Genomic DNA, 576,716 nt, shown 5'->3' on the forward strand with positions numbered 1-576,716 from the left:
TGAGGATGTGTATTGCTCAGTCGCTCGCACACAATTCTTCACTGAGAACCAACCTCCGCAGCTGAGCCTCACAATTACACGACTCTCATCGTGGTCAGGTGGACATGATTTTCGGATTAGGCATCACTCAATGAGTTTGTAGCTGCTGGTCACAAAGAGAAACTGTGACGCTGGCGAGGGAGCAGAGGATTGTGGGATTGGAGCAATGTGGCAGTGTAGCAATTGCTGAAACAACAGTCTGGCAACAGTTATCACAAGACAGTTCACACACACACACACACACTAATACACGTTGGGAGAAATGTAAACCCCGAGTGGCACAAACTCAAAAGCCAAAAGCACAGCGAAGCATTTTTTTTTTCATTTGAAGCTCCTCTCCTTTCTGACACATCCCTCTTTCCCTCCCTCTGTCGAAGGTCATGGGTGAGTCTGAATGTGCCTGTCAGCTGACACACACACACACACACACACACACACACACACTGAAAGTTCAGCGTGGTGAAGGAACAAAATGTAGCCGTTTCCCCCTCGAGTCAGCTTGGAGTCTGACTCTGGCTTTGCGTCGGCCCACCCTGTGGCTACCAACAACTCAATAGCTCACACTTAATCCCCACTTGTGTGCACTGAATGAGCGTGTGCACAATTCTGTGTGTGCGTATTTGCACTGTTCAAGAAGGGAGGGGGGAGATTACACATGTCACCTGAGGAACTGAGAGCGAGAAACACAGAGAGAGAGGGAGAGAGAGATAGTAAGAGTGTGAGTTTATGTAGGCCATAACGGTATGTGCCCTCTTCGGCATGGCGCTCGCTACATGCGGATTATGGGATGGATGGAGTCTAGTTATAAATATGGAGATGCAGCAGCCATACAAAAGCCACACGTGACATCTCATCAGTCTCGGTCTGCTGCCTGCCAGGGTCACATCAGCACCTGGCTGCCGCAGAATGAAGAGATCAGCCAGAGAACCGGCCTCTCCAGTCAAACTTGGACAGAAATTGTATGATGCGTCCAATTTTTACAAAATGGCTCTCCTTCAGTTTATTGAGTTGCCCTTCAAACGTTTAACAGGGAATGAAATAATGGAGAGAAAGAAAAGAAGCTTGACAACACTTGATTCTTTTAAGATCTGCTTCACACCAAGGATCCCACTCCTCCCAAAAAAACTGCAGAGACGTCGCTCTTCAAAATTTTTAGGACGCCAATCATGCAATATTTTGAGAACGGCGCAGGGGTTTGCTGCTTCTCGAGAGCTGCAGACATTTTAATCTGAATTTGTAATGGTCTTGGGTATTTGAAAGCAGTGGATCTTTCTTGAGTGATTGGACTTCAAGTACTCGGTGGCAGCCTGAGCAGAGCAGAGCACAGCAAAGCTCTTGGTGCTAAATTGAGGGATAATACATTATTAAGCCAGCCACACGGATGAATATTTTACATGATTCCTCACTGTTGACAGCGTCTGCTAGCATGCAGCTCCTGGATGGCGGACTCGTCACAGCTCGTGCATCTGCAGGGTCTTATCCAATGCCGTTTGGTTGTTTTGTAATCAGAGATTTTGAAAAATAAATGACATAATTCTGTTACATGCTTTTCTTGTTCATCTTTTAAGCAATCTCACATGGGTCTCTCTTCATCCTTGTCTTCGTCTTCTTCTACATCGTTCTCTCTGTGTTTTACTCTCAGCTTTTAGGGGACCCAAGAAGCAATGAGGGGGCATCTGAAGGGGACGACCAGACCATACTGGCAAAGGTTGGGAATGGATTGTAGGGTGAGATGGAGGCATGACGCAGGAGGGCGGATGGTGAATTAGGGTAGTCGCTTGTGTCATGGTGGGGCAGAACGGTATGTGCCTGTGGCCAGTCAACCGTGGATAAGTAAAGGAGATTCTCCTCTAAATAATTCATTCCAGAGGGAGCCTTCTAAACACACACACACATACACACACACACACACACACACACACACACACACACACACACACACACACAGTCTGCTCATGCACATAAATGGCTGCTTCCTAAAGTAGAAAACTAAACACACGCATGCCCAGAAAGAGCAGGCTTCTAATTTTACTCTGATGAATATTTATAAACGGATGAAGACACATTGTCTTAGAACTAAGAAAGAGCATTTGGGTGGAACAACAAAAAAAGCCCGTGGCCCTTTTTGGGGGGTTTGAGAGCACAGAAAATGAAATCATAATATGCTCTCTAGGAGCGATATGCATTTCTCTGCTGCATAACATCATTTTTTTTTCGAGTGATCCGTACTGTCTGAAGGGAAGGGTGGTAAAGTGTTATTTTTGATATATGGGAGATTATAGAAAAATAGAATATAACTAGGAAGAGATGCAACATAGATCTTGTGTGACGTAACTTGCTCTCTGCCAAGATCTGAGAAAATTGAATGCAACCATGAAGCCAAGACTGACACACACCTTTTAACAGGTAAGACAAAAGGTTTTTTAAATGGGTAGTTTTTTAAATGGGCAGTTCAAGGAGTGGACATTGCATTCATGTGCTCTTGAATACAATTTGTCTAATATTATGTGTCCTTGGTTCTCTACCCATGCACAATCTTTTCTGTCACAAGGCTCTGACACGTCCTCGTGTCAAAACAAGAAAACGTTCGAGCAAACTATGAAATCCAATCGAACAAAAAAAGACAAAAAATCTCTTTGACATGACGCAAATCAATATCAACATTACTTCATTACCTAAACAGTTACCTCGACAGTGTCAAACCAAAAAAAAACAAATTAGCTTTTGTTGTTTTACAACAGTTTTTTTCAACCAAATTCTCACTGAGTCATAATTAGGAAAAAAAATACCCTGCATATTTGATGCGCCCTGTTCTTTTCTATAATACAGTTTTAATCTTATTTTAAAGCATGACAGCGTTTAGACAGACACGGACCCTGAGGGCGTCTATAACAATGCACAGAGTTCTCTGTGGGCAGTGGATCTGCAGCTTGGACTGCAACTGGAGTGCAGAAGCAATCAGAAACTCCGGAATCTCCCATTACCACCGAGCGCTATGACACAACTGACGGCTTATTTAAACTTGAATTCTGGATTCAAAGGAAGGAGGGCACTTTACTGCAAGGCAAGAAACTCTCCAATTCACAACCTTCCACCGTTGTTTCACAGAGAATGTTTCACGATGAGCAGCACGTCGGACAAAGTTTTGGGGCCGAAACGCTGTTTCTGTAGAATTTGCTCTTGAATGGGACGTAATATTACAACTTTGTGTAATCCAGCGTTTCCATCGCTCATGAAAAAAACAGTGAGGGTGTTCAATTGAATATAAAATCCTCAGAGGAGTCAAGACTTTTCTGATGCCACGATATGGCAGCTCCATGTGCATGTGACTCACTGCATATGTGGCTGCGTGACTGAAGGTGCCTCATTATCTGTCTTGTTTTGTCCAGAGGCTCTTGAAGGTTACACAACATTTCTCTGATTCTAGATGAGAAATGGAGACTACAAGGTCACAACTTAAAAGTTTCCTTTGATGGACCCTGTCTCGAATATTATGCCAGAGTTTTTACTTATTACACTAAGAAAAAAATAATAATTACAGTGGAGCAACATCACAGAGATAAGAATAATTTGCTTGATGTTTCAGAACAGGTTTTTCTCTTTTCTTTTTTTTTAACTCCATGCCTCAGTCAGCCCCACCCGGACCAGGACATCCCTGATTTGTCCTGGGACAGCATCCACTGTGTGCTCCTCGTGGGCACTGACACACGGAGGGACGAAACACACACCACAGGAGGACACATACACACATGTACATGCACAAATACCAAATACAGACAGGGACAGGCACACACACAAATTGATAGTATGTAAAGTGAAACACAGACACAAATATGCCGATGTAGATTTACATTCATGTTGCTAAATGGATACAACATAAATCACATCACCCAAGCGCGCGCACACACACACTCACACACACACACACACACTCACACACACACACGCACACACACAAACAAATAGAGCACAGCTGACTCAGGTCTGATGACAGCATCTTTGGTGGGCCAGTGTTTATTCCCTCTGTTCTGATCAACAGAAACACACACACACACACACACACACACACACACACACACACACACACACACCTACGTTATCTGAAGGAGACTGTATTGTGACACGGCCCTGCAGGCTTGAGTTTCAAACAAGCAGTTGCCTTTTCTTCGTGTCACGTCAGTCAGATGAAACCGAAAGGAAAGGTGTTAGTTATTTAGATGAAGTATCGTGTCACGAGTCAATAAATATTTTGTGCTTGTGTCTACTGAGTGAGAAATCTCCTTCTGCTGGTAACTTCTTCCAAATTAACATTTCGACCCTGGAAGTCCTCCATTTGTCTTTCCTTTCCTTTCCTTTATCAATTATCATCTCTCTGTTGTAAGTTTTGACAAAAAAATCAAATTACATTTTTTCCTCTCATCTGTTCAGAGTCTTTCCATCTATTTTGCTCTGAAGTTCTTTGGCATTTTAGATGATTAAAATATCACATAACTAAACTCTTGCATTATTGATGAGTGGGGATCTTTGCGTCAGATCACTTAAAAGTTTGCCTGATTTTGAGAAAGTTTTAATCTTCTGAAAGCCAATTTGGTGCCATTGATTTTGCTAAGCTTACAAGGTTATTAGGTTTCCATTCAAAGTGCTGGTGGTAGCATTAGTGGGCTAACAGTATTAGCATGAGTGAGACCACTGACTTTGTGTTCTCCTTTGAAGCTTGTGTGAGGTAAGATTTTCTTTGCAACTCCCGCCTCCTGCATTTATCACCACTTTATTTTAATCCTCACAAAATAACAAAAGGATTAAGATTAAACCCGTGGGCTTTAGGACACTGGGCTGTGTCTTGGTAAATATTTCTGCACCAAAAATCAAATCAAATTATCTAGATTTTAATTATTATTAGCTGAGAAAACAAAAACAAACACCAAACAGAGAGCACCAACACATGACACACACACACACACACACACACACACAGAGAGAGAGAGAGAGAGAGAGAGAGAGAACATGTATTCTCCCTTCACTTTCTTTCTTCTCTCTCTCACTTCTTCCCCCTCACACACATTGCCTACATTAACTAACAATGTACACACACACACACACACACACACACACACACACACACACACAGTGCAGCTGCCCACAGTCGTCTAGGAAGCGACCGGCAGGTTTCCAGCCTGCCATAATTTGTGTTTCCCAATGATCAGAGGCGAGGTGGAGGGGACGATCTCGGAGGCAGCAGCTGCCCGCCCCACGGCTCCAAGTGGAGCAGAAAATCAGGATAATTTCATTGTGATAATCAGCCTCCCGTTATCCCCGTCACTTCAACCCATGGAGGAGAAGGAGAACCAGAGAGAAAAAAAAGAAAGAAGATAAGAAAGAAGATAAGAAAGAAAGAAGAAAGTGTGGTTCATGCCTGGTTGACAGAACACACTGAACGCATGTGTGTCTGCGTGTGTGCTGGTGTCTCTGTGTTCGTGTTCATAACATCATACTTTATTCTACTACAACTACATTTTTCCTGTCTCTTTACTGGCGTTGCTCCTGAATTACAAAATCTAACAGTCACTTTAGTTTTGGTGTTTAAAACAACCTTTATCCATGTACTTTACATTACAAGATTTTGGCCTTGTAAAATTTGAATACTCCACATAGACATAGACCACTGGACAGCCGTCAGTAGTTTTGACTGGAACACTGGAACTGGAGGTAGACCTATTTCTGATTCAACCTCGTCCCAGTGAAGTCTTGGGAACTTCAGAGTAAGAGAGTTGCACTTTTGACATTTCTTTTTTTCCTCCCTTACACACCACAAACACATTTCTTCTCCCCTTCATTGTGTCAGGGCAGGGTGGCGTGGTGGTACAGTGGTTAGCACAGTCACCTCACAGTAAGAAGGTTGGAACAGTTTACCTCGCAATATAAAATCTTATATTCAACTGAGAGTAATCATTTAAAAAAAAAATCACCCTTGCTTTTCTTAAATGATAGGCATGTGAGGGGATTTCTCCTTTGTAACTTCTATTTTTTTTAAGCTATTGCATTTGTTCCTAGCTCAATAGGCTACATCTTGTGACATGATTGTTTTCATACTTCTCACATTTGTCGCACTCACATTTATCAGTTGGTCGCACAGTGCACACATTTACTCATGAAGCGTGTCGTTGTTTTCCTGCTGTGAATTAGACACCACCTCTATCGTCTCCGTCGGATGACACTGACCTGTGTCGTGCAGAACTCTTTTCTTTTTAAAGAAAAAAAGAAGACAATGCACACCTACATGAAGTTTGACTGGTAAACGAATACATGTATTACAATGATTATGGCACTTGAACACAATGCAGTCGGGTCGGTGAATTGTCCTGTTACATGTCTCTGAATGCCATTGAAGTGAGGCCTTAGTTTTTTTTGGCAATTTCACTCAAATAACACGAATGGCCTTTGCTGTGACGTAATCTCCAATGAGAAGATGTTCTGGATTTGTTCCTATTAGCACTCTCCAGTGGAAGAGCAGCGGCAGCGACATGCACAGTGAGACACACAGTTGATCTCTCTACATCTGACCTCTTACTCTGTCACTGGGGACCACAAACCTTTCTCACAGCATAGCGAACAAAAAAACAAACGGCATTTGTCCCATTACATTCAGCCTTTGTCACACGCCACCATCATTTGTTCCCGATTGATATGAAGTTGGAGGAATGATATGTTGTAAATTCATCCACATTGGTCGAAATATGCACTTTGGATATTTATAAGCACCAGGTCACAACTTGAAAGTGTCCTTTGATGGACCCTGTCTCGAATATTATGCCAGAGTTTTTACTTATTACACTAAGAAAAAAGAAAAAAAATAATTACAGGGGAGCAACATCACAGAGATAAGAATAAAATGCTTGATGTTTCAGAACAGGTTTTTCTCTTTTCTTTTTTTTAACTCCATGCCTCAGTCAGCCCCACCCGGACCGGGACACCCCCCCCCCCCCCACCCCCCCCGCCCCTCCGCCCCTGACATCCGCTCCACGCGACGCCCCGTCCGCAGTCACAGTGTCCGGACACCGGCAGCATGCGCCGTCGCGCCGGGGCCGTGTCCTCTGTCTACCCGCAGCAGGGCGCTGGTTTTACGCATTCCGCTCGGTGCCACTGATGGAGAGCAGTCCTCTCCAGCCGGACCGGGACGCCTCCATCATGAAGTTGGTGGTCCTCGTCCTCCTCCTCCTCCTCCCGTGGACGTCCTGTCCGCTGTGTCTCGCCAACGTCGCCGGTAGGAAAACTGTCTCTTCTTCTTCTGAATAAATGCTAATCGAGTACAGTTCCGTCTGTTGTTTGGAGAACACGGTGAAAGGATCACATCAGGCAGATCTCGTTGGACCGTAACGCGTGTCTGATGGAGATTTAAATCAGCCTTTAATGACCTCTTCAGAAGCAAAAAGTGCCACCTGCTCATGCAGGCTGTTGTTTTTATTTTTGTACTTTGTCACAGCATTTTGTTTTCACCTCCTTCCATGTATGTTATTCTCTTCAAAATCTAATTGGGCTATTTCCACAAATATTCTTTTCACCTGTGTTTTTTTTCTGTAAATGTGACGACAAGAATGAAATGGAAATACACAATTTGGAATTGACAAAAATAATCAGAATAGGCTTCAGTCTTGGTTATTTCACAGCAGCTCTGTTTCTGATGAAGCCGGTCAGACAAACAGGAGCATGAGTGTCGGATGTCACTGTCCAACACTGACAGAGGTGAGAGTTGGGTCAGAGGTATTAATTCAGCGGGATTAAAATAACCACTAACGCTTGCCTGTTGATACTTTATATTTATTCACCAGTGAGTCAAATCAAATGATGTGAAACCAGTTGCAGAAACCAGCAGCAGGTTGAAGGTCAACACTCTTCCTCTTTCTCCCTCACCACACACATCAGCTCTTGAACGCAACGTCCTGGACACAATTATGTTATCTCCCCCCCTCATCTTTCAACTCTCTGCAGATAAGCATCAGGCTCACCTCGATCTCTCTTAGTATATCTACAGTACCTGCCTCTATACACAGAGACTCGTTTGATTTTACGTCTCACATACAGTTTCTCTTCACATGGATTCAGATTATCTGGATGTGAAACATCAACCACTGCTATTCACTCTTGCTTGCTTTTGTTTTACACACACACACACACACACGTGAACTTGTTATGCATATTCTCTTTTGGCATTTAATGAAACAAAAGTACAGGGAATTTCACATGAAATGAAAGGAAAAATGTAGCACAGCCACAGAAAGAAGTTAATTAAATCAAGATCGCCAAGAGTTTAACGTCACTAACTCCACAGTCACAATACTCCTCAGCGGTGCCTTTCAAAAAGTAGCTGAACGCAAAATTCTTCACAGGTCAACTTTAGTGGCATTCGCATTACCTTTCTTCTCCACTGCCATGGCACAGGTAGGGTGTTATTGGTGGAAGACAGACACGCAGCATCTGAAGCAGCACGAAGCACTGTAACAACGAACGGTTATTGATCCACACTCCTCCTCATTCCAGCCACAGGTGAGTTTGTGTCCCTGGCGGAGATGGAGGACGCTCTGCTGAGGAACCTATTCCAAGGCTACCAGCGCTGGGTCAGGCCAATCCAACGTGCCAACGACACTATTAGAGTTCGCTTTGGACTCAAGATCTCCCAGCTGGTGGATGTGGTGAGGATGAATGCACTAAAGCACACAATAACAGATCTGTGTGCCTCTCATGAAGCCGTCAATTGCTTTCATTCACGTCCAACCCCTTACTGTAAGGAAACCCATACAAATAAGCCGCAACCCTTACCTTAAAAACTTGAGCGCCGCCCGGTACCATCATCATAAACATTGACTTTTCCAGAAAACCCTCAAATACAATTTTTAAGAGGAGTTGTTCTCCTCTGTTTTCAGCACTAGATGTGTAAATACCCCCAACAAATGAACAACACAGTCCTGTCTCACCTTTGCTCAACACACATGGGCCCAACAGTTTTAGGAAAGGTTTTAGAGCAGTATCTTAGCGCGTCCAAGGACTGCGCTCTTCTGGACCGGGATCTCGGATGTCATTCCTGCAATCGAATGAAGCCACTCACCCAGTTTGGGGGTTACAGCCCCCGTGTGCTCAGACGACCACTGGCTCCACTCTTGGCTTCGCTTTCCACATCTTGTCTAGCTCCTCTTTCAGCCCCTGGGGAATTTTTTATTTTTTTGTGCTTCCTCCTTCTCGATGTTCCTGTCGCGTGGGATTGCTACATCAATCACTACTACCGTCCTCTGTTGTTTGTTCTCCACGAGGATGTCTCCTTGGTTAGCTGTCACCAATGTATCAGTCTGGATCTGGAAGTCCCAGGGGATTTTACCTTGGTCACTCTCGAATAAACCCCTCGGAAATGACCATTTTGACCTTGGGACTTCCAGCCTATCCTCAGCACGGATGTTCCTGTACACTATGCCAGCCACTAAAAAGTTTAAACTATATCATTACATTTTGTTACATTACATTCGTTTAACTGACGCTTTTGTCCACAGTGATTTACAATAAGTGCGTTCGACCACGGAGATATTATAGTATATATAATATCGTAAGCCTTATCTTCATCCTAGAGGTACAGACTGAAGAGAGAGTCTTACTTACAGGAAGAGAATGTATTAACGCAGGAAAACATAACAAGAAGATGTTCCCTCTGAACCGAGAACCAAAGTTCGGTGTGGTTGTTTTCTTTGGGCAGTGTCACTGTCCGCGGTGCTGAAACCCAACAGCTGCAGTGTCACAGCGCAGAGCTTTTTTCCCGAGGTCCTGAAATAGATCCTCTCTCCATATCTGCAACAGCACAGTTACTTTCTCTCTGGAGTGTTCCTTTAATATTTCAGAGGCGTGTTGTGATGGGTTTGGTTGTCCTAGGTGTTCGAGAGGAGAAAACGGGGGAATGCTAATAGAGGATCCACTCTTCTTTGCCTTAAATATTCATTTCAACCATTTTAGACTCAACTCCCCCATTCTTCCACCTGACAAATGTGCCTGGAGAAGACAATTAGGGATGAATAAAACAAAGCCCCGCTATGGTCGTGCAGAGAGAGAAAGATTCATGTCCATGTTCCGTTGGATTTCTGGGATAGTGAGAGGGAACCAGACGGACAGCAGCTTGGCTACATCGTCCCCTGAGACTTGTTGGGCTGCTGCATGTCTCTGTATTAGATTATGGTTTACCTCTGCTTTGTGTGATCACTTAAACATCCAACTCATTCTGACAACCGAGGCCGGGTCTGGTCACATTGAACAAATACACATCTGAATATATCTCTTTAGTCCTGTTGGATTTCTCTTGCGTCTTTTCTTCTCAGTCTCAATTCTACGTCTCAACCATTGGTGACATTAAAAAACAATGGTTCAGTTGATAACCGCTCTGTATCTCTTTATTTCTACTATTCCTATCCTATTCCTATCTAACTCACGCTCTATTTATATTGCTTCAGCCGGTCCTCTGCACCCACCTCTGGTTTCATGTTTCTTGTTCTAGCATTTGACAACAGCATTGCACTGCTGACATTTAGAAATATTACTAAACCTTTTTACAGCATAAGATCACTTTTTGTTTATAGTAGTGCATTTTGGTCATTATACATTTGTACGTGCATTTTTTTTGACTTTTTGTCTGGTGTCCTTTTTTATAGGATGAGAAGAACCAGCTCATGACAACTAATGTTTGGCTTTGTCAGGTAAGCAATGGGCAAAATAATAATAATAATAAAAAAATAATAACAATGATAATAATAAGTCTTCTGTTTTACATTAAATCTCACCATTTGAATCAACAAGTCAATAAGAATATACAAGCTGATAATTGTTTAGCAGAGCCCAACATTTTTCACAATATCTAAAAAAAATATGATCCTTAATGCCAGATTAGATAGAGGCAATTTGACTAATGTGTTTTCATCCTGATAAATAAAAAATAAAATGAGTATTCTTAAGTATTTTATATAGGTCTGGTGATGCAGCGTCCTCTGCCCTGTATTTACAGGAGTGGATCGATTACAAGCTCCGATGGAATCCAGAGAAATACGGAGGAATCACTTCCATCAGAGTTCCCTCTGAAAACATCTGGCTCCCAGACATTGTCCTCTATGAGAAGTAAGACTGATCATGTTCACGTTCAAATGATTCACCAACAACATTTGATATTTTGGTCATTATAGACTATTTGAATTAAAAGAAAAATACAGCAACAACATAAAAATATATATAAACATATATTCAAAATATTCATATTTCATTTTCAAATGTTTACCATAATCTACATATTTGTAGAACACAATGATTAGATGGTCTACTCCATTAACTCTCAAGTGTTAAGTTGTTAGTTCTTGTAAGTATCAATAATAAAAATAATAAATAGATCTGTATATATATATGATCAACAAATACAGATTAAGAGATTCTGTAAAAATGATTTTGTTAGATTCTGAAGATTTAAAAAAAATTGTTCCTTCAGTGCTGATGGGCGGTTCGAGGGCTCCCTGATGACCAAAGCCATTGTCAGATTCAACGGGATGATAACCTGGACACCACCTGCAAGTTACAAGTCCGCCTGCACCATGGATGTCACCTTTTTCCCCTTTGACCGTCAAAACTGCACTATGAAGTTTGGCTCCTGGACCTACGACGGCCACATGGTGGACCTGGTTCTGATGGACTACCAGGTCGACCGGAAGGACTTCTTCGATAACGGGGAGTGGGAGATCCTCAGTGCCACCGGCGCCAGAGGAAACCGGAAGGACGACTTGTATTCATACCCCTTCATCACGTATTCTTTTATTCTGAAGAGGCTACCGCTGTTCTACACACTCTTCCTTATCTTCCCTTGTTTGGGTTTGTCCTTTCTGACTGTCTTGGTGTTTTACCTTCCCTCAGATGAGGGAGAGAAGCTGTCACTTTCCACCTCCGTCCTTGTCTCGCTCACCGTGTTCCTCCTGGTCATAGAAGAGATCATCCCTTCCTCCTCCAAGGTGATCCCGCTCATTGGCGAGTACCTGCTCTTCATCATGATCTTCGTCACACTCTCAATCATCGTCACCGTCTTTGTCATCAACGTCCACCACCGCTCCTCAGCCACCTACCACCCCATGTCGCCGTGGGTTCGCAATCTCTTCCTCCAGAAACTGCCGCAGTTGCTCTGCATGCGCGGACACATCGACCGCTACCACTACCCAGAGCTGGCTCCTGAGAGCCCCGAGCTGAAGCCCCGTTCTGGAGGTCGAAAAGGAGGGCAGAGGAGCGGAGCCCACAGACAGGCAGCGTCTGACGGGAAGGAGGATGAGGCCTGGGCGACCATGTTGGAGAAAGCCATCTATTCAGTGCGGTACATCAGCAGACACATCCGCAAGGAGCACTTTATCCGCGAGGTGTGTATAGTATTAATGAAAAAAACGTGTTATTCATCAGAATAGTTCATGAGTTGATGTCATACAACCTCTCGTTTCCTCTTTTTTTTCCAAGGTGGTACAAGACTGGAAGTTTGTGGCCCAAGTGTTGGACAGGATCTTCCTGTGGGCTTTCCTCACCGTCGCCGTGCTGGGCACCATCCTCATCTTCACTCCAGCTCTGCAGAAGTTCTTCAAAATACCTCTTCCAGCTTTAAGTGAGGAACCAGCTTCAAACTAGTGTCAATAACACACACTTTTCACAGACGACTGCTGATCCACCTTCAACATGCTGTTAAACACCCTCGAGCAAGAGGACGCCTGTACAGGGTTTTTTTAAAAGGTGAAATATGACAAGTTGGCTTTTAGTTGGCTTTCTTCTCTAGTTCCACTGTGTAACACGTGAGGATGTGTACAATTTAATTTAATTTTCACCATAATTACATATTGATTTGTTTATAGATAAATGGGACAAACTAGGTGAATATTGGTGCAACCTGGGTTGCATTTGAGCCTGTTAATTACCAAAGTCATAACATTTCAAATTTTACACACAGTGGCTTTAAGCAGCTGGTCAAAATATTTAAGCCTGGTTTAACTTTAACCACAAAATATTAAGTTAACTATAAAAAAAATGCACTACAGATCTTTTATCATTTGTTTGATTTATGTATCTGAGCTGACACCCTCATTGTCGCTTTATGTTTCTAATGGACACTTCCCTTCATTTTGTGTCATGTTTTCTTAAGTTGTGACATTTTCTCTAGTTATTTTTTCAACAATATTTTCAAATTAGACATAGCTATTCTGTAAAAATAACAAGATGATCACACACCTGTAGCACAAACTATGTTTTAGTTGAATAATATGAGAAAAATGAATTATTCAATCTCTAAACGTACCAACATTTCAACTGGGATACATTCATTAGAGCTGCCAGGACCTGACAAAGTCTTTTCTTTTAGGACAAGAAATACGTTCAGAAAATTAAGAAATAAGGTTTCTGTGTCTCACCTTATTTATTTTCTCTCATGTGCCGTTTCCTGTTTCCTTGTCTGTCTGATTCACCAAATATACCAAACTTGCAATATTTTGGTCACTGCTGATGGAAATTTTCAAGTCACATAAATTGTGATAAATGTAATGAAAAAGTGATGGGCATTTCTTCTCTAAATTACACAGTCCTCAAAATTTCAGTATTCATATCACTAGTACTTCATCACACTAATAAAGTTCTTTGTTTAAGTCAATAACCTGTTTATCCTTTTATTGTGAAATAAAAATTAAAGTTGTCTATTAAACATATATATATATATATATATAACATTCAATGAAAATGTGGATCAATCCAATCACACACATCACAGATAACATACTATAAAAAGATATCTATGTCAAGGATTTCCAGAGATGGCAGCACCGCCCAGTGGTGAACCACAGACATGACAAAAAAAAGAAAAACAGAATACAACAATAAGAATAATTTTCTAGTCAAATACCTTAATGAAATTAGTTCTTATTTCCTTCTCCATCAACCAAGTCCAATTTCCCTCTCCTCGGAGCCGAGGGTACAAAGATACATTTGTAACTATAAAAAAGCACACTTTTTATTACATAAAATGTTATGATCGCAGGCAATATTATTCTTAAAGAACACTTTAATAAAAACAATTCAAATTAACAATCAATTTAATATGAATGTATAGAAAACACGAATACAAGATAGATAGATAGATAGATAGATCAAGAACTGTTTTGAACTGTAATGTGCCCTCTGTACAGGAACAGTATAGTATTAAAAAAGCAATGGTTTTCCTCTTCTTCATCCTCTATCTGCTCCGACCTGTCTGGCTGTCCAGGTGAGCTTGTGCAGTGCGCAACATCTCCATATACAGCCTGTTGTTTTCACTGACACGCACACAGATAACAGAAAGAAAGAAACAGAAGATTATGCAATTAGCTACATCACTTAAAAGAGGGGGTAACAATGCACTGATGTCATGTTTAGAAAAACGCTAGTTAAATGTATTCAGGCAAAATAAAAACATCAGGTCACGTCACGGTGTTGATTATCTCACTCACGTCGCCACGGAGCTGTCAAACATCAGGTTGCTCATGTCCATGTAGTACTGAGCATCTGTCCGCAGGGCTGTCCAGTACTCGTTGGCCTGAAACAGAGAGATGTTTGTCATATTAAAAAGCTCAAACTGGCTCATCCTGTGAATTCACGCCGCACGGCACAGTGTCACCTGTTCTTGAACGGTGTAACCCCATTGGTTCTGAGAGTGGTGTGGGTCCCAGTGTCCTGACTGTCTCTTCAGCCGGATGAATTGCTTCGCCTCCTCCTGTTTCATGAAGGGGGCAGCAAAAATCCCTAAAGCACATTGTTAATGAATATTCCAAACGCGTGTTGATTTCAGGTATTTTTAACACATGTAATTTAAACGTCATTAGAAATCAGACGAACAAAGTGGATCACTGATGTAAACGGTGAAAGGGGAAAAACATAAACAAATTTACATTCATGAGAATGTAATTATCCATAATACTGTCAAACTTACCACTGAGAAGAGCAAACGGGATCACAAACTTCATGTCTGTTGAATACATTCAAAGGCCAAGGTTCACAGAAATATCTACATGCAATTATCTTTTCATCAGTTCTCAACTGGTTCTTTCTCAAAGAAACACAATTGCTCTTTCTATAACAGATAAGGAAATGAAGGAAAAACTAAAAAAATACATAAAAAAATTAGAGGAAAATCTGAGATTTACCTGCAGTGTGAGCACTGAGCTGTTGCTCTGTTAAATGTCTGAGTGTCTTCCGAGCTCAGCATCTCTCAGATGAATGTGAACAAGAACAAGAGCTTCTTTCACAGATTTTTCCCAGGAACCAGAGTGTAATGAATAGAGTCAGGCATCAGGTAGGCCACTCAAGGTGGTCACTGACAGACCATCCAAACACACACACTCACACACACACACACACACACTCTTTGGCTCGTTCCCACAGGAACAAGTCAGACTGTGAGACCCAACATAAAGACGGCGCTGTCTGGACTCTGCATAAACTCAATGCAGCGAACCTACAGTCATTTCCCAGTTATTCCAGTAAACATTTTTCTGTTCAGGTTTTAGTTTTATGATGCAATGGCATTTTTAATGTTGCTTTTGCTGATCGCCCTGAAATTGTCTAAAACTGTGCCATCTAAATACAATTTAATTGTCAACTGTTTTCATAAGGTTGTGTATAAAGTAGCTGTTGAGAGGCCTGACTTGTACTGAACCTATATCTACAGTGTCTTCTGTAATATTACATATTATATTATTATTTATTTGTGGATATAGAAGTATTTTAATACGTGTGTAATGTATATACAATCATTATGTGCACATCAACATTTATTCCACTGGGTGGGGACCTAACCTCAGTTTTAACTCATACACAGTTCATCGTTTCTGCACCAGGCACTTTGCAAATGTGTGACATCAACTGTTGTTGTCTGTTTGTTGTACGTGAATTTATCGGAGGCTGTGTCAATGGACAAGTAAGCAAAAAACAAACAAACAACAAAAACAACAAAACAGCGCATACAGTGCAGGAAATTGAATAGAATCAATAATGAGAGTGTGAAAAGAAGCCCTTACACATATGCACATGTAGCAATACCTAGAGAATAGGTAGGAGGTTTAAAGACAGACCAAATCTAAGACCGCAGAAATTTTAAATAAGGTCCAGAGAGAATTCATTGGGTCTCTACTTTTTAAGGTGCTGCATTAAATCAGGAGACTTCCCGTGAATGTCTGCGCGGTGTAATGTTTCCACTCTCGCTCAAACACAAATGAAGCCAACAGGAAGCAAACGAAAGAATAAAAGACATTAATAATTTACACTTTTTCTATCTTTGAACCTTGCCATGTCCAAGTATGTGTATATGTGTGACAGTATTTGTGTGCATGTAATTGTGTGGGCCTGTCGAACATGGCTCCGTCTCTCCCTCACCCTTGAAAGCACTGCTGACCTTAAGTGTGTGTGAGAGGTCTGACCTTTCTTGACTTTCACCCCCTAATAACCTGAATCACTACCTGTACAGTGTGACAAAGACAAATGGCAGAGGTAGAGTTTCTCCAGTAGGACCAAAAATGTGGACAGATATTCACACATACTGTTTTTTTGTTTTTTGTTGCTTTGATAGTTTTTCCAAACATTGTTGGTTAAATATGTCCTCAAATGCATTTCTGAAAAAAATCCCATATAACGGGTATGATATGATTTCCAAAAATATTTGCCCACGTAAACACACCTTGGCTCGCTCTGGGACCTGTGTGCTCTCTGTCACAGCTAAAGCTATTTTGTGTTTTTCACACATCAAAGGTAGCGACTCAGACAAAAACTAAAACTCCTCTGACCCCATTCTATCACACACACACACACACACACACACACACACACACACACACACGTGCTCTCAAATGCACCTTGTTGTAATTCAAATATTTCATATAAAAAGGGAAATAACATGACATGGCTCTGTCTGGTTTGTTTTAAGAAGACGAGAGTAAAAAAGACAAAGAGAGAAGAAGGCAGGAGGCATTTGTGACTCCACAACATTTGAGTCCATTAGCCGAACGCCTCTCATTTATAAAAGATAGGGAATTAACACTCTATTCAGCGCTCAGTCGTTCTTCTCTGCTACTCTTCACCTCCTTTCAGTGGATATACTGCATCATGATGCACATTCACTCTTAAATTCAGAGAAGAGTGGACTGATTTTAGAAAATCTGCCAAGCTCAACATCACATCAGGACTTCACAGTAAAGTGTGAATTAATCCCCAAGTATCTTCTCTGACCTTTGGTGTTAGGATAAATGGTGTTTTAATTACACATCTATGGTGTGTTGAGAATTGTCAACTGATTTGGGTTAATCTCTGTTTCTGTCTTTTATGTTTGTCCAAAGTCCAAGCAGCTGTGCAAGCACACACACAGGCATATTTAGATGTACAAAATTTAAAATGTTTAAAATGCAAACAAACCTGTGAATAGCATGCATCGTTCCATGATTTCAGCGCAACGGATGTCTCTTTTTATGAAAAACCTCAATAAAGTTAAACCAAACTTTTAGCTTTTAATTCACAGTTGGCCCGATGCAGGGGATTCCAAAATTGGGTCCCCAGCAAAACTGGGATTAGTTTAATGTCAACGCCTTATCACCGACTAGACGTTTGCCCAGTGAGAGCAAGTAACAAGGAGGAAGGTTGTGATCAGAGGTTTCACTGAGCCCACCTACGGCACAGACAGCTATGGGATTGCTGTAACAAATCACATCTAACAGCATAAAGCTCGTCTGAGACGTGAGATATGAAAAAGTTAAAAACTGGTCTAATGCCACTGGCACAGGCCTGCTTCTTGGGTGATACGCCCCTGTTCCAAAGAGAGAGGAGAGAGAGAGAGGGAGCGAAATGGAGCCAGGCGGTGAGATCATTTAGAGAAATGTGCAGTGTTCACCCCCCATTGCCTGTTGGATCCTATTTCCATAAAATTATTCATGGATCGGAATAAATTGGTAATTTGATTACGACCCAGTCTGGCATGAAAAGGAGACACACACACATGAATGTCTGACTCAACTCAGTGTTTGTATCTACGACTTACTATCATTGTCTTCCAGCATTTATCTTTTTTTTGGCCACTAGGGGGCAGCTCAGCAACCTATAAAGACATAACACTGACATACTATCAATTTATAAAGTTGCTTGCGCAAATGCTTGCGCAAACAATTGCTCCGCCCCCCCCCCCCCTCCCCAAATCCAGGCGACATGGAGCTACAGCTTTCATTTGGTGATGTCTTTGTACACGATGTATGATATAATATTCTCTCTCCCTCCTGCTCGGTGGTATAAAAGGTACACCAAACTTTGTTGCTGGTAGTGTACAGTAGGTTCAACAAAGCATTAGAGTTGTCTGCTTCAGCAATGATGAGAGAAGAGCGAACCAAAGTCAAACCAAAACAAAAAAATTATAAAGTTAATGGAGCTTAAAAAGACATTATCCCGAATAATAACGTTGATGGGCTCTTTAACATTATATCTCAGAAGAGTCGATAACGGGCACATGACACAAAGTTATGTCTGTAATTATATCAAAGATATGTCCTTATGAAACTTGAACGTTTCTTGTAAACAAATGATCGCAATTGTGGCCATAGAGTTTGCCCTTTATAGCGTCATCAGGAAATATGATCCTATTGTTTTGTCCGTATGACTACTATTACAACACTGTAATTGATTGATTGATTGAAATGTTTATTTAGAATATGTAAACAATTAACATTATATATGGTAATGGCTAATGCATAAAATAAAGAAATTATTGCTTTTTTTATCCTTATGACCGCATTATTTTACCTGCTCTGTCATAACCCATTACAGTTTTTCACCTGTTGAAATACCTTTACATGGGCCATGATACAACCCATAAAACACAGTGTGTTACCTGCCAAAGAAGGACGGATATCAGCTTCTGCCGGACGATCAATTTTTGGCACCGGCTCAGACGCGCGCCCCCGTGCGGCGTCGCCGCGCCTTGCGTCTGAGAGGGAACGTGTTCCTGAGGCAGCGTGAACGCGCCGATCTGAAATCCACGGTCACTCTGGTCTGTCAGTCTTCTTTTGTGTGTGTGTGTGTGTGTGTGTGTGTGTGTGTGTGTGTGTGTGTGTGTGTGCCTCCCTCCTCTCCTTCTCCAGCCTCATGTTCACGCACACCAGCGCAGAGCCGGAGCAGTTCAGCTGAGGAGCCGGCGGCCGGCGGAATCCACTGAGCGGTGACAGGATGCGGTGCCTCAAGTTCTGGGGACCATGTTCGGTTGGGTTTTATATTTGGACGGCCTTGCTTCTCAAAGGTAGGCATTGGGGAGAAAAGTCGCTCTTGAGCCCTAGCAAGTTCTGTGAGACACTTCATTTTGTCTCATCATGAGTATTAATGAGGGCTTTGAGAACATTTTGATCGAAAAACAAAACAAAAAACAAAACAAAAACACGAATATCCTTTTTGTAATTAGGCGTCGTCGTTCTTATGGCAGTATACGAACCTGACTTTGAATCTGACTTTGTTTGGGAGCATTTTTATCTGCTTTTAACGAACCAAAATAACTTTTACTGCACGTGGCAAAACAGAGATGGGACTTTTTTAACATGTAATTTTAAGTAATGAAGCCCACAGAAGAACTGAACCACTGTCATTTATCACAGAGTCAGCAAATGTTTAATGATACTGGCTTCTGAGTCTTTAAATGAAAAATTCACAAATGGATCGGGAAAAAAGAAAACTTTCTGCAACCTGGATACTTCTCAATAGTTTTGTTCCATTTAAAATTATGATTTTAATACACTTGAGTTATTTTGAACACATGTGTGATGACGTGTGGTGAGTGCAGCATTAATCTTTGCTCGTTCATGTGCAATGAGATGTGCATGCCTAATTCTCTCCTAAGCCCCATCCCATCATCAACATCAACATCAGCATCTACACAACATCTGGGTTGTTTACTTACCAGTTTGTGACGCAGCGGCTTTGCTGAAGACCTCAAACCCTCCGCGTGTGCACGTGTGTGTGTGTGTCCATCATCAGAGCTGCCTCGTTCTTCTGTCCTCACCTCTCCATATGGATCCAGTCAGTGGTCACCCCGTAGGCAAGACTGTGAGGATGAGCTTCAATGACTGAAGCAATGAGTGAAGGGCGAGATACAGGAGGCTCAGTCGTTTATGGACCATGTTGCTACCTCATGTTGGTGTTCAGTGTCTGTCTCGTCTGCTGTCAAAGTTGTAAAAGACTGCAGCCACACAAGACATGTAAGTTAGCACTGAGTCTTGAAATCAAAGTTGAGGTTGAAATTGAGTGAATATGAAACAGTGGAAATGGGATTCATATGGTCCGACCTATGGATCTCTTATGTCATGGTGTCATGGTGTGTCATGTTTGACTGTTGGAGGGAGGATAGAGGCTCCCGAGGCTTTGAGCAGTGGGGATTAAAGATCGGCTATGGCCGCTTGTTGGCCTAGCATGTGAACTTTCGCTGTTCAATTGATAAGCAGCTTTAGTCTGTCGAGGCATCCACGAGGCAATAGTCTAAACGGGACATATAGGATGATTCAGTTACCGTGAAACCTGAAAACATGAGGTTTGTTCTCCATGCTGTCAGACACAATGAGTTGACAGAGGATGGAGAAAAATGGAGACCGTCATCTGCATTTGTAGGTAAAATGTGACTGAGTGAATTCCAACCATAGGACGGAGGACAGGCTCGTGATCACTCTAGCAACAGGCAACTTCTTCTTTTTTACTATGAGAAAATTTCAAAGGTGCATGTTAAAGTTTACTGATCAAAATCTACGATGATAATAACAATACCCTGCAGATTACATTATTTTTGTGGCCCTCACTCAGAATCACATCTTCGGTTTCTCTAGTTCAGTCACGTTCTCGCCTGCAGACTTCTGACCTCAGCCTGCCTCTTTGACATTTCCATCGTCAGTAACTCTTCACATTTTCTCACAGCCCACTTTTAATGACACATTTTTATGTAGGTCGGACTTTTTATTCCCGTTGTTCAGCATTTCAGTAATGTGTTGAGGGCGTGTAAGTGCTGCTGTTCATTCACCGACAAAACTGAAATGGTCAACATGTTGCGCTGCCATTACAGTTACCTCAAAAAATGTAAAAGTGTGGGTCTGTATAAGGACAACATATACTGGCATTACAGTATGGATGTGTAGCGATGCACTCAGCGGTGAACAGCAGCAGAGGTCTTAGCTCCTGGATTAGGATTAAACATCCAGTGGTTTTAGGGCTCAGAGCCTTCAAGCATAGATTAAAAATCTTTGCTCTATGAATCTGTCCATCGAAAAAACTCCATTAACATAAAACACCATATGCTTTGATCCCTGCTCGCCACTCTGGTCTAATAGTCAGCTACCGGAAATGTCGAAGGTTGAAATCTTTTCCAGCATTAGTTCGTCCCTGTGGTCTCCTTTACTGTCCCTCCTCTGTTTCACCCTCCCCTCAGTCTCCTTGAAGGCCCCTTGTTTCCCCTCATCACTTTAGATTTTATATATTACTCCTTGTAAGTGATTTGCTGCCCCTCTCATGCCATTTTGTCGAGTTTACGCAGGTTTCAGAGGTCGTCATTTAAAATCCTTCCCACAACTTCAGTATTGCCAGCTGGAATTCTCCTAAAGACAAGGCAACGCAGCAAGAATGTAGAAAATGAAAGCTGTGATTTCTTGTATTCTATTCTATTCAAGATCATCCTAGTGTGGGCCCTTAATGCTACCTGCCTCAACGATTTTAAGTCGCTTTGGGCAAAATCGTCAGCTAAATAAATATGCTTATTTATAAATGAGCATTTTATAGTAAAATGCACACAATAATTTAATATTTAGGTCAATAACTGATATATTAGATTATATTAAATTAGTTGTATGTGACTCTTTGGGGGTCGTCCTCCCACATTTGACAGTTATTTCAGATGCTTCCCTTTTCTATTAGTGTTGCTAAAGCGTGCTGTAGAATAATAATAGTAATATGTTAAGAAAAGTGCTATATGAATAAAGTTAATAAGTTAAAATAAATTATATATGTTGGAATTGACCAACTGGAAGTGCAAAAATGGAAGTTAACGGAAATCTTATTTTTATAATTTAACAAAAATACATCCATTTAGTCCTTCTCAACTCAACTCCATTAAAATCTCACGTGAATCTTCTATCTTTAAGATACTATAAAATTGTAGTATCACCATTGATCACCACCATTGAATTGTGTTTCTTTGTCCTCCCCGCCTTACTAGAAGATTACGTCGTCTTCGTTGTGCCTCCTGTTTTCGACTCTCATCATGTCTTGTTTCTCTCGTCTCACTTAATCTGTCTGTGTCTTGAAGCGGGTTAGGTAATGAGGCTGGACACCTGGGCTAAGATGTATGTTTAAAGCTGCTGAACATCTGGATACTTCACTGCTCACCTCCCCCGACTCATCTCTTCTTCCAAATGATTGGTGGTGAAATAATGAGGTGGCAGACCATTACTAAAGTTGATGTGACTTAAATCACAATCCTCTTTATCTTATGGTATGTTATTCCCACACTGTAGTGTATGTAGGTGAATGTAAATTAACTCTACATGCATGAACGCAGACATTGACACAGTTTGATGCAGCCAGGATCCTATTATGTCTTTACCTTGAGTGCTTTTCTTACATAACAGTTGTCATGGTTGCCCTACATGGACACTCTCATGGTGGGAACCCATTCACATGTTTTTCAGCAGGGACTCACTGGCCAAGGTGTCTCTTCAGCTGTTTTCAGACATGAACTGAAAAAAATGTCTGCAAAAATTGGCTCTGGACATAGTCCAGAGTTTTGCAGTTCACATATGAAGAAGGCAGCAGGAGATTGCTGTCTAAGTATAGAGCGCCCACTTGCTTGCCAGAAATCTGTCTGTCTTCCTGCTGAAGTCTCACATGGGCCCGCCCAGACAATTTCCAGAATTTTTACTCGATGCCTGGACTTTGGTGCATGTCTGAAGTGCAGCTTTCTAGAGCATCAGTAGCATCTTGAACAAGCTCATTTTGTGATGTTTTCTAATGCAACCACTCTCTGCCTTGCGCTGTCTTTTAAAAAAGGAATACATGCAAGTTTTTATGCAAACACACTGCATATTGTCTACCATTTGCTCCAAACACTTGCTCTCGTGTGTGTACCCATGTCCAGCCTCAAGGTGGGAATAACATTCAGCAGCAAATATAACAAACCAAATTGATTCTGGGAGTTTGGCGTCATAAGGCTCCTTTCACGTCCCTTTTCCATTGTGTGTGTGTGTGCAGTGATATTCACTTTTCTCTTCCTGGTTCCCACATATACACACATACATACACACCAACACTAGAAATTTGCATCAGAAAGCTGCTAATGTGTAGCATTTGTCGTGCTGCAGACTGCCCTGGCCCTCGGGGAGGAGCAGTCTGTCAGCAGTTTCTTTGTGCAGCGCTGTTCCCCCAGGTCCATAACTGGGATCAGAGCCCTGTTATGTTCCACACTGTATAATAACTTTTTGTATCAATTGTTGGAGATTTAGCGAGCATGTTTACCACAGTGTGAAATAAGATTACGCTACGTAATGAGGGGTTGGTGTTACTTTTCTGAATCTTATCTTCGACCCCTTTGTTTTTGCAGCTCTTTATGTTCTTGCTCTTTATTTATCAGGATCTATGTTACATTCCTGGCAACCTCAGGGGCCCCAGTTACACTAGAGGCCCCCTAACCCTGTCTTCAGAGTTTGCCTATCAGGCAAGATTATTGATGCAAATAGCAGTTGAAGAAGCTAGTGACACTTGTTTCACTCTGAAGGGGACGTTTAGAAACCTGGAGTAAGCGGCAACCTCTGTAAAAAAACTGTCACTCAAGCAAACCTATCCTGAAGACCATATATATTCATGAGACAGTAATTCTGTTTTTGCGGACACTTACCTTCCTAAGTGATGGAGGGATGGAACTGCTAAAGCTTAATTTAAGCTTCGGTTGAACTTAAAAAAATGCATTTGGCACTGAATGAAGTCTGTGGATTTTGTCCTCAATCTCTTACGTTGGAGCGGCACCGGAAAGGGGTTTGTTTCACAAAGAGTATGGACAGAAGTAAAAGAAGCAATCAATAACTCGTAGTGTACATTTAGAGTTGGAAACAAAACATATTCCATGTAAAATTGCTATTAATTAATTGTCTATCATCCGATCATTTCATGTTAATTTTTACTGGGACCTGTATCTCGTAATCCCGTGCTTCATAGGTTTTGCAGAGAGACTGAGGAACAAAGCCATGATCATCCCTGTGCGTGTGTGTTTTGGACTAGATGGGTTTATTTTGGCTCATCAGGGGCACTGAAATGCCTGATGTAAGAGGTGGTCATTTAGTGCTCTACCCGAAATAGCATTGCTGTTTTTTTTTTGGTTTTGTTTGGGTGTATGTCTATTTTGTGTGTGTGTGTGTGTGTGTGTGTGTGTGTGTGTGTGTGTGTGTGTGTGTGTGTGTGTGTGTGTGTGTGTGTGTGTGTGTGTGTGTGTGTGTGTGTGTGTGTGTGTGTGTGTGTGTGTGTGTGTGTGTGTGTGTGTGTGTGTGTGTGTGTGTGTGTGTGTGTGTGTGTGTGTGTCTGTCTGTCTGTGTGTGTGTGTGTGTGTGTGTGTCTGTGTGTGTGTGTGTGTGTCTGTGTGTGTGTGAGGGAGAAGGAGAAGGAGAGAATGTGTCCCTCGGGCCGTCTGTGTTTGGATAGTCGGTGTCTGACGATTGTGTTTGGAAGCATCATCTGAATACATTGACCTAGTAAAAAATCTCTCAGTGCAAGTTAATCTGTGAGCCAGAGTGAGACTGAGGAAGAGAGAGAGAGCGAAAATTATGTCCTTGAGTGCATTTACTCAGTACAGTACTAAAACAAAAACTTATATCTTTGGCTTCACATATTTTGCCCTGTGGTGCACAGATTTTGCATCACATGCCCTCTATCTTAAGTGACTTTCACTCAAATTCCCAAAATTAATTTGCAGTTGACACTAACTAACTGGTGACAGCACTGAAATTGCAATGTTTTCAGTGTTTTCAGGCTTTTTTTTTTTACTTTTAAGAAAGTAATGCGGTTGTGTGAATGTGCTCGTTCATTTCAAATAAGAACAGAAATGCTGAAAGCAGAACAAATATGAACCAGTACATTCAGGACAAGCAGAGTAAATGAGAGGAGGACTAAAGGTGACAAGAGAAAAGCAAACAGAGACGCATCAAGATTAGAACAAGATTTGGAACGGCTTGTGAAGGGAACAAGGCATCAGTTGGGGGAGAGTAATTCAAAACAGTATAATGGCGAATATAGAGCCATAAATGAGGTATTGCAAAAAAATTGGAGTGGCTTTTAGATGAGAAATAAAAGAAAGTATAAAGGATTGAAATGAGAAGTGGAAAGCGTGAGAGGGAGTGTGGGAGGGAGGAGAGAGAAAATGTGCTTCTGATTTTCCCTTATTGGTCATATTTCCATTTGACATTTAAAAACTGCAGTGAATCCAGTGCTTTGTGGATCTGTGAATTTACAATGCTCTTTCTCCATCCATCCATCCAACCAACCTTTAAAATGATTGCACTTGTGGCTGTAAAATTCAGTCATCGAGAAACAGTTTCTATTGATAAATTAGACACAAAACTCTGTGAAACATTAGCGAGGAAGCTTCAGATCACACAAGACTGTAACTGATACAGTAGGATTTTGAATTATGAATACAGTAGCAGTCGTCAGTAGGCTTCTTCTCTTCTTCCCATCTGTCACATTTGTGCACAGCTCCCTTGTGTTTGAAATTTGATTGTCTACTTACCTTTGGCACACTATGGAAATTATACCTTTTAGCTGATGCTGTGAAAAATTATCCATTATTTTGATGTAATAGATTCATGGCAGCAGCTGCCCCATCCTGGCTCAGTTGTAGCAGTTTTTTGTCAGTTTCTCAAACCACCCGCTTGTGTTGATTTTGTCTAATACCCCCCAAAAATAATAGGTCCCATTCCTTAAACAACCATATCTAAATCCTTAAACTTTAAATCAGGGACTTGAGTCCTGTAGAAAATTAATAAAAAGCAGAGTGACGCATTATTGGACAACCCACTACATGGTATGAAGCATAATGTATTAAGATATACAGACCAAATTTACATCTTATGTTGTATCTCCAATTTTTCATTTCATATTCATATTACACCATAATCCAATATCGTCCGATATTCAATATGCTCGGTCTCTGAGGAGACCTTGTGAATATGTGAAATGTGCTGCTGAGTGGAAATAAAAAATCCACCTTGGGTGCTAATGCCCTCAAGGTCCCAGAGGAGTAAGCAAGCTCCCTCTGATTATTCTGTTTATAGATATATCAACAATCAATGTGTTCTATTTAGATTAGCAAGATTGAAAATCCTATGATGCTTTTTGATTTTAAAGTTATAAGGTTCTACTAGTTGTAAGTCTGAGTTAAACTCCCTAGATAGAAGAACTGAATGTTGAATTGAATACTGAAAGCTCTGATTTAATTTTATCTTGGAAGACACAAGAAATTGATTAAATTTACATAAAAATGATTGAATTTGAATGTTTTTAAATAATGACATTTGGAAAGGAATACACTTGTGCATTCAGTGTCTGAATCCACACAGATGACATTATTCTTTTGGACATTTCAGGTGTCCAGTGATCATATGTTTAATGAAGATTAATGATTGCTGTTGAAAGGTGAGCTTCTCAGTGACTTTTGGACAAATTGGTATCAACAAAAGCTTGCTTAATTGACGTTACCTCTGTCACCTTTAATTAATTGCAGGTAACAATTAATTTCTGATTTCTTTGATGAGCAACCAGTGGAGACAGACATCAGCTCTTTCAGTCATTCTCATTCACCAACTCTGTGACTATCACCTGACATCGAACAGCTCAACAATTAAAGCCCCACTTTTCTCACTAGTACTCTGCTAAAATGATTATACCAGTAAGTTTGAATGACTGTTCTATTCTGCAGCGACTCTTTGAATCACAGTGATTCGATTCTGCTCATTTCTTGGCTGCTGAGGACTGAGCAGCTTCACATCGGTGTGTGGTTAATGGGGTTGTGTAGAAAGAGGACACATTGGTGACATTTCTTCTGTCATGTAACTGTTTTTCCCCCCGGTTCTAAATCGATTGTTTATGACCTTCTTTGCGTGTGATGATAAAACCTTCACCATAACATTGTGATATTCATGAATAATGGACATGTTTTCCGTTGTCTTGTTTGACTGATAATTGATCATTTGGATGTCACTAATCTTTGACCTTCTCATAGACCTGTGCAGAGCACGCTGGTGACCCCTGACATTTCCTGCAATGACCCACACGTTATCACAGCAATGGTTCTACGGATCTTCTTTAGCTGACACTCATTTGTATGTCAGTGTTTAGTACGATGCATGCACGCACACACACACACACACGCACACACACGCAAACATTTTGTCCTGTATAGCGAATAGTTGTACAGGTTGTTTGTTTGGGATTGCATATGTCTAACACAAAAAGGTCAAACTGTATAGTGACATCTATCAAAGAATATCAATAGTCCATTGTGAACAAAGGTCACTAGGTCAAAGGTCAATTGCATCATTAAAAAGCTTTTATCTAAAGCTATTCCTTGGCAGTCCTTTGTCCTGAATGTTGCATTTTGTATCTCTTTCTTAATTGGTAAAAAAAAATCTAATAATTAATAATTAAAAAATAATTGTTTACATTTACATTCTGTGCATCACAACTTCTTTGCACAGTAAGAACAATGATAACAATTATGACATTGTACCATTTATTGGATAAATCTATGAAAAAAGATATATTTGATTAAAAGATAACATGATAATATACAGTTTGAGGCTTATTGCCTTCCTGCCGTCTTCACACAGAGGAACTCCTCTTCAGAGGCTTTCACATCATGTACTTCATAGAAAAAGAAAAGGGTAGAGAACAGTGAGATGAACAGAGACACAAATCTTCCTGTTCACCCTCTCCCACCTCCTCCTCTCATTCCCTCCCTCTGTTGGTGTCTGTTTGATGTCACCCCTTGCTGTGTTTGGAAAATTATGTCTCATATCAGTTTCATGAGTGAGATGATTAAGAAAAATAACAACAACAACAACAACAACAAACCCCCCTCGTTCCACATGGATCTATGTCTTAATTCCCAGTGCATTCTGCTCACGGTATGGTTGGTAAAGTGGTTTATTTCATTTCATTACTTTTATTCCTTCCAAAGATGTTTTTATTAGAGAGGAAGTAAGTAATGGAGACTGAGCATTCAATTCTTATTCACAGATTTTATTACTTTAGTTTAGCACGTTTGTTTGTACCTCGGCTCACATTTCCCTGTAATAAAACACAGGAGAGATGGGGGAGGCGGGATGGCAGCTACAGACGAAGCTTTATCTAAATGCGTATGCAGGATTTGTCATGCATCGATGGGTGTTTTAGTTGAATTATTAAGATTGTGTTTTTAGTATTTGCAGAACTCACAAACAAAAGAGCCATTAAAGCACTTGCCTGGGTGTTCGTTCAAACATGTTTACTGACAGACACAGGCAAACAAAACGGCGCAAAAAACCAAATCTATGCATGTTGGCATAACTGTGTTTGAATCTCTGTGGTAAGCCACGGATCAGCTATTACAACTTCTACCTGAGGAATTCGGGCCCGGAAAGACACATGATGCAAAGACTGAGAAGGTTTGATGTCTAAATCACAGTCTGTGTGGCAGCTCAGGAGCAGAGAAAAGGTTTCTGTAGCTCCTCTGTCTCTGACCTCGGGCTCAGTCCTGCCATAACTCTCCTCACTAGAGCCTTAATGGGCCAATCAGCACTGTGCTGGGTCAAAGGCACACTCCTCACCACTCCACAGCTTTACATGTCTGTAGAGCTCACTCCCTCCTACCATTAAATCCTCTCTTCTTGTTTCTACCTTACATTCATGTCTTTGAATATTCTTTTTTAACCCCTTTTCATTTTCTGTTTCACTTATTTGTTTTTTTTCTGGTGAATTGTCCACTGTATGCTTATACTGTATATGAGGGAGGACTTATACTGTTTCTTAATGTGGGTGTCCCGCTGAGCACTTTTTTTTTTTTAGAGTAATAGGTTGTTTATGTATTGTGTTAAAAATACTTCAAAAGGCTGTTTTTGTCTTCCATGCCCTACAGGGAGGGTATGCGCAGGTAAATATACTAAACCATAAACAGACCATATTCACGTCACAGGCCTGGAGTCTGAGCTCAGCTTCGGTTTACTGCTGAAATATTTTTGTGTTTGTCATTTTAGCCAATATCCAATACCAGTCTGAAAATTAATTAAATAGTAGGTCTGTATTGACCTCTGTGTGCACAAATGCACTGCTTGAGCTATAACACCTGCTCTTGTACTATAGTCAGATCAGTGACTTCAAGGACATTAACAGTGTGGTCTGACTATGTGTGTGTGTGTGTGTGTGTGTGTGTGTGTGTGTGTGTGTGTGTGTGTGTGTGTGTGTGTGTGTGTGTGTGTGTGTGTGTGTGTGTGTGTGTGTGTGTGTGTGTGTGTGTGTGTGTGTGTGTGTGTGTGTGTGTGTGTGTGTGTGTGTGTGTGTGTGTGTGTGTGTCTCTCTCTCTTTATTTTAGGACAATTGGATATGCGTGGAAGGTTAGAGAGGATCAATAATGGTGATGAGCCAAAAAACACATCATCCTAATCACCCTGGACCTTAAGACTATACACCCCAGTCCCACGGTCCCACTACTGTGTGTGTGTGTGTGTGTGTGAGTGTGTGAGTGTGTGTGTGTGTGTGTGTGTGGGGATGGGGGGGGGGGGGTGTCAGCATCTTAGTGCTTATTTATTCATTATTCATCAAATATTTCAGCTCAACAGCAGACCTTTCTCTTACACATCTTCCATAACAAAGACAACTTCACACTAGTGTTGGAATCAGGAAACATCTTGGTACAAACTGGCTATAGAATACTAGAGTAGACGCAGTATTTGACATTGTGTTTGAAACTCCACAACGTAAATTATAATCTGACTGCGGCCAGCCGCCAGATAAGGAAGGGTAAAAGGTTATTAAATCTAATTTCCAGATTAAAAGTCAGCCTCAGGACACAAGCATATGTTCCAAGGTACAATTTGCAGGAAAGGGAAAGATGAAGCCACAACACTGATGATGTTTCAGAACACTCTTCAATTCTTTGTTTCAGCAGAGTCAGCACTGGTTTGAAAATGCAAAAGAAACAGACAGTACAGGGTGTCTCTATAAATCAAGGTGTGACCTTCAGAGACTATCTACAGTGACTGGAGGGCTGTACCTTCAACTCTGAATTATATGGAAGCTGTTGATGGAAGATTTATCAGCTCAATCAGAGTAGTTGAAATTATTTCGTCGGAGCAAACGGCTGGCCAAGGTCAAGCATGAATACTTGAAACAATGTTTCGCACAGATGATGCTTTGCATTCAGAATGATCATCACACAAACCATCTTTTCTTTTTGCTTCTCTCGTTCCTCAAGGATCCCTGCAAGGGGAACACCAGCGGAGGCTGTACAAAGAGCTGCTGGCTAACTACAACAGACTGGAGAGACCCGTGGTAAATGACTCCGCTGCCATCTTGGTGGAGCTGGGCCTCACACTGCTACAGATCATAGACGTGGTGAGTGAGACTGGATTTTTTTGTTTGTTTATTGATCGTGCTGAGATCTGGGTCGCAGGATATGTTGGTTATGTTATGTTGGTTAAGTTATATGTTGTACAGTAGTAGTTTTATGGAAAGTTGCATTCCTGGGATCATCATGGCTTTGTTCCTCGGTCTGTCTCTGCCGAACCTATGTGACACGGGAATATGAGACACAGGTCTCAGTAAAACATTACATTTTGCAATGATCAGATAAATCAATTCAAATCTGTAGACCTTCAAATCTTCATGCCTCATTCTTTAGTGCTATTGGCTTGACTTTGTATCATTGTCTGGAACCTTTCCTGAGTAAGGTTAAACTTTGCTTCTCATGTTGTCGAGACTGTAGATTAGAGATGTAAAGGGTTGCTTTCCTGACGGTGAGTTTTGTCTACTTCAGAATGACACATTATTAATTTATGAAAATTACCATTTCTTACTCCTCTTGCTCCAGTGTTTGACCCCCCAAAATCGATCCACGTCTAATGACTTCTTTCAAATTGTAAAAATTCTTCTCACGGTAGCAGCAGGACCTTAAATGAAGCCTCGACTCATTAACAACAAGAGAGAACCTAAAACCTGCGATGTAGGTGTATGCACACTTGTCCATCGGCAGTTTAGCGTGTCAAATACTGTACATTGACTTTCACACCAGCCCACGTGTCTGCTCACATTTGTCAGAACAGACAGATGCACCAGTTTGTGTGCATTTATGTTATGTGGCCATTATACTGTAAATGCTGATTAGTCACATATAACCAATTGGTCCAAGATTCAGACTCACTAAGCAAAGGTTTTACTTCCAGTGGAAAAGTGCATTTTGTGTCAGTGTGTATATTGTGTCTCCTCACTACTCACAAAATGCTCCAGGGCCTCTGGCATTCTGACCTTGAGTGAAGGTAATATTTTGTTATAAATTTTATATGAACTACAGTTCTACTTCCATCATTTCATCAAATTTCTACCACACACCAGAGAGGAATCTCTGGTTATACCCCCATTTCCAATCATTGCCCTCAGCTGTGCCTTCTGCTCCATCATCCTGGATCATCTGCCTCCAGAAAAGACACCATAGATGAATTTTCGCCATATGTGCTGTCATTTTCAACTCAGAAAAGTAACAAAACAGAGAGAGATAAAGATAAATGGAATACTGATGCAATGCATTGAAAAGGGGAAACTTCCTTCAGCCTTCCTCTCCTCTCGTTTCTACGAAAGAATCCATGCAGGCGTTCTTGTTTTGACTTTTCAAATCTGCACAGAGAGCAGAAAAAAATCTGATGCCTGCAAAAATGCTTATTCAACCTTGCAGCGAGAAAATGAGCAGCATCATTTCCCAAATGCTTTATGCACTATTTTTTAAAGTTCATATTTGGTTAAGACATAAAGGCTTTAATGGCTGATTCCATCTATTTGTTTTCTGTAATTACGACCCGTCCAGGGTGACCCCGCCTCTCCCCCAATCTCTATCGGTATCAGAAGTCTGCTGTCGGCCTGTCCATCCTGTCCTCCAGTGTTACACTCAATGTAATCTCCTGCCGTACACCAAGGAAAAAAATCTCTTCTGTGACAACTTCTCCGATCTTTTCCCTTGATGCACAATTCAATACAAGTATGACCAAGTTTGCATAACTGAACAAACTTAAATTTTTCTGCCTAATGCACAGTGTTTGGTTTTTAACAGAAAAATTACTGGAAAAGTGTTGCTTATAGTTGTTTAGAATTTCTTGGCGGTGAACACAGAGAGGCAGTGATGAGTTTTAGAGGAAGTGGTATTTGAATTCCTTTGGTATCAAGGCAATGTAAAAGTATACGCAGTTCAGTGAAAACATATTTCAAAAAATGTAAATATGGATTGGCCTGGTTGGGTTCTCTCATGCAAAAGAAAAAAATGTTCACAGCATCTTCTCCGTTTTTTTCTGTTCCTATCCTCAGGATGAGAAAAACCAAGTGCTGATGACCAACGCCTGGCTGCAGCTGGTGAGTCAACATGGGGAAGGGGCGGGTGCATTATCACCGATGTAACTTCCTTTAGTCATATTTAAAACCTTATTACACAGTCGTCTTCTGAAGGAACTGTGACTGTGTTACTTAAAGTACTAGTGCCACTACATTCAGTACTTGTTGATGATAATGAAGTTTAACTGTGTTCCCTGGATCCATTATTTGTAATTGCTCACATACATTATTTATAATTAAAGTTATTTTTACAGTTTGATAATTATTGTATATCCACTGTGTGTGTGTGTGTGTGTGTGTGTGTGTGTGTGTGTGTGTGTGTGTGTGTGTGTGTGTGTGTGTGTGTGTGTGTGTGTGTGTGTGTGTGTGTGTGTGTGTGTGTGTGTGTGTGTGTGTGTGTGTGTGTGTGTGTGTGTGTTGTTTGTGCAATGCCTGCATCAGCATATTAAAGTAAACATCACTTCAGGCAGCTTATTTTCGGTTGGCACTGCACATCGTGGGCTTTTGTATAAATTCGGCATCATCTCACGGTCTTTAGTCAAAATCTCTCTTCTTGTCTCAGTACTGGACAGATATCTACCTGAGCTGGAATCCAGAAAACTATCCCGGAGTCCAGAACCTGCGTTTCCCTTCAGACCAGATCTGGACCCCTGACATCCTCCTCTACAACAGGTCAGAACTGCCTGCTGCCGCTCATCGTGGCCTTACATAAGTTATGAAAATGTGACCTTTTGTCTTTTCTTTTTGAAATTGTGTCCTCTTTTTTTTCTTTTCCTTTCTATCTATTCTATCCTTTACTTTTATTGTTTTTTAATCCGACACCTGCCAGAGATGGCCTGTTTGTTGATGTGTTTTATTCTATTCTAATCCCTCTGATACACCACTATTATATTAGATTCTCCACAAACCACAGCGCTATCTGGGTTACTTTAGGCCAGTGTGATAAACAACTCACCCAATAGACATCCCAGTGACACAGGATACAGGAGTAAACGTGTAATTTCAAAAACGTTAACAGTATCTTTATATCATCAAGTTACTGCTGGACATTTGCTACAGTAGAACAGTAGTTATTCAAATTCTACATTTTAAAAGTATTTTGCTTTATTGAAGTAGTTGGAAGGGATTCTTACAGCCCTTCCGTCATCTGCCAATGAAGTAGTGCAATGTCTGTTCAATATGTGTCGATTGCTTGGCCTACATTAATCCAGCCTGCATCTTTCTTGAAAGCTCACAGTGAAACTTCCTTGATCTTACTGATGGCAGTTTATGTTAAATAAGCTGTGACCCAATTCAGGGGCTGCATCCTTCGCAGGACGTGGTCTACACTCCCTGCAACGAAAGAAGTCCGGGCAGCCGGCAAAGCTGGATATAGGATCACTATTGTCACCTCTTTATTATCTTTGTTAGCCATTTGATTGAGTTAAAGCCTGATTCTCCCTGGGAAGTGTTTTTGTCTTCAGGCGTTTGCCACCATATTGTCTTTTTGAAAAGCAATTTGTCACTGGCGTGGTAATGAATCCTGGCATTGGATGGCCCAAGAGGGATCCACTCATTTGATCCCCAGTTGCTCAGGATGAAGGACACATTACTCAGCTGCATTCATGCTGCTGTGATGCAATTCCGTCTTCAAATGCTGCCTCAGAAGGTCGCGGCCCCTGAATTGGGACACAACTAAATTGTCATCCATTATGATCTCACACTGCAACTTCCATGATGTCATATTCCTCCCAATCCAGCGTTATCACACTTGTGATGTCATATGACCCTCTGTAAGTTTGACGGTTGCGACGGTTATATAGATGATATAGCTTATCAAAAAATAAAAAACTTCACAGTTGATACTTCACTTCCTTCAGAAAATCAACAGACAGACAGAGACTCCTATGTTTATGGTGAAATATCAACCATCTCAATTCCAACTTTCAATCAATCTTTATTAAATGTCATACACTGGCTGGCAAACGCTGTCAGACGCCTTGGGCGTTGGATTTGGTCTCGCTTGTCATCAAATAAAGCAGATTAAAGAGCCATTGATTTCAGAATGCTACAGGTCATTGTTCCATTATGTTAAGTTAAATGAAATGTTGTTTTTTTCATCACATTAAGGAGAGAGGAGAGTAGTGCTTAGGTCTTTTTGTAAATGAGGTTGAGCGATCTCGTTGCATTTTGTGATTCAGGTCAAACTTGTGCTGTTTTCTTCACACTTCTCTGCGCAGATTTCTCAAGTCAATTAGAAATGTAGGCCACTTGGTTCTCTGCGAAAACAACTAATTACGTTGCGTTTTGGATGCTTGAGTGAGAGACGGGTGATAGAGGATTAGGGGAAAGAAAGCCAAAATGATACTGTCGATAGATTCAGTCACAAAGAGAAAAGACAATGACTCAATTCGAGTGTGTTCACAGAAAAGTCTAAAAACACGAGATTGAATGGGTCTGAACACATCTGAGTTGAGAGAGGCAGACGGCTGGTCAGTTCTCTGACGTTACTGAGTGGATGACAGAGGAGCCCAGGTGTTTCTCCGCATGCCTGTAATTCCCCCAATACACACACACACACACACACACACACACACACACACACACACACTAACAGACACATTACAGGAAACACAAGGACAAAACCAAACGTTTGGGGGTATTAACCCAAATTTTTAAAGCTCAGCTTTCAGACCTGCCAGGATTACCAACCCTAATCTCCATGCTCTCACCCCCGTCTTTACCCATTTCTGCCTTTTACCCTCTGCCTCCAACACCCGCCCCACCTTACGTCTCTCTTCTCATCCCATTCTGTTCGTGACTCCCTCTGTCTCTCTTTCATAACTCACTGTCTCACTGTAGCTCACTCTATTCAATCAGCTCCGTCTCACCATAGTATATTGTTCCCAGCCTTCGCTGACACCTCTCTATCAATCATCCCATCCACCTGTCTCTGTCTGTCAGAGTGTCAGCGTGTTACTCTCTCCCTCTTCTCACAGTACCTACCTGTTTATGTCTTGCTAGTTTATCCAATGTCTTCTCTTGTGCTGCGCGTTAATCTGCAACCTGCTCAAAATCCGTCCATTAATGAAAGCAACGTCTCTTTCCCCTAAAAGATAGCGTTTTCCTTTATTTATTAATTTGACAAACAAACCAGTTGTTACAGATCATTGTGAGGGGAATATCCAAACAACATTTTGTGCCTGTCCATCCAGCAGATTTTTTTGATATTTTACTGAATAAGTGAAAAATTCAATCTGCTTGTGATGCTAGAGGAAAGGTGAGGTGATCACCGAAGTCATTCGAATTCATCTTCTGGAGAGCAAGACCATCTGTGCAAAAAAGTGCCTGAGATATTTCAACCACATTGCAGGTGTGGCTAAAAGTCGCTGCTTCAAGTCGCTGACTTTTTCAACATTTATCCAGGACATTTTCCTAAAAGCATTACATGTTACTGTTTATATGTAAACTTTAAGAAAAAGGGAAATTGTTGGGAACAGTCATGCATTTCTTTTTCAGTTAACTGACATTGTTGCTGGTTTTCAGTCCAAGTATTTACCATGGTGAGATTGGCAGAGAGGAACAGTAATGAAACTGAAGGGGAAAACTCACTGCAGCTGAACCAGCACGTTTAAATGCCCCCTGAGGAGAAATAAAGATTAACAGTTTGCTGCAATAAAATGGATCGCTGCTGGAAACACACACACACACACACACACACACACACACACACACCCCCACACACCCTCACCTATCTAATTACCCTACACAACTCTAAGCTCCCCATCTCACTAATTCATCACAAGTTACATTCACATTCACATAAATAAATGCTGGCTGAACAGTCTTCAGCAGCTCACCACAACACACACACACTCAATATCTCAATTACACCGCAGTAATGGCACATCACACGCCATTATACAGTGGGCCATCAGTGCACATCCAATAACATGCTAGTCTTACTGGGCTGAATATCGGATGCCTTTACTCTTATTAGCATGCTGCTCAGACAAGCTCTCACCATAAATCCATTCATTCACTCCTATAGTTTTAATAAGAAATGAATGATGTTTAGGTGCGCTGTGGTCAGACGCTATCTCAATAAGGAGTGTATTCAGGGAAACAAAAAACTGTGAGATTTAGGAGAAAAAAGAAAGAAAGAATATAAGTCTGTGATGAGTCACTCAGCTCATTTCATCCGAGCTCTTAACTCTCTCTCTTATTTTTCACATTTTCAGATCATTGTGCTCACGGTGACTAACGCCGTCTCACAATCATGTTTTACGCTTGCATTGTCTATACTCTGAGTCACAGACATAACATCAATATGCATTCTGCCTGGAGAAATTATTTTATCATTCATTGTATGTGCAACATTTTTTGTACTGTGTCTGGCATCTGACGTCATCCAATGATGATTACTGTGTCCAATGCGGAGGCCTAAACAAGTTTGATTTGTTCTTTTGTAACTAAAGTCAAGAAAATTGAACCTCCTTGTTATTAATATTGTAACGACAGTGATGTATTTATTTATTGTATTAATTGAATATCTGAGACGTTTAGAATCAAAATAAAGTTATGACAAAAGATTTGATGCACTCGGCTTCTACTGATACAGAAATACATGTTAACACCAAAGCTCTCGCACTTTACTTTACTGGGAGAAGCAGCTGTAAACTTTGTTGGCAGCCAGTGTGCACATGCATGTGCACTAGTGTGTGTATGTGTGTCATGCAAACATGACTTGTGGCACATGTGTGTGATTGTGTTTGTCTAAAGAATATCCAGATCTGTAACAGCTTTTGAAAGCCGCTGTCCTCCTCTTTCATTTGAGGGAAAAGTCAATGGTCTCACTTGACTGGGGATCGATGAGGCACATGAAGGACGCCCAACTCAGGCAAACCACAGACCCGATTCTAATTCTGCCAATAGATAAGACAGATGTACAACACAGACAAAGCATTGTGACAGGCTCTAAAGATGAAAGGGGATTTAATCGAATAAATGGATACGTGGAGGTTGGGGGGGGGGGGGGTTCTCAGATGGGTCAATTTGATTTCTGTTCTTTGATCACTTAAAGGATTAAATGCTCTGGAAATAAAATACCCAAAAATTACACTATTTTTAGGACTTGAATATGACAAACTTTATTAAGACCTTTGGCTGAAGATGTGACCGTATCAACATTTGTACATGAAGTTGAGTATGTCAGACATGATTTTTCTATAAAATCAGCGTAAGCGGTCTGAACTTATAAAAGATTAGTTAGTTGATCAATGAATTATTAGCAAAAGCTTGTCTGATACTGTTGTATGTATAAAACTCAAACAGATACAAAAAAGGATTTACACGTACAACACATTATATAATATATAATATATCAGTACCCCATAACATTCTGTTCCCTCTAACTTCATGGATGATTTGAAGATGAAGAAGTAATCCATACAGCATTGCTCATGTGCATATGCTCTGTTCTCCATGAGTATATATATATATATATTTATCCCACTATGAATTACAAAAACACTGTAAATCTCGCCTGCCGCTTCCTTGTCCAGCTAGTTAACCACCGAGCCTTAAGGCCGTCAGACAGAATGCCTAATGGTAGGATGCCTTCAGGCTGTTTAGTTGACCGCTATATCTCTGGGACGTGACATGATCTACATGGATGGATAGGTCTCTCTGCTGAGCCACAGCAGCCCTCCACTGTCTATCGCAAAAAGCTGCAGGGATGGTGTTGAAGCTTTTCTCCTTTGATTATTGTGGATTATTGCATTTGACATGTTTTTTCTGCCTCGACACGGACGACAGCTGTGACCAGAGGCATGATGCTTTCAGGTTGTCTATCCGTCCATTTGAACATCAGTCTGTGCCATCGTCATTAGTGTGATATCTCAGGAAGGTCTTGAGGGAATGTCTTCAAAATTTGGCACGAACGTTCACTTGGACTCAAGGACTAAGAATTGATTCCCTAATTTGGACATTTCACACAAATGAGGTGACATGTTATACCCAAAAGGGTCAGAAGTCAACTTCACTGTTCATTTAGTCTACAAATCATGGCTCTCTTTCTGCCTCAGTTACACTTTGCAATCTCCTGCTTTTTTCGTGTGTGTGTGTGTGTGTGTGTGTGTGTGTGTGCGCACCTGTGTGAGTGCAGCAGCAGGTGTTGAGTGACTGAGAGGAAAGCTTGGTGACTCATGTCCCATGGTGCAAGAACCTGTCACTGCCCGCATTGTCACTGTCGGTTAGTTTCTGTTGCCTCACTCCATGGTACTCTTTCTCCTGTTGGTGTGTGTGCGCTCCCGATTCTCCCAGGGCTATCACATGTCCAGTTGTAACCGTGTTTAATAATATGTACATCCAACCCCCATTGAAAATATTCAGATATTTTATTTTAATAAAATCTATTCTCCTGATTTGATGAGTCAATTATTAATCTTTTAGATAACTTTAAGTGAGTCCTGTATCATACTGTACGTCTCTTTTGCTCTGCACATTTACATAACTTGGTCAGTATCAGCTGTTGTGTGTGTAAGATTGCAAGAAACACACCTTCAGAAATAGTAATACCAAAAACTTGAATAATTATTGTGTTGCTCCACCTTGGTAAACTCGCACATCCGTCCCCGCGCAGCTGGGCTGAGAGCAACAAACGCACATTAGAGAAATAAAGTACATTCCATCGTCATTTAGGGTAAATCACTCAATCTGACCAAAGGCAGCAGGTAAATAAAATGTTCTCATCTCCAAATTCTGGTAAGATGCGGGCGAAGTTCTTTTGTCATGACCGGATGAGGCTCCAGGATGTTTCAGACACTCTGATGTTATCTCTCTCTCAGGGGAGTGCATTGTGTCTTGTGCATTGTGGTATGAAGGCTGCTGATTTGCTGCCTCCTCATTTTTTATTTCATGTGAAATTAATTAATGAACAAATTTAAAATTCATTCTCCAGGTCATACTTAAAATAAACAATATTATAATAAAACAATCTATGGCTGGTGTCCATCCTCTCTAACCAAGTTGTTACCCAAATGTGAAGTATCTTGTCTCGTTGATTATTGCAATCAGCAAACATCTTCGTGTTGGTTCATAACTTTTTGAGACAGCATTGTAATTTCTTCCATTCCTGCCTTCATTGATTCACAAGGTTATTTCATTATGGGACCTCATCTATCTGCAAAAGTTCAAATAGACAAAAATCCATTTGAAAGTAATTGCCAAATGGGGTACAGTGTCAAAAGCGATAATAAACATAGAGCAGCAACAAAATTTAGCTTTTTTCACGTTATTAAATGTTTCAATAACACACACACACATTACTCTCTGTCTCTCTCTACACAGTGCGGATGAGCGGTTCGACGCTACCTTCCACACCAACGTGCTGGTAAATGCCTCAGGTTACTGCCAGTACATCCCCCCTGGCATCTTGAAGAGCACCTGTTACATCGACGTACGTTGGTTCCCCTTCGACGTTCAGAAATGTGACTTGAAGTTTGGCTCCTGGACGCACAACGGCTGGCTGCTGGACCTCCAGATGCTGGATGTGGACACGTCCACCTACATACCCAATGGAGAGTGGGACCTCGTGGGTAAGAGAGCCTTATGTTTATCACTGTCCGTATTGCCACCAGGGTACATGGCTGCACTTCAAAAAATCTAGTGAGATTGTGTAATTGGTGCATATATTCTAACACAAATACCTTTTTTTTCCATCATCTAATGAGACTTCGCCATCGGATTCATGTAAACAACCTTTGAAAACAATTCCTTAAGGGGGTTACAACAATACTGCACAACAACTTCTGCCATATTCACTCTGTGCAGTAAAAATTGGGTACCTACATAACCGGTCTCTAAAATGAATATCTTATATGATTTCAAAACATCTATCTTAGCTAGAATATTCAGAAAAAACTACCAAAGACATTTAAGAGGTCGTAGAGTAAAATGCTTAGAAATACTGTGCATAAATCGCCCCTTTGAATCTCCCCCTCATTACGTTGCCTGCATCATTACATGCATTCATACAAATGGTTTTCTCCGAGGGAAATCGTCTGAATGTCTGTAGCGGGATGAACTGGAATGGGGAGGTTATTTTTGGAAGACCTCCCAAACTAGGTGTTGCCAGCTGAGACAGAGTTACAGCAGAGCACAGTGCCTGTGCCCCTGGGGTGAAGTTTAGCTGGACATGGGTGTCAGACAGCACCAGATGGTACGCAGGAGGAATGTTTGACACTTTGTCAGGCGTGCAGCCAGGACATATGTGGTGCAGCCATCCACATCCCTACAGGGGTTCAACAAGCAAAAACACCAATGGCTCACTGAACATACCAATAAATTCAGAAATCAGTCTGTCCCCCCGTCCGTCCGTCCTCGGTTGTTCGAGACCCCAACCCCAACCCTAACCCTAACACCCCACCCCATTTATTTTAAACTGCACTTGCTGTGCAGCACATTGTCAGTGACATGCCAGAATGCTGCCTTTATGGTGATGATTTGTGCATTCTCATTACCTCACAAAGCTATTTTTTTCTGGCACACATTTTAAATTGGCCCCAACTAATGAATCCCCAAAATTCTGTCTGTATGTCCGTAGATAGAACAGCCGCTCATTCTATCGACCCTGCTGAGTTCGGTGTCTACTGAGAAGTTTTATTTTTTTAATCAATTGTTCTTAGGAAAATCGACAGACAGTGATTCCTCCATTTATTTTGAACTACCACGCTGCACTTGCTGTTACCATGGTAACCATGTTTAAGACACCCCCTTTGAGGGTGTCACTGATGAGATCGTCAAGGTCACGCTCTAGCCTGACGGGCACACTACTAGTTTTTACTAATAATACCAAGTTGAAATGAAGGCAGCAAGTTCAAAGCCTGGTCTGACTCATATCTTCAGTGGAACAGGTTCAGGGTGGAGGAAATCAAATTTAATTGGTTTGAATTATGGACCCCAGGACCATCTTTTCTATCTTTTCAGTTCATCCATATGGATGGATACATAGATAGAATCATTACATTTTGATAATTACCATTTTCGGGCTGATGGCTTCTGGTTTACTTCCACTCTAACAGCTATTTAAATCTTTGGATTCAATTACTTTAGTCCACAAAAACACACATGTGCTCTCTTCTTCGTCAGGTGTGCCAGCAAAGAGAAATGAGCTATACTACGACTGCTGTAAAGAGCCCTACCCTGATGTGACGTTTACAGTCACCATGCGCCGCAGGACTCTTTATTATGGACTCAATCTGCTTATTCCGTGTGTGCTGATCTCTGGCTTGGCCCTGCTGGTGTTCCTGCTACCTGCGGACTCTGGGGAGAAGATTTCTCTGGGTGAGAGCTGGACGCTGAACAAACAAACACATGTTTTCTTTGTAGAGCTTGACCACTGACTGACAAGTGAATTTTACACTTTAAATTAAGTGTATATCTCGGTCACGATAAAAAAAGAAGAAAAAAAACAGATATCAAAAGGATGTCTATCAAGCTCATAAAAACACAGTCCCAACTGTACACCAATACATCAACGTGTTACAAGTGCACTCATATGTGTGCATGCATTTTTGTCTACATCACCTTTTAAATAATGGATTGGTGGCTCACCACTAAATCCAAATTTGAATTTATGCCAGATTTATGTCACTTTAGGAATAGTCGTCTGTGGATGAGCAGCCACCAGTTACAGTGTCAGAGTGTTTGAGAAATTTTTCTGAGATATACCTTGGACACGTCAGATGAGCCTGCAGCTGACATATGGTTGTAGACATGATGACATAAGTGATTACATACATTACAGTAATGTAATTACAGGAATAACTTCACATACCAGTGACCCTGATCACATCATTATGTATATACTCATGTTCTCTCTTCAATGTGTGTGTCTCTGCCTCAAGGCATCACTGTGCTGCTTTCGCTGACTGTCTTCATGCTTCTGGTCGCAGAGATCATGCCCGCCACGTCCGACTCCGTCCCTCTGATCGGTGGGTTATATTTATGTCTTCGTCTGTGACTACATGTAACATTGGGAAGTGATTGCTGTATCTTGAAAAAAGAAAGAAGCTAAAAAAAGTCAGACTAAAGTGATGTGATATTGATTTAGTCTATTAACACATAGACATTACTAACAAGTTTACAATAATAATGTGACTGTCCACCTGAGTATTTTTGCCCTTTTAGTAAACGCCAGTAATATAAAAACATGCATCAATAATTGAGTGTTTTCAATATATGCAATTTTCTCTCTCTCTGTCTATAAATACTGCATACTGCGTGGTCTCCATAAAAATAATAAAAAAACCTTATCTTTGGGTCTTTGGTTTGAGTAGCCTCAGGGCGTCAATACATCATCCTCAGCTCTCCTGGATGGAGGATGGAGTGAATTGGGTGGCTAGAACTAAAGCTGTCACCACCGTTAATAGGCTGTGAAATGTCTGGTTCTCCGGTGGGAAGGGGAGAAAGGAGAGGAGGATAGAAGAAGTATGAGACCAAGAGAAGCAGGAAAGGGACGACTAACCTTGGGGGCTAAAGTTCTCGAAAAGTTTTAAATGGTGCAAGTGAAGAGGCAGACATGTAAGGAGGGTTAACTCTCCGATTATTCAGCTGTGAATAGTGAGAGATCATCCGGCCATAAAAATATGTGAACAGTTCCAAAAAGTTAAAAGTGAAATATAGTGTAAATATGAACTGTGTATTGTGAGTGTATCATGATGTTATAGCCATATTGTGATCATGTGGGTGGGGCAGGGCTGTGCTGGAGTGGTGGGGTGGGGTGGGGTGGGGTCGGGGGACATCTGTCTGCCCTTGGATGGCGATGTGGTGTTCTGGTGGGGGCGGGGCCTGGCAGGGCCGACCTCCCTCCAACTAAGGGGGCAAAGAAGGAAGGGGACGAGTAGATAAATGAAAGTGTATCCTTCCCCAGCAGACAGACGCCCTCCATGATGGTCTGGCAGTTGTCCAAGGAAAAATAGGGCACAAAAATATTATTGCCTCCCTAAATGTAAAAACAAAAAGAATGCGTTTTCTCCTGCATGAGCTCCCAGCTGCGCCGATGGGGAGTAGGGCGCTGAGCTCTGCTTGCTGCCTCATTGTTCGGGTGCGGCCTCGCCCTGCCAGCACTGCATAATTAGGATAATAATTCATCATACTAATAATAATAATAATAGACCACAGGTTCATATCACGACATCATACCATGTACACACAAACACACTACATACAATATAACATTGTCACCACTGTTAACTGCCTATCTCCTATGTTTTATGTCACTTCAGTGTCACTCCTGTTTGTCATTTTATATCGGCAATAAATTATAATATTATAATTTATTTTTTTTAAATGAGTGTATTGATGTAGCTTGTGTTTTGTCATGCTGAACATGGTTATAGATAACTGCCCTCTGAGAAAAGCTTGATAAATGGAGTAATTAATCAGTTTTTTTCATTGGCCTCAACACAAGGCCAGTTTGGACACTTTTAATAGCCTTGTTAAAATGACTCATGTCCCTGTACAACCCAGTGGCTGGATGTGGATGTGAGTTATTGTAGCTGCCTGAACTCAACTGTAAAAATAAGTGTTGCCAGAATCGGGCCGTGTGTCTTCTGTCATCAGCCCCTAATCACCAGATAAGTGTGTTCATTTTAATTAAGTTAATTTATTTAGACCTATTCTCGTCAGGCTCAAGACCATTTGGCTCAGTTCTTTCTTATTTAGTTTTAATTCATTTTTTTATTTAGTTACCTCAGCCATGAACAACAATGTTTGTGGCTAAAGGTCTCACAGTTATATTTTGAATTATACATATGTTCAGACAGTTTCTTTCTCTTACTGCATCCATAAAAACATTAGTGACTGACCACTAAGGTCAGGACACAATTATCTCTTCTTTCTTTTCTCATCTCTGTCGTTTAATATTCTCTGTTCCACCTCTACTTTAACCTTCTTCTCTATGTTAAGCTCCCTCCCTCTCTCATCTCGCTGTTAGCCTTACTTTTTCACAGTTACTGGCAAACATGAGAAAACAAACTCACATATACGTGTGTGTGTGTGTGTGTGTGTGTGTGTGTGTGTGTGTGTGTGTGTGTGTGTGTGTGTGTGTGTGTGTGTGTGTGTGTGTGTGTGTGTGTGTGTGTGTGTGTGTGTGTGTGTGTGTGTGTGTGTGTGTGTGTGTGTGTGTGTGTGTGTGTGTGTGTGTGTACATGCTGGGAAAGAGCACAGCGTTCCTTTAATGCTCCCCTACTGTTCCCTGATGAGGGTGAAAACATCCCTCCAGATCCAGCACTAATCTCTCTCTCTCTCCGCTCTGCTGTTTTTTTGTGTTTGTTTACCCCGATTCTCTGTTTTTTCATATTTTTGCACACATTTTATTTCCCCTGTTTGAGTTCAAGTGGGCATCTTTGCCCCGTGGCAATGTAACTTTTTGCACAGATTAATCAGACTTGCTTTCTTTTCATGTTTGGCCGTGAAATCAACCTATTTTCTAATTACTTTTGGGGACTCAAGCTTAATGTACCTGTTTGTACATGTTTATTAAATGGGACTAGGGTGTAGTTCAAGTATGGCTAAAAAAGGAAAATCATTCAACAACAACTACCAAATGTTTGACCTAATTTGAAACTGTCAAATAAAACTAAAAGCATGTTGATTTTCTCACTGTGCAGCCCAGTACTTCGCCAGCACTATGATGATTGTAGGAATGTCTGTGGTGGTGACCGTTATAGTCCTGCAGTTTCACCATCATGACCCTCATGGAGGCAAGATGCCCAAGTGGGTGAGTGACTGAAATGGATTTCATCACATGGTAATGACTATTTTCACAGTAAACCTTTAGCACACATTTCAATTTTATGTGAATGAGTGGTCTCTGTGTCTGTGTGCTGACACTGTCTCTCTGCTCTCAGGTTCGGGTGGTTCTGTTGAACTGGTGTGCCTGGTTTCTGCGGATGAAACAACCTGGAGATTATCGCAAGAGGCCCAATTACAAGTACCGTCACTCCACCCAGCACCACTCCAGCACCAGCTCCATAGAGATGGGCACAGTACCGAGCCTCACTGTGCCCCTCTCACAGACGTCCTGCCCCCCATGCCCCACAGGCACCTCTAACGGTTCCATGAGCCTCTACTTTGGCAATTACCATCCCATAGATGGCCCACACTGCCCCCCCTCGAGCGACTCCGGGGTGGCGTTAGGCGGACGTGTCTATGGCTCCCCCGGCGATGAGGCTGAGCCACCTGGAGGAGTTGGCAGCGGTGTTGGAGGCCTTGGGATGGGAGTTAGCATCCCCCCACCAGAGATCCAACACATCCTGGAGGAGGTGTCGTACATAGCCCAGCGGTTCCGGGACCAGGACGAGTCTGAGGCCATCTGCAGCGAGTGGAAGTTTGCAGCGGCGGTGGTGGACAGGCTGTGTCTGGTGGCCTTCTCTCTCTTCTCTATCATTTGCACCTTCACCATTCTCATGGCAGCACCCAACTTCATAGAGGCTGTTTCCAAGGATTTTACATAGCTGGCTGCAGCAGCAAGATAGAGGGTGCAAACATAATTAGGGATAAAGAAGAGGCTACGAGAGGAAGTGGAGAGGGAAATGAAAGAGTGCAGTACTGTATGTGGTCCTCAACCTACAATCTGGAAACCCCATTGGATAGGGGCCACACAGTGTTTTATGATGAAAAATGATAGTATCTCCAGAAACTTAATGGGCCTCGCAGATCTGCCAAGCTGCTGAATCAGAAAACAAAATATTTGTGATTGATAGGCAAATAATTACAAAGACACGTCTTTATGTTTGATTGGGGAATTCCAAATTAAGAAAAGAAACAAACATTTATTGTGCCACCCTGTTTTGATGCCAGAGTCATTTTCTTCATACAGCATATAGAAGATGAAAAGAGGTTTGTCGTGTAGACTTAACAGCAAAGGCACAGGGAACGCAAGAGGCAAAAGGTTGGTAATCACTGGGGCAGAACAGAAATGCACTGCATTGATATTCTTTTTTTATATTGAGTGAGAGATCCGTTTGGGACAGATGACGGTTGTCTACAGTGTAAATATCATTGTCAATTGTGTCTCAGCACCACGCTCCACTCCACTGCCTCTTCTCTCGTTCATTTCTGTCATCTCAACCGCTGTTGTACAAATTCCTACATTCAAATGCATAAACATCACCTCAGTCCGAGCTTGTACACCGACCGTTACCTTTCTGAACTCTTGATAAAGAAGTCTCATATCTGTTTCTGAGGATGTACCATCTCTGTAATGATGTTAGTATAGCTACTAAAATGAGATGTTTCACTGTGAATTTTATTGTTTTGGGTTTTTCTTCAATCAACATCGCATTGGACACAACTCTATTGCTTTGACACTTGTGTAGAGGTATTTTCTTTATTCAACAGTGTAGGGATGCTCATTAAGGATCACTTTGTCTTGCCTAGTTAATTTAGTCAATAGTCAACCACAAGTTAGGACAGTGTGATAATGAAAACATCCGGCATATTTCATCAAAAAGCACCGTGTTGACTTGTACGTACTTGTTTTGACCAGTAACTCGAGACAGTAACTGTCTTTCTAGAAGTGCAGTCCAATACTGTATGGTAAACTGTACAATACAATATTGATCTATCTCAAGGGAACAGGTCAAGTAGGTACAATAGTTTTGAAAAAAAACAAAAAAAACATCTAATTGCTGTAAAAATTCATAGCGATATGACTTTTGATCCTTTGACACCTCAGACAATCGCTAGAGGCTGAACAGCAAGAGGTGAATGAACTACTCAACCCCATACAACGCAATATCACTGTAGATTTTAAAAGTTCCTTGTGTCAGTACGTTTTGCCTGTGTTTTGTTGAAGGGAGCTAAGTGACATATTCATACAACAATGACGTTAATGTGTTAAGTTCCACCTCCCAGACACCTTTTTTTGTAGCTACAGTTATTGATCCCCTTTTCTCTTTCTCTGTCCGTGTCATTTTTTTGATCTCTGTCAATAAAAGTCTATTTATTCTCTGTATAACTGGCTCTGGGTAGTGCTTGTTGGCCTTGTTGGAGAAAACCGCTGGTTCGTTGCTTGTCATGTGAATGTTTCGCCACAGAAACTGCATATCATCTACATCTAGTTCAAAAAGAACTAAGCCTTATAGTTCCATTGTGGTGAATTGATTTAAGTTTAACCGTGGTGAGTTGCAGCATTCAGAGCTTCATTACAAACAAAGTCAGACTTGCAATAAGTCTAACGTACTGGGATAGTTTCAATAGTTTGGAGCCTGTTAAACTCCATCCACAAGTTCAATCAGAGTGCAGATTGATTTTCTGTGAGCTGGCACCATGGAATAAAAACAGATCGGCCAGATGTCTTCAGTGCAAAATCTAAAGACTCTGTTAATTAGGATGATACAAAGGGAACCGGAATAAAGAGTTTAAATGTTGGTGACGCAGTTGTAATACTAGCAAACAAGTGGCGTATTTAAGCACAAGCTTTGATATATTCTCTATTTCACCATTTTAATAGGCCAGCGTTTGCTAACCAAGACAGAAAAAAAGAAAAAGAAGTTTGTGTCTTCCACCTATTTATTGAGTTCAATCTGTTAAAGAATATCACTAGGACCTTTATTTCAGTAAAGCTCTAGTTTTCTTCGAATCTAAGTAGCCACCACTATGTAAGACTAAGATGGTGGTTAGAACATGGTCTTTGGTCTCAGATGAGAAAAGGAAATAAAAGATTTATTGGGAGAGGAACTCAAATAGAAATTTGAGCTGAAATAGGCCAAAAAAGCAGGCAAGAAAAGCCAGACAAAAAAAAGTAGGGCATGTTGTTTCTTCTGTGGTCCAGGAAATCTGCTCTGATTTCTTTTTTGTGTGACCAACAAAGGCTTTTCTTCTCAACTTCCAATTGTTTGATGTTTTTTGGATGAACTCCAATCAAGAAGGCCGTGCCCACATTTCAGGCAGAACGGTTGGTGTGTCTTTTACATTAAAAGATAAAGTTTTATTTTAATAAGTCTGCACACTGCATATGTTCATTCATGTCCTCTGAATTTCATCAGGGTTCAGAGAACAGTGGGGAAAAGACAGTGGCTCAGTGAGCACATGTCTAAAGCACAATACGAGCTCAAATTCTAAATTCTAATGCACAACAGCATTAAAAAAAATGCCATGTTGAGCTCTTTGCTCTGCTCTGGTTGCTATTAATATTTGAATGTTGTTATACAGAGACTTCAGAAAAACCCATTTGGCTTAATTTTTACCATGAAATCAGTGGCAGCATCAGACAGGCTTTGGAAGCTTCATTTTAAAACAATGACACAAAATAGAGAGAAATTCGAGGAAGCAAATGATCTTTATTCATGCTGCTGTAAACAGATGCAAATTGTTTCTCTTTTCTTTTTTACCCTGAAAGTTTTTCCTCTGGTCCCCAGAAATGTTTTGACCTTCTTCCTTATGTTTAACATATCTCAACATTATGTCTTGCATTATGAAAATTAGATAATGGTCTTGGGGAAAAGAAATTTTTGGAACAGATGCATGTTCCCCAATCTCATCAACGCTGCCTGATATACATAGCAAACCCCCGGTGAGGAGGGGAAAAAACATCTCAGCCGCCAGACTCGGCCGCTAATCTACAAGTGCTCGAAATGTTCAGCCAGACCTTCACAGTCAAGAGGCTCCTGAGATGACAACATGTAAACAAGTGTTGTTGCTGTTGCATTCATTATTTTTGTTGCTGTTTTTATGTCAACTTGTAGATACAGAGCCGGAGTGGCAACGTGTCAGGTGGTTGGACTGGGTGGTTGGGTGGCGCGCGCACGCACACACGCTTGTGCACTTCCACAAATACACATTTGCTCACACTGTGCTCAGCGGGCGCCTGAGCGAGACCAGATTGCATGTTCACTTCAGTGTCAAACGGTCAGGTTGCTGAGCTCAGCACGGGGCTGATGTGCACTTCACAGGGAATCGAAAAGTTATGAACCAAAACACAGATGCTTTTCCCCCCCTGCTGGGAATACTGATTCAAATCTAATGTGTAATGTAAATAATAAACTTTTGCCAAATTCTTTCGAAATCCAAACCCTAAACAAGAGTATGGGGCTTTTTCGGCAAAGTGATGAGAGGGCAGGAAAATAATGAAACCCATAAAAAAACAAAAGGTGGGTGGAAGTCTTATTATCATCCAATTTGAGAATTACCACTGCCTACTGAACTGCTGGGCTGGCGTTATTAGTTCAAAGACAAATGAAGCTTTCTCTTTGTGTCTGTGTGACAGGTGGTTTGTTTGTGTGTTGACTGCTTCCTCAAAATGCATAATAAAAAAAACACGTCAGCTCCACAGCGGATCCCTTGCTCCCTCTTCACATTTTCTCACTCCAGCCCCAATATTCCCATTGCCACAATCCCAGTGTTGAAAAATAACCTTGCTGGATGCTTGTGCCACACCAGATGATCCTCTGTCCCCTCATTGCTCTGCACGTGGTCAGGCCAGCTGTCTGGTCCTCAGGTCCAAACAGTCTCTCACTTTCTATTCTTCTTCCTTTTGCTGTGTTTGTTTCTTTGTTTTCTTTATTGTTTTCAATTGCTCTGTGTCATCATCCCATTTCAGTAATCTCTCATGGCATTGTTTGATTAATCCTGCCACGACACTTTCATTACTGTAATATGGTCTGATTCATTTCAGTGGGTGGGAAAAAGAGGGGACAGCCTGAATGCTAATGTGACGCATCGCCAAATGAGAGAGTGGCGTTGGGGTTGGCCGCTCAGGGAGTCCTGTCGTCCATCAGTCTCCTCCCACTTTCCTAAAGCGTTTCCTCCTCTCTGAGCCAAAACATGAGATCTATATGTGAGGTGTGTAAATCCCTCTGAGGAGAAATGGCGGCAAATTAAACGAGTCAAATGATATTCATATTCATGACGCACACAAACAAATGAGCACAGCGTTTGGAAGTATTGTACATACGACGAGTCTGCTGAGTGATGAGCTTGCCAAGTTTCAAGGACAAATGCAGAGAAAGTAGACCTCTGAAATAGTCATTACAGCCCAGATTCAAGCACACAAGCAAAACAAATGAAAAAAAGAAAAACAAAGCAGATTGAAGCTTTTGTTCTTTAAGCTGGTGATGAAGCCAAGACCAACCACATCACAAAGATTAAACAATCTTCCAATACTGAAGCCATTAGTTTGTGTGTGCTCTGGAAAAGGAACAAAAAGCAGGGAGCATACACAGTGAACTGTTGGCTACCTGCAAGCGCACAGAAAGCCATACCTGACGAAAGAAACAGTCTGGAAACAACAAACTACAAGTACAAGCACAAATCTCTCTCACTCTCTCTTTCTCTCTCTTTCGGCAGCAAATAGGAGATGATGCACAACCTGTAATCCGCAGGCATGAAGTAATCTGAGTGAATGTGCATTTGGATTATCCGTCTGGAACAGTCTAATCTGAAACACTTCTCAAACTGGTGGACTGAGGGGTCACCAAAGACCTTCAGCCATGTAGATCAGTATTTGATTTAGTGTTGTCGGGACGATCAGTAGCAGCAAGATGTATTTCACAGAGCTTTGGTGCTGAACAAGCAGTTGCTGACATGTAGATATTATGTAGACCGCGATAGATAGATAGATAGATAGATAGATAGATAGATAGATAGATAGATAGATGGATAGATAGATAGATAGATAGATAGATAGATAGATAGATGGATAGATAGATAGATAGATAGATGGATAGATAGATAGATAGATAGATAGATAGATAGATTGATAGATAGATAGATGGATTGCTGTACACTGAGATACTTATAAGACTCGATAATCTCCACGTCTGTCCCACCGATGCGCCCTGGTCTGGAGATCCACCACAATCTCTTTTGTTTTATTAACATATGATATGCTGGAGCAGTTTTAGTTCACATGGGTTCCAGTCCTGAGTTAATCTCCTCTGTTGGCAGATATCAAATATGTGACATCCTGTTCTCACTGGCTCATTGGCAGCTTTTAGATTTCCTCTGGCTGCTGACACACCTTTATCTGAGCGTCAGTGTTGTGACTTTTATCATCACGGTGCATTAAGTGACAGCTGCTCTGACAGGTCTACTAGCTCCCTGATCAGATTTCAGGATGTGCAGACTGACTTTACCGTCGTACATATTGTTTGTCTTGCTTCCTCGTGAGATGTTAAATTTAATATTAGCTCTTATGTAACCAAAAGATTACCAATAACTAATTCGCAAAGTTACCAAAATATCAATATAGTATTAGGAGTTTGAATATTACATGGATTAATATCAGAAGCCTTGGAGGTGTTCAATATTAGGAATACAACTCAGTTTGTGATGAATTATATTATAACACGTCAATAGAAGAAAATTAATGACATTCATCGAAATTTTTTTTGTAAAGTCTCCTTGGGTGAGATATCTTTTTACTCATCACATACAGTATTGCAGAGACCAACACTAAAACCTTTTTCATTTTTTATTATTATTGATGAGTAGGAGGAAACTGCAAACAACTATTTAATTACAATGTTGCCCATATGTGCACACTCAAATTCACCACAAACCAATGGACTGTGTCGCAGCTGTGTGACTGACTGCATGTTCTATCTCTGATGTAGAGTCCGCAGGGGTTTCGATTCCCAGATAGGGGACGAGTAGCTGCTCTGTTACATGTGAAATTCAATCAAACGAAATTAAAGCAAACGACAACAGCTGCAAATGCTCACAGAGCATCCGTATTCAACACACACACACACACACACACACACACACACACACTTTACTGGAGGAGGAAAATGACTGTAAACACATCTTGCACAAATGCATGTTCTCACATTCTTTGTACAGTAAGTGACACATTCGTCGGTCCATTTGCTAATGTCCTTGTGGGCCTGCTTGGTTAGAATTTGTCTCTTCTGTATTAGCTGCATTCTCTTGAATGAGTCACAAAGTAGAGTGCATCCCTCCTCTATAAATAAAGCATTAGAATATATAGAATGTATGTTTCCATACTCTGTCAAATTCTACTATGTCAGTGATTTAATTTCCCAGAATTCTTTTTCACTTCAAATTATGATTTAAATAAATATATATGTTCTATGTATGGTACAATTACTGTATATCTGCTGCTATAAAATGCATTCTTTTGATCATCCTTTGTTTAAAACACATGTCCCGGCTTTACTGCTTTCTGAAGTACTAATGTCACAGTGGCAGGCAAGATTCAAGTGTCTGCGGGTTCGTCTAATGGAAAAGCGATAGTGTTAAACAATGGGTCATGAGCCCCGATTCCTTCCTTTAGGTGGATTTGTGTTTATTGTTAATTTTTCTATTAATTTTTTAATTTGAACTGCACTGGAAATACAAGAACAAGAAATGTGCAGCATCAAACAACAGACAGGGCTTGGGAATGCATCACTTAGTTGTGTTGATTTTTAGTTGTGTCGTAGGTTGTTTAGGGATGCAGTAGTTAGCGGAAATTCTGCTAAATTCAATAACTTTTTTCATTCACATGACACAATGTTGATTCATCTTGTAAGTCTTTCTAAATATTGTTTGTATTTGAAAGAAAACCAGCAAAAGCAAGTTAGTCATCTATTCTCTCTTTACCAGTCAAGTGCTTTTTGCACCAATAGACCTGGATTTCACACCGTGACGGTTCTGGTTTCTTATCTTGATTTCTGAAACCTTGTCTCTACATTACATCGGTAGTCAGAGTTTCCCATCTTGTGCCTTCGCATCCAAGTAATATGCATCATTGAAGATCTGTCATCGGCTCCTCTTCTCCGCAAATGTTGAAGAACGGGGGAGTTGTCTGACAACACTACAAGTTGTGTTAAATTGAATTGGACATGTTCTGCCCAAACACCCAGAGGAGGCATGAGGAATGAGAAGCACTTCTTCTAAAAACCCAATTCTTATTTATCCGAGAGCTATGTGGGTTGGCAGACTGTGGGAAGTCTGGAAGCTTAATGAAATAGCAGATTTACATTAAAAAAAACAATGAATTACAGGAATAAACTATATTTCTCTTGGATCGGTCACTTTAAGAGAATGCATATAAAAGGTTAACAGTGATTAGAAGGTTCATATATAATTTTGGAGATTTCTCCCATATTTACAGTTTTAGAGAAGAGATGTGTTCTGCAGTCAAGATTAAAACCTCTGTATACACTGCAAACCAAAATCAATATAAAGCACCTCAGACCATGGTCCCCACTTTTGAAAAGATTTATGAATCAAATTAGCATCAAATTCACTTCATATCAATATCTGGCGTTCACACTGATGTTTTAAACAGCAGCTAATGTGGAACAATGTGTCTCAAGCTCTGTGAGATGAGTTTTACAGTGTGTGTGTGTTAGTGTGTGTTTATACTTGAAGAATGCCATTCCACGGACATAAAATATCCAGTATAGACGACTTTCAGGCTCATTAGAGATTCTTTGAGCGGAAATTAGTCACTGACTAGGGCTCTGGTCACAGTCCAATATGAAATTACAGTTCTTCTTGTGTGAATATCTCTAAATAAATATTGAAATAGTGAATAACTACCAAATCTTCCAGAGGGCGAGGCAGTGTTCAAGTGCACGATAAGCAGACTGTTTGCAGGCAGCTCTCTTTGCAACCCAGTGGGAGGAACTCTAAAATCACTCATATGCACGAACCATCCTCTGGATTCACATTGGCTTGTAACACTGAGGTCCAGCAGGTGTAAATTTAAGCCTGTCCGATATGGATGCGATGCCACCTGGTGGCGTGACACTGACACAGCACTGGCTGTGGTACAGATGGTTTATTCTAAATCCCCCCCAAAAATTTAACTCATCTTTTATTTGGAATAGTCAAGTGGTAAAGTAAAACAAACAAACTAGTTTCTAAATCTATTTAAGTATCAAGAAAAATTAAGTTTATTTATAAAAAACAGATTGCGTCTTAAAGCTTTAGAAAACATGCTTTTGAGTAATGCACCGTTATACGACACATAACATGTCTTTCAATTGATTTCGTAAACAAAAAAATAGAAAGAGCTCCCTTGCAATTCTAAATTTCAGGTGATTGATATAATATATGGGACGGCTGTGGCTGAGGTGATAGAGTGGGTCGCCAACTAACAAGAAGGCCGATGGTTTGATCCACGACTCCTCCAGTCCAATGTGTCCTTGGGGACGACAGATCTTAAATTGCCACTGATGGCTGCACCAAATATCAAAAAATAATTTATATATACACAAATACACTATATTAAAGGGAGTGTGAGGTCATTCAGCTGTGGTATTTTTTCTTATTTTTCTAATTAATTTTGAATTACAGCGGCAAATTAAAATTACCTGTCCCCACCATATGTGTCAATAAAGTGTCAAATGAAAAACTTACACCAAAAATTCAAGGTAAATAAACATAATTTATAACTAGATTGAGACCCAATGTGTAACAAGTCACCAATAAAATAATTTCTGTCCTAACAGAGAGAAAATAGCACAACAAACACAGTGAGGTACACATCTCGTAAAGTGTGTCTCTCACGTCATCCATCATTTAAAGGGGCAGTAAGCGATTTCAGAGAGAGCATGTCTCTCTTTATGTTGTTGTTGTGACTTTACTGCTCTGGCAGGGCCAGAGTTGCAAGACCATCCGCTAGCACGTGTCGACGAGTGATGTTTACAAACTGCACTCAGTGTTATGTGGTGCCTTCTGCACCATTTTTTTTTTTTTCGATTTACAGAGCCAAGGTTGAGCTGAAAATCTGGATTTTTTTTTCTAGCTAGAGGACCCTGAGGAAATATCCGCTAATTTTTACAAAACGTGTATTGCTTTATAATCGCTTACTGCCCCTTTAAACCAACACCATTTTTAAAGGCCAAAGTAATTCACATTAGAGATCCTCAGAGTGGTAATAGAAACGCCTCCCCCTCTCTCTCTCTCTCTCCCTCCCTTTCACACCGACTGCCACACAAGGACCCATCTGTATAGGTAGACTAAAAACAACATGATTTGGATTTCAAAATCAGAAGTAACGTACGTTTACTAGCACATGGAGCTGGAAAGTGAGATCCGACCACAAATGGAGACCTGTAGCTGTCCACTTGTGATAAGATCACACGAGATGGATGTTAATACCAGGTTTGAACAGGGACGTTGTTAGTGTCACATGTGACCTTTCCACTCTCTTTTCACTTGTCTTTGCTCTTGTCACGAGGTAAACGGCCCATGTTGTAAAATTCTAGGTTTGGCCTCATGTCGGTGAGGTGGGCGAGCCGGTTGGACATGGCAAAGAAAGCAGCAATGGCGGCAATATCCCAGGCATCCTCGCGGTCAAAGCCCACTTCCTCTAAAGCCTGGAAGTGCTGTTCCGTGATGGTGTCGCAGCGACACACAGCCATCGCAAAGTCCAGCATGGCACGCTCCCGAGGTCCCAGCTCGGCATTCTCATAGTTAACAACAACCTGGGTGAAAGCAAGGAGAGGAGGGCAGGCAAGTCATTAGAACAAATTCACATTTACAATGTATAGCTGCAACAGTTAATCAATTAGTAATCCATTACTAAATTAACAGTCAACTATTTTGATCACCTATTAATCGGTTCAAGTAGTTTTTATGAAAAAAAAGTCCAAAACTCTGATTTCAGCTTCTTAAATGTGAATAATTTCTGGTTTCTTTGCTCCTTTATGACAGTAAACTGAATATCTTTGGTGTGTGGACAAAACAAAACATCATCTTGAGGGTTTTGGGAAACACGATCAACATTTTTCACCATTTTATGGACCAAACATCTAATGACCTAAAAAACCAAAACAACTAAAAAATGGCCTAAAATATTCTGAATCTGTTTTCAGTATGCAGAAAATTATTATCCACTCACATTAAATTCTGTATTTGATTTTGTCCATACATTACATCAAATGTCTGATTTCATCTGGGTCTCTGAACTGACCAGTAAACTTAACTGGCTACGTTATTTAACTGCGTGTTACAATAGGCAGGGAAGAGGCAGTCAGTGAAAGATGATGATACCTGATCGGACATAGTGGGCTTCTTAGAGTAGATGCGGTGCAGTGCACTGTGGGCTACCACACAGTAAAGACACTTGTTGTGGATGCTCGTTGCGACCACGATCAGCTCACGGTCGGCCTTGGTCAATCCGCCTGAAAGACATTTGATAGAGAATTATTGTGAAATTAGGGGAGTAAAAGCAACAACAACAACACATGGACAAACTAACAACATCTTATTTAGACAAGATGTAATCCAGAAACGTTTCCACCACACGCAGCGCATGTAAACCTAGATTAAATAATAATTGTTAATTCAACCGGTTCGATCACCAGCTGGCAACGCTTTTGCATCCTGGTGGTGGATTCTGAGTTGACTCACCTTTTAGGACAATCCCTAAAAATCTACAAGAAACTTACTGACACACACACACACACACACACACACACACCTGTCTCCTTGTTCATTAGTTCATTGTAGTATGCGAAGAAGGCTCTGAACTCTGCAGGCCTGTGAGAGAGCACTTTGAAGACATTTGGCAGAAAGCCTCCCTGTGAAGAAACAAGTTCAGCAGGTAAGAAGACAACTGGGTTGATGTGAAGCAGAGTCAAATAATGCCTTTGTTCGTTTATTTCTATATGTGTATATATATATATTTTTTTAACCTTTGTCTCAACTTCCTCCATAAGCTCCACAATGTCAACGGGCAGGTCTGTCCTGTAAGGAACTGGATAGCGGCTGACTTTCTCCGGAGGAGGGTCACTGGACAAATGTCTGGTCCCCGCCGCCGCCGCCGCCGCCACCTTCCCCCGCAAGCGGAGAGCCGCCTGGACCGGAGAGGAACATGTCAGTGTCGCGCGGAGGCAGATCCACAGACAGCACGACGGAGAGGAAGAGTAGAGGTCAACTCACCAGCTGAGTGAACACAGCAGGACGGAACAACTTGGAGATGACCTGAGTCGCCATGTCCGTCTGGAAAGTGCAGGGTTACGGAGCCTGCGAAGGGTCAGACCACGAGTGCGCCTCTTTTTTTTCCGCCGTTTCGTCGCAAAACTTTTGGTAGACAAGCGACTCGATTGCGTGTCAACACACACGTACGATCACAGATTCAGTTCGTATGTTGTCTGGCGGCGCCTTCATGCAGTTCTTCTCCGCACCACGGGGGTCAGGCTGTGTGAAGAGTGGACTGTGTTGCCATGTTTTTGCCTCCTTCTTGGCAGTATAATAATAATACTCCTTGGCACAAATAAATCATTATGTCTGCGTTTGAGATAATTCGAATCATGCTCACGGTCGTGGTTTGCGTGCGAGCTACGTGGTGGATGCATTCCAGATACCATATTCTTCCTGTAAGGCAGAAATCAGGGCAACAAAAGGCTCACGATCTTCCACTGTCGACCCGCTGACCCGGAAGTGACTTGGTGGCGAAGGAGCGACTGGTTTTCATTCATCTCGAATAAAAACGGTTTGAGTAGTTTATCAGGACAATAATATTATTCGAGGCCTAATTGAACATCGCATTCGAAATGTTTTACCATGTAAGTATGTGTAGTACTTCCACTGTGTGAGTGGATTAGTAGTAGCTAACGGGCGTTTTTGTTAATACAGGTTTGCAAAGCGTGATCGCTACTTGTTAGCATTGCTAATGTAGCCGAGCGAAACTTCTGCAAGTCCGTTTTTTTTTTTTTGACTGTCATACAGACACTTTGGTTTGTCCCTCTTCGATCACGGTAGCATCAGCCGCAGCTTCGCGTTCATAATAAAATACACGTTGAACATGCAATCTGTAATAATGGAAGCGTTGTTTTACCATGCACACGTTTGTTTTCGCAGATTTCTTTGGAGCATGAGATCTTACTACACCCGAGGTATTTTGGTCCGAACCTCCTCAACACCGTGAAGCAGAAGCTTTTCACGGAGGTGGAGGGAACCTGCACGGGCAAGTGAGTGGCTGCCACACTCGGTTATTTGCAGAAGATAAATTAAATTGTGTAATTTGACTGGGAAGTGTTAATCTGCCATTTTGTTGACACGCATTTGGACGTTTCTTGAGTTCACTGGACCCCAACTCAAATCAAACGCGTGTGAAACAAACATACTTGTAAACAAATAGAAGCTCCCTTCTACTCAGGTATCATGGAAACTTTATTTATCTCATATAAAATTTAACATCAGTCATTTTGAATCCTTTGGATCTATGGATTGTGTTCAAAACTCAGAGTTGACTTGGGGAATAATTTTTTTAATCGTCACTTTAAACTCAAAGGCAACATCAGCCAATATTCGTTTTGGCCTTTTAAAGTCATCATGACAACATCAATACTCTCTTTAAATATGTATGTTTTGCATTCATACGCCTGCACAGAAAAACGTTAATATAGACTTGTTATTAAATTCTCTTTTTCAGGTATGGATTTGTCATCGCGGTCACCACCATTGACAACATTGGTGCAGGCATAATCCAGCCGGGCAGAGGGTTTGTCCTGTACCCAGTCAAGTACAAGGCCATTGTGTTTCGCCCATTTAAGGGGGAAGTGGTGGACGCTGTGGTCACTCAGGTTAACAAGGTGAGGAACTGTGCGGTGCCTGTTAAGCAGCTGCTATGCAGAATGTTTACTCTTGAACTTGATTCTTATGTGATAAGGGCACAGTGTCACTGTGGCCTTTCTCCAAAGCTCATTACCACTACCAGCCTCTAGATGATACTAAAGTACATCAGCTTGGTACTGCATTGCTTGATAAGGTTTTGTGTCCCTCTGTGGTGGATGATTTTAAATATAAAGTGATTAAAAACTCCTGTTTTTTATTTATCTTATATTTTCCCCTATTTCTGGCAGGTCGGGTTGTTCACAGAAATTGGTCCGATGTCTTGCTTCATTTCTCGCCATGTGAGTCGTAAAGTGTAACACCTATAGTTGTTGACTGAATTGGTTGCCTTTGGTACATGTTCAAGATGCATATGTTGTTTCTCACAAAGAACTTTCCTTTTACAGTCCATCCCTTCAGAAATGGAGTTCGATCCTAATTCTAATCCTCCTTGTTATAAAACAGTTGATGAGGTAAGAATATTCAGTGTTATTTGATAGTACCAGCAACTAGATAGAAAAATAAAATTACCATTTGCATACTTGATAAAAACAAAAAGTAATTTCCAGCTAGACATAATTTCTTGGCTTTAACAACTTTTGAAATTAAATGATTAATGATTAAATGTAAAAAAAGAAAAAAACCTGTTATAGTTACATTTGTGTTAAAAAATGTTATTTTCAATGTCTCCTCAAGGACATTGTCATCCAGCAAGATGATGAGATCAGGCTAAAGATTGTGGGAACAAGAGTGGACAAGAATGATATTGTAAGTATATTTTCTTTATTTTTTTAAAGGACCATATATTTCACATTGACCTGGGAAAAAATAATAAGAAAACCTGTTTGCCTATGTGTCAAATTGTACCTTTCCCCCTTTTTTCGCCAGTTTGCGATTGGATCTCTCATGGATGATTATCTGGGTGAGTATTACCCCTCAGAACATTGTCATACAGGTGTTAGCTGTGCTCATTAGATGTTCATTAATTGATAAAATTGCTCCTATTAAAAAAAAAAATGTCTGGAAAAGCCAAAGGGGTTTGCCAGTCTCTGAACACCCTTTGCGTTCTAAGAGACCCTCTCATATTTGGCCCGCTGAGCTACATTGGATTTTTCCCATAATGGTGATGCAATTTTCCAAAAGATTTGGTCGGTCAGAAGCCAGTGCCTTTTTACGCTTTGATCTATTACCTTGAACATGACTGGCTCTGGAGCTGGGTATGTGTTCTGAATGAGTCACTGTAGCTTTTTAGCCCAGTAAGATGTGAACCCCCATCATAACCCCAAAAACCTTGGGGTTAAACAAGAAGTAAATATGATGATTACAAATCCTGCTTCATAGTACAGAGAGACCTCTGCTTTTTATATGCTTTGGTTTTTTTCTGAGATTGATCATTAAACTCGCCTTCATTTTTATTTCCAGGCCTTGTGAGCTGATTCGCCCCAGAAGCTGCACATTACATGGGACATTTTTATGTAGTAGTTTCTTTATTTCTTTGTCAAAATTAATATTTTTCTACACTGGTTGATGTGGTTTGCTGACAGGTGGAGAAGCGCATAGCAACCTGTTTTTTTATTTGTTTGTACAGATTATACTTGAATTTTCAAAGAAAATTAATTTACTTAATTTAGTGCTTATTTCATGTAGAGTTCATACTTTCCCATCTCGTCTATATATTCTTTGTTTTTTGTTTGCGGGTTGTAATAAAGTTTTTTTTTAAATTTGTTCTTATATTTTTGTATTCTTGTTTGTTTTAAGAACAGTATGTTAATATGATCAGTCTTCGTGTGAGAATAGATTTGATATCAAATGTTCTGAAAAGTGCCATTGCGTCACCCACTGCACAAATCAAGAGGAGAAATGTGAACGCGGAAAGCCCAAGGGCGCGCACGTCGTCCGGACGTAAATACGTCAGAGGCGCGCGCCCTCGCTCTTTCTTTGTCTCGTCCTGAAGATGGCGGCAGGGGTGAGTAAGATGGAGAGCTAGCCAGTGACGGAGCGCTTTTATACTTTCCCGACTCAATCCGCCGCCGATCGGTTACATCTGCTCTCCCAGTGAGCGTCTTTCCGTGCGGGTCGTGTCCCCGGTGTGCGACGGAGCCGTTAGAAGCTTCATTTTAGAACTTTTTCATTCAGTGTTCATTGTAACCGAGGTTAGCTCTCGCCACCCGCACTACGCATTGGGAAATGAATGACGCCCCTTTCTTGGCCCAGGCTTTTGCCACGTTACCTTTAGCCATTTTCATGCCGTGCAAAGTTCTTGTTACTCTTTTAAAAAAAAAAAAAATCTTTTCGTAGCCCCGAGTCCCAATGTCCGTACTGTCGTCGCCTCGGTTGCTTTGTGTTTCGGTTGTAGCCCCGACGGACACGGCTGGGACGGAATCTCCACGGTTGTAAGCGGCGATGGAAGCTAGTTAGCATTTAAAGCGAGCGCATGGCCACGTGAGCATATCCGTCGTTTTTTGTTCGGTCAATCCCCACACGCACGTTTATCAGCGACACTCGGCTGTTGTACGTTTCTCAAGTTCGACCCCATTTCCCTTCGTGGTCAGTGGCTTCGAAGTGGTCGACCATCTTGATTTTCGAAGGCATCATTCATTTGCGTCAGGAACATTCCAAGTCGCTCGGTGGCTTAGATCCCACAGTTCAGTGTTAAACAGAACTGGGATTGCGACCACGGCATGTCCCTTGTCAAAGCATCGAGATGTGTCCACGAGAACCCAATACTGCCCAAGACCAGTCCGACGTGTAGCTGTCCTGCTGACAAAACGGTTACATGCATGTTCACATTTTAGTTTAAGTATTTGTCTAACAATTTCACTGCTGTGTCCCCGTGTTTCAGACTCTGTACTCGTACCCAGAGAACTGGCGGGCCTTCAAGGCCCAGATTGCAGCCCAGTACAGTGGTGCTAGCCTCAAAGTGGCCAGCAACTCCCCTGCCTTCACCTTCGGGCAGACGAACCGTACTCCTGCCTTCCTCAACAACTTCCCTCTGGGCAAGGTTAGTTCAACTGGTTCAGTCCGTTTAAAGGGATAGCTCAAGTTTTACAAATGCATTGATTGATCATTGCCTATATGTAAAATGGTTTGACCACACCATTGTTGTGTGAAAGGCAAATCTTCCCTTGTTCTTCACCACTTGATTATGTTTAAAAAAAAATTGCATTTATTAAATTGTAAATTCTGGCATTTTTTTGTAGGTACCTGCCTACCAGGGAGATGACGGCTTCTGTCTGTTTGAGAGTAACGCCATTGCTCACTATCGTAAGTTCAAATTTATAAAAAGCTGATTGGTTGGTCTGTCGCATTCTCAGTTACATAGTTCGTGGAGGTCTTTTCATAGTAAGGCCATGAATGACGTAGAGCAAATGCTATTTGTTAAAATCTGACAGCATCACTGGAAAGACTAGTCACTCCAGTGAGCAAAACTTCTCATTCACAAGTTTATTTCTTAAAATAGTGGCTTGTCATCTTTCAGGAATAGCTTTAGAAGGATTATTAGTCTCACCAGTTGAATGGTCAAATGTTTGAAATCCAGTCAGACTGCACTGTATATACATTAATGTTCAAATACAGTTCACCTTGTGAAAACCCACTTATTGTATGTTCCTGGCACACGAAAGTGGAATTACATATATTTCGATTTCTAAAAACAACAACTTTTTAATCTATCAACCACAGTGAGCAGTGATGCCCTGCGTGGTGCCACTCCCCAGGCCGCAGCCCAGGTGCTGCAGTGGGTGAGCTTTGCTGACTCAGAGATCATCCCTCCAGCCAGCGCATGGGTGTTCCCCACTCTGGGAATCATGCAGTTCAACAAGCAGGTATGTAGCTCAGCATTTTCTGGCCAAGCTTAAGACTTAAAGTATTATTTGGTAGCTGCAGTTGAAGGGTGCCAGTTGTCCAGAACGCAATGCCCTGCAAATGTGTCCTGGCACTTGATTATATAGTAGATTTAAAATGTGTGTAATCCTGCGTAGTCATCTTTTTATTTGGGTCTGTCCAGGCCACAGAGCAGGCAAAGGAGGACGTGAAGAGAGCACTTACAATACTGAACCAACACCTGAACACCCGTACCTTCCTTGTGGGCGAGAGGATCAGCCTTGCCGACATCACTGTGGTCTGCTCCATGCTCTGGCTCTACAAACAGGTACACAAACAGCAACACCCACGCTGTTCATTTATTCTTTTTGACATTACATCTGTGATTTGCATCAAGATGCCTAAACACATCTGTTCCCTGTAGGTCCTTGAGCCATCTTTCCGTCAGCCATACCCCAACGTGACCCGCTGGTTTGTCACCTGTGTCAACCAGCCCCAGTTCAAGACTGTCCTTGGAGAGGTCAAGATGTGTGAAAAGATGGCCCAGTTTGATGGTAATTTACCAATAATAAGATCTCAAGCACATGACTACCATTTCTACTGTGAAATTATTCCCATGCTCCCTAAGTTCTTGATAGCAGTGTCCCCTGTCATTGGGCAAGTCAGTGTCTAATCATGGCACCAAGTCTTAATCTGACAGGGGCAGATAAACTTGAAACCACATTCATCCCAGTCATCTCTGTTTGTGAGTAATGGGCTGGTTCATGCTGTGGTCACAGTAAGACAGACTGAACTCGAGGTACTGTGTAGAAAAATTGCTCCACGGGTATTTTAATTTGAGCCTTTTTTCTTTGGCTATTTCTGAAAGATGGGCAGGAAGTTGTGTATTATCCAGATAAACTTGGGGTTAAGCGAGTGAAACCTCGATGACAAACATCACAACGTTGTTCAATGTGTCTAGCGCAATTGTTGCATCACCTTATTGTCAGGGATTGTTGTGTCTGTGTTAAGCATGTCCGAAGCTTGTAATATTTTAAAATGTATTATCAAAGTCTAAGCCAGAGAGAAGTCCTACAAGAGTGCATAACCAAAGACTTAATCATTTAACAGAAAACATGTTTGCCATTGTTTGTTCAGCCAAAAAGTTTGCTGAGATGCAGCCCAAGAAAGAGGCCGCTCCTAAGAAAGAGAAGGCAGCAAAAGAGCCAGCCAAGCCCCAGGAGAAGAAAGAGAAGAAAAAGGAAGAGAAGAAGCCCGCTCCAGAGGAGGACATGGACGACTGTGATGCTGCTTTGGCTGCTGAGCCCAAAACCAAGGACCCCTTTGCACACCTGTCAAAGAGGTAAACACCCTTAGGTTTTGTATGTAGCATATGTCTCAGTATTTATCATTACCCTTATTGTCACGTGTCCAGCAAACAGGTTTCTGAATGGGCACACTTGCAAGGTCCTAGTCCTTGTGATCACCATAGCAGATTATTTACTCAAGCTGCCTCCCCAGTTAATATAAGTATAACTTGATGGGTAGAAGCAGTTCACGCTCCATGGTGCATTTGATGACCTATTGAAGATTGAATCATGCACGACCACATTTTTGGTGTACACACCATGCATGTTAAGTGTTAACAGACCTGTACACCAATCATGAAACTCCCCTCTGTTGGGAAAGCAGATGGTCCCCTGTCTTTGGGCAAGGCAGTGTCCAGATATGGCACCAAGTCTTAATCTGACGGGGGAAGAGAAAAGGAAGACCATGTTCATCCCAGTCATCTCCGTTTCAGTGAGAAAAAGGCTGGTTCATGCTATGGGCACAAACCACGATCACTCTGAGATGTAGTTGATTGTGTAGGAATTTTCAAGTGCTTAAGTTTGGTCAGTGGCCAAAGCTGATTTATTATTATTTTTAAATGTTATGGTGGCAGGAAGCCAACACCTGTCCCCAGCCATTTTGTGGTGGGAAAATTAAGTTTACATTTTCGTAGTTTAGTCCACCTCCAACACATTATTTACTCAACTTGTCATTCTGTCCTCTATCTACAGAAAGCACAAATGTATATGACCTGATCTTTCCTCTTTCTTTTTTTTTTTTTTTTAAAAGTGCATTTGTCTTTGATGAGTTCAAGAGGAAGTACTCCAACGAGGACACCCTAACAGTAGCAATTCCCCACTTCTGGGAGCACTTTGACCGAGAGGGATACTCCATCTGGTACAGCCAGTACAAATACCCCGACGAGCTTACACTCACCTTCAAGAGCTGCAACCTTATCACAGGTGAGACACCAGCAGCAGCCACATTTTCGGGAAAGGAAGTAATCTCTTTGATGGTACATTTGATGTTTTGACATCTTATTATATGGACCATCATAGTTGCCCAGTGGTTGGAAAGCACCCAGGAATAGATTTTGTCCTACTAGGTTTTGCTTTGAGTTTAATCAATCTGTCCAACGGTCATCTCACACACTGTGCAAAGATGACAAGTGGATTTTGCTCATATGAACAACGCCTGTAGTTTTCTTGGTCAACTTTTATTTGGCCATCATATGATAGACAGTGAAGGAGTAGGGGAATGACATGCAGTAAATTGTTTGTCCGACCCAGGTTTAATCAGAGACCCATTAAATGTGTATGCACCCCTAACCATTTGGCGACTGGGTCACTCCCATACATTTTTTTGTTGTATAGTGTCTTGTGACACATTTCACTGCTTCAGAATAATTTTAAAGCCATGGCTATAACATAGATTTGGGGATTTTCTTTGTGTGAAGATCTCCCCTGTCATTGGGCAAGGCAGTGTCCAATCATGGCACCAAGTCTTAATCTGACAGGGGCAGAGAAACTTGAAACCACATTCATCCCAGTCATCTCTGTTTGTGAGTAATGGGCTGGTTCATGCTGTGGTCACAGTAAGACAGACTGAGCTCGAGGTACTGTGTTGAGACAGAATTTCTCCACGGTTATTTTAGTTTTCTTTTTCTCTTTAGCTATTTCTGAAAGATGGGCAGGAAGTTGTGCATTATCCAGATAAACTTGAGTGAAACATGGATGATAAACATGACAATGTGGTTCAATGTGTATAGGGCAATTGCTGCAACACTGTATTGTCAAGGAATTTTGTGTCGGTGCATTGATAAAATGTCTGCCATGTATCAAATACCCTCCTCGTTCTAAACAGGCATGTTCCAGCGCCTGGACAAACTGAGAAAGAACGCCTTCGCCAGTGTTATCCTGTTTGGCACCAACAATGACAGCACCATCTCTGGCATCTGGATCTTCAGAGGGCAGGAACTGGCATTCCCTGTAAGTTCTGTGAAGAGTGAACACACTTTTCCACTTGTATTCTGACTTCAGTCATGTCCGCACCCCTCAAGCATTTACTACCGGTTTGTGTCCTGAGACAAAATGTTTGATTTGGATAAAACTCATCTTTTCTGACTCGGCTGCTTCTCAGAATTTGAAGCATCATTTTTGTTTATTTGGTATCAAGATTTCCATGGTCCCTCTTAAGTTCTTAAGAGTTTTATAAAAAAAATGATTTTCTTAAATTAAATCTCTTGGAATTGTTAAAGAATATATAATGGGGCTTTGTTCAAATGCAGACAAATTGTTGGGTAGAAGTAGGCCTGCTCTGTAGGATCCATCCCTCTGTGGTGAAAGCAGCATGTCCCCTGTCTTTGGGCAAGGCAGTGTCCATTCATGACACCAAGTCTTAATCTGACGGGGGAAAAACAACTTGAGACCATATTCATCCCAGTCGTCTCCATTTCAGTGAGTTAATAGGCTGGTTCATGCTATGGGCACATTGAAAACTGAGAAATTCTGTTTTTAGATTTTTCTGCACTGTTTCTAATTTGCGGTACTTTAATCTCTGGCTACAATTGATTGCAGCACAAAATGAACATTGTGAGAAAATGAGTCTTATTGGTAAATGCTTACACGGTCTGTTTCAATACAGACTATATAATGTTCCTAGTACTACCTTTTGGATATTCTGGCATGAGTTATCTCTAATCTGATAATCGGTGGTAGTACATTATCAGCTCTTCAAGCCTGTAGGGTAAATCACTCCCATTCAAGTAAGATTTATTTTTTCCACTCCCTCAGCTGTCCCAAGACTGGCAGATCGACTATGAATCATACGACTGGCGCAAGCTGGACGCAGACAGTGAGGAGTGCAAGACCATGGTAAAGGAGTACTTTGCCTGGGAGGGAGACTTTAAGCATGTGGGTAAAGCCTTTAACCAGGGCAAGATCTTCAAGTGAGTGGACACTAGGACAGTGTGAAGAAAGCACTCTGCGCTTCTGCTCTCCAAAACGTAACCTGATGGACTTTCAGCCAACACGTGCTTACCACAAAGAATGACTTGGAACAATGGTGTTTAAAGACAAGAGAATTTTGTCTATGGCCTCAAACTGGGTTTTTGTTGTTGACCTGCGAAATAAAGAATTCTCCACAATGCCATCTGTGGAATATGATGTCTGGTGTATGACTTCAGTGTCATGTGTTGTTTTTGTATTTTGCAGTAGCAAACTTCATACAAATGCATTGTAATTGCTACATCGCTTCGGTTGAGAGAAATGGAGAACATGTTACACGTTTTATTTAGTGCACACGCGTAAAGAAATAAACTTGTAGAGTAACGCAACAGTAGTGGACGATTGAGTTTTTTGACCTCCAATCAAATATTGAAGGAAATAACTGCTGCAGCGTGATGGGAGTGTACTCCATACGCTGACATCACTGTTGTGGTGCAACAGTGTACACTTGTGACTACACCCAACATGAGCAGGGTGTGGTTGGTTTAAAATGTCATCTTTAAACTTTCAACAATGTGACAGATCTTTTCAGGACTGCAGTTACCATAGCAGGCACTTTTTGTCTGAGTGTTACTGTTGATTTCTGAAAAGGTGAATACATATAAGTTCTTGGAAACATTTAAGTTCTAACACGTCAGTATTTTGCAGCTTCCAAGCAGTGTTTCTCAACTTCCTGCAGAGGGCAGACAGATGTAAAGTTTGCTGGGCCTGTTGAATCAAGTGGAGACTGAAAACGAGTGGGCAGAGCTCTGTGGTTTGGTCCAACTCAAACAATATCATCTGCTTTAAACTATGGGCTCTTGTTTTGATGTTGCTTGTGTCCCCCAAGGAGAAGGAGCCTGGAATAAATCTTCATAAAGAACCGTGAAAATGTCAAGGCAATGTCATGAACATAAAATTATTTTTTTCTCTTACGGTTCCACTTGAGAAAGACACCAGCACATTAACTTTTTATATATTTTACCAGAAATGCTACAAAGTTTAATCCACTTGCATGGTAGATTTAGTAATACGTGAATGGTACTGATGAAACGAGAAAAGCGGGCACACTGATTCAAAACTACAGAATAATTCAACCACTGCGTTTCCATGCCAGTCAGAGCTGTTGGTAAGAATTATTTATTTTACTTGATGCGATTGTCTGAAAGAAACCCTTTGATTTTATAACACCCCACAAATGCAGAAAGACCATGCTCTGTAAGATGGTATCATTAAAGATCAAAACCTTTTCTTTTACGGGGCCTGATTTTGAATAGGCCTATATACACGTCCATAAGTTTCCTTCAGTTATCATAATGGAAGGGAACTTTAGTGGAACTTAAAATGAATTGTGTCTGCTGTGTAGGCATAAAGCTGGTCTGATGACTAAGAACTTAATCGGACACACCCAACTGAAATGATAGTTTTGATCGTTTGTCCGTTTGCACACCTGCAGTCAGGCTTAATTTTTTTGCGGATTTCTTTGTTCGGTGATGTATTGTTTGTTGTGTATTCAGTAGATACAGGCACAATAGCACACCTGGAGCAGCCCATATAGTATGATACATATTCATATCAGGAAATCCCCTCGACTAGATGTCCACCTTAGTGATGTTCAGTAACGTATTAAACAAAATCAAGGTTAGTTTAATTGTTGAAATTCTGAGGTGTAGAAAACCCTGGGCGCATATCTATGTTTCTGGCATACACGCACACACACGCGCACACGCCCACCACGCACGTGAGAGAGATGCACATCCCAGGATGAGTCAGATGTGTCATTTTTTCCAGCTTACAAAGCATGATTCAAGATCGTTTTGGCTCAACCATCTTCCACCATAGTACTGAATCAGGGAGGCCATTTTAGTTTGTTCTGTGGCCTCATGGAAATCAGAAAATGGAAATGTTCCCATAACAGCGGAGTCCTTGAACACATGACTCACCCATCCTGCGGATCATGGTGGAAGAGGGCTGTAACTTGAGCAAATAACTCTGGCTTCACCCACAGCATCGCAGCAGTTACAACACTGCTGATGGGTAACCCTTTGATTGCTGAAGGAGTGAAGTTACAAAAGGCTTTTCACTCAGATATGAAATTATTCTGAGTAAAACACAAATAGTTTTAAGGCTTTTGAGGCAACTTTCTCGCACTCGAGTAGCAATATGGAGTCCATACGATATTCAGATCCTCATTTGTGTTTAGTAACTGCGTAGTTAAAAAGCTTAACTAAAGTAAGCCACAAGAACAATGTGCAGTCTTATGCCAACGGTAACATTTTCTCCTCCAGCCCTGCCAATTCCTCCCCATGGTCTTTATTTCTCTCATGTGTGTGTGTGTTTGTTGTGCACCAGAGGGGGATTTTTTCTTAAAAGCAGTTGTAGCCGTGAAGAGTGCTGGCGAGGGAGGAACACAGAGAGAGGCTGCATTCTTTCACCACACTAGGTCCCTGTGAGGCTGTCAGCCCCCTGTAGGAGCTTTAGGCATGGTATGCACGTGTTGAGCATATGGTGGTGTAAGACGCACATCTGGAAAAGACAGAGGTGGTCGGTGGAGGGCTTGGAACAGAGGGGTGAAGTGCTAACACTGGGGAGTCCAAGGTTAAAATAGAAAAGTCTTTTTGGGGGGTTTCCCATTTTGCGACTCTTCAAAGAGATATGTGTATCTAAACAGATTGTATTTGCAGATGTTTTGTGGGGGTCATAAGTGTGGCGGCAAAGTCCTTCAATAGATATTTTCTTCCCCTTTGGGCAGCTTTAGTGGCAAATACAAAGAGGGTGTCATTGTTGCAGGGATGTCTCCCTGTGGACAGCGACGGCACTTAGCCACCACTCATAGTCCCACCCTCAAAGTTTTATGGAGTTTTCCCTCGACTCCAGTCTGGGGCTGGGCTTCCATTCCCACAAAAATACATTAAACTTGAGCAAAAGGAATGGGGGCTGGGAAAAATGAATCCTTAGTCAGCACTCAAGGGTTACTTCACCTCGTGTGCGCTCCCGTTGCATTTGAGGTGTTGCCTAGGACATGTGAATGAAAAAAAAGAAGGAATTCAAACAAATATACATGACTCATAAAACAGGAGGATTATGAAGACTATGATAACTTTTAACAGTGGTGGAAATGCATTTCGACATCCAACCTAATATATCTTCTATAAGGCAAGTAAAGTGACCCTCCGATCTTAACCTCTGTTCCGGACTGTGGGGCGTTCCTTTTCTATCTGTGCACTTGATGGGGTCTCAGCTGCACATTTCTCTGTGGCACTAAAAACGTAGCATAGTAATTTGGTCCTGGAATGGAATGAGGGAGGTCAAAGGTGGATCTACTGAGGGAAAATAGCTGAAGAAGGCAGGGAAGGCGAAGATGATAGTAACCAAGCAGGCGTGACTATATAAGAATGCCTGCAAGTAACATCCTCAGACGACTCATTGTTTGGAGAAGTGATTGTTGCAACAATGTATTTTCTTGGCGAGTTTGCGTTGCCATGCCACAGAGGCTGCCAGTGTGAGGAAAGTGTGTGACACGAGGAGAGGAGAGGAGAGGTACGGCGGAGGGAAAACAGACAGTCCCTGCACTTTTGGTCATGAAACCCCAGAGTTGCTTGTGGATCATATTACAAGAATCAGGAGGTGGGGCATGAGGAGTGTTGTTGTCAAACTACAGCAAAACTGTGATATGCACTACCATGGCTACCGAGTGCACAAAATATTGATCATTGCGCGTCAAAAAAGTTATACAGTGTTATACAGTGAAATAATGATAATAAGATATAAGTAATAATACATCCCCTTACATTATTCTTCCACTTAATGCACAACTTTGCATTCAGCTTTATATATTTGTGAACATTATATTCAGAAGTTAGTCACAGTAGTGTCAGCTACTTTGTCGTTTGGGCGTGTTCTGAACCTTCAATCTGTAAAATGGCCCCTATCCATTATCTTCTTCGTGAAACACAAGTAGAACCGTCTCTTCTTGTAAATAGGTCAAATTGCAGGTTTAAGAGCCGAAATCAGCCGTTTGCAGAAACTTACATTGTTTCACGTCTGTTTAGGACATTAGACATTAGATTTCATTTTTGCTGTTGCTCAATGCTCGGTTAAGTAAGAGGCAGGTTAGAGCTGGATGAGCTCTCAGTGAGGCTACAGTAACGGCACCCCAACCTTGCTCGGGGAGAACTGATGCTTGTTTCATGTATTGACTTGTTGGAGTTATACATCTAACCCAGTTAAAGAGTCGGAGTGTTGGAACATTTACAGATATGACTGGAATGTGCTGCTCGGGACGGTATCTTGTTGTGTTGAAGCTCGATAGATGGGACGTTGAGCCAGAGGGTGGATGAACTCTTGCAAATAGCCCTTATCGCTCAGACTGGATCAATAGTTCAAAAACGGTGAAACAGTGAGTGATTTTCGGACACTGTAAAGACACTGATCACACCCTCAGAGACACGGCTCATCTGATATCTGTGGCATTTGTGTGTGTGTGTGTGTCAAATCTGTAGCGTTGCTTCACTGTCTGTGGGCTAATTTATCAAAAATAATTGGGCAACAGTAATGCACCTGAAGGTACGTTTTCAGTAACTGTATTATTTTAACTGCACAATGACTGCTGTGGCAAGTTCGAACCTGCGAAAGGTGTTCCCAGCGTTGGTGTGTTTAGATGAGTCTTGTGTGTGCAGACATGAAAGGGTCAGTCATGCTGCATTGGGACAACAGGAAGCAGGGCGGAGGATAATCGTTGTCGCTGAAAAAAAGAAAAAGAAATAATGAACAAATGAAAACTGTGGTTAATTATGTGGAGCAGAATACCGTACCATGTTACATTCAGCTTTGTGGCATGTGATATTTATCCATACACACACACAGGGCATTGCTATGGAAACATCCCTGCACGTACCTGCCCCCCTTGCTTATTATGTTGCTATGGCAGCCATCCCAGAATAGTCTCTCTTTTTCTTCGTCGTCCCTCCCTCCCTCCCTCGTGGTCGTGACTCACAACTTGCAGTGGAAACCACAGTTCAGTCTGTCTCTTATTCCCTTTTTTTCTCCCCCTGACAATCTTTTCTTACCAAAGGCCCAACTCGCTTCTCTGAATCATCAGTGTGTTTATTTGTGTGTGTGTGTTTGTGTGTGTGTGTGTGTTTGAGTGAGGGAGCACACGCTGTGGGGAATTCCAAAAAGGTTACCAATGATGAGTTACTATGGTGATGGCGAATATCGGGGCAGCGTGACCTGTGTGTTTTAAGATAGTGTATCTTGAGTACTGCACACTGTCATTAGCCGAGTGTGATTTCTTTGTGACTGTAATCTCTCTGTTCTGAGGAGTTGCAGCTTGTTTGCTCACAGGGCTGCAGGGGCAGCAGAGCACAACATCACATGTACGGTAACACACTGCATCCAGTGTAACAAAAAATGCAATGTGGTAATCGAGTTGAGGGTGAAGTTTTTGCCAATGTGTTGAACAGGAACGGGTTTTATTTAAGTTCTAATTATTTTGCCAAGAAGATGAAAGAAAATCCAATTATCACTGCTAATTCAATTAACTTAAAATACAATCAAATCAAGACAAGAAATTGGACAGATGATGAGGCTGCTCCTGAACTTGCACATGCAGCAAAGTCGGGAGTTGAGTTTTCCCAATTATATTTAAAGCTTCACTGGTCTCAGTGTGAGAAGATACGGGATAAAAGGAAAAGTCACATGACTAAGAATCTATGTAAAAAAAAAAGAAGAGATGACAGCTTAACATTTCAAAGTTTGTTTGAATATGTTTGGAAGCAGTTCCAGTCCACTGTTCTACTTTAAGCAGCAATGGAGGGCAGTGAGTGATAACACATTGAAAATGACCCATTGCAAGTAAACGCCGTGCATTTTAAATTGGAATTGTTTCAAACAGCTATAATCAATAATTTTATAACTTTTTTTTTTCAAATGACTATTTGTTTAATTATTTGTGAAAAATAATACTGTCCCAAGGAAATCACATCAGAGTGGAATTACGCTTTTTAAAATCTTCTTCTCTATTCTGTACTGACCCTACGTGTCTCATGTCCATTTAAAAAAAAAGAAAACACTACATAAATGACATATCTGAAAACAGTGTGACATTGTGAAAGAGGCTGCTCATGACGGACCTACAGAGAACTGTCACCTGACTGTTCAGCACTCATCAGCTTTATTAAAGGGAGTTCCTGCTTATTGTTTAACTGCAACGCAAGTGTTTGCTGTGGTTCCCTGTCAACGCCCTCACAGCATCGTCTTCCCTCAAAGCAGGCAGCTATTTCCACAGGCAGTGTAATCTATATTTCATGGAGTTGTATTACTGAAAAAAACTATGACATACTATACTATTTTCGGTAGATTAGTAAGTAGGTCATATAATGAGTAAGTTACAGCAAAGCTGTAAAATAAATACAGTGCGCTAAAAGGTTCAATATTTACCCCTGGGATCTTGTGACGTAGCTACAAGAACAACGTAGCATTCATTCTCTACCTTTCCTCAAATCATGAATGGAATCCTTGTCGCAACAAATTCCACCGCTGATTATGAAGACAATATATTTATTAGTAAATGAATATATCTATATATTTATTTGAATAACAATTTCAGATGTTAATGAATAAGGTACAAGTGAGTTGTTATATTTGCATTTCTTAGATTATACTGGGAGAAATGCAGGTTAGTCTTTTTCAAACAGAAATGATATACCTCTTCTTTTGTTTTGTTTTCTTTTGTGTTGTTTTCTCAGTCATATTTTATTACAGTGCATGACATCATATGTGGGACATTGCATTTGATGACATCAAAATTCAGGTCAATGATGCCACTAAAATACAATGTAAATCTAGAGGGATATAATAACAATCAGCAGATTTTTTATTTGAGTAACATTTTTAACTCAACACTGCACATAAGAAATATCAGTCAAGGACTACAGAAATGATGATGATGATTATTATTATTATCACTATTACTATTATTGCTGGTCCCACCCCCTTTTAACAACCTCGCCCCTGCAGATCCACTACTGTTGTGGTTTGTTGTTCTTTTTTTCTTCCTGTATTTACTGAAGTCCAGTTCTTTTTAAGTAAACAGTAACAAGAACAAAAGACAATATCAAAGATGAAAAAAACAGAGGAGAATGTATTTTGTATTGATGAACTGGAAATAGTGGTGGGAACATAAGATAGGTCAGTATCAGTGCTGCTTAATGTTTCATTTTTTTTTTTAAGTCATCTTCAACAACAGTGCATATTTTATTTATGTAGAGCACAGAAGCTGATTTTGCAGCAAATTTCCTTTGAGCTTCGTCGACACTGGCAATGATTGTTTGACAATGCCTGTCTCATTGTGTCTTCAGCATTTGCTGGTGAAACACTTGTTGCAAATGCTGACAATGTTGCATTGTGTGGAGAAAAAAAAGATCTAATGAAGTTTGTATACAAAGAACTCTTCTATTTGCACAAATCTGGTTTGTGTAGTAAAGTGCTTGCCTTTAACAATGATCCTCCCAAAAGCAAACTGGACTGGACAGACATTTGAGTCTACCAACATTCTCAAGTAGCCACAAATGCAGCAAATGAGATCAGTTAAATTGAAAGCGGGGACTTTAAAAAGGTTCGCTGTTAATGTAAATAGCTATTTATTTGAGATGTCTCAATACTTATTTACTACCTCTCATTTCAAAAGAGCAGCAAACACTTACTTTATCAAGTGTGTTTTGGACTAAAATCCTTCTATTGTATTGCATGTTCTCACACACGTTCTTGATGACTAATACAGACAGGCCATTTGCCAAGAACACTGCTCCCATTGTCTGAATTGAGGAAAGAATTTTAGTTTTTAACTGTGACATTTTGCAAATATGATACAAGAACTGTGTCTGTCGTGCCCACGTCCTAATATCAACCAGCTATTTTCAAAATGATATAGCAAATTCTGTTTCGGTTAAAAACTCCCTATCTCTCCATCTCTATCTGCTCAGATAATCCTTTGTGTCTGATTAAATTGGTGTTACATAATCAAATGTTCAGCTCCCACCCATCTGGCTCTCGTGTGTATGGGCAAAGCCAAATAGTTGCTCAAGAAAATTTGAAAGAATTAAAATAATAATTAGATCCAGGTGTGAATCGTATCACAAAGTTAAGAGTTTTGCTCAGACCAGTGCCACGGGACTTATCCTGCAGGAGACAGTAATCATACACACAGGCACACACATACACACTGAGCCATCCATCCCCGTCTAAGCCCCTGATTTTCCTCTCCTGTACAGTCTGAGCTTCCCTGTTTTCATTGTAGTCATTGGCCGTGACTCATTGCACGTCTGAGCCAAACTATTTGCGTTAGTTCACACTGGCTGACACACCTAGGACCAGGAAGCACACCCATTCCCACATATCCTTGTATTCAACCCGAGCGATCTGCCACAGAGCAGCGACAGGCAGAGAGGTTCGAGTTTGTAAAAACGTGCACTGGATGTGCAAAATATTTGCGGCACCGCACTCATGTTACCTCTCATAGCCCATTGCACAATCCACATTTCGGTCGTCTCAAAGCTCATTCTCTTACTCGTCTACCTCCAACTCCTGCTGCTGATTTATTTAGGCGGAGAAAGCTCAACGGCCTGCAACTTAAGACAATATGTGCAGTTAGGCAACACAAGCAAACAAGTTTGTCTTTTCGATTCAATTCAATTTTATTTGTATAGCGCCAGATCACAACATACATTATCTCAAAGGCACTTTACACAGTGAGGTTGAGACGTGACACTATTAGAGAGAAACCCAACAGTTCCCACAATTTTCTTTTTGGTTTTGTTGTGAGTATTTGCAGCGCATTCATGTATGTGGTTGTTTTCTATGTGTATTGTTGCAGTGGATTGAGCTCTATTGGTCACAGTAGTTCATCAATTCCTCAAGGTGATGAAGGTTGTTTAATCTCGTCCGACTTCATCAGTTTAAGAATGAGTGAGAGTGACAGAGAAAGTGCAAAAAAATAGTTTTCTACTGAGCAGTAAAAAATACAAAACCCCACAGCATGGCAAGTGTTTACTGTGGGGCTGTTATGTGACCATAAAAATTAGAAACCGGCAGAAAAGTTGTTGAGCAGCACACATTCGCGACAGGAGTCCTGCTGTTTACACACGCACACTTCACAGGAGTTGTCTGCCTGGAAGCAGCAATTGCTCTGAGCTGAAACTGTTCTTCAAAGGCAACAACAGCCACACCTCAATTTCAAAAAGTCAAACATGCATGGAGCTGAGAAAACATGTGGAGTAGTAGGTTTCTTTTTGTTTGGAGGATAATAATCCTTCTTTTTTTGGCCATTTCATCAATGCATTTCCATAGATAACTCTTTAAATCCTGTGGTACAGTACTGGAGGCGAGTAATGGCAAAATAAGGACAATAAAAAGAAGAGGGGTCACTGACCTTAACATTTGTTTGCTTAAAACCCGAAAGAGTATATACCTGACTTCTTACACATTTCTTTAGGAATCCTGCTTATCTTACACATGGTTGGAATTACTCCGTCACCGTGCACACAACTACAAAAAATTGCACAAACACACACACACACACACACACACACACACACACACACACACACACACACACACACACACACTTCTCACTGTGGGAGAGTGACACCCTTTTGTGAGAGACAACTGAATCAAGGCTCTGTACCATGGTGGTGTAACGTGGTAATATTTCAATGTGCGTGTGCTCACATGTACATGCACATGGCGTGTGTGCCACTCCCTGTTCGTTCCCCACAAAGCCACACTGTGACTTCCTCTGTTTTTCTCTGCTCCTCGCATATTGTTTTCTGTTTCACCTCGCGGATCATTTGGGTGTGACTTGTGGACAGGGAGGATTGGGGAGCTTCAAGGACACTGAACTTCGAGAGGAGAGGTGAACAAGCACACACATATAGGTCATAGTAACACACAAGTACATGCACATGCCACCCATGTCCCACGTGACACTACATATGCAATTTGTATGCACACAAGGAAATCAGAGTGGCCCACATGGGAGGTGTGTGTGTGTGGGCCACACATAAATGATGGAAATAGTGGATTTAACATTTAAAGTAATAGATTGGCTGTTATAAAATGTCAGATATGATACATTGAAAATGTCATTCCTAAATGTTGAAATATATTAATTGTTTAAACATGTTAGGACATGATGAATTGGAAGATTCAGATTCAGAATGCTCGATTAAGCCCAAAGGGACAATTCATTTTTACAGTCTATCCCATCCAAGGCGGTTAATGGAACAGTAGTTGAAAGCTAGTAATTTAAAATTGGTGGATAGTTGAAATACAAAGCTAAAAGACCCGACTAAGTGATTAAAAAGATTTAAAAATGTATTAATTGGCTGAAATTTTTACTTTCTGCTTCTCCGGGTAAATGAAAACTTAGCAACCTAAACATTGAGAGTTCCACTGTGTGATAAACCTATAGGAACAATCTGCACTCTTATATTAACACTCTTAAATCAATTCAAATGAACACATTTGGAACTCAGCGGATGGTGTGGATGAGGAGGTGTTCATTGGCAGGACCGTGTGGGATCATCAGACACCTTTAATATTGTTTTACTTTCTAAACTCATGTTTTATCAGACATTTTCCTCTATAAGCCTGTAAGGTCTCATCTGCAGACCCAATATTAACTGAAATCCCAGGCTGAATAGGCCTGAGGCACCACCGAGTATAACACTGTGTCAGTGGTGTCATCACTTTTACTTCTCTAACACACTGAAACAAAAGTACAAATTCAACTTCGCCATTGATATTCAGAGTCAGATATGATATACTCTGTTTGCTTTTGCCGATCCTGCTGTAGAGCTTGTAGACTATATCTGAAACTAAAATGTGATCCACAATAATGTTGTACAAAAAAATGAAACATTATTTAGTGCACCATGTCTGTAAAGTGAAATACTTAAAAACAAAACCAGAAATAATCTATAGAAATGATAATGATAAGAGTTTTGCTCAAAAAATCTTTAAAAAAACTGTGATGGCAAAATAACATAGAATGTAAAGCATGATTATTTAATGAAATACATGCAGCTATTGTAATTCAGTAAGCTTGGTTCATGGTGGGCATTTTTAAACGGAACAAAACAAAGACAAAGACAGAATCCTGTCTTGTAAATAGACATTTTACCCTTTGTACATAAGTAAAGGATTCATTCCTGAGTCATTCTGCTAATGATAACTTTGTGTTAGTCTGTGCAGTAATTGAAATGCAGTAATAACATGTTTATGTCATTGTCTATCATATGATACCCATTTTGTGGTGTGTTACCCTGTTTACTTCATTGTTATTCTGAAATGTGAAGCAAAAACTGATAAAAAACTATTTTGAAATCTTTAATTTGGTTTAAATATATCACGGAATGACAAAGGGATCAGAAAAAAAGATACAGTGGATTGTGACGGTTTGAACGGCCTTGCATAGATGTATACGCCTTAATGCAATGAAGTTTTGCCTTGAATGATCTCAAAACACTCAAAATGTTATTTAGATTTAGTTATACTAAAATGGTGAAGCAAATATTTCCAAAGCCAATTTAAAAAATTCACATTAGGATCAATTATTTTTTGCTGAAATAATATGTGACTCATATTGTGTCAGCCACTGCTCACTTCGACGGTTTAAATACTTTTGTTAATGCAGTTTCAAAAGTACTGACTGCTGTTTAATTCTTGGTGATACACGTAGTTACTTAAACAAATTCAATGTTGGTGTTGTATTATGGATTTATTATTTCTTTCCTTTTCTGAAGCAGAAGTTTCTTTTCCTGTTACATGTCATCCGAGCCCTGGATGTGAAGCAGTGGGTAGTCCCATGGCTGCTGAGGACCACTCCCTCGCACTGGTTCCCTCCCATGCATTCCCCTCCCTCTGCAAAACAGGAGACCTACCCAGCTCCCCGTCCAACCACTCTGCTCAGCCCAGTGGATCAGCCACACAGGAAAAAAAGAAAGAAGTTAAAATCAACTCACATTTAGAGGAGGGAGGGAGAGAAGGGGGAGAAAACGCCCTGGAAACTTGGTTGGTCGAGAAATAGGAAAGGAGTCACAGAAGCCTAACATACTGCAAAGCTGTGACTGGAAGAAGTGCATTTGGGCTGGGGAGAAGGAGAGGGGACACGTTTTCCAGGATGCTCGAGCTCGTGTGAGGCTTCGTGGGCGCAAAGACTGCGCACAGGTAAAGATGCACCTTTTTTTGACCTCAGATTGAAGGGAATGTTTTCCCAAACTGCATTTCTGAACTTTGTTTCCCATTATGTTTTGGTTGAATTTCATTTTCAATAAGTTCACCAAAGTTTAAAGAACTAAGAAAGCATCAGAGTTGTGGGTTTAACACTACAGTTCTATTCTGATGAGCATTTGGGGTGAGACTGTGCATCATTGACAAGGTTACACTGTTTCTGTCCTACATTATGACTGGTTTATCTCCTCTGTCGTCATTGGTTTTCCCATAGGGAAGTTTTGGCGTGGTGTTCAATTGTATGGAGAGAAAAACGAGTATAATTGCAGAAGAGTTTTTCTTTGATGTCGTAGCGAGGCAGTATTTTTATCCTGACATCATAATAACTTTTCTAAGAGAGTGCAGCACATGAGCAGTGGGTGTGTACCCACAGCCACCACATGAATGCAGAAGACTTGACTGGAGTTGCGCACTTTCCTTTTTCTTTAACTGCACATAAAAGTTGTTAACCAAGGTCCCTACAACTGTGGAACCCTCTGTTCTGGAGAGATTATAAAGGATCTTCATATGACTTTGGTCCCTTTTAGATGAGGACAAATAACATAACTATATTTCTGTAGTAATTTGATTATTCTGGTTGGTTGATGGATTGATCAACATGGTTGTACCTTACATATACACAATTCCCGTAAAAAAGTTTGCTTTTATCCCATTCACTAGATGAAGGTCGAATAGAAGAAGCACTGATATAAGAGGTAGATTGAATGATTTGATACTAGTGAGCGGGTGTTTCTCTTTATCTGTCCAATTTCCTCTATAGACTTGGAAGTTTAAAATGTAAAGGTATACTTCCCTGTGAGAGCCTGCAGCAACAACCTTGGGTGTGGATTCCTCTCCTTCACCTCACTCCGCCCCCACCCTTTTTCTCCCTCCCTTCTTGCTTCGCTGTCTCCTCGGAGAGGCACACCCTTTACAGCAAAGGAGAAAAAAAAAACCTTACATGCAGCAGACGCTCGTCACAGTGGGTCCCTCCAAGCACATCCTAGAGGCTTCCAGCAAAATGAAAAGCATTAATCATAACTTTTTCTCTACCTGTCCACTTGGCCGTAGGGCGCTGGATAATTTTCAGTTCTCATACTTAGGTTTTTTTTAATGTTGTCTGCTTTTGTGGATTATTCAGCTCAAGGTTCTTGATAAGATATCCGTTTTCCCCTCCTTTCCAGCTTGTGATTCATGAGAGAAAGTTAAAAACTATCACTGCTGCTTTGCACTGAGGCATGTATATAGTTTTTTGACTTTTTAAATTGTTTGGCAGAGAAGAGATTTTTCTCTCTGTTGTTTTCCTTGGTTCTTTTGGTGTGCGCAAGGGAAGAGTGTGGGGAGAAGAGGAGAAAGAGGGAGGAAGACAGGGAAATAGCCAGGGAGTGAGTTAGCGAGGGGGGATGGGTGGGGTGGGGGCGAGGAGGGGAGTAATGGAATGTAGTGGTTTGGAAAGACAAGCTAATTGAAACCAGGCTTGAGGCATAGAGGGGGACCAGACTTCACACATTTATAGAAAGAAAGACACGCATTTTTATAAATCTTTAAGTTCAGAGATATATTTTTTCTTCTGCGAAACGTATATTCAAAGCATAAACTGAATCTTTCCAGGTGTGGCTCTGACTTGAATCATCACAGTCAGGTCTGCATTTCACGTGACGTATTTGCTCAAGCCCAGAACAAAAAAGCTGATGAAAATTCACACCAAGACATAATCCATTGTTGAATCTCACTTGAAAGTCAAATTCGTTTGTGTGCAGTTGCCTGTCCTCCCCTTCTCCCTACGGCCACACCCAAGAGTGATGTTAGTGGATTGTTGTCGAGAGAGCTGGTTTTTGCTCCGCTCTGCAAAGGCTTTTCTACAACGCACACTGAACTCATGTTGAGTGTCCCATAGCTGTAAATGTCTGGCATTTCTCAAATTGCCCTTGTCAAGGTGATTGATTGTGACAGACTGCTTGAATGGCAAATGGGTGACATGGGGCTAAAAGGTCTTTGGGTAGTAGGTTGTCATTTAAGTTATAATATGTTCAGTGATTCAAGCATTCATGCCTTACTTGGTAATAATATGGCAGGAAGAACTGAATAACACATGTTACCAGAGGTGGAGAGTGGATAAATGCAGAACCCGCATTTTGTGCATGAAGACTTTCAGAACTGGTTCCTGACTGCGCGCAGCTTAAATGCTTGTCTGTTATGTGGGCCTTTTCTTGGCCCGAGGTGAATACTGTTTTTTCTTCTTCTTACATGTGCACTGTCTATCACTACATGCTCTGACCTACATGAATGCAAGACAATTGGAATTAAAAAAAAACATCACCGTTTGAAGAAGATTAATTTATAAAAATCTTGCCGATATCTCTGCATGACATCCCACTCATGTTTTTGTTTTTTTTGCACTTGCCAGCCATGTGACAAAAAGCATCTTGACTTTCTCAAAGAGAAGGACATGCCTCATGACTGTTTGGCGCCTTAGTTCGACTGTGTCAAAATATTTATCACATCATTCCAACAGAGCCACTTGGTATTCTTGCCCTGTTGGCCAGCAACACAGATGAGAGGAGCAGTGTTACTCAGCCGTGCCAGTGTGAAACGGAAGAAACTGGTCTCGAGCACACTTCCTCTCCCATTTCCTCATGGGCTTGTTGAGTGGTTGGTTGGTAGGAGGGACAACATGGAGAGGCAAAGAGAGGTGGACATAGTGAATAAACTGAAAGAAGGGAGGGTGATATTTGCTCACACTTGGCATTTGTTGAGAAGCAAGTCTTTGCTCTCGGACATCCTTACGTTCCAGTGGACTCACTGAAGTCCCACCCTAGAGATTGGTTAAATAAAACAACTGCAAACTTATAGCTACACAACACTACTTGTGAGGGAAATTAAATTTTCTTCCAGCTGCAAATAAACCTCTAACTGTAGTTTGTGAGTGTTTCTCAGCAGTCCACCCAGCAGCCACTCCCTTTTCATCCCTCCACTGCTGGTTTGGAATGTTTCAGCGTGTCCTCGGTGTTGCTCTATGGAACGCCTATCATAAGCATCAGCTGCCTTGTTGTTGGAAATAGTGATTTGAGAGGTACGATGAGACAGTCACACATAGTAACCCTGTAAGTCATATCCATGCATATGCATACAGTTCTGACATTATTGTAGCTTCATGCTTGGTGGGACTTTGGCAAGCGAGGCATTTAAAAGGGGGGTGAATCACTTCTCTGATAAGCCTGTAACTTTCACCACCGCTCAGCAAAACATCTGTGCTACAAAACAATCCCAAAACAATACGTCTTACATAACAGTTGCCGTACCGAGCTGCCTTTCATCCGCCCACTAACTGTCTGACCTGCACCCCAACCCCCAGAAACACTATTATGTTGCCCCACACATGGAATGACATGCAGCATCTGTTACAACGATTCACATTGGAATGAGGCGCCCAAAATGTCAGGGCATCAGGACATGGAATGTAAATTTAGAAATACTGCTTTGTTTAGGCTTTCTCTATCTGGCACAAGATACTCAAGGACTGCAGTCCTCAGAATCAAACACTTGCTCTAAACAACTCTACACTGCTCTGGTGTGGTCTCTTGAATACATATACTAAGGCAATGCATTTACTTCAAGTTCTACAGCTAAGGTAGTATTTTGCCTATATATACATTCTTCTGCTATGGTATCCATCCAACCCTCCTCTTAACCTTCTTGCCTCCTGCTCCATGAATGGACTTGCATTTGTGTTTGTTCAAACAGCAGCTGTGGAAGACTGAAACAATTCCTCACCAAATTGCCAAACTAAATTTAGTTGAAGTTACACGGCATGGCCTATATAAGGTTGTTTTGGATGTCTAAGTACTTCAAATGATATCTTAAGTATATGGCAGAACTGTATAAAAGTCAGTCTCCTCTTTCACTTTCTCTGTTCCTCTAGTGTAGTTGTGTCATGTATGTCGTCCTCTCAGTTACTCTGTATGCCTCTGAGCAGAAGAAACATGGCTGTGCTTTTCTTACAACTTAAATTTTTTAGTTTTGGTTGCACAATGGTTTTGGCTCTGAAACTGGCCGTACGAAACCAATTCAGGATCACTCCTCAGTTCAGAACTTACAGCTAGTGTCAAAATGTAATGTTTCATTTTTGCAAAAAAAGAAGTTCAATTGTTATTACTATAGTGTCTCTGAGGGATTTCCAGGTGCACCACAGCAACAGGTTACGATTTTGCTAAAGTTCTTAGAAGATTAGTGCGGAGGAAAAAATGGAAAAAACCCTGGGAGAGGAAACACAAATTGAGATCCTCCCTCATTGGATGTCAAGGGGCGTAACAGAGAACAATAAGTAATGATATGTGCCATGAGTTATGTGACACGTACCACCTAGTACAGTATACAGACTTTCTGCTACCACCCTTTTGTGAACTTGAAACTCGAAAAATAATTTACTAGGAAATCAAGCTATAGTCAAGATGTACTCTCAACACAAATCCTGGTCTTGTTTTTGATCTCATTAAAGCAAAATAAAGTGTTTCCAGGGTTTTCATTAGTTTTTTTTCATTCGGTGCATGACTCCTGCCAAAATCACAATTGTTTAATCAGCACCAGGCCAAGTTGGCGTCAGTTGGCAGGCTTTGGTCTTCTGCAGGACTTGTGGTTTGGTTTAGGCCTATGAGGACTGTGGAGTGCAGCAAAGAGCCATTTATTTTGACGCGCATTCCTTTTATATGCGTCACACATGCATGTCCTATCTGCTCTTTGGAGAAAAGTGAACCTATCCCAGGGTCTGTTGTGTCTCTTTTTGTATTTGTTGTACTTGCTGCGTCAAACTACTGTGCAGAGCGGGGAACAGGACTGATTTGGTCAATGCCTCTCTCTCTCCCATTCCCTCCCACCTTTTTATTTGCTCATAATCAAATCTTATCACTCTTGTGCCCGATTCACTTACAACTGAGCTTTAATCATTGTCACACTGCTCCTATTTTCTCCTCACCAAACTGATTGGATTTGGCAATCAACCAGATGAGTTGACTACAACCTCTTTGATAATTTTCCAGTGTGCTATGAACTTCTTAAGTACAAGCTAAGATATGTTTGTGCCTAAAATGCAAAGACGAAATAAGTCCTGGGGTGGTCTGGAAAGAGATAGTAAAGAGGTGTCCAATTTGTTTGTTGCATCAACCAATTGCCAAGGTGGAGCGAGCCGAGTGATGAAAATGGGATCCATTCAACCAATCATCTCAGCGTTTATTTGAGAGAGTATGTTTCAGGGTGCCTGTCTGACTGAATGTGGTGTTCTTGTTTATTTGAGCAGAACCTGGAGTTGGGGGTTGTGGTGGACTGACTGCAGGGGAGGTGGGCACTCAGGCAGGGTGCGGGGTGGGCAGCATAGAATGAATCTGGAGTCAGAGAGAAAGAGGACATTTCTTTGGAGTTAGTCACTGTGGGGAGAGGCTGGGCTCCCTTCCAGCTGGCCTGACGGCTCTATCAAGGAATGTGTGTGACTGGAGGCCTGGGTGGGGCTGTGCACTGAGCTGCTCGCTCTGTAAGAGGCAAAGCGGTGTGATCTGCCTCGTGGACTGTGGCGTGGTATTCCTACTCTTCACAGTGACATGTGCTTTTATTTCCTTTACCCACTGATGGTGACCACGTTTTACCTTACTGTGCTTACCTATGTGTGTGTTTATGTATGTGGTCTCACCAAAGTATTGTGTACAAAAGGTGTGGCTACCTAGTTCTTATCTTTTCAGTATGTTAACTAAGATATGGCCATTGCAAAAAACAAACCAAAACATCTAGTTGCATCAGTCAATACTTATCTGGACGTTGTACAAATTGAAAAAAACAAGTAATATGTCTCTTTTGCAATGATGTCATAAACCCTTTATCTAATTTTGCTTGGGGCAGATATAGGCCATTTCTAACTCATGTCTAACCATTACCTTTGATAACTGTCCTTCAGTCGGCCCTGTACCTGAATGACTCCCCGACACGTTAGTCTGATGAATGTGTCTCTGTAACTAGAGTATGTGCTAGAGAGTGTACACAGCTGCTGTAGCACAAGTCTCTCTACACAAACATAATGACACCCACATATAGCTGGCATTTATCTCAACTATGTCTTAGCCATTTCGGTCGAGAACCAGTTCAAAAAGGCAGTCAACAACAATTCTTTCTCGGGCAAAACTCTGGAGCAGTTTTCAAGCTTTGCACCTATTGCTGCTTTTTAAGGGTTTACTCACTTTCTCCCTATGACATCAAGTGTTAAAGCTCAACTGTTTAGAAATGGTTTCAGTGTCGTACAAAACACAGTTATTTGGCATAAATGTCCACCGTAATGAGGACTTTAGTTTATTGAACATGGGGAGCGGGGGTAATGATGGGGTTGGAGAGCCTGTCTGAGAAGAATTTTTCTGAGGGACATGTTTCCACCAGTAGATGCCTGTCTGTACACACATCAAGTCTGGTTCTGTTTGTCCTGACTGACAAAGAGAAGGCTTTGTTTCACAATATGCTGATGGGTTGAAGCAATAATCCTCACAAGACTTGGAAGATTTGGGGCTGGTTAAAGTCGGTAAAAGTATGACTTGGCATGCTGAATGAAACTCTGATGCAGATGATGAATACAGTCACAATTGTTGTTGCAACTGTATTCATTATCTGCATTTAAAGTGTTATTGCTATATTGACTTTCATGGCTGCACATTTGTTGTTATGTATGTGTACCTCACATCTTGGCAAGGAAGTTTTGTCTCATAGCTGGGCAAGAGAAGTAGAGCAGAGGAATTCACTAACATATTTTGGAAAGAATTCCTTTAAGAATTCCTCTACACCTAGATTTGCTGAACAGGATCCTGGAATGACAGTGTGCTAGTGTTTCCACCTACCTCCTCCCCATAGAAGCACCTGAATTTATTTACCTAAAGGGAGTGTTTTGAATAATTACTTCCACACTGCTACCAATGGTTGGTTAATAATTGAAGCCTCTGAATGCTCTGATTTGTCATGGGAGGTCCATTGAGCATATACACTAAAATGTCAAGAGTACATCTGTATTGTACCAGCAACATACGTGGCTTTATTTCATGTGGAGAGACGCAACAGTCACTTGCAGCTTAAACATGTGTTATTGCGTAAGAGAGCAGCATTACTAGTTCAGGATTATTATTTCATATTGCCTGTGATCATTTGATCTATTATATGTCATATTTGATGAACCCAAAATCCTTTTGTTGTTTTTGTCAGCAGAAGTCAAGACAGGAGAACCCTAGCAGCCGACTGAAGCCCTTGGCATTGCTTGAGCAATCCAGGGTAAGTGTCATATCAATGGTATAAGGGAACATAAGGCCGTGAAGTCAGTGTTACTTCAGAAAAATGTTCTATAATTTGGCCAGACGCCAAACCTCTGTCGGAATGTTTGTTGCAAAGCCTCCTTTGAACCTGGAAGGTCATGTCACTGTCATTCGGCTGTGAAAGGCCTGCCTTATGGAAACCTGACACTTGGCTGCTTCTGCTCACTGTGTCTACTCTTGCACCCCCGTCCCCCCCCCCCCTCCCAGTGACCACCTGTTCTGCTCAAACCCCTTTTTCTTTCTTATGAAACAACCTTGCCAAGAGCCTGCCAAGCTCACTCTTGTTTTAAATGTTTTAAGTCAGCATCCATGGAAGGTGATACCAGTCATTGTTGGCCAATAACAAGCCATAAGCGAGGCTTATCCAGAAATGCTTGGGGTTGTACTTTGGTTAACAGAAGCTGTCGTCTGTCCTGCTGTCTTCATTTCAACCCCTAGCTCAACACATACGAGGGCATAATAAAATATGGTGGATAGTAAGCTCATCTATCTTCTTTTACCCCAATTTCTCCCTGCCTTTATTGTTTCCCAAAGGCTTCTTAAAATGCTCATTTTGTGTGTCCTTCAAATATGATTCACTTCAAATTGAAGGACACTATGTGACACTAGGAATGTCACAGACATGAAATTCAGTTAAAGGAAAAGGAAAGAATAAAGTGGTTAATTATCATGTTGCCTGATTGTTTGAGTAACAAACTGTCTGCCTGTCTTATGGTCCCAAGAACAGAGACTCACTTATTTAGCATCTGCTTACAACACAATTCATACCTAATCATATGATCTCTTAGGATCATCGTTTGGATAAATTTTTTTCTCCAAAATATGTTCTCCTATTTTATGGCATATTCTGAAGGGGGGGGGGGGGGCACTTTGCAGGGAAAGTTTACTGCAAATATTCAGGATGCCCCATGCACAGTATGGTGCTTTAAGTACGCCTTAGTAATAGCCGACAATTTTTAAAATATATTTGGTTTTCTTCTCTTCAAAAGTGTAGGCTAGCGTTACACAGGGCTGTTTCACAACCATACCTCCCCATTTTCTTGCTTTCTATCTTGCTCACTTTCAATTTTTAAAAAACAATTTCCTCTTCTTTCCATCGTCCCCCTCTCTGTAAGTTCTTTCCTTCCCTCCCATATTGCTGCAAGCCTCAGCTCTGCCCTGCAGTTTGCTGCCAGAAATATGTAAAAGCTGTGAGAACAAGGACGGCCTAAATAGATTACTCTCTATCATGTGGAGCTTCTGAGCAATAATAAAATGTGCTTGAAGAAATAGGTTTGAATATGAAAAGTATTAAAATAGACAGTTGGATGGGGAGGGAAAAGAAAGACAAAGACAGATGTTTTCATCAACTGAGTGAGGAGAGGAGGTGAATGTGTGAAATGAGTGCCATTGTAACAAATTAGGAAAACATCCATTCTTTTGGTTCAGGGTGGGTTCATAGACTTGCTTAATCCTCATCTTGCCTAAATGGACTTTGGGTAATGAAATTGGGTAAGGCTGGATCTTCGTTTATGCAAAATGCCTTTTGTCCCCATATTTGTACATTTCAAATCCATTGGATGCATATGCAGTAATGGGAAGGATACCGTATGACCTGAGGTCTTAATAAGATTGATGTTTCAAGCTTCAGTCAACTGACACTGACAGACAAATGAGACTGAAAGAGAGCGGCCACGGAGAAATAGGGGAAGAATATCAGGTTCTGAAAGCCTGCGATTGGCGTCATCTTTGGCATAAACATCATCCCTGTCTCTTGTATCAGTGAGTGTCCCCGGCTCTTCCTGTTCGGTCCTGAGTCTGTGAAAGCCGAATTTTGTGGGAGGACTTAATATTACCTCAAAGCATTGCAAGCATTTTCCAGTTTTCCTAATGATGTGGGACCAGTCTATTTATTGATGTGGTTTAATTGGTTTATTGTGCGCTGTGTCTTTGGACACTGTCCAGCAAACTAGCAAGACCAGTTTGCAAATGTCTCGGCATTCCACACTGTCTGTTAAATAGTGCTTTCTCACACACCCTACATTAGATGTTTCATCATTTTAAATGACATGGAAGTCCTGTTTGTGTTGTTTCGATGTAAAGTTTTACTTTAAAACTACATGCACCACCTAAATGTACAGCATATTAGCCAAATCATCATTGTGGTATTCTTCAAAATATCTAATTTGACAAAAATATTGTGTTGGCAGAGAGCGGCAGATTACTTTTGAGCAAGTGATATACAGTATGTTACCGGCCCTTTTGAAACAGCTGTTTCTTATCTCTGCCTCAGGTTCCTCTTGTTCCCAGCCGCTTGTTACCTTGCAGAACAGTGTGGCAGCCTCAATGAACAGATTCATTGCTGGTTCAGTTTCTTATACGTTTATTCTGTAAGTGTGTCAGAATTAAAATGAAAACCTGCAGTTTGTTAAGTTAAGTTTCTTAATCATCTAACAATCTGAGTGCATGCTATCACCTTTAGTAAAGGTCTTAGAGGAAACATATTTCAGGGTAGATATAAAGCCAACACAAGTGAAGTGAAGGGAACAGAGCACACAGAGGAAAACACTTGTATAACAAGTGGACGATGTTTAACTAACCTATGGACAATGAAGTGTTGTGTCATGTATTGAAGCACCAAACGGCTGGTTTGCTACAGTTCAGTTGGTAGAAAGGGTAGTGTCAAGATTGGTGGTATGGTTCCGTGTCTTTAAGGATGAAACTAAACTTAAATACCTCCTGATGTGTGTGAAATGAATGCAATGTTTAAACATGCAAACTATTTCAGGCTAGGTAGAGACACATGGCTCAGGCAGCATTGTGTAACTGACAGGATGGGTTGTGGAGCAATGAAACAGGGGGTTGTCTGTTCCAAAGATGAGAGTGGGTACTACTATGTTTGAGGAGACAGTTCTAAGAACGATGAAAACAAACCTTATTATCATTATTATTACCTTATTATGATGGTTGCAAAATGTATTATTCAGTGCACATAGACGCGTAAAGAAAAGTTTAGGACGACTGTAAAGAAATTTGGTGAATTTTTGCATCATTGTTTGCTTATAGAAAAGTTAACATCACCAGCAATATCCATACCCAATAAGTAATGTGATATGGAATTGTATTGCTGCGTGCACCTTAAAGGTGATCAACTTTATGATACAGTGAATGTCATTAAAAAACAATCATCACAAATATATGGTCAACCTAGACTGAAACTGATGGGTCAGTCATTAATTAACACATTAAGACTTTTCGTGTGTATGAGCATAAACCAGTGTGTACTTGTTGTAGTATTAGAGTACTGTTTGTGAATGTGCATGTTTGATAATGAGGTTTTGGTAAATTGTTGATGTTCAACATGTCTGATGCCTCTCTGTGTTTTCTGAAAGTAAGACAGCTTTAACCATCATTGTTCTCTGTATTGATATTGGAGCTGGGGTGTAGGAACAGGATTGGGCCGCTTTCCTCAGGGCAGGGTGTGGTCTGACTCCCAACAAAATTTCCAAAGTACACAGTACCTTAGAGTGAGAGAATGGTTTGGTGTTTTGGGGAGGTAGAGACTGTGTTGTCTGACAGGGTTTTAACACCATCTAGTGTTCACAATTGGGTCCAACAAGCTAAATCTACTTTTGGAGCAGGGTTGGTAAAGCTATAATTCAGACAAATAGGGAATTAGTTTTGAGGGAGAAAAACATTTAGTCGGGAATAGAATACTTTGTGGACATAAAGTGATGTTATTTGTTCTGTCATAATTTTGTCTTCATGATTATCACTGTTTTTCTTTATATAGGAAAACCACGGTACAGTTTCTGACACACCAGGGGTTAAATAGAGGAACGCAAACCAAAGGTATTTTATGAAATCACATAAGTCCCTTGTAACTTATATATTTCTTACTGTATACATAGAAACACATAGTTTCTTGCTACCTTATGTTTTATTCTTTTAAACCGATTATTCTAATGTTTGTGTTTAAAGATGGCTGACGAGGAAGAAACCAGGGAAGTGCTCTTTCCAGACTGGGAAGGGCCGGACAAAACTGGCCTGACCATAGAACGGACAAGTGAAGGAGAGATCTTTGTTAAGGAGGTGAAAGGAGAGTCACCTGCAGCGCGGTCTGGAAAAGTATATGAAGGTAGAAAATTCCTTCTTTCCGCCTCATATCTGTGTCTGTTATCAAGTATGAATTAACATTTAACTCATTTGACCAATGTGTCAAGTAATCTCTGTATTCTGAACAGACTTTTGTTTCTGTCTCCACTTAATTCAAAGGTGATCAAATTGTGGGAGCCACTATTTACTTTGATAACATGAGCTCAGAAGAAACATCTGATCTACTGAAGACATTGAACCGCCACAAGGTTGGACTGAAACTACAAAACAAAGGAGACAAATCCCCCTGCTGCTCTCCCTTGAGCACACCATGTCGTTCACCAATGGGCACACTGACATGGGAAGGGAAGACCCGGTTTGGAGGCTCTAGTCCAGACATCATCCTTGTAAGTTGTTTTTTTTTCCGAACATAATATCATATGTGACTTGTTTAAGGGAAACTACTGAAACAAAACATATATTACATTAATAATAATAAAATAACATTTCATGATATATGCCTTTTTGTGTTTTATCACCAGAGTGGAGATGATGAGGACTACAAGAGAATATACACAAAAAAGATAAAACCAAGGCTGAAGTCTGAAGACCTTGCAGAGGGAGTAGATGTTCGTACAGAGCGGCACAGCAGCACAAGCAGTGATGGCAGCACAATTACTACCATCACCCGACGCATCACTACCTACACCGTGGATATGCCAGGTGGCATAAGTGAGGAACTTTCAAGCCCAGAGTTCAAGGGGCTAAGGCACGAATCTGGAGATGGATCTCCTCGTTTCAGAATCTCACATGGCAGCCCTTCAGGTAAAGAGGGAACAGAGGAGGGAGATTTTGAGTCAAGCAATGTCTCTTACTCTGGACCACATCTTAGCTCCACAGAGACACACTGGGGCAGTGGGGATGTTAAGACCACAACAATAACAAGAGAGAAAGAAAAAGATAGAAATACAGGTCTCGGATTTAAAGGGCCAAACTTTGGAATAACAGGTGGTAGCCAGGGGGACTTTGAGATCTCAAGAGGAAGTGGAGAGCAAGGAGGTGGAAGCTTTCAGGTGTCAGGAACAAGCATGACACTAGGAGACAGCACAAACACTGGGAGTTGGCATGTTACAAAAGGAGAGTTGGGAGGTGCCGAGGTGATCTCTACTGATGAAGGGTCAATTAGTATGTCTTTACCAGGAAAGGGCATACAGATTTTGACTACATCGATTGATAAAACACAGGAGGGAAGCGTTGAGACCAGTTTAGGTGAGCGAAAAAAGGTGAGGGTATCTGAAATTACCATCAGTCACCCACAAGCAAAAGGATCAGGCAGTATTGATATTCCGAAGGTCAGACAAGGTGAAGATTCCATTGATATTGATACTGAATTGACAGGTGGCAGGATAGGAGGATCAGCAAAAACATTAGGCAGCGTTTCCTCCGGATATTCCACAGGGCAAGGCAAGATTTCAATGGCAGGTGTGGATGTAACAGTGCCAAAGACAGAGGGAGAACTTAAGGCACCCAAAGTAGACTTTAAAGGTCCAAATGTTAACATTGAGGGGAAAGAAGTGGATTTGCCTCAGATAAAGATACCATCATCTGGGACTCCTGGGGTTGCTGTTAAAACACCACAAGTTGTTGTTGGAAGCAGTGGTGTAAAAATAAAAGGACCAAAGATGCCAGGTGTGGATATCACACTTGAAGGTCAAAAAGTTGAGAGAGAGGTCGATATAAAAATACCAAAGATTGAAGGAGATGTTGGTTCTCCAAAAGCTGGCATTAAAATTAAAGCTCCTGAAGTGGACATTAATGCACAAGAAATTGACATTAAAACTCCTAGCGGTAATATCAAAGGATCAAAATTCGTTGTGTCACCATTTTCAGGAACGAAGGTCTCCATGCCAAATGTGGATTTAAGCAGCAAAGGTCCCAAACTCAAAAGTGATGTGGACATATCGGCTCCAACCAAGGTTGACATCCAAGGACCAGAGTTTGATATTGCAGGGCCTAAGGGTGGATTTGAAATGCCGAAAATCAAAAAACCCTCATTCAGCCTAAAAGGTCCCAAAGTTGAGGGTCCAGATGTTGATATAAAAGTCCCCGAAGCAAACATCTATGTGAAAGGACCTGACGTTGGCAATAAAGCTCCAGATATTGAAATCGAAGGCCCTGATACAAAAGTCAAAGGACCAAAATCCAGCCTTCCAAAAATTTCAGGACCAAACCTCTCAATGCCAAATGTGGACATCAAACTAAAAGGTCCAAAACTCAACAGTGATGTGGAATTGTCTACTCCAAAGATAGAGGGAGACATTAAGACACCCGAGGTTGACATCAAAGGACCAGAGTTTGATTTTGCAGGGCCTAAGGGTGGATTTGAAATGTCGAAAATCAAAATGCCCTCTTTTAACCTTAAAGGTCCCAAAGTTGAGGGTCCAGATCTTGATATGAAAGTGCCCGAAGCAAGCATCGATGTGAAAGGACCGAAAGTTGACATTAAAGCTCCAGGAATTGATATTGAAGGCCCTGATGCAAAGGTCAAAGGACCCAAATTCAATCTGCCAACAATTTCAGCACCCAAAGTCTCCATGCCAGATTTTGATTGGAAACTAAAAGGTCCAAACCTCAACAGTGATGTTGAAGTGTCTACACCAAAGATAGAGGGAGACATAAAAACACCTGAGATGGATATCAATGTACCAGATGTTGACATTGACGGCAGCAGTGGTGGATTTAAAATGCCAAAGATTAAAATTCCATCTTTTGGCATTAAAGGTCCCAAAGTTGAGGGACCAGATGTTGATATAAAAGTCCCCGAAGCAAAAATTGAAATGAAAGGACCTGACGTTGACATTAAAGGTCAAGGAATTGACATTGAAGGCCCTGATGCAAAGGTCAAAGGACCCAAATTCAATCTGCCAACAATTTCCGCACCCAAAGTCTCCATGCCAGATTTTGATTGGAAACTAAAAGGTCCAAACCGCAACAGTGATGTTGAAGTGTCTACTCCAAAGATAGAGGGAGACATAAAAACACCTGAGATGGATATCAATGTACCAGATGTTGACATTGAGGGCAGCAGTGGTGGATTCAAAATGCCAAAGTTTAAAATTCCATCATTTGGCATTAAAAGCCCTAAATTAGAAGGGTCAGAGGCTGATACAAGCCTTCCCAAAGCAAACGTTGACATAGAAGCTCCTGAATTTGACATCCAAGCACCAGAGCTTGATATTGCAGGGCCTAAGGGTGGATTTGAAATGCCAAAAATCAAAATGCGCTCTTCTAACATTAAAGGTCCCAAAGTGGAGGGTCCAGATATTGATATAAAAGTCCCTGACGCAAACATCGATGTGAAAGGACCTAAAGTTGACATTAAAGCTCCAGCAATTGACATTGAAGAACCTGACACAAAGGTCAAAGGACCGACTCTCAGCCTTCCAACAATTTCAGGACCAAACCTGTCAATGCCAAATGTGGACTTTAAACTCAAAGGTCCAAAACACAAAGGTGAAATGGATTTGTCTTCTCCAAAGATAGAGGGAGACATAAAAACACCTGAGATGGATATCAATGTACCAGATGTTGACATTGAGGGCAGCAGTGGTGGATTTAAAATGCCAAAGATTAAAATTCCATCATTTGGCATTAAAGGTCCCAAAGTTGAGGGACCAGATGTTGATATAAAAGTCCCCGAAGCAAACATTGAAATGAAAGGACCTGACGTTGACACTAAAGCTCCAGGAATTGATATTGAAGGCCCTGATGCAAAAATCAAAGGACCCAAATTCAGCATGCCAACAATTTCCGCACCCAAAGTCTCCATGCCAGAGGTGGATTGGAAACTAAAAGGTCCAAAACTCAAAAGTGATGTGGAATTGTCTACTCCAAAGATAGAGGGAGACATAAAGACACCCGAGGTTGACATCAAAGGACCAGAGTTTGATATTGCAGGGCCTAAGGGTGGATTTGAAATGCCGAAAATCAAAATACCCTCTTTGAACCTTAAAGGTCCCAAAGTTGAGGGTCCAGATGTTGATATGAAAGTGTCCAAAGCAAGCATCGATGTGAAAGGACCGAAAGTTGACATTAAAGCTCCAGGATTTGATATTGAAGGCCCTGATGCAAAAGTCAAAGGACCCAAATTCAGCATGCCAACAATTTCCGCACCCAAAGTCTCCATGCCAGAGTTGGATTGGAAACTAAAAGGTCCAAAACTCAACAGTGATGTTGAAGTGTCTACACCAAAGATAGAGGGAGACATAAAAACACCCGAGATGGATATCAATGTACCAGATGTTGACATTGAGGGCAGCAGTGGTGGATTTAAAATGCCAAAGTTTAAAATTCCATCATTTGGCATTAAAGGTCCCAAAGTTGAGGGACCAGATGTTGATATAAAAGTCCCCGAAGCAAACATTGAAATGAAAGGACCTGACGTTGACATTAAAGCTCCAGGAATTGATATTGAAGGCCCTGATGCAAAAATCAAAGGACCCAAATTCAGCATGCCAACAATTTCCGCACCCAAAGTCTCCATGCCAGAGTTGGATTGGAAACTAAAAGATCCAAAGCTCAACAGTGATGTGGAATTGTCTACTCCAAAGATAGAGGGAGACATAAAGACACCCGAGGTTGACATCAAAGGACCAGAGTTTGATATTGCAGGGCCTAAGGGTGGATTTGAAATGCCGAAAATCAAAATACCCTCTTTTAACCTTAAAGGTCGGAAAGTTGAGGGTCCAGATGTTGATATGAAAGTGCCCGAAGCAAACATCGATGTGAAAGGACCGAAAGTTGACATTAAAGCTCCAGGAATTGATATTGAAGGCCCTGATGCAAAAGTCAAAGGACCCAAATTCAGCATGCCAACAATTTCCGCACCCAAAGTCTCCATGCCAGAGTTGGATTGGAAACTAAAAGGTCCAAAACTCAACAGTGATGTTGAAGTGTCTACTCCAAAGATAGAGGGAGACATAAAAACACCTGAGATGGATATCAATGTACCAGATGTTGACATTGAGGGAAGCAGTGGTGGATTTAAAATGCCAAAGTTTAAAATTCCATCATTTGGCATCAAAGGTCCCAAAGTTGAGGGACCAGATGTTGATATAAAAGTCCCCGAAGCAAAAATTGAAATGAAAGGACCTGACGTTGACATTAAAGCTCCAGGAATTGACATTGAAGGCCCTGATGCAAAAATCAAAGGACCCAAATTCAGCATGCCAACAATTTCCCCACCCAAAGTCTCCATGCCAGAGTTGGATTGGAAACTAAAAGGTCCAAAGCTCAACAGTGATGTGGAATTGTCTACTCCAAAGATAGAGGGAGACATAAAGACACCCGAGGTTGACATCAAAGGACCAGAGTTTGATATTGCAGGGCCTAAGGGTGGATTTGAAATGCCGAAAATCAAAATACCCTCTTTTAACCTTAAAGGTCGGAAAGTTGAGGGTCCAGATGTTGATATGAAAGTGCCCGAAGCAAACATCGATGTGAAAGGACCGAAAGTTGACATTAAAGCTCCAGGAATTGATATTGAAGGCCCTGATGCAAAAGTCAAAGGACCCAAATTCAGCATGCCAACAATTTCCGCACCCAAAGTCTCCATGCCAGAGTTGGATTGGAAACTAAAAGGTCCAAAACTCAACAGTGATGTTGAAGTGTCTACTCCAAAGATAGAGGGAGACATAAAAACACCTGAGATGGATATCAATGTACCAGATGTTGACATTGAGGGAAGCAGTGGTGGATTTAAAATGCCAAAGTTTAAAATTCCATCATTTGGCATCAAAGGTCCCAAAGTTGAGGGACCAGATGTTGATATAAAAGTCCCCGAAGCAAACATTGAAATGAAAGGACCTGACGTTGACATTAAAGCTCTAGGAATTGACATTGAAGGCCCTGATGCAAAAATCAAAGGACCCAAATTCAGCATGCCAACAATTTCCGCACCCAAAGTCTCCATGCCAGAGGTGGATTGGAAACTAAAAGGTCCAAAACTCAACAGTGATGTTGAAGTGTCTACTCCAAAGATAGAGGGAGACATAAAAACACCTGAGATGGATATCAATGTACAAGATGTTGACATTGATGGCAGCAGTAGTGGATTTAAATTGCCAAAGATTAAAATTCCATCATTTGGCATTAAAGGTCCCAAAGTTGAGGGACCAGATGTTGATATAAAAGTCCCCGAAGCAAACATTGAAATGAAAGGACCTGACGTTGACATTAAAGCTCCAGGAATTGACATTGAAGGCCCTGATGCAAAAATCAAAGGACCCAAATTCAGCATGCCAACAATTTCCGCACCCAAAGTCTCCATGCCAGAGGTGGATTGGAAACTAAAAGGTCCAAAACTCAAAAGTGATGTGGAATTGTCTACTCCAAAGATAGAGGGAGACATAAAGACACCCGAGGTTGACATCAAAGGACCAGAGTTTGATATTGCAGGGCCTAAGGGTGGATTTGATATGCCGACAATCAAAATACCCTCTTTTAACCTTAAAGGTCCCAAAGTTGAGGGTCCGGATGTTGATATGAAAGTGCCCGAAGCAAACATTGATGTGAAAGGACCAAAAGTTGACATTAAAGCTCCAGGAATTGATACTGAAGGCCCTGATGCAAAAATCAAAGGACCTAAATTCAGCATGCCAACAATTTCCGCACCCAAAGTCTCCATGCCAGAGTTGGATTGGAAACTAAAAGGTCCAAAGCTCAAAAGTGATGTGGAATTGTCTACTCCAAAGATAGAGGGAGACATAAAGACACCCAAGGTTGACATCAAAGGACCAGAGGTTGATATTGCAGGCCCTAAGGGTGAATTTGAAATGCCGAAAATCAAAATACCCTCTTTTAACCTTAAAGGTCCCAAAGTTGAGGGTCCAGATGTTGATATGAAAGTGCCCGAAGCAAACATCGATGTGAAAGGACCGAAAGTTGACATTAAAGCTCCAGGAATTGATATTGAAGGCCCTGATACAAAAATCAAAGGACCCAAATTCAGCATGCCAACAATTTCCGCACCCAAAGTCTCCATGCCAGAGTTGGATTGGAAACTAAAAGGTCCAAAACTCAACAGTGGTGTGGAATTGTCTACTCCAAAGATAGAGGGAGACATAAAGACACCCGAGGTTGACATCAAAAGACCAGATGTTGACATTGTGGGGCCTAAGGGTGGATTTGAAATGCCGAAAATCAAAATACCATCTATTGGTATCAAAGTCCCTGAGTTTGACATCAAAGGAGCCGATATTGACATTGAAAGTCCAAGTGGCAAAATGAAAGGACCTAAATTAAACATGCCAGCATTTTCAGGACCAAAAGTCTCCATGCCTGTTGTTGACTTGAATTTAAAAGGTCCCAAGCTTAAAGGTGATGCGGTTTTGACAGTTCCAGAAATAGAGGGAGACTTAAAAACACCTGAAGTCAAGCTCAAAGGTCATGATATTGATTTTGAATCTCCCGCCGGAGATGTTACAGGACCAAAATTTAAGTTACCAACATTATCTGGACCTAAAATGTCATTGCCAGATGTTGATATCCACCTGAAGGGGCCAAAGTTTAAGGGTGAATTGAAAGGGGATGTTCAAGTGCCTAAAGCTGAAATTGAGGCACCAGATTTTACAGTTGATGTTCATCAAATGGAGACAAAGAAAACCAAATTTAAAATGCCTAAGTTTGGATTCAAGGGTTCAAAGATAAAGACCCCAGAGACAGATGTGAAATTTGCACAAGGGGACATCAGAATCAAGGGAAAAACCAGCAGCTCTGAAGGAATTGATGTTGACTTTGGATTAACTGGGCCAAAAACAAAAGGTTCCAAATTCAAGATGCCAAAATTTGGTTTCAAAGGCCCAAAGTCTGAAATGCCAGAAGTTGATCTTAATCTTTCCAATGCTGGCAGAGATATAAAAACTGCAGATGTTGACATCGTAGGACCCAATGTTAAAATTGAGACAACAGGACCCAAATTCAAGTTGCCAACCATGTCAGGGCCAAAAATTACAATGCCAGATGTGGATTTCAATCTGAGAGGGCCCAATCTCAAAGGTGATGTGGACATATCTGTTCCAAAGATTGAAGGAGACATAAGAGCACCTGAAGTTGACTTAAAAGGTGTAGATATTGATGTCGAAGGGACAAAGGGTGGATTTGACATGCCTAAATTCAAAATGCCCTCATTTGGTATGAAGGCTGCAACATTGGAAGGTCCAGACGTCAATGTAAAACTCCCCAAGGGTAATATTGATGTTGATACACCTAAGATTGATATTGAAGTGCCACAATTTGACGTTGAAGGTCCTAATGCAAAACTCAAAGGACCCACGATCAACCTGCCATCGCTTTCAGGACCCAACCTGCCAGGCTGGGACATTAGCCGGAAAGGACTCAGAGTAAAAGGAGACGTCGATGTGTCAGTTCCAAAGATTGAAGGTGACATCAAAGCTCCCAAGGTTGACATTGAAGGGCCCGACGTTGACATTAAGAGTCCTAGTGGCAAGATCACAGGACCAAAATTCAAAATGCCAAACATCTCAGGACCAAAAATCCATATGCCAAGTGTGGATTTCAATCTGAGAGGGCCCAATCTCAAAGGTGATGTGGATATGTCCGTTCCAAAGATAGAAGGAGACATAAGAGCACCTGAAGTAGACTTAAAAGGTGCAGATATCGATATTGAAGAGCCAAAGGGTGGATTTAACATCCCTAAATTCAAAATGCCCTCATTTGGCATGAAGGATGCAACATTGGAAGGTCCAGATGTCAATGTCAAACTCCCCAAGGCTAATATTGATGTTGATGCACCTAAGATTGATATTGAAGGGCCACAATTTGACATTGAAGGTCCTGATGCAAAACTCAAACGACCCAAGATGAACTTGCCATCACTTTCAGGACCCAACCTGCCAGGCTGGGACATTAGCCTGAAAGGACCCAAAGTAAAAGGAGACGTTGATGTGTCAGTTCCAAAGATCGAAGGTGACATCAAAGCTCCCAAGGTTGACATTGAAGGGCCAGAATTTGAAATGAAGAGTCCTAGCGGCAAGATCAAAGGACCAAAATTCAAAATGCCAACCATCTCAGGACCAAACATCAACATGCCAAGTGTGGATTTCAATCTGAAAGGGCCCAATCTCAAAGGTGATGTGGATATGTCCATTCCAAAGATAGAAGGAGACATAAGAGCACCTGAAGTAGACTTCAAAGATGCAGATATCGATATTGAAGGGCCAAAGGGTGGATTTAACATCCCTAAATTTAAAATGCCCTCATTTGGCATGAAAGGTGCAACATTGGAAGGTCCAGATGTCAATGTCAAACTCCCCAAGGCTAATATTGATGTTGATGCACCTAAGATTGATATTGAAGGGCCACAATTTGACATTGAAGGTCCTGATGCAAAACTCAAAGGACCCAAAATCAACTTGCCATCACTTTCAGGACCCAACCTGCCAGGCTGGGACGTTAGCCTGAAAGGACCCAAAGTAAAAGGAGATGTCGATGTGTCGGTTCCAAAGATCGAAGGTGACATCAAAGCTCCCAAGGTTGACATTGAAGGGCCAGACTTTGACATGAAGAGTCCTAGTGGCAAGATCAAAGGACCAAAATTCAAAATGCCGACCATTTCAGGACCAAACATCCACATGCCGAATGTGGATTTCAATTTGAAAGGGCCCAATCTCAAAGGTGATGTGGATATGTCCGTTCCAAAGATAGAAGGAGACATTGGAGGACCCGAAGTTGACTTAAAAGGTGCAGATATCGATATTGAAGGGACAAAGGGTGGATTTCACATGCCTAAATTCAAAATGCCTTCATTTGGCATGAAGGGTGCAACATTGGAAGGTCCAGATGTCAATGTAAAACTCCCCAAGGCTAATGTTGATGTTGATGCACCTAAGATTGATATTGAAGGGCCACAATTTGACATTGAAGGTCCTGATGCAAAACTCAAAGGACCCAAGATCAACTTGCCATCACTTTCAGGACCCAACCTGCCAGGCTGGGACATTAGCCTGAAAGGACCCAAAGTAAAAGGAGACGTCGATGTGTCAGTTCCAAAGATCGAAGGTGACATCAAAGCTCCCAAGGTTGACATTGAAGGGCCAGACTTTGACATGAAGAGTCCTAGTGGCAAGATCAAAGGACCAAAATTCAAAATGCCAACCATCTCAGGACCAAACATCAACATGCCAAGTGTGGATTTCAATCTGAAAGGGCCCAATCTCAAAAGTGATGTGGATATGTCCGTTCCAAAGATAGAAGGAGACATAAGAGCACCTGAAGTAGACTTCAAAGATGCAGATATCGATATTGAAGGGACAAAGGGTGGATTTCACATGCCTAAATTCAAAATGCCCTCATTTGGCATGAAGGGTGCAACATTGGAAGGTCCAGATGTCAATGTAAAACTCCCCAAGGCTAATATTGATGTTGATGCACCTAAGATTGATATTGAAGGGCCTGATGCAAAACTCAAAGGACCCAAGATCAACTTGCCATCACTTTCTGGACCCAACCTGCCAGGCTGGGACATTAGCCTGAAAGGACCCAAAGTAAAAGGAGACGTCGATGTGTCAGTTCCAAAGATCCAAGGTGACATCAAAGCTCCCAAGGTTGACATTGAAGGGCCAGACTTTGACATGAAGAGTCCTAGTGGCAAGATCAAAGGACCAAAATTCAAAATGCCAACCATCTCAGGACCAAACATCAACATGCCAAGTGTGGATTTCAATCTGAAAGGGCCCAATCTCAAAAGTGATGTGGATATGTCCGTTCCAAAGATAGAAGGAGACATAAGAGCACCTGAAGTAGACTTCAAAGATGCAGATATCGATATTGAAGGGACAAAGGGTGGATTTCACATGCCTAAATTCAAAATGCCCTCATTTGGCATGAAGGGTGCAACATTGGAAGGTCCAGATGTCAATGTAAAACTCCCCAAGGCTAATATTGATGTTGATGCACCTAAGATTGATATTGAAGGTCCTGATGCAAAACTCAAAGGACCCAAGATCAACTTGCCATCACTTTCTGGACCCAACCTGCCAGGCTGGGACATTAGCCTGAAAGGACCCAAAGTAAAAGGAGACGTCGATGTGTCAGTTCCAAAGATCGAAGGTGACATCAAAGCTCCCAAGGTTGACATTGAAGGGCCAGACTTTGACATGAAGAGTCCTAGTGGCAAGATCAAAGGACCAAAATTCAAAATGCCAACCATCTCAGGACCAAACATCAACATGCCAAGTGTGGATTTCAATCTGAAAGGGCCCAATCTCAAAAGTGATGTGGATATGTCCGTTCCAAAGATAGAAGGAGACATAAGAGCACCTGAAGTAGACTTCAAAGATGCAGATATCGATATTGAAGGGACAAAGGGTGGATTTCACATGCCTAAATTTAAAATGCCCTCATTTGGCATGAAGGGTGCAACATTGGAAGGTCCAGATGTCAATGTAAAACTCCCCAAGGCTAATATTGATGTTGATGCACCTAAGATTGATATTGAAGGGCCTGATGCAAAACTCAAAGGACCGAAGATCAACTTGCCATCACTTTCTGGACCCAACCTGCCAGGCTGGGACATTAGCCTGAAAGGACCCAAAGTTTTAAAAGGAGACGTCGATGTGTCAGTTCCAAAGATCGAAGGTGACATCAAAGCTCCCAAGGTTGACATTGAAGGGCCAGACTTTGACATGAAGAGTCCTAGTGGCAAGATCAAAGGACCAAAATTCAAAATGCCAACCATCTCAGGACCAAACATCAACATGCCAAGTGTGGATTTCAATCTGAAAGGGCCCAATCTCAAAAGTGATGTGGATATGTCCGTTCCAAAGATAGAAGGAGACATAAGAGCACCTGAAGTAGACTTCAAAGATGCAGATATCGATATTGAAGGGACAAAGGGTGGATTTCACATGCCTAAATTCAAAATGCCCTCATTTGGCATGAAGGGTGCAACATTGGAAGGTCCAGATGTCAATGTAAAACTCCCCAAGGCTAATATTGATGTTGATGCACCTAATATTGACATTGAAGGTCCTGATGCAAAACTCAAAGGACCCAAGATCAACTTGCCATCACTTTCTGGACCCAACCTGCCAGGCTGGGACATTAGCCTGAAAGGACCCAAAGTAAAAGGAGACGTTGATGTGTCAGTTCCAAAGATCGAAGGTGACATCAAAGCTCCCAAGGTTGACATTGAAGGGCCAGACTTTGACATGAAGAGTCCTAGTGGCAAGATCACAGGACCAAAATTCAAAATGCCGACCATTTCAGGACCAAACATCCACATGCCGAATGTGGATTTCAATTTGAGAGGGCCCAATCTCAAAGGTGATGTGGATATGTCCGTTCCAAAGATAGAAGGAGACATAGGAGCACCCGAAGTTGACTTAAAAGGTGCAGATATCGATATGGAAGGGACAAAGGGTGGATTTCACATGCCTAAATTCAAAATGCCTTCATTTGGCATGAAGGGTCCAAAATTGGAAGGTCCAGATGTCAATGTAAAACTCCCCAAGGCTAATTTTGATGTTGATGCACCTAAGATTGATATTGAAGGGCCACAATTTGACATTGAAGGTCCTGATGCAAAACTCAAAGGACCCAAGATCAACCTGCCATCACTTTCAGGACCCAACCTGCCAGGCTGGGACATTAGCCTGAAAGGACCCAAAGTAAAAGGAGATGTCGATGTGTCAGTTCCAAAGATCGAAGGTGACATCAAAGCTCCCAAAGTTGACATTGAAGGGCCAGACTTTGATATGAAGAGTCCTAGTGGCAAGATCACAGGACCAAAATTCAAAATGCCGACCATTTCAGGACCAAACATCCACATGCCGAATTTGGATTTCAATTTGAAAGGGCCCAATCTCAAAGGCGATGTGGATATGTCCGTTCCAAAGATAGAAGGAGACATAGGAGCACCCGAAGTTGACTTAAAAGGTGCAGATATCGATATTGAAGGGACAAAGGGTGGATTTCACATGCCTAAATTCAAAATGCCCTCATTTGGCATGAAGGGTCCAACATTGGAAGGTCCAGATGTCAATGTAAAACTCCCCAAGGCTAATATTGATGTTGATGCACCTAAGATTGACATTGAAGGTCCTGATGCAAAACTCAAAGGACCCAAGATCAACTTGCCATCACTTTCTGGTCCCAACCTGCCAGGCTGGGACATTAGCCTGAAAGGACCCAAAGTAAAAGGAGACGTTGATGTGTCAGTTCCAAAGATCGAAGGTGACATCAAAGCTCCCAAGGTTGACATTGAAGGGCCAGACTTTGACATGAAGAGTCCTAGTGGCAAGATCACAGGACCAAAATTCAAAATGCCGACCATTTCAGGACCAAACATCCACATGCCAAGTGTGGATTTCAATTTGAAAGGGCCCAATTTCAAAGGTGATGTGGATATGTCCGTTCCAAAGATAGAAGGAGACATAGGAGCACCCGAAGTTGACTTAAAAGGTGCAGATATCGATATGGAAGGGACAAAGGGTGGATTTCACATGCCTAAATTCAAAATGCCCTCATTTGGCATGAAGGGTCCAAAATTGGAAGGTCCAGATGTCAATGTAAAACTCCCCAAGGCTAATTTTGAAGTTGATGCACCTAAGATTGATATTGAAGGGCCACAATTTGACATTGAAGGTCCTGATGCAAAACTCAAAGGACCCAAGATCAACTTGCCATCACTTTCAGGACCCAACCTGCCAGGCTGGGACATTAGCCTGAAAGTACCCAAAGTAAAAGGAGACGTCGATGTGTCAGTTCCAAAGATCAAAGGTGACATCAAAGCTCCTAAGGTTGACATTGAAGGGCCAGACTTTGACATGAAGAGTCCTAGTGGCAAGATCACTGGACCAAAATTCAAAATGCCAACCATCTCAGGACCAAACATCAACATGCCAAGTCTGGATTTCAATCTGAGAGGGCCCAATCTCAAAGGTGATGTGGATATGTCCATTCCGAAGATAGAAGGAGAAATAGGAGCACCCGAAGTTGACTTACAAGGTGCAGATATCGATATTGAAGGGACAAAGGGTGGATTTCACATGCCTAAATTCAAAATGCCCTCATTTGGCATGAAGGGTCCAAAATTGGAAGGTCCAGACGTCAATGTAAAACTCCCCAAGGCTAATATTGATGTTGATGCACCTGAGATTGATATTGAAGGGCCACAATTTGACGTTGAAGGTCCTGATGCAAAACTCAAAGGACCCAAGCTCAACCTGCCATCATTTTCAGGACACAAGCTGCCAGGTTGGGACGTTAGCCTGAAAGGACCCAAAGTAAAAGGAGATGTCGATGTGTCAGTTCCAAAGATCGAAGGTGACATCAAAGTTCCCAAGGTTGACATTGAAGGGCCAGACTTTGACATGAAGAGTCCTAGTGGCAAGATCACAGGACCAAAATTCAAAATGCCAACAATCTCAGGACCAAACATTCAAATGCCAAGTGTGGATTTCAATCTGAGAGGGCCCAATCTCAAAGGTGATGTGGATATGTCCATTCCAAAGATAGAAGGAGACATAGGAGCACCCGAAGTTGACTTACAAGGTGCAGATATCGATATTGAAGGGATAAAGGGTGGATTTCACATGCCTAAATTCAAAATGCCCTCATTTGGCATGAAGGGTCCAAAATTGGAAGGTCCAGATGTCAATGTAAAACTCCCCAAGGCTAATATTGATGTTGATGCACCTGAGATTGATATTGAAGGGCCACAATTTGACGTTGAAGGCCCTGATGCAAAACTCAAAGGACCCAAGCTCAACCTGCCATCATTTTCAGGACAAAAGCTGCCAGGTTGGGACGTTAGCCTGAAAGGACCTAAAGTAAAAGGAGATGTTGATGTGTCAGTTCCAAAGATCGAAGGTGAAATCAAAGCTCCCAAGGTTGACATTGAAGGGCCAGACTTTGACATGAAGAGTCCTAGTGGCAAGATCACAGGACCAAAATTCAAAATGCCAACCATCTCAGGACCAAACATCCAATTGCCAACCATCTCAGGACCAAACATCCAAATGCCAAGTGTGGACTTCAATCTGAGAGGGCCTAATCTCAAAGGTGATGTGGATATGTCCGTTCCAAAGATAGAAGGAGACATAGGAGCACCCGAAGTTGATTTCAAAGGTGCAGATATCGATATTGAAGGGACAAAGGGTGGATTTCACATGCCTAAATTCAAAATGCCCTCATTTGGCATGAAGGGTCCAAAATTGGAAGGTCCAGATGTCAATGTAAAACTCCCCAAGGCTAATATTGATGTTGATGCACCTGAGATTGATATTGAAGGGCCACAATTTGACGTTGAAGGTCCTGATGCAAAACTCAAAGGACCCAAGATCAACTTGCCATCACTTTCAGGACACAAGCTGCCAGGTTGGGACGTTAGTCTGAAAGGACCCAAAGTAAAAGGAGACGTCGATGTGTCAGTTCCAAAGATTGAAGGTGACATCAAAGCTCCCAAGGTTGACATTGAAGGGCCAGACTTTGACATGAAGAGTCCTAGTGGCAAGATCACAGGACCAAAATTCAAAATGCCAACCATCTCAGGACCAAACATCCAAATGCCAAGTGTGGATTTCAATCTGAGAGGGCCAAATCTCAAAGGTGATGTGGATATGTCCGTTCCAAAGATAGAAGGAGACATAAGAGCACCTGAAGCAGACTTCAAAGGTGCAGATATTGATATTGAAGGACCAAAGGGTGGATTTAACATGCCTAAATTCAAAATGCCCACATTTGGCATGAAGGGTGCAACATTGGAAGGTCCAGATGGCAATGTAAAACTCCCCAAGGCTAATATTGATGTTGATGCACCCAAGATTGATATTGAAGGGCCCCAATTTGACATTGAAGGGCCAGACTTTGACATGAAGAGTCCTAGTGGCAAGATCAAAGGAGCAAAATTCAAAATGCCAACCATTTCAGGACCCAAAATTCATATGCCGAATGTGGATTTCAATTTGAAAGGGCCCAATCTCAAAGGGGATGTGGATATGTCCATTCCAAAGATAGAAGGAGATATAGGAGCACCCGAAGTTGACTTAAAAGGTGCAGATATTGATGTTGAAGGGACAAAGGGTGGATTTCACATGCCTAAATTCAAAATGCCCTCATTTGGCATGAAGGGTCCAAAATTGGAAGGTCCAGATGTCAATGTAAAACTCCCCAAGGGTAATATTGATGTTGATGCACCTAAGATTGATTTTGAAGGGCCACAATTTGACGTTGAATGTCCCGATGCAAAACTCAAAGGACCCAAGCTCAACCTGCCATCACTTTCAGGACCCAACCTGCCAGGCTGGGACATTAGCCTGAAAGGACCCAAAGTAAAAGGAGACATCGATGTGTCCGTTCCAAAGATCGAAGGTGACATCAAAGCTCCCAAGGTGGACATTGAAGGGCCAGACTTTGACATGAAGAGTCCTAGTGGCAAGATCAAAGGACCAAAATTCAAAATGCCAACCATTTCAGGACCAAACATCAACATGCCAAGTGTGGATTTCAATCTGAAAGGGCCCAATCTCAAAGGTGATGTGGATATGTCCGTTCCAAAGATAGATGGAGACATAGGAGCACCCGAAGTTGACTTAAAAGGTGCAGATATTGATATTGGAGGGACAAAGGGTGGATTTCACATGCCTAAATTCAAAATGCCCTCATTTGGCATGAAGGGTCCAAAATTGGAAGGTCCAGATGTCAATGTAAAACTCCCCAAGGGTAATATTGATGTTGATGCACCTAAGATTGATTTTGAAGGGCCACAATTTGACGTCGAATGTCCCGATGCAAAACTCAAAGGACCCAAGATCAACCTGCCATCACTTTCAGGACCCAACCTGCCAGGCTGGGACATTAGCCTGAAAGGACCCAAAGTAAAAGGAGACGTCGATGTGTCCGTTCCAAAGATCGAAGGTGACATCAAAGCTCCCAAGGTTGACATTGAAGGGCCAGACTTTGACATGAAGAGTCCTAGTGGCAAGATCACAGGACCAAAATTCAAAATGCCAACCATCTCAGGACCAAACATCCAAATGCCAAGTGTGGATTTCAATCTGAGAGGGCCCAATCTCAAAGGTGATGTGGATATGTCCGTTCCAAAGATAGAAGGAGACATAGGAGCACCCGAAGTTGACTTAAAAGGTGCAGATATTGATATTGAAGGGACAAAGGGTGGATTTCACATGCCTAAATTCAAAATGCCTTCATTTGGCATGAAGGGTGCAACATTGGAAGGTCCAGATGTCAATGTAAAACTCCCCAAGGCTAATATTGATGTTGATGCACCTAAGATTGATATTGAAGGGCCACAATTCGACATTGAAGGGCCAGACTTTGACATGAAGAGTCCTAGTGGCAAGATCAAAGGACCAAAATTGAAAATGCCAACCATTTCAGGACCAAACATCAACATGCCAAGTGTGGATTTCAATCTGAAAGGGCCCAATCTCAAAGGTGATGTGGATATGTCCGTTCCAAAGATAGAAGGAGACATAGGAGCACCCGAAGTTGACTTAAAAGGTGCAGATATTGATATTGAAGGGACAAAGGGTGGATTTCACATGCCTAAATTCAAAATGCCCTCATTTGGCATGAAGGGTCCAAAATTGGAAGGTCCAGATGTCAATGTAAAACTCCCCAAGGCTAATATTGATGTTGATGCACCTAAGATTGACATTGAAGGGCCACAATTTGACATTGAAGGTCCTGATGCAAAACTCAAAGGACCCAAGATCAACTTGCCATCACTTTCAGGACCCAACCTGCCAGGCTGGGACATTAGCCTGAAAGGACCCAAAGTAAAAGGAGACGTTGATGTGTCAGTTCCAAAGATTGAAGGTGACATCAAAGCTCCCAAGGTTGACATTGAAGGGCCAGACTTTGACATGAAGAGTCCTAGTGGCAAGATCACAGGACCAAAATTCAAAATGCCAACCATCTCAGGACCAAACATCAACATGCCAAGTGTGGATTTCAATCTGAAAGGGCCCAATCTCAAAGGTGATGTGGATATGTCCGTTCCAAAGATAGAAGGAGACATAAGAGCACCTGAAGTAGACTTCAAAGGTGCAGATATCGATATTGAAGGGCCAAAGGGTGGATTTAACATCCCTAAATTCAAAATGCCCTCATTTGGCATGAAGGGTGCAACATTGGAAGGTCCAGATGTCAATGTAAAACTCCCCAAGGCTAATATTGATGTTGATGCTCCTAAGATTGATATTGAAGGGCCACAATTTGACATGGAAGGTCCTAATGCAAAAGTCAAAGGACCCAAGATCAACTTGCCATCACTTTCAGGACCCAAACTGCCAGGCTGGGACATTAGCCTGAAAGGACCCAAAGTAAAAGGAGACGTCGATGTGTCAGTTCCAAAGATCGAAGGTGACTTAACAGCTCCCAAGGTTGACATTCAAGGACCAGATGTTGACTTTGAAAGACAAAAAGGAGGTTTCAAAATGCCTACATTTAAAATGCCTTCCTTTGGATTTCAAGGCCAAAGTGTTGAAGGGCCAGATGTAAATGTCAGCCTCCCTGAATCTGAAATTGATATTAAAGCCCCTGAATTGGATATCAAAGGACCACAAGTTGAGTTGGAGTGTCCGACTGGTCAGATCAAGGGGTCAAAGTTCAAAATGCCAAACATCTCAGGACCAAACATTTCTATGCCAGACTTCAAAGGTGATGTGGACTTGTCAGTTGCAAAGATTGAAAAAGACATAAGAGTTCCTGAAGTGGACATCAGAGTTCCACAGATTGACGTTGATGGGTCAAACCGTGGATTTGACATGCCTAAATTCAACATGCCGTCACTCAACATTAAAGGTCCAAAAATGGAGGGTCCTAATATTGATACAAAACTTCCCAATGCTAATATTGATTTGAAAGCACCTGACATTGACTTTAAAGCTCCAGAAATTAACATTGAAGGCCCAGATGCAACAATTAAAGGACCCAAAGTTAAGATACCAGCCATAAAAGGACCAACACTGCCAGACTTTGATATGAATCTTAAAGGTGATACGAGTTTTTCACCTCCACATATTGAGGCAGATATAAAACCACCTGCCATTGATATTAAAGGTCCACAGGTTGAAGGATTTAAGGGCGGAATTGAAATACCATCACTGAACATTAAAGGTCCAAAATTGGAGGGTCCAGCCATTGACCTAAATCTCCCCAAATCTAACATAGATTTTAAAGCACCGGATGTAAACCTCAAAGGGCGTAAAATAAAATGTGAGATGGATGCTTCAATGCACAAATTGGAAGGGGATATCAAAGATCCAAATGCCAACATTAAAACACCAACTATCACAATTGAAGGTGGAAAAACAGGTGTTACATTTCCCAAATTCAAGGGTCCTAAGTTCGGAATGAAATCCCTTGAAGTGGGGGGGCCTGAATCCATGGTAAAGAAACCCATGATCAGTGTAGGAGCAAAAGGTTCAAGAACAGAAGTACAACTCCCAGATAATGAAGCAAGTCTGGATGCCCCCGATTTTGACGTCAATGTAAAGGGGAAAAAGGGGAAATTTAAACTTCCAAAAGTGAAAGCAACAGCAAAGAAACATGATCTTGACATAGAAACACCAGCAGTATCTCTCGATGTAGAGACACACAATATCAATGCTAAAGGAACAAAGGTAAAGAAGCCTCTTTTTGGTAAGCTTCATTTTCCTGATGTGGAATTAGATATCAAATCACCCAAAGTAAAAGGCGATGGATCTTTTTCAGAGGGACTGAAATCACCTGATATAGAATTGCCATCTGCTAGCCTGAACACTAACATTGAGGGTTCTGGTATTGACAGACCAAACTTTAGTTTGGAGGCATCAGATGTGAAATTAAAGACTCCTAATATTAAATTGACAAATGTAAAAGGGGGTGCAGAGATTGATCCACATATTTCAGGGGGCAGTTCACATGGTAGCCATCAATACCCAGAGGGCACAGTAACATTTCCAAAAATCAAGGTACCAAAATTTGGTATTGCTCTCCCTGAGCTAGAAGGCCAAGAGCATGGAAGAAATGTTGAATCTGAACTTTTATCTAGTGGAGGAATAAATTTGCAGTCTCCATCTGTCAGCTGTCAAGCCAGTTCACAAGATGTTGAGGCTCCCAGTCCAGAGCTAAAGTACAGGGAAGGCAAAGTAAAGGTAAAGATGCCAAAGTTGTTTGGCAAATCAAAAGCAAAAGGCGGTAGTGCAGGTGACATCCGGGTACCAGAGGTAGCATTGAGTACAAGTGGAAAAGGCAGTAAAGACCTAAATGTACACACTGGGGAAGTGATGGGAGGAAAATTAGAGCTAGGTGATCCTGGACTTGGTGTGTCAACTAAAGGCAAGTCAGCCTCACTGGATCTATTCAAGAAATCAAGGCATCGGTCTTCTTTGAGTGATGAAGGGGGGCTTGCAGTCAGTTCTCCTTCAATTCACTTAGAAGCTGAGGGTGGTGACATTCCATTAGACCTAGGAGGAACGAAAGTCAAAGGAAAGAAAAGCAAGTTGAAGTTCGGCACCTTTGGAGGTTTTGGTTCAAAGTCAAAGGGCTCATATGAAGTGACACTTGGTGAGGAAAGTGAGAGAGAGGTTGAGGGTAGCACAAGTCTTCCCCAACCCTCTAAAAAGTCAAGATTGTCTTCATCTTCCAGCAGTGACAGTGGTTCAAGGGGTGGTTTTAGGTTCCCAAGACTTGAATTATCTGTCTCACCAAAAAAATGATTGTGAGGCAAATTAAACTATCTCATGTACACTTAAATTCTTTCTCCTAGTATGGTAAATTCTTCAAAATTTAAAACCTAAGGAGACTTACACAGGCATCATTAATCATTCTTTGTTTTTCACTATTAGACGGGAGTGCATGAGATTGTTTAAAATCCCTTTAAACTGTAAATAATATTAATTTGTATTGTAATAATAAATATTGTTTTTGTACATATTCCAGATTTATTGAACATATGCCATCTCACCAAATATCAACCATTTGTTTATTGCAGGGTTTTTCATTATGTCCTATTTCATTCTATAAAATGAATGTTAATGATTGGGTGTGTTATATTTCTATCCAGGTGTCTATTGCACAGAACAGTTACAATAGTTATTTTGAAGGAAAATCTTGCTTATACACCCACACAGATATAAACTGTTGCCACTTTTTTAATGTAAGAAATGATTTTATTTTCAAGCTTTGTTATCATAATCAGTGCAGAAGTATATATACGAAACATAGAGCTGGCCCTAACACGTTCACGTTTATAGAGTGATGATGTATATAACAATTGCAAAGTCAGTCACTCTTTCGAAAGCATCAAAATTCTGCTACTACTTCTCTTCATTTTTTAAAGAAAATTTATTTACCTAAATTCTATGCGATTTTCCAAAATATTAATTTGTTTCATGTCATTTTTGTTCTTACCTGTATTTTATTTCCTTTGTCAATCTCTACACTCGATGATTATGTAAAACAATGTCACGAATAAACATTTTGATGTTGTCACTTTCTGATGTTTGTAAACAAAATCTGCATTGATAGATTCCCATAGTTTTGATGAGATATGATGGAGATGGAATATACTTTGGATCTACTATTTTGTGTGCATTCTGCCAAATATACTGAATAAAACAATTTATAGAATTTATAATGTTTTTCGTTCATGACATGATATTATATGCACACCAATTATGTTTGTCTATCTAGTTCCACATTACAGTAATGCCATTGCATGATTTATTAATTTAAATATACTTCACATTGCTCAGGTGAAGCAGGCTTTTGGATGAAACTTATTTTTAACTGTCATACTCATTGACAATCATCCATCAGCTCATCTGATGTGAATTAAAGTTTTCTTTTTTAAACTTTGTCAATGGAAAAATGTTGTTCAACACAGATGCAGCTCCATAATGTCTAACACTGGATACAGTGATGTATTGAATTTAGTGCACAGGTCATGACACAAAACACCTCAAATACAGTGGACTGTATGACTCCACAAGAAAAATCAAGATACATTCTATCACAGTGTACATACAGTTCCTTAGTTCAGCATGACATACAGTAGGGCAGCAACTGTCATACAGAAAAATTTAAAATAACTTTGATACAGAAAAATTTAAAATAACTTTGATGAGTGGGATCAGATATATTTCAAGATTTTGGCTGAGGCCCCCTTTAATAGTTTTAAGAGAAGCGTGTTTTATTCTCAAATATTAACACTGAAAAACTGAAAATGAAACAACCAGGAGAATACAGCCGCCAGTATTATGCGTCTAAATTATCTGTCAAAAGTGAGGACATATAATGTTTTGTAACATACTATGGACTGTATATGGGTCAGTGAAAGCATAACTCAAAAATTGTATTTTGATAATCAAGATTACCTTGTCCAGAATATCTACTGTATATTGATAAAATTACACATTCTAAAATATACCAAACGAGTCATGATTTACAATAAAAACTACTACAAAGCATATAGATGCCAAATATAATATCTATGAATATTCCTTTAATAAAAAGTTAATTCATGCAAGCTTTATATGAGCAGACTAATCTATGTTTAATTTCATGCAGAGCTATTTGGTTAAGGTTAAATTAGCAAATTGTTCTCTAGCTAGTTGTTAGCAATATCTGTCGACTGTGTTTTTCACTTTTTCACAGAAAACAGAAAAAGATGCTATGAGAGAGATTAGAGTGAACCAAAAAGTATAAAGTTACAGCTCAGACAGCTTAACTTATAAAGATGCATAAAGCAGAGGAGAGCTGCATATTCAGATGATGATTCTCTGTATATTTATCAATTCATTGTCACATTGTTTTTGCATTGTCACTTGATATATTGTTATCTTTAGAATATTAATTATATCACGTTTATGGTATGGTTATGGCCCCTGACAAAGAAATGAAAATATCACCTTTGTGCTTGCAAGTAGGCAACATTGAATCCCTTTTAATCACAGATTTTTACTCCCATCAACTTTTATCAAATATTATATTGTTCATATAATTTTGGCTTTTATGAGAAGGTAGATAGATAGTCTGGTATTTCTGGCAAAATAAATACAGTTTATAGTCCTTTGGGAATGACTGTAACAAAAATATAATTTATTGATGGGTCTTCTTTAGAGAAAATGGAAAATACACCACCCAGTGGTTGAGTTACACTACACCACTGTTAAATGATTCTACTACCTTCACCATTGATAACTTTTTGTGATTAATTCATTCTGGACTGTCATCTATCAAATCTACATGAAGTTTAAAAACTTTTGATTATTATTGATTACTATCTATTTTTCATTATAAATATGTGTACTTACTGTAATTGCAGTGCACAAACATTGGCTTCAATAATAATGTTTTTTATCAGGCAGAAAAAAGAGTTATTCACACATTGAACACATTCATACCAGTTAAAACAAGTGTTACAGAAATATGGTTTGTTGGAAATAGGTTTTGTGAAACCAGTATTGTGCCTCACACACAGGATGTGATCCTAGTGCTCCTGGTTGCATGAATGCAATTGTTGTGGTAGTGCAGAGGAAGGAACTTTTTAGGGAGTTTCCTTTAAAAGAGGAAAGTGTCTCTTTCCTCTCTGGAGAGGCAAATGCATTTTGGGCGGAAAGAAGGACACAGAGAAAAAACTGACACAGTCCGCACAGTTGTGCTGTATAACTTATTGGATTACAAGAATATCTAAGATGTTGACCATTCATTTCAAATGTTGATTCCACTATTCAAATGCTGATTCTAAGAGAAAACTTCAAATCAGGTTATCAGGTAAGATTACTGATTTTTATTTTTCACACTGAATGAACATTTATTATAGGCTACATAAACACAATGAAAAGTATTGCCAGAAAAAAAGATTTTTTATATAACCAGTAGCAATTTTTTTTTGCTATGCAACCTGATTACTTGGTTATCTTATTATGTGACTATTGATTCAGGAGGTACAGTAACCTGGTCTACTGATTCATTCTCAAACTTGTTTCATCTTTCTGGTCACAGACAAACAAGGTCGGAGATGTTTCAGGAAAGAACTGGACATTCTTATATATTTGGGTAGTATTATTAGGTTGCTCTGGAGTCTGACTTTTCTCAATTATAATTAAACAACTCAAATACCTTTCAGTAAAATGGATACATTACTTAATCAAGACCATAGGAATTTTCACTGGGGAGTCAGATGTTGAATGATAATGTGGTTTACTACACCAGTCTGACATCTGACATCTTATGTGTCATGCAAAGTGCAGCCAGATGGTGTCCTTGACTCCTGCGAGAATAAGAAAGGTTCCCCAGTGTGATTTGTTTCTATACATTAAATCCTACCTCACTCAAATAAACCTTCATTAAACACCTTGACTTTCCAGGCAAGCAGATAGTGTCCACAAAATAACATAAGATAAAATAACAATAAAATGAGTGCCTATATTAACAATACATTTTTGTGCATTACATAACATTACATTCATTTGGCAGATGCCTTTGTCCAAAGCGACTTACAAGAAGTAGATCATGCATTCAACCTTGAAAATAAATTAGTATCTGGATATACCTGTCTTAGTTGTAGTAAGATAATTTGTGGCAATGGCACATTGTGGCAATAATTTTGTTCACACTTACAAATAGTATCCACATGTGTATGCCTGCAATTAAGCCTGTCAGTTTAGTAACTTAATTCAATTATTTACATTTAAACATTTTGTATTACATATTATTACAGCACTTAATGAGAGTGGTTATATCATCACTCACCACCATAACAGGTGTGGACAAAATATTCTGTAACTGTACATCCAAAGGTCTTTCTGCTTTAAATTTATTTAGTTATAATGTTATAGATGATCTCTGTTGTGAAATGGTTCATGCCAAAAGGTGAAGGTCTAAGTTGCGCAGCAAACCAAGATGGCTTCTTCTATAGATGACTAATACCCCTGATCAACCGAACCTGATGCTGTGGTGGATACACCTGCTTAAAGCATGTGTATAAATAAACCCTTTCAAATATATGTATCTCAGTTGAGACTAGTTGGTATATTTTGGATAAAAAAAATAAAAAACCTAACATGTTACAATGTCATATTTTTACATCACTTATCAATAATACGAGTCATAAAAGAAAGCCCTTATCAATAATTCTGCATTTTGCCTCTTGACTGTGAAATAATGTTTGAAGCTCATCCATTCCTATTGTATCATTAGCATACATACTTTTTGCTATAAGCAACAGATGAACCGCACACTTCATAAAATCTTTCAAACTGATTTGAATAATCATAGACCTAAACATTTTATAATGCATATTTCTCGATCTTACAGTGGCTGTGGGGAAATCTGTGTAGTAATAATAATCTTTATCGGTACTGTGTTTTCGCCTGGCAAGTGTGAAGAACACAAAGACAAAGACTGCTTAAATGATAAGGTATGATCATTTGTGGCAAGGAAGAGTATTCATATCATACCCTTAGCTGTAAATATGGTATTTATAGTGAGAGAATGGAGGCAATGTGCAGTTTAAACATCTTTCATTGATCAAATCAATGCCTGCGTATCTATCCCATCAAATAAGATGGGCTGTTGTCTTTTAGATACAATGGACACAGAAGCACAGTAGCAAACCTGCATGGGAGGTTGTGGAGGCGGATTAGAGCTTGTGCAATATTGAAATCCAGCAGTTAGAGGGCCATGTTCTCTCACCTTTGTAATGGGGGTGGGAATTTGGAGCGAGTACAGAAAGTCAGCAGTGCTGCATTTCCATCCATTTCATGTGCATGTCAGTGTGTGAGCTTGCAGTGATAAAACAATGAAAATAGGGTGAAAAGTATGAGTTGGGTGCTCAGGTGTAGAACATTAACTCTGACTGAGTGATTCCAATGTAAATATCCATGAATCCTGACCGGATGCTATGCTATCAAGCATGTAGGATGAGGATTGTTGGGTTTCACATTTTTTCATGGTTTCATCGAAATCCAATTACCACCTTTCCCATGGGAATATCCATTTTCCTTTGACAACTGGATCGTAATAAAGTACCTATAACCCCCAGATACAATAATGATGACGAAATATCCTACAGTATACCTGCATGCCAGTCTTTTCATAAGCTGGGAATGCATGATCAAATGTCCCCAAATTACCTTATAGGCTGTTTTCCTGCCCCCATGCCTTTGAAGTAGGAGTTTAGTTGTGGTATGTGGAGTATTAAGCTTATGCAGCAGCAGGATCTATTTTTGAAATTTAAAAGACTGTTTTCTGAAACCCTGATTGTTGAAGAGGCAGCTGACTGACCTTGGAGGTTGTTCAGTATGTTGTTTTTCACTTGTAATCACAGGGGGCTTTCAGGGCAGTGACTGAAGGAGAACATTTTTTTTTTGCATGGCTACCTACACTGAGACATTCCCTCTTGGGGTTCTGTTTGATACGAGAATAGCAGAATGCACATATGTGTTGGGATGAATTTCACCTGCCTTTAACAGTGTGACCTAATGTGTGTTGGTTATTAATGAGTTATTCATTTATGAATGAGCATGAGTGTGTATACATTAATGCGTTACAAACTCCCACTAATAGTCCAGATCATGCAGTGTTCTTAGTTGTCTTCCCCGTCTCCTCCTTCAGCAAGCAGCGATTTACTTTGTTAAGGTGTGACCTCATCATCCTGACTCCATGATACCCCACCTCCCCCTGAAAAAGCAGGCAGCCGTGATATCACACAAACATACACACAGTCACACAGGGGCACACAGAAAAGCAGCAGAGCGGACCAGGCAGGGCTAGAGAGATTTTCTCATTTTATTTCCAGGGCATATGTGTCTGTCTGAGAGAGAGAGAGAGAGAGAGAGAGAGAGAGAGAGAGAGAGAGAGAGACAGCCAAAGAGGGGAGGCGAAGGGGAGGGTGTCTGGATCATGCATGTGCATTAACTCAGCTCCAGCGGTGCAGCAGCAGCAGCAGCAAACAGAAACGGCAGCAGCACAGGAGGAAAGAGAGAGAGAAGGACAGAGAGGAAGAGTTGGAGGGAGGGTAGTAGTCTCAGGCACAGGAACAAAAGCTGCAGAGGACTGCTTTCCATCTCCAATAAAAGAACAACGGAGGAGTAATAGAAGGAGGAGGGGGCGGTCATGAGTAGTGAGACAATAACGGAAGAGAAGAGGCACATTGTAGTCAGTGTGGACTGAAATCAAGGCTCCTATCTCCTCTGCTCTCCATGTTTTTGGGGACTCAGTGTACCATTGCCTTCATCTCCAAATCCAGAAGAGGATGTCTGTGTCGGGGAAGAAGGAATTTGACGTGAAGCAGATCCTCAGGCTCCGCTGGCGCTGGTTCAGTCATTCATCCCAAGGTTCGGCTGGCAGTGGAGGTGGTGGTGTTGGCGGGGTGGGAGGCTACATCCAACAGGATGGCCTGGACCACAGAGGGACGCCCACCCAGGGTCGCCTAAAGAGTCACTCACGGGAAAGAGGTATTGGAGGACTACGGAAGACAAACAGCCCGGTCCACAGCATCTTGGCACCAACACCAGGGCCCACGCCTGTCTATGTCAGAGCAGGGCATCAATCGTGGCACCATCAACAAAACACGATTCAGGGTCTCCAGGTCAATGAGGAGACTTCAAAGAGTAGCTCCTCACCCAGTGCCACGAGGAAAGAGAACGCCAACACTGACCAGGGAGATGTGAAGAGCAGCAAAGAGGAACCTGCCGAGGTGGACGCCAGAGAGAGGTATGCTATTCAGTTAAAGATACTTAGGAGGCACAGATTGAGGCGCCACATCAGTCACTTTACATATCATATGCTCCATTAGCAGAATGGAATTTTGGAAACACATGGTTCCCTCACATTTCATGGTGAAGCAGCAAAATATAGTCTGCATCTAATAGAGAAAGTCTGACGTCTGAGGAAGAGACTGTGAACAGGAAATATAGCACATCCCTGCTTTAAGGAATACATGTTGCTAACTAACACATAACAACACATCAAATGTTTTGTCAACATTACTTAGATTAAACACAATACTTAGATTAATTACATTCAATATTTGCGGTGCCATCCTACATGTAGATCCTTTAATGAAGATAAGATTCAATGATCTGCACAATTATTCTTTTCCAATTTATTCAGGCTCGGCAGCTGCCATGGCTCACCTATGGACAGCTCACCCTCATTGTCCTCAGCATGTTAGGTAGGATACACCAATAAAGGATCCTTTTAATAATTCAGTGGACCGAAAGCCAAGGCTTTGTCTGCTCCCTTGCCTGTGTTGTGGTCCAGATTACATGCACAGTATGCTGTACCTTCGCTTGGCTCCTCAGAGTATTTAGTTTATACACAGCACACTAATGTATTCTCCATGTAGTTAAAAGTGGATATAGCGGGAACGTGGCATAACCTCATGTACCGGTCCAATGAAAAGAGGAAGTGGTGCAATCTCACAAATTATCATCATACCTAGTGGCTGGCACATGTAACTGAATTTATTTTCCACCAAATTATTTTTTGTAATTATTTCTTGTCCCTTGTAAAAGTGACAGGGTCACATATGTTTTCTTGCCAGCTATCAAACCTTAGCAGGTTGTAATTCTCCCCCCCTCTTCAATGTGATCCTCCATTTTATTCCAGGAAGTAAACAGGGTAGTGTGTGTGTGTGTGTGTTTGTGTGTGTGTGTGTGTGTGTGTGTGTGTGGTGTGGCAGAACAGTAAAATCACGTCACATCAAGGATGAAAAGACGAACTCTCCTTTTATCTTGTCTGTGACATTCTCAGGTGACTGGTCCTTGAGCTATTCGGATTGCTGTTGTGTTCTTGCTCCATGCACCAGGTGATGAAATGAACTGTGAAAATTAACCAGTTCCTTTGATTTACAAAGAGCTCACTGTGATTATTAAAAGATAATTATAAATAACAACTCTACACCTATACAGGCAAAATAATGTGTCAACATGGATTTAATAAGTGTCAGGGGCAGTGGATGGTTGGGTTTCCTGAAAGGAACATTAATTATTCTGAGTTAAGATACAGTTTTGGAATCAGCACGATGTTCTGCTCTCTGTGCTGGCATAATTGGCAGATGTTAATGTTTTTGGGGTCCCTATGTGTGAAAAGTGCTTGCATAAAAGATGTGCATTACAGTTAAAATGTGTAACTCTTCAGCTCTCAGGGGTCCTTGATTTCTTGCTTGCCATGTAAAATACAGCATGGCCATCATGTTTTGACAATGATACTAAAATATTTATATGGTTGTGCATGGTTGGATCATAAAATATATCCTTGACTCAGATAAACCGGATAGTAGTGATTTATTAATTTGAATTTCATAGTCAGAAATGGAATCTGATTTGAAAGACCATTTAATGCTTCTCATTAGGAATATTGACAGCGAGAGAAGGATCCGCTTCTTCTTTTATATGAATAAATGAATCAAATGAACTAAGTCAAACCATCTGTGTTTTCTGATCATTCAGTTGCTTCAACAGCAACAAAGGCAACAAATATTAACTTTTAGCAGTTAGAGTGGGGATACATCACTGCTTGTCTTATGCGACTTTATAGTAGAGTTTCAATGGAAATGCAGTTGTTAACAGTTCATTTCTGGAAATGACGTTTGAACATCGATTGTACATAGCCGCACAGTGAATTAGGTCAGTGAACGTGTGACACATCATGGCTTGCATGTTCATCGGCAGCTAAGCAGATGTGTGGATGTCACTGAGATATGCACATTCATATACTCCACCAGCTGGGTGGCCCTATTACGTCTCACATCATAAATCCTTGACACATAACTTGTCACAATCCCTCAGGCTGGATCTGGAACTGAGTTCTGATGGCTGAAAATATATGTCAGTCATTTTGTTGTACATGCCCCTCAGTGATTAACTTCATTCGCTTAATGTCTACAAAAAGAAAATCTATTTTTTCATTAATTTGGTTTCTCACTTCTGTTATTAATATTTAAGGTTGCTGTCAAACTGATCTAACTGGCAGCGACAATGAAAACAGCGTATGCCAATATGTGGCTCTAAGATGTGATGTTTCACAATAACATTAAGAATAAATCATAAACGTATATGCTGACATTAGTTCGCTGGTATGTGGCAGGAAGGCTGTTGGAAACTTTGAGCTGATGAAACAAATCTTAGTCTTTGTATTTAATGTAGTTAATTATGTTTTGTAGCACATTTTAAAAACCTGTGTACGTGCAATGACTAATGCTAACTCAAAAAAGGCAGTGATTCCTTTATGCCCTGGTCTTTTGCTGTTTTAATTATCTCATTGTGTTAGCCCTTCCCCTGAAAGTAATGAACCTTTCTCATTAACTGACCAGTCTGTATCTAGGATAATACCTTTTTGTTTCCCATCCTTAATCTTAATGCTGTAAACTGAGTATTTGTGCTGTCCTCACGACTCTCATCCAAAAACCTCTCCCCATTGTTCGCAGAGAATATATGACCGAAGTTAACCTGAATGGAATAGAAACCCTGACCTCTCCCACGTAAACACTAACAGAGGCTCGAGTCAGCGGGCTGTTAGTTTGAATGATATCTCAATTCTCTCTCCACCACCTTGGAAAAGATATACCACCCCCTCTCCCCCTGTCAACAGCAGTAATTCAGATATTTGTCGGATGCCTCATAACACCACAAGGCTTAGAGGGTCTTGGTCTTCATGTGACACATCCAGCGAAGGCGTCCTGAAGAGGCTATAAATAGCAAAATACAGTACATCAGTTGTAATCTGAAAAAGACATCCCCAAGGATCAGGAGATTTTGTGATCACCCATAATATATTCTTTAACCTTGCCAAATCAGCATTCCATAGGCAACAAAGCCACCTCAAATAGAAGCATTGAGTTTTCAGCACCCCCATTCTTTTTTCAGTGAGAAGAAACACAGCATGATTATCTGATGGATTTACAATCTATTTATGTTCAAATGATGATTGCTAATTGTTTTCCTCCAAATTCACAGCTTTCTAGTAATTTTACACGGGCACAATTAGTGGGGAAATGATTTAGTTCACCAGTGTCTTGGGGCTCACTGAATTTGCATTGAAAAAGAATCATGGCAACATGGACAAAATTTGATTGAGCTGAAAATGTGTTATTGTGGACGAAATAGGGAGGTATTTTGGAAAATATCCTGTGGGTTTACTATAATAGAAATAGAAATAGCACAGAAATAGCATACAATAAAATGAAGAATTTATTATTCAATTAATTTGGTAATAATACAACCGTTTATACGGTTGTTTTAGTGTTTTACTAACACTAAAACATGTCTTATGGTTTTAAGGCCACCAAGCTGGATTCTGCAAATACATGCAGGATCTATATCCACTGAAGTGTTGGGGATTAATTTTCTTTACCCACTAACAACAGATGTAAGTAAATTATTACAACCAAAGAATAACAGTCTCATAAGCGAGTTAACCTGCCATCAAGCAGCCAGGAGCTTTCTGCTAAGATCTGCATATTTTTCACTTACAGGACACCGCCAATCCCCCAACACACACACACACAAACACACACACACACACACACACACACAGCTCCGCAATTTAAATTAATCTTTGTAGAAGGACTAAAGAAATCACAATATTTAATACAAATTTACTATACCCGTAACATTTAACATCCCTTCAACTTTTCCAGGCATTGTTTCTATGTTGTAATGCTGTGCTTATCAACCCAAAGAGTGAAGCCTCCGTATTGAAATATATCAATAGCATTGTATTCCTCTGTGGCTTTAAACAGATATCTCAGTCATGAGTGCAACCTAATTTTCTATAATTTAATCATTAAAGAAACAGAGAGTTTGATTGATAATTTTTCATTTTTACACTGCAAGATTTATCTCCACTTGGTGTAGTTTCTTAATATTCAAAACAGGCTTCAGTAACTCACCGGATGTTCATTATCTGCTCTCAGACATTGTGCTGACACGAATTTATCCACCACATTTCTTCACATCATGCGCTGTCTCTGTGAAAGCTGAGGGTAAAAGCTATAAGTAGGCAATATTTCATTTTTCGTTAATAGCCGTGGCAATTTTCCATTGCGCTCTTTTAACATAAAGGGCCCGCTGGCCACATTCGGAGCAGATTTCAAAAGACATGGTTCCTGTATGCAGCTACATTTCCTCCAGTATTATCAATATTATGCAGGTATGTCCGGCACAACAATGGCTTCAGAAGAAGAATGTCTGTTGTAAGCCTTTGTGAGATAGCATGAGTGCAGAGAGGAAAATCTGTTACTGCGCAAGGTTATCATTGCAGTTTCACTGCTCAGATCAAGTTATTACAGTCAGTTTGTGTATTTCTCTCCACACAGAGCTGAATGGCAGTATACCGCCCGTCAAATTGCAGAGGCATAAAGGTCTCATGGAATATATAGACTTGGAACATGCTGCATGAGGCTTTGTAGGAGTTGTTGGATTCTCAACCCAAGATACTCAGCAGACTTCAAGGGCAAATGGATGTTATAATCCACTTTGAAAGAGACATTTCCCGTTTGGCCAGTACGGGCATGACTTTCCCTCTTGTAGAGAGGTGGAGGAGACAGTAGTTGGAATAAGACTGAGATACTCAGCAACACGTCTGACTCATAACTTTTACAGCTAGCGGCTAATCTGGGCTGACGAAAGCACATCTTGAATCATATAACCATTCATCTATGAGGGCAGTTTCAGCACAGTGAGAACTTGATTACACCAGATGGAACAGAGGGAGGGACATTAAACGTGATGTTTTTGAATAATTCTCCTCTGTATAAGTATGAATGACTGTCTTTTCTGCAGTAATAGATAGATAGGTGGATAGAACTATTCATCCCACGCCAGGGATTTGTACTCGTTACAGCAGCAGAGTATCACAAAGAGTAGGAAAAAAATATACAATACAATATACAGGAAAACAACTACAGTTATATAAAGGGGGAGAGGGACTTTGATGATCCTCTCAGGACAGGATCATCGGCGATCATCCAGGTCTCTCTCCCCAATATTCAGGACATTTTTCAGACATGCAATGTATGCAGATTCTCTTCCATCATTAACCAAAATTGCTCAGTAATATGCAATGCACAGCAATGTCCCCACAGCAGTTTCTCTGGAGTAAGGTGCTCTGGGGCCTTAGTGTTTCAATAAAATTGGGCTATACCTCTGTTGATCCAACCCACTACTGAATGCGAACTATACACCTCAGAGAAATTTACTGCTCCCTGGAATGTGATACCAAAGCAATTAGTGTCGGAGAGATTGGTAGACATGAAAAATCCTTACAGCATGCCTTGGAGCCAATACAAAGGCAATGCATCTCTGTTTTATGGCCCCATTGCTTATTCAGTCTTGTTTGGTGTTCCTCTGCAAGACTCCAGAGTCAGTGGGGAATTTTCCTGACAGGGCAATAAATTACTCTTGCATTTAGCATAAAGTCTCCCCAATAAAGATTAGACTATAGGATACTGCAGTGACCAGAGAGCAATATAAACAATTCCCAGAGGGAAGATGTTTTTGCTTTTGCTAATCAATGGGAGAAAGTCACACACTCGGCTAAAAACTTTATAATAGTGTGTTAATCAGGACGTCAATAGGAGCCACCACCCCTCCCCCTTCCTGCCTTATCATGTATGTGCCAATACACTGTGCTCCCAAGCATCACAGGCCTTTCACTTCATTTGTATTGGCATAACTGTAACAATTTTTGACTAGTTTATCCATCTCTCACATCAGCAAATGAGTGGTAATGAGTGAGGACATAAAGTGTCACTTTAAATAGCAGTGACATTTTTTTCCTTGGGCACTATCAGTCTTCAAACAGCAGAGACACCACGAGATGACAGTAAATTCCCTCGCAGAGATGGCTTGGGTCTGTTTACGTGGCATAACAAACAACCCTAAATGTCAATGAGCGGACTTGCTCTGTGAAGGACACCAAAGTGACTGGGCTGCATTATTTGCCACGAGTCTGAGGGATTACTTGGATGCCTGTAAAACAGCATGTAATCTAGCAGCCTTTTGGGACGGAGACCCAGTCTCGCCACAGTGCTGTGAGGAACAGACTGCTTAAGCCCCTGTCTTTGGAAAACACACATGCACAGACAGATATGCACACACACACACAAACAAAGGCATGGACACAGACACATGGGAAAGCTGTTGCATACATTGTTGTGCTTGCTAGTTGTCCCATTGGGTTGAGGAGCTTAGTTATCCACTTATGTACGGAGTTTAGTCTTAAGCGTTTTAATTTTAGCTTAGAGTGGCGAGAAAGATGCAGAAGCACCACAGAGAATAGAGGATTCAGGAGCCACGTGTCACAATAAGCTCCTTTGTATCTCAATAATTTGTATCTTATCTTGCAGTGTACAGCTCTTTGGGTTTTTTGGTTTTTTTTGGCCGAGGAGGGTAAACAGTGAGTGAAATTAATTCATTAGTTTTATTAATTAGTCGTTCAAACTTAAAATTTTTGTTTAACTTCACCCATTGTGTTGTTGTTGTTGTTTTGGTTGCCTCAAGTTAGGTTGCCACTCACAGCTTAAATGTACTGCATGGTGCTTTTCTAGTCTTAACGACCACTCAAAGCACTTTACACCATGAGCCACATTCACCCATAAATACATGCATTCATATGCCGCTTCTGATCTTGCTCAAGGACACTTTGACATGCAGACTGGAGGAGCTGCGGCTCAAACCAACAACCTACCAATTACTGGGCGACCTGCTGTACCTCCTGAACCGCTGCCGCCCTTGCTTACTACTTACAAATGTCTGTTTGAAATTAATACTAAAATGTGTCCTGGTGCAGTGCCAAGATGCTGCTGTTAATACACCAGTCACACAGCTGGGGTTAACGGCTTATTTTGGTCACACTATATTTCTTTTCTCTTCCTCCTTCCTCTCGCTTGTCTTTCACAGGTTGGTTTTGAGCACATTCTCCAGAATGAACACCAACTCCTCAGATGAGTTTTTCCAGGCCACAAATCATGCAGAGCAGACTTTCCGTAAGATGGAGACGTACCTCCAGCACAAGCAGCTGTGCGATGTCCTCTTGATAGCAGGGGATCACAAGATACCAGCTCACAGGTTGGTGGGAACATGTTTTGTCAGTCCTACCTATCTGAGGATTAATTGAATAAGTTTTGAAATGCAAGGCAAGCCTTTTCTGATTGTCAGGTGACACTATTTAACTCATTGCTCACTGGTTTGCATCTAAATAATGTACACTGCTTTGATCTAATTACACCACAGTCCCTCCTCATTTCCACAGTGTATTTCATACATGGAAAAACACTGTGATCCTCTAAATAGAGAAGTCAATATTTGGGCATCCAGGTCCCGGTTGAATGACTGAATGCATGACCATGCTGAGAAACATTGTGTTCACAGAGTGCATGGACTTATGCACCTATACACCAGGATATTTTGTTAGTGCATCCAGACAAACTTGTGAAACAGAAAACAAGATGATCCACAGAGCGAGAGAGGGAAGAAACAATCAGTCACTGCCCTAGTTGGGTGAAATTAACAGTCCTCTGACTGCCTGTCTCAGTGCAGTTTTACTGTATAGTAGCTCATTGGACAAGGAAAACAGGGATGATGTATGCACATAATACATTACACATTTACATTTAATTGTGTTGAGATTTCATTCTTCAAATGGATACTGTACATGGCCATTTCTACCCATCAATCTTCACTCAATAACCCATAATGACAAAGTGAAGACACACTTTTACAATCGTTTGCAGATTAATTGAAAAGGTCGAACACAAATCTCTTACTTACAAAAGTAATCAGACTGTGGTTAAGCATATCATATTTGCTTTAACTGAGAAAATATTGCATTGATTGACGTGAACAAAGGTGCACACTAAAGCCTCACAATTTGCACCACAAGTTAGGGAGAAAAAAAAAAACAAGCGAGGGAAACCAAGGAACTTTCACTAAACCTCAGGGGTCAAATTCTTATAAGGTGTACAGCAGATCAGGGCAAACCATTTTTGAAAGATTTGACTGTTGCCTGCAGCACAGTGGCCTCAGAAATTGTGAAATACACAAAGTTTGGTCCCACCAGGACTGGTTCTAGAGTTGGCTTTTCAGCCTGTTCAGCCTATTTGGCCTGTTCATGTATAGATCAAAATCACTTTGAGTAAAAGTAATATGACAACCTGCTCTGAGGTTGCAAAATGGCATTTGAAAGACCCTGGGAGAATGGAGAATAAGATTCTCTTGTCTGGTGATACAAAAATTGAACCCTTTGAACAGAACTCTAAGACGTATTCACCGTAAACTCCAGACGCCACTGATCACCTGGCTAATACCATCCCCGGGGTGAAGCAGCGTCATGCTGTAGGGATGCTTCTCAGCAGCAGGGACAGGGAAACTGGCCAGAATTGAGGGAAGGATGAATGAATGACATCTTTGAAGAAAATCTGCTCCCCCTACTTTCAAAAACCTGCTGCGAATGTATGTTTCGGTGCGATGTTGAGCCAAAACATACTGCCATGACAACACTGAAGTGGCTTCAGGACAAGTCTCTGTCTGTCCTTGAGTGGCCCAGCCAAAGCCGACACTTGAACCGCAAAAAGCATCTATGAAAGATGGCAATTCACAGACACTTCCCATCCATTCTGTGGGAGCTCGAGAGGCTCTCCTGGGGAAAATTGGTTAATATGCCCAAATCCAGGTGTGCAGATCCACTCCAAAATGTAATAGGTTCTTCCTTGCCCCACATAGTTTTAAGTAATCCTGGTAACAGAGAGACAGATAAAAAAAAAAATGAAAACATAACTTCCTTGAAGGAGGTAGTAAAGTATGAAAAAAAGTGAAGGGGTCTCAATAATTTCTGATGCTGCTGAACATTTTTGAAACCAAAAGATCATGACAATGCGGCGTAGACTGTTAGACTGTGTGACTTGATCTCATTTCCTTGTGATGCCATGTGATCTCTTTTGTCCCCCCTTCATGATTCAACCAGTGTGTTATGCGAGCCAGACAAATGAGACGATATAATTAGAAGTATGACGAGCGTAGCTATTGGCAACATGATATATGTGGGGTAATTTCATTCATCATGCTCTGACAAAGTGGAATGATACAGAATCTGCAGGGGACATTAAGTTACTCAATTTCTCACTGTGACCTAGCGTAGTGTAAAAGCACATCAGTGGTATAAATCACTGTTAGGACCGTGCTACTTGGAAAACACTAACAGTATAATGTGAAACACTATACTGTGAAGTTATACCCTCTGTTATGAAGCAAAGGTTCAGGGAACACAATTTCCCTGATCCACTAAACACTTTAAATAATCAGTATATAGATTTCCCTCACACATTCAAACTAATGTACAGTGCAAGAGCATTAATTCGTTATGTTTCCTTTATGGCAGATTGGTCCTGAGTGCTGTGTCAGATTATTTCGCTGCCATGTTCACCAGCGACGTGAGGGAGGCAAAGCAGGAGGAGATCAAGATGGAGGGAGTGGATCCAGAGGCCCTCAGATCTCTGGTTCATTTCGCCTACACTGGTGAGTGCTCATAAAGACATTCACTAGCTCTTGTAAGTAGTTATGAGAAATCCAGCATTATTACAACGGATCAATAAGACAATTCATCACTGGGCCGACTGACTGGGCAGCGCGTCAACATAAAACTACTCTATTTTACCAGACAAATTGCCCTTTGATAAATCCCCTGACATGTGTTTGGATCAAAATACCCACTTCTGGAGCATTTCTTTAATACTCCAAAGAGTATTCTACAATAAGTATGTTTACTGTTGAGCCTCTATTTAATTTTATTGCACATGTTTGCCATTTCCTTGATTAAAATGTTACTTGCAATACTTCTCTCACCACTGTGTTAGCCATTGGCAGCTACATTCAGTCATGTCAAAAACGTGTATTTTGCCTGTCCTGACCTTGCAGGTGTCCTTGAGCTGAAAGAGGAGACCATTGAGAGTTTATTGGCGGCAGCTTGCCTCCTCCAGCTTCCACAAGTCATCCAGGTTTGCTGTAACTTTCTGATGAAGCAGCTTCATCCCTCCAATTGCCTGGGAATACGCTCCTTTGCAGACGCCCAAGGCTGCGTGGACCTTCTCAATGTGGCTCATAACTACACCATGGTAGGCAAACGGAGCCAGACCACATTTACATGGCTGGGTGGGCTAAATAATTTGTTTTGTAATGTGGATTTGAACTCTTAAAGTGACTGCATTAATGCAAACGTGTATAGTTGTTAAAAATGTATATTTTTCTGCACACTCTGTAGTGGCTCAAGTAGAAGGGAATCAGCTCCATATAATTTGAAATACAGACAGGGGTTAAATCTCACCTTGGACTGGCGTTTCAATCTCTGGTAACCCTGAACCCTGCATTCATCACTAAGGGAATCAGACCTATGCCAAGTCAACTGTTAGTATTGTGAGACTGTGCTGAGCCATCAAGGGACCAGTTGAAAAAATAACAACTGTGATTATACCCTCCATTGTTTTGTCAGTTCAGTCAATGAATACAATATTTGTAGATAATGTCATGGCTGGATATACTGCACATAACACATTGTAATATTTGTGTCTATCCTCTGAGTTGAGACTATTCATTTTAAATAACCTGTCATAACCTTTCAGGAACGAACGGTTGTCTTGGTTATTTATATCATCTAATTTCAGCAGGGAAATGGATGATGTCCACATTTGAATAGAAATTGAATAGTTTCATACTTGCACGTTGTCTAATTTGGTTATGTGGCTGCCAGTATAAGATACCACCTTGCCTCACATTGATTAGTGTACTGCCGGAAATGAGAAAATGGGATTTCTGTATATCTCTGTGAGGAATATTTGCTGTGGATTAGGATTCATGAACATATTTGTCAGATAACGTCTCGCTGCCCATGCAGAAGTGACAGCACGAGGCGAGCCTTATCTCCTGAAGGACATCTGCTCAGGCTGTTTACACAGGCCCCATCCAGGACCAGGAGGTTAATCTAATCATCAAACTGCACAAGGGGGCCAACTTCCTGTTCAATCGCTTCAGTAACGAGCGGAGAAAACTGTGAGCTTCCTGGAAGTCCATCCTCTGGGTTCTGAGCGGACCGAGTTGTGTTTTGATAAGCTTGTTTTTCCTGGTTGACAGTGGCAGCAGAGATCTGTCTCTGACATTCCTTTCCTGTGTGAAAAGGTTGCCCGTTTTATGTTGCAGTAGATGAAAATGTAAAGTTTCATCATTGAGATGACAACACTGCTTTTCAGCAATGAAACTACACAGAACAGTCACAACATGGAAACCTGTAGCTGGTTTCCATGTTCTGGCACAAGAATCGCTCATTCATGTGATTTAAACTTATTTTGTAGATCTAATTATTTGCCAGGGTTTCTTGTCTGGACCAAGCCAAAAATATACTGACCTGCCACAACAATACAACTAGTTACCAGTTTTAATGTGGAAAATTTATTTTTCAGTTACATATAGCATCCTTCAGTATTTACATTTAGTGAATACATCTGTGTTTTAGAAAATAACAACATACAGAAGTCTTTGCCAGCCTCTGCAAATTACATGGTAATGGAAACATTCTTGAAAGGTAATTCTCCCAGCCTCCCTCTGATTACACATCAGTATTGCTGCTCTTCAGAAAACACTGTTATTACACAATTACTCAGTGGTTAAATCAATTAGTATCCTCTCCCGCTGATCTCGTTTTCCAAGCAGTTTACCCACCAATGAGTTTGCCAGCATCTGAACAGACATCTTTTTAAATGATTATGAAACAAACTCAGTTGAGATTAAAATATTTTTTCATCAAATGTTCTGGGCAAGTAATTACAAATAATTGGCCTAAAGCAATGTCAAAGAGTTTGATGGAATTTCACCCTCAGCATCACCAAAACAGATCAATAGATGTCACTCATTTCATTAAAGCTGTCTGTGCTAAGCTTTTAAAACCTGGTCTCATAATAGATCGGACCGAGACACTGTAATTTGTTGCAAGTTGTTGATCAATAGCGTGCTTGTTTTGCTTAATTGTCCAGCATCCACTCAAACGCGAGGGGCTTGATTTGGTATTCTGGGAGCTAAATTATTAATGCGGAGCTATCTCGTTCAGAGAGGAAACATGGTGTGATTATGGCCAAGGATTGCTCTGTATGTCTTTCATGTTTTTTAATGTTGGACGTACCATAGAGGTACAGAGAAGGGAGGGTGTTTTATATAGCATCATCTCTAATGGAACTGAAAGAGACAATGTCCTTGAAGGGGTAGCCATGCAGTGCTGTAATATTGCCCGGGCTTCTGGCCAGTTAATGGAAGATCAATCTTTAGGAAGGCAATAGAGAACAGCTTCCACAGAACTTGGTGCTGGTCACTACCTTGGCATAATGGCAATGCTGGTGTGCAGTGTTTCTCTTTAAACGGCTTATAAAGGCGTACTAGCAAAAATGTTTTTTTAAGCTTATGAAGATACTTTTTTGAAGATGTTTTATGCTGGATACATTTGTAGCCTGCTGCTGTGTGGATCATTTGATTTCATGAGATGAGTGAAAGAGACGACAGTTTCATCTCCACCTTAAAATATTGAGAACCACTGGCAGTCAGTTACGTTACAAACTGTAGATAGAGTCATTGGCATTGTCTATCTCCTTGGATTAGTTTTTCGTCACTTCTCTCTCCTCCGCACACACACACACACACACACACACACACACACACACACACACACACACACACACACACACACACACACACACACACACACACACACACACACACACACACACACACACACACACACACACACACACACACACACACACACACACACACACACACACACACACACACACACACTGCATGTTGGTTAATGACTGATGACTATCTGCCTCCTCCATGCCTCCACCTCTGTTCCAGGAAAACTTTCTGGAGGTCATTCAGAACCAGGAGTTCTTGCTGCTCCCCACAGCTGAGATTGTTAAGCTGCTCTCCAGCGATGACATCAATGTTCCTGACGAGGAAACCATCTTCCAGGCTTTGATGACGTGGGTGCGCTATGATGTCCAGCATCGACAAAAGGACCTTGGTGTGCTTCTCGCTTTCATCCGCCTGCCTCTTCTTCCTCCACAGGTGAGATTACAGAGGTGAATAAAACAAAGGACAACACAAAATGCTCAGATTTGAGTCTCTAGAACTGAGGAATGTTCAGTATTCTAAATTGAAAAATAAATAGATAACTGAAAATCAAAATTGTGGCTCATTAAAGTGTCAAATTATTAAACTAGCAAAATAATTCTCCTCTCTTAGTGATGAATGAAATGGCAGTATGATGAGAATTTATGTGTTATGCTGTCAGGCTGTAAACTCATATTGTTTTAGACAAAGCAACTCATGTTTTAAAACATCAAACACAGATAAGCATTTTTGGAAGATATTAAGCATGAAAATATGAACACAATATGAATAATGCCGCTTTATTCACTACAATTAAACAAGTAAAGAAAAACATATGGAAGATATTATCTAACTCATAACTTATCTCACCCATTGGCCTGTTTGTTGTGAACTAACTAAACACCAGCATTTAATAATTGTTTTATTGTCATAACTGGTTCTGTATTTAGCATAAAATAAAAGGGTGAGCAGAGCAGTAATGCTGACATTTACTTGCAGCCAAAACAAGATCAAAGAATACATGCTAAACTTTCAGTCACAAAAATGAAAGGAAATGTGTAAAATATTGACAAAACCACACAACTCACCTTCTGACTGATTTCTTGTAATGTAGCTCCTTGCAGATCTGGAAAACAACAAGATGTTCTCGGATGATCTGGAATGCCAGAAGCTGCTGATGGAGGCCATGAAGTACCATCTCCTGCCCGAGCGACGTCCCATGTTTCAGAGCCCCAGAACCAAACCTAGAAAGTCCACCGTGGGTGCATTTTACGCCGTTGGAGGGATGGATGCCACCAAGGGTATGGCCTGTTTGCAGTATATAGGCAGTGATACACATCGATGCAGTTGATCTTCTTTGGAATAATTTACGTGTCTGCGGTTTTAGGCTCTACCACCATAGAAAAGTACGACCTGCGGACAAACACTTGGGTCCAGGGAGGAGTCATGAACGGACGTCGGCTGCAGTTTGGTGTGGCGGTGATAGACAACAAGTTGTACGTAGTCGGAGGGAGGGATGGACTCAAGACTTCCAACATGGTGGAGTGCTACAATCCCATCAGTAAAGTGTGGTCCACTATGCCGCCCATGTCAACACACAGACATGGACTTGGTGAGTGTGTCCTGCGTGGCAACTGTACTTCACTTATTTCATTTAAAAAATAAAGTGAGAAAGTTATACATTAACTAAGAATATTTATATTTTCTCAGAAATTGCAAAGCGAGTATCTAACCTTTCTGTGCACTATACACTATAACACTATAATAATTATTATTGTTATCATTGTTATTATTATTAATAATATACAAATAGTGTTTGAGCTTTTAGCTCAGTCATGCTACCTGCTGTTCTATTTCCAGGAATTTCAGGATGCATGCTGGGAAGGGTCGCAGGTGGCATGCTGTAAAAAAAAAAAAAAAAACACATTTCTTCTTGAGATAGACCTTTGATATTTTCCCATTCCCCTATCAAAGCTCGGCAGGCTGCGCCGGCCCTGCTCTTCTTTATCCTTCCCTGCCCAATAAATCTCATATCAGAAGCGTTTTGATTCATGGTTGAAACAGGCTTGGTAACAGAGCAGGTCTTGTCAAAGCATTCAGCTTCCTCCCCCGTGCAGTTGGAGGTATCAGCGAGCCCGGGTGATGACACTGTACAGATTACCCGTGTTCTCTTTGATCTTTCCTGTAGCAAATACCTCTCACTGCTTTTGCTTGTGCCGTGCATATTTTGAGTCTGCATATAGAATTTGAGCTTAGTGTCTCCCAACATCCCTGCATGCAAAGCCACTTCCTGCCGTGTGCGTTATGGGTAAAGACTGGGGAGAAAAAGTTTTTTACATTCAAAACTCATATCCAGTAATTTAAGGGAGCTTCATGATGATAATTTTGCCTGACAATGTTAATGTCATTCGAGGTTCTCCGAAAGCGGTCTTGCCCTTGTGCTCCCCTTGAAATAATTGAACTCCCACGAAAGGAATGAAATGGTGGTGATTCAAAAAAATCCATTGTGTTAAAACATCCTTTGCTTTGTTACTGACGAAAACCACTTTCCTCTGTGGCTTGGGGATGAGGAATAACAATGTAGTTTTATAGTCTTCCTGTTTTTTGAATAGAATTGGTCAGCTGTATGACTCCCTCTGCTCAGCTCGAGTATGAAAAATATACTCCTGCAGCTCTCACCAAGAACTGTTGAAACTACAAAAAGTTTAGTTTAGAAATGTCCTTTTATTTATTTTTTACTGAATATTCACCAAAATGTTACCTTACCTTTTGTTGACATTTTGTGTCATGATGAGAATGTGAAAAGCTAAGAGGTATTGAATATATTGAGGCTTTAGCTTTGATATTTGTTTACAAGTTGCAACATTCTAAATATTAAAAAAACAGAATGAAGGTTTTAGAAGTCACAAACTGTCAATACCCAATAATGCACGCGCATAATTAAAATACATGATAAAAAATGTTTCTTCTTCATTCATTGAGTTTTTTTGATTGCAGGTAAACTTTGCTTTTGCTTTTACGTATATAGCTACACATTACGCACAAGTACATACAGAGATTATAAGTCATCTAATTGGACAACTTTCTCCCTCTTTTAACAAAATCACACATTATTTTAAAAACTGCAGGCTTTTCTGAGTTACGTGTATCATTTGTGCAGGTATTGCTGTGCTGGAGGGCCCTATGTATGCTGTAGGCGGCCACGATGGCTGGAGTTATCTCAACACGGTGGAACGCTGGGACCCGCAGGCCAGACAGTGGAACTACGTGGCCAGTATGTCGACGCCACGGAGCACCATGGGAGTCACAGCACTCAATGGAAAGTGAGTTGGACTGTCTTTCATGAATCTACAGAATATTTACTCAACATCTTCCAGGGATCGACAAAGTATTCATGATTCCGATTCTTAATACTGTCAACGTAGCATTTTAATAAAGAATGTGCCACCTCAAACTTCCGGGGCAAATCATACTGTTGTCTTTCTGCTGCTTTGAATATCATCTTGTCTGATATTGAATCACCTGGTATCTGGAGCCCCAACAGACACTATAGAGGCAGACAAGTGGAGGCAATCCATGTTAAAAAATGAATACTAGTGTTGATGCATGATTTTTAAAGGGCCCCAAAAGATTCACTTTGCCACTTAAATTCAGACAAGCAGCATATTGCTGTGGTGTAACAACCATACGGTACCAATGTTGTTTCACATTCTTGCATTTTTAAGTCAATTTTGTGACAAAATCATGTTCTGCATAGACGATTTTAAACTTTAACAATAACCATCACGTCTGCTTGTGTTTTAATATCGAGTTTTCTTTCCTTGCAACAACAATCTGACTTTGTCTGAAAAAAGAAAGGCAGATATTATATTTATCTGGAAGATTTAATCTGCAAGATAATTTGCATGTAGTATAAAATTGATTACAATGAAAAATCAAAAAATCTATGACCTTCATTTTGAGAGATATTTAGCATAAAGGTGAAATCTAATTTGGAATAGAGCAGGCAGTAAGGGAGATTTTTTTTGTGAGGTATTAGTTTGGTAATGGTTTGAGAAAATTATACTTCTCGTCTGTCTGTGAGATAAAGTGAAGCGTGGCCGTGCAGTACTCAGCAGCTCGGAGCAGAGGCTGATTAGTGTGGCAATTCATACACTGTAATCAGAGTGTATAAAAGCAAAAACACTTTGTGTATTTTTGTACATATTAAATGCCTTACAACACTGTTTGAAAGTAAATTAAGTAAAAAAAAAAAGTAAAACAGACTAGCTCTCGGCCCGATTTAAATAGGTTTGTGTGCTGAGAGAGAAAAGAGACTGCTGCTCGGCTACATCCAGTATTCAGCGCTAAAGTCGATGCTGAGTTATTTCTGCATCTAGGTCAGAAATACACAACAAGGAAACTGTTTCCCTAGCCTCTACTTTCTTGCTGTTGGGCCTGCGAGCTACGCGCACTTAAAATACTGAATTGATCTTTCTGGGAGAGAACACTCAAGGAAAGGGCCTTTGAAAAACACCATCGACTGTGCACTGCTGCATCTTATAAAACCTGTCACACTGACACTGTTCTGTCACTATACTTTTTTTTTTTAATTTTTTTTTTTTTACTAACATCTGACAGCTGATTTGAGTTTCTCTTGCTGAAGTGCTGCATATACATGTACATGTCAAATACTTCTCAACCCATTTTGTTTCAATCCTCAGACTGTTTGCAGTAGGCGGTCGAGACGGCAGCTCGTGCCTGAGGTCGATGGAGTGCTTCGATCCGCACACCAACAAGTGGAGCATGTGTGCGCCCATGGCCAAGAGGCGCGGAGGAGTGGGTGTGGCGACGTACAACAACTTCCTGTACGCTGTAGGCGGACACGATGCCCCCGCCTCCAACCACTGCTCTAGACTCTCCGATTGTGTTGAGAGGTCAGTAAACGCATCTCCCCCGGAGGAAATACACAAACACCAAAAAATGTTGCACAAGCAGTAACTGGATTGCATCTGGTGGAACTCAGATAGGCGAGGCCTTTCTCGTGAGAACAAAACACGGCTAAGCCCCCTCTGATCCCCACCCTGTTCCTGCGTTTTCAGTTTTCAGACTTGACAGTGTTGCACAACATGATACTAAACTGAACAGATCATAGTTTCCACACTGGGTTTTATTTAATGGTATCTGGCACCATCTGGTGGACGTACCAGTAGAAGGGGCACACGAGCAGAGCACCTTCATTTTAATTCCTGGCTCAGGAAAACTTGTTTTTGGAATTTGCTTCCCGTTGTTTTTAGATTTAGGGTTAGACATGTTGTTGCAATAACAAATTCCAACACCAATTGTTGCCACAAGGTAATTTTGCTACAGATAAATTTGCTAATTTTCCCACAATATGCGGTTTCATTTAATCATCAAAGAATATTTTGATAATTGATAGGATCCACATATAATGAACAAATATTATCAGTGTTAAAATTTGTGACTGAACAAAATTGGATGCATCAGAATTGTTGTTTGAATCATTTGTTTTCATAGGAATCAGTTCTACGTGATCTTGTTGACATCAATGCCTCAGTGCCAAGTTTTTGTGATTATGGCTGTTTCACATATTACACATTGCTGGAATCTGCTATTTTAATCCATGATATTTATGATTGACATGATTATTTTCTAGATGCATTATGTTGCTTCAAATGGACAAAAAAGCTTCAACAACGTCATTATTCAGAAATCATACAAAATAAATTGTTTAATGCATCTTTCCATTTTCCTCATCTAAGTGGTCAACATGGTGAAAAATATTTTTTTTTTGCTGCAGCAGCTTCTGCCCTCGCTGATGAGTTCAGCTCCCCGTGGACCCAGCTTCCACCAGCTGCTCTGCAACAGACAGTTTTGTTTTCAACTCTCAGTTTGCCTCTCAGAGCCTGTGCTGAAAAAGAGTTCTCCCTGGTGACCATTCGTACATGTGTGATTTATAGGAGAGAACATGAGGGTGTTCGAACAGACAATACATAATACGAAAAACAGCCATTCCACCAAAAATTGTAATTACAGGTATGACCCAAAGACGGACATGTGGACCACAGTGTCCCCCCTCAGCGTTCCCCGGGACGCGGTGGGCGTGTGCCTGCTGGGTGACAGGCTGTATGCTGTCGGTGGATATGACGGCCAGTCGTATCTGACCACTGTTGAGTCCTACGATGCACAGAACAACGAGTGGACAGAGGTAATTACCAATATCCACAACACCCTTTACGCCTCAAGCTACTAAGCTATTTTAGTGACTAACACGACTGAGTGGGGTAATTTATAACCCCATTATATTTAATCCCGCAATACTTTCTGTTAATGGCTCTGTTTGTGTTTATCTACGGAAGCCGAGAGCGGCCGTGCCTGCAATTATTTTTATTATTTTATTGTGTCATTATAATGAGTTATTATCTCGTTATCAAAACAAAACTAAAGCTTCGTAATACCGAGATAACAAGATAATAACTCGTTATGTCACAATAACTGCATTAAATTTTTTTCTAATATAATTGATTATGGTTTTCAATCATATGTCATGCCTAAAGGAGTAAAAAACAGAAATTACATTAAAAAAAAAATTAGTAGTCAGGGTTTTTTTTTTTCATCCTTTGTTACATCCATGCTTCTGTTTAAGACAAATTCTAAACGAACATCTTGTTTGCAGATGTGTAATATATGAAAATATTTGGGGTATTAAGCATCTGCCTCAAGGCTTCTGCAGCAGTAAATCGTTTGATTCCTTTTCTGCATATTGGTCAGTTAGCTATGGTTCACTGCAAAACATAACAATGTATCGATTAGAGGTGGAAAAGCACAATAAAATCAAAAGTCAAAAAACAAACATAAAAGACCCAACAAAACTTTCCATTATCTTTTTCATACCAATGGGCCAATTCCTGTTAATAAACTAGGAAAAGTTGTAGGAGAAACAGATGGACACATTAATGGTAGGAAACATGTGTCTGATTAAATTATCACAATGGCACATGTAACTATACGGCTGGGGTCAAAAAATGACCCCACTCGGTCACCTGAGGCATCATATCCTTTTTTGTCTAAATACAAATAAAACATCTTACCAAGCAAATTTCGTTACAAGGAACTTTTCAAATTTTAAATGGCTTCATGTTAATGGGATTGGAGGTTGTTTGTGCCAGAACTGGTTACATGTAACATCAGGGTTCCAGTTAATGCCCTTCGGGAAGATAAATCTGCTGAACGCCCTGAATCCTATCAATATTTTATAGCTTGCTTTTCTTTTCATATTTTTCTTTTTTTCCACTCTTGCCTCTGTAACCCTCTTACCCGCATGAAGTACACTGGGATTATTATTATTCTCAGATGAGAAGCTGCATGTTAACCTCTCTGTCTTCCTGTAGGAGGTCCCTCTCAACATTGGCAGGGCGGGCACCTGTGTGGTGGTGGTGAAATTGCCTTGAGCGTTTTGTCCCATGACGGCACGAGGAACAAATGAGAGGGCTGCAAAGAAGAAGTGGACAAACAAAACAACAGATCAAGGACAAATCCTTCGAGAATCATGTTTTCCATTTTTATTTTTTTCTTCAAAATCTGCCCTCTATGAGTTTTCAGAGGGAAACACAGACTGAGCCTTGCCCACAAACCATTGTTTCTTTCATTAGTGGACATGCCTGCCCACTGGGGAAGACTTGTTCAGAAACTGGAATGCTGGGTGCGAATTCTCCACATTCTCAACCGATCAAGAATTTTCATGGACTTGGCTCCGCTGCAGCAAATCAGTGCCAAGCCTTTGTTATACTGGTTTGTTCCACTAGTTTTATGAAAAGTTCTGTGTGTATGTCTGTAAAGATCAAATGTGAAAAAAAAAAGTTTCACTTTAATAAATAAGCCTAACTCCAGGTTACTTTTACATTTATACACAAACATTTCCTATCAGTGCCATCGCATACAGTATATTTTTGGGTTTATATTCCCTTTATAGCCACTAACAATTGTTATAAATGTAAATACAGTATGTACCAGTGTCTTTCCTTAGTGGGTGGTCTGATAATTACTATTTAGCGAAGAAGACCACTGTGAACACTGAGACTGAGGAGTTTGCCCAGGATGGGTTGGAGTTCGGGAATGAAACAAACTTTTTGCTGGATAATATATTTGGACTTTTTTTTTAATTTTTTTTTTATGAGCCTGTAGCTGCAGAACACCAAAGTCATTTGCTTGTCTTAGAAGATGTACTGTTGCGCATTAAATAAGAGTTTACAAAATTGTGAATTACAGAGAATGTATCATATTGATATTTCACAATGCTGTACAATTCTTTCGGTGACCTTTCTGACACTACATTTGTGTTGATGGTATCATGCCTAAACCAGAGCAATGGTGACAATTGTTTCTAATCTTTCGGCTTAATCTCTGGGCATGCTAGGCGAGCTATGTATTATTTGATTTATACAATGCTATATATGAAGATCATTGTCTCTTCTGTATTTTAAGAGCTTCATTGCCTTCCTGATCATGTCGATCATTTTCACAAACACTGTTCAGTCATTGCATTCACCCTGAAGAAACGGCAAACCGTGGCTAGATGCATCCAAACCACCGAGAGAAATGCAAGGGCTGTTTCACGATTTCAGGCACAGCTCTTGAAAACCAGATTTCATCTGCACTTCTACTCGGATCTATTTGTAATTGTAATTATAACATGTTTTGGGGCCAAATGTTACTTTTTATGTTTTTGTCATAATTTTTGTACAGCATGCAAACAGATAAATAAAATGACTCCAGTCTTCTCTGCATGATCAAATCCATGTTTAGAGCTGAATGTGGACCCTCAGCGGGCAGAGTTTGATTTCTCTTTTTCTGCTTTGGTAAACTGAACTAATTCTTTCACTAAACAGACCTGGGAGCTACTTTGATGTCAGAATTAACCTCGGTTTCGTTGTCGCTGCAGCACCCATCAAGCAAGCATATTTGTTGATACCGCTCTGGGTTTTCACTTTCTCACCAAACAGATTGAGGAGCAACTGCCAGTGCTTGCCTTTGTTTTTTCTGGTCTTTGTTTTCATTGTTTACACTGTAAATAGTTTCCCTCCGCTCTCCTCTGGCCTGTTTGGTTAGATTTTAATGGTGGTTGCATACAAAGTACTGGCTCATATGTCCACATGTACAGTTTTAATTCAGAAACCAGTGGGTGTTTTAGAGGACACAAACATATCAGGCACACATTAAAGCAAAACCCATTTTGCACATTCAAAATCTCAGATTAGTCTGCTTCTCTGACTTTCTATTTCTGTTTATCTGTATCTTCTCCTGCCACATCTTACAAGGGAAACCAATGAAGGATGATGGCGTTCGCCTAACTCCACCTCCACAGAATATAATATTACTTAAAGCCCTAATAGAAAGAATATTTATCTCAATAGATCTCTGTCCAATCAATTTAAAAGGCATAAGCATGTAATGGCTGTAGAAACATGCGAGTGCAATGATAAAAATGAGTTTATGTTTGAATTTGCCACCGCATTGATTGTATCAAAAAGTGCCAGCCTTTCTTCACCGATCTTAAATTCCACATTCCCGTTAGATTAAACTGCTTTGCCAACTCAGTCAAGGTGCCGCCCATAGGCCAGCAACCGCAGCCAGAAGATACAGTGATAAACAAAAGATAATGCACTACGTTATGAGAATATGATGTAAAACACCACTGCAAGTTTCCAAGTCTTAGTGCAGCATGAATGGCCCAAGGGGGAAAAAAAGGGATTCAATACAATAGTACACCTTCACTTACGCTAAACTTTCACAAGATACATTTGGGTGGTTGACTTCCATTTAACTGGAATCAAAGTCACAGCACTGATATAGTAATACTATTATAATTATCCTTAGAATCATTTCATTTTTTAAACCCTTCACTGTAAGTATTTAACTTAAACTAAAACCATAGAAATAAAACCTCTTAATTCAAAAGAGGAACTTCTGATCGCCCAAAATATTAAGAAATAATTCATAATTTATATTTGGGGTGGAACAACCAAATACATAAAATGCATAACATGCATTTAATGACTCTGACACAGAATTCAGGTGTTTTATATTTCAAAGGCTGAATGAATTTGAATAGAATTAATCCTTCTATTCCTTTGCATATTTTGAATCCAGGAACATTCTAAAGAAGATTTGAGACAAATTAGATGTAGATTTTATTATTGGTTTCTTTGTATTCTTGGTTTGTATTCTTTATTTTCAGCGTGGACGAAACAATTATGTAAAATAGCAATTGTATAGGGTCTTTTGTGCTGACAGCCCAAGAAGAATCTGCAATGCTAAATCTATTTCAAGTTCCTTGTAATAAAATTATGCAAACAAAGTATTTAAATATGCATCCCTCTACTCTGGTTATGTTAGTGAGTGTTCAGCTTAATTCATCTTAGCAGTTATACAGTAGTTGTATACACACACACATACATACAGACACACACACATACATACAGACACACACACACATACATACATACAGACACACACACACACACACACACACACACACACACACACACACACACACAAACACTTGCATGTATGCACGCATGCACACTGTATGCACCTTCATGGTGATGTAATCATATCATAAATTATCAAGAGAGGGTGCTGTTGCACTGCAGAAGACGTACAAAACCATGTTTACCACTGCAAATGGCAAATCAAAGATCTCCAATACCATTACTGTTCATAATAAATGTCAACCACCATTAAAAATCCCAAGGACAAATACTTGAGCTAATAAGCCCTGCATAATTATTGAGGCATGATGACGAAACTTAGGGAAATTGGTTGTTAAGGCGTCCCCTTCTCTCACTTTCAAATAAGCATCTTATTGAGTTTTAAGGGGAAGTGCAAAGCCTTCGAACAAGATGATTTCTGATTTGACAGATGATTTATCAGGTTTTAAAGGGATTTTGGCATCACAAAAATCTGAACCTCTCAAGATTGTGTGACAAATGTAGACAGATTGTTCTATTTTTGAGCTCTCTTCCTGGCCTCCTTTTGATTTTCTTTTCTTTCTTTTTTTTTTTAGAAGTGAGTGAGCAACTGTCCTTTGTATTTTATTCTTTGTGTGACAGTCAGAGATGGAAAGTGATGAGAGAAAGATGCAACAGCACAGCATGAGTAACAAACAGTGTATAAATTGCTGTTTGTGAATACATACCATATGGGTTTCCAGGTTGATTTCTCATATATATATTTTGGGATTTAGTAGGAATAAAAAAAAAATCACTGCATTACACTTATACCATGTTGCATTTCTGATTTTATGAACACATTTCTTATCTTCCAGATAAATGATAACGCTCCATAATGGTTTGCTGTCAAAATACATCTCAGAACTTCAGCATAGATTCGGTTGACTGCTCGATGTCGAATGCCTTGGAAAGATTTGGATGATCTATTTCTGAAAACACACCAGTGCTAAGAAAATCACCTTCATCACGGGGACAAAAGACCACAAACAACTGTCAACTTAGAAAATGATTTACTCGTCAAATCCTGTTTAAATTAGGCTGTTAACATGACACTTTTGATAACGTGAAATGAGGTGCCATGCCAGGCAAAAAGCTGTCTTCTCTTACCAGGCAATGGCAAATGGATTTTATACTGCAACATTTGCTGTTGTCCGAATTCAGAGAAAGACACATATAGATACATAACATCCCACAGGAAGCAGGACTGTGTCTAACCACAGAGTTGTGTGTCAGCTTAAAAATCCAGGTGAACTTGAGTGATCAAAACTACAGCCCTTTAGTGACACTGTCAGCGATGAAGTAGATATTATCTGAGCTTTCATGAGCCTAGCACCAATACAAAGAATGACAGTTGCTTTTCTTGTCTGATCAAAGGCACCAGACAAGTGCTGTAGAATGTTTCTCCCTCCATCCTCCCCCCCAAACCCTGTCTCTATCTAATGATAGTTGAATATATTGTCATCTCATTATCTTTGAAGAGAGGAAAGTTCCCTCCCATATGAGCGGGCACCGTGTCTCCTGCCATCAGACGGGCCCTGAGATTGGTGAAGCGCATTCTCGTCTCATTATGTTGAGCGAGAGATATCAGACACATCCCATCTGCCTAACGCCTTCGACACACATGCCACCATGCTCCAGCCATGCAGTCTGGTGCAGAAACACTGCAAGTAGTTCATCTGTAATTCTGTAACTCAGCTATACAGTATGAGACTGGTATTCTAGGAAGCTTCAGACTCTGCTATCAGCTAAATCACTGTACGGTTTAATATTGCTCGTACTGTTGATCGAATCAGTATAAGCAGAAAAGGTTTTCTTTGGTTACCATCAAAGAGCCCCAGACTCTAAGATGTCTGTCTAGTCTGCATCTCACGTCATCATTAATATTGCACCATATCGTGTAGTTTATTTCTTAATGGTTTTAAACTAGAACACAAAACTCATTTACCCCCAGGCAACTGGCTGCGAGGCTTTTACTGGTTCCAATTGACAAATGGAAAGAGAACAACATTTCACTTCTGCAATCCCTCCCACTTTTTCAATTTGCAAACCCTCTATGGGGTTAAAAAAATTAGCATCAATAGGGAAAAAAGAATATATACATATATGAAAAAAAAAGTCGGAACTAGTTACTGCAATTACGGCACAAACTGCAATCTGAAAAATCATGATACGGTTCACATACAGAAAATATACCCTTTCAAAATCAACTTTTTCAATTTTCATTAAAGAAAAAACTACAGTCTGGTTAATCTGTTTTGCACTGAATTACTGATTGGTGAACGTGTGAAACACAATTTCGTTTTTATGTGGATCATAAAAACGACAAATAAAGGTACAATTTTTTTCCTTGTGTGACACTTCTCGGTGAATAGCACTTTGAGCCAAAAGTCAACAATAATATGTGACAGAAATGCCAAATTGGTGCCAGTTTCTCTTGACTGGCTCTAACAGATGTCATGGGCCGATTGCCAAAACATCGTATCGTGGACACAGTACAATGAAACCCCAACACTGATCTACATGATGGATGTCAGATCAAAATGAATCCAGCCATGGTTTTACCAGCTTTGAATTCATGCATGGGGAAGCCTGTCAGGGGCGAGAGATGATGTGGACACTGGCTCTCACTGTTTGTCAAGATTTTACATCCCTCCCCCTCGCTGCTCGTTTGAAGCGAGTCATCTGCTGTCTAGCAGCTTGCTGCCAGTACGCCTGAGAATCTAGATTCAACATTTGTGGACTTTTCACAGGAATGAATGCAATTAGACTGTTTTCTGGGTGTAAAGCATCCCTTAGCATACACCATGCAATTTATCATTTTAATAGGGCCCTCAACTTTCTCAGGGAACATGCTTTAATTTGGTAACAACACTTGTCTATTCCTTATTTTATGTGTCTAATTCAGACAGTAAATCAGTGACCCACCAACGGCCCCTTATTTTTCCATTGCAGTTTTTCCTCTTTAAAAGGCTGGGGAGTATAAAGGATAGGACTAAAAGCAGACTTTTGAAAGTTAAGCATCAAATGATGTTTTGATATCAAATGGAATAATAAGGAAACATCAAGAACTACAAAAAAAGATCACATATGCAAATAGCCCAACTCTTTAAATAAGACGTGTTGTTTGTTTTCTGACTGATATGACAAAGTTGCATTTGTCCAACTCACTTTGTGCCTTTGCAGCTTCCAAAATTCAGAGAAAATTATGTCAACTTCAGTAATACAAGCCCTAGCTCCTTGAAGGACACACACAATATACATTTGACTGCTTTCCTTTTTCAGATAAATCTTTGCAATAGGAGGAGAAAAAAACATCTAGTTTTGCTTTTGTGCCACCATTGTATCAGCTATGCCTCCTACCCCATATGATCTTTCTCTCTGCACATTACTGCTGCCCCTGCAACACCCACTTACGAATTACCTCCAGAACTAAATCACTTCCTTTGTCAGACACGACTGCCTTTCTTTCCCAGACCCATTGCTTACTGCTATTGTTAGTGAAGATGAACAGCCCACGACAATTAAAGGTGTGGACCATTACTTTTCCTGTAAGGACGGTTAGGCCTCATGCTTTCCAGCCTGAGGGAGCGCACTGCCATATCTACATTTGTCATCCAGAGCCATTATGGACAGTTTTGGAATGGATGAGGAGCCAACAAATGTCCACTGCTCTGCACGCTTTGGGTCAGGTTTATGCAGCCATGTCGGACGTCTTCAGGGTGCAGGCTGAATAGTATGGAACCCAAGTGAAACAAAGTTAGAGAAATGTGGTTATACTGCAAAAACACAAAGCACAACCATGCAGAAATACTACAAGCTCAACACAAAAGGACATTTTTAAAGCTGTCTGCTGCCTGTCAATTGTGTACAAAAATGAGCTTACTCACAATGTTTGTCCGTCTGTTAAGCTTATCTAGGTATTATCTAGCTATATATATTGGCAATAGCAATAGTTTCTCATCAGTTTTAATTGTGATGATTTAATAAACGACTACACAAAGACTGGTTTAGAAATCGTAAAACATACAATTGCATACCATTGTCATGAATATGGTTTGTACAGGTAAGTGTACTACAAAGTGTACTACAAAGGGACTAAAATCACATTAAAATACAATAATTAAAAAGAGAAAATAAAAACATGAAGTAAAATAAGACAGATGATAAAAGTTTAAGTCCAGTATACAAGAAATGCATACATATGTTACTTACTAAAAGGCAGCGGCAACCAGAAAAGTCTTCAGTCTTGATTTAAAAGAACTGAGAGTCGCAGCAGACCTTCAGTTTTCTGGGAGTTTGTTCCAGATATGTGGAGCATAGAAACTGAACGCTGCCTCTCCATGTTTAGTTGTGACTCTGGGGACAGAGAGCAGACCTGTCCTAGACGATCTGAGAGGTCTGGGTTGTTAGTAGCAAAGCTGAAGATCAGAGATGTATTAGAACCATTAGTGATTTAGCATTAGCAGTTTGTGAGTGAATGTACGTGTTAGGGATTAGTACTTGTGATAAGCATTACTAGCATTGTTAAAATCTAGCATTAATGACAATTTACAGCCATTTAGGTCGGGAAAAGGTTTATGTGGACAGTCATTGCAATTTGTCAAGTGTTATCTCAAAGCTTTTAGTGTGATATATATGTTGTGTTTTATGTAATTTAGACTATTTCATCAGGTACCTGCAGGGGAACCTCCGGTATATGGCCGAAAAGACAATTCATGAATACAAAAAATAAACAGAACAAAAAACTGAAAAATAAATACTCTGAGTTTATGATACTGTAAGATTTTATCCTATCGTGATGTCAAAGGAATATTTATCGACACAATAACAAATCAAATCAATAAGTGATGGTTAAAATGGCATATACAAATGGTAAATCTAGTCTCAGGTAAAACAAAAAATTCCATCTGATTCACAGGCTACTAAAGTTTCGAAAAATATTGTCACAATTTCTATGAGAAGTCATGATCAACGAAATAGAGCAACGTTTTGTCATGTTATCTGCTTTGCTGCTTCAGCTCAGTGTGATTGTGTAAAGGGTAAAATGTCATAACTATAACACCAGGTAAGTGAACTCACCGACGGACAGAATGACCTGTTTTGTTTGGTTTCTAATGAACAGACCATGTGCTTAGTCAATTTTAAGAATGTTAAAGTTAACTGGAAAATTTACAACACTTTTTTTCCTGGCATCGTGTTGGTACCATCTTGATGTATATTAGTACTACACTGGCCCTGCTTTTGATGATGTGTTGTAATAGGTGTAAAAGCTGCTGCTACCGTCTTGTTTTGCAGCCATTTTGGCCAAAAAATGCCTTTGCGTTACCTCAACCTCATTTTTTCTGTTTAGAATAGAGAAAATATCCATAAAGGGCACCAAAGTCCTTCTTACACAAGCGATTAGATTAATGAGAGGTCAGTCAAACGTAACCTATTACTTTAATCTATAAATCACTTTAGAGCTTTCATGGAGAAAGAGGGGTTTGGACATACCTACTTTAATTAATCAATACAAACATACAGATTCACAGGGATAATGATATGATATGTTTTGAAAATCTTACAAGAAAAGGAAAGGTCTAAAGTAATAATAACAATGTGCAAATACAGTGAGGTGATATTGTAAATCCGAACACTTCTGCTTGTGTTTCAGCTGGAGGCCATTGTCTATAACTACGTAGAGATGGGATCTGAACAGAGACACACCAGGGTTGATTTAATCAATTTTTTAGAACATTTTGTTACTTGCTTAACCCCAGGCAATCAGCATCACGCAGGCAAAACCCACACAGAAGCCATATTGCCAGGAGGAATGCCCACGGTGGACAAAAGCCGAACCATTCTTATCCCCCTATAGCCTGCGTCTGAATCTGATAGTGTATCATGCAGATAACAACTTCAAAAGATTAATTCACGTCTTACTACACTTTTTTTTTTTGCAGGAAAATCTCTTGTACTCCGAGTAGCCTAAGTCTTTTGTTACATAGCCTTTAGCTTGGTAAAATACTTTTCCTTCAAATTCATCCTGCGGCTCATGCCTGATACCCCAGTTTGACGTGCAGAGGTGTTAAATTATTTAGGATGAATCTGTATTTTGTTATAGAATGGAGCTGGAAGGAATACCAAAATATAACAAGTTACCAGCTATGAAGGCTAGGTGAATCAAATACAAGATATTGACCTCATAAATAGTGGATCTGTAGACCTGATCATTAAACAATGTTCCCCTGACTGTCCCTAATCACTTTACATTTTAGCCAGTGAACAAAAGGAATATTTCTGTAACTAGTAGTGCATGTGAGCTGGCTTTTAATTACTATTCTCAATAGTCAATGCATGTGCCAAATTTCAACTAAAATGGAAAATTACGCCCACATTGATATGTCAAACCATTCAATATAGCACCACATACAGTGTTTGAAAAAAAAAAAAAAAAGAACTAAAAGCAAATCTCACAGAACAAATAAAATGCCAAGGTAAATAGTGAGTGCCACCAGTATCTCCCCCTTCCTCCTGTCTTGCACATATACTGTATGCCTCATGTCCTTCACAGCACAGGAGACCATGCATAAAGACCAGGCTTCCCAGCATGCCTCGGGCTTTCCAACACAGTTGCCAGCAGGATGCAACACTGCGAAAGGTGCTGCCTCTTTAAGTCTCCTGTGTGGCATGTTAAGCAATGGTAATCTGCCGCAGTGCAGACAATAAATTCCACTGCATAACTAAGCGTCGCCATGACATCGTACCTGGATGGAATATCATATGGGCAGATGGAGGGATAAATGGGTGGAGGCCATGCCCATTATAGGACAAATATATATCCCTTAGTGTTGACGCAAAAAGGACAACATCTGAAAACTAGTTGCTGTGTGACCACTTGTCCATTTGCTGTATAAGAGGGAGGGGAAAAAAGGACTTCATTAATTATTTCCTCTTGCTTAGTGCTGGTTTGGTCAACATGTGATTCATCTGTTCAGTGCAACAATGGGGCTCAATGCTAAGACAAATCTGAAAGCCTGGGCTGTCTTCCCAGTTACCAAAAGCTTAATAGTGTGCCATGTGGAATGATGTAATGCTAAAACACTGCAAAACTTGAGTGCTCACCAGCTTTAGGGAGGGCAGGGGAAAGAGGGAGAGACAGACGGGAGAGAAAGAGAGAAAGAGTGAGAGAAGGGGAGGTGGGGAGACAGAGAGAGAGACAGAAGGAGACTCAAAGGGCCTGATTACTGCATATCATCTAGAATACAACTTGTCCCACACAAATCTCCAGTGGGATCCCCATACTGTTGGAGTATGATAACAGAAATGAAAAGCGAGTTTGTGCTGGGGCTCTCTTAACACAGCCGCCTCGCAGTGTTGAGGAAAGTGATCTTCGAATGTTCACTGCATGACTTAGACAGCAACTCTACAGTTATTTGACAAACTGAAAGCCATTTCAGGCTGCCACCAAGCAAAATTATTTGGAACACCCTGTAGCAAGGACCTATAATCCCCAACAAAGAAATGCTATTATTCACAACAGTGTGAAAAGAGACACACCAAAGCTGCCCTGCACTAAGTGTGGGTTTTGCTATGGGTTTTGATCATTTCTTTTCTGAATTTTTTCATGAAAAATATTAGACTGGCTTTTTATTCTCTTCACTTCTTTCAAGAACAGAAGATTAAAGGGTGGTGCAAGCACAGTAGCACTTGATAAAACAGCTCTTTGCATAGACATTGCTTCTTACATAAAGGAAACCAGTCAATTCATCTTTCTTTTCTTTTTTCTTTTTTTTTTTACACTTGACAGCATGCTGTCAAAAGTAATGAGAAATGCTACATCAGATGCATTGAAATATCGGGATTAATGCTCAATTGTTATGTCTTCCATGAATGTGATTGCTGAATCTCAACATTCGGTACCTATTATTCAGATTATTTAGAGGCGACAGTAAATGAATACAGCATTGCCTAAGAGTAGGCTATTACAACATAATGAGTTACTTCTAAACATGTGACATTGATCACAACTACATGAACTACTTTAATACATAAAAATAACATTTCAATAAAACATCCACATCAGATTAATGAACGTCTATGAATATTTGTGAGGGATTACGATAATAACATTGTTTTCCAAGAAGTTCGTGCAACTCACATTTAAATCACTTGAAATTAAAAAATGATACGATATATATATATATATATATATATATATATATATATATATATATGTGGGTATCTCCAATAACTCTGTGTGCATATTTCAGTCTCATTTCACACTGAATAAAATATGCACAAGGAATACATTTGACAATTCTAGAGAATAATCATCTCAACCTGCAGTTTTTTATTACATTACCAACAAAATTGCATTATGTCATTAGGCAACATTGTAGTTTGTATTTGAAATCATGATTTAAATCATGAGAGAAAAGCACTAGAGCCAAGGTGTAATGAGGCTGGATTCTTAAAAGGTCTCATAAGAGTAGTTTCTTCATGGTAAGTCTTTATTATTGCATGGCACAGAAATCAATTACAGCTTTATAGAGAATCTTGATCCCTCAGGGAGAATTCAGCAAGGAACACTTTGCATTTTTACAGGTCTTCAGGTTTTAGACGACAATGAATTGTTGGTTACGTGTTTTGGGTGTTTCAAACCCCAATTCATGCTCCTCCTCATGAAAATAATAATAATGAAACCAACTCCAGTGTGATTCCTTCATCCATCAACTAAAACTCTATTCTTTCCTGTTGCTTTTTTGATTTATTATATGAAAAACTTGGTTTCCATCATTCATGGTCAATTTTCTATTTCTATTCAGGCCCTTTTTGGACAAAAGGCAGGGCAGAGAACCAGGAGCATTTCATTTCATGCTCTGCCTCCTCAACCCCAGATGTTCACCTCAAAAACATCTCTAGTGAAACAGGTAGGGGCTTAATGGCCTGTAAATTGCCCCGAGCTCAGGTAATGAAATGCAACCTCTGTATAATTTTAATTGAGAACTCTGGATGGAAATCAAATGATAATGTGCTGCATGCATGGAAAGTTTTCAAGTAACGGTGAAATTTGTGTCTGGTGTGTAAGTGCAGCTTGGGCTAAGGTAAATGGCTTTTTCCTTGTGAGCCTCGCTTCATTTTAATTGAGGATTGCACGGTGTAATAAATGGGTTGGTCATGACTTAGCATCTGTTAAATGAAGCAGAAGATGTACACACCTCTGAATGTACAACGGTGCTCCATATTTACAATTCAATCCGACAGGGTGCCTATTAGAAGCCATAAAGCTGCTCAACTGTTAGATAAGATACCCTCTATAACCCCTCTACACCGACATGCAGAGTTCCTGTTGTTAACATTGACCACAGTTAATGTTAACTGAGGACACATTAGTTAATGTGTCCTCATTTGTGCGACATGTTTTCTCTCTATGTTTATTGCAAGTATTTGTTGTATATCATTAAGACAAGCACAGATCAGTGGCCCTGATTTGTGTTTGATAATCACCCTTATTGTTTCAACAGTTCAGGGTTACAGCAAAACATAAAAATATAAAAAAATGTATATTAATCGTAATTATATATCCAGCGGACACATGGCAACATTTCAGATGACCTGACTCTAATAATCAATCTCTTTTTGTCTCGGTTTTGATCTGGTCTCTACTAATTCCTAGGGGATATTTTTGGCTTTTTAGCCCCTAAATGCTCAACTATGTTCACTGGCACATTACCATCTTTGTCTGTCTGCTGTTTGCTGAAGGGCAGGTTAGTGTTATGGGTTTATCAGCATTTTTACTCTGAAAATGTGCTGGTGGAATTAGGATTGATGTGAGTGTCTAGGGCTATAAAACCAAAACACTGAGCTGAAAGATGTGACTACAAGTGACACCTTTAACATTATACATTGAATACATGCAGCAATCGTTTCATTGTCAATATCCAAATAGTGATCAGTACAGTTTTAACAACAGCATCGATGTCAGCTTTTATTCACCGAACACCCTTTTCGTCTTCCTCTAAATTCTAGATTTACACCACAAGTTTTTTGACCGAAAGGAGGTCACACTCAACAGATGTCAGCACTGCAGAGCTGCTATGTGCAATGCACTGTGGGACAGGCTTGGAGGACTCAGGACAATATAGATGTTGTCAAATTGTCAAATGAAGTCCCGTCACTGCAGCAAATATAGAATTTGAACCAAAAATTGAGTGACAATGACATAAAGAAAAAAAATGAAAAAAAGGTGCAGATGTTGAGATATAGCTGAAGTGTTTGAAAACACTACAAAGAGACAGGCTTGTGAACAGTTTACCAAAAGCAATTTATAAACAGCAGATTATACGTGTTCTTGGCTGTGCCATTTGAAATGCAAAAATAACTGACGTGCTGGCATCATGTCCAGACACTACTGCTTATTTTTCGCCTGTTGCACCTCTCTATGATGTTCATGAGACTCCCAATGACATGCACTCTCCCCTTCTCTCTCCAGCTTTCTCAAGTAAGAGGCTGGAATTTGATCTGATGTCCACAAGCACACACATATGCACGCATAGATACATTATGGCATGGATGGACCATATTTGAAAGCCCTCGGACAGGCAAGCAGGTGATGGCGCCAAGGCCAGCTGCTCCTGCCCCACCTCTGCTCAGCTGTCCGAGACCAGAGCAGCCTTTGAACAGCCTATTACCCCGACACAGCACCGGGGGAAAGCAATCAGCTCCAGAGGTGCACCACTCTCACACCAGATGGTGTGGGAGATGAATCGAGCCATTATATTAGTGCTGGATAATTCCTCAGATGAAGGTAATTAGCAAAGAAAAATAAGTGCTATCCTACCTCTTCTTACCACCGTTGCAATGTGAGTGGAAACTCCACTGACACCTTTTTACTTTCAGGGTAAAAGAGAGAAAAACCAAATAACATCATTAACTTTCCTCCAAACATCAATAAATGATTCTTAATAAAATGAGATAACCAGCTACTGACAAAAACACACAAAAAACCGCCCCGATCTGAACTAAATTGATTGACAGCACAATCTGGCACTTTTTCAGACGATCAAGAATACTGTTGACAAAGACATGCCTGACAGTCAGGACCCCGTGTATTTAAATTAAACTGCATGAAATCACAATCTGATAAGATCATCAGCTCATTATTGTTTTAATCCCAATACGATTGTAATGCTGGGAAATTTACCATTCCAGCTGCATGAGCAATCAGATTATATTGAGGTACTTTTGGAAATAAGGAAACCTTCCACAACCTTTTAATAGTAAAGATTTTACATTTTTCATTCCCCCTTCGAAATAAGAAGCACTCATTACAGTGCAAAATAGAGGCAAAGCGACTTCTTACACATCTTCCTTTTTTTCTACAACTCTGGATGTAGCTCAAGTTTGCACGGAAAGCTGTGCAATGAACTCGTGTCTGCAATTGTTTGTAGTCACACCTTGAAAAATACAGCTGAAAAAGTATGTCAAAGAGCTCTGTAAATATGGCATCGACTGCATCGGCTAAAACCCAAGCAGACTGAGACAGACGACACCAGAATGTGAATCTCAGTTAGCTTTAAAGGATTTAGGTAAACTCTGAAACAGTGCTTATTGCTCTCTTATCCACTTTTGTGTTAATGAAAAGCATGTCCTGAATCTGTCAAGGGAGATTATAGGTGAATATCATTACTATTGTCCTTTTGCCAATGTAGATTCACTGTATCCTTAGGGATTACAGTCCAATCCATTCCAATACGTATTACCTTTCTCCAGCAAGGAAACTTAAGAAAGGTTGAGCTGATGATAAGGACTAGAAATTGTGTGTCACATGAAATTCAGACTGCATCAAGTTATGAGAGCTGGTTTCTATTTTTGACAACGCCAATGCAACCCAGTGTCCTTAAATCATAGTAGTTGTCTTCAGATGGAGGATATAACTCCCTGGTCATGATGTCTGCTAGTTAGTTGAGTCACAGCCAAAACAAATATTTGTGTAATCATTTTTTTCTCTCATATCAACCTAAGATGGGGTTGTTAAAGAGGCAACAGACGACCTCTGTGCTCTCGTGGTTACAGGGGGTATCATTATTCAGTCACTGTTGTAAAGACAATGCAGTAGCAAGACGAATGTATATATATACAGAACCGTACTTTTCTGGAGCTTAACTCTCGTGTGTTAACTCGGGAGCAACATTCCAAATATTCAAGCTTCATCCACATAGCTTTTAAAATCAGCGGCAAAAAGCCCATGGCCTTAATTTCAAGAAAATGGACAGGTTCACTTGGCAATGCCCGGAGATACCTTGAGGGCTTTATCATGAAATGTTGCAACAACTGAATTATATTTTCAAATTAACTAATTAAATTGACCAAGTCCTGCTTTACATGTTTAAATAATTACTTGAGATAAACCCATATCTAGCCCACACATTCAGTATATATATTTTTTTTTTTGCATTGTCCACGGATGCCTTTTTGTAACTGTTGTAACTGTAATAATGTTTAAATCCATATTGTTTGAGACATGGTGTAGAATAAAATCAAACTTAAACACTAACATATTATACAAACACTGATTGATTAACAGAAGGATTAAAGTGATACAAAATCTAATTTCTTGTTGAATTTTTCAGAACTGAGTGTACTTTCATTTACAGAAGCAGTAAATTCTGGCGAGTCAGTTCAGAGGAATGAATACTAGTTATCAAAGGTCAAATGGTTTAGTTGAGCACTTCCACTGCAGTCGGTGCAATGTTTTGTGTTGAAAGCAAGCATGTTCAGCATAAAAAATTTAAAACCCTTTACAAAAAAAGCCAGCAGGGCATGTCAGCCAGAAATAGAAAAACAGTTAAACACATCCAGAAAATGCAGAGTAGCCAATTATATATAGACTGTGTAAGTTCTTTCACCACCATGTACAGTGGTCAGCAACAGCACAGCAGTTAACCACAAATTCATATTTGAAACCCCTCCAGATTCAGATTTTCTGCAAAGCTTCAATCTGCAAATTATTACTGTCCAGTTCTCATTTAACTATAATGGAACAATGGAAAACTGATTCAAAGTCTTTGCTCCATCATTTTGCTTTCATTGTCAGAAAAAGGGCAGCATGTTTTACAGATCCATCACCAGCACTTAAGTATAAGTCTGAACACAGGATGGACCATACATTTATATTGTGTGTCCACACATATGTTTGATGTCAGGAGCAAGATGCTCGCTTTAAAACACAAACCGTATATCTTAAATGTCCTCAACAACATCAATGGCGTTCCACATTATGATTCTCATATTACTGGGAACGCCGAAGATCACCTACCTGTGCCTTGTCAAGACAAGTTTGGCACTTCAAACATAGTTCAGAGCTTTGAAGAGGACTGAGGCACAAATGAGATTGTCAGTGCCACGGGTTACAGGCTATACCGAAACCTAAGATGCGCTTAAAAATTCATAGAGTATCGATCCTTATACTGGAGCAAAGTAAAATACCACATATAAAGGCAATATTGATGTATACTGTTCCTGAAGTATGATGTTTAAGATATAAGTCAAGGGGACAACGCACTTTGGGTCCAAGAGGAGGTCTGCTCATGTCTCATTACTCATGTGATGTGCAATACTCCAAACTTTGTATAGTACAACTTTTTAAGTTGACAGAGAGAGCAAAGGATAAAGGAACAGGGAAGTTGAGGAATAAGGGTTCACTCAGAAATATTTAGGCCAATTTTTTTAAGATTAATGTATTTTATTTGCATATGGAATTTAAATCAATTTGGTTTACACGCATTTAATAAAGCTAATAAAGCTTTAATAAGCTAATAAACTTAATGTGATGATATTTGTCAGTCAAACATAAATAAAACAAGTTTGACTGAAACTAATGTAACAGTTCTAATTAACTCAAAGTGTTTTAAATACATAATGACCAGATTCATTTATTTATAATGAATGAATCCAATTTGTTTCAAATTCATAAGCCTGTTTATTTGAAATAAAATGCATTGGTTATTTTTTATGTTAAATCTATGTAATCCAAATGGATGGAAATTGTATATGTAATTAAAATAGCTATATCTTAAATTAGGTCTAAATATTTCTGTGATGTCACATTGAGCTTGTGTTACTTGTGCAACAGTAAATGCACCAAATATTGAGCAATATTGAAGTGGATCCTTTTTAAATACAAACAAAAAATATTAAACAAAAAATTACTCAGCTTTTTAAATAGACACAGATTACCGGTTTACAGGCATACAAATATTGTTAGTCTGATATTTTTCCTTAGATGGTAAACCCATCAAGCTGGTCAATTGCTTCTGTCTGTACGAATGTTTAGCAAGTTAACAATAACAGCCTATCATGCAAATGGCATCAAGAGTGCCACTTTTGTTTGTTTGTTTTTCAAAGGTGAGATGTACAACACAGGCATTTGCTCACATCTGCACAAAACCAACACAAGTACATACTAAAAATACATATTGTAGACAAACATCACAAAATTTCCATACGGTTTTCATTAACAGCCATTCCATCATGCAGAAGATGTCAGACTACATGAGCGATATACAATCAGTGGCAGAAGTAATCCATAAAATAGCCATGCACTTGTCCAAAGTGTAATTTCCATTTCAAGATGTGATTGCATGCAGTTGCTGATTGAAGTGAATTGGAATACTGTTTACATTTCTTTTCTCAATTGATTTTTTTTAATCACAAACTGGATACTTATCACACAATACGTCCAGTTAGGGACTGCTTCTAACGAGTGTTTAAGGCTTTGTTTGTTTGTTTCACACATTCAGAACTGATGTTATTGCAATTAAATGACCGAAAAATTTCCAGCCTGTTGTCTCAAGACTTTGACTTTGGTCAGAGAACGACCAACCATATAACTGTAAATTAAAAACACACAGAAATAGTGTATGCAAAACAGCTATGAACATATTGTAAATGCAACCTTGAAATGCTAATATTCTGAAAGTCTCAAGAGTTTTTCTGACATATTCTCAGAAGAATAGTTTGATGTTTATGTAAATCTTATCTTGCTGACAGATGTAATGCTGTCTTTGGAAGTGCAAACAAAGAAAAACGGGGGGAAAAAGGGGGAAAGTAAGCACTGAGGAGCATGTCTATTGTTTCGACAGCTTGTGTCCCCAGCATCTGGCATCAAGCAGGAACAGCATGTCAAGATTAATGAAATGTTACTTTTATTGATCTTCAGCACACAGTATATAAATATATAGTTCTTTAGAAACGGCAGGCTCTCATATGGTACCCAGCAGCGAGTGCAAGCTCAGTTTGTAAAGTTTCAGAAGTTTTAGGGCTGCAAACTCGAAAGACAAGGTTCAGCCATACTGTACCACAATTTAAAAAACAAATGTTCAGCGCACGGTTTAAGGCATAGATAATCTTAATGTCTTCCTTGCTATATTCTGGGGCTTTAAATTCCAATCAATGAAGTGAAATTAAAGACCATGTGAATGACTTTCAGCGCGAGTCGACTGAGCGGACTTGTTAGTGGGAGCAGGGGCATGGTGACGAGAGCGTGGCAGAGACTGCTCCCTCACTCTCCTCTCCCCATTTAATTTTCCAATCCACTTCCTCCACATAGTTAGGAGGAGTGAGTTTTGTTCTGGTTTGATACACCATCTAATGAGAGCTACTAAGAGCCTGTTGAAATCATTCTCTAATAACACATTCTGAAGGCTGCGAATGAGCAATATTTTTACCCCTCTCTCTCCACTCAGGGTTTAATATATTCTTTCACTCACCTCTGTTCCATTCCCATTCCTTCCCTGTGCTTTTCCTCTTGCATTAACTTTATTTTTGAAAAAAAAGAATAATAAGTAAAATCAACACTCATTTTACTTTGGTTTTCTATGATTGCATGATAAATTTTGGTTACACAATATTTAGTTTCTGGCAGCTGACGCACTCCCACAAAACCCCAGAAAGAAGAAAAAAAATGTCTTTGAAACAGCATTACATATTTCCAATGTAAATATTCACAGATACAAGTGTTGATGTAAGTATTCTTATCTCAATAAGACCATAGGCTTAAGGGAGTAACCTTGATTTGATACGAAATTGGCCACACCGACCATGAAAATGTGTTAAGATCCTGTTTATCAGGCGCATGCATAACTGTACAGGCTCCTGATACTTTTCAACAAATAATTAATTATTCAACACTGTGCATAGACAAATGCTCCATTGAACTGGATGGTGCATGACAGCCTAGCTTGTCCTCCCCTTATCCATTCTTCTTGCTTGACACGTTGTAGCTGTAACAGGAACAAGTGACCTGACCTGTGCTGCTCTACGCCATCTGCTTTAAACTCCTCTGTGGTTTAAATGTTATCAGTTTCAAAGATAAAGCACCCTCCCCTCCGCTTCCTTGGGCAGTGGGCATTAGTTACAGCTGAAACACTGGTTTGTATTCCGCTTTGAATTCTGGAATTGTGTCGGCACCTTGACGTTTGATTGGATCTGTGCAAATACATGTATATGCAAATTTTGCCAGATATCAGTTCTTGCTCGGGGTGAAATGGGAAACAGTGGCTGCATTCTGAGGAGCCCTTTTCCACAATTCCCTCTCTTTCTCCAGCATTTGCTAATCTATAAATTCCCAGTAAATCTCAGAGCCTGGGTGCCTTCCCTGACATTTCCACACTCCCACATAGCATATTTTTAAGCAGGTGAAATCCATAATCTGTGTCAATGGTATCACATGGTGTATTCACGGGGGGCCCTGTACGCACTAAACTGGCCAAGGATGCAGTGCAGAGGCTCAGAGGAGGTAAAAATGTTTGTTCTTACCTCTGTTGTCATACCCGTGCCTCGGGGCCACACCAGAGTTATTCATACCCCAACAAAGACTTTCCAGTATTCTGCTTACTGCACTGCAAAGCTGCTCATGCAACAAGACTAAATGTGACCTTATTTAGAAAATGATGCAATTGTTGGTGTGCTGAGTAGGAATACTACAACAATTAATTTTCTAGTTATACAAAGGGCAAAATGTGATATAAATATATTAATTCCACAAATATTTCCTATAGGGTTATACACGGAATGTACCCAATAAGAGGCCCTTCTTGTGTTGAGTGAACGGGACTTAGACCAAATCCACGTCCTAGTTTCAAAAACAGTCTCTACTGCATCTTCATCTCCATCTTGTTCTTTTCAAGAGAAGACACTGAGGGATAATGGCCTTAATCGTGACATAAATCATCAATGTAACGCAATATTTCTATAATTCATTCCTTGGAATGAAAGTATAAACAATTTAGCATGTAATTATATGTTTTTTATCCACTTGTATTACACTCATGTACTGTATATCCGTTACCATTATCTTTGCAGAAACTCTATACTGTATGAACCTAATGGTGATGCATTACATCAGGCAATACTGTGAGCTCAAAAAACAAGGTAGAGTAGTACAAATAAGACCATTTGAAATCATTTGTGGTTTTTAGATTGTGATGCATTGCTACTTTGACATTCATTCTTGCAGAGAAGAACAGATAATTATATATGATAGCCAGTGAATAGCGGTTATACTGCCATGTCTGTGCATCTATACATTGTGACAGTGGTAATCATTAGTCTTTCACCGATCTTTGCAATTAATCTATCTTGACGTGATAATTTGCGTCTGTTCTATTTGAAGTTTTTTCGTAAACCTTTGCTCAGCGCGGTGGCACGGTGGTGTTTGTCTGTAGAAGAAACAAGAGGCAGCAGATTCGCTATTTCACTACACAGGCTGTTAACAGCTGAGTTCAGAACATAATAGGTTTCCCTCATTGTGTCACCAAATTCCACTTGACAGGTGGAGGGAAAAATTGCATGATTGATGAACAGAGTAATTCTCCACATGTAATTAATACACTACTAATGGCTATCCATTTGTCTTCTGTAGTGCACCCAGACGAAGGTGGAGCTACATATCGTGATGACCGCCCTGTGATGTGAAAGATTCTGTTTCCTTTGCAAGATTTTGTTACCTAATGGCTTGTCTGGAAGCCATAGGGACAATGTAATGGACTATGTAATGGATAAAGGATTGTATTGATGGGCATGTGTTGACTTAAAAACATTGATCTGGAGAATTTATATTGATAAAAGCAAAAACATTTTGCAGGGAAACGCTAATGCAGTTTTTTGTCATTGATAGAATGAATGGATGCATTTTATTTCAACGAAAAGTAATAATCTGTGACATGTTCATTTATCACTTGTCCGTTTTGATACGTTTTTCAATAAATTATATTAGACCGCATGAAAAAGTTTTACATGTTCTGCCCTAAACACCACAAAGTTCTGCAGATCACTTTATGGTGCACAGACACTGATCCTTCGCATTTCCATCACCAGTAAGGTTTTTTTGAAAGAGACTATACAAGAGCAACTGAATTGCTATAATGAAAAGAGAAGCACCGCATACAGACACTCAAACTGTTATAATTCAGTATCAAAGGAAAAAGGAACAGAATTAGACGCACAGTTTGATTGAGAAGAAATCTCCATGGAGCGTATTTCAGCAACAAAACTAAAATACTTTTTTTTAAGTTTTCACAGGAATTGTGTGACTCCATCAATTAAAGCAGATGGATGTGAGACACAGACAGAGAGATAATAGACACCTAATCAAACTATGTGAGCACGGCATAATGGTACAGAGAAGGAGGGAAAGAAAAGAAAGAGAGGAGAGAGATTGTGATGGATGACACACGATCCAGCATAGTATCATATCTCTGTGGATTAAATGCTCTGGGAAGCTGGCCCCGGAGTGTGCTTGTGCATATCATTAAGCTCCATGAAGAGGAGGAGGAGGAGGGAACACTGGAGCTTCTGCTCGGCCAAGTGCACGGATAGGCCACATCTCACAACTGGCAGCCATTTCTTAGAAGGATTGGGTTTTAGAACTTGATCATAAATTATTTTTTTTCCCACAGAGTATTTGAGATGATAAACATTTCATCTGGACAGAGGGAGAAAAATCAAAGTAGCCCCGAAGGAGCGAGTGGTTGTTTGTGCTTGTCTGAAGAGTGTGTCTGAGACAGAGGGTGGTTTGTGTGTGAAGTTTTGCACATGTATGCATAGTGTTCGGCTTGTGTGCCGTCCAAAGTGTGTTTACCTGTACGCGTTTGGCTATAGTGTGTGCACTGTGTGTGTCATTCTTCCGGAATGCAGTTTTAAAAACACACTATGTCAGATATTGGATGGCTACTGTATAATTTGACGGGGCTGTGCACAGAGGCCGGCTGTGGTATGAGTCATTGATTACACATCAGCTTAGTATGCTGCAGTGCAGACCCTTACATTGGTGGAGAGGCAACCTGAAGCCCCCAAATCAATACCTGCAGCCCTGTGAAGCTTTCCGCTAGGTCCGCAGTGAAGGACTCCCTGCCTCTCCTCTGGGCACAGGCCTAACCTTTTCCAAAGAGAGGTTATGAAGAAGCTCATCATTTCTAATGAGGAATTAGTGATCGCGCCAGAAGAAATGAATGTCAGCACCACATTGAGGAGTCCAAAAAGGTCTTGGAGAGTGGGAAGTGCCAAACAGTATTCATTAGGGACCTGGAGATTTTCTTGATTTGCCTTGAGTGGCAGACAGCGGGGTTTTAACGGCTGGACTCGGAGGCCCAATGATTAAATATATCTGTGTTCCAGTCATTTAATTTATAAGTGATAAGTTATGAATTGGGAGGGTATATTGCTTTAAGCTTTTTTTTATTGCTTTAATCCAGTTGTCATGTTTTGCAGAGGGAAGAACAATATCAAGAATTATTAAAGATTTATTTTCAGAGAGACCTATATTCTAATGACAGAACTTTTAACCCAGACAACATGCTCTTGTTCCAAAAACAGCACTAATTCAGCCTTTCGGAAGCCACGTGATACATTTCATGTTTAAGAGATGAATCACTCGAATTGACAGAAACATATTCACAGCTAATTAAAAATGTAATTGCTTGCACTTTAGCCATTTAGAGGAAGATGAATGTGAAATCATTAGGCATCTTCTGAAAACCAGATGTTCATTAAATTATGTCTATACAAATGCCATTGTTCAACAGATTGCCAGAATATATGCTTACAGTAAAATGTCGGGTAATTCATCCCTTAAAGCGCTTTAATTGATTTAAGCCTGCAAAAATAGCCCATCACTGCAGCACAACATTAAAAACCAGAACCGGGATGATGGTTATTTTCTTTTCTTTCTATTGTTCTATAGCTCATCTATTATTAAGATCCATTTTAGGATTTGAAATGAATGAATAAGGAGTCTGATTAATCTTAAGAGAGTAATTCAGTTGCCAGGCAATGTTGCTTTTTAATAAATAATATCTGTTACCAAGTAATGCTTATGAGTGTAATCTGCTTTTTGACGCACACGGTAATCACAGCAGAGATAAGGCGACATTCCTCTTCGCCTGACCTCAGACAAAACCATCTCTGGAGAATGTAACAATCATGCCTCAGCCTCTCTCTCTCTCTCAATTAGCCCCCGCTGTGCAATTCATTGGGTCGGCTGTAACAGTCCCTTAACAATACTTACCCAGGCTAGTCATTACTCAGTTCTACAAGATAGGGACCGCCATCTGCATATTTGGGAGACATAATATACGGTCTGATTAAAAAAAATAAACTCTAAAGGCTCCAGATGATGAAAAAGAGACACACAATTGCCTAACCTCCTCAAAAATAACTGGAAATGGTTTGGTTTCTTCTTGAAGCCACCTACATATTATTTCTTTCTGTCAGTTCTTGTCTAGTTAAACTCAAATGTTGGCCACAAAACACAAAATCTGTGTTTGCACTGCAAAGTCTAAGTGACAAGCTAGAAACAAAATTCTCACATATTTGCTTTGCTTTTTGATTTTTCCGATACAAAAAAAAGTTGGGACCAACTATCCTTGCTCATACAAACTGTATATGTTGTGTTATGTTCTGAGAGAAGATCAAGAGGCTCTGCTTCAGTGGAGGGATAACAGTTGTTTGTAGACGAAAGGTCTCTGACCTTTCTGATATTATTCCTCTGTCCCGCTCCTGCACGTCAGTTTCCTTCTTTGATATACACAGTGAATCCCTCCTATTTTTGTGTTATGACAATTATTATGAGTCTCTGTCAGACACACCAGGGAGCCAACTCACCACTCACTTTATGTACCTAATAAAAGCTATGCTGAGTAATTTCAATTTCGCTGAAGGCTTAACCATAACCACTGCCTCTGCTTTTTACATTAGACAGCTCTTCCACTTGCTGTGGATTGGACTAATGGAAAGTCTGCTTTTGCCTTTTCCTTGGAAGAATAGAGAGAAGAAAAGAGTGAAAAGGGAAGAGAGGGGGTTGAGGATGACAGATGGCTTGTTCTTCGCGTTAAAACAGAATCGTTCCTGCAAGATTCTTGCAACTTTAGCTTATAGTTTGATTAGTTTAAATGACAGATTTTATGTCCAAACATTTTTTTTGTTGTTGTTTCATATAATTTGACATGTCTAACAAAACAGGCAAATTAATCTGTATTGACTCCTTGGTGATATTTACAGACTTATAATTAATTTACTGTTACCACTGACAAAAGCCTAAATATGTTGCTATCAAATAGTTCTATGCAAAACAAGCTTAGACACGCAGCTGCATCTACCTACATTGTCAATATCTTCTCATGTGGAGATCAGATGGGAACCGTTTTAAAAGCATTCACTAGGTGGCAGTATGGCAACATAAAACCTGTTGGCTGATGTAAGCCTCCATGCATCAAGATATAGAGAGATGAGCCGATGATATGGATAGACAAGATTTGGACGTTTCACAGCCTTATCAGAATACATAATTTAATGTTTGGTTGAAAAATTAACTTTAAACAAATGTTTTATACATTCAGGTGCAACTGACTTTGATAATCGCCCTTCTTTTCCTTTCTATTTTAGTGGTTCACTGCAACTGTAAGGGATGTAGTCTGGGCTGTGTTGAGTGGTGGGTAGATGGGGTGGTCTTTTTACTTTAAGGATCTGCAAATTGTCCAAGTTGTGTTCTTTACTCTGGTACCTACCCATCTGAAACTGCTGTTCCTACACTTCACTGAAGCAATTATAGAGAACGACTTAGGCAGATCAATGAAATCCCCTTTAGATGGGAGAGCCATACGGGCATTTTGATCAATTTCAGATCAATTCCACCGTTTTGCCCAAACCCTGGCCAAATAAAAGTGGAACTTCTGGTTGAAGAGTTTAGCACTCACCAATAATGACAAGGTCTCTGTCGATAAGCTGTCCGTATCTGTGTTCTGGCGTGTGTCTGGATACAGTATATTGTCTACACTGCTAGGCTTAGAACACACCTCCCGGTCTCTCTCTCTGTCTCTCTGCATGTCACCCCACTTCCTTTTTTCCGATGTGGAAACGTGACAGGTACTAGAATGCAATCTGAGTTGGCAACTCGCATCAAAGCTCTCAGTAAATTGTAAAGACGAGCTGAAAGTCGTCATTAAAGAGACTCTGCATGGCTAAATCTGACAAGACTAAGTACTGAGTGTAATTGAGAAGGCAGGAGATTGAGGGTTAGAATAGGTTAGAATTTCTCCCCAAATTCACTGTCATTGTACAGTATGTTCATTGTCAAAAATACTGCCAGTATAATTTTTATGGATTGCTTTGATGCATCCCATTGGTCTTGATTTCAGTCTACATTGTGTTTCTAAGTGGCTACTACTTGCAGCGAGATATTACTGTTGAAATCATAACTTCCTTTACAAAAGTGTGTGGCAGCTGTAAGCCGCAAACAAGATGTTTACCATTTCACTAGCTTTATTAAAAAAAGAGCTAAATAAATAAATAAATAAATGAATATCTACTGCTGGTGAGTCTATCTTTCTCTGGACAGAGACATGTTTTACTAGAAATAACTATTCATAACAGAACCACAGATTAATTTGTGCAAATATAAACAGAATCAATGTTTTCAGTTAGTGAGTTTGCTATCGTCTTCCCCAATGCAGCCTCACTTTGTTTTTATTTTAATTGAAAAAAAGGCTTTGTCAGTTGATAGTTATTCATTGAATCAGAATTTTACCACTATAATAAGAAATGTACCCATGTCCGTGCCCCTTTCCCTAAACTTTCTAATCTTCTGGTCGTATGAAGCTATGCACTCATAACAGAGTTAACGTAACAAGTGAGAATGATGATTTCATACGCTTGAAAAATAAACTATGCTCTTATCACCACACAAACACAAGCTTAGCCTCTTCTCCTGTATACACGGGGAGCACAGGCAATATTTGTAGAGTCAAGCATACTCATCCTGTACTTTGCACCAGAGCAAGTCAGAAGCTGTTAATACATTTCTGGGCAGCTACAACTCTCCACAGCTTCGTGAAAATATATTTCCATCAGCTGAAGACAAGGAAAACACATCCAAGGCCTTTAATAATGTAGACATGAGAGCCACTTTGCTCCACCCATACAATAGATCCAAAAATGAGTGTCAAATGCATGCATCTTCAGAAATAGCATGCTTGTGAAGCCAGACTGAAAAATAAATACGTCAAACATATCGGCATTTTGTATGAATAATGGATGTTTTAATACATCAGCGTGTTGTATTGTATTGCAAAAAAGCCAAATGAAATATACATCATCTAATAAGATGTCGTTCTCGGACGTGGTGCAGTCTGTTTTTGATCAATACGTAATAAGATCTAGTATCAATTAGTGATGGTTGGGGGTAGAGATTTAGCAGCAGAAAATGTCAACTCTAAAGGTAAGTAAATAGCAGTAAAATCATTGCAGCACAAGGGATAAACAAATCACACTAACGATTTAAAAGCACCGTTTTGAAAGCAAAATATCAAAATCTGTAGATTTACTGGCTCACCTATAACCACTGTATTGATTAAAGGAATTATATCTGCTTGGTTTTCTATTCACATCTACTGGACATGAAGATTTCCATCTGTAAAAAGATAACTACTGCAAAGCTGACAGAAGTGACAAAGTGATTGCTAGCATAGCAATAAATCCGGTAATTAAAATGACTGGGTTTAATCACAGTCATAGGGCAATGGTAATTTTTTAGTCAACAGTATAAAATAGAATAAGTATAGTTGTGTCCAAATACTTAATTTAAAGAGATCAGACTTTCTTTCAACAACAAACATTTTTTTTCCTGGAAAGCAACAGTGTCTTTGGATGGTAAATTAAATGGTCAACTTGTCATGTAGAATTAGTATTGCACTAAATTAACAGAGTTATTGTATGGGCTATAAACACAATCCATATCCTGAAGTCAATACTCTGCCTTGTTACACAAACTGGGAGATTAATCCTTGAGTTATGTGCACATCTATCAATTCACTCATAACTACAAGTCAGCCCAGCACAAGGATCTCAAACAGAGAAGGACAGTATAAGAAGATTGTGCTTTGACCTGTTCTGCCGCTGGTGGTGGCGGTAGGCAGCCTATCTGTAACACGGGGGCATTGTGTGTGTGTTGAGGGGAGTCAGTGAAGCAAAGACAGAGCAAGCACTTGAATGATTGAGGTTACCCGGGTGACCTCATAAACCAAAACCCGTGGCAGTCTCCCAAGGTGAACGCTGAATTATGCCGTCATTAAAGGACAGGCCCAGTTGCCAAGGTTAGTATGTAAAGTATAATCATCTTCATCCCCCTTCTTCCAGTCACTCATTAGTCCCCCTCATGGGCCAACAAAGATTATACCTTGAACTTGCTTGACTATAGCTATCTGCTCGCCGGGAATGGTTCTGCTATGGGGCATTTGTATCCCCTCCCGCCATCTCCACCATGCTAGGCCTACAATACTGCAGGTGTAGAGTCTGTATTTGCTTATGAGAGTCTTAGTGCTCGTGTGTGTGTGTGTTTGTGTGTGTCTTCTAGCCCACACTCAGAACACAGATCATCGAGTTTGTCCCATAAAAAAATGAGGGATGCTTTGACTTACCGCTGCATTATGTCCCAATTTATAAAGGAACCACTGGGAAGAAGCCCACTGGCGCTGTGACAATATGTTAGAATTAGGACCATTTGATTTGTTTCCCTGGGCACTCTGTGCTGATTCAAAGCCTTTGCTTCCAAAAAAGGTCTCGCTACCATTTTGAGTGGAAAAATACTACCAAACATCACAGACACCTGTCAAGAATAACCCCCCCCCTTAAATTAAGACAACCTATCGGAAGTAATGGCAATCAAGATACATCTTGCAATCAAGCACGGACACTTTGGGGCCCTTCATCACATTAATATGCACAGAGGGCAGTCAAGTTTAATCAAACAGTGGAGAACAACTAAAGGTTTCATTTTTAGAGGAAATCACATGTTGCTCAATTCAACCTTGACCATTCATCACAATAATTTACCTTTGTTTACCTGACATTGACCACTCAGGAACAAATGCCATTCAAAGTCACGGTAATAGGTGGAATTAACACTCTGATTTAAATTATTAAGTGTATTTTTGTCTGGTGGTGCCTTTTCTATGTTTTACCTTGAGTTGGGCTTGTAAAATTTTAAAGCAGTGATGTGAACAGACTGTTTATGTTTCCGTAAAGTGATAGATAATGTTTATCCACATTCCCATTTGTTGTAGCCAATTGCCTGCTTATGCTAGTATCGGACGTCAAGAGAGGGTATTCATTTCAAAATTGGCAGCGACACTAAGCACACTTAACTACGAGGGCTTCTGGTAGAATGTACAGCTGCTAAAAAGTAACACATTCTGACTCTATTGATGTGTTTCCTTTGAGTTAGTTGTATATTGTCATCCCATGTAGTGAGTATAATTTCCATGCTTTGTGTGAATGATTTTTTAACAATGGAGAGCTTGTGTATCAGGTAACTAACATATTGTAGGTCAGTCAGTCTCTTGACAACACATCTACTTGAGACAGTGGTTGTCAAACTTTTGCAAGTTTTAGGTAAAAGTCAGCACAACAGCGCGCTTATTTATTTTACCGACATAAATCATATTCATTGAACTTCATAACTTGATGAACTGAACATGAATGTGAACTTAACTCCATAGCTTTTCCCTTTGCCCCATCTATGCCCCACCAAGGGCGACTGCCTTCCAGTCTGAGGCTACATCCACACTAATATGTTTTAGTTATGTTTAAGTAAAATGCTTTACTTTTGCTACAACTGACATTCACTCTTGAGATTCTGAGCTCCTACAAGTGAGGCTTTGGGAAATGCTGCTGGTCCCGTTTTAGTCTGACAACTCCAGGGTTTTTAGTCTGGATGGGCAGAAAGTGAGTCTTTTGGAAATAATAATGTAGACGCCCACGTTTGCTTCCTGACTGGGTCTTATCAGTCATGACTCAACTGCCAGAGGTGAACAAATCATGGAAAACAATTTACATGTGTTTTTAAAACGTACTTTCAGTAACAGTTACTGTGTCATGGTGCAACAGGTCAGACAGTAATGATTTCTAAGACCAAGAAGCTGTCCAAGAACCAGATGGCCGAACCTATAAGTACCACTGCACTGCCTGGCATTTAGAGGTCTAAACAGTGCATTAGAAACGTGCGACTCTCACACAAGTTTCTCACGTTTTTTATGCTAAGAACGACCCTGAAGAAAACTCAGATACATCCAGCATGTTAAGCTGATGAATAGACAGGGAAATCAACCCCAGATCTCATGCACTCAACAAGGCTTGATGCCTGAACACTTCTTGCACAAACAGCTGCAGGTTGATCCCATTTTGATATGTCATCTTCCCGAGACAAATTATGCAACCTCTCTGTCACTGTCCCTGTCATCCTTTCGGGCGGTAGGATTGTGCTTACGTGTTAGAGCTAAATGCTCTTAGGCAAGAGAGATGGATTCTGTTTGAGGCACTACGGAGACCCACTCTTTCAAATATGCAGCTCAGGTTGAAAGGTATACAAATCACTCACTTTCTTTGTTGAGGTCAAAGCAAGTAGCTACACCATCTTAATTGTCAGTGACTTGAGAAATGTGCCAAATTTGCTCAAAGGGCTCTTTTGAAAGGACCTCAATAAACCCACTGAGGGACAAGAAACTCCTCATGCAAACATAGGCTCGCTAAAGCATACGTTTTCACTGAAATTAGAACGTACCAATCCATATCCTTGCAGAGGCTACATAAGTTGCCCTGATTATTTGTCATAAAACAGCAGAGAACCAGTGGAGCCAATGATGATTGGCACCAGTTTCTGCTAACTACAAAAAATTGTAATTATTTAATTTTATATTTTATTTATTGATGCTAAAATTTGGGGTGACAATTGCTATGAAGCCAAGCCAGGCCTGCTATTTTTTCCAACCACCAACACCATCTAATTCCACTAATCTCACCAATAGCTACTACTTAGCAACCCCTCTGAATGATTGTGGCCCTTGACCGTCCATACTAAATAAAGTGACACGGTGGCACAACTAATCTGCATGGGTGTAACGTTATCAGGTGAGTGTGCAGTTTCACTGTATAACTTTCTATGGATACCATAATCTCTGTTTCCCTGTGCATAGGGGGAACATTAATGAAAGTCAATGCAATTAGCATTAAAAAATGAATAAATAATAACAATTGTGCCTCCTCTCTCCCTACAGATGTGTCCTGATCTTCTTTAGCATTACGCAATTTCCCCTCTGCAGGGGTTGATAGCTGTTTGGTTCTTGGCTCTTCTTCACCGCTGTACTTGTTGCTGCAAGGTCTATTGGGTCAAGGTCCTGTGATTGACTTGGATGGTCTAAAGTCTTCCACTTTCCCCCTAATGAAGTCCTTTGTTGTGTTGGCAGTGTTTTTTGGGTTATTGTCTTGAATTTACTCCTTATTAGTTTGGCTGTGTTTCTCACTACATCAATCTTTTTTTCTCCATACTTTGGGCCTTACATTACTTAAGTAGAGAGTTAATCTTTGTTTCATCAGTCAAGAAGAGGGTTCCAGGATTTATGAATAATGTTTTCTTTGCAAAATTCTAATCTGGCATTCCGATTCTGATGAGTCGTTTGCATCATGTGATATGGACTCTTGATATGGAATTTTTGCTATTTTGGGGGTAATATTCATAGCTCCAGCAAGGTTTTTGTCATCAACTGTTGTTGTCGTTGGCCGATCTGTTTGATGTCTATTGCTCAATACAACAGTAGTTTCTTTCTTTTCTGGGACATTCCAAATTGTTGTATTGGCTATGCCCAATGTTCGTGCAATGGCTCAAATCAATTTTCCCTGCTTTTCTCCCACAGAATGCTCTCTGGTATTCTTTATCCTTTTAAACAACAAATGCAGTCTTCATGGGTGAAACCCAAGGCTAAAACCAAGAGTAGAAAGTTTTAGCTTTTTTCATCTTCAAACAGTCAGTCCAAACAACAGTGCCTTGGCAACCAGAAAAACTTGCCAGTCATATTCCAATAAAACAAGAACATACTATGTCCTACATTGTTTGCACGTCTTGATCTAAATACCAGGAAATAAAACCTGAAATTTCTTCACTATGCAAAAAAATAAGCAAATCTTCTTGTCCTTCGAAATGTTTTTGAGGGGACTGTACAACAGGCAAAAATGGCATTAAATCAGCAAATGTTAGATGGGCAATGACAAACCCTCTACTCTATCTCTTCAATGATACATGTAATAGTATTTAAAGAAGCTGGTAATTAGCTTTACAATAATGTCTGATTTGTGTTCAACAGACACACACAATAGACATTTTAATAACTATCCAGTTACTTGGAAGTAAATAACGAACAGTTCACTGGAGGAACTTCTTAGGGCTTACAGCATTCATTTTGATCATGCTACAATCGCAACATCAAAACAAAGACATCAAATTAACATAACATAACAACAAGCAATAACATTTCCTTTCTTAACAAGACGTGTGGGATTGCTGCTCACACCCCGAGGGTGCAAACACACCATTGTTTCCCCTAGGGTTACTGGTTTGGGGGGAGTTTAGGGCTCATTAGGGTTAGGTTTCACAAATCACGTTAAGTTTCATGCATAGTCTTTTATACAGGAATAGGAATAAAGTGTATAAGGGAAGTGACCTTAAATGACTTCTGCTTGGCATTATATGTAAAATACAATTATATGTTGTAAAATACAAAATTAATTAAATTAATTTGACTTTTCAGGGGGGCGCCACCCCTCCCAATTCATTGGTAGGGGAAACACTGCATACTGTACAAAACCCGCCATGGTTCAGGACAGCTGGGTGTGGATTTTATTGAGAAAAAGCACTGCTAACCAGGCTAAGCTCAGTTGCCTTCTCTTTCCTGCTCAGTAGCTTAACCATGAGAGCAAAATGAATAGGTTTATTGTGAAAGGTCACTACCATACACCAATGGAGAAAGAGAACAGAAGGGCCGTTAACCCACTGCTTATAATTCGGCAAGAAATGGGAGGATGTGTTACATTGTACCTGCCGCCTGGAACATGACTAGGTGTTTCCAGCGATGTGATTGCCTGAACATCAGCAGGCTCGAGCAGTGAGTTTGCTGCCATAGCTCAACTTGTGCTCTCTATATTTTTTTTGAGGCATAAAATGTTCCCCCCGATATTTTGGCTGTACAGTTGTTGAATATGCTGAGAGTAAAGGGCAATTTTGATACTGCCCATTTATAGGAAGCAGCCCCACCTGACTCGCTCTGTTACGGATTAGTTAAGTACAGTATAGTATAGCAATAAATAATTAAGACATTTTAGTATTGGTATTGTTTTTCATTTATGTCATTAGTTTACTGACCGGACACGTTCTTCACTCACGACACTGTGGTGTCCCAGAGTTCAAGTACTTACCATAAAGAAAAGGTATAAGAATTCAACATTTTTTACATTGACTGTTGGCTGACTGACGGTATTATTTTATTAATGATTTAGCACTGAACTTTGCATTGTGCTGACACCAGAGATGTGGTAGCTAAGCTGTGAATTAAGCCCCAAATCCCTTCGATTCCCCCTGGCTGGCAGTGTGCTCATCACTATTACTTATTCACCAGAAATAAAAAAAGGGACTTCCAGTGGGGTAGCAGCCGTCTACATACACTGTATCCTCCAAGTCCTGCCTACCTGTTATAATCCTGCATAATAGAAAAGTGGAATGTCACCTTGCGTGAGAGACAGCTGATATCTCTCAGCGAGCAGAAAAAAGCCATTTAGCACAAGTGCAGATCACATTTAATTAGACGAGAGGATTTAAATTGCCATGCATCAAACACTGCAGATGACCAAAACGGATAGAACTTGGGCCACGGGCCAGATTCCTTGAGCTCTTCCATAACCCATCAAAATCCCTTGAGCTACGAGGGTCAAGAAGTCAGAACACAGCCGCCTTAATTAACAATGACCATAGCTGGGAGGTGCCCAGAATTTTAATGCCCACCACCAGCATTTTAGCGAAATATAGAGGAATTTGCAAATTTACGTTTTTAGTTAGAAAAATTGCCATCATTGTTTTATACAGTTCAGGGTTTAATTTAGAATGTCTGTCCCGGAATGCACAATTGGTCTAAACCATGAGGGGATTATACAGCGGTAACTCATTACATGTCCATGATAGTTATCTCCATAAGGTGTCTCAGATAAAATGAGTTTGATCTTTCTAGTTTACTAATGACTGCAGTCTGGGTATGGCGGGGTAATTTTTTGATACATTTTAACCTGTCAAAGCAGCCGAGTATTTTCAACATTTAGCTGCCACCTATTGTTGAGGAGTGATTTCACTTTCATTATGCTTTGCAGATACATCAATAATAGCCGCACAACTGTCAGGGTCCATTAAGACACATCTACATAAGGATAGGGGCAAATATTCATAGGCATATCAGTTTCCTGGGAAGCGCTCGGTGAGATGGATTGGGATGACATGAAGATGAACTTCCTTTTGATCCATTGTGAGACGGGAACTGCCACATTTGCTCATGGTAAAATATCACCTGCACATGTGCACACATATTGAACAGCACACGCACTCACACGTATGCACACACGCACATCTCAAATTATTTATATATCTTTCAGTCATTATTTCACACCTCAATATCAATCATTAACACCTATATGAAACACAATTAAAACAACAAGCGACTAAATCAGCATATCGCATAAACACGAATATTGTACATATATGTGTCCACACGTGACTGTCGTGATATTCCAAGTTAACAACACAAGCTAAATATCAATTGAAAGCTCCAAGTCCACTGATTCTGATAGTGTGTTTATCATAACTCCCCAACCAACTGTCATTGAATAAGCAGCCGAAGAAGAAGAAGCAAAAAAAGAATGTTCGTATCTAAAAGTGACACATAAAAATTTGGAATCACACGTGCTACATGCTAAACATGAAGCTACGGAGCCATGCGGCATCTGCACAGAAGGGGGAGACGCTCGACTACACGCCAATGTCAACCCTCTTTACCGACACGAAACGTGATCAAAACACCAAGCAACTGAGTCAGCATATTGCATAAACATGACAACTTTTCATGATATGTCACCGATGTCAGACTTGATAGCTGCTGCTACCAACATGCTAACAACACAAGCTACATTTCATTTCAAAGCATCCTCTCTCTTACTCTCAGACAAACATTCAGCTTACCATCCGCTGACCAAAGTTCATATCAACACAGCGACACACATAAATCATAAATCATGTCTTACCATCGAAGTATTTGCAGGAGAAGTTGTGTTTTGATCCATAAATCCGATTCCGTTAGCTAGCACAAAGAGCGCTCATAGTTTCAAGATATTACTCCGCCTGGTCCGTCCTACTTAGACTACACGGGCGGAAGTCGCATGTCATATGGCGTCGAGGAAAAAACGCGTCACAGTGGGTTCGGCCCCTCACAGATAGGGAATGGTGTCCTAGGGAGGGACTTTGATGCTGTCCGTCGATTCTACTGGCTCTGGCGGTTCTATAGACGTGTCAATCACGCAGCTTGACCAATGCACTGCTGAGGTACATGCTGTTGTACTCTACAGAGTCTGTTCGTGGGACGGACGAGTTAACGTCGCACTACAAAGATCGTTTATGGAGAGACAGATGCTCACTCGTCTTCATTACAGAGACATGTAGGGGAAATGAAAGTAGTTTTGCAGTAAGAAACCTCACATGGAACAGAGTCCGTCTGACCATGTCCCTACTAAAGCCTGTAACTTTGCCCTGATTCACTTTATCAGCATGAAATTTGGCACAGATTATGTACAGATGTGTTTCTATGGATTCCAAGAGGAATGGGCTTCATCTGCATTATTACATAGGAGATATTCACTTTTTTTTCAGGCGGACATGAAATCTTTCATTTATTTTGTGTTCCATCTTCATTTACTTTGATCCAATAACATCTATACTTGATTATTCACCTCTGCTGAAATCTCACAAGTGTAACGTTTATATGGATACCAAGATTATTCATATATACCTTGTAGTTGCAGAAATATACTCTTTTCATTTTGCGCATGTCATTTTCGAGCAGGGACCTGCAAAAGGGGCCTGGAGCATAGCTAGTTGGAAATAGTTGATACTCTGGATATTTCGCAGTCTTAAACTTTGGCAATATTTGAATAAAAATAAATCTTGATGGTGATGTTCACATACATACAACTCCAAACTGATTGTGGATTGAAAAACCATATGAATAAATGCAGAAGATGATGAAATATATCAAATGTTTTCTAACTTATCAATGGGGCAGGGACTAGCAGCAACTTATTTGATGTCACTAGTCCCTGCCTCATTGCCGTAGTAGCCTTTTCTCATAACCACTTAAACACTCCAGTACAAGTGATGCCCAAAAGCGACTAAAACAGAGTCAGTCTGATCAGTGATCAAGGTGATAGCGGTGTGATACAGTGTGAGAGGCAGAGGCATCCTGGGGAGCAAGTCCAGCAACATAAAAAATAGGTTTTCAACTACTATCAACATTTTGTATAAAAAACACACCAAAGTAAAATGCATTTTAAGAAAGATAACACCCTATACGATTGGCTAGTAGAAAAACATACAGAACTAGCCAACTTGTTAGCTGTCACGAAAGGTAGCATCTCCAAACTTTGCATTTTGCTCATTGTGACCAATTTACAGCAGTGGCTAGTTGCAAACCGCATGTACAGCAGTGGCGTGTTGTTTATTTGCACCTCATTATGTACAATTGCAATTAGCTGGCATATTCAGAAAGTCGTCGGCCTTGCTGGTTTAGCAATATATGGTAGCTAAACAATTACTGACATCACCACTGTTAAGAGACTGACATAAAATAGAACTGTGAGGGGATTAATATGAATATACCATTGTGTATGAATTAAAAAAAACATACATGAATAAATAACTTAATTAATTAATTAATCAAAAACAATTCACTAAACAGACTCAGAAAATTAATAACATTAATACAAATGAGCAAACCTTTATGTGAGTGTACGCAAGCACAACGCATTACTTCTTCACATAATGCTTTGTTCAATTAATACGTACTTCACGTGCCTCATTGTCATTGATTGACATCTGTAACATACAGAGCAAAATGTCCAAACTGAGTAAGCATGCACCAACATTATTGCCTTGATACCTACGTACCATTATTATGCACGTAGCTGTCTGTGCATAATGACAACAATGTGTGCTTGATGGTCTCATAATTGCTGCATATTGCTTGGCACTGACAGGGCCCATAGGTTACAGTGGTAAGTGTATGTATAGGTTTACTTGCATTGTATTTAAATTAATTTTCAAATGATTTGTTGCCTTGATTGTCTTAGTTCAGCAAAAAAGAAGAAAGAGAGGAAGAAATGAATGCCGTGCTCATAGATTACACTGCTATCAAGTCCCCGATGCAGTAGTATCATTACAATGACCGAATATCCCTGCTCACATCCAGGTGTCCCTGGAAACACCAGTATTGACCATCATAACAGTGCTGGAGTTAGCACAAGCTTACCTGTGGGGCCCTGATGAGTAAAGAGCTGTCAAGACTGGCTCCCCTATGTGTTAATAGACCCCCTGCCTTAAACTATCTCCAGGTCCTCATCCAGCCTCCAGTTTAGTTTTCCAAAGCTCGAGCAGTAGAACCCTGTTTCTATATTCACCTAAGAATCAACTACTGTCAAATTTATCTTAAGTCAGTGTGGAGTTGTAAGAAGTTGTAAAGAGTGATTGCTGTGGACAGGAAATATTAATGTAAAAGTGCCCTGCTGCCTGTCCAGTAGGTGGAGGGGGTGATCAGGATTATGCACAATGGATAACACTTTGGTCAGTGCCCTCCTCCCCAACTCTAACTAGTTTGAATCAATATGAAGTAAGTAGGCAAACGGCAGATATTATTTTACTTGGACAAACGTTGTTCAAGAGCAGCCAGTGCAGCACCTTCATCACATGAGATGCAACCGGAAGCAATTACTGTATATAAATATCATATGGGAACTGCTTTGTGAGGTGGTGTGATTGCAATGGATGATAGTAATTGAAGCCAGATGGAGTCGACTTCTTGGGAACAGGAACCAGGCATAAGGTCTTCCTTGTGGAGGACATCTGAGGGACTGTGAACCTAGATGGAGATGGAGTTTTTGCTCAATTTACCTCTTCAGGCTGCCCACAGGCTGTCTGTGTGTCTTCTTGAATCGAGTGAGTTTCTTCATTTCGGTCCACGCGTCTCTCCTGTTGTTCTGTGACTGAGCTGTTTTGTTAAACAAAGGAACAAACTATTGAACACTGTACAATATGGTTGATGTCCAGGTGAAGATAAGCATTTTCAATATGCAAGTTAAAGTACAGAGTCTGGGTTTCTCATCCAGAGACTTAGGTTTTTATCCTTTAATTCTTGGCCTCAACTTAAGCCATATCTTCATTAAAATGTATCTTATTTTCCTTTTCTCTCACCTAAATCCAGATCCTGATTCAAACCATGGATTGTAGCTCTAATTGGTAGAAAAGTGATTGTGGGGGGCTTCAAAACTGTGGAAATCTTACAATTCCACTGAATATATTTCAGCAAACTCATTTGACTTTTAGTATGGACATAGTGGATTGTATTTTGGCAAACCAAAAACCTGTTAAAAAGATTTAGCTCCTTAACTTCTTGTATGAATCTCACTGAAGTCTTCTTTCTCACTACCTGTCCAGTATCACACCCATCGGGCTGGCAGTTATTGAGAAAAATAATATCTCTCTACTATCTACTATCTAATTTCTATTTTACATTCAATTGATAAAGGAAAAATAAAAAAGTTTAATCTACCCTATGGCATACATCAACTTTGTGCTTGTAGGCTTGAGTCGCTACCGGTTACTTTATATTAGATGAGTTGAAAGCTGCCATTTCCAGTGTTTATTCTCAGTAGAATAAGCAGCAGTTGCAACTCTTTCAAAAAAATGTCAGTCATTTGCTTCACTGACACATTTCTGTCTTAGCTTTGGAGTGACAGATGTGATTAGTGGAACCATTTGGCAAAACAAATCCAGGGCCAACAAGTGTGAAGATATTGATGAGATGTAGAAGACCTCTAAATGCCTGAATCTGCCAATTGTACATATCAGGACTCTTCTGTCTATCATTGTCATAAATCATAATATTAGCTTATTACAAAAAGCTAAATCATTTGGTCATTGTTACATCTAACTGGCTCATGTGTTATGGGGTATTCGCATATGTTCTCGTATGTGAAATTCTGTTTTTTTTTCTTGCTTAGGAAGCAAGCACTAGATACTCCCAAAATGTACAATTACTCTGATGGCCAATGTTCAACAAAAAGATGAGTCACTCAGTAATAAAAAAACCCTCTGCTAAATGGGGCCAAATGATACCTTTCACTTTTAGGAGCCTTTGTGATTGAACGTTATGTCACCACGATGTTATATGCAGAGAGGCTTTCATTTAACTACTACAGTAGAAAAACTGATAAATAGATGGTTAGACAGATATTCCCTAACAGGATTGCATCCTTTGCTCAATTTTTGGCCAAATTATTCCCAACAGCATTTAACCCTTTAGTCCAACACACTCTGCTTCTCCATCTAAATGTATATTTCTTTCCCTGTTTCTCATTAAAATTCCCTTTGAGTCGAGATTTTAATAAGCCAAGGTCCCATGATGGCTTATTTGACATATGTCTCAGAGTTCAACAGCTCTTAAAAACCCTGTTGTAAGTGTCTCATGGTGAATACCATCGGAACTCTGCCTCACTGAGATAGACAAGCACAAAAACACAAGTGAAAATAGGATATGTAGTGGGTAAAAAGTTTCCATGGCAACGAAGAGAAAGGCTTTGATACCTCTGGGCATGGAATGATGAAGATAGAGAAAGACTGAATGGATTTGCATTGCAGTCCTGCACTGTATGAATAGGGCTGCCATTAGAATACTTGTAGTCCACGTTGAAACCTTCAAACCTATTTAATCCAAACTTAAACATTACATTTTTTCATCTCCTCAGTTATGTCTATGTTTATGCCAGAGAATGGATTGACACTGAGGTATAATAACATTTCACAAAGAGTCATGTATTTACTGTAAAAATTCAATGCCGTGCCAAGGCCTTTGCCACTGGCTTTATCTGTCACCTTATCTGAAATCTATTACTGGACCCACAGTGCCTTTGTATTGAAAATAATCATGAATAACTCAAATACTTTTATATTGGGTGACTTGAATGTGTGGCAACATTTCTTTAACTTTCTGTACCTCAAACTGAACACCTATTAATATCCCTTTTCTTTGTCAAAAATTAACAATGACTAAGCTAACTGACAAAAATTGATTCAAAATATGTTTCTTTATCAGAAACTGCTATCTGGAGTTATGTCAATTGCTGGCTTGATTCTTTTTTTCTGGAAAGAATATTTTGGTATGCCATGTTAAGATGCAGAAGTGTCTGCCCTATTTTATAGCCAGCCTATCAGAGTATATTATTACAAGCCTTATTGGTTCCCTGATTTTCATTTAATCTACCTCCGAGACGCATTATTGGTCACCTTTATGATCTCATATTGTTTTATTGAACATGCATTGTGCTTCTCTGGTCATGCTTGTTTTTATGGCGATGCAGTAAATTCCACAATTTTAAGATGAAATCATGAATTACTTTAAAAAGTTGGTGCTGAACGGCACAGGGGGGCACAGGTTGAATTTGGAAGATGTGGTGTGCTGTGGTTTAATGTGGGGTTCACAATGTAACAGCCAACTTTGGTGAAGGAGAGTGTATCTCACTCATGTCTGCTGCACAGCAAACCAGAGCCTCACAACAAGATTCAGGAGCTGGCAGCTCAATAATGACACTGATAAAACTTTAGCACTCATTTGTTGTCTTGCTCGAGCCTGAAACATCCTATAGCACAGGCATATAAAATATATATGGGTGACTGTAATGTGGCTTAGAATCTAAATGTCTGACATGGGCTGATGACATTTCATCTGATGTCATTAATGGCCACATTTCAAATCTAATGATGCCAGTTTTATAAATGACAGCAGTGAACACTTGAGAGGGCATCCTTAACATTGACTATGAGTTTGTACTGGCTGCACTTCACGCCTACAGCATTATCCATTTACCCGTAATTATGAGTGTCATACATTAGACTTTCAGCAAGATCAAAACAGAAAGGTTACCACGTCTCTTGTCTCTACAAGTGTATGTAGAGAAGACTGACGTTACATAGAGCAGAGAGGAAAAAAAAATGCATTTGACCAGTTAGATAATTTGACTGAAGGTTTAAGCTCTGATCAAATGTCTGGGAAAGTTCTCTGCTATTATATTGCTCAACAAACCCTTGCCGTTTCGGATCATTATTATTCAGAGATCAGAGATTTCCAAAAGAATTCGCATGGCAACCAATAAAAAGCATGGTTAGTTTGCTTTATGGGATTTTTCGGCACAGCTAGAGCACATCTCTGACCAAATTGCTTGGCTTAAACTGCATATTATATAACAGCGTTTTAACTACAAATTATGAGTCAGCAGAATTAGAGATGCATTAATGTCGCTTTTATTATATCAGTGGTGTGTTGCTTGATTTAACTGAGTGTGCAGTGAAATGAGTAAAGGTATCTCGGTACATCAGGTGAAAAGGATTTTCACCAGATCTTGGGGAGTAAAAACTAGGATTCATGTAATGTAAACTTCCTGGAGTGTATCCACATTACACCTGAAACCCATTCACTACTAGCATTGTGTACAATTATGGTGCTATACTGGAATCCTCTGCTGACCTTGAAATAGTAACTTGTCTAAATGCAAATCTAAGCAATATGCATGTGTTTCCATTTCAGAGCATCTAAAATACCATATTTTTCCTCAGCATACAATCATAAGTATTTTAATCACTTGAACTTAAGTCTGGAAGAACTACTGAGGTGATGCTTTTTACATCTGTTTTGCAGAAAACCTCCTGTTGATATTTACTGGGTGTCAGTATAAGACATATTCATTGCAACTATTTCTCATGCTCAGGAGCTTTAGCCCCAGTGCTGCATGCGGGTGGATTCTTCGTAGTGAGAAGAATCATACGGACGTATTAATCAAAAAAGTGCATTCGCCACTGATAAAGAGAAAGATAAATAGTCTAAATCCAATAGTGCCTCTGGAAGGAGCTGTGGGCTTGAGGCATTCAAAAGCAGCCCCGACCTCTTCAATAACCCATGAGCAGATGAATGGACTGTTCTTCCATTCCAGGGTGATTGGTGCTGACACACTATAGATCACCTGTGACGGAGCAGCGCATTATTTCACCAAGACTTGTCTCACTCTATTCCTCAGCCAGTGGTTTCACTCTACCCAAGACAAAACGTCAACTCTACCTTTACGTGGGATTTACTTCCCCAGCATTACACAGCCAATTCAGTTCTGATAATTATGGAAACAGTACCCTAACCCATGTATTGCGATGATGACTTGTTACTTTTCTCGTCATGCACCGATCATTTTTTTTAAGAAACTATTTCAATATTTTTGTGTTCACTTGTAAAATTATGCAAACTTCATCTGCACTTACATTTTGATTGCTTCTTTTTTGATGCCTCTGTGTTGATAGCATTTGCTAATTGGAGAGAAGACTCGTTACAAAGTGAAATAGAAATCACCACTGATCTCAGTTGGTTTGTATCTGACATCACTTTTCGGCCGCGTGGGTGATGAAAGCCCTCAGCTAAAAGAAATCACCACATGCAGAGAATGTAGCCAAATTATACTAGTATACAGTATATCTCTGAATCCTACACGTATCACCCGGTTGAGAACATATGACAAATGATGTAATGAGCCCACGCCTACAGTGACTTTTACTTTGAAAAAACAGCTCATTAGAGACAGAGAATAGTGCATGTTCCTATCCAGAATGGAGAATAGTTGGTTTAGTAGTTATGGGAGCAGTTTTATTTATGAATGATGAAAATAGCCTGTGAACTACAGGCAATGCTGAACTTATCAATTGAATAAATTGCATGATTTTTATCCTGTTAATGTATCCTTCAAACTCATATTTAATACATCTTTCTTGCTTGGGGCAAAACTCTGTTTCTTTGATCCTCTGCAAGTCTTTGCATAAAGGATCATAAGGAATTGTGCCATTAGGATTAGGGGAACAGCTTCTTTTATCAATTACATCAAAGTTTCAGCTGGTGCCCATTAAATACATGCTCACAAAGACACAAACATAGGAGGAAACATGCACACCATTTAATTCTCCGGACATCCAAAACATTGTTGGTAAAAAATATGGAGTGCATTTTTGTACTCGACTTGACTCTGTGTCTACATCGTAATCAGCTTGCAAATTTGGGTTGAATCACAAGTCAATCCTCAAAGCATCATGCTTGTTAGACCCGTAGGCTTGAGGCTAGGAGCTTGGAACAAAGCCAGGGGCATTTAAAAACAGTCTTCTATCCAAAGAAGGGATGAAAGCTCACTTTTAACTTCTGCTATGCTGCCACTGTTGAAAGTGCACTGCTGACACTGTTGCTGTGTTCTGTGCAAACATGCTGACATGTACATCAACCGTAGATGACGCTAATGATAATAAGCAGTGGGGAATATTTTGTTATTACCCAACAGTGCTGAGACGCTCTTATTAGCAAAATAACATGCAGCTACTGTTTACTGTAAAATACATTTTAAAAAAAAAATCCTTCTGATCCAAGACAGAAAACAGTCCTTCATTTAAAGTAATTACTGGATAGAAACCAGATAAATTAACACTCTGCTGCAGGAAGTAAAAAGCACAACCTTTTACAATGCCCTTGTGAGATGGTAAATTTTATGATGGAGCCCTCTGTGTTGAGCATTCATTGAATAAAATCCCTCATGACTTGTTATATGGCAGCTAAGAGGAGATGGATCACCCGCTCAAAGCAGATGTTGCCGCCACACACGGCCTTCTGAAAACAATGTGATCCTCCAGGACCAACTAAAGCACACACAGGCAGACACAAACAAAACACAGACTCACAGTGATCTTAATATATTACATGGGCTATACCCCTTACTTGCAGGGTATTCAGACAAACACACAAGCATGACTATACTCCTTTTATATACATTTACAGCTCACAGACGCACAAAGGGATTTTTGCCGGCACACAGAATGCACATCACCCAAGCTTTATTTGTTTGCTTTTTATTCTCAGAGCCACTGTGGCAGAGAGGACATCACACTGCGTCGATAAAACCTGCTGAGCGTGCCCTGTAGTGTTTATTTTAATGTTAAAGGTAAGGTCACGCCAAGTTGCAGATAGCAAGTTCCCAGAGAACATATTCAACACTCATGTCATATGTTATCTCATATTCTGAACTTTCATTCCAGGAAGGGAATGTGCTGCATGTCAGTTTTGTCAGTGGTTCGAAACACCAGATAGAATTAGATACTCAAAATCAAACATGCTCTAAAAACTTGGTCAATCTTGGCGCTTTTTCCTATCGTTCACGAGGGACCATTTTTAATTTCATTTTTCAGATCCCTTTGACTTTAGATATTCAGATGCTTGCATCTTTGGTAAAGTCACCATTATCGTGGGAATTGAAATGGAGCACATGCGCGCACACACACACACACACACACACACACACACAGCTAAATGTCAATCTGCTTCCCCTGGGTAAATGAGTCATATGGTGCTTGGAGACCCGAGATAAAAGTTGCTGGTAGCTGGCCTATTAAAAAAAGACACACCTGCAGTTAGTATTCTTTTCATACACAAAGAAGTAAAAGTTGTCCTTTGTGTGGTAGCTGCAATATAGACTGTTGAATTGAAATCAAATGGGAAGCATTTATTCAGAGAGATAAAACATGAGCACATATTAAGTTTACAGACAATTTTAATCTTGGGTTAAAGTCCAGCTCTCCTCATCAGGAAGGACAGAGCTCTGTGTGCAAACTTCCCCCATTGTCTCTTTTGAGTGAACTGTAAATGAGAGACAATTTGCATTGCGTTGCGTTGGTAAAGGGATTAGGAGACACGATTTATGCTCAAAAGACATTTATCATTCAAAGCAAATGGGTTTCTTTTCTTAGAGGAACAATGGAGGACGGCCTGACTCCTCCCTTAATCTTTATGAACAAAAAGGGCTCACTAAACTGGAACTGAGGGCCCATGTAATTCAGACACTGATTGAGCCACTTTTACTAATTGTACGTTCGCTTGGCTTTCCGTTTCCCCAGTTATGATCATTGATCACAGTTACACAGCCAATAAGAGGCCACAACAATCTGATGGGTTGGTTTTTATTGGGTGGTGTTGAGCCAGAGAACCAAAGGTTTAAATCAAAGGCTTTCTTCATCTTTGAAAAATGTAGCAAATTTGGAGAGGCCAAAGTAAAGAGAAAAATGCTTTTGTTTCTTTTGTTCTTTCTTTTTCTTCTTGTCCAGAGAGCCATTTGTAGATGATGCGTTGAAGGTGCCTTTCGTTTGCCTGAAAAAAAAAAAAAAATACCCCAAAACCTCAACTGTTTACTTCTGTCCCTTTTGAAAATGATTTGTTGGAATTGGTCCCTGACACAGCTCCAGGATATTTTGTCGTTAACGTCCCAGATCTGAGAAAATGCTTTTGACCTCCTCCTCCTCCCCGTCCTTCCATCCCTTCTCCAGCACAGCACACCTGCACCACTGTAAGTCCTGTTTGAACCTCTGCCCAGAACCACGAAGATCACAGTGTGGAAGAGAATGTTTCCTCTACAGTGTATGTCCCTTCCGCGGTCATCACAGTTTTGTCCACGTTCACAATGAGCCCAAAGGGACATCAGAGTCAAAGGAGTCAATATGATTGGCATGACTTTCAACCTTGGTGGGGTTTGACAGTTAAGTGTTGAGGGGGCTGGGGTTGTATGCGGGTGAGGTGGGGGGGGGGGGGGGGGGGGGGGGGGGGTTCTTGGCTGTTAACACATGGCATAGTACTCAGCCAGGGAGATTAATGGTTCTGAGTGCATCAGCCCAGTGACTGGGGATCAGAGGATGTAATTGGGTCGGGCATTCTAGACAGCTGCTCATAGCAGGAGCCAATCACACACTCCCATCCCTGCCACGCTTCCAGTTGTTCACTGCCTCAGGTGAAAACATTTGAATCTTATGCACTGGAAAAGTTGCTTTGAGAATTTGCTATTGATTACTTGTCTTTTGTTTGAAGAGATTCTTTCCAAAATCTAGCATCAATTATTTCAGACTGAAGAAAAACTAAAATCACTGACGTGATTATTATCACTCTAAATAACCAACTCCCATAACAGTTTGAAAAATTACTATCATTCAAAATGATATTTGAAAAAAAGATATCAAAAAAATATGTAGTACACTTTTTAGTTGAGCGGTACAATACATACAGGTATAAATTTTTTGGTTTTTTTGTGTAGAATGCTTCTCTTTTCATGTGTGACTATAACTAAATAAAGAACAAATCTTTGCCTAAAAACTAGCCAACTTGAAATGGGCTGGTCTTGCTCCTTTGACATTGTCACACTCTCCTAATTCCAGCAAAGTCCCTGCTCTGATCCCAGCTGTAGCAGGGAAGATATCATGTAAATTTATTGGTGACATTGAGATGGTTCTTTGCTATTCAAATGAGGCCTGCCTCATCACACGCTAAATGGTACCACGTATTGGCTCGTAGCAGTAACCTCCCCGCAAACAGCTGTGACCCCATGCAGGAAGTCAGACATCCCACTTCCTGTGGCAAGCTGTGCCGCTGGCTCTGTTGGCCAACGATGGCTTTCTAATTGGTGTCCTCTCACCCCTCCACCATGAGATGCTCCTACCTGACAGGTCTTGGCAGCAGGAGGAGATGTCCTTGGGGGGAAAAAAAGTCAAATCTAAGAAAATGCCAGAGTACAACATTTTAGAAAACGTCCCTCAAAGTAAACTATAAGGGTGAGTTTTATTGGATATGAACAATAACAAAGAAAAGATTCCATGTGAACCTGTCATACCTGCAACTGATGCAAGTGACATTTTGTAGAGCAAACTGAACTTCTTCGTTGTATCAGTCAAGTTCATGCTAGTTAAATAAATGGTATTCAGCCAATCAATTCTTTTTGTACGAGAGAGGCTGAAAAGTTGAATATATAATATGAACTGCTGAATGAGAAAAGTCATCCAAGGTTTTAGCAAGGTGAACTGTATACTGTATTTCAAAGAACTGACTGCAACGGATGTAGAGGATATTTTCTTTTCTTTTACCCTAATTTTTTTTCAAAGTATAGCATTCAGAAGTATCTACGATTCTAACAAGTTTTACAGAGTCAAATGCTGAACAAAAGGTGCAAACAGAGGTTAAGGTTTTTCGATAATATTTTAAAAAGTAAAAAGGTGAAAACTATTATTAAACTTATTTACAGTAAAAGTCATTATTTAAAGTCACTTAATTAAACAAATTATGTTCCCCACAATATGATGTTTGTCAGGATTTCAATACTGATGTTATGTCAGAAGATTAAAGAAAAACTACAGTATGAGACATGGAAACATGTTTGTCCATGTAGTTGATACTTGAAGCCTGACTTGAAGATGAAGAAATTTAATAAAAGTTATAAAGTATTATTTTTCTCTTCCTTAGTTATGGCAAAAACATATGTCGTGCTTTTACCTTTGACCAACAAATTCTAATTAGTCCAAGTAAACAAATGTGAAGAAAAAAAACAACTCAAAGAATTCTGGAGATTTGGCGTTCATGAGACAAAGAAAAAGTGTTTTGTGAGGTCACAGTAAACTTGATCTATGTCCATCAACTTCTAATCAGGTCATCCTTGAGTCTAAGTGAATGTGCCAGATGTAAAGAACTTCCTGACAAATTGTGTCAATGACCTTGACCTTTGACCAACACAATCTTACCAGTTCATACTTGAGTCTGAGTGAACATACGACAAAATTTGAAGAAATCCCTTTTTTGCGTTTCTGAGATATCGCGTTCACAAAATGACGGACATACATTGTTGCAGAGGCACCAAAAAAATCACGGTGAGCTACTAATATTCAGACCTGATGTGTCGATGTATTCCCTGTTACATGTGCAGTGCAGTGTAACAAAGTAGCAACACAGTAAATATAATTTGCTCTGTAAATTGGCTCTTATCTGCTTGGATCATCAAAGAAACAAATACTACCCACTTAAATACACAAAGGTCACTTGCCGTCATGATTCCCTCACTGCACTTTTGACTTCCAGTTTAGTTCCGGATCATGCACCCTGCAGCAGTTCTTTGATGATTTTGTTATAGTGGGTGTCTGGTGGAGTACGGAGAACCATCTGCAGCTAAATGTCAGTAAGATCAAGGGGCCGATTGTGGATTTCCGACAGAGCGAGCAGCTACTGACACCTGTCATCATTCAGGGTGAAGAGGTGCAGATGGTGCAGACCTACAAGTACCTGTGCATCAACAAACCAGTCTGACAAAAGAGAGACACTGCATGAGAGAGGCCTGCGTAGACTACTCACCTAAAAGGGATTTAGGTCCATGCAACAGACTTCTTTTCATGAATAATCAAAAAGCTGAGCACAGGCATTGTGGAGTTTGGGTTTAGTAAAAGCTGAAAAAAAGAAGCAAAATTGTCAATAAGGCTGTCCGTCTAATACTGTGCCTCCCTTCCCCACTTTGTTCTGTTGCAACTACTGCTGGTGATTTGCTCTTATTGCTGTATTTTATGTATTGTATTACTGATTCAGGTAAATCATGGATATCAAACTGGAGGTCAAATTGATCTAGATCTTAAAATGTCTACTTTTGATCTTTTGTGTATGTTTATTTCATTCTGTTCTGCACTATTTCCTAACATTCCTCCCTGATGTATCCTATTGCTATTTTCTTGTGTAAGGGTTTCCCGATGGTGATTATTAAATGTATCCTCCGATTGACAGAACACAATATTTTCAACTCAACTCAAATTTTCTGCAACCTATACAGAACCCAATTGTACGGGTTGAGATACTGCAGCAAGATTTAATAGAATAGAGGAATCCAGTGTGTGGAGCATACATCATGGTTTTGATATTGAGCGCACTGGCTGTGCTTTCAGACCTTATCTGATAATGTGCAGAGGAAAGGAGCACAATCTGTATTGTTAAAGTCAAAGCCTGTGGGCATCAAACATCGAAATGTCAGGTTTGGGCTAAATTCAAAGGATAAATTATTCATATGCCCCCAGTAAAGGCTGTGCATGAGGTCACCAGGCCTCACAAGCAGAGGAGAACTTGACAGCGAGCAGCACAAGAGCCTTCTTCCAACCCCTGTTAGGAAGAGAGAGGGGGGCGTCACTGAAGCAGCTGTTCAAGCAAGCAGGGGAAGTGACCTGCTCAGTAAACCATAAACTATTGTGAATAATATGCAAAAAAGGCTTCTGCACTGTACACTGAGTCGGATTTGGCAAGATAGCGTGCTCACCTTGGGGAGGTGATGAATTGAGATGAGACACGCCAAGTCAAACACACCGATGTCGCAGCAGATTCAAGAAAGCGCTTGATCCCGCTGATGTACTGAACAACGTGACAGGAATCTTTGCCACCACCTATCAGATGACAGGAAAACAATCTAGGGTCACATATAAAACGATGCTGTTGATTAGGTCACCCTGTGAGTGTGAAAGTAAAAAGAAAACCTCAACTTTTATTCTTTTCTCTCAAGTTAATTTAGACAGCAAGGAAGCTTGGAGGATTACATGCACATCAGGACAAAAGGCTTCGACACGTAACAAACATTTGATCTCACGGTCCGCTGGGGAGTTACTCCAGATAGATATGATAGCTTGTGATAGATCATTGAAATGTAGACGCTTATCCTGAGGGGACGGACAGGGGAAAGACCCATAGTTTCCACTCGTAGTCTTATTTGCTGGGACAGTTCAGTCTATATTAGAGAGCATTTAGGTTCCTCTCACCAGAGATGAGGATGGATAAAATCCTAATCTGGGAAGCAACGGTTCATGATTTGCCATTTTGAAAAATCATTATATTGAGTTGACAAATTATTAAAATGTGATGCAAAGATGGCATTGGATAAAATCAGGGCCTGTTTCATTGCCATAGACCAAGTCTCTGCATTTCATTGATTTAATTTCTTTGATCATCCAACATTTTGTTATTGTCTTGATTGTTTTTTTCTTTATACACAACACATTGCTTTTCTCTGTGTATGTGTGGGCATACTGTATGCATTTCATATACTCCTGTGCACACATCCAGCACATACTGGAAACTGTGCTTATCTAAAGAGAAAAGTTTTATTGAGCCAATTAATCCCAAAAGACAAAAGCAACCTCTTCCGGCCTTGTAAGACCTTTGTCTTTCAAAAACACAGGTTGCTATATTTCTGCTGTGAATCTCTGTGGCTTGACAAGGAAACCAATGCTGACCTTCATTTAGACTATGGAATGACAATACTGGTGGGGAATAAGAAAGTCAGGGGGAAAAAGAAAAACGGGAAATCAATAGCTCATTTTCTGCTTTTTTGTATAGGGATTCTGATGTTTGAAGAGATAAAGGTCGACAAGCCTGAGAGATCTCTTGCACCATCGTAACTTGAATAACCCCGAAATTGCTATTTTGTCCACAGCAATTTAAAACTCAGAAATCAGATTTTGCACCATAGTCTTTAATGGGTCTCAAGGGATTCCCCTTAAATATGCTTCAAAAAATAACACATGTATATTTCTGAACTTAATTTTGTCCATATGTATGAAAATAAAGCTTTAGTCTAGAAGCCAATCAAAAGCTAAGTCTAAGATCTGCAATGTACACAGAGTATGACATAAACAATAACCCCCCCACACTTATTATATTTTTTTAGAATAGAATAGTAATTGGTATATACGATGTGTTACCATGATTCAATTTTATCTCGTTAATGAACATGGATCACAGCAAAAAAATTAATAACAAATGGATTCCCAGAAAAGAGTCCACACAGCTGTTGAGTTGTGCCTAAGCTGTATAATAAACATTACACACATGATATAAGATACTTAAGACTAAATATCAAAAACACTGTAAACAGCTTGGATGGTGGGACCGACCAGATGCTTAACTCTGATATCACACATTATAATTAATGTCAATGATGTAAAGCTATGGACTAAAGTGAAACAATTTGCTTCTTGATAATAAACGTATGATCGCATGATCGTCAGATCTCTGAATCAACAGTATGAATTGGAAGCAAATAATGTCACATTGCAAAACCAGAGACATTGGTAAGATCACCAAAAAAAATAACGGTATATTCCAAAGTTTACCTGTAAGGAAAAAAAGTTGTACCTCATTTATTTGAACCTATTCCGCAATTTACAATGGACAGAGGCTAAATGATCATCCGCCTAATGTGGAAATGTGTTCCCCCTCCCATTTCAGCAGAGCTGTCCATGCCTTGCCAGATCCTCCCCGTTGTGTGTTTGCACAATAATTTGTAGGTTTGTAGGTTTTGAGGATGGATGTTGAAGCCTCCTGTGGACATAATCACGCCATCTTCACTTCCACCACTTCACCCATTCAAAGAAGTGTCAAGTTCACAGCCTCTGGTAATGATGATGTCTTTTCTGAGCAGGGACGGGATATGTCGAGGTGGGTCAGAAACCCTCCAACTCAACTTGTGTCAGGGCTACTTCAGAGGGGAGGAATAAAGTGGACAGTATATCTCGCAGGAGCACACAGGAGCCAATAAACATTCAACAGAGAGTTGGAAAAAAAACAACTTCATTTTGACATCTTCATTTCTCGCCTGTGACCAAACTGTCCACTCCTACATAGATAACCTCACTACTCCTGAATCGGAGTGTTTTTTGCGATGAAGAATGAACAGAGGTGTATTGATAGGAGCAAGCCTGTTAGATCACCAAAATCCCATTCTGTGTAGATAGATATTAAATAAATAACACAATCGGGTTCTCTGTGAGCTACGATGTGTTTTTTCCACTTGTAGATGTTGTATGTGTTTGTTTCCTCAAGGTATTGCAATGCAAATTAAGCATTACACCATCAATCAACACAACCAACAGAGTGCACTGCATAATGCTATGTGAGGCTTTTGAAGCCATATTATGTGGTGTTCCTGTACTATTTTTTTAAAAAACAGATTGGGATATTCTTAAATGAATAATAAATAATTTGCATACTATTCACTACATAGAGTTACTATTTGGCAGATATACCGTACTAAATCGTATTCAATTACAGTGTCAAAACCATGGTTCATGTTGTACAACATGAAGAAATACAGTCACTTAACTTGGTCTTCATGCCATTTACAGAGATTGTGCCTTTAAAGGATAAGGTACGAAATGTTCTATATGCTTTTTCTTGTTAACAAAATTCTATGAAAAAATCCAAACAACAACAGTCTCCCGGCACTATTATGACTCCCAGAACTCACCTATGAATATATAAAAAATTGATTAAATGTAATGATAACTATTTTCTGCTGCAGACTAATACCAAAGGTTATTGGACAACAATATACGAAAATGAGGAATAAAATCACATTCACATGCAGTTGTTTTTAAATTATTTTTTTTATTTCTAGCATCAATTCATTTTGGGTTTATGTATTTTTTGTGTCTTTATGGCAAATGTAGACCTTGTGAAGCTCTTTGACCGAAAGCTTTGTCTGTCAATAATGGGCTGCAAGCAAAATATTCTACTTATTTAGTAAAGCTTAACACTCACAAAATAATATAAAAAGGGTGTCTCATTCTCAGTAACACTCACAAAAGACTGCATGAACTAAACTGATGATGGAGCAGGTTGGATGTTAAAGTACCTGTAGCTTCAAAAGCACCTGTTGTATGTGATTATTTGTGACATTGATGGCATAAGGACTGAAACCAAATAACAGATGCTTCCATCTAACCAGTCTGCTGGGCTACTAATGAATCACAAACGCCTTGAATGCTAAGTGGCATTTGAGAAGTCCCAGGGTGTGCTTGTTTTTTTTAGTCAGAACGGTTTTCCCAGTGCACGTTCACCATGACAGCTATAGATGCCTCATTTCCAGTGCCTTGTATGGGCGGCCTGTCGAGTGTGTGGTGAGGCATATTAATGCCCCAAATGGAAAGATGTAATTGTTAACCAGTCAGAGATTTGGATTCAGGTTATAGCAATAAGGTCATATTTGACCAAAATGTAAGCATATTTCTGCAGAGAAAACCTCCTTCCAGGTTGATTTCCAGTTGATCATGAAGCCAACCTATCAATGAAAGCGACTAATGTGATGCTAGAGATATATCAGCATGCCCCCTGCAATTGACTTGCACACATCAGCTGTTGTCTGCTTTGATCAATTATCTCAGATGAAAGCGTCACGGCCTCTGCACCTTTACTGTGTTACATTTCCTGTGTGAGCGTCAGCCCATGGAGTGATGGTATGTCTCTGTCAGCAGATATATCTCTTGAAATTCAGGCCTCTCAGCTGTGACACATGCTCAAACAGCAACAGAGATGTGACCACGGTATGGAAGAGAGGTGTCAGTTATTGAATGACCCCCCTCGTATATTGGCGGGAAAGAATGAGGTGTCAGAACAAAAAGTGGTAATAGACTAGAATACATTAAATGATGTGGAGTGTCCACTGGACTGGAAACAATTCTGCCTGTGTATTTAAAGCTCAGTTGGCCAGCAGTGGAGAGCTCGTATCCATGTGTGGTTTAGGGGATTAAAAAGGAGACTTGTGGGGGGAGGGCTCCAAAAATCGTCTTTGATTTCACTTTGTATTTATTTATTCCGTTAAAAATGCCAATTTTAAACCAAATAGTTGAGAAAAAAAAGTTTAAAAAAAATTGTAATTTGGAACAGATGATAACCTTTACACTTCAAAGGGGATATGGGATGGGGGGGGCTTTCATCAATTTCTTAAGGCTTTTAAAAGAAATAAAAATGTCTCCAGTTTATTATGTTACAAATTTGCATGCTGGCACCACATTTTAAGCTTGACATTTCAAAAGTACATCTATGCCCCTCCCCCTCTCTATTTCTCTTCCACACCTTGCTCTCTAGTAGTCTAGTAAATCTCATCGCGCTGCCTGTGAAAGCTGCTGGGATCTGCTATTTTGTTCTCTTTGGGATTGCTGCCTCTTCCCACTTGATCCAAACAGTCAGCTTAGGGAGCTTGTGGCACACAGGCGCACAAGTTGCCAAGGAGCTGTCACAGAGATGTCCGCACAAAGGATTTCTGCTGCAGACTAGTGGAGTTTGATGTACAGAACGGCGCTTTCCCTCGGCGTTAGAATGTACGGAATGGTAGGGGGTGATCCAATTGCAGCCGCAGGAAACGCTGACTTTTTTACCCAGTTTAGTAACAAAATGACGCTTTGTGGAAGAAACGGGTGTCAGTGTGGTACAAGATGCAGCTTGACAACGCTGACAACACAATTTATTTAGCAAAAAAAATGTTCGATACCTGATGCCATGCATACGGGAATCAGGCAGAACTGCGAGTAAGCAATTGGGGATGATAATGTGGTTATCAACAACTTTTCAAGCCAACACTATAGACAGGGTGTCCATAAAAATCTAGAAGTCAACGAGAGAGGGTTTAAAATACACAGAACTACCTCAACCTGAATCCTGCACTACAACCACTCCTCTTATTATAATCACAATCCAAAAATCATCTGTTTTCCCATCTGATTATAACATAGCCCAGGCGATAGTTGTTTATTTTGTTTTTTGTCACTATACCCTGATAATTACTGGCACACCAATGTCATTCACATTGGACAGGTTTGGTTCAAGTGTTAAAAACATCTCCAGAGTGAATCTTCAGGTGCTGTCCATCTAATGGCTTCGGAGAGTCGAGCGAGCCCCCGACCACAGACAGCACTCAATCAGTCTGGGCCTTCAAACTGACCTTGCTCTGCAATCATCTAGCTACGGGGGATTAGGCAATCACTCAAACCACCTGGAAAGGACTGTTTGTTCACATCCCACAGCCTCCATCATATCACAGATATACGTCAAAAGGTTTTTTTACCCCTTAAGCTCCTAGATTCATTAATAATTCTCTGATTAGGGAGCGACCCCAGTGTTGCATACAAACAAATTTACAGTGTCAATTGTTCGTTCATCACTTTCATTCCCCTTTTTTTTATCTAGAGGCATGCTCATGCACTCCTAATTGGACATTGTTGCTTGATTATATCTATTATGCAATCAGGATAATGAGAAACTTCACTAGAGATATCCAGCCTTGTCTGTTTTTTGCAAGAACACATACAGAATCTCAAATTTTCTCATTACTGTATATCTCTTTTTTTTCATATTTTAAAAAAAATAATTGTTTGTCTTTGTAATTGCAGTAACCTTAACAAGCAGTCCAGCTTGTTAACACTTACTCCCGATAGTGGAGGGGAGGGGGGTGTCATGGAAGTGTCCCCTCCACCAACACTCAACAGCATCACAAGGTCGCTTTGTGATGGACCACCCCCTCCCTTCCTTTATGGAATTAATGGGAGATGAAAACACATTTTCTCAATAGGTCCGGTGTAGCGAATGTTCAATTAACATGACTGATCAGTGGTTTCTGTTTCGAGTAGAAGAAAAAGGACAAAAACAAGAAGAAGTTCTGACTATTCATTTCTTTTGGAGATGGCCAAAGCGACTGGTTGCATGACATTCTTGTTCTTTTCCATCAAGGAGTTCAGCGGTTGGCAGAAAAACTCTATTTCTTCTTCTCTGTTTATTACAGCCATGCCTGTCGCAGCCTGTGCCCTCCAACATCACTACAAATCCTAGTTTTTTAAGGTCCAATCTAGTTGGTGCAAAAACCTAATTCACATTTCCTTTGCTTTGCTTTTTGCAACATTTAAAATTTTCGCTTTAACTTTGTATTCATCGAGATTTTACTAAATGGAACCATACCAGGGAGCAACACTGCAGCTTGACAAAAGTGAAGGAACAAATCTAGATGTTGTCTGAGGAATATTGAAAATATATTTTGTGCTTCCAGTGAACCAATTCCTTTGTTTTTTTGTGTGAATAGTTTGATTATATGTATGCTAAACATTATTTTTTTCTGATTAGCATAGCCATTACACAGGAACTCAGTGCCCTTGAGGAGATAAAGTGAACTTGCAGTTCCAGTCAAAACCCTCAATGACAAATGTCCGTGCATGATATCAGTTATGCACATTCATTAAAATCTGATGCCAAATATTTGAAAGGAGCACCTAGAGCACCTACTCAATATCTGGCCGAATACATTTGGCACTCGTGCCTTAATGTGGTATGAGTACAGTTAATTTTCAAAATGTATTGGCACGTCCGCCCCTGTCTGTGCTACAGTGTGTGGTATAAAAAAAGTCTGCAATAATTCAGTAACATTTGACCAAACAGTGACAGAAAACTGATTATTGCGAGCAGCCAGGGAATGACTTTTTCAACTCAAGACACCAGACATCAACTTTGCTATTTCTACACACACTGCTAAATGTCAGTGTGTTACTACAAATGAGAGGGATTTGCTGGCGGGCATTTCCAATAATGCTGCAGCATCTCTTTCGCCATCTCTGTGGCGTCCTCTACAATGAAGCCTTGCTTCAGTAGCGTAAAGCCACATAGCATCTCGGCTTTACGTGATACCTACTGCATCCAATTATGAGCCGCATTAGGGTAATTTCCTCACAGTGCTGCATTTGCATTCTGTCTGAGACAGGTGACGGGGATGTCAGTCATTAATCATGGCCCAATGAGGGCTGTCAGAGCATTGTCATGCTTGTCAAATGTCTGCTCTCTAAACTCCCTCCAGTTATCCAATCCAGATCTCTGACCCACCTTCAAAGCTCGACAGAGCCGGAGGTGACCTCCTTTGAGCAAGTGTGAAGGGGAGGTGTGTGTGTGTGTGTGTGTGTGTGTGTGAGTGTGTGTGTGTGCGCGTGCGCCCATGTAAGCATTTATCTGTCATTTTGCTCCTAGACTTGTCGCTTGTGTTTGTGAATGTGGGTGGGGGTGAATTTTGTTGCCTCAGATCTCAATTAGCTAATCACTGTTTGTTTCTGTTTCTGCTTTGAGAGCTTGCCCAACCGATAAAAACACACTAGAAAACTGAACTTCAACAGAGGCTGGTGATTGTTTGCAAACACAGGAAGAACCCAATGAATAGGTGGTGCAAATTAATGCTAATTATGCCGCGGCAATGCAGGGAAGCAACAAAAAGAACTGTTGGTTTTTCGAGAGACTGGTGACACTAAATCCATGCCAGAATGCCAGATGTGAGACAATGAAATGTTTACACTATTCCAATTGGCTTTATGTTACCTCTTCTTTTTCGGTCAATCCAAATAACACCTTGATGTCCATTATCTGCACACATAATTGCTATATTGATTTTCCCCTGTTGCCTCTTTCTTTTCATCCCACCATGTTTTCATTTGCCATTGTTGAATAGATGTTCTTGAAAGTAAAGGTTGATTGCCTAGAATAATACCACTTTGAAAAGAGACCATACCATAGCAGTGCTTTTGCATAATTTAGCCCGGCTCCTTAAATATATCATTGTTACTCTCCATTTTTCAAAGCACATTCAGGATTTTTCTTTTTTCCCCGGTTTAATTTCTGTCTCAACTTGATTTTCACAGGTTTTATATAAAAGGAAAGAAATGATCAAATCTGAAAGGTTGGAAAATGTGTTTTAAAAATGATAATGTCATATACATAATAAGTTAAAATGTGGCCTTATAGATAGATAGATAGAACAATACAACAGCAAATAAAAACCTCTAACCATGGAAATTGATTATATATTCATACCACAAACACAACACACCCTGCATCAATACTGTTGTTTTGTTTGATCTTCCGGATTTCAAAGAGGAGGGAGAAGCGTCCTACCATCGGAGAGGCTCTGACAATAAACTCCATGGAGGAAGAGCTTCAGGGACTTGCTGCCTTAACTGCAGGAAAGCTGTGTGTGTGTTCTGAGCGTGAACAGGCTCGTCAGGCACAGTGGCTGCCCTGTGATACTGTCTTTAGATTTGCACAAAGAACTCGCTGTAAAAGCAGTTTCTCTGATGTACTTCCTCACTGCGAAAGGGGCATGATGTGAACTTAGCTTCTCTTTATTACCTATCAGGCAAGCCGACACTATATATGTATCATCGTCTTTTCTTATTTAGGCAGGAAAGCCCTGAGAGAATAAAATTAAGTGGTAGATGTTATTAATGAATTTCTAACCACACAGAAACATTTTTATCCATTATTTTTTAGCCTTGCTAGCAGCACTTGTGGATTGGATTGATGTTAACAACCACCACCATGAGGTCAACATCTTTAGTTTTTTTCTTTTCTTCACTATTTGACATTCGCGATGTAAACTCATGGTCAGTAGGTGTTGAGTTTACGTGTCTGAGCCCGAACCTGTCGTATGAGACCGAAAAGGCGTCATGTTACAGAAGTCCTCATAATATTTGATCAGTTTATGCCAGCAACTTACAGTTTGTTTTGACGGGTAGCTAACACTCGCGCCGTTCCAGGCAGGAATAACGTGCGATCGTGGTCCTTTCTGAAGATTTGCAGAACATGTCCATAATCATAAATCCAACATTGAGTGTCTTTAATGATCATTTTTATCCCGTTTTTCGAGACGTAAAAGGCTACTGTTGTTGTTAGCGAACTTGTAGCCGTCCATTTTGAATCCAATTTGTACCAATCAGACGCTGTGTTGTCGACTGGTCAAAAAAACAAGGATTTTACACTGAAAACAGGACCTCTCACTCCTCCTGTTTACTCCTACTACTACTACTGACACTCCTCTGTGTCACTGCAGATAGGAACTGCTTTACAAGTGACTTTTGGGGTTGAAAAACCAAAGGACTCATTTGTAGAAAAACATTACTTTTGATTTGCATTTGTACAAATGTTTTGAATTGTTTTCCCTTATAGCCATGGCTTCAGAGAACAGCTTTCAAGAAGAATAAATCTCACAGACCTGATGTCTGTGAGATTCAATATCCATTTTGTTTTCTCTTTTGTCTTTATGGTCATATAACTACTTTTACATTCATGTGATATCACTGAAACAGACATATTCGGATAGCCTAGGTTGTCCTGAAAAAAAAAGATGGATATAACTTGACTGTACATTACAGGGTTGAGGTTTGACAAACATTATTAAAAAGCTGACGCGGCAGACCAAAAAAAAGTTTACTCAACAAACCCTGTTGACACCGTCACTGTTAGAATGTTAGCATAGCACAATCTTACAAAGCTGCATTCCCAATAGAAATATCCACACAGGTTAACAGGATTTGATGACTTTTTTTCTGTAAAGTAAGAATGTCTGTGAAAAGGAAACATGTAAAAGTCAAACTTTATTTAAAAAAAGCCAAGAGTCATTCAAGGAATGACGATGCAGATTTGCATTTGCTGTGATTACTGGGAACGGCCTTGCAGAGACACTATATGTGAACCCACTTAGCATCAGCTAGATTAAAAATTAAAACCCTGTAATGTCTTAGGTAAATAAGATCTATGGCCTTTTGTATATTGCAAATCTCCTCAAATCAGGATTTGACATTGTGCAGTACACATTTAAAAAAATAGAGTCACAGCTGCATGTATTTTATTTTGCTGTATGGTCTCCTGTCAGTAATTACTCTCTAATGGCAAGGGGAGATTTTCTGGCATGGCTTTGGTTCTCTAATGTCCAAGAGGACAAGGTCAATGATAATTTCGAGCAATTACCCGAAATTTTGACAAATCATTTGGTTTCTCTGGCAGTGAAGAGCATTGTCTCTGACCCTCTTTCAAAACCTTCCGATAAATACTCAAAGGAGCTCATAATGAATGTGGCTATTCAGGGGGCCTGGCCATAGGGTTAACATCACTGTCATGGTGCTCAGCCCACCGGGTGACCACTTGTGCCTAAGTAATGAAAACACTATGAACCTCGAAGAAGCCAGTGCTGGGAAGAAAAAGAATAAAAAGCATTGATTTAGCCACCTATCACCCACATTTCTCATCTGTGTTTCATAGGTTATAGTTTTGAACACTAATTTTCTCTCTGTTTATGTACTTACGTTGCACAGGGATGCGGAGAAGAGTTATGTGCAAGGTCCCAGGGGTAATTTCTGCAGTGTCCCTATATGTCAAGCAGAGATGTGAGAAACTCTACGGGACCTCTGCCCCCTCTGTGCAAAATACCCCACAGAAACATTAAAGCATAAGGGAGCAGATGCTGTGAAAGGTTTTTGAAAGCCACTGAAGGAGGTCAAGTCTGTTGAATTCACCTTTATTGTTACGTAATCAATGATGTGCTTTCTGTTTACCCAGTTAGGGTTAGGGTTTTATTTAACATCCTCTTGGATGCTATGAGGCCTGACTTGAAGTCAAATCTGATTTTTTACTTGTTAGAACCGTTATTTACTAGCCTCTTTTTTAGATAGCCAGCCAAGGTTGAGGGCGCTATTTTTTTTCCAGCTGCCCAGCAGGATAATATTGGTTCTTAGGGTACCCTGAGATAGGCTATCTTTGCTTTCAAAATCCTCAACATTAACTTTACAAGAGTCAGTCTGTTTTCTGGTTGGCAACGTTCCTCTTTGTGGAGGAAAAAAACATTCATTTTGTCTTTCAGGGCTTGTCGCAACCATCTCATTTTCTCTCGCACAAAAAGAATCTTCAGTTTCATCCATGTGCTGACCTCATTTTCATGGCCAGGCTGAAATCTTTGAGTGGAAATTTTCTTTTGTGTGTACTCTCAGCCGTCCCTTGAATGTCGTTGGCATGTCTCCGAAGCAATTTTCTCAATTATGAATAATTCACCAGATATTATTGCAAAGGTCATCTTATAGTAATTAGTACCCTGCTGTTGACAAAACAGCCTCAAGGTACCTGATGGCCAGTTTAATTACAATTTGAAATGAGTATACTGTTTGACAATCTCTATATGTTCTCCTGATGCTTAAACAGATGACACCTTGAGAACTAAGTAGGCTTACAATAAGTTGGCTTGTTAGCAGATGGGGGTAGACTGTGTGTGTCTGTGTGTGTGCTTTGGGTGGAGGTGGGAGGGCACTGCGTGCACTGTTAAATCGCAAAATCCTTACTGCTCAAATATGGAGTAATTACTGGAAACGCAGATTGGTGTAGTTGAGTATGCATGTGTTTTGACAGTGCGGACATTCCCGGCACAGACACTGTCTCATTATTAACCAATTACCATGGGAAACTAATGGGACAGGTCACAGCCGGCTCTCTTAAGGAGGCTGGGGACTGAACATATGCTGAAGATGCAGCAGGATGACACAGTCCAGCAAGCCTTTGGCACATTACGAGGTACATGACATGGCTCTTTGTGTCGCACGAGTTCGGAGTCAGTGCCAGGAGATCCTGTCATGTCCTGTTGTTGGGCACATCAACCCCTGCACTATACTGTGTGCTTTAGGTTTCCTCTCCAAGGGGCTGTATGTATTCATAAGAGGATAGTGGAAAAAGCATTTGAGTCAAAAGGGCCTCGGGTAGGATACATAGCCCAGGGGGATTGTCGAAGCTGTTGCAGAGTTTGCTGTTGAGGCATCAAAGTGCTCATGGATTGATGGATGGGTGGATGAGTAAATTTACTCAAACAGTCCAAGTGTATTACAGGCAATGGCAAAAGAAATAAATTAAGTGTACAGTTTTGTTTTCTGTATCTTTACTGTGTTTGAGGCCAAATGGCTACATGTATAGTAGACAGCCTCAGGGTATAATTGAAGAGATGTTGTGACATGGTGAAGCACAGTAAGCCTAAACTAGACCAAAGCTTGTCAGTCTGAAGAGACACAGAACGTGAAGGAGCAGATATTTTCTCTACTCCTGGCTTAAACTAAGATTTACGCCTCGGCCCTCCAAGCAAAGGGCTTTAACATTTATTTAAAGTTAATTTTGCGCCTATGGCCTGTGCTGATATTCCAATGTCTGGACAGTATAGTACAGGAGCCACCTGGTGATGGAAACGCAATAATATGTATTGTTAGAACAAATCAAAAATGTTGATCGAGGAGTGCTTCGCCATCCCTAAGCAGATATCTACCAAGTGCCCCTAGACTTACAATCTATTTTTCAAATGGCCAATCATTAAATTAATTGACCAAATAAAGTACTGATATAAATGATTTCAGAGATTTACTCAAGATGAAAATCTGCAATGTTTAAAGCATCACTTAGTTCTTTGAGTTAATACCTTCACTGAAATTCAGTGCATGGGTTTAAGATGCTATATACATCAGAGTTTTGCCATTTACACTACAAAATTCAAGCTAAATGTGGTTGGAAGCAATGGGAAAACAGTGTAGATGAACAGATTCCATCAGCTCTATAATGTCTTTCAGCTTAAGTTATTAGTTTTGGTTTAGTCTTATTCATCGTTGCACACATCACCATCCCTATCCTCTGCAGTAAGCAGCAGTTTTCCTAGGAAAGAGTTCTAACACTATCTACCCAGCATAAAAAAAACAGACTTTTTTTTTCAGGACAGAATTTCCTGTTGACTTGTGATGGTGTAACATTTAGAAACTAAAGAGCCCCAAAAAATAATGGCAGGCATTGATGGAGACCAAAATATAGAATAATACAGGGTTAATATTGGACTTGTTGCTCCATATAAGTTGGATGTGTGATTGTTAGCCAGATTTCCATATCAAATATAAATAGTCTGTGTTGTCTTTACAGCTTGGCTTGGCTGGTTGCAACATGTTTAAAAACTGTAACATTAATAAAAAGCGTCTTTAAGCCTTGTGTGCTCTTGAAGAGACATGCAGTGATATTATGTGTGAAACCTGCTCAGGTCTTGTGTCGGACATTGGAAAGTTAAACCGACCCTTCCCCTTCATGATATTTCTGTGTTTCTATTTAGTGTTTGATAAAGGTTTAATAAAGGGTTGTATTATTTTTTTTTCGCCATACATATACACGCATATGTCATAGGGGAAATTATTTCACCAGTGTCATTCATTTCCAGAAAATTCTGAAGGTGAAATGCCATGTCCAATTTGATGCGTCTTCTTTCATTAGCTTGTAATTGGAATAATTGGAAAACAGTGACAGTATGCTCTCATGTCCGGCTATTGCTGAATTGCTGTGCTCTCAAACACCAACGCAAAATGAAGGACACACAAGATCCAAACGTACATTGAGGACTCAATATTTAATGGCTCAAGTAAAATTCAATGACACGAAAAAATCATTTCACCATAAGGAAGTTAATTTTTTTTCATAGATTTAAATGGAATATCTTACAAAGGCATGACAACACAGACTGTATAGCTTTAACTGACCAATACAGATTCGCTGGCAAGCATTGAAGCCTCCTTTCAAAGCAAACATGACCTGACTCACTGATGACTAATTTACAAGCATATACTTAAGTCTTATATCATATTTTGATATAGTTTTTTTATACAAGATACATTTGTGTACATAAAATATTCTGGCAAGGTGCATGCCAGTATACCGGAATTTGCACATATGCACGCGCGCACACACACACACACACACACACACTCATACATGCAAGGAGACACACACACTCCCCTCACACACACACACACACACACACACACACACATACAAGATCACCTAAAAACACATTCAAACACACACTCACCAATATTATGCATATGTAACCATTTACATTACAACAGAGATTGTCATCTCATCACTTCTTATGATTTCCTTTTTTCCTTTTAATCATCATATTGAAATTCAATATTTAGCCTGTTGCCTTAAGTCTTTACCATAGTCTTTTCTAGTTTTTAACCATTATTTACTAGTTCTTAGGGGTACTGCTATGTACAATTTATAAATCCAGTTTACCTGACAGTATAGATATTTTTGTGTATGTGGAGGCATACGTGGTACGCACATTTCACAAAGTTTGAATGTGTACACCGTGTAACATTTGCTTTGTTCCAAAAGACAGACAAACAGGTAGAGTAGTAAACATCGATACTGACACTGAATCTAATGATGGATGCGTGGACCACATAGGCATAAGTGTCAAAATGCCTTCTGCCAGTCCAAACAGTTCATGCAAATTATGACATGGGTGGGCATGTTAATCATGACACACATTTAAATAGCAAAATTCAGAAAATGAAAAGTAGAAAAAGGAAAACAATTTTCAGTGTTAAGTATAGTGTCTTCTCTATTTCTATCACCGGGCGAGAGGGAATTACAGAACTATGGAAGTAGCAATGATAGCAGAATCATGCAAAGTGAAAACATCTGATCACGCTTAACATTTGTCCGTTTTGTGAAAGATGGAAACTGAATGATAAAACAAATGAACATTCATATGGTAAGGTCTTTGTTGAAATAAATAAATAAATAATTGAACTCCCATTACATTTTCCTCTAAAAGGGCATATGGTAATAAAGAATGTGCGCTAACTTATGTGAGTATCAAAAGCAACATCCTAGAGATGTACATCCATGCAGTTACTGTATTGTTCCCTCTATAACTTCTCTTTTGATTAATGTAGCTGCTGCAACATCAAATTACATATGGGTTATGTAGGCAGGGTGAGTTAAAACACAGTGAGAGCTACAGGTAGGTAATATTGTGCTAACTGTACACAAGTGATTGGACAAATTATTTCCAACAATCACATTTATTTATTACAGTGTGTCAGTGTATTATCTCTTACTTATTTCATGGATATTCTCTCCCTCTGTGAGACGAGGAAGGGCACAATTTACTGTGTCATATTATAAACACTCCAACAGCATATCATGTCTGTAATTGTCATTGTTAATGGATGAGAAAGTTTCTTTAAAAGCTAACTGTCAATATTTTGTTTTGATTTTTGTGGAATAGATCCAACCGAGCATTGATTTGCACCACTTATTTGCACAGTTTCTACAACAGAGACTATGAGGGAACTTCGGCATCACATTTCACAAATGTTGGATTTGCATTTGTCGGAGTGATACAATTCCAGCTTTCTGTGACACCATGATCTATGTTCACTTTGATATGTGCTCCTTTTGATTAAATATCCATTGTTTGTTCCATTTGGTGATACATTTCTATACTAAGAAATGATATGAAGTGATGCGGTGGAAAAAAAAACCCTTCTAAATTATTAGTAAATGAGAGGAAATTGGATTCCCAAACGGCGACATTTTCTTTAATCTGTTTATTAGAGGATTTATTTAAGTTGCTTGTTTTGAATTCAATCAATTTTCATAATTGACTGAGGTGAAATTGAATTGCCCCTTCCTGTTGTCCTTGACACACTGTTCTTTAGGGCGTTATTTCAGAGTCTCAGATAAATTCTCTTCATAACGATAAGATTCCTGATTCTATAGTATCAGAGAGAATAGGTAGCAGTCCCTAAGAGCATGCAAACACAATTTGCCTTGCACCTTCCCCGGAGAATGCCACGCTGCATTATAGATTTAGGCCTGTTCCCAATTTGCAAGATGGTACAAGAAAATGGATCGCATGAATCATATACCTGATGAAGTAGACACCTGGCTTGGATATTATTGCGGGGAAAAAAGGGATATCAGCAAAGTCACTTATTGCTGTAGCAATAGATTATACTGCACCCAATCTGTTACAACAGAGTTAGTCTGAAGTAGTTATCATCATCAGTACAATTTGCACACACAGGCAGTGATGCAGTGTGCGCATATGAAGCCATTGTGAGGGGCAGCCTACAGGAAGGTCCTTTCGAACGGTGCCAATGCCTATTGTTATGACGACTGAAGAATAACTTTAACGGAAAATAATACAGTTAGACTCGGGACCCTGAAGAAATTCATGCATGCACCTCAGTCAATTATTCTGGTGTCAACATGCATAGTTAAAAACCAATAAAATAAACTCTTCGGCTAAACTGAGCTGTATGAATATGCAAAATATGATTTATTGCGGAAAACATAGGCATTTGAGATGAAATGATGGGAAGAGAGGGAGGGTGTAAAGCTGCTGTGTCACCTTTTCATTACCTCTACACATGCAGAGCATGTTTCTTGGCTAGCCGAGAGAATCATTCCAGACCTCCCGACAACAATGGGGGTTGCCACTGAGATCACACATCAAAGTAATTAGACCGAGAATTTCATAATTGGCTCCATGGCTGTTATTATGTGAGAGTTTCTGAGTATTAAAATGTAAGGAATAGAAACAAAACGGAAGGAAACAAAGGGTGCGTTTCAAAAGCACATCTGTCTGTGCTTCTCAAGGCTAAGCTACTGAGATAATGCTAGGAGTGAACATTTCCTTAATGGAGTTGGCAGTGATGAAGCAACCACCATATGGAAAACATGTGTGTATGTGCAGGTTGTGTTTTTTTTGTTTTTCTTCTTCTGTTATATTTTGTGTACTGGTCCATGGTGAAAATGTAGAATACAAAAGAATACCGGTGCTGTCTAACATTGGCCTAGTTATGCTTTGTAGACTTTTTCTCTTTTTTTTTTTTTTATCATTCTGCAGTCCCCTGACCAAAATAGACTTCTGAAATATGTTCAGTGAAGACAAAAGAAACATCTTCCACCACCAAAGGAGTTTGTGCTGCATCTTAAACAGAGCAATACTTCACAAGAACTTGAACAGAAACACCGTCCACCCAGAGCTCATAATTAACATTTAGCCCAGTTTAGCAAACTCAACAAAAAGTACTATGTTTCTATTTGTTTCTGTGCAATGATCTTTTTTCTTTTTTTAGGGCACAGTTCCACTATGCTGGTCCCAAAGACTTTAAAGCACTGTCTTGTCAGCAAACACTGCCAAACTGAAAGAAATTTTTTAGAATTTTTCTTCTGGGATGGAACTACTTTGGTATAGAACTACCTTTTTATTTATTGTACATGGGTCTGCTATGTTAAAATGTACATTTCCTTTCAAATCCATAAGATTTCAAACATATCGCATACGAATTTGTCTGAACGACACCATCATTCTCAGATGTCTTCATTAGTAAAACTGAGCAAGAGCTGGTCAAAGTTAATTGAATGATGCATACCTCCACACGTACGCATACACAATGATCAAAAGTCACTGACAAAAAGCCGTCACAGGATGGAGAGTCACGTGTGACAGACCAATGAAGCGCTGTCTTTTCTGCTTACAACTGGTGCTCGTGTAAGAAAGAGCTGCTGCCATAACCGGTGGGCATCTGCTGACCGGGGGAGGAAAAGCTTGCGAGGGGTATGACCTTGACAGGGTCTTCCTTCTTACTACTGCAGTGTCTGTCCAGGGTGTTGTAGAACTGGGGTCGGTTGATCCCTTTGTCCAGTTCATCTCTTTTGGGAACAGACCTACCCAGGGTATGGCGGCCATCCATGACCCCCATGCTGCCCATGTTAGCTTTGGCTCCTCGGGCACAGCTCTGCTGGAAGCCAAACACGGGGAGGGTACCAGTGATGGTTGTGGCAGAGGTGGGACTGTTGCTGCCAGGACCCTGGAACTGGGCCAGGGCTGGAGGCATCCAGCAGCTGTCCGAGTGGCCCAGTATCAGACACTCCTGGGTACAGGTCTCAGAGGCCTCAGCCAAGGCTTTCTGCAGGTTCACCTCGATGGCTTTAAAAAAAAAAAAAATAGGAGAGTAAGAGAAAAAGAAGAAAACAACATAGTTAATCTAGTGGGTCAGAACTTACAGACCGCAGCTGAAAAATTATTTTACCGTGGTGTTGAAAAGGCACTGAGTGAACTCATGAATCATAATATAAACAGAAGACAGTTGTCGTCTTATTAGTTTTTGACCCACAAAATGTCAGGCTTTTAAAGAAATGAAAGTCAGTGATAAATGTTTCATTTCATCTTGTAATGAGAAAAACACCAGCAGAGCATTTAATTTCCATCGGTATTCCCGTGACTCTTTCTGTTTACCTACAATATGCAATGAATTCCCTGTAGCCTAATTAGAGTAAAAAAAAAAAAAATGTCTTGCCGTTTGTGTCTCGGATTGGCTTTACCGTATTAAATGTTTAATGAACATCTTAACAAAGCATTGTTTATTTTCATCACTGTCAATGTGGCACACCTTAAATCCTTTTGATCTTTCAGAATCAAATACAATGCATCTGGTCAAATAAGAAAAATCAAATAGTGAGAACTGAGAAAAAAACAAAAGAAATCACATCATGCCAAGATCCTGGGAGCATCTTTAGCATATTTAGATTCATTTACATAGTTAATTTGTGCCATGCGTTTAGGTTGCATGCATGGAACTGAAGAAAATAACTGAAACCAGAATGAGGAGGCGACTGGGCAAGGCTAAACACTCAAACTATCTTATCTCATTATCCCGGCGCTGACATCACATGTGGAATGAGTCTGAGATGGGGCCTCAGCATTGAGCTTCAGCAATAAAGCCTGTCAAGCCGGATAATTAGAATGTAAAACAGTATGCACCGAGGCAACCAGCAGCCTGCGGTGTTATGTTTCCTAGGCCATGTGAAGGAAAGACGGGTCCACATTCAAACATCACGTCGCTCCTCTAGGCCTCAGCTCCAAGCTGTCATGTTGAAATTATTTAGTATATTTGCATAAGTAAGAATGCTATAAATAATTAAGCGGTCGTGGACCCCAGTACACTGGGACAACTATCTCCTTAACGCACACAAGTTCTGTGCAATTCTAATCCACAGGCACCAGCAAATGGCATTCTACAAAATTAAAAAGAATATTACTATTACTCTATTTTAGTGATACAAGTCTGGCCTCCCAAAAGCTATATAGATTGGTGCCTGTATTTTTTTTTTGCGTGTGCAGATTGAATAGAACAGCATCAACTTTAATTACGAGACCCAGTGTCTGAAAATGAATCGCCTTGTATAAATTGCGAGGATATATTTGGAGTGCCCACGTGGAGTCAAATCTGTCCTCTCCATATTGAACTGGAGCCTTGGAGCAGGAGTGTATAAATCCCCAGGGCGGTAAATGTGTCACCTTTCAGAGGGTCACTAACTTCATTAAGGCAAAAATGGAGGCTACGTTCTCATTCTCTGAGCCGGCACAATAGGGCCGAGCCTAGTCTCAGCCGCTCCCTGACTCAATCTCTCTCAGCGTATTCTGCTATTGATGGTGCCTTTTCAGAGTACTGCCATTGATGAGGTAATGCTATTAGCATAAACGTCTGATTCACAAAGCGCACACAAACAAATGCTTCAGGCTTCCTAACACAAAGAGACACACGTTTTAAAAGTGTATCGTTCCCAGCTTTCTTCCATCCTCTCCGACTTTAAATGATCAGTACAGCCGTCTTTAATGCGGCGTATTTTACAAATGAAAGGTAGACTAAGGCTCTGTGACTTCACACAGCTTGAACTCACAGCAGCCGTCGGTGCAATATTTCACATTCAGCCTCTCCAAAAGACATGGGCCAGTACTATTTTTCTATTCCAGTGGGATAGTTTGTAAAGGTGGTGGCAGGTTCGGGAGGGCGGAAGCACGGTGTGAGTGATGTCGCAGACAGCTCTGGCTGCTTTTCGTCAGATGGAGGTATATGCCGCAGCCTGCTTGTGATGCCGCCGTCTTTTGTATTCAGGGGAATCAACTGTACCCCGCAGAGCTTTCGGGAGGAATCACACATAGCTGACGCCACAGATCCCCCCGATGCTGTGAACAATTTTTTCTACGTTCCCTTCAAGGAAATTTGAATGGCAGACAAGTGGGGATAATGGAAAACAATTGGGTGCAGTCGACAGCACGACTGAGATCAGACCCTGTGCTCTCATTTGAGATGATTCATCTTCACCGAGCAGTGGTGATGTGTGTTAAAACAAAATGATGATACCTGTTTACTTACTCTGCAGAGTTGACTGAACATCGAATACAAGTTCAGATGCAATCTCCCCAAGTGACTGACTTCTGAGAAATGAAATGATATTTAATTTGTTTTCTAATTCAATACAGCCTGCGGGCTAATTTGATTGCTCTGTCATAAGGTAATCTATTATCCATGGTCTTGCTGTGTGTTTCCAGACACCCTGCTGTGCCACACTTCTGGGTTTTCTAGTTGATCTTATGGCCACAAACAAGGTCAATGCCAGCTGTAACCTGCAGCAGTCCTGTTCCGCAACATCAACACATCCTTTGGCCATTCTCCGATCGAACACCAAGGCATCCACCTTCAGCTGACCTTCCATTCTTGCGGTCAAACATTACAGCTTGTATAAACACTAAACACATGTTCGAGAGAGGGGCATGAGAGTGCTGGACAGCATGCAAAGCAATTTCCAACAAACCTTGAAATGAAAAATACTTTGAGTGAAGAAAAGGAGGGGTTGCTGCAGTACAAATTCACTAGCATCATATACAGATTGAACATCTTTCAATCTAATACAATCTAGAACGTCACCACAGACTTGAGCCTGGACAAAATCTATCAAAAACTGCAGTTATATTATATCAGACTTATTACTGTGTATATTTAGTAAACTCATTTTCAAACACGTCATTCCATATTCACTGCTGTTGATAATGTATGTTGTGATTTTGCGCTTTAGAAATAAAATTGAAGTGAGGTAAAGTGAATCCAATCAGTGTATGTTCAAAGATTAAACCTTACAAGAGTATGATTCAGTTGAGTTAAATTCTGCAAAAACTCCCACAATGCATTCTGAATATGTTTAGATCTAGAGAGAGCCTATGAAGTCAGGGGAATAGGTATGTATGACAAATATGAAAAATAGATCTTTATCTGTTTAAGGGGATATATTTTTGAAATAAACATGATGGGGAAATAAAAAAACATGTAGCTCACTTTGCAAGTTGATGTCATTATTAGTTATTAGTTTGAAAAGAATGACAACTTTTGCTTTCATTTTGTTTCTGTTTGTGTTTTTTGACTGACTGACCAAAGCCTCAGAAGTTATAGGGTTGTCGATTAAATGCACTGTGTATGCAATAAATAAATAGTAATAATTAATAACAATGTTGTTTTCAGTTCAGCTTAGATACTAAAGCAGCACAGAAAACAACCCCCATGAATGATGTGTTTCCATTTTCTGTAACAGCAGTGAATATTGGAATTAATTACATGTATTGTGCTTGACCATTATATTTTGCCTTTATTGTACTGATATGCATTCAATCCCTATTTTTTCAGTGATGGGCATGAAATCCACTAATGTAAATACAAGGCCTGACAGGCATAAACACACACACACACACACACACGCATGCAAACACACACGCACACACGCACAGACACACACACGCAAACACAGCATGGATGCATATTGGCTGGCTGATTTGGGGCTCTTCAGTACAATAGTGAGATATTTAACATGACAGTTGATGATATTTACTGACAGAGCTAGTTACATCTTGATGAGCTTCACATTTAGATCTGCACACATATCACGATTCAACTCATTATTTCAGCATGCATAAACTCATTATTGCTAATTAAAAGTTTAATTGCATGCATCTAGGACATTAAATTCCTCAATCAGCCATCAGGAAGGTGGACTAGGCCCCTGACTCATCATACAGTGTTAATTGGTGCAGTCTTTAGATTTCTTTTTTTTTGTCGGAAACCTGTGCGCATCAAACTCACATATTGTCCAGTAAAAGATTTATGATGTTGTGCTCACCACCTCCATGTGAGCGTGGATGATTATGGCTGTACCTGAATTATACTTGTTAGAGCCCGACTAGCAGGAGGCTGGCGAAGGCTTTTTGTTTGTTTTACAATGCGTAGCTGTACTGTTAATTTGAAGGTCCACCTTTTTTTGTTTTTGTTTTGTACTTTCTCCGGTTTTCGTACATGGCCTGTCACTTTTTTTCTTTCTTTTAGTTATACAACATTCTAGAAAGTGCAAAAGTTCAAACATATTCCAGAACATTACTACACCAAGAAAATAAACCTTTCACAACCCAAAGTATTATCACATAGACCCTCTGCCCCTTTCACTGTCAGGTAATCTGGGATCAACGGTTTTCTTTTTCCGCCAGAAAATTTCAAATGAAATGCAGAGGCTTATATTCAGCGGTACGATATGTCCTTGTCTTTCATGGAGCATTATGAGGTACTACAAGTACTACGGCTGTGATGACTGCAAAAATATTATCATGATCACATTAGGTTCTTGTGTGATAGGAGATGAGATTAGGCTGAGAGTTGGAGAAAGAGTCACATACGTGAGCATGTCTCTGTGTCTGGAGGAAGACCAAAAGACCCAGACAAGGGAAGAGAGAAGATCCATTCAAACCACGAGAATCTCAGTTGAAGTAATTGGGTTTGTAATTACCAAGACTTTATCACTTGCCTCGGCCGGCACCCACACCAAACGTACAATCAGGATAAGCAAAAATGAATGGGCATTAATAATAATAGCGCTATTAAAACCCTTTGGTGTTGCGCTGAAAGGAGAGATGCCATTGCTTTCATCACAGCTCTGGCAATCATCATTCGAGGAGCCTAATGTCTCACTTCAGCAGAATTACAAATATGAGACAGCCCACTTACATGCTTGATGCATTTCACCATTCTTCCTGCTTTCTCGGGTGACATATTCCTGATGCGCACTTGGGACTGCTTCACACTTTTGACGATGTGTACTCATATGGATTCATGTTCTATTCAAGATAGCGCAAAGCTCACGAGAGGCGGAAGGAATGAAAACTATCTTACACGGCAATAAGTCATGCATACACGTTGCTTCGGCAATGAAATAAGAATGCGCAGGCCAGGAGACAAGGTCTGTGACTTCTCCGGAAAAAAGCCTTCCTCTGTGGCAATGAGTCTGGAAATTAACTTTTCCCTGCACGTCAGACTCGAATGCTACTTGGTTTTCTTTACTCTTATCAAAAGGGAGGTATAGTATAATCCCCGGCGAAGGCAATAAGAGCTGTCACTGTCCCTGCTGACAAGGGCGTGGAGGAGGAAGTAAATATTCCATTTTGGCAATAAAAACTTGACATGCTCTTTGGAGGGCAGAGACCGGCTATGCCGTGGAGGTCAGCGATGCCATGTAGGAGGCTGACATGTATTAAGATCTATAAGGAGCTCTGCCAGGGCTGACAGCTTGTCAACGCCTACGGTAGAATTTTATTAACCAGATTTTATTATTGAATCGGGAACGAAATGATAAAAATATCTCGGTACAGCCTGATATTTAGTCGTCAGTCCTCCTCATCAGTCGTCAGTCAATGAATTACGTACGTAATTGATGACGTATTGGATTTTCCCACCAGAAACATAAATTTCCGAGCGGTTCTGTGTAGCGGCGATAAAAAAAAGTGAGATGTAAGAAGTCATGAAGGAGTCATTGCTCCTTCCCTTTTTTTTTTTTTTTTTTACTTTTTACAACAAATAGTGCCAGATGTAATAAATGGCCCCTTTTTAAAAGGAGACAATGTGATGCAGATAAGAGGGGAGTGAGGTCGTCCATATATACTCCTGACTAATTACTTTTGATGCATTTACTGAGACACTGCTGACAACTGCGAGTCTCCAAGCCACATACGTATTTATCAGCACTTGTGGGACCCGTACAGTTCATCGCCTGTAATCCATCCAGCCTTGTCTACTCTCGACCCTGTTTGCTTTCCCAGTGTTTGACCCATTGTAACTGAAAGTAATTGCAGGCAGAAAACAACATCTAATGATTACTTTATCTGGGAGTCAGAGAGAGAGACTGAAAAGTCCCAGACAGGTACTTTCAACAAAAGGAGGAGGCCTTTTTTTTGTTCCCAACACACAATTTCAGACAACAAAGAATATTATTGACTTGGCTGAGATTAGAACACCAAAAGAAATAACAAAGCGCAGGGAGAGGACAAAGTGCACAAAGAGAGCGAGGATCTCCTGAACAGCCTGGCGCCAAACACTTGCCTCCGTCTTTTTGTTGCCATTGATTAAAAGTATGTTGCAGGTTGAAGCAAACCGTTTCCACACTGAGCATATACAACGGCAACATAATTTGCAGACTTAATTTAATGTAAATTCCTTTATCTCCAAGTCACCTTTGTTGTCAGGAGTAGAGGGGGGGAAAGAAATCTGTTTTTTATTATCTCCGTGGCATAAAATGTTGTTTTCCACAACTGTGTGATTTCCATCAACAGAGAGCACAGCTTGGAAGGTAGAACACAGAAACAGCTCCCTGCTCCACACTTGACTTGTGTGTGTGTGTGTGTGTGTGTGTGTGTGTGTGACAGAGAGACATTGGTTGATTACGTCTCCTTCATTATATCTGGACCACCATTGGGCCTCCCTACCCAAGGACAAGATGCTGGTGTCACCGTCAACACAATCAGGCCTGGCCAAATACCCAGCGTGGGCCAGATAGATGAGAGGTGAAAACACCATAACAATCTGCAATCAGCGCTCATCACCGCGAGGACACACAGAGGAGGAGGCGCAGGGTTGCTACGGGGGGTAGATACACAAGAAAGGCTCACGTACAGTTGGCATGCGCACGCACACACATACACACACACACACACACACACAAACACACACACAGGAACCAATACATGTCTTGTGCGAGAGTAGCCATCAATTCTCTTATTTGTGAGTCTGAGTGCTGTCATTGACAGGGAGCACACACAAATGCATTTTATAAAGTTCAATCACAATTTGTTGCACATGGGTGAATGAAAATGTCCATTTTGTGTTGATAATGTGAGTTCTGTGGGAAATGAAAATAATAAAAAAAGAGTGTGGAATGAAAGGGAAGTGGAGATATTTCCAAAGAGGGCTTATTAAGTGGGACAAGACAAAGTAGCTGCTGTGATATTTGCAAGCGGATTGGATTGTTCCAGCCGGACTACTATCTGAACAGTCATGGTTTTCAGGAACTGATTTCAGTCAAATAATGTCACTAAAAAAAAACAAAAAAACATAAATGTCCTCTCTATAATCAAATGAGAAGCTGATGAAGCACATGGACGTGCTCAAAGAACAAACCTGTTGCACTGGGAGACAGTGACAACGGGATGTTTTCCGATAATAGCCACTAACAAATGAGGGCCCTGGTTCACGTGATGGACGGCGGTCGAGAGAGACAAACCGTACGGCAGCCTACCCCCGCGCTGCATCCTGTGTCATGTAACAAAGTGAATCCATCACGCTGACCCATTGCCCCCAGTTATTATGGAAAACAAGGATGAATCACATTAACATTGAAGAAGATCCCAGATCTGGCGGCCTGTCTGTGCGGCCGATGGATTCGGCAGGAGGAGAAGAAGAGAGGGTAATAAACAAGGTGCCACAGCGTATGCTATATATCTTGCAGTCGTTGATGATTAGCTCTGTTTTCCCTTAGCCATACATTACTGTTATTGCCTGCATGGCCCGACAGATAGGGAGTGGATACAAAAGCATCGCGGAGCCCATCTTTCAACGGATAACTGGCAGGCTGAAAACCACTCAGCACCGGCGGCAGCATGATTTTAGTGTGCGAGTGACCCGGGCATGGAGGAAATTGTAATCTCTTATGTGAAAGAGCTGAGAGGAGAATCTACTGTTCACGTTTTGCTGTTTTTTCTAGGTTTTGTGTTGACTGTACACATAGGTTTTTCTAAGTGAAATCCTTTTGTGAAGTCGCTACAAAATGAGGCTTTCTTTCAAAGTGTCAACAGCTCAAGTCCGGGCTTTAAGTTCTACTTGACAACCCACAAAATGTGTAATCTATATGAGGTGTCAATGTCAGGAGCAGACACATCCCATCCTATTTCTCCTTTTCTTTCTCCACTTTCAAAAGATTTTGAGGACAGCTTAGGCATGAATGCAGACTGGATGCGGTATTAGTCACAGTCATCAGTGTAGCGCAAACTTATATTTGAAATATCAGTGTGTAGTGTAGCATGGTGGAGGTTTTAATATGAGGGGCAGCCTCTCTCCTGATCCCCCCGTGCATGTACACTTTAAAGGTTTTCCTTTTCCGAAGCGACACAGACCCTCCTCCGGGGACAACTATTAATTTTTCACTGAAACCTCCCCTGAATAATGAATTCCGTCCTATTTATACGCTGTGATAAGTCCACTGAATGTCTAAAAGGGGGTTATCATGAAAAGGGTAAGGCTTTCAGAGAAAGACCTGTCCCTGCTTAACATGTTTAATTCATCCGCATCGCCATGTTCTTGAAAGCAGCAGGAAAGTAATATTATGTATCACTGGAAAAAAAAAGCGGACACAAACGGCACATTCAATAAGAAATTGCTTTTTACTTGTTCTGTTTTGACGTTGACTGTCATGATCCCGCACCCAAACACCCGTCGTTGAAAGTTCAGATATATGTCTTTCACTCCCCCAGGCCCTGACTGACGGAATATGTTCTCGCTGAAATCACAGAGGTACTGGGCGGCTTGTGTTAATGTCTCTGTCACTATGCACTTTATTCTGGGGTGTGTTGAGTGCAAGCATTGTCAACTAACATTCGCAACAGAGAGAGAGAGAGAGAGAGAAAGAGACAGATACTTATAGACAGGCGGGGGGAGAGTGCGGCAGTTGCTGAAATGTAAAAAAAAAAAAAGGATGCAAAGTTTAACTCGAAAAAATAATGAATTAAAAACACATGCATAAACCATATCTCAAAATCTGTGAAGATAAGAGAAATCAACTGGCCTTGACAAACATTCTCAATACTTAAAATAACTGTTGCTATATTGACTTCAATTAACTCCAGGAGAGAAGAAGCTTCGTTTTTATGCAGTTTGTATAGCAGCACTCTAAGTGAATCAAACCCTTCATTACAGTTTCACTCTCAGACTGAATAACCATGAGGCTGTCTCCTAATAAAAACGGTTACTCTTACATGAGCAGGATTAATTGATGCTGCACAGCACCAACAGCATCACACAGTGCCAATGACAGATTAACAATAATACGGTGCTGATTTTAGACAATATTGTGACTTAAATGATTAAAACGTACGTGCAGATGCAGTTACAACTCAGTGTATTTAGAATTTAGTTCACGTGCAGTCTGGTTATATACTAAGAAATTATATACCTACTGTATTTGATATTGAGTCACCATTTATGATGATGACTATACTTGTCTCCTTAAAAATACTTTTTTTTTAGTGCTGTTAATTATATAATTGTCCGAGTTGAGTGTCATCGTATTTTCACTCATTTCCATCATAGTCAAACCAGGAGTTGAAAACCACTTCCTGTGTCTCCAGCACTGCTTTCATTTCTCAGGTGGCGAGTCTGACAGCTCCACTTTGGCTCTCAACAGTCAATTGGACGGGGAAAAAAAAGAATTATGATAAAATAAAAAGGCAAAAGCAGGAAGTAGGTTCGCTGATTGTGTTCTGGCTGTGATGATGAGTGAATGCTCCAGTGGCTTCAGCAGTCCGCAGAGGAGGAGATGGTGGAAATAGCCACACAACTGCTTTGCCCTAGAGACTGCCGGCAACCCATTGACCTCAATGTCTTTCATACTGTTTAGCCCAGAGCACTAACTATCAGATATTAACACCCCACATCTTTGATTTTGTGTGCCTGCCAGGCCCTCGAGGACGCTTGTATACGCTGTTTGTCCCGGGGTACCATCCTCTTTGTGTCAGTTGTTACGTTGTTCTCCTCTAACATGACAAACACCCACAAAGAGGCAAGGGTATGTCACATTTCAGCTTGCTGGCTTTCAGTATCAGCTCTAAAGTTGACATGTCTCAGTGGCGCCCGGGGAAGGCATGGAGAGACGGGAAGTTTGCAAAAACAAAAGAAAAAAAAAAAACCAACCCTGAATATTACTATGTTTGGTTTCTGTTGAAAAAATTGTGGGAGAAAATTGCCAGGGCTTTGCCTGGCTCAGCTCCACCAACACCACAGCTACAATGACATCACTGCAGTCAATTTCATCCCTGCAGTTTATTTCAAGCTCCTGTGTCTGTGTTCGCATGTACACACCTTTATGCATGTGTGTGCGAGTGAGTGTATGGGTGTGGGGCACAGAGAGAAACTGGCTCTCTAAGTAATTCAGTGTGTGAAGGCACCAATACCCATCTCTATGATAATATCCTATTCACTATGAGAAAAGACAGTAACACTGATACAATTCATTTCCCCTTTATTAACTGGTGCGGAAATGTTGAGTCTGGCAGAAGTGACTTCTCAAGTCTTTCAGGGCTGAGGGGGTTGGCAGAGTTTGTTTTATGGGTGGGAGGAGCAAACTACTGTAGCACAGGGTAGGTGATTTTAGGAGCAATGCTACCATAATAGTGCAAAGCCAGAGACAAGAGGCCTATTCCTCTTTGACAACAAAATTAGCAGGTATACACTGGTAAACCCCTTTAAAGAATGACAAGACAAGGAGTCCCCCCCCCCCCCTGGTGAGATGTTGATGGATATTTGTGGGGTTTTGACCAGTGCAAAATGGGGAATCCATAAACATTTAATGGCCCATTGTGTGTCTTATTTTGCATGGGACACTTTCAGAAATCTTTCGGTAACAAGTGTTTGAATTCCATGTGTAACATCAAGTCAAGTCCAGTCAATCACAGTGACATTCAATTCACCATAGAATTGATGACTTGCCATCAGTCTGCCATTTTTATCTCAGCATGATGTCCTTTTTCTATTTTTCTTCCTCCCCGACTCTTCCTCTCTCCACTCTGATATATTGCTAATTATTTCGACCTATCAGGTAGACAGTTTCAATTTCAATTAAATCCCGTCTTCTGCGCTGACCTTGGGGTGGACAACAGGGCTGGTCCCTCAGCCCCCAACACCTCCTTTGGCAGTTAAGGGTGCCATTTAAGAAGAAATTTGAACTCAATTTGAGCCCGACTTCGGTGGATACATGCTGAGTTAGCCCCTTGTTGAAACAGAAGTGTGCTTGCTATATGTATTCCAGTGAAACACTTAATGTGATAATTGAAAACCGTCCAGTTAAAGCTTCAAGGCATAGCTGGCCAAAGACAGATTTACAGCCATATGCAGATAATCTAGCTTGTCGCGTATGGGTTGTGAATCTTAACACACTGATTTTATGATGACATATTGGGTGATGTCAGTTTACACAAGTTTTTGCTCAGAGTTTCCCCAAGAGGGTAAATGTAGCCATGCGCCGCTGGTGCAGCAAATGTCCAGTCCTCATAGCACTTGATAAATAATCCAAAATAGCTGGATTAATAGCTTAAAATGATACGTTTTGCGAAAGAAAAATCAAAGAGCTCGCCACACAGACAAACTGAATGGTATATCCCCGCTGCAGCGAACAGAGGGCACCATGTATGTAAGAAAAACAATTACGTGATATTGACAGCGAGTGCAATCAAAGGCTCCCCTGCCAGACTCAATGAGGTGCCAATCAAGTGAGTGTCTCTGCCTCACGTTGCTGCTGCTGCTGCTGCCTTTCATTTCAGAGTCAGAGGAGATTCTGCCGTGGTGAATCATCAGTCAATAGCTCAGAGCTGATGGTTAATGCTGATTGATGACATTCACCTAGCCCCTCATGCCCCCGAAAAATACCTATCATCTGCAATAAACAGAAAGGGTGTGAGCTGAAATTGGAAGGAGGAATCAATTTTGATTATTATGATGATTATGAACGTACTTTTATTAGTAGTAGTGGTAAAGGTAGTAGTACTGGTATATGTAGAAGTTCACGTAATCTTGTTGTGATTAATACTGTTCCGAACTAGCTTTACAGCATCTGTCACTATGTTTTGATGGCTTTATTGTTTTTCTTTGCAAGAATCTGGCTCCTTATTGGATGTTGCTAAAGGTCACCCGTGATTGATTTAGGCCATAATTAAAATGATTATTAAAATAAATGATAAAGCACCGGATGCTTTCTCTTCATTGTCCCCTGAAACAATGTGAATTAGAATGTCATTCAAAGCACGGCGCTAGCCGACGCAACCTGGAGGGGTCGAAGAACAATTTAGTGCACGCGTGTAATTCAAATGATTCTATCAAATGTGACATTTTCTAACGCCACAGCACTCTGCCACGCTCTTCCTCCCTCTCACCTGTGGCGGCTCGCTCACCACAAGAAGAACCTAAAAAAATGATTTAAAAAATAAAGGCGATTGTTTGTTGACACTGAAAAAGATAATTTCTCTGGAAACATCTTAATGTGAATTTATGTGAAACGTGGCAATGGTGAGCTGTAATGGGCTCTGTCTAACCCAGAAATGTCAAGCAGGAGGAGGAACACCGCAACAAAACATAGGTATGATAGTGAATTGCCCAGAAGTGTCACCCCTAGAAAGAGAAGAAAAAGATTGCCTTTCCCTCCCGTCTTTGCCTGCACTCTCTCTGTCCCTCTTGATCTCTCGCTATTCTCCCTCTTTCTCTGTGAATCTGTTCATCTTTCGAGATTTCATTCTGATCTTGAGAGGAAATCTAAGGTGTTCTGCTCCATTATTAAAGCATGTGTTGTATCAGGCAACTTGCTCTGCAAGTTTTCTACACAACAAGGGAAAAGCATTAGGGGATACCGTCTAAAATAGAAAAGAAAAAAATAAATCAGCCATTGTGGTCCCTTATGTTGCCAAGTGATGGTTTCCTTCAGTGGGTTTTGCAGCATCCCTCTCATTATCTCTCCTCCATTCCTCACCCACACATCACTTATTATTTACAATCGCTCTCAGAGAGTCAACATGTCGAAGTCAGACTTAAGGGAAGGTGGATCTCCTCACCATCTATCTCTTTGACATAGACACAGAATAAACTAATTTACTAATTTGCAAGCATGGGACCCTCGGCATTCACGATTCATTATGGAAATATAGCCAGACATCATACCTCACCTCATAAGAAACAAAATAAAACAATATTATACGAGAGACCTTCAAACAATGTGCACCGCCTAAACAAGCTCGGCAATTTAGAGACTGAGAGAAAAGCATCTGGCTCCCGTCAGCATCATTTCAAGTGCTCTTTCAAAGTTTTTAAAATGTAATTGCCACAATTATCATTTAAAATGGTCAGAATGCCCCAGCTAGTATTTATTTTCATTTTCATCTGATATAATTAATCTTTGCTAGTAATATTAAACGTGTTGAGAGCTGTTCTCTGTGTTTGTTAATAAACAGTTTCTTAGAGACACGTCCTGTCAAAAGCAATTATCAAAAAATTGAAATACTATAAGGAACAAATCACAATGATGTTCCATGTGACACATAACTCTCCCTCTATTTCTCGTTCAGTCCACACTTTACAGAGCACACAACAAAGAATTGGAAACTCTACTGGCAGAGGAAGAAAGGGTATTAATTTTCCAACCTGGAAACTGGAAACAGAAAATACCTGTGAAGTGGATAATTCTGTCTGGGGGAGACATGTATTTTCCCCCCTTCCTTGTGTCAACACAACTTCTTTTGAGGTGTGCAGCGATGTCTGTATGGACCTGATAAGTCTCTTATTCTCAGCAAAGAGTAATTTGCAAAATGCAGACGGCTGTACACAGACTCTCCACATTGTTAATTAAATCATTCTGCCTTTGATGTTTTCTCAGGTTTTAATGGGAAAATAACAAAATTAAATAGGATGCTGTCTTCCCTCCGTGTGAAAGGAATGATCCATGGATGGTGCATCAATTATTGAAGAAGAAGTACCGTAAATAAATTAAATTAGGCTTGAATAAAACTGCATGAAAGAAAAGTATTGTTTTTTGTTTTTTTTTTCTTTTACTGCCAAGGCGATAGGAAGTAAAATAACACATATTATGCACAGTTATTTGCACCGCATACCAGTTGCCACACATTATTTCACCCTTATGGTCAGGCAACAACCAAAAGGGGTGTGTGATATAAATGAAATGTTGATGTTCCCTGTAAAATCTTTGTGTAGTTTTTATTCTCCCCGAGACTCTAATTTCCTCAACTTTTCCACATAAGAGAAACTTCTCGAGAACAGCTAATTCAGATCAAGGTAAAGGAAAAAAAAGAAAAAAAGAAAAAGAGAGGTCTCTGAGATGACATTGTGGTTTGGAGCCCAATGGTTGTGATTATATTCAGCAGCATACACCTTTTTCCTCCTCCTGCAACCTGCCTCTTAATTTGATCAATAAAGATGAGTTTCTCTCCATAATGAAATTCACACTCAATCACCAAGTTTGTCACTAGCCACAATGAAAGGTCAAGTAATAAAAGGAGATTCTTGTCTCTGGGAAAGAAAACGGCCCTTATTATAGTTTACTTTTTTTTAACACTGAATTGCTAAACATTAGTCCCGCTGAAAAGTATGACGTCATCCATTCTGTTTAGTCAATAGCTTCCTGGACCACAAATATGCTCTGAGTATTACATGATGACTTTTGCACTGATCAATCCACAAACACTTTGTGTCTAAAGCAGGGAAGTCTGGCAAATCAGGCGAGAAGAATGCACTTTCCAAGTAGGGTCAAGCTGATAACAGAATACTGGCCCAAAGGTGTTAATGGCAAGCTGATTATCTGACTGGTTAGTGTTTTTTTTACTCCGACCTCTAATTACTTCCGAGGCTGGTCTTTGAAAAAAAGCAATTATGAGTTGGGCCACACAGTACATCTCTCACTTAAATGGTTCGGTGCTTTTAGAATGCATTTGGACTAATTTGCAAAATATCAGCAACAAGAACCTTAGTTCGAGAAATTTAATAAAGAAATTCTCTCTTTCTTTAGACTGCAGATAATGTGCCTCTATCTCAACATTCATCGAAATAAAAAGGGCTATTATGGTTCAACTTATAATTGACATACACCCTTGTGAATACCATTACATATATGTGCAAAACCATCAAGACCTACTGGAAGCTGTCGGAATATGCTACAAAAAGCATGATTATCTACTCACATGCAAAATCTGTGCCAGATAAATGAGTACATTTATAACATTAAGCACGTTATGTCAAAGAATTCACACGATGAACTTAACTCTCCTGATTTCTTTTGGCCTGTATGCACCTCTAGAGGGCGTCTAGTCTCTCTTCAATGTCCTTCAATGCCAATGTCAGTTTTGAAAAAATAACTTACGACCTCACTAATGCTGCAGCTAAGCTCATTGATGTACTATTCAGTCTAAGGTACATCTACAGGGCTATGTTGCAGTGTGTTACCAGCAGTACACCCACCCGACACCATGTGTAGCACTGCACAAGGGGAGCGGCAGAAACACATAAACCCTGCCATCCTGCCAGGTGGATTTTTTCTTCTTTCCTGAACCGTCAAGTGCTCCCAAAATATGATTGTATATGTTTTGTGTTGTATGTGATTCTGGTAGATTTATAGCTGGTTTTCTTATTTAGGTATACTTGCATACCTCAGTACGACAAAGGAAGCGCTGCAGGTGAGGTCAGATTATTTCAAGCTATTTTGTAAAATTGCAAAGTTGCGAGGCACCTGCTTTGAATGATGTGTCCTGCTTACGTCTAGCCGCAGATGTTCAAAAACAACTTGACAGCGTGGGCCCACAGACAGGCTCGAGATTAATGATTTGTGACAGCTTCAACAAGCCAGGGTATGAACAGTCGTCCTGCGGCCATTACATGAGTAGAAACAGCTGTTGCTTCGGCACAGGCGTTCGTATCTTACTGTACGGACACGCCTCGCAGGAGAGTGGCAGGAGAGGGGACCTCCCATCACATGCAAACAGGATGAACAATAGCGTGGAGGCAGCAGGTTTTGCAGGGAGTGAGCATGTGGCTGCAGCACTAGTTGCAATTTAGACAGAGCTGGACGCACTGCACATCAGTGACATGAGTGAAAACAACAAACCTTATGGAGTTTATATTGATGACTTTGGAGGCTCCTGTCAATGCCTGTTCTGTTATTACGTTTGACAGCGTGAATTATGTTTAGCAGTAATTCTGCTGCACAGACGTGTGATTAGCATGGGCATAAATAGAGCTAGATTAAACCCAGTTGCAAAATATAGTGAAGGAACTGCAATTAGATAGGACATTATTCCCTTTTCTATTTGCCTCTCAGAACATCGCCTTGTTCGGTCACAATAGGATTTAGACAGTCCCATTGTAATGAAAGCTTATTTTGAAACCTGGTGAATGCACAGGACATGACAAACCACTTTGTTTCAACAGGACAAAAGACAGGCCTGGCATGTGTTTTCTGACAATTGCCTTTGCGTGCTATTTCTAAGTCTTTTCTTCCTGGATCACCCCAAAGAGCCACACAGAGCCCTGAATAGATGTACAGGGGGGAAAAAAGCAGAGAGATTACTTTGTATTGAAGTTACAAATACCACGCTGAATCCTTTTGAATGGCCATTTTATTCCTTTCTTTCTTTCAGCATCACTACTCAGGATTTTCGTTCAGTCATTGTGATTTAGAAAACAATAATATTTAAAATTGTAATTAAGCAACTGTTTATTTTAGTGCTTAGCCATAAACAACGAATAACGAAATGACTGACAATTTCTGCATAATTCTTAATGTTCCGCTGCTGTATTGGCTGTACTACGCTGCCCAAACTAAATGCATATTTTCCTGGAAACCGACACTGCATGTCCTGTAAACAATTAATATTTTCTTACCCATTCACCTTTTGTACAAATCTGCATTATGCTTCCAAGATGTTAACGCCTTGGTTCGCATGCGTCTGCATGCACTGTCCTTGTTTAGGATTCAGCAGATGGAACCATGGGATGGAGGTTATCAGCCATCCCATTCCCCTCTGGACTGTAATTCGTTGTCGACAATGTGCTATGGACCCCAAAGGCCTGCCATCTGCTTACTTTCGCTCCTCTCAAAGGTGAGAGATTTCAAACCACCTGGTTGATGTTATAGCCACGCATGCCACCCAGTCACTCTAGTGTCCGTGTATATATTTAATTGTTACATGGGGTGAAATTACTCTGAAAAAGTCAACAGATAAAAATAATGAAGGTGTGGGATTGGCGGTCGAAAAATGTGCAACTCTAAATTTATATTTTAAAGTGGTCACAGGGTAATCTTAAAGATTAGAGCTTGAAGCACTCTACATGCTGACTCAACTCTTGACAAAGATTATAAGTTTAGAGGAACTATTCATAGTTGTGGACATTTTTTAAATAAATGACCCACATTAACATTGAAATCTCAAAGTCATTTAGGGATTTTGGCACTGATCGGAGAGCTGTGACGTGGAAGTGGAATTTATTTAAAATAGAGGTCTTGAGTCGGTGTACTGTAAAATTAAGTGCTTGATAATATAAACTGTTCGTCTCTGTGGGCAATGAAACATATACACAGGAAAAACTACACCATAAACAGAAACGCTACACTTTTTCATACATCTGACATATGAATGACTATTATTTATACATACACAAAAGCAGGATTTAAATTAAACCTGTCGTAGCCATACAAAACTTGCTTACTCATACTCTGTCTGCTCATTCATGATGTGTCCAGTTATTCATGTTGAGCTCTCGGTCACTGACTTGCTCGGATAGGGAAAGGAATTTTCAGGCCTTGGACGGATGTCTTATTGCTTATGGGTCGCCACTGTGTTCAGAGATTGCATTTTGACAAGCAAGCCATCCTTAATCCCTGGTCACATCCAGTTGCCAAGTCGATGTGGGCAAAAATTTCTTCTGTTTCTCTGTGTGTGTATGTGTATGACTGAGGATGCATTTGGGCGGTGGGCAGTGGCCTTTACACACAATATATTAATCTCATCTGTTTGATGAAAACGCTGGAAAATCATGTGCGGCACATTATGTTTCCTTGCAAAAAAGTTTCAGAAGTATTAAAAAACAGCACAGTCAATTTAGTGATGAACATTATTTCCCCAATAGCTTTTGAAAATTAAGCAGCTGGGAATTTTATTGTGTAACGTTGGCATGCAAAAAGGAAATACTTAAGGTACTGTAAGGTCATGTGTTCAGCTGGTGGACTAAATGACCACATAAAATAACTGAAAGATCATTACTGGGATACTACAGGGACATTTCAGCAATCTCAGCAGAATGGACCAGACACGGACATCTCTGAATTTGCTGGCCACATTTTTTATGTTAAGCAAAAATGTACCTTTGAAGTACAAACCTCACAACCATTGTGTTCTGTCTTATTGTATATGAGGATTTCCCAGTCAAATGGCACATTTCCTTTTGCTGAATTAAGCAGATTTAAAACATGTAAAAACAGAGAGGTGACTTGACAGATACACTGTGTCCCATGTGCCTCTTTACACTTAGATATTGAGCTCTTACCCCGAGCTTCCAGTCTAACCCTCTATACATCATCAAATTGATCTAGTGAGGAAGATTTAAGCCTGAGCTTGGAGACAGAAATCTCGTTCCAAGGTCAGGTAGTGGGAGGCAAAGGTCATGGGTCACCTGTCTCCTCACACCTGCCCTTGATGTATCCCCAGCCCAACTCCCAGGGGACCCGAGTGATTCCTATTCTGCTGATGACTTAAACCTGCTTTAGCCTTAGGAATCCATAGGATTTCTATCGGCCTTGTCTGCTGCTGTGTAGGACAGCAATCGTACGTACTAAGCTACATCAATCAATACCTATGCAACATGGAAACGTCATGTAGCAGCTGATGCAGCCAATCTGTGACGTCCAAAGTTTGTCCAGAACCAAAAGTTCATCTCGCAAAAACTCAAGGTAATTCATCATCAGATGGATTAATCCCAGAAACTGTGACTCCACATGGGCACACTGATTCCCTAGGAAGCATAATCTCACCACTTTAAATCGCTCAGTGCCTTAATGCAGAGATGGAGGCAGTGGTGAGCTGTGTTGCCATACAGTAAGATTCAGGGTTGCTAAGTATAGCATACGCAGCCAATAAAAGCTGTGGACAGAAGGTATCCTCTGGGCGCTCAGAGAAATGCTACATATTAAATGGACCGGCAAACTTTCTCTTTTTTGAAATGAGGCATTATGTATGCATGTGGGGTTGTTTGTTAAAAACCCTTGTCTGCTGTCAGGCTTCACCTCCTTTCCCCTAAGCTCGGAGAAGGAAACATAAGCTGTTTACAAATACAGTATGACAGGTTGGATACTGCTAACTTAAGTTTTCATGTCAAAACCTGTCAGTGACATTTAACGAGAAGAAAGAGCATGTCAGATCTAAAAGTCTTCCGGAAAAAAAAGAAGACAGACCAGCTGACATGCGGATGAAAATAGCACTAAACATGGGAAGTACCAACGTGCTTTTGTTCGGAATAGACACAGCCTAATAACTTACATATCATAACATTTTATCAGATATGTTTATATGTATTAAATACTTTATTGTGGGAGTGTAATTTTTATAATTTCCCAATGGAAAAACAGATGAGTTCAAAGCATAAAAGACATTTTATTTTAATGAACAACATAAGAGTGTATGTGGACTGAGTATCATCCTACAAAGACTACAGTTAATTCTTGTCCATTTTTCTGGTCCACCTATAGCAGAATGTATACAGGATATATATTGAGTTTTAAAAAGGCTTTGGGCTGTTTTTAGTTCAACTGGGAACAGATTTTTTTCAAGGGCAGTGTGCAATCATGGATCTGTGTTATTCCCTATGATTGCCAGACCACTGGGAAAGTGCACACACACACACACACACACACACAAACACACGTGGCACGGGGGTGTGAAAATGTGACTTCACAACATCAACAAAATATTCAGAGGAAAGATCAGAGTGAAGAGACATCAGACACCGAAGTCCAGGTGATACTACCATATTTTTTTTTCTTTCTATGGCCCATCAGTTTTGCCTCTTGCTCTTTGGATTGGCCAAGTCTGTTGTCAAGGCAACATGACGGGCATATAAAAACAAAACAAAAAATCTGAAGCTTTTACAGGTACAAGAACTTCTCAATACGATTGTGTAAAACAATCTGAAAAAAAGTAACATAGTTGCATGCAATCAAAGAATATTTATCACTTATACTATAAACTGCAATGATTTATGTTCATAAAAGCCCAGCTTCCTTTGTTAATACCAAACAATTATGTTGACAAATATTCAAAATTTGCACCGGAAGACATGACATACGAGTCTGTTTTTCATTTGCGTTATCTTATGAACTTTCTACCACATTATGCTCCGTTGTGCTCGTCAGATTAATTCCTTTCATTAAGTTATCATTTTTCTGATTTTTAATTTTCCCAGCTTTGTGATTTGTGTGTGCGTATACTGTATTCTGCTTGTCTGCAGTGCCTTGGAGGCTTTAGTAATGAAAAAGGAAACAACTTCAAAGAGATTAAATCATCAGCTTTGGATAATAACGAAACAATGAGATAGCACATCATTTAGTCCTCCTGTTGCAGCCACTGTACTGGAAATCAGGAAAGAATATGTTGAATAATTTGTTTATATTTCGTCTCTCTCTCTTTATCAATTTATTTTTTTAGTTGTTTTTTTATTAAAATGGAGAACTCCGGGCAAGGAAAGTGTGATGGTTCACAGCATGAACTAAACACTGGTTTTAGAAATCCCACAATAACTGAGCCTGAGATTAAATACTTTTGTTCTTCCATCACATGCAGCACTGAAAAAAATCAGAGAGGCAAGATCGTGACCTCAACTGCAGGGAGAAGTATTTGTTATGCACTGCAAATTATATTCGCTGCCACGTTTTTTTTTTTTTATTCAGGATATCAGCAAGCAGCCTATCGGGGCAATGCATATTATAGAATGATACAAATGTGCAGTTTGGACTGTGGGTGTAGCATGGCTTTGAGCTTGTTAAAAGGGCCTGGTCAAGTTATGTCAGATTTTAACAGCCATTCGCACAGATTGGCCTCTCCGGCATTCTGAAGGCCCATAAAGCCTGATTCATCACCCCTCTCACTCGTAGAGGGCACGCAGAAGGCAGGGAAAGAGCAGCACTCAGGTATGCTAAAGTCATCCATGATGGAATCTGTCAACTCGGCAAATGGCTCCCTTTCACCCTGCTGCCTTGTGCGTTTTATCAGCTGAAGGAGTCGATGACAGAAAGTCTATTGAACTCTGACTGTCTCTCCATACAAATGATTTCATTCCATTGAGCAACGTTTGTGTTAGGACAGAGGTGGATTATCAGTCAAATTTGGGCCCTGGCTTGACATTAAAAGTAATAACAAAGGCGATGATACTTGTCCAACGGGCTCAGCCCTCATGTTTGCAAGGGAACATCCCTGTTTACCTCACATCAGCCTTTCTTTTTTCACCTTCCCTCTAGTGATAATAAATACATTGGGAAATTCTATTTGCTGCAAGGCCGCCGACAACCCTTGAGAATGGAAAATACAATTTAATAATTTTGCTGCGGCAGACACAGCTTCACGAACAGCAGGATTTGGGAGCAGAAAACAACGGGTGGGCTTTAGCAGCATTATGAATGCTATTGGATCAGTTTTTGAATGACAGATAACAAGCTCTGAGGCCCAATGAAGTTCTCCCCAGATGGAAACTGAATTTGTAATGCTACTTAACAGACCTGTTTATTCCTGTCATTAAAAAACCTCTCCAGACTGTAGATGTGGAAACACAATTGATTAACAAAGTGAGATTCATTTGTTGGTTTTGGTCAATCAGCAACTGAACTTTGTTTTAATTGTATTATTTTTTCTTAAATCTGTATGAAATTCTGTCATTTATTCTGTCTCTTGAAGGCATTTTGATTTTGGACCAGATTTTCCTTGAAAAATGCTCTGCCATGTATTCATGCTGCTTATATTAAGGGAAAATCGCAGAAGGTAAGGTACTGTAGCCTTTTTCTCCCTGAATGTCTACCCTTGTGTTTCTGTAGTGCAAAATGGAGTGTTAGATTTGGGCAAAGCAAGTGCTGGGCTGCCTCCTTACATTTTGTTTCCCTCCACTGGTCCAATTTCATATTGATGAGCTCTGCAGCAATCCAAATTGCATGTCATCTTTAAACATTTAACCGGCAAAGTGAGCAATCACACTCTTTGCTCAAATCCCGCCTCTGTTGAAAAATGCAAATGCCATTGCTGTGACAGGGAAATCAGGATAAGGTAGCAGTGTTCAAGTTGAGATTGTCCTGCTAATAAGAACAGGGTGTGCCTAATGAGAGCGGTGACCTGGACACAGTAGGCTGAAAAGGCAACCATTCCACATGATGGATCCTTTGTAGTTCAGCTTTCACTAAGGATCGATAGTAATACAGAATTGTAATTCCACCATCTATTTCAATATAAATTGCGACTGCATTAGACAATTGTGGGATGGAGGAGGCTTCTGTGATGTTTGCTATACAATCCAAGGGGATTGTATAGCAACCCCCGCCCCCCCCCCCCCCCCCCGCCACTCACACACAACAGAAGTTTATGAATTCTTTACAACAATGAAAACAACAGCACTGGGTGTGATGTATGTTTTTCCCTCTTCATTAATAAAAACAACCCAAGAGCAAATAATTCTTCCTGCATTATTCTGATGAAAGCTCCTCATGAAATGCATATAAAACAACAGAGTGCCCAGGCTGAATGTGAGAAAAACTGAGCAAATCAACATACAACTTACAGTTGTAGTTGGCACCTACGGAGTGGAGCTCACAATGCTTTTGCTTTTGGGACAATTGAGTCAGAACTTGCTTGAAAGAGGTGGAGCAGTAAATTTAACAAATCGTATGAAAGGAAGTAAATTGGTGAAATAACTAAATTGGCAAGGTCTATTTTTTTTCCTTCAACCCTGGCTTTTACAATGCTCATTCTGGAAGTTCCCAAGGAAGCTGCTTAAAAATGATAATCCGGGAGAGGAGGGGTGAATCTCCACAGACCTGCCGCGAGCTTGCTTTCAACCCTATTAAGAAATATTATGCAGCCTTCCAAAGAAACCGAAACTCCAGCTGTAAACTCTGCTGCCTGCACCCATTCTCCTGGCCTGATCCCCTCCGGCTGAGCAGGTATCAAAATTAAAATCTCCGACCTATCAAACCAATTGATATAGGGAGAAAAAAATTATATCTCTGACACATTTGCATATGTTACCATATCAAGCATTACAATTTAACATTCATTTTCTCTCTTAAATTTGATGTACTTGATCACTTTTAATAATGATAACACTAAAATGTGACAGTGGGGATCCCAGAGGCACCTGTATTTTCTGATGTGCTGGGGACATATTTAACCCTTAGCGCCCACTTCTTTCACTGAGTTTTCACAAGTGAAAAATAAAGATCTTCGGTTTCTCACACTTCCAGACCAAATCCCAAAACAGTGCCACATAGAAGAGTGCTCTGCCTGGCTGCAAGCTATGTACAAGAGGCCGCCTCAGGCAAACCTTGGGACTCTTCATTACATGCAGCAAACACTGCAAACAGGGACAGAATGGATTGTAGATCCCTGCGTTACTTCTTGGGATGTACGAGTTAAAAAAACCAAAAAAAAAAACCCAAAAAAACAACATCTAGCTGTTCCCTCAATGTTTCAGTAAACCTAATTCAGAATTTAACCTCGCTAAGAGTTGTGAAACACATTGAATTAGCTTTCCTCTGTTTGAGTATAACACAAGGAGTCGACTGTTAAATGCTGAAACTGAAGTGTAGCTAAGGGCTGCTACCTCATGATCATGTAGAGTTCAAGTGGAAATTAGTAGATATTATGATACAACATTCCAGCCCATCAGGTGGCCTTGTTTACCCAGCATGCGTCTCTCTGACAGGATGACCCGAAAAATTTCAAACCTGGGCATGAAAGCTTTTCTGCGACCCAAGGGCTTGCTATGTTGATGCTAAAAATGTGAATGAATGCATCAATATTTGATTTCTTTTGAGTTACACTCTACCAGCAAGGGCAGCAAGCACAGTAAGAAATTGGTTACGGCTCCATCCAGTTTTAGTTGGCCTGCGATATTTTGTGGAATCACTGGATCTGAGCGGGCCCCTTGCTTCAGTTTAAAGTCAGCGCTTTGTCAATTTCCATCATCGTTGAAATCCTTGTAGTACATGCAGTGTTCAATGACTCCTTATAAAGAGAGTCTCTCTTGTGGCACACATGTCAAATTGCCTGGTGATTTATGTGTTGGCTAACTGAGCTGGTATCACCTATCTCATTCAGGTAGACAGGGTACATGTGTATGCGTTTGTGTGAGTCACAGAGGGGAAGAGGATGAGAGAGAGACGGAGAGAGACAGAGAGAGAGACAGGCGGACCAGGCGATGCAATCATACTTGGCCTGCATCCATTCACACTGTAATGGGAAAAGCAGCGTGCAAGCATAACTCTCATGAGAAAACAGGGAAAGATGAGAAAATAAGTGGGTCAAGCACTAGGCATGAGGGGCAGGACTGGCGAAGAGGACGCCACTGAAATCAATGCCCTTTTCAAGGCTTGCTTTGGTGGGATATCGAACACCAGCAAAGTGTACTGTGGAGGTAAATGACGGGCTAAAAGCTGGAGGCGCCCTGTTTGAGTTTGATTATATAGTTCTCAGTGCATTCTCTGCTCTTACAGTAAATGCTACCCAAATTGTTGGGCCATTAAACCACTTGTTTGCCAAGACAGTAGCAAGGATACATCAATGCAGTTCTTGTACTACAGACGCTAATTGTTCTGTCTGTCCCTGATTAAATCCAACATGGCCTTTGTCAATTACCAAAGACATTCAAAATGGTGAACCAAAAGCGCCCACATAAATGATGTAAATTTTGACTTAGTAACTACTCTGACCTCCATTAATTTGCATGCTCATTGTTGTGTTTGAGAAAGTAACGACCGTTTGGCAGGAAGCCTGGATGTTTCAGACAAAAACCTGGAAAGGTTTTTCATTGGTAATAACCGGATGAATTGGAATTACATTCTTTTATATTATCGGGCCATAACCAACCATCCAACCAGGAAAAAGTTGCAGCAAAGCTGAATAATAAATGTATTTTTTTTATCAGCAGCATTATCAATTTGAAACACATCAGTGCAGCCCGTTCAGGAAATGTAACCAATCATTTGTCAACGTGAAATGAGTTGAGTAAAGTATCTCAAAATAACACCAGGCCTTCAAAAGAGCCTCTTAACCTAAACACTGATTTATTCGACCGATATGGTCCAGGATTCTACCAAAGCTTCAAGTTAAATTTAGACCAAGCAGCAGTCTCAATTTACATTTGTCATATTTTAGAAAGGTTGACAATGATACCTCATTCGACAGCTGGAGTGAGTGGTTTAAATGATGTCAAATAAAAGGAATCACAGTTCAAAACTTGTGTCTAATGTTTAATTGTACTCATGGAAGCTAAATTAAACCAACGTGTCATAAAATAAAATTAATATACATGTTCATGTTTTTCAAAATACGATGAAGGTGCGATAATTGGTTTGAAATGTCCAAAACTAAAGTCATCTGTAAATGTTTACATAACCTGCTGCCGAGGTTCTTCGTGACATGCTGAAGCCGTTTGGGCCCTTTGGCTCAATTACCGGGGTGCTGCTGAGGGGAAATTGCAAAGTGCCCTGTCACAAAACCTCCTTTAGACAGACAGCTATTTTTCTATAAAGGGAATCAACATATGGAATTCCTTACACTGACAACACAAAATTGACCATAATTTGGACCACTTTAAATACAAAATGGAGCACTTTCTGAAGGGCAACAAGCCATGAAGGAATCACGGCTGACCTCGGCTCCGTCTGTTGCATCTCTCTTTGCGTCTTTTTCTCCGTCTCTGCTTCCCCTGCACTGTACACGTTCTGCGTACATGCGTTAAAAGTCTGTCGACATTGCAATGTGGGGTTATAATATACGTGTTTTGTAGAATACTGTACCTGTAAATAAATTAACATTTAATTTGCGTTATATATATAATACATGGGCAATAAGCATAAGTGTTTTTCAATTGCTGTGAATGATTCATAGATATTTAAGTAATTTTAAATCATGGTTATTTCAAAAGGTTCTACCACAAGGCACAGAATTTAGCCATCAACATTCTGTGACATTTTCATACTTGAGCCTGCAAATGATGAAATAATCAAAATATAATAGCATTCTGGAAAGTCCTCAGGGGAGAATCCAGCATTTCAATATAATATCTTCTTTAAATACTGTATCAATATGATTTTGGTACACACTTTAATGTGATATAAATCGCCACTGGGTCTAGATCAGGTGGAGAAAATATCCCATTTACAAATTGTGTCCTCGTTTGTTAGTGGCACAGGACCTCAATTACTCAGTGAGCAGGTTTTATTTATTCATGCAGACAAAGTCACGTATTCATGAGGATTAACCCAAAACTCGCTCATAGACTGGCAGGCACAGATTGCATATTTTACCATAACAGGAATAGCTGACGCGTTTACCCTCAGAAGATTGAGAGAACGCAAGATGAGAGAAGGAGGAATGGTTGAGTGAGCTTTTGGGTCACTGCATGGTCAGTTTCACTAACTTTATTCAGATTTGTGTTTTCAAGAATATATAAGAGAATATTATGAATAAAATGTGTGCAGTGAAACGCGCACTTGCTTGCAAGAACAGAAAAAGACCATATGGCGCGACGACAGAAAATAGGAATTTGTGTAACGCTTTGCATTTGCAACATTTCTTTATATCCCCCCCCCCCCCCCCCCTTCCCCCAAGGAATATAGGTTTTGTATCTGGAACTGCAAGTTGAATGGAAAAAAAATTGCCTGAACAAACGTAGATACAAACATCCACATTCACAAACAAGCTCAGAAACAAAACAGACAATATATGCCTCGATTCCCAAAACTAAAGCCGTTATACAGTGTTACCCTGAATGCCAAAGAATGCATTCCCGTCAGATCAAATGTACTCTCTCTGGAAAATATCAAATTATCCTAATAGCCAAACTTCTCTTCAGAAATTGTTAGGGAAATCCTCTGTCCCCTGTCATATTACCCACATTTATCAGGCTGCAGCATAGCCATTACGTCTGGGGGTTTATCAAATTATCTGCTTGCAGAATGGCCGAAAAGGGACACATTACAACCAGCCGACTTGGTCTGAGCTGCTGCAAAGCAATATTCCAGGATGCTGCAGCAACCAAAAGCAAATTATGGTGAACACAACACAGAGTTCAGCAGAGCGTTAACAGAATGGATGGCCCTATCCTGATTTTCTATCTGCTGGGACAGATGTCCCCAAGTCCCTGTGACTCGTGAGGTGGACGGCCCTGTAAGCGATGGCAGATGCTCCAAAGGTAAGACAGATGGATTTTGGGTCCTGTAAAAGTGTGCCCATTTTTCACTTTGGAAAACTGTATATTAATCATGTACAATAGCAGTGAGCATAATAATTCTTGTGTCTAGCTAGAAATGGTAGAAGAAGAAGAAAGTCCTTGAAAAAATGTTAATATTACAGATCCTGGTTATGCACTACAGTATATTTTCTAGGAATTTCAAAGGAGCACAAATCTTCAGAACAACTGCAGGCTCGAACATTTTCCTGACCTTGAAAGCAAAACATGTTATTCAACACTGAGGACAGACCAGGAAAGTGCCGTACTGTAGTTTGTAGCCAGAGCCGAGCAAGTTTACACTTCACAGGCGCCAGCTCAGAGTTCAGTTCACAGAGATTAAGATGAACGAGTTCACCTTCAGAGTTCACCATTTTATAAGTTTTAAAGTTCACACTTTAAAAATGAACTCGGTCATGTTCATTTCATGAAATCTTTCGAGATTGATCTGCTCTGCTCTTTTTTTTTGGTCGAATCACCATAGTCGTTGCCACTTTCCAAACTAATTCAATTACTGCAGACTAGTATAGACATAGATTACCTTTGAAAGAAAGGGAAAACTAATTTGTTTGTATGTTGAACCAATTAAACAACACACCATAAAGCAGGACAACTCAAAACAGATTGTTTTACAAATGTAATTAAGCTCTATATACATTTTTTATGACAAAGAACAAAACACGAGCATGTTCAATGTGCACAACACTGTTTACATCCAAAGTTTCTTTAGTCTTAAAAATTAAGGCACAACACTGTGCTCTCAATGAATGTACTGCATCTTTTGAAAAAAACATCCAATTACTGCTTATGATTCTGCATGCTTTTCTGTGTCTGCATTGGTCTGCAGTGAGTGGATGTGATCCTATCTTTAAATACAGTGCAAGTTCATTGAAGTCAATGAGTGTCTGCTCGAGAGCATGCAGGCCTGTGTCTTCGTCACATATGAATATGAATGTGTGCTTGTTATATTTCGGCTGGCAGCTGCAGACAAGTAGTCCAAATCCAGTATTTCACAAACACCATGCCTTCTAATACACTGTGATATTGAGCTCTCTTTGTTGGGTAATTGCCGCTGATGGAGAAGAAAAAAACCCCGAACAATATTACATTCAACACAGTCTGTGATAAACTGAAATCAATGAGAGTGAATAGTGTGATTAAAATTTGATCGGATCACTGACGACCAACAATGACAACAAACATGGAACAGAGCCCCCTTCTTTGAGCAGACAAAGCCGCTCGGTGGTTAAAATGTTTTTCAGCGCGGCCAGGAAAATGGCAGCCTATTGATCCTTTTGGAAACTGCTCCGAAACCCTAACTTTTCTTGCAGTGCTTTACTTTAATTGTGAAGAGAAGTCGTGATACTATGCAAGAGCTGGTCATTGAGAAACACCGGGAGACATTCGCATCTGAGTTTTGCCATGTTCTTGTGTTTGGCTGCAGTGATTATGTCTGATCTCTTGCAGCAGGAGAACCACACTCCAGGAGGATCAGAGAGGGGAGGCTTTCAAAGACCCTTAGGTTGACGATGGCAGTGTTTTGTGCTCGAGATATCTGTTCTTAACTGCCGTTGTACGACATGGGACGTTTTTCTCTCAGCTTGAAGCAGATCAAGGTGAATGTGTATGCATGTGCTTGAGTGTGCGTGTTTTCTTTGTTTGCCTGGTGTGTGAAGTTCAGCAGGAACTGTGCATCTGTGAAAAATAATGGTTACTATCAATTAACCATATATTTTATACATATATATATATATATATATATATATATATATATAAAACAAAAGCAATTGTACCGAAGAGTGGAAAAAATAGGTCATGTCTAAGACTAAGGGGCGGTAAACAATTTAGCATTTGTGATTGTCGTGCTCCGGCTGCGCCGCGAGCCGGTGTCGGTGTGGGAGACCAGACGCGCAAACCACTAGGCCAAAAGAGCATGGTTGCAGTGCCACCCGCGAGTGCCAACCGTGATGAAATATCTGCTGATTTTTTAAAAAACATGTTTTGCTCTTTTTTTTAAGTGAAATGTTCCCAACACATGTTGTGGCTGTCTCTTCTATTTACTCATTATCACTACTTCTCTTCATCTGAAAAAAAGTTACTATTTGTACATTTCCTCTCTATTGTATGTTCAGAAAGGCATCATGGAAATAAAAGGCCTGACAACACTTGGGAAACAAAAGAGCTTTGAGTAATCACATTTTCAGAGTTTCTTCAGGAATGATTTCAGCCACACATTCAATATGTGGAGTGAGAGGCGGTGTTCTTCGGCGTGTTATATGGACCTGTATTCCCTCAATCATCCTTTATATCACATGAAATAGAAACCAGTGTGAGGCCTCATGGCACCTCTGTCTACATCACCATGTGTTGCATTAAGGGTGTATTATTGCACAGACCAGTGATTCCCAGATGCGACAGCAGGGCTGATCATCAATTATTATACCTCAGTGGATCGAAATGAGCATATCTGCTCATTCCAGCATCCCCAGCGGTGGCCTGTGGCAGCAGAACGACGGCTTAGTGCCCCTCAAATACCCCCCTGCGTCACCCCCCACCAAAACCACCGTACCCTCTGCACCTGTAAGCCCAGCGACACCAGCCGGAGCCCTCGCGGAGGCAGTGGGACATGCCTCGAGACAACATCTGCCTCCCCTTGGTGACCTGCCGAGTTAAGCCAACTGCAGAATCAAGGGCACGCTCACAGAGGTCCCCGATTTTATCATCACAAAGACTTTGCTCCCACTGCTGCCTGTGACTGGCTTCAGGAGAACTCCCTGTCTATTTTCTGCCAACACTGTGATCTCACGCTGTGTAATGCATTCTGTCTTCCTCTTGCTCTTTCACCCGGTGAATGAACACACAGGGATACTCAAGAATTCATAACTATACTTCAAAACATAATCTTAGGTGTCAAAAAGAACACACAAAAACTTCTATTGCAAATGTGCCATGTCATTTTCCTAATCCAATTTCTGTTGCATATTCTCAATCAGTTCCATGAAGATTTAGCTCTCGTAAGTGAGCAGAATTAGTCAGCATGAGGCAGCCTCTGCATGACAGATGTTTGACACTTGAATTCCTGCGGGACCCCTGGCTGAGTGGATTTAGGACAAATCAATGCAATCATGCAGGTGCCTGGGGGAGACGGGGACAAAGGGACACAGTCTGTCTGCCCTCGTGCCGGAGCTTCTGGCGAGGCTCGAGCACCAGGTCTGCTTCTGCATGCATGGAGTGGCAGACAGCTGACTGACCTCACGAGCACTACATTGCCTTGAGGTCCCCACACATGCCTCACAAGGAGCCCAGGCAGCGGTGGCTTGCAAACTTTACCACAGTGAATGTGATGAATGCCTCGGCTCGCTTGCTGAGGTGGGTACACAACAACTGGGTTTATGCATTTGGTGTCAAGCCCCTCAAAAAGCCCCCTGTCACTTTCCATGTGGCCAAACATGTCCTGTAGGGCCTATCCGCAAATCTACTTCCGCAGCATGTCCCATCTGAAAACCCCATCCTGTTTCTCCTCTATTTCTTCCTGCGCTCGTTCAGCACAACTCCTTCTTCCTTTCCTCGCCACACTTGCGCTCCATTTATCAGCGTTACCAGCCCGTGAGTGGTTTGTGAAGTGATCCATTTATCCGGGAATACCAATTTATCAACCAGTGCATACATTGATCGGGTGGGGATAGGGTCCCATGCAGTGCAGTGAGGAGTAATCCCGTTCATGTGTATGCATTCAACACCTGGATTAAATCACAGCGGTAACTCCAGATGCAGATTAAAAACATACTGCAGCCTGCATGCTGTATTAAATTTCAACCAATTGAATTAACTGCCTGTAACTTCATCAAAATTCAAGCGTGTGCTTGTGTGTGTGTGTGTGTGTGTGTTAGAGAGTGAACTGTTATGCATGAGATTTATTGCAATTTTATGCACGTGCTTGTGAAATTAATGATTTCAAAGGAAAATATTGCATTTCTTGTGAATGACACATTTTAGTTGAAATATGCTAATACATGAAACATAGGCAGACGGCATCATAAGTTGTGGCTGTCTGTCATTATATCCTTGATGTCACCGCAGCAATACCACAGCTATCACTGTAAATTCTCATCAAAACTGTAGTTTATCTCACAGGGATTTCTTATTGAAAAATAAACCAGAGAAGAGCAGTAATATAATTTTAATATTGGTCACAGCATGCTGTTCTCTGAGCAAAATTCTCTTGCTTTTGTTCCTTTTTCTTGTCTGTCAGCATATGCTATCACTCACTTTGCCCTGATACATCAATAACTGGGAAAGTGTGGCCTTTGCCTTTAAAATGGCTTTGCCATAAAAACGAGAAAGACAAATCACATTTAAATCACATTGCTGATGGTTCAAAGTGAGCTATTTCAAAACAGGCTATGGATATACACAGATCAGCCACAGCATTAAATCCAGTTACTTGTTTCAATGTTGTGGCTGATCGTGTATGTTTTTCTTGGCTGCCACGCCATTCTGCAGCATATCAGGACAACCCAGGTCAATAACATTAAAGGCTGAGCGAGTTGGTGAAAATGCAACCCCTGTGATGCTGTGGTCTGCTCAGCCTTCAGGAGACATATTGATGCATAGTTATTTTGGTCAATAAGTCCTTCTGAGCAGAGGCCATCCTTATCCTTGAGAACGACTGCATGTGAAAAATGAGAAAGGGATGAGACCATGCATTTTAATCTGTCTATAGAGCTATATGTTAAGGGATGGCAGAAGGGAAGGAGCCAGTGGGGAGGTAGAGAACGGGGCAAGGGGAGCGATGCACTTCCTCTAACCTCGTCTCAACCTCACTAATGCAGTTGTTAACAATAAACCATGCCATTGGTTATGCTGAAATACAACACCTCCGATCCAGAGGATAATGGCTTCATTGAAACACAAAGCGGGCTCACCTCTGACCCCAGGACAGAATTGATAAACAGAATGTAAACAACAACAAATACTACAAAAATCTCAAATGAGGAGACTTTGTAGTAACACATTAACATATACACAGAAATGACTCCTGAATTGTCTCCTGTTTAAGAAAGTCAAAGAAAGTCCATTTCGTAAATATCAATATCGCCTAGACACTGGGAATGGAGTATATTCAAGTTTGAACTGGGAAATGGTGTGCGCATTGTGTATGCAGTGTGTGTACACGTGTTAGTGTCCAAGTTGTGGGGAACAGGGTGGGGCTGGTGGGAGGGACCGGGGTCTCAAAATTGCATGCACAATTTTAAATGCTAACACTAGCCCTCAAACTATAAATGAAAAGGAGTGGGAATTCTTTAAAAAACTATCCATAACAAATGGCCTTGAATAAAACATTAGCACATTTATATTTCATAGCTTCCCATGTTTTCCTGCTGCTTCTAAAGCGAAAATTTCTGCTCTTTCAGGCAGGTGTAACCTCAGCTCATCACACTGAAAGGGCAGCGTGATTCTTGAGAAATGTTGGAGGGGGTTTGCGGTGTCCTTGCCACACTCTCAGCGGAGAGATATCTTCAAAGTTCAAAAGCTGAAGTAAGTTTATTATCTAAAGAGCTCAGACTTGGAGGTTTAAGGAAATGTTTACTGGCTGCTTGATTTCAACCACAGTGAATTAATTGAGGATTGAGAACAGACATTTGCTACGGAGCCTTTTGCCCCATACGCCAATGACACATTGGCATCCAATAAATAGTTTCACATTTTAAATTTCAGGTGTGTTGTTGCTTTTAATGATTCATGTTTGGTGTTACCGATATCATATCAGTTAGATGGAATCAAGGACCAAAGTGGCTAACCTCTCTCTTAATACCCCCACAGGTTTAATATGCAGTCTGAGCCACATTCCAGTTTAGAAATCACAGCGTCAGTGAAATGGAACAAAGTGAATTGCTGGCTTGGGCCTTTGAGCCTCTGTCCTTGTTTGAAGTATCTCTCTACCCCTGCCGAGTTCAGAATACATTGTCCAGAGACATGATCAAACTTGGCAGCTATTGATCTCCCAAACCAGACACGAGACTTACTGAACATGTTAACAACTTTGGAATGAGTATTTTAATTGTACAGGTCTTTGAGAAGCCCACTCAGTGCTGCAGAGTGAATGTGAAGAAGAAACTTTTAAGCAGTCAAAAATGGTCATGGCCTGGAAGCACTTCCACTAGTATGAAAACTGTAAATGTCATGCGCTGATTGTTCTGAAATCTTTTAGTATCCTTTCCGTCTTGTCCTGCTGCGATCTGGTTGATTGCACCGGGAAGCTGCAGTATCAACTTCACAGACGACTTTGGTGGGGCAACAAAAGGAGGGGCCCTAATACTCTGGAAAAGGAGGTTTCTAACATGACACTTTTCACTTGTTTGAAGGAGGGTGGAGAGCGATTTCTGTGAGCTGAGTTGACTCCCGCAGATCAATAGCTCGTCTTGCTCTCTGAGACAACTGGTGTGGCATTTGAGCTAGATAAAACGAGGGTTTCACCACACCTCTGAGAGCTGAGCACTACCACCAAATCCCAATCAGTTGAGAAGGATACAGATGAGTCCATATAAATCCCCCTCTGACACAGCCGTAGACCCACGGCGATCAAAAAAAGGAGAAAGGAGAAGAAAAAAAATCCTAAATCATCCTAAATGGAAAGGTCCAATCTATGTAGGTTAATACTCACTGTTGCTTCATTTAGCTCGGTTGCAGGCCCACTGGGGCAGCTGTAAAAAGTTCTGGGAGCCGGAAGGCACAAAGGCTTTTATTTATTTATATGAGGGAGAATATATCGCAGGAAGCAAACTCGTGCAAATGATGTGGAAAAAAAAGCACTTTAAAGAAGTAATCTTGTAGATTGTGGGATAACTGAAAAAAAAGGAATAGACTCCATTACCATTTTATGTGCGGAATGAAATAAATATGCACATTGCTGCCAGAATATCTCGGATACCATGGCAAAATGTAGGCTCATGTTGTGAGATGAATGAGACACTTTTCCCCCTGTCTTACAGAGACGTACCCTTAAGCAAGGCACTTCTATCTTAATTACTTTAGTGAACCTGCTAATTTGTCAGCAGTCGATGGCAGCACATGCCGGCAGAAGTAAAATGATGCACTGCCAGCTCTTAAGTATGTAAATGTGAAGAAGGCCATTATTATCAGAGAGAACGTCTACCCAGCCCACTTTACATGAATAGAAGTAGAAAAAAAAGCATGTATATATATATCAAGAATCAAGCCGAACAGCCTTACAGCAATTCATCATCTTTCTAACCTGTGGTCAACCAATTATCTGGACCTTACTACAATGTGGACTTTTAACTCTCTGAACAAGGGTCCTCTTCTCCCTTGCATGTCAGCTTAGTCTTTCCCCCCGGTCGCTGATGACATTGTAACACTAATTACAGCTAATTGTTCTATGCTGAATGGATTTAGTCACATTGCAAATGATATGCCATTGGTCAGTGTCACAATGTTTCCTCAGAAAATTTCAATGGGGAATGGGAATTTGCACAAATGAATGTAATTAAGAAGCACATTCATTACTTCTAATTGCATATGAGAACACTTAAAGTGAAACTGAGATTGGACTCATATGAATAATTAATGCAGCGAACTGTACTGAACACTATGGCGTTGTTGCCGTCACATAATAATGTGTTAAACTGCTGGTATGAATCACAAAAGCTGGTCCCGCTTAGTTGTAGTTCAAGTTCCAATAACAACCATTTAAATGTTTTTTTTCCCTCTTCATGAAATCCCTTTATTCATGGGCAGATTGTGTCTAGACAGTTGAATTCCAGTCTTAGAGCAAGCCTGCCATTGGCGGCCAGACATACTGGGTTGAGTTGGAGGATTGAGAAGTATTAAAAAAGCAAGTGGTACCAATGTGTTTGGCTCACCGGATCAAGTCAAGCGGCCTTTACAAAAGACAAGAAAAGGGGGAGTTGTGAATCTTTCGACTGGAAAACTTAGTCTGAGAGCTATTATGGAAATGTTGGAGCGACAGAAATCAAAGAGTTAAGAATGTAACACCCACAAAGTAAGAACTCAGCGAGCCTTTAATCTGATTATTTGTCTCGCGGCATCAGGAATTATATAATGTCCTGTAAAAGCTTTGGAAACAAAATTGCATGAAGTGAAATATAATTTAAATATCAAACAGAATAATTGATTAAAATCTGTTATTTGATGAAGCAATCCCCCTGCGTAAAAAAAGTCTCTAGTTTTATATACACAGCGCAGCATGTCTAAAACTATAATCTTATTATACTTGCAGTATTTAAAAGGATTGGCTTATTTTAATAGCAGATTTAGATCTTAGAAAGACAAGGTGTAAGCTGGTCATTTGAAAGCCATATGCCGCAGATTAGGATACGGCACTAAAGTCTAACACAGTTTTCATGTTTCTTCCAGGGACTAATGCACTACTTCAAAAGTGCCTTTGGAGAGCTGCTTGTAAGTGGGCAAAATCACAAGCTCCTAAATCCCTCAACTCCAACGACAGGAGAAAGATATAAGTATATTACAAATTGTCCAGAGAACAAAATTGTGTATTGTTGGAAAAAAAATGTGTAGGATTTACACTCAGGGATTTGCCCCCACTTTGCTGCACTTTGTCTGAAGGCTTAGCACCGTTCGTTGTTTGTGACATGATGATTCCCATCACTCAAGCAACAACCTTTCAGGACATCACTAAGCCAACATCAACCTACAGTAACAACATAGCCTGTCTGAAAATTTAAAAAAATACATTTACATAAAAAAAGAGAATTGAACTATTGATTTAACAAGTAGATCTGATCACAAGTGCCCTACGCATCACATCACTCAGAACAAGGCCAATGGTCATCATCATAAAAAAAAAAACAACACAATTTTTGAGCCAAGATGGGACAAAAGTGACTTTTTCATCAACTTCATGAGTAGTATTTTGTGTTAAACAGCAGTTGTCAATGATTCCATGAAAAGTCAGTCACTTGTGATGGGAGACGGTGAATCTTTTGCAACACTGTGTTGAAAACTGCCACAGCGCAGAGACTAAATATGGGAGAATATCAACTGAGAAAGCAGTGTACATCCTTCTTACTCAAGGGAAGAGATGCATCACATATCATTATGCATTCCTGTTTTTGGATGTTTTGATGAAGTGTTGCAATTTGGCCAAAAGGGACAGGTACAATTCATCACGCCTAATTGTTCCGGATGTTTAGTTCTGTAAAAGCCTGCAGTCAGATGCACGGGGGTTGGACCTAAAAACACACACATTCTAATGATATTAATTTGCAGCTTTTATCTATTTGTCGAGACAGTGGAGGAAATATCAAAATCTTTGGAACAATGTGTGACAAAAGAGGCGACGGAATAAGACTGATGGCAGGGTGGTGAAGTAAGCCTGGAGGGGGAAGCAAGAGCCCATAAAATGAACAGCCGCCTAACTCATAAATAATAGAAACATAAAATGTCATATGAACTTTATTTCAAGAGTGGGTGGTCTAATAAAGATGCAGGTTTAAAGAGGAGTCAGAGGAGTTGAGAAATTCATTGTCATAAGAAGGCCACATGGCTTGCCTTTGGCACAGAGAATTATTCAGAGCAAGTTGACATTCAGGTCCAAGCTGAAAACACCTTTACGAAACAATACTGCTTCTGACTCCTGAAATTCACTCTTTTTACCGTCGTCCGAGTCTCTCAATCTCTCGGCTCTATTTCTCCCTCTTCACTTGGAGCCATTCCATCTCCTCTCGCCTCTTCCAACTTTTTCCTTGTTCCCTTTTTTTGCTTCACAAATTGAGACGACGCGATAAGAGATTGCCACCGCCATGCCAGCCTGGTGCTCATTGATAAAACCATATCTAATCCATCTTAGGCCACCCTCTGTCACCAGCGCACTCATCTCTGAGACGGTCAACATGCTCAGGATCCATCTCTCCTTTTTGAGTATTGCAGAGTCAGAGTTTATCTGACTTAACTTCTGGAAGGAGAAAATGGAGTCCGACAGCTTTCTTCAAATGGTTTGCGTGCGTGCGTGCATGCGTCCGTGTGTGTATGTGTGTGTGTGCCTGTGTGTGTGTGTGTGTGTGCGTGTATGTGTGCAATCACAGAAGCATCTAAAGGCAAAGGAAAGGCCCTTTGTGACTTAAGTGAGAAAGTTTGCTCTTTCAAATATCCATCTAAGCTATACTGCTTTTCCTTTTAGGGTCGCAGATCGTGTGTGTGTGTGTGTGTGTGTGTGTGTGTGTGGCGGCGGGGGAGGCAGGGGAATCCTAGCTGACATTGGGCTAGGGGCGGGTTACACCCCTGGACAGGTCACCAGTCTATCACAGTGCAGATAATGGAGACACTGTGGACTGTGGGAGGAAGCTGGGGTACCCACAGAAACCAGTGAAGGTGGGAGTAAAGCATGCAAATTCCACGTAGGTTTCCGGACTCAGAATGCTCTTGCTGTGAGGTGACAGTGCAAACCACTGCACTATCATCCCACCCCTCTTTTAAAGATGTATTTATTCAAGTTGCACAAATATGAAATGTTAATTTCCTGACGCCTGCAAAACCAAAGTATATGAAAGCCCCACAGTTCTATAAAATTTCATAATATGAGTGCATTAAATGTATGGAGCGACTTCTTATATTGCGTTTACACAACCCCCTCCAACATGGTCAGGTCTTGTCCGTTTTAAACTGTTTTTTTACATTAACACCAGTGTCTACATTAATCACTCACAGTGATTCTGTTAACATTCTCACGCTGCTGTGTTTTTTTAAATGCAGCAATTTATAAAAGTACACATGCATTTACTACATTAGCATGGTCGTCTATGTAAAACAACTAATGCACTTCAACAAATATTACCCCAGGGAGAAAGTGGGTAATAAGTGCAGTATTTGAGCAAGTTCATGAAGTATGAGATGTTTGTGTCACTGACTATTAATGAGCTCATGAGAAATTGCCTCTCTGTACATGAATCACATGTATGAATCACTTTTATCACCATGGTGAATACATTAAAGAAAACAGCTGGGGAAGGAGAGGTTTGATCACTAGATGTATTTGTGTTTGTGCATGTGTTAATACACATCCCTGTATGTGAGCAGGCGTGTGTATCTGAGAAAATATGGAGGTCAGCCGGTCGAGCATTGGTTTAAAAAAATGAAATAAAAAATATTGTTGAAGCTTGCAGCATATCCTCATCCAAAAAAAGAAAAATCATAAATAAGATGGACCTTTGCATGTAAATGAACAGGAACCCATCGCCTACATGTCAGCCATCTTGTCTAACATCTAACAAATGTATTCACACTCACACTCACACTGACACCCCAGCCTCGGACCTGTCGGCGTAGCTGCTGGGGAGGCAGATGCATCAGGGACTGTTGTCTCACTTACAGCTATGACACAATGGCTGTACTGCATGTAGGTGTATGCAGAGCAATAGATTTCTCCCTGTCCTGCAGTTATTTTAAATGAATTCTTTCCTGCTAGAGTAAAGGAAGAAAAAAAAAGGGAAACAGACTTTGTTCATTGACCAGTAACTCCATGTCAGTGGCGGGCTGTCAGGGTAAGTGAGGCAAGCAACGCTTGACCAGCTAAAACTACAAATAGACATCAATTAAAAGGATTCCGAAGTAGAAGCAATCTCTTCCCCTTCAAAGAATGGTCAAATAGTTCTCAGTGAATTGAGTATTTTTGCTTGAGATTCCCGTCCCGAGTAGGATTCTTTGTGCAAGTATAAGTTTGAGAGGTTCCAGACAGCATATTGAGGCAGGAAGACCCAGGGTTGTCACTGTCATTGTCAATTAATTGTGAATACTTGCAGAGATTCTTACAATATCTTCCATACTACACATTGGATATGTCTACTAGCCAGAAAGTAGTGCAGAAAAGAATTGGTTCTTCAGCTCTGCTTGCCTATCTGTAAAAGTCACCACGTCAGTACGTACAGCATTCTCGACAATGATACAGAGAGGCCACAGCACGAGTGAAGGTCTGCTCCGACCTGAGCCTCGATCCAGTCTGCAATATTTGACGCAGGTTTACCTTCAGATAGCTAGCTCAAAGTGTGTGTGTGTGTGTGTGTGTGTGTGTGTGTGAGAGAGAGAGAGAGAGAGAGAGAGAGAGAGAGAGAGAGAGAGAGAGACAGAGAGAGAGACAGACAGAGAGAGAGAGACAGAGAAGGATCTTGATGCAGTATTCAGAATAGCCTTGTTCATGTGAAGGTGGAGCAAAATCATTTCCTCTGCATCATTGGCATGCTGGCTTTGGACCTATTCTACCACTGGTGGAAAAAAAAAAAAAAGTCCTCTGTCATGTGTCTTTAAGCACTCTTCTTTTTCCCCTCAGCCAGTTATTTGAGCAATGATTTGAAAAGAAAAAAAGAAAGAAGAGAATCTGTTGTATATGTATGAGGAAGGAGTTGTGCTCGCTTGCGTTTAATGGAGCTTTTTATAGGCAGCATCATTGGGCAGTAAGCCATGCAGTGACAGCTGTCTTGTGAATCATTTGAATAAATTCACCAACAGAGTTCCAACTTCAGAGGTATAATTCCCCCTGTGTCGCATGGCTTATCATTGGACAACATTTACAAAATTCAGGCTTACAAAATTAATTGTCAATAATAAATGCAGCGTTGTGCAAGCTACACAGTTAAAGTTATGCTGCACTCCCATGACAACAGATTCAATGTCTGTTTTGATTAAATGCAATTTATTTGCATATGACTGATGCAAGTGGTGATTGCAGTTTTCTCTCAACGTGAAAAAACCTGACACAATACAGCACACTTTTCTAATTTTCCTCACAGCAGCGCAGGTCTCGTTCCTGTTAACGTGTAACTAGCTTGTTACTAGTTATTTGACAGAACACGGGCACTTGTTAAGTGTCAGTAAGTCTGTGTTGTTACAGTACCACGGAAATCACAGGTCTAATCTCAGTAAATACATTTTACTTTCCAACAACACAGATGGCCACTTGCAAATCACACTGCGGAGTCGGCCTCAAAAATCACAAAAAAAAAAGATAAACAAGAGATTTGCCCTGCTGTCTGAACAACGCGAAACTCAATACTCACTGGATTCAGGGTCTGAGTTTCCATCTCCCTCAGTGCGGCTGTTAGGTGATGTTTGCTCATAGTACTCCTCCTGGGGGAAGCTGAGGGGAAGAGGCTGCGTGGTGCTGGCCGTGCTGCTCAGCTCTGGGTCTCCCAGCCCGCTATCGCTGCAACTCTCCTGGGAACCGTCTGGAAGATGGAACGTCACGCGACGCTGGGTCTGGAGCACAAACAACAAGGAAAGTTCTATTAGAAATTATGTTTCAAAAGCTGTTTGATATTCCTTGAAACGTGAATAAACCTATAAATCAGCAAGCACAGTACAGGATGACACTTAATGAATGTAAAAAAGAAAAGAAAAAGAAAATAATAAACTGTTCAATTTAACTTTAATATGCAATTGTGTTGTGATCACAGCATTTTTTCTGAAACAGTGTTGAGATACTCTGGGTAATCTATCTATCAAAAAGCGCTCTTTTTGTTCAGATCTGATCAGAAGTTTCGTGGAAATCCGTTTAATAGTTTTTGCGTAATCCTGCTGACAAACCAACCAACCAACCAACACACAAACAGACAGACAGTTGAGGACGGAAACATGAACTCCTTGCGGGAGGAAACAATAACTGTTTGCAGTGTAACGTAGTTCCAATGAAAACTGCTCACAGTCAGGTCTGTCCGGAAGAACAAGGACAGTGTGGAGAGTCACACTGTTGTTGAATTTTTTTAAATGTAATATTTCACAGCTTTGAGCATCACAATTGAAATTTCTTTTACCGCCGTGTTAAGGTGGGGACAGAGAGCTCACAGACGGATATTTCACAACCTAAAGCCAAATCTATTTCTCACATTTATGCCTGAATGATCAAATTGGATTTTTAATGTTTATTTATTTTTGTAATTTTATTAACCAAGAATTCACGTTTAAATAATGTTATAAATCCATCTGTCATTCATGCACCATGGTATAAAATGAAGTGTTTCTCCCTGCTGCTCTTGGCACACCACCACTGACAAACAAAGATTAATAATATCATCATGAGAAGCGACAACAATGCTTGTTTATGGGTGAGTGAATACTGTGAGACAGCATTTACAAGGGGAAATCCTTGCCTGTTTGCATCAACTGTTATTGTTGTTACCTTCAGAGCAGTGCATCCATCATCTTCACCTGCCTTCAGAGGGAAAACATGCCAAAACTGTATCTTGCCACCAAGGCGACTAATTGAAGCAGTGACCTCATAACCCCAAAAAGAAATCATTTCTTGTCTGTTGAGTCTCGCGGATTACTTTTCAGATAATGTACTGTCTATGAGACTTATAATTGAGACTTCCCATAATAGATGGGATGTGTATTACCAGGTTTAACTATGTCCCAGTTTTCCCTCTCACCCAATTCAGACACCAACGAAGTGAAAATGTGTGTAGAAACTTTGATTTGTTAAGTCTCAGGGATCACAGGCGTGAAGGTTCAGGCCTCTTTGATTTCTCCCGAGGTTTACAGAAGTTCATGTTGCGACCTTTCTTTGGAGCTAAAAAGAAAACACTTTTTTTTTTGTAGACGGTGGTGTCTGCCATCATGCCAGCAGTTCCTCACAGTACAAACCACAGAGGTACAATCATTGTGAGGGACATTGGGTAATTTGTTGAGAACTCCAGTTTTTTTGTTACTTTGATTTTTTTTTACTTTTACTTTTATATATGTCCGTAGAGTTCATCATAAAGAAAAGTGAAGAATGAGGAGATCTGACATGGCTTTTAGGCAAAACTGGTATAAAAACCAAAACAAAGAAAAGCTGAATATATACTGTGGCTTGAATTCATGTCCTCACATGATTCCCTGCATAACATCATACTGCATCAAACTGTATAGGGGGATAAAATGCATAAAATATAATTACGGCCTCAGCTTCGGTTATTGCAGGGAATTTTATTTGGTCCATTATTCAAACTGATAAGAGTTTTTTTTTTCAAGAGCGAACAGAACTGCAGCACCAATGACTATCTTGTTTTTCTTCAGCGCTATAGCAACAAAAGTAATATGCAAGTCTGAATTAAAAACATCATTAACACATGCTCTTCAAGCTCAGGAGGAGGTGATGTCTCTGTGCGGACATATTTTTCCTTGGCCACCAGTGCGTGGATAAAGCACTTATTGTTCTTTGATAAGATTAAATAAGACTGGGGATAATAGAGCAGGGAGGGAGAGTGAAATAAAGTCTGGCACTAATGAAGGAGAAACTGCCAAAAAGCAAGTGCAGAAAAAGCTTCATTTAAAAACTATCAGAAAGGGTTGACTAACCTAAATACACACAATTAGCACCCTGAAAGCACAACTGAGTGGTTTTCAATGCTATGGTGGTGAAAAAAGCCAGTTAAATATTCTATTTACTTGATTTATCTAGATCCCGAGGCCACAAATCACTGTGTGCGTGTGTGTGTGTGTGTGTGTGTTTATGCTGGCAAGAAAAAGACAGATGAGGAATAAGGAGAAAAAAGGATGGAAAAAGGGCACGCAGCCAAAGAAACAAACAGAAAAACACACACAACCTTCAACTGTTGTGCAACATCCGACCCGAAGCTTTTGTTGCTGTTGTTTCTATTAGCAAAAAGAAATGAAAATAGTTACCTGTTCAAATGCACAACAGTAATTTCTGAATCACAAAAATATATATATATATATAATGCAGGATTAAAATTAATCTTGCCTTGCCTGCATGTGACGTTCTGCCAATCATGAGGAATATTTCTAAAGCCCTTTACAGGTAGGGATGTTTTTTTTCCCTGTCATTTCCCGATTTTATTCATTTTCCTAAGCCAGAGAAGAGACGGATACCTTGTTGGCAAAATCATATACATCTATTTGCCATGTTTGCCCGAGCTTTCAAGTAGCGTAAATATCTACTTGTTCTCAAACAGTGTTGGCAGCGGTTTGTCAAATGACTGCAGGATGCGAGCGAAAGCGAAGTCCAGGTTCCAGCGAAAGAAAGAGCCCACTTACGGAGCGTTGGCAGCTCTACAACAAATCTTGCTTCCTCTCCACATGATTTTAATTATTGGAAACTTGCTCCAACAATGGCATCCAGAATCTATTAGAACAAACAGCTGTACGTGACAATTAGGACACAATCATTATTACATAAGGGAGTGTTTTAATTTTTAGGCTGCTGTTTATTCAATCCCATTCAGGTTGGTGCCAGAAGCTAAGAAAGGCCTAATTTGATTTCACGATGCACTCACTACTAAGTTGTTTACCATGTTAATTACAATTAAATACCATTAATGGGTATTCAATAAATAAAAGTTTTGCTGTCAGTGCTAATGAGTAATGTGAATGAAACATTTATGGTGAAAGACAAACATGACAACCAAAAACAAACATTCAAAGTGGCCTCAAGGTGAGTGTTTTGCTAAGCTTTATCACTTATTTAAAGAAGCTGCCAGAAATCCATAAAGCAAAGACAAGCTGCGGTAAGAGATATCAAGACCAAACAAAGCCCGTTCAGCCAGATAAAACACTGCCTTGAGAAGTATTTACACAGAGATAAAATGAACAGGACAGATGCATGCCAAGATCTAACATATAACAAGCCAGCCAACATAATAGGCTGCCCCCCCCCCCCTTTTTTTTGGGGTAACCATCCAGACAATAGGCTGGTGGGGCTGGATTCACGGTTTACCAGATTATAAATCCGTTATATTTAGATATGGGAAGAGACCAAATGGCTGCCACCTTGCCCTTGGTTAGACCAAAGCTCTTGAGATTTATAAGTGTACTTTATATACTTTTTTTTTTTTCTTCCTCCAACAGCCACTCTCTGGAAATAGCAAAGAAGTCAGTGCTGCATGGAGAAGGACTTGGCTGACAACCACCTCACTTTGAGTGATAAACAGGGACCATTTAGGATTGAATCAGGGGAGAGTGGCTCTGCCATTTCAGATAAGGATCAGGTCGCGGGCACACCTAGGCCTGCATCAATCTGTTGAGAGGAGATGTTGATGTGTCATGTCGCACATACGTGGAGATAAAAGAAAAGAAATTCATAGTAAAAAAAAATGAAGGAGGAAAAAAATCGGATTCAAAAATTTTAGCCCAGATGTTCCTATTCTTTTTGATGTTAACATCGTGCAACATCCCACCCCCCAATAAAACATTTTTATGCTGTGGGTGTTTCCTTTCTTTTTGCACATGATGTATGAGGTGACTATGCCTCTGTGTCAAAAAGAGAGTTAGCAGGAACATGCTAGAGGGAGGTGATATTAACAAGTGGGTTGAGAGATTGCTGGGTGATTTTTGACAAATCAAATGAATTTTTCCATCAAATTTGTCTGTTCTTGAGTCATCAGCTGATATTCTCTTGTGCAACATGTATTATGAGAGCATTAGTTATAGTCTTATTAAAAACTATGATAACAGTAATATATCACCAATATAATGGCTTAATTGAACAACAGCACAAAAACTTTAGACACTGCATCTACCTGTAAGATAGCAAATTCAAAAATCTGATGAAAAAAAAATGATTACAAAATAGTGTGAATGCTCAGCAAAAACTAAAGTTAGAACTTAACATATAAACCTTTTGCCGTAATTCACAGTAACAGCATTCTCTGGGAAACAAGTTACAGTAGAATATTATTGAGTTGTTGGAGAAGAGAGAAGCTTTATAATACAGGTACTTTTGTTTAAAAGCAAGAAAAAATGTTCAAATGAAGAGAAGAACCCTTCAATTTTGAAATCATTCATGTACTTAAAGGAACAAAATATTCATTCTTTGAGAATACACTGCTGCTATTGCAATGAGAGATACTACATAGTTTGAAAAAAACATATCTGACATCTTGAAAATCTTACCCACACTTTTTTAGTGATATTCAAACTGTTTAATAAGGGTTTCCTAAAACTCTAATGGCTGCAAAATTTCTCTAACATTTAACCCACACATGTCAAAACAATTAAATCAGCATGCGGTTTTTCGGGCATCAACAATGTTTATATTTTAAGCAACACGGATGCCAGTTGTTACATGCAAATTTATGGTAGGTATGATACTATAAACCAAATGTATGATACTCATGTATATGCAAAAAAAGAGCAGAGAAAACAGTGAGACTTACATTGACGGAGGTTATCTTGCTGAGCTGACAGGCATCCTGCAAAGACAGAAGAACAGTCATTTCACATCCAAGTGTAACATTTTTAAAGTCAGTCAGAGTTCACAGTTGACAACCTCGTGGATTTGGGAGTTTAAAGTCTTTTGAATTGAGATTTAAGATACATATAGATTTTTTACTCAGACACAGTTTGTACAGCGCATTTCCGTGCTCAGCTGGCACGCCATCAAACCAGGCTGCAGAGTACACACCCTCTCCCCAGAAATGTAAAGAATAGGGCAAACCTGACATCCTGACAACACAAGCCATACAACTGACACTTTGATAAAGATGTTTTCTCTGCATGTCAGGGAGGAAAGTGAACAGAATATCAAATGATGCATCAAAAATTAACAATAAACAGCGACAAGCTTCTAAATTGGGAACAAAAGACACCCGCAAGCCTGCAAAATAGCATCCTCTCTCTGGGGACCGAGATAACTCTCGGTGAGATAAGAGTATTTAATTTTTAATCACCAATTTTGTTTTCTTTGTTCTGTGTATAATAATCTGAGTACATGACTTGATTTGCAAAGAAAATGTGGCAGTGAGGAGCCACTTAGAAAGAGGAGATGCAGAGAGGACTGCCGGGGTGGAACGGTGAAACAACGAATAGGAAACAAGTTCATGTCAACAGATTATTCCACCGTGATTGTTCACCCAGGGACGCTGCTACTGACTGAGTGATGGAGCGGTACGCCCAAATCTATTCACCTGAAACAAAATGGGGCATCATGGTGGACAACTGAACAAAAAAAACCCAAATATTCTAAATCAAAGAGTTAAATCTCCCAAATTCTGACAAATAACTGCATGACAACTGTGTAGTATCTTTAATAAGATATGTTTCTGTGAAGAAATGGTAGAACCATTAAGTTATGTCATTACCAAAAAACTATAGATGCACAAACACAAGACTTTTTAGATGGATTATGTTTGTGTGGTCATTATTGCACTGCTTTTGTTATATGTCTCTTCAACATTTTCTGTGTTGAGAGTTGCTTTGGGCCTGAATGTTATTTATCGCCGCTAAATAAACAAAAAGAAAAATCTCTGATTCCTTACCCTCACTGAATGACAAATGCTTTACAACAAGCTTGTGAACATAGTGGAGCATTAAGCTGCTAAAGAGGCAGATACAGTATTTCACTGAGGAGTAGGTGGAGACCAAAACAGAGCTAAGAAAGAGTTAGTGTTAAATTAACCTGGTAGATGGAAACATGGCTCCCAACTAATAATGGTGAAAAAAAAACAACTGAATATGAATAGAATAAATAGCAAATTAAGAATTTTGTTCTCAAAACCCAATCATTACTCCGGTGATTTGCATATGCATTAGAATATGGAAAATTAAACGTGATTGCAGGAATGCACATCCTCAACTGCGTATCCCCATACCTGACGGATATTATGGTTTGAGGTGTTACACCACTAACCCCTTTCCCCCCCCCATCTTTTTGTGTGCATTTTTGAGCACAGCAACATTTGTCAGGTGTGTTTGAGGCATTTGTCAGGTGTGTTTGAGGGGCAACTCATTTGCATCCACTGACTGGTCATTTAAAGCAGGATTTTACTTGAGGCTGTCATCAGGCAGTTGTTTCTTCTCCATGTAATGTTTTATTCAACATCTTGTGACACTTCAAGTTAGAGACCTTGACAACCAATTAAATATATGAGAATGTACATGAGGGATCTGGGAAGGTGACCTAAGGTTGTCTCATACTTCGATGATATTGCAAATAGCAGTTGTACATTTGATTGTCGGAGAACACAAATTTGTGAGTTTTCTCTTTCTCTCTCTCTCTTTTTGCCCTCTGTATGGATTGGTCAGTGAACCTCTCTGAGAATGCACACCTCTCAGATTCTCAGTTTCAAAGCACCCACACGCAAGCATGGGAGAGAGTTATGCTTAAGATAAGTGCATTTGTTGGTGAACCACATCAAAGTACAGAGGGATATCTTAGTGAGCAAAGGCAGTGGAGCTCGAACCAAGCCTTTGATCACCCCAGGCACTCTGATCATTAAAATATTGGCTAAATAATTGATTAAAAACACCAGACATTATTGTGGCCTGTTCCTGAATCCAACTGTATCCCGATTTTTAGACACGGTGGCTGCACAGTGAATGAATAGAGAATTCAGTTTGGAGAGACAGGGACATATAGTACATATCGTAGGATTTAATGACATCTTTTGAAACAATCGAAGCAAATACTTGTATCTGATGTTGATGTAACATATCAACTGCAGAGCAGTCTTTTAGATCCCCAGCACTGAGCTCCAGTGTGAACGGGAGGCAGGGTGAAGTGCTGCAGTAACCTCTCTTCTCCCAGCACTGGCGTGGCAAGCTGGCACAGAGGTAGAAGGACTGGCTCAAAATCCAAAAGGCAAAGTCAGAGGGTAGGTAAGAGTTCCTTTACAGCTGTGCGTAGGTGACTGGAGGGAGGTTAATATTACATCTACAGCTAAAACTGAGCCTGCAGTATGCGGGCGGAGAGAGAAGCCCTCTGTGGACATATCAGGGATATTAAAAAAACTAAATTTTCCATCAGCTTTTGTACACAGGCAAGTTAAGCAAACTCCCTCAGTACATATACATTTACATTTAGAGTATTAAAATGAATCTAAATTATTATACCAGTTCCAACTACTGTCAAACTGGCCATTCATTCATTAGTGTAACTGCCTCACTCGACAGCCTTAACATGAAAAAAAAAAGAAATTATATATGTATACATCTTCTTTATTTCTCTTAGGCCAATACAGGTATGTGACAATGGAATTCTATCTTGTAGGTAAAGACAGAATAAACAGGACCTTTCATAAGAATCGTAATTGCGTGTCATGGGGGGTGGACATGCATGACAAACTTGATATGTTTGGTTATTGACAATATTTGTTGTGGTATCTCATCAAAGGTGGAGCTAATAATTAACAGACAAAACTTGAGTTCATAACGTCATGCCTACTTTTTTTTCAACATCTGAATGAAGGAAAGTCTGTTTAAAAATACTTTTTTTTTGAATTAGCGATATTCAAATACACAGCCATTAAAATAGCTACCTCAGGAAATCCAAGGTATTGTTATTCCAATTTCTTCATTGCCATTTTCTTCTGACCTCTGTGAACTTGATGACACTGACGTTTGTCTTCACGACATTACTAAGGAATAACAATCTATTCCAGTACATTAAATTAAATACAATTTTTAATTGTTTTTTTTTTCCAAGTAAGTTCTCGCTGAACTGGCAGGCTTAGGCATTCTTTTGGAGGACAAACTTATCACTAACTTTTTTTTATGTATATATATATATATATATATATATACTTATATACATAGCATATGTTGTGCTAACTTCAAGCTACACTGAACGCCTCAAGACCCCTCATCCCTGGGGTCTTCATGCTTCTAATAGTTTAACACTAATGAGATCTGCTGCTTTTGTCTCCACATTCTCTCACATAGCTCTTTATTTCATAATGTAAATAACTTTTGAAAGTGGAGAGAAGCTCAGAGCAAGACAAAGAGACGGACAGAATGCTAGCAGGCCACAATCTCTTGAGCTGCAAAAGGCTTACCCCTGCGTATTTCTTATTTGTTACGACCCTGACACTGGGTTCATCGTTGAGGCTCACTAAAGTGCTGCTGCTCAATTTAACTAGTCTCTCTGTAAGAACTATGGTGAAAATAATGGTCAGGATGGACTTGTCTGGGCTGCTCTGTATTCCATAAATGTCTGTGCAGCACCACAGTCTATGAATTAAGCTGTTTGGAGAGGGTGGAAGAGAAGCACGTGGCTTCCTACCAAGTGCTTACCCCCACGGATGAGATGGATGTGTCTGAATTTATCAATGGGAAGGAAATGACAGCTTTGTCAGATGGCCGTGTCACAATCACCTACAAGCAGACATATGCACATATAATACAAATATTCAAAGTGGGAAAACGTAGAGTTGAATGCCATCTGCTCGCTTGTGCAGGCACAAGAGACGTAACTGTCTCTGCCAAGAAACAGTGGGCAGAGTTCAAGTTTACATCCACTACATTTCTGGCGAACGCAGCATGTCTTAGACAGTGTGATAAAACTGTTGCAAACTAAACACCTCCTCATCAAAGGGGGCTAATAAAGTCTTCAATATACTTAAGTGTAGCCTTAGATAAATAGAATCCCCATTTCCCTCTGCATTGGTGTTCAGTTGTCCAAAGTATATTGATGTGCTTATTGACATTCAATAAAGGGAAACCCTCTCTGCGAGCCACACAGTGGTGTAAATCCTGCACTGTTCTTGAGTGTGCACAAGGAGCAACTTTCCCCTAACACAATTACTAGACAGCAATAATGTCACCGTGTGTTCGAACCAAGTTTGATTTACAAGTGGACAACATGTTGCCTTTCATCAGCTTATTATTATTAAGTGGTCTGTATATGTGTGTTTTCCCTGGACAATCCCCCCCATCTTGCTTCACTCTTAGTGAGGTATTGATCCTCCCAGTGTACGCCCCCCCCCTGATTTCAATAGGTTAGCTGCCGTTAATTACTCCACACTCTAACCTTTTGCTGTTTCATTTGGACCGACAAATTGGGTGAATTAAAAAGGGGGAGGCAGGAAGAGGAAAAGAGAGGAAAAAAAAGAAGCTCTTCAGCAGCTGTAGAGTGGACCCCCTCCCTCTCTGTGGCACTTGTGTCAGAATCCCAAGCGGCATAATAATTAAAAAAGTTCATCAATTTTCTCTTTGCTCATCAAATTATGCAGAAGGAGGCTACTACAGTAATTGTTGCAGAGGGTTCATTTCCGAGAACCATACCAGCTACAGTAGATCTACTATGGTTGTCTGGGGAATAGGAGAGTTGTTGCTTTTTATTTATTTACTTACGTATTTTAAAAAAAAATGTAAACATTTTATTAATAAATGCATATTTATAGTTAAGTATCACGTGGCAGTTATAACAGTAAAAATGTTGTTTTACACTGATTCAAAATGCGGCTCCCGTCTTCACTGACACACCAATTTGTCTTCTTAGTGAAGGTATTAAAAGACTACGATATGACACATAGCTGCAAAGTTATAATTAGACTAAATTTAATACCTAATTTCATGAGATTACATGCACAGTGCATGGCATCTCAAGCACACTTAAATCGCAGGGGATGTAATTGATTAACCATATGAGGCTGGAAACCAGATGATGAGGATGATGCTCTCAATCCATGTTTAATCAATATAGCCACTTCCTACACATGAAGGGATTATCGACAGAAATTACTACCAGCTGTAATAAGCGACTTACAAAACATCAGATAATTTCTGGCTTGGTGCATCAATGTGTTTTTGCATACAAGTGAGTCAAGAAACATATCACTAGGAATGCTCCGAATAATCACCTGCGTTAAAGTGGGACAATGCTTCAACATGGATACATTACCGGCCGAGCAAGTGACATTTATAGGATCTTCTGGATCCTTAATATGAGAGATGCCCTTTCCTCAAGGTTGAGTACATTCTAGTTGAAAAGCTTCTAGATGATGCAGAAGGAGCCATTCATAGTACTCCCCTTGGCTGAGATAATAACTTCATCATAATTAGCTTGTGGTGCTCACGAGTGCAGAATTGTCGGTTGCAGTGGGATCTGGGCTGATTTACTGCTTGATTTAATTACGTATCAAAATTCAATTAGACATGCTTTCAACCAAATTCAAAGTGAGTTTTGTCAATCTGTCCCTTGAAATCAGGCGCAGCTTGAAGGACATCCCTCATAATCCTGTGACATCTAACTAATAATTATCACTTACCACAAAGCATTCATGTGCTAAAAGATAAAGATAGAAAAGAAGAAAAACAACTCCGCCAAAAATTCCTGTTTTAGAGATGTTCTTTTTTTTTTATTACTCTACCATAACTTGATTCACGTGTCAACTGACTTCAAACAGTATCAACTACTGTGAAACAGACTTTGATTCAGTAATGATGTGAAGAAGGTTGCAGGTACTTTGCTAAGTGAAGATACATGACAAAATGCTCTTTGAGGTTGACTACGACTCAGGAAGTGTCTTGCTTTCTTTACCCACATCACTCACTGCCTGCTCACCCCCTTTCGCACCAGACTACACCAGGGAAAAGAGGCGAGCTGTTTTGAAAGTGTCACACCAGCCTCCAAGAGCTACATTAATCTTTACTACTATGCAAATTCAGGATGTCATGGTGTCTATGCTAAGTAGCCAAGGAAGGGAGGGATATTTGAGCCGGAGGTCTCTGACTGAAGTATGGTCCTTTAACAGTGTATATACACTCGTTGACAATGTATTTTGAAGGCACACCTTGGGAATACTGTGTGGGCCCTATTGGAACCCCGGTGCTGCCAGTAATTTCTTTTTCTCTTTGTGAAGCATTGATCCAGCAAGGTGCCAGAAATGTTCCAAAGGGATTTTGATCTATACTCACTGGACAGCATGATTTTTGCAGCTTTTCAGTGGTGTGAATGAACGTGTGAACATCCCTCTGTCCCCGCTGTCCCTTATCCCAAAAGTGTGTTATTAGGCTGTGATGTGTTGACTGTGCAGATCATTGGTTTAAAGTAATTTCCTGGAACCATCTTGAGACAATGATACATTATATTGCGTTAATAAAAAAATGCAAAAAAACAGCAAATTATAAACATGAAGGGTTGCACCTTGTCAGCAACAATGCTGGCTGTATTTATAGAAGCAAAAACTAAGAAAATTGCAAGTAATGGCAAACGTGAGGCATTTTTCTGAGGCCTGCTTCCTGCAATATTAAGTATTCATTTCAGTGCAGAGATGACCCCTTTGCCCTTCCTTACAACCAGTATGCAGAGTTGACCACCTCACCTTGATATTGCGACTGTTTCAGGCCGTGGCCGTGTCAAAATCAAACACGGCCAGCAGTTAGACAACCGATGGTGAGGGTGGATATACTGTATGTGAGAGACGACGCCACTCTCATGTTTTCTAGCTATACTGTGACTGGACAACAAGTCATCAAACCCGAACAACAATAAATCATTTGTCCTCTTATGTTACCCATAGGAGTGTCTCCTGCAATAGTCGACCCTATACTGCAGCAGCCAAACCACACTTTTGTCGTCATGTTTACAATGATAAACAAACGGTTAAGCTTATGATACAGCCGTGGTTTTAATCATGGTTAATGTTAAAGAAAATACTGGGGCTTCATCATTGTGATTACAATGGTAAGCATGCAATTACGTTTGTGGATCAAGTCGTGGAGAAAACAAGCAAGGATGATGGTTGGTTTCAAATGAGAAGAAAAAAACAACAATCTCCAATGTTGAACTCCTAACACAAACCTCTTTTTATTACGTCAACTGATTCCCTCCAATTCGGAGGACGCCTGACTGTAAAACTCAACTATGAGTAATAATAAGCTGCTTGCAAACTTTTTTTTTTACAATGGGGCAGTCTTGTTGGGTGATTGAACGTCAGCGGGTGCTGTCACAGTCAACGATGATAATCTCATTGATGCATAACAACATCCAGACCAATCCAACTGACTGGGTCTGAATTATAAATGCAATATGAACAAACACATTTCCTGTTTAGCAGAATCTGGACAGGGCAGAGGAATTATGATAAAAAAAAAGACCTAGCAGCAGCAGCACCTCATATTTACTTTGTATAGAATGTTATGGTTGATATAATTGCTATTTGGTTCTGTTCCTCTGCAGCTACAACGAAAGGAAACTCACCACTGTGATTAGATGTTGCCGCTGGCTCAAAAGATAAACCAAAAATGATACAGGGAGGAAACAAAGTGGTTCAAAAACAGTATGTTCACTTGGTTGTACCACATTTAAATATTGAGATATTATCCACAATGTTTCCGCCACCAGTTGCTGAACAACAAAGTTGCAGCCCAGCAGAAGAAGGGAGCATTGTTGTAGTTTTAAATGTCCATGCCACCTTACACATGATTAGACCCTACAGCTATTTTTGATTACACAATGAATTGATCATTTCTTTCACCATTGGGGTTTTAAAAAGCCCTGTTAAGTACACTTGAAGAATACAACACCCTCTGATGTTGATGACATACAGTTTAGATCCATTGAGTATCAAACTTTGATCATCTGCATCCTCATTTAACAAGAGTCAAGATTTTTCTCTTCAGAGATTCAGTTTTAATGACGATATGTCTACCAAAGGTTCTCCAATATCTTATGTCCATTTCCAACTTTTGTACAATGACTTATAAACTAAGTAACCTGTTTTTACCTATTTGGGATACCTTGGGTCAAAATAAATGAAAAAATAGTGCAAGATTTGACTTGAATGAGATTCTGCATATCGTAGTCGTTGATGACACTTGCTAAGAGCTCAGAGGTTTAGCTGGACAGTGAATGAACCACTGAACCATGTTTACATGTGCTTTCTTGCCATCATCGTGACTCATAAAGGATTGACTCACTGTCTGAAGGAGGGAGCTGCATTACCAGGGAGGTGCGGATATAATGAAGTGCCCACTAAGTGTACTGTCAGAGAGGAAACGCGGCGGACGAGAGAATGGATAGCCCCCTTGATGTGTCAAAACTTCAGTTTATCAGGATTTCCTAATAACGTGGATTGTTCAAGCGTTTGATCATTCTCCCACTGAGACGCCTGACAGTTTTCTTCATTGAGACTAGCAGAGGCATTGTCCATAGATTGTGATGTGCAATGACATACTGTATCACAGGCTTGTGTTTGCAGCAAAGACTCTGAATCATTGCCTTTCACCGACCAACACAAAGCACAACAATGATACTGCTTAATGATTCTCAGAACATTTATTATAGAAATGATGTCCTGGAAACGGGAATTGCTTCTGACTTACATTCAAACACTCAACAGTTAGCTGTGGTGTCATTCAGCTAATTTCATTTCAGTTTCAAACTGCGTTCATTGTGACTCTTCACACATCAACACAAGCATGACGACTTCACAAAGAAGCTTGTGAAACATGAATAATCCAAACAACTGTGGCATTGTTATGAATTTTAATGAGAACTCGAGAACAAGAAGTATATATCATACTAATCTTTCTAAAAATAAATTCATTTTTCGATGAAATGTTGATCTGTCTTACTTCAAAATTAGTCAATGTGTTAGTTATATGTAATCTGATTCCTATGCATAGATCAATGTATACATTAAGAGATCACATTTATTAGAGATGGCTGGAATGAGTGTACAACATTTACTGTTGGTCGTAAGACAAAGAGTTCTGTCATTGCTGCTGCGTACAAAGTGGATCAGAACTGTAACTTCTAAGGATGTTACTGTATGTCAGAATATAGAAAGCCTACCTAATCTACCTAATAAGGTCTAAGACTACAGGAATTATGGAACCTTGGTCAGCATATTTGGTCAGCCCAAATTAGTGTGTTTTCAGAGCCATTCTTAAACCTCCCAAAGTGCGCAGCAGAATCGTTGGTGGCCGCCCCGATGATTATCAAACATGTTTAGTATCGCAGTGACGTCATCGCGAGCGGAAGCAATGAGAGAGATGAGTTTAAGATATTACTAAGATTATTGCTCCTGAGGGAGCGACACACCACCTCCTCATGTCACCTCTCTGACGTGATCTCATGAGGGGGTGGTGCGTCGCTCCCTCCAGAGCAATAATCTTAGTAATATCTTGTGGTGAGTGATGTGCCATTATTTTCAAATTTTGTATTGTGTGCACATTAGAAAGAAGACTATTTGAGAACACTCTCCTCTTGTGCGTGACGAAACCCGATTTCGAAATCTATCATGATTTTACATCTCCTTTATTCTGAGCCCAGCTTTACTGTTTATCTGTAACTGTTACTTTACAAACAGCCATTATGACAGACCTACTGTACTCACATGACCAAATGAAAGGAATAGCCCAGTTAGACTGATTTTCGTTTCTTTCTCTCTTAACACATTGTCAATGTTTGGATTCGTCAAACCTAATAAGTAAATTATGAAAGTGATGGTTGACATGCTTTCTACGCATGCAGGTCATGTATATATTCCCCCAGAGAAATGGTCATAAAAGCCGAAGAACAGATAGAGATATTTTTTTAAGAAGACGACTGCATACACAAGTAAAATACATACATGTTGGTGGTTAATTACAGTAGCATTCAATGCACACAGAACAGAAGATCAACTTTGACCACTGCTGGTAACAATGAAATATTAAAAGTCAAAATCTTCAACATTCAGGAAGAGACACTACTTCTCCCACCGTCTCCAGTGAGACCAACGCCAAATTCATGAATACTTTCTCAGGTAATCCATATTAATGTGATACTGACAGGTATATCAATACTGGTCAGGACATAACTTTTATACCATGTTAAACAACTGAAACTTGTCTGTATATCATACAATACACTTTATTGGATATTTTATTCAGCTGACAACTTGTGACTGTAACTGTCAACTCTTGAGAAGGAACACAAACACTCCTTCTTGCAAAGCCAGTGGCACAGTCTTGGTAAAACATTGATAATGCACAGAGACAAGGCTCACAGTCATATCCCCATTTGCTCTATGCATATCTTCCTCAAATATGTTGATGTCAGTTTTTTGCTGGCAGTGCAGTCAGTTAAAAGTGTTTCATTGATGTAGTTCAAAAGCCAAGAAGTACAGAGCTGTCTCTCTTCCCCAGTCTGCCTCAACCAATTGGGGTCCATCACCATCACCAAACCAAACTTCTCCTCACAGCCAGGGCAATTTTTCCTCCTCTTCCACCTTCCACCACTGAGCACCAGTCATATTAATATCTTTGTAGAAGGCAAATGTGCTCCAGGAGGCCGGTCCCATGTGCTTTTTTCCCAAACCTCTTGCTGTTTCTCTGGCCACAGCCAAGTGCATTAACATATGTTCTCACCGTGCACAGTGTTACTCTGCATTGGTAAATGCCTTATTACAGCAAAAACCGCTCTGTGCTCCTCCACTGAACATCCATAAGTAGTAAAACACAGCCATATCTGCCCACTCAGAACAGTAGGGATGTGTCTCACATGACGGGGGGCTCCTTAACATTTAGTCAGAGGCCATCTTTGTGAAATTGATATTCCTCCTCCTCTCACAGTAATGGCGGGTGGTAATAATGACAAATAAAGGCAATATTGCAACTGGATGGTACACACTGAGCATAATAAGGTCATCGGCTGGTTATGTTTTTTTGTTTTTTTTACCCATATTTATGCCTTTTTAGCATGCAGAGTCAAAATCTCCCAGTATGACGTGCATCTCCAAAGACTAAACCAGTGTGAAATATGCAAAGGCAGAGAGTGAGAAAAATATCCTGAGCACTGCATCCTGTTTTATCCTGAAGAGCATACACACTTTCAATAATTTCAAAAATACAATTTTCTTTTTATTATCGCATTTGTTTTTGTTACTTTTTTATTTTCTGTCAGAGGTAGTAAAAAGGCATTTCATAGATCTTGAATTGTGTCCTTTACAATTGTAGCACAATTGGGAGATAACACTTACTATTGTCTGAACAGTCTTTTGGTAACGATGCACAAAATACAATCCACTAAATACAACTGAAAAACTAGAAGGAGAAAACATAATAGGATACATTGAGACACCTCTCATAGCATCGTGGGGTATTGTTGCCAAGACATTGCATGTTTGCAGTTAATTTAACTCATGAGTGTGTGTATGAGTTAGGTTTGAATCCCCAAATAACCCGTACTGCTCACAAAACAAGGACATGCATTACATCCAGGTGAGCCATTAACCATTTTAACATGTCTTGGAAAAGCAGCTTGATAGTGCATATGGCGAAAGTGTGATGACTATAAAGCATAAAACCAGAGAACAGACAACACATCCACTACGAAAGCAGCTTGACTGCTGCAAAAAATACTGCTCTGGGTAAAATGTGTATGCAGATATCAACTGCCCCCTGAGGTCGTTTGAGTGAGTATGCTTGCGGTCATTAGCTCCTTAGGTGTTTTTTTCATTTCTAATTTGGGCGATCTTTGTTCTGTCTGCCAGAGAAACAGTTGTGCCATGTTGATCTGACAACAGATTCTAAAATAATGTGTATCAAACACCACGGAGAAGTTGTCTCAGACTTACAAGAAGAAGTGGGGGCTGGCATGCATGTCATCCCACAGCACCGCTCTGATTTATAATAGTTGGATGAAAAAAAATAAGAGGCCAGGATACATCACTGAAACATGAAGGCATTGAATAATACTTTACTCATGAATAAAATCATTAAAAGAAGCTGTTTTATAACTTAGGCCATAGCCATGAATTTTGAGCATTTTATGATTAATGCTTTATCTATAAATTAAAGGTTTTGGATTTCAAAGGCTTTTTATTTATATATTTATTTATGTTTTAGTTATTTATGATTATATTCTGGTTTTGACAGGCCAGATCACCTGAGGACACAAGTTCTGTTTGCTTTAAGTTCGGAGATCTTTTTCTTAGACAATCTGTTTCGGGCCGCGCCATTGTGCAAACTAATGAAGCCTCAAAGGCTTTGTTTAAGTCATTAAACATGGAAATCTAACTGCACAGTTTTCTTCTAATGGCAAACAATTACATGACGACAACCTGGCCAGGAAAATCAATGTCAGTGAAAAAAAGAATTTAGACGCATTGTCCAAGTATTAGACACTTGACTTGCCATTGACAAAATGACGGGCAGACAGTATCTTACTCGCATTTATCAGGTAGCCAGGATCCTTCATTTGGACATTTCGAAGAATACATACAGTAAGTAATTTATATAAGTAAACTAAGTATAATTAAGGCAACACAAGAAGGCCACATGCAGTGTAAATAATGCAACCAATCTGGTTGTGGGTGATAGGTGACAAGGTCTGGTTCATGTTTACACGAAATCAATAATGATTAGTGGAAGAATCTTACAGCAGTATTGTGCAGGTTTTAGCCAGAGCAGCACAACCTCAGCAAAAAAAATGCTGTAGAACAGGCCACGACACATTGACCTAAAAAGTAAATGAATGGGAAGTTTATTAATTTAAGGGTGGCTAGCTGACTCACTATCAATTCAACTGAGAAATGGGACCCACTCTATGTTACATGCATCAAACAACATCACACTACAAACCTTAATGAATTTCGTAACACAGCCTATATTTCATAGATGTGTCATTTTGAGAGATGGGAGAGTTACTTCACCCAGTGGATTTCCTTTTTTTAAAATTGTTTTACATCTTTTCCTCCTCACACTGTTATTGACAATATCACCTACGTTCCTTTCATTTATGTTACATCTGTCACTCCGCTATCCTCATTTGTACTCTAATTTTCAATTAATCTGTCCCCTTGTTTGATATGATGATTTTATTATAATGAATGTCTGTTTATTCAGATCTCTGCAGTGATATTTCATTGATTATAAAGTGAATAATTTAATTCACATATAGTTAGTGTACTGTTTACCTCTTCCTCAGGTTTTACTGTCAGAAGTTTGCTTGCGATACTCAGTTCTGCATCTTATGTTCCTATTATTGTTTTCTTTCATGGTTTAATTTCCCTGTATCCTGACCTTATCTAATGCCACACTTGAGTTCAAATGTATATTTTGTAACGGGACTATTTTCTGTTGAAGGGACAAAACATTGTGCCCACCTGCATCACCAGGGAAATATGCATTTCTGGTGGGTATTATTGGGTGTTGGGGAATTTCTCTCCGCCCCTGAGAAACTGCAAAGATGAGTGTTGTCATGCACTATGCAAGGTCATCTTATCTGTGGCAGGCCGAGATAGTTGATGGGTAGCTGAAGGCTGACTTGCATGTCACATAGTAGTAAATACAGACCGTTACCATGGAGATAGCTATTCTGTTTGTGAGATGACGACATTACACCTACAGAGACCAGATTGTCTTGGGACACAATATACTGACCAGCCTGTTGATCTGTGTAGCGAACCAGAAGTCTCCTCAATATTGAGCTCCTATAATAAATACTAGGGATGGCAATATTGGCCAAAATGACTGGATCGGATATCGGAAGAAATAAGAAGTAAATCCAATCCGATATATTAAAGGAAACATACCAAATAAATGCTTAATTTACATATCTACTAAGCCTTGAACGACATTCAATATGTCATATTTTTATACATATTTTTACGTACATTTATTATTATTTAACAGTTTACAGTTCAATTTGTTTTTTGCTTGTTTGAATGGTGCTGACCATAAAAATTTTTGTCAAAAGTTCTGTGAGAAATAAAACAGCATTATTCCATAACTCAGTCATGTTCCTGGCTATGTGTGTCTTCATTTAAGGGAGTTGATTACTTGTTTCACAGTTGAGTATGAGGTTTTGGATGGCTAGGTTAAGCAAAGTGCATCCTGAACAATGTATCATTAATATATTTCTATATTTACTGGATTGGAATTACTAAAGTAAGATTTGTTGCAGCAGGTCAAATGTGATAATGATGCATTTGAAAAGTGCATTTTGAGTACACCTGCTGCAACCGTTTTTTCACAATCCATGTGAACACGTCAAGTAGGATCAGCCAGTCACATTTTGCCTGCTTTAAAAATTTTTTTAAATCAATATGGAAGAGTCCAGGACTTGCTAATATCCAGCAGTCAGGTTAAGATGCTTATACATTAGCAATCTGGGGGACCAGGCAGCTGGGCTGCAGTCCTGGAGCACACAATGACTTCCCATTAATAGGTTGGGGAGCGTGAGGAGAGCCCACCTAAGCAGAGATTTCCATGTGGATATGGCCTATGGCACAGGGGTACCTGCCCCCAGCCATCTGCACTGATTTGACAAATGATTCTATATCAAAGGCCTCTGCACTGATTTCGGTGGTAATTGATTGGAAGTGAGGCCCTCAAATCCCTGATTGGTTTAGCTGGATGTAGTGAGGAGATATGCTGTGGCAAGTGAGAGGAAAGGACAGCCAGCAAGAGAGAGGGAAAGAGGGAGGGAGTGGGGAAGGGATCTGGGAAATCTACTACAGAACTCTGCCTCAATTGCACCTTGAGAGAATTCAGAGTGAAATGTTGTCAGATTTGCAGTTTCTACACACAACAGGCAAAGTATATATATATGTATATATATATATATATATATATATATATTTTTTTTTTTCTTTCTCTCTACAGAAGATCCCCTGGCATATCTGTGTTTGTGTTTCTTTTTGTGATGCAGCTGTCAGGATATCCAATTTGTTAGTGTGTCCGTGAAGATTAGATTTCACCATTCAGAAGAGGGGGAACTTGGTTAGAAATGGAATATTATTGATTGGTTCCACATGGAGGTGTGGTCTGATGCAGATGTATGAGCAGGGCGAGTTGGCTGCCTGAGACCTTGCATGGATTATATATTCCTTCATCAATTGTCTATGAATTTTTTAAGGCCATTAACCCTTGTTGTGGAAATTGTGTGACAGGGGAGATAATATCAAACATGGAGGCTACCTGTTTAGGGATTCCCGGGAGGATTACCTCAACCTCATGAAACATTATGGGAAATGAACTGCATGAGACTGCAAACTGAAATGAATGAATTATATGCTGAATGCCTATTATCTCTAAATATATATATGTACAATCTTTTAACCTTTTATGTAACCATACATCTGAAAGTATTAAAGTATTAAAAAGTACATACTCCTCAATTTTTTCTATCAAAGTACCATTCTAATTGTGAATTCAATCACATTTATTCATACAGCAGTCCACGTATGGCCAGAAAAATGCTTGTATTTAATGTTATCCATGCTGTGACCAGCCCTTCTAGGTATGCAACCATTAATGTGTACAACACAAATGGTCATTCTGTAGATGAGCCAGGAGATGGTGGAGCCCTGTTACCGCAGCTGTGACAGTGATGCTACATATATGTAGGCCTACTGCCTTTATTACACGGCAGGCTGGCTGCGCTGCATACCTTTTGCCATTTGACACAGACATGTGGTGCTTGCTAGTGACAGATGCTGCACAGTACTGGTCCCAGAGGTCACAAATGACCTTTTGGATTGTCTTTTTTTTTTCAGTCACAAAGCATTATTTGTTTGACGAAGGCCACCGATGCACCCTAGGCACCCTGATGGAGCCGTTGGTTGTTGCTGCTTGTCTTCTGAGATCAGATTTACCTCAAATAAATTGTGTGTGTATGTTTGTGAGAGGGGTTGAGTGAGTGGATGCGTGTGCCTCCGTTTACTTGCATATGCGATGCGTTGCTTGTGGACGCACATTTCCAGGAAGATGCCCCGCTAACCACCCTTAGTCTGCTTGATGCCTTTAACTCAGCTTAAGTGCTGCATGACTAGCCTCTTGTTTGGTTGCCAGAGGGATTTTCTTTTATTATACAGAATGAATCATCATTAAGATGTGCTTATTCAGTGGCCTCTCCTTGACTTAAAAAAATGCTGCTGGTTCTCTTAAGCGTTTCATCTGTGGCAGTCATTGCGTTTACATTTGTATCAAAGTTTAACTTCACAGGATAAAATGTGCCTCAAGAAAGCACGGTGTCTGCCTCGCATTTTCATCACTCAATTTTTACATCGTTAGGTGACATTTTGCATGAGAACGTCTCATTTTGTGCAGAATATAAAACTGTGAAATGGCATCCTCGAGTTGCACGGTTTTAGTTTACCTTAGCAGTTTCAGAGCTGGCAGACACAGGGTGCAGTGCAGCCCCATACTGTCAGAGGTTCTTGATCCCCACCCCCATCTGTTGCCCTCTCCATCTGTCACCTAACTAGATTGCACCGTTCACATAGACACAAACATGTGCTTATGCATGCATGCACACACATTTTTACACACTGTCAGAACACCATCAGCTATATGAAATGGTAAAGAGCTCATCACTCATTGTGGTCATTGTTGTATACAGACAACAGATAAAATCGTGCAAAGCAAAGATACATTTTGAAGTTTCTGTTTGCAGCCTGTTACAAATTTTTACTGCTAATTCACAGAAATATGTATATATGTGTGCATCCCTGTTCACAATATTTCTATCCTGTTGTGCAATAATGAGGTGCTGTAATTCATGCTGGGGAATCAGAAGAAAACCTTGTGATAACACACAATTTTCTACCGCCTGAAGCCTGGTGTCAGAAATATGATCTTACCCTCACCTCTTACCCTGACTGCCGTACTGCAATCATGCTGTGAGGAGAGGCCACTCATTAATTATTCACAGAATGCAAGATTTTCACTCTTTATCTTCTCGCCAGCGAAAGGAGACCATTTAGAAAAAAAAATAATAGGAGAAAATAAAGGAAAAAAGAGAAAAAAAGCTGGTTGGCTGGTGAATAAGAGAGTTTCCAGTAGACGGACAATGCTCTCTATGTGAGTAATAATTGTAGTTTAACAATGTGCGGACCTTTGGGATTTTCAGTATGCAATATATGGCCTTTAGACTCGGATCACTATGGAAACCAAAGGCCCGAACGACCTGCAGTGCCCACCCACTCGGACAGCCGTTAATCATCTTCGCTCAGATCCTGGCACTGCAGAATTTGGCCAATGTGTCAAGAAGCAATTATATATACTTAGTGCTTGGGCACCCGATCTCCTCCCTCCCCTCTCTTTCCTCGCTCTCACACTCTTAATATAATCACAGAGCAGTCAGTTTAAAAGCCCTCTGTTCATTTCACTATCTGTCTGGGGGATGCACACAATGCGGATGAAGAGAAGTGTAAAAAGACAGAGGATATTCTATTCTGAGTGCCATTATAATCAGAATATTCTTTTCATATAAATAATATTCAGCCATTTACTCATTTTACCAGCCTCCTGAGCTGACTGACATACTAAATTACCCCAGCTGGCCCAATGCATTCGCTGCACATATTGGGTTGGTGCGGATCATGGAGACTAATGTGAGCTGACTAGAGGGAGATTATGTTCCGCTGCTAACAGCTAAAACGTGAATAACGTGATTTTCAAACCCACGGTGTTCCCCATTACATCAGCCCTGATCAGCTGTGTGGAAATATAAAGAGAGGAAATCAGGAATAGGGAGAATGGGACTGACAGACGTACACTCTGAATATAGTCAGACACACGGTTGGGATACTATGCTAAAGAGCTGCTCTATCCTCTCTGCTCGTCCTTGAACAATAGGAAGAGAGGCATTCCTGTATTTTAACTTCTGCAACATCCCATCTAGAGATGGTCAGATACCATTTTTCCCTCCCCAATACCAATACCTGGACCTGTATGCTACCAACCCTGTATGGAAGTGAAGATTGCTGTCATTGTTGTATGGCCTGGCTCAGGTTAAGCCCTTTGAAAAACCGACACATGCAGAGAACAACAAAACTGACACATGCAGAGAACATGCGGAGAACAGTTTGACAGTCATAACTGAAAAGGAACACAAACGCCATTTTCGCCAGCTCTGGCTAATGCTTTTCTACTGGAAATCCCTTCCTCTTTGCCGCTCTAAAAACAGTACTTGTCAGTTGCAGTACAGTGCAACTGCTATGTGTAATGGGAAAATTGCAGTTTTATCTGGGTGAAACTACTTTAAAGACGTGGTATCGGATCAGTACAAAGATTTGCATATTCGCCGGCTTTTATGGCAGTATCGGAGGCATTTCCAATACTGGTATCTTCTTCGGAACATCTCTAATCCCAATATGTTCTAGATTATGCCTAACTAAATATTGGAAAGTTAAGGTCTGTTGTGAAGGACGTGCAGTGTAGCTTTGCAGTGTCCGAAATCCAAAACAAAAGTTGGTTGCCTTGCTTGTGTTTCCTCAGTGTCCACTGTCCCACCACCATCTACAGCTTCCAATGCCACCAAAGTCATTGTAGACAACTCGCGGTGCATTAGCGATGTAGAGCGGTGTTAAGCTTTGAACAGTTGATGACAGGCTGTCAGACAGCTTCCCTCCATTGGGCTCCTTTGACCAAAGTCCATTTTGCAATGAGCCACTCTGTGTCCTACCGGCCATTCATCCAGAAAAAGGACACAGGCATTTTTGACACGTTTGGTGCTAAGTGAACTGAAATTGTATGAAATTCACTACAAAACACATTAACACATTTGCAAGAGGCGTGTGGGGGTGAAAGGGGGAAGTTCCTTCACTCAGTGTGTGGAGATCACTTGGGACTATCAAGAGGAAGTGATGATGATGATGTTTTTACTGTGCATGAACAGGACTAATTGAATAAATGTGTCCTTCTCACCCAGTGTCAAATGAATATTAAATCATAACAGAATGCAGACAAACAAATAACAAGGACAAAAAAGAGATGCATAAAAAAACTCTCCTTCTAGAAATCAATCAATGCTAAATCAATTTTAATATTTTTGGCATAGACTCTTGTAAAAGGGTGGAAAAGATATGTGAAAAGATGAGAGGGTTATTGAAATTTTAAAGAGCTAATAAATAAGTGTGTGAATGCAAATAGACACACAAACTAAGCCTACTAAGAACATGAACAGATTAAAATATCTGTAAATATTTCACATAATGTTGTTTGTCCCTTGGCTGAAAGCAAGCTTGAGTTTACCTTATGAGGACAAATGGGGGGCGGTGAGTGAAAGGACTTCTCCGGTGTCTGGCCTGGATTCTACAAGAAAAACACATTATCAGGGGCATGTTTTTCAGTAGAGGGCATCTCTCAGCAAATCTTCAGTGACATAAAGTTGCAGCTTATTTCCCGGTCTTTGCCATTAGCGTTTGTTGCAATATATTTTAAAGGGGTTAAGCGACTCTCACTCAACAAGCATGTTTTGCTGCCCACTAATCCAGGACCACAGCTTTTGTGGAAAGTCATATTTTAAATCTTTATCATGACAACATCATCTTCTCCTGCATCGTGTGAAGGGGTTACGGTGATGTGTTATTGTTTTGTTCTCACATTTCGTTTTCTTTTTAGCCCTCTACAAAGATTATAAATCCTTCTTTGTCAGAAAATTTCACTGAACATATGTTCAGACTTTTGCATACACGCCTGAATCCCTTTTTTTTTTTTAAATTTTTTTTAGGTTAAATGATTATCACATTGTTAATACACCAATACATCAGTCAGACACAAGAAAACACCATTAAAAAGGAGACACAAGGTAAGTCAACAAGCCAACAACAGATGGTCCCGCTGCTTGTGATTATGCAAAGATCCAAAGTATTTGCACAATGACAATTCCAGAAAAGAAAAAAAAAAAGGAAAATGACAGGATCAAGAAGCCATCTCATGTTGACCTCTGTGATATGTGAACAGCGCAATGGGTGAGGCGAACCCAGCGGGGGAGTAGATAGCCTCTGAAAACATCTTTGGGAATCTACTAAGGGCTTCCCTCCTGGGAAGGGCCTGTTGATTTCCAAGCAGGTGCCTTCGGTTATGTCCTCATATCCAATTATGCGCCTGTGGTATGTCTGATGCTCCCTGACACTATTAATGGCTGCCTTATGGTATCACCACGACAGATGAGACACTCAACTCTCCAGACTCTTAACATCTATATTTCATTGCAACGCAGACGGAGAACACCTCACTAGCACAAGAAAAAAAAAAAAAAAAAGCCAGGCTTTCAACATAGCATTACCACCACATCATGAAATATAAATGAATGAATGGGCCTTGCTGGGACGATGGAATTAGTAGATAAAATTTTCCCTACAGATTGAGTAGGCTGTATAATCATGATATCTTAATTGATGTGACAAATAATCATGAGTTATTTTCTTTGGGGACAGGAGCAGGAAATGCAATTTGCTGCCGTCTGTGTGTGTGTGTGTGTGCACGCGCGTCCAAAGAAGCATGCATGTTGACAGTATGATTTCCGCAGGGAACACAGCATGTCCACACTTCCAAACAATGCCTGTAAAATTGTGACTTATATATTGTTTGTATATTGTCCATTTAAGTGCAGGTGCATTAAAATATCAGAGTCCAGTAAATCATAATGCAAAACACTGCTTTTTCAATATGCAGATGATTCTGTCCAAGTTAATGACTGAAAAATGGAAAGCTTGAAAAACCTCCCACCAAACATTTCTAGTGAAAACTGAAGGTAACATTAAACCTCCAGTATCTTTGGAATAGTAAAAAAAAATAATACTGAGAGTTGTTGCTTTTCCTTAAGAGGTTAATTTAAGCTATAGTCCACAATCAACAACCACTATAATTTGAAAGTACAAACAAAGTAGGAGAAGCAATATTTACAAAAACATATCAAATGTGCAGCTGAAAATCTGCTTGGATTCAGTGCTTCATGAATAAAGGGGCCTGTTGAAGCTTGATACCCACCACAGATAATCTAAATCCCTTTCCCTCTCTTGGACACTCACACAAACTCAAACACACACACACAAGATCTCCCCTGGCTATAATTACAGTTGTTTTATATTTTTTTGCTATCGCTTCTTATTTTTGTGTTGTTTTATTTTAATTCTTTGAGCAGAACAAAACACTGCATTCCATTCATGCTTTGTCTCTTTGTCACACACCTCCAGTGTAACTCATACATGTAAAAGGCAATTATTAATCATTCATTTTTCATCAGCGCAGAAACAATGTGGCTTTGTGAGCAATAACTCACACTCCGTGCTTTTTCACAGGAGGCAAAAATGTGATGATGACCACGAAAGCAGGAGAGAAATGACAAACAGAAAAACATGTAATGTCATTTCTCAACTCACCCTTTGGTGGGGGACATTCTGCATCTGATAAGGAAACACTATTGACAAGACTTGCAACAGAGGGTCTTGGGTTTCACCACATATTGATTTTCTTTGTCTTTTGGGGAGGTTACAGTAATTTGATGAGCCCCATAGAGCACCGTGGTAAGATATATAACAAAATGTATTTTCTGATAACTGAAACATGATGTTTCTTTGTCTGATTTCTTGGAGACATGCTGATGTGGCATGGATTATTTCTGCCGTGCCTCTGGTATGCATTCCATGAGAGTAATTCTGGGTAATTCTTGCCCTCACCTCAGAACCATCATGACCTACAAATTGCCCAAGTCCTAATCAGAAGGCTTAATAAATTTTTAGGTGAAACATCCGAAGATAAAGAAACTCTGCCGAACTCATGCTCCAGATACATGTGAATATTTACTTTTATTTGTTATACTTTGGTAAATTTTCACTATTTTTCACATAATATATCATGTCACATCACGTACATAAGATTTAGTGCTGTAATACCTGAGTTTCCCCTCTGGGAATCAATAAAGGCATAATGTATGTAGATGTAGGGCTACTATTACATGTAGTGGTTATAGTAAAATATATGGACACTGGTATATGTCAAAAAATCCGGCAAGAAACCAATGAAGTACATATCACAAGGCCCTGGAGTGGATGAATCCAATTAAACATTAACAGCCAGCAAGGGATGCTGAAAAAGGTAAAACAGAGGCACCAATTAGACGCTGATGATTTCAGCTGATGAATGTAAGACTTGGCAGTCGATTGGTTGTGGAATATTCACATATTCAAAAAAAATAAAAAGCCAGAGCAAAAATCTGAGGCAGAGATTTTTCCAGACGCACAGAAGCAGCCTGAGTGTGAGGGGACGGACTCAAACTGAAGCACATTTGTTCAACAACAGTGAATCTGAGTGAAGACAAACAGTTTTGAGCAGGGGCAAAGCACATTTGCACTTTGCAGGACCTATTTGAGAGTGGGGTCAGGGATCTGAGGGAAAGCACTGCAAAATCGGAACGGGAAATGAAGAAATAATGCTCTTAAAAGGAGAGGCCGTGCTGTTGCATAAAGACAGGAAAGAAACTCCGTAGATGTGGTATATAGCAGTCTGGTCACATTCGACAAGCCAACTTCCCCAACAAGCCCCATGAAGAGAACAAGAGGACTATTCAGTGCTGAGTGGACAGGGACTTGTGGCACATTTGTGTTTCCAGCCCCCATCAGCTCAGCCTCCATTCTCCACGCACATAAGGAGGCTTTATGCTGTCGCCTTCTCCGGATCCCTCAAAACTGCCATACTACTCTTGGTAAAGTGCATTTCCAGCAGCTAGTTACTGCTTTTCTAGCCCTGTTTGCCACCCTGACATTGTTGCCCCCCCTCCTCCCCCAATAAAATATAGTTCCCTCACTAGGATTAAAGAAGCAATGTAGTTCAAGGATTATCAAATGCCTTTGATCATGTGACTGCCATGTTTTTGATCTGTAGCACATAGCCCCGAATATATTCTCTTTTTCTTCCCCTCTGTCTCTATCCCTCTCAATGGATTTCCGCTTTCTTGATGGTTCTGTGCAGTGTTAGATCAGTCCTTGACAGCCAGTGAAAAAAATAATGTAACAGTGGTAAAACACATATATTTGTAATATTGTGATGAAGGAGATCACGCCTAGACTACGAATCAGAGGTAATCCACTCATGCAAGTGCCGTGACAGATAAAACTGCCTTGTGTTTCAGTGTGATTTACACTTTAATGACATGTAAGAATAAAAAGAGTATTTATCTTAGCCCTAATTGCTTTGATAGATTTCTGTATAGGTTTTCTCAAAGCGCACTCTACAACTCATCCATTTACTGTTCTTGCCGTTTAGATGTAATGACACAGATGTTTTGCGTAAAAAGAAAGGGACCATCGATTATTTGCCTTTGAAACAGGAAGTAAGGTTTCATATCTGTCAAACCCCTTTGTACCTCCAACTGCACTCCACTGCTGTTCATTAGCAATTTCTAAGCCTTAGGCTATTTTGCAGCATTTCAATCCCCGCATCATTGTTATTTAGTGGCTTACTTGGACATGCAATCAAAGGCACACGCAATACGCGCCACGCTTGTATCGCAAAGCAATGCCTTTTCCATAATGCCCAGACTGAAACCCTGTAATTGTGAGCCAAGGGATCCGTGGCTCAAATTGAGTCAACATACCTCAAAAACTGTTTTTTATCTTCATTGTGCGATCACCCACTATTAATGTCATTGCCAAGACAAAAAACTGGACATATGAAAACAATTATTTTGATGTGGCTTCAAGCAACATAACATTTCAATTTGAATGGCACTCAAACCATGCATCATTATAAGGCGTGGTTTTGGGCAAGGAAAGCCCATCAAAAAATGATTGAATATCATTTTAATGGATGAAAACCGATGAGGCTTTCATACTGTCTACCTGCCATGTTATTAGATGGAGCGTGTCAGTCAAGCTGAGGAACACAGAAACAACATACAGAGAGGATGACAAGCCATACATAAGCATGCTGCCTTCCATCTTCCTCCCTGTTTGGCATGTTTATCTAGTCTTCCATGTGAGCTTAGTGCAGCACTGTGCATATGCATACAGAGTGATGAAGGTTCAGAAACTAGAGCCTGGAGGAAGCTGCACATATAGCATGAGCGCTTTGAAATTGTGCCAGGGTGGGCCTAATTTGCAAAGCAATTTGACAACAAAAGTAAAATACTCCACAACTTCAAACCAAATCCTAGAGATGCCGACTGGTTACTGCTGTGCACTGTGCTAAGAGAGGAAATTCAAGAGGTTACATCCAGCGTCTTGTGTGAGTGTGTGCTTCTGACATGGCTTATTCGCAGACCTAGCACCTTGCACCAGCGCAACGTCGTGATTGCCTTGGCAAGGAAAGGGGGACTAATTTACATGAGAGGGAGTCCTGGAGGCACACGGGAGCTTGCCTTTGACAAAGGTGCCAACAAGCCTCCAGAAAAAAACATTGTAATTACAACTTACAAAGGGGCTGTGTTTCGAACAAATGCGATCTTAATACAGGAGGACCACATACTAGAAAATCATTCAGTTCCTAAATGAGCATGGCAGAAAAGACGTGGTAACGTGGTAACTTCATGTAATTTAACTGTATGCTTATAATTATCTATCCACATAACTCAAATTCAAACTGTAGAGGCCATTTGTGATCATTCATTATTTTATGTCATACATCTTTTGTATATAGGTATGGATATGTTTGTTTTTTTACCCTGCAATTTTGAACAGTACTGGTACTATGGGTTGTATAGACAACTTTAATATAACTGTGGATTAACTGGAACAGGACCCCATATGGGTTTATGCTAATCTAAAATATCTCAAGGCTTAATATTGTTTTTATTCCCTGTGCAACTGCTATGGCTTTGCATCCAGAGGTTTGTTTTTAACAGAATTGATACCTACAGAGAAGGGAGACAGGAACATTTCACAGGCTGATGCGGTTTCAAATTGAGCAACAGAGCTGCTGTGTACCACAATCCATGCATGGCATATTTAGCAGTTCAGCAAAGGTTTATGTATCAGCAATGCCCATCGTGTTTAAAAAACAAAAAAATGTAACTGTTTTCCTTTAGTGTCAATGTTTTCTATTTTGACCAAGTGCTGTCAGCTACTGTCCATGACCTTCAGGTAGGAAAATAATTTGATTAATTTTCTTTTCTTCATATTTGACCCACTGTCAATAATCTCATGTCTGCTTCTATGCACTTTCACTGATGTCCAAGATCTACCTCAATACTATACAATCAGCATTTATTTTTGATATTGCTCTCCATTTCATTTGAAAATGCTCTGAATTTAGTAGTTACCCAATAGTTACAATAATTTTGCGGCACAATATTATATGGTAAATGGTAATTACATAGCGCTTTCAGTCACATTTATACATATTCATACACCGTATGAGAGGCAATTTTGGGTTAAGTGTCTTGCCCAAGGACACAAAGCCATGTGGACTGGCGGAAGCTGGGAACGAAGGTTGGTGGATGAACGACTCTTCCTCCTGAACCATAGCCGCCCGGTAACATCTATAAAAGACTGATAATTCTTTCTAATTGTGTCAAACAAGTAATGTGAATGTCCTGATCCATATAGGGAGAGAGGTCTCTTTGGATAGAGTTGGATGTAATTACATGTGTGTTTAGAAATCTGAGAATATTCCAACGCCGTCAATGTCTTAAACATGAGGTTGGAGGCAAACACTGCAATACCATTGTTGCTCACATTGTTAGGAAACGAGGGACAGTCTGATACAAATTGAGGCCACGAGATGAGACTGTGTTCTGAAAAGCTCTCTAATCCAGTAATATTTTGGGTGACTTTCTAAGATAAATACTTTGGCATTGTCTTCATGAAAGTGCCTCGCCTCATTTAAGTGTCTTTGGGATCTGGATCAATCCACATGGCGGGAGTCAGACTTGTACACTTGACCATATAATGTGGCACGCTTGTCACAACCCGGAATGCATTTCTCTCTTCAAAGTATATTTCTTGGCCTGCTCTCGTCATTCACTCCCTCTAACCAATTTGTCATTCTAAGCCTAGCTGCTTTGCTGCCAGCGCCGGCATGATAGCAGTGGGCCTCTCTGATCCAGGCAGTGGCTAGGGAGCAGGCCAAGTGTTACGCGAGCCTCCCTGGGACACCAAGCAGGCGCTTCTGCCGGCTGATGCACGCCTCCACGGCCGAGAGGAACTGGCTTTGCCGATGCTTTCAATTCGACACAGAATGGGGCTCATCTACTTTGTAAGGACATTTTCTTTTGTGTTTGCGCGCTGCATGTGCGCTTGCTTGTGTATTTTGTGTGCACACTTATCATGCGTGAGCATGCACATGCGGGTGTTAGAAAGATTTGTGTGAGAGGTTTGTGTGCGTGTGTGTGTATATTCTATGCGACTGTTTGTGCACGGCTGAATATATCTGATATCTTTGCATGTATGAATGCATGAAGTGCACGAAGCTGCTTATTTATATAAAGACAGAATTATCGTGAAATGAGGCTAAGCTATGAGGCTACAGTATAGGGTTAAAAGTCTGTCTAGTCACCATCAATTCCCTTATTTTAGTACTTGGTTGTCACTTAGCTGTAAGGTTTATCCGCAACAGTTAAATAATTTACTACTATAAGTCACTCTCTAGTCAGGTGAGCAGAGCATTACCTATATTCAAAATTAATGTATTGTATTCAAATTGGCTGCATGTTGTTACTGACTGCTTCTCATGGGCAGGCACATTATTTTGATAAATGAAAATAAATACCATAAAATTAAGTTAAATCAAAAAGTGCCTGTGATATGCATTAGCAAATCCCAAATTGCTTTGTGATTTTACTGCCTTTTTGAAGGAGCCAGAGTAGTAAATGTCAGCGTAGCTTTGATTTAGGTGATACTTTGACATTTGGGGAACAAGAGACTGTAACACAGTTTGGAAGTAAATCTGGTCAATGTGCAATCATTTTGTGTTTGTCAAATTACAGGGAAGCTTTGATGAGGAGTCTATTCTCTTTTCAGCGTAGGTGCTCAGCATTGACCTTTCGGACCCCTCTGTTTTTTATGTTGCAGCATTCTGCAACCATCTTCGGGACGGAACTATGCAGCGCTAATGCTTTTTGACAGGAATGAATGTATTTATCTTCAGCGCACATAGACTGTCACCCACGACGCTGTTCCCAACAATCATCTCCCTGAAAATAGACTCCTTCATTTGTCTTTGAATCGAGACTTGAAGTAGCCCGCTGAATGCATAGCCTGGGCTTTCTCGTTAGACATTGATAACCATCTCACAGAGCAACACCAGGCCTTTATCTGTTGGAGCGTGATTCAGTATTTGATTGGGAATGAATTTGGATGGCTCCAATCAGTTTCCCTTGTACGAGCACAGTTAACATGTGTGCGACTGCTCCTTGAGCGCTGATGGCAGGGACATGGGTGATTAAGGCCAGAGCCCAATCAAACCAGCTGTGTGCCATTCCCCCCATGGCACTGGTTGTGCCAGGCATGTGTTCCACAAAACTAGCAGGCATAGAGGCCTCAACCAAAACCCCGGTCTAGGGAGTTACGGCCACACATGAACTAGGACGTGGAGGCAGATTGGGATTTTAGCTGTACAAATATTTTTCAGAGACAGAGCTGCTATGCCAGCAGGAATAATCTCATTGGTTGCGTTAAACCTCAGTGGAGAGGGGTTCTTTTCTGGCCAAACCGGAGTAGGCTGCTGAAGCCCGATGTACAGTAAAAGGCAGGGGGTAATGAATGTTATGAATCCCAGTTATCTTTTTTGGTATATAAAAAAAAGTTTGAATCACAGACTATACGGTATGAATATGGACAAAATTACAGCTCCCCCAGAAGTGAAGTCAAACCATCTTAATTGCCCCCTGGTGGCTGAATGCAGTATAGATAAAAGAAGAAGAAAAAAACGCCTCCTCCGTGTTAGCGAATGGGACATGGGCTGAACTAAAAAGTCAAAGTACATGTGAAATGCATTTTCTAATTTTGATTTTAATTAGTTATTTGATGCTATAAAAACAAGGTGAAACGTCATGATTGAAAGCTGAGACTGAGTCCCGATTGGTCAAGCTCCTGTTTTGATGGGACCTCGGCACTGCGACTCCACACCACGATCAATACTGCGCAGACTCTGGCTCCAAATGATTTCAGGAGAGCAACATGGCGGCACCCATATACATATATACTTTGTTTTACTTTAAATCACTGTCACATCTAACAAAAATCAAATAGATTATTAAAAAATAAACATAAGAAATAATCAAATTTTTAAACTGAGTGAAAAAATGTCACAACCTCTGCATTGGCCTGCAGTCTTTTTAAATTGCATTTCACCATTTTGAATGAGCATAAATCAGTGCCAAGTGTATTCATTGGTTGGTGATGGGTGCTCATTCCAACAGGGGAATATCTGCTTTCATTAATACCACAAGACCTTTTCATTAAATAATATGCCCCTCACTTTCGCAGTTAAAAAAAACAAACAAACAAACATTGTCTATTCAAATAGTAACAATAACCCAGCTAGCCAAACATTTCAAAAGCGGAATTGTTCCAGTCATTTAAACTCAGGTATAACATGCTGCCAATCAAGACTGTGCCTCACAGTCCCAGTACCAACATCTAATTTTCCAATCAGTAGTAATTATTATGTCCTTGCAAATTATTATTGTTCACATGGAGGAACCTGCTGTCTGTTCTGTACATAAATGCATGTCGTTGAAACAATTGTATTCATTATCGATGACCGTAATACTTTAAAGGCCCTCTGAGCTCGAACCTGTCGTATACGACATGACATGCGTCATGTTATAAAAGTTTTCATAACATTTGATCAGTTTATGCAACTTACAGTTTGTTTGGACGTGAAGCTAACACTTGCGCCGTTCCACGCAGGGTGATCCGTGCAATCGTGGCCCTTTCAGAAGATTTTTAGTTAGGCCTGGAACTAGCGTCTTTTCGGAGACTTTGTACAACATGTCCATGATGATAAATCCAACATTGAATGATTCTGATGATCATTTTTATCCAGTTTTTCAAGACGTAAAAGGCTACTGTTGTTGTGAGCGGACTTCTAGCTGTCCATTTTGAATCCACTTTGAATCCACTTTGACCAATCAGATGCTGTGTTGTTGACTGGTAGAAGATTTTGAAGAAAGACAAAGATTTTAGAATGAGAATAGGACCTCTCACTCCTCCTGTTTTTCTCCTACTACTTCTACTACTGACAACGTTTTGTGTCATTGGAAACTGGCACTGGCATTTGCAGAATGGCACAAGGGACTTTTCAACGCAAAAGTCAACTTATTTTCAACTTATTTGTTGAAAAATGTATGTAAATTTGGATTTGCATTAGAAGGAATGTTTTGGATTGTTTTATATCTGTTTTATAACAAAGGCTTGGAAGAAAAGCTTTCAAAAGGGAAACATTTTCATCATTGTTGTTTGGGGTGTCATTATAATAGATTTCTGTGAGATTCAATTTCCGTTTAGTTTTTATCTTTTGTCCTTATGGTCATACAACTATTTATACATTCATGTGATATTACTGTAGTACAAATTCTGATAGCCTAGGTTGTCCTGAACAAAAAAAGATGGATATAATATATATATAGATATTTGTACATTACAGGGTTGAGGTTTGGGAAGCATAATTACACTAGGAGATGGGGTGGACCAAAATTATGAAAAAATGGCTTAGAGTTAAGGTGCTGTATGTAATTTTTCTCTGCCATTGGATTGCTGGAAGCTTGTGGTGGTCGTGATTGTTGCTTGCCAAGAACTTCAGCCATTGTTGTGTTAACAAGACAAGAGGTTAAAATACTCGCTCGGAGCAGTGCAACTTAACAGCAGTGTTGCTTTCCACTGCTGGAGTCAGCTCTTGGCAAATAAAGGAATGGAGTCAGATGTTGAACTCACAGCGTTTGTGCTAGATTGGTGAGCAAACGGCTTTTAGTGTTAATCTTGGCTAAGTAGCAACAGCAAAAACTTGTAGCCCCTTTAACAAATTAAAATATGCAAATCTCCACATATGCTACACTAACACATTTGTCAGTTTTCTTTTTTTTTCATTCAAGCATTTTTAAAAACAAGCTTTTAATGAAGAAAATCGCTTTTTTTAAACTACCACTTGGGTCTCTCCAAGTCACAATTTGACTAATTCTATACATTTATTTTTTTTTAACAAAACATATATTGGACGCAATACAGATGCAATTTCTTCATTTTGAGAGCAGCACCATGGTCTGTAACACAACTGTGGTTGGATTATAAGATTCATATCTAAACTGTAACCTTAACATGCAGGAGCTTAGTTTCAGTATAGGATTCACTTTATAAGCCTTCTCATAGACATATATACATTCTGAAAACTTCTGTGCTACAAATTCTAGAAGAGATTAGCTTTGTATAGATGCTCTCTGTTATGCATGACAGACCAGCCTCAGCAGACTGTGGTCTGGCTTCTATCTTTCTCCCTCAACACATCCTATTTTCTCAGAGTGACATGCTGAACGATCAGCAGGCCATCAAACACACCCAAGGACTTCTAAACACCTATCAGAGCTATCGATAGCACAGGCAGAAGTTATGAGTATGACCATCGGATGTTGAGGATGTTTGTGTCTTTCATTCCGCATTACCAGCATCTTTGGGGGGAAAAAAAGGCTTCATAGATTTGGACAGAGGCTAAGGAAGGCTTTATCAGCACCAGCACAGAAAAACACACTAAGGGATCAGAAACCCAAAGGTCAATTGTGGCTGTGGGCAGTGCTTTGGTGCGATGTCCTCTCAGCTTATACTGCACTGAAGTGACAAATGAAAACATGTGATGACACCACTTTTACCTCAGAAACCATAAATCGTCCTCCATTCTCAGTCTACATAGTGTTAATTATAGTCAGACGGTGCTTATGACAATGGTTACACAACTGTTCCTGGTCTCTCTCTATTCTCTTTCTCTTGCCCTTTCTCTCTTCTCCTCTCTCCCCCATTTCTCTCCTCAACCGGTCATGGCCAATAACTGAGTCTGGTTCTGCTGGAGGCTTCCTCCTGCCCTCCCCAAGTGTTTGATCATCGGGGGAACTGTTGGGTTTCTTCGTATTATTGTAAGGTTTTGACCTTACTATGTAAAGAGCCTTGACATAATGCGTGTTGTAATTTGGCGCTACACAAATAAAATTGAATTCCATTGAATATATTCTTCTCTCTGTGACATACCAGGGCCAATGCTCGCTCCTTATGTGCCCTTTATCACATGTTCATTGAAAAGGGATAACAGGTACTGATTTAATTTATAATAATAAAGGATGATAGAAGAAACTAAATGTCAGGAAGTTTTTGGTAATCAGCTCTTATCTTCTTGAATTCATGTATCTCTCAAAAATGACAGATGAACTGAGATGTGACACGAGTATATAACAACTGAGCCCAAATGCTCTTTTATAATTGTATATTTTCTGAACTATGCCAGACATCACACTAACACTCAGGTTTTTCAAAACGTCAATTCTTTGACATGCTGTCATTAAAACAGCACATTGCCCTTGTTCAGCAGATGTGGACCTTTCCTTTTCACGATTTAATATCTTTTTTTTTTTTAAATATCTGAACAATAGACTTTGTGACACTGTGTTGTGATTTTCTTGTATTTTGCAGGGCAACACTCACTGGTTGAGACAAATCCTTAATCCCTCACAAGATAATAATAATAATGTAATCCCTATTCCCAGATGGAACCATTTCCTGAAAAGACAGTTTTTTGCCCCGTAGAGGTTCTATTCATGAAGAAGGGAAATGGGAAATTATTTAAAATACACAACAATTAAAATGCGACACGCTGCCCAATCCTAACCAGCATGCTAATCCTCTCTGACGCAGATGTAGCTATTATAGTGCAAAAAGTTTCTCATTTTACTGTAGCTATTGTGTATCCGCACATGATGTTGCACTCTTATTGTATCCCCAAGTGTATTTATTCTGAATTTTTTTTTTTTTTAAAGACCAAGAGGTTCAACTATAGTGATCCGACTACACGTCACTGAAGACGATTTTGATTTCAAAATACGGAGTTTACGACATTTTGAGAGAAAAAATGGTGAAAGAAATATGGCTGCAGCAGCTGCTGCAGTGCTTGTGTAGAATAAATTGCAGCGCAGATGAAAGATGATGAGTGCCGGTTTAAACATGAACTTCACAAGAGTATAAGAACACTCACATGTGCACAGAGAAACACAGATGCAATGCAAAATGCCGGCAAACAGACGGGCTACTTAACACTTTTCCTTTTCAATGCAAACTACGACTCAAGAGACAGATGGAATCATTCTGAGCCATGCAAATTGTTCATGACTACAATTAATGACGGATAATAATCCTAATGAATGCTACACCATACCCGTGATTCCCGTCTTTCTACCGTAAATGGAAAATGTTCATTATTATTCTAATCTTGCAAACAGTGATTAATAAAAAAGAGGAAAAAGCTCATGTATGAAGGCATGTCCAGCTTGTGTGTGCTTTCTTTTTGATTTCTATTCTGAAAATCTGTTTCTTTTTGTCTTTAGCTCTCCCTCCCTTTCTCTGACCCTTTTTTTTCTTTTTGAAAGGCAGTCTTTCTAAATCCAATACAGTTTCTCTCAGCATGACGCAGCTTCAAAGCCCTGCTCTGTGGTCAGGCCCGTCGATCCTCTCACCCACCTCCTGGTTGTTTAAGAGAGCAAAAGCACAGCAGTGCAGTTTCTTAAACACACAGATCCACCCCAGCACCAACAGAGGGACCGCTGTTGGGCAAAAGAGTGTCTCTCTCTCTCTCTCTCTCCAACTATCTTTCCTCACCTTGGACTCTGACACCCCCACCCCCATTACCCATGCTCCTGCACAGACCTTGTTAGACTTATGCTGCTCTCTCTCTCTTTCTGTCAACCTCTCTCTCTCCCTCTCTCAGAGGGGCCGCTGTTTGGCACAAGAGCCTCTCTCTCTTTCTGTCAACCTCTCTCTCTCCCTCTCTCAGAGGGGCCGCTGTTTGGCACAAGAGCCTCTCTCTCTTTCTGTCAACCTTTCTCTCTCCCTCTCCCAGAGGGGCCGCTGTTTGGCACAAGAGCCTCTCTCTCTGACTGTCTCAATCTCTGACTGTCTCTCACTCTCTCTCTCTACCCCCCATCTAAGTGTGCAGCTCCCTCATTTATCTTTTGTTCCTTTTCTCACACTCACTCCATCTGTCAGTTACCTCACTCTCTCCACCCCTCCGCCATCATTTACCTTTTTTTCCCCATCTCCGGCTACTTCATCTGCCGTCGCTCTCCATCCCGTTGTCCCGTGCCTCCCCTCTATCTTTGCTGCAACTCAATCCCTATCGCCGCCTCTGCCTTTCGCCTCACTCCCCGATGAAACGTGATTGATGCCAAGCTTGGGCTTTGGGCCATCCCTCCTACCACACACACACAGGCGGGGACACCACGATGAGCCCAAAGGGGATTGCCATTACCTCAAGCAGGGGATTCAAGTGGAGGGTGGCAATGGAAGGTTTGGCCAAAAAGGCCGTGCCCACCCATGTCTGAGGGGAGACAGGCTCGGGGAACCCCTTGGTGGGGAGCATGAGTTGGTACACTAAAATGCTCATTATGTCTCTGTGGGGACTGTCCTGCAGGGCGTTCACTGTGCGGCTGTGGAGCTCATTACGCCAGGCAGCCGCGGAGCTCGAGGCACCCCGAAGGTAGCAGGGCTGGCTTCAGAGATAAGAAAGGGGAAGGCTGCTCAGATTACCCTTAATCAGAGGCACCTGTAGACAGTCAGCACCTCCCTCCTCATTGCCTTGCGTCAAACCCCCACCCCGCCCAACGCGCACGCACAGTCTTCCTTGCCGCTGTAATTATTGCAATTGCTTCACTTGACTTTCATTCCCGAGCACGGAGTTGCACAGCTTGCCTTCTAATGAGAAACCCAAGCTATGAACCGGAGGTGTTATTTATTTAATTATTTATTCAACACAGCGTGTATGATGCTAATTATTTAAATTAGTGTGATTTTAGCATGATGTGGTCCGCAGAAGCTCGTCCCACTGTGCGTTTTTTTCTGAATTCCGCTCACGTCACGATCCTCATAGTGGTGGATGGAGTGTTAATTAAGCTTTAATGTGACATGTGCACCAAACTGAAGGGAGATGATTCACATGGACTATTATTGAAACTGGAGGTGACACATAGTGAAATTATATTTTAAAAAATGAAAAGAAAAAGCCTGCGATGTCTTGTCAAATGGAAAGGTAAATGGATCGAACAATACATATATTGTGTAACTAAACAGATCTCAACAGCTAAAACTGACAGACGACAAACTATTTTTTACTTCACATCTGTTCGGTTTCGGGGTCTGTGGTTCACTCGCTCCATCACCTTTTCCTCCACCTGTAACCTGACGTGAAAGCCCGATGTCCTACCCTCTGCTGAGAACTATGCAGAACTCCCGCCTGCCTATTTGCATAATAAAGACATGTTACTGTCATTTGATTGGCCAAGTGTCTATTTCTAAATATGACACAACAAACAAGTGCCGACTTTGATGTGAGTTAGAGGGTTGCTAGCTAAAGTCTCTGTTTTAAGTGCTGCGGAGATGTACAGTAGGGATTAATAAAAACAAGGACAATGTGATATGCATGACTGAACCACTTTTGTGATTCTCTCCTTCCTTGCACACCTCCCTTCAGGTGCTGAGATGTTCTTTGAAACCAACTGTCAAGCTGTTGTCTGTGCAGTCAGCATACAAAGAGTTCATCCAAAATCTGCATGGTGTGTTGTGAAGCGCTTGAATGGATATGTGGCTCAGCTTTTCTTGTCGCACTATTTGTGACATGTTTAAGACAAGATTAACATTCTACATGCTGGAGACTAATTTTAAACATCCTTAATATGATGAACCATAATGCTTCATGGCATAGTTTCATGGAATATTGTTATTCATTATACAGTATAATTTGTACACCATGATTACACTGCATGGGAGAAATAAGACTGGATATTGGAATACTTAAATTGTTATTTCTCTGTCAAATTAGATTCCATGTCACTTAATGGGTATTAGAAATTCTATAACCAAAAAAGCATAAACATCATTAGCAGCTAAACCTCTCCACCCACATCCCTCTATCATGTCACCCAACATTTTTTGCCTCAATTAAATTAACACGCCCACTTAGAAACTGGTTTCACTTGTATTGCGCAGTACATAGACCACTATTTTGAGATTACATTTGACTTTTTAGTTTTAATCCTTTCTTTTTTCCAGCCCATAACAGCACTAAGAAGGTAGAAATTTGAAAATGTACGCTATACTTTGCACTCTAGCTGATTAAAAAAAATATCAAATACAAAGAAATGGTGATATGCTCTTTGGTGAAATAATAGCATAACAAATATTTCTTTGACAAAAGTATCAGTTTATCATCACATAAATATCTAAAGAGTTTTGTCACTAATCATGAAACCTGGCCTCATTATTTCAGCTTGATGAGCTGCCACACCTGACAGAAATATGACATGAAAAACAAAAACAAAAGATTTGTGTTGAGAGTCTGATCAGCTCGTTCCCTCGGTGCCCGTAAGAAGACTTACTTCATGGGCAACACAGCCGCTGCACCATGGGGGGAAAAATATCAAGTTCAAAGAAGTTGTCGTCTCAACAAACTGGAATAAAGTGGTAAAAGATTCACAAAACATTCAGTTTTATATGTTTCATCTCCGAGTTTAGTTGATGAAATGGAACTGCCACACATATTGTTTTGCCTGCAGTGGGAAGGCAAAAGGTGAAACAAAGAAAGAAAAAGCAGGAAACAGGGAAAAAAAAGGCTCTTTCACCATTGAGAGACAACGTATTTTCAATCTCTGTCGTGGTCACAATTCAAAATCCCCCAAAGTTTCTTGAAACATGCTGCCCCACGAGCCTTCATTCATACTTCTTTATTCTCTTTGTACTTATTCAACTGTGAAAACTAAAAGCTAACGGCTTATGACAGAGTTGCTCAAACTAAATTGTCATGAATTTCCTCTGCTTACAAGATGATGGATTGCATTCATCAGTGTGAGGCCTCTAATCTAATCTGGAGCTGTGTTCATCAAACTCCTCTCAGAGGAGGTGTGCTGATCCGCGATCACTAAATATGTCCTTGTTTTTCTTCCATTTTGAGTATGATCTAAAGCCAAAAGTGATGTTAGATCAGCATGGGCACTTTGGAAATAATAGTCCTGATCTCATTTGTGCTCTGATGAAACTGGCATAAAAGATGCAACCACTGAACATCTCAACACGATATTAAGAAAGTTTGATGCTTTAGTAACGTAAGAATTAAGATTTTATTTTTTATTTGTGACTTTTCCTCCTCTGCCAACACATAATGATCCTCTTTAGTTGTTAAGCCTGCCCCTCTGCATAAACCTGGGCCACAATCCTCATACCGCACGACATGGGAACATGAACTGCAGTGTAGTGGATTTCTTTTCTTCAGCATGCCAGTACATTTGTTTTCATTAGATGGGATTGGCCGGCAGTCTAGGCCCTTGTGTCCAGTAATGGAGCGTACATTGCAGGCCCATTATAGACTCCCAGTGAAATAAATGATATATTGACGCTAAATATTCCACACTTGTGTGTCTGTGAACAGCTGCTACTGCCACACACAAAAACCCTTATAGCACATCTTCCTTCGGGTATAGTCAACGTATTTCATGCATCTCAGTCACTGGCTGCAAGTGGCACAAAAGAAATTCTACATGTACATGATAGTGTACTTAACACATCATTTCTAGAGATATTAAGACTTTTGACAACAAGGCAAAATACTTGGTTAATGTAAAGCTGTAACGAAAACAAACTATATGCACAGGTGGAGCACGGAGCATTAGTAGTAGAGACGGTAGACACCATTGTGTAATGAATCAGACCAGGACAGGAAAGGCAAGCGATGCATGCAAGTCACAGTCACAATTACTATTTCATTAAGGGGCTGCTGCCATTGGCAGGCATTCATTGTTGTGGGGAAGCTGGCACGGCATCGGATGGGGGTGTAAGGGTTCGGAGGGGGTTCGAGGAAGAAGTGGGGGCAATGGGTGGGGAGGAAACGTGCTTTAATTTGGGTCATCTCCCAGTCTGCACAGGGTCGGGTGACAGAGCCTCCCCTGCGCCTAATCTGAAAACACATATGTTGTACTGGGTATCCAGCTGGATTAATTCCCCTAATTATTCCTGATAGAAGAAGGAGGGGGCGTAAGAGACATAATATACATGCATATAGACAATATATATATATATATATATATATATATATATATATATATATATATATATATATATATATATATATATATATAATGGCATGCATGTTACTAATGCAGTGGTACAAATGCATTTTTGGAAGATGGAGACTACCTGTCAAGATGATAGTGAAGCCCTTCATTACATTTTAAGGGGGGAGGGGGGGCACATGCTTTATGTTGAGGAGTGGAGTGTGGTTTAGGGTGGGGTGTGGGGGGGGGGGTCATCTTTGTTACCACAGACACACACACAAACACACACACAACATTGAAGCAGACAGGCGCCATGAGTGAAGGAGCTGCCTTTGAGGCCACATTGCTTTGTGCTATACAGCTCTTATGTGTCTCTCAGAGCCATTTCTCATACTTAACTAAAGGGACAAACAATTACTAATCAGGACAAACAAAAACACTTAAGGATTTGTATGTATACATAGACAATACAGTTGTTATTTTGAAGAAGGGAACTTTTACTGTTACAAATTTTGACTATTGCATCTATCAATCGCATGGTCTCAATGAGATCTGTCCGCAGATAGGAATCACAAAGGGCTTGAGGGTTTGGTATGTATATGAAAACATTTCTATTCCTTGCATGTTTGTTGTGGTAAAAAAATAAATGCCTGTAGAAAGACAACAAAATGGTAAGCAGGCAACATCTCATTGCACAAATAGCTGGAATTATAGTTCATTACTGTTTATTTCTAAATTGCCTTCAGTTAGCCTGGCCTCTTCATCCATCACAAAATCGTGGCTGATGGTAGCTAATTTTTGCAGGTGTTATACTGTACTTTATTCATCTCACTTTATGTGTTACTGGTTATGTTAATAGGATTTCAACCGAATTTATTCAAGTGCTGATCAATGACATGCAATCTCGGCACTTCATGCATTATGTATTTTAATGGAGCTCACTTGCTTTATAGCTGAATGGCTAAAGGTTAACAGTCCCAATAGGTGGGACTCCCTGAAGACTAATCTGAACTTCAAACACAGACTCTTTTTTTTTCACTCTACAAGGCAAAAGCGCACAACAACAGAAAAGTTGTTTTTATCACCACCTCTTATGGCTCATTGGGAGAAAGAAAGAGATTTATTAGCCCACATCCTTTGCTCATATTACTGTGACCATAAATGCCCATAGACATTTTACTCTCTGTTGGAGGTGAGGCAGAAAAAGAGAAGTTAGAGGTTAGGGAATTAGTAAGAAGGATGCTGGCGCAAGGGAGGAGTAAGGGCAAAGAAGGAGGGCAGAAGAGGAAGAGAGGAATGTGTCAGAGGGGTAGAAGTAAGATGAGAAGAAGGGAGGGAGTGGGACACTAATACTGGAATAAAATCTCAGACCAACAACAGAGATTGATACGTCAAATTTCCACAATTATGCCAAAGGAACTGTGATTGTGAGATTGGAAGATAAAGTAATTTCAACAGGGATATGGTACAGTATGCCTCTTTCTCTGCAGTTTACTATGGAAAACACAGAGGCGTCTCTGAGGGCCCCTGCCACTCCTTGCTCAATAAAACTGGCATGCAATTCCCAAGATGAGAGTCCCACTGGAGTACGTGGGGACTGTGAGGTGAAAACCCCCCCGGTGCTTACTAAATCTAAAAGTGGAAGACAGCGAGGTCCTCCAGACACATCCTGTGAGGGGTCACTTGGCAGTTTTCACCTCATTGTCTTCTCAGTCATCAACATTTGCCTGTGGCTTTAGGAAAATGATGTTGAGCTGCCCACGAGGTGACTTCTTATTCTTATAAACACTGTACATTTTCTCTACATTTGAAAGTGGCACTGCAGTATATATGGCAAAAGGGAGCTACATGGAGATCAGAAAGGTCTGTTAGGCAGAAAATGTTTGCACTGTGATGGATGGTCAAAGAGATTCCTAAGTGGTTATTTAGAAGCATTAAAATAATGAAAGACTAAAAATGAAATCTGGCTTTTTCAGGGCAATGGACAAGTGCTGCAGTGAGCCTAACAGTCATAGCCTGCTTGAATATGGATTTCACTGCTGGGACATTTTACACTATTGCAAGGTAAACAAGCATGGTTGCATGAATCAATTCAGAAGTTAATGGGAGCGAATCTGACTTGTGCAATCAAAATTTGGCTGCATTAGCTGCCATTATCATCCTGTCATTGTTTTAGTTTCACATGGATGAAAGTGGATTAATGGTAAGATGTACGGTTGCTTGGGGAATAGGGGTATTTGTTGAGGCAAGTGGATGCTTAAAGCTGTCAGAAAATCACTTAGTCGACAAAACTTTCCAGTCAGAAACATGACGTATAACCTGTAAAGAAGCACTTGCCTTCAACACAGTCTGAACTGGGGCCAACCGTTTTAACTGGCGCCATCAGTCTCCTCCAGGTAATGCAATTAGATGCCACTAATATCTTGGGATGCTCTTCAAACTGCAAATGCACTTCTGCTAAATAGCACACACTGTAATAACTAGTGACAGCACTCAAGGAGCCACACTGAAAAAAAGCTTTTGCATACAAATGGTTCAAGTAATTGCACGTACAGAAAGCTCGCACTGATAAAATGTATGAACTGAAACCAGATGTTATCCAAATACTGGTTTGTTTGCATTGTTGCCAATCAACACACCTCACCCTGGGTTAAATCATGAATAGTACATTTGTAAGATGGGCACGGGCAATCCTACGGGGAAATTACACTTCTGTGGTCTATTTGTTGGGGTTCTGCCCATACATCAAGTCACCAGGTTCACGACCCAGACACCAGAAAAACAAATCCATTGACAACTTGAGCCTCCAATGAAGACTGAACACGTGACTCCAGTGACTCTTTTTTTTCTCCCAATGCCAAACACAATGATGGATGTGTTTTGTTTTAGTTTAGAATAACATCAAGGAAAATTAAGCTATCTGGGATCATGTCTCCACTTTGTCATTCATGTTTAGAATACAAACCGCCTACGGTCGCTCCTGAGTAGCTTGAGGGAGGCTCTGGGGCTGTCAGACCATCGATGGCAATGCTCGCTATCTTGCAACAGTCCAAGTCACCCACACATGAGATGGAGACAACCACCTTACTTAACGCACACAAACAAACATACACATAAGGTTTAAATGTGCATACTGTAAAGTGCATCAAGAAAAATGCCTCAGGGCTACAGACATGATATTGTATCATCAAAAGTTCACTGAATCACAGTAATCTTGGGGCAAATCTCTTCAGTTGACGGATTAGCTGAATCTCAAAGAGGACAATGAAATATAACTAAACAGAGCTGTTCAGGAGCTATGATATGGACTATGCATCCTGAGAAAGATAGAGAGACAGAGAAGGAATGAGATCTGCTTCTTGTTCCCACTATTCCCCTCAAGGCAACGTCGGGATAAATCTTCCAAGGGATTATCCCAGTGACACAATGTTCTCTGTTCTGCCCATTGTATGTCTCTTTAAGCACAATTGATAAATTAGTTATTTATATTGTGAATGGATAAAAGTCGAACACAGGATTTTCCTGTGATTCATCTGGTTTGGGGAGCATTACGAAAAACGGGCTGCGCGTGCTCTACCCATGCCACATTCCACTGCGTAGACATTCATGAATCGGTATCACATTACAAATTGGAGTGAATACAATTCAGCATGCCAAAGAAGTATGGCTTTTCTTTATTTCCTAATTGTACCTTGTGGATATGGTTTTCAAGTACAGAAACCTCAGCTGCGTTTTACAAGTTAAAGAAAGGGCACAGAGCCAGGAGGAGTTAGACAATACTATGCAGTTCAGATGCTCTGCTACCCTAATTCTAGTTGGCCTGCCAGCTCAATGGGGGCCCAAATCAGTCTTAAATGAGTTACACATGGGATCAAATATCTCTGTGGGAACCCTCCTGCTTTCAATTTAAGGTAAACTAATAGGTTCATTTATTTATAATTAGAAAAAATAAATAATATAAAGCTTTAAAACTATCATGCTCTCCACTTTCTACAGGCAGCTCACTCTTCAATAATGAATTTTAATTCATTTTGGTGGTAAGCTCCATCCCCCAATTGTAAAAACGACAGAAAGTTTTAGTCCGATTGAATTACTCCACCTTTGTTTCACTAGTCTCACCCCCCACCGTCCTAATTTTTCTCCTCATTCTTCACCCCCATCCTTTTCTTTTTCCTTTCATTTACTCTTCCTCCTTTCCCTTATTTTACCCTTACAGCAGCCTTATTTTCTTCACAGACTTGCCTCTAGATAGAAATGCGTTGTATGTCTGTCGTCTAACTCTGGTTGCCCCCAGCACATGTAAATGACTTTGGCACTTGATTTGAAGAGAAAAAGATGAAGAAAGAAAAACAAAAACAAATCCCTAAGTGCAAAATCAAACAGATAAGAGGCATGCATTTTCACTTTGCTGAGGAATGTGTGTCTTGACATGCACTGCCTTTTATGTTTTCCTTTTTTAAAGTAGTCAAGGACAGTTAGTTTTGGAGCTGCATTCTAATCCTGAATGTTAAAGATACATTTATGGGTTTAGACTAAAGTATTTTTAATGAGTCATCTTATAGAAGGAAAACCGACATTGCTATGACTTCCACACTAAACCAACCCGGTGTGTACAGGTGGGCCCTTGTGTTATCACTGAGCTCCATATGCGTGGCCCTGCACTCCAGAAATAGTCTACACAGTGATCATCCATACATAAGCAACCAGCCACAGTCATATAATAAAAACCTGCCAGAGAGGATATCTCACCTGCCAGGAAGTTAGTTGCTCAGTGCATAAGAAGCCATATGGCCATATGACCCACATTACATCAAGTCATTCAAATGACCTCTGAGGTGTTATCTCCAAAAGGCAAACATGGTAGCACCACTGCCCTCTCCTTTTTGCCAAGGATGCCAGAAAAGATCTGACTTTGCAAAGATCCAGTCTCGCTGCATCTGCAAATTCACATTTTCAAGGTTAAATGTTGTATCGGGTATATGGGAGATAATGTTGTTACAATAAATTATGGGAATACAGCTCAGAGTTCCAGCTGAATAAATCAATGGTTGAACAGTCTAGTCTTCAGGGATAAAAGAGGAACAAACCTGGCATGTGCTACAGTACGGGCGAGCAGCAACTTTGACATGATTTAAAAAGAGCATCACGGACAAAAGGGATAAGATTTGGTAGGAGTTAAGGTTAAAGGTAAAGCAATAATATTATTAACATTTAAACTTAAAAAACAGAAGGTTAAAAGGTTACAGTCTGTCTTGTGATCCCTCCTAGAAACTGTTTTTAACTTCTGGTGTGGAGCACTTTGCCCTTTCGTCAGCAGTAAACCTATTAGAAAGAGAACACCAGATGACAAATACCCCAGGATCATGCTGAGTAGTCATCTGCCACATTTGTCTGAGTGATAAAGCATTCCTTGCTAGCGGGGGGGGGGGGGGGGGGGGGGGTCACCTTACAGGGTTACCATGCATGTGGCCATCGGGTACGTACGGTACATAATTCAAAACCAACTCTCTTGACCTCATTGATGATGTTCTTCATCTATTACGACCATCCATGAGCACTTCACGCCACTGAATCCCACAGAGGTTTAATTGACGTAGTCTGGAGGGAGCCACTGGCCTCCATTTCATCCCAGCATGTGCCGAAGCCCTGAGACAAGCAGTAGTACATTGACAAGTGGATAAAACTCCATAACTTAACCACAGAGACTGGACACCCCTGGCAATCTCTTTGTTGTGTCTAAAAATAGTGGGTCCCAACGGCCTCTCTTGGAAAAAAAAGCAGAGGCACACTTCATTATTTCATTATATCCATCCACTCTGATTTACATGCACACGAGAGGAAGAGTCATTTTTATCTGAGCATCACGGCTGTGGCGAGGAGATGTGTACAGATCCCCAGCAGAATAGCGAGACACAAAAGACAAGCCAGATATCCACTCGCTGCATCCCGCCCTCAAGAGGCAGACATGATCTCATGTTATCCATGTTTCCTTCCAAGCATTAAGTCATGTTTGCATCATGTCAAAGGAAACCTGGCCTAGCAAACTCAGCCTACTCCGTCACCATGTTCAATAATGTATCGAGCTATGACCCGCATGGAGTTTAATTTGAGAAGAATCCAGTTTTCACTGTTGCATCATCTTTTCTGATGCACTCAGCATCATTCACTTCGCTTCTTTTATTTTCCCTATATGTGCTGCATATACTTGAGCAATGTTTTTGCATATTCCCTTAGAAACGGTATGCATAATTTTTTCTTTATCTCATTTCACTGAGTTACTGCCATTGCACTGCATTACAGTGCACTTTCATTGATAGTGGCCAATGGACTACTGGTGACCTCGATGACTCTCCCTTTGTACAGTCAGCACCCATGCCAAGTGCATAGCAATATAGGACACATGAGTACCAGCATACTGTGCGCCATTCATCGATTATATAGTCTAAAAACAAATGAGGGTGACTGAAGTGTAAAAAATATATCTTCTAGCACATCCAGAAATTGATGAGTTGGAAATAATAGACTCTTGATTGGTTTACAGAAATCTACCAGAAACACCTCCTGTCCTGTAAAGAGAGAACAACATGTTTTCTTGCATCTCCCAGGACAATAGGTGTATTTAATCATCCTGACATTGTTCTCAAACATCTTTTCAATGGCCAATGTTTGCATTGAGGAGGAATCCCCACAAAAGACTCCCAAAGGATTTGGAGACATTGGTCGATGTGAGTCACCGGGGGTGCGGGGGGGTCACACAAATGTGGTGTGTCTGGGTGACCTTAATCACTTCCAGGTTCATCCAGGCTCGGATTTCACTTGTGTGCCTTATTTCAGGTCACTGCCTTGAAGTCAAAGTAGGGCACAGTCATTATCTGAGGAAGCATAACCCAATCATCCACACAATACCATAAGGTCGGCACAATTCACTGAAGTGTTGTCCATTACCTCTGGGCTTGAAACACGTGTGCTCCATCACAAGCAGCGCCTGTCTACATGCGTGGAGCACAGGTAATACACATAGAGAGCATGCCTGTAATACATGTGCAATTCTCATAGATGCTTTGCAATTTATTTTACTGAAAATGGAGAATGTAACCCCAAGCACCAGAAAACAGAGGTAGAAAAAAACTGATTCGGAGAGAAAATGTGGAAACTCCTTAGTATAGTCTGTTCACATGGGCTCTTATCAATAGAAGAAAAAGAAATGATTGTAAAAGAGGCAAATCATAAATGAGAAAGAGTATTAAAAGTGGCATCTCAAGAGGTGTGTGGAAAGCACCAAATATCCCTAAAAATTGATGGCGCAGCATGTCGTGAAGCCATACCACTTCATAATGACTGTCTGACCAGTCAAGCACCTGTGCCTCAAAGAAAAAAAAGAGTCAAAATGACATGTAATAATCTGCCTGACTGATCTTGGGATGGAGTTGCTGCTCTTTTTTGAAGACTGCATGGTCATAAATTCTTTATGGGCATCAGTGAACATCACACGCATTATTTAAGACTGTTCAAAATAACCCCGATTCTATTATACTTTCATGTTCTAAGTTCAAACCATCCTTCCAGTTTATTGCAAAAATACAATCTCTGACACTATACAGTCAACTATATTTTTGATGAGTACCGACTGTATATCAAAGGCAACGTGGTATTCAGGTAAAAGTGATAAAGAAAAGCGGAGCTGCTCCTGATGGAGAAAAGAGATTAGGTCAAAACCTTGTCGAAGGCTCAGAGTTGTTCGCTTTTGTTGCTGCGCAAGTTAATGCTGTGGTTTTGACTGAAAGAGCCGACAGTGTCCTAACAAGGGGTAAAGATCTGATCCATTACAATATGTTGTACAGAATGTGTTACTGCTGTCTAGCATTAGCTTTTTGTGGTTCACCATTTATCATTCACTGCTAATGGCTCTATGCGTACCTCTGGCTGATATGCAACCAGATTTCATGCACATCTCAAGCACATGACACGCAGTGCCGGTTTATTGGAAAAGCACTTGAAAAGCACAGCACGGATGACAAGAAAAAATGTAATTACAGCATTAATGACACAAAGATATCAAGCAGTGAATGTAGTTGTAATTACAACATATAACGTTCCTAGGTCTCACACAAATTGCTCTGAACGTAATCAGATATTCACGGTTCCTACAAATGCTTGTTTCAGATTATTTTCTATGTTTTCAAGAATTCACTTTGAACTCTTGTGCTTGTCACCGGATGAAGTGAAAGCGCACAAAGAAAATCAATATGTTATTGTGTATGTGTGGATTAACTTTTCACTGGGTGCATGTTTGAGCGGGAGGCATTTGGGGCCTCTTTGTGTTTGTGCCCCAGATTGAGCCCGACAGCCATGTACAATTTCTTGTAACAGAACACACAGCTGCACACAGAAAGAAGGGGACGGATCAAATGCTTCGGTTTTAGAAGCTCTTTCGAACGTGCAAACCTTTCCACAGCCATCCAACTCATGCCATGCGAAACTCTAATTAGTCAATGGGCTGATCTCATTAAGCAAAAGCTTTTGTTGCAGGTGTCCAGTCCAAGCTGAGAAGATTGCCAGAGGCCTAAGGTTAGCGAGGTGGGTTTAGGGAACAAATCTAAACGTCTTAATGGCTTATGCGCAGTCATGCTTAGACACTGCATGTTATCAGAGGTATTGCTTTGCCACGGTTACTAAAAAGACAAAACACTGCAATCCGTCGTTACCTTGAAATGATAAGAATTGAAAATATGGCAAAATAAAGTGTGTTGTAATTTATTCAATTGTAATATCCAGTAGTGACAATGCCACGTGGAAATGAACAACTGATTCTTCTCTGTGTCTCTATTTGTCACTTCACGACTAGGAGCGAAGGGTCTTGCCTCTATCTATAGTCGAAAGTGATCAGAACACTGACTGTTCACAGCCGAAGTGTTACAATTACCCTGGAGTAGATTTACGGGTTCCATTTCCGGGTTCCTTGTGGGTGTGTGTCATGACATTGAGGAACAGGGAGTTTCAAACACATGTACTTACAACATGAAGATATCACTCATGGGATGTCTCCTCACAGCTGGATTTAGTTTGTCCACTGTGCCAGAACACGGGGGCGTTAGAAATGCAGCGATTAGTGCAGTGTCCAGTTAATTTTAACAGGGTTTTTCAATGGGACTTATCTGGAATTAAGAGTCGACATCTACTTTAAATCGCTTTCTTTACGCATTCGTCTGGGGATACTGTCAGGATAGAAAAAGGCAATTGTCTGCGCTCTCCCGATTATCCCCTGCAAAAGCCCATAATCTGGCTGAAAGTACTTAAAGAGTCAAGCAGCAAAATAAACAACATTGATTATCATCCCAGTGTTCTTTTTTTTTTTCCAAAGTGGACCCTGCAGAGAGGGAGCAAGTTGGAGGCTAAGGTTGCGCCTTCCCCCGTCAGCGCCATCTGCTTGGGCAAATGTTAAGGCAGGCTAAATACCCCCTGAGTACTCTGTTCAAACCAGATTATCAGCTATTCTAAGAAGGCGAACGTACATCTTATCATCCCCAATCTCTTTTACAAAAGCAAATCAAGAATTCTGTACGAGGATTACCAGGATTAAGGAGGACACAGACATGGCTCTCCTTGGCAAATGTCTTAAATTGTTGCCTGGCTACCTTCGGCTTGCAAACATGCAACAACTGCACCCTGTCATGACATTGTCCTTAACACAAGTTAATTTGCTTCGGCTAACACAGCACTTCCAGGAATAACTGTTCTTGTGATCTCATGCAGCTATGGCTAGAAAAGCGGTTGTGTTGAAATGCATTAAATTGTGACTGTTGGAAACTCAACTTGTTTACGCCAACAGCTGCGTTATAGTTCAGAGAATGAACCTGTGCTTTACACAACGGTGACAACATCACATTGTGTTGAACAGTGACCCACAGTGGGACGTGGCTCGTCTTGAAAATTGCATTTATTAGCCGGAGCAGAATGATAGATTGCTGGTCAGGTTTTCCACTGTATGCTTGAAAGAGGTGAGGGACGCATTTCAATGCAAACAATGGCTGCACCTTAGTAGCAGATGTCCACAGAATGCAGATGCACCACCAGTGACCTGCTAGGTCAAAATAAAAAAAGAAAGAAAGAAAAAAAGAAAAATTTGATTTTGCCTTTTCTTTACTGCATTTGTCTTCAAGGGGATTAGTGTTAAATCTACATGGACAAAACTAAGGTCGGAACCTCCTGATTACTCCAGAGAGGGGCGGGGAGGGGGCTAGTGTCATCAAAAGAATAAGTGTAAAACTTGACTTATCCCTTTTGTGACAACTGGAGTAACACACATTCAACAAAACAATCATGCACTAACAAAAACCACGCCAAAGCAGCCACAGCTTCATCTGCAAGCGTTTTTGTGCGATTGAGGGCATTACTAATCCTGCATGAGCAATCACTGTGGATTTCTCTACCTGAGATATTCTAAGCAAGACAGAGGCCCACTAACTCTTGCAGGCACACCAACGAACCAAATGGCTCTTTGCACACTATCAGCAACTACTGCTTTAGATCACACTTTTAACAAGGAACAAACAATTGTACAAGCAATCGATGTTCCTCAGATCCCCGCTCCGCAGTCACACCTCGTTTAATCAACAGAATTGTTTTCAATGAAAACAATCTCCGGGCTGTAGAGCTACTCAGTGTCTCAGAAAGAACCACTCGGCGGGCTTCCACACTGATTTGATTGTTGCGCACACAAAGGTAGCTAGACCACCGCGGCTATGGAGGATGATTGAATTATTCAGTTTGGCAGAGATTTGGCAGCAATTGTGTGGAGTGTTGCCTTGAGTGGAGGGCAACAGAAAGGCAGCATCTTCTTGTTTCCTGCACCACTGCACAGCACATGCATAAATAGCCGCTGCATAAACAGTCAGTATGGCTTCAGGACAACTTCACATCATAAACTGAACACGCTGCTTGGCTAATTGACTTGCACCTCCCCATTGACACTCTTAACATTAAACGCCTTAGTTCAATCACTTGTAATATTTCTACATTTAAAAATGGAGGCATGTTTTTTTTTTTGTGAAAGTAAAATAATGTAAAATAAAAGTTCCATATCTTAGGCATATTTTAATATCATCACCACGGGCATACAGATATGGTACAAAAAATGTAATGGGAAGCTAAAAAATGCATTTTAAAAAATTTAATATTTCAATAGCTAATCTGTGATTTTATTCTTGAATAACAAACATGTTCTAGTTTTATGTTACATTTATCAGAGGGAATAAAATTATGAAAGGGGAGCAGTAGCACTGATTGCACTGATCGCATGCTCAAGGTTATGGAAAGTCACTGTCCAGCCACTTTTTTTTTCTAGAATGGTGAACTTTATGTGGTTTCTGACTCATCTTAGTACGGATTTTGGACCTGATAACGGCAGCACATCCAAAGGTTTTATATTACAGGAAACTGCATGCTCTACTGAAGAACCCTCTAGGCATTCTACGGATCATGAGATGAAGAAACTGAAAAAAAGAGAAAAAAATACAATTAATGAAGACCATATGGATAGCCTCACCACCGCAGCTAAAATGAATTGCTGCCCGTGTGTCTGCCTAAGCTCACGTGCGTGGGTCTGTACATTTCTCTATCTGCAGACGCATCATTGCATTATCAAACTTACTACATGTAACTAGCTTCCGGGCCTGTTAGTTGAAACTGATACTGCATCCTCATGAATCATGAGACAATATGTCGACAAAGAAAGAAAGGAAATGTCCCCTCAGTGACATATTGTAATACAACCATGGGACAACCTTTAAAAGTCATTTTATAGATGATAAAAATCACAGGAAATGCACTTAATGTGAGCCGACCAAAATCACAAGCGCCTGCTGGGACCCACCACAACTGCACATCTCTATGGAAACAGAGTCGCAATAATGAAGACATACTAAAGACATTTTCTGGTATAAACCAGACCAGCATCATGCTTCCACTAAATCCTTTTCCCTTCCTCCCATCCCTTCTTTGCCTTTGCACTGCTAAGCAGAGAGAAAAAAAAGGAAATCCATTTATCACCTACTCTATCTTCATGTCCAATTTTTTTATTTATTATCATTATTTATTATTGTATGGCTCATTTAAGACCATTACATTTCTTAATTATGCATAACATGAAAAATCAAACCATGATTTATCTATCTCAAAGAGATACAACTACCTTATGATCTACCCAGGCTCTCTGTTTTTAAGTAGGGACGGGGCATTTAGTTTACATTTATCTATTTATAGAAAGCTGACATTTATGCACTCACTATATAAGACTGCTCTACTTGTGAACTATTTTTTCAAATCACCAAGGACACTTTCCCCGAGGGAACTGATTAGCTCTTTCTCAGTTTTAAAATATGAAGTATCTTTGATAAACAATTAAACATTTTCTGTTGTCTCTGCTCTGGCTTTGTTTTAAGCCTTTCAAGTCTGTATTTTTGGATCAAATCCACATAAACACTGCATAACAATGTTAGAGCAGCGGTTATTGCACCTTCTCGCATCAATCTTCCCCTCAGATGTGTAACACCCTGTGTGTGTGCACTACTGTACATCATAATAGCAGGGTTATTGTTATCAAATGATCATTATCGGCTCTCATGGAGTAAGGGGGGGGGGGGGGTTGCGTTGTTCCAAAAAAAGCTTCCGTCCTGCTGTTTTATGTCGGCGCACTTCAAAGGATATGCTCCAAACAAATTTCCATAACTTTTTATCTGTAATCTGTTCCTAATGAGCAATGTAAATTCAAACCATTTCTTCATTTCCTTTGCCTAGTCAATTGGTGAATTGTTGCCAAATGTAGAAGAGAAGGAGTCCTGCTGTGACTGCAATGATGGTGTCCAACCCTACACAGCCTCACATACTACAGGCCACAGCTTGTTTGACCTATACTGTGTGCTACTAGTTATCTGTATGTAAGAAAAACAAATTGTCATTCTACAACATGTGTGTTGCCACATTTTTGTCTTGCTGTTCTCGCCAAGCAGTTACAGTATCATGTGCAGCAAACTGATTCAGACTAACATTGACAGCTCAAAATAATGAATAAGAAGAGTCATCAAAAATATTCAATACAATGCAAAAGACTTTAATAAATTTCAGAAGCGCACACATACATAAACAAAACATTTACAGTTGTCTCCACACTGGCAAATCAAAGTCAATTACAAGGATCATGTAAGGTGCATATTGTAATTCACATTGAATAAAAGTGAGGGTGTCTGTCTCTTACAAGGACAAAAGCTTTACCCATGTATCAGTATTTTTTTTTTCTTTTCCCCAAGATCAGGCAAATCTAATCATTACAGTGCTAGGATGCTATGTACTGTATATTTAATACCGTGGCCCCTACGCAGTATTTAATACATTTGATACCATAATTACATTAATATACCTTCTTCAATAATAACAACCTGTCTCACAAAGAGAGGCAACATACATAAAATTAAAAGCTTTAAAAGAGACATAGTCTGTAGAAACATGACAAATTGAGACTGGAACAGAATAAAACAAAAGAAGTCTTCTGATCTGTGCAGTAATTGTGTTTAAATACAGTTTAAATAGTCTCTCACAAGAGGGGGAACAGCCCTGGTCCAGTCCATCAAATTGACTATGTCCATTTTAATGACTCTAATTCTATGGTTATATGTATGTACTGCAGATGCCTGTTACCTATCAAAGCAACTGTTAGCTTACCAGTTAACAAGACTATAGGACAAAAACGCTGCTAACCCTTCAAGCCAGTTACTGGTGCATACTGTAGAAATGAATTTAGTAAGGAATAACTGAAACCAAAATGATTCTACTGGTGTAGAAACAGCAAGAAAAGAAATAAGAAGTAGTAATTTTTGTCAAATGTTAACTTATTGCTTTTTTTTTTTGAAGCCTGGATTACCTTTTCATTTTGGTGTTCAATGTTCTTCTCATCAGAAAGTTCCTTTTGTCAGTGTAAATAAGTGCACACAGTCGAGTCACATTTGCTTAAGCCCACCAACCCACATTAAAGACTGCCTAAGGATTATTACTACTCTTTTTCACCATCTGGAGTCATTTTAATATGGATCTTACAGGTTAAATCACTTCCGACTTAGGAATTGAAGGCGACACACAAAAGGTTAGGCTTAGTGCTCTTCAAATCTGCCCTACATAAACAGCTTTTGATTATAACCCCAGGAGTTAGTCCCATGTGATTGTGGCTTAGCTCAAAGTATTAAACTTGTCCTACCAGTGTGATAACAGCACGGCGATCAGTAGCACAGTCGTAAAGCACTAAAAATGTGGTCGTATTGTGGGGCCATGCATATTTCTGTAACATTAGCCACACTCGTCACTAACAGTGCCACAAGTGGCCCTAAAACATTGGCACAGAAAGAGGCGAAAGTTGACAGAAAAGGTACACTGTACTAATGTAAGCCTACAGGTTGAAGACCTTGCAGCATTAATACATTAAAAGTCAGCAGTTCCATGAGCAAGCCCAGAAAGAGCGACGTCAAATGATACAAAAGTCAGAAAGTAAGAAAATAAAAATGGCCACCTGGCAGTTTTGAAAAAAAGCCAAAGGAATTGAATAAATAAATATAAACACCATCAACTCTGTGATAGATATACATACATACATATAAACATACTTTACAGATCTATTGACTGTATTTGACACCTAATTTACAGAGTGGGTGCTGGAGTGGGACATTTTTCGAGGTGGGTTCAGAGCATACAGCATCATCCTCACTGACACAGGTAAGTAATAGCATAGGACTCAAAGCGGTTCAAACTTCCAACAGATTCACAGGAGGACCATTGTCAAGTTTCAGGCAGGCAACATGAAGCGTCTCTCTCTTTTTCTGAGATTTTTTTTCCTCCCTTCAAGTTCATCTTTTCTCTCGATTGTATGAAGAGGTGCGGTTTGAGGCTGCAGAGACAGTAAAGTACTTGTTTCACCTCTTCAGTTCTCGCCTTCCTTCTTTCCTCCCCTCTGCCCTCTCTCTCTTTTCTCTCTTTTTCTCTCTTTAGGTAGTGGGAGCTAGAGATTGATTTTAATCCTGTGGGAGCGAGCTGTACCTGTGCCACAGAGTGTGCCATAGTGTGGTGGTTTCAGTGCCGTGTCCTGAAATATAGAGAGACAGACAGATATAGGGAGATTGTAGTTACAATATCATCAAGCTCTGAGCAGCTTAAGCTTCAGCCTTATCAGTGCGAGGCTACCTTGAACACTGAATACAAAATATCTGAAGAGGGTGCAGAAGATTAAAATTAAAATAAAATAAATAATAAAAACATTCTTCAAGGCACTGCTGGCAATCACGTCATTATCTTGTCAGGTTTCCTTGAAGAATGCTATTGGTGTCACAAGTTTGTGCATTTTTCCTGTACTTATCAGAGCATGCAATCTTGTCCAATTATCACACCAAATTTGTATTTTTTTTGTCTCCCACCACACTAGTGCAACACTGTTTGTTTGACCTTAAAAAGGCATTTGGATCAATTTAGGCCCACTCTTTCTTTCGGGCCCATGCCAGTGGGTCCTCTGATATGTACAGAATATGATGTATTGCTGTCCCTCAGAAAGTTATCAACACATCTGCCGGTATCTGTCTCAGGAACAATCTGACCTAGCAGAGCATACATTAGCAAGGCACAGTAATATCAGATGCAATGGCTCAACGGAAAACAGCGATAATAAAATAAGGAACAATGATATTAAAATAAAGTTGCTAGGATTTAAAAATGGCATTCGATTTGATTAACAAGCTTAGTTAGCCATTGTAGCTTCTCCCCCTGGCTATGCACCAGCTATGAGTCAGCACAAGCACTTTGTCATCAGACCATGGGTGGCTAGTGTGAAAGCCCCATGCCTCTACCCACACAAATAAATGACGATATGCAAAAATTTCGCTCACTGCTGCCCTCGTTATCCCACGCATTTATATTATGATCATTTTTATAAAGATAATACCGTAAATAAGGTAAAATAACAACACTTACGGTCTAAGGGGTATTTGATCAAACTGTAACTGTATGCCTCCGTGATAATACAAAAAACACTAACAGCAGTTCCTCCAATACTGAGTCATAGGAGGTTAGCTTCGTTAAGCAGCGACCCTTTGTGCTCCATGGCTCCAGAATTATGGGCCAAACAAAATAATGTATTAGCCTTTTTAATCCTTGCATATTCATGGGGATGTCTGAGATCACTCAAGCAGGATGATACTCATTTGATCTGCCTCTGCTAAAACACATACTCTCACAAGAGCTCCTCATCACTGGAGGCAGATTGACCTCTAATATCATGGGGTAGGGGTTAAAAGAAAATGATGAGATGCGTAAAAAAAACTGAGAAGAGAAGGGCATGGAGGGAGTGAGTGGAGGGAGGAGGTTTACATTTGCAAATATGGCTCGTGCTGTATAATGAAGCCATATGGTGGCACACATCTGTAGTCTCCGAAGAATATTTACAAGCTTTACTCTTTATCAGCTACATCTGTAGAGTCACTGAAAAAAAATGTTCTGTGACCTTCAGCCATAATCATCTCCTTGTGTGCGCTCTTCCCATTATTATTCCACGGGTGGGCTTTTTGTCTTTGCTTTTTTCTCAACTGATTTACTTATGTGGGAGGGTGTGGGGCAATTACAGATCACTGTAAAGGCACTAAAGCACTGTCTGTCACTTTGAGGAACAAAAAGGAAAACACGGCACCTACCTATAATCTTTTCTTTTGGACTCCTGGTATTAGGGTTTAGGCTCAAGAGAGTCTGAATAGCTGGCAATGACAGGCTAAATGCGGCTTTCGTTTTAACAGCCACACTTGACATGATCTCTACAAACTCCAGAGTGCTCAAATATTCTCTTTTTTATGTTGTCAGATAAAAGCAACAATCAATTGTTCTGCCTTATACTTTGAAAATAGATTTTAAGGATTCTGGTGAAATCAAGCAGAGATGAGATTAGAAATGGGCCTCAACAAAGGGGCCCGTTTATAATCTGCAGATCAACTATCGTCACATCACTTTGGATCATGAGAACATGACTTACCCAAGGATAGTACGTGACATCGCTGATAATCTTAAAGGACGACTGCCTTTTTTCTACTTTCTTATCAGCCTCATTCGAAACCTAATTACAGTGATTTTAATCATACTGTATTACGAGTGATTAACCCTTTAATGCATTTAATTAACCTTTGCAGCCACCAACTCTCAGCAGGCAAAGTTTCATGCTATTTTTTCCATGACACATGCTTTAAATAAGCACACTTAAAACTAGTGGGAAATCTAATGTCTAAAGTGGGAGGCATCACTTGTCAATTGCTCAGGGAGAGAGAAGATTTCGATTTATTATCAACTGAACATCATTGAAGATATGGTTGGAGCGTAGAACCAATGAGGACAGATTTTCTTGATAATATTCAAATGCTGGAAGTGTGTGACACGAACATATGAGAAGATTAGACATGTTAAACCTGGCCTTGCTCCAAGAAATGAATAAATATACATAAAAATCAGATACAAGCCTGATAATGCAAAACATAAGATCGGGGACGATGTTTACTTATCATATATTCATTGATTTGAAAAGGTTTGCTCGAAAATACATCATTCTGACTAGCAACATAAGTGAAAATCTATTTGAATTCTTGATGCATATAATTTATGACAGATAATAATTCAGAATTGTAGAATGCTGACTGAATAAAGCTGCATATTCCAGGGCAGTCTCTACCAGCAAGAGGGGAAAATCATTCTGACAACACGTCAATGTGTCGTAGAAACACATTATGAAATAAATCTTTGGTACCAAAGACATGTAGTAGGCTTATGTATAAAGTACCGTGGAAGAACATGGCTTTTAACCATTTCAAATAAAAGGTGCATGAAGGGAATGAATATCAACTCTGTGTGGGTGTCTTCATAAATTATCCACAATCACAATACTACATGGGATTGACAGTAATTTACCAAAACTAGAGGAATATCTTACTAGATGTCATGCAGAAGTGTACCGGGAGCAAAAAGGCAGAAGTGAAGCAACGATCTGAAAACTGAGTGCAATATGAGGCTACACGCAAACAAAAGCGAGTACCTCATCATACAAAACCAATTATTGATGCAATATCATGAAATTGACCCAGAATCAGATGAATGGCAGTTGTGATAATTATGATCAAAAGAGTGACAAAAATGAAAGCCAGTGCAACCAAGCAATAACCAAACTCCCCCAAATGAAAACAAAAAAAGGGGGAAAAAAAGGGAAATTGTTGCAAAAGGCAGAAAAAGTCAACTGGATTCTTGACACTGAGTGAAAACTATGGCAGAACATATATCAGTGTGATAAATTGCTATTCTGTGTGCCGACTAGTCAGCCATGATTAAATGCATTGTGCTGGTGATATCAACATATACATACTCTGTCATGCATTAGGGATACAAAAATTACATTCCTCTATGTCTTCCCTAACACACACAAACTACAAACCTTTGTTGTGATGTCATTGCATCCGCTCCTATGTGAGCTAATTCTCAGAATGTAAAGAATGTGTATCTACATGTGTCGTTTATAACAATAATTGGAGTCATTAAAGTGGGGCATTTATCGGCTAAATGCAACGTCGCCCTGGCAGGCTTTTTTATGGACTACTGCTCCCTTGGTGTTTAAGTATATTGGTCTCAAGGCTCTGCATCACCTTGATCCCAGTGACCCCTCCCCCGCCCAAAGCAGTACTCAGTCTTCCCCATGGTGCTCTGCTCTGGCTGTCAGCACTGTGCAAGGCCACCTCTCCTTACCTCTGATTTACATTTATTTCCCTCGCCAGCTTTTTATTTATTGGGGCACTTCGCGTTTGGCACATATCTCTTAGGGAATCATAAGCCCTTTGCTGTACCTTGGCATTCACATGAGCTTCTCTCCCTCAAAGCCTCACAGGCACGTGGCGACAAGTTAATATGGTGACAGGAGCTACAAAAAGTAAAATTATTTCATTAAAGTGTTTTAAAATGTCAAATGCAGTTTTTGCTGTTGTTAGTTTGTTTGATTTGTGCTATAATCTGCACATTTTTTGCCTAAATGTACACCCACTGAAGTGAGCAGCCCATGTCAGTCTGGGCGCCATATTTGTTTTTTTCATGGCTCGTTTAATGTGTCAGTCAAATATATTAGCACACAGCTCCATTCGCTCTTGACCTCAAATACATCAGAAGAGAGTTCAAACTTTGCCATTTATCCCAGGCTCTCCTAAATCAAGGTACATGGCCACCAACCACTCATCCTGAAGTTTAGAGTAGCTAGCCATCATAAATGCACTGCAATTAAGGTTGCACGTAAAGGACGGTGAACACGTAGATGAATGAAAATCAGTACAGTGAAAGGTCTTGTCTCTTAATTGTGACAAATTTTGTTCCTTTCTGTCATTCTTTCATTTTGTTGCAAGTATTGAACACACTGACTTTTAAGTGCAAATGACATTCATGTAGACATGGTCATGGTCTGTATGGGAAAATGCCCTGGCTTCATGCTGCCACCCTCCCCCTTTCACATCACCTACCATGGGACAGCAAGGGAAGTGTGAGTGGGGACTAGTGTGGGTGGGTTTAAAAAGGAAGTCATGAATTACCTGTCGAGTGGTGATTTGCCCCGCAGTCTTGAATCCCCCCTGACAGCTGCACTCTGAGACACTGTATGGGTCGGAGCTAGTCGATGAGCACTTGGAGAGCGAGTCACAGCCCACCACGAATGTGTTGTCCAAGGGGAGTTCCTGGATCACATGGTGTTTCTTTGGGGCCACTGGAGTCTCCGGTTTGATTTGAAATGTAGGTTGAGGGGACGCTGACTTGTAATGCTTGGCTAAATCTGGGCTGTCTGGTTTGAAGGTGGTGGGCGTCGTAGCCCAATTGTACTTCCCCATGGTTTGCTCCTCTAGCTCCACAGGGAGATCCAGTGTACCATTAACATGCTCATGGGTAGGGTCATCAGGCTTGGATTCATCTATGGTCACAAAGTTCAGGAGGAGGCTCTTGGGGGATCGCTTCTTTCTCTTCTTCTTCTTCTTGATCTGACGGTTCTCTTGGTTGGGCGACACCCACTCACCACTCTGCTTGCCCTTCTGCACCACTTTGTGTCTGGGTGTCTGCCGGCAGCGCACCAACGCGGTCACAAATATCACCAAGATAACAGTCATGGTTCCTGCTATGATGGCTATGACAACAATCACATATCCATTGGCTTGAGGTGTTACCTCACTGTCTCCTATGTTACGGTCCAAGGGTGTCTCCATACTTTTTCTCAGCTGCTCTTGAATAAAGGTAGCATTTGACACAGTGTCATTGACAAACAAGTGAATAAGTGCTATGGCATTTAATGATGCAGGTTGGCCTAGATCTTTCACCTTGACTACAAGCCTATGCAGCCCCTGATCAGCTGCCACTATTTTCTCCTGTAGTGTTATGTTACCCGTTGTTTTGTCGATGGCAAAGAGACCTCTAGGAGAGACCCGAGATGTGATGATGATGCTGCTGATAATACTGTACTGCAGCTCAGCATTCATACCTGTGTCATTGTCAATGGCAAACACTCTGGTGACCACAGCACCAGGGGTGGTGGTGGTTCGCACTAGGTCATACGAGTAATTCGATGATGGGATGACAAACACAGGGCGATTGTCATTTACGTCGACAACATTGATAGTGACCTTGGCATAGGAGGAACTTGGGGGATGCCCTCCATCAACTGCCTTGACCATAAATGTGTAGGAGCTTTGCTGCTCCCTATCAAAGGTGATATTGGGTCTGATCACACCAGTTTGAGGGTCGATGATGAAATTATCTTTCCCATTCAAAATCGACAGGGTTATAACAGCATTATCTCCAGCATCTGCATCCGTCACTGTGATTAAGCCCACAGTTCCATAGAGAGGCAGGTTCTCAGGCACATAGAAGTTGTATTCAGGGTGTGTGAAAGCTGGGCTGTTGTCATTAAGGTCCTGGACAATTAGCCTGACAGTGACATTGCTCTGTAGGGATGTGGAGCCATTGTCCCTCGCTATGACAGTGAATGAGTACCTTTCCTGCTTCTCTCTGTCCAGTCGTTTGCCAACAGAAAGGATTCCTGACCGTCTGTCTACGTTAAACCCATCAGGTGCATCCGGGCCAAGAGTATAAATAATCTCAGCATTATGTCCACTGTCTGCATCAGTGGCACTTATTTTTATTAACTGTGTAGAGGGGTCATTGTTCTCCGGTATGGAAAGTTGGATTTCTGGCTGGGGGAAAATGGGTGCATTGTCATTCTCATCCTTGATTTTAATTAAAACCATAGCTGAAGTGTTCAAAGGAGGCGTCCCCCTATCCGAAGCCACTATCTTAATTGCATATTCTCGCGTCGTCTCATAATCTAGGGGGGCAGCTGTCTCTAGTAAAAACTGATCATTAAAGACAGGCTTCAACCGGAATGGAACATCATGGTCAGTGTAGCAAGCTACTTTGCCATAGAGATCTGCATCCTTGTCAGTAACCGTAATTAGGGCTATTTTGGTGTTGAGAGGAGCATTCTCAGACAATAGAACAGTCCCATTAACCAGGTTGATAATGTAGCGAGTGTCTATGGAGGGAACATTGTCATTAACGTCTGTTACATTGACAGTCACTGTGGCTCTGGAGGGGGTGGAGCTCCCATCGCTGGCCAGGACGATGAGTTTATGGACAGGAGTTACCTCCCTGTCCAGCGGCTGCTTCACAGTTATCAGTCCTGTAGAGCTGTCAATGGCAAAATGACGTTTGGTCGAGGCAGAGATCTGGTTGCTGAAGGCAAAGTGGATCTGTGCATTAGAACCCAGGTCTGCATCCGTGGCATGAAGCTGAGAAACTGATGTTCCCATTGGGGCATTCTCTGGTACTGTGACCTCCAGCTCACTGTCTTTGAAGACAGGACGATTGTCATTGACATCAGAAATGGTGACTTGGAGAATGGCAGTGCTTGACTTTGGAGGGTTGCCACCGTCTTCCACCTTTATTTTCATGACAAAGGTGTCCTTCTGCTCTCGATCCAGGTTCTGCTGTACGATAAGCTGTGGCCACTTGTCACCTTCGGGAGTCTCAATGATGTCCAAGCCAAACTCGCTGACACTCTGCAAAGACAAAACACATTTTCACTTAAATTGATTGACACACATTTTTTTTTTTTAACAACAAACTCATGATCATTGTAAGAAATTTAGCTCAGTTATTTTTTTCTGAGTTTTTCATCATATTCCCATGGTTTAAAGATAGTGTCATAAGCTGTGCAAACAGTAAAGCTTTCTCTATAAACAGACTGAAATATCAATTCCATAAGATCACATTTTCTCCAAGGTAATAACAAAGGAAGGTACAGTGATAGATTCTGGGTTCTTTGTCATGTTTTTGTTCTTTCGGCTTTTTCTAAAACAGCCTGTTCAGACATTTCCTTTAGCAACTCGGGTTCATTTGTAATCATTCTTTAGTTCAGGCTGTTAGGCAGTGATCAATGTCAAAAGCAAATTAAACAACCCAGGACATTCTTATCCAAGGCAGCTGTTTCTTGGCTTTGCTATGCTCACCTCAGCAGGGTACCCATGAATCAAAAATTCTTGTCATTAGTTTTTTTCAATGTTTAAATGGCTTACATACACCAAACAACACACAGAAAACACCAAATATCATTAAATTAGTTATTTTTAAAATCCCCCAAATAACTATATATTGGGATTCATTTGCTTCTTTCGCCTCCCAATCAGAATTAGTTTGCCTTCACTAAAGTAAAAGTTCACTCTTACATACTCACTTCCTTCCTTTCTTGCATCAAGTTAGAATAGAGCAGGCAGCTTTGTAACATTTCAACTTCATTATGGGAGCGAGAGAGAGAGATAGCTGGAGACTGAGACACACCAATAAGCTCCCATTTATATACACAGCAAGGCCAGATCACCACAGATTAAGAGAAGGAGAGTGAAAAATCCTGCCTATTAGAAGGCTTTTGCTCATGAAAGGCTAAATCTAGGCAAAAGTAAAGCTGGAGGAAAATGAAAACAAATGCATACGTAATCCCGATGAGAAACCAGAGGAACTGGCAGTTGCTGTTATGAGTAATTGCCTTCCACGCAAAAAACTAGCACTAATATTTACAATTTGTGATTGGAGTATGGCATGGATCCATACAAGTTTTCAAATTAGAAGAGAAGGGATGTAAATGAAGGAAGAGAGGGAGAGAGACAAGTGGCAGAAACAGAGAGAACGAGAGAGTAGGGGAGGAAATAAGAAGAAGATCAAGCCCATGAATGAGCTGCATGCACATTATGAAACAAAGAAGCCCTTTGAAGCTCTTTCAGTCAGAAGCAGTTTCATGGTAAAACAAGAAAAAGGATCCTATTTAAAGCGATAAGCTTCATGCTGCACATAATGTTGGAAAAGATTACTCTGTCTAGGCACAGCTATCAAATGAGATTAAGATATATACATTATCCATGTTCAAGGCAGGAACATTTCAACCAAATTGTGAGCACAAGAGTCCTCAGTAGGTTTCAAAATCTAGAACTGTCCTTGTGCCAACATAGTGTTGTAGCCGACAGAAGGAAACGTGCAGCTGCAGCATGTAAATTATTGTGTACTCTGAAAAATTGTTTGCCGAGGGAATGTTGTCAACGTGTCAGTGATTGACAGAACTACTTAAAACAGCCAACACTGCAGCAATGATCTTTCAGACCTCATTTTGTGATCTTTCTGGCAAGCATAAGTCATATATAGGGATAAGCAGGCATGGCGTATACAACTATGTGTTGAAATGTAGAGAAAAGGCCTCATGGGTGAACTGTGCTGGATCTTTATGCTCTATGCCAAACGATCTCTACCATAACTGAAAGGTGCAAGAAAACATTCTGGGGGATCTATTGCTAAGCACTACTCCATCTGCAAAGAGCTCCTCAATCCTCAGTTGTTTGAATAGTTCACAGATTCAGCCCAGTAGCTGAGTGTCTGAACACTGATATTTGGTAAAGCCTGATGTTAATAGTAGGATGTTGAGTTAGGATGTGTCCAAGGGAATGCTGCACAATGATTTATGAGCCAGCATTTCTTCCATGTCTTTTTCTTGGTTTCACACAATTTTACAACTGACAAGACAGCGCTCAGCGCATTTCAATAAGTTGAAGAGAGCTATCTCTCAGGCTGTGCATCCTCCTGAATGCAAAATTGGTCTGGTGGATTGTGATAAAATCTAGGGCAGGCTAAGAAAAGGCCAAATACTAGCATGAATCACCCACTGGAGACCCCAAGGCTGAGCAAGAAGGACAAAGTTCTCTAAACAGCAAAGTGTGAGTATTATACCACTCCTCACTTTTTAACTACACATATACTGTACAGGTATGTGTCCTCTTGAACTTGAGGACTCACCATTCATTTCACATTACAGGGCCAAAGGTCTGCTCAGTGGTTGAAGTGAGAACAAGCCACTGTACGTGGGATGTGTATGGTACACAATCTAATCAGAGTGGGATAATTCAAATGAAAATGACTGAGGGACACTGACAGAAGCAGAGGTGGCATACGACAAGGGAATGATGATTCTCGAGCCTATTCTGCAGACATTACCTCAGATTATCAGTGGATGCATCTTTCAGTCAAGTTGATGACCTTATTAAAACTCAGAGGAGACTGAGATTGGGCTGTGAATATAGCAGGAAGACTATAGTCACGATGGTGCCCGTGGATGGGGCTAACTGTGGACGGCTATTCATCACAAGCTATAGCAGCTCTTTATAATGCTGATAGAAACTCACCCTCTCCCTGTCTCTCACTCTTTTTCCTCCCTATTTTTTTTTCTCTCCATCCCTCTTTCACTTTTGCCCCTGGCCACAATCTCATGCATAGAATTAAGACACACGAAGCTGGGAATTGTTTGTCTACTATTTTGTCAACTCCTAGAAGAGGATAATGTGTCAAAATAGGATGCTAATGAAAACTGGAAATGCTTGACAGGGAGCTCTCTGCCCAAAAAACCCTATTCACTGCCGGTAGGCAACATCCAATTCATTAAACAAAATTTCTGTGGTACTTGGGAACGGAGCTTGAATAAATTTTGAATCTTTAGATGCAAAATTAGAATCAGTTTATGAACAAACTTATTCAAGCTCAGACTTTGAGTGCAAAAGAAAAGACCACTTAATCCACTCAAAACATTTCAGGTATATTTCAGATGGACCGAGTTTATTGCAAAATATAATATTATACCAGAGGGAAAACCTAGGTAGACGACAAAAGTTTAAGTCCAAGAGCCCTCCAGACTGCCCAACCAAAAATAAGACATCCATTTCATCAGTGAGGCATAGCCAGGCCAGTAGCATTACACTGTTCTACACAAAATAACAAGATGTCCACTTGAAATGTGTCTGAAGATGTTGAAATAGTTTAGATTGCTATAGTGTGTGATACTGTAAACTTATACATCAATGGGGGAAATAAAGGTGGCCCAAATTTGTCAACATCCAAAATCTTATGTAAAAACCAATGACACATGCCCCTGAGATATCCTGTGAATATGTAAAGTGATCAGATCTGCTTTCATGGTGGGGGGGGGCCTCCTCCGTCCATGCATGTGATTGCTTTCTCTGACCTTGACCATTTCTTAGGCGCCTTCTCTGCAGTTCAGATGACGTAACACATCACTGCACAGCACTCATGGCAGAGTTTCACTCGAGGTGTAATTAGCAACCATTACATGTGGAGCACTGTGCAGGATGAAATTACCTGTTTTCTATCTTAGCGTTAGAAGAGGAGAGAGTTGTACAAAATGCGGCTACCATGGTTCTTTTATTTGTTCTGTATGTTGACAACTCGGGCATGCTACCTATGGACCATTGAGTATGGCTCACCGTGCTACACAGTGGTAGCAATTTCAGCACTGTGTACCCTGCGTAACACAAGAAAACTGGGCAAACTATCATGTCAGGGAGCTTCTGAGACAAATCTCACAGGACCATACAAAGATAGTCTAAGGGTGGCTTAACGGCCAAGAGTTATTCTAGGAAGTGCTTGCACATTCCCTCCCCACTAAACCCTTGGCTTTCTACTGCATTTCTGAAATAACAGACACCTAAGGTTGAAAATGTTGCTGGTTCCTTCCTGTTTCTCCCTGTGTTTTACTCATATGGTACCTGGAACACAAGGAAATGAATCTTGAGTACAATTAGAATATAATGAGAAGAAGTGAATCAGAGACACAGTGCCAAAGATGCTCAATGAGGAATGTCCTGCAAAAGATAATACAACCACAGCCTTGGCAAGGGTTTTAGGAAGCTGAATATTGTGAAAAGGGCAGGAAAAATGATTGCAGATGATCATCGTAATGAGCAGAACATTTGGTTGGTGATTTTCCAGGCATGAACAATTCACGACATTGGCCTTGGTAGCGGGGAGACTTAAAAATGCAAATCAGTATTCAAGGCAGACAGCAACGATTCTGCTCATTCCAACTCCATGTTAACTTCATCTGAGAATTTAAGATGGACTTGTCATCTCTGTCTCTCACCACACTCTCAATTCCAGTAACCTTTCTTTATTTATTATGTTTAGGATTTCCTCCAGAGTGCTTGCATCTCCCTCTTAAATTACACTTCATTTGTAAGGGCTTGTGTCAACTCTAATTCTCGTCTATCCACAGAGCATAGAGTGTTGTCTAGACTATAAATGAAGAATGCATGATATTATCCTACATTTCTGGGTTCAGGGCTGACTCCATTAGGTAACAGAGAATATTACACTGCAGTCTAATAGTTCATCAATTACACGATGAAGAGAAGTGTTTCCTAGTTCAGCTTGAGACACCTATTAGCATAACATAGTGCATTCCTTCTCTTTTGCTTTAATCTACAATGTTCAGCACATGTAACCTGTTGCTGGAAATTGGACATGCAGTATATGCTGGGTCTGCACTTTCTACTGCATGGTCTCTGATATTACTGTACATAGCAGAAAAAAATTCCCTTATTTAACAGCCTTTTCTTTTACAATGAAATAAAGCATATGAAAATATCAATAACGTATAAAATATTGTACGTCTCATGACATATTCCACTTTATGAAAAGTAGGACATATTTGCATTGCATATTTAAAATTAACAGCACTATAGCACAGGAGCTGGTTTATAGAGGAAACTATAATGCAGAGTAATGCATATTACATGAAAACCATATGGGATAAAAAAAAAACAACAACAACAACAATAACAATGTAAGGACCTCAAAATAACAAACTATTCAGACCTGATGTAAACAGATGGCAAACTGCAGCCAAAGTGCCTAAAATACTAATATCCTGCTTGCATTGGAGACAGGCATCTGTTTAATTGAGAAAATAAAACAAAGTTATACTCTTTGTCCCATTTTATATCTTTGTAATTGTTTCTCCAAGACAGATAGCTACAGTCACATTTGGTTAAAATTTATGGCTATAAATGTTCTTTTGCAAATAATGTATTTTAATTATCAAGTCTGAAAAGCAAACCAGTAACATGAGGCTTGTTTCAGTATTACAAGGCCTCAGGCCTTTATCTTTCACTATCTACATCTTTCACTCCCTCTGTGTTGAACTAAATTAATTTGCACAAAATAGCATTTAATTTAGACATGAGATTGCAGACCTCTTATCGACTTCAATTTTAGTGGAATGAAACTTTAAGAGTCTTATAGGAGTTCAGCTTCAGGTACTTAAATAATGTATTATTCAATGACAGCTAACAAATACAAAACAGGATATACAGGAGATGTTATTGGTCGGTACTCAGGCTGCAGCAAGTCTGGTGTTAGATGAACCACAGTGATGTTCACAAATGAACAAAGTGGACATTTGGAAATTGGTAACTGTTTTGTCTGACCTGTGTGTCGTGTGTTATATTATGTGTCTTTAAAAGCATCTTTTTTGCACTTTGAACTAGAGCTCAAAAACTGTGGTTCTGACAACAAACTGTTATAGCGTTTGCAAATGGTCTTCCAATAATTTGCAGTTTTCATGAAGACAAACACTAAAAATAGAATTTTCCAATGAATTTACAACCAACTTAAATGCACAACCATTTTGGAAAATACATCAATATAACTAAAGCCACTCTGAAGAAAAGCAAAAGTACCTGTGCATTTCATTTTACATATGTTATAGACAAAAAAGGAGTGATCCTCACCTTGACCAGTTCATAATGTTGGATCCCATTGATTCCTACATCAGGGTCAAATGCAGAGGGCACCGGGTATCGGGTGTTGATTGCTGTGTTCTCAGGAATTGAGATGTTTATTACAGTAGACTGGAAAAGCGGTGCGTTGTCATTCACGTCCTCGATCAGGAAGCGGATCTTGACCAATCGGAAGATCTCATCAGGCAGCACGGCCACCTCGATCTCATAGTAGCAGCGTTTCTCAGCGAAGACCCCTGAACATAGCTTCTCCCGGTCGATTCTGTGATTGGTGGTAAAGATCTCCCCAGTGTTGGCCTCCACTCTAACCAAAGGCACATCACCTGTCTTGTATACAGGCTTGAACTGCAGTGGCGAGGACAGCCTGATGTTGGGGTCTAGGTTGAGGTCCAGGTCCTTCCGCAGGTTGCCGATTCGGACGTTTTCTGGCTGCTCCTCCTTCACTGTATAGTCCCTCTCCTGGGCCCGGCATAGCAAGACCACACAGGTGAGCAAGACTGCCAGCACATGAGCTTGACTTGCCAAGTCCATACTCAAGAGTGGATGGGAGGTTCACTTTTACAGCAGCAATTCTGTCACAAGAGAGCTGCGAGACAGAAAAGAGAGAACACACAATGTCAGTGCAGGGAAAAATTACATGGCATTCAAATTCTGATGTAATTAGTACTACTTTCTGTCATGAGGAGTTTTCAAGATGACCTATTCATCCTAACTAGTATTGAGCCCACATCCTCCAGTGTCTTTGAGAGCAAATTAACGTTGGTTTTACACAATTAACCTCTGATGACATCCACTGAGCAAGCGGACACGTAAAGGTTACCAGTTCACATTTCCATCAATCCATCTCCTCGCTGTAAGGAACCATTTCATATTTCTTTTTGGGAAGTATGAAAGCAGTCGAGTTCACTGTTGCGATGAAATAGTTGATTTTGAAATCTTTTTCCACAGACTACAGTGCAGAGAAAAAAAAATGGGACACAGGGAAAAACTTAATTCATTTCTGTGTCATTGTGAGCCGATATGGTGCGATGCTGTTCTCATAAACTGCACCTCACATCCAGACTCCAGCTGATTTGGAGACAGCATAACTGAGCATTAAGTACTTGTGCTTCCATGCATGCACACACACATGCCGTTGCACCGCTTGACAGCAACTATTAATGGACAGCCTCATTTGCTCTCAATGTAAACAATTGAGCTGGCAAATATTTCATGCCCATGCGTGTAAACATAAACAGTATGATAAGAGCACTGTTTTAAGTTACTCTGTTGGAAGGAGAAAATGATGTGGAATTATTTTTTGTGAAAGTTGCCATCAATCAAATTAGTGAATCACATTTAATCATAACTTCATTACATCCTGACAAATGTGTTTTCTCCAACAACAAATTTATACAGCACCCAGTTCTGTTCGTACTGAATATTGCTTATGATAGAAACCTTAACAGGAAATTTAGTACAGATGAATTTACCATCACTGAACATAATACATTTTCTTGTGTTGCGTGTCAACTCATTTGATGCTGCTGTTCTACAAAATGTTAGCTGTTTTAAATGTGCAAACGCTTGCCAAAGGGCAGGAAAACCAAGTGCCAAAACCCAAGTAGGTCATTGGAAGATGATGAAAGAGTCATACCCTGCCAGAATATGCTTACATCAAATATTGACTGCTTTCCACCAGTTGATTAGTAGGTTACTTAGTCATTCATTAGGAGAGTTGCCTTATGTGGTAAACTCACATTTTGACTTATTTGTTCATTTAATCCAGTCTTGATAATCTTTACCTCCGCCAAGGAGATTGTGTTTTCACCCCTGTCCGTTCGTTTGTTGTGGTTAGTTGGTTGGTTGGTTGGTTGGTTGGTTACCAGCTACTAAACAGATTGTTGAAAGAATGTGACATGGGCCAAGAAAGATCCCCTTGAATTTGTGTGTGGATTTTGTCTCCCTTTTTGTGCGGACAAAGGGACTAGGAATTTGTTATAACTTCCTTTAACATTGCGAGATTGGGCATTATTTGACATTTCACCATTTTCCCAGGGAATACTGCATGGGTCATGATGACTACATCAGGCATATTTAGGGGGGACTGAGGTCAATGAGTGTGTGCAATTTGGTGCGACTTGATGGAATTTAAGGGGACTTCCCTGGTGGTGGTGGTATACGCTCTACTAAGTGCCATTCTAGTTAATAAATGGAATCCCATTATTTCCACCACAATCTGGTCTCTATCAAGACTTGGCTGAATAGGCATTAATGGGCTTCTTAGACATTACAGTGGTAAAGCAGTGTAATTATCAAAGTATATCTTTGTTGAGTACATTTTTGCTGTAAAAAAACAAACAGAATTACATTTCTGTTCTTTACATTGATTTTAGTATGCAATGACATATCTGGGCAATTCCACCAATGCACAGCTATGTTTACTTGTCATAATAATATTGGCTCCCAAAGTGTGTTCTGATGCAATATATTTAAATGACTAATATAATTTCACTACTCATATCCCACTGTGTGTTTAGGTCCACCAACCCCCTGAGTGTATATTAACCACATATGATTTTCCTCAAGATATTGGTTTGTATTCATAAGGCAGCTGCCTTGATATCAAAGGTCCATTTTCTTTAAATGTAAGGCAAAAGTGTGTGACAGCAATCACACAAACGATGTACGGCCAGTGCTGAAAATGCATCCATACCTGCGGTAACAAGGGACCACAAATAGCTCTTTGGGAACCGTAATCTTTCCTACTTTATGAAATTTCCATCCATTTGCATGAGCCAAATAATATCCTGTAGAAAAGGTATGACTACCTAAACTGCTCTACAGGGGTCCCCTAAATTGGCAAGTCAAAAGCTTTCATAGCATTGAAGCTCTTGGCCTACCGACAAAGGGGAATTGATTAAGAATAAGAATTTAATTAAGCTGGTTTTGAATCAGCAACAATGGCAAGGTATCCATGTAGCCTGTAAAGACATATTCCGTTTCACGCCTTCCATGAAGCAGACGCATGAGACTTATTAAAGACAGCTGGACAGAAACAAAATCATAGCTGACATTGATCATTGTGAGGGTTATTCATTCTGCACATATAGGACAGGCTGTAGTATACTGTCATGTCAAAATATTGATGAGATATATCTCATTAGTAACTGTGACACACTTTACTTTGAAGCGTGCATCTTTCTGAGCGTGAGCAGCAATTGTCTCACTGTGATGATCGCCAGGCACTCCAAGGCTGAGCTCACACAACGCATAATGAAGTTTAAATTACATCCTTAAATGGGATGTGATTCGCTGAAGTAAAAAAGCATAGAAAAGATCAAAGCTTGATCTAGATTTTCTCTCCCTTGTAAGTGACAATAATGTTCCGCAGGATGAAGGGGTGTAGTGTGTCTTTTGACTTTAAGTATGAGCAGGAGTAGGCTACAAATGTAGGAACCAAAAAAACACCTTGGCAATACTGATGTTATGTTATACAAATTTATTATCATTGTGTATATATGTGTATGGATTTAGCACTCAAAACATGTGACGTTAGAAGTTGTATAGTTAAGGGGCCCGGGCTGACCTTCAACATATTGTGGACAAACATTTTTACCTCTCTTTTTCTATTACATGTTAATGTGTCCTTTTTCCGCTTAACAATGCTTTTCAAATATTTGCATTGCTTCTCACGTGTCAAAACTCTTTATTAACCTGTCAACGAGGAATAGACTAGGTGAGATAAGGAATAATGCTGGGGGGGGGGGAGTAAGGGGGGAAACAGAAATCCTAGGTGTCAGTCAGAGTGTCTCCTTTGCTTACATTTCACTAGTCTCCTGAAATGCTATTTTGAGCCCCAGACAGCAGGTTGAATCCAGTAGGCAAACTCAAGCCTCTCTCTTGAGAGACACAGAGTGAAGAGGAGCAGGCCGGCCGAGGATCACTTTACACGGCAATGTGACGGACAGGCCTTCCTGGTGTTTGCACCTACTGATGGGGAGCAATGAGAGGGGACACATACAGCTAACTTCCCCCTCTACCCTCACCCCTAAAGATACCCTCAACTAGGACCAGAGATAATTGGAGTCCTTTACCTGTCAAAGCCAGGGTTTCAGTACAGTTGTATCTACCAAAATTGCCTGCGGATCCAAAGAGATTTTTAAAAGAGGGTATCGGCATATATAATACTTTTGATTGTCTTGGGCTTTCTCTCTTTTAACAGCTTTAAGGATCACTGACAGCCTGACAGACCAGGTTTCTGTCGAGATCAGTCAGGTTTTTTTTTTCAGTCCACACAGCCAGAACAATTTTTCTTACATGGTGGAGGAATAAAAAGTGTTTTCTCTTGGGAAACTTCAACAATGACTATATAACCTAAGTCAAGCGGGAAAGTGCAAAATGAAAAAATGGTGCAATGACAATGTTAAGAATATATTTGACACTCCAAAAAGATGTATATTCAAGTTCAAATATCCCTGGGATTTGAAAAGCACACTACCTTAATTCAGTGGGAAAAAAAGAGATGATACATCAATCTTTTGGCACATAATTTGCAGCACAATGTTTGCAAGTCTGCAAGACTAAGCAGTCCTGTTTGGCTGACTAACCAAGTAGTTATTCACTTTTCAACATTGTCTTAATTATTTAATATACTTGGATTATGAACAGTTGTACTCCTTGGGTAATAAAATGGTCGCTGGGTAATATTTCTTCCCCTAATGCAATAGGAAAATACCAAACTAATTTACAACGTTGTAACAGTAGACCTCAAGAGGGCAGTCCATACATGCAAATGTAATCCTAATACTAAATATATACTAAATATATTATATACACCATATGTCACTTTGGTGTAACTTATGTCCTCTTGAATTTGTACATTGATTTTATCAAAATCCATTATTTTTATGTGACACTATCAGACAAGTAAAGATATTTTCAGAGAAACTGTGCAATTAATCAACAAAAAGTTGGAGAAATTAAAATGTTGTCTGAGAGCATAAACGTTGAGGATAATTGCCAAACTAGAATTTCATATTTTAATAATACTGGAAAACTGATTACAGCTAAATTCAAAATTTAACAAAGTGGCCATAGTCAGAGGGGAAATCGTGCTGCAGACGACATCATGGATTTTGAGACAGGAAAAAGGTTGTAATATACAATATAATGTCATTTATGCGAAGTGAAAAATGACAACTCAACAACTACAATATGGTGTATATCTTCAAGTCGTCAGATCGTAGAAATATGATGGACAAACCGTTTTCATACAAACTATATTTGACTTTAGAAGGAGAATTTTAAAGAACCCTGAATGTGTTCCAGTGGACCAAGCAAACACACGCACGCACACACAAACAGTGAGATGAAACTAAATCAAAGCTAAGAGACAACATCTTTGACATCTGTGAGATCTCTCTGAGGCTACAGGTTAGATACACCACGGACTCTTTAGCACACACCACAGTTTCAAGGTACGACTCCGAAAACTCATCACCCTGCATATGCAGTTGAATGTATCAGAGGTATGAAGATAATTGGGAATACTGTTACAACATGTACAGCATGGAAGGATATTGCAGACTATGATCAATTGCTCCACACCTCCCGGTGAATTCCAGACGCTGATGTGCATGAGCAGATGGTTTTATTGCTATTTTTCAGATCAAACAAATATCCAGGCTGCTCACATTCACACACTGATTTATCATTTTTTTCCCACCTTTTTTTCTTTTTTAATCTAAAGCTGCCTCATTGTGCAGCCAGAATAAGCTGCACACCTTGGGAAGGTTCACACTTCCATTTGATTTAATTCTCCTGCAAATATTGAGCTGATTAGCGAGGCCTTGTGGGAGACTTTAAAAAATAAAATAAACGGGCACCACAATAATCTATTGCACATGGAGCAGCTATACCACATTAGGAGCCAGAACAACCACCTGGCAGTTAATCTTCCGGCCAACGGGGCTTTACGCCGTGCCTGTTTGAACTGTTACCCCTAGCAGCAAACAAGTAGATATGTATTGTGTGAGCATGCTGATGGCCCCCGGGGTTATGGTCTGTGACAGTGGACCGCTTGACCAGGAGCGCGCTATTGCCGCGCACCCAAGCACCGTGGCCATGCAGGCTGCTGAGAGAACCTGCGCGTCGAAGTCCCTGCAATCGGTCGCTCTTGGGAAGTGGGCCTATCTATCCGGCGATCAGTGTTCAACAAAACTGATTAATGCCCGAAGTCGTGACCAACCGCGCGGTACACACAGGCTTATTCATAATGCGACAACTCGGCTTAGATTCTCCACAGTGCACCGTGTCCGTGGATCGTTTGGATTTACATCGGGTGCACGGGGCCGCCTGTTATATCTTTGGAACCGCTCTGTGGGGGGAAAAAAAACAACCCCCACGGAACATCAAAAATGACCCACTATCGCGACACACGGATTTATCCAAGTGCCGTGGAACACCATCTCTGAATGTTCGCCCAGCTCATGTGGCTCGCAGTGATTGTGAATGCAGCGCAGGTACTCGCCGGCACTCGGAAGTCAATTTGATTTTATTCCCACCACATACATTAGGATGCGGGGCGCTCTCCAGTCTCCCTGAATGCGCTCAGAGGAAAGACCACTCGTGTGCATAAGCTCGGAGACCACAAAAGTAAAACACAATTCGATATTAGCAGTAAAGTCACGGTAAAAAAAAAAAAAGCGAAGCTTACCTTTTCCGCCCGAATGGGTTGGAACATCAACCGCGAGCACCGCCGCGCAGAGACATCACTGATTTACCAAAAAAAAAAAAAAGAAGTGCCATGAATTAAACTAAAGGGGTGCGAAAGGATCCTCGTCGGTGGCGTCAAAATGCAATACAAGCAGGGGAAAAACGTTATCCACTACAAAAAACTTATCCATGGGCTAAGAAATCGGCATCCTCGTATGCAAGAGAAAAATGAATCATGTGCAGCGATCAACTTTGCAAAGGAGACGCTGCTATTCCTCTTCGGATGTCTCGGGCTCGCAATTCCACGGGCGAAGATACGCACTGATCCAAACGTGTTTTTTTTTTTGTTTTGTTTTTTTTAATGAACTTTGAAACCCGTAGCCCACGTTTGCCTTGAAATGTGTACTTTATTTGACCAAGTGAAAAAACGCTGGCGAGCTACTCGTGTGCGTTAAGCGCTTATTGACCAGCGCGTAAAACTTCAATCCAAGTGCGCAAAAAAAAAAGAAGGATTTCTGATGAAAAACCGAAGTCTTTAACCTACGTTATTTCAAAATCACTTGTTTAAGACTCATTCGAGGTTGTGCACGGTCCCGAAAAAACAAAAACAACAACTCTTAAATGGAGGGATGCAGAGTGCGCATCGCCCCCCCAGTGGAGTTGGATCAAAGTGTGCCTCAGTGCAGCATCACTTACAGGAGCTGGGATAGGCGGTTCGCCGTATCTGTCTGCTAAGCTGTAGATGTCTCAGTAGTATTGTATGAACTCAGTTCCTGAATACTGCCCACCTCTCTCCCTCTCGCTCTCCCATCGACTGACATCATGGCGGAAGGAGGAGCCAAGCACAGATTTAAGAGCCCCGCTCCTCTTAAAGCCGCACTGCGTTGGGAGAGATGCTTGCACCGAGATGTAGGCGGATGGCGGGGTATGTGTGCGGACCACAGATGCCTCTGCTGTTTAGACTGGAGCCACCCTGCTCCAAAAATCCGCCTGAAAGCAAGAGGGGGGCACTGTTCACTTTCATGCGGAGCCATGTGTCTGCTTTTTTGAAATTATTATTTGCAATTGAGGTGTTACAGTATCACAGCCACCTCTTAATAATGATGAGGCTCACATTCTTTTCAGACATTCCCGAGAGTGTCAACGGGCTATGGCAGAGCTCATCTCGGGGACAGAGGAGATAGATTAGCCTAATAATGGGTTTGTTCACAGTGCCCATGTGAAAAAATGTTATCAAATATTTCCTGTGGTGTATGAGCCAATCGCAGTTCAGCCTATATCCACGAACACTTTGAACTCTTGAAATGCAAGAAATCGCAAAATGTTAACAACGGATTACCTGGGAAATTGGGGGAAATGTCATTGTATTAAAACTGACAGGGTAACTGAAATGCCTCATTAAAATGATATGGCATATGGATGAGATATCCGGTATCAGCAAAGTGCCTTAGGTTGTGTAACAGTGTGTATCTCGGACCATGAAACCCATTGAAGTGAAATTACAGATCTGGCTGTAGTTGTACGGCACAATGTCAAACAGGCACCATTGCAATATATTGAGTGGCTCAAAAAAAGAAAGAAAATCACTGATCACAAATCATGAAGTTGTCACTTTCCTGCTGCGGCTCTGCCCTGAAGTAAACTGTAACAGGTGCTTTTATGGGGGGTCATAAAGGGTTATGGTGACACAGAGGTCAGATCATCACCTCTGTTATGTTACGGTTAATTACCCCTTGTCCCTGTGCTATCCCCTCATACAACAAATAGCTGCAACTCTGCATCTTAACAAGTTCAGCCCCTGGCAAGGTTTCATAAACAACATTCCTCACCTGTTCACTTTTTCCTTCGACATTATTTCGTGTCACACATCTCTTCCCTGAAGATAAAAGGCCAAGGATTTGGTCAGATGTTTGTTTCTGTTTAGGCCAAATTATACTTTAGTGTAAAGCTGGGGTGGGAAACATCCAGCCTCCAGGCCGTATGCTGTCCGCAAGACAATTCACAAATACTGAAAAAAGCAACTCAAAAATAAAAAATAAATGTTCTAAAAGAAAATAACATAAATAGTACACTTACATGTCCTTCAGGGTGATCCCTCCTGCCTGTGTTTGCCAGGTCATAGTCTGGGTGAACAAAAACCCAGGTAGCTGTTACTTGTCATCTCTGACAAGCATCATGGCGACAAGAGAAGAAAAGAAAAGTAGAACAGAAAAGTGGATGCAGAGTGTTGCACTATCCGTGCCTAGTTTGTGATGAAAAAGACCAACCTCAAGCATCATTACAGCTGGAAACATGCAGCTAAACTGAGGTTGTTAAACTGGATGGTAAATTTGATGCTCTCTGGTTTAGTTTGTTTGCCCAACAAGCAGCATTCCCAAGACCACATGCTGACGGAGCTGGACAGAGACAATGTTATGGAGTCTAGTTTTGTGGTGAGAAAAAAAAAAAAGGCTCCACACCCCTGATCTGAAGGCAACTGCTGGGAAATTGTAGGGACATTTTTTTTCTCGACAAGTTAAATGACTTCTTTCCCAGTAAGAAAACACAGTGTGCTGCATTTTTTTCTCTCTTTTGTTAGACTGAGTATTCCCTAGGGACTTGATTAAGGAATTTAACAGCCAAAAAGCAATAAAATTAGTTAGAAGGCAGAAGAATTTCTCATCCATGAAGCATTTTAATATATCAACTTTCAGGGAAAACTTTTCTTTTTTTTTTGTGTGCATTTTCTAACAATTTGCTTCGCTGCCGTTATAATTCAACAACATTAAATATATCTATTTATGTGAGTATAAATTGACACTGGTGGCGATTACTCTCCTGCCCTTGATTTATTAATTGTAAAAGAAATCCTTAATGTTGCAGAAGCTTAACCAGAGCAGACGATTAGCTTAAAGGTCCACTCATTGATCTTTTTTTCCCCCCATAGATTTCTGTTCTAGTGAACAGTACCAATTGCATTGAGTTTCCATAAGTCAACAATTTAGCTAGTAAATTGTAGGTTGTCACAGGGTTATCACATCCTGTATGTCATGCTATATCAAAATCTGGGAATGTACAATCTACTCTCTTTTGATGGGGCCTCAGAAATTGTATAAAAATTTTTGAGCGATAACGTGATGTGCAAACCTCTTCATATAACTTTCGACTGGGTCATTTGTCTGATACAACAACTGTTTCCAACGATGTCAAAGCAAAACTGTGCCCTGCTGAGGGAATTCATCACAGAAATGCAGAAGAGCAAAGCTTGCTTCCGTTTTCTTCTTTTTATCTTTTCTTATTTTATATGATCTGTCATCCTTGCTGTTGGCCTCCTACTGAATCCATGACTTGTTATTCACACATGTAAAATAAATAATTGGTGGAAAGAGCACACTCACTAATATACCTCATCAGCCAGGCACAGCTGGGCACGGGGATGGAAAGGAAGGGGTTGCAGAGCTAAATTGCAAGGTCACTATGTATTAACATTCAGAGGTTTTGAGAAAGAATAGATTCTTTGCCAACCATATTCAATTCAATGCCATTCTGCGGGCTCTATATTATCCTTTCAGCTTAAACAGCATAACATGTCCAAAGAGAACAGTAGCTACTGTGCCAGTCTTTGTTCAGCACCCAGCGTTGCCATGGATTTTTATTTTCTTTTAGCATTTAAGTCGAAGTTTGCTTGTGTATGTCAGTCACAAAGAGGAAAGTATAAATGTCCACATCACGCATCATGTCCACATCATAAAGACGTCAGACGTTTGAAGAGTTGGACACATCTTTTTCTTATCCATACAGGCTGGGTTTGTATCCATGGAAACTTTCAAGAATGACTGAGATTTATCACAATGTTTTGAAACTGTCTCTATTGCCTCAATCGTTTCTTTCTCCCGCACTTTGTCAAGGATCTCTGGAGGAAGAGAAAGATTTGAGAAAGATGGAGTGGACCGAGCGAGGACAATTCAATATTTGCTTTTACCTTATTGGCAACAGAGGTAGAATTTTATAGAAATGGTGTAGAAACTTGGGAGAGGCCAAATAAAAAAATACACCTGGAATGGAATAATATTTGAACTTTTCCATACAATATGAATATTCAGCATGCATGGCTTAGTTTCTTCTGGAGCAGTAGATAGCAAAGAAGAAAAGGCCTTTAGGCAGGCCGATCACAGACTGTCATGTCTGGGGCAAAATGGTTAAAAACAAAAGAGAGACAAATCAGAGGGTGATTATATCCGACTGTTGCATTGAGGATTTTGAATATTATCAGTTATGTACAATATGCGACATATCCACATTTGCTTTTGTTGTTTTGTCACAGTTTGGTTTCAGAGTGTCCTTAAGTTGTTTTTATTCACTCTTTAAAATTGTATTTTATTTTATTTTATTGTACAGCACGTTGGTCAACTCTGGTTGTTTATAATGTGCTTTAAAAATAAACCTGATTCCTTGTACTTTTGCATTTCAATTCAATTAAATTGTATTTGTATAGCGCCAAATCACAACATACATCGTCTCAAGGCAACTTATCATAGTGAGGTCGAGACCTCACACTATTACAGAGAAAACCCAACAGTTCCCACAATGAGCAAGCACTTGGCAACTGTGTCGAAGAAGAAAAAATCCCTTTTAACAGAAAGAAATCTCTGGCAGAACCGTATTCAGTTGTGGACGGCCATCTGCTGCGACCGGTTGGGGTGAGAGGACAAAAATGGTGGAGAGAGGAGAGGTGGGCAGAAAGAGGGGGAGAGAAGAGACAGGAGGACAGAAGAGAGAGACAGAGAGCAGTTGTATAACAGTTGCTTTATTCTCTACCAGACTGATACTTATAACTACAAAAATAACCCACATAGACCTCACTTTGAGAAATATGATTCATTTTGGTTGAATTTGATTTGGTTTCTGCGAAGAAATTATGACCTGATCATTAAATGAAATTGTTTTAGACTTTGACTTTTGACCCTCATGTTGCAGCACTTGTTCTGCGAACTTCAATGTAGAAACTGTTTTCTAAATGAAAACAAAGCCTCTATGGTCATTTTTCTTCTGTTGCTGAGGGGACTACTGTTGGTAACTTTCCGTCAAGTTGAAGTTTGGCTTAAGCAGGTTGAGGCAAAATTCATTACGAAACACAAAGCTCTTGAGACTAATGAAGGGTCTAACATTGAGTGACATGCATCTGCAACACACCAATTAGACCACAGCCAGTACTGTGAATCACCATTATTGTCATTTGACATGTTCTCATCTAATGTTACACAGGGAAATGAATGTGTGTGTGTGTGTGTGTGTGTGTGTGTGCATTAGTGTGTTTGTGTGTGTGCTGGATACAGGTTATTGTTACACAAGGTTCTGTGTGCTAAGTACTGTAGAAAACTTTAAATTGCGTAAATAAGCATTTGCGGATTTACAGATGTCATCACTGTCCTCGACCGATGATTACCTTCTTACTGTTTTAGCAAGGTGTCAATTAATGCTATTTTTACTAGAATAAAGTTGGGTTTTGTTTGAAAGAACAGCCTTTAAAATTTTAATTTAGCATTTAACTGTAAAATATGGTTGAAACAGGATAAAAAAGGGAATAAAAAGAAAGACTATGCTTGGTTTATGACATGCCTTTTTACCTCACTGACATAATGTGGTCCGTGTGCTCAGACTTTTTTCAATGTTTTCTTATCAACAGTGCAAAGTAAAAGTGTTTAATAATCGCTGGTGGAAAAAATTGTTATGCATTTTGAAACGGAAGTAGTGTGTTGTTGTTCTGCCGTGTTTCATGTTCATCACACACCTGTCTTCTGTAACAGCGCAGTGCAAGATCAATTTGTAGTGCAAAAGAACAACTGTTTCACCTACTCACTTTTATCTGTCACGTTTTGCTCAAAATAAACCCAAATAATGCCAACGCTCAAAACACATGCAGAACATCAACGGATATCAACATGACAGGGTTTTCCTTTTTTTTTTTTTTTTAAGGTGGAAACCTAAACCATTTCAATTCTGCTTCCCTGGACAGCTTTCTCTTCCTCAAGAAGTAACTGACTGTTAAAAAGGCTTTTGTGTGTTGTTTGATGAAGGCGATTGAAGCTGCTGTGCTGATGTTTCCTTCCATCTGTCTACTGTGAAATGGAGCCCGGGGCAACTATGTGAGACGAGGAGGGTTTGGTCCGGCTGTATACTGTACATTCACTTGAATAAAGTCCCATACTGTATCCATGTGCAGTTGTGCACTCATCTATTCTCACAACAGTTTAAAAACATATTTAATCAAAATTCCCCTTCATAAAGACTGCAACATATCCTTGAAAGTGAAAAATTAACATGATGAAGTTTTAACCTATTTAACATTGCTAGCGGAGGACTGATTAATAAAGATATGCAACGCTTGTTTTACACAGTGTGTTGGATTGCAATGGGTTTGACAATGTGTTTGCCTTTGCATGGTGAAGGTCACATTGATTTCAAATAAAATTTTATGTGGTGAAGATTTCAATCTTAATGACGAGCCTTTGTGAGGTCAGGAACTGGACTCGCCCTGGCAACAAAAGCTGGCGGAAAGTGAGTTAAGGGTGGGAGGAGGAATTTTAAATCAATCAACATCTTTAAATTGGCAGCCTTTTGCCCTCCAGGTTAAAATTGTCATGTCACTGTTTCCTTTTCACTCAAGGGAAAGAGGATCTGGCCAATGTCACAGAGAAACACATGGTCAGATCACTGCTCACACCTACATTATTTCTCCTTCATCTGCCATTTTTTCGGGGTGTGACAGGAGAGAAAGAGAATGGTGCTTCCATAATCACTAAGGAGTCATTATTTGGCACTCTTCCTTCCCAGATGGCTGAGTGCTTGATGTTCTTGTCACGTTGTGTTGCATTTTTCCTGCCTTGAATGGGCTGTGCACACAACCATTGTTTGATGAGTAAAATTGAAGGCAAGCCTTGTAAACTGTGGATGCCCCCTTGCCAAAGACATGGCGCAGCAAAGACAGGGTGTGGGCATCTCTTTTGCACTCATGAGACTCCATGCTCCTTACCTTGGAGCTTGAGAGAGGACAGCCTGGTATCACCAGATGGTGTATCACCAAATGTGAATAACACCAAAAAAAAGTATTATATTTTGCACGATATCTCAATGCATTATGACATGTTGTTTCACGCCATTTCTGTATTAGGTTACCCATAACCCTAAGCCTGACCCTACCTTAAACAACATTAAATGACATGCCACACCAAATGGCGTTAAATGAGAAAAATCTTAATATGGGTGAACATGAAACAGGGAATGTCCTTAAAATTCATGTGCTATATATTTGCCATATATATCACATACACAGAACTGACAACTTTGATATGCTATAAAGTCATCTTATTTAGCTGACGGACAACAGAGAACTGTCCCCCTCTGACAGTGCCACGTTGAGGACATATTTCCCATGTACTCTGTTTCATTCATTTTTTCATTTGAATTATTTACCAGACACATTTAACTTAGATAAGTGCATTTAGGAGTAACAGATAAACAAAAGATATAACCACCATCAATCATTTTACAACAATCTCTAACCTCTGCCTTCGATCCAACCATTCTACCATTCATTTCTTTTTTTGTCTCAGGCCGGATCACAGAGAAAGCTGTACAATCCAGACATTACTTACCCAATTATTGTCCACCAGTAGGTGGCAGATACTGTCCCTCTAGCCTTCCCCGGGGCTGTCCTGAGTGACGTCAGTACATGTCCACACAGATGATGGAGGAAAAGCCACCAGTTTCCATACTGTTGTATGCCTGTCCCTATACTATTGATTGCTTTTGGTCATGTTTCTGTTTTTCAGTGTTTGGACAAGGCCAGCTGGTTACAGTGTATCCGTGTCCACAGTTACCCTCCATGCACTGGTGTAGGATATTATTTTCACCCACCCCTGAGTGTGTGTGTGTGTGTGTGTGTGTGTGTGTACAAAATAACTCAACCGTGAACGGACAGCTTTTCACAAAATGTGGTGGGATTATCACATAAGAGTCTATTGTCAAATGAATAACATATGTAGCTGATTGGTCAAAGGTCAAGGTCAACAAAATATGTGTTGCATAACGCGAATTTCCCATGACACCTCTGCAAATAATAGGGATAGAGCAACAATCTAATGCTTATAAAGATCAGAAAATGATTCCGCATCATACATAATATCATACGTTATGTAATTTTCTTTGAGAAGTGAGGAAAGGATGTCATGCATAGTTCTAAAATGCATTTTTTGATTTCAAGATTAGGATTGATAATAGCCCCGAGATTGTAGACTTCCCGAGCACAATCAAGTCAGAAGCATGGGAATTTTGCCCCTTGTTCCTTGGACCCTCTGTCAAACTAATTATTGCTATGTGGTGACGTTAAGGTGCTTATCTCACTGGAAGAATCACCCTCTTATGTCTTAGACAGTTCACATTGATGAGGTACAGAACACAGAGTTTTCTTTAAGAGCACTGGTGGAGCAGAAAGGCTAAGTGACAGCAAGGCACGGCTGAAGATGTGTGGCTTGACAGGCGGGATGGTCAAAAAAGATTCATCATGTTTAATCATCAGTCTTACTCACTTTTCAACGTTTGTTGGGTCAGTGTAAGAAGGAGACATTTTTTTACCCTGGGCACCCACTTTACTTTGACATGTTTTCATTGTTTCACTTGCAGGAATGAAAAAATGTGCAGAAATGATTATCCAATTAATGCGAGTGTAATGGTGAGAGTGAAGTAATACATGACTAATCTGTGTTTTAATGGAATAGAGATTGTAAAAATGATTCAACTCATTCATAAAATTTGCATGTATAATATATTAAACGGCAACATAAAATGTACTTATGTATCCATTACGAAAGGAGGGAATGCATTTACTCTGTTTGTGAAAATCAAATATACTTGCCTTAGTAAATAAACAGCTAGTAAATAAGCAGTCCAAGGTGAAATATAACTGTGTTGACATTGTTTATTTCCTCATGGAGTCTCTTTGACAAATGCAATTCACTGGATGGTAAAGTCCCTTCTAACCCTACTGAACAACACTGATCCACACTGATTCCATCAACTCCACCCTTAAACATTGAACCTGCAACTCTTCCTTCCCCTCTCTTATGATGTGTTTATTGTTTCAATGAGTAATGTTCAACTGTGCCATCGAAATGACATTTTAATATGTACCAGTTGGACAAGAGCATGTCTGATTGACATGTGGGTGTGGAAACCCTTTGGCCTCAACATTGCAAACACTGACCTAGGAAGACAACCCACATGGCCATTTCAAGGAAAACGCTATTCAACAATGGTCAGCCGCCTCTGCACTTGACCAGTCCAACTAATAAAGACGCAGAGGGTCTTGCAGAGTAACATCTTCGACCTGTGTGGGCCTCTTCTTACTGGGAGCACTGACAATCATTTTGTTCGCATCCATTCAACAACAGCTCCCATGAGTTTTAGACGCAGGAGCGCTGTTGAATACTGACCTATAAAGCAGCAGTTGTATTGCATCTTTGTTCACAACACAAAGTGTGTAGTTTTAAGGTTTTATTTTTTTTACCCGAACATAATGTATGTTTTTTTATACAACATAATGGAGGTAAAGTAATTTGATTTAGCTGATGCACTTTCTTCTATTGGTCTTGGTTAACACATATTTGTAAGAAATTACACATTTCTTGCAAAAAAGGACCAAAAAAACCAAAAAACAGATAAACACTTTCATAAAGCACTAGAGTTAAGAAAGTGTTTGCATGTCAGTGTGGTCGATAAACAACTTCAAGACATGGTCATGGTCTCATCCCACACATCCAGATGCTGTAGTTAATGAATGCCCTAAACAGTATTTTTTTTTTTTTTTATCTGCAATTTATGGTTTTCATTTGAAATGAATACTGGTATTGTTCTACCACTTCCTAAGCTGAAATAGACAGCTATTGGAGCATTTTCCCTTTGTCCTTTGCTTTAATGTTACAGTCTAAGGGTAAATATACAAATAGAGTGTTGTAAGTGTTTTAAGATTTTAAACCGAACCATCTGCTGTGGCATGATGTGGACCTCTGAAAAGGATATGACAGGAAGCACAAAAGCAATGAACATTTAACAGTTGGAGACAATGGCACAATGTCGTTCGAATACACTTCCTTGCTGTCAGGAAGAGATTGTCACACTAGATCACACACTATCTTCCTGTAGAGCTGTCTGTGTCAGTCCATCAGTCACATTAGCAATCTAAGTGGGGCTCAATCAAGTGCAGTCTTGGTGAGGGGAATCTGTCTGTCCCCAGTATGTGTCCAACAGGAAGAAAATGTTGAGTATTGATTTCATGTCTGGAGAGCCTAGACTGCAGTTGGAAGTGACAGTCGGTGACTCAGCTCTGTTCTGTTGACAGACAATAGCTGAAAGAAACGGCTTTGAAGGTGCACCGAGAAAACGATCAAGCAGATGTTTATTGTAAAGACAGAGAATAATTTCTTCTTGACACTGTCATACGAAGACTTGGTCGCCAACTGCACATTCAATGTAGCATCGCTGACTAACTATCCTCTAGCTTATGTTTGATAAGAAGAATGACAGTATTATGCCAGGTTTGTGGCAGTGTGTCAATCTAGGATGCCAAAACAACAGAACTGTGTAGATTCATATTAATCTTCTTGCTAAGAAATAACAAAAAAAAAAGCTAAGAATAATGAAAATGATGGTATCACTTTTGTCACGTTTTCATGTTTGGTATGATGCCATCCCTGTTGCTTATTGACTGGTGATGTTTACTTTTTTATTGTTTCCTATGTGTTGGAAGGTCAGACCTTTATAATGAGGAGAAATAGAGAGGCCAGGCCATATGCACACAGAGCCAAGTTTGTGTTCCACAGTTAAATGGTGATGAATGAAGCTTATACTACAAAATGTAGAACTCAATTGTGCCATTATGGTGTGATTTCTCTTTGGTAAATGATAAATGTTTTTTATAATCACAGCATACTGTACATCTCACACATGAAGTACAGTTTACTGGTCACAAGGAGTACTACTCAGCCTGTTAAAACAGCTTCATAATATATTTTGTGGCTACGGAGGGAGCTCGGCCGAGTTAGAACAAAACACAGTCAGGATATATCTCCCTCTGTTCAAAATGAACATTCCATCTTCTACAGTACTTTGGTGAAAGGAAAAGTACAGCATGACATCTTCATCACCAGCTCAAGCACAGCGTTGTTGACTAACTTCATCAATTGTTGAAAGTTCTTTCCCCGAAGAGCTGCGTGGATGAGACAGACGCATTCCCTTGTTGTCTTGTCTTTGGATTGTTTCCTTTATCATCTAGAAGCAATTCTTACAACAACTATATATTTCACACTCGTCCGCAGTGAGAGATTTTGTTTGGGGATATCAAAGTGTCTGAAACAGAAGAATAGAAGCACATGACAAATGTTGCCTTATGCTCAAACTCGTCAAACTCGTGAATGACTGAAAAAATTACTAAAACTATAAGCAGACAACATTTTGAAGCTCTCAGAGTCCCTCCTTATATTTTGCAAAAGCAACAATACATCCCCTTCAATTTCGTTATTTGGAGACTTAAACAATTCAGTTTGAAGTGTTTTTTTATATATATTTTCTTTATTCCTTTTTTATTTTAAGGACTTCACGTTTTTGTGCCACAAGATTTACATAAAAAGCCTGAAGTCTGGAAAGTTTCAAACACATTCTGGCGAAAAGTAGACTGAGGATGAGCGACAAAATGAAAGCCTCAAGGACTGGTTGGTTGGGGTGAGGATGGGTAGGGGGGGGTTTATTTATGTGTGTGTGTGTGTGTGTGTGTGTGTGTGTGTGTGTATGTATATGTAGGGGTGTTGGTAGCAAGGGAGGGGGAGGGGTTGTTTCTGGGTTTCTCAGCTTTACCCTGGCTGTGTTTGAGTGCAGCAAATCCGACTTGGTTGGTAAACAGAGGCTCCAGGGACACTTCTTTTACATGCACGCTGCTGCGGACTAGATGCAAGCCCTCTGTGATTCTAATAGAGTAAGCTCATAGAAATCACCATAGAAAATGCCAATAAGGCTGTCAGCCACCACAGGCTTTACACAGACTCTCAAACACACAAGCGTTGAAAAGTACACTCACACAGAAATGCACAAGCAGAGAAATGTGCATTTACGTGTGATCTCTCCAGCTTTTCCACATGGGAATACGCATCTCTTTTCTGAAGAACAACTCAGTCTGAGCTGTGAGTATCATTACGGCATCATCTCTCTTTAATTTAACCGCCATTGGCTTGGCGTGGGTTAGTTTAAGGAAGGCATATTTCTTCATGTATAGTTCTACTGCTCGCAACAGCCAAAAAACTAATTTTATGGTTGTGATTTCTAAAGGGACAGTCCACAAGCTGTGTGTTATTCTTTTGTCCTTGGGAAGTTGAGTCAAAAGTTGACTTTGAGATGTGATGCTGGCTTTTGCGCTTGAGATTTTACACCCACATGAGGTTTAGAGTAAGAGGTGGAGCCAGAATTTTAATCTCATTTTGATCTGATTTTAATATGGCTGCACATAGCCAGGGCCCACAAATCAAGGAAAGCTTTCAGCTGCAGCCTTGCAGACCCTACAAAGCACGCCCCCCCTTCAAACCCGCATATTAACATTTGCAGCAGTCATTTGTTAGTGAGTCCAAACCACCCCCACCCCCTAACCCCAAGTTCAACTTCCTTCAATTTATTTCACGTTTGCCCTTCAGGGGTGCAGCTGGATACTTGCAGCCCCTGTTTTTACACGCCAGTGACATCACAAGTTCAAGGGTTCTGCCTCTGATGTCTAGCTTTAGGAAAGACTGATGCAAGTTCAGAGACATCGCCCAAACTGTCCTGGGACAGCGAAATAATCTGTGAATACTTAAAATGTCTGGCATTAGCTTTTTCACTAACCTTTTTTTGTGATCTATTCAGCTACAATGGACTAATGCTCTGTGCTCAGTATGGGTAGTCTACTCTGAATGTATAAGAAGATGAGAAGTACCTCTCCTGAGATCTGTTTTCTCTAACTTTCATTTCCTTTCTTTTCATTTGGAGGGAGGCATCTGTAATTTGTCTTCATCAACTATTATGGACATCCTCAGGAACAGAACCCGGATCCCAAAAGTATCAAATCAACAGCACATTTTTCAGAAAATGGCAGATCCAATTTTATACATGTCCCTGAGGCTTCCCTCCAACTGTTGGCATGCTGACCCTTCACTCATTTGACGCAGATTCCTGCAGCCTAAGAGGAGCTTTTCAAAATTGTTTCTGTCTCTTGAAACCTGTGTGATGGGCCTCACTTGGAGGAATGCTAACAAGACGTCCCAATGATGTTCAATAAACCATCTTGAAGACATGCAAACCTGGCTGGTAAATTGCAAACAATCTACATGCGAAGAGAACAGAAGAGATGGAGTTTCGTCTTATTTTGTCTTGTTTGTCACTTAATGTGATGTGTGGTAGGAGAAAAAAACGTGAATTTGAATCTCCCAAGATCTAAGTACATTCTCTTCACAGCTTCCATTTACATGCCGATTAGAACATCTTGCATGAAATGAGGAGCATTGAACATGACTTTGTCCTGCAGATAATTTAAAAGATTGCATAACAAAGTACTGACCCTAAATCAATACATTTCATATGAAAAGCCTTTTCAGTTTGACATTTTCCTCCTGCTCAACCAGTGCCGTTTTTTTTTCTCGCCGCAGATCCACCATGTGTCCCATTAAATACATCATTCAAAGTCCCATTTCAGTATTTCAAATGTCCAACTGACATACATCCTTGTCCTTCTGCAATCACACCTAAACATTGTCATTTCTTTCAGCAACAACATTGAGCTGCTGGTAAAATTGAACAATTGTATTGTTTTAAAATCTCCACCATTTGGTTTTTGTTATTATATTAGTTGGACCCTGAAGAAACCATGTATTGATTTAACCCTTATGTGGTGTGAATGTAAAGTGAACATAATACAAGGGTTAAGAATACTAAGCAATCAACATGTTAAAAGGGATTGATTTAACAAGTAAAATATCAGTAACAATAAAGAAAAGCTCTACTTTCCCATTTTCACCTAACACTTAAAGTAAAGTCAGAGGCAGTGGAAGCTTGAGAAAGTCATCCAGCAGAAAAAGTCACCAGATTATGTGTCATTGCTCTATGTCTTGTACATAATTAAAATAATAACATTATTTATTCATATGATAGCATCAAGGATATGATCATATTTTTCCTGTCATTAAATGGGATACTGTAACATTTTCCATGTTAGCAGAAATTGATTAGTACTTCCTCAATTGCCTCCCACATTGATATTCAATGAGGAAAGCTTGCAACTGCATAAACAAACGATGGCTTCCTGTGACACTAAAATCACATTCCGGCAACTTTGATTAGAATACTTTATGGGTGTGGGCCAAACGTGGGAATCAAACGATATGGATCGGGGTCCATGCGAGATACTGCAACCTGTCAGGTTCAAATGATAAAACCAGACTGAAATTGGCCTGTGTGCGAAGAATTGCTGAGGGCAAGGATTATAAAGGTTTTTCACCCACCACCTTGGCCCCTGTATTGATTTTAGTATAACTAGGAGATTTATCAACACAAAATGTTTGACAAGGAGTTCAGTAACGTTTAGAATTAAGTTGCAACTACCAGGGTGGAATAAAAATGCCACCACAGCAGCAAAGATTTAGGAAAAGGACAGGAGGATCTTGTGGCCTTTGCCCACTCTACACACACTGTATATATTTATTACATGGCCTGTTTTAGTCAGTTTTAGCTGAGATTAAATTAAAGCAGAGGATTACAGTACAGGACATTGCTGGATATGGACATGCATAAAATAAACTTCTTAAGACGATAAACTAATTTGTTCAGGACCGCCATGATAATCTTGCCTATGATAATTCTTGGAGCTCATTTAAATTGAGCTCTGCCAGTATACGGTCTGGATCCCCTCCATTGGAAAGTGATTTCCCTCAGCAGAAAACTTGCCGGTCCAATCACAACGGATTATCTGATAATGGGCGAGGTTTATACCAGAAGCAACTTTAGTAAACAACCAAGGCTGCCGCTGAGTAAAGAGCATATGACTAAAAGTACCCGATATTTTCGAATTTCTCCCACAAAAACGGCAACACTCGTTCACAGACATTGTGGAATCATCATCACAGACATCTCTCTGCTCTTGTCTGTCATTTTTGCATCCCTAAAGAGAAGTCACATAATTCATCTGCGTCAGTTGGTAATGCCTCTTGGAAATTGAGAAATGAACCAAGAGGTCCCAGACTAATACGTATTTGAGTATAAGTCTGGCTACGCCAGGCTATTGATAACCCATCTGCACATTTACGTTAGGAAAACAAATTACTTTATTCTTACATGAACATACTCAAATCTAGGAATTGACTAAAATATACTTCATCCCCTTAATGTTTTGGCTGTTTCAGTGTGCAGTGTGAACCCACTGTCATACTAACACAGTGTTTCAAAATCTTAACATCTGGGATTCAGTTTCACAAATTCGTAGTTATTATCATATAGACACATTTTCCCCCTATCCTGCTTGTCAGATGTACTTGTTTACTTCAGTATTTGTGTGATGGACAATACATAATATTCTGCTCCTTAATTTGATGTCATACTGATGTGCAGCTCCACAAATGCACTGGTAAATCATCACAAATTGCAACTATGTTGCCATGGCTATTAGGTTTAGAACTGACACATTCACGACGATTAACGCATCTCAGAGGGAGACACAGAGTTCTCCTATTAGGAATAGGCTCTACATGCATTGTGCACACGTCCAAACCCCCAACCCTCCTCGAGATTTCATATTTTGTTGAGAATTAAAGATACCATGAATAATCGTTTCCATTTTTTGGTGTATCTGAGCAAATACTTACCACTGAGAGAACATTTATACCCCATCTGTTAAACTAGCAATGTTATCTTTATGGAAAGCAGGCAGTGAGCCTTGCGTTGCCTGGAAGCACACGTGGGATGAGATAGGAGACATATACAAGAAGATGGGAGACAACACAGTGCACTGAGCATTGAAGCAAAAAGGCAACAAGGGAATATGTCAAGAAATCAAAGCCCAGACAAGTTGAATGGGAGAGGATTCAGATGCACAAATATACACTGTTTTCTCAGACATGGAGGTGGAGGAGTGCAGCTCAAATCAAATCCCACTTAGCTATTTTGAAACACGGGAACAACAATGTAAAATATTGTTGTTCTTTTTTTACAGCACCTTGTGCAGCCTTTATATGGGACAGTGTGTGATTGACCCACTTGTGTAGCGCAGACCTCTGCACATCCCTCCATAGGGGGAAACAAATCATATCAGATATGCAATTTCATTCTATTTAGACAGCAGCGTCATTTTAAAATTGAAGTGAGCTTAATTTTAAAATATCACAACTAGCCTGTCATTATAAAAAAGGAGAGTTTTTATCCACAGTTTTTTCTCTCTCTCTTTTTTTACTTTTAAAAAAATCACTAACCTCTGAACATTGTTTTCCATTTAAATAGCATCACTTTGTTTTGCAGTCCTTTGCTCTATTTTTATATATTTTATTATCTCTCATCACTTGATGATGAAGATGATACTTAAAAGAAATCTGCTGGACTTCAGATTTGTTCTAATATTTAATGCTGCTTTGAAAACCAATGAAATGAACCCTGCCATCTATTGAAGAATCACAATAGTTGACAGTGCCCAGGTTACAGTGTGTTTCTCAATGAGCAATAATAACTTAAGTTGATACAAGCTTTTTTTAATCATTAGAACTTTTTCACAGGACTAAGATACAGTAACTGACAAATTTGGGGAGTTTACTCTTCACTGCAACAGAAAATCTTGCATGTCTTTTTTATTTCTTATGTTTAATCAGAGTGTGTGACTCAGGAGTCAATCATTTCTCACCGCTTCTAACAGATATTGTCAAACACCATTTTGATGGTTTTGCTGATAGACAAAAGGGGGGCATGAAGGTCACGACATTCTGCAGAGAACATCGTCAATTAAGAACCACAGGCAAGTATTAGAGCTGCCTTAAATGAAAGTTATCTTTGCAATTACTCTATACTTGCTTATCTCTGATGATATTGGCACATAACAGCACAGAATAGTGATGAGACAGGATGACTTTTAGCTCTCCTTGTTTTGTCCTTCCCCCACTTCAATAAAAATGTAAACAATGTTTACAGTTTGTCCTCAAAGGCTGAAAACTCATGACACAACAGTATTATAATGAACATAGATGGATGGTAGGGGACAGCATGCCACATTTGATTATTTAATTGTCGGAAAAAAAGAGAAAACAAAAACATATTGTGATACAATGCAATCAATAGAGGACTGATATTTGGCCCACAGACAATCAGTGACAACATGACAATCACACCCCATTGTCATCACCAAATGTGTGTTTTTCCTTCTTTAAAAAAATGTTCACTGCTCTGTGCACACATTTATGTACAGTATTTATACTTATTTGCTGTCCTTTATTTGAATTCTTGAGTTTTTTCAACAAGCTGAGTGTTAAGCTTCATAGCGATGCCTAAGGACACCAGTCCAAAGGTTTAGCAGCAAGCGACAATCTATCATGAGACTCTCGAGCACCTGCTGGGACCCAGATGTGCTCTGGCACTTTTCTACAGGGTGGCTGTCGGAGCGCTCCCTGAGGGACCCTGCCTACAGCTGTGACAGTGGCTACAGTGCGTCTGCCTGATCCACACATCACAGCCCTTCCCTGTTGGTTTACATACAGATGTGCAAAAGCCAGCCTGGAGCGCTCATGCATGTGCCTCAGCCTTATGAACATAATATGCACGTAAGAGGATAGAAATCTAAGGAGCCCGACAAATAGAGAGGGCATGTCATCCACATTGCAAGACTGGAGTGTGTGAAACACTCAGACGCAGCTGATAGGTGGTTCTCAATCCAGCTACAACAGGCTATGAATGAACTGACTAATCTCACCTCGAATCACTTCCAACTCTGCTGCCACTCATTATTTTCACACTTGTATATGAATCAAAAACACCATTAGATTTTGTTTTTGGAAAAGTACTTTAGAGTATGCTGTTAAATTGTAAAGAATTAGCATTTGAAGTTTAAAACAAATGCTTTCTTTAAATCTTCACATTTTCTGTAAGAATGTAGCAATCTGTTTTCACAATATGTAAGCTAGTACTTCGTCCAGAGTGCTTAATCATTGTATATGTGCACACTGTTTTTATGAATACAGCCAATATCCACAAATCACATGCTATGCTGCTGCAAATGCTACCATGCTACATCATGTTGTTTATTCTGTTTATTGCCGACAGCATGGGTGTAAGGGAGTCACTGGGGGGGAGGCATTTGCAGAACCTTTGCCAGGTTATAAAATCTAGTGTTTGTCCACAGAAAGACAGAAGCACGGAAGCAGAGAGGGTTTCTCTGAGGAACAATGCCTCACTGATTCAATTTTTTTTTACACTGGTGGATGGCCACTGTTGCTGCCTAGGTGTCCCATTTAAGGGGCTACAATTGGCTTTCTACAGTTTTCCAGCGTTTGTGCATGCAGACTGATGCATCTTTAGTGATTCTTCATGGCACCATATGTGTTGTGTTTATGTTGTGCTGGATTTTGTGATGTCTGAAGATTCAACTAAAATACGCAAGTTGATGCTTTATCTGATCGTCTTATACGGGCATCTGTTCCACTCTTTGTTCGATTGGTGATTAAAAATAGGCCTCGGGCGTGGATTTGTCAAAGACAAATGAATTGTTCCCTTTGCTGCACCAGAATTATAACACCGGATTTTAAGTTACAAACCTTTTCCCAGATGGAAAGGTTGAGTGTATTGTCGCTGTATTTGATTTTCACTGAAATGTGATCCACGTTGGTGAACATGTTGATACTGAGTACTATGGCTGACAATCAATCATATCAGTTGTTGACCTGTAGCTGGCATGACAACAGTAGAAGAAAATTGAAAATAAGGCTAAATTATATAAAAGTACAAACTACAAAACAGATATCATCCCCCACTGATTGTGGACAAAAAAGCTTATAGCCAAACAATTCTTGAGAACGCGGGGAGGGATACACACCTGTCACATGAAGGAAAATGGCCTCAAAGCCTTGAAACAACCAACAAGTACTGTCATTTGTCGAGTATCTTGCCAGCAGCGTCTCAGAGGCTCAGCCTGTGTAAAACACACATTTGCCCAGAGGCCTTTTTCTTTTCTTTTTTTCCCCTCTCTCTTTTTTTAGTTTTCTTCTTTTTTTTTTCTATTTGTGATATTGCTCGTGTACGTTATGCTCTGGAATCCAACACCACTTTCACACCTGGTATCTTGCTGCAGATTCTGAAGGCATCTGCTTTCATTAGAAACCAGGGCAAGATGAGCTCAATGAAGAATGACCACACATCCCATGATGATGAGGACTCTACGTCCAGTAACAGTATTCCTGCCTTCTGCAAGTTGAAATGTCTAAAATAAGAATGAAAACTACAGGGAAAAAAACCCACACAATAAATAAAAAGAAGTCCAAAAATGGTCGTCTGACTATGAGGCCTGTCACGTATTTGCTGGTGTCCTACTTAGAGAAAGAAAGTAGACTGTGCCTCAACATTTGTGTACATAAGCTAAATATTAATACATCTGTAAACCAGTCCAGACTGTACAGTATGAGTACAATGTTGGTAACAATGCAACTATTACAGCTGATGCAATTCTATCACATTACATTCAGTAAATTCTTTATAGAAAAATAATGACTATTTAATTGATAAACATAATGAACAATCCATAAGTGTTGTCAGTTCAAAAGTCTATCTGGCTGTGTCACCAGTGACACTTGAATAGGAAAACTTTAGTTTACTCCTTCACAATTATAGATCCTAAATTATTTGAAAAGTTTAACAAAAGATGAGAAATCATGTTCAAACACATACATCTCCAGCTTTTTATAATCACCTTCTTAAGCATCTCCTTCAGTGGCCAGGGTGGCTCAGTGGATAGAGCCGGCACACATATACTTTGAGGTTTATGCCTTGACGCTGAGGTCCAGAGTTTGAATCCAACCTGTGATGATTTCCTGCATGTCTTCCCCCCTCCCTCTCACCTAGCCGTCCTGTCAAACTAAGGGTGGAAAAAGCCCCAAAAAATAATCTTTAAAAAAAAAAAAATGTCTCCTTCAGATTGACATTTACCAGGTGCACTTATATTAAATTTAATATGACTCTCAACATTTAAATCCACTTTATTTATCATGTTCACAGGTGTCTTGGTTCCCGTTTAACATGAGACGATATAGTGTATTTGATTGTATTGCTACTTTTCTTTCAGTGCACTGAAATGTACTGTACAGCAAAAAATTGACCCTTGACTTTTTGAAAAGGTATTTGGGATTATACAATTTTTAATCTGAGTATACCCTTAGTCTCTTTACTACTACAATGTGTCAATCGTGTGTGTGTGTGTGTGTGTGTGTGTTTGTGACACATTATCTCACACTTTCTGGCTGGATGGGTGCATGTGTTCACATGAGCAATAATAGCAGCTATAAGAGTGCCTTGGCTATTGTAACTGGTGTTAATTATGTGTTGTCTTGTACTACATAAAAGCCAGACAGAGCTCAAGTGGTGGATGATCTATTTATCCCCAATTTATTTTACTTCAGGGGCTCACATACACAGTGTGACTGCAGCCTTTCTTCTCATAACAAGGAATCAAGTAAACAAACCTTATTTATATTATAAAGTTTGTACGGGCAGCCACTTTAATGGCTTTTACTATTGTTGCTATTTTGTTGTATGTTGTATGCATGTGGTAGAGAAGCACATGCAGTTGTAGCTCAATTGGGAGAGAAGGAAAAAGAAAACCAGTAAATATGAATATAATGGTGTATATAAATGATGGATTCTAACAAAATAGGTAGTGGGTTATAGGAAAGTTATTGAAATAATGGCCAAATGAATGCAGGATTCTTCAGTCAAAAGCTTAAAAACGTATTCACGCGACACATCTTTTAATTAAAGAGCTGAAACACACCTTCGTGTTCCATATGTTTCCTCATTTTCTTTACAAGCTCATTCCTATTCAGTGTGTGGCTGATGAAGTGGGTAGGGACATACAGTACATCTTCAGACCTACACTGAGCAGGTTGCCAGTCCATCACAGGTCTTGTACACCAACAGACATATATGGACAATAAGTATTGGACCTGGATGGTGCTGCATGGTAAGTAAACCAAATCCTTAACTTAAAAACTCAATGCAGATTGTTACAAATCAGGAGTCTGAACCCAACCCAATCTCAGCCCTGTCAGCTGCTGAGTTAGCAAATGCAAAGCTAGCAGATGATCTGAGTCTTTGTGTAAATGATATGCAATGTTGATGAACTGTTGAGCTATTGTGCTTTCCATAAATGCAAACCTGAATACTTACTAAGTGAATAAATACAAAAATGAAGATGTAGTACAGAACAGTGCAATTTACTTTCATATGCATGGGCCCCACATGGTGGTTTATGATGAATTCTGGTAAAATACAAGCATCCAGTATCCACTCTAAGTTTGTCTTTAATATATTTGAAACATTAAAACAGATGGACTTGGCTTGTTGATAGTGAATAAAGACAAACCAAGAAATACTCAGGCGCACTTATGTCATACAAATGATCTGCATCTAAGATATCTAAAAATCTATGCACACTTGAGCCATAATATGAGGCCATGGTCAATGATAATGCCATTGGATGAACTAAGCCAGGGTACAGAGTCTAAAATTAACAGCTGGCTCACCTGCCAAAAACCAGTAAACTAGAAAGAATGTGCAAGAAGATTCCTTCCACCATTACCTCCACCAAGGAGGTTATGTTTTAACTCTCTTTTTTCTCGTTTGTTTCTTTATTGTCAGCATGATTACGCAAAAAAAAACTGAAACATATTGAAACAAACTTGGTGGAGGGATGGGGATCTAGATCTTGATGTTCAAAATCAAACTATATTTCTGGTGTTAAAATCTGTTAGTTTGTACAATGTGATGCAGCTGATGAGACTACTTATTTCATCCATTTGTTTCTCTATTATAAGAGCTAATCAGACATGTAGGATTATTTGGCCTTGGATGAGGTATGCACTCAAATGCGTGCCATCTTAGTTATTTGCTTTCACAACATAATAACTTTGTTATTCATGATGAACCAAGGTATTGAAACATTTCTGTCTCAGTTCATGGCCAGAGTGGCACCTTATTATCATTTATTTATTTTTATTATCTATTTAATCCTTGTTTTTCATTACTTCCAGACATATTTTAATAGCTCTTAGCATTTTGTGTTTCAATCCAATTACCACTTCTCCACTTATCTCAATCTTACCATTACCATCTTGAATGCCACCACATACAAATGGCATAGCTGCTGTTTGCTGCTGAGATAACATTTCCTATAATCTGTTCAAACAACTGAATGAAAACAAAAAGAAGAAAATGTATTTTCATGGTTTAATATCTTATACTGCTAGTTTTTGAATATGTGATATATTATTTTCCTCTCACTGTTTGGAGTTTAGGTGAGGTAATGATAGTATTCAGATTTAGTGAAGAGTTGCTCCTTGACGGTCTCCTTGACGACTCAATGTTACCATCAACGTGTCGGTAAGTGACTAATTGTTAGGCAAAAACAATGTAGGGTTTATCCAAATCCAATCTTGAGTTTGGTATTGAATCATGTGTGTGTTTTTTTTGGCGTAACATGCAATAAACCAATCAGAGTGCCATCTCTCATTCCCTTTAGATGCCCTTGCACCTTGGCAGATTGCTTCTGAATGTATTGCCAAGTAGTAAGAGAGAACGCTTCCCTGCAGAGGAAAAATTTTCACTTCACGCATGAGAAGAGGGTATATGCGTTTTATGCACCCACATGTGTAGATGTAGATAACTGTTTGATTATCCATCCTTACAATAACAGTGAATAATTGCACCACCGACTTCAAAAGCACAACAATTTTCCACTGCCTCAATAGTGTGCCAAAATTGCACGTCACCACACCTCATTTTAAGACCAACATGACCAAGAAACGGGCTCAACTGCATTGCTTTTTGGAATTTACAACATCTTGGACACTTGGAACCTGTCAACTGCATCGGCCTGAAATGAACAAAACCACAGATAGGGCCCAATGTGTCATATGGCCTAGAAAATTACTTAAGTGAGAGTGAAAAAAAGTTTGGACCTGCTTCAAAAAACAAGCATGGAAATGATACACCAACACTAACATCAAATGGTGCGTCACTAAAGGCCATAGATGATATTTCATCAGATGAGAATGGCATACATAAAGTGGGGTGGCATCTCTAAATGTATCATTTTTAGTACTGTTGTCATCATGACATTATATAGTTTAATTACGCTGAAAAAATGGTGGCTTTGAAGAATACACACACTGTGGGATAAAACAATGTATAAATAAAGTGAGAAAAATAGACTTAGAAAGAAATAAACAATGTTCTAAAAATGCAGTACTTTCATCCATCCTTGAGAAACAGCATTGCATATAAAAGGCCTACCGTTCCTTCCATTATACACCAGCTTAAATGTTTCAAATGGATTGCGAAGCACAACAGCTATGGTTCTTGTTGCCATTTTAATGGCAAATTTACTTGCAACTTTACCAACAACCCGAGAGAGAGAGAAAAAAGGACATGAAAGTGGAGGCTGCTTTGTCTCACAGGCTGCTGCTCTCGTGGGTTTACTGAAACATACGGTTTCTGCTTTTTGTCTGTTGTATGTTGTGTGGGCCTCCATCATTAGTGCTGACATGATATAAAGTAAGTAAAATTATTTGTTGTAGTTCTGTCTGGTGCGTAGAGAATGTAAGATTCAAATTATATGGAGATATAACTGATGACAGGCACAGACACCCCCTATATGTTTGTAATTGTCGCTTGTGGTAAACAGTCTGTGTGTGTGAATCAACGCAACTGTTTATAGAACACATATAATAATAAGAATATACTGTACCATCGTAACAGAGAGAGACAATGTAAAATATAATATTTTATGTACAATCTGAGTTGGGCAATCACCCCTCTAAATGCTTTGTTGTCAACAGGACTATAGAAAAGAAAAACCAAAGCTGGAACAAATGCAGTATTGATGCATTATCGCTTATTTTAGAATAAACCTTGGTGCCCCACCTGACCTTAAGTCTAACTTTTCACTTTTAAATTTAATTGAAATCTATCAGATGGTAGCATCAGAAACCATGATAAATATAATCACTGGATCCTGTTATTCTTATAATGCTCAGGATGAAATGTCAATGGGCATTAGCTAATTTCATCAGTGATGCTTTTTATTAAATTCTTTTAAAAGCCATTTTGGTTGCCTTGCCAAATATGTCACATTAATTTAAGGCAGGAGACCTTGAAAGACGGATAACCCAATTTGTACATTAATATGGTAAGTCTATACCATTTTGTGGGAATTAAAAGCACACACAGCAAAATATTGCCTCTGATACAGAGATTCCCAATTGCAGGGTAATGCTCACAATTATAGAAAGGCATACCCATTTTTATTTTATATAATATTCTAAGTTGGCAACTGTACAATATACAATGAAATACGTTGGTTATCTTTGTTAGGTAATGAAACAATGCGCTCCCAATAGGAAACTGACTATTAATATAGGTTAGAATGGGCTGCAGAACATGATATAAGTACCTGTGTGTTCTTGTAACTGTAGATCTCATGACTTTATATTTCCCACCTGTTGTCTGGAACCATGTTATTAGGCTTGGAAGTGTCAGTTATCCGCGGATGTTATATCAGAACGTTCATCGTGTAGAGGTTGTGCTCACAAGCACAGAAAGGCTTGGCATCAGTCACATGCCCTGCAACCTCTTAAAGCAGCCCATGGTGTATTGTGTTTGTACACCTTTTAACATTGCTATAGGTTCCCAAGTAAAAGGAAGATGAGATAAAATAAAAGACAGACCCTTTAGTTCCCATTCACTTCCTCAGTGCTTCTCCGTTTGTATGGTTTCCACAGTAACAAGTGCGGCGCATTGCCCATTGTGACTCCTCTAACTGACTTCATGCCGCAAAGTACTAAAGACATTATCAAAGATAATCATGACGTCATTTGATTGAAAGCAATGTGCTGTGTGAATTAACAATTTAATTGCTAATATCATCCTCCAGCAAAAGAAAGAGTAGACTTGACCCATTTGTAACTGGCTATATCTTTTGAGCACCACCAACACCAACATGGGCAGATACAAAGATACAAAACATCCCTTGGACTAATTTTAAAGGACCAATGCTAAAGTATTTTGCAACTCCCTCAGACCATCAGTAAGTTTTACTATAATAGTAATGTTATGGCTTCCCTGTAGACCTACTGTCCTCCTGTGAGACACCAGCCATGTCACTGTCATGTCAGTATACTGTAGGTCATACTCTGTGGATGAAAAAAGGCTTAAAGGGCACAGCCAACTCACTGACAAAACTTGTGATCTGTAACCCTGCCTGGAGTCAAACAAGCTTGTGTTAGACAGTGCAGTATGGTATTACAGAAATCCAGTAGGTCATAGTGTGACAGTGAAAAGCAGTTGGAGCTGTGTTGAGCATTGCGGACACAAACACAGGAGCCAGTTTGTGTCTGGGAATGCGTGAGGATATACGTACATTGTGATCCACCAAATAGTCAAATTAATGCAAAGTGATATTGGCAGGCAATTGCCATTTAAATGCACAAAGCGCCAACAGGGAGGGGGTGCATCTTCACTTAAAATAGTTCATGACTTAATTGCCACGAGGCAGAAACAATTGGTTGATAGCCAGATTGTGACTTTTAATTTAAAATAACTGCCAGTAAACAGAGAAGGCTGCGTGATACACTAGTGAAATTATGGACCTTGCTGGAGCTGGAGGGTATAAAGACAGCGACAAAAAAGAACAGACAAAAGATGAATAAAAAAGGACAAAAAAAACTTTACTCTTCATTTCCTTGGGTTGATAAATTAAATCAAGGAGAGCAATAAGAAAGCTGGTTTCAACAGAAAGTCCCCAAAGATATTTTTAAAATGTCTTTAGGCAATGAAGGAGAGTGACTACTAATATGAATGCTCTTTTGTATTTTTAGCTGCTTTCCATTGTCTAAAGTTATAAAAAGAAGCATGTTATCATAAAATAGAGAGCCTGGCAGGTATCATTGGTATAGTTCATAATATGTGCAGGTGATAATATAAAAGATACATAAGATAAGATATAAAAGATTATTTTGCTTCCTTGAATGAACAATTAGTGTTATTGATTAAACAGAAATAAAAATATGATCACGTTAATATGGTTACTAGACTTCAAATACAAACACTGTCGTATGAACAGTCAAAGTACCTTAGTAAATAGGAATATAAAAAATATAATATGAGTCTGAAAAAAACAGAGGAGAAGCAATGATAGGAAAAAGTAATGTCCTATGTGTTGTTAGAAGATTTTGTTTACTTGTGTTTATTTGTTTTTAACAACTTCTTATCCAAATCAATGAAAAAAAATCATTGGCATTACACATGCTCAGAAGTCTCCAAAAGTTTCAGTAATGTTTATTTCTTTTTTTGCCACTTGATTTGATTTTGATCTCCTGTTGACTTACCCACCCAGAGGTCAAACTGTCTCCAGACAAATGAAATTAGAATCATAAAAATTCTCACACTAATACTAATAGGGACATGTGTGGACTGAGATTACCCTCTCTTTTTATCAGACCAAATGTATTTCTATTTTTATATATAGAATATAAAAAATAGACCTTGTATTCAGGTCATCATTGTAAATGAGAAGCTGTTCTCAATTGATCTTACCTGGTAAAATAAAGGTCAAATAAATAAGATTTAAATGAAATTAAAATATTTAGTATTTATAATAGTTTGATCTTTTAATTATATTTTCATCAACTGTTTTGATCATACAATTCCAGTTCTAATATATTCTGCTTTTCAAGATGTCCCTTGTAAGATGTCTGCCTACACACACCTGGATAATGCCTTAAAGTCATACCCAGCATGCTTAATGACCTCATTTAGTAGAGGGGAGGTGAAGGTGCTCTTACCCTGCCACATTTCCCTAATTACGTTTTAATTACACCTCAGACTGTATCATCTGCAGTAATTTAAGACAGCAGGTCAGTTTCACGACAGAGGAATATTAAAATATAAATGGAAAATGGCTTTAGTTCTTTTAAGGCATCAGATTCAAATTCATATTTTCTGTTCAACAACACAAACAAGGGCTTCACCCTCCAAAACAGGCTTGTCTGTGAAGCCTGTCTTTCAAGACATCAGGGTGTTAATACAAATTCATCAGCTGCTGCAGTGCAAAATTTTTGAAGCTGAAGATCTAATGGCATAACGTTGACAACAGAGTTCACTGCATCTCCACAAGCCGTACATGCTGGCAACAACCACCTGTCTCTCCAGTCCTCTTTAGAAGATGATGACCTTGAAGTGGATAGCAAGGCACGCTTCGACTCCTGTACCCATTGAAGATTTCAGAGAGATTCCCCCCACTGCTCCTCCTAAAAAGACCTTCCAGTTAATATATCAGCAACGGCAGAAGGCATTCACCTACTCATGCCTGCGCAGAGATCTCTACCCGAGCTTGGCCCCATGTTTCTGGCTACATGTGACTTCAGACAGACTTTGTGAATGTTTGTGTTTCATGCTCCTTTCCTGGGGAACTTTTGGCAGTTGGTCAAGTAAGCCTGCCAGGAGACCTTGCAGCAGACGCATGAGGTTCCAATTTTTGGAGCTTCAGACTGTAAGGCAAATCAGAGAAATTCCACTGCTTGTCATTCGGATGAGGATGTTGTGGTGTAAGTAGTCCCTACTACAGCTAGCTGGACGGGCATTAGGTGTTCTTCTTTCCTGCAGAAGTGTGATAAAGAGAGGTTAAAGTATCTAGACGAAATCTACCTCTTGACAGCTATGCCAGCAGCAACATTATCCTGCTCATAGTATCTATGTCAGCTGGTTTGCCACTTGGCAGGTACTGCCTTCGTTTGTGCAAGTTATTTATCCTGCCTCTCATATGTGTGGTCAGTTGAAACATGCTTAGCACACTGTTGGAAGAGGGATTGTGTGTACTAGAGACACATTTGGCTGACAATTTTACTGATCACTCATCACTTTATCTTATACATCATCTATCATCCTTGTTTGCTCACTTCATAATTACTACAGCTGCTAGATATCACTGAACAATAAAACATAACAATGGGTCATAATAAGCAGCTTGTACAGAAGAACAATGGGTTCATGTGGCGTTTTTTTTGCAGGAGGAAAGTCTCTAATCCAATCTTCTTCATTTTACAATACTGGAAGTATTTCTAGGTTTCCCTGGCTCTTGTGTACCCAGCAGCCTCGTCGGCAGTTGATCCCGAATGTATTTTTCCGTTTCCACCATATAGTCCCATCTAAGTATTTTCCCATTCGGCATCGGCAAAAATGGTAGTTCTCTAGCATTGTTGTCCCTAAATGGCAAAAGGGGTAAGGCATTCTTTGGAAGTGAATGGAAGTTGGCGGTAACCCTGTTTTTCAAAGAACTTTGACTATGAGGCCTGACTCTCTGAATGACTATTTGGGGGTTTTAAAAGGGTATTTATACAGCTTAGGGAACCATCCTGCACGTTAATGTTTTAGTCCACCGAAGTCAGTGATTAGGCTTGTTAGAGGTCTCTGTCTGTGCTAGGTCCCAATCCTAAATTAGGATTTATTTAGACCACAGTTAATAGAAAGGCTATCAGATTTTTGAAAGGCCTCCAATAAGCATATATATGTTTCTCCTTGTGTTCTCCCCCCGCTGTGCTTTCATTATGTTTCAACCTCGACTTAACTCCATTGAAGTGGAAGCAGTCGATATCATCCTGCTCTGAACCACGTGAAGGGTGAGCTTCACAGCACAGCACTGGTTGGCTCATCTCCCAAATAAAATATGTTTAAGCATACAGAACAAGAGGCCCGATTGCTTTTAAAACACTTGAGGATCTCTTGCCGCTTCATGTTTAGGCTCTAAAGCATGACACGATTATTTAACTGTGATTTCAGTTTTAGTTATGATTTCAGTAGGTAATTGTTGAGTTAAATATCCTGCAACAACATTTATGTTTTCACAAACTTAACTTGCACTCCTGAGAGCAGCTCATGTAGGCTACCAGATGCTTCATTTCTATGTTAACCCACAAGCTGAGCACAGTTTTAACAAGCTACCAGTTAACCAGCTGTTTAGGGTTCCATTAGTATTTTATGCTATTTTCATAATATGGAACTTAATGTATTAATATTTTTTATTATATTGACTTTGATATCATTAATTCACTTAGTATTCAGTACAATGACACAAAGTTGTCAGCAATTGCCGACCGCAGCAAGGCAGCATACTGTAGTGCAGCTACAGTGGCATACCCTTTAGACTGCTTTGTTGAATGTTATAACCAAATGATGGTTGCTGCTAGTGGTAATAGTGCCTTAAGGTTATAGCTGTCAGTGATCATCTCTAGCAATGAGCATTACAGGCTAAGCCCTCCCCACACCCATCCTCCAGGACCGATAAAGGCCACCCTGCGCTTTTGTTCAGGCAATCAAGATACGCATGGACATTAGTTCCGAAAGCCAAATGGTGCAATTCAACCCTGACCTGCCTTCAGCATAAAATGAATTGAGACTGAATTATTCTCCCCCAGTTACTTTCCTATGCAGCACCATCATAAAGAGCAGTGGCTCTAATTTCCTTTGACAAATCGTTAAAGAGCCCCGGCACTAATGTGTCAATTCATCTCCACTCAGGCTACTTTAGTAGAGTACAGTATTCACAGACTCTCACACACGCGCACACACGCGCACACACTTTTAGACAAAATATAGTCTGCAACATAACATGCTGTTGTGTTAAACACAATAGTTTAAAGTCCTCAGTCATTTACATTGTATGTTTTTGTGTGTTGTATTTTTTGCGGCACCCATAAAATACAACAATATGCTGCCTTAGTCTCAATATTTAACTTGATGCCACAAACAGTCCCTGACATATTGATTTGAAATTAATTATTTTGTTTGTGCCAATGGATATATAGATTTTGTTCGGGGACTGATGCCGTGACACACAATGTGATTTGTTCAACAGAGAGTATGAGCTGAAAATTAAATTAGATAAAATGTGAACAGTTCTCACCGCTTAATGTTTTCCTCCATTGTACTGCTGGCTTACATTATAAAGCACCTGTGAATTGTATTGATCAGTGTGGGCTACAGCCAGTTGAGAGCTGTTAAAGAAACCTTCATTTTTGCAAGCAACACAGATAGGTACACCAAAATGACAGGGCTGTATAGCAGTAAAATAACTGATGCAGCCCTTCGTCAATTGTGTACTCAACAAAACAATGTGCGCACATAACTTTTAAGAAAAATCATCCAGTTGATGACCAAAATTCATTTTCAAATAATGTTTGTTTCATGTCGTCAATTTTCTTTTACCCTGACATCCACTGGAAGCCCAGATTTATTTATTTGCAGAAAACGCCAGGCAAAACTTACAAAATCTATTTTCCAATAAAGTTCTGTTCACCTACTTTAATAAAAAGAAACATCTGCTGTAGGAAACCTAGTTATATTAAAGAGGCCACTATAACTGTGATGGCGACTAAAGCCTTAAAACCCGATCTTCATACAATTAAATTGATCTTGAGTTAAGCTTCTCTACTGTATTTTGTCACATCAATCATTAAAATTGAGATAGGATTTTTTGTCAATTGCCAACTAAATCATGGAGTGGGCAATCTCCTTACATCTCTGTGAGGAATTGTAATGTGGCGTAACACTTGCAAATGCATGTGCAATACGTGCTATGTTTTGTTTTGCTTCCGGGCAGGCTTTCAGCTGTCTCCTTACTAGTCAGGGTGTTCACTGTCATGCAGCCTTTTTACTTTTCTCTGTGCAGTTTAAGGTGCTGGTACAAATTTGTCATGTTATTGATGTAGACGCTTTCATTTTGCATGTTTAATAGGGGCACAATGGTGTGGTGTCAGCGCGAAGGTTTAGGGTTTGGACCTATAGTACCAGCCAACAAGGCCTTTCTGTGTGAGTTTTTCTACATGGGTTTGCTGCATGCACACGAGGTTCCTCCCACAGCCCAAAGACGTACGGTTTAGGTTAATTGAAACCTCTGAATTGGCCTTGGTATAATTTTATAAAAGTTTAAATGTGTGCATTATGTTATTTCAGCCCTGTGATGGACTGGTGACCTGGTTGTCCGGGTTGTACACTGCCTGTTGCCCAAGAATAGGTCAGAATAAGAGAAGAATAATGTAGTGATCAGTGTCACTAAACTTCAATCAAAATAATTATATGCCAACATATTGGCATACAACAGAGAGTGATTGCACATCTGTCATTGTGGGCATAGGTAATGAGCAGTGTTCACTCAAACAATGATTAGCTTTGCATCTTCATACATGCAGAATTTTGATTCCAAAATTAGGGTTAAAACAAAATGCTGGTGATTATTAAACACCAGAAAAAATCTGCAGAAGGCATTATTAAATGCATGCTCTACAAATACATCCAAGTATAGTAAGCATCTAATTCAACCCCTTTTGGATAACTATGACCTGAATGATTGAGAATCTCCAAAGACATTTGAATATGTATATTGGAATCTATTATAGAAGAAATGTCAACATTATATTGGTATGAAGTTCCCCTGATCAGTAAAGCAGGCACACTCTGGATGCCTCACCTGTTGTAAACACGGAGTGGATTTGTGCCATGCCCCTAATCTTTTTTTAATTGTGGGGGTGGGAAGAATGATCTTCCTTTTGTAGCTGAAGCTGTAGCTTCTAAGTCTAATGCTGCTAAGACTATTAGAATCGAACCATGACAAAGGCTTTGGGGAATTCTTTTGTTCGGGAGATGTTGGTGCATAAGTGATAACAAGATTGAGTTGCTTTCATGTTCAACTACAAAGTTTTGGATAATCCACTTGGGTAACAGGGGGTAACATGGTATGGTATCAACAGAAAGGCTCCATGCTCCTTTTACTAGCTGGTTCAGCTGATTCTAAAATGCACATCTAACCCCAGTACAAACTTAAACTGAGGGAATTAAATATGAGGAGGCACAGATGAGTCAATTACCTCTAATCTCTTCATGAAACTGCAATTCATTTTCAAGAATTCCAGACAAATACAACCAAACCAAAAGAGGTTCATATTAAGGTGCCGGAATTAACTGATATTATATAACAGGAACCATCATAACCAACTTTTTAAGTAATAATGCAAATAAGGACGTATGAAAAGTATGAAATTATTTTTCTTGTTAAGTAAGTTTATCTAAATTCCCCCCCCCAAAAAAATCCCAATAAAACAGATCTAAAATTATCCTCTGACATGTCAGAGAAGGGTGACTTTAATAATATTCAGACCAAGCAATTACAGCCTGAATGGAGGTTTTGATACAGTGTCCAGATATAATTCAGGAATCTAATATGCTATATACAGTTGTTCTTTGTTATGGATAATATCCTCACTTGGCTGTGTCTACTGTCAGTGTGTGGCACTGTCACATTCCTCTGACAGCAGCAGCTGCATTCACTTCACACAGCCCCTTCTCCCCGATGACCAATTGCAGAATCATCCCTTCAGTACCACATATTTGAGGCGGCATATTTCTACAAAAATAGTTGGCATATGTTTTAACAAGGGCGTACAAATGCAGACTGCAAGTATTTGGACAATAGCAAACAATAAGTATAGACTGAATGTAGCCGATGCTAATAATGTCTGCAATGCTGTCTCAACAGTGGTGGTGTTCGGTATGATATGATGGAACTTGTACTTTGGCCAAAACAGTGACAGCATGACAGGAAGACCCAAGCTGTAGGATAAAATATTTTTTTAGGCCCAGGCTGAGCAGATGTAAAGTAGGTCAATCGTTAGCATGTCTAAATGCATATGCTATACTTAATGCTTCATTATGCAACCTTGTGACTCAAGGCAGTGAAAGAAGCATTGTTACTTCATCTTTCTCACCTTTGATAGGTGCCTCTTGAAAAGCCACAGCAGGCCTTGAAGAACCAGATTTTTTTTTGAGCATTTTGCGAAGAAATAAAGCTGTGGCTTTAACTGGATTTTGTATGCAATAGATTTAGCATGCTGTAATTTACTTTGCATTCTAACGGATGCTGTTCCATTGTCTCGTGTGTCACATCATCTTGGTCATTGTTCACTATTTTTATAACATTTAATGAACCTAGCAACTGTTAAGTGGACTTATGTGCAGACGCTAACAGTGAAGATTTGTTTAAGGCAATTGCCATGGTCCATGTTCAGGTTCACATTCGGCACCAAGCAGTCAGGAACAGGGCAAACAAATCACAAAATTGGCAGGAAGATGGGGCAGCAGCAACAGGTGTTTTGAACAACGAAGCATCTACAGTAAGTGGCAAGAAACAGGAATAGCTTTAACACTAAAGTAGCGGGCTGACAGGCAATCTGGCAAAGTAAAAAAAAACTGCCTCTACATATACACACAGACTTTAATTGGAGATTAAGAGGCCACTGGGAAGACAGGAACAGATCACCGCTGATAAAGATGCGCAACAGGTGTGAAGGGCAGGGGAAAACACAAAGGTTACCTGGTGGACAGGTGAGAAATGGCAGAGCAAGAAAGACAAACTAACATAACACAGCGATAGGAAAATCACAAACAGCAAATTCAGAAAATACTACTCAGGTAAAGTTCCATTGAGTTTTCATTAATAATTAGATCTATTCCACCCAAACATTCTTGCTGCAAGTGTAGACTGCAGTGGATCTTCATACCGTATTTGTTGACTTGTTGATATGGTTTGTGTTTAAATGTGAGGATCCTGTTAAGATCAGACTATTGACCAGGTGAAGAACTGCAAACACATTGTAGCAACAATTACTAAAGAGCTCTTGAGCTGGGAAAATGGGAAAGCATAACTCATTGACAATAGCTGACTTGATCCTCCCATAAACAGACTGTCTGGCCACCCTCAGGTGAGTACTTACTACAAATTGGCACCAGCTTTACATCAGCAACATATTCACCAATTTATGTTGATGTCAGTCCTCACACTTCAGTAAGTTATTAAAAGTGGACAAAAACGTTTTGCTTACTTGCTTACACGCATCTTAACCTCAACTCTTTCTCCAGAATGGACACTGTTCTAGTTTGGAGAGACATTCAAGGTGAAGAAATCCTTGATAAGTCCTTTCAATTTAAGGGGACAGTTAATGCTAAGGTACTAACCTTAGTACAACATTCAGTAGAGGTGTCAAAGCAAATTATGTAATACCATAAACTTAGAAATGTTGTAATTATAGGTTGATGATCGCTTATGATGCCCCCTCATACTGTGTGATCAAATTAGGTGAAATTCACTCCATTTTCTTCACCAATGCTTGAAAAAAGAAGGGGAAAAAAAGACTAGAACAAGAACATAGCATGTCACATTGACAAGCCTTGGAACACTAACGTAGGTAAAGTAATGTTGTATTCAGCCCATGCACACTGGACCGAGGGAAATCTGATTCGGTCCACTGGTGAGATTGATCCAGAGCCTGAGTTTGCTCTTCTGCAGACAACACTGCATTTTTCCTCTAGCTTATAGACTGAGGCCAAGGCTAGAATCACTTCCCCAAGCCCTGGAATTTCTGAAACCCCAAAGCAACGCCTCGGTCCTAATTGGCTTTTGTGATTGGCCTGTTAGACGGCCAGGGTCCTATCCTGAAATTCCCACTCAAGTGTGGGGGGCCATTCATTTTAACTGTGAGCCACTGAGCCTTAACAAGATGTCCGGTCCTGCAGGCAGGCCGCTATGATCCTCTTGAGGGCAATCAGTAGACTCTCTCACCTCCCGCGCCTCAGAGAGAGACTCCCTCAGGTGATGACCGGGGGCCAGGGATCAAGGAGGGTGTCACTATAACACTCTAAGTCTTAAACACAAGTTCATTCCACAACTCCAGGCCATCCAACTAATTAAACTTGATGCCCAGGAAGAAGCCTGACTTCAGCAGTTATATGAACCTTAATGATAATCATGGCCAATGACTGCCAAGTTTGTTTGAGTTTTAGCTTTTTGAGGGAGAGTGGGGGGATTTAGAATGCTATTCTGGCCATGTGTTTTGAAGATGCAGTGTAGGAAAAAAAGCAACCCAATTAAAATTGTTATCAATATTATTGACAAAGTGGCCTCTTATCTTTCTTACTAGCTTGTTTAAAATATCTTCTCCCCATTGATTGTGCCATTGATTTTTAAAATGCAATATTAGAAGGCATCTCACAGAAACGAGCAGAGTGACTATGCAGATATATTTTATAACTCATGAACTTTATCAAGGTAATTAATTCACCAGACACATTATCGGTCGTCTGGTGTGAAGCTCAGAATTCGGAAATGATTTGTGTTATGTTGTGTATTTTCTTGACAGGTGATGTAAACTTTGAATAAAGGCTGACCCTAGTGCAGCATAGCCGTCATTTTCTAATTAACTTCATTTCAATAACAATAATCTTCTTCAGTGCACAAAAGTGATATCCTTACATTCCGAGTGAGCACAGGGCGGCTGTTCTGTGTGCATCATTATAAATGGTGTTTCTCAGAGATTGGAATTAATCAATTCGGTGACATGAGGATAGTCAGTGTCCCAAGACTAGACATGAACTTTGGGTTTATGCATCAAATGTTTGGGGAAATTGTGGCCTGTCAATAACGATTCCAATTCACTCTTATTTTTACAGTTCCCTCATCTTTTCCTGCCCAATCTGTGTGTTTTAGCGCTAACCATAGCACTTTCTCCCCTCTGTGAATTGATTAATCCAGCTGAATAAGGATAGCTAGTAGCCCAAGACTAGACATGAAAACTTTTTTGTTTATGTGTCAAATGTTTTGGAAAATAGGGGCGCGTTCATAACAACACCAATTCACTTTGTTTTTGTATTGTAATTTCCTCAAATCGCCGGTTGTTCTGAACGAAAGACAGATGACTACACACAGGTGATACTTGGCGAGGCTGGGGTCAATTAAGATGAATCCCACCAAGGACCAAGGAGTCTGGGCTGCTGCTAAATTTCAATTTGGATTCATGAATTTAAATTTAATTCATAACATGAAAGAAATAGAAAAGACGGTGGTTTTAGTCAATCCCACTGAAATTTTGGTTGATTGAGAAGTGAAATAGTAAAATATTTAATATGTATGCAATGATTGTCATAATGCCTATGCTTGAGAGACACACACACACACACACACACACACACACACACACACACAGGTCCATGCATGCATACACCCCCACACAGAAGTAGATTGGGTGTAGGCTACTTTAGTTAGATATATTAGATACATTAGATAGATAGATGGAACTAACAGACCCTAATCTTTTCCTGCCCCAGCTGTGTGTTTTAGCACTAGCCATTAGCACTTCCTCCATATTGTGCAGTTTCTGGCATCACTCCATGCTCCATCATTGCTGTACTCTCCCATCTTGTGTTTTAAATTGTAGGACGCAAAGAATGGAGCTGTGTGGGGCTTGTTTGTTAACGACACAACACCCTCATGAGTTTGCGCTGGCAGCATGCCTAGCCACCAGAACGGTGCTGCACAACGCTGAAAAACTGTGAAGCCCCTCGTTTTTTAAACATGCATATTTATTTAGTCATTTACCCAGCAGTCATTAAGGCTATGTATGCAGCCTTTTTTGTCAATCTACTCAGACTAATTATATCAAACTTGCTCTTTGGGTTTTAATTTGTTTACAATAGATGATGAGGTCTTTCCTCCAATGGCCTCACAAATGATTGAAGTGTTAAACTGAAATGCAGCTGCCGTGGGTTTACAGAACAACCAGGCTGTCCCACACCACCAACTCAGTTATTGTCCTTTAACTAGATTTTTGCTGCAGTTTTACAAACACTGGCACGCACCTTGCATATCAGTTATCTGTTGTACGCTGGACAATATGAATCACACGAACAGATAACAAACCCACACACCGTTCACAAGCATTGCCGTTCCCCTTGATATGCCATGGGCAGAAAACAAGCAAACAGATGACGATGATGGGTATATGAAAATTGACATTATGTCCAGGAACTATGAGAAAAAGGTAAAGCATTTTCGGGGAGCTTTGTCAACGTAAATACTCCCTGTTTGGTGATGACTTTCCTTTGCCTTTAAAAAAAAAAAAAGTCCCCAACCTGAACTAAAATGGAATAAAGACATTTTCATATACAGTACTGTATATGCACATATTTCATCTGGCTGTTACTGCAGACTGTCAGCAAATCTATTATAAACTGAATTCAATATTTCAAATGCAAGGGGCATCAGATGGACACTATACAACTGTGTGGAGTAAAGATGATAGGCTTGGCTTTATATTTCTTTCTGGTGCAGCTTAAATAATACATGGAAGCTCTTAAGGTGGCCACAGACAACTGTAACCGACTCATAAACTTTTAATAATAAGGCCCAATGATAGTGTATTACTCTGATGGGAAGATGGGATTATACATAAATGATCAGGTCTTGTTCAGAAACCATTTCCAGCTAGCTGAGTGTGAGGCTTTCATTGAAGCAGGTTACGCCGACAGAACATTCAAGTTGAGAATGGGTGAGTCTTGTCATGCATATACTACACAGATGAATTATTCATTGCCAGTGACAAGAGAAAGAGAACCTTGATTCTTCTATTTATTAGGACTGTCAGTATACAGTAGAGTGTGAGCAAGTGTTTTCACTCTCATAAAGATGGATCAAGCCAAAGACAAAATGCATCAACTTATCCAGATACTGCCAAGGGTATCCGTGTTTGTACAAGGTTTAGCAATGGGGGTGGAAAACAGTTGTAGGTTGTCAGAAATCTTTGAGGATGAATAAATATGATGAAGGGTCTTAATTATGTGATTGCTGGCTTGGAAACCATATCACTGAAAATAGACAAGAGCTCGACAGGGAGGGAGAGAACTCCCACACCCTTCACAGGGGAAGAATGACAGGTACCTTGTACTACGTGTTTGAACAGTGCATTTCTGCAATTCTGCATCTCCGTGCACTTGAATTATATTTTTGAAGAACTAGAAAAAACACACGGGGCTATACACACTGAAATGGTTAAAGCTAAAGACTTGTCTGATTAATCTGTGGCAAACGCGTAGAGAAGAATCCAGCTCGCCTAAAGCTTACGTTTCAAATATGAGCTCATTGTTGCTTCTGCTATCATATGTGTAGATGAACAGAGAGCTCTAAAGCCGGATACGTGATAACTCTGATTATGAAAACAAACTCATCTTTCATGGATAAAGTCCTTACTGTGGCGTGAATAACCTCATTCCTTCCAATTCAGTTTGGTTTGACTACAGGGGAAAAACAAAAAAATTGCTTGCCAAAAAATACTTCAATAGGGGTATGAATTAAGTTTGTTCAATTTAAAGTTAAGAAAATTGATAACTTAAATGTATTTGCGTGTTACCAGTTGAATTATTGTTATCTAAATTCCTGTAGTTGGTATGGTGAAGATTTTACTTCAGTAGCAATTCTTAAAATTACTATTTTTTAACTATTTTAAATCATAAATTGAATATAGACTCAGTTCCTGCTGAAAGAACTAGCTTTCAGCTAAACCCTTTTCATACTTTTCTGCTGAACTGTTCCTTCCATGAAAGAGACACCTCAGGTAATTGGTATATTCATTGTAGTTCACTCGGAAAGACATAATGGATAAGACTCTATAGCTCAGCCAATAGCTCACCATGTGCATATAGATATATCTCCTGTGGAGGGGTGAATGTTGTAACTTATGCAATAACAATAATAATAATTATAATAGACAGTAATCAAAATGCAGGTGAGGCTCTAAGATTGTTTATTATTGCTTTGGATCGATCATTTTCAAGACCATAATCACTCAGCAGATTGCATGTCCCTATTAACAACGCTAGCAGTTAGGTTCCTGGTGAGATAATGGCTGAAAAAAAACACTTGTGGGACCATTTTTCTGTAGAAACAAATATTACTTTTCTGAAGTATGTTCACGCAGAGTTTACTTAACATGGAACTCCCTATTGATTTTTTTTTTCTTTCACACTCTAATCACACTAACAAAACAACGGGACAGGTGCTCCTTGAAGATACTGGCAGCACCATTAAGTATTTAACAACAATGGTGCACCGCAGAGGATGTACTGTATTCCTATTCTAGGCTAACCTACTTATCACCGCAGTATGAATGCAAATGCTGATGTTTATTACACTGTGCTCGCACACTGAAAGCGTTGGTTGAAATTCACACTGTCTGTTCCCAGCGCATATGCCTCTGCTTGGGAAGGGTCTGATGAAAATGGAGAAACAGCAATAGAAAAATAGAAACAATTAATTTTGTTAACAATTGGTTGCTGAATATCTACCACTATATGACAGTTTCTCGTTTAACGGTTTCCCTCCTCTATTTATCCCATGCGAGCCTATACCGTGTATGCAATCGAAACACGGTGGATGTATACATTGCATCACATCCACAGATCATTCCAGCTCCATGCACTACAAAGGAGGCAGTAATGTCGAGAGCCTGTGATGTAAGGCAAGCGCCGTATATGCAGTTGTCGCAATGTTCAGATGTGTAACCTTGCTTTTCTGTGGTCCCACAGCAGCATGAGCCTTGCTCACGTGGAACAAGCTCTATTACCCTTTTTTCTGTTGGACCACAATACCTCAGGGTAAGAGTTCAGTCTGGCCCAGTTGACTGTCAATGATGCAGTTTGGGTTTTTTGTCTCCCCCAAGCCTGAGGAGGAGGTATAATTGAGAAATCAGCAGGGCCCTCTCCTCCTCCTCCTCAAAGTCATTTGCTTACATACTCTGTTCCCACACCAATCATCAGCTTAGCGGCTTAGCTGTATTTGTACTTGAAGATTGTATGGCTGTTGCCGTCAGCCGTCTTATCCTGCCAGTGACTGTGAAGGAAAGCAGAAACTTTCGCTTTGGCATGCACATAACATTGATCCATTTGAGTCTCGCAGTGAAATTCAATGATTAAAATCACTTGCAGCAGAGAAATGTCTGTGGATGAATGACCTCGAAAATACACTCACAAAGACAAAATAATATCGTAGAAGACACGCTTGAATGACAATGCTGTTGTTTTTTTTCTTTAGTTGTTTTTACCAGAGCAGATTTTGTTAATGATTCTGAAAGAGTGATCACAAAAAAGCAGAACATTGACTCTTTTTGTAAACCCATCCAACAGCCATTTCACCCTGAGCAGAGAAAGATGGATTTGTGGGGCATAAAGCTCTGCTAATCATCTGTCAGGGAGCATTCCTCTTCACCTGCCCTAAGGCCAATCACACAACTGAATTGAAATACATGATGTGATGATGAATAGATTAAAAATATTATTATGAAATGTATCATCAATTATATTTTGTTTTTTTTATGGTAATTGAAGCACTAAACAAGTAGTGTTTTGGGAGGTTGTATCATCATTTGCACATTGTGTGGGATAAGAGTTGCCTTTTCAAGGTCATTAAAAAAAATCAGTCAATCACAGAGAGGCCCATTTTTCTCCTTTACTTCATATGTCCTTATCTTAAAGGATCCCTCCCCGTCGCATTGTCAGACTGTGAGCGGCTACCATCAAATTCAAGTTACACTGAGAAAAAAATGCTGAGGCGTGCGCTTTTCTATAGATTACTGTGTCATCATTTTTGGGGTTACGGTGAGAAGTCAAGCCCTTGGAGATCTGATCATTCTCCTCTTCTTAAGGCGAGCAAATTGTCCTCTGAAGTGGTGAGGCCTCGTCTGGCTGCTACTTGGTGTGAATAGATTCCCGAACCGTTGTACATCATCCCTTAAGTAATCTCCGTGCACACGCCTTGCAGCTTTTTAAGAAAATCGCATCTACAAAAATACATGATATAACACCTACACCCTACCGGTGAAAACATTTTTTTTCTATCAGATGTATATTTGGCAGTATCATCATAGAGCCGCCATTTAAGTCAAAAAATAAAAGCCTTCCATTAGTATGTAGCAAACGCTGAATTAACATTACTTACCACTTGACAATATGAATGATATCCTTTTAATAACCTTCTGACTTATTCCCAACTGAAACATGAATCCCCTGTCAAGATTTTATATGCTGACATTAGAGGAACCTATGTGAATTAATAAGAGAGATATACGGTAATATCAGAGCCGCTCACGCTAAAAGAGATGTCAGCAGCTGATGAATAAGCATCTGAGACTGAATGTCTAATTGTTGCTATGCATCTCACCTATTATGCAAACAACCACAACGTGCAGAACTTGCAGATGTTTCCAACGTCAAGCAGAGCCCAAACATCCAGCCCGACCTCCTGCATTTGAAGTTTATAGATTTTACTTTGTTTGACTACATTGCTTTACTGCCACCTTTGATACTGTGAAAGGGCAATCAGTATTCAAGAAACTGCAGTGGGTTACCTGTCTGCAGAATGTAAAAATCATTTTAAGCATTTCTTTAAGCCACTGATGCATTTTTTTTGTTGTTGTCGAAGAAAAGTCTAGAAAATTATCCTCATTAAACCAACTTTTAAAGGAGACATTTCACCTCTCTGTTGTGCATAATCACCATATTAGGCTAAACTAATCATGCTAATTAGATTGTTGATCCAGCTAATAATTGCATCCTGTACTGAATAGTTCTGTCAACACTGGTGTCCTTACATAACACGCAGGCAGTATTAGGTACAAGTGTGGAAGTTTCAAACATATTGTTCATTTTTTGTGGGAACGAGTGTTGTGCTCACAGTGAAAACACAACGCACCCTGGAAATGACTCTGATTAAAATTAATTGAATTCATTTTTATTTAGCTAAATTAAATTTATTGGGTTTTCATCAAAAGTGAAAATGAAATTCAAAGAGTCATTGAGACGTGGACAATATCTTACCCTTGGAACAGTTCCATTCAATAAAGTGAACTTTTTAAGCTCTGGTGGATCATTAAAGATACTGCACACTTTAATGCGTGAACTAAATGACATTGCTGTACTGTGATTGTTTTAATATTACATTTGTAGAACAGTTGTGGCTCGGCAGGTAGAGCAAGTTGGAGGGTCAGTGGTTCGATTCCTGGCTTATTAAGTCCACATGCAAGTGTCCTTGGGCAAGACTCTGAACCCCAGATTATACTTTACGTAGTAGAAATTAATGGCCAAGCAAAGAATAAAGTTAAGAATCAAAATAAGTGTTCCTCGTGGAGGATTAAACGAGAAGAAAACGTGTTCAACATTGACGTATCACACATCTCACTTCTTGACCTATATATTTAATCCAATTATCTATTGATAGTAAACAAATGCATTAGCAGGACATTGCTTCAAAAAGATGTTGAACGTAATACATTACATTGTGGAAACAATTTAAATCTATATTTTAAATACAGACAGTCTATTATTCTATTAGTCTATCATGTTGAGTTAACAGTTGTTTTTACTGGTAAAAACACTGCTTCTCTTGTGCCTTTGTAAATCTGTAAATCTCTTGTTGTATAGATTATTGAGGAAGAGAGGAACAGTCATAACATGCAGGTAAACGGCTATATGCGGAAAACTGCTGATGGAGCATCGACTGTAATCCTCGGGCGTTAACAGACTAATCTTCCCATCTGATAGGTTTGAATCATGGCGGCAGCATATCCTGAAGTTGAAACACAGTAGCTTAAGGCACCTAAAAACCAATGCAGCCATACATAAAAAAGGGCAACAGGAAAACTTGCTTTGCTCTACAGATTCATAAGCAAGCCTAAGGAAGCTTTAGTTTGATTTCACCCACCTGTGAGTCTGCGCTGTCTCATGCTGTTCATTTTATTATAAAACAATATAAGAACTAACACCATTTCTAACATATGCCCACTATATTGTCTGTACTGTGAGTAATACTACACAGACATTTGACAGACATACAGGTGAACACTTTTATTACACACCATTCAGAAAAGTCTGCCCTTTTATTGTTATTTGAGAAGGAATTTTGGAGTTAGCAACCTATTTACTGATGGCAAAAAGTAATTGCATGAGGGTGGTTGCATTTATTTATTAACTTTAAACGACATATATTTGCTGAATTTTACACAATTTAATCAGTGTACAGTGGTGCTCATTGTTTTCCAGTGAAAATGTATGGAAATATGGATGCTGTCATGTATGATCTCTTCCCAGCACATTTACTTCTAAGATGAAATGCACATACAGTAGTTTAAAATTGTGTGCTAGGTTTGATTGACTGATTTAGTATGAATTTGCTGCTATTTCAGCTGTGTATAAATGTAATTTATAGGAGACTTCAGTTAACTGAATTCAGATCTGATCACTAATATATATATTTTATATTCCACCATTTTTTCCAGATGTGAAGTATAAACACATCTGGTATAATTGGTGGATAAATGAGAAAACTGTAATTTCTGTTCTTTGCATTTTTTCCCCCTTAGATATTTGAAACAATCACCACCAATGACAATTTCTCTGTGGTCATCTTTCTGGCATCACACATCCAAATTCACCGGACTCTACTTGTTTCCTAATTACTCTGGCAGAGGGCTGAACTTTTTGTTTCAATCCAGCTGTGAATCATCACGTCTGCAGCAGAGCTTTGAGATTAGAATGTACTGCTAGGCAACAGCTGTTCATTGGCCTCCTTCCTCCTGGACTCAACAGGGACAAAGCAACCTTTTTCTGTTTTCCAAGATGTTCACAGAGGCACTTCGGAGGTGTGAGCCTGTCATTTAAAGATGGGGCAAAAAGTCTGCTGATGTGTGCAGCTCGCTCACTGAGGGGTACCATTTCCATTTGCACAAAGGGGAGCTGCTAGTTTCAACACACGCCATGCCCCTCTTACGTTAGGTGACAGCTATATTTATTTATTAATTTGCACATGCTGCCTGTCCTTCACTGACCTAAAATACTTCATCAGAAGTGCAGAGATTCTCTCATTTTGATGGTTTAAAATAAACGGATCGTACATCTCAGCACCAGATGAGCTAATGTTGGTCTGCACTTATGAACATGTATTTGTGCCTTCTGCAGAGGTTCATGTGCAGCACAAAATTTGGTTGAACTTTTGTAAGCCAAAGAAAAAAAAAAGAAAAATATATACTCTCTTGAGAATATCTGTATTCTGCTTTGTACCCTTCTGTTGGACCAAGCATGAACACTGCAGAGTAACGGTGAAGAATAATAAATATAAATATATAAATATATCAAATTATTCCAAACCCGATTAAAAACAACAACACAAAACAGCAATTGCACAAACCCCCAGTACCTAAGTCAATTATCTATTCACTGAGATATAATACAAAAAAGGAGAAAAAAAAATGTCCGACAAATAAGAATATATAGCAGGAATAAACTTTTGCCATGCATTATTTACTCCGGGTTCACCTTGGCAGCTTGGTGTATGAGATTAAAAGAATAATTTCAAAGCTGTAAATAATCTGTGCAGGCACATATCATATCCTCTGAAGGGCAGTGAATTATTTATTGTAATCTGGCAATGCAAGGTTGTTTATCACATATTAATGTGATACATCAGGGGAGTAATTCTCCTCTGGCACAGCACGAGCAGTTTCACTCACTTGGCATCAGGGTACATATTCTATCTATGAGGATTCATGAGGCTGTAATCTGAGTGGGAGCTAATCTACACCTGCAGCAAACCTGTCAAGGACTGATGCTTATTATGCACAAAGACTTGTGGATAAATTACTCAGTTGGCGATATTCCCAATACAGACTCCACAGCTAAATTGTACAGAAGATAAATGTTCCCTCTGTGTATTGTTCTTGTTTTGTGTAATGTGATGAGTTAGTATCCCTTTTACCAATAGGTGACAATGCAGCAATCAAGAGGTTATGATTTGGGAGTTCCATTCACAATATGACATTGTCATGAATGAAAGTGATTTCATTCATGTATGAAAACCTCAAAATTGTGTTTATCCTTTGGGGGCTATGGACAGATATTTTAACTTATTTTAACATACTCACTGCATAAGGATTTTCTAATTTGTGTGTAGAATTTTCTCTCACACCAAAAGTATCATTGTGACTAAGAGACAAACTACATATTAAACCTACTGCGAAATAATCAACTTAAATGTTTCTGAATGCTTAAAAAACCCTGCAGATGGCCAGTTTAAGTTGAATACATTTGAATTCATCAACTCCACTTCTACTTGGACTCAGTTTTGGAAATAGTCCACCCAACCTGTTTCTGCGTTTCAATAACATGCAATAAAGACATCAGCAAACTGGTTATGGGGACAAACTCTCTTTGGTGACTGGGCCCACTCTGTGGGCAGATGATGTGTCACCAGTTGCACAGGAGACACGGCTATAAGTTGGAGAATGAGAGATTGCCTTAAGGCTCATTAGGAACAACAGCTGGTTGGGTAATGAAGAGGAAACAGCATGTCAAGAGGTTCCCTAAACTTCCCAAGAGATGCATTTCCGGAGTATACGATTGAAAAGAAAATTTAATGTTGATGCATCATCACTTTACTGCACTTAAAAGACTCAGAGAGTAGACTAGTCTCTGTCATTGGATGTTATCATAATAAAAGGGCACAGCACATGTTGTTGAGATAATGTAGCAGTGGTATATTCACTTGTAACTTTATTATTGTGCTGTTAGTATATATATAGTCCATTACATGTTTAAAGTGCATATTCCAAAGCTTGTTCAACATTTTTAAGAAATACGCTTGTTCAGTCTCTATGAAAAAAAAGCAATATTCTGTAAAGATGTAGCTGGACCCAGCAGCACACAGAGTGGAACCACGCAGAAATGGGCAGCCTGATTGTCAGTACCTACACCAAAGCCAAACAATCCTACACATGTCTCTCTGGCTCGCATAATACTATAGAAAAATAAGCAGATAAATGGAGTGGTCTGATAATGTGCAGCAAATTGTACAAACTCAAACATTTGAACAAAATTTTTTAAAAAATGTCAGAGAAGTTGAAAACCCTTTCTCGCTGTAATAAGGGAAGAGATTTAAAAAACCCCGTCTTGGATCCGCTCCTTTCATCGGATCCAAACAAAAATGTAAAGCATTTTTCCCTGCCCAATGCTTTACCCATAATTTTTGAGTAATCCTGCTGACAAATTCAGAAACACACAAACAAACCAGTATACAATACTTGTTGCTTTTGCTTTTTTTCTCTCTTGTATTATACAGAAATTAGATGTTTTGGTGCAAACGCTTAGAGAATGATATCTATTGCGATTCATCCCATCTCGTTCCCTTCACAGTGTCAGCTTGTTAGGTAATAACCTTCACATCTTGCCACAGGGTTTCTCAGGGATTCTAGCCAATGTTGACTTCAGTGCCTCCCCACAGTAGCATCAAGTTGACTGGAAGTAAATCCAAACTCCAAATGTTCAATCTCATCCTTCAGATGCTCAATTGGATTGAAATCTTGTGACTGAGCAGTCTAGTGCAGTAAGCTGAAATTACTGTCATGTTCATGGAGCTGTTGCTGGGACACTTATGTCCATGTTGCATGGTTTATCACCCTGCAGTTGAAGGAGTGCTTGTTAGCTGTTAGGGATGCACCTGATTGGCAATGGCAGTCTGCTTTCCTGTGGCACTGAACTATCGCTTCTCTTTTATCAAGGTTCCAAATATGTGCAACAGAGAAAAAAAAGACCTGATGTATGACATGATTGATGCATGCTCTTGTTTGCATTTCCTGTTGCCTACTGAAGTGTTTTTATTGCTTGGTCCCTTTGAAACCATATCAAGCATTTTAGCTGGGAAAAAAAATGGAGTGAGGTTACTGGCTGTATTGTGTCAAATAATTCTATCAAAGTCTGATTCATGGAGAGACAATTCAAACTTATATTAAATGTGTTTTTATGTTGTGCATTGATTGCAGTCAATAAATTATGTCCTAAATATCCATGCAAATATGGAGACATTGAGTTTAATGTTTTATATGACACAAGTGGGCTGCATGGTGGTGTAGTGGTTAGCACCTTCGCCTCACAGCAAGAAGGTTCTGGGTTTGAATCCCAGTTCAACCAGGGCCTTTCTGTGTGGAGTTTGCATGTTCTCCCCGTGTATGCGTGGGTTTTCTCCGGGTTCTCCGGATGGTGTGAATGTGAGAGTGAATGGTTGTCCATCTCTGTATGTGGCCCTGTGATATGCTGGCGACCTGTCCAGAGTGTACCCCGCCGCCCAATGTTAGCTGGGATTGGCTCCAGCGCCCCCCCCCCCCGCGACCCTTAAATGGATAAAGCGGTAGACGATGAATGAATGAATGAATGAATGACACAAGGTAAAACTTGTACACACATTTACAATTGACAGCTGCCAATCTGCATCCACTTGACTCTATCCAGGTCAGAAATGTTGCTGTCAATTCAAAAAATAATTATTTTTCCAGTGTCTTTGATTCCTGTGCCAACTGGAATTTGCTGCAAGATATCAGATACTACTTGAATGTGAACCATTGCACACTGCTGCAAAAATGAAGCACTACAAACGACAGATGGCTGCAGGTCGACTAGGTTGATAAATCAGAATGAAACCGTCCAATGTGCAAATCAGAATGCAGCAGGGACCTCGCAGACCAACTCACATCTCTTGGTGTATTTGCGAAACAAAAATGTCAAAGTGTGAGTCACTACGAGAAATGAAGACCGACAGAAAAGGTCAGTGTCACACTGTCAGGGTTTAGTGTGTAGGAGTTAGTGGCATCTAGCTGTGAGCTAATGAATTGCATCTAACCTATCTGCCCGTCACCTCCCCCTCCCCCTCCAAGCCTAAATGTAACAGAAAACTGCAAAGGGCCCACTGGAGAGCGAGTGTGTCATTTGTCTCTTCTGGGCTACTGTTAAAAAAAAACAAAAAAAACAGCCATGCAACCTCAGAGGTAAACCAACTCACGATGTAGATATAAAGGGTTCATTCTTAAGTAACAAAGACTCAATACTTCTTAAATGCATTCACATGGTGTTGGAATGATCGGAGGAATGAGTTCATGTTCACATGAAAATTCATGTGAATCCATGTGAATTCTTGAACTTCTGTGTACAACTTATTGATATCATACACAGATATATATCGAAAGAAAGATAGCAGTTGGTTGATGGTAATAAACTTTTGATTTATTCATATTTTTTCGTAATATTTTATTGAGTTGTAATGGCTAGTTGCTGTCCACGTAGAGTGACCTACATTAGTAAAGAAAACAAATACTAAAAAATTGTATGCCTTTCACACCTGATCCTTTTTAAAAAAAACTCTTTGTTATAATGCAAATATTGGAAAGAGGCGTGGTCTCGTTTAAATGCTATAAACAAACGAATGAAAAATCTTCTGACCTTCCAAGGAGCACGTGAACGCACAATAAGTAACAGGTGGTATAAACGAATGAAAACATATTCATGAATATATCACGTTAAAGTCCGGCCAATATATCCTCCTAAATCCTACAAATGGAACTTTAAGCTTAGCACCAAGAGGATGCTGATTTATTCCATGCTTTCCTATTTGGAATGGAAATTTTAATTCTTATTTTTTTAAATTTTTGCTCAGCTCCTCTTTTCTTTTAAGAATTCAGAAGTGTCAGTTAGCAAAGTGGTGCGCAGTAGTAAATCTTCACGCTGACTGCCTTTATGATCAGCATGATACTATTAAGTGCTTCTTTCTATCTTTCAACTTTGATAGACAAAAGGTTTTATTTGAAAAAAATGAATTTGCTTGTAAACATTGTTAAATTGTGATTTTCAAAATGTTGTATGCTTAAATTCATCAGCAACAACTTTGTGTTTGACACATGTGCAAAGCTGCTGTTGCCTCCTTTGTCCCATCAGCTTCAATTTAGACGAGTGCAAGGGCTCTGAAGGTTGAGGTGTCTGATGTGACGGAATTTTAGAAACATCCAGGCACCCCTGGAGTCCATGTGTCAGCATGTATCATGAATGTTCAACAAATAAGAAAGAGCCGCTTTCAAAGAAATTGTTTACCTATGAAATTCTATGTTGACTTCAGGGAGAGGGCAAATGGAGGGCAGATCTATCTGTGTCAATACATGGACTCGTCGGGTTTTTCACACGTTGATGGATGTGCTGCCACATTTAAATTGTCCCATAATGTGAGACTAAATCACGCCACGATTACATCAGTTTCACTTTGGAAATTGAAGCTCTGTATTGTGTGCACTGCACTGACAAGCCCACTGAGTCCATTGTTCAGCGCAGCTACAGTGTCTGCTACTTCATGCTGCACAAATTACTTAAAAGTGTCTATTTTCATGTCACACGCTGCTGAAATTATGTGCAGTATATGGATCTGAATTTTAAAATTGTGACACTGTCAAGTATTAAATGGCATAAAAGTAGATGTGTTAATGGGTTCTCTGTCAGGAATAAATTATATGTTCATGTATGGGTGGTCTGGCAGGTACAAATGTCTATGCTAACCTTTTTCAGTGGCTGTGGCCATTGGGTCCTCTATTGAAATTATAATTAACTTGTGAGGTAATGTGGGCATTTTTCTATTAAAAGAGACATTTTGTCAATTACAATCCTTGCAGAGATATTCACTGAACTTCCTGTTGGAAGAAAGGTCAATAGCTGTGTGTAATGAGTAATTGACTCAAGGCAGAGCAGTTCGTGCTCAGTCTGTGGTTCTGATCAAGTAGCAAAATGTGATTTATTTCCATATCATTTTCTCTCTCATTTTCTAACGTGTTATAGAAAATCAGACCTGATTGAAGTGCCACTGCTGGGGCCAATTCATCACCATCCCTACCCAAAAAAAAAGAACTAGGCAAATGGAGCTTAAAAGGCCTGAATGATGAAAAGAACATGGGTTTTTGAATATGAACAATAGCACCGACAGGGACTAATGTCCTGCTCGGCTTAATATCAGAATTAAACAATGGGATAATGTTTGTGGTTTTCTGATGATGGAGCACAAAGCTAACAAGCAAACAAGAGTGAAAAGTATTCAAAGGGCTGACATATTGTGGAAGGTATTTATGAGCCAAGTTAAATGACACATGAACCTTTATTTTTTTTGCTAAATGAAATAGAAAAGTATGGAAAAACAGGCAAACACTTCAATTGGCTCCAAGGTTCCATATTTTTTTCAATTTATGTGCATTCTTTTGCAAGTCAAATATTAATAGTATTGCATAGTTTCTTGTGTTTCAGTAAAGCAAACATCCCCCTGTGTACAAGAAGAAGTTCATGTAAACTTCAGGAGCAGCGTCCCACATTTGATTGAACACAACATTTGATGGCACACAACATTTGAATTTATGACTGAATTTATGAGCTCAAGCATGCTTTAGATTTGGCTTTTTATTTTGGCAAGGTTTATATTCAGGAAAGTAAAACGTAAAATAAGACTGCATTATAGTTGAACAAGAAAAAATAATTCATAGGAGGGCACAGAAATAAATAATGTAACACGGGTTGAGATTGTTTTTTGGAAACTTGGTCTTCAGCTGCTAGTCAAGCTGATTGAATATTTATAGAAATGTATGACTAATGACAGGGACGATAAAGTACACACAAAGAGTTTGATGATGGCTTTTGGGCATATGAGGCAAAGGAGAATTGTGTTTGTAGAGGATACATGCACACACAACCACACAACCAAACCTACAGGAAAGCATGCACATTAAACCCCTTACCTACGGGCAGTTACAGTCTTTTTATGGGTTTTAAATTTGATTACAAGGATATAAATTAACCTGTCCAAAACATAATTATTACCCGGTGAAAGGTTGCAAACTTCCATAAAAGTAAGATGTTGCCTCAAGGCAAGATCATTCACTTTGGCCATAAGTCTCCCCAGATAACATGAAAGGAGTGAGGGGAAATTCAGACCCATGCACTTCTAGAGGAAAATGAAAGATTTGGCAGTTTTTCATCAACAGTCCAAGGAGTTCCCAGGATGCTGAGCAGTATCACACAGACATCACAAAGTCACACATTGAGCTAAGCTTAGATGTTCCTCTCCCCGCCAACAGCATGATATGTAAACATATTGCATGGTGTAAATCTTGACAGCTGTTTAACATGGATGTATTAGGTCTGTATGATGTTGAGCCTACACTGTTGAAAACCCCATGTATAATTCTCTGTGAAGTACAAAAGCTAAAACTCTTAAATGCTTCTGACAGATCCCAGCAGGTAAAAGTTTGGAGAGCTCTGGGATGTGGATTTTAGCTGCTTTATTGAAGGTGGTGGCACATTTCCAAGACTGTATCATAATGCAAATATCCCCACCTCCATCAAAATCCTCCTCATACAGAACCAGCACATCCTCTGACATTCTAAAATTAGCATTAATGAAATACAGGATCCCAAGCGTTTTTATCCATGGAGACCAGCCTTCTCCATTATTAAGGCTTGTGCAAATTATGTGAGTTGTGGTTTTTGAATTTCATATAGATTTAACACATTTATGACTTACTTATAATCCACTACAAAATATATGTGTGTGTATGTGTGTTTCATACTCTTTGTATGATAATGAATCCATACAAATAAAATAAAAATAGTTTTAAATAAAAAAGGTTTTAAACAATTATATTAAAATACCAACCTTTTCTTAATCACAACTAACATTTTTCCCCTGGGACTGAAATTATTTAGCAACAAGTATGGCCATTCCGGCCGATAGGATCACAACAGAAGCTGGATTTGAGTAGATTTTGATGTGTGGGAGTATTGAAATGAAGAGCGTGATGTGTACAATGTGAGGGGTCACCTGCGGGTGGCTTAGGGGTTCAAGCCTATTTCAAAGGAGTGTGTTCTAAAAATTTATATTTTTTCAAATGGGTTTGATGAAATTAGGTCTTGGAGCACTGCCATCTTCATGTCAATCAACACAGTGTAATCGTACCTTACCAAGAAGATTTTGTCACAGAAAAGGACATTTTGCTTGAAATGACATGTTATCTGTCAAACAATATGAGGTAAAGAACCCGAAGCCTCCTGTAGTTTGAACTAAAGGGTCACACAAAGGCAGGACATTGCTATCCACAAATGGATTTGATGGAAAGTAAGTGAATAGAAAAATAAAATCAAAAAAGTCAATCAAAAAACAGCGAGGAGTGATGGAGAATACATCACTTCTGAAGCGGACTGCCTTGACTGTCCACTTAACTTTTTTCATCAAGAGGTGTTTTCTTCAAGACGCCGTTCATTCGTGATGTCAGTCAGCGGCCTCACAATCCTCCTCACAGATTTAACAGTTGTCGGCAGCAAATGTCACAATGGTCCGGCTGACATGAGATGCCAAGCAGTGCCTTCCACAAGGACTTTAAAAATTCCATCACATGATCAAATGGACCGTACCTAACATGGACAGCTATTTTCATAAATTATGATACCTGAAAGACTTTTCATGAAAGGTTTTCATTCACGTGGAACTTGAAAATGTAACACGTAACCAGGCGCGCGCGCGCACACACGCACACACACACACACACACACACACACACACACACACATACATACATACAATGAAGATGAAGTCACTAAAAGCTACCAGCAGTTGGAAAACATGGAAATCACTTCAGTGAGTTTTTTTTTTTCTCACTTTCTCTCCTAGTTTTTCAGGGTATGCAGACCTGATCTGCAAGTGACTCTGATCACTGAAATTAGTTAAAAATCAATACTTTCATATGCACTGAGCACTCACAGGGCAGATAAAGCCTGCACTCTCCCTCTCAAACATGCAAATACACTTTAGTTCCTTACACGTACAAGGCAAGAGATGATATTTCATGGATTCTTTTTGGCTTTTTGCTCTTTGATTTCTGCTGCGATTCGATGGAAATACTAAATAGGTCTAATGAGGGTACACAAGAATGTGAAGGTAGATGTTTGACATGCCTCCAGAAGCACCCGTCTCCGCGGCAGAGCCATCAGTGCTGTATCAGTAAAGCCTCATTAGAGCCGGAATCCGACTGTAGAAAGGGAATTTTTGCAACATTAACTTTAACATTGCCAATCCAGTAAATAATATTCTAGTTATGGCCCTAATCACCTGCTAGAAAAAGAATGAGGGAGTGAGGAAGAGTGGAAGGGAGAGGTTGGAGTTGGTTTCTGGAAAGGAAATTCTCGTATGAGTTGTGCTCACAGCTTGTGTTGGTGAATTGAGAGGTAATTTAAGAGAAGTGCAAATCAAAGTACAATGATACTGAAATAAATACAAACATATTTTGTTCCTGTCTATGCCCATGCACTAAAACATAGGAGAAACAAAGTGCAGTCAGTCGAAACGAAACTGATGCAGCCCTCGTCGACTGGAGGGAAAATTTATTTTGCTAAAACAAAACAATGGAATTATAATGATATGAGTAAAATATTACTATATGTGAATGTCTGTATTGCCTTATACCACAAATGAGCATCTATACGACCCCTAGCTGTGATGACTATTGCTTTATCATTGTCATTAGTGCCTATCCTATTCTGCTGCAGCAATAAAAATGTTTTCTCTCTACTTTCCACAGAATACATGGTGGTACCATTTCATATCCATATTTTAAACCATGATTGTTTTAAAGGAAGATTGTCATTTTGTATGAACATTCACAGCCAACATGCTTTATCTTTGATTATTTCTTCAGTATCTGCGACTGGCACCTCCACAGGGGTTAGGCAACTCGACCACTTGGTTGAGGTGAGGAAAAGACAGAGGTCATGGATAAATTAAAAAAAAAACGCCAATGCAGACACAAAGCCGGGACATGGGTGTCAAAAGCAAATGCTTACACACAACATCACCTTCTACACCTTTACTTTCAGCTGCTCTAGACGACCTTGTCACTGTTCCCCGTATTCACACAGAATCTAATAAAGTTGGCAACAGCCCCCCTAAAAATGTGATTGCTTGCGCAGAATAACTGTAAACGAGTGTGATTATTAGCAGCTTGTTTTGCAGTCATGCACTGCAACACATCTTCCGTACGAGATATTGACAGAGGTTGGACATATTGATGTCTTGTCACTTGCTATCAATAGGTCATTCAGGGTGATTTGTGGTATGATTTGTCAAATGTGGTTGTGCAGTAACCCACTGAGCGTTCACAGGACCTCCAAAGTACTACTGTTCAACTAAAATACTACTGTACTACTACAGTTGTACTACAGTTTGTGCTGGCATTGGAAGTACTACTAAGGTGACTTTACCATAAAGTTATCATAGTGACAAGGTCAATGGGATCTCAAATGAGCTTTTAATTTCAGTAGTCAACAAATTCTCAGGATACGTGCTGTACTCTTATTTTATCCTTGTCTGAATCAATATTGTGGGAAGGCAATTATGGAAATTATTTCAAGACATCCTGCAACCAGACAGCAAATCTATGGGTCAGTTGTCAAAATACAGTAGGCTAAGGAATTACTTCCTGGGACAAAATAAGGTGAGTAAGCCATGTCTGCAGTGAGCACACTTGGACCTTAAGGCTTAAAATAGAGCCAGATGTTATTTATTTTATCTTCCAAAAGGTGCCCTTATCTCTTTCTCTCCTTCTCTGTGTTTGTCTCTACCTCTTTTTCCTTTCTATCTATCCTTCGATCTATGTGCTGAGTTGGCTAAAGTGGAGTTAACGAGGATAAGTGGACCACACATGGGCAAAATAGTTCAATAAAGAAAGCTAGAGCAGATGTTAATGATTATGGATTTACAAGGACGGGGTAGAATGCATAATCGCTCCTCACCTGGTTCTACAGCTTTACTCTGTACCTTTACTTTCACTTAGAAAGTTTGAAAAAGGAAAAAAATATAACAACAATTTAATTCACTGTTTGTGTTTTAGAAAAAAAGAGCTTCCTTTATGGTGACTTCATACCATATTCTGTTGTGCTATAAGAACATAGTCCAAACAATCCACAAACTTTCATCACTTTATATTTGGTGATTTTTTTTCTTCTCTCCAATCTCTGTGCCAACACATTATAGAATGCTATCAGTTCCACTACCTTGCCTCATATTAATTTTTCCCCTGGTTGGTTTTATATCCTTTCTCTCACCCCTAACTCTTAACTCTCCCACATTAAGGCTGCAAACCAATCATTCCAGTTTTAATACCCCACTGAGATTAGCAGGTACAATATTATGGAAGACATCCACAGGACTGAAATACAATGGCTAGCAGAGGATCCAAACTTGCATATGGTAGTGTATAATAGGGCAACACTATTTAAAGATTAAACCTTTTAGTTAGATGAACTGCATCACATAACCTTTAGCTAAAATTTAGTGTATCATCATCACCAGATGGTAAACATGCTCATATCAGCAAAACATATGAATAATGGAACTATATGTTTGATGCCACGTGGCAAAGTTTGAGGGGTGGGGCATGGGGATGTGAGAGGTCCAACCTTTCCACAGTTGAGCAACTCATTAAGTAACAAAACTGGTCATTGACTTTATAGCTTTGTCCAGGGATTTTATGGGACATAAGTGACTCTCATAAGATTTCACTATGCATCATTAAATCAGAGATGTAGATGATCCCCCAAACATTTTCCCCTCTGTAATGACAATCAGCCAAAGTCCTTAACATTGCCCTCAAAGAGGTGCTCGGTGCACACAGAGCTGAAAGGACCACTCAAGGTCAATTTGTTGTTTTGTATTCTTGAGCTCACCCACTGATTGTCAAGCATGCTAGTGTGTCATTACAGGAATGAAGCGGAATTTGAATTCTAAATACCTTAACCAATATATTATAATAACTGTTTCCTTTTCAGAGTAAACCAGCTAAATCTGGTAATTCAGCGGTAGCTAGTCCAGTGAAGAATGAGACACATGTGCTACCCCCTACCCCCCATCCCCCCCTTTTTTAAAATTGATTTCATAATACATGAAAAGGCTTTTAAAGCCTTGCATAACTTAATGGATGACCTTCTTCTGAGACAGTTGCAGTGAAGTGCAAAATTGTTGCTTGATCCCTAAGAGTGCTGGTAGACATGCAAATGGTGCCATCTCTCCACTTTGGAATTAATATCCTAATATGGGAACAAAATTAGACTTCACATTATTGATGAGGTGCCCTGTTTCCACCATCATACTTTCAGCATTTTTCTATACATATGATGTTGCTCATTTAACCTATTATGTGACAGTATTATTTAATTTTTTTCTTTATTTTTTTATATAAGCTTTATTTCAAATAAGTAATTCAATTATAACAATGTATTTGTCTTTGTATTAATTGAGTATTTTGATCATCAAACACAAGCAAATGCATATGCAACTTATGTTGGTGAATAGAATAGGTTGCCAGTCTCATGTGCACAAGAAATTTGTAAATTGGATTACGGTCTCAGGGCATGGTCCTTATGACTGTTCCTCAAGCTCGGACAGAGCTGGTTGAAAAGGCCTTTACGTTTTTTGCCCCGTCTTCATGGAATAACCTGCAGAAGCACCTCAAGCTTCAGGACCTGGTGACTCTTAATGCATTTAAGGCTGTTGTCATGAGTTTGAAGTCGGATTCCATCGGAAACTGTGAATGTTTTAGTCAATCATTTTATTTTATTTACAATTGCACTTAACTTGTTGAACTTGTATTTCGTATTGTGTTTTATGAGTAACTGTGTACTGCTGTCCATCTTGGCCAGGATCTATCTTGGTTTCATGGTTGCTCATTTTCTTTAGTATTTCCTCTCATTCTCGGGAAAAGCCTTCACAATGTAGATTGGGTCTCATTATATCTGCCACATATGCATATTAAAAACATTAAACATTTGGACACACATTGAAAATGAGTAATGAACGAATGAAAAGAAGAAACTGTAAATAACGCAGGTTTTATTTTATTTTCTACAGTAGCTCAATGATGACGAGCTATTGTTCAAAATGTAACCATTACAAATACAATGATCCTACATAACTGTTCCATTGTGATAGAAGGTTTTTTGAAAACATGATTAAATATGAATATTATGGGATTTACCTAAATAATTGATTAGGCACCATGTAAAATGTGCCTTTAATTATTTTAATTTTTTTTAAATTGACTTTTTGCAGACATTTCTAATAGGAAGGTTTTTTCTCATAAGCTAATTGAAAAGGTAATTGTGGCGGCTGTATGTTCTCCCAGAACATATTTTGGTGCTGTACCTGTACTGTATTGACAAGTGTTAAGCACAGAGTGTATTTTATTTTATGAACCAAGATTGAGAATGGGTCAATCTCTGCATGTTGAGAGAACATACTGTACTGTCTAAGTATTATGCATTGTAATATATATATATAAATACATGATTCTGATGCAAACTCTAAAGTGGTGGCTTAAAGAATTCCAAGCAACAAAGAGCATTCCAGTTAATAAGACACAGGGTTCCAGTGATGACTGGAACTTTTGACACAATAAGTCAGTTTTGTAGGTTGAGATGTACATAAAATATGCAAATATGTAGTAAAATAGCAGGAAATTGGTTTTACATGCCCAAAAAATTTCCCTATAGGATACCCAGAGTTATATCCTTAGGCAGTGCGCTTTTTGACCTCATTAAAAATTTGGTTCAGTATTGCTGACACGTGAGGGATGACAAGGGCAGACATGAAAATGGATATGAAAACAAGATCAAACAACAATGTAGAGTTATCTTTGCAGCAGCCGGGATAAAATTGCCTCTGTAAATAGGCTGCGTACGTGATGAAGTCTTTGACCAGACACTGAGTGTGACCCAGAGGGTACATAAACAAGATGAGGGAATATTGTTTGGCTTACTATGATTTACAGCTGCTTGGCACAACAAGGGTAACAAGCATATACAAAGTAAAGAACGTAGCAATAAAGTATCAAGACTTATATTGCATTGCAGTCTGTGCAAGTAATTTAAATATTGCATTTTTTAATTTTATCACACAAAACTGTTTAAATTCATTAAATGGTCATGTACTGTAATTTGGCAAATAGAAATGGACAAACACATTTCAACATTTGGCCAAGCTAACTTCCCAAACCACTACCTTCATTGTTGTTGAGTTGGAAAACGCAGTACACGCAACTAAGCCCTTATCCTGATAAAAATGACTGGTAATCCAATCTTGGTCTATTCATTATTTCCCCGCTTCTGTCTATTACTTTGATTTGGGTCTGTGCTTGATGAGGTGCTCTCTTGTCCAAAGGGATTACATGTCTGGCTGGTGTTGCCAGTGGCTACACTTGTGCGGTAGGAGTGGCAGCGCAGTTATTCACTGTAACTGGGAGATAGCATCTAAATGTTTGTCAGATCCATTGCCCACTGTTTAGTGTTGCCATTACTTTTATTCTGTCAGGATTGTCACTTCAGCTCACTGTTGTCCCCTGAAGCAGAATGGGGGTTGTGTTCACTGCTCAAAGATACAGCTTCTGAATCAGCCAGGCCTGCAGCTGTGGACTCTGGGTGATGTATCTCAGAGCAGGATTTGTAAAGAATTATGAATCCTATTTGATAGTGAAAGATTTTTTTTTCCCACCCGGATAGCATGCATGGGACAGTGAATTGGAAATAGACACTATTCACATCAGTTTATTCAATTTAATTTCTGTCAATTTAAAAGTCGGGCCATGATAATTCTGTAGTGTACATACTGAATAATGTGTCTCAGCCAACTGATGAGAAAGTGTACTCAGTTAATGAATTTGAAGGCCTATTATTAAGCCAAAGTTTGCTACTTCTGTTTATGGAGTTCTCCTGTTTATAACATTCAGGTCAAATGTTTTTCTTTTTTCATGTGCCAAATAATTTTCCCAAAATTTGCCATGCAGGTTCATCAGGCACAATAATATTATCACACTAATAGTGTTCAGAGAGGCCACCTCTTCACAAAATGCAGACAGATGCCAGACAACACATGACACAATAAAGTTAATAGTTAATGGAAATGTCTTTACCTTTCTCACTTACACCCCCTTCTAGTCATCTGCGTTGAGTTTGACCTGCAAGATCCTAAAGCAAATGCAATGTTTACAATGTTGTTCTGATTGACTCTTTTATTCATTTTGTACTGACAAAGTGGTGAAATACCTTCAAAGCTGAATATTTAAACATATGTTTACAACTGCTATTAACAAATAGCAAGTATGTTGTTTGTTCTAATGAGCACAATGCAGTCTCACAAGTGTGCCAATTGTCGTGTTGTAGTTTTTACAAAGTGTGAAATATTTCATATTACGACAGACTTTTTTTCTGTTAAATATTTAAGTGTTTGCGATGATTGGCAAGATATAATATGGCTTGGCGTGGCATGGCATTTAAAAATCTTTCACGCAATATTGATAAGTTTGTGGCCTACGGAAGACGGTGCTGAGTTGCACAGCTCTCGTATCGTGCAGCTCCTTAAGTGCAAATGCAGAAAGTTTACCCTTAATAACTTTTGAAGTGTTTCTGTTTCAGGTAATTTAAACAAGAAAATTAACAATATTTGCCTTAGTGCAGTTAAAGCCCTTCAGGCTAACTACTTCTTACAGCCTGTTGAAGAGGTGGGCCACTGAATTGAAATGGGTGACACTATGAAATCTCTTGGTTACGAATTGATTCCCTGATCTCTTTTTTTTCCTCATTTCATGAATGAATTGTAAACTTTTATTATTATTTTAAATTCATTCTTCAGCAAAACTGTATAATTTTCAGTGGTAACATTAAAAAACATGGTAGTCAACGGATAATATTGAAAGTTTCGGGATGTGGAGGGATGTAGGGAGAGACACAGAGAAAGAGCGAGGAAAAAACTTTAACGATCCGTGTGGGGAAATATAATTTATAAAAACTCATTTTGGTGGCAATGGACCAGAGGGTAAAATATAATGTGAGCACTAAAATATGAGGCTTTGTTGTGTAAGGCCTTGTTCATACCAGGCCTTAACAAGCATCTTGGGTCAGATGACCGCACATCGACAGCTGTAAGAACAAACGTTTTGGGGTTTCCCCATTTCTGGTCTATATTTTTTCACAAATCCCACCCTGGTTGAAACAATACTGAAAGGCAGTCTGAACATGCAAACCAAGCAGGCAAGGTGTAGGCAAAAAAAGAATGAACTGGGGAATAGATCAAAGTCAAAAACCAAAAGAGCAAACAAAAGGAATAAACACTAGAGAGAAGAAACACAAAACTAAACAAAGGAAATCTGTTAAGAAACGGTCTGAAAATAAAAGTTGACAAGTGGACAGGGAGCTTAAGAATGGAGCTGGGTGTTGGGGAATTTTCTGTCTCTCAGGGGAAAAGCCAGAGTGGTGGGCAAGGGTGGAACAAGGATGGCCCAGAGGCCAGAAGGACAAGCACAGTGATTCAGGAGAGCAGCCTGGAGGCCAAGCAGAAAGGCAAAGGCGGGGCATGAAATTTGTTTGCTCTGGTGGGTGGCAATGACACAGGCAAGGACAAAGTAAGGACCGCTCTGGTGAGCAGTAGCGAAGATAGAACTACTCTAGTGGATAACGGCGAAGGCAGGGATGTTAGCGGGGACTGTCTGTTGGGCGGCTGTGAAGGTGGGATCTCTCTGGAGGCAGAACTGAGGATGATGGCAATGGAGGGATATCTCAGGAGGCAGAGCAGGAGACCGATAATGAGGGTGCGGTCACTCTGGAGGAAGAGCGGAGGGCCAAATGGCAGGTCCCCCTTAGATATTAAGCAGGAGGACAGCATCACAGGAAGAGGCTGATGGCAAAGATTGGTGTCCCGTGAGGCAAAAACAGTGCAGTACCATTTGACTGTATGGCAAAAGTGAATCAATGTATTACTAAGGCAAAATCATGTTTTGGTCTCATGGAAGCATGAGTGCCTGAAAAAAAGATGATGCTTGATGTTCTCATTCAGACATGTTAATACATATATGTGGGAGGATCTCAACGATCACAACGTTTAAAATAATTATTAAAAAGAAGATACTGGGTTTCAGTGGGTCCAGAGTCCAAATGGTTTCACAAATTCACTGACTTTCCACAACACTGTGCTGTAATTCAAGTTATACTTCACGCAGGCTCACCTTCAACCACACTGGATCATTAAAAAAGGCCAACTGCTTCAACAACCGTAGACCTTTCTTATAGCATAGACATGCAAAGAGGAAAAAAATGTTTGCGCACTGTTCAACCTGCAGTTCAAAATGTGATATCACACCAACACTACTGTAAACTGCTGGCGGCCATAGTGATACATGTGGGCTGGTAGACGGATGCACAATGCCTTATAGCTGCCCTCTGTAACCCACTGCTTTACTGAGAAATGAAGGAAGTTAGTGAACCACACATGAACAGATCAGAGAAATAATAAGAACAAGAGGTGAGGTCAGATGGGATGAGACTGCTTGGCTGTGTCAATGTTGTTGCAACACTCCCCAAGAAAAGACTAATTGTACACCAAGCAAGTACAGCAAGTGGCCAGGCCTATAGAATTCATAGTCTCAAAGAAACACATAAAATACACAGTCTGATTTACTGTGCTTTTCTGTTCGGTGAAAGCCTTGATCACAATCTCTGCCTCCCAACATCTGCACTGTTCTTGTATAGCAGGGTGTTTAGATTTATTTCATTGAGAGCTGCCAACAGCAAATGAGAGCCCAGATTACAATGAAGTGACCCAGAAATGTGAAGAAACAAGACTCCCTCTCCAAAACTATTAAACCTCAAGATTAACTTTTGCACTATTATGTCTGATATTTCTACTGAAAAGATCCAAGAGAGCTGGATATCAAAACGTTGCCCAAACCTTTTCCCCAATTCCTCATTTCCCTCATCATTAATTTTGAATGTCATACTGGTGTACGCATATTCATGTTGGATCATCCGCATTCCTGCATGATCAATATACACAGCAGGATCATCAGTGACAGGAACAAGTTGCAGAAACCTCATTATATGGTGAGATTGCATTTAAGCCAATACAAATCCTAGAGAGATTCTCTGAGAAATATCTATCTATTATCTATATAGTTTGTGATGCAATACATTTCAAAACTGGTTACCATTTAGAAGTCTTGTCATATACTTTTAGTGTTAGGCAAATGCAGTATGCATGTGCACAGAACGGCACTAGAAGGGTTCTCTTGATGCCCTCCTTGGTCCACTGATCTGAGTCCAATTTGCCCTTCTTTGAATATTTGCTGTGGGAACGCTGCTGGTGATGGTGATCTCTCCTCACCTATATGGAGAGGTGAGTACACCTTTGATTGGCAGCAGCGATGCCTGAACTGAGACTGAAATCCCCCGTCCCCAGAACCCACCTGCTGGCACAGTTTTCCTGATTGCCCGGTGGTAATTGACACATCCCTTTGTTAATTATCAAGGTGATGCGACACGTGTACTCATAGAGATCAGTGAATCTGCATTGCAGACACATTCCCTTCACAGCATGTCAGCAAGGTGTCCTTTGGAAGCAAGTCTCTGTCTCAGGTGATTAAAGATCCTGTCATGTAACATCTTCCAGGGCCAATAATTAAAACAGAAACATAAAGCAGGGTGTAATAAACTGCAGCTTGATGATTATTTCATCAATAAATACATAGCATTGAGCACTATTTCTGTCCCTGAGTTAATGTCTTGTTTGCACTTTAGGGGCATGCCAGTTGTACGGGGCAAATAAATATCAAGCATCTTAATTGTCCTAGAGACCTGCAACTAAGTGTATGTGTAATAAGGTGTGTCGTCACAGTAATTGGAATGTGTTTGCACTAGTGTAAGTAGGAATAATATGAGTATGTGGTTGTTTACACAGTTGATGAATTCATTTTCACTTCAAGTCAAATCAGAGCTAAAATTTTTGCAACTTTTGTTTTTATAATTTCAAGGAAGTGATTTAAACTATTGGATGACAACAACCCAGTTGGCTGTTATATTCACTCACAAAAACACAAGAGTCATGAAGAAGGTGCCAAATCCACTGTTAATGTAATGTTGGAGTACTAATGCATAAAGTGCAAACCAACAAAAGATAAACTTTGCAAAGCAGTCTCATTGTGGTAAAAAAAACCCTAATCATAATTGAATCATAAACATTCTAAAGTAAATGACAATGACATATTGATGCTTTATTGGCAGTCATTTGCCAGCTGAAAACATAGATTTATTTATTTTGGTAAGTGACAAATGCTAATGATTTGACCATGGAAAATTAAATGCAATTTCATGCCCAAAATGCAATTCAGTAAAAGATAGATTTATACACAAAACTGCTCATACCTTATAATTGTCAATCCCAGGTTCAGTATGAATACAGTGTCAACCACTCTATTATATACAGAGTTGTCCCTCATCATGTATTTACAGTTAGGCCTACATGTTTAATTCAGTGGAAGTCATTACATGATAATAAGTTGCTGGAGAGTTGGCTGGTAGACTGGTGACTCAGCTGGTGTCAGACAGAATGAGTTGCTTCCCTAATTAAACTCATTTTGTTTCCATGTTCCATCATATTGTTCTAGAGTATTAACGCTTCCGTACAAGAAGGTCACAGCGAGCTCTCCACACACGGATCATATATTCGGGCACCATCAAGCCTCAGGCACAAAGCCAAACGCCAACCTGGATGAGCGTGTCTTTCCCACTAATGATGGTAGGTCTCATGCATTTTCATCTCAGGTCTCATATCTCCATGTACGTCACTTTTAAAGGGATAGTCTGTGCAAAGAAGACAAACAATAAAGCATAACTAGCCCCAAACCACAACAGAGTCGATCTTATAAGTTCAGTGACAAATTCAGTGGTTGAGGAGGAAAGAAAGAGAAAAAAAAGTAATTAATTAAAAACTAAAAAAGCGGCATAAAAAAAGCATTTAATTATGATTCAAGACAAGTGACAAGCTTCGTATTTTTAAGTTAAAGCTCTTAAGGAAACCAGGAGAAACAGTGGCTTAGACACAGGCAAAGCAATGTATTTATTCATGAGTGACTGATTACAGTATTAAATTGACTAATTTTTATTTAAAATTTAGAAGGGATTATTTGGAACAAAGAGGGATAGATTTATAAGTTCTACAATATCTCTGCTTGTACTCATGGTGATATGCGCACCTATTCAAGACCGGGTAGTCTGTCTGCACAACTCACCCAACACCATGCAAAGGAAACCAAATAGAACAGGCAAACACAGTGTTTGGAAAAAAAGTAGAGGGATTCTGTGAAAACGACAGTCTACACATTTTGCTTTGGAGTGTATGCACTACAGTTAACATGGTGGCATGGTGGCATGGTAAGGAGGGGAAAGATAAGGGCTGTGGTCTTTTCACACAGCTGAGGGCTGTGAGAAGGCTCAGGAGTGATATGTGGTGACAGCACAGTGCTACGCTGTTGACACAGCATGCATCTCCTGGGTACTGAGGGCGGGATCGCCCCAGGCTTGATTATTTACAGGCATGCATGCATGCCTTCAAAAAATGTTCTGAGAGGACACCCTGAGAAACCTTCCTTTGCAAAGCTTTTTAATTGGATCAGAGGTATCATTTATTAATGGGAACGACTATATGCAAGTCTAGTTTTTTCATGCCCATGATTATTAATGACTGCTGGATCAAAAGACTGATATGACCTGTACGGTACTCCATGTCAGCCTGAAAGAGGAATACATTTCCACCACCAAATTGCGGGAGGTGGAAGAGGGAATCTGACGATCACACATGCAGGGAGACAGTTCCCGTTCATTGGAGTGTTGACCCTATAAGACATCCATGATAATTTCAGTGAAATCCTGTAAAATATTGACTTTCATTGACTTGCATCATACAGTGATTTTGAATGGAGCGTGGGGCGGATGTTCATCTATATTGAAGGCTCAATGTAGTCAGTCTTCTCCCAAAATGTCCAGGAAAATAATTGTTTCAAAGAGGGATTGTTGGAATTGTTGAGAGAGAAAATTCTCTATAAAAGACAATATAGTATGCGGTTATTTTTTTCTGACATGCTTTTAATTGCATGTCAGCAACGTCAATCATCAAGCCTCATAAGATAAGTGTTTATATTAATTCTTCCGATTTTCAGTTGCTAAACTCTTAACTAAGGCACATTGGACCACACTTAATCAGACACATATCTCGCTACTGCTCAATCTTGATGAAACCACTAATAGCTTGCTTTATGCTACTCTGTGGCATACCCACTCATTCTCATTGATTTAGAAACTCAGAAAGCGAGAGTTCACTTGAGATATCTAACAAATACATGATGAGTGCTAAGAGAAATAAGAAAATAAAATCCCTGGTTTGAACATCACATCTCTCACTGAGCTGCACTAACATGTTTGTTTCACTGTGAACCAGGATATCAAGAAGAGCTTTCCAATCATATCCTGTAAGCCACATGTCTCAGGCTCATCATTGTCACTCAGCACAACCAAATGAGACGTGACATTCACTTGACTGCTTACTTCTTCAAATTAATTATTTATAACCTGTGTGGAAAAGTGTGTCAGAGTGGAATTTAATTGTCAAAGTCTCATTATGCTAAAGGGCATTTTCTTGTCACTCACACTGGACTAAATGAGCATCCTCCACAGCACTATCATTGACAAGGGAATATTTAGAATTTTAAAAAAGCAAAAATTGAAAATACAAAGAGAGTCTTTTAAGTAATTGCAGAAAATAAGCTATGATTTTGTGCAGCCGGCATAGACCATACCATATGTGTATATGCATTCTGGCTATTGACCAGGCATTTTCTGTCAGGGTAGAAATGCATCAGTGTCAAACAGGGACCAACAAGGCGACAGCTTTCAGCCATTTGCTGTCCCTATTAGTTAAAAATGAAGAGTGCATTGAGTCTGCCACTAGCCCTCTTTAGAATGCCACTGAGGATGATAACACCATACGTCAATCACTTAGAAGCATACGGGTGGCAGTCACAACACGAAAAGAAAAATGCAAGTACCCATCTTTGAAAAGCAAAGTATTTTCGGTCGCTGTATCAAGGTATTACCATCTCCACACCGCAGTGAGGATGCATCAGTACATATTTGCACTTCTGTCCTGGAGCTAAACTTTTGTCACCAGCTACAAACCTGGCACAAACACATGTTTACATGGCCCTTAGAGTTCCATAGACCTTTGTGTGGCAAAGCTTGAGTTCAACGTGAATGTTTGATGTGACAGATGTGAGAATTGGAGTGGGCGGAATTGACTGATGTTGAGCTCTCAGCGCTCTGCTATGATTGAGACTGGAATTACAGCTGTAGTAAAGAAAGAAGCCATGCTGACTTCTGACTGATGTGGGTGTGTGTGCGTGTGTGTGTGCGCGTGTGTGTGTTTATGTCGGCACATACATACTTTTTAGCATGTATTCCTGTCCTTACTATTAATATAAATTGACTCTGCATTGTAAAGCTCAGGTGTAGACACAGTTTAAAACCACTTCTTTGTGGAAATAAATGGTGTTTCTGTTTTTAAAGTATTGGCCTTTTTTTCGAAGGCTTTTCAAAACTGCATTACCATTACAATTCCACATTCTCACAAGTGTGCTGTCTTGAGTGACATGCTGAAAGAATCAAAAGTACAACATTAATTCACAATGAATGGGGGTCGTCCATGTAGCAAAGTGTTAATGTGTTAATGACTTCAAGCATGCTGTTTAACACACGACTGTCCATCAAGCTCTTGGCATGTTGGCATCTGACGGCTGGGTCATGTGTTCCTCTGAGGGACATGAGCAGTTTGCCTACACTTTGCTTTCTCACAGATTACTATGTTGAGCCCCAAAAGGAAAGCCTGCATTTTGTATTGAAAAATCAACAGCATCGAAAAGCTTGTTTATTTCCATTGAGGATTATCATTATGGTTTTAGTGGTTTTGTGTAATCTGTTTACCAGCACGCTGTATCATTGAAATATCCCGCCCAATTGTGTTCATCCATTATCACCACTATATATTATGTGGTGTGATTTTGGGGCTCAGATCTGCATAAATAGACTTGACCCACAACAACAAAGCTGTTGTCTGCAATCAACATATTTCTTTGGTGCTGGTAAAAAAAATGTATGAGTTTAATTTACAAATTATATTGAATTAGTGGAATTATTTTTAGCATCAAGACTTTATATTAATGTAAAATCAAAACAACATAAACTGTTCACATAATATTTTCCTCACATCAAACAACAATGATTGTATATGTAGGCATTTCTCTGTGTCCTAGAATGGATTTTAATCATAACCATTTCCCTGTTTTATGAAGAGGAGCTATAAAGGTGTGAGATGAGGGGACTGATGGAATTAACTGAAATGAAAAAAAAAAAAATTAGATACTTACATTTTAATATTATTTAAAAGTTAATGCTTACAATTAAGGAAATGTCTGCTGAGGGGACTGTAGAGCTACTGTGTCATTAGTAACACAACGTAGATAAGTGTGCTAACTGTTCTGTGACTTTGGAGAGCTTGTCTCTTTCTTGCCCAATAACTTCATGTGATAAGAGCTTTTTTGTCTGGACCTCACACAGACAGTGAGGCCACCATATGGCACATTAAGTCGACATATTGGAAACCATAAAAGTCATTCTGCATTAGCTACCAACAGTTTCTGTTTGGTCTGCAACCATGTTCACCTGTTTTATTTTATTACTTCAGAAAACATGGGAAATCTTTTTCCAAATTCTTAAAGTGATTTATAGAAATTTCTAACTGCCTCCACTGGAAAAAAGATTCTGATGAGTTGTGATTGATCTAAGAAGATGGGGTGACAGTCTTGATCGAAGAAGCATCATTTGGATTCAAAGATTAGTCTTTCCAGAATGATTTTCCAGACATAGCTCTAAAGTTAAAATCCTTTCAAAAAGGACCTCATTCACTTCAACAGTAACTATTCATGTTTGGTCCTAGAACATTCAAGTTTCTTCAGTAGTTAATGGATAAATACTAAATACTATATACTCACAATAACTGTAATTTGTTATGTCTGAAACTGTGTACTCAATATTAAAACAAACGAAACACTCAACAAATAAAAACCTTGAAAAACGCAGAGCGGTGAAAACACTGTAGAAACTCAAGCAGCTTCTCTTTCCAATTCGCTCACACTGTTCTGACAATAAGATTTGTTCCCACTGAGTCAATTTTCAACATTTGGCATTACTTTATCTCTGTCATTTTCTTCAGTCGAGGTGAGAAACGAGAGGACTTCAGAGGAAAACCGGTCGGAAGGTTAGTTGTCTTGAGCCCATGGTAGCAAAGAGAAGGCGCGCGACAGCACCTCAATACTTTGCCTTGTCACAAGGGGTCTCGAGAAAGTGACCGAAATTTTATTTTTGGAGTCACTAACTTTTGACTTGTCAGATTCTTGCAACCTGTCATCATTTCAAATGTGTCTGTGGGCCGCCACTGCTACCTTAAAACTCTGACTCAAGTCCTGTATAATTTCCCCATCTTCCCAGCTCCCTCTGTGCTAAATTGCATTGGAAGATGGATTTTTGGCATCTGAGGCTGTCAGGTCTCAGCCATGGAAGACTTTATGCACTAGTACACCCGCTATGAAAGTGAATTCTAGAGGGATGGAGGGGTATAAGAGTGGTGAGTCAAGTACTGCTACTCAAGCAGGTCTTTGGGCATTTTTCTGGCTGTGATTGTAGGCCATTTAAAAATAACGCCAATGTTGTAGATCCCCCAACCTTCTCACCTTTCCTTTCTCCTTTTCTCTGTCTCTCTAAATCTATTTCTCCTACATTATCACTCCCTTGCAGGTTTCATAATGATGATAGGATCTGGTCTGGCAGCAATCTAAAGACCATCTTCATTCCAGACTGAACTATTATCTTCATTTTCATTACAGCTATTGTGGTGTGCATATGCATAGATTGTGGAACATATTTTACATTAAAACATGGCCAGAAAAAAATATGCTATTCTGACTGGCTGATGGGTGTTCATTAATTTTCGATAAGAGGACCCCTCCAAGGAAACATACTGTAGCAATCTCCAAAGATGGAAACTTTTCTTGTCTGCATAGAAAAAAAATAATATATAAGTCTGGCAAGTTGAATTTAGGGATGTCTGTACTTTGAAGTAAAGATTTTCATTGTCTTCTCTGCGTCACAGTCACAGCACTGACACCGCTGTGATAACAATGTGCAAATCCAAAACACTGTTTTTCTTTTTTGGGGGGCTTAGGTCTGCTTGTTTTCATAAATAACTACTTAATGTAAGTTATTTGTGCAAACAGGTCTCCTACCTTCCCTGCATGTTCAAGTCTTTAACCAGAAATGGTCTGCTGGTCCCTTCATTGATATTTTTGCTTTCTGTGATGTCATTTCATGGAGTATCTTCAAATGCTCTATATCTCAAAAAATCTGCACAAACTAAGCTAAAAGGTTAAGCAAGTTGTTAGACTATAATAAATGATGAAAGTACTGAAATGGTGTTCTTTGTGTTTTAAAATACGAAAGATTTCTAAAGGTAGAAACATGATGAAGTTATTTGAATTATGTACATATATTTTTTAGCTTCATATGTTCATTTTTCTCTGCTCCTCTCCCACCACTCTCTGGGGCCATCACAAATTATCAGCACCTTTTACATCACATGTAACGGAAGGTAATGCCGTCATCATGAGGGTGACGCATGAGGTGGAAGACGGGGGCCTTGGCCTTCTTCCGCAAAAATGATAAATGCTCTAATAAATAATATCCCGCGGCAAGTCAGGGGCCACCTGCAAGAAGTCCATTTTAGGAGAGTTAAGGTGATAAAATGTTCCCTCTCTGTGATTTTTGGTTCTTCATAGGGACCTTAGCAGTCAAATTCTTCGTTTAAATCCACAGGCGTATGATCTGCCGACAATTTCTCTACAACAGGGAGTAGGCTGTCGTCATGACTTTCCATGTTGAGCCGCTACTTACTGTCAACTCTGTCATAGGGCCGTGATGCACATTCAGGACGATTGGCTTCTATAAACACCAATCAATTTCCACGTCAATGTCCTCCATAGCGTTGTATGTTACAGAAAGGTAAATATGCAGAATCAAATAACACTGACACATGTTCCGTTAATGTTTTTACCCTCTTTACCTCATCTGCTAACCTATTACCAATAACTTATACACATTTCAAAACAGCAAAAAGGATGTAATCAGACCAATCAAGCTGCCAAATCCCACTGTTTGAAGGAAAAGCCTGATAACTGAGTATAGGTACAACCATGGGGGCTATGAAAGGTCACAGAGCTGTGTTATGCTGTATTAACACATACGGTATATGAAATACATCCATTAGGTGAACCAAGATACGTTTTGTCTCATGAAATGTTTAAAATATTATACTGTCGGCCAGAGCATTCAGAGTATGCGGGAATATAGTCCTATATAATTTAGACCTAATAATTAAGCCTCACATGGAGTCAGTGAGTCTCTGTGGACAGCTGGTGCTGGTTAAACGGACAAGGCTAGCACTAATGGATTTGATTGATATCTTATTGATTAGATGAAGTCTCATTCTGCTCTTATTTCCTGGCTTATACAACCTATGGAATGACAGGAACATTAAACGCAGTAGGTGCATACCTGAAAAAAAGACCAATAATTTCTTGTAACAAAACAGAATCATTAAACTTAAAACTGTGCATGGGCTTAGCAAGAGGAGTTTGTAATTGCTCACCTCTTTGTCTTAGATACAGCAATATAAAATGAAAAGTATCATGCTGAAGATTAAAGGGCAGTGACTATGATTAACAGTAAGAAAAAGGTGCTAGCTGGAACTAAAAATACAAACTAATGCTAAGACTCAATGTTAACCAATCATCATGCTGCTGTCTTTCTAAATATGATTTCTCTCCCTGCCTTAGTTCTCTCATGCTGCTGTTATTCGCACCATCCACCTCCCCATCACCGCCCAGTTTGCACAGACTCATCAGATTCTTCTCTCCATCAACTCCGCAATCATCACCATCACCACTAGTGTCTGGACTCCATGGGGGGATTTATTTTGCCGCTGCTCAGGATCAATGCCCTCGACAACAATATCTCCCCATGGAGTCCAAGCACCAAAGGCTCTATTAATGCTTTCACATATCATGCTGTTTAATCATCTGTAATATAATATATATTATTTCCTCATTCACTCATTCACCTGGTTGATCTAATATTTTACACAACGTGTCTAGTGCTAGTTCTTCACCTTTGCGAGGTAAATTACTTAGGCATAAAGGATTATGGTTTGTTGGTCTTTAAACAGAATATGGGATTTAGGCAGATGCTGTTCTTTTTAAGTCTAAAGCATGCTGGTCTCCATTTTAATTAGTGACCATGATTTTGCCAGTTTCAGTCGACGTCAGGTGGACTTGGTCTTTTGTCCGCTGCCAACACTTGGAGGCCCCTCTCCGCCACTCCAGCTCGAACTTGTTCAGCGCTCGGAGTGTTTTTCTCTACAAGACCCCTACTAACAATGACTGATGGGCAACAAAGCTTGCTGGAAAATGTCACTTTCTATTTCCCTCATGTGTGTCAAACCATGTGTGGGGGAGGGGAAGGGAGAGGAGGGTGGGTCATTGAGGTCAAATGGGATTTAATGTGTACGGCCATTCTGTAAACAGCAATGTTTGTGTTTGATGATTGGTCACAGAGGATTGCCTTTCGCTCGATTCCACGGCAAAGCACAACGCACTGTATGGATATATTCCCACATAGCAGCCAATCGGAGATAGTCATAGAGTGGCGTACGTTTGTGTTGATCTCCTGTCTCAAGCTAAAGTAGCGTTATGGCAACAATTGTAAATCCAGAGGTGATGGACAATGCGTGTTGAAGGATCAGTGGGATCAGCTGTGAGCAACAAAGTGAATCTACTTCTGTACATCAGGCTGTTTATTGCATGCTTACCCCAAACTGACCCACAACGTGTACACGCTGGTTGTTAATAGTGTTGTCAATCAACACTTGACTCAGTGATTACTGCAGGTCTTGGGATTTGTGGTATTGATTGACTCACTTTTTAACCTGTGCCCTAAAAACCAGGAGGTGGGGATCTAGTTATATAATCTAGTTATATGGCTCCTATGTGTCAATTGCAGAAACAATTAAATGTATATTCCATTTAATGTTGGTGCAACGGCATATCTGGCCAAAAGTGATAGTAATATACCGAAGAAATCAATTTTTTTAAATAATAAATCACTAAGGACATAGATCAGCCTAGCTCAGGGTAATGACAAATTACTTCCCCCCCCACAAACTTGTAGCTACATGTTGTAATCCATGTAATATCTATAGAGGCTTTGAGGTTTGATAAAGCCTTTTTTCTATATCATATAATGTAAACTATGCAGTATTCAAACTGACACTGATGGACTAGCTTTATTCACACAAAATACAGAGAAGAAAACATTTTTTCCAGCACTGATATGACCAAAGCAGCTCAAAATTCAACAGTCTCCACAGTTCAAACCAAAAACACTTCTCTGATGACAGATGAAGGATTCATTCAGCTCTCAGCCCCCTCACACAATTCCCCACACGACCACAAACCACACAGTTAGGTTGGGTTACTCTGGCTGGTATCTACAGGTTAGACTTCAGTATGTCAATGTTTTCTTTTACAGCATTTCTTGGAATTTATACCTAGCTTTGTGTGCAAGACTCAACACTTCCAGATATGTTATTATGCATTGGCCTATATGGTGCCATAAAACTATAACCTCGGCATGCCCGTACAGGAGCATCCAAGCTAGTGGTGTCTCTCTGAAATCACTAATTCATGTGCAGAAATTTATAAATTGTTCTCTTGAATAAATTATGTGCGCATAAATTACTTAATTTGTGCATTTTAATTTATAAAATGCATCCTCAAATAACCCACACCATTTTTTAGATTTTTTTTTATTACTAATAGACACGAGTAGTCTGTTAGCGAGATGCACCCAGTGTGCTAGTGGCAAGCTAGCAACAGTACAAAGTGTCTTGCAATGGTCAATCTCATTGGGGCACTTGGGTAGACTGATCAAATAAACACAACAATGATATATTTCACATCTTGTCTGATGTTCCTATTAATTTGTGCAAGTGTTTTATTTGTATATGTATTTTAATTCTATTGTCTAACATTTTGCCCTAAAGCTGAGTGGACATTGTTGGCTGAAAAGGTTTTGTTTAAAGGCCTTAAACACACACTGGGGAAACAAATCCCATTAGAGCTGATTTTCTCCAAGATATATTTAGAAGAAGGGATTGAGTTTCCCTGTGAACTCAACAACTTTACACTTGGACTATCATCATAGTGCATTTAAGTACATGCTGGGGAATATTAATACCAACTGCCATTCATCGTGTTTCAGTTCATCTGAACTGCACTTTACAAACATGACACAAACAGGTCCGACCCTTACATAACTATAATCTATCCTTGTTCCTTCACATAAAAAAGACTGATGGATCCCGTCTGTCTGTCTTTGTCTCACTCTCTTCTCTGCTCTCTTTCTCACCCCGTGTTTGTGCTTAAGAGCAGCAACATTACCAGGAGCTTGCCATTAATTTCTTTCAAGTGGATTTTCCTATGTGGGGGTTCTTTCTGCACTATCTCTGATTATATCTTAAGATCAACTGGGGCATGCGTCATTGCTAAATGGCAAACAATTGATGGGGGAAAAAAAATATTAGGTGAGACATTCATTCAACAGGAAATAAAGCAACATCGCTCAACTAGACCAAGCCATAAGTTCCCAGATATAGATGTTTTTAGTCAAAGCTAAGAGTGAGGCTGTGATTATTGCAACGTTTCATTTCTTAATATGCATATGTACATAATATTCAACATTGTAGCAATTTGTAAGACACATTACAAAATCCTAATAGGCTTTCAGGAATGTGTTTTTCATTAAAAAGGGACTGGAGGCACTGACATCTGTCCCTAGTCACTTGCACTGAGGGCTGGTGTCAATGTCAACAAAACAGCTTTTGAATTTATTGAATTGAGGTGCCAAACAACATTGTGCGTGTTCACCAGTCACACTGAAGCACTGGGGTTGGTTTCCTGATTTTTCTCCTTTCGAGCTAGAAAAGTTATAAAACAAGAACAATCATGGAGCTCTTTTCACCTCATCCTTGACTTGCTCATTTGCAGAGAAAAAATATGTGATGCTGATTAGCAGCCTTGGCTACATCCAGAGCCACATTCAGCGAGACTGGGTTTTCAATCAATGTGACTTGGTGTGCGCCCAGGGACCAGGGCATCCTGTGCACATTCATACCGTTTATTCAAAGCAAAGCAACTTAAGAAAATATATGCAAATAAATAAAATGCAGGTAAACTATGAAAACATATAAAAATGCACACTCCATATACACACAACACAACCACATAGACACGTGCAATGAAGAAACCACAACCAAATAAATAAATTTATATATATATATATATATATATATATATATATTTTTTTATTATTATTATTATTATTATTATAATTTATTTTTATTTTTTCCTATAGTTGCTTTGAAGTTTGATAAATCACATGTTTACCAAACAATTCAAAGCAGGAATGTCAGTGTGCCCTTCACTGTGCTTAGGGAACACCAAAATTAATATGAGGATAAAATGAATGCTATCTGACTAGGAGATATGACGGGTTTTGTATCTGTCTACAAAGACAGAATGCTCTATATCTGTATGAAAGATATGAAGTTTTATTGTTTTGTGGAAAAAAAAGGTGTATATATATATATATATATATATATATATATATATATATATATATATATATATATATATATATATATATATATACCATCAGCATGCCAACAGTTCTCTGGGGCCAATTTTCACTGAGAAGTAAAGTACTGTACATAACAGTGAAATGTGAAAGAGACTCTTGGGATGTTATTTCTGTGTAAGTATAGGCACTAAAACGGACATGCAGAAAGAGTGAATGAGTGAGTGAGTGAAACCAGGATCAGACATGCTCACTGAGAACCGTGAGACTTGGCTGTAGTCACTCTGTCTGTCAGCTCTTAAATCAAGAGACTCTCCACTATTGGTAGTCTTACAGGGCCACCAGGGTGATTTCTTAAGCATCGGTCTCCACAATAGTTATCTGGAACCAGTGAAGCAGAGAAAGGGAGAACGGTTCCAATTCCTTCTTTTCTCACCTAGAAACCCGGAGAGTGAGGCAATTTAAGTTCCTTATGGAAATAAGGTGATGATATACTATCTGGCTTTACCCTACATGTATTGGTGGCTGACACTGATTTATTTCCACTAATAAAAGCCTTTTGTGAATTTATGTCACCAATGTATTATTCTGACAAAACTTTTGAGGTATATTTTCAATTACAAATTGCACCTGGCAAAATAAAACGTCCCTTTCCCCCTGAGGAAGCACAATTGAGCTTTCAGATGATATCAACTTCAATTATTTAAATTCTTGGGCCATTACTTTGTCATGAATGATGCCCCTCTGTACAACTAAATGCAAGAACTACCCATCAAACTTATATATCAGAGAGCTCTGCTGTGCTCATGCAGAATTTAGTCTATAAGTCATGTGAATAGCTTAGATGAACACTATTTGCTTGACCTCTGGCTTTTCCTGCTGCTAAATGTAAGAAGGCACCGGGAGCCAAGATTATTTGCCAAGTAGCATGCCAATGGTAAGTAACGGCACAACCACCGTGACAACCCAAATTTTGTTTCCTGGAAACGCTAACTTACTTTTTGGAAAGCAGCGCGATTTTAAGGCTATTTGCTGTTATTGTACGTTGTTTATTGTTCATTTAATTCATGTAAACACTTCATTTCAATAATGATTGGTTACGTCTGCACATTAAAAAGTGAATAAAGTAATTTCAGGGCATACTAAAAAAAAACAACTTTCAAAGTGAAATTTCCTGGAATAGAATAAGAACTCTTAACGGAGCCTGAAGAGTTGAGCTTAATCTTCCGAATGTGGGTTTCTCCTTCAACGGGATCACTGTCCTTAGAAAAAAACTACAAACGCAAGGTGCAGTTATTAGTCAGAGTTTGTTAGACTTCTGCCAGCTTTTAAGCAAAATCCCAATGGGATTGGCTTAGCTTTCATGAGACGCTTTCGCCTCACTTTCTCTCTTCTGTTTCAAAGAGGATTACATGCCAAAGACATTAATGCCATAAAATACATTTTTGGTATAAAGGTGACTTCTTCTAAAGTTCGATTTTTTTTTCTTTTTCTTGTTGGACATTCCACTTTCATAATAATTTCAAGCAAGTTTGACACATCATGGAAACATAAAAAAAACAGTGCAGGTATAAATGGAATAAGGAAGCGGATTAGAGGCACAGAGTGGCTGACTCCAACAAAGACTCCAACAAAGATGTAACCCTGGAGGAAACATTTGGGCTACAGATGCAATTTGCTTTCTGTTCATAGTTTATTTTAATGCGAGTACAATAAATTGCATAGGGCTTGCTTTGTGGATGATGATGATTCTTGGAGTTACAGTTTCTATGGTGATCTTTGAAAGTAAAAAGTTGGTGACACTGGCAATACAGTTCCGCAGGATGTTACACAATCATGCAGGGGTTTTCTTTGTTTTTTAAGTGACTAATTTGTCTGAGCTGTGTACATGTCATCTGAATTGTCATCAGTAAATCTCATTACAATGTAAGTAAATGACAGACACTGACCCACTCTCGTTCAAAACACCCCAAAATGACCTCAAACATACCCAGATTTTACTGAGTATTCTGATTGGTCAACACTATAGATAGTTAAAGATGTGCCAGTCAACAGTGAGAGAGAGAGTGGAGGAAAGAGTGAGGAAGTATAACTGCCTTGGTGACTGGCAAACGTGAGGAATTCTTGGGTAAGATGACATTGATGTGTGTTTTCTTTTGTCTTGCCATTTCTCTTATCTTTTGATTTCAAACATGCAAATTATTCTTTCAAACTATTAAAGTTAAGTGGCGAAGATGAGCAAAAAGCGTGGGATTTGGTCTGTCATGGTTGAGCGAGTGAGCGACCAAGGCAGACGCTGAGACAGAGGGAGAGAATACAAACTAGATGCTTATGTTTTGGACACGATGGCCAACAAGGAGCGGGTGTTAGCAGGCATGTCGACCAGGGCCTCACTGCCTCAACCTAATGAAAATTGGCTGAGCATAGAGAAACAGTGACAAATTAAATGGGCCATCAAAAGCACTGCTCGTGTTAAAAAGAAAGGTGCAAGCATTTCCTGATGGAATTAGAATCATTGCACTTAATCTTTAACTGCTACCTAAAGCACATTTCTTATTAGACAGCACTCGAACATGCTACACGGACGGAATGAGAAGATGCAATGAAATAACCTTGTATGTATGCGGGCGCTGGATAAGGAGGGCTGATACTAAATTGTACGAACAAATAGTGGTTGGCTACTTTTTAACAATATGTGTATCCTTTACATTTTTAAATTTCATACACTAATCATTTTGTATAATTGACAATGCACATGTGATAGATTTAACCTTAACTGAGTTTGGGTAATATAAAAACAGAACTAACATGAGGCCAAAACAACCTATATATTTATTTTCAGATAGATAGATAGATAAATAGACTTGCGTCCTAAAAATGAGTTCCATTAAGCAGGGCCACATCGCCTTCCCTTAAAAATGATCTCTTTCATGACATACTTTAAATTTCCTGTTTGAAGAGCGTCACAGATGGTCGACATGTCACTGTCAAGACCCTTCTCTTTCTCGCACATGACACATATTGTGTGGTTGAATAGATGGACGGATGAGATGGATTGGTGGGTGGACCGGTGGGTGTGCAGTTAGGTTTGAGGAACACACTTCACTGGTGACACTTGCTTTGCTACTCTACGGAGTGACATGGGGAGAAATAAGCGGGCAGTGTAAAAAGGAAGTGACAGCATCAAATGACCAATCCTCTCCTCCCATTCCAATATATGTTTCAGATTGATGAGTGAAGCCAGAGCAGATTGGTGCTGACAGTCAAGAAATGATCTCTCAGATAGATTTCAAGAAAGATGGTACACACTGTTCAGTGTACATCCCAAAAGGCTATGCACAGATAGACTGTGGTTTAAATGTACATATTGTTGATTAACACTGGATCAGCAGTGCATACAACAAGATGTTTTTTTTAACAGGAAGATAGGGCAATGCATAGAGTCACTAGACGTCCTAATGCAAAGATATACGACGAAAGGCTTCATCTAAAGATGTTAGAGCTGTTGTCCACTGACAGCAGCTTTTAGCTTAATCAGACAGCATAAGCACCATAAAAATGGACTGCAAATAATTTTCCAGGTAATAAAGTATTGATGTTTGTCAGGACTTGATGTGTAAACAGCACAATAATTCATAAGCTCTGCAAAGTGCTGACAGAAGTCCATAAGTCATGGCTGTGTCATTCACACGGCGTGTTAGAATCTTGTAGTTCAAAGCCGACTTATTGCTATTATTTTTTCATCTTTAGAGGAGCTTAATTTATCACTCTGGATTTCTCCGCATATGTAAACTGGAAATTAAATCTTCAAGAGAATGAAGAATGAATATGAAACACACCGAGTTTGCTAAATAAAAATCACAATCCATCTTTTTTGTTTTTACTTTTATCATCTGTCTTGCTTAAATAGAAACATTCCTCACATGTTTTTTCAAAATATATTATTGAATTACTCTAAACAATAAAACATATTTAGGTAACTTTGTTTATGGATTCCAATCAAGTGCTGCTGACTCCACTTCGGTACTAATTGTTAACATTAAAACATAATTAAAAAGTGACGATCAAGCAGAGACGCTGTGCTTTGCTAATTTCAAAGTTAAACAATGATGCAATCCCTGAAGTACCAGTATATGACTGTTTTACGGCAACGTTTCTAATGAGCACAGTAACAGCACACTTGTGTTCCTTCATATTTATATATGGATATACCATAGAGCACTAATTAAGAGCTGGATAGAATGGGATATGTCAGCCTGTCAGTGAAAATAAGACATAAGATTGCTTGTGTGTATTGTTAAAAGTTTTTTTTGTGCACATTCGCACATTACAAAGGACAAGATGATAATTTGTTTCTCTATGAAGGGAAGATGTCTGCACATTAGCATGTGAGGTGGTCTGGCCCTGGTTGCATACCACCTTCACTCTATCAATGCGTATTCATCTGCATAAGAGAGCCATTCATTTGCCAGATTGGAAAATGGGCAGTGAAGAGAGCTTGACATTCACTTTGTGCTGAATTGTTCTCACTTGACACCCAACTTGCTGATTGATGAGAAATATTATGGCTTGGAGGAAAAGCAAAGAGAAAGATTAATGAGTGTAATGCCAGGGCTCTCCTCACATCTCAGAACCACAACTCTTTATTAATATTTTGTTTGGGCCTGTACCTATCCATCCCCGTTTATGTTACGCGAGTAGGATTGGATCTGTCATATCAGGTATTTACCTGCATTTGTCTCATGGCTCTCCAGTGTGTGTATGTGTGTATGTTAACCTGCACTAAACCAGTGTAATTACATTTATCATGTGCTATTGACTGTTTAATAGTTCTACTGTTGGTTATGTATTGTGTGCACTGCAAGAGGATCAGGAGATTCAATAACATGTGACACAATCTACATTGCAGATACGAAAATACTGAACAAGCAAACAAATCACTCTTAGAAATTGTCTGTCCAAGAAAGAGAAAGAAAAACAGAAAAAAAGAAAGAACAACCGTATGTTAAAAATCAATGAAGAACGTATGTTATTACTGTAATCTTGACAAGTTCTCATTCTTTTTGGGGGTGGGGGGGGGGGGGGGGGGTTATATCTCCTTTGCCCTTTCAGGAAATAGATCTGCATCCATTTTTTAAGTTCACTTGTTTAGCCTTCAAGTGCGAAGTTATGATGTAGCTAAACTGTGTTGAGAATGTATCTGTCAGTGAATGCACCAAATGAACCTTATGTGCCATGGCTGGATGAACTTTCCCCGTAATGAAATGCAACAATGGAAATTGGCTGGGAAATCTAGAGTAATCAAAGCAGACTGGTGTAAATCTAACTGCAGTGAAGGAAACGGCTTGTGTGTGTAGGTTTAAAATAAAAGTGATGACCGTGACGGCCCACTTTGCCTGACTAGTGATAGTAAATCTTGCTTCTCAAGGCTTTATGTCGATTAAGGAGGGGGCTTCATTTTTTCCCCCTCCCGTGCTATGTGATCTGACTGTGCCCCTGACTAGCTGCACCATTGTGATTATGTTCAGGGGTAATTTGTATGAAATAATACAGCTCTGACATTACATTGTTGCTCTTTGTATGCAATCACGTCATTTGTTGCAAGTCTTGATCTAACGTGACTGCTTCTCAAAATCCGAACTCCTACTTCAAGATGTGCTTGGCTTTAAAAGAACAATTCTATAAGGAGCTATTTCCTGCATTCACTTCACCAGTGTACTTTCTAAAAAAATGTTTTTACTAAATGTGTACTTAAACTTGATTAAACTGATTTCACATATTTCACATCCCAATATAACATCACATGAAAAGTACAAATTTAAAAGAATGCTACAGGCTCTGAGTGCTCTGTTGTTTTCTGATCAAAAACAGCTCCACTATTCTCACCAAAGACACATTGAGAAACAAGCACATTGTTATGGGATGCTACAAATCACCACAAACGACCCAATTGGCACATTAACGTGAATATTTGACAGCTCAATGAATATGATATGAAAGGAGTGAAATACAAAAGAGGGTATCCAATACTATCAGGGGGCATGTTCCTCCCCTTCATTTTTTTATTTCATGGGCATTTTCTGTACTTTCAAGGGTATCCCCCCCCCCCCCCCTGTTAATTTCTAGCCCTGCCAATAAAATCCAAATTGTGATTCATCCTATCTTTGTGAGCACCATGACACAAAGTGTTAGACCCTCTTAAGCCCCCATGTCAAGTTTTAAGCCTGGGAAAAGGTCAAGTGTCTGGATTATTGTCGGTGTCAGCATATTGATAGATTTCTTAACCCAAGATTGAGTGATTGATTGATTGATTGAAAGATTGACTATTGATTGGTTCATGTCAAGATGAGGTTTTGCAGAATCATTTTCCAGCATAGATCTATTCACAGTTCTACATGCTTCTCATGAAAGGAATGCTCTGTGGTAATTTTAACTTTTTTTCTATTGGCGCTGGCTTTTGTGAAAGCGCAGCCCATTATCTCACAGTGGTGGTGTTTGGGATTTGACATTCCAAAAGGTCATTGTAAGCTTGATGGTCAGTAGGGTGGCGAAGTGTAGAGGGACCGTCCTATAATCAGCGCTGTAACCTACCCTGCTTAAGTGTCTCAAGTAAGACTCTGAATCCCTCCCAACTACATGGGCATGGCTTTATTTCTGACCCTACACTCTGACCTCTGACCTCCCTGTGGAGAGGGGAGATAAAATTTCACAAGAGGATCATATGAAAAAAGGAAGAAAGGGAAGCGGTCACTTTCAAAAGTGGCTGCAAGCACTGTTTTTTTTTTGTTGTTGTTTCCCTCAAACTTAAATCAGGTCAAACCAAAGTTTCACTCGGAAATTTCCTCAGGGCACAAGTTAAGTGTAGTTTCTGAGGTGGAACCCTGCATGTCAGCCACTTCTGCCAGTAAACCATTATTTGCACTGTGGCTTTGCTGTTATGTGTCATGCCGTAAGAAAACTACAGTATAGTATTTAGTTCAGGCCTAACAAGAACTGGAAAATCTTACTTCATCGTAAAATATGAACCGTATTTATAGAGGAATACAATCTGAAAAATATTCCTACTTGGTTGTTTTTTCCGGCTTCAACTCTTTCATGAGGCTGCTTTTTTGTACTGTGACTGGTAATGAAAAGGCTGATAGAAGACGCTAGTTTTAGAATCACAGCTCAGGTTCACATTGCCGGATGTAATATTTCTGTTGAGCAGAGTTCAACACCAACAGCCTGTGCTTGTGTGAAAAGATTTACCCGCCAATTACTCATATTGTCTTTTAGCCTGGAATGAACAGGACTGACTGAAGGATGCAGCAAACTGAATTCATTTTTCTCTGTAAAGTGAAACTTGTTTTGAAGCGGCATGCGATTGCAGGCTGCAGTATGGATTTTGCAACAGCCAGCACAAGAGCTATGGTTGGTAAAGGACAGATTAAATTATGTGGATACTGCCTTTTATCCTTGATTGGCCAATTATTAAAGCGCCGGTAACAACTCATTTGCTTTTGACAACGCAGCGATAAAGTCAAAGCAAATAAAGCTGCAGTTTTATTTTCTATGGCTTTGTTTATTATTAATGTCCCTGAAGTCAAGACTAGTAGAACTGAAGCGAGTTAAGGGAACAGAAGTGGCTTAATGGCTTGAGCCCAGAGTACTGCGGTATGCTAATGTACTTACAGTAAATCTTTCTCCAAAAATATAAGCTTGCATTTGAATTTGAACCCCTGATTCTATTCCTCCAGCGATCCATTTCAGACCTACAATGAAAACACGTGCATGCACCAACAAGTTTGTTGAATTTGTATAAGATAAGTTGATATGCTTGGGAAATCCACGTTTGTATAGTCCTACCACTGTGCATAAAACAACTGAGATGGATCAGTAGCATGTTAACTACAACAATGTTTACTGAAATGTTATCAGTTTTTGAAATTGTCATACCTCCAGGGCTCTGGGACATATCTGCAGAAGCATGCTGACACACTGTGGCTTCAAATTTCACAGTTCAAAAAAAGCTTTTATGCTCTTTTGTTTTGGTGACTAACAGTATGTGATGAGCAAGCTAATGCATTAAAGGCACAAACGTTCTCCAAATTCAGAGAGTAATAACCCATGGGTCTCCAAGGCCTTAAAGAATCCTTGAACGTTCTGTAGAATGAAGAAAAAATAACTAAAATCTAAAATGCTTTAGGGGGGAAAAAAGGGATAATGTTGAAAGTACTTAATTTATTATGAAAAACTCATATTCCTTAGTATGCCTCAGCTTTGGGGGCCTCTCCTCGCCATTGTCATGAGGAAACTCTGCAATGGATATTTGATGTAGCAGCAGTTTCAAAAATTAATGATTTGTACCTACATTTGAATGTGAGGAGTAAAATAAAAGAGACACTTGTGTCCGACCAGTGCTGGCTTATACCCCAAAACATGGTGATATTGAGCCTTTGACCTCTAAAGACCTTGAAAGTCATTGAAGGGCCTCTTATTTTTTAGTCAGGTGAGTGAGGTAATTAAAAGAACACTGAAACATCACAACACAGTTTTCACCACAATTCTTCTTCGCCACAAATTCATAAGACCAGGACTTTCATTACAACATGGCCAGAGGCACATAGCAACAAGCTTCCAAGCAGAATGCTTATTATATGTCCTTCAGCCCCCCAAAAATTTACTTTTCCCATTGCCTACCATTTTATAAATAAACAATGAATAATGTACCAATGCATTGGCTCGTTATCTAAAAAAAATCCTCACAGTGATAAATTACTTACTATGTGGCTTCATATGCGCAGGTGTAGCCTGGAGCTTTGACCTTGTGAGACACAGTTGACAGCACTGATGGCAAACATTACCTTGGTAAAAAAAAAAAAAGGAAAGAGGGAAAGTATGCAAATGATTAGTGTAATAATAAACTGTGAAAATTGGGATTCAACAATATTGTTTGGGCTCTTGCAAAACAGTATAAACAAGATTATGCTGCATTATGTTTTGCACTGAATTCTGCCAGGAATTAAGATGATTAGAATATCCCCGAAACATTAACTGTTTACATTTTTTTTATTACTTTGAAATTTTTGACTGTTTTGCTTGGTAAAATGCAAGCAGAGCGTCACATGTGGAAACTGTTTAATGTCCAGCAGCACATGTACCCTGTCCTATCGTAATATGTAAAAACTTTGAGCTGTATGAGTTTTCTGTCATGTCCCCTCAAAAGAACTAGTGACAGACCTCGATTAGGTTAGTGTAGCACATTAGGTCTCTAAGGATACATTTTAGAGAAATCAGGTTTAATTTTGAATGGCAGGATGTCAGTTCATGCTCCCAGCTTTCAGTACAACCCTGCTTGTATGTATTGTATGACGGAATACAAACTGATAGAAAGAGAACAAAGGCCGTTGAAGCACTGTTAGGTCAGACAGTGCATTAGGTCCCGAAATAATGCATACAGGTATAAAGTCGACACCGAATAATATGTTATACTGGATGGAATTGTGAACTATACACATACAAATACATTACAAGTCTTGATAAGACTTAACAGAGGTTGTTCTCTTCTAGAATCCGTACTATTCAAGAGAAGATAAGAGAAAAGCACAAGCAAAATTCAAACCTGTTTTTAACGTATGATATTAAAACCAAAACTCCCTGTAAAACGGGGGACCATTTTCACCAGAATAACTTATTGGCTCATTTAACAGCGGCACGTTCTTCTAGCATCTTTTCTTTTCAAAGGGTAAATGAAGTTCAAAAGCACCCTGAATTGCCGAATTGTCCTGGATGAAAAGGATGGTGGAGAAAAATCTACAATGGCTCCCTGCACGGCAATCATGAATTGGCCTGAATGCGCAGGAAGCCATGCCACCGTGGGTCTGGTCCAAGCAACTCTATTCAAATGACTACATCCACGTCTCCCTGTAGAAATGGCTCAAATGAGCCTGTTAGCCTTTAAACGAGTCGGAGAGGAAAACAGGACATGTCAACCAGGGAGAGATCAACAGGGAAACAAGAGGAGCATTCGTTTCCGCCTCAGGGAGTTGCACTAGCTTGTATCAACTACTCTCCCCTGCACTGATTTGACAGTCAGTGCTTATCCCCCAAAATACTGTTACACTTAATGAATGAAAGGCAACTTCACATAGTTTTATGTCAAATTTGTCTCTAGGAGTAGAACTTTTTTGATTACTTTGTTTCCCCTCTTTCAGTCAGCCTTTTTTTAAGTCTTAACCTAGGAAGTCTGTGTTGCATGACAGTCTGTTATTATTAGAAGAAATAACAGCAAAAAAAAAAGGTGTCATTGAAACAAACAAAGTGTAAATCTTGACAGTTCATTCTTTCCATCTGTTTTTTTTATTTTCTTCCTAAAATATACCACTGCATGCTTGATAAAACACACCGCAGTCTGAAAAATAATTGCTGCTTCAGATTCATAGCATGAATGTGATTTTGGTCCAAAACCAGTTCCTTGGCAAATGTGCTGAAAAGGAGAGAGTTTGCTGGCTCCCGTGCTGCTCCTCTCCTGGCAGCAACTCTGTGTTTAACAATCAGAATGACTGCTTTCAGCTCACTTGCATCAAGGTCTCTTAGTTTTGTTGCACCTGATCAACAACCAAATCTTATACCCCATGAAAGTAATTTCCTAGTGTTTTCCATTCCCTAACAGAAAAGATTTGAACAAAAAACAGAAAGAAAGAGGAAAAAAAAAAAACCTTAATATCTAATGGAGGAAATTGCATTGCTTATGGAGGAAATCTTTGTTTAACACATGAGATTAGAATTGGAAATGGTGCTACTTTGGTCGGTGGAGGTGAGTATGTTGGTGTGAAGAAAAAAGACGCCTCTTCGTCCCCAAGGGATCAACAACATTCACAGTTACTGTGGTGACCGATGAGAGACTGCTCTCCCCTTGCCACATAAACCTTATTTACTGACGCAGCTGTTCAATTTTGCAACACCTACCCCACCTTTCCTCTTATTTTGTGTTCATGCCTGAAGAAGTGAACCTATTGACTTGTCTTTACTGCCAAGATATATGCATCTGAAAAGTCTGCTGCGGCAAGGCATCGACATCTAAGTTGCAGAAAATTCTAATTAGTTCTCTTCAAACAATAATTAAAATTCAGTAGGCTAACCTTCTTTATTAGAAGCATTATTTTAAACCTGCAATTTAATGGATTTTTATTGTTAGCTTTATTTTGGTCGTCACAGGCTATTATTTTGCAAGGGTTTTGCGTCACCGTCTGTTTATTGTCTCGAAGAATCATTTCTATAACAGGTAAGAAAGCATCACAAACACGCACTCACATGCAAGTACATAGTACACATGCATACTGTTGTACATCAAGTACAAATAATTGTGTTACAAACAGACATACAAGCAGGAAGACCCATGTGCTCATATGCCCGCACACACAGACACACACACACACACAAATAAACGGGTAAACAAAGCATTACTTCCCCTCCATCCTGCAACTGACAAGCTCTCTACGGAGTGAAACTCGTGACGCTAAACTAATAAAGTCAGCATGGTGGCCACTGCAGCGGCTGGTGCACTGTTGTTAGTAGCCCCCTGAGCCTAAGCCACACTTCTTGCTTTCCTATTTGTTGTTCTCGAGCACATCATGCCGTGATTATATCACATGCTTGTGCGGCCCTCATGCACAGCCGGTGTCCTCGCAGCTAGTGGTTCATTATCAATGCCACGACCTAAGAGACCCACTAAAACGGGCAAATGGTGTGTTAATGAATCACATGGTAATATAGCAAATGAACGAACAACATGAGTGCTGTATTATGTCATGCCATTTTTTTTTACAAATGCACACAGCATTCAGTCGCTTAGAGGAAAGTTACAAGAAAGTAGTTCGAAATGCCAAGGCACTAATGCAATTAAATGATGCTACTTGGGACTGTTTCTGGGATAAGTTCCTCTTTTAAGTGAGGCATGGAGGAACATCTTGTGAATAAATGGTGTGATCTGTAATGGGAGAGCAAGCCATAATGACAACTCCACGGCTATTGTTAAATATTTTCATTGCTGTGAATAAATCTGGGTGTAAATGTGGAATTTAGCCTTTGGCCAAAAGAGCAGTCCACCTTGCAGGCGCTTGCATTTGTGTCCTCCCAAAGACAGGAAGCATGCTTCAGGCACAGAACACTCTTAGGGTCTTGGGCAGTATGGGAATTAAAGTCCATATCTTGTTTCCTTTTCGTAACCAGAGTCAAAGCTCAAATGCCATTTCTACATTATTAAAAGTGCACAAAGTTTGGAGGAGTTAGAATGAAAAGATGATGTCAATCAACATTAATTATTTTTGTTTTGCCACACTGTGCACTCAGATTATGGCCCCTTCACGGCTTGCTATTTCCTAATGACCTGGCTTACCATTGAGTTCAATTACAAAAAAAAATACATTCAAGTAGCGACATGATTCTCAGAAAAGAAAAGTGAACAATTGTAGCTTGGCAGCGATTTTAATGATTTTTTTAGAGGATTGAAATAACTTTTTCAACAAATGAGTGAGAGAAGAAGAGGTCAGAACTAGAAATGTATTTACATGCAGTGTCATATGTACAGCTTAATCAAAACATGAGGCATGAGATGAAAAAGCACCACATTTAGCAAAGTACAAAGTAAAGAAACGTTTCATTTCAAAGCCATAGGGAAGACAGAACATCTAGCTGGTTATATGGAAAGGTTAGAAGTTTCTTATTTTCCATGTGCGGCATTCTTTTTTTTGCCTGAAAGGAAACAATAATGGGAATCCTGTATGTACACAACACCAAAAAAAACAAAAACCTGAGTCTTCAAAGTGCTTACTTTCCTTAGGGAGTTGCAATAGTAACCCATAACTACGTTTGTCGGATGAGCCTACAATTTAATAAAATAAAAAAATAAAAAAGTAACATACTGAATAAAACCAATATTTTATGTTGACCACCTCAAAATCACCTAAAATTGTTCCACATAAGATTCAAACCCAGCAGTTTGCCTTCTCCATATGAGAATAAACACTTTCACAGATGTAGGGGAAAATTCCCCGGACAACTTCCACTTGTCTCTTGATTGAGCTGGATATTATCCACGACTGCTGGCCCCTCAAAAATTACGGTTTTCTGCTGCAATGGACTAAAGGAGCAATCCTGTCTGTGTGCAATCCCCACAATGTGGTCACAGTAACATTGGAATAAACTTTATCTGTCTGCATGGTCACAAGACAAGAAGTACTTAGTATGAATATGTCTTGTTTCTTTACATCGCCTGCAACCGCATTTTTTTCCTATCGAATCTTACAAAGAAGAGGAATCTTAATAATCACATCAGGGGGAGGGGGGTTGGTTGGGGCGGAGGCGAAGGGGCCAGCAGTTTGCCTTCTCCATTTGAGAATAAACACTTTCACTGATGTTTGTGATCATTCTAAGTTTGTCTGCCCAGAGTCAAATTCTATTTGTAGAATTCCACAAATGAAGAATCGATATTTATGGAAGCATGTTTTCCAGTGTTGTGCTACTGATTCAATTTAAAGTTTCTCTTCCTCCCTCTTGACAGGAAATTGCTTCAACATAGCATTATGAAACCATCACCGCCTGCCCAAAATGTATTTTTAAACACAGATGCGTATTGATAGTCAGACAAGCGTGCACACAACTTGTGGTGATGTGACAGGAATTTATCTGCATTTGGCTGTCATGCTTGTTAATGTTGCGTATAGAAAATATTTCTTTATCAAAAATTCAATACCATGGTACACCACTTAAGTCTGTATGAAGAATTAGTCTCAGCATAATCTTTAAGTGCTTTTTAAGCTTTGCATCACATTTTCTGTTAGAGACACGACTCAAATCCCAACCAAAAATGAGAATTTCCGCCCAGTGTCTTGGGAATTGCATTCATAAATTGTGCACCTCGCATATAGAGGTATGGGTCTCCCGTTTATTTAATTTCTTTATTTTTTTTCTCTTTACATGTTCTGTATCCCAAAGTCATATTTAAATGAATCCTCTAATGTTACTTAATAATTTAATGCTCATAAAAGTTTGTTATGAAAACCAATCTTGACCATACCCTTCTACAACACCCATGAACCCCAACCACTCTTGATATGGAAAAAAAAGAGGCACAAATTAGTAGTTTCCTATAGTTGGATTTGATAACAAAACATAGAGCCATAATTTTTGCTGAATTTAGCTAAACTTAACCAAGAATCCAAAAGTGAATTCAATCAAACTGCAATGCATGTTGGGTTTTTTGGTTGTTTTTTTTAAGCAACATAATATTTGCCTCAACCCTGCTGTTTCCCATTTCCCTAACATAATTTGGTATTGGGTTTTTTATTTATTTGGACAAAATGCACCTTTAATGTCATAATTGACTCCTTCCTCAAAATCTCTATGTACACAGGTAAACATTTTGTCATCAAAAAACAAGAGTGCTGGAAGTAGTGCAGATCAAGGTGCTGGACATGTGGAGAGTTGAAAGAGCAGAATTTGTGTCTTTTTAACCTACAGTTAAAGTTACCTTGCCAAAATGAATTCTTAACCTTAATGAAATGTTGTATTTGTCCCATACAAGTTTTAGTTGCCTACCACTGACCATACCCAAAACCACATTCATGTATTGACTATAACCACAACTTTTCCCTAACATTTACCATACCGTAGTTACCACCGGCCAGGTATTTTAGAGGAGTGAAGGAATAAAACAAATAAAAAATAAAAAAAATACTGCAATTGGATATAAGTCACTGATCATAATCCAGGGGTTTGCAGCATTTTCCTATATCACCATTATTGTTTGGAGATAGAGTAGGGAATTCATGGCCTCAGGGATCTTATTTCATGATTGCTGGGAAAAAAAAACATGTAAACATGTGTTGCACTTTGCAGATATAACCTTTAGAGAAAATTACCAAAATAACAATAATGTTTCACCATTCTACAGGCCTTGAAAAAAAAAGAAGCTATTTGCAAATTCACAGGAGCTGAATGAATCTCAAAACTGACAAAGGTTGCTGGACAGAAAAAATAAACAATAAGAAATAAAAAAATAATTAATAAGAAAAGAAAGCCATTCTATCTACAGGGCGATGTATTGATTTTTACTGCTGAATGACTTCAAGTGAATTCCTGTAAAATCTCAACCAATTGCTACTGAAAACCTTGTCCAGCAACAAAGGGTTCCATCCAGCTGATGAAAAAACTCTTGCCCACCAATAATACAACCAAACTGTACTGCAATTCTGCAGATATAAATCAGGGAAGAGACATTATTGCAGCCATCTGGTGGGAAACTGGGAAAATTTGAGGGTACTGTCCATTTTGTCCTCAATGAGGCATGATGTTGCCAGGCAATCTTTCAATTCAGACCTATGACAAGTATTAGCACTCCTCAATCATTGGGATAAAGGCATGGGGTCACCTTTAATGTTGTGCAACAAAAGACCAATACTCAAAGGTTTGGTGAGCAACTGAAGTCAGATCACCACTATAGCCCAGCCACTGCAATAAGAGATCCTTTTTATGTCGGGAAGCTTGGCCTGATTGAATTCCTTTGCGTATCTGTGAATGGATCAAGTAAGAAAGAGGGAGCAGATTTGTGCTTGTGATAAACTATAACCTCCACTGAGCCAAGGATTTACAGCAGGCCCTGTTGATAGAATCCACTCCTGCAGTGCGTGCCATGTGGCTGCTAAGGTATTTTTAACAGCCATGCATAATCCAGATGCAGTGGCTCATAGCACAAATTACCCGATAAGGTGTAACGAATAATTAATGTTTCCCACTGTGCCACCATAGCCATGGTCGGGACTTGAGATGCTTACAGTGCTTCTGTTGAATATTGTTATTTCATGTAATTTCAGAGTTGTGTTGGCCTTGTGTAGGCAGTACATACAGTTATAATATCCCAAAAGTTTGTGTTGCTTTTTAAGATCAGATGATGATTGGTTTCTAATCTAATGAAGACATTAGAGCAGTGATTTCATTTTCCGGTTGCAGCTGTCCTGTCAGCCCCCTAGTAAAATTTCCAGAAAATGTCCGGGTGAGCCCATGTGAGGATACAGCAGGAAAATCTCCGGAGATTTCACAGAGAGCGAGTAGGCAGCAGAATTATGATCATATCCTGCTGCCTGCGGCTCTACCTAGACACCACAGAATGTTCAGGAAATTTGGTGTGAACACATCTGACCCGGACAATCTCCTGCTGTCTTTATTTCCAAAGGGAAAACTGGAAATTGTTCTGACCCAATTTTTCTGGACATTTTCCAGAGTTGATGACTGACAACAGATATAGATAGATAGTAGACAGATAGACAGACATATAGGTTGATGCACATGTTCAGGGATACTATTCTAGCACTTTGTGTTTAAAAACCACCTTGTGAGTCAAAGTTTCTCCATTCGCCTGAATTGGCTTTTTAATAGTGCCCGGGATGTTTCTGAGTAAGTTTTGGGCCATTTGCTGTGTGAGTATGTCATAGGGACACAGCCTGTAGTGAGCTGTGGCTATCAAGACGAGACTGCAGAAAAGCAATAGCAGCGTCAATAGCTGAAACCAATAAGAATAGAAAGTACAGGGAAGTCTGATGTGCACCAGAAAAGGCTTTTTTTTTTTTTTTTTTTAAATGTATTGAACATGAGCATAGGTTTTCAATATGGAGGAGACAATTAGGGGGATGAAAACAAAAGCAGCACTGACCTGCAGCCTACAGGCTCCAGACTTAACCCTTAAACAGGTAGGACCATGTTTCTGACGCTGTCCCAACACTACTCATTAATGAATAAAAAAAAGGTATCATTGTTGACTGCTTTACTCTAACGAATAAAAAAAGTCTTCTTGTTGACTGCTTTACTCGCACAGCAAATTACGATAAACCACATGCCACAACTGTATTGTAAACATTACATGAAATAAGCCAACCAGACAAATAAGTCCAAATATCCCTTGCAAAATACTTATTTCTTCTCAATAATACTGGGATATGAAATGTGAACAGAATACAAACAAATAAACTTACGGATTATGCCTCTTTAGGAGCAAACCGAAGAGGATCGATAAGGCTTGGGTTTGTTTGTCACACGACTTCTTTCACCTGGTGTGGTGTGTATAAAATGGCCGATTCAAAATGCTAACTTTATTGAGTCCCTTTGGTGCACACAAACAAAGCCACCAGAGGGCGCTATACTGTGCTAATTGTTACAGGTGCAATGCCGTATGTTGCAGGTAGGAGGAGCAGAACAGTAGGATAATCATAATTTACAGTATAGAATTGAGTTGATTGTGTAACTACTTTGTACTGCATCTCATCACGTGAAAAGCTGCACTCATTTGCGTGCTGACCCATTTTTCTATCTCTGACATTATTGCCAAATTGCGTGGTTTTAAAGTAAAGTGTCCAGTAGCCTCTACCACAGTACATTTCAAAGTGCATTTTCATGTTATTGTTTCAATTTATGCTAAGATTTGAGAAAAGACATATGGAGATTTATGATTTTTTTTAAATGTTTTAGCAAATGGCAGCTTGTTTCCCTAAATTCATTCATTGTCTTTTTGAAAATCGCTTATATCATGCAATATGAATGCTAATGTTTCACAGCAATGAAAAACAAAGTTTTTGTGTATTTGTGTAACCCACCGTGACATCAACCGTTGGTTTGTGAATTGCCGTTTTGAAGCCTCGAGTCTCACATTTTGACCAGCACCATATTGTTGTTCTTTTTTGCAACTGAATCAGGTCTGGGGTCTGACTGAGAGCATGTCCACTGTGCGCCCACCTACACCCGCAACCATGCACCGATAGGACGGACCACCTGTCAATCACGCTGTATCAATACTCCAATGTTTACTGTGCTTTATCGCTATTTTACTCTAAATGAGACCACTCTTTACAAAATGAACATCATGTTGTATTGAAGACTTGAAACTAGCGATTGAGACCATAAACTGAGTCATTTTCTCATAGATTTCTATAGAAACTGACTTATTTTTGCACCCAGTCAGTTGCCCCACTGCTGGTGATTCCGGAGAATACATTAATTTAATGCATAATTATAATGAATATCTTAATTGTATCAGAAAAGATAAAGTGAGAAATGAACACTGCATACTATTCATGCAGTCTATTGCTGGTTCAGAACAATAGACTGACGATATTCTCCCTCATCCCTGTTTTGAATGAGATTGGTCCAAGTAGCAGCAACAATATACAATAAATTCCAGGGGTGATTATAGTGTCAATCAATTCCCCACTTGTCTTTTCATCGTCCTGAAAGCATGTCATCCAATAAATACAACCCATCTAACATTGCACTGTACTTTAGGAACATTGTCAGAGCTCACTGAGAGAGCCAGTTTGACAGTTATTTGCAGTAAGTCCTTTTTTTCCCCACTGCATCATCCGCCAATGGTTCTTAGTGTTCCTGTACCTTTTAAATCCAACTTAAACCCCTTGGAATAAGGTATGTGGTACATTTTTTTCCACATAGGTAGCTAGGAGTACTGGATTATCCTACAGAATTCACCAGGAGCACTGACATGTCAGAACATAAAATAGAGTGGAGCAAAATATTGGAAAATACAGGTATTAATACAAACAAACTGTGTAAGAAACTGTCTATAATGTGTCCATAGTATACATTATGAGAGACATTCTGATCTGACACCAATTGGTTGCCATTGGTGCCAACTGTAAAAAACCTCTAACCTTTATTGGGAGCATTTATACCTCCATTGTTCCTGCTGATGGTATCGAGCAGTAACTGTCCTTGATTTACAATGGGCACCATGCACTCTGTTTCTGTCCTTCTCTCCCTCCCTCCCAAGAAACATCTAGGCAATAGATTTACAAGACTTATGATTGGCATGGTTTGTTTTTCCGAACACAGTACGCCGGTAATTTTTTAAAACATATTTCTGACACCAGGTGGAAATGAGCAAGATGAAATAGACTACACTGAATGAATGTATTGTTTCACCTTTTCATACATTGGATCTTCAAGATCCAAATATGTCAAACATATGACATAGCCTACAATGAAAATGTTCAATTTCTGAATGCCGAATAGAATTGAATTAGCTTCACACACACAAAGCAGATTTTAAGAAAGTAGTTCACAACTAATCATCGGCTCAAATTTATAATTGGAAATTATATTGATGCAGAATTATAACACATCGTCTTTATTGATCCCTTCTGTTATTTTGCATTGCTGTAAAACGGCATGTACAATATGTCCTGAAAAGCATAATTATGTTCAATCACTGTTGCCGTAATCGTGGAAAAAACAGAACAGAAACAGATGACCTACAATATGTTCTTCATGGTATTCAGAAGCATATTCCACAAAAAAGGATCAAATGGCTTTGAAATTTTATTGGCATGCCATTTCGCTGTGTTCCTTTTAGTCCACCACGTTAATCATCTTTATGTTGTCTGGGACGCATTGTCATTCAGAGAGTCACAAATAACTCTTTTCACCCTCGGCCAGCTGATTTCTGTGTTTCAGCATTGCTTATTTATTTATGAGCCCTGTCACTTTGGGTATCGTCAAATTATATTTTCATGATTTAACTTCAGAACATTCACAGCAATATCTTTGAATATTATTTTTATGGATTTTGCTGTGTGTTGTTCACAGAAAATTAACAAAAGAAGCAGTGTGAATGGAGAAAAGATCTGTATACAACACTCTCTGCTTGAGCTCCTTCTTTAGCAAAATCCCAGATTATCACAAAACGATATCAGGTAAAACATGGATGACATTAAAAACCATGCTCAAGGCTCATCTGAATAGTTCTTTTTTATGTATTGTTTAATTTTTAAGATTATTTTAAAGGGTTTAAAAGCTATAGCATCGATTGTATACTTTATTCAACATTGCCATTCACTTCAAATGTTGTACTTCCTTTTTTTATCCAAGGCAATCAGTTTCCTGAATTCAACTGAGTAAACTCAACAATTCTTTTGATTCAGACCAACTTGTTTTACTGTGAATCTCTAAACCTTAGGAAGAGCACATTGATTTATTTTCTTTTAATTTTTAAGTTGGAACAACCTTACAAAATTCGGTAAATGTATTGCGTGAAATAAACAACTAGATCTAAAGTAAACATAATGTAAGATGAATTTGTCAGGTTTTTACAGTGATGGATTATCTGAGTATACCCTCACACACTACGATATAAACCAATTGATGGTGAGAGCAGTAACATAGAGATCACTGCTCACATGGTGGAGATGGCTGTCATGCTGTTGACATATTTCATCAACTCATTAGTCATATGCAGCGATTTTAGGAGACACCATAGAAATAAGTAAATAAATAAAAACATTAAATCAACAACAAAGGGCCTGTAACCTTAAATTATTGTCGTAAAAAATGGCAGGTAGAAGGATTGAAAAAAAGAATGAACTAAAAAGTAATTAAAAAAATTAAAATCCTTTATTGGCATTATTAACCAAGACAGGTTCATCCCAGTAAGGCGATCATTGTTTCTCACAGTAATAGCAGTTGAGTAGGTCCTGACACATAAATGATCCAGTTGTCGTATTAAATCATACTCAAACACAGTATATAAATAAGACTGAAAAATACTGAGGCTGCCAAACAGTCCCATTTGTGTATTGAATACTGTATGTTACTGTGGTTAAATAACTTGAGGATATACTGATGCTATATTGTATGACGTTCTCATTCTCATCCGCGCTGATAGAAATTTTCCACCCAGTTCATATTAAATTCCTTGGTCTTTGATCCAATTGTGAGTCTGAAAACAGTAGACCTTCCTCTGTGGTGGAGATGCAAAACAACGCTTGATAAAAGTAAAGTTGAGAAAACATCCTACATCCCTGGTGGCAGCTCAGTCCTCTTACACGCCATCACTGCAGGCTTCATGGGCACTGAAACATCTGCATAGCCGGAAAACTCCTCAAAAGAACTGCAGATTGTCTCAGGGCAATACCAGAAAGCATAATCAGAAGCCGATGCTTTGTTCATACCCAGTGTGTTGTGCACAGTGGGGCCTGCCTCTGAGCTCATATGAAGCCATGTCACATCACAGTAGGCTTTGGGATCCTCCAGGCTTTAATTGGGAAACAGGGAAATGAATTTTTCCAGCTATGACCTGTCTAGAATGTGCAGCCTGGGCAAAATGACAACACTTCTCATTACATGTAAAGAAAGATTTCATCTCTTTGTAATCACAGGGAGGCTCCCCTGCAATGAACCCATTTCCTTTCAAATTCAAACAATCTATTATTTAATTGCTATCATTTATTCTAACAGAATAACTATGCAGAACATGCAATCTTTTTCTCTTCTCCAGTTCACTTTTGATGATTCGCCACTATGAATTCGGTCTTATCAGAGAATATGAGATGCAGAATGTGAGATGAATGTGACCATTGTAAACTAGAACCAACTGTTATCTGTTTCCACTTTCCTTTACTTTATCAAAAAGAAACTGAATAACTGTAAAAATCAACAGATTACCGCCTTCTCACCAGTGTCCCTCACAGTATGAACATTTCATTATTCTAATCTTATACAATACCATTGGCAGAAAATGAGTCATTACATTGAAATTTCATGCTGCCAAGACGCTGTGCACCCTTCTGGAGAGCCCATGTCATGTTTTTGGGGACATGATATAATGATAACCTCTGTATTACATCGCATATGGCCTTCTGTTTGCTTCATTCACCAGGGCAAAAACAACAGAGGAAGACAATCAGACAGAGATGCATTAAATTTGTATCAACTTTCCATATTCTGGTTTATTTTTGTTGTGATCCTTCTTTTTTCCCCGCATTACGTCTGTCCTATATGTAGTGCTTTAACTAAATGAAATTATTTATGAAATGCAACCACACACCCTTTCCTGCAGTTGTGCCGGACTCCCTCTCATCAAATTAACAGGAGCATGAGACAGTGAACTAAAAAATGCTTGCTGCCAGGGACTATCATAGTCACTGGCTGAAAATGCACCAAGCTCCGTCATGCAGATAATCATCCCTCTGCTGCAGGGAATCACGGGCCGACACGGTGGTGGGTGTCAGGAGACCAACGGGCGATTGGACTCCCCTCTATGTCCTCCCCCTCCACCAAACCTGTCAGAGGACCAGTACAGTCCTGCTCCTCCAGTGTGACAAGAGTGACCTGGAGCCTGTGAACCCGCCCCCCCCCCCCCCCGCACACACACACACACTCCCTCCCCTTGCATCCTTGACACTTTCAGGCCTAATCTGAAAGCAACATCGCAATGGCGGGGTTCGCCGTCACTGGAGGCCACGTATAGTGAGATCAGGTCATTACTGCCGCGCCCTTCGAAGCAGGTTCCTCGCAGTGCTGCTGCCTTTCCCCACTCGATCACACGTGGCAGAGGGTGCTTCTCATGCCTGCTGAGCATTTTTACTGACACTTTACACCCCTGCGGGGGTCCAAAGGCCTAGGTAGGGCCAGACTTCTGCTCCCCAGAAACCGAGCCCTCCTACTTTTAATAAATGTGTATTCACAGCGCCAGACACACAAATTACTGTATTTAAGAACAATCCGTTATGCAGAGGGAGGGGCATGGTTCTGTCATTTAGAAGCAAAAAGGAGAAGAAAAAAAACAACATCTTATAGTGTCATGTCGTCATTGCCTTGGTGATGCCATCCTTGGATTGCACTGCTTTACATTTCCCATTTGTACCTAATAATATATTTCAAAGAGTATGACAGCAAATGCAGAATTTTTTTTTTAATTCCCTCGACCCCCCACCCTTCCTCCAGCTCCCCCACTCTCCTCTTCTTTGCGCCTTAAGAGTCGGCTGGGTTTGTCAGTAATGGTTGATAACTAATTCATTGGTCCTCTCTCTTTTTTTTCAGAACCCAGTGGTTTTCATCTTATTTCGAAGTTTCACTTTGAATCTTTTACTTAGTTGGTCCGTCTGGATGCCGAGTCCCATGCTGGGTGTTTTTTATATCCAGCCAAGAGTAAAACTGTCTTCATGAACTCACTGCATCTCTTAACTTATCATTCCCCAGTGGAAGAATGCAAATGCTCAAAAAAGTTTAAAATGTTTATGTTGGTTTGTTTAGATTATTATCTAATAAGTATGTAATCTTCAAGAATTCCAGCTTGGGAAAGGTGAGTCACTTCCATGTTTTTTAAAGGAGGGCAATGTGGCGCATACTTTCTCATATCAGAGAAAAATATCAGCCATGACTGGAGGCTTACCGACTGGAGAGCCACCCCAGGCCAGTGTTTTTGAGACTGCAGGCAGTATCTATCAAAATCAAAGGCTTTTTTATGCAAATGTGTGCTGACTGACTCTTTTAGAAGTAGAAAGGCTTTTGTATTTTCTATTGAGAATCACTCTCATTAGGAAATGGAAATTCCTCCTCTAAATGAGCTGCAAAAGCTTCTTACGTAGCAACTGCCTTGCTATGTACATCTTCACTTTGCCACATTTGCAAATTCCAGGCTTCCTGACAATTATTATTTTAAAAGAAGAAACTTGATCTGATCCCTTTGAAACTGTGCAAACAGGTACAGTATCTGTGCAGCTTCACAGTGCATCAGTGTAGATGTGAACTGATCTGGGCAGGCGATGCCACTTTTGATGTCTGATGTTCTGCCAGTTGATACCATAATAGTCACAAAGGATTAAAACAGTGGAAACTGTCAGCGCAACAGGACAAAGGCTATGCATACGTTTCTGCTTTGACACAAAGCTCTGCTCAGAAACAATGCTTCTGGTCACGTCTCATCAATGTCCAATTTGAAAGCATCGGCGATTAGGTGCTGTGTAAAACCAGACGTTTCTTGCTGCATTCAAAAAGCACATATTCTTCAAGGACAGTTTTTGTACTGTAGCTGCAACATTTTGTCTAAAGTGTAACACAAGAGTGGCTCAGGAGAGAATGTCACAACTGCAGCGAATAAAATGACCATTAGGAAAGTGAAGGTAAGAATTAGAGAGTTATAAAATACATTGATTTACAAATCTGTGGTCAGATAGGGAAATGCATTATGCAATAAACTATTGCCCTCTGTTGGGCAACAGTGCTATCTGCATTGGTTCTTGCATGTACTGAAGCGGTTATCAGAGGAGGCAGACTGAGGGCAGCATCTCTTCTGCACCGTCATATTATTTTAGGTGGGGAAAAAAAGAGTAAATGTACATTCTCCACAGAATCTCTATTTATCAAGAATTGCATATGACTTTGATACACATGCACAAGCCTGAGCTTTCTGTAAGTATTTTCCCTGTGTGTGTTTTTTTTCCAATCGAGGGCAGCAATGTTGCCAGGACTCTACACCTTCCACTTTTTTTAATGTAGTTTAGGTGGATAATTGGATAACACAGGTTTATCCTCAGCAAGCACTTTGTATGAGCAATCCAATTTCACATGCTCCTGAAGGGAAACCATTATTCTTAACCAGGGCTTGATACTCCTGTCACCCTTGCACAGAAATGCGGCACAAGGTTCTCCCCAAATCCTATCAGCTTCTAACCTTGTTACCAGCCAATCTGTATTATTGCGCTATAATTCCATATTTTGCCCTGTCCTCACCGTGGCACCAGCATTTGAAAAGATAAAGCTTTTGCTCCCGTTTTGTTGACAACAATGCCTTGGTGGACTGTTTGTTTTGGCACGTTCTACTGCTCTGTTCAAACCAACACGTCTGGTGAGCATTTAACTATTTCATGTTCTGTTTGAGAAAAAAGGTCTGCATGCATAGCATTATGGTCATGTTTCCCTTCTTTTCTTTTATTCATGAAAACAGGCTTATCTCACTAATTCATTCATCTAAAAAGGTTTATAAAACTTTTGTAAAAATTGCAAAATTATGGAGGATCATAAATTACTATACAATATGAAGTCGAACCCACAAATTCCATAATAATTATAATAATAATTAAACAAAGATAGACATACAAATATGAATTTAAATACTGAGCAGCAACTCAAATCTCAGATGTGCAACATTTGAAATTTGGAACACATTTGTAATTTGCAGAGAGTGTTGCCTCTAGCTATCAGTACCAATTTTGGGCAAATTTTGTTCTGCTAGATTGGACGATTAATTTCAGATTTGTCAGGTAGTAGGCCAGATAAGGCAAGGATTTCAGTTAAAGTGTTGCAAAAAAATATCTAAAAACATTATTGGGGACATTATAATATAAGGACCTTTCACATCCAAACATAAACACCAAACCAAATTCCAATCATTGGTACATTTGAACCTCCAGAATTGAAGTGATTAAATTATTAGTTTATCTTCTCTGAATATGCTTTTGAAGCAGATCTTTAACATCCTGTCAGTGAATGTGCATTTTCATGGCGCGGTGCCAAACCAATATGCTGCCTATTAAAATTGGACCCATAACTGCTGGTAATGCAGTCTTTTTTTTCTAGCTGTAATAGGAGATGTAGGGATTTTTTTCCTTTTTTTTCTGCCACCTACCATACTGTTGTTCCGCCTTGTTTACCCAAAGTACAGTGGGTGTCATTCGGTATGATATCTGCTCATCTGGAGGGAGTATATGGCAAGAAAAATAAATAAACAAATAAAATGCCCAACACTCTGGGGATGTAAGATTGAAACACAAGACACGTCTTTGTTGGGGATTTTCAAAGATTCACTGAGAACATATCTATATAAGCCACATTATTTGCTGCACACTGCTTTCAATATCTGCATTCAAACACACAGACGGGTTTGTGGGTATATGATATATCTGCAGTGTCCTGGAGTCTGGAAGAGAAAGAGAATATCTCGGCGGATATAGGACAAGCTGTCAAGCAGATGTGTATAATCCAAGATCGCTATAGTGGACAACTGTTAGAGGTCAGAGTGCCAAAGATATACTGTTTAAATGTTCTACATCTTGTGAAATGCACTTGTGCCTTTATTTTTCCAAGGGGAAGGTGAGAACATCATTTTCCCATCTCATGTTTGTGTGTGAGCAGCTAGAATTTGGTTGGTCTTGCTTTCTGTAGCATAAAGATGGGGGGAGCTATACAGACATTAACTAGTTCACAGGACACACACATAACAATCAAATGTCTGTATGTGTATGAGAAACCCCTATGTATATAGAAGCGCTGTATGAATGAGTGTGTGAATGGGTGAACGTACTTTGGTTGGCTGATAAGACCATTTACCATTTACATCTGCACATGTCATTCTTGGTAAAAGAAAGCTAATATGAGTTATATATGAGTTATATAACTCATATTAGCAAAATGTTGGTATGTCCCTTCAATATGTATCCATGATGAATACAGTTATTTTCTTTACATCACATTTTCTGACCAAATACAGCAATGCTTAAGGAAAAATGATCAACAAAACATGGTTGTGCAAGGAATCATTGGTGATGAAAACCAAGAATCCTATCCCAACTACTGTCCTGAATCTCCCCCCCTTGCCTGCCTTTTTTCTACAACATTCATGCCAATCTCAATGGGTATACCATATCAGGGAAAGTAAATTGTGTATGGAACTTTGCAAACAAGCAGGTGTTTTAGTATTTTTTCACAAGGTCCCTGAGGCCCTATCCGAGACCGTTTTAGAGACTTCAGGAATTACAGCTCAGACATGCCATACAATATTGTTAGCAGCACCGAATAAATACACAAAATAACAACTTACACAACTTCAGAGGAAGATGTAACAAGACCCGATGCAGTTCAAGAAAGACTGGAGACATCTGTGTCCCTCTGAGATTTAAATGTATGTTGCTAGGCCTTTTTTATTTTTAGAACCACAGCTCCCAGTGGGGGTTGTAAGCATGTAATCCTGTGTTTGTGTGTACCTTTAACTAAATAACTCACTGTCAAGTCCAACCACTCTGGCTTTCACTTCTGCCTGAATAATCCACACACCTAATTTCTACATTTTTTTAAACATTACAACTCCAATAGGTCAAAGGAGCTTCCCCTCGGGACTTATTACACTGTTGGCTTGTAAGCAAATGTGCTTTGAAATGAAGGCATTTCAAAGAACAGTTTCTGATGTCCTATTTTTGCTGCATAAACAAACATTTCTTTATAAAGAGATCATTGCTTTGGTTCGGTCTACACATACAATACAGAGGAGCAGGAGGCAATGTCAATGGTAATCCATTAGCATATTAAGGCAGTAAGACCACAAGATAAATACAATTTAAACCAATGTAAAATGGAAGGATTCTCTAAAATTCCACTATTTCCTTTTTATTCTGCAATTTTATGGCTGTATTATAAATGTATTAACTACATTAACTATATTCAGCACAGAGTCATTGAACCAGTGTTCTGTCAAAGTGTGACAGTTTTCCATGGCACAGCCACCAAGGCCGTGGCATTGTAGACTTCCACCTGGAATCGAAACACTTCACTCTTCTTTAGTGGCTTTGAAACTTGTACCGCAGTAAGCATCACGTGGAGAACTGAATGAAAATTGACGAGAAAAAATACTGGCTAATTATTAACACAGTTACATGCAAACGACAGAGTTAATAGTGCAGAAATTACCTTAATCTGGCAATTGCTTAAAATGCTAATTTACGCTTAATTTTTAAATGTCAACTATACATTTCGATGTACGATGTGTCCTTGGGCAAGACACTTTAACCCCCTGGTGGCTCTTCCGCCAATGTATGAATGTGACAGAAATAGCAAGGTAAATAGCAATGTTTTATGAATGTGTGTGACTGTAACTCGTCCTGTAAAGCGCTTTGAGTTGTCAGTAGAAAAGTGCTATATATATATAGTATATTCATGTGTTGTATGTCGACATAATTAACAGAATTTTGATGCATACATAGCAATGAGTTGTATTTCCAAGGTGCATGTGTTTCACTTTGAGCTTTCACCTCACAGTGTAATAGATTAAAACTGATCTCAGTATGGAAGCTTTTTATTTGCAGAGCATTACTTCACAATAGTACCACAGGGTACGCTGCTGCCCTGAGCCTCTAACAATGTCATATTGCATGGCTGAATGAGGCATTTTCAGCCTTATAAATACTGCTTTTAATGTCCCACCTGAGAATGCTGCTCTGCCTTCCCCTGACTGTGTTTTTACAGTTTTTTTTTCTCAGATGGAATGATTTATCGATACATGCTGTTTATCAGGTGCTAAGTTGACTCACTAATATGACATGCATGTATTAATGTTCTTTCATTTCATGTACCGCATTTTCTCCTTCACACTTGAGCATCAAAGGGAAAACTTCCTCAATACATCGTAGTATCATGCTGTCAAAACCATACCGTACCATGGTAATTTAAAAGTTCATCAAGGGTCATGTCCATTATTGATCTAACTGACATTTTGCTCACTGCTCCGGTTCTCTATGCTATAGTACCTGTCAGACAGAACACACAGACACAATCTCTCCTCCACACACTAACACATGCAAGCCAAAGCCATGTAAAACCTTATAATTGAACTAAACAGCGCCATGTGAGCCATTAACATTTGTCCATTCATATTTTTACAAGATTTCTCATCAAATATTCATGATGCATCGCATGACTGGTGCTCTCGACACAGTTCAGTGTTCTCAGTTCTCTGCCAATGTCTGGTCTGGCATTGGGAAACTCGAAGCACAATGTCGGAGACGCAGTTTTTGAAGAGGAGTGCTGTGAGGACACACCAGGGACATAGGAAGTATGAAGACAATGATAGATCATTCGGTATACAGATGTAAAAAAAAAAATACTGTTAGAGGCCTCTTGTATTACTTAAAACAATCTCAAACCCTGATCTACATGCGCACAGTGCAGCTTATTAACACAAACATATTAACACGCAAGGTTATGTCAACCATGGTTATTGAGGAATATAAAAGGCAACAGCCACAGTAGGCTACGCAACATTTTGTATTTATGTCCTGTTTGAAATTGCTGAGTGTTGTTATTTGGTCAATAATTTCATTGATTTTTTTTTTTCGCCCCAGTTCATTTAAATTAAGTCATTATTCCTCATATTATTCCAGTGTGACTGTGTCAAGACATGTGCTATGCTGAAAATGTCTCAACCAAACATATTGCATGGACGTTCTCCTCCAATTAACATCCAGCAAAGCTGCAGTCTTTTTCATATCTGATGAAAACTCGGGGTGGTTACCAATTAGTCTGCTGTTAATTATCTCCTTCTCCTTTGATTGTGACTATGAGTGCTCTGTCAGACACACTCATTTATTCATCTCCTTTGCTTGGTGAGATGGACTTTTTGGAGATTGCACAGATGCACATTAAAAAATGGCTTCAGACGCAAGCTGGAGTCTTGCGAGTGTGCACACATTGCGGTTGTATTTTCTTTGTATGTCTGTACATCTTCTTGCATCTCCATCTCCCTGCTGTGTGAAGCCCTGAAAATGTGAGTATCATGTATACTTTTTTTTTTCTGTCTTAGGATGTTTTTGCTTTAAAAAAAAGGAAAACACATGCTGCCTGTTAAACTGCCTCCGCAATGCCCACAACGAATACTGTCTATTATTATGCTCTACCTACAGCCAATGCTTCCTCTGATACTCGCTTCATGACACAAAATCTCTACCATAAACATCAAACGAGCCTCCCCATGTGCAGGGAAGGAACTGAATATTTAAGCAGGGCTCACACTGATGAACACCATGGCACCTCTGTTTGTGTCGGGAGATAATATTCTTAGTTCCTCCTCTGTGCAGTGGACAGTAAGTTGAATCTGTGTGACATCCAGGATTAGCATTAGCATCAACTCAAGAGACAACCTTGACAACTGCCACCGTGCAACAAGAACTAGCATGAACGGGGGGGGGGGGGGGGGGGGGGGGAAGAGGATGCACGCTTTGGAGCACAGTATGGCTTTTCTGAAACATTGGGGTAGTTTTGAACTTGCCAGGAGTAAGAGGAAGATTATTTTGAAAAGCTACAGCATATCTTGCTGTTCACATTGATACTCTTGCTTTTACTCACACCTTTATTCACATTAAAACAGACTTCTGCTCGCCGTGAATTGGCAGGCAGCCTGGATTTCTCAATGGCATTCGATCCAAGCGAGTATGTAAATGAGAAATGGTTCATGCATTTAGAGCTCTTTGATTTAAACAGAATACTGTATATACAGTACCAGCCTATGCGTGTGCTAGTTTTCCAGTGAGCCATTAATGTGCATTATTAAAGATGTACCTTTTTATACATATCCACAGTGTGGACTTTTTGACAGCCAGGAGAGAAAGAGCAAATTGAGAGAAAGTATAGGGGATAGAAGGGGGCAGAGGAGAGTGGGGAACAAGATGAAAATATACGCCTGTGAACCCCCATCTTTGAGTCCCACCAGAGAAGAATCCCACTCAAGGGTAAAGGATAATCTCCAACTGAGAGAAGATTCTGCAGCTTGGCCAAAGCCTCAGCTGTAAGAAAGAAACAGCCGTCTGATCGCTGTACAACAGGTTAAACAGATTACAAATAGCTAAGTGAGAACCGACGCACAAGTACAAATTAAAGAGCACTGCAGGACCTGCAGTGGAAAGCACACAGCATAGTTAACGAAAACGACCATAAGCAAGGAAAAAAATATATATATTTAGGTAGGCTGATTGAAGCCCAGTCATTTTAATTAAGCAGATAGTTTTATGAGAGAAAATTAATGAAAACATAATTATTGTTGCAGCCATGGTAATCTGCACTTCTTCTTTTTTTTGTTATGTGTTCATGGAGTGGAACAATTAAGTTTGATTGCTTTTAGAAATTAGCCATATCTCTGAGGTAAGCTTGCTGTCAAACCTGTGGCAATGATTTCATTTCCCCCAGTTAATTTCAATCTGTTGTGCTCTTCAAAATTTTTGGTGTAACTACGCTCAACATTTTGAAGGAATGACATGAAAAGAAGAAGAAAAAAATGCATAAAACCATTCAAATCAACCTTTCTCAGATTTAGGGCTCTAACAAGTGTTTTTTTCATTATGTGTGATAATTATTTTATTACCCCTCCCAAAACACAGACACACACACACACACACACACACACACAGACACAGATGCTCACTGTAAAGCAATGTTCATTTTTGTCCTGTCTACTTGGAGAAGGATGTCACTGCTAATGTATGGTCTGGAACAAGCAGACTCGACGAGTGTCCTACTGGGACAGGGTTAATTATTTGTTCAGAGTCTACAGCATGGTTCTCTGGGCTTTTATGCCTCTGTCACTTCTCATCCACTCAGTTGGATTGAATATATCCCAAGAACAACCTACAGCCCTGATTCTTTCTACAAAAACAGGTCAGAGTGAGTTCGCAGGGTGTGGAATGAGTCTAACTATTGGGGTACAGATGAGCACGGAATAAGTAATGGTGGAACACGCTTTGACCCCACCCCTCCCCCTCTCCCCGGATAAGTTTGAGCACTGACTTTTGCACAAGGCACCCCGAGCTCTGTTACAATCCTAGATGTAGGCTAGACAATATGCTAAGTGGATCGGGGTTGTTATGCACCGGGCATTCATGGTCTTTGGGATTAGGATTTCTGGATCAACTTGGATCAGCTGCATAATGTAATCTTATTGACATGATGAATCACTATGACAGTGTTAACCAGAAATACAATAATCTGCATTAGAGAGAAGAAAGTACTGTAGTTTCACTCAATGAGATTGTGTTATGGCTTATCCTGATAGCATTGCTCTCTCACCATTTGAAAGAAACTGATATTTGCTCAGAGTTCTCAGTAAAGCTGTGGCACTGGGTTTGATTTGCTGTCAAAACAGTTCAAAGTCAAAATCAAGGATGTACCAAAAAGGAAAAAAAAGTCAAACGGTAATAAATCTTAGTCGGGACATGAGCACCCAACTCCGAAATGCAACTTTATTTTTTTCTATGTGCACCGTTTTATTCCTCTCTAATCTTTAAAGGTAAACCACAGACCTGAAGGGTAGAAAACAAGTCCACTGACAACCTCCGAGCCCAAGGGATGCAGTTGAACGCATGCTTGGTTTGTTGTATTCGCATGTAGACCCTTCCAATTCCCTTGTCTGCGCGTGTCTCTCTCTTCTGTCTGAGGGGCAGTGGATCAGAACCCCCTATACATGCAGTACACAGTTAGCAGGTCATTGTTCTGGAGCCCCACATAGCTGTCAGGGAGCCGGGCCTGCCTGATTTATCATAGTCTCAGAATTTTGTATTTCAGGCTTGTGAGGGCAAAAGTTGATGCTGATGTTCTGAGTGACAAGCTGCTTTACCGTACGGAAATTCCAGCTGGACGGTTCCATATTCATGAACTGATTTAAATTCTGGCACTGTACATGGGTTCCTACAAGATATGGGGAAGACAGTCAGTGTCTCAGATTCAAATCTCATACAGCTGCCTGGAACATTGCAAGCTGTACAAGCAAGTGCAAAGCACACTGAGTTGCAGGGGTGTTAGTTTATTGAAGTTTTGAAGGCTATATCTACACCTATAGCAAATCGGTTTCAGATATTGTTTATAGGCAAGTCTGTTACAGATGGAAGTTGCTTGGTAGAAAGTTTGAAGTGTTTCAACACTGCGCTAATATACAAAACGCAATATTTCAAGCCCTTGTATCTCAATGTCAGAGCTCCAGTGCACATAGTTATTTGAAGACATTTGAAGATACTTTGCAGCTAAAAGTAATACATTCTGCACATACTAGAATGGCTTTTGCGCCACATTGAGTGGAATGTATTGATCCAAAGACGCAAAGACCAATAGACACACCTTTTTTATGTATATCGCACAAATACATTTTGTCTATTTAATGATGATCACATAAATGGAGGAAAAACTGAGCCGCAGACACAATTTTAGAAATTTAATCTTGGCTGCTGCTCTTGTATATAATATTCTACTTGTGTTTTTTTGTTTCTTTTTCACTGTTCACTGCTGTAATTTGTTCATGCTTCATCTAGACAGTTTTCTGTTCACTTTTCTTTCCTGTGGATTTAGCTTACCACCACAAAGCTTTTAATGTTCTTTCGAGGCCTACTTAACTCTGCCAGGAATAAGATTGTGGTGGAGACATCCAGGACTGAGCATCGAATCTCAAGAGTATCAACAAAAAATGTATCTGTAATGCCAAGTATTGAAAGCTGTTAAGTGTCCAAAGGTGGAATTGAATGCTTTGTCAGATTCTTGGCTTGTTCAGGTACCCTGATCATATAACTCCTGAGTCACATCAGGAAACGATTCCAACTTTAACTCAGGAAACTTGAATGAGTAAATTAGAATGAAATTGGATCTTTTTTGGGAACAGGAGGAATAGACTTTGTCGCTTAGGCCCTCCGGCAGGACAACAACAACTTGGGAGCTGTCCTATGCATTAGGTGCTTCAGATATGGAGGAGAATTCCACCCCCCCAAAGCAAAGACACAATCATGCGTCGTTAGTTGAGGTGGTGCGGTCCTGGAAGTGGGTCATTCAGTGATCACCGTGCTGAAATGCCAACTGAATGACAGGAGAGAGGACAAACATCTTTAAACTTTGACATGTTACATGTGATTGGCTCAACGTGAGCGTGTCCAGTTTTCATTGGATGAAAATGAATGGTGAGCCAGTTGGGTTTAGAGCCAGCAGGAATTGTGTTCCTGACTGAAAGCTTGTTTTTATTCCCCTAAAATTAGTTTTGGCAAAGTTGACCTTGAAGTATTGAATTTGAAAAACTGACTCATATAAAACCCATGTTTACCAGAAGAACAGAACCTCCTCCGGATTATTAAAACCACTAGATATACCGAGGACATAATCTCATTCGTATCTATTGACTTGAACACAGCACAGCAGTGAATGCCCTGTACTGTAGCAGCATTCAGTGCTGCAGCTGAATCCCTTCTTCACATTTGTATAAAATAGAATATTTGTAGGTCTAGCTCTTTACGGCATGTTGTGCCCACTTTTCTGACATTTTGGCTGTGAATGTTTACCAAAACATTTGTTCAGCATGTTGCACTGTGTGCCCCTAAAGCCGAGGGAGTGATAACCGGAGCACAGACCTGTTGTTTGCATGTTTTATTGACTTGCTCCTGGGTATTCAGCGGGGTCTCACACTCTTGCATTAGCAAGACTAATCGCAAGCTGGTCCCAAGCTCGCAAGGCAGGAGCGCACAAGGCAACATAATAAACAAGTTCAAAGCATGACTCTCTTTGAAAGACATGCATGAGTCACATCCCTAGGCCAAATATGATGTGTGCGCTGCCACAAGTATTACATTACAGAAATCTATGGGAGAGAGCGACTGCCTGAGCGCTTGTGAATTTCTACATTATTTTCCTTTTGGACAGGGAGATTTTGTTTAGCAGCCGATTCTGCAAAGCGCTCTGTTTTCAGACGACGCAGCTCATCAGAACCAGTGGGTTGAAGCAATAGGTTTGTTTTTAGAATTTCTGTCACTGTACTCTCTTCTGAAGCAGCAAGTAAAACTGACTGTTACTGTATCAGTCACTGATAATATCTAATATTAATATCTGTTAATATCTAATATTAACTGTGTAAACTGCCAGGCACCAGGTATGATTTCTGTGTTCCAGCTGTGCAATTCGCTGATGTACTGTATTGTACTATGGTTTGTCAGAAAAATTATGCAAACAGATATTATTAACACATTTTTAGTGTGCCCTCTGGATGCTGCAAAGAGTAACTTGGACCTTTGTGGGTGTTAGTTGTTATTTGTCGTCAAATCAAATAGTGATGCAGTTATATATGCATATATATGTATCCAATCACAACAGTAAGAATAAGTCTGTAACATGCTCCAGTCACATGTGAAGGAGTTTGCCACTGATTTTCAAAACTGATTTAAATGGAGAAAGGCACAACAAGTTGCTCACAGAGAGCTCCGCCAAATATTACTCTTGACGTACGAATCGGAAAAGTTCCTAATCTAAAATTCAACTTAGTTTAAATGTTATTTTCAACTGTACGAACGGTTGCAGGATTTTACTTGTTGAATTTGGGCAAATTTCTGCTTTACAGAAAGTAAGATTAAGAAAATCAACATGACTGCCAAGGTGTTTATAGATGTAGAATGTAGGACAAGAAGAACATTTGTCAGAAGCAGAGGTAAGGAATCAGTTTTTGATTAGGGGCGGTTTTTGCACTGATAAATCTTAATTCCTTTTTTTAATGTTGGTGTCCTGCTGAATTATTACATTGTTACTGACTTAGTGCACTGTGTACTCCCTGGCCATTTCTCATCTTTCTATTTTCACTGGATACAGAGAACTCAGCTATTTATGACAAGTTTTGTTCAGCCTCACCATATTTAGAGAAGAGCATTAGACCAGGCGGGTGTGACTTTCACTCATTGTCTGGGAGCCTCGTGGAAAATTCCCTTTGCACCTTCTAATAGTTCAGTCTGCATAAAGATAATCCTGTCATAATAAGGTGACTGGTCTTTTGGTATAAATTTCTCCAAAATAATTGTTTTAGGGTCATTGGGGATGGGTACTTAATTCATTGAAGCTTCCCCAATTTACTGAGAGATTATTTAATTTCCTCTCATGAATAAAACATGTGATGTGCGGAGCATCTTGCAGGCTGCGTCCGTGGATAATGTTTTGCTACTCTCCCCAGTTAAATGTTGTCTCCCATCAGACTGATCATTGACATACCCAGGGACAAACAGGTTAGAGCCCGGTTGGACAGCCTGAGTAAATCATCCGCTTTAACATATGTGTGTGTGAGCTTGCATAATATCCCTCCCGGAGACCATTTACAATCTGACAAGCAATAATGAATGCCAGTAGACTTATTGCCCCGAAAGATAAACTTTAATCAGGCTCCTTTGCCTTTCTTCTGTTTGAGCATGCCCTGGCATATCCTGTGTTGTATGCTCCACACTGAAGACAAATAGCAAATGGGAAGTTATTTAAGATTTTTCATTTAAATGTGAAGGCCTCGGCTAATATAATCACCTATGAAATTGCCAGGAGTGACCCTCCAATCAATCTCTGTTTGATTCATTTTTACCACAGAATGTCTTTCCATTAGCTGAAGCACACGGGCTGCACTTTTTAAATTTGTACTAATCTATTTTTTTCTCCTTTTTATTCATGTTCAAATGAATAGGGTTAAGTACTACTGGGTGTTTACGATGTGCAACACAATGTGTGTAGAGAAGTTTCAATCCAGACAAGGCATAATTTATATATATATATATATATATATATATATATGACAAGACACATTTTTCACTGAATACCTACATAGAATTATCCTACAGATGTAGTGGCATATTATATAGAGCTATATTTTAATTGTGTTGACACAATTAGCACACAACCATGTGCCAAATACCTTTCAGTCAGTTGGCAAGAGACGTGATACACATCTGCATGCTCATGATTATTTATGATCATTAATTCCATAAATTCTTTGGAGAACTCAATTCATTTGTCTTTTTAATAATGCAAAATTTAATAATGAATCCAATTTGCCTCTCCTCAGTGCCCCCCTGGATTATCCTAGGATGCAGAATACCATCCTGGCATCTAAATGTCTTCAATACAAGATTAACAATTGACAAAGGGTTGCGGGTTGCGGGGTGATTATTGGCTGCAGGCGGAGATTAAAGCAAAGCAGCAGCATAGCTGACAGTTTGGTTATCTCTTTTGGACTAAATGAAAATCATGGCCTGAATCCATCATAGAAGATTAGGAAAATGTGAGCCCATTACTGATGTCCTCTCACAGGTTGGTGTCTGTAGGTCTGTCTTTTTTATTTTTTATTTTAGTCTTTGCTGGGAAAAATAATCTGTTGATTTACCTCTGCTGCCCGGTGAAGTAGACATCTCCTTCCACCAATGTCAGCAACATTATGTATTTGTGTTTGCACTTGATTTCAATTCAGCAGCTGTTCATAGCTAAAAAGACAGAAGTTGATAAACCTCTAATATACTGAGCTTGTGTGTAACACTCTGTATAGCCTATAACCGATAATATAATCAGAGTTGGACACACAGGTGCCTTACTGTAACGACCTTTCACCTGAAAATCACAGGTGTTTTTTAGTTAAAGCTGTTCAAGAGCTGCTTAACGCTATGAGTTCACTTTGAGTTATCAGGAGGGTAGACTGCCCTCCAAGAAGTCTGCACAACCACAACGCATGTTGCCCACTGAGTGACAAAATCACAGCTGACGTTCGGACTGTCAAGGGCACAGTTCCCTCAACTAGTGGGAAGATCCGCAGGGGAAGAGCGAGCAAGTGCATGTGCCGATGAAAACAACAGTGTTTTATGAATTTCTTGGCCACTCACAACCCCCATCTCCACCGCATCCTTTCTTTACCCTCCTCCACTCTTACCAGGGGAAAGGAGGCTGTGTGCGCTAGATGTTAAATATGAGGTCTCAGGGCAATGTGAATCTAATAGCAAGCCTGTTGTCTAAACCAATTTTGTATATCACAGAGGGGTGCCATGCATTATCATAACACCAGCTCAGCAACTGAAACTTTGAATTCATAATCAAACAAAGGTGGGCAGGACGACATGCTCCAAGGTTGCCATTCAGATGTCCAATATTTATGAATAGAAAATGACAATGGGAAGTCACAATTCACATCCTGTGAAAGAGTACAATATCTTGTATCCTTGACTTTTGACAGAATATCCAAGCAGAAAGAAATATGACGATATACTGCTCAACATTAAAGTGTACATTCAGTTGACTTGAACATCTGGCCTCTGAGGGTGTGGTTTACAACTTAAATAGTGGTCAAGTAATCAAGTGAAAATTATCTGCAATTATTTTGTTATTAGTTGATTGAGTTAATACATTTTTTTAAACCAAATTCAGTCAATCTTTCACTGGTTCAACCATCAAGGTGGAAGGATTGCTCCTGGGAATAGGCACTTTAATGTTTTTTGAAAATTTATCTCATGATTGCAAAAAAAAATTTGTTATGATCACAACAAAAACAAATGTTTTTTTTTTGTTGTTGTTTTTTAAGACTTTTATTGTGTGATAACATTTAATCATTCTGTCCGTAAAATAACACCTTCCACAACTGTGGCAATTACTTTTTTTTATGAAATGGATATAAAGCTTGTTTAGACTAGAAAAGTCAAAAAATATAAAGATTAAGAAATTAAGTAAAGCAATTTGTGTTTTGTCCTCTGTATTAAGAAGTTGTTGTGTATCAGATGAAGTAAACACATTGTAATTTATTGATACCCTCCTGTATGAAAGAGATTTCATTTATATTACTTAAATATAAAAGTGAAATGAAAAAAATGATGCAGAAATTAGATCAAGTTGCATTTTATGATCATTCGACAATGCCCGGCTCCCTGACGGCATCCACCACTCCAACATGAGTTTTATAGCCTCAAAACACACATGAGCCCAGAACAAACACGCACCTGCAACAGGGATACTGACAATGATGAGTCCGACATGGTTACAGGAAGCATATGGCCTTGTTGAAGCACTTACCGGCTATTTAGTTACATGCTGAGATTCTCCATCAACCTCCACCATGAAGTTGAATCTTCCAACCTGCAATGTCGTCAATTCCTCCCAACCTCAGATCAGACTAATTAACAACAGCCAAGAATTGGTTTGTATAATTATTCTGCTCAGCAGAGCTTGCATTTTGGAGACATGCGTGTCTAATGATAAACCAGTGCCAAATGCCAGTTGTTGGTTAAAGTACCATCTCTTAGGCCACGGCTATCATTTGTAACACGGAGAGCCCACTGGCGTGAGACACGGCGAGGTGGGAGCCATTTGCTGCGATGTGATAAACAAAGAGTGTGGTCAGAGGTTCCGAAGCAACCGAAGAGAACAGATCATAACTTTCTCTGTTTTCGACGGGCTGCAGCCTACATTGTGCTCATTAACACAAGCCATTTTTCATGATGTGTGAGACATTTTGTATCAAGCTTCATAACAATGTCTCTTTGTAACCCACATGGAACTTTGCTTCATAATGAAAGCCGAGCAAAAAATCTAAAGCTGAATTGATGTTCAAGGAGGCTCCTCGACTTCTCTAGGGATAACATATCCAGCCAAGATTACATCTAGGGTTCTTAGTATTATTATTGCACCACACTCTATCCTTGGAAAAAGGAAAAAGCATTAGACTAGAATAAAACAGGGAAAGAAAAAAGGTCTTGAATTACCAAAAATAGATTTGTATAATTTTAAATCTGAGCAGACACAGGTTGTTGGTCAATGTTGGGTGTTAATTCTCACTTTTTTTTTATTCATGCATTGTTGTGCCGTATGATTATGTGCAGTTAATTAGGCGATCTTGACTCTTCACAATACACAGTCAAGAAAATAGGTGCTGCACAGGAATTTTAGCAACATATGAACATATTCCATAGGTCGTTTTTTTTTTTATATAGTATTCCAACAGTGCAAATGATAAACAAGTTTAAAACTGAAATGGTATCAAACTGTATCACTGGACATTTCACTGCTGATGTTAACATACAGGAAATATAGTAAAAAAAAAGGTTAAAACACACATTTCATAATAGTGTTGCAAATGAAAATGTGCTGAGTTATGCAGAGAAGCACCTCTACAATAGGAACTGTGGGGGTCTGAAATAACGGGTCCATTTCCGCACTCCAGCAGATCGACACATAAATGCCATTGGACAGCTCATACTTATTATGCTCGGATGGGTTTGGAATGAGACCCTGGCTGTTTTCTTAATTTGGAGCCTTAAGGCAATGATTTAAAGATTTAAAGAGGCTAAATTCGGGCACAAAAGCGCAGACTAATCTATCATTGACATGACCTTGACTCGCAAAGCAAACTGAAACATGAATTTCACAAATGGGCATTTCCAAAGTTAAATGTGCTGATGATACAAAGACAGTGTGTGGGTCCTACACTTCTTACAAGGCAGTCTCCTTGATAACTATTGAATCTGCACCACCAGATACATGGATACATGCATAGCAATATACACAAATACTGTCACTGAATGAAAAAAACTCCCGACTCTATGGCAAAGTGGCTTCAGGCCAAAGCAAGCAAAAAAAAAAAAAAAGATAAAAACAAAAAATCCTTTGAACTGCTTCGATAGATAGAATTAAGATCAGGCCTTTCCAAGGGTTAATAACGTATAAACCCCATCCATGATTTGAACACTTTTTTTACGCGCGCTCGCACGCACACACGCACGCACGCACACACACACACACACGCACAAAGACTCCAAGACTTTAACCTTGGACAGAAAAGCACACTGGATATTATGCATCATTAATTTGGCTTAATGATTCAGATGATAGTAGTGTGGTCTGCTGATGCGATAGAAGTGCAGGATTTTGGATGAGTGGAGGACTCAAGTTCCGACTATATGTAATGTTTAAACAGACACTCCTTTTTGTTGATAAATTAACGAACAAAGTGTGTGTTGTGATGGGGGCTATGTGAAATTAAGTAACATGTACAATGTAGATCATGTGTCCTTATATAATTTTTAATAATTACCCTATATACAAATTAAATCATAGCGATTTGTTTTCATTTTGAAAAAAATTAACTCTTGCACAGATTTATGAACAATTTATGGCAATTACAGAGACTGTACCAAATTTAAATAAATACTTTCAATATTTATCTCTGTAAATCTTGCAAGCTAGGCTGTGAGATTTTCAGCAGAGGGTTTTCTTTTCACATTATTTTTTCTTTTCTTTTCTCAAAAGCCTTGGATATGTATTCACTTCTTTCCATTGTCTATCAACCTCTGTGTCCCTGTCTGCTGTCCTTTTCTTGACATTAGCGACAGCCATCTTCTCACACAATGATCTGATTAGACAGTCTGTGCCAAATTAAAGAGCAACAACCTTGGGCAGCCTGTCAGACAGACATGTTGCAGGACATTTTGGATAAATATTATAATGTGCCTTGAGGCGGATCAAAATACAGATATTGGAGCATATCCACAGGCTCAATCCACAGTTGAAACAAATTAAAGGTGTGTTAAAGATGTTAAATGACAATTTAAATTATTATAGACTTAGATTTAGATTTGGTCTATTCAACCAAAAAGTCTATGTAAATGGTGAAACTACAGAAGAGATGAGAGATGTTTTTTAAGACGGATAATGGTGCTGCACTTCTATATTCTCCTGTTGCACCATTATTCCTGTAGTGTAATAATTGCTTAAAAAAACAGTTTTAGCACAACAAAATACTGTATGTTGGCGATACTATTATTGCATTTTTAATATGACCAGAGAGCAATAATTTTGATCTACAGCGGGACAATATAACTAAACTAAATACAACTGACACACATTTGTACAGTAGTAATCTAAATGACCAGAGGCAGTCTGACCATCAGAATAGTTTAACAGAAGTCTAGCTGCAAAGAACATTTACCAATCATGGCATGGTAAGAAAATGTCATTATGCATGTAGGAACACCAAGAGGCACTTTAGCGCTAGAATGTCCATTTTTCATCAATATGCAAATCTATTAGGTAAGATGCTTGAAATCCAATCAGATCTATGCCATTGTACAGATGGTACCTGTGATGTAGAGGTGAAATGATGTACTCAACACACTCTCTTTGATTTCAATCAGCAGAATGAATCCATCATTTTGTCCTTTACTGTGTTAATATGGTTATTTGTGGTAATGCATCACAAAAATCCAATGCGATTATCTTCACTGTAGAGGACACGTGTGATATCAGTGTGCGAATCTTTGTATAAAATTTTGTCCATGAGAATATAAATCTATGAATCTATACAAATCTACCCAGAGACAGACACATGGATGCCCCCACAATGACATAATGTCTTGTAAGCAGTGTGGCATGCTGACAGGATATGAAAAATAATGACAATATGTCATGTGTCTCACTGCTACACATGAAGAAACAACCATCAAACTGACGAACACAGTGCTTCAAAATAAATGTCTTGTTAAAGTCAGTTTACCTTTTGACCTGTGAGACATTTCCAATTCTCGGATGACCTGTGCTTCAAACTGTACTCAGGGGCTTTTATTTCCATGTCGGAGCAAAGTTTTGTTCATGTATAGCCCTGAAGCCCTATATATATTTCTCCCCGCTGCTGTTCTGCATAGGCCTGGATCCCCTCAGCCAGATCATCTCAAAGAGAGGCTATGGATACCGGTTGCGAAGTGGAGTAACCATCAGTCTCCCCCTCTACATGGATGACATCAACCTGTATGCCAGTAATGAGCGAGACATGGACTCACTGATCCACATCACCAGGGTCTGCAGCAAAGGCATCGGAATGTCGTTCGGACTAAATAAGTGATGATCGGATGTATCAAAGAGAAAGGAAAGATGATCAGAACCGAGGAGAAGTCATGAATCAATACATTCAAATCCATGACTATTTAACAAATTGCTGTGATGGAATGACATTTAAAATACCTTATTTTAGAAGGCATGCTGACTGTATTGAAATAAAATAAATATATATATATATTTCCCTATACATAAAATGAATAGATATAATTTCAGGATGTTGCCATATTTAAGAACAAACCCATCTTGTTGGTAAAGACTAAAGTTGCAGTGACTTCTGCAGATTCGGTCGAATGTCTCATCCAAAGCTGAAATGAAGAAAATAATGGAAACCTCCCCCCCACACCTAACACCTAACTCAAGTCTACAGCCACTCCACATTTTATAACATGATGGCATATGTATTTTCCTTAAACTACAAACATGACAGTGACAAATGGAAACTTTGACACTTGCAGTCAGAGGAAATTTAGTCCGTGATGAAGTCATTCAGACGGAAAAGAAGAAGTGTAGATGCCTTCAGGAGCCTGTTCTAAAGATTTGACAACAACGCTGTAAAGCATTTACACAAAGACCAGAGAGGAATGGTGAAAAAAAAACTGCACAAGACATATCTTGCTTTTGCTGCTACAACAGACATGTGGTCCAGTGTTAACATTACTCCCGACATGAGTCTGTCCATTATGTTACGAGAAATTGGTCCCTGAAGTCCCAATGTTTTGAAACTTCATGCATGCAGGATGTCTGCACAGCAGCCCGCTTGGCTGAAAGCCTATACACATTTTTTGTCAAGCTGGGACAGAAAGGGGAACTGGTCGACTGCTCAAAAGATAACGGTGCAAATATCGTGGCTGCACAGATGAAACTGGCCTTGGCTCAGCTGTTTTGGCCATTTCACCTCTCAATTACAAGCAGTTTCTGTTCTGAATCCATGTGAATCCTGCCATGGGCGAATGTAAGTGTTTTGTGGACATACCCACTGCTTCACTTGTAAATTAAAAATATTATTAATATGATGATAATAAGCGACCTGTCCAGGTTGTACCCCCCCCCCCCCCCCCCGCGACCCTTAAAAATGATAAATGGATAAAGCGGTAGACGATGGATGGATGGATGGATGGATGGATGGATGGATAATAATAATAAGTCATATTTGTGACCATTTTGAGTTTACTTTCTCTCCTTAGAAATCTCCCCGTGCCTCCCTTTCTCTTCACTGAAATCACTTTGCCCATTCCACATCCCATGTAGAATGAGCAGCTTGTATTTTCTTTTTTTGTCTGTGTGTTTTGATGGAAAGTAAGCTGAAAGAATATTAAACATGATGTAGATGTTCAAATTCAAATTAACGAATAAATCACAAATGAACGTGGGGCTGGGAACATGAGTCTGCACAACAACCACCACCAAATGGTTTTTGTGAAGCCTCTCTGCAAATGGGATTTCCAGGCACAAGAATTAATGTTTTATTTTGTTCTTATCTGAACCAAAAATCAGTACAAAAACTCACGACTTCAGTTAACAGTCATTGGCATCTGAAATCCTCTGTACTACTGTGTCTGCATAACTAACATGTAAACACGTTCATGTTTGTGGATTCAATTGCAATGCAGCCACAAAGTATATTTTAGTGACTACATGCTGTTTGGTACATTTTTTAGTTTTGGCAACTGCATGAAAAACAGATCAAATGCATCATTCACATTGTGATCACATTCATGCTCACAACATGAAGCTGTCAGTGACACCAAATAAAAGGGTCTCAGTGAGCTGCAGGTTTCCTGGGGTGTAATACTGACAGGAATGACGTACATTTGTCAAATCTGCATGGTCAGACGGTTAACTGACCTCACAGGCAACAATCTTTATTAAAACAGCTGCTTATTTCCTTTAAAAGAACTCGAGACCGGGGCGGGCTGATGTAATGGCTTGACACTCCAGTGTGCAAAGGGTCAGGAACTGTAAGCTGCACTACGCCACCCCATTTTAAATCACTATGGTAATGTTCTGAGACTGGAAAGATGTGTAAGTCTGTTAATTTTTAATGTCAGTTTTAGCTTGATTCTGAAGTTATCCTCACCATCACCATCAAGCACTGGCACTTTGCTCCATTAGGCTCTTTGCTAGAACACTCAGGGTCATTAGAGATTTGCTGCCATTAATAATAATCTCCTACAGCAGGCCAGTATCCCCATTTAATATTTTCTATAAGTTCCCCCACCTGGTATACTTAGTCTAAAATGATCTGAATGTGACATCTGAGAACACATCATATCTACTAAATATTATATATTTTTTTATTAGATGATGATTTTAAAATATGCTGTATAGACAACTTCTGGGTTGTAAAAAAACATATTTTAGGTATTTGACTGACATTGCAGTCAACATTTTACAGTCCTCTGGCAGTCACAAGCTGCCACACCACATCACAGAGAAGAACATGAATGATAATGCAAACATGGTTTGTCCACATGAGAATCGCTCAACAAGTTTACCATTAGATTTTTTTTTATCCGTGTCTGATGAGTTAGCAATAAGGGTTTTGAGCTCAGATAAAAACTGCTGTATAAATTTTAACATTGAATGCCTTATGCAGTTTTAATCATCATATTCTTTAAGGATATTTCTTTATACAAAAAAACGGTTTTATCTTTCTATCTCAGTGTTGCTCTCCCTCTATTGCTCTCTGGTTTTGCAGGGGGGGGGGGGGGGGGGGTTGCTTGTCAAATCCCTATTTAAAGACCAGAAACTGGATGTTGCAAGCCTTTGTTGCTGCTTTTGTTTCAAACATTGGATATGTGTGACTGAAACCATAGCTTATCTGCGCCTACTGGAGCATTCAAAGCACAAGCACGGTCTTTGTGAGCGTGTATTTGCATGATGAAAACTGTGAGCGATAAGGAAGTGACTGTGCAAAGCTAATGCCACAAGGGGCGGTGTTGTATCTGTCAACACCAATATTGCAAACACAAACATTTTCAGAATTGCTTTGCAAAATTACAGGAATTTTCATTTAATCATGTAATGTACGCCTTTAGGAATTTGAATATGTACTTCATAGAGTCAAACGTTGCTTATTTCTTGGTTTTGACAAGTGTTAAGTCAGCTCACACAGTCGGCGCTTCACTTTACTTCAAAAACTCTTGTAAGGTCAGAATGGTTTTCCGAATTGGCGAAAAACATACCATTGCCATACCAACCATATACTGAACTCTTTGATATTGCTTTTAGCAATGAAAAGTGCTCTATAAATGAAATTTATTATTATTATTATTATTATTATTATTATTATTATTATTATTATTATTATTATTATTATTATTATTATATATTTTGACTTACACACAAATCAAGGCAGGAGAAAAAAGGGCATACCACGCGCTTGATGTATTGTTTTAAGAATAAACACAGATTTTGTCGATATAATTGCCCACCAGTTTTAAGTGTGGTGATATGGAAAACCGACCAATTAAATGAATTTCAAAATGAATATGCAAAGCGTGAGCAGAACATTAATTTTCTATCCCTGATGTGTTGTGCTATTAATTTACTACAAGTGATTTGTGATGCTTCAAAAGTAAAAGGTGATAACGTATGCTGTAGTATAATCATACTGGAGAATTAGGCAAAACTCCAAGTCAGCTCTCCAGGGCAGGACTAATCATGTTTATTTATTACTCCCCAAAAAGCAGTGGTGTAATGTAAACTACAATACACCATGATCCCTCTCTGCATGCATCCACTTAACAATCTGAAACAATAACAATATTAATGTTTTCCTGATTGTGGACTCTACTATATTGCATTAGTATTTTGTCAATACACAACACAGTAATACAAAATAACACAGGATATATTGTGCCATACCTGTTTAAGTATGATGCTGATTTGTGCTCAGTGACTTAATTTCCATTAATTAATTAATAATTCAGCCAGATAAATTTGCCAAGGATTTCATCAGAAATTTACTGTATTAATAAAAAAAAAGGAAAAATTCCTTGAAGTAGAAATAACCCTGCATAAATGTTTCAGCGCATTCTGAGCACCGGTTTTCCACATGCAGGCCGGGCCACTGCTGACATAAAGGGGGTGTCTGGCTCTCAAACTAATATCAAGCTCTAAAATATTTGAATAATGGAAGAAACAGAGTCTCCCTTTCAAATCGTCAAAGTGAGTTTCTGTCAAGAGAGAGACACAGAGAGGCAGACTGTGAGAGACAGAGGGAGAACTTCGGTCAGTATCCACTCTGACAGGGATGACATTTCTATTCTTGTTTGCTTGACAGAAGGCTATTGTTGCTGCCTATTCACACTGGTAAATGCACATCACTCCTATCAAGGAACATAAGCCTGATTTTTTATATCAATCAAAACAGCCAGTGACTGTGCTGAAGCAAAATGATCAACGTAGCTGCACATCCCTTAATTTCACAGTGAGTAATGACAATGTCCCTTGAGATACCAATTTATTTGGTTAACAAATGTCATACTAAACAGATAGAAGGCCCGTTCAAATGATTACTGTACCATCGACGGACAGCCACTGATGGCTCACAATTGAGTACAGTTTCTGTTCTCGTGATATGTTGACCCCATGAACCCTTCCACATACACTCCCACGGATTTTTGCATGCAGTACTTTTGGGTGTGCACAACACTTAGGTTAAGTGCATGAGGCTCGAGAACAAGGTGGAATGGAAATGCAAAGGATAGCTAATGGAAACCCTGTTCTTCAACGTATTCATTTTTAAAGAAAGATAGATTGCCAATGCAGCTGCAGCATCACAGCCAGGCTGCCTAAAATCCATTACAATAATGCAACATTTTCACAGATTATTTATTAATCCGACAATGAAAGGTAGAAGGAACCACCTTGGATGAGACACCGTCGCTCCACTATGTGTTCTGGAAGGAAATGGAGTGAAGGTAAAAAACCTGCAAAGACTATTTTCACCCTGCACCCATTCTGGTAGGGTTTTCATTGTTGCTGCTGTCAAAAGCTGACAGGCCTGAAGCACTCAGTATCCTCCACACATGTGCCCTTTCTAGTCTTCAGAGAGAGCTTGGAGTGACTATTAGAGATGTGAAATAAACTTGTGTGTCCTTGATGGGTGACTTTAAGAGGGATGCTTCCATACTCCAATTACTTTGAACAACTTTCATCTCTGGGAGGCTTTGTTTTAGGTGAATCGTGAGTTGGTGAACAGGTGCATTAGTATTAGTTTTGGTGCAACTAAAATGCAGCTTTTAGTCTGAAACATGATGCATTTCACTGAGAGACACCCCCATTACCCCAGCTACATGCCACCAAACACATTTTACCATTCTGAAAGCCATTTATTGAACCAAGCCTAAAATGTACATGTATTCCAGTAAATAATCTGCATGCAGTACATGTGTCGTGATGGCAAATGGTCACAATGATCTTAATGGTCTTCAATTAAAAAAATGTGTAGAGCACTGCATCTAGTGGAAAGGGACAACGTTTCTCCTTTGTTATTTAAGTCTGGTGCATATGCATTAGAGAAAAAGGCTGTAACAACACTCAATGAATCAATACACTCAATGGACTGCTGAAAAAAATGGGTTGAAATAAATACCACAACAACTGAACAGCTGAGTAGTAGTTTAAAGGCAGGATGTGTCAGCATATGAGCAGTATTTTTCTTAATTATACTGAAAGAGTGTGAGGGAAGGAAGACCAGAGTGTTTCAAGGGGAATATTATTTATTTCCTTCTTAATTATTTAGTTAAAACCAGCTATGTGTAGTTTTGGAGGTACTGGCTATTCATTGACCAAATGCCTGACCATGTCTAATTAATTAAGGTGCCTTTATATGGAGTAATTAATGAATATGTCATTCAGGGTGCAGGTTATTACATGGTTTGGCTCTTGAAAGGGTAAACTGAAACCAGGCATAACTCTGTACCCTTGTGTTTCCTGCACGGTGGAGGTTTAGTGAATACTGATATACAGAAAGACATAATCAAAAATATGTCAAAGATATATTACAGTACTGTTTGCAATGGTGTGAAATTTATCTGAGAATTGGTGCATTTGTTTTGCAGAAAATGGCAAACTCAATACACTTAAATTTAGCAATATGACACCAATTTCTTCATGCAAAATGTTTAAAAAGTCAATATGACAAATAGTGGCGCCAATGTTTAATTTCTAATGTTTCTTTATATAAGTGGACCAATGCCACTGAAGCTGTTTTCAAATATGAACTCCTGAAAAATGTCATCAAAATTGCATTCGAACAATTATCAGAGTCAGACACGCTCACAAAAGCAAGAACCTCTCCAGAACATTTGGTTTTTGTCTGGGTAGAGCATGCAGGAGGCAGGACAATGACACACCAACTTGCTCGCTGTGAATTATCCGCTGATATTCCTCCTGTATTCTCACTTCGCTGACTCGGACATTCTCCGGAATTTTTACCAGGGGTGCTGGGAGAGCGAGATTTGCGAACATTTGCGATCACACACGCAGCTCCTCCGGAGAAGTTCAGGGAAATGACCGGACTTCAGAGCATGTCTGAAATTAGCATGAAGAAAACCAGATCATATGATAAGCAAAGGAACACACATATAGGACAGATGAAAACGATGGCTGCCACGGGGAAAAGCAGCTTTAATCGTTGATATTCTGAAACATATTCCACAGAGCTTATTCACCCATGTGCCTCCCCCTCCAAGCTAGGACAAATATTACACATGACCAACAGCGATGGTTGAGGAATTAACAGAGTTCTGCTGTTGTCAGTCGCGTTGCATTTTTACTGGCCATACCGGCGCAGCTAAGACTGATTAAATTCAATAGAGGACGAAGAAAGGGAATATGTACACAGAGGCACAAGGAAAGGGTCTGCAGGGGAGTTGTCAGCTTAGAGAATCACTGTATGTTGGTCAAAGTGATTTTGTGTAAAGTAATCTGAGAAATACAGAAGGGCTTGCTAGCTGGGCTTTGACTTGTGCAGATATATTGACATGGTAGGGGGGGAGGGGGTAAGCTATGAATTTTTATTCCATTGTATTTTTTTTTTCAGGCTGTGAACAGCCAGGCTGTGAACAGAGCCCGCTCCCTAACCTTGCTTTCACCACATTCTATGTTTTGTCTACGCACACTAAATGCTTGATCTCCCTCAATGCCCCCATTCGTCAACAAATCAGGATTCACCCAGAGATCCAATAAATAACACCGGTCCATCATTCAGAAGATTAGGTGTCAGCTAACTTCCGCTCCGCCCCACGTGCCATGTAGAAGCCTCAGGGGGCCTGTGTCCCAGGAATGATGGGTAATAAAAATGAATCATAGATGAAGGCCAGAGACAGGGTGCTACAGGAGGAGTCTTGATGCATTAAACAGGAACAGTCGATATGTCCCCTTGTGATAATAGAGCATATAGGAGCTGCCGCCAAGCTATTTAACGCTTGTCAGTCTAAACCGCAGAGGGTATCAGGGCTACACTAGCAGGCCTGAGAATGTTTCATTTGGGAGGTAAGGATGAGGAACTTTCACACAGCCTCAATCTGAATTTTCACGTCCTAAAAAATGACTACAATGGCATCAGAAGTTGCAATCTTAGTTCAACTTGGAGTCTTGGATGAGAAAAAAATAACAATGGTAAGAAATTTGTATTCTCATTTGTAAAGTACAACAGTAGTGACAAGCAAAAAGTGGGTTCAATAAGAAAAAAAAAATGCTGATTTACTCACACTTGTGTGAGCTACTTCAGTAATTAACAACAACACAAACCTAAGTGCAGCGCAGCAATACGATTTACAGCCCTGTGACTTTCCTCCCTCAGCAGTTAATTGCTTCTGATCTCACTTCCCTCAGTCATCATTCTGTGGAATGCTTTCTACAAACGTAAAAGCCACTTCCTAGTTCCACCTTTCAGAAATAATTATGTTCCCCGCACACTGATGGATATATTAAGAACAGAGGCAGAGAAAAACCCCACTAATCCAATGCTTTCTCAGAACCACACTGGATTTTTTTTTGCAGCATGTCACTCTATACATGCTTGCTCTCTCTTCATGCAAAATTGCAAGTGTATCAAATTGGCCCACAGCTACGAAATCTGTTGCAGAATGTGTCGCTTCCTAGGAAGTAAGTACATCAGATACATCAGTGTAACCCTCTAATTGAATGGGATATGTCAGTTCTGGACAGCCTTTCGCACCAAATGGTTTTGCATAATTACATTAATATGGTGCATATTTACATGACCTTTCTCAAAGAAAGTGAGGCTGCCACAGCAAGGAGAGAGGCCATACTAATAACTGTCAAACACAGTCAGCTGACCTATAAACCAAGCAATGATGTGTGAGATGTGAACTCGTGGTGCCCTCTGCCATAGTTGCACATACTAACAATTATTGACACTTTCCCATTAAAAATTCATTTGAGAGATAAACACATGCAGGAAGAAAGAAGGAGAAGGAAGTGTGTGTGTAAGTGAGGGTGAAGGGGGATCAAGGGAGCTCAGGGTTCATGCTCAGTCAGTGTGCAAAAACAAATACCTATAGATCTGAATGTGTTGAGATTTGGAAAATACTTTCATTTAAAGGGGAAATTGCACACCAAGAAACTCTTGCACTTTAGAAGTAAGCTTTCTCTTAAGAATAGTTGTTTTCATGTTTGTGAAATGTTGTAATTTACAACTCCCTCTCCCTCCATCTGCCTTCTACCTCTGTGTTTTTCTAGTTGAAAAAAAATAGACAGATGGAAGAGAAAACAATGATGAGTTGTATCATGAAAAAAAAAAAAACTTTCTTTGTCACCTTTTGCAATACACAGCAGGAGAAAAGAAAATGCGAGCAGTAGACAGGTGAGGAGATTAGCAGATTTCTTTAATTTTTAATGCAAACTACATACTTTCTTTAGCTCCTATTCTTTTCAAAGAGAATCTATCACCTTCCACGTTGAAACAGATGCAATTCATGTTAAACAATAATTAATTATTATTGCTAATGTATTAAACTAGTGATTGTGGGGGTTTAAATCTCTACTTTCGACTCAGAACAGACTCCCACTTATACAGCCCGTCACTGCATTTCATTCTCGTATGTCAAGGTTATAATGCCTGGAAAAATGATTACCATTTTTAAAACGATTTACTTTCTGTCATTATTGAATTCTGCAAGTAGCTCATCTAGAGTCTGTAAGTCATAGAAAGTCACAACACACATAATCAGGTTTTTTTGTCCTCCATAGTTGCAGAATTGACACCCCCCTCTAGTGTAACTGGTGTGTAAATATCTCCATATGACTGTTATATGAATGAGAAGTGTGTAGTCCACCCGCATGCATTTTGGAAACATTTTATTTGCTTACCAACTCACGTCAATTGGTAACACACAAACTCCAAATTTAAGGTAACAATTTAAAGAAATTATCAAGTTAATACAGTTCATTCATTCCGTTACCAATGTATTATTTCTTTAGGCTCTTAAGCAATTTTCTTTTTTCAGTGTATCTTTTATCTTTAATATTAGAGAATTTTAGCTTTGCCATTTTTATTTAAATATGTTTCATGTTCCCTAAAAGAGAGAATTAAAAAGTTTCATATTTTCTCTGAGTGAATGTAAGGTTCCAATTTATCTTTTGAAGAGTTCATTTTTTTAAAAGGGTGACACATGCACCTTTCTTTGCCCTCAAGAGCCCTGTGTAGAGCCAGATGATACGTTGAACGTACTTTATGAACTATACTGTTGTTCATATTCACTCCTGTTGATGTATTTCTGAAGCCTGTTGTCAGTGAAAAGAAAAATCAATTTCTAAAGAAAAATCAATGCCAATTCCCTTCCCTCTGGGCATGTCTCGGGCTATATGGAACAAGTGCAATGGACGTAATGATCTTGTTCTTCTGGCTACACTACCCACTTTTTTGACTATCTGAAAGTGTTCTTGAGGTCTCCTGTGGTAAACAGTCTAAGATTTGAGTTCGCTCAAGTTAGTGTAAATTACCCCAACTCTTCCCTCTCCTGCCTCAGTCCCTCTGCAAGTGGTGAAAAGTGGTGCAGTGAGGCAGAAGAATGAGATACGATCACACAGTCAGTCAATTTAAGCATTTCACTTTCCTCATGCTGATTATTATTAATATATATTTAATTTTTCTTCTTTACTGAAAGGTTTTTAGATTTTTTGCAGCATTATTGGTCCAAGCTGCAGATACTTATTTTTCATATTAATTTTGGCAGTTGTTATTGTAAGCTTTGTCTTGCGAAATTGATCAAGTTTAAATAAATTTAAAAAAAGGCTTGATCACCTTTTCCATTAAGAGCATGAGACTAAATTATGTCACAAGAAGTAAAATTAATGTTTTGATTTGTTGTGCTCATAGTAGTATTAGTGTTAGGAGATGTAGTGATTAAGGTCTGGAAATGACTTTCTTATGTATGGCTTATGCACAATATTGCATATTGAACATTGTACTGATACCAACATTTCTTGTTTTCTGAAAAGGGAAACAAATTAATGCAGAATGTGCACATATTTGTAACATGGACTGCTGGCTGTGTCAAGCAGTGTTGATAAAACACAATCTTTCTGCATTGGGCAGCTGTGAAAGCCACAGGGAGCAAATAAACAGATTCATGAATACAATGCATACTCAAACAAATAGCACCATCTTCTGAATACCAAAAACTGTAGAAACTACCTACTGCTTTGATTTAGTGCCACTACATTTATTCTCATCTATTTAAATTCCACTCTTGCTTTGTAATCACCGTGGAGATGCCTCCTTCTGTTCACTTCTTAAATATGAGAGAAATATTATGAATTTATGCACGCAAACACAGCCTTGTTTACAGAAAGAGCTTTTTTTGTTCTTCCTTTACACACTTTATAATATTACTTTGCCATCAAGCTTGCAGCGACGTCTCAATCTTTTGATATGCCGACAGTTTACCGAAGGGGAAGATAAGAAATAATTTTGATTTAATTGATTTGAAGACCTGATGAACATTAGGCCAAACTTATCTGTCCTCTTTTGAAGCAACAGTTGATGGTATCTTTCCTTTTCTCCCTCTGTCTCATATTCTCCCCGTCCCTCTATCCCTCTTTCTGCCTCTCACAGCTTTAATCACAAGGGGGCCACAGGCAACTTCTGATGGGCCACGGCTGTATTGCTGTCATAGTGCCCCTCCCCTCTCAGCTCATGTGGCGCCTCAGCCAGAGCTGGAGCAAGGACACAACCCCTTCAGGCAACCACCTCCCAAATCTGAAGGGATGAAGCACATGTTGCCACAGATAAACCACTGTGATCAATCTCATGGATGCACAGTGAATCAGTGGAGCAAAAGGCTTTGAAAATCAAGCCCTGTCCCTGATGTGCCCAGCAATGATTATGTGGTCAGTGGTGCCAAAGGCAACCAGCAAACATCAAGGAACTTGGAGCAGCAGGCCTGTCAGTTCTCAACTCTAATTAAACATACACAAGTAGCACAGTGATACGATGCCAGCAGGGCAAAGGCTGACATCCTTTGGTGCTTAATAAATTGAAAATCCCGGTTGCCAAAGAAATTATTTTATTGAGAGTGGTTATAAATTTATCTCAAACATCAAGGTAAGCATGTGTAGATCGAGGTTAAAGGATTTTTTAATTGTGCTGGATCCTCACTGCACTGTCTTTCCCAACTTCCTGTGCAGATGTTGCCCAAAATGCTATCAAAATGGCCATTTATTTAATTAGTCTACATTAGCCCACTGTACATTGACAAACTTCCTCAGAGCTCAGGATGGGCCGAAAGGAAGACTTTGAGGAGAAAGTATTTCAAGGTTATAATGCCCAGTCATGGGTCAGATGTGAGATTGTGATTCTCATTCGCCCATGTCATAGTTATCCAAAAGTGCGTTGAATCAGGAGCAAAATCTATATCTATATTTACAATCAAGTGTGGTCAATCCTAAAAACAGTGAAGTTGAGATCAAAAAAATGAAATCAGTACTCCATGCTTGTGCGATCTACAGTATGTTTGGACAATCTAACTGTCATTTAATATAGGATGGTTAGCCTTTAGAAACTGCTGGCTCATTTATTGGTAAAATAAATTAAATTAAAAGATTTTGTGGCATTAAAATAGATTTTTTATTAATAACAGGAAACAGGTTTGCAAAAAAGGTAACTTACATTAATTGTTTTGTAATTCCTGCAAATTATTCATTATGTTATTTTGACTAAAACTTTAATACTGTACCTCATAAGAATATTAAATCCAAAATTTAAACTTAAATTTTGACCCTGTAAGCCATATATATATATATATATATATAAACTGACATACTCTACAAACAAGTTGGACAGCTGTTGTTGTAGGCTGTGTAGAATGTGTTAAATTTCAATGAGCCGTTACAAAATGTGAAAGACGCAACAGTAAATGCAGGGTGACGCTACTGGACTCATGCTGACAGTTTAGATGTGTGACAATAGAAATACTGTGTGAAACCCGTCACTGCCATTTTGCATTGTCAGGCAGGACAGGTGCATCTCGGCAAGTTGATGAACATTGCTAATTAGCTAAACACCTCCACTTTACCCCCATTGTAAAAAATAAACTGTGCTATGCTTCACATAATAAGGCAATATAACAAGGCAGGTAATATTAATAGTAACAATAAAAAAAAAACAATGAGAGATGTAATTCCCTGATGTGTAACTGCGCAGCAAATTCAGGAAATGTTGTTTTCAATATTTGGAATGCAGTTTATATATTTTAGTTGAGCAGGAGAGCTGTAAATCTGTTGAGGAGCCATTTTCTGCCCTGACCATGTATAAAACAACATCTGGGGTTTACATTCAAAAACAATCAAAGGCGTTGTTGGAGGATGCGGAACATAAGACGTATGAACAGCAAACTCCGGAAGGTGTCCATACCTAATTCTTTATCCAGAGTTCATTTCTGAAAACAGCTTTCATCTGACACAAACACACACCAAAACTATAGTAATTCTAATACAACAGGTGATGACAAAACAAATCACCTACCCCATTGTTACATACCACTGTTTCTGTTCCCGTATCTTCTCCCGATCAGCCATAAGTAAAGTTGCGGAGGGCTGGAGACGATCCCAAGCTGACATTGGATGAGAGACAGCATACATCCTGGACATGTCGCCAGTTTATCGCAGGGCTGACATTTAGAGAAAAACAATCTCTCTCACTCACAGGCAATGTAGAGTTTTGAATTAACCTAACCTGTATGTCTTTGAGGTAACCAAAGAAAAGCCACGTAGGCTTAGGGAGAACATGGAAACTCAACACAGAAAGGTGTGAGCCGGCCAGCAGGTTCGAAGCCAGAATATTCTTTTGCTGTGAGGCAGCATTGCCATCTACTGCACCACCGAGCTGACCTCCCATCCTCTACCACTAAGAGGAATAACCCTCTACCTTGCAGATGGCACTATAATGCTACTACGAACCCAAGAATATTCTTCTATATTCCAAAACCCCATTCTTTTTTACATACACTTTCCCTGAAGAGAGATTGACAGACAGCTGTTGTATTTGCTGTATATGCTACATGTTGCTCTGAATGTCAAAATCTAAACTATGAAATGATTCCCAGTCAGCTTCGGTTAGCACATAACAAATTCTAGGGAGTGTGCAAGGCCCTGAAAGTACTTCAAATGATCCTCCACATAATCTTGGAACAGCTACAGAATCTGAAAATGATGTCTGCCAGACTCCCAAGACTTAGCCGAAGAATACCCATGGGCACCCTAAGCTCTTGACATTTGTAAATTTGTAAATTTGTTTTCTTTTATATATTTACTTGATATTAAATGGCATTTTGTCTCATTTTTTTTGTCAATCAAAATTGACCTCCAGTTGAGTATTAGCACTGTCTGTGTTTTGGACACCATTCCAATCTACAGCAGCTTACCAGAAGATATGGGTTTTATGTGTAGAATATATATGAGGTAGAATTGACAACAAATGTCTGTTTACCGGGCAATGAATGTATGGCAACAGCATGTTACGGCATCATCATCACCACACTGCCATCTATGGCTTGTAGCTCGTGATCATTTACAGCATGCGGGAGAGCTGAGGACCTGTATATTCAAGACAGAGCAAACTGCAGGACGAAGCAAAGTGCTGCAATATCATCTATCATCCTCACTCACACTTTGTCAGTTACCCACCTGCGCTGTGAACACACTGTTGTTCTGTGATGATGCTGACCCTCTGGTTAAGTAAGGCTAACACTGTTTGATGTGTTTTGGGATTTTTTTTTTCTCTCCCCTTGATCTGGTGATGTCGTCTGCATAAATTAGAGCCGTGTTCTGTGGCTCCTCCAAAGACGCCCATGCTGGCAGCCCTCCAGCTCAATCACATTGATTTTCCATAACAATATGAAGAACACTGTTCACTGCTGAGGATTAATGAATTGCATCTTCAGAGTCACGTTGGCATTCCTAATGAAGGTAGATGAATTTCCCTGAGCAGGCCAGCTGTGTTTGAATTGGTGCTGACTGTGCCAGGGCACATCCATGGCGAAGACAAAGGAAAAAAATACAAATATACCGCAGGCACATAAATCTTGCTTTGGACTGTCAGATAATTTTAGTAAAAACATATGATTCAAAGTGTGACATTTATCATCATCAGACCCAGGGCCCTTCATCTTGTTTCTTCCCACTTCTTTGTTTCTTTACCTGAAATGAACATGTTTGCTGTTGGTGGAATCAATTCCCAAAACATTTCTGACATTTGACTGCAAGTTACGCTGTCAGCTACATTAAACGATCTGACTATGAGATATTGAATTGTACGATTGTCTCGTGAAATCTCAGTGAAATCCCAGAGTTTTGTGCAGTGTTTAAATTTGTGTTTGTTCTATTCAAAAGGAGGTTTGAAAAGTCACAGCTTCATGGAGACACTGGTAAGAATATTTGTTATTGCTTTATGACGGACTGACCTTGTGCTGGCACTTAAGGAAAAGTATAACAAAGTATTGAATACTCCTCTGTGCACCATGAATGGGCAAAATGTCATGGATGCAATTCATCGAATAGTTGTTGAGATATTTCACACAAAGTGGTGGACGGACTGACAACAATGCTGCTCTTATTGATAAATACTGAACTGACCTCATCCAGATTGCAGTGACATTGGTTCCTGCAGCATATGTTTCAGCTGTAGTTTCGAGCCATTTACCAGAACTAAATATTACTAAGGGGTGCATGCTATTTTTTCTTTGTGATGAATAGATTAATGAAATGGAAATGAGAAAAACTTGATATGACACAGCTCCTTAATAGGCTGAGGAGAGCACTGGAAAGGAACTATCTTGTGTCTTGATATAAACGTACACACTCACCCAACATGTCAGATTGAACTGCCTCTGTGGAATATGCAGGGACGCAAAGATGGAGTTGTTTTGAATTTTTTCCTTCCCGACGAAACCTGTTTACATCGACATTTAAAAAAATATACAGTATATCTTAAGACATATGCGTGTCTATAAAATGTTACCGTTTGCTTAGATGTGGCAAACAGAGGAGGGAATAGTTCTCACCAATCATCCTCACCCCAGACTGATTTTGTTTGTATTGTCACATGCGATGGTCCTGTGGGAGGCCACCAGCGCTGCAGCGCTGGCGGCCTCAGAATCGCGTCCTACCCACCAGTTATGAGAACATTGACTGAGAAATAATCATTTGTTGAACTTTCACACCAGCCTTCTTGATAAGCAAACCTTTGAATTATTTTTCTGCTTGGCTGTCCCTGTGAAATAGCTCTTGGCTAATGTAAGCCTGTTTTCAGATACAGTGAAAACAGGCTCTGCCCACAAACACTGATCTGGTGAGGTGAAAACGTGCTGTAAAAGTTTGCATTTTAATCGACACATACAAGAGTAAAATTCTACAATCCACAGTACAATTGTTAAATTGTAACATGAACAGCAAACATATACAAAGAGAGAAATTGTGAGTTGGCTATATGCATTTTTTTTGTTGTTCTTCTTTCTCTGTAGTAAAATGACTCAACCTCTCACAAACTATCTCTCTGTGGTGAGGGTGTGCTTCAGTCGAGAGACAAGGAGTAGGGAAACAACAACAATGTGAAAATTCAATGATAATGTTTGCCTGAGTGGAGCTTGATCATGTCAGCTTCTCTGTGGATTTAAGGAAATGCACAGGACACTAATCCAAGTGGTACAGTAATGCACATAACAGGCACAGATAAAACAACTCTCTTACAATATCCCTCCTAATCTCCGTACGCCTGCCCCAGGAGGAATCAGATGATACAAGCAAGGGGCAGGTTGTATTTTACACACAATGACAAGCCTCTCTGCAGACAGGGAGGCTTCTGTATATACCCTCTCTTAAACTCTCAGATTTTTCCAAATTTCCTGCAAACATGGCAAAAGCATTTGTGGAAAAAAATACAGCTCTAAATCCAATTTTAACTTGAAAATGTAAAAATGCTTTTTAACCACGAAGCAAGCAGGCTGGACTGGGTGGCCCGTTTGAGTGTGTATGGAAATTGATTCCTAACAAGCATGACATCACTTGCAAGCAACTAAAATAAAAGGGAGAAAACACGGAGGAGATCCGCCTGGAGGATTCATCCCTAGTCACCCCAACTGGCGGGAACCAGCGTGAAACATTGCTCACAGGCAAAAGAGTTGAAGCAGGGTTGGAACCGAAGGCAAACAAATCGACTCTCCACACTTGCATATGCTGTGTTTCTTTGCCACAGACGTGGACGCACCCGCATGCACACGGATAGAAAGGGGGGGGGGGGGGGGGCAGCTTTGCCCGGGGCCATCGACATGATACCCTGAACCATGTGTGGCTCCTTGTGCCAGCTCTAAAATGTCTAACATTCAGGTCAGAACAGAGAAGTACATCTATCTTTTCCGTGTCAGGGCCCAGCATTGATGGATGACATGACATGTTGAGTTGTGGTGGCCAGTTGACAGAGCTCCATTAATAAACAGATTGTAGGGCTTCACTCCTTTGTGTGCCATCAACAAGAGGTGCTCTTCTTTATTATTTTCGTGCCGCAGATAATAAATACTCATAAACCTAATGACGCCTGATTACTTCTGCAATCTTCGGCTCATTAGGCTGATTAGCTGCAAGTGCGCAACTCTGAGGATGCCGGATGTGTAAAAATACACTCCTGGTGCCGTGTGTGTGTGTGTGTGTGTGTGTGTTCTGGGATAAATGACCGATATACTCCTCTGACTGAACACGTAAGACATATTTTAACATATAACTCGTACTCTTGTCCTATATTTTTAGTAGCAGCACCTTTAAACCTCACATGGGTTGTGGTTCTGTGTTTTGCATCAACGCGGGTGTTCTATAGTAAAACACTTCAATCGCGTTGCCTCTCATGGGCTACTCTAGTGCAGACATGTATCTAATTTACAGTCCTTGGCAGTGGAAAAATGTCCTTCCGTGTCAGTGTGAACCTTCTGTGTCCACAGACAAATCAGCAGAGCGGGTGGAGTCACTGACCCCAATAATTTAGTGCATTACTCTAGACGTTTTCAGATGCTGCGGAAATTGCCCATTTTTCCCAAATCGAGCCGAAAGGCCCCTCCTGTTTATTACAGGTTTGTGACCCACGCTGGGCCCCGCTGAGCAGGGTTGGAGGCGGGGTGGTTGTGTTACAGCAAACAGGGGTCATAGCAATGACACCATGCATCTCCATCCCAAACAAAACAAGCCGTCAGAAGTAAAACTACCTGAAGTCCCTGACGCAAACGCTTCAGAGTCAGCAACTTGGTTTTGAATTGACGGATGTTTCTTCACACATTGGCCTAAATGCCTAAACAAAACAGTGACACCCACTGTTTCAATTTACAAACTATGAGCAGCGTGACTCCACACTACTGAATACATTTTCAGCGTACAACAAACTTTGTAACCATCACTTGTTAAAGAGTAATTTTCATTGGAGGGATCACAACAAATCAGAGACTCTGTGTTAGCCGAGGCTTCATTAAATACAGAGGAGGAAATGAGAGTTTAACAGTGTGACACTTGGAATCTCAGGCTGCCAAAAATGTGGTGATGGATATGACACTGCATACACTCTAATGTAATTGCTGTATTTATATATCTACATATTGCAGGTATGATATTTTCCCTGGTAGCTTACACTTGAGCATCACATTGAACATGTGTCATACCAAAGTCATAGAAACTGTTAATGTATTCATCTCTCACCCACTTTGTTATCCATTAAATTTGTTTGGCGGTGTAGTATGTGGTTAATTACTTATTTTTTTCTCCGACCTATTTTTTAGACTTTGTCATCAACACCTGGGCCTGCCGTCTGGCACACCTACATTACCCACAGCACACTGTGGCGTTGTTACTCTCTCCTCTACAAAATACAACTAAGAACAAATTGGTCAAATATATAATAATACAATATACATATAATAATAGTATGAATGGGTTGCCAAAGCTGGCAGCAAAATGCAATTCATCATCACTGCCTTGTCAAGTTCTGTAAAAAAAAAAAAAAAATGAACACAGGAACATTAAACAGCTTTCAGATGACGTGTGTGTGTGTGTGTGTGTGTGTCTGTGTGTGTGTGGTGTTGAGGTTGTGTATGTGGCAAACAAATCATTAACTGGAAAACCTGATAAAGAAGTAATCCAGTCCAAGCAATGCAGAAAACTGACACGAGTGCGGCAGTGAGGGGAGAAGCAAGTTTCTAATTTTGTCACGTATCTGAACATCTCGTTGCACTGACGGAGAGACAACGCATTGGCGGTTCCTCGCCGAGGGTAATAAAACCATTTCAGTGACAACAATGGCTTTTATTGTATCTTTCAGCGAGGAACGCTCTGAGCACTTTTGTTTATGCATGGCGGAGGAGCAGGAGAGTGAATAGGGGATGGCACGTTGATCTAGGACCCCAAGGCTTCGTTTTTCCGTGGAGACAGCATGGCTAATTAGGCTAGCATGTTGCCTGTTCCAGCACAGCTGCAGTGAGAGATTAGACAGACAGAGGCTGCCAGCTGTTCCTCAGATGCAGTATCATTGACTAATTGAGACCGGCGAACGTTCGTGGAGCAAGGCCCAGACCAGTCTCTCGCATCCCGTTCTTCATAATGTGTCCAAAGTATATCATCTGATGATAAGGTTAATCAATGGGACTGCTGTGGAACAGAGGACTTGATTAAAATGTAAATACCCCAGATGTAAGTGACTCAATTGATTCATGGGAAATTACAAGGTTTCCTCTCGAGAACCCGTCGACCAGACTTTGTGAAATGATTTAGGGTTTCTGAAAATCAGAATAAATTGTCACCGTGGAAAAGGGCTGTTGTGGACTAGCGCCAAAGTGAACTGTGTTAGGTCATCTATTGGCTGATGTTATTGCTGACATAAGCTGACACTTATAATGTAAGTGCACCTCATGAATGTCGATCATATTGCACTTCATCAATTGCCATGTTTATGGTATTTAAGGGAGTCAATCTCAATTCTTAAATACTTTTCTGAACAAGTGTTGCGCAATCCTCGCTTTTCCTTTGACATTTCATGCGATTATTATCCTACAGTTTCATCCTTTTGAGAACTTAGTCGCGAAAGAGCAGAACCAACTGTGTATATTTATACTACAATCATTTGCATAAATCCCATAAAACATATTGAAAAGTATCGATTGGAACTGAACATCCATAGGGACTGTCATGTGTGGTCATTTTGAATTAATCTTGAACTTTCGAATATGTTTTGTTGTCAAATTCTGCTGATGGATCTGATGATGAACTATTCAAATTTGAAACCTGTGCTTAAATCTTTGAGTAAGATCTTTTTTATTATATGTATTGCGTGTCAGTAGTTTGCTGTAAGTGTAGAGTTTGTTTTCCACATGGCGAAACTTTGTACTGTGATGAACCCGAGTGCTGTCTGTTGCTTTATAGGTTATCAGAACTGAGGGAGAGGAAGGATGACAGTCGGTGCCACTGTGGTGCAGCTCTCCATTGGATAAACGATCCCCTATACAGCCACATGTACTGAACTCATAGATAAGACGTGCGCACACATACACATCTGGCATGAACCACGCTCCACTCTCTGTGCAACCCCCCCCCCCCCCCCCCCCATCTCTTGACAAACCATCATGTACAATCCTGCCACTGTATAGTGCTGTCACAGGCCAGCCAAAATAATCTCTTCTAAAGGAGAATTTAACTCCATACCTTCTGGCACAGTGCAGCGATGCAATTTAATGCCTCCTGTGATAACTAATGGAAGAAACTCTTAAAACTTCAGAGCTTATAATAAGCTTGTCAGCTTATCATATTAGGCATGTGAGCTTATAACATTAGCATTTAAATGTTCCTCGGTATACAGTAATGTGATTGGAAGGTTTTGCCATTTTGACTTTGCCATTGAGGAGAGAGGGGTAGAGAGGCAGAGAGAAAGGGTGCCGTCGCTGCTGTGAGAATGGGCTCCGTGATTGTTTACGACAGTGTGTTGAATTAAATGAATATATTTTAACTAAAATAACATTTTTTTTTAATATTAAGTTGACATGTTCTCTGCCTTCTTCCCAAACCATGTTGGAATACTCTTCCTTGAGTGGAAATTATTAGAAAAATAACTGAATAAATGTGGCAGGACATTATCAATAATGATGGAGAGACATGGATAACACTATGAATATTTTTAGCTGATAGCCGGATCCTGTCCTCTGGCACCTAGTTGAAATCCAACTACAGCGAAGTTGATCGTGCAATCTCAGCCTGGCTGTAAAACTTCTCAGCATGTTTGTGAAACATTTTGCAGGTCATAGACATCGCAACCTTCATTAATTCACTTCGTTGCTTAGCATCTACATGCAGTATCAAGCCACAGATACATTTAGCAAAGGTTTTAAACTGGGAGACAAAAGACTTGACCTACACTGTAGACCTCCTCCACTGTAATCAATTGTACACACAGTAGAATTGCCTGAGTAATGGTGTGAGTAAAGGTACATTATAGGAACTGGTTTAAATGTATCAAATCTTAATGCTGTCATTCCTCACCCACTGTTTTTTGCTATTCATTTTTATTCTAATGGCCATGCCAACTCTGAGTATTTTCACATTTCATGTTCACAGCTTTTGTCTTGAGGGATGATCATTTCTGAGTCACAATCCTTTTCATCAATGGAATTTTCACAAACTTTTAGAAATTGCACATAATCGCAGATGGAGCCCAGCTCGTAACTCCCAGGTCTCACCTCACAAGAAAGGGTGGTTACAATTTCTATATTTTATGTAAATTTATACTGTCAGCAAGTACAGTACAGTACGTCTGTTTCTAGTCTGTTTCTTTCTCTTTCCTTCTCTCTCTCTCTCTTTCTCTACTTGAACAAAGTGTGGTAATCAATAAGCACACTGGGTCTTTGAAGAGGAAGAAATGGTCCATTCACAAGGAGAACCCACACAAGCTGGCAGCTCGCCCTTTCAACTTTATTCTCAAAATGTTAAAAAAAATGAATTTCTTTTGATTTTACTTAACCTCATTTTCGACATTACAACTTTATCCTCAACATTTTTATGTCATTCTTGGAATTCCGACTTTATTCACAAAATGATTTTGACTTCTGATTTACTTTGACTTCATCCTCAACATTTACACTATTTTACACTTTTCCTAATTTTTTCCTTATGCCTGACAGTAATACTCCATATTTTGTGTAAGCAGTTAACCTTTTTGCTACTTATCTCATGCCAAAAACATGACTCACATTTCATCTAATCATCACCGATCTTCATCCCACATGCCACATTATAAAGACTCTAAAATTAATGATCATCTCACCGAGATGTGGAGGCAAGCAAGTGTGCAGTTTTAGGATTGGCAGAGATCAGAACAAAACTAATTATAGTCATCAGTACAGAACAATAATATCCTGCATACTAAAATATTAACGTGGGAGATTAAAATAGGACCATCCATTAAATATACAATATTTCATTCAACAAGGAGGAAATAAGTCTAATAGGCCTTTTCATTTGTGAGGAAATGGACACCAAGCAGAGGTGGTTCAGTTAATAATTAAATATTATTTCCCATCAGATTGAGCGCTGGCTGTGTACTTAGCATTGGACAAATACAGCTGATAATACTTCATGGTGATTTGTCATTAAACTATCGATATGCATAAACTATGTATAAATAGCTCTCTGGCTTGTTTGTCAGGTATTTTACAGACCTTATATTAAGAATGAAATAATTTTACCAACTCAAGATATTCTGGTTGCTTGAGTCAATCGCTAAATGTGGGTTTTTTTTGTGTCTTTTAAACAACCAGAGAAAGAGTATTAGTAATTACAAGCTGTGACTAATTGTATTTTATTTGGGTTTTTCCCTTTTTTCCCCTTCAAGAGTCATACTTCATGCAGCAAAATATAATAAGACAGTAGCGAGCACACTGATGGTGCAACAGCATGAAAGGGACAGTTATTATTCTGATAAAACCTTAAATTGTGAGACATTTGTAAACTTTTTGTTTCTATTTTGGACAGAGTACTCACTTGTAGTATTGAGAGTATATACCTAAAATCTGAAAGGAAAAAAAAAAAGGGGAAAAAAAGAAGAACTACCGTTCACTATGCAGTTCATCCATCACACTCATTAATAAGATGACTGCATAATTAAGATTAAAAGAAATATCACTTCTTAATCAAATTTTAAATGCATTGTTGTTAAACTGAACTAATCCTCTAAATTGCTTTGTAATTTTAATTCAATCCCCCAATTCAATCCAAAAGGAGTTCACATTCATGTCACTTGATCTGATTCCAAGTGGACGACTCCCAGCACAGGTGAGAAGGAACCAATCCTCACCAGTTTAGCACCAGAAGTAGCCATATTTGGAGGAGTGGGGGGTAGCCCTGACTGAGAGCTCGTCCACTGCACATCCACTTACACCTGCGACCTGCACCCATTGGATGGTAATAGCTGTCAATCACACAGTATCCACGCCCCAATGCATACCTTTCTATACCGTCTTTGTAACTCTTAATGGGACCATAATTTACTAAATGAACATCATGCTGTTTTGAAGAAGATTGACACCATAGAGTCCTCAGGAAAATCTTTACTGACGTTATAAATCAAGTGAGTGGTAGAGTCATTTTCTCATAGACTTATATGGAACCCGACTTCTTTTTGCAACCTGTGGAGTCGCCCTCTACTGGTAATTTGAGAGAATTCAGGTTTTAGGCACTTTTTTTAGGCACCGCACTGGCTTCATTGGCTTCACTTTCCATACCTGGTGACTACGTTTATATTTATAAACAGTAAATTATATGGTCCTGGGCCATATTGATGGACTGCCTATACTTAACTAACTCAAAATGAGTGAGATCTGATCACAATTGGTCATTCAAGATCCATGTGGAGACACATTCTCAGGCCAGGTGTGAACAGAGCCTAAGTGTAATACAGACCAATTAGGTCACAAATGAATTGAACTCAATGGGTATTCAATTGAAGACCATTTTTAATATGTCTATTTTGTCCATAGAAAAATGTCTACGGTAAAAAAGCATTTGTGTTGCTCTCTCAATTACCCAACTATTTGGGATTCCAGAGCAACACTACATTGCCTGATATCATCCAATGTTGGATGAAAATAAATCATCAATTCCCTTTAGTCGTTTTGCAAAATAACACTTTTTGAGTTTCATTTCATGCATTATGTTTCTCCCCCATGACCTTCCTTGTCCCCCTGACCCCAACCATACTCAAAATAACTTTTAATGGCACACAGAAAGCTTAAATGTGTCGGAATATCCTGAAAGTGGCATGGGATCGCTGTTAATTATTTCCAGAGCAGTGAGAGCTGATGAATGTCTCATGTTGTTTGGCTCTTGATTTTGTACCTCTAATTGAATGTAATCCAGGCATGTAGACTATGACTGCTTTTGACCATGCAGTCTATATTGTGTATCCTTCAATCTTTTCTTCAAACTGTGACTTCAAACAGCTCATTGCAAGCTGCACAGTGGTGCTACATCTGGTGTTAACTAAAGTCAAGCCAACAAGTATAGGATCAAACAATGCTGGGAAAGGTTGAGGGCTTTTGTTTTCATATTTTCCGCAACCGTATGAGGTCTTGTCTTCAAACATCTTGCAAAATAAGGACTTAAATTGCCCTACTAAAAAAAACATATCTTGAAGCTTTCTCCGTACAAACAACAACAAAGAGAAATTTAAATCCTGTTTCTGCTTCTTACTCTGATCATCTGGGGGGGGAAAAACTGTCTGAAACTACATCTTATGGCATACTTGTCACCTTTAAGACTTTCTTTTACCCCATCTTCAGGAACATTTGCATTAAATATTAACGATTAGTTATCAGAGTGGTACTGATTAAATTATACATGGATCAATGGGGTTAGTGAGTAAGTCATCAATAGTTAAAGAGGGACTAAACATACTTCTTCCTGCAGAATGTCTGGATCTTTTCTAAATGGAGCCTCATCACATAATGAGCTACTTAACTGCTCAGGACCACCCCTGTCTCTTGCATGTCTTATGATCCACTAACGTACCGTATGAAAACAACAAATCTCTTATTAATTAATGAGGAGGCTGAATCACCTGCTATTAGATGTCGACAAGCAGTGCGTCTAGTTCACAGTGACATGTTTGCTGGTGTGGAATTACGTTCTGTAATGGCTTGTCTCTATGTTTTCAGCGTGCAGTTCATGCAGCAGATGAAACATTAATTGGACCCATATTCAAGCCTCTTCTGCAAGAAAAAAAAGGCTTATTTCCTTTAAAACCTCTCTCGTTCTATACTTTCACAAGCTTCAAGTGTCTTTCCAGCAAACAATTCATAGTAAATTGCAATTTAAAACATATAATATTATACAATTTCACTGGACAGGGTGCAGTGTTATACCATTGCAGACTAAAGAAATGTTGCGATGACACATCAGCACACAAACCATCCATCTGCCCGCTTCAGGAGCAGAGCTCATGCAGGCTGATGTGGTTTTACAACGGGAGCCCCATGGCGCTCGAGTGCTTTATCAGCGTGGAGCGATCAAGTGTGTATTCAAATCAAAATGACATACAAGAAGATTGAAGCTCAATGACATTTCACAAACCTCTGATATGCATTCAGAGATTTCAAATTAAACCTTTGGGGAATTTCACTGTGTCTGAGTCATTGCAGGTATCTGCTGCTTCAATGTAGAAAGAACAGCTCGCAATGAAACCATTTACTTTCCGCCACCGTTTTTTTACTTAAATGCCAATTAGTAGTTATATAATTGTGCCCAAAGTAAACAAGTGAGTAGAGTCTGCTATCCCTGGCGACAGGTATTAAGATGTGTACATTGTACATGTTCAGGATACAATAGACACATTTTCCAGAGGAAATAAGGCTGTTCACATTTTGTGTTCATGACACACTTCTACGTGTCTACACTAACAAAACTGAGAGTGCATAAGCAATGGGATTGACCCCTCGGGCTTTAAGAGGAGTCATTTAACAATTGGCTTTAAGCATTCAAGCATAGTGCAAGTGTAATTAAAAATAAAATCCATAGGTATTAATACAGCGATTCTGTACCTGTTGTATAACGTTAAGAGACAGAGGGTAAGAGAGGGAGTAGGTGGAGCAAGGAGAGGAATGATAAAGGATGACAGACAATTTTTTTTCAAGAACTAAGAAAAGTGGTCTTTGTTTAGTCAGGTGTGGAGCCCTGCAGTGATTAGGCACTCATATGGCAGCCATGGCTGCTGGAAGCCATGCAGAACTAACAATAAGCCCGATCTCCATGGGCCAATTAGCCTTTGGAGTTCTCATGTAAAACCTTTCATGAAGAGTCTGCGAATGGAGGCCATTACGGACAGAGAGCCATGCCAAAAGAGCTGCTGTGTCTCCAGTGGATATCTTCTTCCCTGTCCAGTCAAGCCTGCACTTGTGACAAGTGCCCATGTCCTGAAACCGTACATGTGGGCTACCAGGGAATAGAAACCTGACACTGTGCCCTACTGGAAACCAATTACAGCTCTTAAATCAAAGACTCATCGCCTATTACAGTGGGCTGATAAGGTTGATTGATCCCACCTCAAGTCATTATAGACAGAATTTGGCTATACGGCAAGGAGTGTGGTGGTAATCATCAACTGTATTTTTGGTTGTGTGGCTCACTGGAGACCTTGGAAGTAGTAGAAAAGTGCAGTTTTCCATTGTTGATTCTACATTCCTGTGTGCATAGTTCTTCAGGGTTAAGAAAAAACATTTTAACTTGAAAAGGTTTGAATGACTCTCTGAGGAAGCCTTGAATCGTCCCTCAGTGAGTTGGAACAAACCCCACAGTAACTGTAACGCTGTGCGACTAAGCCGTAGCCTCCTAAGTGCTCATACAGTATGCAGAAAGCTTAGTTTGTCACAAAGAGAGTACAGTATTGTTCAAAAGAAGATAAGACCATTGTTGAGTAAATTCTGCTTTTTCTTTAGATGGCAAGTGGAATGGCATCTGTAAAAACCTGTGTTTTCTACGCTGTTCTGTTTGCTGCCATGATGTGTTAGTCTACATGTTGTCTTTGCTGTGGATACAAGCGTGAATGAGTCGTGTACATGCTGCTCTTTTGACACATGCACAAGCCGGTGTATGGATGTGTGGGAGTCTGAATGAGTGTGCGATGGCCGTACACGGATGTGTTTATGGCCTTCCCAGACTGCACATCTCCCTCATCATAGCGAAGGCTGAGATTCCATCTCATTCAGATTCCCCTCACACCCCAGCTGTGAGTTTTAAGTCATGTTCACACTGAGAGGTGAGCATAAGCCCCAGCTGCCAACTTTTGAGAGAACAAGAGCTGAACCCAAGACAACAAGAAGGAAATAATTTCCAACGCTTTGTTTTTTCATATTTGCTTTGCTCTCCCGAGGCACTGAACTCTGAAGCATAGTTGGGGTAACATCCTCAAAGCTTGGCATTTCCAGTGAGGATTCAATGAAAATGAAAAACGGTCTCACTTTCATCAAAGCGCAACCGTGTCATTATTAGCTGTAGAGGGAGAAATATGCAACTTGACATAAATGAATAGTATCTTCCTGCATTCTCTCTTTCAAGAATGTCCTCTATTCTGTCTAGAAACTTCCATTGTTCCAGCCTTAGGGTGTATTATTGTCACTTTTTTAATCGTGATATTGTTTGACAAGGTGTGCCATTAGCACTGCTGGAGTATCCTGTGATTAACATTGTCACATTGCTCAGGGAAAATTTACTCAAAAGCAGTTCCCCAATGGTGTGAACCTTGAAGCAAAGATTATTGAGCAATCAGTTTGTGAAACAGTCGCTGAGGCTGTATCCGATCTTTCATCTTATCTTACCAAATACACCAGATCATAGTTCTGTTAATCAATGTGAAAAATGTAATGTTTAAATAATTTTAATCATATATACATCTTCCACTAACACAAGTTGAATTGTATTCCATATTTCTCCAACCTGTCGTTCAGGATGTTTTGACCGAGACAGTAAAATCCCAGCAGTTTTGCATGTCAAAATGACTTTTATTTGATCAAATTCAGCGCCTAGTCTCTTGAAATACGATGACACGCGCAATATGCTACTTAAAATACTGTCTGTATGCATGAAGAGTGAAGGAAATAAATGTCACCCGCATGCAAGGATTACTTCACTGTGCATGTACTGTTCCTGATGTACTGTAGACCTGTGCAGTGAGAAATAAGTGCTGCGGTCATGGTGTTGGACAGGTGGATACATTCGCCTTCACCTCTGACAACCCCATTCCTACTGGGTGAATTCAACATTTCTTAGGCAAATTGTTTCTCACTTAACCATGACTTAAAACTTCAACCATTGAAAATGTTAAAGTCCCTGTCCACTCCAAGTGTTTTAGTTATTGTTGTTTCTCCCTGATGTTTGGCCTTCCCTGTGCATGTTGACGTGAAGAGCTTGACACTAGGAGGCTGTTTCCATATTCATCTGCCCAAGAGGGAGAGATCTTCCACGCTCAACCTCAATTTGAGTTAAATAGGATAAAATCTCACGGTAACAGTGTATGTGATTGGCACTCCACAAGGTACTTTAAGTATTTTACAATTAAAAGTTTAATTGCATATTTATACATTCAGATTTTTTTTTCAGGGGAGAGGAGATATATCATATCTTTTTTAACATTCTTAACAAGATCAATTAACATATCTTTGTGGATAATACTTATCCATACTATTATTTTATAACACCCTTTATATTGTATTATTATAAAATATATTTTTATCAAAGGATCATTTACAGACAGAATTGCTGTTAATTCAAGGTAAGTGTTTTGACAGGCCTCACTTTGTGCACCTGTTCACCTAACAGGTGGCTCGACAACGTCTGGATGGAAACATCGGCTCCTGTGACATGATGGATTATGGCAGGAACACAGCTCCTCTTTCTGCTCAGACACACTCGCTCTTGCGATGATGGTGCTGTAAGACAAGCGTTAGCATCAGTCAGTCAGATTGGACTTTACATGGTGTGTGTGTGTGTGCGTGTGCGTGTGTGTGTGTGTGCGTGCGTGCGTGCGTGTGTGTGTTGGCCACCAAGCTGGAAATGAAGACAAGCAACCTGCACTGAGAAGTTATTCCCCTGGTCCACGGCAGGGACAGACCGAGAGATAAAGATGGAGCGCGCGAGCCAGAGAGAAAGAGAGAGAGAGAGAGAGAGAGAGAGAGAGAGAGAGACCCATTTTAGAGAAAAATTGTCCGACTATATTTGATAGATCTCACCGTAATATATTTGGTTTTAAATGAAAATTGTTGTCATCCAGCTCAAGCAGTGTCTGAGGGCTTATGATTTGTCGTGTGGATTCACAGCCAACCCCTGCAATTCCATCAGTCCCCGGTAGCTGACAGGAATGGATAGGCTCTATTAACGTAGATATAGGGGGCCTACGGCTGTGTTGTAACTAGTGCTATTAATCCACATAGTTGGTCTATCAAGGTGTTGCCCTGTACGGGATCAAAAGGAGTGGCCTCCTGTCACAGAAGCACCCCCAGGATTTAAAATGATTGTTTCGTGGAATTAATACAGATTTCAGCTCTCTTTTTGAAGGGGGACATATGCAGTTTCCTGCAGTATCGTGTCATTGTTTCTAATTTGGAGTAGAAACATATGACACGGATGATCACTTTGTCGCTCCTTTTCAAGTTGCTGCTATCATATTTTTTCTTTTTCTTTTTCCTGAGAAGAGTTTATCCAAATAATTTTATTTGTCTGCTCAGTTGGGAGCTATTGAACAATATCAAACTGCCTTTGACATGCAACTAGGTTGTATGTTTCAATGCATCTCAATGGCCCCTCAGACATGAGAGGAGAAGCGGAACATAGTTTGAGCCCTTTGATCAACACCAAAAACACCGGGTTCATGTCTCAGAGATATCCAGTCTCGAAAGGGACACACTGGGCTTTTACACTGTGTATATAAGCAATTTAGATCCAACATGAAGAATATTGTTTGAGCATTTGCATCTCAAAGGCATAATTGTAATTTTTGAAATTGGTCTGGAGCTAAGGTGAGATGGTTTCTTTGCTTTATTTTCTTCTCTTTTCTGCATTACGCTACTTTTATGTTCTGAGAACTGAGTGAACACCCTATGATTTTACAATTGGAAATTAAATACAGTAAATAAAAATGCAATGATCCATCAGTGGAAGTACTTCACCTTTTGGTATAATTTTAAAAAGGTTACACTGACATTGCTATTGATGTAAAACAAAGGGATGGTAATGCAATTTTCATTTCATTGATACTGTAGCCATTTTAATATATTGTTTGTAGAGAATTAAATAAGAAAATTAATGCAACTTCATAGCAAACACAAACTCAGAGGGACACCAACTTTGTCCCCTCAATGTGTACGCTTTTACTGTCCTGCATCTACTGTAATACGTTTGTAAATCCAGTGAATGCAAGTTGATGATGATGAAAAACATAATTTTAAAAAACCACGATGTTTCGACATGAGGATCACATTCCCTCTAAAAGCCCACAAATCAAAATGATCTTTACAGCATTCATTAATGAATGACACCTCAGGCTTCCTCGCAAGATTCCCTTTCAGTTGGAAAATGTCTGTCGTAAAATGTGCAACTTATATTGATTGTTCTAAATGTTAATGTCTTTTGAGCAGGGACATGTGGTATTTCACCATTAAAGCTACGATAAAGCATGTAATATTGTAATGATATTTACCAGCAGCTGTTCCTCGGCTTCTCCCATGGGGGTTGGGGAGGGAGGTCAAGTCGCCTCGTGGTTTTCTTTATTGATCAATGGAAGAAGAAGAACAGGAAGAAAATCAAATAAGATATTCTCGATATTCTGCACAGTGAAACTAAGAATTTCACTTGTGACATACACATATATGTAAAAAAGGCTTAGTTATTGCACTCCAGGAAAACGTATCTGCTGCTCAGCACAAATAATTTCAGAAAGCGGAGATTGATGGTAAGTACCAGTATTTTTATTTTTTTTATATTCATTGTTAATTTATTTCAGAAATTGAAATTCAGGCCGTCTCCCAAACATTTGATTAAAAAAATGCTCTGGATTTTCTGTTATTGCTTAAGACATGAAAAGCATGATAACTTTGTACCAAAACCAAGTGGTTCTTCAAGGAAGGAGCTGTTGGGACGCGGAAGTTGTGGTGCAATGTGGGAGAAGCTGTTCCCATAATTGCTTCGTTAAAAACCAGTTGCTTTGTGTGTCCTAGAGTAATTAAGCAGTTGGAATTTTACATTACACTAGTGAAAATTAACAAAGAGCACATCTGGGTGTCCCATAGGTTTAGTCATTAAAAAGCCCATTATTTTTCAAATTACTTTTTCAATCTTTCAGCCCCCCTAATCCAGCGGTATTTCCCAAAAGACAAGTTCCTGTTCTTGTTTTGAATGACTCCTTTAGGAAAGTTAAACATTTAGAGGATGGTGTGGCCTGCAATGGCTGCTAGTTACCGCTGAACTCTATTTTCCCAAAAAAAAAGAACAACTGTGAGAGGGAAGACACCACAAAGATACCAGAACGATGTAGCCCAGTCATTAATGACATCAATTAAAATAATAATAATGATAAAAATAAAAATAAATCATTCTACTAATCTGAAATGACAATACACCCACAAATATATTAAATCACTGAATTATTTTTAGCTCGTTGTGTATGACATTTCTAAAGCCTTCCTTATTGACCACAGTCTCTTGTGGAAAGCATTGCAATTATTGAAAAGCAATACTCTCCCTTGAATGTGCTCCATTATTCACAATCATAATTGAAAATGTTCTCATGGGGAGAGCTGACATCAGAAGGTGTCACTGAAACCATCATAAAATCATTAAGAAATATGATGTTTTGATTTGTCAATTGGGGAATTTTCCCAATTCCCGTAAGAATATATAGTTTTATTTAAGATGTACAGGGAGGACAGCCGACGACAATTAACAAAAGTAAAATCAAGTCATAAAAGAAAATCAATTTTGACCTAGCAAGAGTCTTTGGGCTGCCGGGAACAAACACCTTTATCTCCATATCACATGTAGGTAGTAGGTAATGCAAATATATTTGGTGCACTTTTATATTAAGGAGTCATTTTTTATTCGCAATCACGGTGGAATGGCCTTCATCTAAAAATCACTTTCAAGTTTAACCAGCCGTTGTTCAGTTGCACTACTGTTCTTGGTTACCATGCAGGTGATGACTTTAAGTGGGGGTGATTGGTCCTGGTCAAACATAACCCTGACATCTGGTCTAACCAAAACCGAATGTGCAGGAAGTATTTTAGCACCTGAGGGAAATTGCCCTTAGTAAGAATTTCTATTCCCTGACCTTAACTGCTGCCACCAATTTGTTGGATCTTTTAATGGTTTCTTTTTGTAGAACCTTTAAAACACCTCAAACTGTGAGGGAAACCTTGCCTTCGTTTGACCAAAAGCAAACCTCAGCGATTGTTTTAAAAATTCAAATCAATAGAAGAAACACAGGGGAAATGATTATGTCTAATTCGAGGAAAGGACCAAAACAACTATATACAAGCTCCGGGGCTGAGAATATTAGTTTTACATCAAATCATCGTGGATATACGAGCCCCGTTTATTCTCCCTGTGGTTGAATTTATTGATGTTTGCTGTGAGCATTTCTCTGCCATGCAGCTTTCAGAAATTTCTACAGTACACAGGACCATCCATGAAAAGGCTTCAAACTGAAAACAGAAATTCATGGCTGGCATATCAACAATGTTTTTCTCTTCAGGGGCCACTGATGTTCCAACATCATAGAGATCCTTTGGTTGAGACAAATACATATACATGACCTGCTGTATACAGTTGAAGTTAGATTGCAAGCACCACTATGTCACCGCAAATGTGAGATATAATACTGCATGTTAAAAAATATAGTTCTGATAAGAATATAATAATAGTAATAATAATAATGATAAAAAATCTTAAAACATTTAAGTATTTAAGATGGCTCAAGATATCTAAGACGTGCTACTAATTTCCATTTTTTGTCCTATTTTCTCATGTCATGTTGCTCTACAAGTCCCATTTTCATATTCTGCATTCATACAATGGAAAGCAGTTACACGATACTGTTGATACTTGTGGATCCACAGTATCAAAAGCAGAAAGTTTGTTATAATAGCAAGAGTTTTTCTTTTAAACATGTATAGCTGATATGAATAAAGCATGGTTCATATGCAGAGTCCAGAGAATGAACATAGTTAATCTTTCAACACGAGCCTGAAATAATCTCAAGCTGCGGCGAACTTTATAAGTGCCACCTTTTTTGAGTAGGGAGCATGGCATAATATACTCACACCTCCTCAAAAATTCTCAAAGAGTACAAAATATAGGCAATGAATTATTTACCAACGTCAGAATATTTCTGGAGGTTGGTAACAGTGGTGGAGAGTAGCAAAGTCTTTCATCCATGTGAGACTCTTGACAGTTGTTGCTGCTGTAAAAGCCAAAGACCAAGATAAGAGTATGCTTTGACCAGCCTTGCCTCCCCATGATAAATCTTTATCATTTTAGGTGATGGCCTGACCTCTAAGATGGGTGCTGGCCAAGGGGGTCCTCATTAATACAACTTGAAATCCTCTTGGCTCATTCCGTCTATTTTCTTGATGCCTGTGACCTTTCCAGGATTGCAGCTATCAAACGAAACCCATTTTTGAAGCCACAGAACTGGAGAGGAGTTTCAAGAGCAGATTGCATGATTCTGTTTGGTCAGAGAGGGGGACTGATATGTTGTCTGTGAATATCTTTTGACACGATGAGCTTGAATTAATTTCCTGCATTTGTCTGTTCTTCTCAGTCAGTGTTTGACAACTAGAACTGAAAGGCTGTCTGCAGATGAGAGCACAGACCAAGTGGCTGGCTGTAGGTTTCAGGAGAGCTTGTTTTTAGACATGAACTCCAGAAAATGTTTAGAAAATCTGGTCATTTTCCAGAGTTTGTCCTTTACATATGATGAACACAATAGCATATATTCCAAGTCAGAGGCGTTCACAACAGCAAGGAAATTTCCAGAACATTTAGGCGTGATAGTTGAACACAATCGTCTGTTTTTTTCTTATGTATTTTTACATGGGCTCACTCTGACATTTACCTGGGGGCCAGCAGGAAAAGTTGCAGAAAATGTCCGGAGCAACATTTTGCAGACTTTGCTTTATCACATATACAGTTGCCCAATCTGGAAAGTTAAGGAAAACGTCTCTACTTGCTTTGGTTATAAGCTTAGGTAATATCATATCATAGATGCAAGCTGTGCTACATCATAGAAACATCTTTAGAATAAAAGAAATGTGGTTAAGCTCTATATGGATACAAAAAAGGAGAAAAAATGAAGCTGTTATGATTACTTGCTATACACTGACATAGCTACATGCCACATGCTTTTACTGAAAACTTATCAAATTGTGTGCACACAGTCAACGTCCTAAAGAACTCCTGAGCAGGGTAATTTTGCAAGCCTAAACATGTGGTGTAATGATTTGTTGAAACCATGCATTTGTTAATAGCACACCAACATACAGTATACTAGTTCTACAGTATACCCATAGGGTTGCTTTTCTCATCAATGCTATGGTTTCTTCTTCTAAGGGAGCTTTTGTTCTTCATCTAGCAATTTCACCTAGAGAAGTGCTAAGATCAGGGCACAGTCAATATCCAGGCTACCAGCAATTTCACAACAAACTAGTTATACTAACACAGATAAACTGTACACATAGAGACGTATATAAGAAAGTAGTATTATGGGAATGAAAATGTCTGGTGTCTGGTAGCCCTTAGAGTCATACATTTTTTATTTTAAAATGACAGCGCTGTTATTAATTTCTTTAGGAAATAGAGGTTTTGTGTCACAATTAAGTCACTGACTCTAATTATAGTATGATTAATGGTATGGTAATTGCGACCCTTTTGTGAAACACATTAACTCGGTCAAAATTAATCATTTTTGAATAAAAACACTCAAATACCGATGATGGAATGACCATTGCCAAGGGTTAAAGAACACGGAAAATGTCTATGGAAAGCTACAATTCATATACTCTGGTAGAGCATTTACATAAGGCAGGAATAGACTCTCAGGGCTGTGATATCTAAAAAATTAATAATGACAAAATTGCAAGCTCAGCTGAGTGTTGTGCTACTTTTACACTTCACACAGCAATGTGCAAAATAATGTCAATATATAACAGTTGTGTCCTTTACATCCTTCATGTAATACCCCCCCCCCCCCCCCCCCCCCCCGCATATTAATGAAAACATTTTTAAAGAAGTTTGTACGTAAGACTTATCTTCATGGCTCATACGAGTTCAAGTTATATTAGAGAAGCTGAAAAGATAATGTCAAGGTTGAAGAACCCACTTGAATGATTTTGGCAAACGGAGCCCTCTAAAGCCGAAATGCTTTGCTTTAATTCATGCACATATTATTAGCGGGTCTGAGGGGGGAAGAGCCGAGACAAATTGATCTTAAAAGACACAAACTAGTGTAGACTGCCCCTCAGACATTTGTTTAGTTGTAGTGTTTATCCCATCACACAGCACCTGTAATTTCTCCCATATGGTGCATAACTGATATGGATTAAACAATTAAGACTGTTTTCTCTGCATGACTACTGGCTGCTCTCCCTGGCTTGAAGAACTGTGTTTCAAATTAAATTGCCCAAAAAGATGAGCCTGCTTTACTCCCCCCAAACAATTACATATGGCAGGTCTTACTATCTATAATTCATTAAAAGGGGGAGGTGTTGTGGCTCAAAATAAAATTCAGACCTTTTGTTTATTTACCAAAAAGATGTTTTTTTGGTCATGTTTTTTTGGTCATGTTTGCCAGCTTTTCCCAATTAATCTTCTAAGGCCATTGCTTGCTGTTGAGTCATTGCAAACATTAAGGTCAGGGTCTGGTTAGAAGGGAAATCAAACCAACTTAGATTCAAGACTGTGTTGATTATGATAAAATAAAGTGCATTAAATGTAAAGTAAAACTTACTGCATCAAAATGTACTGTATAAGTAGAACACGAGCCCAAACAATGATGCAGATTGTATAGCCACATGCGACGCATGCTGCTACAGAAGAAAAGTCACATTTGATTCTGTATGAGAGTGAGGTAAGGTAGCAGAGCGTAATCCTGTTGTATGATACTGATAAAACTCACAAAGTAACCATGCACATTAAAGTGAAAATGTCTTTGTGACATTTTTAAATTAACAACTGTCATAAACTTTGTCCTTACGTTCTTTGCAAATTAATGCGTTTCACTTTCGCAATCCTCCCTTGTCATCACATACATGTTAACTCAGTCATTCTCACAGCATCGAACTGCAAATCGGTAGAAAAAAAAGAAGCAGGGGAAAAAAAAAATCCTTTTGATTGAGGGAGAGCTCAATCCAATTAAGGTTTATAAAGACAGTGAGGACAGGTGTACTATTTCTGTGGCGACTCAAAGATTTGTGACAATACCCCAAAGCAAAGGCTTCAACTGCACAAAGGACGCCCAAGTGTGTTAGGGTTAATTGGATGACCCAATCCATCTCAATTAAAGACTTTAAGGCACACATCCCCTTGTGTGTGTGCGTGTGTGTGTGTGCGTGTTTGTGTGTGTGTGCGTGTAAATTGAAATCAGCTACAGATGGCTCCTCCTGTGGGGTTGCTCCAAATAATTGCTGGCAGATACCACCGGTGGGGGGTGGGTGCATTTGCTCAGAGAGTCATAAAATAATTTTAAGTATTTGGGTCAAACTCAGTGTTGACTAGCACCATGCGTGCGTGATGATGCTAATGCTACAGAAGGGTATAGGCCTTAACAGACACCACGTTGAAGACTGTGCCGCTGCACTTAATGAGGCCACTTTTGTAAAGAACTTCAGCAGTCCGTGGGTGGGTGGGTGGGAGAGAGGGTGGGTGCATAAGTATCTGTTAATGAATTAATTTTTCAACCAGTCACAAAATAGGCCATCATACCTGGCATTAACACAGGAGTGTGTGGTGGTCCGATCACAAGTGGACAGTTAAGGGGCTTTAGAATGTGTGAAACATTCAAGATTAAATCTCATCTCCCAGCTCTATATACAAATAAACACGTACGGCGAAGACCAAATATAATGTTGTTTTTGTTTGTGTATGTATGTGTCTATACAGAGAGAAAGAGAGAGAGCATAGAGCAAGGAAGGTTGAGCGAATTGATGCGCTGCGCACGGCTCTACAATAAAATAGAAAATCAATATGTGGCGGTCATTGTTGATAATATTAAGGGGCCGCCACAAATTAATTAATGCAGGAGAGGCACTGAAGAGCGTAAAAATATTTTCGGTTCATTATGAAACCGTAGCAGCCCAAGAGGACATCAGTGGAGTAGGTGGCCCAGGACGCATAGTTAGAGTAATCGTCAAATATTAATCCTCAGTTTAATGCAAATTCTACACATTCCCATGTTAAAGTTTACAGTTAGAGGGAATATTTTTTTTTAAATGGTTTGGAGTCAGCGTGCAGGCATTTGTCTCTATATACTGTATGAGTTTTACATACTTTTTTAGCAGTCAATTTAGTTTACTGATAAGAAAAAAAATATCTTGAGAGAGTTTAAAAAGAAAATCATAAGCGTAACATTTCGTATACTTTATCAATATTATTTAAATGGATTGATAGAAACAAGATGGACTCGAAATAAACTGCTGTGCTTATGGTATTGATATGATATAGAATATCATTGTTTTCCTTAAGACATATTTCCTTGAGTAATTATTCAAGGTTGATGTTCCAGTTACCCGCTAATGACATGATAACTTTCAAGACTTCTTACACTTATAATAGACGTATTTCTTTTTTTTGCAAATATCTCAATACATCCGCACTTTCAACATATTAGGCGACAGGTTTATTTGATCCTATTCATATGCCCAAAGATGTCTACAATAAGAACTCAATGGAAAGCCATCAAAAGCTAATCAATTCAACTAAATTAACATTTTCTCGAGGTGGAAGCGATTACAGCTGTAGGAACATCTGCTATCAATGTCTTAGCTTTTCATTCAAGTAAAAAAAAATATGATTGATTGCTCAAATTCATTTTTTTCACTACATTGGTTCATCGTCATCATCGCCATTACAACGAGAAGACAAAAAGCCATTCTTTTCTCTGTGATGTATAATCAATTATGGAACCATGGCACCATTCATGAGCAAAATGAATGATGAGTGTCAAATGTGAGGCAAATTGAATAGACATTATATGCCATTAGTACCAACTGTGCAGTTAATACTTAATATACACACCCATATTTGATGAAAAAATAATGTCCAGAAAAGACTCAAATGACTCTCCAGGCCTAGTCCACTGGCACTTTTCAGTGTCAAGCTGTGCGACTGGCCACATTTCAGAATTATTGTGGTAATGTTTTGAAAACCTAGTTCTATGACTACAGATCAACTCAATTTTGTACATTTATATTCCATTTACATTTCAGTAATTGTAAGATATTAAGTTAAGAAATATACATATATTTTCACATATATTTCATTGTTACAAATGTGTCTCTGATAAACCTGGACTTCACACACAATAGGGATTTGTGCAATGACAATAAAAGGTATTGAAAGCCAATTATGGTATCCAGAACCTGCATGGTTATCAGAAATGTATAAGTGAATGCTAAAAAATGTAAAGAAACATATCAACGATCCAGAAAAAAACAAACAAACAGTGCACATGTACACACAGACATTCCCACCCTGGGCCACTCCCACCTCACAATGGGCATCTCGGTCGTTTGTGTTGACACCTATGGAATTGATTTCCCATGGCAGCATGGTCCATCTATTGCCACAAACATTGGCAGGGTTGCAGTCACATCATGTTGACACAGAACACAATCACTTCTGCTTGTCTGCATTGTTCCAGTGGCACTACAAAAAGAAGAAAGAAAAAAAAGACACGGTCTAGAGGATGTCCGCTGGGATGCAACGCATCATCTCTGAGATTCAATGTTGACCTCAATTTGTCATTAGCACTGAGACGCTTTCGTCTGCACATCAGGCGGGGAGAAAAGCAGCTCGGTAATCAAAGGTTTTTCTCCCCCAAATGCAAACAAACACACACACACAGTTCCTCTATCAATGGAGATTGAAGAAGAGAAAAGGGGTACATCTCAATTCCAGTGGGCCAGGCTTTAAACACCTAAGTTGGTGAATGTTGTTGAACCTGTGACACAACACAAAGAAAACCGTAACAGGAAAATATATTGATGACAAACACCAATATATATATATAGTATAGTTGTTAAAAAAAGCATATAAAAAAGTATATAAGTATAGTTGTTAAATAAGTTTATATACTTATTTAACAACAAATTGGCATACCAAGTTCGCCCACTCTAATTTCAATATAACGATTGAATTTATTCCCAGAATTCTTGATAAGCTGTTGAAAATAAAATGGGAACAAGATGAAATATCAGAGACAGCAGTTGATAAGACAAATGCCTCATCAATGATGCTGTGACACGGAATCAATTGAACTCATCAGTAGGTGAAAAATTAATTCCAAACAGGGAAATGTATTAATGATGGTCAAGTTTGTCCAATTTGAATTGACTGACTGTGCAAATATGGAATGCATACATACATTTAGCAATCCTTTAACACCTAGACATCAATGTTGATTTTGTAATTACAGGACATCCAATCAGGTTTTAATCACTGTCCACACAGGCCTGTTTACTTACTTCTTTGTCTTTGCTTCAACACTAGTCATATTTGCCCTGCCGTCATTGCTTTGGAAGAATTTGAGGGGTCTGGTATTTTAAGTTTTTGCAGAAAAATGTTGGTAATCCACCTTGAGTATTATTGCATAGGCGCTGTATTGTTCTTTCAAAATGAGATAGAACACATTTTGGCAGTGTGAAACATTTAGGAGAAACATTTGCTTTTCATCCAGCAGTGTATACTGTAGCCATGAACTTCAACAGCTCCATAATCTTTTGTCTATCCTGCATTGATATTTTCCAACCAATTGAATGTCACGGTCTAGACTTATTTAGTGCATTCTCTTTCAGGGAACTACATGGCAATGCCATTGAACATGTTTTCATTCTGTTAGTGTACAATAGTGATGGCTGTATTAAAGTTTACCCTCAAGTTGGCTGTATGAGCTCTTCTTCGACAAACATGTTTCACAGAAAACACATCAAAATGTTAGACAAGTTTCCAAAGTCTGTGCCTGAGCATTATCTAACATTGGATTCCCATTTACTCAGGGTGTGGGCTGCATTGATATTTTGTTACAACAACAGATGCAGCAATTATTAATGAAGACATGTCCCACAGGTAATTACAACACTAATTTGGTTACGGTAGACTGGTCAACTATCTGATTCTTCCATTGAGGCGATTTGTTTGACCGAACATGGGACTAATTACCCCATAGATGGGGAGTTACTCTGCTAACTGCTTCAGCTCAAAAGGTCCCTACCACAGTCTCCAATAAGCATCATAATGAACCAGCAGAAGCATCACTTAACCATTGTCTAGTGAAAGGTTTAATTGTGGGGCTACACAGAACATTTGCACGCATGCAGTACGTAGATTGATGAAGTGGCTAATGACAAAAGTGCAAATATAAATATATACAATGCTGTACGTTTCAGGTGAACTTGCAGTGACTAATAAAGATGTTTGCATTCATCTCCCAAACTACAAGATGTTGGCAAAATGATCTACAGCCATTTATTTGTCTGCTCCCTGTGTTAATGTGGATAAATGACAAAGTTGTCCAGGAGTCATGAGGCTAATCTGCAATTGTCTGCCAAAGCCAGACAACACTGCAATTGAACTTGTAGTGAAGGCAACATGCCTAGTTAAATCCGTTTACATCCACACTTCAGTAATAATTATTGATTTACTGAATCAATACACTCATTGATTGTGTTGGTCATTTCATTGAATGGTTAAAGCATGGTAATGCATGTTTCTTAATCACGATTTAATGTATTCTCTGTTACAGTTAGTACAGACCAGTTAAAGCCTCACACAAACATGTTACATGTTTTTTTATTGAAAATGTAAGCATACCAACATTTGCAACAAGGACCTTAATATAAGCTCCCAGTGCTCTGCTCATGCTTTTGCTTATTTCTACCAGCCGGCAATATAGAGTTGTTGTAATGTAGTTGTGTCATTTAACGTAACTATCACTGCACCACTCTTCCCTGCTCCACATGCCCCACGACTAAAGTGAACAATATAACACAAGGGGCATTGCATGCCAACCTGCTAATGGTAGTTTTCTGGTCATTTTATTTTTACACATCATTCATTATTCACAGTGTTCATTCACAGTAACTTATCATACACATCCATTCAACTCAACCATTAGCACATTCAATACAATCTCACTTATTGGCTACATTCAATTCCAAGCATTACAACGCTTGCTTTGCTGGTCATTGGTGCAAACTGCTAAACAGGAAGTGAGCTCATCCAAATAGCTGTATAATGCAGACAACCCAGTCTGTGTACAGAGTTTCTTCTGTAGACTGTGGATTTACCTTTATAGCTTTTTCATTCTGCTCACAACTACATCAAACCCAACCAGCGCTGCTTTGTTTATCTGGTGTAAATTACAGGTAAAATATTCCCGGAGTGAAGATTATTCTTGCCACGAAATATTCTCCCTCTAATCCCTTTATGCACTCCAAACATGCATTTTGTGTTTAGGAACTAAAACTGTGTCTGCACGGAATAAAACTCCTGCCAAACAGGCAATGAAAAAAAAGATGTGTATCACGATTGTATAAATTAACACATGAATAAAGAAGCTTTTTAAGCACACAAAAAAATTGCGGAAATGCTTGAACAAATTCTTTGTATTAAGCACACCACTATAATATTTACTATCAAATAAACTAACGTGAATTGTCTCATATGTCTAAACAGGTGAAACAGACCACTGACCAATGGCATTCCATCAGGACAAGCAAGGCAAGCACTGCTTGACCAGTTAAAGCTAAAAAAAAGACATCAATTAGAAGGAAACTGAAGTGGAAACAACATCTCTCCTTACATATCAATTTTCTGATGGATTGTTGCAGCAGGTAATTGTCTCATGGGCGAGACCATGTCCCGTAATATTTTTGGTGTCTGAGCGTGCACATTGTGGATAATTTCTGGGATCCAATGACGGGTGACCAGCTATAGCCACAGGTGTGCTTGTGAAACTGCTATTGACTCAAAATATTGGTTCTGAGATCAGTTGTGATATTGCATGCATTTTACACATGCACAGAAACACATGATGAAGCTGTAGAAAAATGACTTAGTCATGACAATATTTTCTGCTTAGGTGCTAACAGGTAGCAGTAGTAGGTTGAAAGAAAACAGTTCACTGTGACTTGGAATCCCTGTGCAAGATCTGCAGGAAGTTTGAAAACAACATTGAGAGTGTTGTTACACAAGTAGCACAGGTCCTTTCAGGAATAGCCCATTGCGTAGGTTGTGTGGACCGAGGGAGGGAGAGAGAGAGACAGGGTGTGTGACGCTGTTGACCAGAGCAAAAAGTTAGATATTAGCAGTACATCTGTGAACATAGTGGTGCATTACATGTGCACTTCTAATCTATTTGTCTGTAAAAAAATGCTACAACAAGTCAACCGAAGCCAAGTTCCCGACTTGCCGACTTCAGCCCTAGAACAGAACACACTTCTTCTCTGTGCCTCCTGACTTTGTTCTTTAGGATGGGCCGAGAAAGGTTAACAATGCTGAGGGAGGAAAATAAAGGATTCTACTTCGTCACTGGAGTGCGTCATTGTCATTTTGAAGATTACATTACACAAAATGTTCTAGATGTTATTGACACTGTATACATTTTACCGTTAGTTCAAATGAATAATCCAAATACTTAGAAAGGTGACAATGTCCAGGCAGAGTGCAGGAAGATGGAGGTGAGATCTCCAGCACGGGAAAAACAGGCAGCTTGAAATGATGAAAATTCAATTGATCTGCTACTAGTGTCCTGAAAAGTTATGTATTGTAAGAAAGTGTGTGTGTGTGTGTGTTTGTGTGTGTGTGTGTCGTCATAGCGACGATAACCTGATGACACTGTAGAGGATATGAAGTGTGCCCTGAAATTGGCACGGTAACATTGTGGTTATGACCTTCACTGGCCTTCATTAGCAATCTCACAATCTCTCATAATACGCACATTAACTATAAATTATATTTTTACAATAAAGGTTGGCGAGATAAAGTCCAAAATAAGATCCAATTAAATTGTGTACTTCAGAAGTTATCAACCACTATGTTGCTGTTTTTTTAAAAAGTAACAATGTATTGTTTGGTTTATGAAATATCTGACCATGGTCACCAGTTTATCGAAAGAGCCTCAGCTTCACACGTCTCCCAGAGGGAAGAGTGGAAGTTCTTCATTATTTGGTGTGAAATTTTTGTTCATATTCCAAAACATCATAGAAACCTCACTTGACAGAAATCCCAGCTTCTGTTGATGTGATCATTTGTTCTGTGGCACTGATTGACCAACCCCTGCAGATACACAACAGTCACGGTGGCAGGAAAGAGGGCTAAAAACAATAAATAAAAAACCCCCAGAAAAGTTGAAGCCTTTCCTGATGGTTTTGACTTCAGGCAAACACTTTGGAACGTTTGAGTAATAAGCTTCACCGGTTTAGGCAGAGGACAGTACTTTACTGTCTTCCTTTCCTGCTCTCTCTCTCTCTCTCTCTCTCTCTCTCTCTCTCTCTCTCTCTCTCTCTCTCTCTCTCTCTCTCTCTCTCTCTCTCTCTCTCTCTCTCTCTCTCTCTCTCTCTCTCTCTCTCTCTCTCTCTCTCTCTCTCTCTCTCTCTCTCACACACACACACACACACTCACACACACTCTCACACACACACACACACACACACACACACACACACACACACACACACACACACACACACACACACACACACACACACACACACACACACACACACACACACACACACACACACTTCAACATGCCAGTTTCTCTATGTCTACCACCTAATTAAGGCCAGTTCTTGCAGTTTCAGAGAGAACTGGATTCCCCATCTCCTACAAGGCAGCCCAGTGCGTTAGTTGTATTTTCAAGGCACACTGTTAGCTGTGGTGCCATATTTTCAGGGGTGAACACCTGCGTGTTTGACATCTTGTACTATTTGATAGCACTTCTCTAAAATGGCTGAAGAAGTCAGGTAGCTTATAACAAGATGTAACATGGCACCAAATCAAACCCAGTACCGAATGCTTTTGAAACGTAGTCTCTAATCACTTCATGCACGTTTTATGTTTGAAAACTCTTGCAGAGTTTCCTGGTCAACCATCAAACTATATGTTTGCGATAATAGTAAAACACATATGTTGGCATAGCAAACATTAGAAAACACAGATGGCATAATGTCCATTCGTTTCCAACGTTTGATGTGCACATCCCCCATACAAGTGCACCAGCTTCTCTGATCAGCCTAATTAACATATTAATTGTTTACTTGTGTCCTCACTCTGGTTTCCAGGGTGTTGCCTAAGAGATGAGGTATGCTTCCGAACACACACACACACACACACGCACACCACTTGGTGTGTTTGAGCGGTGTGCATGTGACCAAGAGTGCATGAGCACACACTTGTTTATGCACGACATTGTTGTCCCTGTCTACACTTGCCGGTACATGTGCATGAGGGTGTGTAATCAGAGTCGCTTTGGAACTTTACAAGAAGTCATTAACAGTCAAGACTATTGTGCAGACACCATGATTTCAAAGGTGCTCCACAACAGCTTGTGCGGCAAGGGCTGATTGAACCAGAGCACTTGAAAGGGGGAGAGAGACGTCAGGTTCGCAGCATCCTGTCGCGGCCCATCTGCCTCTCTCCCTGCTCCTGCCGTCAGTCTCCTTTGTGAGGAGGAAGGGGTTTGAACATCAAAGAGCAGCCATGCTACCTTGGAGACAGAAACAATTAGTAAGGGATCTGGTGAAAGGTGGCATGGAGGAGAACGCCGTTCCACGATACTCAAAAAGATATATCGGGGCATTGCTGGGAAGAAAGGACAACACTGTATTCCAAAGACTCTACAGAGGGGTATTGTGTATGAATAACACATTTTAGAAGAACAAATTATTTTAAGGAGTCAGTTTACATGCACTATGAAAATCATTTTTTTTTCTGACTACTGTTATTGCACTTTTCTGATCTTACAGTACAAACGGGGACATATGGAACTAGCCCAGATTAGAGGACCAACTGATAACACCTCTGACTGTGATAAGTATATTCTCATTAACACTTGTTTCCAGCTGTATCTCAACGGCAGCCCGGCTTTAGTCCACGGCAAATCTCGGGGGGGGGGGGGCGATGCCTCATATAGAATACCCTTGAGCTGTTTCGCAGCTATCTAAAATCTCCTAGGTGTCTTTGCTGTCTTGCTAAGCGACCCACCTATTTTTCACCCGTTTGCAATTGCATTATGAATGTGAAGTTTGAGTTGGCTTGGTTGCTGTTTAATAATGCATTTCTCATCTGTGACCAGGCCAGCTGAAGGGGTTAGACCAAACAAACACAAAATTAGGTCAATATCACCTGGTCCTCTATATTGAGGTCGAGCACTAACACATGCAGGGGAGACTAAATGAGAACACTTTAATTTACTCATGTGTTCCTTGGGGGAAAAAAAATCATTTTCACCTCACTGACAGCTGACAGCGCTTCCAGTGTGATTCTTTTACAAAAGCAAATTGCAGTTAACACATGTTAAAGTCAATACTCGTTTGGCATCCTTACACACTATATGTTTGGTTTATGACACTGTACATTATATTTATCAGCACTTTTTTACGCTAAACGCTATTTACGCTATGTAAAGTCCACAGTCAAATGTAAAAAAAGAGATTTGGTCAAAGGAATGGCTCTATAATGCCAACAGTAATGCCAATGTTAATGGAAGACAAGAGGAGATTGGTTTACATAATCAATTTGCAGGAAATGAGGAAAACATATTAAAAAGACAGACTCTGAATAATTAAATTCAATTATCAGCCAAGGCCCAAAAAAAAAAGTAATAATAGACCGGAGAGCAATAATTGCAGTGTTCTTCTTTATGCATTTTCTTCACATGATTAATTGTTTCTTATATGTTTCGTAAAAATTCCAGCCAGAGTGAGACACAGAAGAGCTCAATGTGTGAACTGATAGATTTAGGAGAGACAATATTAATGGATGTATTAGATGTGATTGGACATAAATCTCCTGTCATGTTGCGCATGTCCTCAACATGCAGGTTTGCATGACTGCATAGATGGACACACCATTAACAAGTGAGCATCAAATGACCACTAACTTATTTTTTGTTTCTTCTTGTCAGATTTACAGCCAAGCTCAACTTACCAAAAGTGACATTCCAAATTTTAGTTGAGTACTTTTCTATAATTAATCTCCGTCCGTACCAGGACGATAATCTCATAATATTACTTCTCTCCATTAAGTGAAATGAGCACTTTTATCTACTTGTATGTGGGTGGACCGCAGCTGGAAATTCTCTTCTGATATTTTATGGAGCTTGAGGAGTTTCTTTGTTTGATGTTGTTGTTGTTGTTGTTTTTTGTTTTTCTCCAGTTCTAGCTCAAACATAGCATGAAGTGGGAGATCTCTTTTCAAGGTTATTGCACTCACAGTTCCACCCACGTTGGTGCTGGGGAGAAGACGAGAGACACAGACAATCAGACAGACACCAGCTGACCAAGCTGTGCAGACCTGTAGGCATGTGAACAGCAGAGGCGGTATCAATCCCTGGAATGAGCGCCGATGACCGATTCCAATTCAGGGCCACATCAAAGAGTGTGAATGCGGCAGCACTAACAGGGATGCTGAGGGTCAGGGACACTGGCTGAGGGATTTAGTCATTTCAGGGCTTATGTGAAGCACCATGGAGAGCAGCCATAAAAGCACAATGTCACTTTGTGACCTGCAGTTGGAAGCATACAAACCGGGAGCGATGTGAGGTTTGCACTGTTTTGACACACTCAGACATGCACAGGGTTACTGACTTGCACACATACACACACAAACCCACACACAGACAAAGATCAAGACTTAAAGAACCACACTTACTCTCCCATATTTTTACCAGGCGCGACAGCCTGGCTGGTATTATTTTCATTTTTCTCTGTGTGTGAGTGTGTATGTGTGTGTCATCATGGCAAAATGTGGTCCCGGGGACCTCTAATGCAGCAGGAACTACCACTGAGTCTGTTTTGAGTACATTGGAAGGTATTAATACATTTGTCTTTCTGTGGACAGATTTTGTCGCCGCAATTACAAAACTTAACAGGTGGGTAATTGAGATCAAAATGAAGGCTGATTTTGAAAATAGTTGTGGTATGACCATTGAGTTTGAGTAACCTTCTTGTGTAATAGTGTAGTAATGACTACTGAGTACTCATGTAGTAATATTGTAATTACTACCCATGAGTAAATGGGTTGGTATGTCAATATGTCAACGGCAGGCACAGCTGCTGTGATCCCATTCCAAGATGCTCTCTAGTTTCCTTCTCTCTCACTTAATCACTTCCATCCTTTTTTTTTCTCATCATCCTTTCCTCACATCTCTTTTTCTCTCTCATTGACACAGACACATGCGGGCCAACACATATAGCTCTCCCTGTGCAATAAATCCAGCGCTGTAATTTCCGACGATGATGATTATAAATGTCAATGGTAATTTTTGACAGTCAATTTTCCTCTGATGTCCAGTAAATTTTCCTGCATTTCTTGTGTTAATGCAGCTCTGCATGACAGCCATATATTGTCTACTTCCATGACATTTACTGTGTGCAACGGGACTCATAGGAGACATTCAGATCCGTCTCATCCGCATGAAGCGATCCAAACATCCATCCGGGCTTAGTATTGCAGCTTTTAGGGCCAATAAAGCTCACCTGGAGCTGTTTCCTTGTCAGAGAAGACCTTGTCCTTCAATAGTATGATATTCTTTTCTTTATTTGGGTAATCAAGAAAAGGGTGTATGACCACAGAAGGAATTTATGAAGTTATATTTGCTTATCAATGAGCTGGGTCAATGATATTTATACCATATCTTGCCATATATATATTTTTTATATTAAAATATATTTTCTTTTCTTATGTATATATAAGATGAGCATAGGGGATGGGGTATGACATGAGAAACGCCCATATAACCACTGTTGCTGTATGAAACCTCCATTTTATTTTATCTTTTATAAATCCTGGGACACACCTTAAAGACTTAGTACATAGTTACTCCGGTGTATCTCACACAGTCCCTCAGTAGCTTTATATTAAGAGGACACCCATGACAAATTTGAAGGAAGACTTCTCTCTTTTTCCTTCCTCTTTGTACGCACACTGTCCACATTAGCGTTAATGAGCGCCCGCTACTGTCGCGAGTAGCACTCACATTTTCATCCAGTTGTAACGCCGTAATGAATCAAGCTCTCTTATGAGTGCACCGTAGCATGCTGAGGAAAAACCAGGGAAGCTACTTAGAGGCACATCTCAGCAGGGTGAATAACAATTTGGGCTCAGTCTGCTTTGCATTTATTTTTCTCTTCCTCACATCTGCACATCTGTCCTTATGTGTTGTGACTGATAGATTACTAATTTTGCTGGAGCTCTTCGCCAACATGGCTAATTTGAGTCTTTCTGCACAGAATTACCCCCCCCCCCCCACCCCCCCACCCCCACCCAACAGCCCCCCAAATACCAATGCTGCCCCCCAGTGCATGCAGCAGTTGACATCGACCATCAAATGACTGGGATTCGTGGTTTGGTCCTTTAAAATAAATCTGGCTTTTTTTTTCTGTAGCTTGAAATTGATCTCTAAACTAAGTGACATAATTAATTTTGTACCTTTTACATAATGCAACAGAGACATTGAAGTTGTGCTTGCACTCTACAAACAGGTCCAGGGAGAAAGTAAGGAGTTACAGTGTCATTGCCTGAGTCAGTGCAGCTGTGATATTTCAGCTTTGGATGTGAAGCTGGCACCTATCCAGGAGCATGCCATCCCTTCCATTCTTCAAAGTGCATTTATATTACTAGCACTCTTGGCAGGCGGGCCTCTCTGGTGGTTAAGGCGGAAGCGCCTCCCAGACTGACGATGATTATGATGGCTATACCATGCAAACTGTTATTGGCCTTGTTTGGTGACGGTTATTACAAGTGTATCAAAAATGCACACATACATCTCCCTCTGCCGCACTTCTTCAGGGCGATAGCAATATATAGGCACTAATGAATAGGTGATTTCAATGATTCAACATGTGTCATAAATATTAAATGGCTCTCTGCCCTTGGTTACCTTTGCTGCGAGACAGAGCCTTTGTCGTGTATACCGTGGCTGTTTAGCTTTTTACTTATTGACAGAGGTGACAGTAGGGGACATTTTAAAGGCAGATGCCGGTCAGGAGTTCAGATCTTTATTGTGAAACTGTCATTTCCAGCGCATTACTACATAGGGTCTCTGTTGAGGGCTTACCCTTTATTGTGCAGTTACAATTGTTGTGGCTGTGGTTGATACCGTCAATTTAAATAGCAGTGGAACTGCATATGAAGACACATTTGATAAAAAGCTGTCTAATTTTAGAAAATGTGAATTAGCTGCAATTATCATTTTATATCATATTTGTTAATAAGTTTCATTTAATACTATACAATTGATGGCCTATAATATAAATGATCCCATAACATTTATTGTGATTGTATTAAGTGCTGTCATAAATTATGAATTGACATAGTCTACATTATTAAAGCATAATTTAGGGAGGGTTGGCCACTAAACAAAAAGTTTGTTGATGGTTCCTCCTTTAGTCAAATGTCAAAATAATATATTCAGCACTGATGATCGACTGGCAACCAAGAGACGTGAACGCATTACTCCAGTTTTAGCCTCTTTACACTGGCTCCCAGTGTGTTTAAGAATTGATTTTAAGATATACTGATTTACTGATTATACCTTTAAGGCCATTGCTATCTCTATCTGATATATCTGACCTTTTATTTCACTTGGCTCGTACGTTGAAATACTCGGGCAGAAGCCTGCTATCCGTCCAAGAGACCCGGATGAATACTAAAGGGTGCAGAGAATTTGCAGTGAGGGCCCCACAGCTCTGGAATGATCTGCCCGAGGAAATCAGGTCGGCTGGCTCAGCAATGTCCTTTAGGTCCCTTCTTAAGACATACTTTTTTCCTGATCTTCCTTGAATTTCAAGTATGTTTGAACTGTGTTATAACTTTTAGAACGATGACTTATTTGTTTTAATTGGTGCCTTGTGAAGTACTTTGTAATCAGCATTTTGTAAAGTGATCTATAAATAAAGATTGGGACTCTGTAGGACTCTTTGGCTTTTTGTTCCTGCTGCTGTACGAGCCTGACACTCTGGCAGAAGCAACGTTGATTTCGAGGCATCCATGCCAAAAGAACGCTGCAGAGGACTGACTGAGCTTGTATACAATAGGATGTCACTCAGCCACTTTCTCCGTCTCTCTGCATCCACACAGGCAGCAGCAAGGGTTGGAAGTGGTTGAGAATTATATCATGACATTACATTGCAGGATTCACAGTAAAAAAAATAAAAATAACATTCCAGCTGGAGCCCTGGAAGCCCAATTTTTAAGTTGCCAAATGGTCTAAGGAACATTTTAGCATGAAGGAAATGTGTTCCTTTTTTTGTTGTTGTTGTGAGATTGTATTTGTCCCGTATAATTACTGTGTACCACAAAGTCGATTAACTTCCATTACTTTAGCAGCTAATATCTTGGAGGTTTGAAGTAGACAACAATCTGCTTTTCTTATCTGATATGAGTCACCGGTAGTATGGTTAGCCCTCACATCACATTGCAGTGGCAGTGCAGATCATTTACTTGGCAGCCAAAAGGTGTCAATATGCTCAACTAACTGTGAAGAAGGGTGATGAGGAGTTTATTTATTCAGCTGATATTCTAGAAATTGAAGCCTAAACTAGTAATGTACAATGGTTGACTTATTGCATCACCACTTTCAAAGGAGTACAGTTTTCTGTTTTTGCATTTTTTGCAATTTGTTTGTCTTTATTATACACTGCTGAACGATTTTCACATAAAACGCATTACTTCCTTTTAGTACAGAAAAGGCCTGTATTTACTGAGACAAGTACACGGCTGAGAGATTAACCTAATTCAGAACGATTTTGAATTGTTGCACTGCAGTGCGATACACATCTCATGTGTGGGGAATTTGTTTTCCTCATAGGGTTGTGGCATGGAGTCCCTCTCCAATGGATGAGAAGTGTGCCTCTGTCATACCAACGCCTCCCAAACCCATACAGGGTGTTTGCTTTAGATCCCGGCCAATAAGCGGCAGTATAAACACTCCCCCATATCTCTCACGGCTGGGAGGCCTGAGCTGTAAAATGCACAGATTGATAGAGCAACGTTCAATTCCTCCCCTTAGTTAGAAGGGCAAACTCCTGTGGCGCCACTGCATCAAGCGTGCCCTCCCTGTGACTTGGCACCGGAGATAAACAATCCCTGACAACAATGCCTCATCAGTGGCAGCAGCAATGGGGCCCTCTTTTATTGCCGGAGCGCCAATGTTGAACAATTAACGGCTCGCTGTGGTCCCCTAGCACGAAATACAAGAACGGCCAGGTAAGCATAGTCTTTCACTTTCCCCTTGCTTTCGCATACCCTCCGCCCCCGCCTCACTATCACCACTGCCCCTCCTATCCCCAAACGTCATCCCCCAGGCCTTGCTGCGATGCAACGCAATCTCTCATTGCACTCTGTTCTATAAATTGCCAACAGCACGAGAAGGCAGATACAAATAAAGGTGATTTAGCCCAAAGAGATGCTGAGCGATGGTGCTCATTAGTCCAGAGTGGAGACCAAAGTTGAGATTTAACTGAGAGGGATTCCTGGCCATTAGTGCACTGGCACTGGCAATATTGATAGGTTTTTAATAAGTCGCTACAGTAATGGTTATCATGAGTGAGTGGGTTTATGGTGATGGGAAAAGGCGGAGGAGGGGAGAGGAAGTCTCCAATGGCTTTTATGTCAAACTCAACCACGAACTTGGCTGCTGCTGCCAGCACTTTGAGCATGTTTCTTTGCAGGTTGACAATTCATGTAATGCAAACTCTCTCTGTGGTCTGTATTTAGCATATAGGAGGGGAAAATTTTTCTTTTTTTGGCTGTAAATTGAGTGATGCAAATGTGGAGAGGGTGGTGTCAGTGATGTACGACGCCAGAGGGATGTCTCCTGTGTGCACAGAAGTCTTCATTTCCTCCTGTTAATCAGTTGGACTAATTCTTCCCCTGTTCCATTTTTAACCTTACAGTGTCACTGCCTCTAGTTGCTCTAATTGAAATATTAGCAGCCGGTTAAGTAAATGAAGAAAATTTAATCAGTCCCCTTCTTGTGCCTTGCCTGTCTTTCTCTTTTTTTTGTCCTTTTCCCATGCGACGGTGTGATCTTTCTATTAAAGAGAGAAGTTGAGAGATCAGTTTACATGGTCTTTTTTTAACTAAGCTGACAACACTATTGTGCCAGTGCCAGATGAAGCTGAGATTAACCTTTTTCTAAATGTGAACTACGCCAAAAGGGTGTCAAACTCTGCCAGCAACTTTTTTTCTCCCACTGTCTCTTTCGGCAGTCCCCTGTAGAAATCCAGCAGGGTGAGTTGGGTCTGCCGCGATGAGGCGATCGAACTAAATAAAAACCACAATCTCAAAAGTGAAGAGAAAAACAAATGTTATCATGTAAAGTAGATCTGTTTGGAAGCAGCTTTGCAGGACAGCTTATTGATCTGTTTGCTCTAGCCAGCACCAAGGTCTTAGAACTTTTTCTTGTTGCGGTATGTTATTGTAATTTGTGATTGTAGAAATTGCAGTGTATTATCACGTCTGGTCTTATAGAAAGCATACGTAGAAGAGAGTGTTGCAATCATGTAAAAACCAGGTTGGTTTAAAACAAGATTTTGTGAAATTCCCGTAGTTGGATTTCAGTTGTACTTTCATTCAAAGACCTATTTTGACACAATAATGTGTTTCATCGTGCATTTATAATTCTGATAGGAAAGGAAGGTTCTGCTTTCTAAAAACACGATGCAGCCGCCAGGTGAAGAATTTGTGAGTGATGTCTGAGAAAATGTTACCTGACAATTTGTCTTGGTCCTACAGATGCAATAGAAACCTAATGGAAGCATTAGCTTAAAGTCCAGAGAGAGTCAAATACACAGACACTGCTGAACAAAGCCTTACCACCTGGCCATTCTTTCTAATTGTTTCTAAATAAATCTAAACTGAAAAGCGGATTTTTCATGGTCTTGAACATTAAATTAGAGACTTTGCCATGACGTTTTTACTTTCCATAATTTTTTGCCAACAGCTGTTCTCACCAAAATGTTAAAATGTGAATAATATTTAAATACTGTGTTAATCATTTTAGCAGCAGCAGGGCTAATTCAGAAACAAAGTCTAGCTGTGTGTCGCCCAATTTCCTTCTCAAAATGAGTCATATTGCCTATACCTCTGCAAAAAAAAAAATCTTAATTTTAATTTAATTTCCTCATTACATTTTTTTCTAATTCAGATGAAAACATGATGACTTTAAGACCCAATAAATATTTTGAGGACAACATTATCATAATCCTTGTGCTGCTTACTAGAAGCAGGAATTCAACTTAATTTTACTCATGCACTTGCACCTGGGTCGCACTGCCGGCGTTGCTGCAGCAGGCTATACTGCCAACAGTATCTTTCTCGAGTTTGCCTTGGACAGTGGCCATCAATAATAAAATGTCTGATTTAATTTTCATTATACATTTAATGTATTGTTATTTTAGAGAAAGAAAAGTAGAAAGAGAGAGAGAGAGAGTCACCAAATGTTCTCATTATAATCTACATTGGGTTTCTGCTATCACACATGTAGCCTCCACTTTCTCCTTTGATAACACGGAATCACTAAAATGGTTAAAAATATTCACATATTTTCATGTCTGTGACATATTGAGATAGAGCATATTTTATATTGCTAATAGGATGTCAATATGTCTATCAACAAGTCTTTTCTTCCCAGGTCTATTTTTACTTCAAACTGTGAGCATCATGCATGAAAAAAAAAAGGCGAGACACCTAAACTCCAGATGACAAGCCGCAGATGTGCGGCTTGACGGGATTCTCACGCCGACTGTTTAACCTGTTAAAATGGGCGCCAAAATGAAGAAAGTTCTTCAACAATCACACAGGCAGGATTGTCTGTAAAAAGTCCATCTGCATGTGAAATGTGCTTAAAACAATATGACAGGCACTTTTGACAAAAGTGTGACAGTACCGTGTAAATTAATGAAAATGTCTATCCATGTTTTGTACATGGAATACTGATGAGCCACATCAATTAGAATTTCAGATAGCACTTTCGATTTACCCAGTCAAATTGGGCACACTTTTTATTTACTTTCAAAAAGCTGTGTGCTCTTTACAGTGAAGCACATGAAGAAAGTGGAACAAAAATTGAGGCGAAGCAATCAGCTGATAAATCTTTCTTTTTTTTCCAGTTTCCCTATCTGACATGAAAGCCTGATAACCACTGCCACCCCACCACACCCCCCTTCTCTTGCCCTTCACATCTGTGTGTCTGCACAGCGGCGATAAGCAAATCAATATCCTGTCACTTCTCATTTTTACTTGCCCAATTCTGCTCTCTGCACCTTCCACAAGGTGACAAGCTCCTGCCTCACGGTCTGAACTGGACAATCTCTGTCTCCTCTCTGTAGAATATTGTCTCTCAAGCGACTCTGAAAGACACTCTATCACAAGAACGATGCCAACATATTGGTCCAAATGCAACCGAGGTATGTGCTCCATGGTGCTGCACTTTCTTCACCGTGTTCAGTTCATGCTCAGTTCATCAGATAAAATGATACTGTGAGGAGTTGCCTTGCAAGATTATTCATGTTGGGTAATATTACTTTGCTGTAGTGAGATTGGATTGTGGTCCCTCTACAAGTGAGGCTTTAGAGCTCTTTATGCGGTGACAGTGCATCATAATGCATAAAAACTGGCTTTATCACAGCAGCTCCAATATATGAGTCGATCCCTACTGATTTTACCAAGATAATAAAAAATAACGTTCAGAATTTATATCACATTTGCCCGCATTCATGTAATTATCTCTTAAAAGAAAACATGCTTCTGTTTATTGTCATTGCATTCACTTGCAGGTATGTTTGTGATTAATTTTCTGCGTATTAATTAATTCCAATCATCAGATTATATGTTGGTAGTGAAGACTTGAAGGAGATAAAGACGCCATGCTTAATGCTGTGAATATTAAACCAAATAGCGGTGCCCTGAGCAATACAAGCACAGCCGCGGAGGAATTGTTCGTCTGAAATCACCAAAAGCTGATGTCGTTCCCAGTGCTTCAAGATAGATGTTAAAAATAATCTCACATTTATTGGCAACAAAAGAAATCAAAGGCAGGAAGGGAAGTTTTGGTGAACATGAGTTGAAAACCGAATTTAGTTGTTGGAGGTTACAGCTAAATCACCAGAGGTTTAAAAAAGTTTCAGGCTTCAGAGCTGCTGCTCTTTTAAATAAAAGACGGCATCCGCCGTTCGTTCCAAGGTAAGGTACCGTGCCAACTCAATATAACCTAACTATGCTCATACATCACTTGGAATAGTGAAAAACACTCACCCGTCATGTCACAATTCTGGGTGTAAATCACTTTTGACAGCAATATTGGTCCCGGCCCTTTCCCCAGATTATGTGCCGATTTTTTTTCTTTTTATTTTCAAAAGTGAGGATGATAGACATATGTCACGCCAAATTGAAGCAAAAATGAAGATAACGTATAAACAACTTGGGCCTGATCTTTTCCGAGGACTGCTAACATTCACAAGGAGAAGGTTGAAATTAATTTGGTTGGAGCCACTCAAGCTTTTTATTCACAAATTTCTTGTCTAGGGGCAGCAGGGAAGAAGATGTGCTTAAATATTCAGAGCCCAAGGCAATGTCAAGTAACAGCAGACCCTGATAAGACTTTCAAGGCTTGCCACAGAAATTAGCGCCTTAAACAATGATTTCTTGGAAATATTTATTGGGGCTTTAGGTTTCGGGGTTTAGAAAATGAACTGTGGAACAGAAGGATGATGTGTCACTCCGTGGACTCTTTCATATCCCCAACTTGAAAATGCCAGTCATGGAGTGGTCATAATGAAATATGAATTGAGCCATGGACCGTCACTAGCACATTAATGATTTCTGCCAAATGTGTATCCTCCAGATTACTCCTTATCACTACCAAGACACACGCTGGTGTCCCGTGTTGGGTAAATAAACAGCAGCATCTGAATGGGCAGGGCAAACACACAAACTAGAAGGTTTCATGTCCATTTTTGAAGTCTGGAACCATGTGCTAAATGGAACTGACAGCCATGCATAATCACCTGCAGTTTTAGCTGGGGGTGCTTTGGCTCGGCAGGGAAACAGCCTTGTTGAGAGCAAATTCAGCCCCAAAAGCCCCATTAAACTCTAATCCTAAATGGGGTTCCATGCCCTGACAGTTTAGGAGAAACACAGTACAGTTATACATTCCCTGCCAAATAGATTTGGAAACTATGCCGTTGGGAAGCCCATGTCTGTGTTGGACAGTTATTTCCCCCTTATAGTGCATCTATGTTCAATACATATTCATTAAGATAATCACATATGTACTCATTGGCAAAACAGACTCACTGTCTCAGTAATCTATTGTGTCACTTGATCATATGTGTGTCAGAAATACAAGGATTCTCGTTCTCATTTGCTTTATCCTTGATACCACAGGGCTTGATACATAACTAATTGATTGCAATTTCAAGGAGTTGAATAATGCAATTGTTCCTTTTGTTCACATAAACGTCCCCACGGGACCTGCTTGATCAATTAACGTCAGATGAACCGTCGCTTTCATTACTTTCTTGCTCAGCATACCTTACAAGGGAGTTAACGAAGAGAGTCAGGCAGATGTTTGGGAGCCTTCATTTGATGCTTGATTTCATTTAGTCCATGTGTGTCTGTAGTTTATATCTTTTGTTTCCGGTGTGTTTCTCAAATAAAACAGGGTAGATTTAGGTTCAGACAGCTGATGTAAAAATCTCGACTGGGCTTCTATATAAACAATGAGCCAAACTTGTACCCAAACTAGCTGATCTGTGAATTTTGTTTTCTTCTCTTAACTAAGATTGGTTCTACAAAAAAATGAATTCATCTTGCAAATATATTGTATTTGGTCTGCTTTAGGTTCATACTTGCAACTCTTCATGTCCAGGACATGATCATAAGTGTCCTTCATAAGAGACTTCTCTACTATTACTAAACTGTGGATGGCCTTCCAGTAGGTGGAATGTGTTTGTCAAAAAACCTTCCAATCCCCCCACTAGTGTATAACTAATCCCACACACATCCAGGTGCGTCAACCCATAAAAATATCAGAAATGCATGTCAAAACAGTTTCTGAATAAAAAGCACTTGAGTAACAATTACCCCTGTCCTTCAATTGAAGCCATTGGGTTTATGTTTAGTCAGAGTATGCGATAATGCCAGACGTGCAGCGGTGAAGTTTCCAGTTCAGGTCAGGGCATCTGTTCGGTAACAACAATGTGTATGAGTAAGTGCGGGCAGTGTTGAGTTTTCACTGTGCTTGTGTGTCAGGAAGAGTTCAGCTGAAAGTGAAGTGTGAGTGGGTAGTTGTCATCACTGCCACATAGGGTCACACAGAGAAACCAGAACATGTATTTTGTGTACAGCAGAGACAGATCACCTACTTCTTCTTCTTTGGTTGCATAATGCTCCCGACCACGCAGTCAATATGGTCAAGTTACAGTCCAGTCGTGTCAACTTCTGTAGCAGAGATGGATTCCTAAATTTACTTTTTCTTTTTAAAGCTGTACTGCACAACTTTGCAGATAAAGTTTGTAAAGAAAATTCAGTCGAGCTCATAAACTATTTAGTGTTTACAATGTAATTCCACCTTTACTGCTGCCTTTGACTTGCTGATGCTTCAAGATTAGCATCGAATTGGACTTCAGAAGTGTACAATGACATTGAGTTGTGTAATCCCAAACACACCTATGTAATCCTTCACTAACACGAAAAAACAGATGCTTTTATGGGCTGACGCAAAGAGATGACATTTTAGACAAGCTAGAAATCCTTCAGTCCAGTCATGAAGTATCTGATAAGGTATTTTCAGGATACACATGGGGGGAAGAACATTATAAGCACGATTGCCATTACTGCCATTGTAGATGAAAAAAGCCAATGACGTCTTCTTTTGCCTGTGAGAGAAACTGTGACCTTGTCCACGACATGTACACAACACACAAGGTAGCGCATGTTCACAGACACTCAACCGACAAAAAACACACACTATTGAACATACACACTGCACTTGCACAAACTCTGTCCATTCACAGTCTCACTTACACATGAGCACTCACCTTTTTGAGCCCTCGCATTTTCAGGTTCCCACCCACACTCGCCCTCATCCACACGTAAGCACTCACACAACCGCACAAGCTAGCTCCCTCACTTTATTTCATAAAGCAGTTGGCTGAACATCTATAAATAGGCTGTAGGGCACAGCACAACCTCAATTTGCCACCCCCATACACTCCTATTGCAATTATCCCAAGGTTTATTTCGGTTAAGCAGTCAAGCACGGGGAATAAACGACTCAGCCCATTCAGCAGTGGTTAATAGGAATGTGAATACTTAATAGCAGCCAGCAATCAATCATATCAAAAGGGAAAGAGTCAAATAAGCTAATTTCTTCATTCAGCATGATTTGCGACAATTTTTCCTATTCCTGCTAAAATATTTTTGAATGTCACATATTTTGAGGATAAGGCAAAAGTCCTTGTCACGTTCCTGTTCTGGGCCCCTTGTCAGTAAATGTGAAATAATTACAAATACTGCTCATTCAATACAATTGTAATTGTTTAAGCCAATAACAATGAAGCCAATTGCAAAACAGAAAGGTATTAATTAAACTATAATGAAAGGGACATTTTTAAGAACCAAATGTGACTGAAGTCATCAGGTTTCACTTTTCATTAGCGAGATTCCATTGTTTTGCGTACCTTAGCTTGACATTTTTTTTTCCAGGTTGTTTGTCCGTACCACACTTTGGAACGCAATACATCAGAAATGCCGTGAGGAAATTGGTACAAAGGTTCACTTTGACTCAAAGATGAACTGAGATGATCAAATGTCAAGGTCAATGTGACCTCACATTTTGGGAACATCAGGAATACCCGCAGGTAAGTTATTACATCAGGCACAACCATTCACTTGGACTTTAGGATGACCTGAATAGAATTTGGTTGTCAAAGGTCAAACGTCATAGTCACGGTGTACTCACAACACACGTTTTGTGCCATGACTCAAGAATTGATAAACATATAATGACAAAATACATCAAATTTATTTTGATAAAATGATGAGTTATATGTTGTGTATCTGGACAGACATGGATGTAAACTTTGACTTGACTGGTAAGCGGAGGCAAACAAACAACTGTGAGGCAGCAATTATATTTTACTTTTGAAAGATTTTGTATTTATGTTTTGTCTGCTTTTATTTTTGATGACAGCTTTGCTTCACTCTCTCAGGCATGGATGATACAATTCTTGCACAAATCTGTGGAGAGAGGTCCTGCCAATCTTCACAGATGGTTCTTTTCAGCTGTTCTTTGCTGGAGGGGTTTTGTTGCTCTGCCTTCCACTTTAAGATACAATGGAGAGAAAAATTGTTTTCTAGTCAAGGTACAGACATTGCCAGGTCATAGTTTTCACAATTTTCCTTTTTTTGTGTGAATTTTTTTGTGTTTTTGGGATGGTTTTCACATTGAAAATTCCCTCTCCCGCCAAGTTTCTTAAAACTGTGAGTCATCTATTCATTCAGTATTTAGGTGTAGACACATGTCAATTCCCCTACATCTTTTTGCATTCTGACCTTAAATTGTTTCACAGTTGGCATCACGTCACTATGATGGTCCTGGCCAGGTTCACGCCAAACATGCTGCATCCCATCTGATCTAAACAAATTTATTTGGCCTGCATCCGACTGAAAAATGTGTTGTTGATGTTCATCAGGCTTCTTTTCATGTTCTTTGCTGTTCGAAGTTTAGATTAGCAGTTGCATACCGTTTCGTGAGGAACCGGTATGCAACCGTTTCCTTCTTGGACCATCCATAGAGGTTGACCTCAGATAGTGTCCTTTTGCAGTGTCTTAGCAGTCACTGAAAAAACACATTTCCACAGAAAAGCCTTATGCTGAGTCAGAAACACTCACATGGCTGTATATCAATGCAAGGTTGTGTAAACAGTGAATTGTGTATGGTTTGTAGTATATACATGACTATTTTATTGTAATCATTACAACCATTTTGACAGTGTGTAAACACAACCATTATACAACTGTTCCTGGTCAAGGAAGAAAGAACCCACATTATATGTTTGCTTCTGTTGGAGGGTTCTTCTAGTTTTCAGTTTTGTCTTCTCCATTGCCAAGTGCTTGTTCACTTTGGAAACTAATGGGTTTCCGTCTATAATACTGTAAGATCTTGACCTAATAAATAATATTGAATGTTCATTCCCTTCATGCATCAAAGCCCTCAGATATAATATGAAATTGCTGATCAAAAATACAGCAACAGTTTATTTTCTCTTTCTCATTTTGGAATAGTTCACATTTGTTGAAGTTAAAAAGTTGCCCTTGTCCAAAGACCAGGTCTTTTATGTATTGGCAACATACATTCTAAATACAATCTAAAATAGCAGGGGTTTTCTGGGCTGACACAAATCAGTTCAGTCTTCTGTTCAGAAGCCTATTGATGCTCTTCTACCCTTTCCCATCTCTGTGAAGTCTGACATTTTGCTTTCTCATTTGTTTAGGCAATTATTTACCATGTGGAGCCATGTTGCATTAGACAGACTGCTTTTATTATAAGATGATACTGTTTTGAGCAAGGAACATATGTTTCATTCACATTCATGGGATAAACTGAAACGGAACTGAAATAGATTTGAGTCAATCTTGCAAAACTGAAGAAAAAAAAATGTGATCATAAAAATGCTAACAACTTTCTCTCAATTAGAGTAAGGAATTTTATTTCGCTTTCTTTTAAGACTTAAAAGAACTAAGGAGGAAAGGTTAAACTGCAAAATCAGCAGATCTTCACTTTCTGCAAAGACATTATTACATCCTTAGAGGAGCCAGTCTGGTGCAAACTGTGCCATACACTGCCCTCGTGCAACAGTGGGGGGTGGGGGTGGGGGTGGGGGGGGGGGGGGGTTGTGGTTCATGGGGTTATATTGTAAACTATTCCTAAAAATCCATATTAAGTGACAGGCATATTTCAGCTGAAAAACAAAAACAAACAAAAAGCAGTACTGTTAAAGTACATTAAATGCAATTATTAAAAATAGATTTTTGAAAACTATTATTTAAGTTAAACTTAAAAAAAACATGACAACGCAGTTGAAAAGTATATGTTCATATAATTCAAAATATATTTTAAATAAAGTTCACTTATTGTATTTATAACTCTTTTACTAATTAAGTATTTTGGATACACACTAAAAAATGCACCATAACTATACTTCATCACAAGTAGAAATGTACTTGTTTAAACTTTTAACACACATTGGGTTACGCTGCTAAACAAATCATGTATTTATTTTGTATTCAGCTTCTTCTCCTCGGACAAACTAGCTGGTAAAAACATATATTATACTTCAACTCTGAGACCAAATATCATCTTCTAAAAGGAATTTAGAAGAAAACACCACAGATGACAGAGCCAGCGGTGAATTGCCAAAGAGTTTGCTGAGATTGTTCTCCTAGGTCGACAGCGCACGTTGAGGAAAAAAATATCAAAACTTAATGAAGTGAAAGTCTACAGTCCTAGGACGAAAATTGTTACAGCTTTTAGCCTGGCTTAGAGTTTTCAAAATAGCTGCTGGATGGCGCGCAGAGCATTCTGGGATACTTAAACTCCCTAAGCTCACACAAGACAGCTCATGATCCATCCTCGATAAAAAACAGGCGGACGAAAAACACATCAGATATTTGATCTCTACTTGTCCATATGCAAACTTTGAATTAAAACTGTGCTTAGGCTGTGAGTGATACCTTGCATTCAAGCTTCATCAGTCAGGCATTGGCAGGGAGTCAATGTTAGCTATCAAGCTAGCTAGCTTGTTAATTCACTCAACTATTAGCCATTACGGTAAACAGGCTTCAACATAATGCAACCGTACAAAAGCCTTTGGTCAGACGATGTCTGACAATGAAAGGCACTGAACTACAATAAAAAGTCACCACTAGAACTTTTAGGTTGCCCATTTCACGTTTCGGCGGATTCAGCCACATGTCACCTTTGTCGGCATAATCAAAGAACCACTGTGTGCAACACAGATTTTTTGCTGTAACGATGATCATTCACTCCCCCCACACCCACACGCTCAAAACACAAGCAATGACGCCAGTGATAGGATGGGAGAGTTAGTTGGCCTTGAACAATATCTTTGCAGAACCAATGTCGTTATATTTCGGGGCAATTATTTCACAACTTTTATTACATATAGGCTTATATAAAATGCAGTCATAAGGCCCTATGCACGTGCATTGTCTAACCAGTTCTCTGTTCAGTTGTTAAGATGTTTGGAATTAATTTCGAAAAAACTATTTGACAAGTAAAATGAGAAATATTGTTAACAAAAAGGGTAAAAGAAGAAAACAATTTAATCACAAGCTTTTTTTTCAAAAAATTATTAATTTATTCAAAGCTGCACATGCTTCATCAATGTTTTTAGATGAAGATGTTTTATTTTCAAGAGTACTTATTAATTATCACCTCTGGAGAACAGGTGATCCTTCTCTTGGTACAGGTGATGTGCTCTGCAGTCAAGGCTTTGCAGATGTGCGCGGTGCATTGGACTTGGTGAACGCAAAGATCTTGGGGCAGCACTTGAACTCTCAATGCCACCGGGAGGAGAACGTGAGTTGTATTAATGCTGGGTTGAATGGTAAAAAGTTCACAAAGAAAAAGAAGAGCTAAGAAAGATGTTTGTGGTGAAGTCGGCATGTACGGAGGGCAAGAAGGAGACACAGAAGCTATGTCAGACAGAAAGCTGGGTATAGAGGACGGAGAGATAGAGTTTACTGACAGGGGACATAAAGTGGCAGTCAAACAGACATTGTGGCTTTGATATCCCCTCTGCTTACGAATGACCTTCACCTGCTCCAAATGAACCGAGCAACGGAGACGCCGGGTGGACGGCCCGTTCCCCGAGGGGTCTTTTAGCTCGCGCTCTAGTAACTGTAATAAAAAAGTGTTGTCGGGGACGCAAAAAAAGTGACAGAGGGAAAAGCTCCTGTGACCTGCCAACGCAACCTGTTTAATGACCGTAAAGAGATGCCGTGCTGAATCATATATACAGCTGTAAAATTATATGGATGTATGGCACTGTGTTTATAGATGCTGGGGTTGTGTCACATCTGACATAATTGTAATAGTTGAATTCATTAATAGATGTAAATCGTGAATTTCAATGCATATCATTATCTCTGTGATTATTTCAAGTCATTAGCATTTTGTGGTGTGTGTGCAATCAATAATAGCTACAAAGTGAAGGTATTTTTTAATGATTAATGCCCAATTTCTATAATTTTCTCTATTCTTGGATTATTGATAAATGCAAAAAAAGCTATATTACTTCCAAAGGAGATTTTAAGCAAGACACAATATTATTATTTTTTTACCAATTTGGCTCCACATTGTGTTGTTCATAAGATTTCTTTAGAATTTTTACAGTAGAAAACAGTACAAACCACAGTCTACTGATAATCTCTCCTGAGAGATTTTAGTTTTTTTCTCCCATCCTTGTAATGTGAACATGAGTCTACCAAGTATTACAGAGCGACTTTACAGCTTCCCGTATAGCCACTGATTTCTCTTCCTGAAATATTTATCACCCAAGTGAGAGGGGGCTGGGGTTGTGCCGTAGGGACTCGATCCACCTGTGGGGGAAAGGATTGTGCTGAAATAGCCAGACTCCACACTGCCTTTATCAAATCCATGAAGTGTACGATCTGCTTCTCCTTCAGCCGGAGAAATGAGAAAGTGGCCTCTGGGAGACGCATTTTAGGTTTAGAAAAGTCGAAAAGAGACAGTTCTATGGGTGTTCATTAATACTGTATATTACTGAGATTAAATATTTTATGGTTACTATTTACAGCTGACTGCCGACTCTATTTTATCATACCCCGCACCGCTAACACCTGAGCTGGGCAAACCAGTGTGTCTTCTGAGCCGCAAGAGAAATGGAGTCTGAATTTACTGTAAATGCATGTTAAAAAAGTAACTTACATCAATTTTAGTTAGCATGATATTTAATGTACAGATATGAAAGTGGTGTCAATCTGCTTATCCTCAAACTATTCCTTCAAAGTGAAAGACGGAGAGACAAGAGAAGAAAAACTCAGGACAGAAAGGTGTCACATGGACACATTTGTCAAATGCAAGAGAGCTTTTGTTGCTTTTGTAGATCGGCAGAATCATTACCCAAACACAATATTTACGATCAAAATTCACATAAAAAATATTACACTTAGAGCTACATTTTAAGATTTGACAAACACACAAACACAATTTTAGGATTAGATTTTACATTTAGATTTAGAGTCTAGATTTGATTTTCATATTGTGGTTTGAATTCAAATGTTAATTTCAATTAACATATGACATAAACATATATATATAGTTTTAATTTGAGCATGCACCACTTTACAATTGGCATCCAGTAATTTTAATCCAATAGTGTCGGATGAATTAACCACAGTGGCTTTATTATCGGAGTGTAGTAACCTTGATACCCAGTCACAGACCAGTGTGAGGTTTTAATGAGGAGAGAACAGTCACAGGTTTTCTGGGCCCCACGTTGAGCCATGCCATAAAGATAATGGGTGGCTTTGTGCAGGTATTAAATTAAGGATAACACCGACGTGGCAGGAGGAAACTTTTGTTAAACTCAGTTCTACAACAGGTATGGGAAACCTAGGCTTTAAAATGGCCCTTCTCGAGGAACTGCATTGAATAGAGGGTGGCTTGTTTGCCTTCTTGCATTGCCTAATTAAGTCTTGGAATGGGGAGAGAGGGAAATAAAGAGTGCAAAAGACAGAGACGCAGAGAAAGAGAGCGTTACATGTCTGTTTCCATTTTGAATTTATCTGCAGGAAAGAAATTACAGTTGACTCCTCCACTCTAGTGGGAAAGTAAACCAATATGCAGTAGAAAAAACCCAAAAAACAACAAGAGCGAAAGCTTTGAAACTCGTAGGCAGTTCTCTTCATTAATCGCACACACCACATTGACTCTTCACTCCCTTTGAACCCTAGCACCCTTTGAGCTTTCTTCATCAGACAGATGGCTGATCATACCTGACAGTCATAATCACGACCCTCCATTATATGGCCACTGTTAATAGATCTAGTTATGTGTGACTCCTCTTTTGTGTTTACCAGCTTCTTCTTTTTTTTGCACACAGTGACAGTCCTCGGAGCCGTATGTGTTGCTGCGCAGACGGCTTCTCGACTACGTTGAAAATGCCTTGTGAGTGATCATCGGTGTGAGTGAATAGCTGTTTGAATATGGTTCTCTCCCTTCAGCGGATACTTATCTATCTCTCGAAGAACATTCGACATTATGTTGAACAGAGGGGAACAAGGTAAAAGCTATGGCTTTCAGCTGCTGCGGTTTTCAGCCTGACCTTGGTGAACTCAGTGCAATGTGAGTCACAGAGTCATTTAAAGCTAATTAATGGGAATTTATATCTGAAAAAAAACATTTCTTGCTCTATTAGAATATGCGCAGGAAGGATCAACAACTTAAAAAAAAAAAGTGAACTATCAAATTTAATAAATTATATGGTTGGCCTCTGAACTTGCACTAAATAACATTACAGCTTCGCTGAAATCATCTCAGTTATTTTTAATATCCCCGGCCGATATTGGTTACAATGAGTCACTTCTCCGAATTTGCATGTCTTCTTAATAGCCTGTTAATGAAGATACATGCAGAATCCTTTTTGTTTAATAGGACACATGTCAGGTCTCTCTTGCCTGCGGAAGGAGCACTAAAACTCAAGAGCAAGCTGAGGCTAAGTCTTAAAACTGTGACAAACCACACCAACGGAGGGGGGTTGCCACGGGCAAAGGTAAAGCGGGAGAACGATAAGAATGGAGGGACAGAGGGAAGGGAGACGTAGGGGTGTCAAGATAGAATTACTCCTCATTACAGTGTAGCAAGAAGCTAGTAAATCAAATGCCACTGCAGCCTTTCTGCAACTTTCCCCCCATCATCAGTCAAAAACCCTCCCCGTAAAACATGCTTTGTGCTCTGGCTCATGACTGCCTCCAGACCTGTAATAATAGAAACACGTCCCAGTGCACTATGTTCAACAAGGTCGCCTCCTGTGTCTCCCATCTGAATTGTGTTGTCCTGTGGGCATGTGGCCGAACAACATTGGGGAGAGGAGGACGGCCTGTCTTTGTCATGGTCAACAGAAGGTCGATTGATAGTATCGATGCCCGATTTTTTCCAAAGTCACCCGAGTGTTGTTTGGAGGTTTGATGCCTGGCTGGTCCTCACGCGCCATCAGCTGTGCAGGTGATGTCCTGCCACTTTGCCACATCTTTTCACAAATGGCACGTTGCAGCACCTTGACATTGTCGTGGTCGCAGGGTGAAAAACGATGTCGCACTTCATTAGGTCCCTGCTGGTGGAGAGCTGCTCGTCCCATTAGACGCCGCGGCGTGTCGCACCATGTTACTGCAAGCCCCATTGCCATTTATTTCACAATCGGCCAGATGAAACGGCTGATATTAACAATCTGTTCCTTGATGTGTTCCCCTCTCCCTCGCTCACTCTTTCCCTCTCCCTGCTCTTTCTCTGAGACTTTTCCCTCCCTCTATTTTCCACTCTGCCAACTCCTGGCATTAGCAGAGACAGAATTTTGGAAAACATTTGTTATGTTGGCTCATGTGTCAGGACACAATAAACGGAGGGAATTGTGTGGAGAAGTGATTTGAATCATTAGCTCAATTTGTTATTTACAATTGTCAATTAATGCCGCCCTGAACAGCCCTTGTGTCAGCTCTCTCCCTGCCAGTTGCCAATTACTCTTCAGCCCACCTTGCTGACCTCCTGGCAGGGAGAGAGGATGGGGAACGAGTCTAGCACAATCCCTCTGAGACGTGAAACATCCCAGCCATCTGCCGCCCACATTCATGCCTCCACAACCGGGAGAGAAAGGGAGGAAGCATGTAAGAGTTACAAAGAGAGAGTGAACAAGGGTACGAAGAACAGAAGAGATGAACTGAAAAAAAGAAGAAATGAAAGTAGACCAAGGATAAAGTGATGAGAGAAAGGAGAACAAGCCAAATGACCTGATTTTTAGGGGATGGATTTGACCTTTAGGCAGACTGACTCAGTTGAGAGTTTCTGACTGGAGACATTCAAAATAATAATCGCAATCTATTCTGCTTCAGCTTTTACTCTATTGTGTGCACTAAGTACGTGTCTTAAAGGGTTAATAATGTACATATGAGTCAACTCTGACCAGATGCTGTACCTGATCCACTAAAACCTTTTGGATGCCAAAATTGTGCAAGGTATTTTTTTTCCATTAAAAATATGAACAAAAAAAAAGACAGCACTATAGATCACTGCAAAATCAATTGTGACTATATATTACATTTGGAGCAATATAAAAAGACTTTATCGCTGCATGCTATGATGACTTTAATTTAGGGAAGATCTGGCTGGATTCCTGTTTGAATTTGGACAATTTCTTCAAAAGATGCACGCAAGTTTAGAGGATATTTTCTTTTTTTCAAATAATAAGTGAGAAGTGGTCTATTCTCACAGTGGTGGTTTTTACATGTCTCGTAAATTCAAAATGTGAAAAACAATAAATTTCACAATGCATACAAGATTGATCCATGATTTATGCAATATTACAATCATTATTGTGCATATAAAAGAATGGACTTGGATTTATCACTGCTATCAAATAAATCTCATCCTTCATTCATTTTTGGTGACAAATATGCATCACATTAAGTTTATTGGTTTATTCATGATAAAACAGTTTAATCCAAATGGATGGAAATAGTATATGCAATTGAAATAAATGAATCTTTAACATTAGGTTAAATATTTGTTTTCATGTTATTGTAGTAAATATCCTTTTTATTAGAAACCATGGACATATTTATTCATCTTTTATCTCTTATTTTCGTCTTCCTATACAGAGTGTATAGACTCAAAACTATGAGCAGACCATTTTGACTTAAACTTCCTGCAGGGATTAAGGCCCCTTCCTCTTACATTTTCCCAGTCTGCCCTTACAGAGAGTCTTTCTATCCAAAGAAAGAGAAACAAGGAGGAAGTGCGAGGGATGACATTATGGGATGTGGAATTGCAATTTGCCACAGCGGGCACCTCGGCTCATACAAATGACGAAGAGAACTAAAATTCCAATCCCTTAGAGTCCCCTAGCTGGAGGGTATTGCTTTGTAAAAGGGACATGACATAACCAACCTTGCAAATGTGTCTGATGGCTTTGTTACGGAGGGACTGAGCAGGGAGCATGTGGAGGAGTTACTGTACTTACTATCGCCAGCCACAGAGCCTTTTCAGCCTTTGTTAGACCACTGATGTTTTGGCCAAAATGACTAGGTAACTGCAGCAGGTCTGAATGCATGATTCAATAGTCATTCAGATTTTCTTCCATGACAACAAAGGCCATTCAAACAGGTGACTAGATGTCTGGGTGTTGTCTGCAGTCCATCAGCACTGACAAGTCATTATATCAGGTAAGACTTTAAATGTGGGAAAAACAGACACCAAAAAAACTGACACGATTTCCATATGATACGTGTAACTTATGCATGTTGCCGACTGAAATTGGCACTGCATCAATTGAGAGTTAAATGCATGTGAGCTGTACATACCATCTTTTTCCAGTTTAAGATAAGATAAGATGAGATGATATGAGATAAGATGAGATGAGATGAGATGAGTTAAATCTTGATGGTTTCCCTACAGGGGAAATTAAAAAATCTTGGATCAAAATTTGTGGATGTGTGCTCGAAAAGAGGCCAACATCACAGCATGGTTGAACCGGAGAGAATGTGCTGCTGCACCGGAAGGCACAAAGTATTAGAGTGAGCACACACAAGTTCCAGTGCAATCTGCTCACATCACAGATGAAGCAATGCCTCTATGCGGGTTCAGGGATCAAAAGGGGAGGCTTCTTTAATACCTGACGGCGTGGTAGATTAACTAAGCAGATGTTCAACAGAAAGCGTGGACCTTTTTCCTACTTTGAAAATCCTGGGGGTCTCATTGGGTAAAGTTATTTTTTGGAGATGTGGAATCTGGTCACAGTGCAACTTGTGTGAATGTTCAAAATGAACATTAATGGATGTGACATTAATGGAACCATTTTATGCGGCCGACCGATGAATGATATCTGTATGGTTATTTCTATGTGGCTGTAGATGTCAGTGCAGATTGCCAGTGTGTCTGAATAGCTGAATAACTACTGCTGGATTCCTTTGATTCCTTTGACTAGCCACCATGGCCAAACATTACAGTGTCTAACCTGTCAATGACATACCGCGGATTGCTATTGATTGGCACAGTTATTGCTACTGGCTAAATTCATTACAGGATCGACCAAGGTTGCCTGATAGGGCACTGGGGTTTGAGCTTCTCAAAGAACCGGAAAAGGAAGAAAAAAATAGTAGAGGGAAAAAAAGTAAATTAAAAAAAACACTTTCAATGCTGGGAGCTGTGTGTGCAACGACCTGTAAAGGGAAAAAACGTCATGAAAGGATTAAGTCATGATATTTTGTTAACTCATTTTGCCTTCAAGTTGAAAAAAATATATTATATATATAATATCTGTGGGTCATAGATGGAACAGAATTATCTGTTAACTTTTTCATTTCAGCGATGATCACACTTGCTCCTAGCTCCTAAATAAATAATTTATCTTCAGAGAAAGTTACGGTGCAGTGTTTGAAAATGTTTATGTGCTTAATTATACTTAATGATTCATGAACTGGATATTCACTACTTAGTTTTTGTCGATATAGGGATCATTATGCCTGGACGTTCAAGGCTAGCCGTAAATGTTTTATGCAATTTATTTATTTTTTTGTTTCGTTTTTTAAGAAGGCAATTTCAAAGAAGAGGATCCCAGGTTCAGCTGAGGCTGGAGGTGGTGGAAGGAAGAGATATCTCATCTTGCTGTAGCAGCAGATGGGTCAGGACATGACGAGTGTCAGAACCACATCGAAAAGCTAAAGATTTTGAAGAAGAGTTCGATCTCACTGGGTGGGAAGCACAATTTTTTTTATCACAACTGGGCATGAAAACAAGTATAACCATGGTGCCCCTTTACAAAATATGTCAGCATCCAGCATGTGACCGAAGAGACAGACCAAAAATGTTAACAGATAAAATAGAGAGAAAGATAAAGAGAGAACTTAAAAGTGCAACAATAGCAAAACAGAGGAAGGACGGAGGTTAGATGTTGTTGAGGAAGACAGATTTATCGGATGGAATATAGTGCATGGGTGATTTGCGTGTGTATAATCCATTATTGGTTGGTGTGTTCAAATAATTGGTTTGTGTTAAGTCTGTGTATACAATAAATTGATAAATAAGATGTTTAGGATCCAATCATCACACCAGAAAATGAGCCATATGCTGACTGCCTTCTTCTTTGTGACCAGGAAAGAGAGAGCAGAAGAGAACAGGAGGAGGGAGCAGCGGTGATGAAGAGCAGACAGATTTGAGAGCTTCTGGAGAGGCGAAGACGAGGAGACTATCAGGTAGACACATATGACACAGGGTTAACACAATTTGTCATAGTTCAAATTTGTCACAGTTCAAAAGGAGCCCTTGTCGCTCAACAGGAGCAGAAGCCACGAGACCAGCGATGGTACATTTTCAAAAGTATCGGCGACATGCAATCTGACCGCCTCATCAACTTTAAGAGTTACAATCCCGCTGCTGAAAATTAATACGATAATAATGAAGCTGAATGAGAACTCAGATTGCACTCACTTTGTTTATTTTGATCTTGTGTTGTGAAAGGCAGCCTATGCACTCAGCACCCGATGCACAGTCCCACATCTCTTATTAATTTTGTTCTGAAATCTAGTGAAAATATTATATTAAATAATGATATTTCTGGATTGGGCCAAGTCCATGCTTCAACATCCCTAGCAATGCCTCTTCTTGCCAAGTTGCCCCTGGGTGAGATGCATGTTGTGTTGACAGGAAAAATCAATTTGAATTCTGTTGAGTGGGGAAAAAAAAAAAAAAAAAGAGTTAAATAATGTCGACGTGATATTCATCTTCATTGACACGATGTGTTTGGGTCAATGCATCTGAATCCTTTTAACGTTTTAACACTATGTTGTTAATATTTTATTCAATTGAAACTCCCCAAAAAATAAACCATGCAGCTGTAGACAATGTATGATTTCATAACTGTATAAAATATAGCGCAGACTAAAGGAGGAAGTCTTTTTATGAAGTCTCATGTGTCCTCATGGAGACCATTTGGCTTAGCGAAGAAAAAAGGACCTTGTCTCTTTATTTTCAGATGCAGAACGTGCTGTGCTCCCCCTCTGCCCATTGATCCCATTCTAATTTCACCATGCCATGTTGATTCCGTCGATGGAGTAATGTGGCCAAACAGTTCGTCAAATGAAAATAGAGACATAGCCAGTCTCTGCGCCTAATCTGCTACTTGATATTGATAGAAATAAACCCTCTCCTGGACTTCATTTGCTCTTCTGCCCATTAATCCACAGCTAGGCATTCTCCATCCCGGGGCTTAGTAGCTCTCTATTCTTTCCTTCCGAGTTGAAGATTGGGAACACCATAGGGGGCCAGAAGATCCTGCAGAATACCAAGTGGCCACACCAGCGGGAGGTGTTTGGGGGGTGGGGGGGCGGGGGGCAGGATGAGGCATCTCGGTTATAGATTTCACTTGAAACCTTTTTTTTCTTCTTTGACCTCCTCTTCTCATCCATAGACCCGGAGACGACTGAAGGAGAGAAAGGGGGAATGTGGACTGGCATTACTGCGGTATGTAACAGCATCATCACGCCTGTGTTTACTGATTCTAAATAGCAGACTTCTGGAACAGGATCTGAAGTTTCTCTCCCTTGGTTTACAAATTGCAATCCTGACACCAAAAGTGCAGGCACAGGAAGGAGTGAATTGCTTTTCTAAGATGATTCCAGTCAGGTCCATACTATGATTGGCCGTGTTGGTACAAGGTATGTCAGCAGAGATGAGAGGGAAGTGAACAGGAGGAGGCGAGGAGGGATTGGAATAGCTTCATTCATCATAAGGTTGCCTGCGATTTCTCGCCTCTGTGATTCCGCATGATCTGGGAGGATTTAGTTCTAGGGCTAAAGCCCTTTGAGACAAAACTGTACAAATTGAGTTTGATAGTTACCAACTCTTATATTCTGGCATAAATCGAGCCTTTGCAATTGAACCTCATGCATTTGTATTGACTGGGCTGTTTGTCTTTCCTTCTGTTGCAGACAATGAAGATAAAAAGGAGAATTACATTTTCACACTACTGGAAGCGTATAAGCCATAGTGTAGCACACCTTTAGCATCACTGAAAAAAATAATTGAGCCTAAGGCAGGTCTGAATTAAAGTTGGACATCTTAGGGTTTAATGGATGTCTGATAAACTGCTTTAAACACAGCAGCCTCTCTCTGATGCTTTGCATTTGATTTCCCCTTGTGAGCAACATATTCCCACTAGTATTACTCAATCAGCATCTTATTAATATTTTCAACTTGACAAATATCGGTTTGTAGTTTAAAGTGCTTCAAGAATGTTCTTGGTCTGAACTTAAATGCAACATATGTATCCAGTGAAGAATAATTTTAGAATCGTTTGATATTCACCAGTACATCTGAAGAAATCATGACTTCATCTCAGGCCTCTACTTAAAGGGGGGGGGGGGGCACTTTAAATTGCTAGAATATTGTGTGATGGTTCAAAAATCAGAACTTTGTATTGTATCAGATAAAACATTTGCCCAGAGATGCAATCAGGCTGATAATCCGGCATCTGAGTCGCCCTGGAGGCCAGTGGAGCAACCCCTGGCCGAGGCTCGGGGCCTGTGTGGTGGGATCGATGCTGATCGCTGTAGCTTCCCCTCTGTCAGTCAGTGAGCATGTTATCTGCTCCCGCCCTTCACTCGGTCACCCATTCACTCATTTACCTGCTCACCCATTCAATCGGCCACTCCCTCATGCTCTGCAGCAAGCCAGACAGGCCGTCAGTCCCAACTTTCTTTCAAAACGTCAACACTGCCCCCTTTTGGTCAAAGTCATCTGTCACCCGGACAGAATGATGTCCCACTTGAAAAACGACTGCGCCGAACAGTTTCTGACACCCATCCTGTCCCGTTGATTTATAAATCTTCGTTGGGAGAAAAGAAAGAGTTTCTTTTAATCGAGGAACGATGGATAAGGTCTGAGGGTTGATTTACTTTTGGTTGGCCTGACATGGCTATATCTTCAACTGAATCACTGCCACTCAGAGCTTGTTACTGAGACACAGCCATTTCACAAGTGCTGGGGATTCACAGCGAAATAGTGGTTGTGGGAGAGATGGGGATGGACTGGAGTCCCGGGGGGAGGGTAATTATCCGTTATGATCACTGGGAGACGACATGAGTCTTGTGTGACAGCTTTTGTTATTTTGACCGCCGAGAAGAAGACTAGAGGCGAGAAAGGATGATTAAAAGTGTGTCTGCCCTCCTTGTGTCTTTGGAGGAAGAAGTATGGTGACACCCGGGTGGTTTCTAAGGATGCGCCTTGACAGTAGAGTGGGAGAAAGAGCTGCGAGAGGGATGGACATGAGAGAAAAGAGCGTCCTGAGGGGGAGTCGGCGAGATGTTTGAGGCCCCTCCAGCCCCGCCTCCCTCACTTTGTTGCTTGGAGACATTTGCAGAAAATGCTAATGAGCAGGAAACAGAGGGACTGGCTGATTGTATAAACAGTTACACAAATACAGCCGCCACAACAGCCACACGGAGCAGTGTGGTTAATTGGTTGATTATGATAACAACTGATAATTTAAAAGGCTGCATTAATGTAATTTATGCACAGCATGCAATGACACGTTTTACAATCTGAATAAATAAAGTTCCGAGAAAAATTTAACCATTGCCGTAATATAATTAAATATATATCAGCGAGGTCCCCGCCTTCCTCCAATTTTTTTTCCAAGTTGACGGTTTCTCATCAAAGAAAAATATGACAAATCTCAGACACTCGCCAGTTTATGCGGCCATGTCCCACTTGCAGCATCCCATGCCAGTTGTTAATTATTGTTAATCATTCACCGCAATTCATCGCAGGGAATGTTTAATTAGACCACAAAATGTCAGCCTTTTTCTCCTACAAAGGCTTTAATGGGATTTGGGTGTTTCAGGCTCTCCGTGAGTTCTGTTGACACTCTCGTAGTTCCATGACAAGTCACGGATTAGATTGAGGATGGTTTATTCATTTTCAGTGCACTTTATGGCCAGTTGTTTTCATCTCAGCCCTTAAAGCCTTTCTCTTGTTTATGCCCCCCCTAAAAATAAACATGAAACATTGGATTTGAAGCGTGAAGAAAAAAAAAAGCAGAGATGCAATATAACTCAGAAAGATAAAATGAAAATATATACAGTATACACATATATATATATATATATATATATATATATATATATATATATATACTGTATATATATATATATATATATACTGTATATATCTACAGTGCTGCTTTTTTCCCCAATGTGATGCATTAGCAATGTGTAGGAGTTTCAATACAGTGGCCTCACAATTCCCCTGTCAATAGCCCGAGAGTGTATGGAGAGAGAACGCAAGTCCACATTTCAACATTTCATCTGAAGTGTATCTCTATCTAATTTCTATACAGCATACAACAAAGTTGGTAATGAATATATCTTCATAAAAAAAATAGAATGAGTCTTATTCAAAACGAACAAGACAACATGTGCAATAGTAGAAAATGGTGAGTGGGTGGCCTGTATTCAGAAGCTGCTCATGAGATCTATTGAAATAAGTAAAGGTTATGAAGAAAAATATGACTGATATTAATCAGAAAATAGATATGCCTCATGTCAGTCCCATGTTTGTTGTTAGCAAATTTTAATGAATTAAGTTTAGGGTGCCTATTCTTTTCCAAGACGTGGCTCAATGAAAACTATGATTTCAGCCATGCATACACACACACACATGCACACACAAAGCGGGTTAAACATTATTATTTGAAGTACATATGAGTACAAAGCCAAGTTAAAATATTCTCTTGTGCAGTGGTCACACCTGGAACCTTTAAAGCTGTTTAGTAGTTATATGTTAACAATTTGTCCTATGATGACTATGTGCAACGTTACAGTGGCCACTTGTAGAAATTTACCCAAAGAGAATTACCACCTTCGAAGCATCTTCCAGCTTTTTGTTTAGGTGTTGTGGACACAAAACTTTTCGTATTTTGTTTCAGTTTCATCGCTCCCTTCAGCTTCGTTTCCAGACACAGACAAAAGAAAAAAGGCTCGGAGAAATCCACTGTACTCTACCTGCCAGCACCAAATGGCAGACAGAAAAAAGTGATTTACTAGCTGATGAATATAGTGAAGCATTTATCAGGGAAAGAGACAGACATTTCCCTCAAGAGTTGGTTAGGATAAAAAAAGAGCAAAAAGGAGTGTGAATGTTGAAGTTATTATTTAATATTTGTCTGCAGGGTGTGGAGAAAGGCAACTGTCTGCTTGAGACTCACAGTCCTCCTAAACCAAACCAACCCAGGATGATTCCATAACCTTAACTGCATGCCTATTATTGTTGTTATGACGATGAAGGTTCACTGTAGTAAACTCCTACAGGTCACATCCAAAGGTATGGTGACCTGTACGGCTGTTTAGGTTAAGGGACTTATTGGTACTGTACATCTACTAGAGTTAGTCAGCTCCAAAAGTGTCAAGTTACAGAAAAAATAAATATGTGATTATTTGATTTACACTGGTTTTTACTGCATTAAGCAGCCATAGTGTTTTGTCAATTGTCCAAAGACCAGTGTCTCAGACTTTTTTTGAAAGCATTTTTTGAGATGGTCTTTGTGGCGTTCTAACAGTCAAATGTTTGCTTACTTCAAAATCACAGCTTACAAAAATGTATAGTTAATCTGAAAACATTTTCAAACAGTATGTTTTACATGAACAATTGTATCTCACATCTCCGGGGAGATGCCCGAGGCCATCTACCATGAAAGCTGCCATCATGCATGTCAGACCTGGGCTGAAATAACTGATTTTCTCCATCTTTGATTTGTTCAGGGGTTTTTTCATCTTTCTTAAACCAGTGTGGAACAGCGGGTTGTGTCTTACAATCAGGGTGAGCTCTTGACCAAGCCACTACGATCTGTAACTGCTTTCCTAAACAACTTATGCAAGCAAGAATTGCATAAAAAAAAGTGCCTTCCAAGGAGCCACTTTTGTTTTACTTTGGAGTTAAAATAATAGAACAGAGATCTTGAAGTTGCCTTAGGTACAAATGGAAATCCACCACCATTGTGTGGTAATGCAGTTGCGGAGTGGAACTGTTATGAAAAAACAGCTGAAAGACAACATTTATAATGCAAGAAACAACCAAATTCACATTAAGCTTTTCAAGATGTGCCTGCCTGCTTACTGTTTGTGTTCTAGGTTTGATTTTCTGACAACATGGCTTGTGAATGAAATGCTTTTCGGCAGCTGGATCTAAGATGTGCCAATTCAACCTCCCTGGGGTCCTGAGCAAACTTCGGCTGGGAGACTCTACTACCAAAGCTTCTGAAAAAGAAAAAGAAAAAATATATATGTATATATATATATATATATATATATATATATATATATATATATATATATATATATATATATATATATATATATATATATGTGTATGTATATATATATATATATATATATATCCGATGTGCTTCAGAGCCATGCAACGTGAAGTGCATACATTTGATTTTGAAATTGACTTTTAGATGCATACTGGCTCGCTGGTGACATCAATGGTACTTTGGCATTTGGCTTATGCGTTGTTTTTCTGTTTGTGTGTTTATGCTTTTTTAGAGCATGTAATTACTGATAAAGACGATGACCAGGAAGGACAACGTGGTGTCTTGGCAGAGGCCTTTAACTTCACTCAAGATGGTCTTCAAAACACTGACACATGCCCTGTCTGTATATTCGGCCTTCTTTCCACATTTGCACTTGTCCAAACCACTTCTGTAAATCACATAATGGCACTTCTGATGGACAGTTTTACTACTTCCCTGCTTGCACACGACGCTCATTGTCAGTAGGGTAGAAGTTGACAATCCAGAATCACCTCTGCTTTTACTTAACAATCCTTCAATTTGAAAAAAATCCTCAACATCTGCATCATTCAAAAGCTTCCATGATATACACCAATAAATGCACAGTCCACTGAGAATCTTGCTTCTACTGTACGATTGCGTCATATTTGTAATATGGGGCAAATGAGTGGGTTTCTAATACTAAAGCCCTGACAGGCATTTGCTGTCACTTAGTTCAGATCACATTATACAGCCACTTTTTTTTTGCTAAGCAGCTGTCCAGGAGGTTCTCTCGCTGCGTCTGACGATTATTTTGCCAAAAGCAAAGCTTCTACAACACTAACATGTTTAGAGCGAAAACAGAAGTTAGCCTTGTTTACCTGTGTTGCTGATCCTGCAGTTCTTTCATGCAGTCCGTATTTATGCATTTATTTATGTATTCTTGCTTTTCCTTTGACCAGAGGGATGATGCCACTTTGATGCCATCCTTTCATAGCCTTTACAACATTCGCAGCGGCATTTTGACATAGGTGGGCGGGCCTTTGGGCGGTGCGGGTGCTCTGCACAACTTGGCTGAACGGTCTCCTTTGTGTGCGAGTGTGTGTCCCTAATTCGGCAGCCGAGCCTAGAAGGCAGAGAGAGGTAGAGAGGAAAAAAAACCTTACTCTCCCATGGTTTGGCTTTAGCGCCGCATTGAGAGGCCATTATCAGGCCATGGCAATAGGGGTGAGGAAGGGGCCTCAGTAATAGTTTTTATAGGTTCAGCACTGCCCTGTCTCTGCACCTGGCATTTATCACCCCCCGGAGGTGCAGCAAATGATTTTAAATTAATAAGCAGGTACAGGATGGGCTGCCTGTGATGGGGTGGAATGCCCTGAACAGGGAGGGATGAATAACTACCTGCACAGCATCCAGTCGAGCCTCCCATTCTGCTCCTCTACTTTTATGTATCCATATGGCCAAATCTCTTCTTCTTCTTTTTCTCGGTGTGGCCATTTATAGTCTTAGATGCATGAGCACAGTGACTAGATGACTAAAAATCCATAAAAAAGCACAAAGACACTACTTACCTTTTCCACAAAGTTGGATTTTAAAAAACAACAACCAAAAACTGAAACCCAAGCCCTGTGGGTATCTTGGTCAACTGGCTTACGCATCAAGGAATCAGCAAAATTCTTCTAAAACACAAAGACTCACAATCTCAGTTGCCTGCTGCACACAGCTTCTGACTGGACCCCCGTGTCTCGCTTCTGTTTAAACGTATGCCTTGCCTGGCACCAACAGTGACTTAATTGGTGCTGTTACTTTGCTTATATTTAGAATCAAATTTTAATAATTGCAGTCAAGTTTCAGCACTGTGCACAGTGCTACATCTCGTACAGATTCTTATTCCTTCTTGTTTCGGTCTGTCGTTAATGAAAGTATTGCGAAAACTGTCAGTTGTCAGGATGTCTCTATGTTACAAAAGAACAATTTAATTGTGATCGTTATTGAACTATGTCAGGTCTATTTTAGGGTCAATTAACTTGGGTGTTCTTCAGAAAAAAATAAAAACCAGGATGACATTTGAAGCTTAAAGACAAAAATGTCACGTGAAATTACCAACCTCATCTTCGATTAACTGTTTCATCTTCCTGAAAATGCATAAGTGAACATGCAGTACCGCAAACATCACTGTTTTCCAACTTCCATTGACTGCGGCCCATTCCCATGACCAGACCATTTCATTCCTGGTTTCAGGTGTTTGGATGTGGGAAGTCAGAGAGGCAAGGTGGGAGGCTGAAGTAAACAGCATGTGTGCCTGCATTTTCATACGCCCTCAGTCATCCTGTAATCCAGTTGGCAAAATGCCTCGATACCAGAAGAAATACGGTTCTTACATTTTACAATTCCACCTACACACATGCGGTCGTACACACATGAAGGCCCATGAACTCAAAAAGGCAGCAAACCCGAGAAAAAGAAAACTATTTTCCATGATGCCTTAAAAGAATATATTTGCATGCATCCCTACTGGCACAGAGAGAGATAAAAGATCGTACATAAAGTATGTACAGGGTCCACAGTCTACAACATACACCAACCAGAAGGGTGGTCGGCCGTCAAGGCTACCATGTTAAATAAATTGGGGAAAAACAGTAACTTAATATTGCCCGTTTATCCGGATCTGTTCCAAAATATAATGGAACCTTTTATGGAAATCGGTTCAGTAGATTTTGAGTTATGCTTATGACACACTAACTAACAAAAAGCAACTTCGACATAAGCGCCTTGGTCGAGGTAACAGGTACTTTAGCCATTTTTAACAAACACATTTCCCTGCTCTTGTGCTTAGTCTATGGAGAAGTTAATTCTCTCAAAATTAATAGCTCTCTCAAACTTTTGAGTCTCAGTCATTTCAATGTTTTAATCCATGTCAGAAAAGGAAATGTCACCACATTACAAGCTCTGTCGATAGTTTTCACTAGCAGAGAAAAGCATTTCCGTAAAGAAACGACTGCAGTCTGTGCTCCAGGGATGCATACTGTAGATTCATATCAAAGTTGTGCACCAGATCAAGACCAAAAGTCTGCAATCATGCTAACAGCTCTATGAAATTTGATATAAGCACAGGAGCGCTTTGTTAGAGCTAACACACTGTTATTAAATTGGTAAAATTAATGAATGAATCATAGTTTATTATATCACAACCATGGCTCAAAAGAATTTCACAAAAGAGGGAGACCACACATAGTCTATAAATAATGAAAAGTGCAAATAACATAATGCAGATGCAGTTGTGTCTGTGTGTGTTGAGGAGTGTAACTGTGTGTATGAGTGTGAAACAGAAGATACAAAAAAGTACTATCAGTCAGCAGGCCAGGAGGAGAGACAGAGGGGATCTTGCAAGTCTGCTTTTTTTTTTTTCCTCCTGAGCCCAGCCTGCCTAGGTGTCCACCCCTCAATTTCCTGAAGCAAAGAGTACACAGAACCCAGAATTTCCTCCAACCCGTCTCAGACTGATAAACTTTTGATGAAAGTTGAAATTCTCCCCTTTCAATTCAGTGTATGTAAAGAGTTGAAATCCATGTTGAAATGAGTTACCCCAACAGATTTTTATTATCATAGCAAAAAAGCTATCCTCCTGGGGGTGAGAAACATTTGCATATAGGCAGGGTGCAACTTGCTGGCGGGGGGGCTTGGGTGGGTGCGTGGAATTTCCCCCTTTCTGGTCTATATATCCCTGCCTCTGCTGAATTATTTGTATCCGCGGTAGGGACTACATTTACCCCCCCTCAAAGTGATCGATGCTACCTCACCAAGGGGGATTTAGATTTTGCATGTTTTGCTCTGTTGTGCATGTGTAACAACAGTGGTCAGCCAGTCAAGTTGTTGTGCAGTGCAGTTTGTGTGTGTAAACCTTAACAGACGTGCTAGCAATGATCGCCAGTGCCCCTGGGCTTTAGCATGCTTGGTAGAGGTCGGAGGTCAGGAGTTTGAGGCCAGCCCCCGTTACACATGATCCTATCGCTGCCGCCCCCCCCCCCCCCTCTGTTTTTTTTGTTTTTTTCCACAAATCGCACCCTGCATATATAAATTGACCCTTTATTTACTTGAAAAGACTGCATCAATCAATGCTCAGTTTTGGGAAGGGAAGAAACTATGAGAATGTTAAAGAAAAATAGATTTGATAAATAAAAAAAACAGTCTGTAAAACCTAAGCCCAGTATTGGCCCAGAACTGCAGGGAGTCCATTGGATGGAAGGGGAAAGAGGATGGAGAGTGGAAGTTAGGGATGATGATGAGCAGAGGTGTTGACTGTGTTTGTTTGTTTTTTTTCCTTTTTTTACCAACACTAATGAAAAATGAATAAATACAATTAAAGTTATCATCAGCCATGACAGTCAGGCCCAAAAAAGAGACCCAAAAAGGTCAAATTCAGTGACACTACCGACTTGCATTTACAGTTCATGCTTGAAGACATCGAGGGTGCCGGCGGTAAAGCCAATGTTATTGCCAAGAAACTAAATAACTGTAATAAATGTTTCAGGTAATAAAAAACATAAAATTCACTATAAATGGCATCTCACTTTTTTTTGTTGATGAAAATGTAACAAGGGAGCAACACCTCAAAATATAGATGGCAGTCTATAAATAATGTATTTGTCCTTTGATGATGGACAAAGTAATGTGAGCTGAAAAAGTTCAAGTAGCCAAGACTAGTAGTTACAATTTATATTGTGTGTAGCAGGTGGAAGCCTCAAAGGCCATGACCATGGACTATGTGTTGGAAGGAATCTTGTAACAAATATAAGACTACCTCTCTTTCTCCACTGTCATATTCAAGGTAATAATCTTCCACAGCTGTCAACAGGAGAGCATGTAGGCTTCGTTCTCCCGTGGAATTCTATCAGTGTCAAAACCATAAATATATGTGCGCTGCTGTTAGGTGTGATTTCAGTGTCAGACCAATGCAACACTCTTGCACTCCATTCAACCCCAGATTTCATCAAGTCCAGCGTCCTCCACTGAGCTCCACATCACATCTATCCATATTTTTTAGCAATCATTCACCTCTTCTCCATCACCAGTCTACTGTAGATGCCGTCGCCGGGGGATATTCCTGCACGGCTCAAGACAGGACCTCTCTTACAAAACTACACTTGGTTCTATTTGCCATAGACTCCATGTTATAGATGTTAACTTTCCCCAACAAGCACACTACATAATTGAGTTGTACATTTGTTTCTTTAATGTGAGTTTTGTAGATGTGATTAATAATCAGGCAGAGAGTTTATGAAAAATTCTATGAACATTTCCAAGCCTCACCTTTAGCCATCAGTAGATACTACTGATTGAACTTGAGTTGACCAAGCAAAAATACTAAAACTTGGTGATTAAATGATATGAGTTGTGTTTAATCTCGTCATGAAAACGTGATTAGTTAGCCCTGCCTCACAGATGCACTTATATGTGCAGTGTATTCACCTATTCTTGCTCTGGACTTTCATCACTGTTGGTCTTAAATTTTACAAGCTCCCGGTGCAGCCCAACAGATTCCTCGCCTGCTGTTAGAAGCGGTGAGGTAATGCGGTGTCTCATTCTTTTCTGCAAAGGTTGGTTATGGTATTGTTTCTCAAATGCATCATTAGTTCCAATCACATTGCTGGATACACTCAATTTTATTTATATTTAGAAAAACAGCAATTTTAGATACATTGACTAAATAACATCTGTTACAGTTTATACGGTACATTGTGCAGCTTCTGTTTCAGGTTTGTTCGTATACGAGTACAAATTTACTCACTTTAATCAGGTTGGTCCAGCTACATTAAGAAACTGTACAAAAAGTATCGAGGTCCATAAGCCTGCTTGCTAATTATTTACCTCTGCAGAGCTGATTTTGGATTCCTGTCTGATTAGCAAGGGGAGATGCAGTTCATGGGGGTGAACAATGTTGCGTAGATCCATGTGGTGCCATATTGTACTGCCATGGCTCAGAATTGTGAGGACCACATTGCACCACGTTAGACAATCTGGGATAGTGCCATTGTGGGTGGGTGGGGTCAGGTGATAGGAGTCATGGGGCTGAAAGGATGGAAGCACTGGGGTAATTGCAGGTCAGAGGAAGTGACAGGGCCTGACATGACAAGAAAGTTAGTGATTCACAGGCTGGCAGAAAATGAATGAATAATTGAATGAACTATGAAAAGTGGGCCGTAGTTTTGACATGTATAGGAACTGTGGAGGGCGGCGAGTCTGTACAAGAGCTTGTATCATCATCAGTCGTGTCGAGTAGACTTTGTTCAGGTAAGTACCAAGGGAACAAGTTTAACTCGGTCACTGTACTTAACATGTGTTTTGGACTCTATTTTGGTTGTAATATGTATACATAAGTTATGTATATGACTGACAGTATCAGGGTGACATAAAAGGCGAGAAGGTAGAAGAAGGTGAAAGCTCTCAGGATCTAGGCTCATTTATGTTCAGCGTTAGATACGGATACGCACAGAGCCTTCTGTCTGTACTCTGCATAGATTTATTCTGAATTTGTGCACATTTTCTAAAAGTTTGTGAATATGGACAAAATCGAGCAGTAACACTGGAAACCCTGGGGGCAGTGCAGTGTAATTCAAGAAATACCTGACCAGAAGAAGCCATGAAGAAACGTTGAGGAGGTGTTCCGCGAGTTGGTCAGAAAAAATTTAAGCTGCCATCTTCAACTAACGTCAAAAGTGTACGTCGGCAGTAAGGGTTACATTGTCTGGATGGAAACCCAGTTTTCGATGTGGTTTCTGTCATTGTCAACAACCTTTGTGGCCTCTGTGATTTTTTTTTAAATCTACTTCACATTTGCATTACATACATACTGTAGTTCTGCACTAAAAGTGGATATCTGTTAGGATTAAAGCAACACTATGCAACTATTTTCCCTTTTGAAATACATAAAACAGCTTTAAAATCAGTTTGCTGGAACACTGACTTGAATAAACAGATTAGTGCTCATGTCTTTCCAACCTTTGCCCCCTGTATGCCTTTTCTTGCGTTATGTAACTTTACTGACTTTACTGACTTATTGACAAAATCAGCCACAGCTCATGACAAACACCATGATAAAAAACAGCATTCATCTTACATTCAATAGGGAAACAAAACCAAAAAATTATAATAATTCCAAACAGAGCTTGGCATGTTTGTTGCAGCAACAGCTCTTCTGTTTGGGAAGCTGGGGACCATGTGAAGGTATTGACCGCTTGGCTGGGTTTCAGTTCAGTAAGTGGGACTGCGCATCACGCTCAAGCAATTAATAGGCGTTGTGTTCTGTACTTGAAAACTGCTAAACCTCTCAAGAAGCGAGAACATCTGTTGTTCCACCGGGTGCTGGCAATCTGGACTGTACCAAGTTGGACTGTGAGAGATCTGCTGAAGCCTTGCACCTGCCGGTGCACTAGAGTACATGATGCCCTGTTTGACCTGCAGGAAGTAGCCGGTCACAAGTAAATATCATGTTTGTTTTTTTTAAAATGCACTGCGACATTTTCCACTGCACTGATCCTAATTCATTACAAATATTAAGCAGTTGGATACAAAGTCAAACAATGTCAAAGGTGAGTCAAAGTTCAGTATTGCTCCGTAAAAAACTTCCACGGATGTGCAAAGCATTTCTCCCACATAAAGCAGGTCATGGTGAACAGAAATCCATCTCCAGGGCCTGTCACAACTCTCTGTTTGTCATGTAGTCTCACTGAGCCGCAGCTCGCCAAATTAAGGGGGCCTGGCTGGTGCAGCTCATCCCATGCACCAGTGACATGAGGCAAGCACATACACCTGCATAGCAGACAGATATTATGCAGCATAGTGCTCACCCGCACATCTGTTGAGGAAGAGAGTGGATGATTTATTTATTAGCACCCAATTAAAACTTCAGGAACAAGAACACTTCAATGGGAATATAAATATCAAATAGAGTAAGCTCTACACGACTATTTAGTCATGCAATCTGGCTTCGGCATCGTGGCATGCCAGAGAGAGAAAGGGAAGCTGAAGATCAGGAAATGGAAGTGGAAGCACTCAGATCTTTTGTGCAGCAAAAGAATCCTTTATTTCGCTCTCACTTTCACCACCTCCTCTACCCTTTCTTCTTTCTGGGCTGAAAATTTGATTTCTTCTTCATGTTCTCTCTTTTTTTTTTTGAAAAAGAAACAGGGTTGGTGTGTCGTTGTGATGGAAACTATGACCACAGTATAGGCCAATCAATTGGCCTCACTTGGTTTAGTGTAGAAATAAATGTTGTGGGCATAGCCAAAGGCTGGAGAGCACTGATTGTGTGGCATTTGTTAAGCTCACCAGGGGGTCAAGAGCAGTATTGTTAGGGTGAATATGGATTTCGGCACAGCTGAGAAGGGACTTATTTCACTGGAATCAGATGTGCATGAGTCGGAGTCGGTGTAACTGCAGGTAACTACATGTACAGTACATCCCACACTTTATCTGTCACTGTCAATTTTATGCCATCACAAGGAGAATTGGTGACTGCTTCTTCTCTCTCGACATAAAATGCTCCATTATACCTCTTCCTAATGGAAGTAGAGGGACTGTTAATGTGCAGGACACATGGCCCACTTCCTCCTGAATTAATCCATCAAGCTTGGGATACTTTTAAGAATAAGTGTCTGCTCTCATACATGATCTGAGATTTATCTGAAAGTCATTACTTAATTAAAAAAAGATTGGTATCGGGAGGTTAAAGCAGGGAAGGGGTGGGGGGCATCTCACAAGGGGGCGAGTCATTTCCACTGAGACTCAGACATCAGTCGTAGACTTTCAAAAACACATTCTCAGAAAAAGTACTCTTTCAATTATTTTCCCCAAGGGACATGAAGTAAATTATCAAACAATGCGTCTCATTAGCAGCAGTGAAAAATAATGCTTGTGACAGAACTGTAGAACAGATCACTAAACCACATTGACACCTCTCTTCTTTTCTCTTCTAAGAATGTGGTGAATGTGAAAGTGCATGCAGTAAAGAACCTTGCAGTGATTTGAACAGTGCGATCCAGACCACACCTAAATATGGTTCTGTTCGGCATAAGGTATGAAATAAGTCAATGGTACAGTAACCAAATAGATAACAAAGGTTGGTTTTCATTTTCACAGCTTAGGAAAATACTGGCAGATTTAGAACAAATGTATACCTGAACTAAGAGAAATGATAAAAATCATAGGGGTGAAATAAAACCTGCATGTGTTCTACACAACGTACTGTATTCGCCCCGCCACAGTTTCACTCGTTAAAAGATCTCTAACTTAGTGTTTTGAACCTTTGCATCGTCCGGAGGGCTGTGTGCATTGCTCTTTGCCCCGCTCTCGCCCTCTCGCTCACAAACCCATTGACCGTCCATCCGTCAGACTGACCGTTGGCTGCACCTCCAGGGAAAATCCCTCCTGCGTCGGTGGGTAAGTTTTTTCTGCCAAGATTCAGCATAAACTTGGTAGACCCCTTTCGCTGTGCGCGTTCACGCAACAAGCACACAGTGCTCAGCAGGCGGTCCTCGGTTTAACACTCTGCCTGCTGTTTACGTGTGTCACCTCCCATGCCCCTCTCCCGTGACTGATCATCTCCAAAAGTCAGCCCTCTGGAGATACCCTCCCGAGTAATATCCCCACCAAGTTTGGGTAAAATCTGTCCTTGCGTTTTTTGAGATATCTCGCATAACACCATGCCATGCGTGCGGGCACGGTATCTATAGTAATGCTTATATAAGATTTTCATCAACTTTCTGTGGTGGATCACAACACGAACATTGTCTTACTTTCGTGTAAAATGTGTTCTCCTCCTCCTCCACTTTTCTTTTCTTTTTTATGTTCCCTCACCTTTTACAGAGAGAGAAAGTGAGTGAGACAAAGTACAGGGGGAGGGAGTCTTGTTAAGGACCAGTTAAATCACTGACAAAAACAGCAGCACATCTGTAAAATTAATAGAAAAGGCCTTTCATAACAGGGTGCCTGTCTGACATGCTGGCAGTCTGTCACCAGAGTGTCCTTATTACCACTGACATATTAGATGTGATGTGATCTGATCTGCAGCGCTGCTAATAAACTCGAACCCCCTACATCCACTGACTCCGCTGACAGGTCCACATTACCAGTATGTTCCACTTGATCCTGACTTAGCAGCTTTCTCCCCCTGCCAGTCACTTAGTAAGGACAGATGGTGAGATGTGCAAGGATTAGAATGACTGAGGAGGTGGTTAGAATTGTTGATGACACAACTTTCTAAAATAGATTTTGGCCTTTTTTGTAAGCCATGAAAATGCATTTGCACGCATGTGTAGCCGTTTCTATTTAGCTGTCACCTTGACACCGAACCTCTTTTTACCACATCCTTAAGACGTGAGACAAGGCCGAAGCAGGTCGAAGGGACTAGGTAAAGATTTGTCAGACCGGGCAGACGATGAAAACCTGCACAGAAGCCAAGCTTAGGATGATTTATAGGGCTTATTTCTGAGAATGGTAAAGTGAAATTAATCACATTCCCGCCTGACGTTGCTGCTCAGCAGTGATAGATGACAAGCTGCCAGGGACAGACAGTGAGCCATCCATGAAGCGCCCGCCAATGTGCTCCTTCTTCAGATAGCCTGACCTGGGGTGCTGCCTTGCCAGATGCCCCCCTCTGGATGGCCAATGCCAGGCACACTGGGGCCGGTCCCGTCTCCTCCTCCACTCCCACCCCCCAGCTGGGTACCCATGCGGGGGCCTAATGACTTGGGGACAGCCTGCCAAGCAGATGGAGAGCGGGAAGGGCTTACCCTATCAGCCAACGTTGCTGTCTGATGGTTAGGCCACAAAGCAAGTCAAATGTTGCTTCCAAACTGTGGATTTGTATTCATTTAATTTTATTCAAAACTCTGCTTCTGCTTGCATGCGTTGCTCCTAACCTCACATGCTTATTTGAGCAGGAAGTTCAGGTTTTCACTTGCACATTCACTACTACTAAAGTGAAAGGTTGAAAAAGATCACCGTAGCTAATATTACAACCAATGTGTACAGCTGTGCTTTTTCAAGCAAAATGATGCATAAATATGCAAAAGATTTTTTTTGCTGTCTACGGGTGAAAAAGACGTCAAAGAGAAAGGCAAAGAATGAGCTCATTAAAAAACAAAATGCATCAAGGAGGCAACTCAGCACTGCACTTTTGTGATACTGTTGCGTCTGGATCTGTAGTTACTGGGGTAGAGATCTATAGCCCAGAGCCTAATGTTAAGGCTAAGGTTTTCATAGTTCTTGTTTGGGAGATTGCTAAACCCTAACTAGCAGAGCTAAAATTTTGCAATTTGGCAATAGAATTGAGAAAGTATTTTTGCTTGTGGCTGGATTTTGAATCGAATTCTAAAACTCATCTAGAAGTTAGATGCAAAGATGGATTTCAGGGGCCAAGGGTCCCACTGGTTCTTTTCACTGCTTTTAACATTAAGCTTTATTTTGGGTTTCCCAGCGAACTTGAATCCTTGTCCATAGGATTCACTTATTAATGCAAATTTATGTTAATTATGTCATAAATATGTCATGCTGTCTGAAAGCTGTATGTTGTGCTTTCAGACATTAAGTCCAGACCTTTTCCTGCAGTTTCCTGGAAGGGCTGTATGTGAGAATGTAAATGGCAGCAATTGTGGCCCTGGACATTTTCTGGAACTTTTGCTGTCACCCCCCTAGCAAAATTTCAAGAAAATGTCAAAGTAAGCCCATGTGAGAATACTGCAGGTAAATCTCCAGGAAATTCACAGCGAGCGAGTACATGTTGATGACAGTCATCAACACTGCTTTCGGCAGTGGAATTATCAGCGTGTCCTTCCTCCTACATGCTCTACCCAGAAATCTTCCTGTTGTTGTGAACGCATCCGACTTGGACAATCTCCTGCTGTGTTTCTTCATATGTGAAGGGCAAACCCCAGAAAAATGTCCAGACCCAATTTTCTGGACATTTTCGAAAAAGATTCATGCCTGAAAAAAAATGCTTTGGAGACACTTCAGAGAATGAAGACCTGTTTATGATGAAACCATTTATTTCTTCTGATAAAATCATCATGCTGTAATCTTATCTCTGCTGTAAAAGCTGCTGGGTCTCTTTCATAGTGATATCGGTTGAGATGCAAAAAAAAATCTGCCCTGTAGGACTTTACCTTCCCAGAAAAATTTCCAGAGATTCCAGAATTGGATTTCATGGAGCTCGACAGTATGGATAATTTAAAAAGTTTTAAAAAAGCGAATTCATTATTTGTGTGTATGTGTGTGTGTGTGTGTGTGTGTGTGTGTGTGTGTGTTTAGATATATGATAATTTACAGAAATTTTATGAATGTGAATGAAACATTTCGATATTATATCTCAGGTTTCACTATTCAGTGATCCTGTTTAGCTGGAAAAAATGCTGTGACAACCGGTGCTGCCTTGACCCTAACTTACTGTGTGAAAGGATGAGTACAAGTATCCACTCACCCGTCTGTGTCCATGGGCGTCTACACTCTCCACAGATCTCCAGGTACACTGTTGCAGTAGGGAGGCCGCACCGTGAACGAGATTGTTGTCTGCTCTAACAATCTGAGCTAAAGAAGAGGCAAGCTGAGCAAATGCAGGCAGTGTAGCTTCCAATTAAACATGTACATGTATTGGTGCACAGCTTTCACTAATAGCGTGATGATTTTTGTTGTTGGTTTTTTTCTTTATCCTCACTGTAACTGACAGATGAACCCCGGGGTCTGAGTTATATCACGTCTCTGAACATTAGGAGCGACCATTACTCACTTGCTCAGTTCAAGCTTTTGTTAAATATACAACATTTATCTGGCCATTCAGAGCATGGCAAACAATTCTTCCCTCATTAATGTCAGCGGTGACATTGCAACATTGGTTGCGCCTGTTATTTCTCACAAGTCAGGTTAAGCCATTTATTGCCCTGAACGATAATGTAGACATTAGTGGCCTTTGATTGAATGCCCGTGTTTCCCCCCGTTGTTCTGTTTAAAAGGTGCATGTGCACATGAAAAATGACTCCCCTAAAAACCCCAAAGCAGTCACCTACGACATGGTTTCAGTCGCTGCCATGACAATAAATAATCCTTAGCCTTGACAGCCACATAATTAATAGTGATGTTTAGCAGGTCCATTTCAACGGACCCACTTAATCTAATTTTGTTTCCACTCTGCGATTTGTAAATTACTGCAAAATGATGGACCATTTACCACTGTCTCTGCCTGAGACAATGGCAATTTTTCTCACTGTCTAGTTCTTTCCGTGGCTCTTCTTGACTGAGAATTTTCTTCTCAGTCTTCCTCCTCCTTCCTTTACTTTTCCCCTCCAGCTGCTTTCCAACTCCCTCATTCCCCTCTCTGCCTCTCTGTCCAATTCAGCAGCATCCTATGCTGCAGAGACTCCAAGACATTAGCTTTCTTACAGCTTCACCACGGATATAAAGTGTCAGGACTACAAATGCCTTGTCCGAGTTCCATTATGTACCACTGAATGCTAAACATCTATAATCACAGTGTTACGCTGACATTTGAAGGAGAAGAAATGCGAGTGTTGCCTGCTGATTTGCTGTACCATCACATATAAATTGTGAACGCGCTAAAAACAAAGATTATCGTATAGGTTTCTGAAGATCTATTTTCATTTGGTCAATGTCCAGAGGATTGTCAAAAAGAAAAACTGTTTATCTGTTGCTAATTAAAAAAGTCATCACTTAAAGTAGTGACAAGGGAAAGGTTTCACCAACCTTGACAAACTGAATATTCTAATAAATAATTAGTCTTGGCAGTAAACACCGTTGCAGACATTTCCATAATCGTGCTCCAATCTATTTTGAAACATGGAGTTGCAAAAATGCAAATTAACCACGTGTTTCTGTATCATGTTCAACTTGATATTGAGTACAATTCTGTACAACCCTGTACTGTATTGATTTCAATTTTAATTTGACTTGACGCTGACATTGTAAGTAGACCTCGGTGAAAAGGTTTTAATTTAGGAAATGAAAAGCCTTCAGTTGGAATGATTATGCTGTTTTACCTTGGCAGTTTCTGACACGTACTGTATATACTGGGAACTGACGCCTTGTCCGTCCTCACATAATGCAAAGGGTGTGGAACCTAGCCAAAAATAATGGAGGATTAAATCTTGCCTGACTCTTTTGGGAGAATTAATGAGGCAAAGCAAATTATTTGAACAAACCTCTGCCCCGAGGAGAGCAGGTTCCTAACCTGACCACCATTCACAATGTCAACTAGGTGGACTGTCATTTTATACATGCCGCGGAAGACTGATGGAGCCTGACAAACGCCACCAAGTAGGAGAAAATACAATTAGCAGGCTCGTTGGACAGGTCAGGAGGCACCCATTTATTTTAACTGCTGGGTGACAGCTAGCTGCTGCCTCACAATCTCTGTTCTGCTCTTTGTGTGTGTGCCTGTGTGTGTTCGGATCTGGCCTTTTGTGGTGCAAGCAGAAACTGCCATCATGTACTTCAGTATCACGCTGTCTTCATCCTCAGGCAGAAGTGGCCATGTTGCCAGGCAGCATTCAATCCCTCACATAAGGCTCCGTAATAAACAATTATCTAAGTGGGATGTGCATGATGGAAAGCAACTTCTGGGAGGGATAACTAGGACTCCAGATAACATTGATCGATGGAGTACATCTCGCAGCCGATTCCTCCATGGCTTTTCGATTCATCCAGTGACAGCCCGAACAAAATCAGTTTATCTGAGAAGACTTCCCTCAGGAGAAAATGAGAGCAAAAAAGACAAAACAAGACAAAAGACAGTGTATGAGTGATGGTGTTAGAGGGAGAGACGAGGAAGGGGGGCCGATTGGGAGGGAGAGACAAAGTGCAAGAGTGCGAAATATGTTTCCAGTACAACCGCGGCAGCGTGGCAACGATGAAAGTCATGTATCGATTGGCTGGAGTGAACTGTAAAACAAGGTCCTGCCAAGCTGTGTGGCTATTGTAAATGACAGCACAAAGAATGTTTCGGCTGTTATTTCATTTTCAATGATTCTATTTCGGGGTCAGAGCCAGTAACCACACCGCCCCACTTTAGAGGAAAAGCCTCTCAATAGAGCGCTGCAGCAGACAGGTCGGAGAGGCAAGCATGCGTGTGTGCGCGCGCGCCTGTGCGTTTGCATCTGCGTGCCTGTGTGTGGGGGTGGGCATTGGCAACAGGCAGGCAATCAGACAATGTCTCTCAGGGACCGTGATGCGGCCAAACAAAAGTCTGCTGAGGAGGAAACTTGAAGAAGAAGGCAAATTCGTCAAAGCTACTCACTCGTATACTTAAAACCCCGCCTCTCCTGCCCCCGTCGCTTGCACATCACAGGAAATAACTTAAATGGAGCAAATAATCATTACTGACAGAAAATGTATTAATGCTGTTATGATTCACACCAGAAAAGGATAACAAAATGAAAAATCTCATCATAAATTTAGTTGATATCGGATATGAAAATGTGTACGCAAACTCTGCAGGACTAAATTTGAGCCCCTGACGTCTTCTCACCCCATCAGAAGGGAAAACTTTTCACTTTTGCTGTAAAATATTTCAAAAGTCCACTGGGTGAATATCAGCACAAAATCGTGCGCAGTTATTAATGGTCCTCAGAGGGCGAATCCTATACCGACCATGGTGGTCCACTAACTTGCCCTCACCATACATGTGTGAAAGTTAATTTAAAGCTCACAACAGCACAGACTTCGCTTTGGGCTCTGCGTTAATCCTACACAGAAGTATAAAGCAGGCTTCAGCGGATCACCGATGTAGGCAAGCACCAAACCATTCAAGGCTGTAAACCAATATGTAAAAAATTTTAAATCAATCCCAAAACTCACAGTTAGCCAGTGAAGGGCACAATGGGTTCTCTTGGTACACAGAGCTGCAAGCATTACTACTGTACAGACACTCACAGTCATGTTCACACAGTTCATTATTGAGGTAATTGTTCAAATTATTTGTGGAATATTGCTTAATGTTGAATTTATACCTAAACATATTGTGTGGGAAAGGAGGAGCTCCCAAAGACAGCTGCTGAAAGACCAGACTTTCTCAGTGCATGTCTAGTCAAGCTCACCTTCAAATTCACTTTCATGCTCAGACTTTAGTTCAACATTATCCTCATATTCGGAAACATCCTCCTCTTTCATTTCACTATGTCTCTCGCTGCTTTACTATATTAACTCCAAGAACCTTAAAGCAATGAATCTTTAGTTCATATTTCTGGTGTTAGGCTGCAGTCGAGGGGAACTTAACACTCATTACATTTGCATTATGACTTTGATTTCGTTCCCAATTTTCCCGGATGAGCCTGATTTATGGCTTTATTAATAATTATTGTAAGTCTTTATTATGATGGGTTTTCTTTTACATACATTCATACAAATCAGAATTGAATTCTGAACAATAATCATATTCATATTGTTTGGAATCGAGATAAAGGTAAGGGATGTAGGGGGTAATTTCTATTTCTGTAGCATTTTTAAAATGCTCATGTCCTAGGTTAATTAGACCCAAATACAAGGTTTATTACAATTGGGCTCATGTGTCAAAAGAGCTGTCGATTGATACGATAGGAATTTCAAATCTTGCATCTTGACTTTTGGCGACGAGCCAAAGGTTTTGTTTGTGTTGGGATATGGCATCTGCCTCTTAATTAATCACCACTGTCTAGTGTGTAGCATATTGAGTTAATGCACTATTAGTATATGCTTTCCCAAATATCCAGAATGATTGACTCACAGAGATCGAAGTTATATTAACAGGCTGTTTTACATGTCCCATGGTGCTCTTCTCACATCGGGGCTCTTAATCCAGCCCTTTAGGTGTCTACTTATGTGCTTTTATGGATGATGGAGCCAACACTGAGCCCACGCCTGTGGCACCAACAGCCTTTTGCCTTTTTCCATTTGCACTTCCTTCTTGGGTACTGCGATACACAATTTTCACACAAAAGCCTTACGTAATGACAGTGTGAGAGGTTTCTATTATTTATACAGGTGGAATGGTTATTTAAAAGCAACGACCCTCTCTACTTTTTGGTCGCTTACCTGTTTGTACCATCTCGAACAGGATCTTTTTTTTTGCCAGTTGATTTACAGAGGCATTTTGAGAGATGCGTGATATCTTTGCGTGTACGTGTGCATGTATGCATGTCTTTTTCCATGACAATGCTCAGTACAATACAAAGAGCTCCTTGCATTTCTAGTAGGTCAGGACCCTCTCTCACCATGCAGCCGTCTCCTTAAATGAATATTTGCACAGTATTGATTAGCATTAACCACACAGCGGTGTCTTTCATTTGCATGTGGCAGCTGGGGATCATCACTAATGGGGGAAAACAGAAAAGAAAAGAGCCATGAAAAGAGGAGGAGAGATGGAAAAGGCAGGGGGACGCAAGAAAAAAAGAAGATGGAATGTAGGTTGTGTGGGTGGTGGCAAAGATGTCAAAACAATATCCACTCTCAACAGGGCTTCCCTTAATAATTTGCCCATTATCTTTTGTTTCTTTGCTCACCATCAGGTCTCAGATTGCCATGCTACGCAATCTGGCCCTCATCAGTGCAGACAAGCAGATAGAGAGAGGAGCAGCGAGGCTGGCGGAGGTGTAAGGGGTTGCAGTGAATGGTTGGCCGGGCACCTCACTGTTGGATACCTGAGAGATAATAATGTGTGGAGGCAAGCAGGAGCCATGTATGTCTTGCAAAAGAATAATTGCTACCCTTTCAAGAGCCAATTCTTAATTGGCCTGGCTGTTGTTGAGGGGAACTTGGAGAGGAGACAAGTGAGAGAAAGACTGAGAGAACGAGAACGAGTTAAAGAGGAGACGGAGAGAGAGAGAGAGAGCAAAGATAACGTTTCAAGCACACAGCTCAGTTTGTGTGTGTGTGTGTGTGTGTGTGTGTGTGTGTGTGTGTGTGTGTGTGTGTGTGTGTGTGTGTGTGTGTTGAATGTTTGGGAGTAAGTGTTGTTGAGTGTTTTACCCTCTCTCCACCACTGACACATTATTCACAGACTAAATGCACTCAGGCAGACACACCCAGCCACAGACGAGGCTCACAGACACAGAGAAACAATTCAAAATACACATTGGTTGAGGATGCAAGTGGAACTGTTTTTGACAGAGTTCACAATTTATAACAAACATTTCGAGGTTCCCCCTCTGTGACAATACATTCACACCTCAGTAAACAAGTCAGTTCAAACTGTGCTGGATTTTCTTGGCAAATATACATACATATACAACAGAATAAAACTTGAATTGTATTTAGTTTTTTGGGATAGAGGAGACTGTGTGGTGGTGGACACAAGGTTAATTCTGTTTTCCGACAATATATCTACCCTCTGAAGTTTCAAGTCTCCCCATTTGAATATTTAACTGCACAATAATCCAAAACAAGAGAAAATTACGATGGCACTCGTTAGAGCGCATACTGTATCTCCGTCCAGGCCCAACTGTCCCCTTATGAAACAATATTTAAATCCACTAGATTTTTTTGTTTGAGATTTGCACCAAATTGCACAGATTCATTCATATCAGTCCCCTACATATTTTCATCAAGATCAATTCATTCATCTGTGGGAAATTGGGGACTGCATCAAAAAATGTGCATCTCGCAATGTAAAAGAAAGAGATGAAACATTTTTTAAAAAACCTGGATCTGGATGTCCGCATTCATGCCCAAATGTAATGTTTGTTTTATTTTTTTGACCCATCCTTTCAACTAATTTGTGGAAATCCATTCTGTAGTTTTTGTGTAATCCTGCTTACTAACAAACAGACTGGAGCAAAAGATAATCTCCTTGGCGGAGGTGGTAACCACTTGCAAAATATTTAGATGACCTCTTCTCAGCTAGCTTAGCATGAACCACTGTCCACAGACAAGGTCTATGTGTGGAGCAATATCAGTCACAGCATCATGTAAACTCACTGCAGAACATGTCTATGCAAAGCCACGACCTCTTTGGACACGGTTTGGGTCAAAAGCACCGAAGACAGCACATTTTGGCCGCAGTATTAATTTTAGGTCCGCCAGTCTCATTCAGATCCCTTATTAGAATTCTTATATCTACAGGGTCTTTATGTGAAATAGGCTGGTGTGCCCTAGTTAAATTTCTTGAATTAATTTCTCAACTTATCATACCCTCACTTGGGATGTCCTAATCAGTGGACGATGGAGTGGTGACAGGAAATAAGGGGATGAGATGAGGGATGACAAAGAGTATGTTTCAACACATGGTCAGCATTGTATACCTATAATCCCCCAACGACACACCAAATCTTGCTCACTGAAAAGGTGAGACAAATTCTGTTGTAAACCGAACCCAAAGCATTTCCCTTTTTTTGATGAAAAGACGTTGTTTATCAGTGTTGTTGCACTTACTGCCAGCTTTCACACTGATCCTCCTTGCAAAGTATCCAAAGCCATTAAATGTATGACGGACCACCACAATCAACAAAGAAGACGGCTTTTCATCAGCAGCAGAATCACTTGCAGTTCTTCAACCGGAGAATGAGCACTCGAGGCTCCTTGTTTATGGGCATTGAATATCAAACCTGTTCATGAGATTGTGTCGCTGCAAATTCCAATTTTACACCTAACTATTTGTGTGCAAGGCTGCCAAAAAAAAGAGGAAACACTGATTAGTCATATAGCTGCGTGCTGGTGTCCTCCCTACTATTTAATGGGATGGTTGAATGGTTTTAAGACACTGTGTGTTTGTGTTACACATTATCTTCGACGTCTCTCTGATTGTTTGGTTCTGTATAGATGCCTCGAGAGCAATTGAACAGTGTAGTGAATTAAACACCAGTGTTGTGAATGCTCTTCTTCCAATGGAAATTACAGACGTACAGCTTCTGCATTATAGTTCACACAGATGGAGCTTTCCAAGTTAAAGATCTTACTCCGGGTAAAGGTAGCATACATCACCACGATAGCGCACATCTAACTACATGTGCTTGTAGCTGACCAATACCACTCCTGTTGTAAATTCTTCAAGTTACAGAGACTGTGTTATAGCACATCGCATATGGCTACGAGCTATGCCAGGGACTAAGTCAGTTACGTTAGTCACTTCATAAGAGAACTTTCCCACATGTTTTTTTCTTTCTTTATATTACAGCAGTTGCCTTAATATCATTGTTGAGAAGTTTATATTTAATTATACAATTACGTGTGTCAACGTACATGGAGGTTTATTCCGGACCAAAAAGTACCAGAGGGCAGGATTTTTTTGCAACACGTTGGAGATTAAGGAGGTTGCCATGGGAATGAATACACGTCCGGTCGGCTCGCATACGGACGCGGAGCTATGTGGAAACGAGCTGTGATGCACATCAACTCTGTTCTCTACCTGAGCTTGACATTTGGCCACAGTGTTATCATTATAGAACAAGTCATAGGAGGATGGACAGTGGGGGCGAGGAGAAGGTGGAATCTTCTGTGGTTGCTGTCATGGACACATGTGAAGGGAAGTGATGACCTGGCTGTTCGTAGACTGGGACTCGTATGCAAGCGAGAGATAAAAAGATAAACAGCACCTGTGGAAGCCATATTTTGTATCACTGCACAGCACTGTGTACTGAGGGTGTAGCTTGCTTTACCGACAGCGTCTTGAGGACAGGGTTCGGTCGAGTTTCCGTACCCAGGGAGAGTGAAGGCGAATGCGCAAGGTTTTTGATTGAGTGCCCGTGGAGGTCCCATCAGATGTGGCTTAAAGGAATAAAGGATTCATTTGAAGGAGGGTGCGGAAGATTACATACAGTCCTCACATCTATCCAAATCCCTTCCAAATCCCTCTACATCACACTTATCAAGCCGTGTGCAGTGCGGTTTACTAACTCCCCTTGGTCTTATCACAAGGCTACCAAGTATCACAATTGTCTGGTGGAGGTGGAACTTATTCCGTGACACATTTAGGATCGTGCACGCAAATCTGGGTGGACTACTGCACTACGTTCAAACCAAAAACGTATACACACCATCTCATTTTGAATTCGTGCAGACACTTCAACACACTTGTTAGACTGTACATGTACACGTGGATGCAGTGTAAAAACCCTGAGGCACAGCCTTAAGTGTGTTCTTTCCTTTCCGTAGGGCTCTTCAGTTAGGCCAACAGTGTCCTCATACCAATTCACCTTAGTGAGTGATACACATCGTGTTGACCATTGAGTTTACAGCAACAAACATTCACTGTAGCCACCATTCAATATATCCGTACTACAAGCTTATCAGATGTCAACAACTTCAGATCCTTGACAAAAATCCTGTCATGGTATATATGGTTTTGTGGTGACATGCGAAACTTGTTTTTTGCATGAAGGAGAAGTGTTCCGACGGCCTGTGTGATCCGTGTGTGTGGTACATTTGATGACTATTTTCATTGTAAAAAAGTTGTGTAACTGGCTGGTGGTTTCAAATCCTTGGGAGTCAAGCTATTTGCTGTTGTTTCTTGCTGTGCACTTCTGAGCACTTTCCAACGGCTCGCCCACTCTCGCTGGTCTCATTATTGCCATTTATTCCACATAACACACTGATAATGTGGACCGAGAAAAATGAAATACAAATGTCACGATGGGATTTCTAAAGTTCCTAATGAGATAAAGTTTAATGTGGGAGAACTGTGTAACGAAGGGGGAGCTGATAAATCTGCCAGAAAAGTATTCCTGTGTTTTCTATAAAGAGTTCTCAAAACCCCTCTCGCTGTGACGAAAGGTAGGGATAGAGTCAAAGCGATTGATTGACCTCTGGCTGCACAGATGGCAGCGAGAGAGCTGAAAGGTGTTGAAACCACATCAATATGCTGAAGAGTTGGCGAGTTGGCCTCGCCGCACTACGTCTGTAAAGCGGTTTCTGTGGTGTGCAAGATAATACAATCCAGTTGAGGACAATTATAATGTTTAAATAAAGCCTTCGCAGAAGGTTTATGGTCAGTTCAAATGAACTGTGTGCAGTGCAATCAGATCTAATCTCTTTTGAAATCTAGAAATCTTTAAATTGAAATTACACTCTTAAGTGCTCTCGGTGCAGTGGTTGTGCAGAGCTATATTTACATTATTGATATTTTACCCCTGACAATGCTGAAATGCTTTTGAAAGAGGCAGAAAAACAGAAAAATAAAATAAAATATTTCGAAAAGAAAGTGATTTTTGAATATTAAAACAGATAAAGTAAAGATGTATAAAGGATTTTAGGACGGCAATCTATCAAGCAATAATGACTAGTATCTAATATATATCTGGTCCTAATAGGTGTAAAATATATTTTCTCAATGGTAAGTTCAAAAACTCTGGATATTGATCTGTTGGTTCCACAGTGTTACTTTGGCCTCCATGAACCTGTGATGGCCATTGTTTACCGTTTCCTTTATGGTTTACAACTTGAACAATTCCGTGATTAATTCATAACTTGATCAATGCATCGATAGGTCTCTGCTGGTGGTGTCATGAAGTTGTCCAATCAAGAGTCCAATCGAGTCAGGCGAAGGTCAAAAGTCCAAAACAGGCCATCGAACCAGGCGGATAAACAAAATCCAGGGGAAACAATCCAAAAGCCCAAACACAGATGAGAAAGGTTTACTGTAGAAAATACACATTGTGAAACAGAAGAGAAGCACACGGTGATGAACAAAACAAAGTAAGCAAGTCAAGCACAAAAAAGGAATGGAAACCTAATTTTTTTGAAAAACCAAAAAAGAAGTCTCTACACCAAAGGTTCACAGGGAGGCAGATCATGACCGGTGGTAATGGTGGTGATAATATTCCTTCTGCTGCTGCGACGGTTTAACGTGATCATGATGTGATAGCAGCAGTATAGTCACAACTCAGGTTGACTTTTTATGACACTATTATTAAGTCACATAAATCTTTTGAAAGATCGTCACCCGAGTTGAACACTGACGGGAGAGCATCGCAGGCTGACATTGAAGGATTTCAACAAAAGTATTGAACTTGCTGCTGCCATGGCAAGTGGAAATCATAATTGAATGAGCTGCACTTATACAATGGCTCTTTTTTTCAACTCGAATGCACTGTACAAGTATTGTACATCTCAAGGTTTTATTGCACCATAATAGGTTAGTGCTGCCCATCCTATACCTTTTCAACAGTTGCTGCAACCGGGTAGTCTTTATGGCTTATACAACCGGACTTTTGAATGAGTCCATGTGTTGTTCGCCCCTCCAAGGCTAATCTACTCCTTTCCCTCGGCCGAGCATCATTCGGCAGCACAAATTTGCAATTCACATGACCATACTGTGTTAAGACGGATTTACCCCAGGAACGATTTGCGACTGACCGGTGATGGAAATCAGTCACTGCTATAATCCTTCTAATTCTGCGCTATGGAAGAAGGGCGTACAGAGGCTGTGTGTTTCGACAACCATGGGAGGCAGGCAGGCGATCTGTGAGAAAAGAAGGGAGAGGAGAAAAAAAACAACTCACCTCGAAATGTAACTCAATAGAGCTTGGTGAATAATGTGTCTCTGCTGAAATAAAAAAAAAAAGAATAAATAAATAAGCTCCTTGTGAGTAATAATCCAAACGGGGGGGGGGGGGTTGTATTTGAATTGAAATATCAAGCAGGGGGAATGGAGGAATAGCTTTGCGAGCGTGAGGCTATGTAAAGGGAGAAGAAACGCAGTGCCATGGTCGAAATAAGGAAATCATTAGAGATGATGAGACTGAGCATGGGCAAGCCAGGGTGCATTTTTTAAAGGTCCCTAACATTTACTGTTGTTTGAAAGGTCACTGTCTGGTGCTGGCAAGCAGCTGGGAGTTGTAAACGACCCTTCTTATCAAATGCTAATGCTGGCAGACCCTAACGTCACACACGCCGGCAGCAGGAATATGTCTTTGAGGTCCTGCAGGTTCCATGGAAACAAGTCATTTCATTTACATGCGGAAATGCAACCGGCTAATTGCTTTTCATGGAACATCAAATAGCAGGATGGCTTTTTGTGGTAGGGGCCAAATGGAGTGCTCATGGGAGGGAAGGAAATGTAAGACCTCCCCAGGGTCTGTTGAATCAGTCTGTTTTTGTCACCATATGTGTGACAGGTTTTTGTGTGCAGTAGATTCCAGAGAGTCCAGAGAAGGAGAGAAAAATATATTGTGTTCTTGAGGGATGTGTTGTGTTGGCTTGGGGTCAAAATACTTTAGGCATTAATGCTTAGAAAACACAGCTCTTTCCTTCTTTTTTTTTCTAATTGCATGCATTTAAAACTCATACGCTTGGATTTACAGATACAGACAGTGAAATACCTCAAGCAATCTTTCTCCTACGTTTGCATGATCATATAGAAATTAAAATTGCAGCTCATAATTTGATGCCATCAGCTGATTCTCCTCCGGTAGCCTCTAACTGCTGACCAAATAAGGATGTGTGCCGACACTGACTTAATAAATTCCTTCAATGTGAGTATCGCTGTGTGGTACATATCTGTTGTAAACATTATCAGATAGATGGGGCCCATTATCATGTGTGACAAAATGACTTTGGGCCACAAGGAAGATGACACTTACTGTCTGTTTACCATCCCACGAGTGATAACATGATGTGACAGAAGCAGAGAAATTGATTAAGTCGTCTACTGCGTGGCAATGAATGTTAATTTTCCTGGAAGATGTAATCTTTGCCATGAATGGTTTGTTGTAGACATTAGTGTAAACCCTTATGTGACTGTTATCATTTCCCTTTTGTCTCAGCTGAACGGAAGATCAAACGATTCGTGATTACAGTGATATGGTGTTATTTTCAATCCGAAGATGCCGGAACCAGGAAATGTAGACGGCAAATCCCCAAGAATTATTCATGAATCTAATGATATGCTCACCACTTGGCAATTTCAAGAGAGGAAGAAATAAGACTTTCATACGAATCGCCCTTTCTTTTCCTTCCTTGGGAGCTATTAATAAGAGTAAGTTCACATTAATGGGGAGACATGGAAAAAGAGAAACAAAGCAAATATATGGTTAACACACCGAGGGGCCCGCGGTTTTTCGTATTTACGAGTGCCCCGGAGACACAAAGCATGCTAATCACCCAGGCGAAGGCTGAACTGGCGTCTGGAAAAAGTAACAGTGTCACTGGTAATTACGCATGTAGAGTGGGGCTTGTCCAAACACAATTGAGATGTAAAACAAGGGGAGAAGGCTGCGAATGTAAATCCACCGGCTTTCGTTCCGTTTTACCCCCTTGATACACTCGTGTTGGGCAATGCAGTAGCATCCTCCCATTACTCTCCTCCGTCTCTCTCTCACTATCCTCTTCCCTCTCTCCTTCTTCCTCCAGACAAGACTGCAGCAGCCCCCATCAGTCTGGGAGGACAAAAAGTCACCATTCAAAAGAGATACCTCATTTAACACTGCCCCCTGCTGTTTGGAAACGGGAAGAACAGCTCCGGAAAGAGCAGCAGAGATTGCAGCCCCTCACCTCACCCGCTGCATCCGAACAGCAAATTCTTCACCAATACGGTCAATTTTGTTGTTCCACATTTTAAAAAATGTACAGTCCAATAAGGCATGCTGCAAGCTGTCAACCTGTTAAGTCCACCAACGCAACACAATGTCAATTGTTAATCCTGAGCAGTTTCTTTATTGAGCGTTTTAAAATTACATTCATATCTTCTTAACTGGCTTCTGCCCGTTGCAGTGTCCATGGGGCACAGCAGATACACCGAGGGACCGGGTAAGGGAGAGGTAATGCTGCACAGATGTGCAAGAGACAAAGACAAAGAGCAGCAACTAAATCATTAAGGTGGACAAATATAGATTTTCTGCCCGAGCGTCACTGTAATTGTGCATCTCTTTGGTGTATAGGATGTAAATGAACCTAATGAAAACCCAGTATAGAGAATGTGGTATCAGACCGAAAGACCGCATCCAGACTGCCTCCTTAAACAACCTTTACAGGAACGTCTGATATAAAACACGGCGAGTCAAGAGCGGAGGGGGAGAGAGAGAGCCGGCGAGTGAAAAGGAGAGGAAAAAAACAAGTTAATTTGCTGGCACAACATGCTGAAATTGTTCCCCGTCTCTGTGTCCCCTCCCACCGGCAACCCACCTTACCGCTATACCCTCACCTCCACCCCAATCTAAGCCCGTCTTCCCCTCCACTCTCTCAATTGGTACTGTCCAGGAAAATAAACGATCTGCAAGCGCCGGCACAGCGTGGTGCCAGAGTTAACTTAGCCAGAGTCAGAGAGACGTTTTAAATTGTATTCTCCAAAGGTCACGCTCCCCTTTCTCACAGTCTCTGCCTGTCACCTCGGCTTTGTGTGCGGAATCCTTGCCTATCGATCCGGCCTCCGACGAGCCCGTCCGCGGCGGCAAGCTGCTCACAGCCTGCTGGAGTGGGGAGGCTCCCACACTGCGCCCGGATCACAGAGCGTTTGATAACAGAAGGAGGGGTGAGAGGCCCCAGAGATGGGAGAGCCGGATGGCAGAGAAAGAGGGATGAAATGGGATGGGATGAGGAAGTCGGGAAGTGGGCATTATCTTCGGTATGAACTGCAAATTGTTTACAGCCTCTCCCAGATGTGTTGATCTTTTTTCCCCTTTTTTTTTTTTCGCGCGCTTTGAAAATCCAAATGCTCTCCCCTCCCCTCCCTCCCTTGCTAAACCAAGGACAAATCACAAGTCCCCATGTGTAATTTCTCGACAATGCTTCTGGCCACCTGGCTTGAAAGCTCGATGTTCCCTGTTTGACATGAAGTGCCTCAGAGGGAGTTCTGCGCTTTTACTCAGCTCAAAACTTGAGTTGTTCAAACGCAAAGGCTTCTCTTCTAAAGAGCCTGTGTGTGTGTGTGTGTGTGTGTGTGGAAGAGAGAGGGGTAAAACGATGGGTGGACTCAAAGTGTACTCTATACAAAAACATTTTATGCAGTAGGGTGACATTTTCTTTTCCTTCCTTATTATTATTTTTGTCTTTTCCCATTTTTGCTTTCTTTCTGTTTTGCTCTCGGTCCTTCTTTGTCTTTTCCCCTCTTTTTACATACCCTTCATTTGGCCTTTAGAAAGGTGTGCCACTGCTGAGAATTAATTAGATTTTCACTTAGCATGACAAATTAAAAGATCTCTCGAAGCAAGCAAATGTCATCTTTATTTGCTGGGGCCTATCAATAAAGTTAGTATTGATCTGCGTCTCTTTATTCGCAACTCTGGTCCTGCGTATGGAGGACATTAATCACAATGCCAAGGGTTTGTGTGTTCACCGTGGATCTGTACAAATAGCCGCTTGGGATACGAACAGGCTGAGCGGTTGTTGAATTAGTGCCTTTGAGTTGTTGGTCTGACTGAAGACTCCTGTCCACTTGGATGTGAATTAGAAATTGATTGCTGCCTTGTGTTGAAACTCGCAGAAAGCGGAGTGCCAACGGATTGGAATTCCTGTGTGGGCAGGAGCGAAATAAAGTCCGTTATCACAAATGGGTGTTTGATTATTAAAACAAAGTTTCCTATCACCACACATTTTAATTCAGGTCATGTTGAGAGCAAGAACATGCTTTTAATGGGACATTTGAATAATTCGTTATATTCATCCGTAACCAGTGGACTGGCTTCTCGCAGCACTCTGGCAGAACATCCTCCCACACTCGTCTCTTCCATGAGTGTCCGCTATCAGAGGCAGGATAATGAACAATCCGATCAACAATGGAACCGAACATTTAGCCTTGTAGTCCTGTTGCATCACCATTCAGGCAGCTCCACTGCCTTAATGGTCACAGCTTAACATTTAAACCTCGTGGATGCGACACGCATCCTGTCGACTTCCGCCGTCACCATCAACCATCTGGAGGTGAACATGGCTCTGATGACTGGAGAAATGAAATCATAGACACAGGCATAAATGCTGCCCTCTATTGCCACCATGTGGGGATATGAAATGCACCCTCTCTGCTCACTGCACAGAGAAAATCACCGGCGAGGACTCTTTACTGTAATTTAGTTTTCCGGCGAATCTCGTTGAGGGTCACGGGGTATGGAGTCCGACGTCAGATTGGACAGAGGGCAGGAGGACGACCTGTAGGAGGTCCAGGTAATAACAGTTACTAATTTTCACAGGAAGCACTCGTGCTGGTCTACACGTGACATATGGCCATTAAAAGAAGGATTCATATCACCACTAACACATGCTCAGTCTCATCAGGAGCGTGTAAGTTTGCCTTCAAGTCAGTGATTAACCTTATTTGGGTTTGTCCTCTATCAACATTAATTATTTCAGAACTTGTCCCCTCCTCCCCTGAAACTCAATAACACGGTTGAAATGTATTTTTCGTCATTTAATTTAATCATGAGGAGAATTTATTTTATAAAGGATTTTGGAGATTCAATAGGCTTCTAACCTAATTAAGTATCGGTTCTATTTTTATACATCTGAACTGCGTAGTCTTACACAGAAAAAAAAAAGTTCTCCTATGCTTATTAATCATTTTGACTTTGTCATTGTAATTTCATTTTTTTAGCTCTAACTCATTTTAATCCAGACTGCCCCAGCAGTGTGAAGAAATTTGAATAATGGCCTTTCATCCATGGTCATACAAGAGCATAATCTATATAAGCTTCATCAACTAATCATGTGGAATCATGAGGTAAGTCATGCCCCGTTTCTTATTGTTGATATAACAAATCCTTTAAGTCGCATTGAACTGACGTGTGGGACGACCAGTGAGCAGGCCGGAGACAGCTGCCCGCATGTAGACGGCTCGGTCACTCACGTGTTACCCTGTCTGACCCATTTTAAAGATAACCTCTGCTGCGCTCATCAGGGAATCAGAGAGATGTCATGTATTCCAAGCTATTAGCCGCGTGTCCAGATAGCTCAAAGAAACCCACACCATCACCGTCTTTCCTTCTAAACTCGCATACTGCGCAGCGGGATAATCACTCCCGTAATCATTCCCCAAATTAGGAGGGGGAGAGCGGCACGCCAGATTAGAGCGGAGCACAGAGCCAGCAAAGGGCTCTGGGAGAGGGGAAGCAGAGTTGATGGAGGAGCAGCGGTGAAGAGATAGAGAGGGAAAAGTCAGACGGAGAGAGCGAGAAAGAAAGTGCTGGCAGATAGTTTTATTCCTTAATTACTCCCCTTGTTAACCCCTCTCAGTAACTCCGTGTCTGGTTCGTGTGCAGGTCAGCACTACAAAGTGTCTGGATGAAGAGGCCGGCGACAGTTTAATCCCGCTTCCCCCGTGCGTCTGTGCCTCTGCAATAAATTCCTTCCACTGTCAGTTTCTCCTTCTGCAGTGTCTTACCCACCCAGACCAACTGTCCTGCAGGACCACACGCCCTCCGTCATTTTTGAGGATAATGATCACAGGGGTTTTTTGTATAACGGCTGCCATCGAACGTTCCCATCTACCTCGGTGCAGCCAAAGTACTTTGAGTTTTAAAACACTGTATGAGCGGGGCACTAATCTTTTGAAAGTCTCCTTTTTCAACCTTCTGAAGCAGCAGTGATGCAGCCAACATGCAGCAAATATGTCAACGGTTGTCGTGTCATCTATATATATATATATATATATATATATATATGTCTTACCTGAACTACAGTCGTGCCCTCTGCACGTAGCTGACTCAACAACTCGGTGTCATTGGGTTGAAAAATGTGCTCGGTTCATAAGCTCATCGTACTGCATTCAGTGTGTATTTCATGCTGAAATCCAAATGGAAAGCTTCCAAAAAATGTTTTTCTGTAACAAGAGTACACTGTGTCCGTGGCTTTTCTGATGCAGGATGTGTTCGGAGATTAAAAACATGTTGTTATCAGTAAGATAGCGCAATAAGGTTTACGTGCGCGCACACACACAAACACACACTCACACATGCACACAATTGCACACTGGCCTTCCCACATTGAAGGACGTGTTTTACAAACACATCTCGTGAAAGCGAGATAACAAGCTCTGCAGTATTAACACTGCGGTGAACGAGACTCAGAAAGGTGATTAAAGTCAATGTAAAACAATGTTGCATCGCCGGCATCATGAAAGATTTCACAGTGGCTGCTCATTAAATTTCATATTGATGCGTTGTCATTATGCAAACCACACTAAAGTACAGCACATGCTGCTGTTAAAGACAATATATAAATAAAAAAGATGTGGTGATGCTGGTGGTGAAAAATGCCCTGCACAGTGTCAGTCCCATATAGCATGTACTGCGCATACCAATACGGTCCAGAGGATTATTGGCTGTCCAGCTTGAGTTTAGAATAACCAGGGCTGTGTGATCTGAGGGAGCTTAAATTTGGTATAATGGGTTGTACCAAACGGCTCAAGCATAGCTGCTCCCCGGGGGTTTCGACTAGGTACAGTTTTTAGCATTTAAAAGCAAAACGCATCCAGACCATCCAGAAAACAAACTACCCTCCGGTGGTGATGCAGGTCAATAGCATGTAAATGAGGCTTAGGCAAGCCTGCAGTATTACAATGTAATACAACTTGTTAAACCCCCGACGCAGAGGGTCTAAAGCACCGGGTCGCACGGGGTGAAGAGATGCTGATCATTGTACAGAGTCAGGACGGCCATATCTGGGGGTCTCTGCTGAGACTGGGTAACCTAAAGTATTCAGGTAGAGCTTAAGATATGAGTTCTACCTAGGCTTATCAAGTATTATCCAGTACTAAGTTCACATCCTTAATCCCAGAAATGATTTTTATGTCATTCAGTTTGTATTTTGTACATGCACCTGGAAGCACTGTACAGTACATTCAAACGTTTTAACATGTACTAACTAAATGTAAAGTTGTACTTTAAACACAGAATGTTGAAATCACATTTGAATCAATCTCTATACAATTTCTAACTATCAGAAGTACAAAACGAGTAAAAAAAGGTTGCTCTTATAACAAAAAATGTATGCATTTCTTTTGCTTTTGTTAAGTCATGAACATCCCATGTGATTTTTTTACCTACAGCTTAGATATTTATGTTGAGGGATGGTTCATTTATTTACTTACTTTGATCATACTTACTTTGATTTCCCCACAAAATGCATCATGTGCCATATTTTGTGAGTGCATACATAAAGAGCAAAGACTATAGAGACACTCAATAACGCCACTTTAAATGTTCTGGAATTGTGGATCCTATTTGCTGCATTTCTCTTTAGACCTATACTGCAGTTCTTGTCCTTAACAGAATCCATTCATTTGACCATGTACACAATACTCGCAGTTTCATGGCACTTTGAAATTTGACTTTGAAAAAAAAAAAACTAAAAAAAACTGCTTCATAACAGATCAATCAGTTTCAGATTGACAGCGAGAAGCGTGGTCCCGTTTCCAACGCATCGAGGCCATGCACACTACATATAACGACCAGTAGGAGGAGGCACGCACTTCACCTCCAAACTGCCTGACCTAGTTTCAGCTGAGTGTCTAGGACATTGTGTTCTAGTCGCATCCATCGTTCCTCATTTTCTCACGAGGGCCACAGTTTTAAGTAGCTTAAAGGCCAACACCTCTAAAGAATGAGAAAATATTTCACATTCACAGTGCTTGGTTGAAAGGAATGTCCTCTTCCATGTAAACAGTGGATCTGTGTCCACCATTTAATGGACTAGAGAGAGAGAGAGAGAGAGAGAGAGAGAGAGAGAGAGAGAGAGAGAGAGAGAGAGAGAGAAAAAAAAGTTGAGTTTGTGCCCAGCACGGAAAAAAAGCCATGAGTTGTGGAGGGCTGTTCTCCGTTGCCTGTTTGTCGTAATCAAATGTTTTCCTTTGTCAAAGGCATTTAGACAGAATTCCATGTAATTTTCTATATTTAGAGGATTTAGAGTCCTTCAATTTTCCAGGAGCCCATGCTCATTCAGCAAATCTAGCCTCCATCTATGACATCGGTGCTGGTGGACTACAGCACTGTACATCTCAGAAAGTGCGGGAGAGAAAGAAAACGGCGTTGCGTGCAGACACACGGGCAAAGGACTATTTGTTGTGTAGGCGCTTTTTGAGGAAGCACGTGCTCGTCTCGCCATGGGACGGGAAGCGGACACGCACTCGCTCGGTTCTGTCGCTGTGCAGCTCAGTGCAGTGAAAGTTAACGGAGGAAAAGTTTGTCAAAAGTTCAGCACTAAGAGGATTGTGTTATGTAAAAGCTCTTTGTTGTGTGTGTGCTCAGGTGTCTTTATCAGCGTTGCCGATCAAATAGCGATAGCGCAGCACAGGAGCGGGATCATATGGGTGGCTACGTGACCAGGCGCTATGCGTACGTGAGGAGTTTAAAGCTGTCACTAAACAAGAGGTTTAGATGTTGTATGTGCATGCAACTGAAGCATCAAATAGCTCAGTTGGAAGTGACACAATTCTGTCCTGCAAATCAAAACATTCATGGCTGTGTGTGTTTTTCTTGTTTGACTTGCGTGCGTCTATTCAGTCCATGGAGAAAAAACAAAATCAAAACATTGTTCTCAGGGAAATAACTGAACTTGATTTGCTTAAATGCGACTCCATATTCTACATTAGTTAAATGTGTCCATAAAATATAATTTATTATGCAAATGCTCAACATATTTTTTTCTTTGTTTGCAGTGGACATGAGCCTTACCTGAGAGAGTAAGAATGACTGAGCCTTTCGTGTAGCCGATGTCACGTAGGGATAATGGTTGTCATCGTGTGGGGAGTCAAGCAATGGTGGGTCATTTTAATTCCCCAACAGTAAATGGCCATGAAAACGAGGCTTCACCAGATGCCCGTTTGGCAAAATTCCTCTCCAGGGAAGACATTTAGGCTCGGGAAAATCTCCGGCGGTACGTCTGTGCAGCAAGAGGGGTGATATGATACCGACCCACGAGGCAGACAAAGCTGTCGGCAGACATATCCCGCAGCTGAGCAAAAATGTACAGAGCAGCCACCACTAAACCCATGAAAGGCCTTGCCAGTCAGCCAAAACAGAAGCCTTTGTTCACTGTATCACTAATCTTCCACAAAATGTTAGGATGAGGCACATTGTGCTTACCACCCTTGTGGTGACAATGCAGATTAGAGACATACAGGGAAATGAGCTGCAGGATGAAATGTTGTGAAATTAACTAGTCTACGCTAACAATGCCTAGTGACAAAACACGTTTGGAGAGGGAAGTCCTTGTGTTTTTGTCAGTACCTCCATGGTATCTGTATACATGTGTTTTCTTTGCTGGTGTTTGTGCTCCGCACACCATCCATCGATCCATCGTCTACCGCTTTATCCATTTAAGGGTCACGGGGGGGCTGGAGCCAATCCCAGCTAACATTGGGCGAGAGGCGGGGTACACCCTGGACAGGTCGCCAGCCTATCACAGGGCCACACACAGAGACAACCATTCACTCTCACATTCACACCTACAGTCAATTTAGAGTCTCCAATGAACCTAACCCCATTCTAAATGTCTTTGGACTGTGGGAGGAAGCCGGAGAACCCGGAGAGAACCCACGCATACACGAGGAGAACAGGCAAACTCCACACAGGAAGGCCGTAGTTGGTTTGAACCGGGATCCAAACCCAGAACCTTCTTGCTGTGAGGCAAAAGTGCTAACCACTACACCACCGTGCAGCCTCGAAGGAACACCATCCGGTGCAATAACGTAAAAACAGTGGCCACAATAAATGGAGCTCACTGTGCAGTTGTCTTGGGTTCCGTCAAGGCTGATTTTTGAAGTCGCGTGCCTTTGTCTCACTCACAGACAACATGTTGCCTGCACATTCATCATCGACCTTTCTGCGGCTGCTCTGCAAAGTGAAAGCAGTCATATTCAGAACATTCTGTCCTTGGTTGGTTATTACAAAAGGAAGTGGCTGAAAACCACCTGCACACACACACACACACACCAGCCGTCACTTACAGAAAGACATCATTACCAAAAGGATGTGCTTAGTGAAAAGTATCTAAGCTGAAAAGATTTTCATGAAAAATAAACATATTTTCTAATGTTTAGTGCAACCGCAAGGGTTAATCTGATGAGTCATGTAACCTCAACTGAGACAGGATAGAACTTATGTTTTAAATTGATTTGCCAATTCAATGAAATACTGCAAGGATTATTCCATTTGTTTCAGGCCCTTTATCATCGTGTGAAACAAACCTGCTGTTTGAACTGTGGAATTACATGAAAGTCCAAATATTTAAGTATTAAAAAGTGACTGCATCAGAAATGGCAAATTTGGAAGGAACAGTAGTGCATGTGGGAAAAAAATCCCTGTACAATGGAAAGACTGCATTATAAACATACTGTAGTCATTTCTAAGCAAGGTGAGGGCATGCTCGAGAACATTCAGTACCCTATTGGTGAAAGCATTTATTTGTGTTGCACTCTTCACTCGTTTTGATTGCCATGGTTTGAGTACAGTCTCAAGGCTGTTGATATTGTGCTTTTCTCACACTGGGGACTGCAGCAAAGCCAATTTGACCCTAGATCACCTACAGCAGCTCCAATTGTATAAAAGAACGCTGGTCCAATTGCACCATCATCTCACAACTACAGCTCATGGAAGGACAAGCACAATGGGCAAAAATATCCAGATGAACAAAAGGTAAAAAACCTTACCCCTTTCAGCAGAAAAATAAACCTGGCTGCAAATGTAGTGTTTTGTTGTTGTTGTTGTTGTTGTTGTTGTTGTTGTTGTTGTTGTTATTTGTCAACTTGTATGTAAGCTGAAATCTGGCGCGACAACTTCTGCTGCATTCGGTGTTTACATTACATTACATTCATTTTGCTGACGCTTTTGCCTAAAGCGACTTACAATAATCGGTTACATATCAGAGGTAGGCAGGTATCATTAAAGGCCTTGCCTAAGGGCATTGAATCGAAACCCCCCATCATCTGTACCAAAGTCCGTGGTGTAACACACTAGCAACCGCATTTGTCCTTACATTACACACAGGGGACAAGCTCACTTCTAAGATCAGACAATAGATGTTTTCATGTACATCTTAATGTTCATTTATGCTGCTTTTACACACGAAAGGAGATGCGTCCATTTCAAACGATGTAACCGTCACTGCCCACATACCTCCATGCGTCCTTTACGTCGGCACGGTTGTTAAGCCAATACATCCACTAGAGGGCAGCGCAGAATCAAATGTTTCAGACGACAACAAACATGGCGACCGCGGAAGAAGTTCCGATAATGTCGGAATCTTAAGAAAGAGACAAAAGCCACGTTGCCACGTTGTAAATGGTAGATGTGGCCACTGAATTCATCACATGTGGACGGTGAATTAGTCTCACTAATATTACCAATGAGGGAAATTGACGACGGACAGCGTTTTCCTATTTGTCGAATGCCAGTGTATTGAACAACTTTCTTTGCTGGGTGAGCCAACCCACGTCAAGCATGGTAGTTTCTTACCAAACCCACAAAGTCTTGTTTTGCCATCGTTGAAATTTCTTCAACCGAAATTTCCCTACGATTCCACGTGGTACCGCTCCATCTCGTCCTAGACGTAAGCTTTCGGAAGACGTGCATGAATACAAACGGAATGGACGCGGAGTGTGGACAGTTGGCTCCGTCCTTTTCTCTCTTCCGGGTGCAGCATTTTTAAACAAATCAATAGTGCAGAATCAAATGCTGTGTCCTCAGTTGCTCTGAAGAGTTTGTTCTTTCTATTGAAGGTATTACAGCTAGATTAGATTGCAGATTGATCGTTTTAGAGTCAAGTTTTCCCATGGCCCTTCTGTGTTGTAATGCTTTACTGCCTGGATCAAATCTGCTTTGACCTTTAAAAAAAAAGTCAGAGAGAAAGTGAGAAAGAGATAGAAGGGAAAAGGGGCAAAAGTGCAACCTCAGTATTTAATTAGTGTTAGTGCTGTTCTTAAAAATAACCTGCAAGCAACGTGTATAATAATGTACTCTTACTGCTCCCCACTGGCATGCAATAAAGAAATTAAAATGAAGAAATTAGGTCCAGCCAAATTAAATATTTACCACAAATAAGCCTTGATGGATATGCACCTGACTGTTGATAGTTAGACACCCGTCGTTGCGCAAAATGTGTTGAACAAGTTTTGCCTGAGGGGGAAATTATGATCATTGCAATAATAATAATAACCCTCGGAAATAATTTTCCCCGGTGCGTTGCACACTTTATTGCACTTGAGAGCGGTAACATTTTGTCGCATTAGATTTCAGAAAAGCTTCATAAGTATTTATGAATTCTGTGAAAGTAGGAATGACCTCACCGGTACAGGGTCACGGTGACTAATAAACCTACTTTGGGAACAATAACATGTCCTGCCAGCTTCATTCATCCACTGGCACTGTATGTACTGTACTTGACATAAAAGGCCCGCGAAATGCTTTGGCCCTGTGATGAATGGGATTGTTTTTGCAGGTGTTTGGGGCCTGAGTCCCTAGTTGGCTCTCACATTAGAAACTATATGAATTTGTCATGAAAAAAAATGTATTTCCCAAGTATGCCTCAATAAAGCCAGCTTGTCTCCACCCTCTTTTGACGTGTTTTTTTTTTTCTTCTTGTAATTTGGATGTCCACCCTTCTGACATCATACAGCTTCCCTGTGTACTTATTTCCTTACTCTACAGTCTACTCAATACTCTTCAGCACACCGAGACACAAAGATGCGTTATCATAGGCCATCTTTGGGATCTTTACATTGACTTATATACATTTCCTGGACAGGTGCCCTGACCTTAACCATAACCACTAACTGCCTCACTCAAACCCCAATCAGAACCTAATTTATTACCAATCTTAACCACTGGCCCGAGTGTTTTATTAATTGGTGACACATCCCAATTGAACAAGCTATTCCCAATAGTTCTTAGTCTGAAATTTTTCCCACAAAGGTATCCTAGGATAGAAACACACACACGCACGCACACAAGAGCACACAAGAACACACAAGAACACACACACACACACACACACACGCACACGCACACGCACACGCACACACACGCACACACACACGCACACACACACGCACACACACACACGCGCGCGCGCACACGCACACACACACGCGCACACACACTGACTGGTGAATCATCTCTCGAGGACAGATGAAAATCTACCCAAACAGTGGTGGCACGCAAGCAGCAGCCGTCTGGGCGTTGTGCCAGTCTGCAGAAGGGAGATGCAGTGAGCTAGGGACAGGCGAGGTCAGGCTGCCTTTTTTTTTTCTTCTTTTTTTCTAGTCAGCACTTTTAAAAGGCACGGGTAAAAAAAGAATTTGCGTGTGAATTGTGAAAAACGGAAACAATAAAGGAAGACTAACTAACATATCTAACACCACGTACAGTAGTCTCAAGTTTCATGCAAGTTTCATGCAGCTATGGCGTCTACAGGGGAAGAAAAAGTGATAGGTGATATTCACTTTGCAAGTTTGATTGAATTTTATATTTTATAGCAACGGTGGTAACTAGGAATTGCCCATAACTAGTACATAATGCAATTCAGGAAAGAAAGAGGAAAGAAAGAACATTTGCTGCATTTACTATGTAAAATACACATTTTGAAGTGTAACACAAGGTATTACAGCATAACATGGCAACACAATATGATCAGGAAGCTGATGCACTCAGACTTGGCACCTAGGTGCTCATTGACATGTGTATGCTTTTAATACTTTTTTGTCCTGTGGCACATTTGAGAGCTCAGACATGTTGGTTCTGTCCTCGGGTGAGGTGATTCAACCTGTGCAATTAAAACATCTACCTCTAGGGGGCTCACAGATACCAGATCACACAACCAACGCTCTGCAGGAGAGAGACACTGAGCATCCATTGATTGACTCTAATGGATATTCAGAACTGGTAGACTACCACATAAGTAAGACAGCCGCAGGGCATCGCTCAGTGAAATGCATGCTGTTGTTAATTATTCTTGCATCGCGATATGAGCAAAATCAAAAACAGTGCATCCCAAATCGGGTTGTGAAGGTTCAAGGTTCTGCTGGTTCATTTTAAGCGGGGCCTGTTTCACACCTCGGATGTGGGATGACTGCTTGTAAACTACTGCAGCTGTGAGGAGAGGAAACCAGTGATGCTTTGGGCTCAGGACTAAGGTTAAAAAAAAGGGGGAATAAATAACATACCTCATAACTGTGCCACTACAGCCAGCTCGAAGTATAACTGCTGACAGCTGTGCATGGTGTGAGCACGAGCCTCAGGCCTCTAGAGGGCCCACTAATACTACCTGTACTGCCCATGTCTTTGTAGTGATGTTGCATCAGTGGTGGAGTGTTAGACTTCTTGTCTCTCAATTTCTGGCATATACAATGTCCTTTTGTACAGTGTATGAAAGCAGACAGATGTGTCCCTTCACACACAGAATGTGTCCACATGGCTAACCTGGATTTCATGGGGGCGAACTCAAAATAAAATAAAAATGAAAAAAACCTCCACCAGTGCCAGTGGCAGATATTTGTGGCCAACAGCGGAAATAAAGGTCATAAATGGCACAGGTGTGAATGTGTGGCGCTGGACGAATGTGAAGTAAAGTGCTGCTGGCAATAACAAGAATCCTCAGTTGAGTTTTCCTGGATGTGCAAAGGTTGGAAAAACAGCGGTGGACCTTTTGATGGCACAGATGCGGCGTTACAAAGCGGTGGCATTTCACTTACTTGTGTCTTCAGTGGGGCAGCCAAGCTGACTTGTGCCAGCATGCCATTACCTCAACCTTCCTTCCATATCCTTCAAGTGAAGGGGTGTGAGCCAGATTACTACATCTGCTTTATGTCTCCGGCAGTCCTCTCAGCGTCGCGCCGACTGTTGATGATTTGTTGTCCAAGACAGCAGCATTGAGTTCTGCAGAAGAAGGATACAAATAGATTCATAGGTTGCAGGAGAGGAAAGTGGATGCTCGGAGTAGAGCATATGTGATTGCATCTTGTCGTCGCTTGTGTTTTGGTTGTTCCACTTTCTCCGTTTCCAGATAGATCAATAATGTTGCAGCTCATGCAGCGACTTGGCCTGTGTCTTCTCAACAACTCCCCACCAGCTGCCAGCAGCTCTTTAACTTGCACACAAACAAGCACTGCCTGGCCGTGATTCTACAGCTTCCATAAAGCTGCTTTTTTGGGGATGTGATCTTGCCAAATCTCTTTTAATTTGTTTCGGTTTTAGTGTTCCAATATGAGACTCCTCTCCTTGGTTGACAAATAAACCCCTGCTTGGAGTTCTGAACCAAACTGCTCAGAGGAAACATTTTCAGTAGAAGCTCAACAGTGTAGCATGAGGCCAAAACCTTTTTCCCCGAAACAAGTGTACACCGACGCTCTAGGTGGTGTGTGCAGTAAATTGCTACTGGAAACTCCCAGGGATTCAGTTTCAATTTAATAGTCTGCTTGGGATTGTCATGTGATTAGCACCACATTGGATCACATCGCACACACTCCCAGTTACTGTAAGTGGACGCAATTAATGCTCTGAAGATTTCGGGGGATGAAAAGTGGTTTGCTTGTTTGGACAAGAGAGACCACAGAGCTGTTCACAGAGACGTCGTCCATGTGCAGCGCGAAGGTTACATGGCAAATGCATTGATGCAAGTGTAGGTCATAGTTGCTTTATGGGGGGAAAATTGCATCAGCCGCAACAGTAAAGCATGTAACTGGTTTTAATGTTGTGGCTGATTGGTCTATGACACCACAGCCTCTCGAATATCTCGTTTTGTTATCTGTCCATTTCTAAATCCAGCTCAGTGGCTCAGTGTGATATTTCAAAGCTTATGGCTGCACTCATATGACAATTTCCCCCCGCCCCCAATGCATTTCCTCAATCAACCCAAAAGGTGCCATTCCCACTGACAGATGTGTGATCTCTTGCTAGAAGTATTTTCATCACAGGAAGCAGAGCCACCCTAGGGCTGGGCTCTGGGGCCACAGTCGTTTTGCCACTGTTCTAGATTGCTGCACAGATAGGGGAAGTTTGTGGTTACTGAAGCTGTACCTCTGGGTCTCACTGCCGTACAACACATCAGCAGGGCGTGATGTGTAAACCATCGTAAGATGTCACCTCACCGTCACATGGTCCGCTTCCGCATTTTGCAGAGGTATAAAAGCCAGAGGAGTTATTCTCGGGCTCACAGCACGCTTGTGCTGCGACTGAACAACAGGTTGAGTATGCGTTTGTTTGCGCTGTCGCCTAGGGCCTTGATGAATAAACAGCTCGTTTCCATATTTTTGTATCAACAAATAAGGATGAATAGTTTCAACTGTTTTCTTTGTTTAAATGTGTTTAACTCATAAGAAAAGTGTGTGTGGGGGGGGGGGGAAGATATGAATACAAGCTTTTGAAGTTTTTGTCAGGCAAAGAATGAAATATCAAATGTCAAAGACACTTTGGTTTCCCTGTTTGTCTCCTGCAAAGACGGTACCGTCATTTTGTGAGAGGAGGCAGCTGCATGAGATTGAAATCATACATTACATAACACATACATACGTGTGTTTGCATGGGTGCATTTGTGTGGGTGTGAATGTTTACTTCTGCCCCTATGATTATGTGGGTGTATTTGTGTGCATCTTTGTGCTTGTATACACTTTATTGTACATGCCTGTGCGTTGCCTGTATGCCACTAAATAGTGAGACCGCACTTCAGGATGCTGTCATGGCTAAAAACTTTTTGTGGCTCTTTATACCTCTCGACTCCAACGAAACACATGTGCCCCAAAGCAAACCCTCCTCACCACAAAACTTTCCTCCTTTGAGCCCAATTTAAACTTCTGCAAGAAGAAACCTTGGTCCTCCGCTGTTGTATAACCACCTCTAACTGCTGCCTTTGTGCCAGAGCTGCCATCGGGGAGGTGGAAAGGGTATAATTTGTCAGTCACTGAGGCAGTTGGCATCCAGTTCAAAAACACACACTTCACACTGGTGTCATGCTGTGCCATAAACAGACCCAACATCAAAAGCACTGATTATGATATAAAGGATTATGAGCAGTGAGGTAGCTTATTCATTCTCTGACAAATATTGCCAATATGTTAACATATCTGGCTTATACCTCAACGGGAAACTATATTAAACATTGTGACAAAGTGGGTGAGATGTCTTTACTCACCACTTGTCCCTTTCTACAGGTCATCTTAAACATCATCATATTTTCTACAGGTGTGGATTTTGCTATAATTTTAGCATTACCAATGTAACATTGCTTCCTTCACCATGAGGGGTTTGCTTGTTTGTGTTAGCATTACGTTACAATCCACATTAAAGCATACAAGTCAGTTAAAGCAAACACACAGCCATAAGTTAGTTATGAGCCGTAAGTCAGTTATCTTTATTATGTTAGGGTTAGGGTTCCTTCTTTGTTCATACTTACAATTGTTTGTTTCTTTTTTCAGCGCCACCATGCAGGACTAAGTTTTGAGGGAGGCCCGCTCAGCATTTCCTGGTTTTTTATGGTGTTGGTGATGTCATCGCTGACATCATGGGTTAAACCAAGTGGATGGGGGGTTATTTTTTAGTGGGAATGTTTAGTTTGATGGTATATTGTATTGATAATATAATGTGTTGATAAACTTACCTTTCGTATAGTGAATTAGAGATGTTATAAGCTTGGAAAAAAATAAAATTAAATTAATGTTTCCTGGTATTAAGGGCGCCGTATGTGTCATCCCTCGGTGAATACTGGTATGGGCTGAAGTAGTGTGGGTGTTAATTGAACACCCTATATATTCAGTGAGTATTCGCGAACATGTGCCGTTTGGCTGAGTTACATTTGTAATGGAGAGCACTGTAAACCAATCACTGCGAGTCAAGCTGTCTGCTGCGACTCCCTTCCATTTTGCACAACGTTCAAGCCAAACTCTTGTACAAACATATTCTAAAAAACTTACCAAGCAACATGTGAAGTATTTTTTTTTTGTGCGTGTTGTTCATGTCAGAGGTGACCACAATCCTCCTAAGCATGCATGCACAGTCTCCACAAAGGGCAGATAACCACTTGCTGACTTGTTTTGTAACAGTGCACTGCGGCATTATATTACAGCAGAGTTTATTAAAAATTCTGCTGGGGGCCACAGAACACACGCCCAAACACACACACACACACACACTCACAGAAGGTAAACCAGCCGCACATGGTCCAGGTTGCTCGCAGACATTGGTAAACAGGAAGCCATCTGCATGTTTTCCATGTCATTTTATATAACCTCGTCTCAGCGCAGACCTGTGCAGAAGCACGGCTCTGTTGCCATACCTGTGAGGCCAGACTGAAATGTCATCACCTCAGGATTACCCCCGACTGAGCTGGGCGTCGGCTCGCTCTGCTCAGACCTGATGTGATCTTGTGTGGGATGGGAGAGGAGGCACACCTGTGCAGTTATAGACACACACAAACACCCTCAAATGAGAATATTAAATAACATTAATTCCCCCTCTAGCTATTAAAGTTTGTAGACTATTATTCTATCATCATACTACTTTGTAAAGTTGAGTTGGGAGAACATTGAATTACTTGTAATTATGTTTGCACTGTTATTGAGAAGATGACAACAAATTTGAAATCTTGAATATTATATATATATGTTATTTTTTTCTTAGGAGGAATATAGTTATTCTAAAGATAAGCTATGTTTTCTTTATTGTACACACTTTTTTTGGTATGCATTATGGTGAACTGAGTGTTAGTTGTATTGAAATATCTTAATAAAAGCCTGAACTGCAGTGATCAGGTGAAGAAAAGGAGAGTGCCTTTTCAGTTTTGATAGTTTTAAGATGACTCACTTTGTACCAATAGTTTGGGAAAGGAAGCAGAATGGACTGTATTTTTGTCTAACTTGTATTTTCCCTGTAATTTATAATGGCTACTGCTTTAGTGATTTGCTGTTTGAAGTTTTCTCTCTGCAGAGTCTGAAAATATGATTATGTAAGTTAGGCAATGGAATTTGTGGTCATTATTTGTTCAACTTGTTGTTGGGTCATTTGAAAATGTATGTGCTTGCATTCTTGGTTCACAGTCATCTGTGGTGTCTTGCAATGCTTCGGTATGTGCCCATGCATACACACACACACACACATACAAATATGTGTGGAGTTGACTTTGCACACCCAAACTTGCAAGGAGTCTGCAACTCCAACACCCACACCTCACACACTAACAGACCACGCTCTCACCTGCAGCTGCACTGGTCTCAGCCGGCTGGAGCTGTCAGAGGAGCGGCTGTTAATTGGTCATTTGTTGTTTTCACCTGTCTGGGGACATTATGCAACTTCAGCAAACTGGCAACAAGGTCACAACATATCAAGCTGAGGCAAACGTTAGTCCCCATAAAACCTGCTGCAAGCAAGACAGGCGTGCTGATGGGGTTACCAAACAGTTGCTCCGCAGTACTTGTGGTCGATTTATGCAGGTGTAATTATGTAACGTCATTACACCATAAAACCAGATAAGTGTGTGTTTGTGTGTGTGTGATAGGTGTTCAGTATGTACAGTAGAGGTGCATATGCCTTCATGTTCAGCGAGCATAACTTGCAAGATAAACATAAAAAAATGAACACAAAATAAATTGTACAAGTAAACACCAGCATGGAAACAATGTGAGTGTAAAGTGTCATTGGCCTCAAAGTTTTCTTTGCAAAAGACTCTACAAGTAGGCCTTATTTACTCCCACAATCACTCTGATTAATAATTAGCACAGTCAAATATAAAATGAACCAAAGGATGCTCAAATTCTTAGGTACGTGCGTTCTTTGGCAGAAGGTCAACATAGTTTGGGTTTACAGTCACTTCTCTAATTACATAAGACTACAGGCAAGATATACAGTTAATCATTCTGTTAAGATAAAGCGGACCATGTTGGTTTGTGACGAAGCTCTGGTTCAGGCGGTGTGCTCCAGTTGTCCTAGTTCTCTCAAACATTTAGTCCAAAGTGTTTGCCCACTGAACTGTGCCGTGCCTCTCATTTATATGTGAAATCTCTGTAACAGGTCGTGTCTGGCTTTGAGAGGGATGCACGATTGAATCTGACCTACTTGCTCAAGTGCTGCACTAACGTCCTCAGATTAAAATCACCAGCTATAGCAGCTATAAGAACATCCATACCGGACTCCTTTTTTTTTTTTTTTTTTATGTTGAAAAGAAAAAAATTGCACCAAATGCAATCATCCTGCAACTGCTGACTGGAATCTCAGCTCAAAGTTGTGCAAGCATTCTGTGAAGCATTTTCCCACACCCTGAAATATATTGCAAAATAGTTGACAATGCAACGCGCATCACATCCCTCCCACTGACAAAATAAGACTCATTAGTACAAATCAAATCATAAAATGGAGTTTCATGATTACAAAAAAGGGAAAGTGCTACTTTCACTCGATAACTAACATTATTTCATCAAGTTGTTATCTTGTCATTATTTATCGGTGTTGTCTGCACCGACACATCCCCTCACATGCAGAGTGAAATATTTATATTTCAGGTTCTCAAGAGTGTTTTGCTCATTTGTGAAATGAATTGTTCCTCTCACCCAGAGAATGGGCAAGGCACTGACTCAGCAGGGGGGTTTGTTCCACGTGGACTGGCCCGTGCCTCTGTGCACAGCACATAACTCCTCCGTGCCTCTTATGCCTTCTGTGTTCTCACGGAATCACCCACCTCACCCAAGTTTTTCATTAAATATGTTTTGTTGTTTGTGTTTATTTTTTTTACTTAATTTAGTAATACATCCCAGAATTTTGAATGTGAATAGATGCAGTGGACCTAACAAGAATCCTAATTAGCTTTAAATAAGATAGATACATAGATAGATAGATAGATAGAAAACACAGTTAACAGCCCTGAAGCTAAAGGGTTGTATAGTTCTACGTATTCAGTCAGTGCCACATCAGCTTTCAAAATCCCATATCAGTCGAAAATTATTGTATACCCTCTTTCTTTCCCATCTTCCATGAACCCCTGTCGCCTCTCTCTCTCTCTCTCTTCTCCACTTCTGTCCCCTTCACCTAATCACTTGTTTTGCAAATGTCCCTCTGCGGGAGGTGGTGGAAAGAGGCTGTGAGTTGTAACCAGTCATAAAGCATTGTGAATGGGTGAGCAGCTTGTACCAGACACATACAGGGTTGTTAGCTGTCTGGATCCCAGGACTTAATCCGTGTGCCGGTAGGAGTTAATAAGGGTTTAGAGGCGGGGTACTGTCTGTTTAGGCAGAGCTTTAATGTCCTGGTAGGGTTGATGTGGCATTCAGGAATGTCCTTCTGGCCTGGAAACACGTGTGTCCAGAGCCGTGCAGTTAGTTACCGCACATGTACCTGCATACGGCAGAGTAACCTGCGCTCCAACGTGAAGGTCACGTGTCTATTATAACCATATACACTGAGCACCATTTTGAACAATCAAATGATGTGGTAAAACGTAACTCTTTCATGAAACTAATCTAACATCATCCACACTGACGGTAAATAGACTTTAAAAAAAAAACATTTCCTTTAATAGTACAATAACAATAATTCCTGAGGTTTCCGGCCCAGATATTAATAGGGTCTTCCATTATGTTTTCCCATTAGGTCACATCATCGTGCTCATCTTCACTTTTATAGTATAATGAAAACCCAGCCTATGCCTCCATCCCGACAGGACCTGACAGGAAGGTGAAAACAGGGTGGGTGTCAGTTCCCATATCCCGTCTCCGATGAAACTGTCCTGCCCAGTAAACATCTGGAGGGGTGTGTCACTCTTTTGCCCCGGGTATCCGATCACCCATCCCACAGGACAGGAAGTCAGATCTCCACTTTGCCAACAGACCAGCGTCAGCAGGAAAAGGCCTGGGCACAACACTGGAAGACCTGAGTCATGCTCATGTGCGTGCGGCCCACAAGGGTAGGCAAAGTAAAAGAGAGCGCACACACGTATGCACGCACACACAGCAGCATGGTACTACTTATCTTATCAGCAGGAATAGGGCTCACTGTACCTGTTCAGCTCCCCATGAGCAGGACGGCTAATGCAGGGCATCACACACAGTTCTAAAGCGTTGAATTTTCCTCCACTGAGGGTTTGCTTGGATGTCGACATTAACTACACGACACAAAATGTTTGACGCCACCTTGTATTTTGAACATGATTTGAACCCTTTTTCTGTAGTTACTTATCTTCTTGGCCTGCAGAAGAAAGGTGCCAATTCAGTCAAATTGTTTACTGTTACTATTGTTTTCTCAGTCGTGCCCCTACGTGAACCAGTGTGTGTGTGTGTGTGTGTGTGTTTGTGTGTGTACAGTAGCTGCCTGATATTTGTAGTACTATCAATAAATCAGGCTTGTTCCAGGAAGTGAAAGGGCCGGGCTCACATGCCGTTTCCTATTAGAAAGAACATTTCTTTCTTCCGTGGAGAGCTCAGTTGAATACATGCATGCATTATGTGTTTTTGTTAGTTGTATGTGGTATGCGAATACATAATGCAGTTTGAGTGATATTTTATTATTGTATTTCATCATCACAATTGCGAAAGCTTCTCAGGCTACGCTGTTGATTGCTGATGATCTCATACCTAATTAAAGAGAAGACAACATTGTATCACAGGGTGTTGTTGACCTCAGGGTGTAATTTTGCAGAAAATTAAGCATGTAGGTGTCGTCTCATTGACAGTAATGACTGAGCTTTTCACAATCATTACACATCACATTGTGTCATTAAAAAGTGCAGACAGTCTCCTTATTTGGTTGGCTATAGAGTATTATGGTTGAGATTCACCTCAAGTTCAAAACTCATGGTGTAGGAAAATCATGATATGAATCAGATATTTCCCCTTTTGTTGTATTTTTAAGAACATGATCAGATGGAAGGACATTGAGGTGGAAAGGGTAAAACATCTGCTCTTTGCGCCTCATTGGGATTTATGTTTCGGATGACATAAGAGCAGATAACATGACCAAAGATGTGGAGAATCTGACTAATTGTAGGTGTGTCACCTCCATACGGTTAAGGGGAAAACAATGACATTTTCCACATGGGTGGCAATAAGTTCATTCGTCATCAGCTGCATCCGCTGCAACATAAACCTACCTTTAACACCTTTACATGAGCGAAGGTGTTAAAGGTAGGTTTTCTCCACCGCTAAATATGGATTCATGCCAGAAGCTTGGTGGTGGTGATTGTTGCCTGCCATGAGCTTCAGCCATCATTGTGTTTACAATACAAAAGGTGATTCTGTGTCCTTCAAGCAACACTACATATGTAGGGCGGACTGGTTGATAATGACCCGCTATCAGAAAGTAACGAGTCAGGGCTAGCTGGTTAGCATGCTAACTTAATTAGAATCAACCAATTGATGGAAATAGAAGCAAAAACAAGTCACAGTCCTCTGCTGGACAGCTCTTGGCCGGTAAAGGAATGAAGTTTGATGCTGAACTTGTAATGTTTCTGAGAAAATGGCTGCTGGTATACGTCTCCTAAGGCTAATGCTGACTATGTTGCAAAAAGTTACACATTGCCCCTTTAAAAAACAAGAACACATTTTGTAAATCTTCAAATGATTCAATTGTATGCATTTTTTTTTAAATAACACAATGGCTCACCAGCAGAGCACATGGGGGGGAAAGAGCACATCCACCACCCATTGGTTTGATAACTAACAGGCACAGCCTTGCTTCCCTGGAAGTCAGCTATTAATCAAAGCAAGAAACAAGGCCAAGCCCCCTGGTAGACCTCCAATATCGTGTTTCTTATTGGCTGAAACTGCTCTCATTGTTCTTGATCTGCCGATTGCCGCACCCCAAAAGAACTGGCACTGACCAACCCTTCACGTTTCAGGTTCTTCTCCTCAACCAGCTAGAACTGCCAAGGAAGAACAGAACAGACCACTGTGTCGGCGGTGACCTAGACATGTCAGGCAAGTTCAAACAATAGTTGTTCCAACACCGGCACAGTCATGTTCACACTCCAAGAACAAGTAAGCCCTTACAAGGAAATCTTCCGACCTTGCAAATGTGTGCCAGGTTCTGTGTATGCGTGTGTGTGTGTGTGTGTGTTTCGTAGAACTCCCTTTCTGACCCGTCAGTAAGGTTCCGGATGGCTGATGAACCTGCAGTGCCTCTGTAGCAACACGTGTATTGGGAAAACACTCACACACAATGGAAGGCCTAAGTACACCGGCGCACGCACGCACACACACACACACACACACACACACACACACACACACACACACACACACCACACACACACACAGCACGCAAATGCATTCATATGATTTCAGCATACATTCTTATTTCTAGAGAATTGCAAACATTCATCCATACACTGACCTTTGCACATCTGGCTCCACAGCACATACTGTATGTACTTTACTTTGACACACAGACCTTGACCCAGATAGTTTGGCACAGGACCTGAAGTGCAGGAGAGGTCATTTATTGTTTGTGAATGTTTATGACGCCAACTAAATTTTTTCCTCCCCAAGAAGGGTTGTTTTAATATATTATTTTTAAGATGGGTTAGAGGATAGGGTGTATGTACTGTAATTCTTATGCACACCACACCGCTCAACCTTTGTTGCATTATGTTCGTTGCAGTTGCTGCAAATTTGACACTTAGGAGGTGGAAAATTAACTAGTGCCACTTAACTTTGAGTTTCTCTATTATAACACAGAATATCCCAGAAACCCACATTCGTGTGCCAAAGTATTTAACAGGCGGGTTAAACAGAGACTTCAGCAAACCGCCCAATCAAACACTCAAAAGACTTCTTCTCATCCAGCCGGCCGTGGTAGCAGCAGAAGTTTACGCAGGGCTCGAGGTTTAGACCTTCATCTGTTCCAAAGACATTCTGTTTCTTTTTCGCTTCCCCCTGTGTGCTAAGTGGCTGCGTGGGTGTTTTTCGCAGGCCTGTGGCTGGTTCCCTGCCAGTGACCGTACTTTGAACCAGCAGCAGCTGGGGCGTGAGCAAAGCCAAAGATAGATGGCTCGCTGGAGCAGCGAGGCATCGACCAGTCTCTCTCTCTCTCTCTCTCTCTCTCTGTCTGTCTCTCACCCACCGCGTCTTCCTCTCTTTGCCTTCCTTGCATCCTCTTCCAAAGTCGCGGCGCTAGCTCTGCCATGACTCTAGCTCTGCCATGACTCTAACTCTTGAAGAAAATACATTTCAAAAAGTGCTCCCCTGCCAAACACATTTTTCTTGTTCTTAATTTCTTACTTTTAAACCACCGTCCATCCCCGACGCCAGCACCAGCGAAACTTGTCAATTGCACATTTCCTTTGAGCTCCACCCTGAAACATCCATGTTGTTTTTTTGTTTTTTTGTTTTCGCGGGAGTGACTCATTAGTTCCCCAGACTCTCAGCGTTTGGACACATTCATATTTGCAAAGAGCTGTTGATGTCAGCCGACGGGTTGGCCTCCGGTTGTAGTGTTGGTCTTGGAAGTGTTTGGATGTTCTCTGTTCCACCTCAATTTCTTTTTCTCCCTTCTCCTCTGCCTCCTTCTTTTTTTTTTTTTTTACACTTTCCTCATTCATATCTGCTTCATTGACCTGCGTCCTGTATCGGTCTCTGGGTTCACCTGACTTGACTTGGGTTCACTAAACAGAAACAGCGGCGGTAATATTCCTTTACAGTAGAACATGGGAACAAAACAAAGCAGAAAAAAAAGATTTGCTCACAATAGTGCGGAAGCGTTCGAACTTTATTAATAGACAGTGTTATGTCATACATCTGCTTCTGTTTTGTGAAGCTCGCAGTTTTTGTTGTTGTTGTTCCACTTTAAATCCTATTCCAATAATAGCTTTTACCCTGACTAAAACGGTCTCTAATGGGCTCCAGGTTTCCGTTCGTCCCGTCCCCTTACATCTTGCTCACTGCCTGTTTTGTGCTTCAAATCTCGCTGAGTCAGGCGAGAGGGAGGGGATGCAGCGATACACAGCTGCCTTTGCCCTTTACGTAAAAGAGAAGTAGAAGCACCGGCGTGCACATTCTTCACCAAAGATTGTTATTGTGGGATGTTTATAATCTTTCTGTTGAACTGATTAAGTAAGGGCCACTCCGACAGTAAAGAGGCCTCCTCCGTGGGTCAAAGCCTTTTCGGTCCAAGCGATAAAGGATGTACGTGGTGGATCGCTTTGATATTCACAAGCTTTGTTTCACTTCCCTGTGATGAGTGTTAGATGGCTCACTCCCGGGGAGCCAGCCGATTATTAATTCTTCTCTTTTGAAAACATTGACATAATTCAGCTCATCCCCGTCAACTCGTTTGAAGTTTGGATCGTGAATGTAGATGGACATCGGTGGAGTCGTGTCACACCGATCCAGACACTCCAACATATCTTTCTATATCGGTCCAAAATCGAGTTGTTTGATGATTATCTTTAGAAGCTAGAAGCTTTATGGTTGTGTTTCCAATCATCATTAACGTTGATGCTATGTACTAGTGACCTGAAGTGTAACACAAGGCTTTCCATATAAACTGCTCAGATAAGTGGGTCACAATTCAGGTCAGACGTTTCACATTTAGGTCATTTTTTATTCAATCTGCCATTCAGTGCTGTCATAAGAAGTATATATCCATATGTCTGCAAACACAGCGTATATGTTATTGAATGAAGATATCCGTGCTACATGCAGTGCGGTTGAGCAGTGAATCCATTTGAGGAGTTTAATAAGAAACTGTGCTGTCTGCCTGCTAGACACCAGTGAGTGACACTGATCCCACCTAATCCATTTAGGGCATTTAGTTTCCTCCGTGGCATTGAATCAAATATGACAGCGTATTCAAAGAGGAAGAGGCTCTGTGCCCGGTTTCTTTTTTTAATTGTTTTTTTTAATATCTATCAGCAAGACTGTAGAGAAATTACATTTGATTTACCACTTGATCATGTTATTGACCGCAAAACACTGACGAACAACCAGCGCTTGCAGTTTGTCCCTTTTTTCACCGAACCGTTTCACTTTCTTTGAGTTAAGTTCAATCACCAAAGGAAAAGAAAAACGCTTTGAAGTGAACTCTGACCTAAATATGAACAAAATTAAAACAACACTGGTTTTATGAAGCTACATTGAATACACACAGTTGGTGAGAGGTTCAATAATATAAACCATATGGCTTGCAAAACCCTCGGTCTGCAGTATGGGTCAACTTTAGCTATCCTTGCTCCATTTATGCTGCTGACACTAATGTGGTGTATAGCTCTTTCATTTTCTTTTGCAGAAACGTATCTGTTAGTAATGCTTTCAGTGTGTGTCCTGTCATTGGTATGTTTACACCCCCGTCCTCTAAAATATGGCCAAAGGATATGAGTTAAAGTGTTTGTTCAGGATTCGGAGAAGTGGAAAATAAGAACACTATCTATACAATGAAGCATCCATTCATGACTGTTAATGGGTTTGGGACCCGTCCAGCTCTTGTTTTGGCTGCTCGCAACCATCCGTCAAGGGCCGGGACATTTTACCTGCCAGGTCGTCATGTCAAGCAGGAACTCTGGAACCCCGGGACACACTTTATTAAATGAAGCCAAAATGGGGGAATGCGAACATTACGTCAAATAAAGCACTCGAGCACTGAATGGGCAGGATTCAATTAGCTAAACGGCCACAAAGGACAAAATAAATTGTACTTTTTTTTTGTCGCAGTGACATGTTAATTAATTGACAGAAACTGTATGTATTTTACATGTAATATGAAATTAGAATACAGTTAGTAATCCAATAATTACATTGTAAGACTACTATGAGTATAAATAACATCATGCAGGCAAAAATTAAATATTGTGAATTAAAGTAGAAAGCAAATACTCATTTAATTATATTCTAGATTGCAGGAAATGCGGCGGCTTACCAAGCCGGGTTACTAGGGCGACTGACGCTTGTGTGTGTGTTGGTGCTTCTACAGTGTCCATGTCGGCCTTAATGAATCCTTTCAGTCTTTTTTCAGACTGGTGGATTTACAGCGTGTCGAGTTTGACCCACATTCTCAGTCATGGCTTGTCTCTTAAACACCCTGGCGGCCACAGTCGGCGACTTGAGCCCAAGCTGCTGACCTGGTGTCACTTCTCGCATCCTGGTGCCACAGCATCGGGCCTCTTTACACTGACTGTGCTTGTGTCCAACTAGAGCACCAGAACCCTTGTGCGCAGGGTCCAGTTAGTTACCTTTTCCGTATTAAAAAGCACAGTTATATGTGTCTGACTAACCAGTGGCATGGTGGAAATTAGAGCCCTAAAATAGATGCACTTGAGTCTGGGAAGTGGCTGACTCAGATGCTGGGGAAAAAGTTGAGCTTGAGGCCAGAGAAGGGTAATGTTGTTGAGTTGAGGTCATTGCTGGAAAAAGAAATTATGGGGCCCCCCACCCTTTTGGGAGAAGAATAATGGGTGCTTCTTCCCGTCCCCGAAGGAAAACAAAACTCGCTGCTGTAGATGAGAGCGACACACATGGCAATGTGCAACCCTACTTTAACGTTTTCTTTATCATGGTGTGGTGAAAAGGTTAATTTAATTCACCAAAAAGGTGTTGTTGTGCTGAAAGAGCCTTGTGTTACATAATATCCAACATTAACATTTAAGTGTGAGAGAGGGAAAGTTGAAACAGTTTATTAAGATACGTCCACTCAGCGTGTTAAGGCTGACTGACTTGCCTTGAACCAACACCCCCACCCCCAAACCCCTAGTGACGATGAAATGCGATGAAATGGGTCATTTTGGTCAGAGGAGGTGGGCAAGAGAGTGAGCAGATGAATGAAACTCTTGTGCCATCACCTCTGCATCAACAGCGTCATTGACAACCAGTAGTGTTGATTGTAACACCAAATATAGAAGCAGCACACAGCGTAATGTGCCCGCTTTAGAAACTGCAGTGTGGAGCCTTACGACTGTGACGGCAGGGTGGTATGACATCTTCAGCAGCCAATCCCTATCTGCAGGTCCTTTCTGTTTATTTTCTTGCCCAATATGGCCAATGGTGAAAGAAGGGACAGGCTGTGAAAAATGATGGTGTCACTCTGCTACTGTGTATCTACCAGCCGTTTTAGTAGTTTTCACCGACGCACTCAGTGGTTAGAAAGAGGAAACTTTGTTGCCTTAGTAACCTGCCACATTTCCTGCTAAATAAGTTCAAACAGAACATCAGTTGATGGACATGTGTCCCTGGAGACACACAACGCAACAATTCTCAATGTGACATTCTTAACAGAAATCAGAAAAACAGAGAGAATATAAAATATGATCAGTGTTTGGAATCTTTCAACAATTTCTTTGCCATCTGAAGTGCTCTCTGTTACAAAGATACTGTTTCAATGCTCTTCCTCTTTTTACATCATTGTTTATGACCATGAACCATTGACATAGTGCCATGTAACACCTATGCCAAGTGCAACAACAACACAAAAAAATGATAATGGTGCAGCAGGGATAGTCGTCGCAGTTGTTTGGGTCTCTTCAAGAAACAAAGGCAGTTTGCACTTGACTTTTTATAGGCCAGACAGGCTGGGCAGTTTTAAGAGGAGGTGGGGGAGGGGGACTGGGGAGGATTTGAGGTGGAAAGGCTGTTTGGGTCTGGCTCTCTTCCTGATGGTGACTCAGACAAGGGCGGGAGTGGGTTGGAGGGGGTGGGGATGGGCTTCCCCCAGTCTACCGTACCATGTTGTTGTTTTTGCCCCCCACTTAATGCCACTCTTCTCTGTCATTCTTTAACCATTTCATCACAGCCCTTTCTCTTTCTATTTTTTCCCGTCCAACCCTCTGCGTCCCTCCCGTCTGGTTTTGCTCAGAGGTGGGAGCCGGCAGGGGTCTGTCCTTATAAGGCCCGGCGCGGGGGTCTGGTGACAATAGGCCCGCTGTTGACATTCACCGCCGTGCCCGGCCGCTCTTAGGGAGCAGAGCGGTAGGTGCTTCCCGACGTTCCTGCTGACATACGCAGATACCAAGCGTAAACAGGAAGTAGATTTTTAAAAAGCCCCTCAGCTCCCGGCGTTGACATCATCCTCTGTTTTCCAACTCTTTTCTGAGGTTAAAATGCTTTGGAGATGTTTCCTCTGTCAGAGCAGTCTGCAGGAAGGAGCTTGTTAAACAAAAAGTTGTCTCGACCCGTGATGGTCCTGTGATTTTCAACTCACAGTGGTGTTATCCCTGTTTTCCTGTGTTTGTCTTTCTGTCTCCTTATTTCAGGCCATTAGATTGCCATCAAGCATTTTCTGGCCTTTTACTCACTCGGTATTGGACGTTACCATCTTTGTCCATTCCAGCTCTGTGAATTTGCATTCCAAGGATTTGTGTTTGATGTTGAGGGAAAAACAAAGCAGTGTAATTTTTCCCCTAAAAATCGGGAATCCAAGGCTAAAAGCTACACATTTAAAAGGACTTAAAAGTTCACCTCGTTGGAGAATCGCTGACAATATGACAGCATGGCATGTTTTACTGCAGGATCTCTGGATATACTAATATTCACATTTTGGAGAAACCCATGAAATCACAAGAAAGGCTGAGAGCGAAGAGGAGTGGGGCTCTCATGAACACACTAGAAAAGCAAACAAACGGGGCAAGTGAGGAAAAAAGGAGAGTGAAGGGCGGCTGTCGAGCTGAGGAGGGGTGGAGCTGTGGGAGAGAGATAAATTCCAGAATGAGCGCCCTGAGAATTTTGTGTCAGGATGCGGGAAGGATATGATAAGAGGATGCTCCAGTCGCGCTTCACGGAGCTGATATCTTGGAGGTTGCGAGGCATTGTGACTTATATCTCAGAAACAGTGGTGACTCCTTACATTTGCGTTGTGAACTCACACCACCCTGTGCACACACACCGTTGCCATGGAGAAGCGTGATGCTATTGTTGTATTGGTATTGGTAACCAGGCATGAGGGGAGAGCATGACACAGACTAAATGACTCACACAGAGAGTGACTCGTCTATCCTTCCCTGCCTCCACATTCTTGACAGAAGGTAGACATAATGAAATGATGCAGCATTTCTTCAAATCAGTGTTCACATCACAATTTCTACTGTGGCACCCAGCTATGGTTACCGTAGTAACGGCTGTCATTACGGCATCGTGGGGGTGTATGGAAGTTTTGTAGTTTCTTTGAAGTGTGACGGCTCACGACTCACGAAGATTTAATTTTGCACTAAATTATCTTGCCTAACTTGCGTCTGCTTTACAAGGGACCAAATTTCTGACAAATATCAGACAATTAAAATGGATTGAACAAGTCTCTGCACCTGTTGTTAAGTAATTTGTGTAATGATAACCTAAACAAAGTAGACTCTTATGAAAGAGTGACGAAACATAACACACTTGTGAGTGTCAGCCACCAATGCTGAACAGAGTAAACAGTGCCAGATGGCATTGACAACACGCCGCCGGCGTGGGCAGCGACCAGCACCGAGAACACTTAAAACAAAATGAGACGTGACGAGGAAACAGGCTCTGAAAACACAGAGGTCAACTTGTCACACCGTGTTACAAGTGCTGCTAAGCGGCGTCCACAAGGCTTCAACACATGCTGCTAAGCTATGCCAGGATGTGTCCACTTTCCCTCCAGGAGTCTTTGCCCTGACAGCGTTGACCGAGGACTGGCGGAGGTGCCACAGTGCAGTCGTGTGTAGGTGAAGGGCCATACGGTGTGTAGTCACACATGTGATACCCGCGCAGGCACACCCTGGCGGTGTTCTACAGTGTGCCTGTGTTATCAGTTACAAACATTGTTCCACCTCAAGTGTGCTCATTGGTGTGCTTTTCTAGGTTGTGGTCTGCTCAGCCCCAATGTACGGCAATGTGCTTTCTTACGTAAGCCAGCTGCATAGTGAAAGAGAAAAAAAAAAACACTCAGAGATCATGTTGTCTCTAGTAAACCACAGATGGAAAGAAATGTTTAACTTTCTCTTGCAGAACGCAGCAGAAAAACATTGCCTGTGATTACCGATGTCAAGGATTTGCATGTCGGGACAGTTACACAACACCGTATCTGCTGCATGTTTGTTTTGCTCTGCATGTCATATTGCATCTACATCTTGGAACTGTCTATTTGTAGTTGATTATGTTCTGGCGTGGCGTGTTTATAACATAACATGGGAGTAACCGTCTCTCTGCCCCATAATAAGCTCCGTCCGGTAACTGCTGGTTTTGCGAGGCCATAGGAAAAAAGTCTGCATAAGGAAACCAAGAAATTGGGTTTCTGTTGTGTTAGTGTTGCAAGAAACGAAAAAAACAACTGACAAAAAAGTCAAGAGACAAAAAGACAAGGAATGTTTTTCGTTTGTTGACAGGACAAGGAGACCTAGCTGCTCCTTCTGTGCTCGTGTCGTAACCTAATTTCCCACCCGTCCTCCATTTCTCCATTCCTGAAGAGAGTGAAAATGCCATCTCTTTTCCAACCCCTCTATTTTTCACAAGCCACGCACAGTAATCCCGTTGTGTGTTTAGTGCTAGACATTACCTCGGTGTGTTTACATTCCCATCTGTTTGCAGTCAGACACGCAACACACAGCCGAAGGGCCGCTCAAGACCACGCACTTTGTCAGGTGAGTCTGTTGCATAACTAATGGTTTGTCAAGACGCAGTCAGACATTTATGATCACCCTACTGTAGCAGGCGTTTTCTGTCTGGGGGGAAAAAACACCTTTCCGCATCACTTGTGCGTTGTCTGTACGCATACCACAAATGTAAGGTGGTGTCACGACTTACACAAGTTGATACATGAGGGAAGAAAACAGTATACTGTTTCTAACCAGGACTGTGAACGCACCGCAACTCGACAACACAAAGGTCAACAGATAAAAGGAGAGACATATCTTCTATTCTTCCTGATACAACTAACCTTTGGTTTATGTAATGGTTATATAAAATGTTTTATTGCTTAATCATAAGTAAACTTTTATGTCAAATACTGTATGTTGCGAAAGCATGACGGCTGGTTCAGCGGAACACAGGACCTTCACACAGGTGACAGCTGGTCTCTTCCCGCCGAGAGACTGACTGTCACTACTGTTGCTTCTCCACAACTTCAACCGTGTGTTGATAGTTGTTACCGTGGCGACCATGGTCCGATACACACATGTCACTGGTACACTCCTACGGGTTGTACCCGAGACAAGAGACCTACTGTACATGGTTGTTAGGAAATAAATGTGTGTTTTAATTGCTGAACTTGAGACTTGAGTTTGTATAAATATAGATGTATGGGTGTGCTTGTGGGTGTGTGAGAGAGACAGCTTTCAATAATGTGTATTTTTAAACTCGTATGATCTCGAATTCATTATGCATTTGTACTGAGTGGCATAAGCCACAGCAATGTGTCTGCCTCGGGGCAAATTGCTTGATGTTACCATACAGATCTGAAAAGACAAGTTGAAATGTTACTCCGAGTGTATGTTGTTGATATGTCTGAGAGTGAAATATGAGTCTTTCTGTGATATTTTAAGGTGGGGGCAGCGTACAGTATATGTGCGTAGAAGCACTCCCCTGGAGTCACCCATCATGACATCGCACTTCCATAGAGAGGAGTTGACGTGAAACTGAGCCCAGCTGTTGATGACACACCCAGGGAAAAGAGAAAATCCTCCTGGGACCCTTTCTAACAAGTACCGCAGTGTTTGGATCCCTTCCCTCCATCCACGCCTCGCCTCAGTGTGTGGCATTGAAACATAACTCGTTCGTGGGGTTGGGCTATTTTAAGACTAACGGCCGAGACGGCGACGAGTCCCCGTTCCCTTGCGTTTTCTCACTTCCCTCTGCCGCCAACTGTGTTTGTGTGTCTCCGGCGGCTTTCATCTCCATGGCAACGGTGGGCAGAGGGAAACCCTTAATCAACGGACAAAAAATATCTGACTCAGAAATTCCTCCGCTGCTCACGACAGCCAACCAGCAGTATCCGAGAATAGACGTCTCTGAGCCCCAAGGCTTGTTTTTCTTTTTCTTCTCTCGTGTACTGAATAGCGGAGTGCGAAGTCTTGTATTTAACGGTGACAGTTGGACGTGATATTCTGTCAAACACAGTTTTTTTTTCTTTCTCAGGCCTTCAACAGAGGGATAAAAAACAAAAGAGAGGGAACTGGGTCACGCCCTGGTCAGCTGTGGGAATCTAACTCAGCACAGATGTGTGTCACCGGGAGTTCTGGCACGGCTTCTTTCAGCAGAAAAGCTGGACAAAGCTGATACACACTCAGTGCCTGGTGGCTTTTGTCCCGAGTGTGTCTCTGAGGCACTGCGTGGGTGACCAGAAACAAGAGTAGTTCCACGGCACAGGCTCGCTCAAACAAGCAGGGTGGATTACTGCAATGAACCTATGAGAAGTAAAAAAAAAAAACCTGGCTGGCCGTGTTAATGATCAGTTGTCTGTTATGCAATACGCTATGCGAATACAGTGGATTTGCTTAATCTGCTTTAACCCAAGGCTATACAGTAAGAGACCAGGCAGATGTGTACAGCTGTCTAAATAGCCAGTGAGGCCACGAAGCAGTCAGGGAGGGTGGTCTCCCTCTGTGTGCCACTGCAGGCTAATCAGCAAAGCTGCGGTCTGCATGAGAAAAACGAGATCAAATGAGAAACCATTTTTGCCTGTAGAAGCTTAAATGGATCAATTGTGCAACAGCAACGAAATCCAGGTAATGTGCTCTCTGTTGGCGCAATCTGCTGCACATGGTCGCCATTTCATCAATGTCTCTCCGTACTTGAAAAGAAAAATGCCTTTGGTGTATTATTGGGCTTCCTTTGTAAAATCATAACTGCTGTTTTCTGTTACAGTTTACAGTAGCGACCGATTCCATACAAGTATAAACAAAGCACGGACGCGTGAAAGCGTGAGAAATTGCCACTTGGCAAAGAGCAACCGATTCCCAGTAAGCAGCGGGAGCTGCATGAAGTCCAGAGAAATGCTGCACTGGATTGGATTGATGATCAAAAGCTGGCAGGTCGCCTAACATGACTTGTGCAGTGTGTAATTTACACAACTGGTGTCACGGGGCATGAGTCTGGGGTTTTTAGAGGCCTTTCATTTGAAACTGCTATCCGGCCACTCTTGTTTTGGGCCACCAACGTGCACAACATCGACGAGGTCTGAGATTACCGCACAGCGTTGTGCTGTTGTTTTTAAATTACAGGCCGTCGCCTTTCCGAAGAGAATA

General features: G+C 40.2%; 9 protein-coding genes and 3 long non-coding RNA genes across 37 annotated transcripts; 7 read left to right on the forward strand and 5 right to left on the reverse strand.

Annotated features, from left to right (window-relative positions):
* The first annotated feature begins 7,094 nt into the window (after window positions 1-7,094).
* On the forward strand, window positions 7,095-13,720 carry LOC118319889 (neuronal acetylcholine receptor subunit non-alpha-2). Of its 2 annotated transcripts, XM_035650576.2 has the most exons (6): window positions 7,095-7,300; window positions 8,575-8,726; window positions 10,719-10,763; window positions 11,069-11,178; window positions 11,540-12,449; window positions 12,544-13,720. In XM_035650576.2, exons 1-6 carry the CDS (start codon window positions 7,183-7,185, stop codon window positions 12,706-12,708), a joined length of 1,500 nt encoding a protein of 499 aa, XP_035506469.1. In that variant the 5' UTR covers window positions 7,095-7,182; the 3' UTR covers window positions 12,709-13,720. The 2 variants fall into 2 exon arrangements, with proteins under 2 accessions (XP_035506469.1, XP_035506470.1); XM_035650577.2 differs by lacking the exon at window positions 8,575-8,726 and having other exon boundaries at window positions 7,167-7,300.
* A 332-nt stretch (window positions 13,721-14,052) lies between these two features.
* On the reverse strand, window positions 14,053-16,430 carry LOC118319890 (uncharacterized protein C3orf85-like). 2 transcript variants are annotated; one of them, XM_035650579.2, is made up of 5 exons: window positions 15,243-16,424; window positions 15,029-15,064; window positions 14,717-14,841; window positions 14,550-14,635; window positions 14,053-14,375 (listed from the first exon to the last, which is right to left on the reverse strand). In XM_035650579.2, exons 2-5 carry the CDS (start codon window positions 15,060-15,062, stop codon window positions 14,297-14,299), a joined length of 324 nt encoding a protein of 107 aa, XP_035506472.1. In that variant the 5' UTR covers window positions 15,063-15,064; window positions 15,243-16,424; the 3' UTR covers window positions 14,053-14,296. The 2 variants fall into 2 exon arrangements, with proteins under 2 accessions (XP_035506472.1, XP_035506471.1); XM_035650578.2 differs by having other exon boundaries at window positions 15,029-16,430.
* A 2,635-nt stretch (window positions 16,431-19,065) lies between these two features.
* On the forward strand, window positions 19,066-47,707 carry LOC118319888 (neuronal acetylcholine receptor subunit alpha-7-like). Its single transcript, XM_035650574.2, has 9 exons — window positions 19,066-19,366; window positions 30,587-30,726; window positions 32,683-32,727; window positions 33,269-33,378; window positions 40,036-40,283; window positions 41,836-42,030; window positions 42,594-42,680; window positions 45,360-45,469; window positions 45,600-47,707. Exons 1-9 carry the CDS (start codon window positions 19,297-19,299, stop codon window positions 46,203-46,205), a joined length of 1,611 nt encoding a protein of 536 aa, XP_035506467.1. The 5' UTR covers window positions 19,066-19,296; the 3' UTR covers window positions 46,206-47,707.
* A 7,366-nt stretch (window positions 47,708-55,073) lies between these two features.
* Window positions 55,074-57,821, reverse strand: si:ch211-175m2.5 (uncharacterized protein LOC568697 homolog). The gene is made up of 5 exons (XM_035648998.2): window positions 57,595-57,821; window positions 57,348-57,509; window positions 57,134-57,233; window positions 56,704-56,834; window positions 55,074-56,135 (listed from the first exon to the last, which is right to left on the reverse strand). The coding sequence occupies exons 1-5, from the start codon at window positions 57,646-57,648 to the stop codon at window positions 55,863-55,865; spliced, it is 720 nt and encodes a 239-aa protein (XP_035504891.2). The 5' UTR covers window positions 57,649-57,821; the 3' UTR covers window positions 55,074-55,862.
* A 243-nt stretch (window positions 57,822-58,064) lies between these two features.
* On the forward strand, window positions 58,065-60,999 carry polr2g (RNA polymerase II subunit G). Its single transcript, XM_035648999.2, has 8 exons — window positions 58,065-58,220; window positions 58,516-58,625; window positions 59,090-59,249; window positions 59,520-59,570; window positions 59,676-59,741; window positions 59,965-60,036; window positions 60,157-60,190; window positions 60,691-60,999. The coding sequence occupies exons 1-8, from the start codon at window positions 58,209-58,211 to the stop codon at window positions 60,702-60,704; spliced, it is 519 nt and encodes a 172-aa protein (XP_035504892.1). The 5' UTR covers window positions 58,065-58,208; the 3' UTR covers window positions 60,705-60,999.
* Window positions 61,000-61,082: 83 nt separating this feature from the next.
* eef1g (eukaryotic translation elongation factor 1 gamma) lies at window positions 61,083-67,562 on the forward strand. The gene is made up of 10 exons (XM_035648997.2): window positions 61,083-61,234; window positions 62,111-62,269; window positions 62,469-62,532; window positions 62,950-63,092; window positions 63,275-63,418; window positions 63,515-63,644; window positions 64,228-64,432; window positions 65,188-65,360; window positions 66,262-66,386; window positions 67,191-67,562. Exons 1-10 carry the CDS (start codon window positions 61,223-61,225, stop codon window positions 67,347-67,349), a joined length of 1,314 nt encoding a protein of 437 aa, XP_035504890.1. The 5' UTR covers window positions 61,083-61,222; the 3' UTR covers window positions 67,350-67,562.
* An 11,795-nt stretch (window positions 67,563-79,357) lies between these two features.
* ahnak (AHNAK nucleoprotein) lies at window positions 79,358-112,718 on the forward strand. 11 transcript variants are annotated; one of them, XM_047334679.1, is made up of 7 exons: window positions 79,358-79,610; window positions 86,880-86,942; window positions 90,756-90,814; window positions 90,944-91,100; window positions 91,238-91,464; window positions 91,600-107,472; window positions 108,397-112,718. In XM_047334679.1, the coding sequence occupies exons 4-7, from the start codon at window positions 90,944-90,946 to the stop codon at window positions 111,799-111,801; spliced, it is 19,662 nt and encodes a 6,553-aa protein (XP_047190635.1). In that variant the 5' UTR covers window positions 79,358-79,610; window positions 86,880-86,942; window positions 90,756-90,814; the 3' UTR covers window positions 111,802-112,718. The 11 variants fall into 11 exon arrangements, with proteins under 11 accessions (XP_047190635.1, XP_047190630.1, XP_047190634.1 ...); XM_047334674.1 differs by having other exon boundaries at window positions 91,600-106,059; window positions 106,090-112,718; XM_047334678.1 differs by having other exon boundaries at window positions 91,600-106,059; window positions 106,636-112,718.
* Window positions 112,719-114,678: 1,960 nt separating this feature from the next.
* On the forward strand, window positions 114,679-140,522 carry klhl4 (kelch-like family member 4). Of its 5 annotated transcripts, none has more exons than XM_035648992.2 (12): window positions 114,679-114,859; window positions 118,338-118,804; window positions 125,995-126,162; window positions 128,471-128,607; window positions 129,007-129,203; window positions 131,986-132,198; window positions 132,857-133,043; window positions 133,130-133,354; window positions 134,903-135,065; window positions 136,446-136,658; window positions 137,779-137,950; window positions 139,134-140,522. In XM_035648992.2, exons 1-12 carry the CDS (start codon window positions 114,821-114,823, stop codon window positions 139,191-139,193), a joined length of 2,241 nt encoding a protein of 746 aa, XP_035504885.1. In that variant the 5' UTR covers window positions 114,679-114,820; the 3' UTR covers window positions 139,194-140,522. The 5 variants fall into 5 exon arrangements, with proteins under 5 accessions (XP_035504885.1, XP_035504888.1, XP_035504886.1 ...); XM_035648993.2 differs by having other exon boundaries at window positions 114,724-114,859; window positions 118,309-118,804; XM_035648994.2 differs by lacking the exon at window positions 114,679-114,859 and adding an exon at window positions 119,204-119,264 and having other exon boundaries at window positions 118,693-118,804.
* LOC118318981 lies at window positions 118,651-174,201 on the reverse strand. Of its 7 annotated transcripts, none has more exons than XR_004795874.2 (3): window positions 173,898-174,201; window positions 139,060-139,233; window positions 118,651-118,779 (listed from the first exon to the last, which is right to left on the reverse strand). It is a non-coding gene; the product is annotated as an uncharacterized LOC118318981 (long non-coding RNA). The 7 variants fall into 7 exon arrangements; XR_007031504.1 differs by having other exon boundaries at window positions 118,660-118,779; window positions 139,116-139,233; XR_007031503.1 differs by lacking the exon at window positions 118,651-118,779 and adding an exon at window positions 133,133-133,643 and having other exon boundaries at window positions 139,116-139,233.
* Window positions 174,202-201,805: 27,604 nt separating this feature from the next.
* pcdh11 (protocadherin 11) lies at window positions 201,806-324,976 on the reverse strand. Of its 2 annotated transcripts, XM_035650317.2 has the most exons (7): window positions 324,200-324,976; window positions 317,494-318,088; window positions 308,926-311,433; window positions 271,324-271,383; window positions 251,793-251,828; window positions 246,699-246,897; window positions 201,806-206,189 (listed from the first exon to the last, which is right to left on the reverse strand). In XM_035650317.2, the coding sequence occupies exons 2-7, from the start codon at window positions 318,031-318,033 to the stop codon at window positions 205,735-205,737; spliced, it is 3,798 nt and encodes a 1,265-aa protein (XP_035506210.1). In that variant the 5' UTR covers window positions 318,034-318,088; window positions 324,200-324,976; the 3' UTR covers window positions 201,806-205,734. The 2 variants fall into 2 exon arrangements, with proteins under 2 accessions (XP_035506210.1, XP_035506212.1); XM_035650319.2 differs by lacking the exons at window positions 201,806-206,189; window positions 246,699-246,897; window positions 251,793-251,828; window positions 271,324-271,383 and adding an exon at window positions 302,388-304,424.
* A 143,716-nt stretch (window positions 324,977-468,692) lies between these two features.
* Window positions 468,693-559,077, reverse strand: LOC118319880. Its single transcript, XR_004796147.2, has 4 exons — window positions 559,008-559,077; window positions 556,312-556,495; window positions 471,350-471,414; window positions 468,693-469,583 (listed from the first exon to the last, which is right to left on the reverse strand). It is a non-coding gene; the product is annotated as an uncharacterized LOC118319880 (long non-coding RNA).
* On the forward strand, window positions 510,452-522,284 carry LOC118319879. 3 transcript variants are annotated; one of them, XR_004796145.2, is made up of 5 exons: window positions 510,452-510,575; window positions 510,995-511,156; window positions 511,558-511,656; window positions 512,871-512,923; window positions 518,005-522,284. It is a non-coding gene; the product is annotated as an uncharacterized LOC118319879 (long non-coding RNA). The 3 variants fall into 3 exon arrangements; XR_004796146.2 differs by lacking the exon at window positions 510,995-511,156; XR_007031490.1 differs by lacking the exon at window positions 510,452-510,575 and having other exon boundaries at window positions 510,585-511,156.
* Window positions 559,078-576,716: the final 17,639 nt, after the last annotated feature.

Source organism: Scophthalmus maximus, chromosome 9 (genome assembly GCF_022379125.1).
Source record: "Scophthalmus maximus strain ysfricsl-2021 chromosome 9, ASM2237912v1, whole genome shotgun sequence".
NCBI classification, from domain to species: Eukaryota; Metazoa; Chordata; class Actinopteri; order Pleuronectiformes; family Scophthalmidae; genus Scophthalmus; species Scophthalmus maximus.

Excerpts from the sequence above, each read along its gene's own strand:
- pcdh11 (XM_035650317.2), bottom strand. The coding sequence starts at position 318,033 with ATGGACTTGGCAAGTCAAGCTCATGTGCTGGCAGTCTTGCTCACCTGT. Across the intron at positions 311,434-317,493 it reads AACATTATGAACTGGTCAAG|AGTGTCAGCGAGTTTGGCTT; the intron begins GTGAGGATCACT and ends TTGTCTTTGCAG. Across the intron at positions 271,384-308,925 it reads GGCAAATCACCACTCGACAG|AATCCAGGCCAGACACCGGA; the intron begins GTAATTCATGAC and ends TTTTTCTTGTAG.
- polr2g (XM_035648999.2), top strand. Across the intron at positions 59,742-59,964 it reads GTTATAAAACAGTTGATGAG|GACATTGTCATCCAGCAAGA; the intron begins GTAAGAATATTC and ends TGTCTCCTCAAG. Across the intron at positions 60,037-60,156 it reads GAGTGGACAAGAATGATATT|TTTGCGATTGGATCTCTCAT; the intron begins GTAAGTATATTT and ends TTTTTTCGCCAG.
- LOC118319888 (XM_035650574.2), top strand. The coding sequence starts at position 19,297 with ATGCGGTGCCTCAAGTTCTGGGGACCATGTTCGGTTGGGTTTTATATT. Across the intron at positions 42,681-45,359 it reads CGACTCCGTCCCTCTGATCG|CCCAGTACTTCGCCAGCACT; the intron begins GTGGGTTATATT and ends CTCACTGTGCAG. Across the intron at positions 45,470-45,599 it reads GAGGCAAGATGCCCAAGTGG|GTTCGGGTGGTTCTGTTGAA; the intron begins GTGAGTGACTGA and ends CTCTGCTCTCAG.
- LOC118319889 (XM_035650576.2), top strand. The coding sequence starts at position 7,183 with ATGGAGAGCAGTCCTCTCCAGCCGGACCGGGACGCCTCCATCATGAAG. Across the intron at positions 8,727-10,718 it reads TCTCCCAGCTGGTGGATGTG|GATGAGAAGAACCAGCTCAT; the intron begins GTGAGGATGAAT and ends CCTTTTTTATAG. Across the intron at positions 11,179-11,539 it reads GACATTGTCCTCTATGAGAA|TGCTGATGGGCGGTTCGAGG; the intron begins GTAAGACTGATC and ends TTGTTCCTTCAG.
- eef1g (XM_035648997.2), top strand. Across the intron at positions 63,093-63,274 it reads TCATGCAGTTCAACAAGCAG|GCCACAGAGCAGGCAAAGGA; the intron begins GTATGTAGCTCA and ends GGGTCTGTCCAG. Across the intron at positions 64,433-65,187 it reads TTTGCACACCTGTCAAAGAG|TGCATTTGTCTTTGATGAGT; the intron begins GTAAACACCCTT and ends TTTTTTTAAAAG.
- ahnak (XM_047334673.1), top strand. The coding sequence starts at position 90,944 with ATGGCTGACGAGGAAGAAACCAGGGAAGTGCTCTTTCCAGACTGGGAA. Across the intron at positions 91,101-91,237 it reads GTCTGGAAAAGTATATGAAG|GTGATCAAATTGTGGGAGCC; the intron begins GTAGAAAATTCC and ends CTTAATTCAAAG. Across the intron at positions 91,465-91,599 it reads CTAGTCCAGACATCATCCTT|AGTGGAGATGATGAGGACTA; the intron begins GTAAGTTGTTTT and ends TTTTATCACCAG.
- LOC118319890 (XM_035650578.2), bottom strand. The coding sequence starts at position 15,077 with ATGTATTCAACAGACATGAAGTTTGTGATCCCGTTTGCTCTTCTCAGT. Across the intron at positions 14,842-15,028 it reads CCCGTTTGCTCTTCTCAGTG|GGATTTTTGCTGCCCCCTTC; the intron begins GTAAGTTTGACA and ends AATGTGCTTTAG. Across the intron at positions 14,636-14,716 it reads GTTACACCGTTCAAGAACAG|GCCAACGAGTACTGGACAGC; the intron begins GTGACACTGTGC and ends TCTCTGTTTCAG.
- klhl4 (XM_035648992.2), top strand. The coding sequence starts at position 114,821 with ATGCTGATTCTAAGAGAAAACTTCAAATCAGGTTATCAG. Across the intron at positions 114,860-118,337 it reads ACTTCAAATCAGGTTATCAG|AAGAGGATGTCTGTGTCGGG; the intron begins GTAAGATTACTG and ends CTCCAAATCCAG. Across the intron at positions 132,199-132,856 it reads TGCCTCTTCTTCCTCCACAG|CTCCTTGCAGATCTGGAAAA; the intron begins GTGAGATTACAG and ends CTTGTAATGTAG.
- si:ch211-175m2.5 (XM_035648998.2), bottom strand. The coding sequence starts at position 57,648 with ATGGCGACTCAGGTCATCTCCAAGTTGTTCCGTCCTGCTGTGTTCACT. Across the intron at positions 57,510-57,594 it reads CTGCTGTGTTCACTCAGCTG|GCGGCTCTCCGCTTGCGGGG; the intron begins GTGAGTTGACCT and ends TCTCCGGTCCAG. Across the intron at positions 56,835-57,133 it reads ACTAATGAACAAGGAGACAG|GCGGATTGACCAAGGCCGAC; the intron begins GTGTGTGTGTGT and ends AATGTCTTTCAG.